Genomic DNA, 480,532 nt, shown 5'->3' on the forward strand with positions numbered 1-480,532 from the left:
GCCGGGGAACAGCCACCTATTTTGAGAGCAAGTGAGATGAGAGCAAGCACCTATTTTGAGAGCAAGAGAGCAAGCAAGAAGTCGCTTGCCTCCCAGGGCGATGGCTGGCGGTGGGTGTTGTCTGAATGTATTATCCCATGGAGGAAGGCACTGCTTCCTGGCATGCCAACGCTTCCTGCTCATGGCTGCCAGGATGATGCTCCCGGTGCCACACTTGGTGGGACCTCTGTTTGGAGGGCAAGCCATGCGAGGCAGGGGAATGCCAGGTGCAAAGTCAGGAGCCAGGAACAGAGCGACGTTCCTAGGAAGCTTGAACCCAAGACCCTGGCCTCCTGCGAGCACTGGAAGAGAAGAGGTTCACCGTCAAGAGCGCAGAGCACGTGAGCTCAAGCTCTGGCTCTCCCTGTGAACAGCTGCGTGACCTTGGACAACTTGCTTAACTGCGCTGAGCTCCCATGTTCATAGAACCTGGGAAACCATAGTTAAAAAGCTCTTGAGCTGAAAACAGGTGTTCAAAGGCTGGTATGTGAATATTCAGAGCAGCATTATTCATACTATTGCCAAGGGAGAGACCTAAACAAATGTCCGTCAATGAATGAACAGATACACGAAATGTGGCATATCCACACAACGGAATATCATCCAGCCCTAAAAAGGCACGAAGCACTGACATTGCACGGGTGAACGTGGAAAGCATCACGCCGAGCGAAAGAAGCCAGACACAAAAGGCCACACGCTGTAGGGTTCCATTTACATGCAATGTCCACAAGAGGTAAATGCATGGGGACAGAAAGCAGATGTGTGGCTGCCGGGGACTTGGCGGAGGGACTTGGTGGGTGGGTTTCCCTTGGGGATGATGAAAATGTTCCGGAATTAGAAGGTGGTGATGGTTGCTCAGTGTTTCAATGTACTAAGTGCCACTGACTTGTGCGCTTTAAGGTGGTTAAGATGGGACATTTTACGTTATGTGTATTTCGCCACGAACCCCCTGAGGATTGCATCTATTTACATCAAAGAGCACGACTCACCACGCAATTTAAGGAGTGCAGGCCAGAAGTGTGTGCATACAAGCAACTGTTTTGCGGGGACAGTGGGGGTTGCCGAGTGGATCAGAGGAGGTCTAGACACGAGGTGCTGGGCACACAGCTGGCGCAAAGTAACTGCTCAGCAAACTCCAGCCTCCCTCCCGGTTTTGCCTCGCGTCGGAGAACTCGGCCTCTGTTGGCCACGCCTTTTACCCACCACACGGTCCTGTGGCCGCGGGGCAGGTGGGACACGTTTTTAAGGTCTTGTCACTGCACATTCGGGAGCAGATACTCCGCTGCTTCCAGGAGCAGCCCGAGACCTCGTGCCCCGGACCCCAGGGACAGAAGTCCCGAACTTGCCTTTAACGCCTGGGAACTGACCTCTGGGAGGTATTGTGAATGCCACTGGTGAACACAAGCTTCGTGGGCGAGAGCAGATCTGCAAAGGGCAGGGGAAGCACTGGGCACGGATTCCTGTAACCAGCGGGAGTGAAGGTCATTAAACAGGTAGAAGGCACCACTTGGCAAGCCCCTGACCTAGTGGGGAAGCAGGGAGGAATGGATGCTGGCGGTCCTGGGGGCAAGTAGGCTGATGGAGGTGTGCTGGGAATGCTGCAGAAGCACAAACAAGGGTCCCTAGCTAAGGAACATCTGGGAAGGCTTCCTGGAGGAAGTGACCCCTGAGCTGAGTCCATTACGTCCCCTTGGTTCCTGTCTGGTGAAGTGTTTTTGCTTTAAAAAAATTTTGTAAGTTCATTTATTTTTGAGAAAGAGAGAGAGGGGGGTGCAGAGAGCGGGGGAGACACAGAATCTGTAGCAGGTGCCAGGCTCTGAGCTATCAGCACGGAGTCTGATGTGGGGCTCGAACTCACGAATGGTGAGATTATGACCTGAGCTGAAGTCAGACGCTTAACCAACCGAGCTACCCAGGTGCCCCAAAGTGTTTTTGCTTTAAATGAAGGGAAGGAGAAGAGAATTTTGGAAGAGTCAGACCCTGGGCCCGGTGACTTGGAAACATTTCCCTTTTTACAAATTCCAAGGATCTCAGAAAGGCCATTGGGCTCCTGGGGTTTAAATTGTGGCTCTACCCCCTATGCTGTGGCTGACTTCGGGCAAGCTAACTCACCTCTCTGTGCCTCAGTTTCTTTGCCTATGAAATATGGTTAACGGTAATGACCTCATAGAGCTGCCTGGCAGTTAGACAAAGTCAGCATGGGAGGCCCAGAGCAGGGGACACGTATGGGAGCAATGATTATATTCACTGCCTTTACACTTGATCTTGCCGTCGGTGCCAAGGTCACCAACAAGGCACCTAGAAGGATCCGCTGGGCTCAGCTTTCAGCAGAACCTCTTTCAGACATCACGAAGAGGGTGTGACAGGCTCCGTGTCTACGGGGCCAGGAAGACAAAGCGAGAGGCCACCACATACTGGGCATATTTTGCTGTCTGACGTCGTATGATGTCTGTTGTCTCCCTTTTAATTTTATCATTGCACCAACCCTGCGCGCTAACTCCTCTGCCCTTCATTTTACAGTTCAGGAAAGTGAGGCTCAAAGAGGTAAAATCACGTGCCCAAGGTCGCATGGAGCGATGACGGAGCTCCTTCCATCCACTGCCCAGCATGGGGGCGGGGGCATTCATGATGGGAGCCTAGGTTTACACCCCCACACCAATGCTTACCAGACAAGCCCGGTCCCCGGTCTGCAAAGGGACACGACAGCACGGTGTATCTCGTAAGGACTGGACAGCAGGAACCTTACACGAGACCTTGCATGTGATAAGCACCCAATAGAGGCTAGTTGCTATTACTGTTAGAGTCATCCCTGCTGTCTCCTCTTAACGGGAGGACTACCCGGGACCCATGCTCTCGAGGGGGTCTGTCCCTGGGATGGACAGCACAGACATGCTGTGGCTCATCATCTCAGGTCCCCAGAGTGTCCCCTTCCCCGACGCGGGCTCTCCCACTTGAGACAGGGAACCAAGCCTGCCCAGCCAAGCCCTCCATGCCAAGCTCCTGGTGCGGCCCCTGCCTTTTGCTCGAGAATCCCCACCGGGAGGGCAGCTGGAATACTGCCATATTCCAAGGGTTCTTGCCTCCTTGACCTAGGGCCAGCTGGCAGCTGGCTCCTTTCCACGCAAGAGCAACACCCTCCATCCAACCCCCCCCCACTCCCAGCCTGTGCCAGCTGCCTCAGTTTCCGCCCTTGGGCAAGTGCCTGAGTCAATAGCATGCTGTCTCCCTCCGTGAGGGCCTCGTGCATGTCCAGACTCCTGGAGCAGGAACGCCTCCCGCAGCATCCTTGCTGGGTGGTGATCCAGGCAGCCTGACCTTGAACTCTGGGGAGGCGGGGGAACCCCACATTGGGCAGCAACACCAAGGAAGCAGAAGGGTGCCTGAGGCTTCACCAGCGCTACCCCTGCCCCCCTAACATCTTTCCCTTTCCCATTCAGAGTCTGCTCTCTGGAATTACGCACAATGAGTCTCATTTCCCAATTGTTCTGCCGTAACACAACTACTTCAAAAACAAGAAAATAAAAACAGTAAACAAGGAGGGTCATCAAAACTTGGTGACCTCCTTCCAAAGTGTAGCCCTTGAAGTGTCGTGTCCCTCCTTCCCTCCCAAGACTTTTCTCTCCCCTTTTAATGCCTCCATGTCCTCGGCTGCTGGCACAGAGCTGCACAGGGAGAGCCTGCCTCCTTGAACGTCAGAGACACCTGGGGTCCGTCCCTGCTTTACCGTTTACCAGCCCTGTGATTTCAGGGAAGTTGCTTTATGTTTCTGGCTCCATTTCCTCAGCCCTCAGAGGGGGAGAGGGAGAGGGGAGAGGGAGAGGGAGAGGGGAGAGGGAGAGGGAGAGGGGAGAGGGAGAGGGAGAGGGGAGAGGGAGAGGGAGAGGGAGAGGGAGAGGGAGAGGGAGAGGGAGAGGGAGAGAGGAGAGGAAGAAGGAGAGGGGAGAGGAAGAGGGGAGAGGGAGGGGGAGAGGGGAAAGGAAGAAGGGAGAGGAAGAGGAAGAGGGGAGAGGAAGAGGGGAGAGGAAGAGGGAGAGGAGGAGGGGAGAGGAAGAGGGAAGAGGAAGAGGAAGAAGGGAGGGGGAGAGAAAGAGGGGAGAGGGAGAGGGGAGAGGGAGAGGGAGAGGGAGAGGGAGAGGGAGAGAGGAGAGGAAGAAGGAGAGGGGAGAGGAAGAGGGGAGAGAGAGGGGAGGGGGAGAGGAAGAGGGAGAGGAAGAGGAAGAGGGGAGAGGAAGAGGAAGAGGAAGAGGAAGAGGGGAGAGGAAGAGGAAGAGGGGAGAGGAAGAGGAAGAGAGGAAGAGGAAGAGGGGAGAGGAAGAGGGGAGAGGAAGAGGGGAGAGGAAGAGGGAAGAGGAAGAGGGGAGAGGAAGAGGGAAGAGGAAGAGGGGAGAGGAAGAGGGGAGGGGGAGAGGAAGAGGGCAGAGGGAGAGGGGACAGGGAGAGGGGAGAGGGAGAAGGGAGCTGGAGGGCTGAACTTCTCTTGACCTCCGGAGATATTGGCCTTGACCTCACCAGATGGCGTTGCTGCAGCTCAGTGAATAGATGCACTTGTCCAGAACAAGAGCCTGGAGCTGGGAGAAAGGGGGGAGGGGATTCTGTCTGCCCTCTGGCTTCCCACTGGCACGTGCACGGAGAAGGGGGACACACGAGCTGGCACGGGCAGCAGGAGGGGCTGAGGACAGGGCACGAGTTCCTGAAAAAGCCAAGGCTCAGGGAGGTTCTGGGACTAGCCCACGGCCACACACAGCTACCCGTGACTGGGCCTGGATCTGAACTCCCCTCCGTGTGGTTCCAAAGTCCGCTGCCACCTGGCCACCTCTGTCCTCCTTGCTCTTGGACTGTCTCTTGCCCCTGCCTGGAAGGCTCTCTCCCCAGATCTCTGCCTCACTTTCTTCCTCCTCCTTCTCCAGCCTCTTGGTCACACCGGGTAGGAGCCCCTTTGAAAACGGCACCCCCACCCCCACCCTCCAAACCTCCCGCCCTGCCTTGTCCTTCTCTCTAGCATTTTCACAGACAGCCTACTAAATTTTTCCCTCGTGAGCATATTTATTGTTCATCTCCCTCTTCAGAACTCTTGCTCCTCAGGGAACGGGATTGAATTTTGTCTGTTCTGCTCAGAGCTGTATCCCCAGTGGTTCTCAGCTATGGGCGAGTCTGCCCCCCTCCCCCTCCAGGGGACGCTTGGCAATGTCTGGAGGCATCTGTGGTTGTCGCCATGGGAGGGGGGATGCTACTGCATTTAGTGGGCAGAGGCCAGGGACGCTACTAAACATCCTACAACACGCAGGACAGCCCCTGCCATAGAATAATCTGGCCCCGAAAGCCAGTCATACCGCATCTGTATTTTCATCACAGAGTAGTCATCACCATGTACACAGTAGGTGCTCAATAAATGACTGTGCTGGAATGAAGAGTTGCTGCCGTTATCATCATCATCCAAGAACAGACAGCACTGAGACTAATCTTCAAGAACGCTCATCAAACTGGGCGCCTGGGTGGCTCAGTCAGTTAACAGTCCAACTTCAGCTTATGGTTCGTGGGTTCGAGCCCGGCACCGGGCTCCGTGTGGACGTGCAGAGCCTGCTTGGGATTCTCTCTCTCCTTCTCTCTCTCTCTCTGACCTTCCTGTACTTGTGCACCTGCACGCTGTCTCTCAAAATAAATAAATAAACTGAAAAGAAAAGAATGCTCGTCAAACTAATATAACGTTAAATGTCAATTACACCTCAATTTTTTTTTTTAAATGGTTGTCATTGGGGAGTTCATGGTCAACAGGTCAGACTGGTGACCTGTAACTTCTCTCTGGTCTCAGCTCTGCTCTCTGCGGTGCTCAGATGGGCTGCAAACAGCTCACGGCTATGCGGTCAGGACATATTCCAGGCTCTCTGAGGGCCGGGGTGATGCTGGCCTGCCTCTCCCCGCATCCAGCCTGTCCATGGACCCCCTGGGCAGGGACGGTCAGTTCTCATCCCCGTACCCCCCAAAACTTGCCCCCCCCACGCCCACCGGGGCAAGGAACCACCTCCACAAGGGAGATCTTTGAGGACCACGTTTGAGGGTGATCCCAGCCGAGCCCTGCACCTCCGGGCCTCTGGCAGCCCAGGAGACTTGTGGGTCTGAGTGAATGATGTGGTTTTTGCTCTTTTGAGGAAGGACGTGGGATGTTCAGGGCATCACAGGAGTTGAAAGGTCCCATGGTCCTGCTCAGCCCAGGCCTTTTGCTGACCTAACAAATTACCACTGACAGCTTTAAACAGCCAGCGTGACGAGCCCAGGCTCTCCAAATGCAGAGAACACCGCCCTAGAATACATTAACCACCACATGGCCGTGTGCCGGGGGGGAAGGGGGAGCGGCAGAAAAGGAAGGAGGCTTTTGCCTTAGGTCTATTTCACCTCTGAAACAGGCTGCAAAGGCCCCACCCCAGGCAGAGGGCTGGAAACCTCTATATAACACCTGCTGCCCCCGCGGGCCACCCACCCCACATTCTCACTGAGAATTCCCACTGGACGTTCACAACTTCCTCTGCCTGCCGCCTGCCCTGCCCCGTCTGCCTGAATCTTTCCTTCCCTCTGGGGCCTCCTTGGGCTCACAACTGGGCCTTTCTCTGTAGACTCTGAGGCTGGCAAAGCACTTTCTTCTCCCTGTTGCTCTCCCCACCTTCTTTCGTCTCCCCTCTCTCTTCTGCTCTCTCCCTCTCCCCTCGCACACAGGTCCCGAAAGCTTTTAAATGAGTCACAAGGTTTCATAGCTGACAAATGGGTATGAGGCCATGAGCGAAAGGAAGGAGTCTCTAATGGTGGAATATTAGGCAGCAGGCAGCCAGGGCTGGGGAGACAGGACATTTGGCAGGTGGCAGGCAGGGGTTTTCCTGGTGCCTCTGAAGTCACATGTAGCTGGCCCTGATTCTGCCAGGGAGGAAGGCTGACCCCAATCCAGGATGGAAGGAAAGAGCAGGCACATGACCGGTGACCACCTAGGAATGAGTCAGGAGGCCGTGTGGGCAGGCCCAGGACACTGGTGGCTAGAAGCCAGGGCAGAAGCACGAGCTCTCCCAGGGGCAGGGCTTGGTGGAGACTGGGTTCCAACTCTCGCATCCTCACTTTCTGGGACCCCGAGCTCAATCTGTGAGCTACCCTGATACCCAAACTCACACCACCGCCACGCCCCCCCTCCCCCGCAATGCTCAGGATGGCATGAGGGATCCTAGCTTCACAGTCACCTCCCACAAGGACAGTGGCTGAGAGTCAGGCTGGGGGCTGGAGGAAGCAGAGACGAGCAGCCCGGAACACCGCCATTGAGCCCGACACTGACATCTGTGTCCCGGCCCCATTCTACAGAAGAGGAAGCTGAGCCTCCAAGTGTTTCTGTGACTCGGCCAAAGTCACAAAGTCAGTGATCCAGCTGGGATTGGAGCCCGTGTTTTCCACCACGACATCAGGCTTGCCTCCTCCAGCCAACTGTGATCAACTCAGCCGACCTCCCCCCTGCGTTCCCCCCCCACCCCCGCCCCAAGTCCCAGAACCCCAGCTCACAGCCTGAGAGTGGCTGAGCTCTCACAAGCCTGCTGCCAGGATGCCAAGGTCTCACCAACTGGACACACGAGGACAGGGCGGCCCTGGCTCCACCCCCCGCCCCTCAGGGTGTCCACTGCCTCCCACAAGTTAAGACGAAGGTAGAAGTTTGGGATGGGGATGCCTTAGGCACCGCTACAAATTTCACCTTTTCTAGGCACCCTGGGGACCTGACCCTGTGACAGGATGCCCCCAGCTCTCTCCAGCCGTCACGTTAGTGGAGAAGTGAGGCACATTTAGGGCTTCTCAGGCAGGCAGGGGACTCTGGGAGGGGTGCTGGCTGTGGTGTCAGCAGAGAGGCACAGCCGATCTGTCACCAAGATGCCTGCGGTCCTGAGATGTCCTGAAGCCAGAATGTCAGCTCGAAACCAAAGTCCCCCCGCCCTCCCTGCAACCCGGGCTGTGAATTCATCAAGCCTCGAGGTTGAGACAGATGAGGGAGTGGCATAATGTGGCCAAGAAGGAAGTCCCAGCTTTTGTTCCCTGGGATGGTGTGGGGCAGGACGCAGCACAGGTGACAGCTGGAGTGTGACATCTGTCTCTCACTTGGGAACCCTGTCCTGGGTCCAGCTCTCATCTAGTCGCTGATAATCCCACAAAGTGGGTGAATCCCTTCCTTTCTCTGAACAAGAGCCTCCTCAACCATAAACACGGACGCCGAGGTGGCTGGTGAGTTCTAGAAGGCGGATGAGAGCCCAAGGCTGCACCTGGCCATTGCGACCCCGCACCCAGCAGGGTCAGCACTGGGAGGGGCTCGGAACAGGATCCTCTGCCCTCCCCGCCACGTTCCAGGAATTACCTCTTAAATCCCTCTCGGTCCCAAGAAGTGACCATCTGACTTCGCTTTAAATTTTTTAACGAACTAACCTTCATCAATTGCCCAATGAGGATGAGGGCAAAGGCAGTTCAAGTAATTAAAATGGGGAGGAGGGAGGCTCTGGAGTGACGGGGGGGGGGGGGGGGGGGGGGGGGGGGAATGTTTCGGTGCGTGCCTCGTGGCTTGAGCGCTCACACTCAGCCCCGGCCAGCGGGTCCCCATGCTCGCCACCTTCTGCTCCCCTCCGTGTCCACCTCTGCTCCGCGGCATCTGGCAGGGGCGCTTTCCCTACCCCGCCGGACCCGGGCATCCTCGCCGTCCCTGCGGTCAGGCGGGAGAAGCGGGGAATTCGAGGCACAGGTGGACAGCCCAGCTCAACAGGTGGCGGGGGGGGGGGGGCTTTCCCTCCCGCATTACGCGGATAATTTCTGCCGGCCCCACTCAAGCCCGTCTTGCGAGTGTGCCCTCAGCTTTGGAGTGGGCAACAAGAACTGCCCAGCAGCGCCGGCGAACAGGGGGCGTCATCTCCTCCCCCGCACATCCCCGACACGCGCGCGCACACACACGGACACACGCGCACACACAGGCGTGGACACGCGCACCCGCCACCACGCGGCCCCTACCTTCCCCGTGCCGGACCTGCATGCGCGCACGCGGGGGGGCAGTGTGGCCGCTGCCCCTGGCTCCGCGGGAATGGGGGGGGGGGCGGCCGCGCGCAGGGGCCGAGGCGCCGGCGGGAGGTCGTCCTCCCCCCCACCCCCCACCGCCACCCCGCGCCCCAGGATGGGAGAGCCGGTCTCCCCCACCTTCCCTACCCCGGCTTCCCGGCTCCTACCTCGCTGGAGCGGTCGCGGCCCCCGACCCAGGTCGCAGGTGCCTCGCCGGCTCGGCGCGCCGCGCGGGAGGCTCGGCGCCAGGCTCCCGGACGCCCGTCCCGTCGCGTTCGGCCGAACCGCTCCGCTCGGGTGACCCAGCAGCCGCCGCAGCCGGAGCCCCGAACTCGCAGAGGGAGGGGCGGCCAGGGGGCGGGGCCGAGGGCGGGGCTTTCCCGCCCCCGCGCGGCGAGCGGAGGGCGGGCCGCGGGACCCTGCGGCTGCTGGGCTCCACCCGGGGAGGTGAGCACGTCTCGGGGAAGCACCTTCGCGGGGTTTGCGGGTGGAAAGTAGGGGCCCGGGGTGGGGGAGGAGAGGCTTCCGGGGCCACATGGGGGTTGACTGAGACCCCCCCCCAACCCCCCCGACTTTAGTCAGACTTTCAAATCCCAGCTGCTTCTGCTTAGTAATAACTAAGGATAAAAACAGCAACGCCGAGGTCTGCTAGTATTTATTGTTCACTTCCAGTGCCCTGCGGGCTTTTCAGAGCGCTTTGTGTGCATGAAGTTATTTAAAGCCTTCCCAACAATCCCATTTTACCGCTGAGAAAACTGAGGCCCAGAGAGGTGAAGTGATGTGCCTGAGGACACACGGCTGGAAACTGGCAGGGCCAGCGTTGCAAGTCAGGTCTGTCTGGCTGCAGGATCTGTGCTTTTCAAGACTCTAGTGCTATGCTTGCTTTCTGTAGCATTAAGCAGATTGCTCGCCCCTCTGCACCGTGAGTGGAAACACATATACAGTACATGGTAGCAACCAACATTTTTAATTTCTTCCTTCTTCACTTTGTATGTGTCCTTCATTCCCTGGGCCCTGGACACTCAGTAGGTGCTCAATAAATATTTGTGACTTGATGGCTAATTTGAAAGCTGCGTCTGGGGCCAAGGTGGCCCGTCCGGTCGGATTGGATACTGGCACCCAAGGGTTACCCATTCTGGCCTGAATACTAGCCCACCTTCACTTCTCTGCAACGGCAGCCTGACCTGTAGCCTTGTCCAGTATGTGTGTGGGGGGGGGGGGGGGCTTGCTCACAGACCAGCAGCTCCGGAATCTGCTCTGAGTAGGAGGCGCCTCCCTGCAAGGATGAATCTCCAGGATGTAAGCTTGTCCAGCCAGGCCATAGGGAGGTTCTGCTCGGGGGGGGGGGGGGGGGGGGGGGGGGGGGGGGGGGGGGGGGGGGGGGGGGGGGGGGGGGGGGTCAGTAAAATTTCTGTAGACAATGAAACGGTCAAAGACATGGGCTATCTATGCGTTCGGGGGGCAAAGGTAGCTCGCCAATAACAAGACATCAGCAATGAACATGTTTGTTGAAAACTGTAAGGCAGGAGCCCTTTTGCTGCTGAGATCTGACCTGGGCATCACGGGAAAACATTGTCGTGTGTGAATGGGACCATGTGGGGCTGGGACAACTGAAGGTTTTTGGGGAAGTATACCCCCACATTTCTGTTCACAGTATTTTAGGCCTAAAAAATTCCCAGCTTTTTCCTCTCTTCTCCTACTTCCCCAAGAGCGCTCCCCGCAGCCCCTAGAACTTGCTCAGGAGGAAAGGCCTCTTACCCTTGGACGGCTGTCCATGTCTCTCAAACCCTCAATGCCCAGCAGCCCCAAACTCTTCCAGATGTGCTGGTCCCTTCTGCTTGGCTTGCCCTCTTTTCCACGGGGAAAACTCCCACAAATTCTCCAAGACCTTACTCAGTTTGCTGTCTCTGACCCAGTAATTAATTTCTCCTTCTCTCATCTGGACTCAGGAGACTTCTCTTGCTGTCACCAGGGTAGCAATGGCGAGTTTACTGGCAGTCTCCCCGGCTGTGCCTGTGAGCTCCTCGAAGGCAGAAGGACTGGCACATAGTAGGGGCACAGTGAGTATTTGCTGAAGGAATGGGTATCAGTAAGACGGATGTTCCCAGGACTGAAGCTTTTCAGGGAAAACAAATCAGCAAACAGACACGCTGGCGGAGCTGGTTCGGTGCTATGAAAAGATGAAACACGGACACTGCGGCCAGGAGGTGTGTCTTTCTCAAGGTCTGCGTTTAACATTCCCAGCAAAGGTCAGAGATCCTGCCCCGGGTTCTGTGTTGTACAGGGTCACCCCGGCTGGACAGCAGACATGGCCTCAGGCAACTGAAGAGCGTACGCGTGTTGGGGGTGGTGGTGGAAGCAGACTGCCTGGGGGTGGGTGTGAGGGTATGAGGGTGGGAATGGCAGGCGGAGTGGACTCTCCTGTGGGCCGATGGAAGGACGCCGGAATGCCACCTGCTCCCCAGATCAGTTCCCTCTTTGATCTGTGTGACGCTTGTGTTCCAAGTCATCCTGCAATGCCCAAGATAAAGCAACGGACCCATTGCCTGCAGAAAGCACTCTTTAAAAGGAAAATCGGTTTCTGGGGGTGCTCACAGTCTCCTCCCCTGCCATTCTGCCCGAGGCAAGTGAGGATACCTCAGGAGATGCGAGGGTGAGCAAAAAAGGACTTGGATTAGATGGCATGAGGTCTTCAGCCTCATTCTGCCCCTCACAAGCTGTGTGACCTTGGACATGATACTTAACTCCTCTGAGTTTTGGTTTACTCCTCAATAATCAGGGCTGACTTCACGGGCGTGTGATGTGTGCAGTCCCACGGACCTGCTCGTTCTTCACAATACCCTGTGCCTGGTTTCACGGTCTGCTTTTACCATCTCGAAGTTCTTTCTCAGTTTGGAACAAGGGGCAGCATTTTCATTTTGCACTGGACCCCGCAAATTACGTAGCTGGCACTGGTGCTAACACCCACCTCCCTGGGTTATTGTGACACTTTGCTGAGATCGTGTTGGCACACATGTCTCACACACAAGCTCTCAGAAGCAGTTAGCTGCCCTTTGTCTGATCTGGGTCTTAAAGATGAATAGAAGTTCACCCGGTAGACAAAGGCATATGGGAAAGCAGTTTCAGGCTTAGGGGTCAGCATGGGCAAAGGTAGGAGAATGTGAAAGGTGTGAGGTCAAAGCAAATGGCCTGGGGTAGGGTAGGGAGAGAAAACTGGAGGGACATGTTGGGGCCAGAGTGAAAGGCCTGGTTCTTTTAAGGAGTTGGACCTCAGGCCTGGTTTCTGTGAGCAGAAACCCTGGGAAGGGAGGGCAGGTGGGCACTACATACTGACATTCTTAGCCCAGGGTTGAGCTAATGAGACAGGCAGTGGATGGCGTGCGTGGGAGCCCTGCTTGGAGGCTGCCGATACGACGTGTTTGAAACGCTCCCTGTACACATAATGGGAAAATGCTGTAGGTGTCAAAGCCAGCAGCAGTGGTTGGGGACCTGGGGACTCTGGGCCTGATGAATAATGGAGCAGCCCTTCCTCCCTGGGTCTCTTTTTCCATCCTTTCAATAATTCATACATTCCCCATTGGTTGAGGAGTTTCATAAAACCTCAGCTTTTTCTGAATCCTGGGCTAATTCGAGCAAATCTGAGGGCTTCATGCGTTAGGTCTTAATTAGAAACACACACACACACACACACACACACACACACACACGAGCACGTTCAGGTCCTTGTATTCATGTCAAGGAAAATGTCCAGTTATGTCTCAGAGGAGGAAAGGTCCAGTCAGGTCCCCTTAGAGGTAGAGGTGGGGGCTGGGTGCCTTGGGAGGGTTGGACTGATTGGGAAGGTCCACATGATGGAAGTACATATATATATATACAAAGTCTCCCAGTAGGAGACTTTGTATATATATATACTTGGGTGTTTGGTGCTCCCCACCCCACAGGAAGAGTTTCCTTTTTTTAAGCGTTTATTTATTTATTTTGGGGGGGTGGGGGAGAACATGAGTGGGGGAGGGGCAGAGAGAGGGAATCCCAAGCAGGCTCTGCGCTGTCAAACTCATGAAATCTTGAGATCATGACCTGAGCCGAGGTCAAGAGTCGGATGCTTAACCGACTGACTGACTGAGCCACCCGGGTGCCCCTCCTTAAAAGAAAAAAAAAGTTTATTTATTTATTTTGAGAAAGACAGAGTGCAAGAGGGGGAGGGGCAGAGAGAAATGGAGAGAGAATCCAAGCAGGTTCCATTCTGTGAGTACAGAGCCCGACGCTGGATATGAACCCATGAAACTGTTAGATCATGACCTGAGCCAAAATCAAGAGTCAGATGCTCAACTGACTGAGCCACCCAGGCGCCCCAGGAAATTTCCTTTGTTGCCCTTTTGAAGGCATGCTTGGACAGAGGACCTTCTTTAGCCAATGAAATATGAACAGAAGTGACATGTGGTCACTTCCAGGTGGAAGCTTTGGGGCCTCTGAATCCTTTTCCATGTTCTTTTCCCTTCCTTTGGGATTGTGGAGACACTAGTCAAAATGGAGCTTCTGTCACTCTGAATGTCATTCTGTCACTCTGAAATGATTACAAGGCATAGAGCTTCCTTGCTGACCTTGGATAGACATAGCACAGGCAAGAAAAGAAAAGGTCGTTGTTTGAAGCCACTGGATTTGGAGAGCTATTTGTCACTACTAGCCTAACCTGATTCATCTCTCCTTCCCTCCTTCCTTTCTTACCCTTTCTAGTACCTACACCTGACTAATTCATGCAGAAGCATATGGGCTATGTTGTCAGTGTAGTGAGGAGATGGGCTGGGGAACCCTAAACTCCAGGCCTAAGTGGTCATCAACACTGATGGGGGCTGAGTAATAAGAGAGATGAAGGGACCACTGATAGTATTGGAATGGAGGAGATGAGAAATTCTCAGCAGATCCAGATCAAGTTTGAAATGGGCATGAGCTCAGACATGTGGGGTATGTATTCGTGTGTGTCAGGGGATTGGAAGGGAGGGAAGAGGGCCCAGTGAAGAAATCCGGGTTGGGAGAGCAGAACTGGCTAAAGCCAGAGGAAGAACTGAGCTTGATGTAGAGTTGTCCCTAGGGGAGCATTGGCTAACAATCTTAGTACCTATTACAATTAATATCACTTACATGCCACACACTGCTAAGTGCCTTCTGTGTGTTAACACGTTTGGTTCTCACAACAACCTGATGGGCTAGGACATTGCTATCCCTAATTTCCAGATGAAACGGAGAAATGGAGGTTTAAAGAAGTAATTTTCCCTAGAAATGGGAAATTTGGGAATGGGGAGAATGGCATGTTCAGGCTCCATCTGTGCTGCATCACCCATGCCGCGAGTGGGCACAGCAGCCACATCCTTTAGGTCAGCTGTTGGGGCCCAGGCACACAGGATCTGGTCTCAGTAGGGGAACCCCGGAGCTGTTTGGGGGCCACACATTCTGCATGCCTGGGGAAATGGGGAAGGCTGAGATGACAGGGCCACTAGCCCTGAGAATATTCAGGGCCCAAAGAATACTAGACTTCAAGAAGCAAGAGGTTGGTTCTCTGTTCTTCCTCAAGGTGAAGGCTGGGTCACAAAATGATGCTTCCAGGCTAGTTGGTTGGTGGGGAACTAGAAGGCAGAGCTGTGCTCAACCTCCAGGTGAGAGTGCTTACTCACCTTCTCTTCCTTGTTCACAGATTCAGTCCTAAGTTTCCCTCTTTTTGTCCTGGACTTGACTTTGCTGGTGGAGGAGGTGTCTACAGGGACATCGTCTCTATCCTGCCCTTCCCCCTTTCAGACCTCACCATGCCCCTCCCTTTTCTGTCAACTCTGAGCTCTGCCTGAGCAGTTTTCCACGCCCCCAGCTAACGCCCCTCTCCTCTTCACAGCCCACTGAATGCCTGGTCAGACCTCCAAATGTAGCCTGCTGAAAATGGATTTCTTTTCTTCAATTAGAATGCACTCTCTCCCCCACTTGATGCAGCAGAGTGTGAAACCTGGGAGTGTTCACACAGCCGTTCATGTCTCTGCCGGGTGACGGAGCAGCCGCTCGTATTCCCACTGGCCATCCTCCAAGCTGCTCTCCCTGTCCCCTAAGACCAGCTGTTCAGCCTCTGCTCTCATAACTTGTCCCCTTGGCAACTAGATTGTTGCTTATAAAACAGTTCCAAGGGCAGGAGAGCCCATCAGCAAAATGAAGACTCCTCTCCATTTTGACCATGGAGAAAGTTGCAGAGTGTCCAAGGAAGTGCCACTGAAATGAAGGCCATAGATTGGGGCCGAATGCAGCAGGACCGGGTAGAGAAAGACCCAGGCAGCAAGGTCTGAAGGTGGCCCAGGAAGATGGCACTCAAACAGATCAGCACCTGGACAGCTCCCTGCAGGGCTAAGAAGCCAGGTGGTTGGGGAAAGCTTTGCAAAAGCTGATCGCAGCCTCAGAAGTGCTAGACTTTTCCAGGGCCTCTACTGAGCTCTATAAAAGCTCTCTGCCTGCTGACTCATGCCCTCGGGCCTCCAGGAGACACTAATTTCATCTGATAAACTAATCCATGCCACCAGCAGCATGGATTCACATGGGCTAAGGTGTTACACAGGTCAGGCGACATACGCACAGCTCCTTAGAGAGCTTCCAGACCTTTGGCAAGATTGTTGACAAAGCGGTGTGTGTGTGTGTGTGTGTGTGTGTGTGTGTGTGTGTGTGTGTGTAGTAGCTCAGCTCACCTACTATCTGGTCGGGTGACTGGCCACCTCCCTGGGGCAAAGAGACCGCTGGGTAGAAAGCACTGGCATGGTGGGGGTGGGCACCCAGAACAAAGGGCCAAAATCCCTGGAGGGTAGGGTGGGAATAAGGAGAAAGGGAGGCCAGGAAATGAGAGCACATATTTCAGAACAAAGAAAGCAGGACCAGGCTCCAGCCACCTCCTCAATTACCTGGTTCCTGAGAGGACAGAAAATAGCATCTTAAGTAGCCATTTCCTAACTTTGAAGTTAACAGCAACAACAAAAAAAGCTTTGAAAGGTATGAGTGAGGGTGGTTTTCTAGGCAGGCAGCATCTGGGAAGGAAGCAATATGTGCCACTGAGAAGCCAGCTGGCCAGTAAGGGTGGGGGCCAGGCGTGCCCCTCCAGCCAGGACAGTGTCCTCCTGCAGTAGGTTTCTCTGGGTCTGCTCCGTAGAAACATTGAAATTGACTATATCGTTCAGGATTGTTTGGGCTTTCATTTCCCTAAAAGGCAACCCTCTGCCCAACTGGTACCCAACTGCTTCCCACTCCCCCTTTCTCCTGGCTACTATCAATTTGCTTTCTGTGTCTGTGGAGGTACTTTTTCGGTGTATTTCATGCAAATGAAATCATCCAATACATTGCCCTCTGGGTCTGGCTTCTTACACTGAGCGTAAGGTTTTCAAGCCTCATCCATACTGTAGCGCACGTCAGCACTTCACTGCTTTTTATGGCTAATACTCCATTGTATGTATATACCACAATTTATTTATTCATTTATCTGCTGATGGACGTTTGAGTCATTCCACCTTTTAGTCATTGGGAATAGTGCTATTATGAACATGTGTGTTCTTGTATTGTTTTGAACACTCATTTTCAGTTCTATTGGGTATGTACCTCGGAGTGGAATTGCTAGATCAGATGGTAATTCTATATTTAACTTTTTGAGGAACTGACAGACTGTTTCCCACGGCGGCTGAGTGGTTTTACATTCCCACCAGCAATGTACGAAGGTTCCAATTTCTCCGCGTCCTTGCCAACACTTGTTATTTTCCTTTTTTTAATCAGCCCTCCCAGTGGGTGTGAAGCGTATGACACTGATTTTGCAGGGCAAAGAGTCTCAGAAGACGGTTAGCCACAGTGAGATGAAGCCTCTGGCTGCCTTTTCAGAGCAAGCAAAGGATTCATGGAGGCTTGGTTCCGGGAAGTGGGACCCTACCGTCAGCACGACAAGTTGTTCTCTCAAAAAAACAGACCTGCCTCAGGTTTTCTGGAAGCCCCTAGCTTCTGGAAGTCTTAAGAACGATAAATCTCCTTACAGTCACAAACTTGTAAAGATCATAGATTCTGTTCCTGCATGGGGATAGAAAATATCTCCTTGTTTCCCTCCATCATTGCCATCTACTGGTAAATGTCTAAAATTTCCTGATAGGCTTTCTATCCATTGGTAGGAGAAAGCTTAGCTCAGGCTGTCTTTCTCGCCCTTTTTCAAGACAATGATATTGCAGATGGCCCACTGGGGTAAAGGGACCAGTCTTCTTGTAGCTGGGAGCTACTGTCTTGGGTTTCCAGCCGCTCTAGGAAGCGGTACCTCCGCGTACCTATAACACATTTATCCTCAGTAGATTACGAGCACGCCCTCTTGGGGGGAGATGTGTCTGAGATTGGGTCTCATCTCTGCCACTGACTAGCTAAGTGACTTGGGTCAGTTACTCGATCCCCCCAAGTTTTGGTTTCATCATTTGAAAAATGGGCATAACGCCCATAACACACACCTGGAGGGTTTGTTGAGAGAATAAAGGAGACAATATATTCAAAATGTGTAGCACAGGGTCTGGCAAACAGTAGCAGGTGCAATTGTTACTATTTAGGTTTTAAAGCGCTTTCAATTATAAATCTCTGTGGGGAGGATAGGGTTTCTAGATGGCTCACAGTCATCTACCAAAAATTGCCAGGCACTTTCTAAGAGCAGGTGTTGGGCAGCACGAGAGCACGGGAGAGGCAGTGCGGGAACAAAAGGGGAAAATGTCTTCTGGACACCACTGGTGTCCCTGGCAGTGTGAGTCACCTGGATGTGCCAGGATCCCCCAGGGCCCACCAGGAGGATGGGTGGTGGGAAGGTAGGTGCTACTCTGTCCAGAAGCGAAGATGGGGACACTAACTGGTACTTAGCTACTATCTCTCCTGGTTGGGGCATCTTCTGTGAGTCTGTTGATGTCGCCCAGTGCCAGCCATCTGTGGCCATACTCAGAAAGGTCCTGGCTCAGGTCATGACCACCTGGTCCTTCCCTAAACCTCATAAATGCTGGTCTATGGGGGGAGGTTAAGCAGTTTTCCCACTGATAGGTCAGGACAACCTTAGAGGTCGGAGATACAACCTCTAACTCATTCCTTTATTTTCATGGGATAGGAGGAGGGCAGAGACCCCCCCCCCCAACTTTCCCTAGGAGAAGGCAGCCCCAAGTTCTAGGACAAACCCAGTGCCTCAGGGCTGCAGAGGGCTTATGAGGGCTGCAGAACCTTGGCACTATCTGCATTTGGGTAGGGGCAGGAGCTGCCCCGTGTGTTGCAGGATGTTGAGCACCGTCTCTGGCCTCTGACCCACTAGATGCCAGTAGCAACCTGCCCCCTTTTGGAATAGAATGGACTGGAGGGTCTCAGTTCATTTGGTACCACGGCACCACTGTAAGGCGTGTGGATGCTCTTTATTATTTAAATGGGCAAATTAAAGCTCAACAGGACTAAATGCTCTTGCCCATGGTCACTCAGTAAGTTTAAGATGGAACTGGAGTTCATTCATTCATTCATTCATTCACCATGCCTGGCACACCGTGGTGGGATGGGGGTGATCTGGCTGCAGGGCTGTGTACTGTGGGAGGCACGCATTTTTGGCCAACGGACTGTCCCCGACTGGCTCTTCAGAGGCACAGGGACTTTTTTTGGGTGGGAGACTCACATATCCTCCTGACCCCAGCTTCTGTGTGTCATAGCAGGCCCCGATACTGTAAGACTTGTTAACTGTAGATAAACTCTAACTCCTCAGCACATCCTCGGCCTGAAATCCTTCCTCGAAACAGTGAGTGGATGGACCTAGAACAGCAATGCTTAACCCGGATGGTTTTGCTCCTCAGAGGACATGTGAAAGATCTGGAGACATTTTTGGTTGTCACAACTTGAGGAGGGGGTTGTTATTAGCATCTAGTGGGTGGAGACCAGGGATGCTGTTCAACATCAACATCCTATAATGAGAGGATGGTCCCCTCCACCCCACCCCGCCCCAAAAAGTAATAATGAAGGCTCCAAATGTCATCACACCAAGGTTGAGAAGTCCTGAAATAGGTAAAATATCCGATTGACATGTGGCTCCCAGCAGGTGAGGTGGGGGTGGGGTGGGCAGTGCAGCTCTCACCAGAATCGGGCAGGTTGCTGGGTGACCCTCCAGCCCAGTTTGCTTTGGATGGTTCCGGCTTTTGTCTGCGGTCCCAGCAGAATCAACAGGTCTCTGTTTTACTCTCCTGGGTGTCCTGGTTTGGACAAGTAGTTATATAGCCACTGTGAGAAGTGAGACGAGTCATTTTCAGAAACACCAAACAAAAGCTGCGCTGTCAACAATAGGGTTACAACTTATTGGAAATATGTATGAACTCTCCTACCCCCACACGCACAGGGGAGTCCCAAGCCCTTAGAACACTTCACTTCCTGGTTCTTCTTCCCCTCTCCATTTCCAGGGCTTATTTTTGCAGGCTTTGCTTCCTGGGCTTTGCGAGGAGCATGCGCCAAAGAACGGGCTTCTGGGTAAGGCTGTGACGTCTGTAGTACTCAACCAATGAGGAATCAGGGGAGGGACTTAACTCTGTAGCGCTCGGCCAATGAGGAATCAGGGGAGGGGCTTCACTCTAGGCGATAAATTGCCTGCTGTAACTGCCCTGAGTGGGCCTGTCCATCAGACACCCGCTGTTGCAAGAATGTAGATTAAAGTCTGTCTTCACTGTGCTTGAGTCTCCATGGCCCTCCTTCGATTGGGTCCGTGGGTTTATTTCTCATAGTCACCCAATTATTAGGCACAAACAACAGGCTCCCTCCCCTGTGGAGGAAGAAGTCCCTGGATAAGGGGACAGGGTTTTGCTTCTTTCAAATCCCCACAAAGCCTGGAGACAATTGAATGTCAGGTGCTTAGGATGAGGGCCGGAACCTTCACAGAGACACAGAAATCATTCCAGGCCTTTGGAACAAAATGACCCTCCTAACTCACAGAATTATTACTCTGTTTTCAGGCTAATAAAATTTCCTGGCATCTCCTCTCTGGCCTTTAATCTTTTCTTTCTCAAATTTAGTTTCTTGGTTTGTGTTCTGTTTTGTTATAGATTGTTCTGGCCTCAGCAGTGGGTTGCGGGCCAGTGATTCCTGGTGAAAGGGCTTTTGGAAGAACCACCCAGAAGGATGCTCTCTCCTACTTGAGAAACACTTGGAAGCTTTTTGATGCTGAGCTGTTCTCTCTCCTGGACCTGCCCCCAGCCAGGTGGTTGCCACAGGGCTTTCAGGGGCTGTCTGAGACACTTCATGGAAAGCGTCCTCACTCAGGTCACATTGTGTCATATGCTCTTGCCTGAACCAGCCATTGGGAAGGAGAATGGGATTCCCATGATTGGCTTGCACCGACGAACATCTGTCCCCTGGGGCCATAGAGGACCCAGCGAGCCCATGTTCACCCAAAATCAGTCCCAAATTGTGGTTGTGCTTGCAAAGTAGAACACAGGAATGGCTATCAGATAGGCCACACATATTTAGGCTTTTTTCCAATGAGCTGTGAAGTAGATACACCAGCATCTGCACCCGTCTCAGAGGGGATGGTGATGGGGTGGGCCAAGTTGGCCATGTTTTGTGTCAAATGGCCACTCCCCTCAGCCACAGTGACTGGCCCAGAAATGGGAACCTGACACCCCAACAGCCAATCCACATGGGCTCGCCAGTGACCAATGACATGGGCTGACTTTCAGGTGCACTGTGCCATCGGAGTTCCTCTCTTGGGGGAAATACCAAGAGAGACCCACTTAGGCTAGGAGGAGGGAGGGTCAGTCAAAATTTTGAGAAAACAGGTAAGCTGAAGAAGCAGATGCACACACAGAAGTTTCTATCACAGGTGCCTCCATTTATATGACACTCTTGCAACGACAAAATTATAGTGGTGGAGGAAGGTCAGAGGTCACTGCAGACTATGTTGGGGAAGGTGTAAGTAGCAGCACAAGTGAGACTCTTTCTGGACAGAACAGTTCTTTTTTTTTTTAATTTTTTAAACGTTTATTTATTTTTGAGAGAGACAGAGTGTGAGTGGGGGAGGGGCAGAGAGAGAGAGGGAGACACAGAATCTGAAGTGGGCTCCAGGCTCCGAGCTGTCAACACAGAGCCCGACGCGGGTCTCAAACTCACAGACCACGAGATCATGACCAGAGCCAAAGTCAGGTGCTTAACCGACTGAGCCACCCAGGCACCTCTGGATAGAACAGTTCTTGATCTGAATACATTGGTGGCTACGTGAATCTATATGTACGATAGGATTTCATAGTACTACACACACACACACATGCACACATGCACACACAATGTGCACAAACACCCCTACAGACACAACACGCGTGCACGCACGCACACACACACACACACACACATGCACAGACACATGCATTCACAAACCCATGCATGCATGCACACACATGCACACACACACCTATGGTGCACGCGTGCGCACATGCACACACGCATGAGTACACACATGCACGTGCACACACGCACACACACAGAGCATTCAAAACCTGTTGAGATCTGATAAGGTCTGTAATTTAGGGAGTAGTATTTACTAGATCCAAGTCCTGATTTTGATAATATACTCTGGTTATGTAACGTGTTATCATTGGGAAAAGCTGGGTGATGGATGTATGGCAACTCTCTGCATTATTTTGCAAATTCTTTTGAGTCTTAAATTATTTAAAAGTGAAAAGCTTTAAAAAGAAAAAAAGAAGCTGAAATACTAACATGAAATAGAGAAAACATTCCAGCTCCCAAAGCTGCCCCAATTCCAGAGATATCTAGCCCTGGGGTGCGTCCATCTGTGTTTATTACAAAGCAAGAATACACTCCTAGTTCATAAGTCTTTGTATGCATATTTTGTTATGTCCTTAGGAAAAAAAATTCCCCACAGCAGAATTGCTGTGTACAAGCATATTTTTCAGACTCTTTTCACTTCCTGCCTAATTGCCCTCCAGAAAAGTCTTAATGGATATTCCCACCCTCAGTGTATGAGAGGGCTGACTTCCCCATCTCTTGCCAAAATTGGGTTTTAATCTTTAAAGAAAGCTTAATCTTTGCCAAGTTGATAGATAAAACCTTGTATCTCATTGTTCTTTTCTTCCAGGAATTCTAAATTATTTTCTTGGGCCAAGTTGGACCATATAATTGGCTACTTACCTGAAGACTTTCAGGTTTGGCTTTTCCCTTGGTCAATTTCATGAAGCTGTATTTTAACATATGCCCCTGACTGGATAAAGATCACTAAAGACGGGCCATGTGAAATTTGCTACTGCATTCACTGTTTTAAAAAACCCAAGTTGCTATTGAGGACTTCCTTTCTTACATTGCTCTGTCTTCCATGTAACAAAATCATACCCAAGAAATTCCCTTTGGAATTCAGTGCTAGGAAAAGCTTTCATTCCCAGAGCGACACACAGAGGAAAAGCTTCCCCTTTGCCAGCTATGAGAACCCTGTAACTGATCATGGCTGCTGTTAGGAGGGCAGAACCAAGTTTAAGAATCAATGACAGCAGTTTCGTTAACTCTTGTGGGAAACGCAGTTGTTGATGTTTTTATTGCCTTCAGTCCTGACCTTCCTCTTTATTTTATTATTCACTTACAGTGTTTTACTTGCAAGCCACTTCACATCCTGTGGAAAGAGGCAAAAGCTAAAATTTCTCAATAATGAGCTCTGGTAATCATTGCATCCCTGCTACATAGCCCAGTCCTGGCACTTAACATAGTGCTCGCATAAAATTTATTGAGTGAATGAATGAATGAATGAATGAATGAAGGCACTTGACAACAAACCAACTAAGAACAGCACTGACATTGGTTGAAAAGGAACACTAGTTACTAGTTGATCCAAGAGGAAGAAAACGTTATCATGGGAAGACAGCATAGCACTTCAAGAAGCATAGCAGGAAGTAAGTAGTAACAGTCTCAAAAGTGCTCGGTCATATTTCCGGGAACCCAACTGAGAAAATGATCCTAAATGGATTCAGAATTTTAGGAACAAAGATACTCATCACTGAGTTGTTCGAAATAATTAAAAAATGAGAAACAACCTGAAAGTCCAGCACTAAGGGAATTAGTGAGACAATTATGGGCATCCAGATAATGGAAAGTAGTAGCTATTAAACATATTCAGTACAAAGAGGTGGTAGGGACTTGAAGAAAAATGTCTGCGATAATATTAGGTGAGAAAGCAGGATGCAGAATTGTGTGTTCATTATGTTCCCCACAACGTAAGGAAACATGCATAGGAAGGGGGACATAAACTAAAACGTTACCAGTGGGTGGTCTCCAGGTTGTGAGATGAGGGGTCAATTTTATTATTTTATCTTGACTTTCCTGTAGTTTCCAAGTTTTCAACAATAAGCATGTATTTTATAAGAAGAAAATAGGCTTAGTTAAAAATAGAAAAGAAAAGGGGTGCCTGGGTGTCTCGTTTGGTTAAGCCTCTGACTTTGGCTCTGGTCATGATCTCGTGGTTCGTGGGTTCAAACCCCAAGTTGGGATCTGTGCTGACACCTTGGAGCCTGGAGATTGCTTTGGATTCTGTGTCTCCCTCTCTCTCTGCCCCTCCCCACTCACGTGCTCATTCTCTCTCTCTCTCTCAAAAACAAATAAACATTGGGGCGCCTGGGTGGCTCAGTCGCTTAAGCATCTGACTTCAGCTCATGTCATGATCTCATGGTTTGTGAGTATGAGCCCCGCGTCGGGCTCTGTGCTGACAGCTCAGGGCCTGGAGCCTGCTTCGGATTCTGTGTCTTCCTCTCTCTTTGCCCCACCCCTGCTCATGCTCTGTCTCTCTCTCAAAATAAATAAACATTAAATAAATAAACGTTAAAAAATTTATTAAAAAAATAGAAAAGAAAAAAGATACAAGGCAATAGTAAGGCTCATCGAAATGCATTTTGGGACAAGAAAATTGGGGTTTTTGCTTCTCTTCCTGGCAACAGTCAGTGCCCTGGAAGGCTCACCTGCCTGTGGTGTGGTGCTGTTAAAATATGTCCCCAAATTCCAGGTTGAGCTTAGTTCCTGTCCCCTTGAGTACGCGCTTGCTGCCCTTAGGGACCGGCTTCAAGTAGAATCTGGTGACCCAGTCGAGCCTCCAGCTGACTACAGCTCTGGGTGACTGACCCCTTTACCACACTCGTGAGAGATCCCGTGCCAGTCCACCCAGATGGGCCGCGTGGGATAATAATTTGTTTCGAGTGGCTAAGTTTCGGAGGAGTCTGTTACGCAGTAATTGCTACCTAACATGCATGGTAGCTGTGTGTGTAGGGTGTAGGTATGTGTGTGCAGAAAACTTTGAAATGACTCAGGTTGGTTAAAAGTTAGAAGTCATCATTTCTTTTGTTTCTGAGTGCATTTTGACAATGTGTATCAAGAGCCCTAAGACGGCTTATAGCCACTGACCAAGAACCCAACACTTTGGAATTTATTCTAAGGACACGGACACTTCCCATGAGGACGCAATCCCCAAGAGCGGGGAGTTGTGTTGACTTGGTTTATTGCTGGATCCCCAACACCTAGGATGATACACAGGACCTAGTAGGGGCTCCAAACATATTTTTTTGAGTGAATGAGTGAATGAAATAATTGGTCAAGTGTGTGAGGAAGAAAAAGATTAGACTAGTTATCACAGTATCGTTTATCACAGTAAAAAAAAATTGAGAGCCACCTAAAGGTTAGAACACGGAAACCAAAAGCAAATGATGAGTTAGGATGAATTGTAATGCATCTGTACAAAATGGGAAATTTTGAAGCCCTTAGATCAATTATGTGGAAAGATCTATATTTTGTAGTGGAATCTTTCTTAGTTGATGTTCCCTGAATGATCTACTAGATTTACCAACATTTTTCCCCCTTTCAAAACACTAATTAATTCCCATGCCATGCTGAATATTTTATTTTCCTCCATTCCTATTTTCTCATATTTCCGCGCAATTTTGTTTCCACTGTGACGAATCAATGTATTCCCCAAACTTTTGATGTCTGCTCTATGGTTGTGTGGTTAATTTAAGCAAATACCACCTCAACTTATAGAACACAAGTGCAAATCATAGAGTTGTCTTAATAACCACAATAGAAATGTTTAAGAAAGAGAAGAAAAATGAGTTTTTAAAAAATGGTTCTCAAGCTAGTTGTGGGCAAGGTGACTGCACAAGACTGGAAAATACTGCCACAATGTAGGACTTTACAGTGAGGTCGCTTTGTGACTATTTTGCTTCTCTTCAAATAAACCCAGATTGGAAATTTTAAGTCAAGCATATGGGTATAGTGTATGCAAGAAAGAAACGCCACCCTTAGAGAGAAGTCCTCTTTTCTGAATGGTTGTGCATTTGTAAGTTCTAAGTTACAATGACACGTTTAAAGTACGTGCATGTCAGTGTGTGTGATCCCTGCTTTCGAGGGCCAGCTTTGAGTTCCAGGGGAGTTGATAAGAGGGTTTTGTCATGAAAAGGTAATAAGATAATACTATTTAAATGAGGTGAGCAACTTATCAAGCAGTTGAAGCATGACAGTGGTTATCACGGGATGGTGGGGTTTTCTTTTCCTTATCTGTATTAGCTACAAGAATCAGGTGCTATTTTTATACATTTTCTAAAAAAAGTAGAAACATCCCCATAGTTAGTATTCTGCCCGACTGAGCCTTGGCCGCCCATTGCCAAAGAAATCCGCTGTTATTTTGACAGATTCACTAGCCACTAGGTGAGGCTTTCCTCACCTGGGCAGCCCTAAACTCTCCTCCCTCCTCAGACTTCCCGGGATTCACCTGCACTCACAGAGCTCTAACTGTTCATGACTTCTCGGGGCTGTCCTATGGGGGGTGGGTGAGCCGCCCCCAGGCCAGCCAGCCCTCCCAACCGCCTCCTCCTTCCTCCCAGGTCTCTCCAGGCAAGAGTCAGCCAGGTGGGGGCGGCTGCAAAGGTACCTGCCAGGTTCTGAGAACTGCAGTGCTATTTTTCTCTCTCTCTCCACCCACACCCAGGCAGCTCAAAAAAAAAAAAAAAAAAAAAAAAAAAAAAAAAAAAAAAAAGGCAAGGGAAGAGGGGAAAGTGGGAGAGAGGCTTCTAGAAACCTCTAATCTCATAGGCACCAGAGTCAGCCAAGAGAAGGAAACTCCCCCTTGATGATGAGATGGGCTTTGAAGAAAGCTGTAAGGGGGAGATGGGCCCCAGAAAGGCTCTGCACCCCCACCCAGGCTGCCTCTTTGGGCCCTTGAGCATAGCGAGGTTGGAGACAGCCCCCCACCCCCCCCTACTGCTTAGGGACCATGTAACCAGAAGCCGGTTATTCACTCGGGCCTGAGTTTCCCCATCTGGAAGGTGGGAACGATGATTTTCTATTCCGCGGGGGTACCCACAAGGATTCCATGAAATTCTGTTAAAATTACGCAGTGGGCGCTGATTAAGAGTTAGTCCTTCCCCCCCCCCCACCTGTTTACTGGTTTCCGTGTGTGTGTGATCTCCCCTTTCCTTCCTTTCCTTCATCAGAACGCCGCCTTCCTGCCCCCCTCCTCCAGGAAGGCCCTGGCACTGCTCACATCTCTGCTCTGGCAGTCAGCTCAGTTCGTCTGGTGCTGCTCACCTTGGGAATTATTTTAACCTCTCTGGACTTGCCCTCCTTCCTCTGTAAAATGGGCACAGCAAATGGGACCTGCCCCGTGTGGCTGCCGTGGGCTTTAAATAAATGCACGTAAGGTAACGGGAAGAGTGCCTAGCATACCTTTGGTGCTCACAGAGCGTGCGCGTGTGCGGTGTGTTTAAAATCTGCGTTAAGCTCGTTTCTCGCCATCGTCACCTGTTTCTGTTGAGTCCTCGAGCCCACCACCGGCTCTTTCATTTCGTGAGAGCCATATTGTACGTTCCCCGTCATGCTCAGAATAGGCCTCTCTGCAATATATTTATTGAATAGCTTTTTAAAAAAAGAATCTTGGAGAGACATCCAGCTCTGCTTTCTTGGAGCCGAAAGCACTTCTCACACGTTCCCCGCAGGCACAGCCTTGCTCCCTGAGATGCGCACTCTCAGGATGGGGACAGAGTGCGAAAATAGATGGCCTTTGCTTTGCCCGGGTGCATTAGCATTTTAGCTGAACTGTCAGCCCCCAGAGTGTTCAATAGGCGGGAGACGCAGCTCGGGGCTTTAAACAATCACTCAAGTCCAAGTGTAGGCAGCCATTGCCTCCAGATGCCAGGCTGATGGACAGAGACTCAACGTGGGTTTCCTTGGCATAAGCTCACGAAAAGTGTTTGAAGCCTGATCTTTAATTAATGCTTGCTTGTGTGTGTGTGTGTGTGTGTGTGTGTGTGTGTGTGTGTGTGTGTGTGTGCATCTTGTCTCCTTGTTTGTGAACAGCACGGGCCAAACACAGCGATGGTCTGCTAGCCTCAGAGGGGCATTGGGATCCATTCACTCATCCGCTCCTTTGGCACACACTCGTCTGGGCCCCTCCTCTGGGCCAGGCACTGCTCGGCACCTTAATTTCAAGGGTGAAGGGAAGCCATTTGGAGGGCTTTAGACACGGAAGGTGTTTGCCGGGATGAGGTCCCATTGGCTGCCGTGCAGAGAGGGTCATGGGGGATGCAGCGTGACCTCAAGGAGACAGGCAGAGAGAACCGTGCACGTGGACCAAAGGGAATGGATTGAGCGCATTTTAGCACAGGATTTTTCAATAGCAGCACCATGGACATTTTGGGCCGATCGCGCTCTGTGGTTGGTGGGGGAGGGGAGGGGGGGCTCTCCCGAGCGATGCAGAAAGTTGAGCAGCTTTCCTGGCCTCTATTTAACCTTTACCTTCTAGATGCCAGTAACACCTCTCTCCAGTTGTGACAACCTTCAGATATCGCTAAATATTCCGTGGGGGGGAGAACTACCCCCGCTCACGGAGAACCACGGCTATACGGTGGACCCAACAAGACTCGCTGATGGACTGGATATAAGCGGGCAGGTATAGACATGGGACAGTGAGGCCAGTCCTGGATGAAGGACTCGTTTTGACCTCTCGCTCTGGGTTACACACCATACCCCTCCCCGGAAGGGCAACGGCAAGCACAACCCGGTGTGACACCCGATTTCAAAAAGAAAACTGGTAAGGCAGGCCATCGAGTATTCCCACAAAGAAATGCAAAATGGCAACGTGGTTAAGTGCAAAACAAAACAAAACAAAACAAAAAAGGGATGTAGGCACTAAGCAAGTGTATGAGGGGTTGGGAGGAGGATGAGCCAGTCTGGCAGGAGAGAGAAGCCTTCTGCAAGAGTTAACCATTCAGCTGACATATGAAGGGTAAGTGGCATTGACGAGGCTTGGAGAAGGATGTTTCAAGGCAGAGGGCACAGCAGGGGCAAAGGCCCTGTGGTTGGAAACATCACAGCACATTTGAGGAATTGAAGGAAGGTCATGGAGTCAAGAGAACGTGGGGCCAAGTGGGGGCAGAGGATGCCAGGGTTGGGGAGTTTGCACGGGGCTTCACAGCTATGTTATGGGATCTGGTCTTTCTCAAGGGCAACGGGACGTCCTTGGGAGTGTTTGAAGAAAAGATGTGGCTGGATAGGACTTCACTCTGCCTGCAGGGAGCGGACAGACTGGAGAGGCTGAGCAAGGCAGTAGAGAGGAGGCTCCTGCAGGAGTCGGGGTGAGCCACGGGCAGAGACTTGGACCCAAGAGGGTGGATGTAAGTGTGTGGTGTGGGGGGGCGGGAGGGGGTGGTGCGGGATGAACTTGTGCAGGTCTCCCCGAAGCTGGGACTCCATGACTGACCCCGTGCTCCTGCATTGCATCCTATGGGCCCGCCCCACTCAACACAATTAGAGACCCCGTGCTAGGGCCCGCCCGGGGCACCCACACCCCTCCATCCAGCCCCGCGCCTGGACTCCGAGGTTGGCTCCATAATTATCTTCCCAATGGAATCCCCCAGTCGGCTGGCACATGGTCCCTTCCTCAGAAAGGACTAAACCAGGGGCGCCTGGGTGGCTCAGTTGGTTACGCATCTGACTCTCAGTTTCGGCTCAGATCATGATCTCATGGCTCATGAGATCTGACAGTGCAGAACCTGCTAGGCATCCCCTCTCTCTCTCTCTCTCTCTCTCTCTCTCTCTGCGCCTCCCTCTCGGGCCCTGGGGGTCATCGGCTGCGGCCGAGGACCCTGCTCTGTGCAGGACGACCCACAGGGCGCCGTTCTGCATTGCGGTAAAGGAAAGGCCACGAAACGCGGCGCCTAGCCAGCCTCACGGGGTCAAACGGCACACGGGGGGCGCGTGGCTCAGGGCCGTTCTGCGAGGCCGCGTGAGGAAGAGGCACGAGCCGCATGCATACGCGGTAAAGCCACCAGCCCAGAGAGAAGTTCGGGGCCGGCCTAGGAGCCAGCGACGGCACGCTGCTCTAGGCTATTCTTGCTCAGTAACCGTCCCCCTGGCAGCTGAGAGACCCTTAACCTCCCGGAGGCTCGGGTGGCAGCCGGGCAGCTTGGGGACCGGACCTTCACCCAGCGGACACCGGTGCTCAGGAACCCCACTCAGGGCACTGGGAGGGGACAGGGCTGGAGGCTGCGGGGGGTGGGGGGGGACGGGGAGGGAGGGAGGCGGCCGAGGGATGAAACCGAGATCATGAAGGGGGAGCAGCCCCCCAAAAGGAGGCGAGCGAGCAAGCGAAGGCGGGCTTTGCCAAGGCTGGCCCTCGGCTTCTAGAAGGAGTGTTCTTGTTGTCGCTGGCTTTTACTCGTTCCTGACGTGACTCCCCCCCCCCCCCACACCGTGTTGGGTGTGAATATTCCCCACCTGTTTCACATTTAAAAATTACCCCCCCCCCGCCTGTTTTTCGCCCACGAATAAAATAAACCCGGGATGAGGGCTGTCAAGGCCAAGAGTGCTGGTGGTCCCGAAGCCGGGTCCGCAGTGTGGCCAACATGATGGGCGACGTCGACATCAGCTGCTGTGTGTCCCCCGCGGTTTAGGAGTGACGAACGGAAGCCCCCCAGCAGGCAGGGGCCACCCGGACGGGGAGCTCCTCTCCCCTTCCCAGCACGTCCCTGGCGCCTGGTGCCCCTCCCGGCCCCCAGCGGGCGCTCCACCAGCGGCTGATAAACGACCCAGGGAGTGACCCACCACTACTTTACCCCGGCAACCGTTTGGGTTTCAAATGAAAGCACAACGCCCTTTACGCAAAACCAGTGTCAGCTTAAACGGAGACACGCGTCAACAAAACAAGGACCCCGGGCCCCACCCAAAGCTGGCTGCACGCTTGCTGAAAAAGAACGGTGAAGCCACCAAGGGCTCGAGCAAATGAGACCAGGAACGCTGAGCAATGATCGTTATATTTATTTGTACACACTTGCTTCCAAACTACAATTAATGTGTCTAACAAAGCATATCATGCAAACGAAGATCAGAGGTTCTACAAAGTGAGGAAAGCACTGAATTTATACATCTATCTCGCCTGCTTTAAACCAAATGTTACTGGACAGTTGAATGGCCTCTACATTTCGTCCGTAGGTGCTTATACAGAAGGGAAAACCTCAACCTCCACCTGTTCCTCTTCCTCCTCCGTCCAAATTTGGGGTCTTACACGATGTTTTTCAATTAACGATTTAAACATGACCTGTCCTTCGCACACACACACACACACACACACACACACACACGATCATGTGGCAAAAGCAATGACTTCAAATGTCTCTGACCATCTATAAAAGCTATTCTGAAAGACCCTGATAGAAAGGATATGAGGTGAATTTTTAGACCATTTAGACTCAAAAGAATAACTGCCTTCGGTGGATGATTTTGAATAGTCCGCTAATCCCTTAAAAGAATCACATCCTTCCAGGAAGAATATCAACAAAAATCTACGAACAACCACAGGAATAAATACTCCTAAAGTTAAGCAGAGGAGACAAAGACACAGTTATTTAATCAGAAAATGCAAAGCCACCTTTTGTCTTATTTTAGAAAAGAAAAAAAGGTTGTTATAAAGACTTGATAGTTTTCTGAAAAGTGGGGTTCTGTCTACTCACATAAGAGAGGATTCTGAAACAGATGCCCCAGGGAGTGCTTGCTGTCACACCTCTTCTTTCTTGGGGATATTGAATTAGATCTGAATTGCCCAGTGGACAAAATCTCTACAGGGCGCTTCTGAATCTTCACTGAATGTGAGACTTGGGGACCCATGGGGACCGGAGACAGAGCTGAGGAAATGTCCTGCCCCTCAAACCGAAAGGTGGTCACAGAGCCTCACAGAGCAAGGAAAGGGACCCCAGGGATCCCAGGGGAATGCTATCCCGGGGCTCCATCTGGAAGGGGGACAACAAAGCTATCTTTCCTATGGTCCAAAAGTCTCTAGACCTTAGACGGTTATCCCCAGTGTCCATTAAAAACATGGAGGGCATCAGTCTGCCAACACATTCCACCTGATTTCCAGCCGTTCTGATGTGGGCTCCATATACCACTGGCATGGGAAAATCCTGCAGTGGGAGTGCAGGTCAGGGGTGCTCTAGCCTGACCCCGTCTGAGTCCTCCTATAGACTCCAAGGGATTGGGATCTTATGAAAGTGTCAGTAATTTTATTTTAAAAACTTATTTTAAAAGAAGAATTGAGTTATTAAAGTTCTCCATAAAAAAGTACAAATAGCCCAGTATACTCGGTTGTTCTACCGGAATTAACAAATTAATTTCTTCCTAAAGGTTTCAAAAAAAGTCTTTGGAACTCGTGGGCCTTAGTGTAGGGTCACTGTAAGGCTGTTTCATGACTGAGTGAGACCTACACAGTTATGAACTGACATCTGATCACATAAATCAGAGGCACGGGATTCCTGGTCATACATGATTTCAACTCTCCAAGAGTCCCTGACATCAGAGAATTAACCGAATTGGGGTTGACACCATTTCTAGATGCCTTTGCTCGCTATAACTCAGGTCACCTTTCCCAATTTTCTGTATCTTTTGCAGCAGAAATATATGGCATTCCCTAGATTTGTTGCATCGGCCCAGATGGGAAGTGACAGAAATGTTTACAGTCTGGTATATTCCATAAAATGTAACCCAAGGAACTCAAGGAAAATGTTTTAAAAATGATTTCTCCACTTGTCAAATTAGTGTGCAGTCACTAAGCAGTAGAGGGCCCCTTTCCTTCATTGTCACTGTCATGGCTTTGCTGCTCCTGTAACTGTTAGGACCATCCTATTTGGGTCCCCAGGTCAGTGTCCATTTCTTGATGATGACTGTTGAGTGTGCTCGGCGGGGGAACAGGCGCCCCGCCCTTGCTGGGTTTAAAGGGACAGGAAATGGTGTGATAAGCACACACAAGAAAGAGGTGATGGGCTTCCTCAGACCAAAGTGAGAAAATGACAGTCAGTTGGTGTTGCCTTTCTGAGGCATTTAAAAACATAAGACTCTCACTCTTCCTCCCTCTTTGGTACTGAGAAGTCAGATCCCAGCAGGAAAAACCCAAATCTGTCCTGCGAAGTGCAATCAGGTGGGAACTGCAGTGTGAAGTTATTTTTTGCCACTTCTCCATCCATCCCCGGCTGCCCTAACTCTTGGCAGGAAGCCACAGAAGAACATGGGTGGGGACCTACTGGCTTCCAGGGTGTGCTGGCTGGTTTGGCTGTGCCCAGGGAATGGTGAGCCCCTCCAAGGCAGGCAGGGGAAGGGGGCCTCAAGGACTAGTGAGGGATTGGCTGGCACTCAGGAGAGGTTTCCTGAGGAGGACTAGACTGTGCTTCGGGCAGCAAAACTGCTCTCCGGGACCAGCAGGTGCATCAACAGCCAACAGCGCAAAGCCACTGGAAATAGCAGCAGGTTCCTTCCCGAGGTGCCCTCTCCTTCCACGCTCTCTTGGCTTCCTCCTTCTTGCAAGAGTCCTCCTGGACACACTCAAGCCCTGCTCTTCTTTGAACGCCTTACTGACCTCGGCCTCCACCAACCTCTCCCTTCTCGGGACGTCAACGGGTGTCTCCCTTGGGCTCTGTGTATTCATCCCAGCAAACAAGTTGCACGCTCTGCTAAGGACTGCAGCTTGGAGACGCGCTCCACAACCGTCTCCTGGCTTACACCCAACTTGGTTTTTCACCACCTTTTAACCAACCGTGTCAGGGGAAGTTCCAGAGTGGCCTACACTCTCTGATTTTCTGCCAAAATTCCTACTAAGCCTAACACATCTCCTAAGAAGGTCTGCATTCACTGGTACTAGGTCACGGGGATAAAAGAGAAGTAGATGTGCCAAAGAGCGATTATTTCAGTTCCTAGGGTCTCCTATCAACCTTTTGAATTGCTTCCCGCCTTCAGCGAACCTCCCATTAACCTCTGCGGGCTGCAGCCAGGAGCACACTCCACGTCCTTCTGTCCGAGCCAAGCATCTAGGGCCCTCAGACAAGACGCCAAGAGAAGGACTGCCGGCCCTCTGATCTGTAGCCTCGGAGCGAAGTTCTGCTTAGAAGCAGCCACCGTCCAAGGGACAATAGACGCAAGGCGATGTGAACGGCCTCTCAGAGTTACGGACCGAGGAGTCTGGTGGAGAAGTAGCCTGTGCTAGATTCTGCCCGGGCCCTGGACCTCCTCGGTCCTCAGTGATTCGGGCGGCACTCAGGGGCTGGTCTTTCAAGAGGCCCCCGGTCATCTTCCATCCAAGGTGCTTCCCCTCATTCCAGCCGCCAGCTGCGGCCAGCAAAGCACCCCTTCCCTGCACTTTTATTTCATACGATGCCCGTGAAGTGGGACCACGGCACAGGCTTATATATATCAATTCCTTTATAAGCTGGTCTAACGGTTGGCAAGGGTTACCCACATGGTTTCTTCTTCCGGCAATCACGGTCTTGGGCTTCTCAGACCTTTAAAACATTTAGCCCTTATCTAAATTTGGTACAAAGCCACGTACCGAACAGGGTACAGCACGGGTAACACTTCACCAGGCCCTGAGTTTTACTGTCTTTCCTTCAAGTTTGTGCTCAAGCCTGCTGTCCCGCAGGCCAAGTGCTGGGCCCCACAGCCAGGATATCTCCTCTTAAGACTCTGCCATGCATTCGGAAAGAATACAAGCCGGCTGAGAGGCTGCACACGTTTCCTGGAGAATTATGAATTCGGAAATGTGTTGGCTGTTCGAGGGAAAGCCTGAGACTCCTGCTGGCTTAAAAACAAGCAGGCAGCGTGGGGCTCGGGAACAAATAGTCCATAACCCCACGAGTTCCTTTCTGAAACTTTCCTCACTGCCTGGGGCTTGGCTGGGGGTTCGTCCTGCGGCTGCTCAGTCCTGGGGCAGGGCGGGCGTCTGGCTTTTTTGTTTCTTAGGCTCATTCTATGAACTGGTCCCTTTTCTATCGCACCGAACGAGGGGTACCTGGTGAGGAAGTGTCCCCAAAATGTGCACTGACCAGGGCGGGCTGCAGCTCTGGGCGTGCTGGGGCCGTTTTGAATTCTGAAGCCTACAGCCCGTAAAAGGCGGTGCGGAGGAAGTCGCTCTTTTCCAGGAGGATCCACTGCCTACCCCACCTCTTCCTCCAGTCCAGGCTTTCCAGGACAGACCGGGTCTGCCATCTCAAAGACCCTTCAGCGGTTGTGACGTGGATTTCAGGCAAATAGCCAGAGAGTAAAAACGAGGAGGTGCTTAGCTGAGAGACGCATTTGGGGGATAAGGGGAAACGGAGAGGCCCCTGTACGAAATGATCCCCGCTTCCATGTTCTTTCTGTTGTAGGAGGCTGGCTTCTCTGAGGACCTTGTGTTGTTAGCACAGCATCTCACCACAGAAGTGCTCTTCGCCGAGACCGGAAAGGCCAGTTCGAGCAACAGGTGGGAGAAAGCCTGCAGCTTCTAAACAGTCTGCCGTTAGTGCCAGGGGATGGCGGTTCCCAGGGGCGGCTGGACGGGACGGTTTGTCTCACGAAGTCTGTAATGTGCTGGAGGGAACGGCAAGTCGTGCCGGGGGCGGCAAGGCGGACAGAGTCCTTCTGCTGCGTCCAAGCTCCCGTCCCTCCCACCCCGAGCCACTAACAGTAACAAAGCTGAAAAGGAAAAACCAAACAAAATCCAGCCCAGGGGCTGCAACAACATCACACCTGCACGAACACACTAGACGTACGGGAGTCTGACACTTCCCGCTGTCCCCACGAGGAAGAGTGGAATAGGAACCAGAACAGAAGATGTTGCTAAGGAGCTGGGAGAGAGTGTCCTCTCAGAGACGATCCCCGACGACAAAGCTTTTGTTTGCAGGTAGAATCAAATTAAGCACGTAAAAGAGCCATTCGTTTTCAAAATTAGATCTACGACAGGAAATTAATATATCTGATACAGTGCCAGTGTGCGGGGTATGCACGGGGTGGGGGTGGGGCGACAGGAGGCAGCAAGGAATTAGGCTAAAACTTAATCATAGAAGCAGATTAGAAACAAGAGCCTTCACAAATATAGCACAGTTGTGTCTTATAAAATTATTATAATACTCTCTTTATACTTGATACGATTATATCAATAATATAGATTCACTTGTAATTAAGGTTTATTATAAACATGCAAAATTCATTGCATGATGCATTTGCAAAACATATTAAAATCCTTCGAGCAATAAAATATCTTTGAGCTGATGTGCATCCAGATTTTCCTGATTCTACGCCTCCAGGTGTGCCATTCAACATGATCCGGAAATGGGGACCAAAACTGCATTGGTTTCCGTCCCTTAGTGGATGTCAGGGGCTGGAGATGGGAGAGATACCGATCGATGGAGACTTATGCTACAGTCAACACTCTGTTAAGGTACTTTACAGCAATACTCTCATCAACGACACCGCAGCCTATTAAATAAATAAGTACAAAAGGGGATGGGGCGTATGCTTCAGCTTCTTAGGAAGTAGGCAGCAAAATATTGGTTGGGCTGGGGGTTGGCTAACAACACTCACGAGTAGTGGCATGATTGCGGATGGCACCCTGGATCACAGAATAATCTCCCAGAGATTAAAATGAACATACACACACACTGGGTTATCCTTGATCTGAAATGATGTCACATGCTGATTTAGCAAAGTTCTTAGATTTGGCCTCTTAAAAAGAAATGCAAGTATCAAGATAATTTATCATCCAAATAGGGCAGCTGACAGATTCACCAACATTCCTCTGAGGTGTCTGTTTTTTAAAACCAGTCATCACTGAACCATGATTGGGTTAAGACTGTCAACGTCTGGTAACAGCTTGCAAACGACTCACCGGTAGGGACTTGATTCATCTCGGGACTGTTTCCATTGAGGCAGAGAACAGAAGCAGCGGGTATTTCCAAGTCTCCCCTACCCCCAATCCCGCCTGGCTCACATCCTGGGGTCCCCATTCTTTGAGTCCAAAGACATCTCAGGTGGAGATATTTTCTTGCCCACTGGACCGGGACAGGTTCATTTTAACATCTCTGGTTGGGGGAATCCCAATGGTGGAAACTGACAGAGGGCATGGAAAATATATCAAACCGTACCAAAAAAGGGGGAGAGTTTGTTTTTTAAGAAGGGTTAATCTACAGCCAGATGTGACTTCTACATACTTAAACCGAACACTGTACACGATACTGCCTTCTACTAAGATAATGTTCTTGGTTGTAAGACAGAAACCCTGAACAGTTACTCACATTTGGACTAATAACCCTAAAATTTTCAGGCCTCCATCTGGAACGGGAGAAAAGGCCATGGCCTTAAAATTTTAGGGTTAAGGATCATTTCCCACTGCTGGAGGGCTGGGGGCTGGGGAGGCGTTAGTTCTCGGTGGTGAGTTTCATACCGCGCTCTGTAAGATGGGGTGCACAAACTGGGGGTTGACATACGAGAACCCCTCGAAATCAGACTGGTCTATGTTAGCAATGACCAGCTGATCAGGTGGTGTTAAGACAGGCTGCCCTCGCGTGAAGAACTTGTCAAAGTTTTCTGCACCTTTGCCACACTGTGGAGAAGAGAGAAAAAAGGACAGGTCAGTAATTTTTACCAAAGTACAGGGAGCGGCTCTCCGAGAGGCCTCTGCGAGGCTGAGCTTGGCCCGCGCCAACCGGGCCTGGCGAGGCAGGAAGAATTCTGGAGAACCTGCACACCTACTGGATTCAAAAGCCAGGCACAGCAAACAAAAACGCAAACTCACTCAGTCGTAAACCTTCGAATACCCTCGGAACCGAACCCCTCCACGGAAAGGCACTGCTGACAGAAAGGCAGCAGCAAGGACACAGCCTGTTTGATTTCACTGTCATTTCCTAGAGCTAGCGGGCGAGGAGCAGGATACCCACGCCCGGGGCCGCGGGTCACTGTCCACGGTGAAAGGCTAGGATGTTGGGTGGGAGCGCAGGCAGCAACCTCGGGACCGAGAGGCCGAGATTACTGTCCCGCACCCGGCTCTTTGCGACCGTATTTGTAATAAAGCGAAAGCTGTGTTGTGCTTGCAAAGTCCTAAAAACCTCCCTCGACCAACATTGAGAGAGGTGTGGTGGCAAGGTTGGGCCGTTCACCCTGGGGCCCACTTCAGTATATCTAGATCTGTCTGCTCAACCGGCAGATAGGTTGACCCCCGTGGGTGGTCTCAGGCTGGAGGGGGTTTGCTCTGGTGCCCTGAGCAGGCAGAGCAAAGCCTGCTGTCTGTCTTGGATTTTCCTCTCCTCCAGGGTCCACCAGGGCGCTCAACGCAGGAGGGGCTGCGGGCAGAGCCGGGGGGCAGAGCTGCCCTGTTCGAGGCTCCGAGAAACACGGCCGTGTGCACGGCACCGCTTGGGAGCCTGACCCCAAATGGGTGGGGGGCAGGGGTGTCCCCACTTGCTCAGCCACTCAAGAGGGCTGTGGCGTGTTGAAGTCCCCAGGACCCCACATGACTCTGAGGCAGGGAGGGGTGGGTTTGCACCGGTGATACAAATAATGGTATTCCCCACGTTGCAAATGATACCCTTCTGCCTGCTGCCATCATAGGGCAGCACTGACTAATCAACTAATCATAAGGCACATTAATTCCGAGTTAGCACAGTTTTAAACTAACCAGGCATTCCTGGATCTTTGCCGGAGGACAGCTCTAGGTAAACTGCGAAGGTGGTGGTGGTGGGGTCTATCCCACTCCCTCGAGTGTGAAAGGGGCAGAAGAGCCGTGCCCCCTCCCTGGGCTGCTATGAAGGTTAAGGGTGCAGTGTTTTGCACAGAGCCCAGCATGCAGTGAGAGCACAAGAATTGCTGTTATTTTTGTAAGGCCGGTTTAGTCTCACAGACGGTAGTTTCCCACCTCCTCTTTTACATCTTTCCCACCTTCTAGAAGGCCTCTTTGAGAATCTAGCTTCATTATGGTTTTTTCCACCTTCTTATCATCCAATAGACCCTGCTCGTAAGTCTGTTGCAGTGGAAAGCATGTCGTGAGTCCAAAGAAAGGTCTTCATAACTGACAGCTTCCCTTTCTGGGGGGGGGGGTGTGTGTGTTTCATTTTCGTGAGTGGCCACCCACTCTTAACGGGGGGGGGGGGGGGGGGGAGTCCACACAGTGACTCCCGTGTGGGGATGTGGATGTGGGTGTGGAGGGAGGCAGAGGACTGTGTGGGGCCCTTGCATCCACTCTACGGAGGCCCCCCGATTGGGCCTGCTCGTCACATGGGTCCTGCCTCCCGCATGTGAGACGGGCAGTTGTATTTGAGGACGATGTTTTTTTGGGAACGTGATTAAGCAATACCCACGACCTGGAAGGTTTCATGGAAATCCACTCTAGGTGCTCCCAGAGGCTGGGACATGTGCTCCCTCAAAAAGCGATCGTTCGCATTTCTTCTTCTCTTCACTAATCACGCAAAGGTGAGCAAGAAGAAACTTCTGGGAAAACTAAAAGGCGAAGTCTCTAAAAGGAAGAGGAAGGCAAGCCAAGGTAGACTGTCTTCCGTCTATCCAACCCTAGGCTTGTGGATGTGTTCTGTGAAAAGACGGCACAGGTCTGACCTTTCCTCTGAGTACCATTTTGAGGGGATTCGCAGATTATCTTCCAAAGGGAATTCCAAAAGCCATGGCTCAACGGCCACATAAACAAAAGAACTAAAAGAAGACTCCCCAAGATCTAAAGAGGGGACCACATAAACATCAGCACCGAGAAGCCTGGGGAGAATGACTCCTAAGGGCTGCTGCAGCTTGTGGGGCTAAGAATGGTAACACGTGGGGCAGAACCCTCGCTGCTTAGAGCCTCGTGCTGTGCAGGTTGCCAGGAGAGCTAAGGGGGTCCCCGGAGACCAGGCCAGTCTAAGCTCTGCTTGGTGTTCACACTCCACGGGAGTGGGACTGCTGGTCTCGAGACTGCTTGCCCCCGGAAACCTCTTCCTTTTCCTTCCCACTCTACTTCACTCCAGAATGGGCAAGAAAGCCCCAGAAACGCTGGAGGCTAAACCTGAGGATCAGATGAGATCGAAGACTCAGAAGAACTTCCTATTCTGAGGGAGCTCCTATCAGACGGATGCCGCTTCCCCCCTGCCCCAGCACAAAGAGCAGGGGAGGGGGATTTTAATCATAGGTTTGGTACTATGAGAAATAGAGTCTATTTTTCCACCACGAGGGTTTCTTAATGGTTAAAAAAAAACAAGCCTTCCACAACTCCGTGAAATTAGCCCTGAAAGAGACAATCTCCTTTAAGTCAAATTGGAGATGATCTTGACCTACTCATTTTTCAAGATGTTTGTGTGCAGAACTGCAACCATCCTCAAATCAGCACCCATCAATAGCTGAAAAGGAGAATGAAAATCAGTGCTCTTTGGATCCTTGGGGAAAAGATAAAGACCTCAACAAGGTATTTACTATACTTCAAACGTAGAAAAGGTTCTTCCTGCTGTCTGCGGGCCAACCTTACTCATAACTATCGGCTCGTGGGCAGGACTCAGGTGTCATCTTGGACGTTAGAGGCACTGGTGCTGCCTGTGAATGACTGGGTGAGAGCGCAGGTGAAAAACGAGGCTGGCCAGGCTACACACATCTTCTCGACCTTCCTCAGGGATGATGCAGAAGGTTATTACCATGGCCACTGGAAGGGCAGCTTCCACCATAGCGTGTGACAACGGGCAGGTTTGCGTGGGTCATGGCCTCTGAGCCCTATGCCACCTGACAACCCACGACAGATGCAGGCAGCGTTTGCCACGTGTTAGCAAAACCTCTTGGCAACTCGCACCGTCTTCACCTCCCAAGGCGGCCCACGCCTGTCACCAACGGAGGCTTTTGCCATCTGGGATATGAAGGACCACATCACTGGTGTGGAACCGAAGATGGAGGTGAGGAGGGCAACAGGGGGCAGCCCAAAGCCGGCTGGGCCAGGGTGTGAGCCCAGGCAGGTCCTCTGGTACTCGCGGAGAGCACAGGATGTCGGTGCATTTGACCCCGAGGGAAAATGGGAGGTGCAGTGGGGAGAGGGACCCACTAGAGGTCAAAAGCCCGTGGTACAGCTTTGAGAAAATCACTGCACCTCTTTGTATAAGAACATCCACCTTCCAATGCTATCTTGCGGATCGAGGGAACCAGAGTGTGCAATCCTTTCTAAATGCTCAGGCACGATACAGCCCTAAGGCACAGCACATAGAGCACGCACCCGTGTATAGGGCATGTCATCAATACGGGAAGGAGGAATGAACACTATTGGTAACAAATTAATAAGCTATCTGCCTCCCTTAGCTCTGGATTCAGGACATAACTCCTTTGTTGCTTTGACATTCTTATCTGTTTGGTAAAATCATAATTGATAAAATGAACCCAGAATTCAGGCACGATAAAGATGTGACAAAGCACAGAAAGACGCAGGCTCCAGGTGGAATTTGGGGTCACGGCGCTCCCCATCCAGGGCTCTGGGCAGCACACGATCCACTCACAGCCCTGTGCCCCCTGTGGAAGGGCCGTGGGGAGACACTGAGCCGGCCCCGCGCAAGTCGGCTTCTCGTGATTCTTACCTGGGAGAGGCCACCGAGAATGCACAATACATGTGTTGGTCTCAATTCTGTCCTTTACCTTGGTGTCTCAGTCATGTAGAATATAACCCCACGGTCACTGGTATGGGAATTAGGGTGAGTATGAGTAGCTCGAAAACACTGCCATTACAAAGCAAACCCAAAGGAGCAGGCAGAGCGCGGAACAAAGCAAGAGTAAAGGCGCGTTGCAAGACGGAGGAGAAAGGAAACTTACAGAGGTGGGGAACATCTCTGGCAATTACCAGATGTAGCAGGATAGCCTTCGTCTTAAGGGAACCCATATTTCAAGCCCCACTGTGTGGCGGTCCTAGTGGAGCGTTAGTAAGAACACTGCCTACGTCCGTGCACAGCTTTCTGACTCGCGGTTGGGCGCAGACTTCATGTAAATAACCAGCAGCAGAAATGAGCGTGAATATTCTGCTCTGGGCCACCTGGGAGGCCGTGTCCACACCATGGAACCATCCAGCGAGGGGGCTGGGGTCTCGAGCAGCAGCCCTTTGTAAGATCAGCATGCTCGAGGAACGGTCTTCCGTGCATGACCCAACACAAGCAGGAGCACACGCTCAGGGTTAACAAGTGGGGTTAGTTTGCTCGTTTAGTCACCCAAGGATCTGGAAATGTGCTCACCGAAGGCCTGGATGACCACTGAAGCCAGTGCATTTTGGTACAGAAAGTCTGGAGAATAAGAACGGACAGAGGAAAAGTATTTGGAAAAGAGTCAGTGTCTGCCCTGGGAACCTGAGGGTCAGAATGGCCCGTGTCAAGCGTGCCACAGACCCACATGCGCTGGCACGGAAACACCTCCCAGATATACCGCCGTGTGAAAGATGCGAGATGGAAAATGGGATGCGTGGTACCTCGCTGTGTGTACGATCACACATGCATACAGCTTTCCAAAGGTTACAGAAGGGACGGTGAATAGTGGGACCAGTAGTTGGGGTTAGGGGCGACAGTGTCTTGTCATTTTTATGTCCATCTTTACTTAACTATTTCACCACAGAGTATTTTATTTTAACACTTATTTATTTTGAGAGAGAGAATGAGCACGAGCAGGGGAGGGGCAGAGAGAGAGAGAGAGAGAGAGAGAGAGAATTTGCTGTCAGCAAAGAGCCCAATACGGGACTCAAACTCACAAACTATAGTATCATGACCTGAGCTGAAATCAAGAGTCAGATGCTTAACTGACTGTGCCAGCCAGGCGCCCCTAGTTATTATTTTAATAACATTTTTTAAAAAAGGGATTAGGACCTCCTTCACCTCCTGCCAACATCACCTGTGGTGAGAGACTGGAGACAGGTTTTCGTTTCTTAGGTGAAATCAAACAAGTACTTATCTGTTGCCTCAGAGCGAATCTCAGGAAGCCTCGTGTCATTCTTACGCAGGGGCTGTGCTAATCTTCTCCACGTCGTTCCAATTTTAGTAGACGTGCCGTGGAAGTGAGCACTAGGGCCGATCTCAGGGCCAGTTGTGGTCCAGAGGGAACCGGTTCTATTGGCGGGTTTGTTGACAGACACAGGCTGTAAGCCACCCATTAAATGCGTGGGTTCTTGTAGGTGTCAGAGCCACGTGTCCGTGAGGGAAAGGCTCTGGCTTACCCCGGACCATATTCTATGGAGCAAAAACTTGCGCTCCATTTGGTCTTTCTTTAGGAACAGCCAGCGTTAGAGGATTCAAGGCTCCTTTTCCAAAACAAGATGTTGTGACGACCAGTGTTGTCGGCAACCTTCACTGCAGACGAGGGGAGGTCGTCAGTTCACACAACTTGAGGCACACGGGGTCTGCATTTATCCCATCCATCACCACGGAAGCTCCCTGAGGCTTGCAACAGAGCCGTTTATTTATATCGATTACGATTTTAAACGTCTCATTCCTTCCCATTTTTCTTTCCAGCAGAAAAGCATTTGGGAGAGGAGCAATCAGAGAGTAGGCAGACTCCTCGCCTCTCATCGACCAAGTGGGAGCCGTCTTAGGCTGGCTTAAAGGCTTACGTCACACCCGAGGACACCGTGAGGTGGCCGATTCCGGTCTCCAAAGGCTGGTTAGTGTTCACATGTTGTTGGTGAAGCTCCCTGAGTCTTGAGAAATCTCTCAATTTTATTTAGCATCACTCTTGCTGGCACCACTGAAAGGCTGGGAGAATGAACCTACCTGTGACCGGAGAGAACAGAGGACAAGCAGCCCAAGGCACTGAGCACTTAGACAACTGCTCCAAGACCCTCCTTCTTCTACCCGGATGGCTGCGGCTCTGTCTCCGTATAACGACCTCTGCAGAGCGATTACTAAGAAGAACACCGTTACCGTGTCCTACGTTTTAGGAAATCCACATGGAACATGTAGCTGTAAAGAGGCATCGCATTTGCAACCTGCTCTCAAATGGTTCCAAAAAAAAAAAAAACAAAAAACCCCACAAAAAACAAAGCACACACAATTGTGTATCTGTCCACATGCACGCTCAGAGATGTAGAGAAAAAATGATAAAGCAGAGGTGGTAAAGTGTTAACACGTATGGAATCTGGGTAAAACGAATACAGCCATTCTTTATGGTTTTTTTTTTTTTTCAACTCTCCTGCAACATTGAAATTGGAGGTTATCTCAAAATACATTTTTTCAAGATTTAAAAAGGCACACGGCACTGACTTCAATAATTAAGCCACCATCCAAGTTCCTAAACAAGCTGATGACACTGCGAAACACCTTGTTTTGTTGCACTCCACAGATGCTGTGTGTTTCACAAACGGAAGGTCCGTGGCGTGCCAGCAACGAGCGAGTCGACTGGCGCCATTTTTCCAACTACATTTGCTCACTTCCGGTCTCTGCGCTACATTTCGGTCATCCTCGCAGTATTTCAAACGTTTCCATCGTTATTGTGTTTGTTAGGGCGATCCGTGATCAGTGATTACAACCTGATCAAAGTTCAGGTGACGCTTAGCATTTTTTAGCCACACGGTGTTTTTCAGTTAAGGTACGTGCATTCTTTTTTTAAAAGACTCAAAGCTATTGCACACTTAGTAGGCCACAGGGTAGAGTACACATAACTTTTATATATGCACCGAGAGACCGCAAAACTCACTGACTCTCTTTACTGCGACATGCCCTTCATCGCGGTGGTCGAGATCTCGAGGTGACCGGGAAAATGAACCTGACCGTGCAATCACACCACAGTGGCACCTACACTTGCTCTCACTGTTCTTGTTCTCTTTGGCTCTGGCTGCAACGATGACAAAGTCCTGATGAAAGTTATTTTTTTTCCCCCTCTCTCTTTTTGATAAAATAAGGACAGCAATTTTCCCAGAAAGGCTCTCTGTGACAGACAGGCCTATTTCCAAAGTGCTCTGCTCATCTATCAACTCCAGAACATATTTCTCAGTGTTAACTTTATAGATTAATCTTTCTCTCTCTCGAATAACCATTTAAGTATCGTGAATGCTTTTGGCTTGCCTGTGAGGTAGCTATTCTGCTCCTCGGTGCCAATGGATAGAATTCAAACACGAAAAATCGATCGACGTTCCACTTCTGAGAGTTCCGTGAACTGTTATTTACCATGGGCAGGATGAACGGGCATCTGAAGGCGGTTCTTGGGCACTCTATTCACATGAATTATAAATCAGGGTAAAAGCCTACCCAATTCAAAGCAACGCTGGATCAGAATCGTGGGCTCACGTGTGCCTCCAAGGGCACACTCAGCCTTTGATTTTTCTGGCAAGACAGAAACAATGAACCCTCCTTCTCTTGGTGGGATCTCAAGATGCTGTGTCAGGTGGGCTGGGCTACGTCACCCTTTCACGGGGGCCCCCTCCTCATTTATCTGACGCCATGGGGAGGTCGCCTGGCCCCTGGCATTTCCCCCTCAGCGACTGAACATTAGCCTTTTCAGGAATGAAATCTGCTTTAAACTTTAAGAAAAGGTACCTTCTTACATGGGTCTGCTGAACATTATTAATAAGCCTCTTTGATGGCCCAGCCTTGTTGTTTCGAACACTGATGGTCCTTGGGTCTGTGGATCAGAGGCTCTTCTGCTGTTGTGTTCTCTTTGAGAGAAAACAGAAACCAGCCCGCTTTGTGCCTTTTTTCCATCAAGAAGAGAGAGTTATGTGGCTGCCTCCTCTCCAGGAGAGCACAACACAGCTGGTTTTGTCTTTGTTTTACGACATAAACCAGTACATGAGTGTTCCATCTTCTAGGAAATCACCTCCACCTTCACAACTGCGCACGGCGGCCTTCTGGGGGGACAGCGCTGCCAGGACTGGGCTCTCCCAGGGTGGGCCGCCTCGGGGCAGGTTCGTGCTTCCTGCGGGCTCTTCCCCCACTGCTGCCACGTCTGTGCCTGGGCTGGGCGCCTCTGAGCCTCCAGCCGTGAGATACAACGTTCCGGGTGGGGCCTCCTGATGGATTCACCCGTCCTGAAATTTTGCATTTTCAGTGGCATTCATTCTGGTCTACCTTCAGTGATATCACTTTTGTAGGTAGGAATTTTTTTTTTTTTAATTTTATTTGCTTATTTTTGAGAGAGACAGAGATAGCATGAGCAGGGGAGGGGCAGAGAGAGAGGAAGAGAACCCCAAGCAGGCTCTGCACCATCAGTACAGAGCCCGATGTGGGGCTGGAAACCATGAGATCATGACCTGAGTGGAAGCTGAGAATAGGGAGCTTAACCGACTGAGCCACCCCGTTGCCCTGTTAGGTAGGAAAATTAAAAAAGATGGGGTACTACGGGAACCCCGGGTGCTCCGCGTAAGCTCTGGGACTTCCCTCGACTCTCAAAAACCAAAAACCCACACCTCGTGATTTTGGAGTCATCTTTCATTGGAGATTCCAAGGAAAATTAAAAGCTGAGGCAAAGGTGAGTGTCTGAGTTACAAACACAAACTTGATCTCTAGAAGCACCCTGCAGATAACTGGGGGTGCTCGGGGCCTTACTGCTGGCATTCGCAAGGACCACGGGAGCCGGGCGCCAGGAGGGAACGGTCCTTAACCCGGCAAATCTCAGCGGCACTTGCTGAATAAGCCTCTTTGATGGCCCAGCCTTGTTGTTCCGAACACTGATGGACTGAAGTTTGCATGGAGCAAACTTCCCCAAGACAGACTGGTTTAGCCAGCCAGGGCCACCGCCACCGCTCACAGGGGGGACGCTCTCCCAGAGGGGTTTGCGGCCCACGGGCAGAGCCTCGGGCAGCACCGTTTCTGCCGGGTTTTCTCTGCCGCGACAGCGAGGCCCGCATTGGAGCATCTCTGTTTGAAACAACAGAACCGCCCCTCAGAGAATATTCCGCTCAGTATTTTACCCGGAAACTCTTCTGACTATTCAACTAGCTCTGGATCAGGGGATGATGCTTGTCCCTGAGGAAGGGGGGGAACGTCAGAGGGTAACTTTAACACGTCGCTAGCTCTCCTCGACGGCCGTGTTGACCCCAGGCGGAGTTTGTGCGGCCTCGGTGACATCCAGACGCAGCCGGCTTTCTGCTGTTGTAAATGTCCTCTCCGGCCGCCCGGACTGTTCGTGGCATGTGGTCCCTCTGAGGCTGTGGAGACGCCCCCCTTCACCCGAGACTGGGGGCCAAACTCTGATGCTGTGTAGACAGGCAGCATGGTGTACAGGCTGAGGAAAACTGAGCTCTCCCGGGAACCAGAACTTTCTCGTTGGCCTCTTAGCCTTGGAGTCTCTTCTGCCCTGGGACAAAAAGTCCGCGGTTCACTCCTGCAGCTGCTCGTTCCTAACCCCCAGCGCTGCTTCGCGTCCCCTGCTGTCCTGTCCGCTGTCACCGTGTATGCTTTCCAGCTCCTTCCTTTTCTGCATAAGGTCTCCAGCAAGACGTGGGCTTTTGCTGGGAAAACTCACTGTGAGCAAAGGGCGTTTCTCCTTTCCTTCTGACCAGAGATCCCGCCAAGCGGCCCTTCACACGAAACTCTCCGGCTGTAGGGCCTTGGTCCATGATTCCGGCTTCTGTAGGTGAGCTCGGGGGCCGTTTCACAGCCAGAGGAAATTGCTTCTTCCTTTTGATTTTAGCTAGCCCTTCGTTAAAACCAAAACGAAACAAAACACCAAAGAGCCGCACTCCAGGAATAAACAAACAGACACACACTGCTCGTGGCTCAACTCCCTGCTGCGGTCGAACTCTGCCTGCAGTGACTTGCATGGCCCCCCGGGGAACAGCTCAGTCAGATTCTGGCTCCTGGACCCATGTCGCCCTCTTGTTCCCCTACATCTGAGTTTAAGGCTGCAGTGTCCACGTAAAGGGGGAGACCACGCAAATACACAATTTCTCCTGAGGATGAAGTGGAATAAATAGGGGATGTGTTTTGTGGCTGACTTTGTTGCATCTCGCCTCTTTCTGGAAAGTGACAGACAAGTAATGGTATTTCGCTTAACACTTAAAGCAGGGTCAGTGTGGCATGTCTATGCTGGTCCCGTAAAGAAACTGTGTGTTCGATGCTACTGTGGACCTTTTATACTTAAGAAGGCTAGATACACACAAAAGGGAGAAAAGAAAACCCGAACAGAATGTTCTGAGACTGCCTGCAGCATAATTTATGACTGTCCTCATCCCCCCCCCCCCCGCCCCCTTAAAACCAGGTTTTGCAGACTGAAGGGAAGGGATCCGGGGAGCACCCCCTGGGACCTGTGTCCAGGATGGGCTAAGAGAAGGTAGGGTGGCAGACACAGAAGGGTCCTCTCTGAAACGATGACTCAGGACGAAGTCAACTGACCTGATTAATTTTAGTTTTCCTTCAGTTTGTTCTAAGAATATCTCGGAAAAGTAGCAGTGGGCTCACCACCAGCAGTTTTATTCTTGGAGTAGAGGACACATAAGCACATTTGATGAGGAAGTTGCTGCTCTAAGAATAAAGCTTGTGCCAACCAGTCAGTAACTCAGCCACCCCAGGGGGGTCCCTTTTGCCTGCTCACGGGCGCCTGTCGGAGGAGACATGTGTGGGCTGTGGGACACAGCTGCTCTGCCGTCTCGGGAGCAGGGGCCCCGAGGTCATGGCCCAGTGCCGGCAGAGGCAGTGGCAGAGCTGAAAGGCACGATCCGCTGGCCCCCAGAGGTGGGATGCGGAGGGGTAATGGAGACTCCCCGGGAAGCACTGAAAAGCGGCGGGTGGTATGAGTGAGGAGGCCCGTGTCTTAAAAGACTCTCGGTTCACCTCTAGGAATAGAAACGTTAAGACCGGCCGACGCTGGTTACCACCGACAATCAGGAGCCTGGCAGACGGCGGTCACTGAGACCGAGAGATGGTACAGTGGGGGGAAGGACACAGGTCCCGGTGCCAGAACACCGCCTACCAGCTGTGTGTCTTCGGGCAAGTTACTCAGCCTCTCTGTGCCTTAGTTGTCTCAACTGTAAACTGGGGACAACAGGACCCACTCTGTAGGTTGGCTGCGAGGGTTAAATGAGCGACGGGGTGGGCCTGGCGCCCGGGGTTTGTTAAACACGCGCACCGAACGGGAGTCCTGTGGGAAGAGTCTCGACGAAGGTGGCCAAGCCAGAGTGCTGGCTGGCACCCACTCCTTGCAGCGGAGGCCGTGGCCAGCGAGGGAATGGCGGCCAGGGCCTGCGGAGGAGCTGGCTAAACTCTGGTTACGCTTCAGGTGCAAGGTGCACCCAGGAGAGCCACACACACATGAGAAGTCCTGTCAAGGACTCAGAGCAACGGTTACAGCCCCGCTGGGCCTGTGAGTCCATGAAGCCCGATCCCCAAAGCAGGTGTGCCCCCGCCGCTCTCTCGGTTCTGTGGGGGGGCACTCCGCAGCCGCCCTACTGGTGGGCACGGGCCCCCGTCCCCGCCGGGTCTGTGCCGACTCTGAAAATCAGCAGGAATCTGGGGGGCTCAAGCCACAGACTGAAGGCAAGGCCGGTACCTGGCCTTTTTTCCTTCCCCACCCCGCAGAGGTCAGGGGTCACCGGCCTCCTCTCTCCAGAGAAATGGAGGGCGCGACGACCCCTCTGGGATTCGGGAAAATGGGGCTCAGGAGCAGGCCACGTCCCCCTACTCACCACTTTGGGCTTGAAGGGCGGCTGGATCTCCCTGTTCTCGAGTTTCTCCCAGTCGATCCTCCGGAAGAAGGCGTGCTCCCGCACGTCCCTCTCCCCCTCGGGCCCGCAACCCAGCCGCTTGCCGGGGTGTTTGGTCATCAGCTGGAAAGCAGCAGAAAAGAGGACACAATGTATACTGTGGTAGCCACAGGTGACGACAGAGTATCGTATAACTGAGATGTGCCGAGAGCACAGAACCTAAGAATCCTCCCCACGAAGAAACAAAAGGTAACTAACTATGTGAGGGGAGGGACGTGTCTACCTGACATGGGGAAATCTCTTCACAGCGGATGGGCATATCAAACCGCCAGGTGGCACATTTTTAGATGTATCGCACAAAGTTTGTCGATTCTACCTCAAAAAAGCTGGACAAAAAAAAATCCGCCCTCCCCCACCACACACACAAAAAGCAGGAGAAGAAGAGAATGTTGGACAATAGTGCCTTCCCTTCGGCAGCTCTGCCCCCCAGCCCGGACCGTGTGGACGCCTGGAGAGCACCCCAAGAAATCAGCGGCTTGTGCAGACTGACCCCCAACTCACAGATACGGTGCTGATAGTATGGGTCTTTCTATAGTGATTTCTATGATCAAGGAAACAGGGAGACAATCTGGCCCCACAGCCAAACAGAGGAATTTAAATAGGCATCTTTAGGTATCTGTGTCGAACTGCCTTCCCAGATGTCTACAAAAGTACGTGTGTGAAGAGGTAGGTCCTCACTGAAAATTGTGCATCTCATGTGATACTAGTAACAAGCATCAGATGCCTGTTTATTGCTTGGACCAAACCGTATTAATCGAAGACTCGCGGGTTTGGCAAAGTAAATGCCAGGACCAGCAGGTGACTCGTCAATTCCCACGTGCCTAGTGCAGGACGTGGAGGCGAACACGGGCCACCAGCTTGGAGGGCAGGGCCCAGCTCTCCCTGTGTAGATTTGCAAACGGTGCCTGGCCCTTGGAAGACAGGTGATAAATGCATCCCAACCGATCAAACCCACCGGAAAATGTTAGCAGCGTGTTACTTTCCATCTCTCTGGGTCTGACAATAATTTTGTGGCCTGAAGCTTGACTATTAAAAACAGACCAAGTCGGGGCGCCTGGGTGGCGCAGTCGGTTAAGCGTCCGACTTCAGCCAGGTCACGATCTCACGGTCCGTGAGTTCGAGCCCCGCATCAGGCTCTGGGCTGATGGCTCGGAGCCTGGAGCCTGTTTCCGATTCTGTGTCTCCCTCTCTCTCTGCCCCTCCCCCGTTCATGCTCTGTCTCTCTCTGTCCCAAAAATAAATAAAAAACGTTGAAAAAAAAAAATTAAAAAAAAAAAAAAAAAAAAACCAGACCAAGTCATGAGCCAGTAATTTCCGTTCCTAGGTATTTCCTCGACAGAAGCAGTTCATATGTTCCCCAAAATACACAACCTGGAAGTTTCATGGCAGTTCTGTTTGTAACGGCTCCCGAAACTGACGTGGAAACAACCCAAAGGCCCAGCAGCAATAACACGAATGGATAAACTGTGCTGTGGTCACACAGTGGAAGAAATACAGCAAGACAGGATGGAACCACAGACACAGGAAATGGAGAAATCTCACTATCACAGTGTTGGCTCAAAGAAGCCAGGCCCGGGGAAGCGTCCAATGGAAGACTGCATCTGTGTGACGTTCAGAACAGGTGACGCTAATCCGTGCAGGTACAAGTGGGGACGCTGCTTACCTCAAGGGGAGGGGCGGAGCTGTGGGACAGGAAGGGAGGGGGCTTCTAGGGTGTCAGAAACATTCTCTCTTCTAATTAATTAAACATGTATTTATTTTTTATTTGAGAGAGACAGAGACAGCACAGGCAGGGGAGGGGCAGACAGGGAGGAAGAGAGAGAATCCCAAGCAGGCTCCAGACTGTGCAGAGCCCAATGCGGGGCTCAAACTCACGAACCTCGAGATCATGCCCTGAGCCCAAATCAAGTCAGATGCTAACTGACCACCCAGGCGCCCTTTAAAAAATTAAAAAAAAAAAAAAAAAAAGGCACCTGGGTGGCTCAGTTGGTTGAGTGTATGACTCTTGGTTTCCGCTCAGGTCATTATCTCGCAGTTTCATGGGTTTGAACCCCTTGTCAGGCTCTGCACAGACAGCGTGGAGCCTGCTTGGGATCCTCTCTCTCTCCCTCTCTCTCTGCCCCTCCCCTGCTTACGCTCTCAAAATAAATAAATAAAAACATTAAAAAATTAAAAAAAATTTTTTTTTGGATGTTTATTTTTGAGAGAAAGAAAAAGAGCACAAGTGGGGGAGGGATGGGGAAAAGTGGATCAGAAGCAGGCTCTGTGCTGACAGCAGAGAGCCTGCTGCGGGGCTCAAACTTGTGAATTGAGAGATCAGTCAGGCGGTTAACTGACTGAACCACCAGGTGCCCTAAAACATTATTTCTCTTAACCTGAGTGCAACTGCATGGGTGTGTTAGTTTTGTGAAAATTCACTGATCTACGCACTGACGATTGGTGCCCATTTCTGCATGCATGGTTTATCTCAAAAAAAGAGAATCCAATGAAGAATGACCCAAGGCACACCATGTTAGGCAACGGAAGAGAACCAACATTTTCTGAGCGCCCAAGATGACTTCTGGCAACTCACACCACAATTTCACGAGGTGGATGAGAAACTAAAACACAGCGCAATTAGCTGCCTGGGCCAGAGTTCCAGGAAGTCCAGTGGACCGGAACCCATTCTCCAGGCCGCCATATTTCCCACTATTCCCTGGGGGTCACCACACTGGAGCCCTTGATGGCAGAAATGAGTGGCATGGGTTTGCAGTGTCTCTGCCATCTCTCTCAGAAGTGTGGGGAAGGGATTTCCCCAGTCGACCCCCTTGGTCTGTAATTATAAAAGAATTCAGATCTACTTACCCCTTTGCAGATGGAAACGGCCTCCTTGGACAAGGATTTTGGGTAAGAAACGTTATGCTCCATTATCGACTGAAACAGCTCGTCTTCATCTTCGCCATCAAACGGAGGCTGTTCCAGAAAACAGAGACATGGGAAAACACGCAGAGTCATTCAAACATGGCGCCTGAAGATCCCACTCAGCGCCAAGAAACAGACAGGGCTTCCCGGCGCACCACGGGCTGCAGGGTTAGCTCAGCGGAGTTGCTGGTTTATTTGATTATCTTTCATTAGGTTGGCGGTTGTGTGTTTTTCACTTTTTCCTCTGTCTCTTTAATTATCCTGCCCCGGGCAACCCAAAACCATCTTTAGGGAAAAATGTTTTTGAGTAATGCTTTTAATGATTTGCAAATAAATTATAATTAATCCATTAATCTTGTAATTATGTGTTAAAAAATTTAATTATAATTAAGTTAGGTTACAGATGGCTCTGCGTGCAGGGGTGGGGGCAGGTGGAGAATGCCAGTACCTTTGGATTCTGAGCATGGGGCGATGGGGCCATCAGAACACGGGCAAAATGGACTTCCTCAGGTCCAGCAATTCACACCAGGGCCCTTCTGACCCAACAGGGAGTTGCTCTGTCGGGAGCCTGGCACCTGCATGGTGGTAGTGATGGGAGCTTAGTTTCTACTGGACACTTCCCTTTCCGCTTCAACCGGGTTTGTAGGAGGTCACGGCTTTAAAGTCAGGAGGATCTGGACCAGAACTCTAGTTCCACCACCTCTTAGCTGGGCGTCCATGGGCGGGCGACCCATCTCTTTAAGATGCAGTTTTCTGATCTGTAAAATGGGGTTCCCTGGTGAGTCTGCAAAACTCCTGCTAGTTTATCACGGAACCATCAGGTGCCTGATGAAGGGCGGTGCCTAGTGGCACTGGTATTTTATTAAGGCACATGAATGGTCTTAGAAGGGGCTGCCAGAATTCTTGGGAGGAGCTGGTGAGCTCAGGACGTCCTTCAAGTTTTCTCCTCCGGCAGGTCTCTAATCCCAAGAGGTCTGGCAAATTACCTGTCACTCTGGAGGGACAGTACACAGGATAAGTGGGTTTATGGGCCATTTCTTAATGTTTCTTTCTGGCTTAGCTAACCTTGGGTTTAGCAGAAGAAAGGCAGACCAGGGGTCAGCTCTCATACAGAGAAGCCCTGTATTTCAATCTCGTTGCATTTTCCTTCTCGTGGAAGAGAGGACTCTCCGTCACTTTGGCTGACGTGGTTAGGGCTCTGCTAATGCAGAGTCCAGCTTGAATGTAAACTATATCGTGGGCCACAGATAGCTGTGCAGTAGTCAGCAGGATATCCCTTCTTGTCGAGCATTTCCGAGTAAGAGAGAGCATTGGAACCAAGCAGAGTGCTCCCCTTGAACCACGACTTGGATCATTCCAACCTGCTCATCTGACCCCCAGCCTTAGTCCTCCCCGACCCTCAGCCCTGAATACGAGTCACCTGTGGGGTCAGCACACGGAAACCACACCCACCAAAGGGAAAGCCACTAAGTCTATCAAGAACCTACCTTGGGACCAGGTAGGGAAGAGCAGGGGGTTGGGACTGGTGCCATTATTTTTGTTTTGTTTTGGTCTAGAAATATAAACAAATAGGCCTCTTTTCCAGTTGCAAGCGCCTGGTATAAAGGATATTTAATTTGGCCAAAGCATGCAGGTGGGTGGGAAGAACTAAAATGCTCCGAGCAGAGCAGGAACAGCCCGCCATGGTGAGTGTCCCTGGGCAGAAGTAACATGGTGCCTGGATGCCCCACGGCAAGGCAGCTGGGCACAGACACCCACTTGCACGTGCAGACGGTCACCTGGGCCAGCCGGTTTGTGCCACCTCAATCCAGAAAGAACAGAGCAGGACACCCTGCGGGTGTGAGTGGAGCTGCACTGGCCAAGAGCTCCACTGGAACCCAGTCCTGCTGTCCATCCCACTACATCTTCTCTGCCTGATATCACGCAACCCACTTCTTCAGGACACCTGTGATAGCACACCCACACAACATCCCATTTTCCCAAATAAGCGATCCATAGATGTGGCTGGTTCTTGGCCAAGGAGATTTTCATAGCTAAAGCAAACCTGATACAGTTTCTGCTCAGGGCTGTGAATTGCACACATCCAGGGGGCCCCATTCACTCTGAATTTCCTATGTATTCACTCTCTACAATGTCATGGTGCCCGGGATGGGAGCCAGGCACAGGTTCTGCTCCTGGATAACCAAACAACACTTCTCAATGTGGCCCCTTAGGGCCGCTAGTTGGGAGAAACGACATACTTTGTGGATTTCAATGCAAAATGAAAGTGTGGGCCCCTTATTAGATAATTATTAAGAATTTCAAGACGGCAACAGCAGATCATCAAACCAGATGCATGAGGCTCTTGGAGCTTGGGTCCTGTATGACTATATCGGTCACACGGCCGTGAGGCTGGCCAAACGTGGCGGACTTTGCTGAGCAGTGACAGAGGCACCAGGGAGAGTCAACTGGCCTTTTTGGTGCAACTGGCCTTTTGGTACTAGCAACAGGAATGCTCCAGGGGCTGGGTCACAGATAATCCAAGCCAAAGGCTTAAGAGAAATTCTCTGCAAAGGGAAACTCAGACAAACCATCTCCAGGAATCTTTCTCAGCAAGAATCTCCGCGTTTGAAGACGATTAGGTCGATGCAGCTGCCTTTTCCCCGACTCTGATGTAGAAGACAGGAATTTGTGGGGTGGGGGTTGGGGGAATGTTCCATGCAGGGCACTGGGCTGTTGCAGCTGCTTAATTGTCCTCATGGCCTGGGGACCAGCTTGGCCCAGGTGAGCTGTGCCTACTAATGATCAAAGGAGGTGCTTGGCCACGAGGCCCCCTCTGTATTCCCCCTGAGAGCAGGACACCTGGCTCCTGACACACCCCAGACAGCATTCCTTACAACTAGCGGGTATTCGTCCTACAGGATACCCCTGGGTCAAATCTTGCACCCTTTACCCCCTTCTGGAAATGTGCATTAACATTTACATTTTTTTTTTAATTAAAAAAATTTTTTTTTAAAGCTTACTTTTGAGACAGAGAGAGACACAGAGTGTGAGTGGGGGAGGGTCAGAGAGAGAGGGAGACACCGAATCCGAAGCAGGCTCCAGGCTCTGAGCTGTCAGCACAGAGCCTGACGTGGGGCTTGAACTCACTAATGGTGAGATCAGACCTGAGCTGAAGTCGGACACCTAACCAACTGAGCCACCCAGGCGCCCCAACATTTACACTTTTTAAACGTTCTAAGAAATCCTGCAGTAAAGAAAGCTGTTTAATCCAAATGTGAATCATATAGGCTGGGGATCGAGGACCCTGAGGGCCCTTGGCCTCACCTGTTGTGTTAAGATTTCTAAGCTAGAACAAAAGCCACAGGACCACGTGTCCTTGGGGGCAGAGCCTTGGGGTTTCACCCTGCGTCTCATCCCTGTGTGGCCCCAAAGACTGGGGCCTCTCCCGTCAGCACATCCCAGGGTAGACAGGTGCCTCTATCCCTGATGTTCTGTTATCACCTACTTTGAGTCTGTACTGCCTGATGAACGGCCGGTATTTGGGACTGAGCAGCAGTAAGGACAGTGGCAATAGCAGTAACACGTGTTTTCAGGCTCCTTCTGTGTGCCGGGCACCGTGGGGAGCACTGTGCACGTCTGCCTCACTTAACCCTCAAAACCACTGTATAGTGTATGTACAATTAAGCCCGTTTTACAGCTGAGCCGGTTGAGGCTGTATTACGTGCTCCGGCCAGGGTCACGGAGCTGGGATGTGGAAGAACCAAGATTCGAGCGCAGACATCTGACCGAGGGGTGTGGGCTCTGGGCCATTCTGAGCAACGCCAATGCCTCGCATTTGCTCCGGTGGGTCCGTGGTGAAGGATGGTCCCCTGGCATTGCTGCTGGTGGGGCGGACTGGGAGGTGCTCAGCTGCTGGTCCCCCCCGGCACCTAAAGAGGGCGCCACTGGGGCAGGGGTCGGGGAGACCATTTCCGTATCCTGTATAAGGAGTAGTGGTTCTGAAAAGAAACAGGGGCAGTCGCTGTGGCCTGACATGATTCAAGTCATTGTGCAGGATGTCTCCAGCCTAGAGACTTGGCATGATTTCCCAGGCTTATTCCGATGGCTAGATCTCTTGCCTTTGCCACACGTCCTCTGCCAGTCAGCAGAGGCCACCCGAGGACCCACGCTGATGGTGCAGCTGCCATCTTGGTCTTGCTGTAGTGGAGTGCCCTCTGGGATGCTCCTGGGGTGCCCTGCGCCAGGGCTGAAGTGCTCCAGATCTCATTGGTCAGAGTCAGTCACGTGCTCTATCCAATCACGAGTGAGCCGGGAGGTACAATCCGAACATGTGCCAGAAGGAAGATCCCAAATATCTGGTGACAATGAGCAACAATGCTCATCACATCAGAAACGCTCCCTGGAGTCTTCTATTGAATTAAAACCATGTATTCCGGTGGGGAGAGGGATTCCAGGAAGGTTAGCACCCACATTCCTTTTACCTCAATGCAAAAACCGCTCTTACTTTTTTGGGAGCTCTTAGGCCTGTCACATTATTTTCAAATAATGACGCATCATTTGGAGTTTCTTGTTTTTCATGGACTGTTGCAAACGCTTTCTCCGTGGCTACCGGTGTTCCCAGATTAATGCCGCTGAGCTGATCCATCATCCGTCAGGGACGGGCTCACTTGTCCAGGGGCACGTTTACAATGGCTTCCGGGGCGGCACTCTGAGAACTAGCGGCTTCTATAAACGTCTCTGTGCCATATGTCCTTTTTTCCTTCTCTGAATGACTTCCTAAGGTAAAACTTCCCTGGTGTGGGGTTATACAGCCGCAGAATGTGAGCATTTTTATGGCTCTTGTTCAGTCTGTCCTAGTGACCCGGGGGAGCATTCTTACAGGTAAGTGCTGCTTAGGCCTTGGCATTGAAGGCAGGTCAGTGGTGAAGTTGTAATTATATTCATTTGCCTTCCCAGGCACCTCGGCTACCGAGCCTGGTGACAACAGGAGGCAATGCGTTGCGGGGGACTAAGTACGTGAACTTTTTGGATTGCTTCTCTCCCCCTCTTTCCCGCATTCCCACAATCATTTTCAAATTTCTACAAATCTGGACTTTGTGTGTCTCAGGCTAAGCCACCTGTTAATAAGTAAAGTCTTGGCTTGGTGTAAAAATGTTCTGACCCAGCGGTGCCCTGCTTAGCAATTTGCAATTTGTGAATTTTAGACAGACAGGTGAGGGATGACGGTTTACTCTTTTCCAAAATGGTTTCTAAATCACGTCCTAGTTCTGCGGTTGATGGGGCCCTGCCATGTTTGTTTACAGGTCACTGATGACCAGTGGTGGGGTGGGAGAGCACCCAAGGACAAGGCAGGCTGAAGTTGGGGGATCAAGTACCCATTACTGGTATATTAGGAACAAAGACAAAGCATAAAGAAGCCTGGTGGAGGGGATCTAAAGAGGAGAGGGCTGGTCCCTTTATGATGAAGCCCGGTGACCGCGTGAAGCTAGGATATGCTCATTACAGTGCTGGGTAAATACTGTTTATGCCTGAAAGTAATCATATTTGTCAAGCAATCCAGGAACTGAAGAAAGACTCAGGCTGTTTATGTTTAACTGCCCCCTTGGCTGCTGACAATAAACATAGCAAATGAGGAGAAAATTGCAATAAACTATCTTTTCTGCTCATCTCTGGCCCTCTGTGATGAAAGGGGACAAATTTAGACCACAACCCCATCAACAGCTTTATAATTAATCTCACTTTTCAACAACAGCATCTATACCCTCTGCTGGGCCTGGAGGCTCCTGCTGCTTTGGGGGGCTCTGGGTAATGAAGGCACAGAGGCTTCATTATCCTTTCTGGGCTGAGTCACAGCCCAGAAATGCATTTAAATTTGCACTGAGTCACAGGGAAGACTAAGAAGTGGGTTTCTGAAATGAAAACACTGTGTTTGGGGCAGGCGCGGTGTGCATTCAGGGGAACAATGGCTGAGTCTGCCATTGTGCCTGAATGTGGGCTGCTTTTAAGACACCCCACTTAAAGAGTGTCACCATTTTCAATAGAGATAATGAAAACTTGAAGGAATCCTATCAGGCAGGCTAATGGAGTCTGAGAAGCAGGTTGGGAAACAGCAAAAATGTGCCAGAATGTTTATGGAAACACTGAGCATGGGGAGGGCATCTTCAAGGGCCTCAGGGACAATCCCCAAGTGACGCAGGGTGTTAAAATGCACCCCCAAGGGGACTCCCCTGCAGGAGGGCAGCATTCCTGAGCTCTCCTCTAGGGAGTGAAGTCCCCCGAGCTTGGCGAGGAAGGAAGATGGGGGTGAGAGTGTGGCCTGGTGTGTGTGTCCTCGGCGGGGAGGGGGGATGCGGGACTTTGCTGCAGGCCAGGCTCCTGCTGGCCAATCAAGAGTCAGCTCATTTGATCTCTTGTGCAGCGCCCTTGGAAACAGATCCCATTTCCACCCACCCAATCTCTTTTGTTGACATATGCAAATGGGACTCAGTGAAAACAGCATTTGTTTCTGGACTCAAGAGTCAGAGCATTCAAGTGGGACTGAGAAGGGGAACTCAGCTTTTTGTGCCTTCTTGAACAGCGGGACTCTGGAGGGCGGGCGATCATTCAAATTTTATTGTCAGAATTCTAAAGAGGGGAAATTAACTCAAGGGGCAGGCCCCTTGCTGTTGTCTCACTGATGGTGGTTCTGGATAACCTGCTTTTCTGTGCTTAAAAAAATGGGGGGTATTTGGCCTGAGATGAATATTTTTATCGGGGTTAAAAGCCTAAATAATCACAAACCATTTTACTAGCAATCAAGTCTTAACATCACTTCTCCGTTAACGACCAAATGCAAGCTAATGCCCTGAATCTTTTAATACCCAAGAGGCTACTTTAGATCCAAAAGATGTAAGACAAGGGTCATCAATGGCGTCCCACCCCAGAGGGAAAGCCAAAGGTCTGTGATGACTTTCATACTCTTAAGACCTGGGCTTCCCTTCCCTCGCAGACCTCAGTTCCCACTCCCTCTCTAGGCTACTTTGCTCTGGACACACTGGTGGTTTCCTGTCCTTTTTTTTAAAACACGGCCACACACTTCCACCCCAGGGCCTTTGCACTTGCTGTTTCTGTCTCCTGGAATGCTTTTACTGCACATATGCACATGGGCATTCTTTTACTTTTTTCTGGTCCTCACTTTAGCTACACATGAGGCCCTCCTTGGCCATCAATAAAATTTCCATCTCCTCCAGCACTACATCTTCTTTTCCTGCTTTGTTACTTTTCCTCTTAGCTTATCACTATTCTGTATTTTCCTTATTTAGCCCGTCTACTGTCTCTAGACTGGGGGCCTCATGAAGGCAAGGGTTCTTGTCTGTTCTGCTTACAGTGATAACCATGCACACAGTACACATTCAAGTATATGCTGAATGAATCCACAAATGAGTCAATGGATGTCAAATGCCAGAAAGGGTGATTCCCCCCACCCCCTAGCCTCATCCCAAGGAACAAAGATTCAAAGATTTCCTTGGGCGTAGCTCAGCTGCCCACCACGGGCATTTCTTTCCGTTTTCTCTAAGGTTTTTGGCTATGGAAGGTCAGACTCCCGGACATCAGGGCTTGAGTGCTGGGAATTATAAAAAGCTGCCCAGGGCAGAGTTGTTTTTAGGTAAAACGACAGAGATCTGGTGGACAGATGCTCACCCGACCTGCTTCCCCTCGCTGAGCTCACAGGTACACACATTCTGCTTCCCAGCCCTTTGCGTCTCAGTGAGGGCCATGCAGGAAGGCCAGCAGGCTGCAGGAAGGACAGAGGTGCACCACGCCTCCAGGCCTGGCCCCTGAAACATTCTGTGCAACTTCCCTTCTCTCTGTCTTCACCGGCCAGTTGAGAAAGGAGGGGGTCAGTGAAGGAATGTGAGCCCCTAAAAGACGGCAGGGCCAGTGAATGAAAGAAGCCTGCCCTCGAATGACCATGTGGACAATGTAAGATAAATCCGTGTCGTGTGTTAGACTGCGGAGACTTGGGGTTGCTCGTTAACGTGGCCAGTGCGATTTGCCCCGACGACGCAGATATTAAGGCCATCTATTAAAGAGCGCCAGCCTAGGCAGTAATCCCCCCGCTTATCTGACCTACGCGGCCTCCCTCAGAGAAACCTAATCTGTCTTTTTTGTAACTGGAGGTGCAGCCTCCATGGACTTTTGTGAAAATGACAATGAACTGCCGAGAGTTAGATACGGAGAGAGGGGAAGGAGCTATTAAAACTATTCTTCAAGTTTTACTGTCTTCTTCCTTTGACAACAATCGCGATGGTACACAGTGGGCAGCTGCCGGGGTAATGTGTGCAGACAAACGTGCAGGGACCCATAACCTAACCCGGTGTTGAGATTCTGAAAACCTACAGAGGCCACTGTCGTCCTCCACGGGGCTTTTGTGTACAATATGAAAGCTACGTTGTCTGGGCCCCAGGTTGCAGCTTTCAGTGTGGGGTTTTTATGACCAGGAGATGACTGCTGTGCCTACTGAATATAACCCCCTTTCAAGGCGGGGTGGGGTGGGGGTGGATTTCTCCCTCTTTCACCTGGGTTGGGGAAGTCAGACCAGCAGCAGCCAGGTCCTGCTAATGTGGCCCAAACCGAGCTGAAAGACTCCCGTTATCCAGCAATAAACAAGCATGAAAACGTAGCAGCCCGTTACCTGCCCGGCTAGCATTTCATATAATAGGACGCCGTAGGCCCACCAGTCCACGGATTTCCCATACGGCTGATAAGCGATTATCTGTGGGAAAACACAAACATCGATTACAATTATTGGCGATCAAAAAGCCTGTGTTAGGACAGCTACGTCAAGCACGTAGAGCTTTCTGCACTAAGCGGGGAGGGCCCTGCAAATCAGACACACCAGGAACCACCACCCAGGAATTCACTGCCCAAAACCTGTTCGGGAACAGCTCCTCTGAATCCACCCGGAGAAGCTACACAGCGCTGTCTGAAGGTTTAATTTATCCTCATTGGTGAAAAATATTTGGACAGTGAGGTGGATTTAATTTTCGGGAAAAGCCAGAGGCCATTAGACCCAGGGTCTGGTAAATAAGATAATCAAGCTATGTGACAGAATTTTGCTAAAAGTCACAAAGATGATGGCGGTGATAATGTATCTGAAGTTTTTCACAACATTTTTAAAGAGATACAAAATGATCAAATGTAATACTTGAACCTTGTCTGAATCTTGATTCAAACCAAACCAACTGTAAGAAAAAACCAGGAACACTGAAACATGGTCTTGATGATAGTTAAGAAATTATCACTGATTTTGTTAGGTGGGAAAATGGTATGATGATTAGTTAAAAAGTGTCCTTTGTGTGTATATGTATATATATAAACCACATCTTCTTTATACATTCATCAGCTGATGGACATTTGGGCTCTTTCCATAGTTTGGCTATCGTTGATAGTATACAATGGAATATTACTTGGTGATCACAAAGAATGAAATCTTGCCATTTACAACAACGTGGATGGAACTAGAGTGTATTATGCTGAGCGAAATAAGTCAGAGATAAATATATGATTTCACTCATATGTGGAATTTAAGAAACAAAACAGGGGGCGCCCGGGTGGCTCAGTCGGTTATGCACCTGACTTCGGCTCAGGTCATGATCTCATGGTTCCTGGGTTCAAACCTCACATCGGGCTCTGTGCTGACAGCTCGGAGCCTGGAGCCTGCTTCGGATTCTGTGTCTCCCTCTCTCTCTGCCCCTCCCCCACCCATGCTCTGTTTCTCTCTCTCAAAAATGAATACCCGTTAAAACAAAAAAAGAAACAGATGAACATAGGAGGAGGTAAGGAAAAATAAGATAAAAACAAGGAAAATAAAAGATAAAAATAAGATAAATAAAAATAAAACAAGAGAGGGAGCCAAATTATAAGAGATTCTTAAATACGGAGAAAAAAAACCCTGAGGGTTGCTGGAGGGGAGGTGGGTAGGGTCACAGGCATTAATAAGGGCACTTGTTGGGATGACAGGGTGTTGCATGTAAGTGATGAATTACTAAATTTTACTCCTGAAACCATTATTACGCTCTACATGAACTAACTTGGATTTAAATAAACATTTTTTTAAAAAGATTAACTCAAAAGAAGTGTCCTTTTTGGTTAGAAATGTGTGTATTTATGAGTGAAATGCACGAGAGATGAAGTATTTATGGGTGAAATGACATGATATCTTAGATTTGTTTTACTTTTTAATTTTTTAATGTTTATTTATTTTTGACAGAGAGAGAGAGAGAGAGAGAGAGAGACAGAGAGACAGAGAGAGACAGAGAGAGACACAGAGCACGAGCGGGGCAGGGGCAGAGAGAGAGGGAGACACAGAATCCGAAGCAGGTTCCAGGCTCTGAGCTGTCAGTACAGAGCCTGAAGGGGGGCTCGAACTCACAGAGTGTGAGATCATGACCTGAGCTGAAGTCGGACGCTCAACCCACTGAGCCACCCAGGCGCCCCAGATTTGTTTTAAATACTTAAGCAAGATAAGTGGAAAAGGATCAGAGTAGATGAAATGAAATGCCCAAAATGCAGGCAGCTGGTGAGGAGCGGGGTGATAGCTTGCAGAGACCTGTCCCCCGACTGCTCCCTCCATCTTTGTGGCTCTCAGAAGTACAAGAATAATCCCGCGACCTGCCCTCATGGAAGAGGGTAACACTGATTTGAATTTCTAGTTCACAGGCTATTAAAACACTGGTATAGTTGCCTAAGGCACACAATCCCTGCCCCCTCCCTCCACCATGGATCACGCCCCAGGATTCCAGGTGAAGACGTCCCAACAGGTACTCAGCAAGACCATTCTGCCATTTTGCATATGCATTTGCCTTTGAAACGTTCCAGGATATTTTTTTTAATGGCCCATGATGTCTAATGAAATGTCCTGGGACATAAACCTTCTGTGTGTTTCTTCCTCTCTATGTCTTTAATGTATTACCAATATTTCTCCCTGTAGAACGAGAAATACAAGCTCTCGTGGCTTGCCTCAGTGTGGGCGGCAACCGCGGGATACACGCTTGGATCTGGCAGCTTTAGAGCTCATTTCCTTGACAAGAAAATGATAACCAGAGGAACCTATGAGGGGGCCTTCTTTTCTTTTTTAAACTCCATTTGTTCTTTTTTGAAAACTTGGAAATTGCACGCATACAGGGTATAAAAAGCCCTACTAAAATGAGCTGCTACGCGTTACCTGATGACGGACATTGACGCCTGTCATTCTGGTTCCAAGACAGGAAATGACTGGATCAACGCTTGTCTTGACCAAGTAGAACAACATGGGAAATGCTCTTTGGGAGAGCAAAGACATACATTTGCTAAGCACCTCCTATGTATCAGATGCTCTAGGAACACTCTGGCGAACCCAATGCGGCAGAAATGATATTCTTCCCGTTTTATAGGTGAGAAAGCTGATGTGGCCAAAAGTTTAAGAGACCTGCCCAAAGCCAATCAGTTCGTAAGTGGTGCCCTGAATATTGACATTTTGTTTTAAAAATACAGCTTATGGCTTTCAAATATATGTAATCACGCATACTGAGACCACATAAAATATTAATCAAAGGGCTTCAAGGATTAAAGAGGTTTAAAATCACCGGTTTTAGTAGCCGTACCTCTAACATTTCAAAAGCACTTGAATAAAATTTGTTCTTGCAACTGTATGAAAACCAGTCCCGGAAATCTATTTTCATGAATCAGTGTTTTAGTTACTCTGTTTCTAACACAGGCAGAGCGGAGGCACCGTGTTGCTGTGGGAATTAATCAAGCTGCAGAATGGTGGGGGCTGAGTGAGGGAGGTCACGGCGTATTTCATATCCTCTCGTCTACAAATATCTGAGCAATGTGACCAACCAGAGTCCTCTCCTGGGTGGCACCAAATGTCACCTGAGTTTGGAAAGCTGTCAGAGGTCATGGGTACGGAAACCCTGTTTTTGGCCAGAATGATTCACAAATTCTGAAAGCCAGGCCCCTGAAGGGTTTTGTTTTGTTTTGTTTTGTTTCTTGACTCTTATTATCAACTTTGGTTCCACTTGCTTTTTATTTTCTGTTTCCACAGCATTAAACTCTCATGACTCCTGCTGATAACACCCTCTCCTTCCTCCAAGGCTTACCAAAGCAGAACGTCAAGTGCCAGTGGCTCGTTTTTCTCGGCGATGGCACTTGGCAGTCTCTGGAGCCCGCCAGCTCCGCAACTGGGGCCAAGATGACAAAGTCATGCTGAATACTGCAGTGCCTTCAGCTGTAATAACAGGCTGGGATTTGGAACTCAGCGGGAATTCTTCTCGGGGCAGCTCACAGTGTTATCGGCCCTGACTTGTGCGCTCGATGAGACGGGAAGGTCCGGAGAGCTAAGTTACAAGGTACAGTGGTGCAACCTTACCATCGCAAATTCATTTTTATTTTATTTTTTTAAGGTTTTTTTTTTTTTAATATTTTTGAGAGAGAGAGAGAGAGAGAGAGAGAGAGGGAGAGAGAGGGAGGGAGGGAGGAGGGAGAGGGAGAGAGAGAATAAGCAGGGGAGGGGCAGAGAGAGAGGGAGACGCAGAATCCGAAGCAGGCTCCAGGCTCCGAGCTGTCAGCACAGAGCCCGACGCGGGGCTCGAACTCACGGACCACGAGATCGTGACCTGAGCCGAAGTCGGACGCTTAACCGACTGAGCCACCCAGGCGCCCTGCAAATTCATTTGTAGAATGAAACATGCTTTTCCCCTCAATGATGAGCTGCTATTAATAAATACCTCCGATTATCCAAAATCTCACTGCCAAAAGGGAAATGGTGTTAGGGAGCCCCATTTGGAGATAAACATTTAGATACACATGATGTAGGATGTTGGCTGCCCTGCCTGTGAGCTGTCTACACCTGTGCTGTGTGGTACAGTAGCCACGAGCCACAGTGGCTCCTGAGCATTCAGTGGCTTAGTGCAAACTCGGGTGCTCTAGGTGCAAAATACACACCAGATTCTGAATACTTGGGACCAAAACCGTAAAATATCTCATTAGTATTTTGGAGATATTGGGTTAAATAAAATATGCCAGACTTAATTTCACCTGCTTCTTTTTTCACTTTTAAAACTGCGGATGCTAGGGGGCGCCTGGCTGGCTCAGTCAGTAGAGCATGGGCCTCTTGATCTTGGGGTCGTGAGTTTGAGCCCCATATTGGGTGTAGAGCTTACTTACTTACATCTATCTATCTATCTATCCATCTATCTATCTATCTATCTATCTATCTTTAGAAAAAACAAAACAAGAATCTGGCTGCTACATGCAGTTTGGCTTGCATTTTATTTATTTATTTATTTATTTTTTTTGCATTTTATTTCTACTGGATGATGCTGGTCTACACCCCCTCACAGGCTCCTACAACCCACTCTAGTTCCTGGGCTCTTATTGGCCCAGGGAGTCAGCTTTGGGTTGAGCACCAGGTTCAGAGACCACAGAATGGATGGTGAGGCTCTCTTGTTTCTGTCCCCACTGCGGATGGGAGCAGGTGTCTCTGGGATGTGTGGGCCAATGGAGGCTTGCGGCCAAGCCCTGCAGGGGGGCGGGGGGGGGGCTGAGATGGCAATTTGGTTCCCACAGCAGAGAACCTCACAAAAGAGAGGCTGACTTGGCAGATCTCCCTTTGGCACACGGAGGGTGGCCTTTAGCTTCAACGACAGACCCCTAACAGGGCCACTGTCATTCAGCTTTAGTGCTATTTGTCATTACGATCATTTTCCTTACACTTACATGAGCCAATTGCCTGGGGGAGATGTCAGGATGTTTCAAATGGCTGCCTGTCTTGTAAAAGTAAGATATGAATGATCTTTCTTCCAGGCCGGGCACAGGACCAGGAATGAGGGGGACGGCGGTGGGGGGGGGGGGTGGCTTCTCATCTCTGACCAGGCCAAAGGCCACAGTTGCTGGAAGGACATTGCTTGGAAACCACCCACCTTCCACCCTCTGCCAGGGCTGCGTACTCAAAGGCCTCTCAAAGAGGAGGGGGGTGCTTCAGAAGCTTTTGGGGGGGCAGCATGGTGAGGTTCCCGATGCTGCTGGCGATAGCAACCAAGACTGTAGGCAACGTCACCATCGTGGTACTCGCTGTGCGCCAGGCTCTTTAGCCTGTTGGCACGTTTAGCCCTTGTGAGACTTTCAGGAGACTTTTCCTCACCATTTCAAAGGTGAGGAAGTGAGGTTAAGGAGCTTGCCCAAGGATAGATACACAGCAAGTAAGCCGCATCGCCAGGATTTGAACTCTGGTTCTCCAGACTCGGCATCCACACGTCTGACCTTTTTTCCAAACTGAAGAGCAGCCCATGACCCAGTGTGGTTCCCTAGACGGCTATGGCGGGAACTGACCCAAAAAGGGGTTCAAATGCTGAACAGGATCACAGCTGCCAAGATGGCCATTTGGCTCAGGAACTCTAGCCCTGTAGGCCTGGTCTTAACGGGACCCATGAGATCGCCATGTGTGTGAAGAGTCACTCTCCTGTTCCTGATTGTACCCTGACTGGACTCGACTCCTCATTTTCACACCGTGTTTACTCGCCAACCCTCCCGAACCCGCTCTGATCAGCGGCCTGACCAGAGAAGGCTCTCTCCAGGCTGCCATTATAAAATAGCACTGGCCTTTATGCATAAAACATGCTTGAGGCCTTTTACCGCCTCAGGGCAACAAAAAATATCTCTTCCTCTTATTAAAAAATAAAAATATTTCAGGGGTGTCTGGGTGGCTCTGTTCATTGAGTGTCTGACTCTTGGTTTTGGTTCAGATCACGATCTCACGGCTTGTGGGGTGGAGCCCCGTGTCAGGCTCTGCAATGAGAGCAAAGAGCCCGCTTGGGATTCTCTCTCTCCCTCTCTCTCTGCCCCTCCCTTGCCTTGTATGCTCTCTCTCTCAAAATAAATAAACAAACGTTAAAAAAATAAAAATATTTTAATTTTTTAAACATTTATTTGAGAGAGAGAGAGAGAGAGAGAGAGAGAGAGAGAGCGTGCGCATGTATGAGTGGGGGAGAGAAAGAGGGAGGGAGACACAGAATCCAAAGCAGGGTCCAGGCTCTGAGCTGTCAATACAGAGCCTGATGTGGGGACTGAACTCCCAAACTGTGAGATCATGACCTGAGCCAAAGCTGGACACCCGACTGACTGAGCCACTCAGGCACCCCTAAAAATATTTTGATGAAAAAATTATGGTTGTTTCGAAAAACATCGTAAGTTCCCAAGGGCAGATCATGGAACACAAGAGGCCCTCTTTATGTACATGGTGGAAAACAGCAATGTGTCAAAACAGTCGGGGGAAAAAAGATCAGCTGGAGTGTCTTCTGGGTGTTCTGTCCCGACAGCTGGGACCGTGAGTTCCCGAACCGTCTCCTCCACTCCCTCCTCTGGGGCCCACAGACCCAGGCCACGCCTCTCCTGGAGCCTTGGCCACATCTTGCTGAGACTGCTTCTCTGCCCCCACTCAACCCCTAGAGGCCTCCCCAGCAGGGGCCGGGCTGCCCTCCTGCGCAATGGGACCCCGCCCAGCATCACGAAACCACCCTGGAAGCTTGTGCTGGAGAAACAAGTCGATCTAATCCAAGCCCAAACTGTGGGCACCACTGACCTTTTAAGCGCAAAATCCAAAGTGCCTGTAGGAGTGCTGGGTTGCTAAGGCTGCAGGGAGCCTTTGAGGTGCTTTGCAAAAGTGTCCTCAGGGTTCTGAAAAGGAACCTGAGGTTCAGAGTAGCTAAGTGGCTTGCTTGAAGGTCGCTGGGCTGGTTAGCGACACTGTCTCCTGACTGTGTCCCCTTCCTACAGCACCAGGCTTGGGCCAGAGCATGAGAAACAGAAAAGCTTCATGGTGAGTGAGGGTGAGGCAGCCGTTCCCCGCCCCTGCCCCCCACCGCCAGCCAAGGGGCTTCCCAGTCAAACACCTTCTGGGAGGCATGTCCAAGCCCAGACTGCCAGCAGCCACTGCACAGGAAGCACACCGTGAGGAGAACGCTCTGAACCTGACTTCTGGGGACCAGCTCTGCCATGTGGGAGCTGTGTGACCTTGAACAAGTTGCTTAGCCTCTCTGAGTTTCCATTGCCTCAGCTGTGATATTGGAAATCGGGCACCTACCGGGTCAGAACGCGGTAGGGGATAAAACGGCCTTTTGTATAATAGACTGTGTTTACTGCAGGTGAGTTGAATGTATTATATGGCTCCATAATGCCTTAACATCGGAAATAAGAAACGGCTCCCGGGTATGGCAGGCAGGCGAAAATGAAATCAAGGCAATAAATGGAACCCGGCTCACAGGAGGACAAAGGAAACATTCTGCTGTCAGAGATTATATGCGTACTATGCATTAAACACCCCGAAATGATTGCTGGCACCTGGCAATTCTCATCAACACCGAACCTTCCATTCACTCTATCTGCAAATATTAGCTTCCTATGTGCCGGACGTTGCTCTAGGCATGGGGTACATAAACAAATAAAACAGATTTTAAAAGCCCCTTCTCGTGCAATTAAATTAATTTTTACCAGGGCAGCAAAACTTTAGGTTTCTCTTTTTCTCATTCACAGACCCTCCCCACTTCCTCCTTCCCTCACTCATGCTGTTTATGGCTAATTGCACGTTTCTTTGGACTGGGCGCTGCTGGGCACAGGGATTGGGACTCGAACTAGGGAGACACAGACACAAAAATGGGTAAGTAACACTAAAATGTAATACCTTATATCAGGGATCTTAGCACATCGCGTGACAAATACCTGCTATGTTTGAAATATTTGGACAAAATGCATTATATAACTATAAAGAGAATTGCCACCAGATGAAAATGGCATGTCTGGAGTCTAAAGCATATACTGTCTATTTAGACAGAAACTGAGGCTCCATCTAGGATTGGAGAGAACAGAAAATGACTTCTCGAATGACAACAAAGGTGCTTTACAATCTATTCATAGTACCCACCTCTTCTCCATCCCTGATGGCTCACTTTATGGGAACAGAGAGTGAACAGCAGGACAACTGAAGTCCTGCTCCCCCAAAAGGTCCTAAGAGGAACACCTGGCACTAAAATGCTTTGTTAACGATTAACACTGGCTTTAAAGAGCATCTCCTACAAAAGGGAGGAAGGGAGGAAGGGAGGAAGGGAGGAAGGGAGGAAGGGAGGAAGGGAGGAAGGGAGGAAGGAAGGAAGGAAGGAAGGAAAGAGGGACGGAGGGAGAAGCAAAGCCTGGAGGGAGACCAAGCCTGGTGATTACAGACCTCCTTTCCAGGTCTATCTCTGACTTTCATTTAGCAGAGAAAGACCAGAAGCTATATATCTTTTAATTAATAAAATTAAAAAAAAAATTTTTTTTTAATGTTTATTTATTTTTGAGAGAGAGACAGAGCGTGAGAGGTGGAGGGGCAGAGCGAGAGAAGGAGTCACAGAATCCGAAGCAGGCTCCAGGCTCTGAGCTGTCAGCACAGAGCCCAATGCGGGGCTCGAACTCACGGACTGTGAGATCATAACCTGAGCTGAAGTCGGACGTTTAACCGACTGAGCCACCCAGGTGCCCCATTAATTAATAAAAATTTTTAAAGTTTTAAAATTAATGGGGTGTCTGGGTGGCTCAGTCGGTTAGGCATCCAACTTTGGCTCAGGTCATGATCTTATGGTTTGTGAGTTTGAGCCTTGTGTCGGGCTCCGTGCTGACAGCTCAGAGCCTGGAGCCTGCTTCAGATTCTGTGTCTCCCTCCTCTGACCCTCCCCTGCTCGTGCTCTCTCTCTCAAAAATAAATAAGCATTAAAGGTTTTAAATTATATTTTTAATGTTTATTTGTTTTTGAGAGAAAGAGAGAGAACAAGCGAGCGTGGGGGTAGGATAAAGAGAGAGGGAGAGACAGAGAGAATCCCAAGCAGGCTCTGCACTGTCAGCACAGAGCCCAACTCAGGGTCCGAACTCACGAACCATGAGATCATGACCTGAGCCAAAATCAAGAGTTGGATGTTTAACAGACTAAGCCACCCAGGTGCCCCCATTAATACATTTTTTAAAAAAGTTTTAGGGTCACGGCAAAACTGAGCAGACTGTACAGGGTTCCCATATACTCCATCCACACACATGCAGTCTTCCTCCCCCACCCCCACCCCCCATGAATAGCCCTCACCAGAGTGGTATATTTGTTACAACGGATAAACTACATTGTCGCATTATCCTCATCCAGAGTTTAGCTGGGGTTCACTCTTGGCATTGTGCATTCCACGGGTTTTTGAAAACGGATCGTGACATGTATTGGCCACTGTCGTATTGCACACAATTTCACTGCCCATCTGTTCTGCCTCCTTCTCCACTAACCCATGGCCGCCACTCGTCTTTTATATTGTCTCCATAGCTCTGCCTTTTCCACTATGTCACAGAGGCAGAATCATACAGCGTGCACGCTTTTCAGATCGGCTTCTTTCACGTAGCGATACTCACTTAAGGTTCCTCCAGGTCTTTTCACGGCTTGACAGTTCATTTCTTTTTAGGGCTGGATAATATTCCATTATGCAGCTGCATCACGGTTTAGTTAGCCGTTCACCTGCTGAGGGGCACCTTGGTTGCCTCCAGGTTTTTGGCAATTGTGGATAAAGTGGTTGCAAACCTCCGTGTGCAGGCTTTGTGCGGACATAAGTTACGCAGAAGTTTGCATAAGGTGCACGACTGATGGATTGTATGGTAAAGACTATGTTTAGCTTTGTCAGAAACTGCGGGACGGTCTTCCAAAGTGGCTGGGCCGATTCTGAGGGAGCCACAAGTAAAATTGTGAATGAAGTGCCCGCCTTTCCAGGCTGCAAAAAAATACCCCTGCACCTGGCATTTCTTTCCCTCTGGGATGTGTGCTACTGAGTTGTGGCAGGTGATCTGTGACCCTTGAGGTAGGCATTCATGCTGAATTAATTACATGTGGGAAAGTGTTCCCGCTTCAAGTCTTTGTGATTCTTCCCAGGAAACGCTAATCTCCTGCTTGGGCTAATCTCTCTCTAGCTCCTTGGTAACAAGGGCTGGTCACAGAAGAAATCAGTGCGGTGACAATGAAACGAGTCTGGGAACACATCCGCCTAATTGACTTGGTCACCTGACCTCTTTAGCACAACGTCTATAATCCCTTGTTACGAGAAAGAAATCAAACACCTCTTTAGACACTCTCCTCCCAACCTGATGTTTTCAAGAACCTTCTCAACAGTGAGATACATCCTGATACTAACTCTAATAGAGGCCAAACTGGAATCAGAGCTACCCCCGAGCACAGTCCTTAGGCCACGTTGTGCCGGGCACTACTGTTTACCCCTGGGGAAGTTGAGGCACAAGCAAGCTCCGGTGCAGTGACACACAGTGGGAACACAGCAGAGCCCGGACTCAGCCTGGCTCTTGTGTTCCCGCTCTCCTCTGCAAGCAGGAGCTGGGAATGGGACAAGGTCATCTGAGACACTGCCTTTGACCTTGAGACCTTCATTCATTCCTCCTGCCTGTTTTGCATCATAAGAGAGACGATGACGTTGACCGTGACTATATAAAATACGTCTTGGTTTACGACATGCTTTCCCTGGCCTAAATGCAGGACTCCATACTGGCCCAGGATGGGTCCACCTCTAACATTTGGGGGATGCCAGGGGACACTGGGACAAGAGTGACTGAGGCCCACACTGAACAAGTGTCTGAATACACATGTTACAAACCAACGGTTACATGTTCTCTCCTACCACCTTGACCAACAGGTCTTCCTGTATCGGTCAGCTCAGGCTGCCAGAACAGAATACCACAGACTGACTGCCTTAAATCACATTCGTTTTCTCATAGGTCTGCAGGCTGGACATCCAAGACCAAGGTGCCTGCTGGCACAGTTGCTCTCTCATGGAACCTTCTCTCCTTGGCTACAGCCAGCCTCCTCCTCCAGGTGTCTCACCCAGCCTTTCCTCTGTGAGGGTGTGCTTCTGCTGTCTCCTGGTCTTTCTGTAAGGACATCGGTCCTATCAGCTCAGGGCCCCACTCTGAAGGACCTCATTTAACCTTAATACATTCTTAAAGGCCCTATATCTCTGCATACAGTCACATGGGGGGTTAGGAAGCAGCCTGGGTTTTGTGGGGATAGAAGTTGGTCCATAATGCTTCTCAACTGCCTGGGGGGCAGGATGGACCCCTTAGATTCCACCCACTTCTCTTCTTAGTCCTTTGTCACATCTATGAGGACCCTGTGCACCCTGACCTGCACGTCCTAGCTCTGTCCTACTGTCCCCTGTATACAGCCACCACTGGCCTCTCCATCGTATACAGGAGTCAGGGCAGTGTCCCTAGGAAAAATGGATCTTAGAGAGAGGCCCGTGTAGGTCATGGAAGGGAGTTCCCAGGTCCCCAGGGGCATGTCCCCCAAGCCCTACAGCACCTCTAACCCTATGCAGAGTGCTAAGGCTGGAGGAGGGCCAAGGGAGAACCCTCTAAAGTCGGAGGTGGCAACCTCCAGCCTGCGGGCCAACTCCAGCCTGCTCCCGTTTGTGTACTTCCTGCCTGTGAACAAATGCAAAATGAAAAAAATGTAAAAAAAAAAAAAAAAAAAAAAAAGACTACCAGCCTTTTGGCAAGAACAGCTCAATTCTGCCTCTTGGAAAGCTCAAAGCCTGAAACATTTATCCTCTAGCCCTTAGCAGAAGAAGTCTGCTGATCTCAGCTCTAAAACACAGGACAGGGACCCCTGGGTCCCTCAGCACCTTTGAGAGATATCCTTTCCACGTGCTGTATTGAGGAACTTCCACTGGGCAACACAGAGCTCAAAACCAGCTGCCTCCAAAAGCCACAGTGATCCCTCCCATCCCCCCTTAGGGTGACAATGCCACCCCTCCCACCAACAGACAGAATTTATAGCACCTCCCTTAGAATCTGGGCGTGCTCTGGGCCTTGCTTTGACTTACAGGATGTGGTTGAAGGGACACAGTTAAGCTCCAGGTGCTGCTTAAGGGGACTTATGGCTTCTGTTTTTGCCCTCTTGGGAACCAGCCACCATGCTGAGAAGCTCTGGATAAACTACTCAATGGTGACAGATCTCATGGAAAGACAGACGACACAGAGGAGAACCCATGGGGCCTTGGCCAATGGCCAACAACCCAAGCACATCTTGGATTCTCCAGGGCCACAGAGCCAATGGTAGCCAATGCCCCCAGAAGCAGTGAGGAGTCAGGCCTGCCGAGTCCTGCCTGAGGTTCTGACCCACAGAGTCACAGCATTCACGTGGTTGCTGTTCTAAGCCATGAAGTTTGGGGGCAGTTACGCAGCAACGGATAATTGAAACAACTGTCAAATAACAGACCAAAAAAACGTATGGGGGCTTCTGCTGAGGCAGCCAGGGCAAAACTCACGTAATCTTCGAAGTCATACTCTGAGGGTGATACTGTGATGATCCCCATTTCACAGATGTCACCCCATGTTCTTAAAAGAGCAGAACTGCAGCGAGAGTTCACTATACAATGTTGCAGAAAAAGCCACCTGAAATCAAATAGGAAGCTTCCCCTCAGGGGTGGACGGTCTGCATGGGGCCAAAACACAGTAAAAAGGAATCAGTCCAGAATCAAATGTATTGTCACCTGCCTGCTAGTCCCCCTCCAAGTGCTTCTCAAACTCAGCCACGGCCCCCGTCACCGGTCTCTCTCAGGGCGGTGGACGGGGGTGGCTGGTGCTGGGGAATCAGACAAGATCCAGAGCCTGGTGCCCACGTGGGACCCTCCCTACCTCAGGCCTTCTCTGCTGAACAGGGAGCTGTTCCAAATGTTCACTGTGTATCTGAACAAAATAACTACTTGTGCAGTAAAGGAATGACCTAGGAATTAGTAATCAATCCTGTGCCCGTGGGAGCTGTATTAGTTGGAATAAAAGACTCCTGAGAATGGAGAGGTCTCACAGTCTGGTGGTCTTTCTAGAGGCGTTTGGTAACAGGGCAGTAAGCGACAGACTGAGGGCGGAACCTGGCCACTGATGGCATTAGGGCAGCCGATCCGCCCTTGATGGCCCAGGGTCCCTGCCCTGCCACTTGCTATCTATGAGGCCTGGGCAGGTCACCTGTCCTCTCCGTGTCTCCTGTCCCTTGTCTGTAAAACTGGGGTAACACCACTCGCCTCAGAGGCCTAGTGTAAGGTTTCAGCAGGACAACAGACATAAGCACGTAGTACGTAGGAGGGAATGAGTTGGTGTTGGTCATCACTCTCAAGATACGCCCCCCTCCATTGCAAAGTAAGAGGTGAAATAAGATGTCAGAAATCTCTGACCCATTTTTACGGGACTTATTTATTTATTTTTATTAAAAAAATTTTTTTTAATGTTTATTTTTGAGAGAGAGAGAGAGAGAGGGGCAGAGCATGAGTGGGGGAGGGGCAGAGAGAGAGGGAGGCACAGAATCCGAAGCAGGCTCCAGACTCTGAGCTGTCAGCACACAGCCTGACACGGGGCTCGAACCCACGAACCGTGAGATCGTGACCTGAGCTGAAGTCGGACGCTTACCCGACTGAGCCACCCAGGCGCCCCTGTTTTTACAGGATTTTAACAGATCCCCGAATGAAAGGCCAATGAATGCAGCCACAGCACATGGGGAACCCCATGAGGGCTCTGCAAACAAGTCTGGGGACTGAGGGCAGCTTCTTTGCAGTGATGGAGGGAGGCACTCGCGGGGTACAGCTGAGCCCACCTCTGCAGTCCCCTTCTCCGGGGAGAACGGCCACTATGAGGGGCAGCAGACCGGCCCTGGGTTCGAGCCCAGGTCTGCCCTGAATTGGGGCCGTGGGAAAAAATGACCGCATCTCGTTGCACCTTGGGCTCGTCATCTGGAAAACAGAGCCACTGACACCAACCTCGTAGAGCTGACTTAAATAGAAGACAGAATCAGCGAGGTGCTCTGCCTTGGGTCTAGCTAACCCACGAGAAGCTGGCTTATCTCGAGGAAGAACCGGAAGGGAGTCGGGAAGAAGGATGGGGCCCGCAGAGGCCTCGGGGACCACAATGTCACAGAGGGGGCCAAGTGCTCCGGAGAACAGGGCTACGCTGATAAAACCCTGAGGCCAGGTGAACTAAGAGACAGAGCTGCAGGCAGATGATAACATACGTGAGACAATATAACCAGCATAATTACTGGAAAGGATCTGAGGACAGTCACACAATTTAAGAAGAACCACCCAAGGGAAAGCCTGGTCTTGGCTCTTTAAATATTTCTTGGGGAAGGCGGCTGCTTCATGTTCTTCTGCAAAGCCGGAGGCATTGGACCGTGACCTTGCACAGAGGGGGCACTGACCCCCGAAAGCAAGCAAGCCACCCTTCGGCTTATCATTCTCCTTTAATGAAGCACTTCTCGGCTCGCCGGTGTGGTGTGGGGCCGGGCTCGGAGGCGCCGATCCTGGAGGCGCCCTGGCTGGTGCCGACTGGCTGCTCTCCCTCTCTCACTGCCCCCCTTTCTTCTCAGCTGCGCAAGGCCTAATTTACTGCCTGGCTGCGTGCACCTCGTCAGTTCTTTTCTCATTTAACCATCAGACCCATTTTCATCTCCATCCCGTTCTACAACTCTTTCCCCAAAGGCCAGGATGTGTCTCCTGGGGCGTTGATATTCTGGCATTTTGGGCCGTCTGGGGGACCCAGGCTGATGGCCCACCATTTTGGACACTCGGGGGTCCCCAGTGCACCAGCTCTCGTGGGTCGAGGACGTGAGGCACATGGCTGTCCCTTGCAGCCCGTCTCGTGCCACCAGCATCAGCTCTTGGGAATCACCTTGGGATTCACCTGCTGGCAGCCTTGGGGATCGCTAATGACCTGCCACGGAGTTCCTGACCTCTCAGTGCCACAGCCTCAGCTCTGCTCTGTGGCCGAGCCCCTCCTCCACAGCAGGGACATGGCATGCTGCACCTGCTTTTCCCAGATACACTCCACCCACCAGGTACTGCTCCAGACCCCGGGGCTAGGGGCTCCGCAGCAAACAAAACACAGCGATTCTACGGGGGGCCGGGCGGGCTGGGCTAGACAGACAGACAGACAGACAGACACATACACACACACACACACACACACACACACACACACACAAGTCCCGACAGAGTGTATCCGAGGGTGATGAATACCATGGAAGGAGAGCAGGGAGGCGGGCAAGAGTGCTGAATGGGGGCCGGAGGTCTGCAGGTTTAAACAGAGTCACCAGGAAAGACGGCCTCCTGCAGGTGACATCTGAGCTGAGGGGCAGGAGGAAGCCACGCCGAAGGGGGAAGGATATGCCAGGTAGAGGCAACGAGAAGAGCGAAAGCTCTTGGAAGGGTCTGGCGAATTTGGGGAGCGGAAAGGAAGCCAGTACAGCTGGTCTGGGGAGATAGGGGTGAGGGGTGGAGGGTGAGGTGAGAGATGATGTTAGAGAGGGAAGGGGCGCAGACAACAAGGATCTCGGGCCACCGTGAGGACCTCGGCTTCTTCAAGAGGTCTAATTCAGAGATGAACCCCCCTCCTCAGCCCCTGTGGCAGCGTCCTGCCCTTCTGTCACTCTCCTCCACCCCCCACCCCCAAATGAACCTCGTCCCAACTCTCCTGTTCTGACAGACACTGTTCTCTGGCCTCACTCACCTGTTCCCACTCGGTCACTTCAGGTGGCTTGTGCAGGTGACTGGCCCCGGATGGGCCCCAGCCTGCAGCAATCTCTATTCCCCTGCACCCAGAGAACTGTGTCTTGCCGGGCAGTTACTGCGTGTGTGTGGGTCACCGTCTGTCCCCACTGAGCGGAGCAGGGCACCTCCTGCCCCCAGGTCCCTGCCTACCCCTCCTGGTGAGGATGACTTCCACGTTCTTCCTTCCTCCTGCTTCCTTATCCCATTCCCTCCTGACCTGTGGGATGCTCTCTCCCCACCCCCCCAGCCCCCTTCCACACACACATACCCTCTATCTTCATTCTTCCTCGCTGTGAGCATGTTCCCTCTGCTCTAGAAACATGCTCAGCCTTACTGATGCCTCCTTCACCTCGCTTCCCTGGGAGTGACCGTCTATCCACCATCCCCCTGATCATTTATCATACGTTCCCCTAAGTTCCAGCCTGGCGGCTGACGCCCACCCTCCACTCAGCGTCATCTGGCTTCTGCTGCATCATCACCACATGCTCTTAGGGACGGCTGGCTCCCCGTGGCCAGATCCCCTCCCACCCCCACCTCCTTGACCTCTGCCGTCCCTGGCCATCTCTGAGTTCGTGAGCACTTACCTTCCTTGTGTCTAAGACCCTATGGCTCCCTAGTTCTTCCGCTTCTCTGGATGCCCCTTGGTCTTTTTGCCCCCATTCCTAAAATGTGGCTCCCCCAAATGTGACCCTTGAACCCCTCCAGAACAGGTCACAGCTGGTGGCCCGTTGGCTGAATCTTACCTCTGTCCATTGCTCTTACTTTTTTCTTTTTTGAAGTTTATTTATTTATTTTGAGAGAGAGAAAGCACAAGTCGGGGAGGGGCGGGGAGAGAGAGAATCCCAAGCAGGCTCAGTGCAGAGCCTGATGTGGGGCTTGACCCCATGAACCGTGAGATCATGACCTGAGCAGAAGTCGAACGCTTAACTGCCCCTCTCTTAATACGTTTTACACCCAACTTTGAACAATTGGGCAAATTTTACATAAAAGTGCAGACTTCTGGCGGCTGTCATAGGCAGTACGGGGCTGGCCTTCCCATAGGGATGGAAGGAGAAGCCACGTTCCCCTAGGATGGGTCTCCAGCTCCCTGACCTCATCCAGCCCCCAACCCTCACAGGAGTCTGCACATCTGCTTGTGGCCGGCGGGCTGTAGGCCGGCTACTGTGCGTACAGACTGTTCTGGTTCCCTTGGCCACGTGGGGGGTGCCATCTGCTCTTGCCGAGGGGAACGCCGTCTCACCCACGTCCCTCACCCCACGTCTCTCCTGGGTTGCCGTGGCCCATTTCGAACTGCCTCCAGCTCCAGGCCCCTCCCAGGTCCTCGCTGGCCCCCTTTCTGTGCCGAGCCTGCCCGGGACTCAGCAGGCACTCTCCTGGCTTCCCAGGGGTCTGCCCAGCTGTAACAGCAGGAATACACCCCCCGAGTCACTGACCGCAGGTAGACAGAACCGTGACTCCGGTCCCCAACTCCGGGTCAGACGGACGAGGGGAGTTTTCGCTGATCTCTGGAGGTGGGGCCACAGGTGGAAAGAATACCAGGGCTCTAGGGTCAGAATGTCTCAGGTCCAAATCCTACCTCTGCCTGTTATCAGCTGCTGTGTGGCCTGGGGCCGGTCACTTCATCTCTGCTCATGTACAAAATTCGACAAAACAGAAGATGTGCTGGAGGGTCTGGTACAGAGTAGTCACTATGTCATGGGTCACTGCCCCTGCCACAGCGAGGGTTCCGCGTGGCACAGTACCACATGGGGCACTCAGGGGTCCGCCAGCCAGAAGCCAGCCCTTTCGCTGCCGCCTCTCTTTCTTCCAGGAAACAGTGGGCAGTGCTAGGGTTCACAGTCCGATTCTGAGCTGCCGGGGGGTCCTGACCCTGCAACGGGACTTCACTTTCAGGTGGGGGATTAAATCCGGATGGCGCTTCTGTGCGCCCTTCTCAGGGGCTCGCGCCCACCCCAGAGAATCCTCTCTATGCCAAAGCCAAGAGTACCGGTAACGTCAGGTGCGGGAATCATTTTCTGATTAGTGCCCCTTCCGTGGGTGTCCAACTCAATGCCAGAAGTCCTGTCTGTTAGTGACATTTTCTGCCTTAGCTTATCTTCACCGGTTAAGGAGATGCCACAATGTTAATCCATTTCAAGGGTTTTGAACAAACAGTCATAAATATTTGAGCCTCTGCTTTGCCTATTAAGGGAAATGCCATCGAAGATAATTATTTTTACGTCTGCCTGACAGAAAGATTTACACAGAGGACAGAATTATATTACCCTCTGAGCAAAATTCAGAAACCGTGAACCTAGATGGTCCTCGTCTTCACTGCGATTATTCCTATGGCTGAATATGCCGAATTCCTGGACCCGGAGGGGGAAAATGCCGGCAAAAGGTAAGACAACCTACGATTACCGCGCAGTGAGTCCCTCAAGTGGTTCAGCTTATTTTTCAACGAAAGCCAACTAGGATCTAAACACGGACTTTGGGGTCTGTTGGCGTGAGGGTCACGTTTTCCACACTGTAAGGCATGTCAAGGACAGGGCCCTGTGGGATACGCTACCCCAGTGGCACCCTGCTTGGCACGGTACGTGTGTGGAGTGCTGAGCCCACGAATCACTCAGGATCAGAGCAGCGGCTTAACGACGTGGGCAGTACGACGGCCGGCGGGCAGCTTGAGCCTGATGGTGAAGACTGGTTCACGCACTTCTCAGTAATGTGGCCTCAGACCCTCACTGCCTCGGGCACCTCATCCGAAACATGCCGTGAGGACCACCGAGGGAGGCTGTGCAGAAGACCGTAAGGGGTTCACAGTGCAATGTGGCGGATGAGTCAAGTGAACGATGACCACGGCAGGACCAACTTGTCTCGCGCCAGACAACGCTCCGAGCTACGGACAATGACCTCATGAGGTCCACATTATTATCCCCACTTCACAGGTGGGGAAACTGAGGCACGGGATACTTAAGCAACCTGCCCAGGTGGCTGAGGTGCACTCAAATATGATGATGGCAGTTCTAGAAAGGGCTCAGGTGAAAAAGCCAATCTCCAAAGGTTATATACCGTACGACTCTCTCGAGTGACATTCTTGAAATAACAAAGTTATGGGATGGAAAATTGGTGAGTGGTTTCTGGGAGGTGGGGATGGGGACAGGAGGAGGTGGGCGTGGCTATAAAAGGCTCCTAGGAAGGGACAGAACCATACCATCTCCTGACTGTGGTGCTGGAGAAATGAATCTATACACGTGATCACGTTGCACAGAACTAAACATACACACAAATGAGTACAAGTTAAAAAAGAAAAAAAAAAAAAAAGTTCCAAAGCTACCAAGATATGTTACAGAAGCATGTTTATGTGTACTTGGAGGAGGAGAGTGGGAGTTTATCAAATACAGTTAGATGAGACACCATCATGAGTGTGGCGGGATGCGCCGTGTCTCCTTCCCCAAAGGTGGGTGCATCTGAATCCGGAATCTGTGCATATGTTAATTTTACTTGGGAAAAGGAATTTTGCAGATGTGATTAAGGATCCTGAGACAGAGGGACAAACCTGGGTTATCTGGGTGGGCCCCATGTAATCACAATGGTCCTTAGGAGAGGGAGGCTATGGGGTTGGGGTCATAAAAGACAGAAATGGTAAGTAAAGACACTACGCCATGGACTGTAGCCATGTAGAGACTGGAAAAAGGCAAGGCAACAGGACTACCCCCCCCCACCCCCACCCCAGAGCTTCTGGAGGGAGCTTAGCCTTGCCAACAACTTGACTTTGACCCTGTGAGACTGATTCTAGACTTCTGGCCCCCAGAGCCTTAAGATAATAAATTTGTATTGTTTTAATCCACTAACTGCAGGGCTATTCTTTGTAGCAACAACAGGAAACTAATACAATGAAGAACATTAGAAAAAAAAAAAAAAAGGACAACAAACATCAATTGTTTGGAGCGGTTCATCTCTGTGGGAGGCTGTCATCCCCGGGAATATCAGGTGGCTGAGGTGTTACTGAACACAGGAAGCTATTTGTTTGATCGCAGAGACTGGGTCTTAATGGAGATGAAGTTCAAACCACCTTTCTTCCAAAAACACTGCCATTCCCTGTCACCACACTCTTGTAGGAGCTGGTGGGTGTTAAATGGAGCAGGCACAGAAGGTGTCAGAATAAACACTGCATCAGGAAGTTGTATTTTTACTGTATGATCTTCCCCATTCTTTGTGTTTGAAAAATATGACACTTCAAGCTCACGTGATGCCTGGAGATCGTGATGCATGAATTCTTTGGTGGGGGGAGGGGAAACCCCACTAAGTTATGTATCAAGATAATATGTCACCTTTGTGGTTGAGAATTTAAGTTTCTGAGTAAATGTTCTAAGTCTATGTCTCCACACTGTCTGGGCATGTAACAAACAAACAAGCTCTTACTTAACAAAGGGAAAAAAATTTAGCTTCCCTTTTGGAATCCTGGCTACCACCGAGGGTCTATTGGGTGCAGAACACCGTATTTGGCATTTCTGTCCTCAGAGCGATTATACAGGTGTAGAATCTCTAACTTGCCGCTGTGGAAACGGCTGCAGAGAGCTTAAGTGACTTGCCTGAGTTCCCACAGCCTGCAGAGAAGAGAGTCAGGACTGAAGCACACACTGGGCTGATTCCTACGCGCGTGTCTTTTTCAAGATACCTACTGCCTCTAAGATAAACATTTGGGGCAACAGGTTAAATAAATGCCACACAAGCTGCCAACAGCTAGCGCGAGAGCTCCGCTAGAGGGAAGGATGACCTGACTTTGTTACTTTCTGTCATGCTGCAGCTCAGCTGGGAAGAAACTGTTGCAGCCACAGTACTGTGTGTGGGGACAGAAAGTTGGCTACACAGTGACCCAGGGTTACAGCCCACCCAGTCGCTGGCGTGTAGGAAGATTCACAATAGGAAGAAGGGTACTCAGTATGTATCGTAACAAAGATGAAGCAACGTGGCCACTGTTGCAAACACACATCTTGGAACCACTCCCTTTACGACCGCGCGGAAATGTTCATGATCAGTTCCAGGGTGTCATTTAGAGAACCAGTCACTTGGATTTTACCAAAAAGCCACCATCGGAACCACCTTCTGACCCAGTTTTCCCAGGCGGAACATTTTTACGAGCCAGATCCCCCTTTCTCTGCCCAACAGTGTAGCTTAAATTGTTTTGACCGTGACCGTGTAAGAAATCTATTTCATTTACCACACAACACGGCTCCACGAAACGAGACATATCCTTACCGTGTGGCGAGCTCTCGTACTTGTTTTCTAATTTGCTCTAGTTTAGTTCAGTCCGTTTTGTGCTCGCTGACCTAGGGATTCACTAATGATTCTCTGCCCCGGCGAGAATTGATTGTAGTTGCTATTTGAAAGGTCTGGTCTAGAAAACAAGGGGAATCGGGGTCCCTACCTCTGGAGCAATGTAATCTGGAGTCCCACAGAAGGTCCTGGTTGTGACTCCGTCCATCATGTGCTCTTTGCACATCCCGAAGTCAGCAATCTTGATATGCCCTTCTGAGTCCAGCATGACATTGTCTAACTTCAGATCCCTGCAAGGAAGCAGGACAGCGTCAGCGTCCTTCCCGTGACACTACGTGGTTTGCTCTGGGGCCACTGAGACCGAAGGATATTTGACTAGCTACCATCTCAATGGCATAGAACTATGGGTCCCAGGAGAGCTGGGACAAGGAAATAACTCTTTCTTTTTCTGTTTTTAATCTCCAGAGAGAGCTTAACACAGTGCCTAGGACACAGTAGGTAGTTAATAAATGCACACCAAATCAATGACTGAATGGTTGGACTAGTGATCCCCAACCTCGGCTGAGCATGATTCTAACTTAGCAGATCTGGGCAGATCTCAGTCAGATGATTTACTAATATCACAGGAGGGGTGCCTGGTGCACAGCCAGGTTTGCAAAATCACAGGTTTAGAACCACCTCATTGGGTCACACAAGTGTCCCTTCCAAGTGTCTGCTGTATGTCTTTTACTCTTCAATTAACACCAGAATTCTTTCTTTGGCATCAGACTCTCACTGTAGATAACAACCTAAAGGATTTAATTCAATGGTTTTCTTTCCCCTGCCTCTCCCTAGCTCCCCACGTTCCTCTCCTGCCGAGCATCTATAACAGAAATTCGTTTTCCATTGCTCCCTGACCTCCGTTCCAAAAAAAGGCAGAGGAAGGAGCCGCCAGGGGAGAGGAAAAAGCATGTTTTCTTGTGGGAAGCAGAAGCGAGACAGAAAATCTTTTGACATCCGGAAATCAGAAAGTGGCTCTGATTTGCCAGGAGGCTGCTGACAAAGGTGGGTCCCAGCAGGTCTCTGTTACCTCAATGGGTAGCAATTCCGCGTCTTAAGTCCCCACCACAGAATTACACGCACACAGAGGTGCAGGGGTCCGTCGCAGTGCTGCGGGCAGGGATTCAGCACGCACCTGTAAATGATTCCTCTTTTATGAAGAAAGAACAATCCAATGGAGATCTCTGCCGCATAAAATCTGCAGAAGGAAATGCTGGTCAGGTCTCTGGCTTGCTCTTTGGATTCCTGAATGTTTCGTACCCTTCTAGTTCAGGCGTCAAAGAGATACTAGAATGTTAGAAGATCCCGGGACGCTCAGAGATCAGCATGGCCCTACCCATGACTAACTCTTTGCCCTTCCCTCTGCCGTTTCACCACTCCAACCTCCCGAGGCATTTTATAGCTACTAAGTCAATGAGACAGGTTTATTACCTGTCTGGAAACCAACACTTCTTGTCTGAGGTGGGTGGACAGGTAATTTACTGCTTAAACGAAATTTCGAATACAATCTTTTAAAGAGTGGCTGCTGGACTATTTTGTGTCAGGACTCGGGTAGAGTGGAGAAAACTGCCATTTTCCTATTTGTGGACAGTGCCTAGTGAGGCACCCTGTAGTGGGTGAATTCACCGCCACCCCCCCATCCTCGCCCCAAGTGCTGAGATAAATGGGACATGCACCGTGATTCATACTCGAGTTTACCCTTTTAAATAATTCATAATAAACTCAGAGTAAATGCTGAAAGAGGTTTTAAAATTTGCAGAGTGTTTAGGAATCTTTGAAGTCTGAGAAGCCACAAGACTGTGCCTGTGCAAATATCACACCCAGGAGGCTTAAAATAAGCAGAGAGCAACCTCTCTAATGATAAGGACCAAGCTCTTACTGGGGATGGGGGTGGGGGGCACCCCTAAGGTCCGGTAGGAGAAGGACGGGATGGGGGGAGGGAAATGAGACGGGATTCCGGGCGACTTTTACATTATCTTTCATGCTTTCCTGTATTTTGAAAATAAACACTTTCCAGGAACTCAAATACAATGTTAAGGCCACCGAACGAGATGCCTTAATGTTACCTTGCAACCTAAGGTCGCTATTCTGCCACTTGCTCTTTCCAGCTCTGTGTTATCAAGCTTTACTTTATAATCCGAGCATTTTAATGCTTTGTAAGTACCAGAATAAGAGAGGAGATAAAGACAGGCATTTCTGAAAACTGAAAAGCAAAAAATAAAACCAGAAACAAAAAGAATCCCCCTTTGCATTAAAAAAAAAAATTTTTTTTTAAACATTTATTTATTATTGAGAGACAGACACAAAGCATGAGCAGGGGAGGGGCAGAGAGAGGGGGAGACACAGAATCCGAAGCAGGCTCCAGCACAGAGCCGGACTCGGGGCTCGAACTCACAAACTGTGAGATCATAACCCGAGCCGAAGTTGGTCACTTAACCGACTGAGCCACCCAGGCACTCCTCCCTTTGCATTTTTTTAAGCTTGTTACCACAGAATTCCCTCTTCTACCTTTAGTTCATCTTCCCTGAGACAGATCAACCAACCCGCAGAGGCCAAACACTCTACAGACTTAGCTTTTAGACTGAACATGGGCCAGAATCCCATTAACATTTGCTAACTTAATTAACAGGGCACGTGCCCACTATGCATCCTCGCTGAGGGAAATGAAAGAGCTGTTTGTATAGATTTGCTTCTGCTGAGTGTCCTGTGACCTCCTGGCCCCTGAAAAATGGTTTGATCTTTCAGGTATCAAAGTCCCTGCCTAGACGGGCAATTCTCTGTCTTCCCCTGGAGCCCATGTCTCTCCCCGACGCTGCTGACTCCTGCGGCCCCGATGAAACCCTCCAAGCGGAGCTCCCGGTTCTCCCCCAGATCCTCTCCTCCTTGGCGGCTGCTCCCTCCCAAACCGAAGATGAGGTATCACCCGAAGAGGTTTCTCTCTTATTCCTCCAGACTGTTTCTCAAAGACCCTAACCCCTCTTTGGATCCAAGGTCAAGACCAAATTAAAGCTCCGTTGTCTCTCCTCTACACAGATTTTCACCAACCCCTTTGCACCGGCCCCTACGCTCCCTCCCTCCTTCCTTCCTTCCACTCTTGGTCAGTGGGGCTCTGTGAAAACTTAGCCTCAGGGTATCAAGCCCCACTGAGCCCCCCAACAGCCTTCGGTGGTCCTCAGCCAGGTGCTCCACCGGACTCATCATCGGGAGCTCCTCCCGCCCCCCGACCCGATCTCAAACCGTCTTCTGCCCCGCTGGCTTGGGCAAGAACATTCCCTGAAGATGTTCTTTCCTCACTCTCCTCTTTATCAGGGCTTGCATGCTATCTGTGCTGCTTCTAAAGTGACGGCTACACATGACAATTGTCCAGAGACTTCTTCTACTCCACATCAGGCGGTGAGCTCCCTGAGGGCAGAGAAAGCCTTTCACATCCCAGTGCCTGATGCATCGTGGGTGTGCAATAACTGTTCAGTAACAAGGGGCCGACTCGATCAGTGACGGTGGAACTGGGGGACGGGGGGAGGATACACCAGCATCTCCAATTCACCGGAAGCAGAATCAACCTCTCCTTTGGAAGCGCATAGATGGACCCAGCCAAGAAGTCTGCCCCCTGGGAGGTTCCAGTGCTCAACCCCGAAGTGACACAGCCCCATCTTCCACATTTGAACTGTCTAAATTCAGGGACTTAAAAAAAAAATACTCACACTGCTTGTGGTTCCTTAAATTTTCCTACTTGCTGGATGTGGTACATGAGATCCCCACCGTTGACGTATTCCATGACAAAGTACAGTCGATCCTGAAGACCAAGGTTCAACACGTGAGTAGGGCCTGGCCACGGGCCGAGAGGCTTCCTTCACTCTTTCCAGACTCTGCTTGGCTTTTGCATTAGTTAAACTGTGGGCCACGCTGGCAGAGCTGATCAGAGGAGCCGAGCCCTTCGAGATTATTCTTCCCCGATAAAAAAATACGTAATGAACCCTAGTGCACGAGGGCCTTGGGAAGTGTAAAGTCATTATGTAACTCTGAAATAATGGCCCTCTGTCAACACGTCTGCCCCCTTCTGGTTCCATATGCTCCCTGTTACAGTAATGGCCTCACACGCTCTTCCCCTTTCTCCTGCACACATACTGCACGTTTAACGGATGCTGCGAAGAATCCTTGTGGGCCGATTACTGACTTTTAACCGGTGTTTCTGGTTTGCGGCGTCTGGGGGGCAAGCCACAGTGATGCAGTCATATGTCTCACTGGATGCTTCTGGAAACAAATCTCACGAGCTAGGTTGGGCTCCTAAATTATAAATGTTCAATACTGTGGGGGAGGGAACTATAACTGGAGAGGTTAACCAAATGTTCTTTTGCATCCGTAACAGGCCCAAACATTGTTTCTTATTTTCTGTCACTGGCGTGCTAAGTGTCGGCATAGCACACCAAGTGAAAGCCAACCTCGGCTCGCTTCTAGACATCATCGCCATTTCACGGAGGTTATGAAACATTCAAGTGTTGCACAGGGAGGGACAAAATGATGAAGCGGCTGCTGACAGCCGGGAAACAGCTCCAGAAGCTTCTATCTCTAGCTTTCCTGTTAGGAATTTTAACTCCATCTTTATTTCTATGTTTTGTTTCTTTCCAGAGCTTAAACAGTGTTACCAGTGTCCTGACCAGGGGGACGGGACCTGGGCTGGGGTTCGGAGACATGGACCCCTCTCTGGCGCATCGCTCTTCCCTCCCTGGCCAAGAGATTTTAAGGAGAAACGTTAAGACGGTAAGTCATTTTCTGGCCAGAAGGAAGTTGAAAATAATTAAACTCATAACAGTAATAATTATAGCCACTTATTACTGAGTCATATCTTAGCAAGGGCAGCCACCGAGGAGTAGAAAGCCTGTCTTTGGTGCCACAAAAAAAGTTTGTATTTCTTGCAGGGCACTGGCAAGCTCCATGCCAGGAGCTTGGCTGATCAGTGTTTTGGAACTTGTTTTGTGTCCTCTTTTTAGTTTTCCTGTAAGACAGGGCTGGGCAAACTTTCTGTAAAGGGCTAGAGACAGTAAATACTTCGGGCTCTGTGTGGGTCTTGGAACTATTCTACTCTGCCTTCATAGCCTGAGAGCCACCGTGGATGATAAGCACATGAAGGAATGTGGCTGTGTTCCAAGAAAACAATTCATGGCCACTGAAATGTGAATTTCATCTAATTTACGCATGTCACAAAATATCATTCCTTGTGGGTTTCTTTCCTCTCTAACCTTTCTTAGAGCTCACGGGCTGTCCAAAACAGACCAGATGGCCAACCCTGCTGTGTGCAGGAAATAGGAATACACCCTTTCAGGAGATCAAGTTTCCTAATGTTCCGAGGCTATGCTTGGCAACTGATCAGTAGCCTTAAAAAGCCGGGACCGTGAGTTAGTTTATTGGTTTTGTATCCTTAGGTCCTAGCACAGTGCCTGGGATAACAAAAACCTTTCATGCAAATGTCTGCTGAATTCAACAGCATTAATGCCACGTCTCTCGGTAGGGCACATCCCAGAGAGGGGACACCCCAAAGCTACCGGTGGTGCAACAATGGGAGGTTGTTCCCAGCTTATGCCTTTCTTCAGCCTTCTCCACTGGAGTAAGGTTGATTCAGACGCTTAGAACACTCCGGTTCAGGGGTCACCCTTGGTAGCACATGCCGTGTGTTGTGCTACAGGTATGCACTCCCAGGGTCCTTACCACCGTCTGGAAGCAGGAGTGAAGCTGTGTCAGGAACGGGGGCTTGTCAAGCAAGGCCAGGACTCGCTTCTCTACCATGGTGCACTCTACGTCGTCATCCTGAATCACCACGTCCTTCTTCAGGATTTTGATGGCATACAGTTCTTCTGTCCCCTTCCTGTCAGCGAGCATCACCTGGGAGCAGACGGAAGGCAACCTGAAAACTCTGACCCTGTGTCTGGTACCCGGGGTAGGGGAGGAACCTGGTCAGGTGACCACTCAGACTGTTCTAGTTTGTGCAAGTTTATAAATGTGTGATATAAACATATTCATAAAGTTCCATTTTGTGTGTGAATTTTGAGATACTGCACGTCAGTGTAGATTAAATTCCTCCAGCCCTGTGTAATTTAGAAACTGTTGGGATTTGCACCCTGTGTAGGCTACGGCCCCATGATGGCGCTATTGTGGCTGCTAAAAGGAACATACACGGCCCTCAGCATTAGTCTTGAAGGGTGCACACTTTTCAGGAGCATCCTTTGTACAAAAATGGGACTGACCTTTATAAGCTTCTCACGAGTCAGGAACCGAGACAGAAAAAGGCAGGATGGAAATCGCTTCCTGGATCTACCATGAGATTTGGGGCCAGAGAAGCCAAATGTGGTCATATAGGTTGATCACTGAAGAAAACCCAGTTCAGCATCTCTTAATTATTACATTCACTTACTACAAATCAACTTTTAATTTTTAGTTGTGAAAAGTAATCATTCAGCTAACATTTTGGAGCACCTGCTTTGTTCTCAACCCTGAAATGGTAACATACAGTGAACCCTCTGTAGCTTTTTTTTTTTTTTAAGTTTATTTATTTATTTTTAAAGGGAGGGGAGAGGCAGAGAGAGAGAGAGAGAAGCAGAGAGAATCCCAGGCAGGTTCCACACTGTCACTGCAGAGCCTGATGCAGGGCTTGTACTCATGAACCATTAGATCGCGACCTGAGCTGAAGTTGGATGTTTACCCGACTGAGTCACCTAGGCGCTCCCTCTCTGTAGCATTTTGGATACATTTGTTTTTAAAGACATTAAGCGGGGGTGGGGGTGGGCAGGGGACATCTAAGAAACAGGTACAGAGACCAGGGAAATCTCGACGGCTGTTCTAGAAACCTCAGGGGGCCCAGGATGAATCCCAGCATTCTCTGCAAAAGCCTCCCCCACCCCGCCCCCCACCCCAGACAACTGCCCTCTCACCTTTCCAAAACTCCCCTTCCCCAGCACCATGAGGAAATTGAAGTCTGTGAGTTTCACTCTGTCAAGGTTGTTGGAAGGTTGTCTCCTGTCTTCTGAAGGAGTGATGACTTTGTTACCAGCAGGGCCGAGCTTCGCTTTCTAAACAACAAGCACACACACACACACACACAGGTGAAAACAATGGGTCACTGTTTTTCCCCCCAGGAAAAAGAATGCATTTAAGGAAGCTTGATGTGAGGTGGGAGGTGGGATGGGGGCAAGAAAAGAAATCACAGGGTGATGAAATATCCATTCAAAATTCAGTGGCTATACACTCACCCTAAGGGCAACGTTTTAAAAGTAGCAAAAAAAAAAAAAAAAAAAAAAAAAAAATTGCCCTTCCCTATTAAGAGACCACTCTTTACATAGATTACCCAAGAATCAAGTTGTGCGATTTTGCTGATCTTTGTTCTAGGGTGTAAAAGTCAACCTCTGGGGGACAAATGCTTCACAATGGCTGAAGTAATAAAAGAAAGAAACTGTGCTCTGACACTTTTCTTATTTGTAGATTTTCCAATTTAAGATTCATCTGCATAAAGGCAACTTGTGCTCAAGGAAAAAAAGGAGGGTAGAGTCCCCTGGAGAGAAACCTCTTAACCGGCAAGCTGTGGGGATGATTTATTGCTACTTTAAAAGGCACAGTAAGAAGAACACAGGGTGTGTGTGTGTAAGTCAAGAGGAAAAGAAACGGTGATATGCTTGAGAACCTGGTTTCACACAAAACACACAGCACCCTTTGAACCTGAACGACCCTTGGCCAGTGACCTGGCAGTTACCAGAAGGAGTTTTTGTAAGCTAGACTCCTGCTACCCAAAGGTGCTGGAGAGACCTCACCCTCGTTACTCTGCCTAAGAGTTAGAGACTCAGGTCAAAGGTGGAGGAGAGACAGAGGGCTCAGTAGAAAAGGACAGGCTCATGGGAATCACATGGGAAGGTCTCCACAGTCAGCAAAGAAGCCTGTGGAGAATCTCCCGACAGACTCTGCATGTGGAACACCTGCCTGATGGTGAGAGAACCAGTCTCTGAACATGTCAGCTGCTGAAAAGGCCGGGGTCCTGCGGTTTGGCTGAACAGCCAAAGCCACAGCCCTGAGCCCAAGGGCAAAGACTGTCATTCTGCCTACATTCTTAAGGATAAGGTGCACTGCCCCTCCCCCGCCCCCCCCCCCCCCAGCCCCAGGGCAGCAGACCTATGTGCAGGTGCCAGGACATCACTCAGGTGACTACAAGAAGGTGCAGGACACCTGCAGGCATTCTGGGTTTTACTGTGTGACCAAAACACTGTCAGCATCAGTTCTGAGCTCTTGGAGGAGGGGAAGACAGGGGATCTGACATGTTTTCTTTAGCAGCAGAGAAGGCTCTCCGGGAACCACCCATATTCCCTCTTAGGGCAACAGCATCCCTTCATCCCACACTTACTGAGTACCTCGCATCAGGCCCTGTGGAAGAGGTTGTGCGTTAGTGGAATGAGCCCCGGCCGTCTCTGGGCCCCCAGGCCTCAACACAGTGCTTGGCACAGGGTGTGCAACTCTACACTCTGGCTGAATGAGGAAATGAAGCGTGAATGTATCCATCAGATACTGTCAGGGGATGCTTTTCCTTGATAAAAATAACACGTTTGTATAGGGATCAAACCTCATGGCTTGAGTGTATATGCTTGGATGGGTTGAGCACACCTGCTGAGGCAGAGACATTAAGACACAGGGGGAAAAGATGGACCTAATTTTTTTGCTACCAGGCTGAAAGTATTTAATACAGCTGTACTACATACACCTCTAGGCGGCCGTGCCTGGTGGGAAACGCATGTGAACCTGGGGGCTGGTGGATACACGGACACTCTTTAAAGACAAAAAAACCTGATCTGCAGTGATACATAAATTGGCCTCCACTTTGACAGAGGATGGAAGGAATTTTTAGACAGACCTGTGAGAAAGAGCCCGGATGTAGCCGCTAGGGTTACATCAGGAGCCCCCTTCAACTGCAGGACCAGCCCTGTCCTTTGGAAGCTGGGGCGCAAGGGTGGTTCTAGGGGTCCCAAACAGACCAGTTCGACCACTCGCCGCTGACAAAATCCAAAGGCAGACAAATGAGTTGGAGGTGCAACAAGCAAGGAATTTATTGCAGTGAGGCCAGCACCAGGAAGACAGCGGACTAGCGTCCCAAAGGCTGTCTCCAAAGTGCTGAAAACACTTCCAGATTTGTGTAAGGAGAATGTGGGACAAAGGCCGGGGGGTACACACAGGTGGGCAGTGAAGGCCAAGTTGATCACTGTCTTGGGGTCAATCGCGCGGGGTCTTGCTGGCTCAGGGCAGTCCTGATTGCTTGAGACAGGGCAGTTTCGGTCCCCATCACGGGATGCTTTGCCCGCAGGGCCTGAGTTAAGAGAGAAGCTGGAAAGAAGAACTTAGTCAATTAGAAAGTACCGACTGAGGTCAACAGGGAGGTAGCTGATGTCCTCTTTCACTCCTAACATCTGCCCCAGGAACGATTCCAAAGTTGATAAGCTCTGTGGTGTGTGTCAAAGTTCGAAATGAACAATTGGGAAGTTTGAGAAGAGAATACCAACTCAGCTACGCTATTCTGTTCTTCTGATTTATAAAAAAGAAAAGTTATCAGGAAGAGGCACAAAGAGATTAATTTTATTCTGTCATTTTATTCGTGATAAACTGTGAAAAGATCCCCATACAATAGACTCAAGTCTCTGAAGTGCTTGAAACCATTGAAGGACGTCTTCACCCAGGTGAGGCTGTGGTTGAGCTGGTGCTGCCCGGGGGCCGCCCGGCTTCCACCTGAAGCGTGGGGGGTTCTAACCAGAGGTTCCAGACTCAGGCGATTTCCTAGAGCCCCTGCTCCTTCCTCCTTTGATGCTTCAGCACCACGGACAGTGGTGACTTCCAAAACAGACACTAGGCTTTTGACACACTGCCCTCCCTGGGGGCCATAACCGAGCAAAGACCCTGAGTTTTGTCCTATGGCCTTAGCCCAGTTATAGGGACAAGATTTTTCCCCAAGGGGATGTAAATGCGATAAAAGCGTTTCTGCATCCGAGTACTTCTCAACCCAACTGCAAGGGGATCTTAGACCCTGCTCAGAAGTCAATCTGTGAGGTCTGGGGGACGCAGACGGCATCTCCTGCTGCCAGGAGGTGAGGCCGGATGGAGGAAGGACCCCAGTTTCTTGCCCTGCCAGGGCAGATTCCCTTCTTGTGTTTCTCTAGCCAGAAGCAGAGCTGGGTGCCACGTGGCTGGTGGAGCAGAGGGCTGGTTTGGAAGGAGACGGGCCAGGCTCTGCCACACCGACCGTGTTCACCATAGGAGGGCTGGCTAGAAAGTGGCCTGACCCAGAGGGCGACATGGATTTCTCCCCAGCTCACGGTGGCCCTGAGATAGAAGCTGCCAACCAGAGTGACGTGTCTTCCACATTTCCCCTTCGGAACAGGCTTCTGGAGTCATTTCCACACGGCCCCCTGCACGCCCGGCTGCCGGATGGCATGGAGCCGTCTCCAATATGGACCTTTCAAAGCCAGCCCTTCTAAGGCAGGCAATTCCACAAGATCGAAAGCTCAGTGGTCTGGGCCTGACTTTGGCAAGCCCCTCTCTCAGCCTGGCTCTAACTGATAGCACAGCTGGAGGAGGCAGCCGGTGGTGACCCTGGTAGCTGTACAGCTGCGGGCTGGTGGGGAGGCCAGAGGGCAGGGAAGGCAGAGGATCCCCAGGAGGGTGGGCTACACAGCCTCAACCTCCAGTCCACTCTCAGGCAGCCTCTGCCTCCAGATGTCCATCCTTTGTCACTCCCCACCCCCTCATGCTGTGGGAGTGCAGTCTGCCTGCCCCAGACTGTCCTGCCATGTCCCCCACCCCTTCCCAGGCTGACATCTGCCCTCCTGCAAGGCCTCCACGTGCTTGTCCTCTCTTCAAGGCCTCCCGCTATTTTCCCTCACAGTGCCCTGCTCTCCACAGCTCGTACGGCAACGTGTAAATACTTACAGGGTATTTGTTTAACGCCTCTCCCAGTAACACTTTACAGCTAACTTATCAGCAGGTCGTGCCAAATCTACCTGCAGATTCTGTCCAGAATCTGGCGTCTTCTCAGGGTGTCCTTCGCCACCTCTCTGTTGAGGGGGCCTCACTTTTAGTATCCCCACTTTAGTGACCTCCCTTTCTGGACATTCCCCGGAGGGATCCTGTCCTGCTTCCCTGGCTTCCCATCTAATGGGACAGAAAGAGGCCAAGTTGTCACAGTGGATGAGGCGGAGACGCTTGGCTGTCAGCTCTCTGACCTCGCTCCCATGGCTCCCTTGGCGGCTCTGTTCCAACCACACTGGCCTCCAGTCTTTGGCCGCCCTTCCCATAGCGGCCTCGCTACCTTGTTCGTCCACAAAATCCAGCTCAAGTATCACCTCTCCAACTTTTTGATGCCTCCTCCCCTCCTAGGATTTCCAACCTATGTCAGACTTTGTCTATGACCGGCCCACCTCCCCGGAGCTTTTGGCTATGCACCCCCGCGCGCATCTGAGGCTCCTGTTTGGGCCATGCCTGCGGAACAAGCTGGACATTCCCATGTTGGTGCCCCAGGAGGTCGTGGCCTCCTTAGGTCGTCTCCCTAGCACTCCAGTGGGACTGCGCTCCAGTGTGTCTACTGAGGTACCACCTGGATAACTAACATACCCTTGGCTGGACTTTCTCTCTTCCCTGGGTCACATCCCTACTTCCCTCCCTGCCCCCTAGGACTCTTGGAATTCCTTCCCAAATGGGCTCCTTGCTCTCAAAACTCTGTGGCAGAGTTGACTTCTGAGGAACCTAAAGAAACACATGTACCTTTTTGGAGGATTTACTGGTCTTTCTCACTAGACTTTGAGGCCCTGGAAGGCAGGGGGTCATCTTATTCATCTTTGTATCTTTAGAGCCAAGCACCGCACTGGGCACGTAACTGCACATTCACTGAATATCTCATTCATTCATTCACTCATTCATTCATTCAAAAACATACGTCTTCACTAAGCCCTACAAACAGAATTTGAAGAGGCCAAACCATGAACAGTATAGCCAGCCAGATGCCTAACGTGAATGCAGAAAAGCAGCTGTTCCCAAGTATGTCATTTCAGAGAGTTGCCCCTGGACACTGAGCACCGTGCATTTGGATGTTCACATATGGAACTTCTTCCCTCAAGCAATCACTGGTCATTCTGGGACAGCCTCAGACAGGGGCTATGAGGGCACCCCTGCCTTTAGGGAGCTCAGCCACACAGTGACCCTCCCCAGGAGCCACGCTAGGCAAGTTAGCTGGGCCAGCCGGCTGAAACCATTCCCTTGGAGGTTTCTCTGAGGGGACATTCCTCTAATGGAAGCTCTGTCTGCACTAGACCTAGCTGGAACCTGCCTGAAGACCACCAATGAGCCTCTGGGCGATTTCTCTCTTTGAGCTTTTGAATGGGTCGTCTGGCAACTGGGCTCCGAGCAGGAGGAAGAGATCTGCCCTTCTCAGCTTGCTTGCGTATTGTTGACACAACACTGGTTGTCATGAACGTAATTCAGGCTTCACCAGGAGTGCAAAGAAAACCAATATATGTCTAGGGATAAATCTGAAGCCAATAGCCTAACCGTAGAGATTTCAGCAAACCCGAGGAGGCCTCAGAATAAGCATGCTGACATCCTTCGCTCAGCAACGCAAACATGCCCTGTGCGGCCAGACGCCCCACTGGGGTACGCGAGCAAACAGGAATTCGCACCCGGAGATGAGAAGCAGAGTGTCTCCTGAATACTGGAATCCAGAGGAGAGAGGAGAGCATCCACTGGGGCTGGAGACTGAAAGCACATACGAGGCCACTGGTAATGTTCCTTGCTGATAAATCCCAAATCTTGACTTCTCTCTCAGGACACATTTTGATTCGGCTCATGGGTCCTTGTGTGTGAATTTAGCACATTCCACCATTTATTCCACAAATATCTGTGTGTCTGTCATGCCCCACACATGGGGTCAGATGCTGGGGAAACCAGATCGATACGAAGTAGCCTCTCCTCTGAAGGACATGCAGTGCAAAGGCACTGTGGTCTGTGCCCCTGTAATTCAGGGTGTGGTTTGTGGATCAGCTACGCTGGCACAACCAGAAGGCTTGGCAGAAATGCAGATTCCTGGGCCCCACTCCAGGCCTACTGAATCAGAACATGCATTTTGAACAAGACCGTCATGTGATTCCTGTGCAAGTTTCAGATGTGCTAGTCTAAGATCATTGGAATGTTCCTCCAAGTTCAAAGTCCCCTCAGGGTCCCTGTGACCCTTTCCACCTTCCACAGTCTTCAATTACCATACAAAATCAATGGCAAATTCTGGGAAGAGCCCCAGACTCTGACTGCAAAGAGCTGAGATCAAGTGTTGGCTTTATTCATTTTTGCTGTGTGACTCTGGGCAGACTGTACTGCCTGAGTATCAGACTGCTCATCTGTAATACAGCCGTACTAAGACCCCCGTATACCTGAGCTACACTGGAGGTGCAACGAAGAATCCTTTGCAAAAGCCCCCAGCACAGAGCTCCACACCACAACCTTCTTTCCTTTGCCCCAGGGAAGGAGACGCGGCCCTTCGCCCAGCCTCCTGGCCTGCACCTGCTCCCTGACTACAGACTGAAGGCCTCTGTGAACAGCCGTGGGTCACCTGGGTCAGGGATCTGCCTGGCTGACTCATGGTCCCGAAACACCGTGACCTATGGATATGTGTCAAGGCCGCAGACAGGCTCTGCAGGGGCTCAGGACCTGTGGGCAGGCCGCAGCAGGTCCCTTGGGACTTCCACGCTCCCGTGCCCTCCTGGTGGGGTAGGAGAGGAACTGGGTCTCAGCTCCAGCTACTCCCCAATTTCTGGAGCATCTTCTGGAACACCCCCAGGGGCTAGGACCATGCAGGAAAGGACCCTGACTTAGTACATGACACAGAATGTTTTAAAGGGGAAGTAAGACCGGAAATGATGACACACGGTGTTTGTAAAGAGAATACAGGGACTTCAACTACTGAAGCTTTAGCATGCTCTTTTTAAAATTAGACTAAAATGCAGCATGGTTTATTGGTTATGATTAAGCAATGCAGAATCCAGGACTGTAGGTTCCTTAGCACATCAGCAGGTCAAGTCCAGGCTCATGCTGCTATGTGGACCGCCAGGTGTGAGAACGGGCGACGTGCTCTCCCCCATGGGAACATTTCTTAGTAACTGACACGCACCTCATTTTACCCCATGGGCACATTCCCCAAAAGTCCTAGCAGTCTGCAACCATTGAAGGGGTTCACCAATTTAAAGGACTCCTAGGCGAGTTTCTGTAAAGCACATCATACAGGGAGAATCTGAGTCCCTCAAATGAATATTCTCGCAGGGTGGGGTCAAAGTGCGTGTGTGCGTTAAATACCTGTGCCTGAGGAGCGGTCGTGTGTGTTGTCAAAAGCTCTACACGTGTAGGTTGTTATTGGTGGGGGCGGGGAGGAGTTTCAAGTGAAAACTGAGAGTGGATATGGGCAAACTATGGCACCGGGAGTTCATGAAGGATTGGACTGTGGTAGATGTTAGCTCTCTACTATCACGTTGGGCCATTTGCCGCTGCTGAGATGTGATGATCTGACCTACAGTGATGCCAATTCCAAACGCTTTAACACAAGACCATAGATGGTCTGCAATTTGTGAATTTTGTATAATGATTATACACTAGCTTTGGTGTGTGGGAAGACAGACAGAACATTAAGACACGGAAAAGTGTAGAGTCCTACATTGCCAACCCCCAATACAACAGCACCCTGGCTAGCAATTCTTCTAGGGGTGCTATCTTATCCTCAGTAGGAATCCAAGCCCAAAGGTTCTTCTGTAGTAAGGAAGCAGAGAGGAAACCGTAATTCCAAGTCCCTTGGCAGGTCCACTGTAGGGGAAACCATAATTCCAAGTCCCTTGATAGGTCCACTGTATAATCATGGAGACTTTGGGTAACCCTCCAAAGTTTACTGTAATGCTTTCCGTTTTGTTTTAAATGTGCACACTTGTACCGATCTTGTGAACGTGTCTTCAATAATATTGTATCTCTTGGCATAACAGAAAGCATGGTTTTGATGACTGTCTTTATCAAAGATGTTTGCAAAGCAGAGAGAGAGGAATCTGACAACAGCAGGTTCTACTTCTAAGGTTCCAGGGGCAGACAGTCCAACAACGACCAACTGTAGGAGCAAATGAAGAATGGGGATTTCTTCTACTTATTTATTTTTGTTTACAACAAAAATGTCCTGTGTTCAGGGCTTATCTGAACAATTCTGACAATCTAAGACTGATGGTGTTTTGGTGGTGCTCCATAAACACAAGTATCTGTGCCCTACATAACCAAGAACCTTGGCCCAGCATCTTAGCCCTAGGATAACATATTCACCTGCACCCAGTGCCGTGTTTGTTAGATTGAGCGGTTTCGGGAGAAGAAAAACACAAAGGAACTGAAGGCATTTTCAATGATCCCATGAACGGAATACGGCCGGTGTGTTTCTAACAAGCCATGAGTCATGACATCTACTCTGTAATCGGGCAACAGGCTAAAGATGATGTGCTACAGTCTCCTGGGTAACACAGTTGGAGTAAATAAAATGCTTGCTATTCTCTGGCTAAATGATCTTTCATCTTCTGGAACATGCCAAGCATGCTTACCACCCGAGGGCCTTTGTACTTTCTGCTCAGTCAGGTGATGCTTTACCGCTGAGGCTTCGACACGGCCCCCCACCCTCTCCTTCCTGTGGCATGGATTCCCTCATGGTCCTCTCACTACCTAGCATATGTTTCTTCTCCCTCCACTGGAAGGGACCTTATCTGTTCTGCTCACTGATGGATCCCCAGGGCCTGAGAGAGCGCCGGGCACGGTGCTCCTCACATACCTTTACAATGAGTGGACGGATGTGGACCCTGCGGGAGACGGTGATTTTGAACGCAATATTTTTTAAGAGGCAGAGTTACTGCTTTTTAAATAATTTCTATGACAATGCTGCTTCTTGTTAGAATAGTAGCACTGGATCATTTTAGAAAATTTCACAGGCACGGGTACGTGAAAACAAAAAAAAAGACACCTTGAAATAGCCATACCCAGAGATCATCACTGTTAACATTTTGGTATGCATTCTTCTAATTCTCTTCACGTTTTCTTCTTTTGACGTCTACAGAATTACATCGCTGGCAACCCGCTTTACGCCTTCGTGTGCTGTAAACGTCTTACGTAATAAGTACTCGTCCACCACATGGTTTTACTGACTGCGTAATACTCCACTGTCTGGCTCCACCTCAGTGTACTTAGCCCTTCCCCTATTGCTGGACAGCTATGTTGTTTCCAATTTTCAGTAACACCCAGACGAACAACTTTATAGTCCAAATCTCTATGCACGAAGTCCAAATAGTCCAAATCTCTATCCAGGCTCCCTAGGATAGATTTCTGACATGGGATGGCCGGGTCAAGAGGTACATTGCAAAAGCTGATGCCCAATGCCACACATTTGAACCTGACCATGAAGTGTCAGAGAGAATGGAAGTAAACCCAGAGAGTCAAGGCAACCCGATTCCTGAAGACAGGGTCTTGGTTTCTTTTAGGACGTGTGTCTGATTTTGTGGCTGAAATACCTGTTTGTCCTTTTTTCTTGTTTTTTTTTTTGACCCCCCCCCCCCCAGCCCCCCACGGCCTTCAGATTCAGTAAGCCAGCCTGAAACTACAATCTGGAGGCGCGGGGTCAGGCGATTCCTTCTGTACAGGTATGTCAACACCTGCCGACCGGAGTTTCCTCCTGGAGTCGGGGTCACAGGTGAACAGCAAATCACAGGTGAGCGTCATTCATTCTGCCGGCAGCTGCGGGGAGCTCCTCAGAACCAGAGACTGTCAGCCGCAGAAGTGTCCTTGGGAAGGTCTGATCTGCCTTTGGTGCAGGTAAAGGCACTGGGGCCTAGAGAGTGAACTCCACTACCCGTGGCCACTGCGCCGAGCCGTGGTGGTACTGGAGGAAGACGTCAAGGATGCTAGCCTTCCTCTATAGTGGCCCTTGGAACAGGACCCTATGCCACCTGGCAGAGAACCACTCCCCTGTGCTAAGAGTTGCCTCATCTGGGATGCAATGTTTTACCAACGGCACAAGGGTGACGGAGCGCTCAGCATTTGGAAGGAAGTTGGAGAGAAGCTAACCTGAGACACCCATGTTACAGACTGCGGACGAGGCACCTGGGACCTGGTGGGCTAAGTGATGTGTCTAAATCAGTTCCCCTCCCTGAGCTCTGATCTCTGAATTCGGTGGTCACCCTCCTATATCAAGGGTAGGCAAATGTCTTCCGTAAAGGGACGGATAATGAGTATCTTCGGCTTTGCCAGTCAACTATTCTGTTTTAACAACCTGATTCTGCCATTGTAGCGTGAAAGCTACACGGATGGATGGATGAATGAGCGAGGCTGTGTTCCAACGAAATCTCATTTACAGGAACAGGCAGCAGCCGGAATCTGGGCTGTTTGGGCTGTAGTTTGCCAACCTTTGCCCTATATCCCTGTAGTGAGATTCAAACAGAACGTCTGTATCTCCTTGCTAGCCCGTCGGAATGGCAACAATTAAGAACCTCAAATGCACCTGAATGATTCACTCTTCCACGATGCCTGATGTGCTCACCGGGACAGGAACAAGTTGTTTTGCTGCCAAACGACGTGGTGAGTGAAGTACTTAGTCGGTAGAGCAGAAATTTAGGGGAAACCACATTAAGTCCTTTTCTTAAGAAGAAACATTTTTATGGACACATCCACTTAGGCTGCTGCCAGTGCTGAAATGAATTCACAGGAAGCCAGCAGGCCTGTTGTCAGGGCAACCGAGCCTAGCATAAGGAGGAATGTGGGGCCCGTGACATATTAGCGCTCTGCCCAAGGTGGGGAAACACAGAGCACTTGGTTCTTCTTGGTGTACTGAATATCACACGCCCCTAGCGTCTTGCTGTGTTGTTTCCTTTTCCGCCAACCTAGTGTTCCCCTATTTCCCAGATCAGTCTGCTAACTGCTGAGGCTGACTGCTGCACGGTTATCAGGCTGGAGTATTACCGCGTGTCTCACCTGATACACAGATGCTGGGAAGGTTGCTACCCTTAGTCCTCCCCAGGCGCTAAGATTCCAGACTTCAGGGAGGGTCCCAGGACCAAAAACTTCCCCTAAATTTTACCCTTTGCAAAAAAAGATGGTCTCTCACCAGGGGGTGATGGCAGACATTTGTCTGATGCCTTTGGGAAGGCATGATGGGAGTGGATGTGGCCGTGGCACGGTACCGATAGAGCATTTTCGGCACCTGGTACTTCTTAGAAACCTGTAATCCTTCTCCTGCCAGGAATGTTCCCCTTTGGGGTTAATACTGCACTGGCTTTATGAGTCAGCTCTGGTGGGGTCAGGAGCCACGTGAACTCCTGGAAGCTATCAAAGTAAATGGTTTTCCGGACTGTCAGCAAGGCTGCTTAGAAGTGGGGACTTCTCTGCTGCTAAGAAAGTGGGGTGGATAGGAATGGGCTGGGGCTCACACAGGTCAGAACAGACCCCAGGAGTCACTCAGACCCAGAGAAAGCCTGGACTCCTGGCTTTCCTGGCACCTTGTCTTTCCATAAAACCGAGGAACAACGGGGGACATAAAGTGATGATGCCGTCTTCACATCCATCCAAGAGTAAAGAGATACAGTCACAAGTTCCTAACTAAGGTGTGCAACTTTCCCTGGAGTCTTTTATTTGCAAGTCTTGACTGCCCTCTTGTGGTGGTGCTTTTCTGGAGCGACTGCGTTTCGACTGGGATCTTTTAGTAGAAATAGGCCTAAGGTTCCCTGGTCTGGCCTACAGAGGTAAAACTCCTACGAATGCTCAAATGAGACACCGATCGTATCTTCCCAGTTAGACCTTTGTAGGAGAGGACTCAAATCTCCAGCGTCAGAGCTGGGCCTCTGCGAGAGGCCCGTGGTCTGTGCACCGATGCCAGAAGTGTGTTTTAGAGTCTGTGCATGCTTCATTTCTAGAAAACAACATGTCGACGGTTCTAGACCTAGGATTCTTGAATCTTCTCCTCTGAGCCCAGATTTTGCAAGAAGCAGGGAAAAGGAGGCAGGGAGGGCTGTGAGGGAATGGGGGAGTGGCCCCGGGGAGCCTCTGTGTTTATCTTAAAGGTAGAAACACAGAACAATCTAGGAAATAATGAGAAATGATGATAGGCACAGGAGCACAGAATTCAATAAAAAAAGCCCACTGGGGAAAATTCAGTTGGAGCTAAATGATCAGAGAATAGCAGCTCCTGAAATCAACTGAAGAAATAAAACACCAAAAACCCACAACCAAGCCATAACTGGCAATAAAGTCCACCTCCCTAGGGAAAGTTCCAGACACTTCCCTCCGCCGCTGTCCAGCTGCTGCCGTAGAGGGTGAGCAGGACTGGGCATCTAGCGAACGAGGCCCAACCCCACCTCCTCAGTCAACACAAACAAAATGATCCTTTCCCCAATACTAGATATGTTTGCTTGCTCATTTTTTTTTTTTTTTATCACAAAATGTCTCTGACAGCAGTAAGCATTTTGAAAGTGGAGCCGACTGCAATTAAATTTAGCACAACGTTTCCGTGACCATTGATTTCACCCTATCTTCACTGAGAGTTTTAAGACCGCACCGGTTTTTAAAAACGAGGGACCTGATTATAGCTCAGTGGGACACCTGCTTCCCAGGCTAGCCACAGCTGCGCTGTCTGGGCTGCTCTCTGGGCCCCCTGGGGACACTGGCTGACAGGGAAGCTTGGGGACGCAAAAGGTGAGGAGCCTGTCCACCAGATGTGGACTGCAATACCAGTTACGGCACTGTTGACTTCTCTGAGGCCTCGGTTTCTTCATCTGTAAAATGGACTGGACATCCCCACCTCCTCCTGTGTGGGGAGCCCTCGCTTCCTATAGTGAAAGGGGCATAATCGGAGTTCAGTACCTGCTGCCAGGCCAGAAGAGAGATTCCTCCCATGCACAGCAAGCAGAGAGGGGCACAGATGAAGGAAAGGACATACACGGGGAGGGGGATCCCCACTGCCCTAGGGGGACGTGGCCAAGCAGTCCATGCGTGTTTGCTTTAAGAGCTGGTCTGCAGGGCAGGAAGGGCCTTTGAGGAGGAGCTTTGGGGAGGGTGTGTGTGTGGCTCAGAACGGGGGGGGGGGTTGGGGGGGGTGGGAAGGGGGTTGTTCCCTGCCTGGAAGTGGGTGGGGATCTTGAGTCCATAAGCTGGGGAGAGCTAGTAGAACTCAAATTCTTTCAGTTACTGTGATCCCACCGGTACCTACAGGCTGCTGGGGCCCAGGGAAATGTGGGCTACAAAAGGGACACCCCCAGTAAGAAATGAGACCATGGCTGCTTCTCCCAGCTCCAGCCACCAGTTTCCGTGCAAATCTGGCTGCCCACCCATGGCCGCTGGTGACGGTGGTGGGTCCTGCCTGCCTGCTTCTTCCCGGCGTGTCCACACAGAGGAATGGTCCCCGGGGAGCCGGCGGTGGGCTGATTACTGACAAGTCTATTCTCAGAAAGAGCCACTAGGTGAAGATTAGTTCACGCACAAGCAAGCGATACCACCCTGCGAGCAGGTGTGAGCGAGGACACCCCGTTTTCACTGCCTGCATCGGGGCACATTTCCGACAGGCAGGTGACATTCTCTTTCTCAGATAGCACGATCTGTGCTTCTTGTCCTGAGACCCATAACAAAAGGCACAGGAAACAAGACGTGTGCGTGGACGTAAAGCATGTGGGATAAGAGGCACTGCCGACACCTCCCGACACCGCTCTTCAGTGAACTCAGGACGGTCTCACTCGGTTGCTGCGTGTGGGGGGCCGGGGGGGTGCTAGCCTCTAGTGCACAGCCGGGTCTCCCCACCCAGGGCCCGTGGGTGGTTCAGAAAACACGACAAAGGGTTCGTTTTAGCTTGGTGATGGCTTCTCAGAAAACAGCCATGCTTCCTTCTGTCTGGGAAGACCTCTGGTTCGGAACACCTGGGGCTGGGAAGAGGGAGGATGCTTAGGGTAACAGCAGCGGCAATGCTGTTCTCACCTTTTAGATTTCCTCATTCGGTCCTCCCAACAGTCCTAGGAGACTGGTGCTTTTATCATCCCCGTTTTAGAGATGGAGAAACTGAGGCAAGAGAGATAAGCTAAGTGGCCCAAGGCGGCAGAGCTGGGATTTGAACCCAGGTAGCCCGGAGCTTAACCACTACATTGCTGCTTCCCTGCAGTGATACGGTGGGAGCCGTGCTGCCCAGCAGGTGGGGGCTGGGGATGGCAGTCCTTCTGAAGATGGGGACAGCCACTCACTGCGAAGGAGCCATGGTTTACCCGCCAGGAGGGAGATCCAGAGAAGTGAAGGCTTCCCCCTAATTTTCCTTCTTTGTCCTCTCCTTTCATTTCCCTTTCAGCCACATCTGAGTTTTGCACCGGCACCCGGCTTTTCCTGCACGTTGTGAAATACAGCCCAGCCCCATCATATGTATTTCTCCGTAGAACAACATAGTCTCCAAACTAATAACAAAGAGCATCACGTCACATAGGCAAGAGACACCTGGGTCACAGGAAGGACCTGACTCTGAGTCCCCAAGTGTGAATTCGCTTCATCAGGGTAAGGTGTCCTTTGAAGTAACAGGTCATAAGATGACAGGTGATTTGTCTGTTTCTACGTAGGAACTGTCTCCACGTCCTGGAATGATCAAGAGGTGTTGGCTCACTCTGAGGGTGCAGGCGGGATGTTTTCACTCTGGGAGAGGAAATCACCGGGTGGCTCGGTGTGTTCAGGTGTGGCCGACTTCTAAAGATGTTCCTCCAACGTGAACACATGGCATTGTGTGACAGCGTTTTAAACGTTTTAAAAGGCAAACAGGAGGGCAGCGACAAGAGCGACGAATCTTGACAGATGCGAGCTTTCACACACGATAGTCACCACACTGTGTAAGACTCATTAAACCTCAAAGAATATTTTTTTTGTCCCGATTTTCAATAACTCTGGGTCACTAATCTCTTATGGCCCCCCAGGGGACACATCTCTAGTGTCCAGATACAGGCTCTACAGAGAGAAACTTGAAAAACATGACTTATTAGAGGTTTTCTTTAGTACAGTGTTTTAAAAAGGAGTATTATATGTTGATTCTAGCTTAGGATCGGGTGTGGGATTTCTCCCTTGCGAATTATTCACCCAAGCATTTGAATGTTTAGATTTTCCAGGTGGTTCCAATACGGATATGCTGGAACAGTCCAGAGTGGATTTCAATTATTAACAAAGGCAATACGTTGAAAACACAGCTGGTACCCGGCTCTAACCAGCTCCCCAAAAGAGAGTGGTGTTGTCAGAAATGATTACAGACAAGATTTCTGAAATCATTTACATGCAAGTTGCAAAGTTCCATTTGATAGTTTGGGGAGAGAATGGTTGATTAGGTCATGACCACGGAGTTGGAAAAAAAAAATGAAAAAAATGAAAAAAAGAAATGAAATTATAGTGAGTAGTATTAAGCCAGGCATTCAGAACATCAGAAAAATCTGATGATTTCAGCCCATGATATATTACACTACAGCTTCCATATATAAACACGCACATGTAGTGTAAGTACACCATATTGCTTGCATGCTTATGTAGATGTGGGTCTACAGAAAATTGCAAATGAGTCTTAACATGTGCTTGGAAATATATACTAACAGAAGGAAAAGGGAAATGTGCTGTCAATTTAAAGATGCACTCTTTCTGTTCATTTGATGCTTTTTAAATTTTACAGACAGGAATTTATCTTTAATCACGGAGAGGAGGTTTCAAGATATCCTTGGTATAATCTTCAATGAACCTAATCTGAAGAGTGGGGAGGGCTCGTATACTCTCTGGGCGATGTGCGAGGAACGTTTTTCCTCACTGGAGGGCCGTGGCCATCGGGACGGGAGCATACGAGCTAGGACACAAGTAAGCATAAGGTTCAAGCCACCAGAACATACAGTGCATCCTTAAGAGTGGAGAGCACGGCCGGGGGCTCAGGCTTCGCAGCCACAAAAACCAGGGCGGATGTTTTTGTGGAAGGGAAGGTGGAAAAGGACCGAGCGGAGGGAGAACTACCTTCAAGAAGCGGACATAACATCCCTGTAAGAGACAGGAGAAGAAGAAAAACTGCTAGGTTAGTAGGGGAAATGCTACACACACAGGAAAACAATTAGCACGAGAAAAATAAAGACTGAGTACGAGACACCGTAGGCTCCACGTACAACGCACACAGAGCGCGTGGGGCAGAGACAGCCCAGGAGGTGGCGTGAGGGTCCAGGACAGAAGGAGGAGAACCTTCAGGCGGGCACTGCTCTGGGTCCCTGGCAGCTGCGGGTTTGATTTGGCCCTTGGAGGGGTGGGAACTAACACCGTCTTGTCGTATGAGACAATGGAAGGACTTGGGTCAAACCACATGGATCCAAGGCCCGTCTCTCTCCTCCTTGTGGCTTTTATGTGGCCAGGCATGACATCATGTCAGACGGCTCCACTACAGTCATGGACGCTTCTTCGGCTTTTGGCTGATCCATATGATGGAGTAATGGGGTCTCTGGTTTGTCAAGTGTCTGAGGCAGCACACAGCTAGTTAAACCCAAGGATTTAACACAAGGGTTGCCGCTCTTCACTAAATCAGAGTCAAGCCAAACCCACTTACCATGAAAACTATCACCGATAGAACTAATTTTTTTTTTTTTTCCCCTTGATGATTCAGAAGACTGTTCGGTACCTTGAAGAGCCCAAGGTTAACTGGTGAAACAGGCTGGGCAGCTGGTTAACCATGTTCTGGTTGACCGAATGCCATTGGTAACGAGGTTTTGGTACTTCTTTTCATCTTTCAATTTCTGTCTTTAGAAAAGCCCACCATGACTGGATAACTTTAGTTTCTCAAGTACTCATGTGAGAAAAGTAAACTCAAACCATTTTAACAGAAAACTTCATATGAGGAGTCATGAGATTAATCCTACAAATTCATACAGAGTGTGAGTCTGCTTCCGGGAGAAAATGTGAGAAAGAGGCTGGTTTTCTGAACCTCAATCCCACAGCCTGAAAGGGTCACCACATCCATGAACAGAGAGGCGATCAGAGACAGACAGATGACACTTTGTGCCCAGAAGGCTTTGTCTACTAAAATAGGAAGCTGGTCAAATATGACTTTTACACCTCTTTGGGCAGGTATGGATAGATTAGCTTCGGTTACATCTTATAATTACGGGCACTTTAAATCTGTAATCACGTATCTATTTATAATTGTTCTCAAAACAGACCGTTTTATTCCAATCCCAAAAGCTCTATTTTAGGCCAGAGATCTTAATCCACATCAAGATTAAAGGAAACTAACAATAGCAACAAAAACATCCTTATCGAAATGGTGGTGGTGTTTCCAAGAACCTTGGAGGGAATTTAATCGGGCATTTCTATCTCTCCTGCACCTTTCTGAAAGAGTTGCCTGATCTTTGCTTGAATACCTGGAGGTACAGAGGACTCCACGTTGGCCGAGATGCCCTGAATAGTATGCCTTCAGAAGGGTCCTACCTCCAGATCCCATCTGTAATAGGTCACCTTCTGCAAGGAGACAAAAATCTCCCAGCAGACACACTCTGATCCTGTGACAGGCAGCCTCACAGTCCTCCCGCAATCACTAGGCCGTTGTTCTGAGACTCCACGGGACCCAGAGAGACCCCTAAGCCATTTCACGCTCGGAACATGACAAACGAACCCAAATCTTTTTTGGGGGGAAAAAAAAAGTCAAAGAAAGGCTTATGAAGTGAATCAGCCGGACTCCCACAGCCCCTCTCGCTCCACACATCTAGGAGCACTCTGAGGGGACACATGCTGGATGCCTGGGTGTCGGATGGGTGATGAGGAAGCAAAACGCCGCTGGGCAAAGCAGAGACGGTGCCTGTCTGAGAGCTGCCTAAACGTCTACTCCCTGGGTGTCAATAACGGCCACGACAGACACGCAGTTCATGGAGCTCCTGAGCCACAGCCCTGCCTCCATCAGCTCCCTAGACACACGGGCTCAGACACCCTCCCCTGGGCTGTCAACAAAAGCCGAATGGCTCCTGACGTTTAGATTCTGAAGCATTTGCAAGCAGGGCTTGAGGCTCTCACTCTGGAGACCTGAAGGTGACAAGTCTTACAGGTGTCTCCAGCACAAGGAAACCTCAGACAGGTTTGAAAGGCTTGAGACTCATGTAAATGAGGGTAGGCTTTGGAAAGCTTGAGATGGAGGGGAGGGGAAGGGAGGGTCTTTTCAAGGGAAAGCAAGTTCCAAGGTGCGTGTGAGGGCAGGACATGTGCGTGAAGGGGGTGGGAGCGTGGTGTCACGGGGAGGGCGACGGAGAAGAGTCAGGGGCTCTGGGTCCTGCTAAAGACCAGCTTGGCGAAGTCCCTTCTGTGCTTTTGTTTTCTCATCAAAAAAGATAATTTTAAACACCTCTGCCACTTGTAATATTCTCTTACTGCATTACAAACGTTTTCTGTAAAGGACCAGGCAGCATGTGTTTTAGGCTTTATAGACCCTTCAACGTCTACTGCAGGGACACATTCCTGCCCTTGCAGCATGAAAGCAGCCACTGCCAACGAAGGAATGAACGTGGTTGTGTTAACAGACTCTGTGGACACTGAAATATGAATTCCACCTAGTTTTCAGGTGTTGCGAATTTTAAGCTTAAAAAGTCACTTAAAATATTAAAACCATGCATGGGCCAGACACCAGCAGGTGGGTGGGTGCGATGCCTGTCCCACTTAATTAGGATGCTGGGTATAATGGAGTCTGGCCTCGTCACCTCCACAGCCAGTGGAGAATATAAGCTTGTTCACTCACTCGTCAACAGGTCACATCCTCTCCAAAGGGCATTTTTCAAATCTTAAAGGGGATAGGAACGACCTGGCGATCTTGTGAAAATCAGATTCTGACTCAGTTAAAAGTCCAGGATGGGACCTGAGCCTCTGCGCTTTTAACAAGCTCCCAGATGCCGCTGGTCCCCGTACCACACTTGGAGCCGTGGGGATCTGGGGAGCACCAGAGTGGTCGCCGCTTTCTTTTCCAGGATTACCCAGGGAGTTCAGAATCCTTGGGACTGACCTCTCTAGGTCCCCAATTCTAATTCTTCGTAGGACTTGTTCCTTGGGAAAAACAGCGAACAGCATTATGTATGGATAGGTCACACTTATTCTAGGCTTTCCTCTTTTAAGGGGCCTTAGCTTCTTCTTTGGTGCTTAGGCTAAAACCATAGGGACCCGGGTCAGTGCTTGGGGGCCCCACGTTAGTGCCCCGTGTCTGTGTTAGTGCCAAGAGACGCTGGCTCGATCTTCCTACCTTCCAGTTCCTGCCCTGCTAATCTCCTGTGGGTACCGGGGCCTGGTTTCACGTGGAGAGCTGCCTCTAACATTTCGTATTAGGCTTGCCCTGTTTATTGAACCAGCAATATCCATCCATAAGGCCAACCCCATAGCTACAAACACGAGGCTTTTTGGGTCATTTCAGGAATCCGTTAGGGTGGAACAGACAACTGGAATGTACAATCTTTTTCTGGTTTCCCAGCAAAGTCATTTCCGTAAGAGAAATTAAGCTGAAAGCATGTTGCCAATGCTATGATATAAATGCATTCGCCCTCCCTTACAGACTAATCACAAATTCTCTGCAGTTGCTTTTGGAAGCTTTCTTGGAGTCTGCTAAGTTGAGCGGTTGTGTTAACCTCTGTTGACAATGATCTAATGAATGCGCGAAAATGATTTCCAACGCTAAACCTTGCCTCATTTCAGTTTAAGGTTTGTTTCTAAGACAGAGCTGAACTACAAAGATTAAAATATCCTTCAAGTGATGTGCATTTTATAGACTTTTCCCCCTTAACGTTGCACAGTTCAGAAATTAGTTAATTAAGCTACTTAAGGACCAAAATTTAAAAAAAAAAAACAGAATCTATATTGGGGCACATAGATTTTCTGTTTTGTGTCCAAAAGGTCACTGGAAAGTACTCAGGTTTCCATAGTAACAGTAGCAGGCCCGATCAAATCAGCAAATAGCTACAATTTATCTGAGGGTCTCCAGTGAACTATTTTTTCTCATCCACAGAAGAACATCCTGAATTAGATAAAGTCTTCAAAGACAATGGAGGCTTTCGGAAAATCCAATTTCAGCAACAGTAAACAGGAAAATGCTTGCTTGCTCTATCCACATATAACCTGGCAACGGAGACTCATCTGTGTTGATTTAAATACTTTCACAGTAAGCGGATCATATTAATTTGTTAATCAGTAACAGGGATAATCTCGAAATGTTTCTCCGGAATAAATAAAAGGAGATACAATGTGTGATCTTAGGTCAATTTGTAGCGTCTTCAGGGGGATACTTCTTTCTAGTAGTTTCTGGACCTCTATCACTAACCCCATTCTAATGGAGCATGCTTGTCAATTTTATGTTGTCTGCTTCTGCTTTAGATCCTGATATGCTTCTCAATGGTCACAAAAACTGTGAAGGCACAGACATCAGCGAAGCCACTGCTAATCCTGCTTTAGATTCTGACCAATGGACATTTTGCAGAACCTAGTCAAACAAATAAAACACTCCAAATAAAACATTTCAGCCATGGAAAGTTGAGTGTCACCTTGTTTCCAAAATATGTTAAAATTAATGTGGCTCACAGGTTCAGAGCCCTTAGGTAACACTTTTAGGAAAGTCCAGGAGGTAAAGCATCTTTGTGACTAGAAGAGAGAGCCAGATTAGAACTCTGCTGACAGCTTTCCAACTGACCGGAGATTCTCCATAGATTTCACTGACTTCTGGATCTACTATTAGAAACGTGTATCATCAAATTACTAGGTAACTCAAATATCACCTCAGCTTTGTTACATCCTTCTACTAATTATTTGGCCATGCCAATCAAACAAACAAACAAACAAACAAACCCAAAACCAAAAAGCAGCAAACAAAACTTATCTGGGCCCAGCAACATGCCCTGCATCTTGAGGGAATCTGGTTCTTTTGGATAGTGATGACTTATAAGCCCAGGAAAAATACATTAGAAAGTCACTGGTTTTGCATTTTAGTCCCCACCCCATAACGAACTGTTCTTTATTGAGAGGAATGTTCTAGACTAGCCCTAACAGAAATACCAGGTGAGGTACATATGTAAATTTAAGTTTCCTAGTCACCTCCCTTATTAAAAATTTAACCAACTAAAGCAACTGACCAACTAAACCAACTAATTTAACTAAAGCAACTAACCAACTAACCCGACTAATTTCAATAATACGTTTAATACTGATATATAAAAGTACATAATAAAATAGCAGATTTGTTAATTATATAGTTAACCCAACATACCCAAGATATTATTTCAGCATACAACCAATATACCGCTTATTATTGAGGTATTTTACACTCTCTTCTTTTTCCGGAGTCCTTGAAATCCAATGTGTACTTCATACACAGAGCACATCTCACCTCCGACTGGCCATATTTTCAGTGCTCGATGGGCACCTATGGCCGGTGGCTGCTGAATTAATCAGCACGGCCCTAGAGGATTTTCAAGGTATGGGAAAATGCAGCTATTTACTCCTTGAAATTTAAGATTCTGTGATTGTTATTTTTAAATTTCTAAAAAATGTTTATTTATTTGAGAGAGAGAGAGAGAGAGAGAGAGAAAGTGTGAGCAAGGGGAGGGGCAGACTGAGGGGGAGAGAGAATCTCAAGCAGGCTCCGCACGGTCAGCACACAGCCCGGCCCCATGAACCGCGAGATCATGACCTGAGCTGAGATCAAGAGCCGGACACTTAACTGACTGAGCCACCCAGGCGCCCCGGGGTTATGTGATTATCTAGCTGACGATGCGCTCAAACCGGCAGAGATGAATAAGCTTGGTTCCTATGGGCTGGCCTGATTCCATGGGCAGAAGAACGTCTCGTGTTCCTTGACCACCTGAAGATAAAGTCTGTACAGATGAGGAGTGAGGTGATGGTCTGTAATTGGGGAGAATGAGAGTTATTCTAAGGGTGTCAATGTGAGGTCCTGGGCAGAGCACAGAGGATGCACGGACAGGGGTCAGGCCGAGGGTGGCACTGGCCAAGCTGCCAATCGGGGAAGCATTCAAGTTCAAACAACCCTGAAATGCTGCCTGTGAGCCACGCCCATGGGAAACTGAGCCAAAGCAGCGACGGGCTGGGAAGCCTGCCGCTGAGGGTATCACGAGAGAACTGGAGTTAAGTTTCAGGCTCTAGAAAGCAGTGAATGTGGGGACAATCAATCTACTGGTTCTCAGGAATGACTCCTTGACAAAACTTCTCAAATGCTCTTGCCTCTCTGTAGCACCTCTTTGCACATACAAGTATAGTGTCAGAGTTTGTAAGTTTTCATAAATGTAAGTAAAAAAAACAAACCTGAGTCTCTTTTATATAATCAGCCATAACGAATGCAAAAAAAGGAAAAAAAAAAAAAGTCCTAGCTAACATTTATTGAGCGCTTACTACATGCCCGGGACTAGGCTAAGCAACTTACACAAATGAGCTGAATGGATCGCCACAGCAATGCTATGCAGTAGGTACTATTACTGCCTCCATTTCACAGATTAAAGATCGGAGAATTCAAGCATCTTATTCAAGGTTACTGCTAGGAAGCAGTACAGCAAGGATGTGGAGCCATGACTACTCCAAACTGTATCCTCTTTCTAGAACACCATGCTGAAACGCAGAGTAACCTGCCCAAGTTCACGCGACCGGGATGTAGACAAGCCAGGATTTGAACCCCAGCAGCCTAACTCCCCGGCTGAGGCTCCCACCTCGGTGCAGGACCCCCTCTCAAAGGCAAGAGGTCTTAGGGCTCAGCACATAAACCGCCTGGAGCTTAGCGGTCACTGTCTGGGCTCACTGCTGTTGTCATCTCTGTCCCCATCAGCATCCCACCTGCTGCTCCCAGGAAGGGACAGGATGGCAGCTGGTAGTCAAGACCTCGCCCCAAGAGCCACTGCCGTACCTCACACCTGGTCATGAATTTCTCTTCAGAGAACTCTGCAAGCGTTTCTCTAGGGAGAGCGCACCCGCATTTCAGGCGACACGGCAAGTTCAACACATTCAGCTTGTCCTCTTGAACCCTGACACTCCAGAGGGCTATCTGTGCTGGATCATTCGCCAGCTCTCTAATGGGACACTGCTTTCCATTATTTTCTGACAACAGGAATACTCCACGGCAGACAAAGCCCAAAGTGCATTGCTTCTTAACCATCTTAATTCTGCTATGAATGTGTCTGTTTTGCTTTTTAACTTCCGTTTTTTCCTATTAGATTTGAACTTTCCCTGGAGTTCCTACTCCAGCAGTGGGTGGCAAGTACAGAACGAGGTGCTTCGAGCTTCTCATCTTGTTCTACTTTAATTATCTGGAACAAAATGGTGAGAACAGCAAAATGCCTCGACAATCGGGCCAGGAGAGAACGGTGCAGTCTCCTTTAAGGAAAGCTGCTGGACTTTTTTTTTTACAGCAGAAATCTCCAATAACTGTAAACACGATGTGGGAGAGACAAGCGACCCCCCTGGTAAAAATGAGTTCATTTCAAGTCCATCTGTAGTGGCAAGTCCTCAAAATACAAATTGGAGGTAGTGGCTGTGGTCCTGGAGCAAAATGGGAGAAGTTGGCTTTTATTTTGTTAAATACTGAACTATGAAATGGGAAGAAGCAGGGAGTGGTTTCCATCTCCTGAGCCTGTGCTCAGGTGCTGTTGGCCCGGGGGGGGGGGGGGTGGAGGGGCCGGGTCCAGGGCTCGGGCCATCAGCCTTACTGCTTCATTTCTCTATGAGGAGCCAAGACTAGGGAAGAAGGTCTTGGTTAGAAAGAAACTGCCCCAAGGGCGAGGGGCCAAGCCTTGGCGGGAAGGCTCTGCATCAGAGATGGGGATGTGGGGCGGGGATAAGACCAGGGCCACAGGCCGCTGGCTTCAGAGGAAGGGCCGGAGAGTGGTTGCACAGCACACGTCTCCTTTTCTCCTCCCCCAAACGTTCTCCCTGGTTCTTGATTCTAGGACAACCCCAACACTGGAGGCAGACGTGGCCCAAAGGGCTCAGGAGAAGAGTCAACGAGACTAATAAACACAGCACAAAAATGCCCAAGCTCACTAATGACCTCGGAGATGGACCGAGGACAAGAAAAGTCCCCTGGAAAAGTTTTAAAATGAAAAGATGTGGTCAGAAGTTACTCTCCTTCCAGGTGGGAAGCTGAATGCCGCGCAGAACTCCCGAGGCATGGCTCAAGAGGAGAATGATTCAGATCCCAGATTTTGTAAAAGATCAAAACAGCAACGTGACAGCGACAGAAACGCTGGACTTTGCATGCGAACGCAATCACTAATAAACCAACTGTGCGATTTCTGTCTTTATCTGGATGAACAGTTAGCTGCTGCTGTGCTTACGATGATACTTGGGTTCCGAAGAGGGGTGGTTCGTGTCAAGCATCTTTCAAATGGGCCCTTTTGCGTCTTGGCTCAGGGCCCAATACCAAATTATCGTACTGAGAAATGTCAGTGCACACAGACCCCTCGGCGTCAGACTCCACCCACTCCCCCGACAACTCCCCTGAAACCCCGTTTCGTCCAGAGATCACCTGACCTATAGTTACACAAAGTTCCCAATTTACACACACATCATGTTCTGGAAATCCATCGAAATGTAAATGAAGACGTTATTTTCCCCATAAAATTGACGTTATGAATGGTGGTAAAGTTCTCATCAATATGTCCCTACTTCATAATATGGCTGGAGCACAGGACACAGACCTTGCCAACCATTTAGAACACAATTTCAATATCAAAATTAATTTTTTTTTTTTTAGGGATGCTCCAGAAGTTTAAAAAAAAAAAAAAAAAAAAGCACCCTCCCTAACCTACTTTCTGCAATGACACATGTTGAGGGATGATGATAAAACACTTGTATAAAAAGTATACTTTTAGGACGTTTCTACTGACAACCTAATTTGATCTTTAAAACAAGTACTATTATTATAATAAAATTAGTATAATTTATAATAAAATTAGTATAATAAAATCAGTATAACTAGTATAATATTAGTATAATAAAATACTATTATTATTATTCTCATTTACACTGAAGGGCACACCCAGGGAAGTCACATGGTTAATAACTGGCAGAACCAGGAGTTGATTCTAACACAGAGTCCAGGGGTTAGTGAACTATGGCTCATGGACCAGATCTGGTCTGTCACCTGTTCCTACAAAGAGTGTTTTAATAGAACACAACCATGCCCTTTGTTGACATCCTTTCTGTGGCTGCTTTCGTGGCACAGAGGCAGAGTGTGGTGCTTGAGACAGAGACCCTGAGGCCCGCAAAGCCTAAAATATTTACAGTGACCCTTTGCAGGAAGTCTGCTGAGCGAGGGCTAAGCCAGCCTCTGGACCACCTGTAAGGGAAGGCAGACCCTCTCTCCAACGCTGGCCTTGAGCCTCATCGCAGGGAGTGGGGACCCAGAAGCGGGAGGAAGGAACCATAATCCTGGATCCACTCTATAGTGAGAGGAGGTCCTGGAGAATCCCTGAGCAGCACAGGGGGTTCTAATATGCTTATTTCTCTATAAGCTCCCTGCTTCATTCCCAAAACCTGACACAGGGCCCAAAGGTACGGAGATAAGCCCCACAGACAGGAGGCACTGTTTGTTCTACTCATTGCTGGAAACTTATTATTGAACAAATGAACAGATATATAACTTGTGTTTGTGAATCAGGAACTATGTGTACTTTATTTGAAGACAAACATAGATCAGCTTAAAGACCCACAGATATACTTTCCATAAACACTGGGGCCAAGGTTCTGGCTTGTTTTGACTTTCGGGCAGATAAACTGCTTGAGGGGGGACAATGTGTTACAGAATCAGGTCATTTCCAACCATCTTGGGATTTCTTTGGCTCCTAAAAGCTTTCCCCACTTATCATTCTGTTAGCCAGAATTCTAGAATCAGCGATACATTAAAAACATTTCCCCCCACGTTACCGGATAAATACTAATGCGGTGGTAGAACTGTAAATGCTCATTTGTTTGGGTTTTTCCTCCATCAGATTGGATGGCTTTTGGTTTTTGGAAGAGGATTTGAAAACCACACGTAGTTAACTCTTTCCAGAAAACAGAGCTGGTCATGGAAAGAATCACCCTGCGGACTCGATGGTACACAATGCCACCGAGTCCTGCCGATTCCTGAAAGGATTAGTCATCATGCTGTCTTTTCCCCAGTCATGATTCACCACTGAACTTCAAATTAAACATTTCAGCTGAATCATACTGTTACCAGAGGGTGGCAAAGTATCTCGTATCTCTGAAAGAGCGGGTGGAGGAGAAAAGGATTCAGATGCTGGAAAGCCAGTCAGGATGGCAAGTACGTGGAGAGACACGTACAAAGAAGGGAGTCTGCAGACGCCAGGAAGCAGTCATACCATGGCTGGGGGTGGAGAGGGAGGAAGTGGGGTGGGCATTAGAGGAAGTTCCCCAAATTGCACTTGGTGCAGGTGGCACCCCGCTTGGGAATGCTGGCTGTCACCTAGAACTGCTCAAATGCGGACACGGCCCTTCTGCCTTGGCACGCGGCTTCCCAACAGCTGGATCCGGGGGAAATATTGCCAGTTTCACACTGACAGACCTCAACAGAACACCGTTACACGATAACTCCTGTCTGAAATCAGATCCGGATATTGTTTTTAAAATACAACACAACAGTTGGTTGAGGGTCCGACATCGGTTGAGGTCATGATCTCGCGGTTCGTGAGTTCGAGCCCCGCGTCAGGCTCTGCGCTGACGGCTCGGAGCTTGGAGCCTGCTTCGGATCCTGTGTCTCCCTCTCTCTCTGCCCCTCCCCCCTGGCTCGTGCTCTGTCTCTCTTCTCTCTCAAAAACAAATATAATATTTTGTTATAATTATATAATTTTATATAATTTTATAAACTATAAGTATCTTAAAAATACAACACAACAGTTGTCATAAAATTCTCAGCATCTTCTTGACACTGCTATCGAGTGGCTTTACTGCCTGGTCGCCTGCAACTCTCAGTAAAACGAGCTCATGCAATTCCAGTGAAGTCTAAGGAAGCTGAGAGATGTTTAAAGAAGAAGCCAGAACGCAGCTCACATGGGTGCTCTGGGCACAGAAGTCTGTAAGCTGGACGGCAGAGGCTCTGGCCCTCTGTTGCACTTGGCCTTGGGCTCTCAGAACTCCGGTGCAAAGTGCACTGCCGGGAGGGAGAAGAGTGATGGGCATGACACACGTGGCCTCTAACCGGCTTCTAGAGAGAAATGCAATTCTGGCCTCGAGCCCTCACACCCGGCCCCTTGTGTTTTTTGAGTTTGGAACTCTGACCTTTATAAAAAGCTACACTCACTGCCCGGAAAAACAGGAAGGTTACTCGCCAGGAAGCCAAGGAAATGAAGCATAAAAAGTGGGTCAATATTTCTCCGTCAGCAAAGCCAAGTCTTGGGTATTTCCAAGAGAGACGCCATCATGATGCCTCAGTACTGTTCTGCCCTCAACTGCATCCTATACCAGCAGATCCTGACCCGTTGATTGCTGATGATCTACACCTATAGCTTGAACGTCAGCAAGGCTCCATTCACCTTTTTGGCTCTTTCCCTGCCTGGGACGTAGGAGTAGTGCCCGCACTCGGCAGCCCAGAAGTCTCTGGAAGGATTCAGCCCTCAGAGAGGCGGTGTGATGCTAGGGATGGGGCTACTGTCCTCGGCTCGGGGGAGGGGAGGGGTGAAGGTGGGAGTAGTTGATGCATCAAGTGAAGGAAAAAATAAATAGAAAAACAGCTATGCCTGGCATAGATGCTGGAAGCTACCCCAAGCCTTACCCATCTCTGGACTTGAATGCCTCTAAGTATTACAAGGCCCCTTCGCAAAGAACTTCATTATAAATAAACATAAACATATGTTATAAATTAATTATATATTATATTTATAAATAAAAATAAATATATATATATGTGTGTATATATATATATGTCCCCCTATATTTTTTAGGAGCAGAGATTACAAGCTGATTTCCACTAGCTGAATTTTACCTGTGTTTACACCAATAGATGTGTGTTTGACCTACACCAAGCTGAGTTTTAATGAGCTGCCAATATTAAAAGAAGTCAGAAGACGTCGTATCAAACCATCTGGATTCTTGGCTTCTCTTGAAGAACCAGAAGGTCTGGTGGCCAGAAGGTCCCTCATTTGTGTGTGGCAGCAGTCAACGGGTGCTGAGTAACAGCGGCCACCTTTAGACACAGTCCACACCCTACTGTCACCAGTCCTGAGGCCTGCTGTCCCTTGCCACGGACTGCTGTCCCTTGCCATTGACTTATACCATGTGTGACTCCTTCATCCTTCTGAGGGCATCCAGGCTCAGCCCTGACCTTAAGCATTTGCCATCAGCATCCACTTCAACCAAGTACCAGCGTAACAGAAGCACTCTGAACATTTTTATGTCCCTAGGAATTCATTCTACCTCCATATGACCTACGTGTTTCTTTAGCGCAAACTTTTTTGAGAGAAGGAAACGACGGAGGGAGGAAAACAAAACCACCTGCACCTCATTAGTGTCAGTATTTTCAGTAACAGTTCAAGTATCTGTACACCTCTGTGTGTGTGTGTGTGTGTGTGTGTGTGTGTGTGTGTGTGTGTGTGTTTCTTCAGGGTACGGGAATTTCCGGGAATCCTAATTAGCCTGAAGAAGAGAAAGATTCAAAAAGAAATGAACCAGTTACACAGACTGGTATGGTTACTGTACGAATGCCTCAAACAGCCAAAGTGCAGGTGATTAGAGGAAACAGAAAAGATTAAAAGCTGTGACCTGGAAAGTACGGCAGGTGCTTAGAGAAAAGAACGTTCGTTAAGAGCGGAGGTGTCTGGAAAGTGAAGAGAAGTACAGACAGAGAGGAGAAGAGAAAGAGGGAAGTGAGGAGGAGAGGGAGAGCACAGCAGGACAGGGAGGCGAGACAGATAAATCTGGGACGGAAGGCAAACACAGACCCTCACTGGGAAGGAGACAACGAGCTGGCCTTTTCTAAAGGTCTGGAGCAAAAATGAAGGTGCTGGCTTAATCACACCCAAACCACCGCCTGAGCTAATGCCAGAGTGTCCCCCTGCCATTTGGAGAAGCACAGTCCTTCTTTCCAGGAGAACACTGCACTTGGAACACTGCCTGTCTCCCCACGGATGTGCCAGCCAATTTCTTATGCAGAAATCACCCGTGCTTATTTCTGGGATAGTTCTGGTCTCTGTTCTCTAAAATGATAATCAGGCCTAGAATGTGAACACAGCTTGCCAAGGAAGGCGATTAGGCGGCATTTCTGTTCTTAAATATGGAAAAAGATGAACACTTAAGTTGCTTTTTGTCTTTCAGCAGTGTGACCACAAACCCTGGCCCTGCCTGAGGTCAAGCTTTCCAAAGGAAAGGCAGTTCCCGCCATTTCATTGATGTCCTCACCTCGAATTTCTGCCTGAGCTCCACGTTTCCTTCTTCATCTCCTTCTGGAATGGGTACGTTGTAGTACTCACCTTCTTCTTGGTTAAGCAACTTGTACCTTTGGGAGACACGGAGGGAAGGAGAGTTAGGAACGCCACACTTGGGCCACTACGGGTTCAGCAACATCTCTCCTTCCACCTCTAGACTGGCTGTTTCTGAAATGCATCCTGTGGGGAGACCACAGCCAGATAACCTCACAGTCAATGGTCATTTCAGACCAAAGCCAGTTTGCTGAATCTCTAAGGGCTCTCGCGTTTAGAGACGATTAACCTTTGGATGACACGGACATATACAACCTTGGGCATCCTTACCATCCACTGGCCGGTATCTTCATCAGCTCCGAGACTCCAAAGGAAAGGGATCCCATGAAATCGTTCCTTGTGGTTCGATCCCAGTCCCAGATTTCTACGGACAGCCGTCGGTCTTTGTCAGAAGGTTTCAATTTGCTACAAAAGAGCACACGCACAAGGTTATCTAGACCGTCGCTTCCTGGGAGACGCCACGTGCTCATGATAGGAGTCTGACATTCAAACAACAATAGTATATTCAATTCTCTTCCTGTGGCTCCCCACTGCCAACAGAGTACCAGGCCATGGCAGTCAAAGCTCCAGACTAGCAGTTAGCAAACTAGGACCCACAGGCCAAATCTGGCCCACAGCTTGTTTTTGTAAATAAAGTTTTATTGGAAAACAGCCATGACAATTTGCGTATATACTGTCTATGAATGCTTTTGATTTGAGAACAGCAGAGTTGTGTGGTTGCAACAGAGACTGTATGACCCAGGAAGTCTAAGATATTCACTATCTGGCCCTTTATAGAGCAAAGCTTGTCAACCTCTGTTCTACACAAAAGAGCTCCCTTTGGGGTTGTCCACACATAAACTGCTTCCCGCGTGTCCTAGTCTACAAGGTCTGTCACTTGTTTGTGCTCGGCTGCAGGCAGTGCTTTCTCTCAACCCTGACGGTTTTACGCCTTCTCCCGCTGCCTCCTTCCTTCCTTCTCCTTCTACCATCTCTGCCTCTGAAATCCTGGCACTCCTTTAAACCCCGTTTTAAACGTCACCTCCTCCAAGAAGTCTTCCCCGTTGAAAGGTGAGGATGATTTTTCCATTTCAGGGGTGACAGCATATGACTCCTGTATTCCAGGTTTTAACAATTATTATTTAAATTCTCACCTTCCCCTAAACCTCCAAAGAACTTAAGTCCATCAAGAGGCGGACACACTTTATACTTTTATACACTGTGTGTTTAACATAAAGTATTTTTTGTACAGGGTAGGTTCTGATGCTATTTGGGGCCTGCATTACGTAACCCCCGGTAAACCAAATTACCATCCACCAAACAGCGGTGACAGCAGCGACCTCTTAGCAGTGGTCTGAGATAGTCCCAGTAATGGAGCCATGTTTAAAGGCATTTACAACAGGCCCGCCTCGTTACCTCTCACAGTGAGGCGGGCAGCTCTGTGATGCGTAGGGAGGGATTTCAATCAAGGGGGGAAGACAAAACTTACAATGTGAAGGACTCATTCCACTGGGGGTTCAGTGTGGAGCGGATGGTTTTGGTTTTCTGCTTGCTCTCGTTCTTGGGATCAGGAATGAGTTTCAGCTTCACGTAAGGATCTGAAAGCCCATTTGGATCCATAGGAATTAGATTTTTTGCATCTCGTACTGTGGAGAGAAAAGGAAAAAAAAAAAACCATCAAATGTTATAAAAAGAGAACTGACCTGTATTGCCCAGTGTCCTGTGTCAAGACCAGGCTGAGTGACAGAGACCTCAAGATGGTGTTGAAAGGGAGAGGAGGGGAGGACCAAAAGCCTCTGATCCTCAATATGAGAAAAGCTTCCCGCTGTCATTGCTGCCAGAGATAATGGGCATCACGCCGGCCCCGCGGTCCTGCCCTCAGACTCCGTCATCAGCCTGGACCAACAGCACTCTCGACCCCTGCGCAACACCTATTAGAGACTCAGCAGCCTGGGCCCCTCCCCAAAGCTACTGAAACAGAATCTGTGTTTAAATAAGACCCCCAGGTGCTATTTGCAGCCCTTCTCCGGAACCGGTGCGTGCCCTGCCCCCGCACAACCAGCCAACCCAGGGCGTGGCACTGCATCACACTTGAGCTTCTAAAAGGGTTCACCTCTTTTCTTTGTAAAGGGCCAGCGATTTCCAACCTGGCTACACGTTGGAATCTCTTGGGAGGGGGTTCAAAAATTCCAGTGCTCACAACTAAGCCAGAAGCTCCGAGGGGTGTGGCCCACGTTTTGAAAAGCTCCCCAGGTGATACTATTGTGCAGCAGCAGAAAGAGCTAGGGGCGCATACAGCTGGGATACAGAACACGCCCCACACGTGTGCTCTGCCTTGTTATGTGACGTGCACAGCGTGTCCACAGACCAGCGGCACCTGGGACATCAGCTGTGTGCCCATCAGATGTGTGGAATCTGTCATTTGGGCCCCACCCCCAAACTCCCAAGTCAGAATTCTCATTTTAACAAGACCCCCAGATGATTCCAATGCGCATCCTAGACCAAGAAGCACTTGTGTGGGAATCCAAAATAATGAGGAGCAAAGGCCATTTCATCCACAGAGGGAGGCATGCTCAGAGATGCAGCTAGCAGGGGTTTATTACCTCTGGGAACGGGTGAAGCCACTGCATGTAAATGAGATAGGTCATTATCTACTGCTACGATAAGAAGGGACAAAAGCCTGAGCCTGCCTATCCCAAATGTCTTCCTCACCACCTTCCAAAGGCATCTTCCCCAGCATGGCTGAAAGTTCCCATCCTCAGGGTCCCTAATTAGCCAGACACCTTGAGGACACATCTAAACTGGGACTGGGCTCTGAAGCCCAGTGGCTCTCCCAGTGTGGCCCCTAGACCGTCAGCGTCACTGACTGAGTCAGGACTCTAGGGGCAGGTGCAGTGATCTGTGTTCACCAAGCTTCCTGATTCTGATGCATGGGAGTATTGGGGAAACACTGTTCTTGTCTAGTACTGATTATCAGTTTAGCTTGGCTATTAAAAGCAAGTCCTTAGAAGAATTTTAGAAGAAGGTGCTAGAGTTAACAGTGGGCAGATATAGAGCAGGGCATAGGGGATGCTAAAGATGCTGGGTCCCTGGACACTGCCCCAAGAGAAGTCACAGACTAGCATTGCCCATTACCAGCCCAGGGACACACTGAGTGCCCACGCCTGCTGGCCAATAGCCTTACATCCTCCTTGTCTGGAAGTCTTAGCACGGGCAGGTGACAAATAGGACCATTATTCAAATGGTCTGAGTGGGGGGAGTGGACTGGCTCAGATCAACTAGCCACAGAGAAGCCAGGCCTATGTTCCTCTATTCCTATATTCACTTATGCTTTCCAAGCATTTCCCCCTCATAAGATGATATCTAACTTTATCCACCTGGGGGTGGATAGAACATATAAGCAAGCAGGCTCATCAGATCTGCTTTCAAATCCTGCCTCCCTCATGGACTCCCAAGCACCGGAAAACAGAAGTTCCTGAGTCTCTGCTGCTTCACCTAGAAAAATGAAGAGGGGCTCACTCTCTGTGGTACGGGATTGGTGGGGGAAGTAAATGCAATGACGTATGTAAAGTGCTTTATACAGCTAGTGGCTTAGAAAATGGAGGGGGGAGAAGGCACTAGGATAGGAGTGTTTACCATGCCTAGTCCCCAGTGCCCACAGTTTCAAAATCTTCAGTGGGGCAGAAGGTCTCCAGGGGATCTGGCTGCCTGAGATTTTCCCTCAAGCTCATGCAGAAGGTCTTTCAGTGCATGGCAGAAGACTCAGTCTCCTAAAACAGCAACCCAAGGATCACAAAAGATGAAAAGTATGAGCATAAACATAGGGCTCTCCCATAAGGAATGGGAAGGGGCCAAAGGTCTCTCTCCAATTAAGCACTGGGATGAGAATCAGATACTTTTTAAAAGGCAGCTAAAGCCCCAGAACGTCTAACACTGAGGCTACATCTCAGCTCAACTAATGAGGAACCACAGAGGCTGCTAAGAGTATTGCCAGTTACAGAATGATTACAGGCGCTGCTTTTTTCATCCTCGATTTCTAGTCCTGACAGCCAGCCCACACAACATCATTTAAGGTGGATCTCTTCTGAATGGTGATGAGTTACAGTCTTAATGGGATTTAAAGCTGTGGGCTTCCCACTGAGATCCTATGATTGAAGTGGAAAATAAAGAGAGTTATCAATTCCAAATGTCATCGAAGTAGACACTGGGTCCAAATTTCAATTTCCCATTGCAGTGGAGAGTAGCCTGCACTCTCCACTGATGTGCGGCTGACTCACCACACACCAGGGCATCTGAGTCAGGACTGGGAGTAGATGACTTGGGGTCCCATCAGCTCAGAATGTGGGCTCTGGGGACAGGCTGCCTGCCTGCCTTTGAATTCTGGCTCTGCCACTTGGTGGTTGTATAACCCTGGGCAAGATATTTAAGGTCTCAGTGCCTCAGTTTTTTCATCTGGAGCATGGCAAACCGCTCCCCACCCCCCGGCCCCGGCCCTGGGAAAGATTATAGAAGTTCATACATGCAAAGTGCTCAGAACAGTGACAGGTGCACAGTAACAGCCCAATAATGATCATTACCATCATTGTTAATACACGTTGCTGGCAGAGAACACAACCCTAAAGCCTTAGATGTCCAGAAACTGGACTGACAACTTAAGAGCTGGCAAAGCAGATGCTGTGAAGGACAGTACAATGTGGAAATTTTCTGGTGCACCTGCAAGCGTGTGGTGCCAGTGAGGTCTTAGCCTGAGAAGCAGCGCTGGAGGGGGGTCACCAACAGGAGTAGGTGTGGGCAAGTTAGGGAGGAGAAAAGAAGAGCCAAATGAGGGAGGCAGTGGACGTGAGGGGTGAGAGGCAGGAGAAGGAAGAAGACGCAACCAAGATGCAGGGTCAGAGGGTGGTGGGGACGCTGCCCTCTGCGCAGGTGCGGACGGTGGCTAGGTACGCCAGGGTGGTGGTTCAACACCTCAGCTGTGATGTTTCTGCCGTATACTTGATGCCTGTGCCCCATACCCCCCCAGAGTCCCATTTAACCGGTCCAGACTGAGGCCAGGCATTAGCATCTTGAGGCTTCTCAGGAAGCCATTCAATGCACCTGGCAGTGGTCCTCAGAGCGTGGTCCCTTGACCCATGTCACTGGCATCTCTTGAGGACTCAGTACATTATTCACATTAAAATGAAATCATAGGGGCGCCCGGGTGGCTCAGTCGGTTAAGTGTCTGACTTCAGCTCACGTCCTGAGCTCACAGTCTGTGAGTTTGAGCCCCGCGTCAGGCTCTGTGCTGACAGCTCAGAGCCTGGAGCCTGCTTCGGATTCTGTGTCTCCCTCTCTCTCGCAAAAATAAACATTAAAAAAATACAACAGAATAAAAATGAACAAAAAACAATACACTCACTTTTTAACACTCAGCATTTAAAAACGAAACGTATCACGATGGTAAATGGAAAACCAAGATTGTCTGCTATCGGGAGAAAGGAACCATAAAAATAAATAACAATGAACATCGAACAGAGTTCCTTACTCCCAGCAGACACAGGTGCCCCCGAGGCCTGATGTTAGTGCCAAAGAGGAAATTAACGAGGGTTGAGCGTTAGGGATATTCCAGCCCTGGATGGAGCCTTGCCCCACACCTTACAACCAAGAAGGAAGGGAAACCGGAAGAGGAATAACTTTGTCACCATGGTAACTGAAATCTTTCTTGTATCAGCTCAGCACCTTCAGAAATCATCTCAAGTATGAGCCAAAGTCCTAGCCCGCCAGGGGCTCTGCCCCACGCGTGGCAAGCGTGTCGTCGGAGGCACAAAGGAAGGGCAGCATTTCACAGCACGTCCAAGAACAGACCCAGCTCAGGTCCCGTGGCTCATTTCCTGCCTCTCATCTTGCACAACATCCACACTGTTTTGACCCCAGGAAAAAAAAACAAAACACCTGCTAACTGCGTAAACTACTGAGAATGAGGCTCTTTGGGGGTCAAGTGCTATCACGTCAGTGCAAGTTCTGAGAGGTCACTGGTCTCTAGACACAGCGACACAGAAGCAACACATCCTTTACTCACTCATGGCTGCAGCACTAACCCAACTGGGCCCAGAGCCCCATGGACAGCACGCGGTAGGAGTGCCCCCCCCCCCCCACTGGTGTCTGTGGTTTGTTCTGCAGCTTCTGTGAGAAGGACACGTCCACTCAAGAAATATGTCTGCGCCATGGTACTGGCCATTTCAGAACCATTATTTGTTCTCTAATTCCAGAACTTGAATAGAAATACAGAGTATGAGTTCTATTACCATCTTTTGGCTTGAGATGCTGATTTTCATTTTTATAAAAGAATCTGCTGTCAAGCCCAGCATTAAGAAAAACCAGCCGTGGTGGCGGGGGGTGGGGTGGGGCGCCTGGGTAGCTCCCAGTTGGCAAAGTGTCCAACTCTTGATTTTGGCTCTAGTCAAGATCTCATGGTTCGTGAGTTCGAGCCCTGCACTGGGCTCCACACTGGCAATGCAGAGCCTGCTTGGGATTCTCTCTCCCTCTCTCTCTGCCCCTCTTCCTGTCTCTCTCTCTCTCAAAATAAGTAAACTTAAGAAAGAGAGAAAAACCAGCCTGGGTTAAGAGGTTATATAATTTCCTGATTATGTAAGGTATCATTTCTGGACAAAATCCATTCAAATAAGATTATGAAGACTGAAAAGCACCTCCACGGTGCCTCAGAGATACGTGATCTAGATGGCTGGGCAAGTCCAGGACATGTGAGTTTTGAGTGTTTGGGCATATGAGCTGGCTCGTCAAGAGCTCAGAGGCGGCCTTACCCAGACTGGGAATCTACATCAAAGGCACATTCTGGTAGATGGAACAGCTAACACTTGGGAATGAAGCCAGGGGTTTGCCGAAGGCCTGCCTGATGCGGGGGATATAGAGGTGGCCTCCATGCTTTCTCAGGGAGAGGCAAGCCATCCCCACAAACAATGGAAGTCAGGTTGAGTGTCTAATGTGCATCTGAGGATATATAATGACAGTCAGGCTCACTTCACTTGGAAAGCGGCTGCAGACAGCAGCTGACTTCTTCTCAAGGGGCCACTATAACACGGCATCTACCAGCGTGGGCAGCTGGGTTCGAATCCTTGCTCTACCTCTTTTTAGCTGGATGACTTCAGGCAACTTACCCCACTCATCAGTTTGTTCATCTGTACGACGGGAACAATAATAGTGCCTATTTCATAGGGTCGTTGTGAAGATTAAGGGAGTTGATATTTGTAAAGCATTTAGAAGGCAATCTGGAACAAATGGAGTGTCACAGAAGCATTTGCCATCATTACTAATGATCACATTAATACGTGTTTGCTATCTTTATCATCATCGTGCAGGCCTCCTGTCTGGTCTCGGAGGCAGGGCTGCTTTCTCAGGGTAAAGAAATCTGGTATGTTAAAAGGACAGTTCATACAGTACTGGAATTTCCAGACCTCAGGGTTAGGCCAGGGTTCAACAGTCAGCTCCTAGTTGTTCTAAAATAGCTTGGGATTAAAAAAAAAAAAAAAAAAATCAGTGCAATCTTTGATCCATTCAAAGAATGGTCCAGATGGTCTCTCGATCTGGGGAATGTATGTAGCATAAATTATCGAGTCTAATAACAACACCCGGAGCTCACCACCTAACATAAAGCTAGAGGGCCAACACCGTGGAAGCTATCTGCTGTTTTCTCCCCACCTCCCCCCTGACTCCCTGTGGCTTTTCAACCTCACTCTGAGGCTGCCTTAGGCTCTGTCTAGGCACAGAGCTCACAGAGGCTCTGGAGGATTCATGCACAACATACGCTAAAAGCTTCATGGAGGACACAGCTATGACCCCTTTGCTCACAGACTGGACTTGTCTTCACTGACCCACAGTAATCCTGCTCAACAGAGTTCAAATCTGTACGGGAACATTGTTCGGCGAGGCACAGAATAGTCAAGTGCCTCCAAATTCAAGGACAACGTGGCCCTTCAGATGGTATGTTTTGCTTTAGAAAATAATTCTCTATTTTTAGTGTCTTTTTCCCTCTCTCTGCGAGCATCCTTGCTCATGGCTTCTGTTTAAAAAGCCAACAGTAAGGACAAAGGCTCGAAACAAGGACTTGCTGCAAAAGTCAGGACTGTTCAGTGCATGCTGACCTCGTGACCCTCCCCCTCCCCCTCGCTTCACGGCAAAAACAAGAATAAACAACATGTTATAATCCTACCCCACATTGTGCAAAAGCAAAAAATAAGTTTTCTGACGCTACAGAAAAACAAAACCATACAAACTCTTCTTTGTGTGAAGTTACCAACAGCAAAAGCAATGAGAATGCAAAAATGTTGGGGGTGGGGTCGGGGGACAGGCAAGTGTGGAAAATGAATGACGCAGTGTAGTGTCTGTGGTCAAAAGAACCTGGTGTCATTGAACATCAGGCCATAAGAGTGATGGGAGCTTCCCAAATCCATGAGCGGTATCTTCCAGCAAACCCAGAGAAATCTGATAATTATTACACAGCCATAGCACCTTCTTTCAAAGAAGTTTTTTTTTTTTTTTTTTTTTTTAATTTTTTTTTTCTACGTTTTTAATTTATTTTTGGGACAGAGAGAGAGGATGAACGGGGGAGGGGCAGAGAGAGAGGGAGACACAGAATCCGAAACAGGCTCCAGGCTCCGAGCCATCAGCCCAGAGCCTGACGCGGGGCTCGAACTCACGGACCGCGAGATCGTGACCTGGCTGAAGTCGGACGCTCAACCGACTGCGCCACCCAGGCGCCCCTCAAAGAAGTTTTAAGACCCAGAATTTCTTACAAAGATATGATCAAAGGTGAACAGAAGTTTAATGCCAGAGAGTCTCTCTTATAAGGACATAAGTGATCACAAAGATTCTGAATCATCTCCCCATCTCAAGATTCTGCACACCCTTCACATCTACAAACACTCTTTTTTCCCCCCCCAAATAAGCTCATATTGATAGATTACAGAGGTTAGGACCAGATACCTCTGTACAGTCACTATTTGGCCCAGCATGGGTATCATTCAGGAGTTCCTTTTTGCGGGGGGTGGGGGAGAGGGGCGGTGGGGTTGAAAACGATGTGGACTTAGGGGTGACGGCTGCACAACCTTGTTGGATATGCTGGCAACCACTAAATTGTACACTTTAAAAGGGTGAATTTTATGGTATACGAATTCTATTTCAACAAAAAGAAGGACAGATTTATGGCCACATTTCCAGCTGCCTTACTACACCTGCTCACCTAACCTTCACAGCTCTCCTGTGAAGTCATGACTCAGATGCCCATTTTCGAGAGGAGGGCACTGAGGACACCAGGATGTTAAGGAACTTGCTCGAGGTCGGTTATTTAGTAAGTGATGGAGTCAAGAGTGCAAAGGGGTCTTGAGTCTGGGCCTTGAGCGCTGTTCTCTATTCGGTCCCTGCATTCAGGTACAGGTGTTAGTGCAGAACAGGACAGCAAACTTCTATAAAGGAACAGATCCTAAATACTCTAGGCTTTGCAGGCCACAAAGCCCCCGTCACCACTGCTCAAGCCTGCTGGCATGGCGGAAAAGGAGCCACAGGTAATATGTAAACAAATGAACACACTGTGTTCCAATAGAACTTCATTTAGAAAACACAGGCTGAGGGCCACATCCGCCTTCAAGCCATAGTGTACTGATCCCTGACACAGAACCAACACCTCTGCACCGTCTCAACCACACACTGAAGGGAAAGCGACGTGGGAAAGAAGGTCTACTTCCTGGTAAAGACTCTGCTTCCTTCCCGTTCCTTCCGCTTTAATCTGAGCCTCTTGAACTCTGAATTTGTCCTAAAGCTTGAAAGGGGTCCCGGGCTGGAGTTGAGGAGGGGGTGTGTCTCCCACCAGGAACGACGTGGGTCATCGTTCTTGGTCATTGTCCTCTCCTGTCTCAGAACATCCGGAAGCCAACGTCTCTCAGGCGTACTTGTGCGTGCTTTCTTCTCCTCCAGGCACACGGAGCTTCTTTGGTGGAGCAGTCTGCCGTCCTAGGCAAACCTGACTCGCCGCCTCCTTCCTGGAGCATCCGATCTGGCCGTGACCTGCTGCAAATGGCCAACCCTACCTTGTTCGTGCCCTTCAGTCTGTTCCACACCTCGGCTCCACCCGGGGACCAGGTGCAAGTGGCGAGCCCGATAAGGCATCAGTGGGGCCATTTTTTAACTATGCAACAGCTGCTGGGAAATTGGAATTTAAAAAAATTTTTTTTAATGTTTTTTTTGAGAGAGAGAGAGAGAGACAAAGCGTGAGTGGGGGAGGAGCAGAGTGAGAGGGAGACACAGAATCCAAAGCAGGGTCCAGGCTCTGAGCCGTCAGCACAGAGCCTGACGTGGGGCCCGAACCCATGAACCGTGAGATCATGACCTGAGCCGAAGTCGGATGCTTAACCGACTGAGCCACCCAGGCACCCTGGCAATTGGAATTTCAAAGGAATGTGTGCCCGGGAGCAGTGGGATGCCCAGAAGCCTATCTGTTAAAGGAGAGCTGGGCACAGGAGAGGCCCCTTGGCTTTATTAGTTAATCTAGCTGTAGCCAAGGGCTTGTCCTGATGACAGAGTTACTCTCCTGACAGCCTAGGTGCTCAGTTCAGGAGCATCTCAAGTAGCTGACAGGCTGGATCAGATAGAAAAAGGGGAAAAACCCTCACCCTACTAGCTTGGAACGACGCTGAAGTTCAGTCACATCACCAGGTTCTCGTGTTTCCTCTCGATTACGCTTTCCCGGTCACATTACTAGGAAGAACACCCTGTTCTCAAGGTTTGTTTTCGCCTGGACTTGGGGCCTCTCCTGCCGATGTTGCAAGGGAGAAAACCGCGTCTGAGAAGCTGCCAGTTTCCTCACGTTGTTACAAGTCAGTTCGGCACCAGAAGCCAGAACGGCTTGGCACGCGTTGATGGGAAACCGGTGGGGTGACAGATTGCTTCCGGAACAGGATTTACCGAACGCCCTTCCCACGAGATGTGCCGGGGGTGGCCAAGCTGTCTAGCAATAGGCAAGGTTCCGGGCTTAGGGGCTCTGAGTCGGAACCTCTCAAACCAGGCAGATCGACAGGCCCTGGCACAGGTGCAGCACATCACAGGTGACGGAGGGCAAGTCAGAGCTGGCAAGGCCATAGGCCATCAGGCTGGCACAGAAGGATCACCACAGAGGAAGGGCCCTGGGCAACTTCTGAGAGCAACAGCTCCCGAGTCACATTCCTGCTGCGCACGGGTTTTAACCGAGGGGCAGACAGGTCCACCCTAAAACTCGGGTTACAGATTCTTTATTCTCTTGAAGCCATAAGCCCCGTTAGGGCACTATCACGGTTTTTATGGCCGGCTTAGGGCAGCGATGCACTTGAGCTGAGGACTTTTTTGCTGCATGCCTTAAAAGCCCTGTTCTCTAAGGGTGGAGGGATCTTCCTCCTTTCTCCATGCCCTTCCAGAACTTGCATGCATGGGACAGGCGGCATGTCTCTTGGTGGATTCCCTGCTTTGGCTGGGGATGGAAGAGGTCCGGGGACTGGGGGAGGTCCTGGAAACGGGGAGTGAAAACTGGCCGAGAACTGCGGGACAGGAGGTGCTGGTAAGGTGGTCTGTCCGTGGCCATGGCTGCCGTGGCGAATTTTCTCCACTGGCATGAACGTGGGTGCCAGGACTGTGAGCCGTTGAGCTCAGGCTGGCAAACGGAAGTAACTTCCAACGGGCACCAATACAGACTGGATAGGACAGATGAGACCTGATCATGGTGGTGACCCCACATGTCACCGCTGTGCATCAGACGGATTCTACAGAATCACTGAGCTAGAAGAAACGAAATGCCACATTATTCTCCCACCAACAAAACAGAACAGAGAGACTTTCAATCATCGCTTGAGTGACACCGTAGTTTTGAGGCTTCCAAGTAGAGAAAAGATGCCAACAGCCTGTGTTCTCTATCACTTACTTTAATATTTCTGCACAAACTTCAGAGATGCTCCATACTCTGGTCCATTCGCCTGGTGCCTGGTGCCATGACTCAGGAGCTGGCATCGGTTCTGACTGGCTATGTTATTTCACCGTACCCGACCTACCACATCCAGTACTTACATAACCCAAAAGGCCCCTTCCACGCCGACGAGGCCAGTCTCCCCGCCTCTAGTTATTTTAACCCCCTACGGCCTTGCATAGCACCTGGTACCTACTCGGTGACTGTTGGCTAAATATGTGACTCTCCATGCCACCCCTGTCCTGTGCTTCTGGGGCCATGCTGCCCCGTCCCGGGCCACCTGGAGCACACACTGCCATCTATCCCGGTTCTACTCGTCCCTGTCTTGGCACAAGACTCCTCTTCTCTGACCTCCCACTCTATGGCTGCCTCAGGCCACCAGAATTTCATCTCTACAGACCGACGGCAACTTGAGGGCAGGGGCCGCGTCATATCTTACTGGGTAACTCCCCCCGGGGTCAGCACAGCACAGGGCAAGGCAAAACCCATGAGTGCCCAATGGATTCTTGTTATTTGGCTGAAAAGCTAACACGGGAAAGTGTGCACTTCTGTTTTGGTTGCAGTACAAAAAGCGTCCATTTGGAGGGACTCTCAGACAAGGAAAAACCCAGCAGGCCGAAAGAAGTCACACACTTTAAAAAAAAAAAACGTTAGATGCTTTGAAGAAAGCATCATTGAATCCAAAAAGACTAGAGGGCATATAACATAGCTTCAACTTTCAGGGAAAAACCCAGGAAAACATAGCAGAGAGGGCCATTTACTCTTAGGGAAAAGGATCATGTAGAACTTCTCAAGGTTTCGGAAATAAAATGCAAAGGTGTCATCGACGACGGTGAATGACTTTGGACCAAGTAACCATGGATTGTGACCCTCTGAACAAAATGGAGTCTTGGAGTCGCTCAGTTTGGCCCATGTGTACTATATTATGCTGTGTCCAGTCTGGTGACACCATCTGTGTTGAATCTTACAGAATTCAAATTTTGATCTCTTTCCTGTTAAGAAAATACGACCCATACTTTTTTGTAATATTTGCTCCTGTATTGACAAAGACATAAAAAATAAGACACACTCGATATACACCTGCTTGGCATCCCTGTCCTTCTACATATAACCCATACATAAATCTGGATTCAGGGACATACGTAGTCTCACATTTTAGGACCTATTTACTTTATGTTCTGTTTCATTGATGAGACACCATTGTGTGGTGATGAGGACGTAATTTCTGTCCCTGTTAATACAATGGCCATTGATACCCCAGAAAACATGAGTCAGCAACTCTTCAATCAAAGCATCACTGGAATAAAACTTACAAAAGAGAATTTGGAGGATTAGGGTCTGAGATGAGAAAGTAACATTTGGTCCTTGGGAAAAGATTATAAATATTTCCCTACTTTTTCTCTTATAGTTAATGGACAATGAAAATTTCTATTCAAGTTCTATAACCTTGATGTTCTGAAAGGAATGGAATATGGTTGCGAGAAACATAGTATTTTCCAGGTTATGGGAGGCTGAAATGGTTTTGCACAAACATAGGAAGATTTTAAGAAATATTTTTTTTCCTCATGAAAGTGATACACTCATTGTACACAAATTTTAAATATGTAAATATATATATATATATATATATATTTCTTAAAGTTCATTTATTTTGAGAGACAGAGCGAGCAGGGGAGGAGCAGAGAGAGAGGGATAAAGGGAATCCCAAGCAGGCTCCGTGCTGCCAGCACAGAGCCTGACATGATGCTTGATCCCACAAATGGTGAGATCATGACCTGAGCTGAGATCAAGAGTTGGACACTCAACCGACTGAGCCACCCAGGCACCCTTACATAAAAGTACAAAGAGGGAAATTTAAGTCACCTATACTTCTGCTGTAAGAGAGAACCAATTTTGGCACATTAGTGTATTTACTGCCAGGCCCTTTATTCGGCATGTAGCTCCACTGAAATATTTATTTATTTTTTACAGAATTCACATCTATGAACCCAGTTTTAGATCCTGCCTTTATAACAAGGCATGCTTTGAAAACACTTTAAATGCTTAGCATCCCGCTTTATGTCATAATTTCTTTAATCAGTTCCCTGTTTGGGGCTATCTGTGTAGTTTAAAATTCACCTCTGTAAATAACATAGCAACTGATCTTCACGAACAAATATTCATCTGCATTTCTCATGTTTTTCCTTAGGACACATTCTTAGTAGTGAAATCAAAGAGTACAAAATCATTCAAGACTCTCTACATGGATCACCAAATTACTCCCCCAAAAGTTCTACCAAAGTCTTGCCAAGGGTATGATGAGTAAAGTAAAAACAAAACAAAAAACAAAACAAAAAACAAAACAAAACCAAACAAAACCAAACACAAAAGAACCTCTCCAAAAAAGCAGCGTAATTCTGGCTTCGTTGATTGCTTTTCAGGTTGAAATTCTTGTTTGTTCACTCCCCATCTGGTTATTTTGGTCATTGCTATTTCTTTTTCTTTGACTCAACTCCTTGCTCAAGTTCCTACAGGGCATCAAATTATTTTCTCACTGGGTCAGAAGAGCTCCGTAGACCTCAGTGAATGATAACAGCTCTTGTCCTATTTGCTGCAAACTGCATTTAGCTTTCATTCACGATGTTTCTAAAAACACAAGGACTTAAGTTTTTAGACAGTTAACTCCGTCAAACATTTCCCTTTTTATTTCTCCTATTTCTTTTATGTTTAGGAAATCCTTACCCTGACATTAGCTAAATACTCACTTACGTTTTCCTGTATTATTTTTTGGGTGTGTGCAATTTTTAAATTCATTTGAAATTCATTTTGGTGTGCAGTGTGAGGCGAGATCGAATTTATTTTTTCTTCCAAATGTTTAGACATTTGTGGAATCAGGCTCATCTTCTCTACTGGGTCGATTGGCTGTGGTTTGTTTATATTAGGCCACTGACTGCATCCTACAGGACTTTGTTAATTCTTTCCACAAGCCTATGCTTTACGTTGTTCTAGATTTCCCCCATGTTTTAAAAGAAAGCCTTTCCATCCAGGTGGGTAGGGCAATTCCATTTCAGCTGCTTGTTGCCCTTCATCTAGTAAAGCTCTGCCTGTTGCGTACTCTTAGGTTTGTGAATCATTCTGCTTTAGGTTGATGGGGTTCAGGACGTGCCACCCCAAAAGAGGACGCTTCGGCATACTGAATATTTAAAAAAAAATTTTTTTTTTTTTTAACGTTTATTCAGTTTTTGAGAGAGCACGAGTGAGGGAGACACAGAATCCGAAGCAGGCACCAGGCTCTGAGCTGTCAGCACAGAGCCCGACGCGGGGCTCGAACTCACAATCCACTGAGATCATGACCAGAGCCAACATCAAGAGTCAGATGCTTAACTGAGCCACCCAGGTGTCCCAAGTATGTTCAACTGATTTTAAAGTTTACTACTTGTCTTCATGTATCAGGACTACCCCATTTCGGAACTTTTAAGTTTACTTTGCCTCGTAGTCCTGTTTGGCTGGCCTTTAAGTGGCTTTCAAGAAAGGCACATGGGAGATGCGTGGTCTGAGCCTTTACATATCTGATAATAGGCTGTGTAAATGGCAATTTGGCCGGGTGAGAAATTCTGGCACAACCAACTTTGTTTCTCCGAGCTCTGTAAATGATGCTTCCTTTCCTCCTCAAATTAAGTCCTGTGTACAATGAGAAGTCTGATCCCAACTTGGTTTTTGTTTCCTTCTATGTAACCTATATATCCTGGAGGGAAGGCATTTGTTTGCTTTGTGATTAAGAATGTTCTAGAATGGATGAATCACTAAATTCTACACCTGAACTAATAGTACGCAGTATGTTCACTAACTGGAATTTAAATAAAAACTTAAAAAAAAAAAAAAAAGAATGTTCTAGAATGTTTCTAAGCTGTAGACTTCCCTCCATTACTTTTGCTGGGATAGAGTTCATTCTGTTTAGTTTGAATGCTCCATACATTTGTACCTATCGTATGGAATTATCGCTTCCTGTGTCCATTTTTTGTTCTTTCATCCTTGGGACGAACACAATGATTCTCAAGTCGTCTCCTGTTCTGAGTCTTCCATTTGGTATCATCCTCTCTTTACCATCATTTTGTCCTTTTGCCTGCATTCTGAAAGAGCTCCTCAGGATTCTTCCGGAGCACTCATCTGATTTTCTACAGGGCCACCCTGGTTCTTTACTAGTCCATCATGATTTTAATCATGTTCCTGCAATTTAAGCCTGTTTGCAGGCATTTCTTACTTGCCCACCTGACTTCATCTTGTCTGCCTCCTTGTATATCCTGATGTCATTAAAAACAAAAAAAAAACAAAAAACAAAGTCTCATCCTCTTTACGTTTCAACCTTTTTGCTGAAAGGGCTTCCTGTTTCCTGGAGATGCTGTATTCTTGCATTCTACGCAAGTTTACACAGAGCTTTCGCAAATGATGTTTTGTAGTCCTTGCCCCCTCAGCAATTCATCTTTAAATATGTTCTCCACAATACTCCCTTTCCTTTAGTCCTCAATATATATTTTAAATGGGTTACGTATTACGTGTATGTTTTCCTTCTTTATTCATTTGCAAAGCGAGTAAAGCTATATCCGGAGGGATACATGAGGGAAGCTATATCCAGACTTGGTGTTTGCCAAAGAACACTATGTTTAGATTCCCCACCGGCTCTGTCCACTGTCTACTTGGATTCTTGTGAGTTCTCTTCCCTCAAAACTAGCCTGGCACTCAGGGCGCCTGGGTGGCTCAGTCAGCTGAGCGTCCAACTTCAGCTCAGGTCACGATCTCACGCTCTGAGAGTTTGAGCCCCGCGTCGGGCTCTCTGCTGTCAGCACAGAGTCCACTTTGGATCCTCAGTCCTCCTCTCTCTGCCCTTACCCCACTCACACACTCTCACAAAAATCAACAAAACATTACAAAACAAACAAACAAACAACTAGCCTGGCACTCGAACAGGTGCGCTGGACCTAGGTGAGGTCACATCCCTGTCACGGTGCAAGACAATCACACACGCGCGGAGTCAATGGCGTCCATCTGACGGACATTCAGGTTCTTCCTACCCCCGCATGCGTCCACACGTGTGTGCTTCACACACGGGGCTCGTGACCCTCAGGGACATAATCCACCAAGATCAGTCCTTTCCTACGGCCAATCCTTTTTTCTTTCGGAAGTTATGCTGTGTGGGATGATGAGAGAGAACAGGATTTGGGCTCCCTGAAATCAAAGGGCTGCCTGCCAGGTTTTTTTTTTTTTTGGCTGCTGAAGGCCCTGTTTCTCTGAGCAAAGGGGAGACATAAAGAATCTTCCTGCTTTTCTTCAGGAGCACAGGGCTTTGCTGTGTGTCATACACCAAGGATGGCCAGACCATGGATACATTTGTTGTTGTGGTTTTTAATGCAGCCCCACGAGGCTAATAGTCAGGAGAAACTCCTCTAAGACTGAAGCAGTTTGTCGGTCTCAGCTATGGGTTTCTGGCTTTTGCTAGGTCTTTCTAACATTTCAGAGGGACACAAGAGAAACCACGTTTCAGCTGGCTGCCTTAATTCGATGTAGAGATGTACTCATTCCTTAGGTGGATCTTTGAATTCCACTGTTCCTAGAAAGCCCGGTGAACAGGAAGAGGAGGAAATTCCTCTCGGTTTGAATCTAAGCTGCCGACCATCGTTTCTCCTGGCAAACACTTCACTCCTGCTTCCATGCTGCCACCTTGACACTCTGTGGGTGGCTTTTCAATGTGCCGGCACACTGGGGTCTATCCTTTACAGGCCAAGGCTACGTCTGTTCAACTCCATTCTCCATCATCTCGTCGGCCATTTCACCTCCAGCTTTAATGTTACGAAAATTTCAGACGCTCCAGACAGAACCTGAAGGCAGAGGTCAGGGGGAAGCACAGGGCAAGGAGGAGGGTCCGTCTCCAGCCTGCTCAGCTCACCGCTCACTTTCTTGGGCGGTCTGTAGGGGAGCATGCCATCTGTCTGGAAAGCAATGGGGTCAGCTGGCCTAGGAAGTCTCTAAGATTCCTTCCACTTGGAGCATCGCTGTCTGCAAATTGACGTTCACGGCGCGTATTTATGCTCTGTTTTCAGGGTATCACCTATGTCCCAAGTTCTATGTTCCTAGTCTGGATACTGATTAGGTTGTGAAAGGTCCTTCATCCTAGAAGTAACTCCTAACTTCGGAGGATCACAGGAGGCCTTGGAGAAGAGGATGGCTGTAGCTGCCCTCCCTCCCAGAACGCAGATACAAAATTCCGCATGTTAACTTTGGGGGTCTCCCTGACGCCCTGCAGCTGGCGTGGGGCTGGTGGGGGGATAGCCACAGATCAGAAGCTAAGCACTTGCTGTAAGGTAAACACTGCTGCTCAACCACTTGGAGTTACTTCATACAGATCGTCTGAAAGACGGGGGATTCAGGTTTCGGGGCAGATGCTTCTGCAAAGAATTAAGATAAAGGGAAGCCACAGTGAAGTGATTCCCCCTCCCTCGGGGACAGAGAGTTGAGGGAAAGGCGTCTTCTTTGGGGATGAACGAACTCTAGGCTCCATCAATACTGGATTGCAGCAGAGCTTGGCAAAATCGGCCCCAGGAGATAGAGGGATCCTAGACATGTAAGACCAGCCTGTGTCCAGCAGGACTGAATTCAAATGAGAGAGCAGGGGCGTCGAGGCGGACATCTGAGTGTCTGTGAGACTGGCCCAGGGAGAAGCTTCTGGGTGTTTCCCTTCAAGGACTTTTGGCCCCAGAAGCACAGCTGCCTCTATCTCGGGATAAATGTGAAATCTTAGCCTGATGCCCTCAACGTCTATCTAATTCCATCATAATTCCATGTTCACTTGGCAGAGTTCTGAGTCCCCTGAGGTCTGTTTACAGGGAAAGAAGGCATTAATTACCCCAGCGGATTTCTGCTATTTGTGGTCTATGGGACAGTGCTATACAGGGTAATCAATAAAATGGGTTCATTATGATTCGCTTTCTTGGGTATCTTGACTATAGAGGCTGCTCTGATCAAGCAAGCAGACACGTGGATGGCTTTATTTCTCTCTGTAAAATGATGGCGTCTGAGAGGACTACGTTGGATTTGTTCTCTAGGTGCCTGGCTGCCTCTGAACGGTAACAAGAGTGAATCTCGGGGCTCAAAAAATGGAAGGGCCAGAGTTATTAGCTGTTATTACCTGCCTTGAGATGCTACCACATTTCCACATGACCGTCTGCTTTATGTAATCGGGTGCTCTGGTTTTAATAACTTACCCCCAACACCATCCCAAACATACTTTTTTTTTTTTTTTTTTTTTTTTGGTTTTAGTTTTAAGTAAATCTAACCTACTATAAAACTAGCACTTGAAATACCCAGAGCTGCAGCTCTCCAATGTTACTGTGTCTAAGAATCACCTCGGGAGAACTCATTAACGACAGAGGTTTGCAGTTTCCACTGTCGGAGAAGTGGGTTCAGGATGTCTGAGGTGGGAGAGTCGTCTGCATACTGAACAGAATCCTGCTTTGAGAAACGTGGCACGGAGATGTGGTTACAGACCCACCGGACTGACGTTAATCAGTCACAGAGGGTACTTGGCCCACCGAGACACCCCCCTCCCCACCTGCCATTCCTACACTCAGCCCCAAACCAAGCACTGCTCCTTCTCTCGGGGCCTCTCCGGTCTGCAGGGTGTGGAGGGCAGGTTCTGAATCACCACTCACGCAAGCGATCCATCAACTGCCACCAAGAACATTTCGGTCATGTTTTCAAGGAAACTCCCAGGACACAGAACAGAAACATTCTTCCGGGACTCAAGTTCTAGCTCCGCCTCGTCACCGGGCAGATCCCCGAAACCCCCTAAGCCTCCATTTCTTCATCTGTAGGCTGGAGAGAAGAGTCTCACTCAATAGGAACTATAATACTAAACGGGATTATGCAAGTAAAACCACCAGCACGGTGTTTGGCACAAAATAAGTAGCAACTTTTTTTTTTTTTTTTAATTTTTTTTTTTTCAACGTTTTTTATTTATTTTTGGGACAGAGAGAGACAGAGCATGAACGGGGGAGGGGCAGAGAGAGAGGGAGACACAGAATCGGAAACAGGCTCCAGGCTCCGAGCCATCAGCCCAGAGCCTGACGCGGGGCTCGAACTCACGGACCGCGAGATCGTGACCTGGCTGAAGTCGGACGCTTAACCGACTGCGCCACCCAGGCGCCCCTAAGTAGCAACTTTTAACTACTCTTATCAGCAGGGCGCCTGGGTGGCTCAGTTGGTTAAGCGTCCAACTTCAGCTCAGGTCACAATCTTATGGTTGGTGAGTTCGAGCCCCACGTCTGTGCTGACAGAAGAGAGCCCGCTTCGGATCCTCTGCCCCCCCACCCCACCCCAGCTCATTCTCTGTCTCTCTCTCTCCAAATAAATAAACTTAAAACAAAACAAACTATTCTTTTTTTTTTTTTTAATTTTTTTAACGTTGTTTATTTTTGAGACAGAGAGAGACAGAGCATGAATGGGGGAGGGGCAGAGAGAGAGGGAGACACAGAATCAGAAGCAGGCTCCAGGCTCTGAGCCATCAGCCCAGAGCCCGACGCGGGGCTCGAACTCACAGACCGCGAGATCGTGACCTGAGCTGAAGTCGGCCGCTTAACCGACTGAGCCACCCAGGCGCCCCCAAACTATTGTCATCAGTGTCATCCAGGAAAAAACCAGCCATCCCACGGACACTGAGACTTACTAAGTGCCAGGCACCCTTGTAAGTGGGGGGATTCTGCCGAGTAAACAAGTAAAACAAAAAAACAAGTGAACGTAAGGGTCCTGGGTGCATGGGAGCAACACTGCAGCGGGGAGAGAACTTTCCGTCCACAGAGGGAGCATATAATACTGGGATGGATCTGACCTTGGGAAGGCTGCTCCTGGGCTCGCTCGGCCGCCCTGCAAGCCCCAGGGCACGAGACTTTCTGGTTCTGGGTCTCACTGACAGAGCTTTTGTCCATACTAACCTTTAGACACCCGTCAAACCTGGAGACTCTGGGCATCAGCCCCCCACCTCCCCGCCGCCCCGCTCCTAATCCAGGGCATCAAAGCGCTCCAAAGACAAGGAGTGATGACAAATGCAGTTTGCTAAGAGGAGAGAGGGAGGGGCAGGGGAAGGTGCCATTACTCAGTTCTCTCCTAAATGGTTCCTTTTGTGTTTCTGGCTGCATAATCATCATCTCCCCCCTGCCCGCCCCAGCTGATAGGATGTTTTCCTCAGAGGAGTGAGAGGATCCCAGAGACGATACCAGAGATGAAGAGGGGAAGAACTCGAACTGGGTTCGGCTGACCTGTCTCCACAAAGTCGTTGCTTTCTATCAAGGCTGGTTAAGCTTGAGTAACTGGGGAGGGGAGCGGAAGGTACTTCCTGCCTCTCCCCCCTTCCGCCCCCTCAGTCTGATTACTTCCCCTCCATCCGTGCTTAAAATAGATGGAGCTGAACTGAAAATAACCGAGGAGATTAAATTAAATTAAATCAGGCCTGGCTCTAAGGCAGCTGCTAATAAAATCATAAAGCGTTCACATCGGTGTGGCAAAGACGAACATGCTTATTGGGTCTTTATTTTTACCCCCGAAGTCGCTGAACCTTCCAGAGGCAAAGCCAAACGAAATCAGCCTTCTGTGCCCTTTATACAAGGGACTAGGTGCAGACACCTGTGAGGCTGGTGACGGGCAGGAAATCTGTTCTCGTGAGAAGCCCGAGGGAGCCCCATCTTTCGGTGGACTCTGCCGGGCTTCCCTGCCAGGAACGTGCCGGCTGCGTGGGAGGCCGGGGTAGCCAGTAACAGCCCACACGTGAGGGCCGTACTTCCTCCAAAGGGACAAAGTGTCCCACCCCAGGCCTCTCTCCCAACCCCCTCAGGACCGAAGACTCTCCCATACATTCTTGGGTCACCAAAAAAGGGGTCTGCGCTGATCCCACGGGATGCACTTACCAGGAGCCACGGGGGTGGGGTGGGGGTTGGTGTCAACAAGAGACCACAATTAGCCTTTGTCTCTAGAAGACCACAGTTTTTGGAGAGAGGGCCAAAGTAACAATAAACCGCGTTCCCAACCTCTCTGTTACACCATTGCCGTCTTTAATCTGAAAATGCCAAGCTGCAGATAAACATTAATTAAACTTGTGATGTCAGGGCTAAGGGCTTTTTACCTGGAAAAGCCTCTTACCACCTCAACCGCAGTTAAAAAAAAAAAATCTAGAAGTTCTCATTACCTTTGGGGTCTGACTAGGCCCATCGGTCAAGAGGGGTGCCCGCCCCAAGGTGACCACGTGCATCAAACCTAGCACATGAACTGAATTAATTCTGAAAAGATTGGGGGCTGAAGATCTTGGGTGTAGGACTTTTAATAACCAGGCTGCTCGTAGAACCACAGCCAAGGTGCCAAGGCAGTCACTGAATCGAAAACCAGCCAAATGGAGAGGGGAAACAGGAAACGTCCCAGTACTGTAGGGCCCACAAGTCAAAGACTATCCACAGGATGAAGATTCCGTTCCTCGGGAGGCCTCAAGAGGTGGGCATTTGAGATCTAAGTGCTTTAGGGAGGACAGAATGGAGTGGGGGACCTGCTGTTCCCAGCAAAATCACCACCGTTTACAAACCAAGCAGGAGACAACATCAATTCCCCAACCGAGGGAGAGACTAATGGTGATGATTCACAGATAAAAGGTACCTTGCTTTGTCTTTCCCTTGCTGAATGGAAGCCAGGTCACCTGACTTTTTTTTTCCCCCGGGAGAGAGGCTAAGAAGCCAAGAGGCATTGTTAGCATGTTGCCAACTGGTCCATTCTCGCAGTTGGAAACGCTCAGGAAAGCAAGGCCCTGGGGGTGACAGGCCGAGAGTCTCCAGGACCAAGTAAGCCACGCAGCCTGTAGACAAAGCTGCCCAGGGGGAGGGTCATTTCGGGCCACACCGTTCACAAGCCAGGCTGGAGGGCTTTGTCCAGTTCCCAGGCCCTAATCAAACGTCTCCACCTTCCTGGCACCCGTTCTACCTTTTAACCGTGGCCCCCTTCACAGAATGCCACTTCCTGGGGGTAAAGCCATCACTAAATCTCTTCTACATCAACACCATTTATGCTTGAGACCTGGTGTGCTGTTTCACAGCTTCTAAAGGAGAGGGGTGATTAATGTGCTGGGTGGCTGGACTGGACAAATAGAGCCAAATCCATTTTTCCTTTATCCCTGGCTGTTTCTGGAAACTGGCCAGGGCAGGGATAGGTTTTGTTCAAAAGGGACTGATGAGTCATATCCAACTTTTGTACAGAAGCTTAGACACAGCCGCTGCTCTTCAGTAACTTCGTGGATGTGCAACATGGTTGAAGGAAAAAGGCACCAAATTGAAAGGCAGGAGCCTGGCTTCGGTTCCTGCTCCCAAAGCAACCTTCTGCACAGCCCCGCCTGCCAGCTCCCGGTCATACCGTGTCACTTATCATCTTGTCTGCTTAGCACCGCTTCCTGCTCCTGCGAAATGTCCTTCCCTCACCTTGCCCGCCCTCTTCTAAGACTCTGTGCATCAGCCAGTGTCAAGGGGTCCAGAGCTGGCACATGCCCCACAGTGAGCCGATGAATCCCTTCCCTGGGAGTCTGGATCGTGAAGCAGTTAGAGGCAAAACTGGAGAACCGTCCAGGGCCATGCTTTCTGCAATGTGGGGAGAGCCCAGCGTGCTATGGAAGGACGAATGACAGCAGTTCGTATATGGACGAGGGGATACAGAAAGCCAGCTCCTGTTTCTCGTTGCTTCCAGGGTCCCACAGCATTCCCACTGTAGCAGATTTCTTTTGATGATTTCTTCTCCGTGAGTGGACTAAAGTTTGGTTTTGTCCCTTACACGTCCAGACACCCTACATCTAGCAGTCATGTTCCCTCTCTGAGTCGTGTGTGTGTGCGTGCACGTGTGTTTCCACATCTAGACCAAAGAGGTTGGGCCGTATCAGTGGTTCTCAAACTGTTCCACAGTCTCCTCACGGGTCAAGGAGGAGGAGGGATGTGGGGGCTCCAACCTCTCCCCTTTAACCAGAGGAGCTCTTAATGTTTAATGGGAATCTCCCTCCAAATAAGATTGCTCTGAAAGGCATCTGCTGTTCAAACTTGTCCGAAAGTCACCACACCCAATGCTTCTCAAGTCTCATCCAGTTAGAGACTTGCTGGGGCCCCTGGTTCTGTCAGTTCCTCAAGAGGGGCCATGCTGACTGGCCCCAGCAATTAGCTCTCTCTCTGGTGTGTGTGTGATGCTCCCGAGGTAAAATGCGAGAGCCACAGGGAACCTCAGAGTGCATACAGTTTAAGTGCCTTCATATGAATTTGCAGAGGAGGAAGGGGAAACCTAGGGGGGTAAAGATGAGAGTGAGGCACACGGCAGGTTAGAATCTTGAGGGCTGATATTCTCAGCTTAACACGCACACGTTCTATTCACGGAGCTCTTTCAATTCTCAAGGTGCAGATTCCAGGGTGTTCCTAGGTCATGCTTGGTAGGCACGGTAAAGGAAGACAAACGAAAGCTGGGGGTAGGTCTTTCTGGGTGTGGCTGGAATCCTGTGGTTACAGTTGACATCATGAACAAGTCCCTAAAGAGTTACGGGTCAGTAAATGACACAGCAGATTCCTTGAACTGTATCAGCTTAAATGTGGCTGGAACACAACTCTTCATAGAGCAATGATCTCTAATGCTTACTGAACATTAGTTAGTGGCAGAGCTGGGAGTCAATCCCAATCGATCTGACCATAAAACCAATAGCACAGTTTCTCCTAAAACCAGATCACTTTTATTATCTTAGAGACCCCCTGTATTCTTTCTTCATGCAGCGTTGGTCATTTAACGCGTGCTGAGGTTTTGTTTTTCGGGTTTTGTTTTTGTTTTTTTTTTAATATAATGGCATGCTTCAAGAAGCTCAAAGTTTTAAGGATGACGGAGTCTCTGCTCTCTTGTGGGGCTGGGGTAGGGGGACTGAAATGGGCCTCAGGGTCATCCAGAGTAGCTGGGAATTAGTACGATCTGGGAGGCTGCACTGTGCTGGTTGAAACGTGTGACGCACTCACTTTCCTTTCTGGTCTTCTTGGCGGATGTTTACCCACGAGAGTTCTGTGGGTACCCACCCAGGCAGCCCACAAAAGGAGGGTGGCAATACACAGAGAAACACGTCCTGCCCACCCTCCGTTCCAGCAGTGGTTGGCTACAGGCAGAGTGTCTTAAAGGGAGAGAGATGTCAGCAGGGTGTTTTCCAGAACAAGAGTCCTCCTCCCTCCACCTCCCCACTGGGTGTTCCACGAAACAGGCATTTCTTTTGATTACATGCCTGCCTCCAGTGGGTCTAAGCTGGTGAAGCGACACTTTCTTTAGCGTAACTTTCCCCAAATTCAGCACCCCCACCTCGAACACTTTTACAGGAAGTGCGCCTTGCATCTGTTCTTGCTTCATTATTCTAGGAAAAAATGCTTGACTTAGTTTTAAAAGGGGCTCTGACTGTCTTTAATTAACCACAGAACCTGCATTAATTGCCAAGGAAAATGGGTGGTAAAGTACAATCACTGTTCTCCCCAGGAAAGAGCGTCTCCCGCGGGGGACACTCTGGTGCAAAGCTTCTGCAGGTGGCCGTTCCCTACCTTATTCAAATGGGCATATTTTAGAAGAGCCCCAGGAGCGAACTCAACTCCTATTTTCTCAAGAAATCTGCACTCTTTCCAAGTGGAAATGCCTAGAAGCGGAGATGAACATAGTTTGATGTTTCTCTGCACCATTTCAGTGCTAATAACCAGAGCACGTGTACACGTATTAGCTGGAGGTTCCTTTCAAGATGTTTGGAAAAGAATGTTTGTGGGGTGTCAGAACAGCTCAGTGCTGGAAGGGACCAAAAGACAGCATCTGCCGCTTCTGGCTTTTTAGTGGACCACTCTCATCCACCTGTGAGGATGAAATGAATCGAGTCAGGAGAAACCTCTGCATTACTTTTGAGACATTTCTATTGGTGAACCACAGGTCTCCCAAACACTGAATGTTCAAGTTTTCCAACCTTGTGGTGGGCGCATGGGGAAACCAAAAGGGGCATTTATCCGCTATTTGTTTTCTCTTCCGTCCCAATCCCCTTAACATCTCCTCTCCCCATCAAAGAGTTAAAAAAAAGTTTCAATCATGTGATCAAAAAGACATCATTTGCAAGCCTCTAAGAGATTCCTCACTTGTCTGATGCATTTACTTTCTAGAAGAAGATCAAGTTCCTTGCAATAATTTCATGGCAATTAATCTTGTGCTTAAATGATAATCCTATAATTAGAAGCAATTAAAATCCTGCACAAGAATGACCCACTCAGTCAATGTCAATGTCCCTGTCTGCTAATGGTGTAATCTTGGAAAAGGCTCCAGAAATGTTTCTTTCTTTCTTTCTTTTTTTTTCCCTCCCCTTCCCAGGAATGCAGGCATTCAAAGCCCATCTTCAAGAGTGCTCCTTCATGGCAGGAACTACTGAAGTCAAAGTGGATGATGACTGAGGTCCCTGCAAAGAATCCAGGGGCTTAAGATCCTCCTAAGCAGGAAGAACAGAAACTGTGGCACTTTGAGCTTAGATACCAGGGTATTTTAAGACAAAGGCACACGCCGCATTAAGGAAATGACATGGGATTTTGCCCTTTGCCCCAGTCTTGCCGCCTCCCACGGACATCCAGTGACTAAGCAGCCACCGTGGAGAGCTATGTCTGAACTGCTGCACAGAGAACCATGCAGGAATGACAACACGTAGGAGGGCAGGCAGCTAGTTAGCACACGCCTGACATTTAGCTCTGCCACGGATAGGCCAGGATGAGGTGCCACAGTCAGGATGTAAATAAGGACATGTTCCTTTTGAGAGGATGAACCTCTTTCTTGGCTGAGAAGTGTTTCTCTAAAGGATCCCGGAAGTCACGTGGCTTCCAGAATTAAGTAAAATAGGATCATTAAAAAAAATTTTTTTTTAAGTTTATTTATTTTGAGAGAGCGCACACATGAGTGGGAGAGGGGCAGAGAGAGAGGGAGAGAGAGAGAGAGAGAGAATCCCAAGCAGGCTTTGTGCTGCCAGCGCAGAGCCCAAGGCGGGGCTCGAACTCATGAAACTGCGAGACCGTGACCTGAGCTGAAACCAAGAGTCGTGCGCTTAAGCGATGGAGCCACCCAGGTGTGCCTAAAATAGAATCATTTTTACTTGACCAGACCTAGGGTCAAAATGGGAAGAGCTGCTTGGATCTGGGATGTAAACAGCACAGTATAAAAACCAGGTGAGTTTCTTATTCTGTGCCTCCTGGATACTTCCATCAACATCATCTGCCCAACAAACACATTAGGCACAGTTCAAGGCACCAGGCCGGATATAAGAGGTAAGACAACCTCCTTGTCCTTGAAGGGCCAACGGTCTGGTAGAGAGAGATTAACATGCAAATCAATGTAAGTGAAATCACATTATAAATGTTATAAAGGGCCTGGGGGGAAAGTGGTCAATTTTAGGCAAGGTAGGAAATGTTAGGAGGGGCTTCATAAAGATATCCGGAGCTGAGTGTGAAAAAGATGTTCCTGAGAGAGTGGGGGACATGGCATATGCAAAGGTGAGGAGGAGGGAAACAGTCTGTCCCCCTGGGAAGACAGCACACAGCCTTCTTGACCATCGGAACAGTGTGTCAAAGGGGGGGTGGTTCGGGGCAGGGGGACACAAGGGATAAGACTGGGGAGGCAGGCAAGGTATTGGCTGATGAGGGGGTGACACATACATATGACATGTGATGTTGAGGAATAGTCAGTCGAGGAAGGAGACAGAGTAGATAAACCCCTTGAAAACATGCCAGGCATCACCTGGAAACATATGCATTTGAATGCGGCAACGTGCAAGTGCTTTTCCGGGGTAAGTGTACTACTTTGTGTTTTTAGCTTAGACGCAGTTCTGATTTTCTTTTGCAAAGGATGTGCCGGGATGTCAAGCACCAGCAAGCTCAAGGCAGGTGACCGCTCGAGATGGGTTCCTCCAACTATGGGAATGTGAGAGCGGGGAAGGCTCTACAATGGGAAAGAACCAGAGCCCGTCAGAAAAAGCCAGCGATGGCAGGGTGAGAAAGGACACGGGCAGGTCACATGTCTGGCCGAACACATCCTGAGGGGGGATTTGTTTCCATCCTTCTTGGCCCATTTTAATTCCTTTTTTTCCCCAGCCAGATTCCCTGCTGCCATTTTTATTTCCAGCCATCATCTAAGCCTTGGGAAACGGAGGCTGGGGGGCAATGACGACAGACCCTCACTCACGATGGTGCCAACGGCGCTGTAGGAATTACAGGGGCCGCAGGACTGTCACAGAGTAGTCTCCCCTGTCAGTTAACTGCAGGGCGGAAATGTGAAGTTGCAAACACTTCAGCAACAGTGTGGGTCGCGTCTGCGCCGAAGGGAAGGGGTCGTGAGCTGGTACGTAATTTCTCAGCAGAGCCAGGGGCCGGCTGCGTGAGAGTATGGGAGGCTGGTGCCCGGGGCCTGGGGTGGAGTCTCCTCCACTCTGCAGCTGCGTGACCTCGGACAGGCCCCGGGGAGCTCTTTCAGCCTGTCTCCCCAGTTACAAAATGACGATAACGACGGCACTTTTCTCGAAGGGTTGTGGTGAATTCATATACAAAAAGGCTTCCAATCAAGACCCGGTACATGGAAAGTACTGATCGACGTTGCCTTCTCTTCTCACAGGACCCAGGTGCTCAAGAAATACTGGTAGTTTCTCTGTTTTGCTCCAAGGTCCCCTTTTCCACATCTGCTACTTGTGTTTTGACCGGCTGCAAGTCCACCAGCATTCCCATCGGGAGCTCTGATGTTGGCTCACCTGGGGGCTTCCTTCCAGCTATGAGTGATCTCCACAGACAGCAACAACAAGTTCCACCTTATCATTGCCCAGGGTTCTGGGAGTTTGGTTTAAATAATTTCAAACCAACTGCGAAGTCAAAAGAACAGTACCACAAACACCTGTATGCCATTCATCTAACTTCACTACGTATCAACATTTTGCCACACACGCTTTCTGTGTGGGTGTGCATGTGCCTACCTGTATTTTCAGTCTTTTGGTTTGTTTTTCCCGAACCATTTGTAGGATAAGTGGCAGACATCAAGAAAAGTCACCCCAATAGTACTTCAATAATGCCCTCCAAAATCTCATCACCATTATCGTCCACAAATTTCACACTGATAAAAACATCTAAAATACTGTCCAGATTCACATTCTCCCCAAACTGTCACCCCAAGTCCTATTTATAGCTATTTGTTTTAGATCCAGGACCCAATCAAGACTTACAGATTATACTTGGTTGCCATGTTTCCAGGTTCCTTTACTCAAGAACCATCCCATTGACGGTTTTCGTTTCTCTAGACTCAGGCACTTTGAAAAGTCCAGATTGGTTAACAAGTAGAATGTCCTAATATCTGGATTCATTTGCTTCATACCCCCCATGATTAGATTCAGGTTATCAGATTTTGGCAAAGATACTTGATAGGCCATACTGTGTATCTTCTGTTACATCACCCTAGGAGGCACATCCTTTCAGTTGGCCATGGGTGGGGGAGGCGGAGCTTGATCACCTGGTTAAGGAAGCATGTATCAAGTGGAGAACAGAACTCACTGGAAAACATTAAATCCAAGCGACAGCATTTTGACTATTTACCCTTAGTGGGCTATCATTTAAGGATTTTTAAGAACTGCGATAATATCTCGTGTTTATCCTTTTTTTAAAGTTTACTCTGAGAGAGAAGGAGAGTGAGCACGCATGAATGGGGAAGGGGCAGAGAGGGGGGAGAGAGAGAATCCTAAGCAGGCTCTGCACTGGCAGTGCAGAACCCGATTTGGGGCTCAAACTCATGAAACGTGAGATCATGACCTGAGCCAAAAACCAAGAGTTGGACGCTTAACCGACTCATCCGCCCAGGCGCCCCAAGAAATGCAATAGAATCTTGAACTTTATGGAACTGGATTGTTCTTAGAGTCACCAGTAACTGTATGAATTCTGAAATTCTGCTGCATATCATGTGGGGAAGAGCAAAGGATAAACTTATTGATGTCATCAGGAACCAGGGATCAGGAGGTGGAAGAGAAAGGACTGGAGAAAGGTAAGGAAGAACCCGGGACAATCAGAACCAGAGGCACTAGTGTGCAGCCATTAAAAGAAAAAAACAGGGGCGCCTGGGTGGCGCAGTCGGTTAAGCGTCCGACTTCAGCCAGGTCACGATCTCGCGGTCCGTGAGTTCGAGCCCCGCGTCAGGCTCTGGGCTGATGGCTCAGAGCCTGGAGCCTGTTTCCGATTCTGTGTCTCCCTCTCTCTCTCTGCCCCTCCCCCGTTCATGCTCTGTCTCTCTCTGTCCCAAAAATAAATAAAAAAGGTTGAAAAAAAAAAAATAAAAGAAAAAAACAAAAAGATTCTGCCCTGTGTCTACTGCAAGGACTGAGAAGCCGTAACACCCCAGGAGCAAGGAGCACCCCAGCACCTAGACACCTAGACTTCGGATTCTTATTTCCCAGTTAAAAAAAGAAAAAAGTACCCAGGGTTACTCAGAAACATGAAGTACAATGGGAACTCTCCTGTTCCAGAAAGAAAGGAAGTGTTAACAAAAAGAAAAAAAGAAAAAATAAACCCTGGTGGGTCATGTCAAAAGGTGAAGGGGGCTCTCACTGGCCATATTTTGAATAATCTGAACAGAAAAAAATTGACAGTCAAAAAGAACTTGTGGGCTCAAACTGCCACTTAAAAAAATGTGGGGGGCGGGGGTAAATGAAAAGCTTTTCTTTCAGACAAATGCCAGCAAATGATCGTAGAAGGAACTGCAGAATTAGAGAGTCACCACTGTGCAACCATGAATGTGATAACTGGTCACGGCCCCTCCGTGGATGCTACGACCCCTGGATGGAAGACTGCTGGTCTCCAAATAGGACACCCAGACTCCTTATTAATTATAAACAGAAAAAGGTGCCTCTGTAGTGGAGGGGTCGAGGAAAATACCCAAACTAGGTGATCAATGGAGTCTCACCAGTAACGGACAATGTGGATACCCCCGAGGGTAAGCCGCTTCTTGCTGACCTCTCTCTATCCCAAACCCCAGGCCAGCTCCATCGGCTGCATTACCTATCATGCTCCTGGGCTGGATCCAGATCCCGCAGCCAAGATTTTATTTCGTAGAAATTACCTCTGAGTAATAGCTTCTCCTTTAAGCAAGCAGCTCAGGCCAACTCCTCCTTCCTGGCAGCCTCACGCTGATTATTTTATTCCACAAGCCTGTCCGCCATTGGGGGAAAGATCCCTACAAAGCTTTTAGGAACCAGTGGACCACCTGCTCCGCCCCCTTTCTCGGCATTGACAAAGAAAGTCGAGGGTCACTGTGAACCTCAGGGTGAGGTCCGGAGTTCAGGCTTGGAGACTGATGCTCTGTCCTTGTTGAAAACCTAGCCACTTGCAACTTAAAATCCTCCTGTTTCAAAAAGACATATTTAACCCAGAGCCCATACTCCATGACCCCTAAGAACTGTGCAGTCTGTAAACCTGAGGACTGTAGCCCTGATCCCCTGAAAATGGAAAGAAGTTTCCTTCCAGCTCTCCCCACCTGACACTCAAAATTTGCCAAATCCTGGACTGTGTCGAACCTCCTGAACACTCTATGTCCTTCCACAGCTCTGCACCTGTATCTGAAATGCCTTCCTATCTTCACGGTCACCTGCTACATAAAGCTGTCTGCAGCTTTCACAGGGCAGGTGAGGTGTCGCTCACCCAAGCTCTGACCACCCATGAAGGCATCTGGCACACTACCGGTCATTCTTCATTTTTTTTTTTAAATGACTTAATTCCACCTGCCCCCTCCCCTCCAAAGATCACACGTTCCACGATAAAAGACATGTCTTAATTATCTTTGCTTCCTTGGTGCCTTGAGGATGATTATGACACAAAACTGAATCTCATTGCCTTGACTCTGCAGCCTATGTGCTAACAAGAGAGAAAAATACACGGAGGGAATATAATTTAAGAACAATACTCGGGGTGCCTGGGTGGCTCAGTTGGTTGTTTTCGATTTGGGCTCAGGTCATGATCTCACAGTTCATGGGTTCGAGCCCCGCATCAGGCTCTGTGCTGACGACTCAGAGCCTGGAGCCTGCTTTGGATTCTGGGTCTCCCTCTCTTTCTACCCCTCCCCCTGTTCGTTCTCCATCCTTCTCTCTCAATAAATGAATAAGCATTAAAAAAAAAAAAAGTTAAAAAAAAACAACAACAATACCATGACCACAAGTTTCGACTGCTGGGGTGGTGAGGCATGGGCACCAAAATGCACACAGCCTCAGAAGGCAGAGAAGGATGTGACCTTTCTGCTTCAGGGAGTCCCAGATCCTGCCCCCGGCCCTCCCCTCCCCCACAGAACTCAGTGGAGAACTTCGATCTCCACGCCAAATTAACCACCCAGAGTATTTGAGAAAATGAGACTCTTCTGCAGAATAATCTATTTGTGGGAGACATGTGTTCTTGGAGAAGCTGTAAAGCATATGATCTTTTTTCCATTTACTTACAACATTAAATTGAAAATTTGTTCCCACAAGGGAATTTTTTTTTTTTTACCATTCCTCCAAAAGCCAAATAAAAGAGCGCACAAGAATGTAGAAAACCTATTAAAACCGCATATTGAAAGAAATAAAAACGACACAGTTCAGATAACATCAGCGCCACTGCCCAAAGGCAAAAAAATAAAAATATACCACTAACGCGGAGCCCTTTCCCACGAATACTGTACCAAGCTAGAAAGGAAACTCATCTCTGGTTTCAAAAGGCAGATTTCTGTCCCAAAGCAGGAGTCTATTGGGAGTTTCTATTTTAATTTGGGAATTAGTTTCAATTTGAGCGATTCTGCACAGGTAAAAATGGAGATGAGCTGATCTAACCATTAACACAGCTGCTCAGGGTTTAAAAGCGTTTTCCAAGACAGCACTTGCACTGGGACATAAGCTCCACTCGTGATGGTTCACTGTGTATACCGGGTTCTTCCAAGTGTCTGCGGTTCTCAGTCTCCTCCATGGCGTATCATTTAGCACCCACGTAATCAAGCATTTAATTTTACATGCGCTTGGACTATTAATTCCTTTTAAAGTTACTTTCTTTCTCCCCTGGCTTTAAGTCTCACATTTGGACCTTCTGCACCTTCACAGAGCCTGTGGAGTGAAGATGGGCTTGCTATTTATTCAAAAGGAGCCCCTTTAATAGGAGAGAATTGGGAGGTTCGCAGCCTCGGGGCTGAAAGCCCCCCGGGGCGTCGGACGTGGACTGGAGCTCTACCGCCATCACTTTCCATTTTGTTACAATTTCTTCCCTTCTCTCAGCTCATTCGCACGACTCGAAAGCAAGGATAATAATAGCAATTTGTGGCACTGTTTGAGGGGTCACTGGAACAAGGAAGAGAAAGCACTCAGCACGAAGAAAGGTCCAGTCTTATAAACACTAAGTATAGAGTACGTACTCAATAAATGGTAGCTACTGTTATTTAAAATGCGTTAAGACAAACTTGTGCCTGAAACTACTAGGTTAGGAGGTTGGGCAGGTAATGCAGCAGGGGGGTGGGGGTGGGGGTGAGGGGGTGGGGGGATCACCAGTAGGTTCTGCTCCAAAGGGGCTTCAGGCTGTAGTTCTTGTAGTCTTTTCCCACTGGAATAAGAGACATCAGAAGTCTTCTCTTTGGCTCTTTTTAAAGCAATTTCTAGTGACTAACTACAGCTACACAGGCACCTGTTTTCTAGAAGTTTATCAGGTACTATTTAAAAACATGTCTACTGGGGTGTCTGGGTGGCTCAGTCAGATAAGCGTCTGACTGCAGCTCGGGTCATGATCTCACGGTTCGTGGGTTCGGGCCCTGCGTCGGGCACTGTGCTGACAGTGTGGAGCCTGAAGCCTGCTTCAGATTCTGTGTCTCCCTCTCTCTCTGTTCCTCCCTTGCTCATGCTCTCTCAAAAATAATATCCAAAAAATAATAAAAATTAAAAAGTGTCTACTTTGATGCTTCAACTATGGTCACAGAAGAACGTTAATATGGCAGAAGGGGACTAGGTGAAGGGAACCCTGTACTACTGGAATTTTTATTTTCTTTGCATTTGGACGGTAAGCTCTACTTATGTTTTTTTTGTGTTCTCATTACATTAAGGTTAACTCTGATTCTGGAAATCTCAAATTACTCTAAATTAAAAGTTCTGGGCAAATGATTATTACTTAGTTCCTTGAGTTTGGGGCTTTTCCTACTTAGGATTAGGTTTCCTTGACATAAATGATAACCATATTTAAAAAAAATAGATATGCTATGAATTATGTGTCCCCCCAGAATTCATATGTTGAATCCTTAACCCCTAAGGTGATGGGAACCCCTAACTGCTTGAATATGGGGCCTTGGGGAAATAATGAAGTCATGACAGCAGGGACCTCACGATGGGATTGGTGCTCTTATAAGAAGACACACCAAAGAGCTTACTTCCTCTCTCTTTCCACTCCCAAGTGATGACATAGCTAGACAATCATCTACAAACCAAAATAAGAATCCTCACCAAGAACCTTGATCTTGGACTTCCCGGCTTCCAGAGCCGTGCTAAAGAAATGTTTGCTGTTTAAGCCACCTAGTCTATAGTATTTACTATAGCAGCCAGAATTAAGACGAGGTTCCAATTCTTACTGATACTATCGTTGAAATCTACTTCTAGCAATTAAACACTTAACTACTAAATTTACCACCTACTTGACTTGGCATGAGTCACTTAATTTTTTTGTACCTTCATCTATAAAGTAAGGGTAAGAAAGTAAACTTCCACACAGGTTCGTAGAATTTAACTATGCCAGGTGCTTAGAAAATGGCCCTTTGGCACTGATGGGCTCAGCTGGTTGAGCGTCTGACTCCTGACTTCAGCTCAGGTCATGATCCCAGGGTCATAGGATTGAGCCCTGCTTTGGGCTCTGTGCTGAGTGTGGAGCCTGCTTGAGATATTCTCTCTCTCTCTCTCTCTCTCTGTCTCTCCCTCCCTCCCTCCCTCCCTCCCTCCCTCTGCCCCTCTCTACCACTTTCTCTCTCTCAAATTAAAAAAAAAAAGGAAGTACCTCCTTTGTGGGCACCACTCACGTTAGCTGCTGTTGCCATTATTATGAAGCCATTGCTGGATTCACATTCCTAGAGCTAGATCTAGGCAAAACATTTTAGACTAATTCTCAAGAGACTTGACTTAGATTGTTGCCGTAAGCTACGCTCGTTGGCTTTCCTGCGTGAAAAGTGTAACTCAATGAAGGGTGTTGTCTCCTAAGATGATCTTACAGTTGTGAATCAGGTTCAACTGTAGGCAATGGTGGGGCAGTTAGTGTGGGAGCCCTAGGACCACACTCCTTGCTGACCCTGCAGGATGGGACCTGACCTTTCCCTTCTATACCCTGTGCCACTCTAGCCAGGCATCTGTGCCCCTCGGTGCAGTTTTACACGTGCAAGCCTCTCAAGGCTCAGAGTAGACTGCAGAAAACCCGGGCAGCACCACATGGTTGCTGCTTTTATGCCAGGAGAAGGCATGGGGCAGGTGCAGTGTGCAGGGTGCTTTGCTGTATTCGGAAACAGGGTGAATGAGAGCTGAACACTTAAAAACCCTGCCCCGGCATTCCGGTCTCACAGTGGGCTGTGCACCTCACAATTAGGCTCCGACTGTTCACCTGCGATGTCTATTATATTGCCAACAGCAGTAGCTTTATAAAGTGAAGGAAAAACACTGAAATGTTTAGCCAATAGGCAGTCTACATTATGCTTCTGAATCCCTTACCACGCACTGCTTTATGGTCATTTTCTCCCAAACTGCACACTCCCTGCTCCCAGCACATGACTTCGACGAGGCAAGAGCCTCAGTAGAAAAAAGAGCAAGGGTAAAGGTGTGACGGTACCGACATTCTCATGGCCCCCAAGGCATGGCCCCTGTCCCTCTGTCACCGGGGGACACTCTCATGGCCCCCAAGGAGCCTCACTTCCTCCGGGCAGACAGCACTGGTGCCCTCAAGGCCAGAGGGGCGCTGGCCGCGAGCCCAGAGGGCAGAGTGGACCCCACCAGCAGCGCCAGTCCAATCAAAGGGAAACGGAGGTGAGAGCCGCGGCCCCAGAGGCGAGGGTGCAAAGCAATGGTCTGAGAAAACGAAGGAACGTCCCTAAAACCAAAAGGTCAAAAGAGATTGTGTGCCCATGACAAGGATGTGATTCATAAATCGGTCTTGACCCTTAGCGACGTTTGGTTTGTTTCACAAGGTGACCCCAGAGGCGAAGCGTGTTGACCCTTTCTTAGCAGCACCTCAACATCTTTTGATTTTTCTCTAAATTCTTACCTGAGGGGGCAGCACTGGGTAGAGAGGTGGATTATTTTTCAAACTAAGAAATACGTGAGGATGTTTTCAGCAGAGAGCTTCCTCTGGAGCTCCTCCTCTCCCCACCCCCCACCCCCTTCAAGGGACCCTGCCAGTCCTCCTTCTACAGTACCTTCCGTTATTTACAAATAAATAACAACACGGTCTTTCCATTTGTTTGATAGCTTAAACTTTCTAAATACAAATGGAAACGTAATACCTTCGCTATTCAAATGAAAACGAACACCCCTGGGAGAGAAAAGAGAGGGTATGGTAGCACACGAGGGAACCCCAAGGACACAGAAACAAGGCAGAAGGCTGACTTGGACCGTAAAACCATAAATCGACACGGAGTGGACCACAGAAAAGATCGGCCAAGTGTCAGAGGACACATGATGAGTCCCGGGCCAACAAGTCTCTAGGACGACTTGTTTCTGGGTATCTTGTGGAGATACCCAGAGTGGATCTGGTGGGAAACCAAAGGAAAGGCCATGCTTTGGCGCAGCCCACACAGACACAGCCCCGGGGAGGGAATGTTCTGGGCCGTGGGCGGGGAATCCTGGTCCCCCGACTGCACTGTTTACAGGCGGCACCCTTGGTGCCACAAGGAGAAGCAGGGGGTCTGGAGTCGAAATGGCACAGTTCCACCCTGGCTCCTCACCTGCTCTGTGACATTCCCAATTTCTCATCTCTCTCTGCCTCGGTTTCCTCTTCTGGGAAATGAGGCCACTGTGCGGGTGGTTGAGAGGACTAAATCAACGATCTACGGTGAAGGTCTTAGCACCTGATGCAGAGGAAGCGTAACTCGATAACGTGATGGCTGTTTCCTGTTTCCTGTTGGTGTCCTCGTGAGGGTGGGCTGATCGGGTCACCGCAGCCCGAGGCCATTACACATCTGGACCATCCACCCATCTCCCCCCACCCTGGTGCACTCCCACCGACGGCATTTTGTTTAATTGGCTTCCCTGTCCCCCTGTCACCGGGGGACGGTACACGTCTCCACGGCAGTTCTGACTCTAAGGCACTGGAGCAGCTGGGAAGTCGGCACACAGTGTGGTCTCTGGGGAGGCGTGTTCATGGGAAATCGGTGGCTCGGAGTCCGACCAGCTCCGAGGCGGTGACGGACCCTCTTGACCTTGACCCCAACGCCCTCGGAGAAGCTGCGCATGCCTCACACCTCCACGAGCATGCCTTACCTGTGACGTGGAGCTTTTCATCGGTGACCTCAGCCTTCAGGTAGATCCGGCCCCTCTTCTCTGTGTGGTCCATCCCACAGAGGCTGGGGACATTGATCACACACTGCTTGTGCACGTTCATATCACAGGCTGTGAATCAAGAAAGCAAAGGGTAAGGCTGGACATATGGGCTCAAACCATCACCTCCTCAGTGTTTTGCTGTATGAGCACAAGTGAAAATGAGCTACCCTCTAACTCGATACTTTGCTATAATGTTTTTGGTGACACCAAGAACTGTTAGCAGATGTCCCTTACCACACAGGCTCCGTGTGACAATATCCTTAAAATACCCGTGCCATATTTGTCCAGTCTTAACTGAAGCAAAATACCCCTGCCTGCTCGTCTGTGGATGCTTCAGATATTTAACACTGTACAGAACGCACACAGGTAAATGCATACAAAGCACAGGCTGCTTAGTATTTCATGCACGCAGAGGCAAATTATATGCACATTTTAAACAGAGGATATTCTTTGCCAAATAATTTCTTATGCCTTTCTGAGCTGACCACTCAGCAAGAATATGAGTCCGTGGGGCGAGTACAGGAAGTTTGGAAAATTTCTTGCCTTAGTTAACTCTGTATCTCTGAGAAGGCTTCGGTACGTTGCATTCTTTTTTTTTTTTTTTTTTTTTTTAAGAACTTGTATTTGAGATTTTAAACCTGTCTTCAAATATTTAAATATTATTCTAAGTAAAACAAATACACGCCTGGCATGCTGAGCCATTCCTTACCAGCTGACATTACGTGGGTGAGATAGGGAGGAATAAAAAGATCAGTCTTAGTGCCGTGAACCAAAGAAACTCTGGAGAGAATCCTGTGTGCTGAACGCAAACATGAGTGCCTGTGTAGGTGTTCCAGCTCTGTTGTCCTTGTCCCTTCAGGCTGCCAAGAGGAGTGATGGCCACTGGACTCCTCACAAGCCCCCAACGGGATGCTACGAGGCTCTTCCGTAGCATTCAAGGTGGAGCCTTCGTGTTCGTTTCATTTTGAGTGTTTAACATGGTGAGGTAAATTGCAAAAAGCATCGCAAATAACATAGACTTGCTATAATTCAAGGCGGAAAGGAGGATAATGGTCACAAATGAGGAAAGGACAATCACCCGATTCACAAACGTGAATTCTGTTTAGGTTTCTATTTCTGAAGCTAACCATTCAGAATCAAGCACCTTGAGGCAGCCAACAGAAACGCTTCTGAAAAGGTGTGCTATCCATCGGACTTGTATTAACCACATCCTATCTGTAAGTGCCTGGGCAGAATTGTAACTTGGAAGAAATAAACGCCAGCCTCTCTGCAAAGGACAGGCACAACAGGGACGCAAAAGTGCCCTGGGTTGTATCCCTGTCTTGACTCCCCCATTAGCAGCTTTGAGATCTTGGAAAACTCAAGTGTTCCGTCTGATCCCATTTCCTACTCTGCAAACCAAGTGGCTGCTCTGGACAGTGGTTGCTAAGGTCGTTCCCCTACCAAGCAGAATTGCACACAGTATTGTAACCCTACGACGTGTGAGGCACAGAAAGAGATACCTTCTCTGCGGAAGTTAAGGGAGGTGTTGGGGTCCTGGCACCCGTGAGCTTCTTGGCTTCCCTTGAGGAAGGAGCACAGGCCCCAGAAGCCATACGACTCCAAGGAAAAGAGCTGACCACAAAACAAAACCAAACAAAAGCACTGGCCCAGTTCAGCGGCTTTCAAGATTTTTTAGTAGCGGGACCCATTTTTCCAACAAAATCTTAAGCAGAATCCCAACATATAAACCAGATGAGTGTTCCTTCATTAGCATAAGCCTAGTTAACGAATTCAAATTGGTACCATTTATTTGGTATAAGGACATTCGTGGATAACCTATAGAGCCCCCTGGTCCAAACAGAACCGTGAAACCAGCTGTCTCGGTTCAGCCCTGACAGGGCACTTACTTCTGTGCTTTGTTAAAGTTGTCCCGCAGCCCCAAATCCAGACTCAGAACAGAAGCATATGTAGAGATGGTAAATGTCGTTCGACAACATACAACCGGGTTGGCTCTTCGGTTAAGTGGATTCGGCAGCAGAAACTTGGCTGCACGCTCAGCCCCGTGAGTAAAGCTGGCAGAACACGGTCTCCACCATCATCTCCAACTTGTCAAGCTTGAGTGTGTAACACACTGAATGAAGTGTTCACTCTTGTTCCAAGTTTTAAAATACTTAGGAGTGTATTTACAAATGCACTTAGAATTCACATTCGCAGAATCCCTGAAAAACCATGTCTTTGGAATCCCAGGGTTTCTCAAAACACAGAAAACCACTGGTCTGGATCATCACAAAGGTTTTGTTTAGGCTATTAAATTTGACAGCTCTCTAAGGTGAAGAACCCCCATGTGCTGAGAAACCATCCATCTGTTCTATAATGTTCACTTAACCTTGATTTGTATATACACCACCTTCGTTCCATGCAGGACACACAAAGCGTTTGGCCATAATAGCAACATTTAATGAATGGCAATATATTGATGTTTCCCCAACACTCTCCTGTCTACCAGAAAAACAGGTTCGGTAATTACCTTTTTGTGTCCTAAAAGTAGAAACCATTATTGAAACAGATAAACGGCCTGGAGAATCTCATAAGAACGATCAAAACAAAGAGTTTCCATAGTTGTTTTCCTTCTACCTGGTGCTTGATGACAATACATGCAGGGCAAAAAAGGAGAATGCAGGGGGGCTGATGCCTTGTCCATGGTCTTCGTGACTCCATCTCTAACCGGACTGACAGAAACTTGATCTGTCCATGAACGTGCAGGGTGAGCAAACTTAAGATGTCTGGTTTTTATTTTCATTGTAGTTTCAGTTTTAAGGAGAGCCTACTGGATTTTTCCACAGTCCACCCACTAATTAGACACAGGAAGATAATGACTAGGGTTGCTTAGCTTATCGTGAAGCCTAACCAAATGTGGAATCTGGAGGTGGGGGAGTCTACCTTCAACACATGGCATTTGCTTTGGGGTTTGAGTAGCCTGCATTTTACAGTGATGGAAGATTTCCACCACAAAAGACTGTGACAGTACTAACTTCATTTATAAATCGGGTGTTCTTTGTGTGTGTGTGGGGGGGGGTTCACAATCAGGCAAGTAAGTAGTTTAATAAATCAGAACACTGACAGTGGAGCGATCCTATACTTTTCTGGTGTGGTATGTATTTGAACGGGTTCTTTTTATTTATTCAAAAAAATCTTTTTAAATGTTTATTTTTGAGAGAGAGAACGAGCGAGCATGAGCCGGGGAGAGGCAGAGAGGGAGGGAGACACAGAATCCGAAGCAGGCTCCAGGCTCCCAGCTGTCAGCACAGAGCTCGACGCAGGGCTCGAACTCATGAATGGTGAGATCATGACCCGAGCTGAAGTCGGACACTTAACCGACTGAGCCACCGAGGTGCCCCCGAATAGGGTTTTTTTATTGATGAGTTTGTGTTGAAAAGTTACTAAACCCGAAGTGCTCTGCAAACCCTGCACGTACACGGCAGAGCCTCACCTCATCTAGTGGAAAAGAAAACTTACTTACTGTCACATTTCATCCCTTGATGGATAAGTCCATACAGCAATGACCCACAGTGATCACAGAAGGTGGGGCTTCCATAAGTGTGGATTTTAAACTTGTGCTTGCTCCTGGGGTCCTGGTGGGGAGAAGAAGCGCATTGTTCAGTCCAGTCATGAAAGAAACACATTTTTGGACTAAGCCAAGTTCAGGCCCTGCCTCTTCCCCTCCCCATGTCGAGGTTCAATAGAACCAGACTGTGCACCATTCTCTGGGATAATTGCACGGGTGGTGGTGACTTTGCCACGTTGAGTTTTAAAATTTTTTTTTTTCAACGTTTTTTATTTATTTTTGGGACAGAGAGAGACAGAGCATGAACGGGGGAGGGGCAGAGAGAGAGGGAGACACAGAATCGGAAGCAGGCTCCAGGCTCCGAGCCGTCAGCCCAGAGCCTGACGCGGGGCTCGAACTCAACGGACCGCGAGATCGTGACCTGGCTGAAGTCGGACGCTCAACCGACTGCGCCACCCAGGCGCCCCTGCCACGTTGAGTTTTTATGAGCTGCCCACTTTGAGCCATATAAGAAATACCCATGTTTCCTTTCTTTATGGGGTGTAATTTCCACACACCAGGGTTTTCACCAATGTTACCACCTTAGGACCTAGAATCATAATAGTGCTGGAGGGCAAGCACAGTGTTTTAGATGCCATGGTATTTATTGCTGGGTCTCTCGCGCCTAGCACAGGCTGCAGCACAAGGTAGATACAAAATCAGGGTGTATTTGTGAAGCTGAACGGAATGATCCTGGATCTGCTTAATGGAGTATGGGTGATCTCCTTTTGGGCGAGTTTTCTAGAAGTACAATATTAAGACCAGATATGCACCCAAACCAACAGAGACATCTTCCTGCTTCTGCACTATTTCCCGTAACATTATATGCATTTGCACAGGGAAGCTCCAAGGTAATCAGGTGAAAATTGGAAATGCACTGAAAGTATACTCCCCGTGGCCCCCTGCTGCCACCTCATTACTTTCCCTAGCATAACATACAAATTACTGAAGGTACAAAACAGCTTTCTCTCAAATAGCCTTTCTGTTCCCCAATCCATAGACAGATCGCAGATAAGGAACTAAACATTATATACAGCCTAGTAGAGTAAGTAAAGAGCATGGGCCCTGCAGTCAGACGGCTTGGGTTCAGTTCCAGGGTGACTACCTCTGAGAAGCGGGACCTCGGACAAATATCATTTCCTCCACAACTGCAAACTGGGAAATTAACAGTACCTATCTTACAGAGCTGTTACGAAGACAAGTCAGTCTTGTTAAATGCTTGGGTGGGTCTATCTGGGTAGATTAGCGCCTCTGCTTCTTGGACCTCCATTACTAATATGCAAACGTAGAGGGTTGAGCAGAAAGACTTTCATGTCCTACTTGAAATATTAAAAAAAATTTCAGGGGCACCTGGGTGGCTCAGTCGGTTGAGCATCTGACTTCGGCTCAGATCACGATCTCGGGGTTTGTGAGTTTAAGCCCCGCATCAGGCTCTGTGCTGACAGTGCTCTGGATTCTGTGTCTCCCTCTCTCTCTGCCCCTCCCCTGCTCTCTCTCAAAAATAGACAAATATTTTAAAAAAAAATTCATACTCAAGTCTGTTTATCAGGGCACTTCCTTGTTGAATTCCTCCTCCTGAATCATTTTTGGCGGCCCAATCAGCTGTAACTACAGAGCTGCCATTGACTGAATTAAGAGAAGACAAAAGAGGAACAAGGTTTTGGGGATGGGCACGAGGTCAACAGCTCCACTGCAGACAAGGTAAGCTTGACTTATCCCGTTAGTCTAGTGCTGTGTATACACGAAAGAAAGATACTCTTGGCTTTTGACTTTCTAAAAGCCTAGATGCTGGTGGTGACTTGAGGGAATTCCAAAGGTGATTTTGATTCTATGAGATGACTTATCTTTTGGTTGACTTTAGAGTCTAAAATCTAGGCCACATATACCAATGAATTACACAGCTGACCCTTGAACAATACGGGGGGGAGGAGGGAGTTAGGGGTATCGACACCCACTCCCCCACAGTTGAAAATCCATGTATAACTTTGACTCCTCCCAAACTTAACTACTAATAGCCTACAGTTGACTGGAAGCTTTACCAGGAACATAAAATAGTCGATTAACACTTATTTTGTATGCTATAGGTCATATATACTGTAGTCTTGTAATGAAACTAGAAGAAAAAAAATGTTAAGAAAAACAGAAGAGAAAGTAATACAAAATCTATGTATATGTGGATTCATGCAGTTCAAATCTATGTTGTTCAAGCATCAACCATAATTACTTTTTAAAGTCATAAAACTTAAAATTCTAGAATATTTCAATCACGCAGAATCTTATAAAGAATATTACACTAAACATGCAAGCACCAGACTTGATACATGTTAACATTTCATTTTTCACTGTATTATTATCTTCAGTCTGCAGAGGCATTAGTGACCTTCAAAGTCACGTGGCCAGGGAAGGGCTCAGATAGGATCCGACCAACGTTTGCATCTTTAACACTGATTCCCATCCAAGAGCTTTGAAAAAATCCATCCAGGATCTTAACATAGTTTCAAACAAAGTTTTATATTTTCAACACATTTTTTAAAACAAGCCTACTACCTGTTTTGTAAATAAAGTTTTATTAGAACACGGCCATGCTCACTCATTTATATATTTTCTGTGGCTACCATGGCCGAGTTAAGTAGTTGTGACAGAGCCCACAAAGCCTAAAACATGGCTACAAAGCCTAAAATGTTAGCTATCTGGCCCTTACAAAACAAAACAAAACAAAACAAAACAAAACAAAACACAACAAAACACAACAAAAAACTTTGCCTGCCTCTGCTTCAGATCATGGTTTTCAAAATATGGTCTCCACAAGGCACCAGCATCACCTGGAACTTGTCAGAAATTATTTAGCCCTTCTCCATACTGAATGAATCAGAAACTCTCTACGTGAGGCCTCAAGGTTCATGGTTCGACAAATCCTTCAGGTGATCCTAATGTTGGCAGGCACATAAAGACTGAGGGCCTTTAGAACGTCATTTCGTAAAGATCTAGTAAGTGCCTAATAGGTGCTAGGTACAGGTGTGTGCAGATGATTAGCAATATTGAGGTAGATCATTAGTTTACTTTCTAAATGTCTCTTAGGGTGTGAAAGATCAATGCCATCCTTGAGAGACTATTTTCCTTAACAAATAGTAGCTGTGAATATGGTCCCAAGTATGGGCTTAGCCTTCCTCCGTCAGAGCATCCCACCATTTCTCCAATCTCCCAGATGTTAGGCAGAACGTCAAGGGCACAGAACAATGTCAGGATCAATTAAAAGTTCTCATGTTGACAGTAAAGGTTACGTCCCACCACGTGGAGGGCAAACAGGGTGCTAGAGGAAAGGAATCAGGCAGTTCTCCCTGCAGAAGGAAGGCATCAACAGCAGGCACTAAATAAGGCACGGCAGCTCACGCACAGCCCTCTGGAGCCTGGGTGTGTCAGGCAGCTCCAGGGCGGCTGTCCTGCCAGTCGGTTGTCACTCAGATCTCTGTTGATGTGGCACACAGGCAACTTGCTTCACTTTTCAGGAAAATCTAAGTCCTACTCATCTGGTCCCCAAATGGCATCTTTAGGCTCTAACCGTTTGGAGGTGTAGGAAGAGAGGAAACCATCACTTCCACCTTCTGTAGAAGAGTGGAGGATGACCAAGTCTTGGGAGTCCTCACACTCCAAAATCATGAGTGGCCAAAGATCAGGTCTATGATAACGACAGTGATAACTGTCAACCTGTTCGTTGATCATCAAGTGCGTGCAAGTGTTTTACAAATGACCAAGACCTCTCCTACAAAAAGAGCATTTACCAGGATTCTGGAGACCTGTGTTCTGACTTGAGTCTTGATACAAATTCCAACCTTGGACAAGCCATGTCACGCATTTATAAAGCATAAATAAAGCCAGTCTGCCTGTGTCGTAGTCTGGGGGTGGGGCTTACCTTAGGGAACATGAGTGAGGGCTTTGCAACCTGAAAATCCCTAGACAAATACAAGATTATTACAGTTATACTATCCTTAGAAGGAAACTCCAAGATGCCCAAGGTTTTCCAGTAATAGTGGACGTGGGCCAGAATGGGAAGAGAGCAAGAGGAAAGCTGATCAACTTTGGGGCTCACAGGTGGTTGGAATGGAAGCCAAGTTGGCAACAAGGCAGGCGACTTCCTCTGGGGTCCTGGGCCCCAGACTGGCCTTCCCAGGCAAGTGACCCGCGCCGGGTGGTAAACTGTGAAACCACCCTCCAACCCAACCCGACTGTGTACTGCTTTGCCCATAAGGACAGTTCATCTCTCCCTCCACGGAAATGGAATGCAGGAGCACGGACACTCATTTCCAGTTGAATTAATCTCACCTCCTCTGACAAAAGAAACCACACTGTTAGCTAAAGAGCCATGACTTACGATGATTTACAGAGAACAGCTGTCCTAAAAAGCTCTCAGGTTCTTTCTGTTCCTATCCATGGCTGCTGGCTAGTGGTGTGCCTGACTTCTTTGGGCTCTGATTTCCTCATCGGGAATCTGAAGGGATTGGGTCAGCACTTTGGAGTTGGTATTTCACGGGGCCCTACAGGTGTCAGGAGATGCCCGTGGGCTGCTGAGGGTCGGGGGAGGGAGGCCACCGCTAAAATGAAAGTTAACCAGGTTGGACGATCTCTGATTCAGTCTTGTTTTTAGAAAGAAAAACTATTAATTTTTATTTTGAAACAATTTAAGACTCACAGCAGTCTGTAAAAATAGTACAGGTTGTTCCCATATACGCTTCACCCAGCTTTCCCCAGTGATAACATCGTATATAACCACAATATGTTAGGAAAACCAGGCCTGGGACGCTAAGTGGCATTAACTATAGACTTCAGGGTTTCACCAGATCTTACATGCATAATTCCAATGCATGTATTTTTTTAATGTTTATTTTTGAGAGAGAGAGAGAGAGAGAGAGAGAGTGAGCAAGCATGAGTGGGGGAGGGGCGGAGAGAGAGGGAGACACAGAATCTGAAGCAGGCTCCAGGCTCTGAGCTGTCAGCACGGAGCCTGACACAGGGCTCAAATTCACAAACCAAGAGATCGTGACCTGAGCCAAAGTCAGATGCTTAACCAACTGAGCCACCCAGGTGCCCCTCCAATGTGTGTATTTTTATTGTACAGCTTATGAACCAAATACACCGTGTACCGAATGGGGAATACAGTACTGTTTGCTGGGTAAATACCACGAATTCAAGTAGACCACCAGCAAAGGAGCGTATATTGCTATCTACCAAATACATAACCCACTGGATTTCGTGACAGGGTGGTGGGAGGGGGAGTCGAAAGATTTATTGGAAAACCAGAATCAGAATGCTTTTCTCAAAGCAAAGAAACCATGTGCTGTTTCCAAACCTTTCTGACCAGATTTTCAAATCAAAAGGATTTCAGGGTGGAGGATAACCGGGGGCCCCCCCAAGTGACGGTGGCAGCGGGGGGGTCGTGGGCCTTGAAAGGTAAGTTGTGGGCTTCTGGGGGTGCATGTAACCCAGGCTTGTCTCGTGTTGTTTTCGCCGCTCCCTCCTGGCCTAACCTAACCATCTCAGGCCCAAACCCCCAAAATGGCAAATCACTAAGCTGCTTCCTCCTTCCGGGAAGCCTCCCCAGACATGAACACCAGTCACAATTTTCCTCTTTCCACTGGCCTTCCAGAACGTGTGATTTCAGTCTTTAATATGCCACTTACACATTCTGCTGCTTATGGGGTTATTACTTTACCTCCTCTTTCATTTTTTTCCTCATTGTATCACACACACAAGCACATCCCAGACATACACACAGAGGACAGGACGAAGTCCGAGAGGCCCTCAAGCTCACTGTTGAATTTGCAGCTGGATCAGAACCAAGGCAAGAATTTTTAGTATTATATCCAAGCTCCCTGGGGACCCCAGCAAAAAGGGAAAAGAAACAGAGGCCTCTAGGACTGCAAAGCCACCTGGATACAGTCACCTGTCTTATTTTCCTCTAAAACCATTTGTCTCACGCATGCTGAGCCTTCAGTGAATGTGTACTAAGGTCTTCACAAAAGCTTATTTTTACCACTATGCACCTGAGGATTGGAGATAAAGGAATCCTACATATTACTTATGGTTGAGTCTGACCTTACTTAGACACCCCCCGCCCCCAACAGACACACAAATGGCGGGTATACTCCAGGCCTTCACTATTACAAAGTTACTAAAATTTCCCCCACTTAATGCAATACGTATAATCTTACTTTCGACTTCTCTAGACACTGGCAGCCTCTCATTAAGTGGAGTATGAAACCTACTGTCACATGTCAGAAGCCTGACATTATGTTATAATGAAAGGGGGAGCCATTCAGCTCTGCTGTTTCTGTTGTAGACGCAGTTCGAGGGAGAAAAAAGAAGTTTCTGACTAAACCAATTTTCATAGGCACAAATGAAGTCTAACCCGCAAATCTAAATCTAGACCTCTTAGAAAAGAGTAACAAATGAAAATTTCAAGTTCTACTGAAAGCATCTGTGGTCTGTTTCTCACATCTTAGTTTTTATAATACAGCAACTTAAAACTTAATTAGCTTTCCTTGGAGACATTGTTCCACATTTCTACCAGGACTTGTCAGTCTTTTGTCAAAATCACCACCACCATTATGCAATGGGCTGAAAATAAACCCATGGGTCTATGCTGCACAAAATTTTGATACTGATGAGGCCTTAAGTGTCCTGGATGCCTTCTTGTTGTGTTAGCTATAACCATCTAGAAGGTGTGCTCAAGGAAAGTTGTTTTTTTTTTTTAATGTTTACTTGAGAGAGCGAGTGAGCGAGCAGGGGAGGTCTTGGGGGGGGGGGCGGGGGAGGGGGCTGGAGGGGAATCCCAAGCAGGCTCTGCATTGTCAGGGCAGAGCCCAATGCAGAGCTGGAACCCACGAACATGAGATCATGACCAGAGCTGAATCCAGGAGTTGGATGCTTAACCAAGTAAGCCACCCAGGCACCCCTCAAGGTACGCTTTAAGCGGTGGCCTTCAAGGCTGGAGTCCTCCAATGTGTAATGTGAAACCTCCAGAGGGGCTAAAGCTCCCTATACACCCATTGGCAGGCAATCAATGATGCTTTTTGATGTTTACAGTTGAACAGCCATCATTTCAAATGCCCTTTTAATTTGCCGAGTAAAATAATGGCAGCCTTTTGGCCGGAGGTCAGCCTGCCTTGGATTTTCCAGCAGTATTTGAAGGTCTCTGAAATGCCCCACAGGTTTCTCACAGAGCACCAAAATGGCTGTCACTGAGGGCCAGAGTTCAGACTTTAACAGTCTCTTGAAAAGACTGTTTTTAACTGAGAGAAGCCTGTGGGGTGGCTTCCTTAAGCGCCCCAAGCAGTGTGCCTCCTGCAAGCTGCTCCTTCTAAATACCAAGGAAAATTCCCCATGTTCACCATCTGATGTGTTCTCATGAATCATACTGTAAGCCAAGCCTGGGTCTAAATGTCACCCACATGCTGACTATACAAGCAACACCAAGAACACTGCTCCAAGGGTGAATCTGGCATCATTTCTGTGATCTTAAATTTCTTGGGAAATTTTTTTAATAACATTCAAAATTCCTATTTAAGTTGTTGTTGTTGTTGTTGTTACCATGAGAATATAACCAAAACCAGATCATATGATCAGGGTGACTTTATGTAACTTGAATATCACCATAATTATTACACTGGACACCATGTACTGAGCAAGGCTCCCAAATCCCTTCTCAGGCTGCAGAATCGGCCTGGTCCACTGGATATTTGGGTGCACAGCATGCCTCAGGCCTTGGATTACACCGGCTTGCTTGAATGGTGCCTGTCGTAAGGAAGAACCAAGGACCTTGCATTTCTGTTGACAGTTAACTTTTTATCTTAACGTAGCCCTATTTTATTCTGATGAAGAACACACATCTTTACAGGTGAACTAACTTGTCCAACCGGGTTCTGCCAGTGGAGGAATTCTTATGGGTCCTTTGCCCAGTTGTACAAGATGCCGTAACCATTAAATACAAAGCAGCCAACTCTTAAAAAAAAATTCTACATAAATCTCTACCAGCAAGACAATGGCTAAATAAACCAAACGTATTTATACTATGGAATACTACGTAGCAGTTAAATCAAATGAGCTAGGTCTTTCTGTAACCATAACATGCACAGGTCTCTAAGATATACTGTCTAATGAAAAGAGTACACCCGCAGAATGGAACATAAAAAAATGACATTCAGGTAGAAAAACAGAATGAAAGACAACCCCCCCAGATATAAAACAATACAGCCATATATATATATATGCGCCTCTGGGAAAGTGTAGTGACAGAATAGATTTAGAAATGACAGGGAGAGGAGACTACACCTATCTGAAAAGATTTAAGTTAAAAAGAATGAATTCACACAATGCCTCTGTAATCCAAATTACCTTGAATCCCAGCTGAATATATATGGTTATATTTCAAATGGATCATGAGATGCCGTTAGAGGGAGAGCCTGCACGTGTCAAAGGAACTGGGGCACAACTGCTCAACCTGGTGATAAACGAACTGTGTCTATAGCTTTTCCAGCAATCTGCTGAGAAGGTGCCTATATGAGCTCACTCTGCAGATATTTGGAACCAGTAGCCATCAATGAGAGGGAAATCTTTTTTTTTTTTTAATGTTTATTTTTGAGAGACAGTGAGAGACAGAGTGTGAGCGGGGGAGGGGCAGAGAGAGAGAGAGAGACAGAGAGAGAGACAGAGACAGACAGACAGAATCTGAAGAGGCTCCAGGCTCTGAGCTGTCAGCACAGAGCCTGATGCGGGGCTCGAACTCACAAGCCGTGAGATCATGACCTGAGCCGAAGTCAGACACTTAACTGTCTGAGCCTCCCAGGTGCCCCGAGAAGGAAATCTTAATTAAAAGCTATAATATAACCACCATCTCCCTGCCTGTAATCAAACTTATATGCTTCCATCATCTTAGGACAAAAACTTGACATATATTGATGTCCTGTCACTTACAGCTTTCAAATTACAAAAGAATCTTTGACGGTTTAGTATGAAATTCTGGTATTAAAATGTTTAAAATGTGCAAATATCCAAGTCACAAAGCCTAATGTTATTCATTTAAAAGTATGGGATCTCCTCTTCATTTCACCCCAAAAATCATTTACTGGACACTTAACTATGTGCCAGGCAACATGTATATGGTGGTAAAGACTTCAGGTGTGGCTCAGGTCGAGTCTCACTTGGGAGAAGCAGAGTTACATTTTATTACCAAATCACTCCTAATTTTCAGTGGCTCAACACAGTAAACATTTATTTTTTTGTTCTTTCTCCTGGGACCCAAGCTGAGAGAGCAGCCCTCATCTGGGATATTGCCAGCCTCATGGCAAAGGACAATGTCAGAACCACTCAACGGCTCTTAAATCTCTGACTTGGAAATGATGCCATCATTTCCGCTCACATTTCATCAGCCAAAGCAAGACACACGGCCAAGCTGGGAATCAGCAGGGCAAGCGTATATAATCCTCTCTGTGAAGGGACAGAAAACATTTTGAGTAGTAATATAATCCACAAAGACACAGAGAAAGCTCACACCCTACTGCCATTTTATAATATTTGAGGAAGGACAAAAGAATGGATTAAGAACTTCAAATTTTGAAAGCTTGTAGGTTTTAAGGTCAACTGAAGATAGTTTTAAGTTGGGGGTTATCAGAGACCCATCTACCTTGTAGAGGTTATGTTAGCTTAGCAGCAAAGAACACCCCCATCTCAGTGGCTTATGACAACACACACTTACTTCCCTCTCATGTTGTAAGTCAGGGCTACAGAGTAGAAGCACCTGTCTGCTCATTCTAGGACCAAGGGATGAAGGCTCAAGCATTGTCTGGAATACACCATTACCAGGTAAAGAAAACCAAGAGGTAGAATTGAACAGTGAAATCTGTTAATGCTATTTAAAAACAATAATATTTTTTTCCCGTTTTAAGTTTTTATTTTGAAATAGCTTGAAACACACAAGTGGTAAAAATAGTGCAGAGAGTTCCTGTGTATTCCTCAACCAGCCTCCCCCCACGCCCGCTGCCTGTGATAATAGCTTACAAAGCCAGAGTAGATGATCAAAATCCAGAAATACAGATATGGGCACAAGATTGTACAGATTTCACCAGTTTTTTAATTTTTTTTAACGTTTATTTATTTTTGAGACAGAGAGAGACAGAGCATGAATGGGGGAGGGTCAGAGAGAGGGAGACACAGAATCCGAAACGGGCTCCAGGCTCTGAGCTGTCAGCACAGAGCCTGATGCGGGGCTCGAACTCACGGACCGCGAGATCATGACCTGAGCCGAAGTCAGCTGCCTAACTGTCTGAGCCACCCAGGCGCCCCAGTTTTTATGTGCACTCATCGAGTGTGTGCATATAATCACATGAAATTTTATCACATTGACAGTCATGATAAGAAAAGCTCCAGGGCACCTGGGTGGTTAAGTGTCCGACTTTTGATCTCAGCTCAGGTCATGATCTCACGGGTTTGTGAGTTTGAGCCCCGCACTGGGCTCTGTACTGACAGCACACAGCCTTCTTGTGATTCTGTCTCTCCCTCTCTCTTCCCCTTCCCGACTTGCACTCTCTCCCTCTCAAAATAAACTTAAAAAAAAAAAAAGCTCCATCACCACAAAGAAGCCCCCTTCTACCACCCCTTTAGGGTCACAAGCTACCTCCCCCCATCCCTAACCTCTGGCAAACACTGATCTGTTCTCTATTAGACGAATTTTTGTAACACTTTTTTAAGCACCACATAATGTTTGTGCTAATTAAAGATTTGGTTAGCTCCAGTGCCGTCGTTTGAAAGGAAAATAAAATAGGAATATAAGAGGCATCTTAATTATGTGAACCCTTGCCAGCCCTGAACAAAGTTATTTGTTTTCTGAAAAAAAAAAAAAAAAAAAAAAAAAAAAAAAAAAAAATTCATGGCCAAGTTTATATGATGATCTGAGAACAAATCAGAGATAAATGGAAACATATTTATTCAAGAGTCTCCAAGATCCTATCATCTTTGTTTAATTTAGTAAAGACAGAATTGGGTTGTTGGTCATGTGAGGAACCCTGTGTGACATTCTAAGATGGCATGGGACAAATTCTGAAGCCTAGTATTTCAGAGTAGGGAGATGCTTCATCATTGTCATGGACTGGAAAAAGTATAACATACATTTGCAAGAAGGCTGATTTTCATGGCTCCCTATAATGCTGGAAAATTCTCCAGCAGCTGGTATTCATTCAATGATTAAACACAACAGAGGAGACAGATGAATGTATCCTGTTCTCCCTCCTGACTGCAAAGTCCAGAGGGGGCAGGATTCCTTCTTTCCTGAGGTAACTCTGATTCCTTCTCCAGATGGCTCATTACTAATATTACTCCTCCTAGCTCTTAGGAGATATTTACTTCCTGATGGCCAATGATCTTTTCGGTCATGACTGCATTTTTTTTTAATGTTTATTTTGAGAGCGAGTGAGCATGAGCAGGGGAGGGGCAGAGAGAGAGGGATTCTCCCAGGTGCTCTGTCAGTGCAGAGCCCAATGTGGGGCCCGATCCCACGAATCGTGAGACCATGACTTGAGCTGAGATCAAGAGTTGGACTCTTAACTGACTGAGCCACCTAGGCACCCCCTTTTTTTAAAAAAATTTTTTTAACGTTTATTCATTCTTCTGAGAGACAGAGCATGAGTGGGAAAGGGGCAGAGAGAGGGAGGCACAGAATCCGAAGCAGGCTCTAGGCTCTGAGCACTCAGCACAGAGCCCGACACAGGACTCAAACTCACAAACTGTGAGATCATGACCTGAGCCGATGTCAGATGCTCAACTGACTGAGCCACCCAGGCGCCCCCCCCCTTTTTTTTTTTTAAAGTACAGCTTATGGTAAAATATCTTAGTCACTTGTTATTTTTTAATTATTTACTCACATGTTCACTTATGTAGATAAAATCATACCCATTATATCAAAATTAGAAAATACAGTTAACTAAAAAGGAAATTACCTATATATTAATATTTTGGTATGTTTCATTCAAGAAAGATGAGTATATTTTCTTAGAAATCCTACTAAATAGACTGGTGGTCTAGGGTGTTTTTATTTTTCAACAGCTCACTCTGAACATCTTTCCGTGTCCTTAAATACAAAGCAGTATCACATTTTACTGTGTTATTTCGTCACACGGAGGCACCATAATTGACTGACCCAATCTTCAAGTCCTGGACATCAGTAACTACCATAGGTGTCTGTAAACACACACTGAGCAAGTGTCTTAGCGCCTCAGAATAAACGTCCGAAGTAGGAATCTTGGGTCAAAGGGATGAAAACAAAATATTAAATGTAAAAGCTATCTACCCTTTATAAGCCAAGGGTATGATTTTGCTTAAAGTCACTCTGGTCGGGCCCGATGGCTGCTGAGCCTTCTGGCTATACTTACAAGTAACCAGAGTTTTCTCTCTTGGCTAAAAAAGGTTCCTTTACTTCTTGGTTTTTCCTTGATTTTTGTCAGGAGCAGGCATTTGTCCTTGAGTTAGGATTTTCCTCCGGTTACTCCCCGACTGTCGAGAGACTCCACGAAAACGGTGGCTACATATTCCACCTCCCTCTCCAAATGAGGCAGCTCTCTTCTCAAGGATGTACTGTTCTTTATGCTGAGATCTTTTCATTCTTCAGTTTTTGTTTTTGATAGTAAATGTCAAACCATTTGTCACTTAAGGGTGACTGATCTAAAGCCATAAAGTGGCAGAAGATCTTACAAATTAAAAAAAAAAAATCTCTAGCTCTACTCTGCTACAGTCTCTGTGTATTTAGTTTTTCATCGGTGCACCGGGTTTCGTTTCGTAGCAAAGACCCTTCCACCTCGGCCCTCACTCACAGAAGGCACGGCCACGGGGACAGCCGTGTGGTCCCTTAGCACCCGCCTCTGCACTTGCCCCCTCTGTGCCCAAGCATCTCTGCATTTGGTTGCCGTGTGCTGATGGTTGTAGAGCATGCACATCTCAAACAGATGCGTTTCTTTCTACTTTTTTTTAACACTGGGAGGTAACACTAATGCACTTTCTTCCAACTGTGACTTTAAATGCATCCCAGGCAATGAATGCCTCCCAGAACGCTGCCTGAAGAGTGATGGCAAAAACAGTACTTGTTCAGACCTCCCCCACGACTGCATCAGAGACCTCCAATCCTACATCTTAGACCGCCCGCACCATGTATGCAGCTCTTAGGAAAATTTGAAGCCTGCCCTTCCCATGGCAGAGACCTGTAATACACATAGGAATTTTGCTTTTCTGGTTTTTGTTAAGTAAAACAAATACCGAGCAAAGCTATCACCAAGAACATGCTAATATTTGTCCTGGCCAAGAGGGGTGTTACAATCAATGCTGAAATTCAGTGCTGTTTGCTGTACAGATCTTTTCAGTCTCAGTGCCCGCTTCTCCCCATCTGCAAAGGAGGCTAGGAAAAGGTGTCTGGAAGGAGGGGGGAAAGAGAGGGATGTGGCATTTAAATGTGCTTGAGCAAACACCTCTAAACTAATGTTCTTTATATCTGAAGAGACAGAAATACGGTGAAGGCTGGTATTCTTAAAAAAAATTTTTTTTGTTTCTCCTGTTAACTGGCTTAACTTGAGGGGGAAAAAAAATCAACATTTAAAGGAAAAGGGGAAGCATTACAAAACCAAATGGTAGCAAGTGGTCCCCTATAACCAACCTGAATGCAGCCCTAGACCCTTGTTGCTGCTACACCCATATGCAGATGACTCAGAAACAGATTTCCAGTTTACCTGCTTACCCTTTCTTTCTAATAGGATGCTGTGGTGGGCGGATGAGGTCAGACCACATTAGGTCTCAAAGGACGTGCATTATTTCCCCTTATCTTGTCATATGGCCATGGAGGGTCAAAGGAGGACAGTTCTCAGTTTAAAGATGAAGAAACTGAAGCTCAGGGTTTAAGCAAGATCTGTGGCTCGCAAGCAGTAGAATCAGGATTTCAATCCAGGCCTCTGACTCCATTGATGGGTCTGACTCTGTCTTAGATGCTGAACCAAAGGCAGACGCAGTAAAATACCGAGCATGAAGTCTCCTGGCACCGAAACGAATTTGATACTTGGTGTAGATGCCTAAACTTTTTTTTTTTTCTCCCCAAGTCTTGCAAATGGACATAAAGCGGAACACTATTATCCCGCGAGGACAGGAAAAAAATGGCAAAACAAACATATCCTGAAACAAAGCGTATCATGAGATGGAAATAAATGAGAACAGTATTTTCCACCCTTGATATCTTTAGATTCCCATTTCTATGATCGCAAACATGTCCCGGCTGGAGCAGAAAGCCGGATACCCTTTAATTCCACTAGAGGGGAATATAATGACATCAAGGGCTGCAAGAACTTTAGGGACGGTCACCACTGGAGACTTGCACTTACCGCGCAGCTCTGATGAATTTGTGCTTCAGAGCCTGCACAGTCCCCTCCTTCGCAACCATCTCCTCCAAAAAAGTGAAATCAGGCTGAAATCTTATTCAGCCTCTGTGATAATGTGCAATTCAAACATTCTGTTCTTTCTAGAAAGTGATTTTTCTATTCTTCTTTATCGAGCCTGCAGCATTTGACAGACAAATCGATGTAATTTCACGAAGAATCTAATTGGTATGTGTAAGTGCATATGTTCGGCAGCAGTAGAAAGTTTGACAGGGAGGGGAGTCTGAGACATGAGACGCCATGGGAGACTGTCTCATGATCCACAGAGAGATGAAAGATCTGCTCATCGGGCAAACGAGGGGTCCGGCTCAGCGCCGTCCAGGAGAACCTTCTCTGTCGATGGAAATGCCTCATTCCTGCCCTGACCAAGCTAGTAACCACCAGCTACCCAGAGAGCGCTCCAAATGCGTTGACTCCTACTGAGGAGCTGAATTTTTAAATTTTTCATTTACCTGTAACTCATTTAAATGTAAACAGCCGCAGGTGGCTGGTGGTGACAGTGTTGAACGACACAGATTTAGAACCAACTTCCAGACACACCCTGTCTGCTCAAGTCAATGCTCCTTTCTTCCTACTCCACATCCAAAGTCCCACGATGGCGGGCACATACTGGGAGGGAGCTTCGGATGCTTTGCAGATAACTGGACAGGCTGGACTGTTCATCAGTGGCTGGGCAGCTCTCCCGACCTGGCCTTCCACATGAACCCCGCTTTGCTGCCCTAAGCCAGGACTTAACAGCCACGTATCCAGGCCCTGATGGCTTCCAGCCCCACCCCACCAGTCCAGCCTGACCATGTTACCTTTCACCACTTGCTGCCTGGTACACACCATCCCCGGCTCAAAAACCGCCAGGGGCTCCCCACTGCCTCGGCCCAAGCCATAATCCAACTGCACAGCCTTTCTCCTCACAGGACTCCCTATCAGCTGCCCACCACCCCACGAGCTTGCCTTGGTGTCTGCTCACAGGCCTCCCCACCCCCTACCGGGAAAAGCTCTGTCCCCTACCCTGCCTGCTCTCAGCATGGCTTGTACACATGCCTCAAGGCCCATCTGTAGGCTGCCTCCTCCCTGAGGCCTCCTCTGACTGCCTCTGCCTCTTCTTTCATTTCACAACCTGCTCCCACCCTACCATTTTCTAGAAGTTTATAAAAATCTTTATTACTTATCTGCTCTCGGTATACATCCTTTACTTCTCCCATCTCGGGGCCTTTTCACTTGCTGTCCCTGTGCCTGGAACCAGGCACCTCAGCTCTTTACATGGATGCCTCTCTGGTCATTCAGGGCTCAGCTCTGCTTCCCTCGTCCCCCTTCCTGCCCAGAGAGGTTTTTCTTGATTCACCACCCAAAGGAGCCTTCCAGACAGTTATGATGAGCACTGAGTAAGGTACATAATTATTGAATCACTGTATCATACACCTGAAACTAACAGATTTTTTAATTTTTTTAATGTTTACTTTTGAGAGAGAGGGAGGAGAGAGGGAGGAGAGAGGCAGAGAGAGAGGGAGACACAGAATCTGAAGCAGGCTCCAAGCTGTCAGCACAGAGCCCAACGCAGGGCTCGAACTCACAAACGGTGAGATCATGACCTGAGCAGAAGCTGGATGCTTAATTGACTGAGCCAACCAGGCACTCCTACCCATTTAGGAAAACCCTAGAACTTTTTTGATTTCACTTCTGGATTTTACTGCTGAGTAATAACTCTGGTTTTGTGGCATAAAGAGGGAGCTATTCAACTTTTCTTACCAAAGAAATGAGGTATGGCAAGTCTTTTTCACCAGGACAGGACAGGGAAGAGAAACTGTTTGAACTGTCCTTCAGGAAATGGGAAGGGAAGGCTGGTCTCCAAAGGAGCTCACGGTTCTAGTCTTGGCATTAAACTTTCTCGCAAATCAATAGGTTCTTGGGAGAGGTCAGTGCCCTCTAGTTTACTAAGCTAATCGTCTGACAAGGGTTCCTATCGTGTTTCATTTTCTGGGGAAAAAGAACTACCATAAATCAAGTCTTATTACAACGCACCTTAAAATTACTTGGCTTTACTGTTATTTTGTCCTTGAGCTGTGACTACAAGAAGAGACTGGGGGGGGGGGGTGGATATGCTCTGCTGGGCTAAACTTCTGGTTATAAACATATTTGTTTGCCACTGGCTTTCCTCTGTTACTGCTAATCTCATTTCTCAGATTACAGATGGAGATGGCCACTGTCTGCATGCTATTAACTATGAACTCAGTATCTGTGAGAAGTCCCCAGGCAGGCTGTAGATATAGTAGGATTGTTATTCAGGGTACTTTTAAAGACCCTTTTCTTAACGCAGACTGTGAATTTAGTTGCAAATCCCTGCTAAGGTTTAACACAGCAAACACACAGAAGGATCAGGAGGTATTTTAACACAACCAGTGTCTCCAGTGAGACTTTCCTGATGACATCTAGAACCCAGATGTATCTACAGGTACTAGTTCTTAACCCTTGACATCCTTGGAAGTTTCTGGGACATTTCCTAAGAAAACACGTCAACAGAAATACCACACCAGCTACAGGCATCTGTCCTTCTAGAAAGTGCATCCATCAATGAAGCTTATATGCTTCATGTTTTCCCTTAACTTTCGTCCTAAAACCCACAGCTTCTGTAAAGAAATGTGGTTCTGATGAAGATGTGAAGAGATTTCTATTTTGTAAATGAAGCAAAAGGTCCCCCTGCGTGAACACCAAGTGGGATATCACAGGTGATAAAATTGAATTGATCATACAAGGCTTTCCAATAGTAAATTTAGAGCAAAGTAGGTATTTAGACAAATAGGAGGAAAACTGGGCTTGTAGGACCTAGGAGGTGCTCAATGGAAAGCCTCAATGGATAGAATCATGATTTTGATGAACTTAAAGTAAAAATACTTACAGACACACGTGAACTGTGAAATCATCAAAAAAAATGCCATTTCGTTTCATGCAACTCAAACACTCAGCCATTCTTTTGGGTTGGCCCTGGTAGGTCTCTGTAGGCTAGACCCTCAAGATTTCACTGACTAGAAGAGCTCAATGCAAAATTTCGGGAAGAGAAGGGAGACTCCTTGCTTGACTAACACCAAAATCAACCTGAATCTTCTCCGTGGAACTTGTGGCTCCTCTCTAGTCAGGCTATCAGGAGTTAATATGTACGAGAAGCAGATGCATATGCCAGAACTAAGTCTTTGAAAAAGCTTAGTTGAACTGGTGCTGATAAATGGATGCAGATTTATATTTCCTTCCTTGCCAGAGGACAACTTCATCATGGAATTTCAGAGGAGAATTATTTTCAGATGCTCCATGATAAAATGTATTTCAAGCCTCAAGGGTTATTTTGTTAGCTGTAAGATAGATCTCTTTACCCTTACAAAACATGCAGAGAATAACTGAGAGAGGGGTTCAAGAGAAATTGTGGCTTCCCAGGTACAGTAAATGTTTACATTTCCTTTTCTTAAAAATTTTTTTTAAATTCATTTTTAATATAATTTATCAAATTGGCTAAAAATATCTATTTTGAGAGCGTGCACACACGTGCAAGTGGGGCAGGGACAAAGAGAGAGAGGGAGAGGGAGAATCCCAAGCAGGCTTTGTGCTCTCAGTGCAGAGCCCGTAAAATGTCTACACTTCCCGTGGAGAGCTGGCAGTGAGGTATCTGGGCAGGACACAAGCCATTCGTAACCTCAGTGTGCTGTTGAAAACGTGCTCACTTTGACTTCTTAGAATCACTCGGCTTCCAGGTTCCTGACCAAAACCCATTCCTCTTTTTTCCCCCTTAGAGATTTCCGGGCTTTGCTGGAAAGACAACACATCCAGCTGACAAAGGACGCTTGCCAGCTTCTCTTGCAGCTACAGAAGTTAGCCATGCGCCATAGCTCCAGCCAATCCGATGCAAACACAAGTCAGCTGGCCACTTCCGGGAAAGCTGTGTTCTCCTGTTCTGGTTCCCTCCTCTTTCGCACCTTCCTAGCTCGAGGCTGAACCGTTTACAGCCAGAGACCATCCCATTCCCTCTTTGGAGATGGAGACTTTTGGGCAACTCTCTTCAAAAGGGAGCTGGATTCTTCATAATCTCAGGAAAGCAGGCCACCAGGAGTGGCCGAGGCTTTTACGCACTTCATCAGGATTTCACAGGGCTAGAAAGGAGGGGAGAGCACTGCTTCTATTTTCTCGTTGCTGTTTGCTTGCCAGGGTGACCCAGCCCGTCGAGACCACATGTCTCTCAGCTGCGCGATCTGTTCTGTATGGGACACATGTTTAGGGATCTGTGTTCTCAATGACCCCACTGTGGCCCTTTGAAGGCAACATGGGACACTGTGGCTGATCTGATTGTTTTTTTCTTAGTTACTCCAGAAAGTCTGTTTTCTTAGATGTTTTGGGTTGTTCCTAAGTAACAACCGCCCACATCTCAGTGTAGCCCCCTCCATGACTTTATACCCTTATAATGGGATGAGGAAAGCAGGAAGTGTAAAACAAAACAAAACAAAACAAAACAGCTTCTGGACATTCTACAGGCAGCTTTCCTTCCCTCCCCTTTGGAAGTTTAAAAGGGACTACAACAAACTTCTTAAAACATCTGCTTAATGAGGTTTTGCCTTGAGACAGCGGGTTGGGGAGAGAGAGGATAGTCTGAACACAGCTGAGCTTTGCCAAACCCCGTGGCTGTGACAAATGTGCACAGCCTTGCCGTCCCTCAAAGCCTTTTTTATTTCACGGATGAAGATAATGATATTCATTTGAGGGGCATGTTATGCCCTTCTGTTGCATATACAAACCAGCTTTAATGGATATTTTTAAAAATTTCCCACGGGGAAAATAGGCCATGTAGAAGTGCCAGGCATTCAACTGTCACTTCCTCCCAGGGAAAAAAAAGAAAAAAAAAAAATCAACAGTCCCACTTAGATGGAGCCAGCTATTGCTTTCACTGTTAAAAAAGCTCTTAATGTTTCTGCCTACACATTTGCCTTTAGGGCTTCCTCAAACCTATAACCACCTGCCAGAGTCCTAGGCTAATTTAGAATAGTTTATACAGATGACAGGAAAGAGGGTAAAAAAGAGACTCCAATTTGTTTCCTTTTGCAACCGGCTCGGACTTCCATAATCCAGTATTTTTTATTTTTATTTTTTTTATTTTTTGAGACAGAGACAGACAGAGCATGAACAGGAAGGGGCAGAGAGAGAGGGAGACACAGAATCGGAAGCAGGCTCCAGGTTCTGAGCCGTCAGCCCAGAGCCCGACGCGGGGCTCGAACTCATGGACCGCGAGATCGTGACCTGAGCCGAAGCCGGACGCCCAACCGACTGAGCCACCCAGGCGCCCCCATAATCCAGTATTTAATGGGACTTCGTTGCAGCCACGTCAACAGAGAATCCCTACTTGTGCCATTTTGCAGAGTTATTTCCCGACCTTTGGTCCTTCGACTGGCTTAGAACACCACACAAAACTGCCGAGGCTGTAAGATCTTTCAGTCTGTAAGCTTGAACTTTCTCAGCTCCTGAGGGAAGGATAATGTGATATTTGGGGCTAATTAGGTTGAATGGGACCACTTTTATGCCTATGGGCCCTCCTTCCTTACCTACTTGCCAAGGAGAGTCTAGAGATTCTAGAAATTAATAAAAGAAATCAATGGATGAATAAATGGATGGATAGATAAAATGGAGGGAGGGAGGAAAAGTTACATGAGAAAGTGTGACCCACCACTCTGTAGTTATAACTCCTTAGATATTCAGCAAAGTCTATGCCCCCAGCCTAGCCTATGTCCCTACAGAATGCAGACATATAGTACATTCCCTGGAACAGGACATTCCTGAGTCAGACTCTTATTAAAATGCATGAGTAAAGTCTCAAATTCTGTAATCCCTTGTTTCTTGAGGTCTGCTACTTATTTTTGAAAACCAGAGTTTTTTAATGCCAGAATGTTCTCAAAATTGTACCTAGAATGAAAGATTTTAAAATCACGATTAAAAAAAAACCAATGTCCTAGTTGGTTCAGAGTCCGACTCTTAATCTCACGGTGCATGGGACTGAGCCCTGTGCTGGGCTCCATACTGGATTTTATCCTGCTTGGGATTCTTTCTCCCTGTCTTTCTGCCCTTCCCCTGCATGCCTGCTCTCTCTTAAAATAAATGAATGTTAAAAAAAAAAAAAAAAGTCTTAATAGGTCCAGAAATAATCCATTTGTTTTGTAAATGAAATACTCGTAATATGCACACATACAGTGCAGATGAACAGTAACGAATACACATACACACCTAGGGAAGAAAATAACGAATGAGAACGGATGAATGAATGGATGAATGACCAAGCTTACTGGAGGTGATCACAACATCTCCAGACAAGCCTTGTCCAACAGTGTATGAAAGAATAAAGTCACCCTTGACCTGAAAATTCACGTAGCATTTCTTCTGATCCTACTGGAATAGGTGACCACGCTGGGTCAACTCAATATATGACACAATAGATTTCTGGCACCAGAAAGCCCTTAAGACGTTAGCCTATGTCCTCTTGCCCCGATACAATTTCAGTATCGTTTCAAAACAAGGAGTGTGTACTTCTCATTATAAATAACTTCCCACCATATTAAACAGTCATAAAGGTGATTTCCAAAAGTACTTTATGTACTTTCCAACAACTTGACAAAGGCAGGCCTCGTGGTCTTCGGGTGGTTGAATGGAGTGTTGGCCCAATCCCAACATGGTTTTTAAGATGTGAGGGGAAATGCTGTGCCCATCTGTGGCCACACTTGGGAAGCTGTCTGGTGGTTTCTTCCATATTTGGATTTGGGTTTTGGTAGCTGGAGGTAGCTTTGCCTAGGCCAGCAGCTCCCTGCCAGTTCATGCATAATTCACCCAAGTGGATGGAACAGGCCCATTAGGGACAGACCCTGGCCTGTTTTTCCCTGGTTCATCATCAAATTTGTTCTGTGTTTTGATCTCAAATCCTCCCCTTTGATACTGACAAAGCTGGCCTAAGTTGGATAACGACAGGCGACATCTGGTGGCAGATGGACTGGGGCCCACCTGAACTTTCAACCCAGCCAGTGAGCCGGAGGGAGGGGGGCGGGGGAACGGACGTCCAAGAAGGAGATCACAAACATCAAGAAAACAGCCCATATGTAGTTAGGCTGAAAGATATGAAACGGACCAGATATTCCATGTTTAAAACCCAGTCCGTCATCCTGTTCCCATCAGGCCCTGAGATGAAACGGCTCCTGAACATCTGTGTCCTTTGATCTTGGGCTCTTCGCATTTTTCATTAGGAAGAGACTGGAATGACATGTTGCAATGCCTTCTCTGTCACTTTTCCAGAGGCTGTCGTTTATAAATGTTCTGTGTTAATCACAACTATAAATGAGGAACTTTTTTTTAAATATTGTAAGCTACTCACAGGCCTGTGTCCTGCTCTTATTCAACCTGCATCCCCCCCACCCCCACCCCACCACCCGCCCTGCACAAGCCACAGGAAATCTAGAACTCCTGCCTCCCATCCAGAAGCTGACCATGGCCCCGCCCTTTAAACCCTCAGAGCTTCCCGTAGCCTTGTGAGAACTCCTTCTCAGCCCCCCAGCCCCCTCTTCTGCCTCACCTTTCAACCATTCTGCCCTTTTTCTTCCAGTTGGATCCCTCTGGAACATAAGCATATGGCACTTAGCACAGGTACAACTAGTTAAGTGTGTGATGATGGCTCAGCACAAATCTGTCTCATTAAAGTGTAGGTTTCTACCATCTTGGCAATGGGCTCCCGAAGCTGGGGACGGTGGTGCCCAAGTATCTCTGCATCAACCACACAGGTGGATGGAACCCGCTACTGGGCCTTCATCACTTTCGTAGCTTCAAGGCCTGGCACAGCGCCAGAGGCACAGCAGACACGTAGAAGGCACCCATGGAACGAACTGAATAATAAATAAACGAGCAAATAAATCTCAGTGCTGCAAAGGCTCTTTATCGCAGCACCTCACTCATTTTACATTTGAGCGAAGATGTGCTGAAAGATATTCAGCTACCTGGCACCGGGGCAGAACTAGAATCCAAGTCTTATGGTTGAAAGTACAGTGCTTTTTCCACCGTCGTTACTGCGGCAGGGATAGGGAGACCAGGATGCATACAGACACTTAAACGTGCTAAATTCCACCTCAGGTGTGGATTTCTACCTATTTTTATTTCATTGTTCCTAGAATTAAAATTCATGGACAACGAGCAAATAATGATTCGCTAGGTCCCAGGCAGACTTTTGAACCGGGCCCTGAGGAAGGGCTGTGAATTACAAAAAGGTCTATTTTTCTTGCCATCTGAAGCCAGGATTCCCAACAGTGGTGAAGGTCTTACTGCCTAAGACCTCACCAGGCGAAATGGCTGACCAAACATGGGGCAATTTTTCTTCTGGATCTAGAAGTACAACACTCAATGTTCTAATGCATTGCTCAGGGACCCTGGAGCTCCACTTCCTGTCCCAGTGTGCATGGATGTGCCAGCATGACACGAGGGGAAGGGGTGCTCCTGAAACCCTGGACAGGCACAGGATCACGATGCCTGGTGGGGTGATCTTCTCCCTGTGCTGTGATGTTCTGTTTCAGTACAGTTTGTGGATTTGCTTTAAACTCAAAGCAGCTCTAACAAAGCCTTGCTTCCTCCTCGCAGAAGACATTCAGGCCTAGAAGGACCAAACGGTATAGTGGGAGACGGTAAAATTGGGGAAGTAAATAAAACATTTTCTCTCAGGCTTAGAGTACAGACAGTTCCCTACTTGTGGATGGGTTGTTGTAACAATCTTTTCCAAGGGTGGTTTTTTTGTTTTTTTTTAATTTACATCCAAGTTAGTTAGCATCTAGTGCAGCAATGACTTCAGGAGATTCCTTAGTGCCCCTTACCCATTTAGCCCCTTACCCCTCCCACAACCCCTCCAGCAACCCTCAGTTTGTTCTCCATTTTTATGAGTCTCTTCTGTTTTGTCCCCCTCCCTGTGTTTGTATTTTTGTTTCCCTTCCCTTACGTTCATCTTAAAGTCCTCAGATGAGTGAAGTCATATGATTTTTGTCTTTCTCTAACTTCACTTAGCATAATACCCTCCAGTTCCATCCACATAGTTGCAGATGGCAAGATTTCATTCTTTTTGATTGCCAAGTAATACTCCATTGTGTATATTACCACACCTTCTTTATCCATTCATCCATGTATGGACATTTGGGCTCTTTCCATACTTTGGCTGTTGTTGATAGTGCTGCTATAAACCTGGGGGTGCATGTGTCCCTTTGAAAAAGCACACCTGTATCCCGTGGATAAATGCCTAGTAGTGCCATTGCTGGGTCGCAGGGTAGTTCTATTTTTAGTTTTTTGAGGAACCTCCATACTGTTTTCCAGAGTGGCTGCACCAGCTTGCACTCCCATCCAAGGCTGTTCTAAATGGGGATGTTTTTACCCCAGAAACAGAGCTACATCTGTGGTTCACCTTCCAGATTGGACCTTTAATCCCAAAGTGTTTATCTTCAGAGCCCTTCTGAATACGATTCTAGTACAGTAGAGAATCCCATTACCTACCCCAACATCTACTCACTCTTAAAAAAAACCCATTTTGGGGAGCACACTGGGATCCATAGTGAAAGAAAACATTTCTCTAGCAGCTAAGTGTGGCCAGGTGACAAATGAGATGCAAGTGTAAGGATTTCTGGAAAAGCTGCATGAAAGGAGGTCATTTAGCTGGGAGAGGTGCCCTTTTTGCCTTTCTGTGGCATGCAACACAATCATCAAGGCTGGAGCTTCAGCAGCCCTTTTGGGGCAGAGGGGACTGTGCATGGAAGCCATGGGCTCAGACGATGTGGCAGAGACAGAGCCTTGTTCCTGAGGACTATGGAGCTGTTCCATGAATCTTGGCCTACCGCCCTCCAAACTCCTTTCACATGAGAGAGAATGCTCTCTCATGTCTCTCTCACACAATGCTCTTACTGCTATCATTTGGGATTTTTCTATTGTATACAGCTGTGTGCAATTCTTAACTGACAAGCCCATGGATGACAAGGTCTTGATGCAAAATTGTGAGGTCTGCAATACATCTATCCCTAAACCCTCCCTGGCAGGAATGACAAAAAGAACACGCGCACTTGTCTGGAAGAGCCAGAAAAAAGTAGAATAGGAACTGACATTTGTGGAACACTACGTATTTGACAACCATAGTAATTTCTGGCCACCACAACATTGTATAAAGTAACTATGAATAATCTACCCCCCCACCTTTACAGATGAGGAAACTGAGGTTCAAGTAGCTTACAAATCTGTTCCAAATCAGCTGTGAAGCGTCTGAGTAAGAGTTACATGTTTGGCATGAGACAGACATAAATACAGTAACAGGTAGGAAGTGGTAACATTTTAAAGAACTTACCAACAAATTTAGTAAATTGCAATTACATGGGAAACCAAAAAAAAAAAAAAAACAAAAAAACGCTAACTTGATAGAATTGACAGAAGTATTAGATGTAAAGATGCCTACCACACAGCAGATACTCCAAAACATCAGCTCCCATCTGGGTTTTTATTTTTATTAAGATGTTTTTAATGTTTATTTACTTTTGAGAGAGAGAGCGCGCGCGCGCAGGGGAGGGGCAGAGAGAGGGGGAGACACAGAATCCGAAACAGGCTCCAGGCTCTGAGATGTCAGCACAGAGCCCGATGCGGGGCTCGAGCTCACAGACAGCGACATCATGACCTGAGCCCAAGTCAGACGCTTAAACAACTGAGCTACCCAGGCGCCCCCCATCCCTTCTGGATTTTTAAAAACACCTTCCTGAAACACACAGTCACCTCCCAAACTTCTGGGATGTATTTTGTTAGATTATTTTTGTCTGGGAGGGGACATCCGTGGAAACCTACAATCATTTAAAAAGTTGTATGTACCTGAAAAATGTAATGGCTAGATTTATGAATGGGGTTAAGAGCATACACACACCCTTACTCCCCAAATTCATGACCTCAGAAGGACACCCCATTCGGAAATAGGGTCTTTGCATATGCAGTTAAATTAAGGTGAGGTCCCACTGAATCAGAATGTGCCCTAAATCCAATGACTGGTGTCCTTATAAGAAGGGGAGAGAACATACAGAGATACAAATGAGAAAAAGGCCACACGAAGACAAAAGCAGAGAGAGATTACAATGATGGAGTCACAAGGATCACCAAGAATCGCCAGGGAAAAACCATGAAAGGATTGTTCTCTAGGGCCTTCAGAGGGAGCAGGGCTACCAACTCCTTGATTTTGAACTTCCAGCCTCAGGACTGTGAGGGAACACATTTCTGCTGTTGTACGTTACTGGTTTGTGGCAATGTGCTATGGCATCCCAAAGAAACTAGTATAGCCCGGAAATATTTAGAGTATCAAACAGCACTGACCAGTGAAAGTATTTATTATACTGAGATCCATTTCTGTGTATCTGAAAAACAACTCTGCAGGTTACTATGCATTCGACCTCCTATTGTATTTTGTTCTTCATAACCACTGCTGTGCTATCCTGGACTCAACTCCTGGGAGCCTGCACCAGGTTCTGGGATTCTGGCTGAGAGCTGTAATTAGTGGTCAACGCTGTGTTTCATCTGTTGATGGTGTGCTGGTTACACAGGCGGGAAAAGTCAGCAGTCGTGTGTCAGATGCGCTAATCAACAGCGGCTAATGAGATTTGGGGATGAGATTTGACTTTTTCTTGGAAACATAAGCAACCCTTGTACGCGATTACAACTTGCGTGTATTTGCCTGATTGTAAACGTAATGTTCTATTCTTCTGAAATTAACACAATCGAGTTTAGTATACTTATGTTCAGAATATCAAATGAATAAACATGACTTTATACATACTCCATAGTTTTACAAGTCTGTGATGGAGAAACCCAATTATGATAATTTAAAGACAGAAACGATAATTTCCTTCAACTGTCGGCAAGAAAAAAAGGTTTCCTTCCCTGGAAAAATTCACAATACCACAAATGAGATACTTATCTCTTGAGTTTCCATACAACTTAGCTAAAGACAAAAAACCTCTACCGGAAATAATCTCAAATGCACATAAGGATTTCAAATTTATGTAACATGAAAGATTCCACAAATATCAAAATGTTCTCAATGTAAAACAGTTATCTCCACTAACTTAGCGTTCCCCTCTGTAGGTCTAGCATCTACCCTAGCAGGCTATAAAAGGATTCCTGATTCTATATATGAGCTGTATTTAATATATTTACATTATCAAGGTCAGATTTCTCCAATGACCAGAATGATCCCCTAAAAGCAGTTCACACAGAACCATAGCAGAAGCCAACCAAGCTGTTTATAATCTCTTCGGTGTTTAAGATAGTTTTTTTTTTTTGTGTGTGTCTGTTTTGTTTTGCATTCAGTTTTCTACTAATACAATGAGACAGGCTTAAAAGAAAACAAGTACTCTTACAATCCCAACAATGAAAAGATGAACAATCCACGTATAAAATGGGCCAAGGGTGTGAATAGATAGTTCTCTATAATGACACAGAATGGCCGATGAACACACAAAAAGACGTTCAACATCGTTCGCAGCTAGGGCAATGGAAATCAAAACCACAAGGAAATGCCACCTGATGCCCCTCGGGATAATCAGAATCAAGAACTCTACCACAGTAAGTGTGGGCACGGATGTGGAGTAGTTGGAGCACTCATATGCTGCGGGTAAGACTAGAAAACGGAGCAGCCGCTTTAGAAAATGGGTCAGCAGTGCCTCAAAATGCTAAACATAAAGTTATCATAAGACCCAGCAACCCACTCGCAGGCAGCTCTTCAAGAAAACTGAAAGCGGGTGTCCACACAAAACCTGTACGTGTTCCCAGCAGCATCAGTTACAAAAAAGTGGACACAACCCCGATGTCCATCAGCCCACGAATAGATAAACAAAGTGTGGTATATCCATACAATGGCAGATTGTTTGGCCATTGTCCCCTTCGAGGGTCCTTCTAGTAGGGCTGAAAACGGACATGATATAGAGTAACGTAACGGAGAATATCAAATTGAATAGGGATATACATAAGGAATCCACAAAGACATGGAAATTCCAGAGAGAGGCAAAATGAGGTCTAGATGTCCCTAAGGGGGTCGGGGTCTGGGATTTCTGAGGAGAGGACTGCACTTCACAGGGTGATAAGAAGAGATGTTTGGTAATTAGATGTTTGCCCTGCCAAACAGATGGGTCACTCAGATAAAATTTTTTTCTGTTAATAACCCTTCTTCTGGGAAAAACCCTCATTTAGATTCTTCTATGGAGTTGAGGGAGGACGTATGTTTGTCTGGAGCCCACAGGGTTGGTTTGTATAACTCTGTGAATATACTGAAAACCACAAAACTATGCTTTCAGGGGGTGAAATTTAGGTCATGGGAGTATCTCAGTAAATTCATAAGAATAGGGACAACTGTTATTTTTTAAATAAACATTCGCAACAAAAACATAAAGCAGTATTTATTTTCACTCACAATTAAAAATCCTTGTCAAAGCAAAAAACAAAAATCAAGGTGGCCCTTAAAAGAATTCCTTTCAACTCAATTATGCGGGCTTCCCTGTTCTCCCTCCCCCTCCTCCCCCTCCCCTGCATCTCTTGGGGCTTCTGGTCAGGTCATTCAGACAGCTGGACATTTTAATTCAGCTGGCCGACTGCTTAAGGAAATCAATAAGGTGTTTCCACAGGACAGACAAGTTAACTATTTTGTTGGCCAGACTGGAGGATCCGACCCGTGACTGGCCACAAGCATCGTCCCGCCATCTTCATCTTCCAGTCTCCGACACGTCTTTCCCATCTCCACTCCGCATCTGGCTGCGCAGTTCATCAGACATTGCTTGCTACAGGTATACACCACTGTGCGGCACCCGTAATCACTCTTTCCGGGGTCACTGGACTTACACGGTCTATCACTGGACGTGGTGGCAAAGAGGAAGTACCACAGTGCTTGAAAAGCCAGTGATTATCCTGCAGCCCAATGGGATGATTTCAGGGCATCTTGAAGAGAAAAAACTGAACAAATCTTGCAACATTCCCGTGTGTGTGCGTGTAACTAGTTGAGTCATACATGTCAAGTTTCTTAATGCTCTTTTAAATTCCAAGATGATCAGTAAAAACGATTAAAACAGCAACGTGGAGTTGAACGGCTCAGGCCAGCGAGGCAGAAACCGGAGTGTTTGACGCCACAAATGACTTGTGTGGCCCCGGCAGGTCCTCATCCCTTAGGTGGGAGGAGTGGATATGCCTCCCCAGCCTGCCTGGTTATCTAGATCACCTGGAGACTTTTTTTTTTTTTTTTTAACTCGTCTTTTCATGATGGAAGAACAGAACAATGAATCCGGAGTACCCATTTCCAGCTTAAACAATGATCTATTGGCCTGTCTCCTACCACTGAGAATACCCTTATACTCTTTCCTCTTCCTTCCAACCCCCCTGCAGAGCTTTTCAAGGACACAGATTCCTGGGCCACACTCCACGGGCTTTGGACTGATCAGGTCTATAATGGGACCTGAGAATTCTTGTTTTTCCTGAAGACTCAAGTTTGGAACCCAATGACCTGGAGAGCCCTTGAAATTTCTCTCTAGCAACAAAAATTCTACCAGCTTAAGATGTCCAAAGCAACGAATGCCATAGGTCGAGTTTATGAAACAGTAAAAATATATTTTATGTGCAGTATATACACTTTATAGCGCATTAAACCTGTGACGAAGAAGCTGATACTGCTTGTTTCAATTTGAGCACAGACCCAGACCCTCAAGAAAGAATAATCTTCAGTGCAGAGTGTGGAGAAACCCCTAGGGTCCCAGAATTCATAACTGTGAGATACAGAGCATTCTAACTACTTGCTTGGAATCAGAGGGACGTTCACCACCACCAAAGGGAGAATTAGGTATGTGGGAAATATTACACGACACCCAAACTTCAAAATTAAACCAACTGATGTGCTTCCGTGTATCCTGAGATCAGCTGACAGGAATCCGTGTCGACATATGGACAACAGTGACAAGTTAACCACGGAAACTCCAACATATCGACCACGCAGAAGGTGCCTAGCTGGTAAGCATTTTTCTGGCAATTTTATCTTGAAGATAATTCCCTAGGACGATCTTAGCTTTCAAATTAATCTAACTTTCTGCCAGTGTCTTGTCCAGAAGACATCATCCAGATCTTTATAGGTAATTGCATTCCAAAATCAAATTTTCAGCCTCCCAATTATAATACAAAAAGCCTTAGTAAGGGACTTCATGCTGCATTCTTGCTCTGAGATCACCAAAATTCTAAAATCCTACAAATGGAAGGGACTTCGGGAAGCATGCAGCTACTCAGCTTGATAACGAATCTTTTCATTTAAAGATACTGCTTTTAATTTCTTTTAATGTGTGTGTATGTGCAATCAAAAGGACAATGTCCGCTGAGTTAAATATAAATCGAGAAAAGTGAGACTGCTTGATCCTGTGGGCATCCCAAGCAGCCCCTGTACTTTAATTCAGACTTCATGTACCCACGAAAAACTGGGCTACATGTGAGCAGCTAGCTGGAGGCGGAACCTAAAATAGCAGCTCAAGCTTTGTATCCATCCACTTAGGAAACACCCTGAGCTGGCTGAGGAACCAGCTGTTGCTACAAGAAAAATTAACTTTTATAGCTGGATAGATATTCCTTAGGATCAACACCAACACATACAAGAGGAGAAAAATGACACGGTGTTTTCTAATCTGGACCCCGACAATTACCCTAAAATTTTAAAGTGTGTTTATCTTTAGACCAGATTCAGATTCTTACGCATTTTTAACAGAAGGTTTGGTATAGGCAATCCATGCTTCCCTCCCCAAAAAGGCTAAGTTTGTTTTTTTCTTCAATGTTTATTTCTGAGAGACATGAGAGAGTGTGAGTGGGGGAGGGGCAGAGAGCGAGGGAGACACAGAATCCAAAGCAGGCTCCAGGCTCTGAGCTGTCAGCACAGAGCCCGACGCGGGGCTCAAACCCATGAACTGTGAGATCTTGGCCTGAGCTGAAGTCAGATGCTTCACCAACTGAGCCACCCAGGCGCCCCAAGGATAAGTTTTTAAAACATAAATTCATAGCTTGCCTGCAACAAAGTCTCCACTTCACTGATTATGTATCTGAATTTTTTCCAAAAAAACTATGCAAACTGGAAAAGGAAGAGGATCATTTAACCCTAGAGTGGTTTGGCAAAAGTACAATTAATTCATGGTGTCTTAAGCACATTTTTCTCATTAAGATAATACTGCCTAATTAATATTTCAATTTGAAAGCCAGTCAAGTAAGCCTGCATCATTTGGGTTTTATTGATTGAAATAATAAGCATAAAATTAAATACTCTAGGGAAGAGTACTCTTAAAAATAAAGTCTATTTATAAAAATGTTTTAAATTTTAAAAGTAACTGCATCACAAAATAAGAAAATGAAGAAAATATCCCAGAATCTCACCACTACAAGTCAATCACTGGACCATTCTAATGTATTTCCTTTCGGTAATTTTAAACAAGTCTCTTTTTGTAAAGTTATACTTAGAACAACTATAACTTTAAAATCGTACTTTTACATTAGGTAAATTTAGTTATATTGCCATGACTTTAGAATAATTTTCAAATGAATGGATGAGTCATAATCTGCATCATGATTATTAGTGAAAGTTATCACATTGGACATATTCATGTATACAACTTCTATATTTTTGTATTCTTTTCTTAGAAGGGACTAAGAGAATAGCCACAAATATTTTAGAGCTCTTGATAGATATAGCCAGACAGCTTTCCAATAGGAGTACCAACTTACAACGCAAACTGAAACACAGAAAAATATTTGATATGCTCTTTACCAGCATATTAGGTGTTTTCCAAAAAAATTTTTTTTTGCGAATATGTGAGAAGTGATATTTCATTTTTATAACTTTCATATCTTTGCCAGAGTGCTAGAATAATTTCTATTTGTTAATTGTGAGCTCTTTTTTGGAACTATTTTGCCAATTTATCTACTGGAGACCTTATAAATTTGTATGAGCTCTGTAACAGACTTCCTTAATTCTATTATCTCCTGTTTTGTTTTGGGTTTAAATTTGTTAAAATTAAGAAAGGGAAACCTCACTAAAACAGAATCAGGAGGTTCAGCACGGGAAGTGCTCAGGCTCCACTGCTCAACTGCAGACCCAATAGGAAGAGACGACCTTGCAAGGTGGATACTACTTCACTATCCCAGCAGCTGAGAAGAAAGGCTTTCCCCTTGACCCAGCAACAGCCCAGCCAATAAGAGACAGTCACAGTGAGCTGTGGCCAATGAGAAGCCACCATACTTCCAACTCCCACTTTAATAGACTTTTGTTTGTAACAGGCTTTCCAATGTCCCCCTTTCCCCTGCAAATGAGCCAGTCCTCTCCTTTGTTGCCTGGACTTGCCTACGGTTTGGCCAGAGCTTGCTTGTCCCAGACTGCAATTTTCTGCTATTCCTGAACAAACCCATCTTTTGCTAGTAAAATAACTGGCAGTTTTACTTTTAAGGTAACTTTATTATATTTGATCCAAAAAACACCTCTCAAGTTTATTTTCGTGCATGGTTTGAGAGGAGTCTTAAAAATATATTACCCAAATTACTGACAACTTTATTCTAAAGTATCATTCATGGAGTAACCTTTCATTTCACATGGATGATTATAAATTGTTAAGTATATTGATAAATAGCAGTTTAAAAATTCAATTCAGCAGCATACCCCACCCCCAACTAAGGTGAATGCATGCTTGGAAAAATGTGGGTGACATAGAAAGAAGAGACCAAAACGTTATCGCTATTCATTTATCTTACACACTAATGACTACACATATCTATTTATGTTTGTGTGTACGTATGCACACAAAAAGTGACATGTTGATATCTCACTGTGGTTTTAATTCTACCATGAGACATTTGGTGTTTTCCCACCAAAAGGGAAGCCATGGTCTGAGAGGAAAGACACCAAGCTGTGGAGTCCTACAGGGTCTCCTGTCCCTGATGAGCTGAGAGACCACGGCTGGGGGGCGGGTCCAAACCACTGGGCCACAGTTCCTCAGCTGTAAAATGGTGACAATCATGCCTTTCTCACAGTGTTAAGTTCCTAGGACAGTGCTTAGAATGCAGTAGGCATCTAATAAGTGGTTGTTGCCATACTTTGGCCCTTATACTTGGAATAAAACAATGCGGAATCTGGTGCCCTCTGTTAATACAAGGTCTAGTTTGCAAACCCTGTGTGTACATGTGTACCACATGTGTACATGTGATAAATACATGTGTACCACATGTGTACATGTGATAAATACTCTAATGAGCTACGAACAAGGAACCTCAGGAGCGCGGGAGACAAGATCTAGCGAGGGAGGCAGTAACAGCTTCACAGAGTAGTCAACCCAGACAAAAAGGCACTTAACCGTCCTCTTTCAACAATCTCGGTGCTTCCGCCAAAACGACTCAGCATGCCATTCTAGGCAACAGGATGTGTCTTGGTGGCTAAAAGTTTATAAAATCCTGAAAGTTAAACACGAATTGTAGTTATTTCACATTACTTTTCAAGTTTTACATTCGAAGCCTATCCCAAGATAGTAACTCCCTCGGAGAACACAGATCACTCTGGACTCTGAAGCGGGTGGGGGGTTTGGCTAAATCAAGTCATACTCAAAAGCAAGACTTCTTTTTTCAGAAGCAGATGCCAGCGGCACAGCTCAAGAGAAACCTAATTAGTAGGGTGCGAGGGGACCTGCACTTTGTCGTCAGCATATGCTACTGAAGCGAAGGGGGCGAGCCCTGCCTTTGATCAGCAGCCGGGCGGAGAGTGCCATCCGGGATCCGGGTCCACCTGGCAAAGGGACAGAAGACCATGTCGCTGCCGCAAGCAGCTCATCCCGTTGCCTTCCCCTCACACATTAAACCAACACGTGGTACAACCACACACGGGGTCCTGCCTTCAAAAACCAGGTTTTCTTCGAGAAAGCAACTCCCACCAGATTTAGTACTCTAGGATTTGCCTATGGGTTTAGGAAATGCTCTATCATGCCAGGAAGCCTTGCTGTCTCCTGGGCCATCTTCTTCCCAAAGAGGTCGCCAAGACTTGCCTGAGGTAGGTTTTTATTTGGAGCTAATAACCATTTTATTTTCCTTTTAACGAGCTCTGTCAAACCTTGTTTGCAGAGATGGTTTAGGACAGCAAGATTCTGTTCTGGTGGATGTCAGGGAAGAGAGGCAGGCAGCTGAAGGAGGAAATGGATGGAGAGGAAGGTCTCAGCAAGACCAGGAGTAAGATAGAAACTCTAGTTATGGATGGATTAAAGATAAAATATGGTCTGTAGACACAATGGAATATCACACAGCCTTAAAAAAGGAAGTGCAGACACAATACAGATGAACTTTGAGGATATACTAAGTGAAAAAACTAGTCACAAAAGGACAAAGATTGTATCAGTCCACTTACGTGAGGTCCCTTGAGGAGACAAGTTCAGAGACAGAGTTGAAGGTGGTTGTCAGGGGCTGAGGGTGGGGCGATGGGGAGTTAGTGTTTAATGGGGACAGAGTTTCAGTTTGGGAAGATGAAAATATCTAGAGACAGACGGTAATACTGCTTTACACAACAATGTGATTGTACTTAATGCCACAGAACCGTAGACTAAAAACAGTTAACACGGTAAATTATATATTATGTATATGGTGCCACAATTAAAAAAAAAAAAAAGAATAGACCTCCAACTTGGACTACCCAAGCCCACTACAGAAGCATCTTAAACACTGTGTTCATTTTAAGAAGATCCACAGAGGACTCTATTTAAATGCGTGCACGCTTGTGTATAAAACAGCCTAGACTTACTGCAGGTGGGAATGCAAACTGGTGCAGCCACTCTGGGAAACAGCATAGAGGTTCCTCAGAAAATGAAAAATAGAACTACCCTACCACCCAGCAATTGCACTACTAGGTATGTATCCAAAGGATACAAAAATGCTGATTCATAGGGGCATATGCACCCCAATGTTTAGAGCAGCGCTATCGACAATAGCCAAAGCGTGGAAAGAGCCCAAATGTCCATCCACAGATGAACAGATAAAGATGTGGTATGTACGTATGTATACATACACACACACACACACACACACACACACACACACACAATGGAGTATTACTTGGCATCAAAAAGAATGAAATCTTACCATCTGCAACAATGTGGATGGAACTAGATTGTGTTATGCTAAGTGAAATCAGTCAGAGAAAGACAAATATGATTTCACTCATGGGGAATTTAAGAAGCTTAACAGGTGAACACAGAAGGAGGGAAGGAAACATAAGACAAAAAGAGAGGGAGACAAACCATAAGAGACTCTTAAATACAGAGAACTGAGGGTTGCTGGAGGGGTGGTGGGTGGGGGGATGGGCTAAACGGGGGATGGCACGAAGGAGGGCACTCGGGATGAGCACTGGGTGTCACAAGTGATGAATCACTAAAATTCTACTCCTGACATCGTTATTACGCTAAATGTTAACTAACTTGGGTTTAAATAAAAGATAAAGTAAAATAAAACAGCTTAGACCTAAAATTTACTTCCCAACTACTAGGGGAAGCACAAATGAGATTTGCAAGGTTACTATCATTCCTTGTCCTAAATAAAAAAAACAAGTCACGTGAGGCCTTTGGGACAGTTGTGTTCTCTTGTTCCTTGTCCTCAGGGAGGATGTGCTCGGGAAAGGACCAAAGGCCGGAATTCAAAGGACGCTCAGCAGAGCTGCACAAAGCAGCTGGCCCCGGCCTTCCATTTACCCCGTCACAGAAAACACTTTCTGGAGACAGTCTCCAGTTGGTACTCAAGAATCCCAGAGCGGGAGGGAGGCCTCCAGATGGTAGCATAAGAGCCAGATTCAGAACCAGAATCTCTCCGGTCCACCCTTCAAACGCAGCACTCCCCGACCCCTGCTTCATGTTCAAACCCAGTGACTTTTTCTCATCCTACAGCAGCTAAGCCACACCACCCCTCGTAACAAAACAAAAACAAACAAAAGGAATTGTTTTAACTTTAATCTTTCTTCAATTTCCTACAAAGATCCTGAACGTCTGACGCAAAGGACAATCTTTGTCTTTCCATCAGGCACCTAGGAAGACACCCATTACCCTAGAAAGGATGGGAACGTGTGGGGGCGGGCTTAATGTCAGTGGGCACCAAGTGGGGTCTGCTTCCGAGCAGCGAAGGCAGGAGGGCAAAGGAAAAACACATCCAATTGAACCTTGCACGCCTAAATTACAGTTCTGACTTCTCCTGCCCTGCTCTCACTTGCTTTTTTTATCTTGTTTTTTATGGGGCTTAAAGAAGCCACAACAAACAGCAAAGGTACAAAGTGGAAAATACGCCAGAGGGTGCCCAGGAAGAAATAAACGAACACTTATCAAGCGCTGGGAGATGGAGAGGGGCTGCACCCACCAAACTAATTACAGAGCCTAAGAAAGAAAAGCACACGCAAAGGAAGCATCCGTGACGACGTACGAGCCGGCTGGTTCACAGGCAGCTAGCTGTGCAAACGGGGTTGCCCGTGCCCGTGGGCAGACCTGAGACAATCCACGGCCCATCTCTGCAGGACAAGCCAGCTCGCTTTGTGCCACTTCTGATACTCCAGCTGTGAAGCATGGGCTCGGTGCATCTCCAAGGCTCTCGGCGGTGTCTCTGGTCAACAAAACAGGGGGCTTGGTGCTTGGTGGTTAACGGATTTAAACTCCTCTCTTAATGCACACTTACCCTTACAGTGTAGTGAGCTGAACTGTGTTGCTCAAAAAAATATGCCTAAGTTCTAACCCCTGGTACCTGTGAATGTGACCTTATTTGGAAACAGGGTCTTTGCAGATGCAGTTTAGTTAGGCTCTTGAGATGAAATCTCCTAGAATTTAGGGTGAGCCCTGACCCTGAAACCCAATGACTGATGATCTCACGAGGAGAGGGAGATTGGAGGGGCACACAGGGAAGAGCGCCCCCTGCAGACAGAGGCAGAGAAGAGAGTGATCCATGTTAACAATCCAGGGCTGCCAGCGGGCACCAGAAGCAGCGAGGGGCTGACAGCCTGGAAGAAACCTCGCTGACAGCTGGGTTTTGGAGTTGTGGCCTCCAGAACTGGGAGAGAATACATTTCTATGGTTTTTCAGCCACCAAGTAGTGCTAATTTGTCATGGCAGTCCCAGGAAACGAATACAGATGTTCCTTCCCTCCGTAAGAGACTTAAAAAGGTTTCTATCTTGGTCCTTAATCTAGGAAGGTGGATGACTGAACCACCTGCGGTTCCGGGGCCCCACTTGAACAATGCAATTTTGTAGCAGCATAGAAGATGTCTGAGGCTCCCTGCAGCAGAGAGGAGCAGAGTTCCAGTGTAATTTGTAGCTTAATTATCTTCCCCTGGAACCAGGAGAGGGTCTTTTTGGATTTGGGGAACTTAACTGTAGACGCGCCAAGGGAAAAAAATGCCCAAGTTGTAAACATAGTCTCCTGTGATTCTCCTTGAACGCGTCAGGCGATTACATGCTAACAAACAGAACCGTTCTGGAAGCTCCTGGGTTCGCCCTTCATTACAGTTACTCAGACCACTGTCCTGAAGAAACGGATTCCAGAAATTTCTTACCAAACTAAAAATAAGGCAGCCATCTGGGAGCGTAATCTACGGCTTTGTTTGCTCTGTGGCACATCATCTAGCAGGAGCGGAGCGTGTTGGTAAATAGACATCCAGAACCTGCAGTCATTAGAGCATTCTGCCCGGCCAGCACGTGCCAGGACAAGCGGTCACTGCTCACGCCGGGTGACGTCATCAGGTCTGGGCTCTCTCTTCAAACCGTGTCCTTGGAGCTCCCTGTGAAATACTCCAACAGGAGAAGAGGGCAAAGACTGACCATCCTCCCACACAGCCGACCTTTGGGGCTAATAACCAACATGGGACAAGCAGACTCCCTCACACACCAGCCATGCCTTCCCGGGCACCTGCCTTCCAAGGAGTGGGGACATCTGGGAAGGCAGAGTGAGGAGTGGCACAATTCGCGCAGCAGGAATTTCCTCCTCCATGTTTGTTAGCAAAACAACAGGAAATCAAAAACCTCTTCGTACCGGTGACCAAGATGGCAATACGCCCTCCCCGCTAGCCACTCCTTTCCTCTTTCGGTGATAGAAGGCTCTTCCTACCCCATCTCTACCCCACCCTCGAGTTTCAGCCTGGCGTCGGGGCTGCTTGGCTGGGACCACATCTGCCAGCCTCTCTTGAGGTCAGCGTCGCCGCTCCGGGGTTTGTGCCCGCAGGTTGTGAACATGAGTGCTGTTTGACAGACTGCCGGGCCTTGACCTCAAGCCACTGAGCTTTAGAGCTCCCCCTCCCCCGATGCCAGCTCCAACAATGCAAATAAGGAAAGCACCCTGGAAAATGAACAGAGTGCCAAAATGAAAGAATCCTGGGTCCCCGGACAAAGCAGCAGAGTGCCCCAATTTCCAGACCGCCACAGAAGAGGAAAAATAGGCTTGTACCCTTTGCCACTGTAAGTTGGGATCTTGTTTATGGCAGCTGGGCCTTCACTCCCACTAATCCTCAGGATCGGGCACTGAAGCACTAAATAAATGCTTCTTGATGGAATGAATTGGTGTTCTTTGGTGGCAAACATTCAGGAAACAAATCGTTTGCTTCTGTACAAGGACTGAAGTTAAATAGCTCTACGAAGCGGCAACCTTGAAGGCTCAAAGGAAACTTCAGGAGGACCCCACTCCAGTCTCGCCGGAGTATGATTCCCTGTGCGACTCTTGAGTAAGTCATTTTTATCTCCTTTTTATGTGGACGAGATCTGTGACTCCTCAGAGGCACAAGAGGAAAAGAACAAAGGAGGAAGTTTTTCATGAAATTATGTAATGCAATCTTTGGAAACATACTGTGAGCTCGTGTCCTTTCTCCCGCCCTCCCTCCTTTATGCTCCTTTGAGGGAAGGGGTGGGGCGTGGAAAGGCCTTTCTTTGATAAAATGGTGGTTTGGTCAAAGCTTCTCCTCATTTTTTTCTGTAGCAGCAAACCAGCCCTTTCTTCAAGTCTTAGTTCAGAAAAAAAAAACAAAAACAATCCTCATGGCCCATAATCCCCAGAACAGGGTGCTTTTACTAGGAAGAAGCTATTTAGGAAGTTCTAGAATGATGAATGAAAAGTCAATCTTAAAACTAGAATTTGATTTGAGGTTGCCCCTGCTGGGGGAATGCTTTTCTCTGCTCCAACAGTTTCCTCACAGGGGTCAACAGGCTGCAAAGAACAGTCACAACAGCAACAAAGCTTCCATGTATCAAGCATTTACCACCACCAGGTCCCGGGTTAAGCACTTGACAGGCTTTATTCTGTTTGGTTCTCAGAAGGATACGATGATCATCCTGATTTTATGGATGCAGAAAATTAAAGCACAAGGAGATCAAGTCACAGAGCTGGGATTCGAACCCTGACTGTGTGAGAGCAGAGCCGGGACCGAGGATGATTGTAAGCCCCCACTGCAGGCTCTGGTGGCTGTCCGCACCTCCCCTCGGTGGGGGCCTGGGGGTGGGTGGGGAGGGATCATGCCACAACCAGCATCCCGTTCAGTGTTCTCTGGGAGCTCACCTGACATGATGCCCTTGTGTGCACCCGAGGACATTAGCAATACTGTTTGTACAACATTTAGTGACTTGAATTTCACTTCTGTGAGGCAGATAGGGCTGGTGTCGTCATTATCCCTGACGGATGAGGGACACAGAACTGGAGGTTACGTGACTCACCCTGAACACAGGTGAGGCTGTACTTCTGGTCAACCTAAGCGATTTATATCTTTCAGATAGAAAGGTAACGTGTGACAAGGGTTGCTGCGTGTTATTCTCCAGGCCAATTTCGGTCCCCCTTAACTGGAGATCGCCCTCCTTCCTCCCAGGGACAGCCTCCTCACAGCCTAAGCCTGCCACCTCTCTGTTCGACTGCTCTGCACAGCCACCCAGACGATGGCCCCAGACACCTGGGTCTGAGATCATCTCAATATCTCCGTGTCCCCAACCCACAGAAAGTGCACGACATGTGACAGGGGCTCAACGAGTGACCCAGATGACTATAGCCCTCCCCCATCACACTGAACAACCTGGGCTATGTACCAAAGTCCTGGAAGGGAGTGTGGCTTTAATTCAGGAATCCTGGGTCTTAGATATTCAATATTAAGGAATCTTTTATAATCTTCAAGCTACAAGGAAAAACTATGCAGCCATTGAAGTTGACACTGTAGAACCATATCCATCAGCCCAGAGACTTCCAATAATGTTAAGTGAAACGAGTACAACCTACAACAAGAAGTCCTTTACAACACTTTTGTCGTTACACGACACTCACGCGGTCATATACGTGTTAGAAAAACTCGAGCAGGATGTAAGTCAAAGTATTAGTGTTTCTTCATGGCAAGGGTAGAATTAGGCTTTTTGGCAGGGTTTGTAAATGAGCAAGGATTGCTTCTGTATTGAGAAAGACACGTCTCCACTTTGGAAGGAGGGCCACTAATCAGCTACGTGCTGGTGGGTGTTGGCAGGCTACCCTAAAGCTTCCAGAAGCCATAGGAACTTACAGCTCTATGTACTGAAAGTGGAGGCTCGTGTACACCCGTGACCTGAGTGATGCCAGATGATTAGGCAGAGAGTTATATACATGTTGAAAAAGAGCACTTCAGGATGTGGTTATCCTGGTGGGGGGAGGAAAGGAACAGGGATGAAGAGCAGGAAAAGGAAATAAAATTTGACACAAGTAAACGTTATTAGAAAGACACGTCCATAGGTCTGTGGGCACATGGAAAGGGCGGCGGCCTCAGTAACACCAGGAACTGTATCATCACGTTCAGCTTCCATGACTCCAGCTCAAGGTTTTGTTCACTTTCTATTCCAGGAAGATGGAAGTCTCTAGGTTTCTGAACAGATAGGAGCTCCTGGCCAGGCTCTGAGGCCATACACAATGGCAACATATGAGCAACATGGTGGCACTAAGGTAAAAATGTCCCTTCACTGTTAACTCTGCCTCACATATCCTCTCGGTCTCCGTATCCTCAACTGTGAGCTGCACCGATCTAGGGTTCCAATGGCCCTCAGGCCCACACCTGCAGAGGGGGGACCAGGTCTCCTTTATATGTCCTGACCAAGCCTGGCACGCATGAATACGGACACTCAGTCAACATTAACTGGTAACAGATGACGATCACAAGGAAAATCTACACAGCAGAACACTGAGTCATCCAGGGAGTGGGCTGCTGAAGGAATGTAGTAAAAGTCCCTTTGAGGTGAAAGCAGGATTTTGTTATTTGGCATCAACAGAGGAACTATCTTCCATCAAGAATCAAATCTGGGGAGGGGTGGGGGGGCAAAGAAAAGTAGGAATGGCTTTTTTTTTTCTTTTTTAATGTTATTTGAGAGAGAGAGCTGAAGAGGGAAAGAGACAGAACCCCAAGCAGGCTCCACATTGTCAGCACAGAGCTCAATGTGGGGGGCTCGAACTCACTAACTGTGAGATCATGACCTGAGCCAAGATCAAGAGTTGGATGCTTAACCAACTGAGCCACCCAGGCATCCTGAAATGACCTCTTTTAAAACAGCTCCTAAGGGACCAGGTACTTACTGGCCTAAGGTAAAAAAGGTGAAGACCTTTCTTCTGACAAAAGCACTATTGTTGTCCTTTCTATCTCCTGCAGTGATCACAGACCACTAGACTCTCATCATGCCAGTTAAAAATATTAGTGGGGGAAAAGATGCTAATTCTATTACCTCAACACCTGGAATACATTTTTTTTTAAGTCAGAAGTATTTTTTGAGGTCCTACTAAGTACTGAGTCCTAAGCTGAAGGATGTACAAAGCTAGGTAAGGGCCAAGTGGGTAGCCATTTTCACTACATACGTTGGGGTGGGTTTCGGTTTGGCCCATTTGTGATCTCCAGTGGCCTCCTATAGACCTGTTCTCTCTGGCTCAGATCAACAGGGTTATGGTGCCACAGCAACCACAGCAGTGACAACCACAAATACATGGCCAGGTACTGCCCAAACCCTTCATATTAATTCACTCAATCCTGTCAACACGCTGCATTGACAGAGAAAGTTCTACTCCATTCCCCCATTTGTCCGGATTCACCCAACAGATGTTAGTTGTCAAAGAGAATGCATCTGAGAGCAAGAAAGTGAATGTTAAGGTCAGTGGGTGACTGATTTCAGACTCAAAGACGTTTACTAAGGTCCTCCTATAAAACGTGCATCGTGCTGGCTGCCTCTGCATATTCTCCCAGATACTCCTTGGGACCTAGTGAGGTAGGCAGCAACACCTCCACTTTACAGAAGAGAACGCCCAAGGCTGGAAGACATTTAATAACACCTTCAAGGCCACAGGTAAATGAGTGGGAAGCTGGCTTCCAAACTTAAGCTGCCAGCCCCCTACTCTACAGCTTACTTACTTCCATTCCAGACTGCCAATGTTCTAGGGAAGAGGGGAGCGTGTCACTGGGTGGAAAGCCCTGCTCAGTGGTCAGTTAAAACATCTGTGAAGCCGACTACAGTGGGTCCACTAGTGGCCCCAGAAAGAGAAGTCAAGTCCTAACCTCTGGGACTTGGGAAGATGACCTTCTTTAGAAATAAGGTCTTCATGGATGTAATCAAGGATCTTGCAATCTCTTTAGGTGGGCCCTAAATCCAATGACTGGTGTTCTTAGAAGAGGGAAAGGGGCACCTGGGTGGCTCAGTCAGTTAAGCATCTGAGTTTGGCTCAGGTCATGATCTCATGGTCTCTAAGTTCGAGCCCCACATCAGGCTCTGTGCTGACAGCTCGGAGCCTGGAGCCTGCTTCAGATTCTGTGTCTCCCTCTATCTCTTTGTCCCTCCCCCGCTTGCACTCTCTCTCTCTCAAAAAAAGAAATAAAACGTTGGCACAAAAACTGATACTCAGATCAATGGAACAGAGAACCCAGAAACGGACCCACAAACGTATGGCCAACTAACCTTTGACAAAGCAGGAAAGACTATGCAATGGAATAAAGACAGTCTCTTCAGCAAATGGTGTTGGGAAAACTGAACAGTGACATGTAGAAAAATGAACTTGGACCACTTTCTTATGCCATACACAAAAATAGACTCAAATTGGATGAAAGACCTAAACGTAAGACAGGAAGCCATCAAAATTCTCGAGGAGAAAGCAGGCAAAAACCTCTGAGACCTTGACCACAGCAACTTCTTACTCAATAGGTCTCTGGAGGCAAGGCAAACAAAAGCAAATGAACTACTGGGACCTCATCAAAATAAAAAGCTTCTGCACAGAGAAGGAAATCTATAAAGAACTCATCAAACTCAACACCCAAAACACAAATAATCCAGTGAGGAAGAAATGGGCAAAAGACATGGACAGACACTTCTCCAAAGAAGACAGCCAGATAGCCAACCGACACATGAAAAAATGCTCAACGTCAATCATCAGGGAAATACAAATCAAAACCACAATGAGATACCATCTCACCCCTGTCAGAATGGCTAACACTAACAACTCAGGCAACAGCAGATGTTGGGGAGGATGCAGGGAAAGAGGATCTCTTTTGCACTGCTGGTGGGAATGCAAACTGGTGCAGCCACTCTGGAAAACAGTATGGAGGTTCCTCAAAAAGTTAAAAATAGAACTATCCTACGACCCAGCAATTGCACTACTAGGTCTTTATCCAAGGGATACAGGTGTGCTGTTTTGAAGAGGCACATGTACCCCCATGTTTATAGCAGCACTGTCAACAATAGCCAAAGTATGGAAAGAGCCCAAGTGTCCATCAATGGTGAATGGATAAAGAAGATGTGGTGTATAAACACAATGGAGTATTACTCAGTGATCAAAAAGAATGAAATCTTGCCATTTGCAACTACGTGGATGGAACTGGAAGGTATTATGCTAAGTGAAGGCAGAGAAAAACAAATACCACGTGACTTCACTCATGAGGACTTTAAGATACAAAACAGATGAACATAGGGAAGGGAAGCAAAAATAATATAAAAACAGGGAGAGGAACAAAACATTACAGACTCTTAAATATAGACAACAGAGGGTTACTGGACAGGTTGTGGGAGGGGGGATGGGTTAAATGGGTAAGGGGTATTAAGGAATCTACTCCTGAAATCATTGTTGCACTATAGGCTAATTAACTTGGATGTAAATTAAAAAATAAAAATAAATAAACATTAAAATTAAAGAGGAGGAGGAGAGACACACAGGGGAGAGGCCATGGGGAGGTAGAGCCTGGAGTCAGGCTTCCACAGACCAGAAACACTCAGAGCTGGAAGAGGTGAGGAAGAACCCTCCCCATTACAGCCTCTGGACAGAGCGTGGCTCTGCTGACACCCTGATTTTGGACTTTCTGTCCTCCAGAACAGAGAGAGAATAAACTTTCATTTTTTTTAAGCCACCCTGTTTGTGGCAATTTGTGACAGGAGTCCTAGGAAGCTGTCCTCAACCTTTGGCTCACAGATTTGCTAGAAGCCAAGCCAGAAGGACACAGGGGCAGGAACAATGCAGAGCAGAGGTAGGACAAGGGACAAGGGACAGGGGATTCCGGTCCAAAGGTGACAGGTTTTCCTTTCAGCCCATCTGATAGGTTTCGGCTTTAACTCAAGCCAAAACCAACCAGAGAAACGGGCAGCAACACGCTTAGAATACAGCTTCTGAGAATATCCTTACCTACTTAAGGCTTTAGGCTGATGGGTCTTAATTTTATGACACACACCTCTGCAATCTTAGAATCGCAATGAAGGTAATTTATTTTGGAGAAAGACTATAATAGCTTCGGGCTTTTTTCCCCTGCCTTTTTAAAAGGCAAACCCATCTTAAAAAAAAAAAAAAAATACTCCTCACCCATAATCCTACTACCGTAACAGATTTCTTTCTCATTTTCAGAAATTACCTCTCAATTAAAATAATTTTTCTTCACTCCTTAACAAGGCAAAGTGATTATATCCGTATAAATGGGAGGGGTTTTTGGTGGTGGGGGGGGGGGGCTCATTTAACTAAACACTGACCCAGGAATTATTTGATTTCCATCAAAGATATGTAAGACCAGCACTGCAATTCTTTAAATATGCTTCCTCCAAAGAAACTAACCATTAACTGAGACTCCCTCCAGGATGTTAAAGGCTCCTAGAATTAAATTCATTTTGCACAGCATTTAAGGCACTATCAGCCATTCTTAGGTCTTGCCTTCCAATATGTTTTTGAATCTCCAAACAGAAAAAGACCAGTTCAGGAGGAGATATCTAGAGCTGTTATTCAACGATGAGACAGAACATCATCAAATCATAAAGCAATACCCTGTGAGATATTATTTTTTTCCCTAGAAAATCTGTCATTTTATATGTGGCTTCTCCGATCTTGCGGTCGCCTATCTGGGAGCCTTGACTATCTTTACCAGGCATCAGAACCAAACCGTGATGTATTCACGGAATGAAAACCAAAAGTCATAGCAAACATTCAGTGCTTACTCTGTGCCTGGACTGAAAAGTCCTGACACTATTCACTCAATCTTCATACCAGTATGAGGTGCTAGATACTATTCTCCTACTCTTTACAGACAAGGAAACAGGGACAGACAAGTTGAGTGACAACATCCCAAGACACACATCCTCTAAATGGTAAGCCAGAATCCCACCAGGCTATCTGGTCTGGTTGTTGGCTTTGCTCTTGACCCTATGTTACATTAAGCTCACTTTCTTACGAGCTCAACTGGGGATCTAACACAGTTTCTCTCCTCCACTTTAGATAATTTTAAGGCTGCTAACAGCAGGCAGATCTGATGGAGGAAGGTAGACCAGGTGAAGTTATAGCTCACATCTTGTGGCCACTAGGGGAATAGAAAATCAAACAATTTAGACAAGCTAACAAAACTAGAGGTAAGAGAGAGTTTGAATGTGGAAGCAGAGTATTCCTTTTAGCCACGAACACCTAGAGCCATTTCTGTAGGAGGCGGAGAAAGAGCAAAGATCACGTAGTTGGCCAACATTAGGCACGGTACACAGAAAATGTCTATGGGTAGGACATCATCAAGGATGACATCCAAAATATTTAACACCTTGTACAGCCTGGGCACTGGAACTGTGATCAGTCAGACTAGATCCTTCTACCCATGGCTACACCATGGCCACCCTTGTGTGAGCAGCTGACTATCTCCCCCATTCCAAGGAAGATGAAACCGATCCAGAGAAGTAACTCATCTAAAGAGACATGGCAAGAGAACAGGGCCAGCGATTCTATATCATGGCAACCACGTTTACTGAGAAAACGTCATCAGCTCACTCTGAGAATATAAAGAAGTTTGAAATTTTTAGAGAGCTTCCCCCACAAATATGGTTAAAGTAAAAAAAAAAAAAAAAAAAAAAAAAAGGGAATAGCATCTTGTAAGTGAATATCACATGAACTTCACATTTCAGGGTCCATAAATCAGGTTTTTTGGAGCACAGCCACACTCATTTCTGCATGTCTTGTCTGTGGCTGCTTCTGCATCACGATGCTGGAGCTGGGTGGCTTCCACAGAGACCACATGGGCAGCAAAGCTGAAAATATTTACTATCTGGCCCTTTGTAGGAAAAGTTTACCAGTTGCTGATGCCAGAAAATTTATTTAGGATAATTTCTTTCTCAAGTGATTTAAAAAAAGGCAGTAATGTACTCACAATTTACAAGTAACAGTCATTATAACCACTAAACTGTATAAATTCTAAAGGGTGGCTTTGTACCAAGTGGGTCTGATCCTTGATGGACGGACTTTCTCTGATGAGACGGCCTTTCTACTCATCTGATTTTTATTTCTAGGTACACGGGATAAATTGAAGATTAGGGAAACATTTTGTTTTGAAGTCCCAAATTTCATCTTAGTTGTACACCCTCCTACGCACTGTAGGACTCCACCTAACGTCAAAAACAGGCAAAACCGATCCAGGTCGTCAGAGGCGAGGATAGCCTTTGCCTTCATGGGGAGGGCAGTGACCAGAGGGACACGCGGGGAATGCAGCGTGCCGTCGCGTCGTTTTTGGAGCTGGGAGGTTACGTGGATGCGTTCAGTTGGTGAAAATCTACCTTGCTGCACGCTAATGAGATGGTACATTTTACGACGTATGTTTTAGCATCAGTAAAAGTTGGTGTTAAAAGATGGGCGGTTTCTCTAATACTTGGTTACATGGAAGCCAACGTGTTCGTTCTCAGATCTCTGAGATGCTTAGAACACTTGGGACTCCGAACCCGAACACTGCTCCGTGATCTCGTGTTGTACAACACAGGCTCCAAAGCCCATGAGGGAAGCCGGGAGGGTCAGCCTGTTTCCATCCCAGCTGGCCCCCTACCGCCAACTCCTGCTGGCTTCCGAGCACTGTGAAGTCCCCGGGTCTTGGAGAGCTGAGCAGGAATGCGGTAGCACCAGTAGGCAGTGCGTGGATTGGCCTGCCATCAAGGAACTTTTGACTCCTTAAGAATGTGAAGTTGGAGGAGTGATTCTGGCCACTCATGCTATTAAGGGAATGGAAATTTTAGCTTTAATAACAGACCATCGGTACCCCACGAGGAATTTATTTAGGGCTATTAAAGAAAAAAAGTTATTCAGGACACTTGTCAAAGAACGGCAAGGCAGATTTTGTTCGGGAATGCTACCGCAGCAGAAACTACCATGAGGGGTTCTTCCATAGGGGACAGAGGTGGGCTCAACTCTAGAGGCAACAAGGAAAAGTGTAAAATTACTGCCAAGGAGCCGGGTGGGGACCAGTGGCTGGAAAATTACTAACAGGAAGCATCAGGGGCGAGGGAGGATTTGGGAAGGCAGGCCAGGGCAATCAGCCCCTGGGGGACGATGGCGGGTAGAGTTCCATCACATATGGAAAATGATCAGATATCGAGGGTGGGAGTTCTGGGTGAACTGACCTATTGGCAAGACTGTTGCCACAACTGGACAGAAAATGCAGAGACCGACATACAAACCCAAAAGTCAGGGCTAGCTGAGAAGAGCGTTCAGAAGAGAAAACTCTTGAGTTTGGTCAAGGAGAACCTTTGTCAAAGCCACAGCAACTTATAGCACGAAGGGCTGCATCAGAGGTTTTTAGATGAACTTGAACGACAAAAGTACTAAGACACCTGACTTTTTAGCTTTGTGAATTCATCTCGCCTCTCTTCTCTAACGCACTTGTTGAAGGCCCGCTGTGTGGGGAGACCCTGAGACGCTGGACTCACTGGGAGGATCGCGAACGCCAGCAAGGCGAAGGGACAGTCCACGTGACACCAGGGACACCAGCACGAGACTTTGAAGGGCAGGTAGGAAAGCCCGTGAAGGAAGAAGGGACATCCGACCACACCCGTGTCTTTTTCCCCTAAACTAGCAAGCGAGAGTGTGCCTTCCTCCTCCTTCCCTCCCCTTGACTCCCCTTCCGTCAAGGGCCTTCACAAGCAGACCAACCACTGAGAAACGCAAATGAGATAATGTCACTCACTAAACTGTTGACAGAGCTTCCAGAGCCTGTCTCTGGTCTGGCCCCACCTCACGGGCTTAAGCTGTAGCTGCAAAGGGCTCTTTTCAAAGCCCCAAACGGGACCAAGCAAGATAACACGGGATTACAGCATGGGCTTGGGACCCAGACTAACCAGGGTCAAGTCCCATCATCCCGTGAGCCCCTCTGTGCCTCAGTTTTCACATCTACAAAATAGGGATGACAAAAGCACCCAGCATGCAGACTTTTAGAAGGACGCAGCGAGTCAACACAGGCCAAGTCCTTAAGCCAGTGCCTGGCACACAGCAAACCACAGCAACGTGCCCTGGAAACAACTTCCCTCAGGCTCCCACACCTATTTCCCGCCTGATTTCGGCCTAAATGTCACACCATTGACTCCTGGTCTGCCTCTCTCTGGTCACCCTTATGGCTCCTGTCACCATATTTACTCACTCGATCGTCGCGGTGACTTGATGTCTGTCTTCCCCACTAGTCCGCAGGTTTCATGAGGAGCAAGGCCACTCTGTCTACCCTGTGCTGCACCCCCAGCACCACTGTGGATGCTTTACTTAGGTGCTCATGGTAGAACGTGTGCACGAACACGTTCTGGGTCAGAGCAGCAGCCCGCGTCACTGTGGAGGCACCGCAGCTGCCACCAGAAACGCGAGTAGCCCCTCGTGGGGGAGACGGAGGGGAGGAGCGACGCACGGGGCTGGGGAGGGCATCTACGGTGGGTTCATAGAGGCTGGCCAGGGGGGCCATGGGAAGACCTGAAACAGAAATGTGGGCATCGGGGGTGCGATTCCCAGCACAGAGGGAGCCGGGGCAAGACTGGAGACAGGTGGCCAGTTGGGGCATTACCATGGCAGCCACAGATTTGGAGGAGGACATGTGCCACCATGCTGGGTTCTGATCTGAAATGAAGAAGGGTGGGGGCTCAGTGACTTAGGGATGGAGCTACTTCTCTAGAATGTCACCGACTTTCTTCCTTTATATTTATTCCTCTAAGGGGTGGGGTGAGCAAACCAGACCAACCCCAGATAGCTTTGTGGCTTTATATAGGTTTTCTTGTGGACCAGGTGCCTGGATGGTTTGCTGAGCTCACCTCGTCCAGGATGTGCCCTTGCTGGGCTGTCACTTTAAGGACAGAAACTGAAGGGCTTCCCTGTGATGAGATTCTCTGCCACCTCACCCTCTTCCAAGGACCTGAAACCCGCTGAGCTGGAGGGTTTCCGAAAGACAAACGCACGAGGACAAGACCTGTGGGAGCCTCGGCCAGCCTGCGGGGCTCTACCCAGGACAGGTGGAGAGTCTCTCAATGGTGCTGAGCTGGGGGGGCAGGGAGGGGTGCCCCAACTCCGGACAGAATGATGAGCAACTATCAAAGGAAGACCATGAACATCGTTTTATTTTTGTGTTTTAACTCAGCCTCTTCTCTCCTCACAGATGAGAAGAAAATCAGCTGGAGTCTGGCACTTGGAAGGTAGCAGAGGGGAGCTGGATGGAGAAGGGTTGAGTGGGTGGAGGCAGCATCAGACACGTAACCTGCACTCCAGAAGGTTCTGCTATGTCCTGGGCCGGGAAAGAGTCCTTGGGTAGCTCTTAGTGGGGGGGAGAGGGTGTGTGTGTGTGTGGAGGCAGGCGGTGAGGATCGGAAGTGAAGCACACCGAGTGGAAAACAATGACTCACAAGGCAACAGGGAACAGGCTAGGAGCAGCTCTCCCCACTCCTGTCAACCCCCACCTTCACCGCACTGTCATCTGCTCTAAGGACAAACGTGACAGGGACTTACAGTTAAGACACTATTGTAGGCTCATTCTTCACAACCTGTGCTTGTGTGTATACACACACACACACACACGCAGAAATTTGAAAAGACGTAGTCCCCTCTCCACCTCCCCCCAGTCCTGCAAAACACGCATCTCCACGAGCCAGGAATGGAGCAGAAAGCCAAAGCCAAAGCCATGACCGAAGCTGAAGCTGAAGCTGAAGCTGTGGGCCGGCTGAGCTCTAGGTCTGAAGCAGCCAAGGGGACAGGCAGGTGCGGCTCCTGCAACAGGAGACACTTGACGTGGCCGGGCAAGGAATGGGGAGCAGGTCCGGCTGCAACAGGGCTAGGGCCGAGACCCCCAGTAACCAGAGGACTCCCCTGCCCAGGCCACAGGCCACGTCCCAGAAGGTCCTTGACCTCAGAGTCGTTATCTGCTTTTACTCTGTTCTGGAAAGGAAGCTTCTATGTCTCAGCCCGGAACCCAGCACGAAGGCCCTGATGACTGGAGCAAGGGACATGAAATCATATGCCAAAGTGAAGAGCCACGGGCTTCTGCACTTTAAAAGGCACTTATTTCAAATGATAGACTGGTCCAGAATCCAAGTTCTTCCTTCTTCTTAATGAGATCTACCGTAGGGGCTTAAATCTCTCTCACACTTAAAATTAATTTCCTGAGGTCAGAATCCAAGCTTTTTCATGCTTCGTCAATCCCCACGGAAGCTGGCGTTACAACTGTAAAATAGATTTCTTAGCTCATCTTCCTATGGTACATCCTTTGTACAGGTACAACAGTGCACATCAAATCAGGTATCCTTACGTTTAACACTGTGGGTAACGGATTTTCTGTGTCATGACAGTCTTCTTAACCAACATTCACCACCTCTAATTTCTTTTGCCTTTCCTCTCGTTACTGGATGATTATGTGTCTCAACTTTTATGTATGAATATCAACACTAACACAGAGCTCTGTTTATCCAGACACTGTCCTGAGTGTTACTTTATTTAACACAACACGAGGTGATAGTAGGCAAAGTTTTCCAAGTGTTTGCTATGTGCCAGACAGGGTTCTGAGTGCTGTCTGTATTAAAGTCTCATTTCGATCCTCACAAAACTCTGCTGAGGCCAGACCGTTGTCACCCCCATTTAAAGATGTGGAAACTGAGGTTTAGAGGTTAAGTAACTTGTCCAAGGCACAGAGCTGGAAGACGGGTATTTGGATTCAAGTACAAATGGGCCGCACAGTATACTACTGTTCCGCTGACATGAGCACTTCAACACAAACAGCTTTTTTTTTTTTTTTTCAACGTTTTTAATTTATTTTTGGGACAGAGAGAGACAGAGCATGAACGGGGGAGGGGCAGAGAGAGAGGGAGACACAGAATCGGAAACAGGCTCCAGGCTCCGAGCCATCAGCCCAGAGCCTGACGCGGGGCTCGAACTCACGGACCGCGAGATCGTGACCTGGCTGAAGTCGGACGCTCAACCGACTGCGCCACCCAGGCGCCCCAGAAACAGCTTTCTAAATATGGATTCATTCTTCAGGGAACATAAAAGGGAAACTGCCAGGTCGAGGTTATACAGCAGTCCCCCTTATCCCTGGGGGACACATTCCAAGATTCCCAGCGGATGCATGAAACCACGGTAGTTCCAAATTCTATACTGTTTTCTCCTATACACACATACCAATGATAAAGTGTAATTTATAAATGACGCACAGTAGCGGCACCTGTGTGGCTCAGTCGGTTGGGCATCTGACTTCAGCTCAGGTCACGATCTCGCGATTCGTGAGTGTGAGCCCCATATCGGGCTCGCTACTGTCAGCATGGAGCCCACTTCAGACCCTCTGTCGCTCTCTGCCCCTCCCCTGCTTACCCTTTCAAAAACATTAGGGCCGCCTGGGTGCCTCAGTTAAGCATGGGACTTCAGCTTAGGCCATCATCTCAGTTTGTGGGTTCGATCCCCGTGTGGGGCTCTGTGCTGACAGCTCAGAGCCTTAGGGCCTGCCTCAGATTCTCTATCTCCATCTCTCTGCCTCTCCCCTGCTCACGCTCTCTCAAAAATGAATGTTTAAAAAAACTAAAAAAAAAATAAAACATTAAAAAAAGGCACAGTAGGATTAACATAGTAAAATGGAACAATTTTAACGATACACTGTAATAAAAATTATGGGTGTGTGGTCACAGTCTCAAAATCTCGTACTGTACTCGCCCTCACGTTGATAGGAGATAAAATACCAATGTGAGCAGATGAAATGAGGTAAATGATGTAGGCATTGTGACAGACTGTTAGGCTACTATTGGCCTTGTGACAGGAACGTTAGGAGAAAGATCATCTGCTTCCGGACTGTGGTTGATAGCGAGTAACTAAAGCCACGGAAGGTAAAACCACGAACAGACAGGAAGGGCTATGAACAATAAAGTTTATTGATACATACTGCCAAATTCATTTGCAAAAAGGCCATATCAACTTACAGGCCACAGACAGGTTACAAAACTGCCATTTTAATTTTACCTCCCTTACCAAACCCTGGGTGTTGTGATTTCATTAATTCAGTAAGCAGGATCTTGTTTGACACTGTTTTATTACCCTTGAGGACATTTTTCTAGATGCGTATTTACAAATGATATTTCTTTTGAGAAGGTGGAGTTTTTTATGAGCAAGGTGTATATTCTGGTGGGTGGAGATGGCCCTTCAAAACGAAAACCAATACCTAAGGAGGCCAGATGTAGCTCGCTAAAGACAGCAGCAAAGCATAAAAAGTCAAAGAATAATGTCATGTTTTGTTATAACTGCTTGTCAATATTTAATGATTTGTCTCTTAAATTTTGGGTGATTTATTTATTCCTTCACACTTTTGGATATTGTTAGAATTTTCTGCAATGAGTAGAAACAGAAAAATGGAGGGGAGGGGAGGGGGGAAGTGGCTGCAGTTAGTGCTTTTTATTTTCTGTACTAATACGATCACCTAAAAGCATCCTTGATTTTAGTGGAGTAAGAACCGATCAAGACTTCTTAGATGTGTATTACAATCTCAGAGATTGATAATGTGAGGGCACTTCAGAAGTGAGAACTTACCTGCTGATGGCCGGGCTCTTATAACAATGGACAACTGTCGAAGTCACCTTGAAAGAAGAGTTGCTGTTTTTGTGCATTTTTGTGCTTCCTAACAATTTTTATATTTCCCACGGTTATCCTATTGGCTCAACCCAGGGACCAAATGTTTCTACATAAAATGTCCTAAGATTCATAAAAAAGTTCCCCTATAGAGATAATGCAGCTCTTTCAAACTCCTACAAACAAACATGTACTTTTTAAACTCCTGGGTCAGCAGCTCTCAATCTTTTTAGGAGTGTTGAAGATGGGGATGTTACACTCTGGGTCTGAAAGGAGGTCTCACCAAACACTGTAGAACCGAACTACCGATTGCTGTATTTTTCACTGAAAATTACAGGGGACAGATATTCATCCCTCATACATTACTAAAGTGGTGTGAAAAAAATTATGTAGCTTTTTAATATTGTAGTCAAAAAAGCTCAGAGGAAAGATTCAGCGGTTAAGGAGTTAAACATGGGCAATTTGATGAACAAGCACATCTGGAAAGCTGGCTCATCCTGGAGGTTTTGTTGGTTATTGATGGTATTTTTCACAGCATCTCCAAGTATTCATTTTGGAAGCTGTAGAAATTCAATTTAAGGTTAATCTATCAGCATCGAGAGGTACCAGGAACCTAACTTACTTTGTTGAGGATCTCAGCGTCACAGAGCACAGCCAATGAATTCTTTTTTGATCAATGCGCTGAACAGACAGCATCCCAGTTATGGGGGGAGGTGTTGAAACAGAATACCATCATAACACGATCACACGTACAGAATGTTCCCTACACCCTAACATGGAATAATAGTGACCCAGCTGTTCACGGTGTCTAATAATCTTTCAAATCTGAGTAGTCAAATGTATTGACCCTCCCTACTCCCTGCTTCAAACAGTGACCTTCTTTGTATCTGTCCTACATATTGAGGTTCAGTGAAAGGTTTTATTTGTAGAAATATATATCTGTCGGGGGCCTGGGTGGCTTAGTCGGTTGAGTCCGACTTCAGCTCAGGTCATGATCTCAGGGTTCATGGGTTCGAGTCCCACACTGGGCTCTGTGCTGACAGCTCGGAGCCTGGAGCCTGCTTCAGATTCTGTGTCTCCCTCTCTCTAGCCCTCCCTAACTCATGCAGTCTTTCAAAAATAAACATTTAAAAAAATGCACATCTGTCACTAAACAAAAGTTTTAAAACCAGTAGCTCAGATCAACAGTCCATTTTCTGAGAAGAACAATTCCCAAAGAATTCACTTGGGAAGGTTGTTCAAATAAACTGAAGTTGATTAAAACATAGGTTTGTTTTTCCTCCTTCTCACATATATTTCCTCTGACCCACTCATTCAATGACAAGTTCCAAATTAGTTTTTTCTTCCATCAAGGAGAAAATTCCAAATACCAGTGACAACAGTTAAAATGATTAAGCAGTCTTTTCCAAGTGAAGAAAATCATCAACAAAAAGGCAACCTACAGGTAGGGAGAAGATATTTGCAAATCATATATCTCATAAGGGGTTAATATACAAATTATATAAAGAACTTCTATAACTTAATATCAAAAAAACACCCCAATTAAAAAAATGGACAATGTGGGACAGCTCAGTCAGTGGAGGATCTGACTTCCAATCAGGTCATGATTTCACAGTTTGTGAGGTTGAGCCCCACATCAAGATCGCTGCTGTCAGCACGGAGCCCACTTTGGATCCTCTGTCCCCGTCTCCGCCCTTCCTCTGCTCACTCTCTCTCAAAAATAAGTAAACGTTAGAAATTTTTTCAAAAATGGGCAATGGACTTGAATAGACATTTTTCCCAAGAAGACACACATGGCCAGCAGGCACATGAAGAGATGCTCAACATTGTTAACCAGGAAAATGCAAATCAAAACTACAGGGAGGTATCACCCTCATACCTGTTAGACTATCATTCAAAAAGACAAAAATAACAAGTGTTGGCAAAGGTGTGGAGAAAAGGGAACTCGCATACATTGTTGGTGATAATGGAGATTGATGTGGCCATTACTACGGAAAACAGCATGGAAGTACCTCAAAAAACTAAAAAATTGAACTACCATTCAGTTCTCTAATTCCACTTCTGAGTATACACCCGAAGAAAACCAAACACCAATTCAAAGAGATATATGCACACCTATGTTCACTGCATCACTATTTACAAGAGCCAAGATATGAAGCAACCCAAATGTCTGTCCATAGGTAAATCAATAAAGATGCAGTATACGTACGTGGGCACGCGCACACACACACAGAAGTATTACTCAGCCTTAAAAAAGAGTAAACTCTTGCGGTGTGCACCAACATGGATGGACCTAGAGGGCATTATGCTAAGTGAAATAAGTCAGAGAAACGCAAATACCATATAATCCACATAATTTCACTTCTAAGTGGAATGTAACAAACACAAACAGAAACAGACTCCTAGAAACAAAAACACCGAAGACAGGTAAGGGTTGTGGGGTAGCCAGAATATAGGTGAAGGGGATTGAGAGAGAAAACTTCAGTTATAAAATAAGTCATGGGAATGTACAGCTTGGGAATACAGTCAATAACAGTAATAACTCTGTATGGTGACAGCTAACGGGACTTATCACAGGATCATTTCCTGATGTAGAATAACAACAAATCACTAGGACATAGACCTGAAATAGGATATTGTATGTCAAACTAAATTAAAAAATGAGTCGTGCCAGACTCATTTTTAACTTGGAATATTATTGAACAAGCAAATAATTAAGTTTAAACATATCTGTACATACAGACAAAAAATTACTTTGGAAATACAGGTAAAAGACCAATCATTTCCTGAACCAGCTCCTTGCCGGTATATTCAACCATCCCACGTGGTTGAGTAATAACCTGACAACAGAGAGATCAGTACATACAATTCTGCAACCTAATAGGATTGAGGAGTAAAATAACTCTACACGTTAAGATTTCTTCCAAATTCCTCCATCATATTGACTTTTTAAGAACTGTGCTTTGGTTTTCACACTGTGCATGCCTACAGACACTAAGAAATACAAGAAGCAGGGGTACCTGGGTGGCTCAGTTAGTTAAATGTCCGACTTCCACTCAGGCCATGATCTCGCAGTTTGTGGGTTCGAGCCCCACATTGGGCTCGGCACGGACAGAGCAGAGCCTGCTTGGGATTCTCTCTCTGCCCCTCTCTGAATTGTGTTCCCCTCCCCTCTCTAAATAAGCTTAAAAAAATTTAAGAAGCATATGCAAACATGCCTAGAACCTCACTGGAAGGTATGATTTATGCAAGCAGATTACTCTGTCATCACAACTTGCCCATTGTTCTTATGGATATTTGTATCTTCAAAGCAATCCTAGAGATGAGATGAGGGTAGGTATATGTAGCTGTGGTTTTAAGTGGTGGGGGGATGCCAAAGAGAATGGCTGAATGATTTGTTCCAGGTCTTGACAAGAAGTTGAACCTAGAACCTAGAACCTAGAACCTAGGGCTTCTGGCTTCCAGCCCAGAGTACATCCCACTGGATTATACTGTCAATCTGCTAATGAAAACTTCATTCCCAGAATTCAGGTTGAAAAGGGTAAATAGCTCTTTAAATACTCCGCTCCAGACAAGCACAGTCGTATCAGGACGTTACATACAAGTTTCATAGGAAAACTGCCAAAACCAGCAAAGAGTGGCAGGGAAGCCCGAAAAAAGAGCTAAAGCAGAGTCTTTCACACCACGAGCAAGTGATTTAGCAATATCACAATCTCACTTTCTACTTACTGGCATCCTTCCTCCGCTTACCGATGCTTCTGAGGCACCAGGCAGACACTATCGCCCAACGCCACACTAGCCTGGGTGTTTGAAAACATGTCTGAAATAAACTTGTTATCACGTGTAACGATTTTTTAACATATCCTTGTCAGAGCGCACAGACGGATGCCTTAGGACCTGTACCCCTCAGCCCCTCCATGTGTCCACCACCCCATCAATAGTCACGATGGAACGAGAACCTGAGAAGCTCCCTCGTGCTTCCTCCGAGTCACCATCCTCTCCAACAGGGTCGTGGTTACCTCGATGCCTAGCACCACTGGTCACGTTTTGCTCCTTACTGAACTTTATGCACACGGAATTGTCAAACTATAACTTGAACCTCTGTCCTGTAGCTCAGCATTCTATCTCAGAGACTCACGTTTTTGTTACATAGCATTCCACTGTAGGATTATACCAAAAATTCCATTCTACCTGTGAGGGACATATGGGCTGTTTTCAGGTTAAGGCAATTATGCACATGGCTATGAACACTTTGTATGGGACTTCCGGTACACCTAGGAACAGACTTCTTTTGGGTAGGTTACCTAGGAACGGAACTATCCTATCTAGAGGGGATTATGTTCAGTTTTCATCAATATTGATGATTTTCCAAAGCAGTGGCAACCACACATAACCTCACCAGAAGGTCCCTCTCAGCTCTCAGAACTGTGGGGTTGTATTTTAGTCTTCACAAGTGGTAGCGGGATCCCACTACGATCTGTTTGCATTCCCCTGACCACCAGGGAGGCGGAGTCCTTTTTCACATGTTTACGGTCTACCCTTTCGTGAAAGGTACAGATCTACCGTCCGTGTTTCTACTGGAGGATCTTCTTATCGCTCTGTAGGAACTGTGATTCCGGCCCCAAGCCTTTTACCAGCTGTAAGTATAGCAGACCTCTTTCCCCTGTTCCCAGCTTACTTTTCAGTTTTCAATGTCTCAACACATTCCCTTCATTTTATTGTAGTCTAATATATTAATCTTCATGGTGCTTTATGTTCTGTTTAAACCTCACTCCCTGTTATTTTTCTTAGAACCTTTACTGTTTTACAATTACAATTAGATCTAGGCATTCAGAATTGGCTTTTATGTAGGGAGGGACTTGGTTGATTTTTTTTTTTTTTTTAAATATGGACATCCTATTGGCCCAACCTCATTTACTGACCATCCTTTCTCCTGCTCCTTAGCAGCTGAAGGCATGGCTTTTCACATGAAAATGTTGTATACAGGAAAAAATGGCCAAAGACCTCAAGCTTTCAGTCTTGCATTAACCTAAATTATCCTTGCATAATTCCTGGAGGAAAAGGGAGGCTTAAGTCCAAAGATGAAAGGCTTTGTTCCCCATGTCAACACTTCATCAAGTCATACAAAGTTGTTCTTCTTCTGGACTGGTCAGCTTTAGACAACAGAACACGGAGGAAATGATTTTTAAATCGTCTCAAAATGAAATGATTATCATGTCATTTCATACCACAAAGAACTCCTCAGGTCCTTCTCCAAACCCATTTGTTAAATTTTGCTTTGAAAACATCCATACTTCATTAACCCCACGTCGGCTACCCTAAAGAGCTGTCCCGGGAAGCAGTGGTTGGCTGATGGGGGTTAAGACAATCGGGTTTTGACAGCGGAGGTCTCCTTAGTCTGATATCCCGACATAAAGTGTGCATTTCTGAGGGGGTCCTCAGACCCCCGTTTCTGGGACCATGGGGTTCCCGCTCACCTGCAGCACCCGACAACATCTAGAACGAGGTGAAGAACCTAGTGGGGGAAATTGCAAGCCTCTACACAAACGGAGACTCTTGTTCTGTTTTTTTAAGGTAGCCTGATACGTTAATCTTTTCCTTTGATGTTTTGTGCTTTTTATGTTCCAGCAAGAACTTTTCCCCAGGAAACAAGTACAAATGATGGTCTCCTGCAATATCCCTCCTCTTTTTCCCCCATCTACCAGCTTGCTAAGATTTGGCTCCCATCACAGTCATGGCATGAACTCAGATTTCTGGACTTCTTCCCATCTGATTTTCATTTCTAAGATATATTTTCAAATACTTCTTCGATGAACATCAATGAAGTTTTCCAAAACACAGTGCCTTGGCATCAAAGAGGATCCGTTTTTTATTTCCATGAAACCTCGAGGTAACAGAAGACAGGGCAGGGAGAAGAAATGAGATTCTAGATTGAGAAAAAATAGAGTAGAAAATGGTGGATGGTTGGTCAAAAAAAACTACAAACTACTGGTCACCTGGGTGGCTCGGTTGGATGTCCAGCTTCCACTCAGGTCATGATCTCATGGTTTGTGGGTTCAAGCCCCAGATCAGGCTCTGTGCTGACAGCATGGAGCCTGCTTGGGATTCTCTCCCTCTCTCTCTACCCTTCCGCAACTCGCTTGCTCTCTCTCAAAATAAACTTTAAAAAAAAATAAAAAAAAAAACAACAACCAACCAGCAACTATGAACTACATGTCCATTTCTCTTCCCAGAGAATTCTGGCAATAACTTCAGTGGTTGGCTGGAGAAGGCATTACCTCAGAGACAGACCTGCATGGAACCTAGAAGGATGTTTAGCCTGCTTGGGGACTGACACCCTGTTTAGCATCCACCATTTGATAACAACCCACCAGCAGGAATCAGCCTCACTCACCATACACAGCCAGGTGGCCTTCTCTGGAATGTTCTGGAAGTTGTCTAGTGAAACTGCATAACGTACTGCCCAGCCTGGCATCTTATCCAGTTACCTCAGAACCCCCTTTCCTATTTGCTCAATATTGCAAGTAAATACTTAGAGAAATTAGTCGCTTATATTTACACTGAATTTTGCACACTGAGCTACAGAAATGATCACAGGAAGTTCACTGTATCACACAGGCAGCCTCTTTCCCCCCTTGGTATCTACTTGCCACAGCAAAAAGGTTTGCCTCTTCCACATTTTATATGTCAAGCACAGGCTGTACTCTTCACTTGCCATGGAAAGTGGTTAAACACTATCAACATGTAATGTGACACAGTCTAGTATTTCCACCTAGGCTTTAAATACGTCAAATTTTTTCCTTTCCAAATTACAAAACATCCTTTCAAATTAAGCCTCTTCTCCCAAATACATCCTCTCTGGTGAAATTCTGGCTATCTAATGCTTGTTGCCCAGCTGTGTGCCTTGAATACTATTCCCTTTGTGTTTATTTGGTTACGTCTGTAATGGGGATAACAGAACCTTTGATGGTAGTTAGTTGTTCCATTTCAAGCATCGCTCAAGATTTTGGAAATACAGTATTTTTCTTAATGTTAGTTATTATTACATATGCTGGAATATCGAGAACTGGTAGACCAAGACGACTCATGGGACCCAGAAAAATGCCAGGTGACTCGCTGGTGAGGGATAAAATGGACCATTTGAGTGGCTTTCCTATTTGTCCTCATCCTGCTGTGTTCCTTCAAGCTCTCCTCCCCACTGATCTCACTAACTGCTCCTCTCCTTGCCCGGCTTTCAGCAAGAAGAAAGTACTGTGGTTGCCGTGATGGCAAAAACAGTCAAGAGTTCACCATTTCTCAGGGCAGGACCCTTCTGAATTTAGGTGGGGAAGGCTGACAGATAAACCTGTTGTCCTACTTACAATTTTTTTTATCACAATAAAATACATAACACACTTTACCATTTTAACCATTTTCAAACATAATTTGGTGGTGTTCAGTCCATTTATGCCACTGGGCCACCACCACCACCCGTCTCCACTTTTTCATCTTCCCAAAATGACACTCTACATATTCAACACTAACCCCTCATTCCCCACTCCCACCCCCCCACCCTAGTCCATGGTAACCCCTGTTCTACGTTCTGTTGCTATGAACTTGATCATTCTAGGTACCTCACGCAAGTGGAATCATACAACACATTTGTCTTTTTGTGACTGGCTTTTGTACTTAGCATAATGCCTTTAAAGTTCACCCATGTTAATAGCACGTGTCGAAATTTCCTTTCTTTTTAAGGCTAAGTGACATTCCTCTGTACGAATATACCACATTCTGTTCATCAACCCGTGTGTTGATGGACACAGGTTACACCCACCTTTTGGCTACTGTGACCGAGGCCACTATGTACATGGGGGTATAAACAGGAGACCCTGCTTTCCTTTTCTGGGTAATGTACCCAGAAATAGAATCCTGGGTCATACACCTTGTTTCTAAGAAAGGCATTATCCCTGGGCGTGGAAGTGACACACAACAATACCAAGACCAAAGGATTCGTTCTCTTCGGTTCTCTAGGAAACATTCTCAGTGGCAGGAGTAAAGCTAGCTCCACGTCAAGGGTACAGTGCGGCTTCCCTCTGCCTGTTCGCTTGTGATAGATTTCAAAGCAGCATCGAGCTGTACTCCAGCTGAGTTTCACACACTGACCAGGAAGTTGGATTTCTTCATTAAAACAGGCTAATGAATTCCGTACTCGAGATTTTAAACTCTAGCTCCGTTGGTAAACACAGGCTCTTTCATTATTCTTGACTGAATTAAGAGGCATGTGAAAATGATCATTTCTGCACATCTACCCCGTGCTCACTTTATCAGATTAATCTCATCAGTCTGCTTTTGCTCTCCACAGGCCCACCTTCTCAGGCAGTTGTCTGGTTAGTACCACAAACCCCAGCACGATTTGGCCGCATCAGTGTTTAGATGGGAAAACCTCCGGGGAGACCTGAGAGACAGGGGGAGAGCACAGAGGAAGACAGCCGACCATCTCCCCGGACCTATGGCTGACTTCAGGAAGGCCCCCAGACTCCTTGGAGAGCCCCCAATTGTCAGGCCTGAGGCCCTCACCCCGGCTTGCCCAAAATTACCTCAGGTGCTTTGAAAACCTCCAAGGGTGCCAACCCAGGCCAAGTGGAAGAAAAAGATCAGAGGTGAGGCTGACCATATTAAATTCTTCACACGATTGGAATGTACAGCCAGGATGCTGGGAGCCAACAGACTTTGAGTGGGGTTACGCAACCTACAGACCGTCTTGCACATTATCTCCTTTGATCCTCTTTGCCAATGCAGTGTGGTCAGATGGGCTCATGCTGTTACTATTTTACAGCTAAGGAAACTAAGACTCAGAGATCAGGGGACTTGCCTAGAGCCCTACAGCTGGCTCAGGGCCAACAAGTCCGAGCCCAGTGTCCTTCCCACTACACTGTGCTGCTTCACAAGCATGATGGGACAACTCCCCGGCGAAAGTCAGAACCAACCACCCCCCCCACCCCAAAGAATACACCGATGATGGGCTTGAAATGCAGATGCTACCCTTATTTTTCACAGAACTGGCTTCAATTTCAGTTCGCGTTTTACATTTTAGATGGCATTCTTGTTTGCGCATCTTCTGGATTTCCTCTGGGCCCAGCCGAGGCCCTCCCGGACAATTTCTTCCTATTCTCTAGGTTTCTGATTTAACTGTCAACACAACTCTACTCAGCATTAGAAATGCAGCTGCAAGTGTCTGGAGGGAGAACTGACCTTGGCCAAGTGCACCCACCTTCCTCAAGCTCTCCAGTCTGCAAAGGACTGATCTGCCTTTTATGTGGGAGCGCACATCCTCATTTGTGAGGAAGAGCCGACATCCTAAATTAAACCTTCGGCTCCAAATATGAACCAGGAAGCATTCAGCTGTGAGCTGCCTCCCCACCATTCTTCATCTATATGCTCTGAGCCTCTGCGGGCCATCTTTCAGCTCAGCACTTATTAAGAGAGAAGAGGAAAGTGACACTTAAACACACTATAAATAGTGAATCCACAATCTATCTGCCCCAGTGGCCAAGACTCATTAGATCTGAAACAGTCTGGCTTCTCACGCGAGAGACTGGAGCCCAATTACCACGGTTCACATACAAAAGAGACGATATTGCTAACATTAAAATTCCACTTTGAAGCTGTTTACTTGAAACGGTCCTGGGGTTTTCACCAGCTTAAAGAAATTCTGAAGGAAGTTTTTGAAATTAGGCCCCAGAAGGATCTAAATGAAGATTTCCAAAAGTATCACTCAAAATTCTCAGTGAAAGAAAGCAAGTTCGCTTCAGCTGCCAGTTTCTCTCTGGCCCTGCCCCTAACTTGGCTGTGCATCTTTGGACAGATAACCCATAACCTCCCTGAGCCTCAATTTCCTAAACTCTAAGACGAAGGGGCTGGAGGGCTGCTGAGGCCCACCTACTCAAACAGTCCGACTTCAGAACTCCTTTGCTCAAACCTTCCAGGGCAACAGCCATGATGGATCCAAATATGGGGGTCCCTGAGCTGTCCCCCTTGAGCCCAGAGGGAGGCCACGCTTGCTCAGATGTGAAGTTACAGCAAGGGAGAGATGCTTGAGCACCAAGTTCTGCAGGGACCGTCCATTTGCTTCTAGTGAGACAACTGCGGAAGGACGTGAATTACAAAGCACACCAGGCCCGAGGCATGCTGTTCAGAGCTGCAGGGCAGGATTCGCCCACGGCAAGCTGGTCCACAACGGAACCTTCTCACTGCCTGCACTGTCCAACACCACCCAGGGGAGGGCTTTACCATTTTCCACCCGACCACCTGCAGTTAGCTGCTGCTCTCCTCGCATTTTCTTTTGCCCGTTTTTTTCTTGTTTCTAGGCAGCAGCCAGGGTCATCTTTCTGACCATCTCGCTCCCACCCTAGAACCGCAGCAGCTCCCCTTTGCCGCAAGTGGAAGGGAACCCCCTCACCACGCCCAACGAGGCCTAGCACCTTCGGTCTCTGCCGGCCTCACCTGTGCTTTGTTCGTCCTTGCCCACAAAGCTCCAGGCCCATGGCCAGGCTCACCTCTACGTGGGATGCACCTTCCTCTGCTCCTACTTACGTTGACTGGACACATCCCAGGAATCTCAGCTTAGGGGTGTGATCCTAGCAAAGTCATCCCCCACCTTCCACAGAAAGCACTTCTCTGATTCCCTGTCAGTACAGCTATTTGAGCCTAGGTAGCGCCTAGCAAGACTTGCCGGAACACGGTTTTCTGCATACACGTTCGTGGTCAGTCTTTCCACCTAGACCTTAAGCTCCAGGAGGGGAAAGGTCTATGTGAGCCTCAGTGCCTACACAATGCCTGGCATGTAGTCGCTGTTAAATATCTGGGGCATAAACCAACCACAGACCAAACCAACAATCGTTAGACTAGGCCTCAAACCTAGCAGTGCCCCCCGCTCCCCACCACGTTTTATGAGAATTCCACGAGTGCACGTTCCCATGTTGGTGAGGGCTATAAAGTTCTTAAACCCATCAGAGTTTGGCAGCAGTGGGCTTTATTCAGAGACAAAGGTTTTATCACAGGTTCCCCAGATGCCAACAAATCGGAGGCCCTGATGGCAGGCATCTGGGTAGCACAGGATTACCTTCTGCCTGTTTAGAACGTGCACCTGTGAGACGGGAGAGCAGGGTCCAAACTGTGAGCTCACAACACCTGCTCCTCATATGAACTCAACACACCGTTCTCTGGCTAACATCCCCTCACGGGCCTGCAGAGAATCTATCGTGGTGGGTCTTATCACTCATTCAGGAAGACAAAAATACCGGGGGGGGGGGGGGGGGGGGAATTCAACAGTTTCAAAGTATGGCAAGTAAAACTACCATGTCTGCTGAAACGATGTCTGTGAGCTTCACTACAAAGCTCCCTAAAAGAGGTACTGGGCCTCTGCTAAAATGGATCAGAAATCGCCGCTTCCCACACAAGACAGAAACCAAAGTTTAGTACCTATTACACGAGAGCTGTTACACCAATGATTTTACTGAATATATGCATTTCAAAGCACTAATGAGTCATCTTTTCCCCCCAAAGTTTTGAGGCTTGAATAATCCATTAGACTGTGTACATCATTTTGAGGGCTGGTTCCCACACCCATTCAAAGAGTAACAGTGGGATCATGAGTGATATGTCTAAGAAATGTCAAGCAGGAAATCTGCTATTGTAAGTAGAGTGCATGAATAAAATATATTACTAACAATTTTAGAATCGTAATTTGTATCAAGTTGTCTGCCTTTGTGCAACTTGCTTCACAGAGAGGAGTCTCTGAATAATTCATTATGTCCTTAACCGAGTCCCTTAAAAAAAAAAAAAACATCAGACATTGTAGATAAGATTCTATCCCTTAAAATGATTCCTACCCATCCCATCCCCACCCAGTTGAAGAAATCCTCCCCCGTAGCACAGGGGGAAGGACATCGTCGGGTCTCTGAATGTCACCGGAGACCATGGGTTTATGACTTTGGGAAACCAGCTGGTCAGCCACCATACTACTGGCAGGTTTGTTCCTACATCGCTCCAAACCAGCTTCCCTGTCCCCCACTCTGGTTCTACGTGGTCCTTCCCTGGGGAGCATCAGAGCACATACCCTCTTTCACACCCAACAGCCTTTCCAGTGTCTAATGACAGATAGCTCTGAGGTCTGCACACGTTCTCTTCCTTTGGTTAAATATTTCCAGGTCTTTAGCTCCAGGAGTCAGGCCTTCAATAATGTCTTTAAATAATAAATTATGAGCTAAAATGGAATTGGATAGCTTTTGTCACCTAATGCCCAGGAAAAACAAAAGTCTCCTCTGAGCACAGGAATTAACTCATCAGTATATGGCTCCAGGTACAGATGCATATTTAATAGATGTTTTCTAGTGATAAAAAAAATCTTGCATTTTTAAAGTATCTTTCAGTGAAAGACCCAAATGTGTTTAAAATGGAAAGCTTCCAGGCAGTAAACAGAAACACGATGCCCAAAGGTGTTCTCATGAGCTGGCAGCTCAGTGCAAAAGAACCTTAGTCTCAGGGAGGGCTTACCCCAGCTGAGCTGAACTGCATGAATGCCTTCCTTCTCTCAGAACATTTTTGAGAGCAAGTGGTAAAAAACTGAAAATTCATTTGGCAAAATAAACAAGGAGGATATGTATCTAATGACGGGCACTAAAAGTTCGTAGCATTCATTGCCAAGGTATGACAAATGAAATACCTTGTGGATTCTGCTTGGATTCCACACATTTTTAATAACATCTTACATAACATCTGGAGGGGAAACGCTTCACCTAAGGACAGTCTAAAATTACTATGGAAACTAAGTTCGTCAACTGTGGTATTTCATCATAGAAGTGCCGGTCATAATTTTTTCTTTTTCTTTTAAACCCAAAGACTTTGTGTTCTTGTAACTCAAATAAAAGTCTGGGTGGAGTAGATCTCTCCAGTGTTCTCACGTGGTTCTAAAAGGAACAGTGCAGCTACAAGTCACCATGTTGCCTAAAAATTTCTCCGATGAAGTTCACAAACTAGGATTCTTACAAGATAAACTTCTAAGGAGGGACATTTTCTAAGACACTTGCAAAGAGGACCTGCCATATTGGGTGGGGAAGCAGCCATCTTGCTTCTCTGTTCAAAGATGCCCAAATGACGGGGGAATGAGACACGAGCATGTGCACGCACACACACGTCAAGGAAGAGCAAGCGCTCCTCCAGGAAGATTCTGCCACATGGTGGAAAAGCATGATCTTGGCAGTGATGGATCTTTGGGTGGCGGTTTCCATATAGGAGACCCCATGTATGCTGCAGCCAGGAAGTCTGGCCATGCAAAGAGGGTGATAACACACCTTCTACAAGGCTATCTATCCTCTGTGTCTACCAATCCAGAAAGAGTAATAGCCCTTAAGCCCTTGGTACATTTAAAATACCGTGCTGGCTCTTCAAACACCATTCCTGTATTCAAAGAATTCACAACTTACAGAAGCAGGAAACAACAGTAGAAACAACCGTATGCTCTTTATTATGAGATGGTATTGGCACAGTAATTGTTCAGGGGCAACAGATCATCCCAACTGGCTAGTCCATTCCTGTAGCAAAGAGAAACCTCCTCTGTGATAGAGTACACGGCTTGGATAATTAAGGCATTTATGAGAATATTTCAAAAATCACAGTAGGTAAAGCCCAAGAGACATGGGGGAAGACAGGGTATCAGGTGGTGACAAATGACTCAACTAAACTTCCTTCATATCTACAGAATTATCTTACTTACCAGGAACACAAATGCTTTGATCCTACCACACCGAAGGACAAAAGAACCCTAATTTAAAAATCACTCATTTTTAGGACTTTTAGTTTTTCCTTAAGACATACCTGGGATCAGAGAACTTGATGGGCTTTTAAAATAGTTATTCATGTACTTTACATTGCAGGAGGCAGCTACGGACGTGGCTCCTAGTGAATCCCCACCTCCTGGTTTCTACACCCTGTGTGGTCTCTCCTCTCCTAGTGTGTGTGTGTGGGCTGGGCTTACTGCCTTGCTTCTAATGAACAGAACACAGCAAAAGTGTTGGGCTGTCATTTCTGAAATCAGGGTAGAAGACCGTGACTGCAATCTTGCTGGCATTTCTTGAGGTTACATGCTTCTAGGATGAAAGGAGGAAGCCCAGGAGTCAAGGATGTGGACAGTTTGACACCCAGCCAACAACAACTAAGAGCTGTCTCAGCCCAACAGCCATGAGAAGCGATCCTGCCAACGATCACGTGAGCAAACTTGGAAGCACATCCTTGCCCAGTTCAAGCCCTGAGATAACTACTCTAAGGCCGCTCCTGAATTACAGCCTAGGAGACCCCGAGTCACAGGCACCCAGCTAGGCGATGCCTGGATTCCCGGCCCATAGAAACTGAAAGGTCAAAGGTGTTCTCGCTTTAGGTCACTAAGTCCTGGGGTGACTAGTTATGCAGCAAGAGATAACTAATACATTGTTGAATATGGATCTACAGTATTTGGCATTTTAAGAAAAATCTCATGGTCCAGGCTTTTGTAAAATATCAGAGTTTTTAGAATTCATCATACTGTACACTTAGAATCCATGTATCTTACCATATGTAAATTATATTTCAGGGAAGATGAACACCTCTTCTGTTTCCTATACAAATCAGGATTTTCACAAAACAGCATTGCTTAAACGATGCCTGCACCCGCATGACTTTCCTGAGGCTGTTGTAACACATTATCCCAAACCTGGTGACTCTGAGCAACAGAAATGTATTCTTATAGTTCTGGAGGCCAGAGTCTGAAATCGGTACTACTGGGCCAAAACCACACGGTCAGCACGGCTGTGCCCCCTCTGGAGGTTCCAGGAGGGCATCTGTTCCTTGCCTCTTCCAACTTCTGCATTCCTTGTGACCGCACAAGAGACTGCTCCAATCTCTGCCTCCGTAACCACAGCCTTGCCTCCTCTGTGTGTGCACCATTCCTTTGCTGCTCTCATAAGGACACCTGTGATGGCATTTAGGGCCTACTTGTGTAATTCAGAAGACGCTCATCTCAAGAGCCTTAACATCCAAGATCCCACAAGTTCTGGGGATCAGGACGTAGGTATGTTTTGGGAGGGGCCATTTTTCAGTATACCACAGCACCTATCTTAGCAAGGGTGACGCAAACAAATGAGAAGACAACCGTGTGATCTTACCTTGGTGCCTGGTACGTGATGTATACTCAAATGCCATCCATTAGTATGTGTGTTGAACTTTGCTAACAGTAGATCCCTCAAGGAGTGTACATCATTTTCTGGAGGGAAGGGCAGGAAACAGTCCTGCCCTAGGGGCAAAGAGTATAAAGAGAAACACCTTCATCTATACTGGCTGAATCAAGCCTGTGAGGCTCAGCGGGAGTCTGCCCTTCATCTCAGTACATTTTTTGTTACACATTTTCAAGACTAATAAATGTAAGCAGCCGTGGTTTTTTTGCTTTATAATACTCTTCCACCAATAACTTCAAGGAATCTCCTTGTACAAAAGCCAGCAACAAGTTCACTCAGGCTATAGACCCTCCATCATAGCCACAATTGGTTTGGTTTCTCTAATCAGAAAAGACGCTTTGGAACATTCCCATGTTTGAATAATGATTTGGGATTTGTGGGCAGGCCTAAGGAAAAAAGAGCACAGCGGCAGGTCTTGCTAAATTCCGAGTACCCTCAATATGTCATTAATGTCTCTCAATGTCATTGGAGTTATCTAAAAGATGCTGGCATAATGTTTGTGTTAAGTGCTTTGATGTAGCAGCATAAGATACCTTAATATGGTTTCTTTGCTTCTTCAAAATCAGGTGCTAATGTAAATATTTGAGTCAAACTGGTGGTATTAGGGGTTGATAATTTCCAACATCAGTGTGGAAATCATATTTTTTATGCATCTGGAAAATACATTCAGGTCTTTCATTCCTTAAAACTATCAAAATGACTCTCCAGTGACTTTTTAACAAGTTAACAATTAATGGGCAAAACATAAGGTGGACAGAAGCAGTCACAACACCTGCCGAGCATAAATTTGGTTGTTTGCACATAATTTTCAGGAAGTAGTAGGGAAGCATCAAACCAGCACTCAATTTCTAATTGTCAGGGTGCATTTACTGAGAAAGGATTATGAGTCTGGTGCTGTCCTAGATGCTAAGAGACGGAGGACTTACAAAGTCTGTGCCCTCTTGAGAAGGGCGGCAAGAAACTGCAGCAGAAAGCAGCTGGCACCAGGATTGGCGTGGGCATCATCCACAGAAGGCCACAGCTGGCTCCACTGGATGATTCAAAGTTGTAGGTTTTGAAAGGGAAATAGTTGCCTCACAGGTAGATAAGGTGGGCAGGAGAGTGTTCAAGACTCAGTATGAGTAAAAGTACAGCGATGTGACACATCTGGTCACATTTGGAGAAAAATAGTAACTAAGTCAGAAATGAACGTCGGGAGTCACATAGGGGCAAGATCACAGAATGCCATGGCAAACTGATGAAACAAGACTAGTGAAGACATGGGACAAGAAATACTGGGCTTACCTTAGTAGCAATAAGAATACAGGAAGGACAGATACAGGAGAGATGCTACAGTATTTTTTGAATTGAGTCTTTAATTCCAGTACAGATAACATACAGTGTCATACTCGTTTCAGGTGTACAATATAGCGATTCAACAATTCTTATACGTTACTCAGTGCTCATCATAAGTGTACTCTTAATCCCCAATCATCTATAGAATTTTAAGCACAGCACTTGACGCTTGAGCAGAAATGAGGGGAAATGGAAACTGTTATAAGGGGCTTACGCTATACATGCGATATATCATTGGAAGGTAGATGGACTGGTTAAAGATAGATATTATAAACCCCAAGAAACTGCTAATGAACAAAACCAACGAGGTATAGCTAAGGTTATGGGTTGAACTATATCCAAAAAAAAACGGAGCAGACCTCTAAGTCTTAAACCCCAAGTACATGTGAATGTGACCTTACTTGAAATAGGGTCTTGAAAATATAACTGAGATGAAGACAAGCTGAATTAGGATGGGCCCTAGATCCAATGACTAGGGTCTATATAGGGAGAGGGGGATTTAGAGATACACACAAAGGGGGGGTGGGGAATGACAATGTGAAGATAGAGGCAGTGACTGGAATGATGCAGATATAGGCCAAGGGAACGCCAAGGACTGCCAGCAACAATGACCCGGCCAATGTCTTAATTTTGGACTTTTAAGTCTGAGAACTGTGAGAAAATAAATTTGTTTCAAGACAGTTTCTGGAGGTTTACATGGCAGCCCTAGGAAACTACTATAGCTAACAAGGCAATCAGGAAGTAAAGTAACACACCATCATAGAAAGAGGACAGTGGTGATTAAATGTAAATTAGAACCCCATGAAAATTAATGTTACTCCCATTACATATAAATGGCATAAAGACTCCAATTAAAAAACAAAGATTGTCACATCAGATAAAAACATAATACCAAACTATAGGCTATCTACATGAAACATACTCTGATTTTAAAAACAGGTTAATAGAAAATGATACATACCATGTTAACATTAATCACAAGACAGCTAGAGTGGCTGTATTATATTAACATCAAAGATTTCAGAGAAAAATTAACATCTAAATAGGTACTTTTCTGGGTATTTCATTTTTACGTACCAAATCTTTTTTTTTAAGCCAATGCGTGAATATTTCTGAAATGTATTTTAAGTACCTTGATCTCTTAGAAATCAACGTAATTGGGTATCTTCTCCATCATCATCAGGACAACGCTGAACCAGTGTTTTTTGGTCCACACCAGTGTGACAGTGAGCGAGATATGGCTTTTGTTCCTACACTAAGTGGCCTGGAGCAGTCTTGTTTCCATATAATTTTTGGGCCCGCTGAAACGTAGTCCTGTTCTCAATGAGTCTACCATTTTCCCGCCCTCCCATCTTCTGCTTCTGATATTTAACACAGAAAACCAAAGAACAGGCTTGTTTGGGGCAATGGACTTTGGTTGCTGGCATTTTCTACGGTGTAGGGTACACAGGGTTCTGGATGGTGCTTACGACTGCGAACGTGATACTGTCCGGGTTGACTTCTGCGTCGTGCCACATTGCCTCATGTTAATACTGGTAGACAAGCTGGAACTCACAGACTCTTTGGTCTCAAATAAAAGTTGGTATCATCAAAAGCCTTGCGTCACAGTAAGCTCTACGTTTAATTATCTTATAGTTCACCATACAGGTAAGAAAACGAGTGGGGTTTTGGTGAGAAAAGCAAGTAGAACTACATGCTGCTTAAGGAATGCTACGAAACCAAGAAACACGGGCATTCTTTTGAATGCTCAATTAGCATACCTGAACCGTTCTAAGGAAACTCCTCTCAAATTCGTGTTTTATATAAATATTTTCAGCTCTATTCATAGAAATCTGCCATCGTAGAAAAGAAATGAGCAGATGACCATTTATGAGGCAAAGTTTATAACATGTCAGGTGCTAAATCAAGCGTATTGTATTATTACTGATAAAAGTAGAAATTATAGAAGTGTGTAGCTCCAGAAATTGTGAGAACAGCATAATTCAACTTCGATGGATGAAACAATAATTGACTTTAGCTGTAACTCCAAGGTATTTTAGAACTATTACATTTCCCAACTAATTTATTTGAAAAGACCTCATTGACTCATCAAATTTCATCTTTAAAATGGTACCCCCATTCCGAGAAAATTACATGCACACACCAATAAAGTGACCTGAGAAACAATTTAACTCAAAAAAAAAAAAAAAAAGAAAAAAAGAAACAATTACCTTGTACTGTGTCATTTAATAGCATGATTGTATTTTCCAAGGGAAACAAACACTGCTTAGTACAAAATGGCACACACTTGCCAAGTCCCTCCAATGGACTCCCACTTACCTCTCTAGCCCCCATTGTGCACCACAAGCCTCCTCCATGGAATCCTACTCAACTAGTAGCTTCTGAAGAGTCCTCTCACTTTGTAACATGGTGCCTCTGCCCAGAATGTTCTACCCTGCCCCCTTGGCACCACAGTGTCCCCTCAATCCAAGTCTTATTGCACGATCTTTCCAGGTCCTTCATACCTGCTCTAAGAAACCTTCTTTGGACAGAAATAGTCCCTCCCTACCCACATCTTCAGGACACTACTACTCACATGGGACTTCTGTGCTCTGGTTACAGTACAGTGTGGCCATGGTTAACCAGTGGCCCATTTCGCATTCACACACGGGAAGCTTTTTAGACCAAGTACCACAACTGTTTGTCCACAGAAACTAGCATGAAGCTTCTGCATGCAGTGATGCTAAAAAACGTGACCTGAGTTAATTAACCACAAACTGTATCATGGAAAACCCAGGCATAACCAACAGGAAAAGAAGAAGAACAGGTTCTATTTTTAACGCTGATACAGAACAAGTTTCTTATAACTCCTGTTGTAGTAATTTTAAGGCTAGGAAAAAATATTTGGCTTAGTCCACCCTGTATAAACTCTTTACACATTAACCAGTAAGTTTTAAAAGCCTGAAATGACTTTTTTTCCCCCCTGTGGCTTTCATACAGAACCATAATGATTGCAATATGAGCTTAGGGTCACTGTAAATGCCAGATACTAAACTCCCACTATGGGCTTCCACATGGTGGCTTATGATCAGCCTCACAAAGAACAAACGTAGTCAAATTATCTATAAAAATCTTCTGTGGGACTCAAAAATGTTTCAGGGGCTCACACAAGCTTTGGGTTTTGACGTTTAATGGATAACGGAGAAGTAATACATCGATGGAAAATCTTAGACTCCAGGGTTTCAAACGTAATTGTACGTTTTTACAGGGCATTTTCTGCAAAGCCCAGAATAAGTACATAAGCATGATATAATGTGGCAATATTTTTACTTAATTTTCAACATAATTAGCCGCCTCCCTCTGTGGCTTTTGTATTCGGCAGACACAGAGTTGTACACGCTTCTCAAGTGCTGTGAGCTGTGGATCGGAAGTCAGCCCCACTTTGCACATGTTTAATTCCTCGTCTCAGAACTGCAGCTGTCACCTGGACTTGCCTGTTTGAAGAGTCGGACCGTCTCTTCCACATTCATGTCCAGAGGGTAAACTAGCTTTGAATCCCAGTAAACTGTGCTTTTATCTGCTGCAGAAATTAAAGCACAGAGGAAAAACACAAGAGGAGCTAAGCCTCCAAAATCTCTCAGTGTCCTTTGGCTCTGCAAAAGTTCAGTCCCTTTTAAGAACGTGAGAGACAGGAACCCAAGCTGGGGGATGGGGTGGGAGGCGGCAGCCGCAGCACTTTCTAGAAGACCTTCTTACAAAATTCTCATCTGCAGCTAAAGCTTATCTCTGCAATGCAAAAATAGCATTTTCGGCAGGTGAAAAAAATTTTTTTAAAAAAAGGACCTTCACGGTCACATCTTTACTCGTCAAGATTTCTTACTGGAGCTGTTGCAAAGAATAAACCAGACTCAGAGTCTATTCCAGATCTTCGTCTCACCCTACAGCTCAGGCAGTCACTAAACCAGCACTGTGATCGCCAGAGGAGACACAGGGGGGAAACGAACAAGAGCCACTTCCCTCCTCTGCGGAGCGTTACTGAACACCTGCACGTGCCTCACCCTCTTGGGCTGGTCCCCCGCGCGGGGGTGGGATGGGGCTGCAGAGATGGAAGCTCCAAGGGTTTGGGAGGGAAATGCACAAGGAAACCCACCCAGTGAGCGGCAGATCTAGTGATCAAACAGTGTGCTAATAACAGCCGTTGACTACACTCTTGTCCTGTGCCATCACAGTCCATCTTCACAAGGGAGGGTGGTGGCCTTTCTTACAGCTGGGGACAACTACAGATGCAGAGAAACAAAGGGGTCGGAAGAGGCAGAACCGGGGATTTGATGCAGGTCTAACAGACCCAACAGCCCACTCTCCATCTCGGACTCTGAACTGTCAGCAAAAGCCCAAATGCTCTGAGGGTAACCCTCCCCAGTAACCACTGTGGCCCTAGCAAAGCACTGGGGTGCCCAGGGCTGCAGGACGCGCTGCCTCCCGAGAGACCGCTGCAGATGCCGCTTCTAACCGCGGCCCCCGCACTGCAGCAGCCACCCAACTGACTGCTGTGTTATTTACGAGACAGTCCCCGCTCTCAGAAGACATCCGTCTTCAGATTATTCATTCCCCTCCACGAAGCGAAATCAGCACAGGCTGTCCTTCCCCTTCAAGCTCCAAGCCCCGTCCGGGCTCCGCAGTCAGCTGCCTCCCTCTCCGCCCCCTCACCGACAGGGCTCCTGACTTGGGCCGAGCGTGCTCTGTACTGAATGTTACCCTTTGTCTCAGAGGCCCTGGGCTGGCTGCGATGGCTGGAAAGCCTGAACAACAATGATGAATCAGAGTATTTATTTTTGAGGTTTTCTCCAAGCTGCCTCTTCATCAGCTCTTAAATAGCAGCATTCAAGCTGCCACAGACACTTCCAGAAGTTTTCTGGCCTGGCGTTCCCGATGGGGGAAACTATGCTTTCCTGGCTTTGTAACACCCAGTCTAAAAGGAGAGGAACAAAACTAAGAAAAGACGGGTGGCCTACATGTTTAATTTGATTTTTAAAATCAATTTATTTTCAAATCCCCCAGGTTGCACGAACAATGGTGGATTCCTATTTCTAAGTGTGCTGACCTTTTCTAAAACTGTTTTATGCTTTTCACTCTTCTTTAATTAGAACCACCTAAGACTACACGTTGCATTTACTCGGTGCATCTGAGGGAGCTGTTGAATCCAGGACAAGGAAACTTAGGCCTTTGAATCCGAGTTCTAAGAATCCTCTACAGACACAACATGGTTTCTGATGTAAAAATCTCACATGAAAGTTGACCATTTTTCAGAGTGCAAGTTTAAGCTCAATAATGAGATGATCAGGCTTGAAGAAACCCAAGAATAATCCACAAATTAGAAATCTGTTCTTGCTGCATTTGACTATTAACAAAACAAACATCTCCATCTAAAGCATTAATTTATACACATATACACCACATCCAGCTTGCTGCTCTGGGGAGTGCAAGGACCAAGTCTAGAAGTCCAGCTGCTGCTGTGGCTGTTCCCGGGATGAGGCCTCAAGTACAGGGCCCGAGAGAGAGGACACCTTTGGTAAAAAGGGTTGTTTTGTTCTCCTGACAACAGCCTTTCTCGGGTCCTTTGGGCACATCGCCCTGCCAAGTACTTTGCTAACTCAAATGTTTTCTAGCTAAACGTGGAATTGTTTTGCTATGGTACCCATTCTAACCCATGGCGGGTCATGCCAAAGTCCCAAATGCCACTGATGTCCATACTTAAACCAGGACAGTATTACCAACAATGGATGAGACAGAAACCTAAACAGCTGCTACTATCTATTGGCCGTTCTGCTAGATGTTTTAGGTGTGCTCATTATTTAATGCTCAGACCACCCCAGGGCATCAATCATTTCTCCCATTTGTGGAATAGGATACTAAGGCTAGCGCAGATTAACTCAGAGATGCCCAGCTTTAAGGGACAGAGCTGGGATTCCAAAGCCATGTTCTTTACCCTGGTCACGTATTTCCAGCAGGGATCAGCTCTGGATCCTCACTGTTCCCAAAAGAAAGTCTTCAGTCACATCAAGAAAAAGAAGAGACACCATGGAGAGGACCCTAGATATGAAGGCACTTTCTTACTCAATGGTAATATAAATATTTGAGAATTCACAAACAAGGAAGTAGAGAAAACATCAATATTGTTCAGGGAAACTCCTGCGCTTTTCTACCACAAAGGTGACATGCAAAGGTTAAACCTTAGGTCCTTCAGATTTGTATCTCATGACTCTCCCAGTGTGACCTTGACACCACATGGCATTTGATCACACACAAATTATCAATACAAAAATCCTCCAAAGAATGTTATTTTTAAGAATATTTCAAGAGCAAGAGAGCAGGCATGCAAAAAGCAAGCAGAAGGGTGGGGTGGGGGGGTGGTGGAGAGAATCCCAAGCAGGCTCCCAACGCTGTCAGCACGGAGCCTGACGTGGGAATCCATGTCATAAACTGAGATCACGACTTGAAACAAAATCAAGCATTGGACACCTAACAGGCAGATCCACCCGGGCACCCCCTAACATTAATAATTTTTGAGTGGTGCCTCATATAGGCAATCTAAAGAACCCCAACTATAGAACCCATCAAATCACAATGACTAGTGTTTAATGATTTGTGATTCTTACTACACCTGCTAAATCCCATCCCTGGGGAAAGAGAGCCACAAAATTGAGAATCTGGTTTAAAACTTTTATTTTCTCAGTGATTATTACCTGTAGAATTATGCTATCTGTGGCCCTAAGTAATTTTTTACTGTAAATTACAGTAAATAAAGGTGGACTTTGAGTGGGCTTTGGTGAATTACTTACTGCTGTTTAAAGAAAAAAAAAATGAGAATATTGAAGCTTTCCACCACTTCGGATTTTGGGTAGGCAAGACTTAACATTTGGATGCATTTTTAAATTATGATGAATAAAAACAGCTTCAGGAGCATGGTGGGGAAGGTGGGGTGTGCTTCCTGAGAGTATAGTTTAGAAAAAAAGAGTTGGAGGGGTGCCTGGGTGACCCAGTTGGTTAAGTGGCTGACTCTTAACTTTGGCTCAGGTCATAATCCTAGGGTTGTGGGATCGAGCCCCATCAGGCTAAGCATGAAGCCTGCTTAAGATGCTCTCTCCCCCTCTGCCCCTCTCCCCTCCTCACAAGCTCTCCAAAAACAAAACAAAACAAAACAAAAAAACCAAAAACCAAAAAACAAAAACAGTTGGAGGGGTGCCTGGGTGGCTCAGTCAGAAGAGCATATAACTCTTGATCCCAGGGTTGTGATTTCCAGCCCCATTCTGGGGTGTTGTGATTACTTAATTAAAAAAAAAAAGTTGGGCCCAGAGAATGAATTCTTGAAACCCCTGAAGCAGATTCTGAGGACTAAAGTGCACTTCAGAAAGCAAGCCTAAGTTCAGGTGTTAGATACAGTGGAGGGATTTTCAGGTGGGCTTCTGGGAGGCCAGTCCAAGTCATTCAACTCTATCCAGCACCAACTGTAAGGAACGGCTCCAAATGATTTAACAATCTAATGCATGCAGGAGGATGGAAAAACCCAACGGTGACTGGGCAACCATGTCTTCTCCCTGACTCTATCCCAGATATCCAAAAGACTTCCACACGAGCCACTATGGCAAACTAACTTCTACCAAGGAAGAGCAGTAGTGTTCTAAGCATCCATTAATCTTTGCGACAGCTCTACAAAGCCCTATTATCCACATTCTACAGGAGAGTGAGGCCCAGAGTTTAAGTAAATCTCCCAAGATCAAAGAGCTAGAACACAGCCGAAGAGGGATGTGAACTCACAGCCCAAACGTGGATTATATGCTCTACTGCCTGGAGCATCCCCCTTCCTCAAGGAGTCGATGCTGAATGAACAAAATCTCAGAGAAGGTGCTTGGATATTCTACTCTTGTTCAATTCTCAATTTCTGAGCAGATGCTTTTTCGTTCTGGGTGCTCTCAGAGCTCTGGTTATTGCCTCTCCCTCCTGTAATTTCTGAACCTGTCACTGTTCATTTCTGATTTTGTGGCTACAGGAAGTGAAAGGGGAGGGGGTGAACAGGTTCAATTATCAGTCTACCTCTCAGGAGCTCTGTTCGCAGCTTCTGCCGGGTGGGAGGCTAAAACTATGAGCTCAAACAAAGAACAGTCACCACTTCCAATTATGTAGGGTTGCAATCCATTGCCCCCCCACCCCTGGAAAAGCTTTTTTGGAGCTTCCACTCTTTTTGGATGCTGAGACACTTTGTTACAGGAGCTGAGCGGTTCTAAGCATGGAGAATGAATTCTCTTGCTCACTACTCCAACAAAATCCATTCTCACTTACCATAAAACCTTCAATCACAAATGACAGAGAAAAAGAAAAGGGACCCAAGTTTGTCAAAGTCTCCCCAACAGGTAGTCGGCAGGCTAGAAAATTAATGTCTGGAATCTTTCTCAATCCAGGTCAGTGCTGAAGAATGTTCTGGGCAGCAAATTAGCTCACTTTTCATATATATTTTCCAGTGTGCTTTAGAAGTAGAATGAGGGGCACCTGGGTGGCTCAGTCAGTTGAGCGTCCGACTTCGGCTCAGGTCATGATCTCGCGGTGAGTTCGAGCCCCACGTCGGGCTCTGTGCTGACAGCTTGGAGCCTGGAGCCTGCTTCAGATTCTGGGTCTCCCTCTCTGTCTGTCCCTCCCCTGCTTATGCTGTCTCAAAAGTAAATAAAAACATTAAAAAAAAAGAAAAGAAAAGAATGACACAGGGCCACCTAAAATCCAACTGCTCTTTTCTGAAAACCTTGAGGATTTGGAACAATAAACCTCAGTACAGCAGGTACTGTTGGGGCTACATCAGTTTATTTTGGTTTATTTTGTCTTGCTGTCAATTCCAATATCCAAGTCAACAGTATGGCTGTCTTCTCTCTCCGTAGACGCATATGTTAACATATTAAGTACATCTGTGTGGAAGTTATATAATTTTTTTGGTAACAGCTTTGAGAATTTGTACATCATACAATTCACCCACTTAGAGTATACAATTCAGGGATTTTTAAGTCTATTAAGTCGTACAAACATCACAATTTCATTTCAGAGTATTCTTATCCCCAAATCAAACTCCATATCCATTGGCAGTCATTACCTCTTCCCTCCTCCCGACCAGCACCCTTGGCAATCATTCCTGTACTTTCTGTCTATGGATTTGCCTACTTGGGACATTTCATATAAATGGGACCATACAACATGCAGTCTTCTGTGACTGACTTCCCTTGTAATGTTTTCAAGTTCATCCACGCTGCAGCATGAATCAGGACCTCATTCCATTTCACAGGTGAGCAAAGATTCAGGTGGTGAATTCAGATTATGAATTTAACTATCATCTGTCAAGCAGAAGTTTACTTATTCCCAAAGATCATCCATATTCCTAGATTACAAACTTTGGGAAATAGCCCAAATCCTATTCAACCTGTCTATAACAGAGCATATGCTCAATATAATTTAACCTGAAAAGAATCTGCCAGAAACATTGGTTTTTAAGAAGTTCCAAGTTCTACGGATTCGGAGGCTCCCGACACTCTGAGGGGGCAGACACACAAGCCCTCCCAATTCTTCTCAACTCATTGCTGAGGTAATTAGAATTTGACTCAGCTCTTTATCTGTAAAATGAGGCAGGAAAAAAAAAAGGCACTCTTGCCATAGTTCCAGGGAAACAGGAAGAAACAAGGCATCATGCCCATATCTGAAATCTACAGACCTGCAGCCACATTGTTCACCCAGTGACTTCCCACAAGTAAAAGGAGATTCCGACTGAGAGACTATCCCAACTCCCAATAAAAACAATGCAAGAAGACGGCATCTCAGATTTCTTCTCAACTTTGGAGAGCAGCTTATTTGCATAAATATGGTTTCACTGATAGCAAAGCAAAACCTCCCTAAAGCCCTGGCAAAGGAAGTGTGCCTTTTCCAGAGAATTTCCAGGCAGTTTAAGGTGCATGGCTTATGAGTGGCCCAAACTCCATCAGAACCCATTTGGTGGAATTTTTTTTTTTTTTTTCCCCCCACACACAAGGTACTGGAGGTTTCTCTGCCTAGGTAAAGGGACATGGGGAGGGAACGAGACAAAGAAGTCCAGTGCCTACTGGGAGCTAAAATGCTGTGTGGGGCACTCATGTGTTTGCCTTTTTCAGCCCCATGACAAACCTCTGAAGGTACAGAACTTAAATGTATTCTCAGCAACCCGTGGGGCTCTTACAGCTGCTGGTTGTGGAGACATTGTGAACAGCAGCATCCCCTGCCCACAGCTCAGAGGAGTTGAACTGGTAGCCCAAGGTCACAGACCCAGGAAGTGGAGAAGCCACTTGAACCAGGCGTTCTGACTCTGAAATCAACCATGCAAAACACCGTTCTAACAACATTCCGGGTATTTTCATTTGCATTACCCTGTTCTTCCCAGAATGCATAATCTAAGTTGTAACCTCATAAGGCATTTCTTGTGGGTTCCCGTCCTCCCCAACCTTGTGCATTTCTGTGCAACCTCTGTGGCTCTTTTGTGAATGAGCTTCCCTTGATCAATAGAGGATCTAGCCAGATATCACAGGAAGGCTCTGGCCACCAGACAAGGCGTTTGTGTTTCGTAGACATCAGTTTCCTATCGGAGCATCTCAATTCCACAACTGCACAGTGTGGCTGGTTATCAGGGGCTGTGATCAGCAACAGGCTGAGGGGACCATAAACACCATGATTAAAAAAGTTGGGCACGTGCAAGAATTTAAAAATAAGTATTTCTAAAAAGCAACGACTCAAAACCCAGAAATCATGAGTATGTAAATATCCAAAGGCAGAAGCCAGAGTCCCAGCAAAAAGTCAGTACCCCTAGGGGTGAAGACGGAAAGAAAGTAATAAATGCTGACCTCCTAATACAATCCAGGCACAGTGCCTTTTTTATTTAGTACAAAAGACAATGAGTCAGAAAACTGGAGATCTGGCCTCAGTGACACAATTACCCAGCTGCACAGGTCCTTCTTTTAGATGAGGAGGTTGAACTAGAAGATTCTGCAGCCCCACGATGCCCTGGGATCCTGTACCTTTTTCTTGTTGACAGAACAAGGAAAAAGACCATAAAGGAGCATCAAAGGGGCCCCCAAGATCTGAGGAGGGAGGGACAGAGCAGATAGGACCAGGCACCAACCACGGAGAAAAAGATCTCCCAAACTCAGTGGTTTGCAGAAGCCCCTAATGGCCACGTTATATGCCTCCTGCTCTGGGGACAGCACTCACCCTGAAGAAGGTGGACCAGTACTGAACTGGTGAGGACACCTGCCAACAGATAGAGGCCTGTGGGCAGCAGGAGTGAGGGGATTTGGGTCCAAGATGGGGCAGGTGAAAGAAGCAGCCGACCCCTGCCTGTTTCTGCTGTGTGAACCATCCCTCAAGACATCAATGAATATCTTTTTCTGCCATGTGTTGGCTTGAGGTAAGAGCCTCTGGCCTGAAAGACACGGAGATCAACAGATGGCCTATTTATACTCAAGAATATTTTAGTAGGCCTCATCCTTGGTGAGCTTTCTCCATCTGGCAAAATACAAATGGCGCCTAAGAAGCAGTATAGATGCACAGTGAAGTGTGGCTCCAAGAGTGAATTTGTAGGTCAAGTCTGCAGATGTTCAAATCCTAGCTGTCAGTAAACCATAGGTGAGTTGCTAAACCTCCATATGCCACAGTTTCTTTAAAAGATGTTAACAGTGCACTCTCAGAGTTTGGGGATGATTCAAGGCATGAATTCATACCAAGTACTGAGGATGGACAGTACCTGGTACTTAATATGTACATGGTAAATGCTAAACTTCCATCATTTGTGATGAGGTTATTAAAAAAAAAAAAAAAAAAAAAAAAAAAAGACAGTAAAGCACTTGTTTCAACTCCCGTCTCACCGAAGTTTAAACAGATTCAAATTGTAATCCTCTGGCTCAACAAAACCAGCATATGTCAGTAGACAGCCTAAGTCCCAAGGGATCCTCCTTCATTTTGTTGTAACAGTGATATGGGTACGGGTCCAATTATCATTAAGCTTAAACTCTATTTGTCCATTCCCCTCATGCTAGAGGTTTATTATTCAAACACATTTGGCCAGAAACTTTGGAAAGATCAACTTGTGACTTTCTCTATGAAGAATATAAAACCCAAGAGGACGTCAGACGTTTAGGGATAAAATGCACTGTTCATACTTCCCAAGAATCAACAGGTGACCATGGAATTTTGCTCATGCACCAGGGACTCTGATTATGCCACTGAGTAAGGAGAAATGCCCTGCTAGATCTCATTTGACAGGAAGATGCAAATACGAGTCTTTGACACAAAATCATGGTCAGCTCCCCGGGGAAGAAAAACAATCAAGGTCAATGTAACCAAAAGGAACCATCTTCAAACGGTGGGAGAAGAAATAAGAAAACGTCAGGATCTTCATACTGCCTCTCAAGGACAGAAAAACTTCGGCTGGAAGTTGAAAGCTGGACCTCTCACTTCTCAAGAAGCAAAGTGTTCAATACTCCGCCCTAACGAGAAGGATTGGCTTCCACTCCCACCAAGTCCAACAGATAGCCTTCAAACAACTTGTTTAAGTGCCAGAGAAAGCCGGCCTGTCTGGGCTTTCCCTTTCTGCACGGGCAGAAATAAGCCAGGGCAATCACAAACAGCTCTCAGAAGCCGACAAAGGCTCTTGGGTAGGATTCTACCAGGCCAAGGTGGGAGGCAACGTGAAGAATCTCCTTTGGATCTTTCCTGCTTGTTTACGACTGACGCACAAGGTGTCTGATTAAAGCCTCAGGTGGGAAAAACTGATGGGCAAGACAGGTGTGTTATTCTAGAGGAAAGCGGCAGAAGGCTGACCCTTAAAACAATCCTGCTCTGTCCAGCTAACTTAAGAATTATGAACCAAGTGGCTAACGCACAGATGCCCAGCCTTGGATGGGATCTGTTTCAGGAGACGCTGCCTAATGATTAGCATGAAGCCAGCCTTTGAGAAGATAAAGGCACATCCTGTCCGAAGTAAAGGCAAACGTGGCAGAAGAAACGTTTTTCCTCTTCGGCAAACCAAACGCAATTACATCGGTTAAAAGAAAGTGTTGAGGAAGAAAAGCAGGTCATTTCACGAAATAAAAAGAGAGCCTATCACTTTTCTGTATGTTTCTGGACATCCCTTTAAGTATCATTTGGGAAGGGGAGAGAATACAGGGTTCAAAAGGCATGTCACAGAAAGCTCTTACGTTTAAAGTCTCTCATGACTTAAAATTCATTTTCAAATGGCTGAGGTGTCACTGACTGCCTAGGTTGCAACCGCGTTCAAGTATTTTCCAGCCGTGGATTTCCCTTCGCTGAAGGCAGGAAAGCAAATGTGTCTGTTTTGTGCTAAGAAAGCACCATTCCCCTCTGTGGTATGCTGTGTGTGCAAACCAATTCCACCCAGAGCAGCAGTTCAACTCCTGGGAATGAGCTGAAGCTCACAACTACACACAGATATGCAGAATGCAGTGGGGGAACCTGCCCACGGCCACAGCGATCGATGTGCAAGCGACAGCAGCCAGCAGTGGGCGAGAACCTGAGGCCAGGTCGGTCCTTACAGCTTTATCCCAAGCAGAGAAGGAAGGACCGTGGGACTGTGATTAAATTAGAAGATGAATGGCTTAGGAGGGGAAAGAAGTCAATGGTACTGAAAAAGAAAATATGAGAATGGAGTCTGGTAAAAATCACCCAACCAAAAGCTACAGAGTGATCACGTGACTGTGTCAAAGCCCTCAGATGGCTCTGTAATTCCTCTTGTGCAAAGGTGGCTGAGAGAGACCGAAGGGACTCCAGTTGGAGCTGGGTGTTGAGTACAAGTGAGTCACTTGGGGAGGAAAAAACCCATGTGGAAGGCAAAGCCATCTGCAATCTTCCCTCCTGGAAATTCACCCCGATCTGCGGAGAAGTGGAACACAGTGCTCCAAGCTAAATCATGCCGGAGCAAGCCCGAGCAAGGTTCTGGAGCTGCTGTGCTCCGGGCGCTTGGACCCTGGGGCCCAGGAGTGAATGCAGCTCCCCTCCAGGGACATCAAATGGCACCACTGGAGAAACTGGCCCCAGACCATGAAGTCTCAGAGAGCTAAGCATTAGAGAGAGCATTTTAAATGTTTTTTTTTAACATTTATTTTTGAGAAGAGAGAAAGAACACCAACAAGTAGAGAGGCAGAGAGAGAGGGAGACACAGAATGGGAAGCAGGTTCCAGGCTCTGATCTGTCAACACTTAGCCTGACACTGGGCTTGAACTCACAGACCACGAGCTCATGATTTGAGCCGAAGTCGGATGCTTAACTGACTGAGCCTCCCAGGTGCCCCCAAGAAGAAAATTTTGAGAAGACAACCCACTTAGTCTGCACCCTGGCTGCTAAACAGGGCCTTGCAGGCATCCACACCGTGTGCTGTCTGCTCATGTTGGGAATCCAAGGGTGCCAAAGAGGTGGGCGTGAGAAGCAGCTACGGGGACAGGGAGGACAAGAGGCTGTTGTAAGGTGGCCTTTGAAAACAGGACCAGGTGGCTTCACCTGGAGCAGTCAACACCATAAGAAGCAGGACAGAGCCAGGGAGCCAACAGCCCAGCGGTCTGGCCTCCCCGAGCCAAGAAGGAAAATGGATGGGCTAACACGGGGCTTCTCTCTCAACACCAGCTTCAAGTTGGGATCACCTGGGGAGCTCAGATCAAACACTGGGACCACTGACTCCCCCCCACACCCCAATGAGGCTGGATTTAAGGGACCTGGAGAAGGCTGGGACTCAGCCTTTTTAGTAGCTCCTCAGATGATGCCAAGGTGCAGGCAGGACTGAACGGCACTGGTCTAGGGTGTCCTGGGAAGAGGCTTCCAAGCTGCTAACCCCAGTGTTTGTCCAGGTCACCCCGTCTTTCACAGCCAGTCTCCCACAGAACAGATGAAGCAGTCCGGTGTGGCTCCCACACAGAGGGTGTCCCTGGCCTGCTGAATCGCAGGCTTTCTTAGAGCCCCGTACCTCAGTGTTTGCTGAGTGAACAGGAGACAGCAAGAGTCCCACTGGGGCAACAACGGTTACTGAAAAGATCCTAATTGTCAACGAAATCTAGGTAATCAAGCAGTTGGAAGTGTTGTCAGGAGAAAGCCCATGGGAGAGAGAGAGACAGGGAGAGAGAGAGACAGGGAGAGAGAGCTGGGGGGGGGGGGCGGTGTGCAGCTGGGTCCCCAGCTGTTTATTCCACAGCCAGGACCAAGCAGAAGCACAAAGATGATCTTTCCGGATCTCCACCATTTACCCCAATATTATCACCTCTGAAAAGCAGGGGAGGAATGTTAGCATTTCAAGCTGTGTGGCAGCACAGGAATTGCAGCAGAAACCCAAAAGAAGAATTCATAGATTCTCTTGCCCAGTTTAGAGAATGCCTTGAATTGGGCCGGGGAGCCCTCCTCCCTTGAGCTCTGAGATGCAGGTGGTTCTTTCCTCTCACCAAAGAGATACAGAACACTAGGCAGGCACCACCTCCCCCACTTTTCCACAACAGAGGGTGCTGGGAAAAGGTTCACCTCTATCCCATGAGCAAACACACTGAGGGGTGCAAAAGATTGCCAAGGTCCTGGCTCTGTTTTAGATCCAACCATCTCTAGAGCTGAAAAAAATGTATTGATAGTATTTTCTTTCTGCCCAGGTGTTTTAAGTTAACCCATTTGGCAGGGGGGTGGGGGCTGCTGGATGACCTTGGTGATCGAACCTCACCATTCAGCATACTTTCTGCCTTCCACATCTGTGTCTCTCAGTAATAAGACTAAGTCACAGTCTTTGGCTTCATTAAACATATTCGTGGATTTGTCCCTCTTTCCATCTCAAATCAAAATATGGTCTCAATTGGAATAAGTGTGCTCAGCTTGCATTTCCATTCAGAGTTCAAGGTATTTGATGAAATTCAAGACAGTGAGGATCAGAATAAACGGATTCTGGACAGGATACACTATGCAGCAGTCATTTGAGGGAAGAGAGCTTGGGGTAGGAGCCAAAATAACATCAGTGACTTTCCAAGAATGTTTAAGGGTTTCATTATATTGACAAAAACAAAGCCAAAAGAGCAGGATTCATAATTTGGTTCACAGGGACAGAAAAAGTTCTGTCTCCCCCTGACTCAGTTTTCCTTACTGCACGTTGCAGACCTGGGGAGAGAGAGGAGGAGCAAGACCAAGAAAGAGCAAGGAAAAGCTTCTGAAGTCAGCTGAAATCTCAAGTCTATTTGATTAGCCTGCACACCATCAGGCAGGGTAGTCAGCAGCTTACTTTGAGGCTTAAGAAGACAGTTGAACTCTGATTTATCCAGCTAAGCCATGGACCACAAGGTTCAAGGCCTTCACGTGAGGACTCACAAGAATTAGCCAGAATGCTAGAGGACATCTACAAGGACATTTTCAAAGTGATCTTCATTTCTGTTGCTCTCCATATGTAGAATTTGCCTTGGGACAAATAAAGTTTTCCAAATCTCATTCCTTCTGTGCAGAAAAACTGCTAAGTCTAGGACGTGCTAGGATTCCACCCATGGGCCAGCTCCTCCCACAAGGAAGTGCTCCAGGGCTGGTGATCCCACTGGCAGGTGCACAGCCCTTATCACCTGCTCCATGAGGCAATTCACGGATGCTTTTTATCAACGAAGTAAACAGGCTCTGCAAGGACACAGGGCTCCGGAAAAGTAGAGGCAGGACTAGGAAATGACTCATTCAAGTCAAAAGCACAGAGGGCCAGTTGCTGGGGAAAGCACACAGCCAGCCTTATTCACAACTGCTTCTACTAACTTGAAAATAGTTGGACAGAAAAACGCTGTTGTCACCTTACAGAACTTGACGCAAGTTGGAACACATCTATTCAATACTTGCACTCAAACTTTCGCAAAGACCTTAACTACAAAAATCCCAATAGTAATCAAAAATGACATTTCAGCTCAGAGAACGACCACTGAAAACCAGAGGCTTAGAAACAAGAAGAAAAAGAAATTGGCTTCCTCATTAAGGCTGGAGTCATCGGTCACTTTGACACAGCAAAACTCCAACGAGAGAATAATTCTGCTGTGTTTACATATCTTTTGATTTTGAGTTTCAGATCCTACCATTTTTCCTTTCTTCTAATATTTAAGTTACTTGCTACCTCTTAGTCTTAGCCACTCAACCAAAATAAACTCATCCACTCACTCAATATGTAAACTAAAACGAATTAAACGTTTACAACTTCCAAGTCTCATGTTGAAATATCTTCACTTCCATTTGTATAAGCTGTATTAGTTTTTGACTGCTGCTGTAACAAAATACCATAGACTTAGTGGCAAGGCTAAAACCAAGGTGCTGACAGGGATGCATTCCTTCTGGAGGCTTCGGATTCCCTGCCTTTTCCAGCCTCTAGGAGCAACCTATATTCCTTGGCTCAAGGCCTATTCCTCTCTTTTCAAAGCGCAACCCCTGCCTCCATTATCCTTTTCTGACTGCAATCCTCTTGCTTTCCTCTTCGAAGGACCTTGAGATGACACAGATCCCACCAAGATAATACAAGATAACCTCTCCATCTCGAGATCCTTCATCACACTGGCAAAGCACCTTTTTTGCCATGAAAAGTAACATATTCCTAGGTTCTGGGTATTAAGACATTACTACATACGTACACACACACACATGCTTATTACATCGTTGCAACAGGGCACCTGCAGCCATTTTGTATTATGTTTCTTTTATTCTGTTTTAATGTTTATTTTTGAGAGAGGGAGAGACAGAGCATGAGCAGGGGAGAAGCAGAGAGAGAGAGGGAGACACAGAATCCAAAGCAGGCTCCCAGGCTCCGAACTCATGACAGCTCAGAGCTCGATGTGGGGCTTGAGCTCATGGACTGTGAGATCATGACCTGAGCCGAAGTTGGACACTTAACCGAGACACCCAGGCGCCCCAGTTTTGTACATTATTGAACGCCATATTATAAACATTTTCCATGTTTCCACACACACATCCAGATTGTTTTCAAACTATACGAAGTCCCTCCTACTTCAAACCATTGTAAATATATGGTAAGGGGAGGGTGGTATGTATAATGTAATGGATATTTTTTTTTAAATTTTCTCTGCAATAGTTTAACCAAAAAAAGTAATTTCATTAATTAAAAAAGAAAAAAGAGGGGGAAAAACCCAGCAGGAAAATATGCTGACCAAGAGGCATGGGCCTCCCACCGTAACTCCAAAAGCTGACAGAAGGACATTTGAGCAGACAAAGGTCTGCAAGCATTTCTCTTGGGAGCGGAGGTGAGCAGGTCTGCACTTCACCCCACACAAAGCACAATCAGACTGTCTTTCAGCAGAACAGAAACAATCACCCTATTGTCTAGCAGCATGAATGACCCACACAGCCACAAAGCATTAACAGTAAAGGCAAAAGTAGCAACTAGCTCCCTCCTTTGTATGTTCTATTGGCTGCAATTTGTTGACTTGTCAACTTGGGTTTAAGGATTATAGCTTGGGGATGCAAATTACATTAGCTTTCACTGCCAAAATCCAGGTGCCAGGATTACTTTACCTCCCGATTTTACCTATTTTAGAGAGATACAGGAGAATACAAATGCACACTAGAAAAACCCTAAAAGGGGGATGGGGGTGGAGGAGAGAGGGGGGGATCACGACTGAATTTGCTTCACATCAACTACTCAGTCTCATAATATAAAACGGGGGTCAGCGAGCCTTTTCTGTAAAGTGCCAGCTACCACCTTCAGCTTTATGGGCCAATCTCTGTCACAACCACACACATTCAACTCCTGCTACGGGGCCAAGGCAGCCATATACAATGCATACACTGGAGAACAGGCATGGCTGGGTTCCAGTGAAACATTTACAAAAACAAGTGCTGGACAGGACGTGGCCCAATAAGCTGTAGTTTGCAACCCTTGGTATAGGAGAAGGAAGACAGGTGTCCTCACTCTAAGCAGACCCAACTATACCCAACTCTGTCTACGCCTTCTCTAATTTACCTTTGTGCTGGTTTTTTAGGAAATCTTGGCTCTTAAGAGTCACTAAGATAAAGTGGCAGGTTTCATTCCTGGCCCCAGTGCTTTACCTTTACACAGGTTTCATTCCTGGCCCCTCCCTGTATCTGTGACCTTTTCACATGACTTTGGAATTTCTCCCATAAAGAGCAAGCCTATTTCCTGACCTCAACTTTGGGCTCAGCCATGTGACGTGTTTTGGCCAACAGAGTGAGGTAGAAATGCCCACGTGCCAGCTCCGAGCCGGGAATGAAGCACTTCCTGGCATTTCGGCTTATCGTCCTGAGCTTCTGCCAGCCCTGGAAGAACATGCCCAGACCGGCCTTCCGCTCAGAGGAGGGGGAGAATGAAGAGCAGAGATGAGCCCCCAGCCCCACAAGGAGAAAGCAAGGTGCCCAGGTTAAATCAGCCAAACCTTTTAAGACCTATAGGTCATGCCAATGATCATGCAGCTGTTGTTTTAAAGCCACCGACTTCTGGGGTGGCCAGGTGACCACAGCAAATTCATACCAGCAGTATATCGATCATAAAGCAAACTACCAGGGGAGCCTGGGTGGCTCAGTTGGTTGAGCATCTGACTCTTTGGTTTCAGCTCACGGTTTGTGAGTTCGAGCCCCTGCATTGGGCTCTGTGTTGATGGCACAGAGCCTGCTTGGGATTCTCTCTCGCTCTCTCTGCCCCTCCCTGATTACTCTCTTTCAAAACAAAATTTAAAAAAATTAGGCAAACTACCTATTTCAAACATACCCAATCATCTCCACAGAAATCACCTTCACAGAGAACCTGTCTCCCTTCCGGGGAACAATTTACTATTTTTTTTTTTTTTTCAGCTGTACATTTACTTAAAATTTGCTTCACTAATTCTAACTTTATGGCTAGTATATGTCCTCAATATTTCCTTATAGTAACATGTAGCTGCTTTCATCTGATCAGAACAGGTATCCATACAGCAAGAGAGATTCTCCTTGCCATCCAAAAGCACAGCGTTCCTACAAAACGTTTCAGAAGAGAAAATGGCATAAAGTGGTTACCATTCATTTATACTGAAAATTCTTGGAGTGTTTCCAGACCCCAAAAAATAACCTCTCGTAGACTTTTTTCATACCTTAGGACACATCCTGCTAACCGGTGCACAAATTAAATCGAGATAAAACACAGATGCCCACACACACAGTTCAAAGCTCTGGCAGTGTGACGCTGGGACACAGAGTATAGTTCCTGGGGAAGGAGCCCGTTGGGGCTGCTCTCACTGCCTCCCCAGGGATGAGCTACAACACCAACACTCAACATGAGGGTTTACTTTTTGCCTTGTGTACAAACGAATGCTCTCTTCGGATTTCTTTCAGTTAGTGCAAACACAGGCACTCAATAACATCGGTCTTATTGTAAAAGCAAAGTAGCATCACATGAACTTTTGAAACATACACACTTGTAGTTGACCTATGCGATGTCCCAGATTTTTTTTAATCACAGTAGTACGTTATTTTTAGACCACCTCCTACAACATATGGTTTATCATTATAGAAGCAAACTGGAACCATACTGAATTATTTATAAGTATTAGCAAGGGTATTAGATAAAATGGTGTCTATAAAGCAATTATGCACAGGGAGTATTCTCAGACCTCCTCCTGAATTAAAAAAAAAAAAAAAAAAAAAAAGACGACTTTCAGCAGAAAGAAGGTTAAAGTATGAGGAGTGGCCGCACCATGTTCGCTTAACTTATTATGGAGACAGATGTCTGTTCTCCGCTTTGGACTGAAGTTACTGAGTCACAGCTTTCATCAACATCTTCAGTGAAGAGACAAATCTTAGTTCAACGAAAACGTATTTGTGCAAATTCTGGTCAGGTCACCTTAGACCTATGCCTTTCCAAGGACACCCCACGTGCCCTAGAAAACCTCAACCGTCCAACAATTGCCACATCACCCCTGCTTATGCTCATCTCTCCATAAAGCACCTAGGGGTTGCCACTGAACTTCAGGTGATGCTCTAGTCCAAAGGCTGGTCTCTAAATCGATTTAAAACGTGCAAGGCATTTCTCAAATTCAACTTTCTGAAGTCTAGGTAGTTAATGACAGAGGGAAAACATGAATGAATATCTATATTAATACACAAAATGTTTATAACTTTCAATTATTAGCAAAAAACATTTGCGCTGGTGTTGATGAGCACCTTGAGGTTTTAAGCCCGTGGCAGCTGACTGGAGCTAGGTGGTCTAAAACAGCCTCATTCCCAGGCCTGGGGGATGGTTCTGGCTTGGTCTAGGAATCCTCAGCCACGAGGCTTATTCCTGGTTCACACTGCCTCTTATCCTCAAGGACGGGAGTCAGGGTTTTGTCCTCTGACAGAAGTTCCAGGCAAGCCGCAGAGCCCTGCAATGAATGCACTGGCTCAGAACCTTCCATGACCTCACTCATACTGCATTCTACTGGTCAAAGGATGTCCCAGGAGCCAGTCTAAACCCATAGGAGTAGAGAAATGGACTCCACTTCCTGACCAAAGTTGCAGCAAAGAATGCAGCAAAGTCATTTATAAGGGAGCATGCAACAAGGATAGGAAGAGCTGTGGCCTTTTTGGCAATAATCACATCCACCGGGCAGTCGTATCTTCTATTGCTTCTATATAAAAGTGCACTGCAGCGGTCATGACTTAGTCTTCCTGCAGGTCACATGGCAGATCCTGGAGGGTGAGGGGGAGGTGATCTTCGATAAAGGAAGACAGCCCTTGACACCTGTCAGATTACTTCTCACCTCGGGCAACAGAGTAGGTACATTTCCAGGCTAATGGCACTGAAACACACACTCCATGAACACAGGGAGTTTCATTTAGTTCCCTGATGGGTCCGCAGGACACAGAGGAGGGCCTGGCCCATAGCAGACACACACATCTGCGAAATAAGAGTAAACGCCTCCTACAGCATCCTAGGTTATCTGCAGCCAACTGCTTGACTACTTAGGGCAGAGCAATGATGTGCTGAGATGTTCTCCCACATTAGTCTTCCCAAGAGGACAGTCACGGCTTCTTGAGACTAGAAACTGCACAAAAGCATAATGAAGGAGACCTTCTATCTAATTCCAACAGAACAAAAACGCTTTTATAAATGGAAATTTCTGTCTTTGTAAACTTTAGGGGAATGTGAATCGTGAACAAATCAGCAAAACACAGCCTTTCACTTAACAATGGATCTTACACAGTACCAGGAATTGAAATTCAAAGACGCACAATCAATGCTCTGGAAAGGAAGTGCAGTCAATGTTTCTGTTGAATGCTGGATGGTTAACGCTGCAGACAGAAGACCCCTGGCGGTTGTCTGCTCCCCTGCCCCCACAACGAGGAAGCGGAGACGTCGGGGTCGAGTGGCTCATCTGAGGTCACTTGGCTAGTTAGGACACAGAAGGGACAAGAATTCAGGACTTCAAACTGAGCTCTGAGCTCTTTCCACTACACACACCCAAGCTGACAGTTTTCTGCAGTATAAACAAGCTTTTGAATATAAGCAACTATAAATAGCAATTAGTCAGAGTCTTGTATTAGATGTGTTGACATCATCAGAAGGCAATTCTGTGACACAGCTCCTCTGACGCTCCCTCTGAAACGTCTCCAGGCGCAGGCTTCTTCACCTCCAACGGCTCCAGCCTGGACCCCACTCCCGTCCAGACTGCACCCCCCGACATCTCCCAGTAATCTGAGCTCCATTACAGCATCTCCCCTTCGAAGGTTCACCAAACAGTCCTGCGAATTTCCTTTTTCCATCTATCTAGATCACGGATTTATAAAGACAGGGGGCATGATTTTTCTAATTCTTTTTCACGTTCCCACCGTACTGAGCAGCCCCTGACATTTTAGTTAAGCACAATAATCATTCGATAAATATTAGCAATGTGACAGGCAATGAGCTAAGCATTTGACATGCCTGGTTTAACACATCCCCCAAACTCTAAGTAGCATTAGTCCTACGCCCACAGATGAAAATGCCGTGCTTTGGGGAGGTTAACTGACCTACGATCACACAGCTGGAGAAGTTGTTCGGGGACGAGCTTTACCCCTAGGATCATGTGCCTCTGAAGTCTGTGCAAATTCCTATCCTCCCCAACTAAGACCTGCCTGAATTCATAATGGGCCCAGGAAATGCATTTTGGAAAGTATCCCAGGTGATTCAGATGTGCAGCCAGGTTTGGAGGTCGTTACCCCACCCTCTGCAATGCCCCAAGTCCACCCTTCCCGGCTCTCTCTCAGGTCACATGCACTGCACAGACTTGTTTTCTCTCCTACACTCAAGCCCTTCTACCAGAATCTTCCATAGCCATTTCTGGACACAGATGGAAACAGGGGGCACTAAGAAGTTATTCCAGGAGCAGTAACAGGATTCACAAGGAAGCAGCACTGAGAATCTACCAAGGAAGCCCCGGAGGCAAGCCCAGGAAGGGGTAGAGTTCAAGGCCCCATTAGGTTCACAGTGGGCCTCACAATAAATAATGCTCTACGCTGTCTTCTGGGGACTTTTAAGGAGTCATCCATACACACTGTACATCAGCCTATGACCCAGCTACACAATTCCACACCATTTTCCCCAAGTTCAGCGTGGACACTATGGTTCTCACTGCTATGCCTAGAACCCCGGCATCAAAAAACAGCCCCAAACATCCTTTGTTTGCTTTGAGCAGCTGGTCCCTTCTCTCCCTACAAAGGACCCCACGGGGCTCAGCACAGTCCCCCTTGAGGGAATTACTTGACTCCTTTGTAACAATACTGAGCACAAAACCAAGGTTTTCCAAGAGACCACAACGAGCACTTCTCATTAGCCCACCCAAGTCTCTCTTTGCTCAGGGGCTCTCTCTGCTTCTGTGACTGTTCCCTCCCCTCCCACCCCCGAAGTCCTCTCCTTTTGGCTCTGCTAACAGCCAGGAACTCCTTTCTGCCTACCATAGCTGAGAAAGACTCATACAGACATTACTAAAAAGCAGCAAACACAGTAACGACAAGCAGGTATGTAGAAAGGGGACTTGACAAAGTCCCAGAGCCAGCTTCGTGGGCTTCACCCCAGGTCACAAACAGTCCCGTGCTGTCCCTCAGCCCTTCCCCAAGCACACTGCCTGTGTTCCTGGCTCCCAGCCCACCTGCACCTGGGGGATGCCCATCTCAGGATCTCAGCAGCTCCCTAACTGGACGTCTTACAGGATCATCTGTGGTCCAGACCAAGACAAAGACCCCTGTCCCTGTCATGCACAAAAAGGGCCGAAATATTGCTGAGAGGAGAATGCGAGATTGATTAGTGGCCAAGGGGGCCAGGCACTAAAGGCAGGGTTCTTTCCCAACTGTGTATTTCGGGTCACACACAGAGCATGGTCTTCCCTCCTGCGCGCAACTCCTTCCCCTGGGATCCTCCACAGCCATTGGTTACTTCAAAGGACATTCAGTATTTCGAAAACCGATCCAAAGTAGAAGCCAAATCTATTTCCTGAGCCAGTGTGCTTGCCTTTGAGAGTAAAAGCAACCGTTCTTCATCCTATTCTGTGTTGAGATGCATGGTAGAAATCTGTAAAATCCAGGGGAGTCCATTCTCTACAAGGACCTGAACTTGTCTCAGACTAGCCTTCTTTCCAACATTTATCCTTCTAACTTAGGACTCCTCACGGAACACACACTGAGCCTGACTAGATTCATCACTGCATAACTGGACGTTTACTTTTAGTTGTCCTCGTTAGCCAAAGAAAAAGAAATCACAATTTTCCTTAGAAAAGAGTTGGACCTCATCTCATCATTTGTACCGCCCTCATGGGACCCTACGGACAGGGCTTAGCAGAAAAAGCACTTGAGAATGAGGGAGAGCAAAGTTCACCATGGTCATACACTACCACTATCCTTATAGAGGAGTTTACATCTGGAGGATGCCGAATGAAAACAGGCTTAAAAATTGCAAAAAACAACAAAAAAAAACCCTGAGAAATCTGCCTTCAATAGGCCTTGCAGTCTACGTGTCTAGGACTATAACGTACCATTCGGACTGTACTTGGGAGTCCTAAGCCATCTAAAAACATGAGTTAGCAATTGCCAAATTCTTTCAAAGTCTGTGAAGACACTTGCTAGAGAAACTGCAGACTGCTGCAAAAAGCCTGTAAATGTCAAACATTTTTAGTACTTTTCTTTTTAAGGAGGCAATTTCCAAATCAAAATTAGTTGGAGCTACAATTTGGTTTGTATCGAGTGGGCAGGTCCCCAAAGAGTCCTGACGATGCCACATGATATCTGAGGCATCTCATAAATTTAGGGCCCTGGCCTCCTAATATGCCAATGATGGCTTAAGACGTTTAAATCTTCGCAACTTTTTTAATATTCTCTAGCAGGTGTTTGAAGAGGACCCAAGAGAATTTCATTGTGTCTAAAATAGCAGTTGCAAGAGGTATTGGAATTATTCTCCTTTTCCTGTGAAGTCTGTGGGCACGATCTTCCGGGTTTTAGAAGCCCAGATATCAACTACCACATAGGAATAAGAATGCAGGAGACTCGGGTTAGAAAAATGTGTGCTTAATGGTTTCTTCAGCCCAAGCAAAAAAAGATAATTATAAACCTGGATACCTGACATATAGGAGAAAAATGGCTGCTAACTGCACTCGCTCTGGTAAGCTGAATTTGGCCTGCGTTTTGACAGCAAAACACTCAGACTTTTTCCATTCAAAGTCGTATCTTGTTTTTTCAACAGCTCGGAAACGCAAAGCAGCCTGACTCCATACCCTTCCTTTAACAGTGGAGCAGGTAAGGTGTGAGTGACCAGGAGTCTCCCACAGCAACAGGAACTGTCAGCAAAGGTAAACAAGGCCACCCCGGAAACACGTCCAAGGACAGCTGTTCTCAGGGGGCATCACCTGAGGGCCTGGGAAACAGACTGTGGGGCCATCCCCAGAGCTGCCAATGCCACACACCTGCAGCCCCAGAGGATTTGCTTTTCTAACAGATTCCCGGGTGATGCTAAGGCTGCAGGTGTGGAATCCTCCTTTGAGAACTGCCTCCCGAGGGATGAGGAGGGCAGGATGGGCAGGCGTATCACCAGCTGAAAGGTGACAAAACGGGTCCAGGGAGGTTAAGGTAGGAGCTGGTGAGTGAGAAGGCGACAGACAATCTCAGGGCAGCGAGTCCACCACACCTTCCAGGTACCTCACTCTGCCTTAGACCTCAATCAACAGAATCGCATGCACTGCAAAAACACCCTGCATTAAGAGCAGACTGGGCTGTCTTACAGCTTGCAAACTTGCTAATGAAACATCCATAACTTGAGGCTTCAGAGCATTACAACCACAAACACACGGAGGGAGCCACTTCTCAGCACACGAGCCGGCCTCCACCTGGGAAGAGACCTTGGGAATTTCCAACATGCCCGCCCCCCAACTTCTGACTTGCTCATTTCCTGTGCTATTCAACCAACTTCCCCAATCCTCCTTTCTCCATACGTCAACCCTAACTGGGCACATAATGACCTGTCCTGACCAAGAATGTCCCTCACCACCTAAAACAGAAATACCATGTGCCACTGCTTGTACCTTTCAAGGCTCTTGTGGCTGAGGACCCCGATTTGTATTTATGGGTGTCAATTTTGTGTCTTCATTGTAAGCGCCAATCTGAGTTCCATCCAAGCTCACAACAGGCATCGTTGCACAATGCTTAATAAAGGCTCTGTGTTGATAATGACCTATGGTACCTCTCTATATCAGGGAGTCCCTCACACTGTATAACAAAGCAACTCCAAGATCCGTTTCCATGACAACAGCAGCATCACACAGGAAAGAGAAGAAAGAGTACAGAAAGGCGCTTTAGAAATTGCTACCAAAACGCAGATACACTTTACGAGACTAAAAACAATGTTCTGGGCACTAGATTTGAGGTTAAAAATCTTTTCTTTCTTGAATGTAGTCTCTAATGATGTGACTATTTTTAAACATGTAATAGGAACTGATTCAGAACACTATAAATACCATCCATCTGCCAAATTTCAAGAGGTCTAAAATTAGGTTACCAGGTTCATCAATTTCCCTTAGAAGATTCTATTAGAAACAGACCAAACCCTTCTGGTGGCAATAACGGTGAAATGCTGACAGTTCAAATGCTACAGGAAATAAGTTGCATTCATTTAAAACCTAATTACGAAGAAACTCCAAAAACCATCATTTTTCCTGAATATAATTAATATGGGAAATACCTTATGAGACAGGAATTTCTTAGAAGGCCCTTACAACAATTTACCACATACTGAAAATAACTCACAGCAGTATGTGTTATAACTAAATCATGCATTATAAACAAATGAGAGAAAAAAGTTACACTTTCCTTTTCTACTACACTCATGATGAGCCTCTGGGAATGTCTGCTTTTCTTTCATGGATGAAGTGGAAACAAAATGAAACACGCAACAATTGGAGTAGCCTCACCAATATTTTTTTCTGCTGTGATCTTCCCCTCATGGACCAAAGGAAAAAGGGCCCTCTTACTAAAAATACCCTGGAACATCAGGCAGAACTGGGACCTACAGATTTTTTTTTTCCCCTCAGCCCCTGGGAGGTAAGGTTATTTTCACATACATGTGTACCAAGTTATTTTTAAAACTTGCCTGTTCTTCTCTGGTTATTCTGTTTCAACCAACAAAAAGCCCCCGGTGGCCTGCCGTATTCACATCCACTGGAAGCATCCTGGCTGTTCCACGCTCCACACCACAACCATCAACAGGTGCAGAAGGCGACTTTACCCCATGAGCCACAAGGCATAAAGCGCTTCATAGAAACAGTTTAACAGGTAATTTGCAACCTTGTCAGAAGCAATGGAAGTCAGACACCTAAACTAGGTGGCACCTGCACCAAGAACCACGTTACTCGTTATTCTCAACCGTTCATTCCACCAAAAGGCCACAGCTGGCTCAAAGACAACCTGTGAGAGTCGCGCTGGTTTCAATATAAAGTTATAACAAAGATTCTGTATAACGTTTCAAGGTTAACTCAGCAGAATCACCCAACCTCTCTTCATTTACTTGCTGAGTCAGTATCGAGAGATTCCAGATAAGCACAGAGGGCAGGAAGTTGAGAGATGGGCTTTGCCCTTAACAGGCTAAAGCATAGGAGCAGAGACACAGAAACAGAGCACAGTGTTATAAATGTCTTCAGAGAGGTCCACTCAGAAAGAATTAAAGAGGGGCAATTGAAGTGGGGGGGGGGGGAGTAGAAAGGAGTCTGTGGGGATAGAAGGAAGACTAAGAATTGGCCAGGTGGATATGGTTATCTGATAAAAACCCCAAAACAACAAAAGGGATGATCTGAAATAGACATTTTTCCAAAGATGACCTACAACATGGCCGACAAGCTTATGAAAAGATGTTCAACATCACTAACCAGGGAAATGAAAATCAAAACCACAATGAGGTATCGTTCCACACTTGTCCAAGTGGCTATTATCAAAAAGACAAGAACTGCACTGGCAATGACATGGAGAAAAGGGAACCCTCGTGCACTGTTGGTGAGGCTCTATGTTGGTGCACCCACCGTGGAAAGGAGTACGGGGATTCCTCACAAAATTAAAGAACAAAACCAAACTTTGTAATTCGGCAACTCCACCTCCAGTATTTATCTGAAGACAAAAACACTAACTGAAAAGGCACATACAACCCCATGTTTGCTACAGCATTACTTACAACAGGCAAGATACAAAACAAACTATCACAATGGATGCATGGGTGAAGAAAATGCAGCATAGTCAGACAACAGAATATTATTCAGTCATTAAAAAATGAAACCAGGGTGCCTGGGTGGCTCAGTCAGTTGAACATCTGACTTCGGCTCAGGTCACCATCTCTCAGCTCATGACTTCGAGCCCCGCATCTGACTCACTGCTGTCAGTGCAGAGCCCGCTTCGGATCCTCTGTCCCACTTTCTCTCTGCCCCTCCTCAGCTCACGCTCAAAAATAAAAAACATTAAAAAAAAAAAACAAAACAAAACTCTACCATTTGCACCAACATGGATGGAGCCAGAGGTCATCGTGCTAACTGAAATACAAAGAAATACTAGATCTTACCTGTATGTAGAATATTAAATGGAAAAGAAACCAGCTCACGGAGAACAGATTAGTTGCCAGATGGGTGGGGGGAGTGGGCAAAATGGGTAAAGGAGGTCAAAAGGTACACATTTGCACTCATGAAATAAGGGGAGGCAACGTACAACATGATGACTAGTTAATTCTGTACCTCAGATTTCAAAGTTGCCAAGAGGGCTTTGTTTTTTGGCCAGGAGAGTAAATCTTAAAAGTCCTCATTACAAGAAAAAAAAAAAACGTTAACTATATATGTCGGCAGATGTTAACTACACTTATCGTTTGCAATATATACCAACACCAAATCATTACGGCATACATGCAAAATTAATAATGTTCTATGTCAATTACCTCAATTAAGAAAATGGTCAGGTGGCGTGGGAGAAGGGCATTCCAGAGCCTCACCTCCAACTTTAAGTGGGGCAGAGCCAGCTCTGTTCCCTCTAGGTTAAGCAAGACTAGTATCCCTTATTAGAAACATCTACTCTTTGGAAGTTCTTTGTGGAATTTATGCTAAACTCTGTCTCCCTATAACGCCTAGTCATTGGGTCTGGGTCAACCCCTGGGGTTCCAAAGTTCACCCTTCTTCCCAGCATGGAAGGCAGCTCAGATCAATTCCTACAGCTTCTTCTTTCCTTCACACTCAACACCTTCTAACTCATTTTCTGGGTCACTTTCCTATGGCGATGATATGGTTTCTCAGTGCCACCTTAAAATCTGCTGCCCATAGTGCACTTCGGGTTCTGGAGGACAACTAGAACCCATGGAAAAGTGCTGTTTCATTCAGCTCGGGGGACGTTGCTGCAGACCAAAGCTGCTTTAAATAAGAAGTGAGTTACTGAAAAGCTGTTTGGTTTCAGTCAACCCTCATCTATCAGGAGCTATTATGTCCGAAGAACACGGTGACTGAAGAGGGGACACCTGGCTGGCTCACCTGGTAGAGCATGTGACTCAATCTCAGGGTCATGAGTTCAAGCCCCACATTCGGTGCGAAGCATACTTAAAATTCAAGAAAATAAGAATAAAAACACTGTGACTGAAAAATTACTCAAGCTCAACATTTCATTATGAAAACCAAAATATTCCTTACCAAACAAGTAAAAGTACCTTCTCCAAAGAACTAAGTGTTTAAAGAAAAAACAAAAGAGGCTTATTAAAACTCATAAGACTTCCTCACTCTTGTCTTTTTCTATTGACCAATCAAGAAAACATCCGATTGTAACTGAAGATCCCTCATGACATGTAACAGAATTCTTCCTGTACTGAGATGAAGTTATAGCGATAGAAAAGAACACAAATACAACACGTGAAGGTGGTTATGTCTAAGAAGTGGCGAGGCATCCTCGACATAAAATTCAAGGTTAGTTGCCTATCCAATATTCATTCTCCTTTCTATTACTCAACTACTTTGCTTTCGTTCAAATTAGAAACATACTCAGCTTAAAACAAAAATTCCAAGCCCTTTTTAAAAAGTTTACAAATATTTTTGAGAGCAAGCAAGCACACACACATGTGAGTGGGGGAGGGGCAGAGAGAGCGAGAGAGACAGAATGCAAAGCAGGATCCAGGCTCTGAGCTGTCAGCACAGAGCCTGACACAGGGCTTGAACTCCCAAATCGCGAGATCATGGCCTGACTCAAAGTGGGATGCCTAACCGACTGAGCCACCCAGGCCTCCCTCCAAACCCTGTTTTCTAAGCAGGAGTGGTTATGAGAGCCAGAGTTCTGGTCGATATGATGCAAATAGAAGTTGCTGGGCTGTGTTTCTGGGGGAGTTCTTGGAGCAGACTCAATAGGCATCTGGACTGACTTCACCTTTCTCATGGATGGGATGGTAATGGAGTAGCCACCTTATAAGGAGGGCAGCAAAGGGGAGGATGAAATCTACATGGTAAGATGGCTGAACTGAAAGGCAGAAGAAGGAGGCTGATCTTTCATCGAATCATGAAGATGCCACATTAGCCCCAGAATGCTAGTCCCCACATTTTGTTACGTGAGGAGAACGACGCCCCTTATTTGGTTGTGGCCATTGCTTGGCCAGGTTTTCTGGTCCTCCTGCTTGATACACTGGGCATGAAGCAGTCTAGACGTCTACAACCACCTGCTTTCCCATCACACCATCGGACAAAGAACTCTCAGATGGGTGGGCGTGCTCCGTGTGGATAACGTTCTGAAGGAACACAGCACTTTGTCTTATTCCTCAAGAATTATAGGATGACTTTTTGAAAACTCCATTGTTCTAACAAGATGAAATCCAGAGCGTAGGTCTCCCAAATCCAATCATCTTAAAAAAAAAAAAAAAAAATCAAATCGTCAGGGCGCCTGAGTGGCTTAGTCAGTCAAGCGTCCGACTTCGGCTCAGGTCAGGATCTCATGGTTCGGGAGTTTGAGCTCCGCATCCGGCTCTGTGCTGACAGCTCAGAGCCTGGAGGCTGCTTCAGATTCTGTGTCTCCCTCTCTGGTCCTCTCCCACTGGTGCTCTCTCTCTCTTTCTCAAAAATAAACATCAAAACTTTTTAAAAATCAAATCATCAAATGATTTCAATTTCTTAGGTTCACTTCTAGGTCCAGCCCCAATATACAAGTTCTGTCAGAACTCTAATCACAGTAATGTCTTTATAGTAAGTCCCCTAGCATCGAGTACCACAGAAACATTTTCCACCACCTCCATCATCATCATTCTTAATGGCCGCACGTATTCTATCACAGTGATACATCACAATTTACTTAACTCCCTGCTGTTTAAGAATGTTAAGAGAAACCAACGGCTGCAGGGGGAAATCTAAGAACAAGGACACCACTCCCAAGCCAATGTGCAGCCAGGCCATAACTTTTCATGTGAAGATCCTATAGGTGTAAATTACTCTCAAGGTTTGAAATTCAAAACTTATCCCACTTACCTAGAATGGCAGACTATCAGATTCTGGTGGTTAATTAGATAATTCTAATTAAATAAGACTGATCACATACATTTTGAATTTTATAGACCACATATTAACATTATGATTATGAAAAATCACGGTTTCTTTGGAAGACACAATCACATGGTACACCTCAGGCTTCAGTGACATGGCCCAGTTTATTACTACATTCACGGCAGTGTCATCACAGAAGAGGAACAATCTCCCCTGATCCTATGCTGTTTCCTTTTAGTGATATCGTCAGAAGGCAACAGAACTCTAAGGCTTGTCTTTTCTCTTGTGAGAGGAACATTCATTCAGTCAATATTGAGCATTTCATGCTCTAGGCACTGTTCTGAGTTATACAAACACAAAAGACAACGTACCTGCATTTCACTGTATTTCATGCTGGCAGAAAAGATGGAAAAATAACCAAGTAAATGCTTATGGCTTCAAGTGGTGATAAGGGCCATGAAGTACGCAAAGATAGACTAACAGAAAATAATGGGAGGATGTGATCTAACGAGGCATCTCCAATGAGGGGTCATCTGAGTAGAGACCTGAACAGTATGAGCGAGCCTCATTCCAGAAGAACCCACCTGGGCAAAAGACCCGAGGCTCAAATGAGCTTGGCATGTTCCAGTCAGTGAGACTAACCGTAGCTAGATCACAATCCTAAATGGTCAAAGGAGGCCACCGAAGGGTCGAGACTGAGCGATGCAATGGTCGGCTTTGCCTGGTACATGCAAAATCTCACTCTTGTAGTTTATCCTCTACGCATAGCTAGAGACAAGGACAGAAATGAGGAGCGAAGCAGGAAGCTGTGTTGCTGGACTCTCCCAGGGTCCGGCTCCCAGATGAACAGTTCTTTAGGTGAGAATATGATCGTATCCAAGGCCACAGCTCCAAAGTGACAGCAAGTGCTTGTGACACCAGGTCTGTTTCACTTATGTGATTCATTTTCAAGTTTTCAACTTACCATTACCATCCCACCACCCCCCGCCGTGTTTGCTCTGTACATTAAGTTACTCTAACTCACCTATTTGCAATGGGACAAATGTGATTAAAATCAATCACCTTAATCTTGGTGCATCATTCAAACTTCGCAAATGCAGAAGAGAGCAGACCTGCCTTTCTAATTTTAAGAACCTGCTGTGTGTGATCTCTTTTTCAAGCTTCCCTGGTCTTTTGTGATTAATTTTTAGTAACAGGAGAACGACCTGTTTAAGAACAAATGAGTCATGATACAGCTTAGTATCTAGAAACCTAAAATCACCCTCCTCCACAGAGAATATCATTTTCAAGTATGAAATCCTCATGTTTAAACATTCCTACCCCATGTTAACTCTACAAAGCTTCCGGCCTTGAAAGTGAGATGGGGAGGGACAGGCTAGGAACTCAAGATGGCAGAAAGCAAGCATCCAAATTGCCCTCCTTCCGAAAGGTACTTAACTATGGTTTAGGACATGAAAAATAAAGCCCTCACTTGTAAAAGTTTATAATCTGTGTTTTTCAAAATCCAGTCTTTCACTCAGTAATCTTCTACCAATATAAATTTCTTATGAGCACAAATAGCCACCTCTGAGTTATGCATAAATTATCCATGCTGGCACAGTTAGGCATAGGACAGACAGGCATCTAGAACATCAGTGGCCAAAGTGGAAATAAATTTGACCACCGCCTCCTAAGGTGGCATTCTTGGCTGTGTCATTTCCCTTCTTGAACTGCAGTTATAAACCTCTCCAGATTAACTGTGCAGTTAGCCATCACTTCAATGAATGTAAACTGAAAACCTATGGTTGACCAAACAAGCATTTCCTTTTAATAGATTTTTTCCATCAACAGTTAACAGAAAAAAATATTAAGAAAAAGTCTGGTCACACAGAGTTAGCGACCACGGTTCAGTTGATATCTTGCTTAATTTGGTTAGGCTTAAATTTCTACTAATAAAGTCCCTCAATATATTAAAAATAAAATCTATATTTTTTTCAAAAGTAAATTCGCTTTCTAAAGATGACAATGACTCAAAATTAAGAAATGGCTCATAGGGATTCTGAGACCATCTTCTGGAATGTTTTACAGACAGACCAAGGAAATTATTTTCATTTTATTCTGGGATCAGGGACTTCATTATTTCTTCAATTCACTCAATATCAATGATCACCCACCAGGAGTCAGAAACCATACTAAGTATCAGGGATACAGAGATGAGTAAGATGTAAGCAGAAAGAAAACATAATAGGATCAAAATCAGTCTTCCTGTGGCAAATTGTTACATTAATGGGCAGAGCAACCCATGCCTCCCAGGACCTACACTGTGTGTTCCCCCTGTGATGGCTAAGTCTGTGTGTCAACTTGACTGGGCCACAGGGTACCCAGATATTTGGTCAAATAATGATGTTTCTGTGGGAGAGTTTTTGGATAAGATTGATTTTTAAATTGGTGAATGAATAAAGTAGATTGCCTTCCCTAATGAAAACCTAAATAGAAGGAAAGCACTGACTGCCCTTCCCCCCACCCCATATCCATGCTCTTGAGCACGTGTGGGCATGCACACACACGCCCCCCCCCCCCCCACACACACCCACCAAGAAAGTTCTTCCTGTCCAATGGCTACGAAATAGTACATGAGCTTCTTCCCCACCTTTGGACCTCAAGAGAAACCCTGGCCCTTCATCTCCAGTCTGCTGGCCTTTGCACTAGAACTACACTGTTGGCTCTCCTGGGTCTCCAGCTTGCCCATGCACCCTGTGGATCTTGGGACTTGCCAGCTATATGAGCCAATTTCTTTTAGGTCTCCTTGTATGATGAATATACATACAGACCATTAGTTCTGTTTTTCTGGAGATTCCTAACCTACCTTTAGAGGGACTCTGGGCTTAGCCATGTGACTTGCTTTGGCAAGTGGGACATCAGGAAACACAGTGCCAGCAGAAGTTTAAGCATATGTATGTTTCAGCTTGCCTTCTTGCAATACCACCAGCACAAAACTACCTACCCTCCTGGAAAGGCCAACACAGAGAACCACAGCCCCAGCCAACAACCCCAGCTAACCACCAGGGGAGTCCTCTTGTGTGACTGTGAAGCAACCTTTGGCAAATATTGATATGTATGGAAACCCTGATATGACAAATATTTATATATATAAATAATGACTGGAGTACTACTCACTGGCAATATCAAGGATGGACTAAAGGAGAAACAGTCCAGAGCCCGTAAGACCAATTCACAGAACACGATCAGGCTTTCCTGAAGAGGACAGCAAGGAATATGGAGGGGAGAGTCAGACTCCACAGAACTTGGAGACCACTTAGATCTGAGAGACTAAAGAGACGGAAACAACCCAGACGATCTCAAGGCTTCTGGCTTGGGAGGCTGTGCACAAAGGATTGTCTGGTGTTATTTCAACACAGAGTGGCACGAAGAGGCAATGGCTTGAGTAGTGGAGGATATGCAGGGAGAACGGGCAGTGCTAAAATAAGGACAGTGTTGTACATTTTGAGTGTTTCATCCTCAACATAAAGAACCTGAGCATTCTTTCCACATCAGGGGAATTATCTGGGGAATGCAATCAGGACTATTTAATGCCTGATGGTCACGTGACACTTATCTGGACAAGGGCATTCCTCTTAGAACCTAGCTTTTCCCCCTTGGTATAAACCCAAATATGTTTTGGGAGATTAGATTACAAAAGTAGAGATGCTGAATGAACAATGATCAGAACTGATCTTCCCACACCATCCATCTCATCTCCTGCTAGCACCAGCCGCCATGATTTCCTGCTCATAGCTTCTGGTACAACATAATAGAAAAAGCTGTCAGAGGAGGTACCTCCCCACTTGCTTTATCGGTCTTAACCACTATCAAAGGCATAGACAGAATTCCTAGTAAATGGGCTCGTTAGATTACCATTGTTTTTGACCCTTGATCTCACTGTTAATAAATGGATGTACCAGTGATAATGCTAGCCAGAAAATCCTCTACAAATCTCTTTCCTTCTCCTAGCCCTGAGGAAATGCATTTTTTGTCCATAGATGGAATCTTCTGCTGGAAATTCATTAAGCAGAAAACAGCCAAGGTGAGGAAGGTACTGGCTAATTGAATAGGACTCCTACTTCAGCTTGTGGAAAGAAGAAAAAAAAAAAAAAAAAAAAAAAGTGACTCACTAAAACCCAGGAACAAGCTTCAGGCATAAGCCAAAAAGCTCTCTAGGCTGGCTTACAGCTTAGGGTAAAGCCACTTAAATCCTTCCAGAAACCCAGGGTCCTGGAAAGTACTATGTTCCACCTTCTTAAGAACCCAAACTAAGTCACCAAACTGTCCTAGGCTCTCACAGAGCCTCCCTCCTACAGGTTCTGTCTTCACTAGTTAGCTCACCTTGTCGGTCTTGCTTATGAAAGCTTCTACTGTTAATATCTGTGCAACTCCCAATTTCTCTTACCATTTTAAGCTTGAGTCACACTGACACCAGATTCTAGTCACAAAAATAGAGAATTTTCAGTGGCAGAAATTCTGCCCCTTAAGTGGCTTTGGTGATCAACCCACTTGGTACTGAGGGAAGAGAACTGGTTAGGAAGCAGAGACTTGGTCCAAAGCTTAACACCGTATTTACTACCAGATTCCAGCAAGTCTTTGAACCAACCCTGGGCCTTGACTTTCACATTTACACAATGGGATTAATATATATCGAGTGTATTTGTGTATGTTATCCATTCAATTATCTTAATAATGCTTACTTGTGTTTATGACATCCCACTAAGGATAAACTGTCTGAACATAAGGACTAGACCTATTAACCTTTACACCCTCCCACCCCAATTCCTGGCAATAAAAAATGCCCAGAAAATATTTAATGATGACATAGAGCAAATACAAAAAAAAAAAAAAAAAAAAAGCACCAGACAGAAGAGATGCTAAATACACATCAGGTAAAACCATGAAGACGCCATTACCTGGTAGAATTTCTAGCTCTGGGCTTCCAGTGATTTTAGCCCTAGTAGTAGGTTCCTTAGACATCATTGTTGGCAACAGTTCTCAGGGATAGGGAAATCTGGTTGTTTGTAAACCGTGAACTGCCTGATGTTACTAAGTCACTTGCACCGGTAAAGAGAAATCAGTAAGGAAGCCATCCTATCAATTTTTACCCGAGCCAGTCAAAAGCTATGGCCTAGGTCCACCACTTTGTAAGCTCCCAATAGGTGGGACAGTGATTTGAAATGGTCTGTGAAAAGTAGCCAAGTCCAAGTATGTTTCTCCCTTCCCCCTTCCAAGGGGCCACAATACTAATCAAGTATCCATTCCTCGAGGGGGGTCCCTGGGTGGCTCAGGTCATGATCTCATGGCCCATGAGTTCAAGCCCCTCAGTGGGCTCTCTGCTGTCAGTGCAGAACTTGCTTCAGATATTTTGTTCCCCTCTTTCTCTGCCCCTCCCCCACTGGTTCTCTCCCTCTCGCCATAAGTAAACTTAAAACTCTCCTAGGAGTGGGGAGATTCATAAACAGTCCCACGTATAGCTAAAACGAAGTAATTCAACCCCGGATACATACAATCAACTCGTGGTCAAATTAGGTTAAAGGTCAAATTAGACCTTCTTCCACGCAGTCGCTCTGGTTCAACAAATCTGGGTACCCGTTCTGTGCCAGGCTCTGCACTGAGCTCTGGTTTGTCAGAGAAAAGACACAGGATCTCTCCACCAAGAATTCACTATACAGGCAAGACCATTCAGCAGTACAGCAACTTTTTTTTTAAACCAACGTGGAAGTGCCACGGAGAGGCTGCACGATGATTCCTACACACTTCACACACACAAGTCTCCTTCCAACCTGATGTCGGAAACCATTTACAACTCTACCAAGAAAATACTCTTAACCTTATCGACTTACCTTTTGGACCCCAAACCGTACCATCCACCTGTACCATCCACTGCCCCTTGTACAGATCTGGCTGCACTGAACTGGGTCACTTCCCCAAACCACCTCGCCACACTCCAAGGCTGACAGTCTGCCAAGAGTGGAGATTTTGCAAAGAATGTGCTACTGGCCTTACATGCCGTTCCAAGAGAGCAGTACCCAAGATGTTCGAGCAGTGGCAAATCCAAAGGTTCTTTGGATTAAACGGAAAAGCCCCCAGGGCGACTCTCTTGACAACAGGCATTCTGGGGCACGGATTAAATAGGCACTCATTTCTCCTCTCCTCACTGGCCAAAACTTGGTAGCTAAAGACAATGGATGTGCCACCAACCAGCTGTCTCCTTGAGTACATCCGAACGGCGGATGCTAGTCTTTGAGGCTATTTTTAACTCCCAGCTAAATTAATTTGGCGCAAAAGTAGCAGGAGTCCCTTCCCTTGTAGGAAATACTTCTGTTACTGTGAATCTGGTACATAAAATAATCCACCCACTGAAGAGCAGAATTAGCACGGGAGTTTTGTGTTGGGTTTGTTTCCCTGAAAGAACTTCTTTTTAAGGCTTCCGGTGGCATCACGGCACGTGAAGAATGGCACCTGTGGGCGAGTGCACGGGGTGGTTTCGGGACCCCACCAAGGCTTCCTCGGAGGCCGGATCTAAAGGGGATCCCACGAGGACACACACAACACCGCACGTCTCCCTAGCGTGCGTTCTTCCTACAGGTCCTCCGGCAAATGCGTGCCACCTGAGTTTCTGCCCCATTGGACGGCACCATTTGGCAAGAGACAGAACTCCGTTAAACCAGCCAAACATGAAAACACTGGTCCTGCTGGTCTATAAGAGAACTCTGAAAGAAATCTTAAAAGTCTTCAAACACACCTTCAGGAAGCCTTCCCTCCATCTTCTATAAGGTGCTTGTGCATGCCTGCTCTCCAGCAACACCCCCCCCCCCCCCCACCCGGCCACTTCGTAGCATTTTATTTCTTCCCCGTTTATGGCATGGCAGCTACCATATGCAATCATATTGTATAACTGTTTGCACACTCAGCTCATCCTTCTGATTAGGGAGGACCCACCAGGAGGGCAAGAACCATCTGGCTCCCTATCAACAGGGCACCAAGCTCTCAATCAGTACTTGGTGATGGAATGCCATTGAAGGCAGCAGACAGCTTTCAAGACCACCGAGTTCAACCTCCATATGCATAAATAAGCAAGCCAAGGTCTAGAAGGATTTTCAGTGACTTGGCAGGGCAGGACTCCCCATTCCCACTCCAGAGCTCTTTTGACCTCACTCAGCTGCATTTTCAACACAACTTTCTAGCACCTGCACCTTTTACAAATCTCCCTTTGTCGATTCAGGAATAGCGAAGTGTTTCGAGTATAGCTGGGTTTGCTCACAAAACTGTCTTATTTCCATATTAAATGTAAAAGCACACTCTGAGAAAATAGAAGATTTGCTAATTAAATTTCTAGGTTTATTTTAAATGTTTTGAGTTTTGTTATAAATGAAGCTCTGAAGTGTTGAATTTTAAACGACTCAGCAGCCTTTTTCATGGGCTCGGTTTCTAAGACACCGGAAAGAACTCCAGAACAAGAGAATTCTCAAGTCCATCGTAAGAGAAATTTCGTGTGCTGGACCTACAGCCCCCTGCAGAGTCCAGCTCCACACCAGGTACCACTATCCGCTTGTAGCCCTGTGCACAATTGCTTCCAACTTCAGCTCCAAGCATTTATCGTCTATGCTCTCTTGGCTCAGTTTTACCACCTTTGCCGGCTTAAAGATGTACCCGAAACAGAAGCAGCCCCCTGCCCACCCCCCCCACACACACACCTCTTAACAAATTCATCTATGCCCTTCCGAACATTCTGGCAGGCACCAGCTAACTCCCGATGCTGCCTGTACGGAGGCTGGTGGTCTCCCAGGTGAAGCACACTAATGACCCATGAAGTGATTTTTAAATCCCCTGAATGCTGTTTAATTGTATGGCTCAGCTCTAAAAAGTGCAAGAGACTGCACGTACGGTTTCTCCCCCAGAAAGGCAGGGGCATTGGCGAAAAGGCACGAGGCAAAAACAAACACAAATTCAAGGGAAGCAGAATCGCCCGGAGGCGGGCTTTAAGCCTTTGAACAGGTCAATCCCTTCCCCTCTTCCTCAAATGCTCACAGATCCGGCCCACAGAGCAAATATTCCAAAGGTTGCATTTAAAGAGTTGTCTAACATTTGTGTGGGTTTATACGCATCACATAAAGACTTCTGTCTGCCTACAAACTTTACCTATTAACAGGGTTGTGTCTCTCTCTCTCTACGGTTTTCAGGGTAGGACAGATTGGTAGGGATATCTGAACAGTCTGCCTCACCGTTTTCTCTCCCTGAAGGCACCCACAGGAAACACGAGGTATGAAAAAAAGGATTGTATGTGCTAATAAACACATACACACACGTACATACAGAAGACCCAAATACCCTGCTCCCCTCTAGCAGGGCAGGCTTCATGGACAGAATCTGAGTGGAGATTGTTGTAAGAAGTGGGAGGAGTTCCAGGCAAGGCAGCTGGTGAGCTGAAATTCTAAATGGTGAAGGAAAAGGGCACCTGGGTGGCTCAGTCGGTTAAGCGTCCGACTTCAGCTCAGGTCATGATCTCACGGTCTGTGAGCTCGAGCCCCGAGTCGGGCTCTGTGCTGACAGCTCAGGGCCTGGAACCTGCTTCGGATTCTGGGTCTCCCTCGCTCTCTGCCTCTCCCCTGCTTATGCTCTGTTTCAGAAACAACATTAAAGGAGCCTGTTTCAGATTCTTTGTGTCCCTGTCTCTGACCCTCCCACATTCATGCTCTGTCTCTGTCTCAAAACTAAACGTTAAAAAAAAAAAAAAAAAAAATTAAAAAAAATTAATCGTGAAAGAAAGAGTCTGAGGAAGGAGTCAGCCCTCTAGAACCCACCACCCTCCCCGCCCACCCCATCGTGACCAGAGCCAGTAAGAAGAAGTTCATGTCTTAACTGGGGAGGTCTAGAGGGAGGTAAGGAAAGGGAAGTCAGCTGTTTCTCCACATGGGCCATTTTCACGTTGCTTCTTTGTGGTCTTACACAATCTCGGATGGGGGCAGGTGTGCTGGGCAGAGCTTCAGGCTGTCTTCCGAGGCCACACACCTGGGAGCACAGACACTGTACCAACCCCAGGTGCCTTTCCAATGCCCAGTCTTGCCTTCTCTCCCCCTTCCTCGGTGCGCAGCAGGCTGCCCTTCAATCTCAGGAACACCTGTTGTTTTTTTTTTTTTTTGTTTTGTTTTTTTTTTGTTTTTTTTTGTTTTTTTTTGCTTAATGAAAGTTTTATTTCAATTATGTACGTATGTGATTGTGTGTGTGCGCGCAGATTTAAAATGCATTTCTTACTTTGGTTGCCACCAAAAGTATTGGAAAGCCTCTTCCCTAGCTACTCCATTTTTTAAATTTTTTTAAATTTACATCCGAATGCGCATATAGTGAGACAATGATTTCAGGAGTAGATTCCTTAATGCCCCTTACCCCTTTAGCCCATCCCCCTTCCACAACTCCCTCCCTCCCCCTCCAGTAACTTTATTCTCCAGATTTAGGAGTCTGTTTTGTCCCATTTTATTGTTTCCCTTCCCTTATGTTCATCTGTTGTCTCTTAAATTCCTCATATGAGTGAAGTCATATGGTTCTGGTCTCTAATTTCGCTTAGCATAATACCACCCTCCAGTTCCATCCATGTAGTTGCAAATGGCAAGATTTCATTCTTTTTGATCACCGAGTAATACTCCGTTGTATATATATATATACCACCTCTTCTTTATCCATTCATCCATCGATGGACATTTGGGCTCTTTCATTACTTGGGCTATTGTCAATAGTGCTGCTATAAACATGGGGGTGCATGTGCCCCTCCGAGGCAGCATACCTGTATCCCGTGGATAAATGCCTAGTAGTGCAATTGCTGGGTCGTAGGGTAGTTCTATTTTTAGTTTTTTGAGGAACCTCCATACTGTTTTCCGGAGTGGCTGCACCAGCTTGCATTTCCAAGGAACACATGGCTTTTATCTCCAGACATGTTAGCAGGGAATGTCTGGCAACACAACACTGCCCATCCAGAGGTGGGGGATGGCTGAGAACGGCCTGACATGTTTGGGTGGGTGGGGGGGGGGGGGGCTCTTCACACGGAACCCAGATACCCTCTTCTCCTCCCCGAGTTTCCCTGTAACTTCTGCATCCTTTCGACGAGCCTGCTCCTTGAGTCCTGAAGATGATCTGTGTTCCCAAGAATGTTTAACTATTGCCATCTGGTTACCGGGATCTGGGCACTGCTCTTTCATTTCTCAGGGGTCTATCTTGAGGATGGAAAGACCAGGGACAGTGCTGGTGTACTTCACAGGGTCCGTCATCTTTGTCCCCGTGGGGGAGTGCCCTGACGTCCTCGGAGCCGGCATCAGCCAGCAGCACATGAACTGTGTGAATCTTGAGCCTTCGTCATGGACAACACAGATCTTAGTCTAGGAAACTTTTAAATCCTTGGGGGGGGGGGGGGGGGAATACTTAAGGTCTTTGTTTCTTGTAGCTTGCCTTTTGTGTTTCCTGATCCCTCCATTCCTTTAACTCTTTTCATGCCCTTTAGCACTTTGCTAAATGTGTGAGAACTTTGAACGATTAACACCAAGGCACGAGCTAGCAACTTCTCCGGGCCACGCCCTGCCCCCCCCCTTTCCTCTACATGGCTGTTGCGTCAACCACTAGCCCGCTGGACACTGAGGGGCAACATGTCACAAAGCCCCCAGATCATTTACGCCTTTCTTCTATATGCTTCAGTCTCCCCATCTATAAAATAAGGTTAACCTAAACAAGTCTTTCCACCCCCCTTCCAGCTCTAGAATTCTAGCACTTTCAAACATTCTGAAAGATAAAATAAGAAAAACCTCCTTTCTCATCTCAGCTCTGTCCTGACACCTTCATGCTTTTCCAGCTACCTCCTTGGTGCAGTTCCAATTTGGGCATCTTGCGAATTTGGACAATAAATAACACTGCCCTGCACACAGGGTCCTGTGTCCTGGCTGTACAAAGCCCTAATGATTGGCCTCTCGGGGCCAACAACCAAAAGGCAAATTTTCTCCTGGGAGGAGAACGCACAGGCTGTACTTCTTTCCTCTCATATATTAAAAAAAAAAAAAAAGAAACCTCTCTTATCTTCACTTTCACAGATCGGATATTAAAATGTGAGGCTAAGCATGCACAGTGGGTAACACAACACAGAGTAGGGACAGAACTCAGACTAACGCATCAGATCACAAGTGTCCCCTCCCACTGTATTTCACAACCAGCGGACCATCGCTAAGGCTTTCTGCCTGGCTGGGGATTCAAGGACTAAGGGGCGGGGCAGGGGGAACATAATGATCATCAAAACAGGGTAAGAATTTTGGGCATGAAAGGGGCTGCTAAAAGTAACTAATGGACATTAACTAAGCTGTAGCACGCATAAACCAAGGCTTCCTCGTGTAAACAGGACAGTCCTGTGCAAACCTGCATGTATATGACATATCTATGTATAATACCAAAAGCTTACAGAAGTCATAAAATCAGACATAATCAGGGAGCTGACCTACAGCGCCTGTAGGACCTTCCCAGCCCCCTTCCTCTCCCATCCAATCCACTGGAGCCTCCTCAGGGCTCTTTTCTGGGCCCTCATCTATTTTCTCCTTATTCTTTACCTCCGTCTCTCATCAAAATGTTGCACACCCAAAGCTTGTAACAACCAGAGGAATCTTTATCTCCTAAACACACCCTGCTTCCCAACTCCACACCTGCATTCACAGATAACCGTGTTCTCCACGTCAGACTTCCCAAACCGAACTTGTCCAAAGAGAAGCCCGTGATCAGCCCTGTCCCACACTTCTGAACACATTCTCCCTCCACAGCCTCGATAGCCTCCGTCCATTCATAGGTTTGGCCAAGAGGCCGGAGAGTCTCTCTCCCCATTTCCACCTCCCCCATCCTCCAGCGGCCAAGAGCTGTGGCCCAGCTCCTAAATACACGGTGAGTTTACCCCGTCCAGCCTCACTGCCTCCATCTACCCCGACCTTTCACCTTGCCATCCGTGCTACTCTTCAAGCTTTCATACTTCCCCATCCTCACCTGTACATCAAACCCATTTCCACTGTCGATATTTCCTATAAGGAAAGCAAAGAAACCTTTGGGACATGCAAACAAATCACACCGGTCCTAGTTTAAACCCTTCCTCTGGACCCCTACCATTCCTAACATTGCGTTCAAAATCCTTAACTACACATCTGACGACCAGCTCGCTCTTCTTCTAGTCTACACTGAACACCTTCCCACTTCAGGGCTTCCTCACTTGCTTTTCCCTTTGTCTGAGGCAGTCTTCCACGGGGCTCCTTTATGCCCCAACGTGCATGCACACAGGTTCCCTGGTGTCTGATGATCTCCACTTGCTCCTGAAGGTCGGTTTAAATGCCATTTCCTCGGGGAAGCCTCCGACCACCTAGAGGAGATCCCTCAGGTAACACACTCAGACGGGCTCTACCCTTATTAAGAGTACTTAAACCAAAAGAATGAAGAGTGGAAGGAGGGGCAGAGTGAAGGGAATGAAGAAGGGAAGCAGTCAGACAAAAACTATTCCTCTGTGGGCAGGACACACACACACACACCCCCATTCTTGCTGGAGCCAAAATGGGAGAAAAGAAGGATGGACTGAGAATAATGAGCAAGGAGGCCAAAGAAATACCACGGGATGCTTGAGGGCAACTTTCAGGAAAGCTGGTACTCTTCCTCTCCATGTGTCCCGAATGGAGGCAATGCTCCAGAAAGAAAGAAAAGTGAAAGGGTGGGGTGGAGCACACTAGATTTTTGTATGTAGGTGGGCCACCCACGGATGTGGGCTTTCCAGTCTCTAAAGATATAAAACAGGGTCATCTCTGAGGCTCTCTGGCTCCCACATTCAGAGCCTCTGCAGACCAGTAGCAGCTCAGAGCCTAGGGCTTCTGCTCGGTGCAGCTTCCTCTGGCATCTTAGCAGAAACGCAATAGAAGTTCCTTTGATACCTGGGCCAAAATAAGGCAGATCGGAACCCCAGAGCTTAACATGAGTACACCCTCTTCAGAAAAGGGAAGAATTCAGCCCTGCCTGCACTGACAAAGCTGTTTTGAGATCTGTGTTTCCTGATAGGAAGAAGAGCCAAAGGTAGGAATAATAGAAAGGTCTCCTCTTCCAGGCCTCCCCTGCAATTTTTTGTTGCTAAAATATTTTCCGTGTAACAGCCCAATTTTCCACTCAATATATTTTAGATACTGGTGTTTCCCATGCCTCCTGGCTCCCACTCTCCTCTGATGATCCCATTTTTCAGTAAACAAGAGATACAAGCAAGAGAGATGCTCACTAGAGGCAGCAGAATTAGGGCACAAATAAAATTATGTGTTCACACATGGGCAGCTTCAGAGATCGGTTGTTCTGTGGAGCAGATGCTAAATTATTTAAATCGACAGCAGCATTTATAACACATAATGAAAAGGCAGCAAGGATCTCAGGAAGCAAACTAGAAGGAAGATGTCACATCAGCTAAAAGCAAAGATGGCCCTTTTAGTCAATAAACCGTTAGGGTGAACCGTAAAAGGGGATTCGTGTTTACGTTGCAAAATTTGTCAACGTCTTCAGAAAAGCAGCACACTGTGTTAGTGAAAGCTCTTACTATAAACTTGGTGGAGTTGGTCCACGTGGTCGCCCAGAGTGGAAGAATACAAGCTAACAAATTTCCTTCGACCCTGCCAGGGCTCAAAAGGGCTTTGTATCTGTTCACTGGTAGGAGCCCAAGTTGTACAGGACCCATTGACAAGTCTTCCCATTAAGAATGTGTGCCAAAACAACAGTTGTACAGGCATTAAAAAAGAAGAGGTTGAAGTCAAAGTTCTGCATGAACGTCAAATAATAGTTTTCAGACTACTTACGTCAGTGTCCGGTCCCTTATCCGCACCAGGACAAGAAAAAGTGACAAATTCATGGCACCTCTTGTGAACCACAAAACAGCAAACTGGTGGAAAGAAAAGAAAACTAAACTTAGTAATTAAACAGACAAACTTTGTTTTCCAAACAGGGCTACATGCTGTTAGAAGTCAATTTCATTTCACAACAGACAGAATCTTAAACAGCAATCGGAAGGCATTTTTTTCAGGACTCAGCAATATTTGGTATCAATCAGACTTATATATAGAACCAGAAAATGCCAGGATTCAGGGCTTAATGAGACATTAAGCCTAGTTTCTATTTTCTAAAGTTGAGAGAGAGGGAGAAGAAGAGGGCCAGAGGTTCTAAGACAATTTCCCAAGGTATAAACCATGAATCAGTGTCAAATACTTTGCACTGTCCTATACTAATACACAATGCATGCATCTAAGTGTCTAAACACATGACACCCTGTGGGTAAAATTTAAAAAGGTAATAGCAGATTATATATATAGTATCTCCATCTGTGGGTTGTAGAACTTCCTCAGAATTCTGAACTCAAGACCACAAACTCAATCTACAGAACACAACCGTTTGAAATGCGGGGGGGGGGGGGGGGGGGGGGGAGGAGGGGAAGGCCAACACCTTCACACCTTCTTATACATGACTGCTGGCCACAAATGCTATCACCAGTTGTTATGTAACCAGATGCCCCTTGGACTTGTGGGGAGTCCCCGCAAATCTACTACACAGCAAATGTTTTCCAAGTTCAACATGGTTTTGCTAAATACTGAGGACGGATCAAAGAAGCGTTACAGAAATAATTCCCTAAGAGATTTTTATGGATAGCATAACAGGGAGGATACAAAATAAGTAAATGACTTAGGTAGTCTTTCCTCCAAAGCTTCAAGTCTAGTACTCCACTGTTCTTTGCTGAACAACATGCTAAAAAGCATACCCTCAGAAATACTGGGTAAGCCCTAAGTCTTTGCTGCAGAAGGAAGGCTAGAGCTCCCCAGATTCTGGGCTTTTTTCTTCCCCCGAAGATACCACAATTCCCTGCACACGAGGCCAGAGACAAAGCCAACCGAAGAGGGTCAGTTGTTTCTGTGAGAGGGAGAAAATGGCAGGTTTGCAGACAGCAGAGATCCTAAGGGGAGAACGAGTACCAAGCCCAGTATTAAGAAAGTAATAAAGGGCCTCGAGTGGCCATTAAGACATTCAGAATGTTTTTGATAAGCTTTGGTAGCCACTGAAAGGTTTGAACAAGAGTAACACGGACAAAAACAGTGCTTTAGGAGGGCAAATGGTGGCCAATAGGAAGAATTTGATGGATCGGATTTGGGCCAGTAGGCCCAATTAGAAGCCTCTTATATAATCTAAGGATGAAGTAATTGTCATCCTTCAGTCTGCTGAGAAATAGAAGTAATAGATGCCAGAGAAATTGCAGGAGAACCGACCAGACTTGCCAACCAACCCCAGAGACTACTGAGCATCCTGTTATGTGTCACTTTGATGGGTCCTTGCACACGCAACATGTAACTGAATCCTCAACACTACTTAACGTGGGTCACCATGTACATTTTACACAACAGGAACTATGGTCTCCCCTTTCCTTCCACTGTGTTCTAGCTGTTGACTGGAGCAGAAAGACAGAGGAGGTGACGCCAAGATTTTTATACATGGGTGGCAGAAAAAAGGAGTGCAAGAATGACACATACATTTAAAGTATATGCATTACGTATGTGCGTATGTATGTGTGTATTTTACATATATAAAATAACCAAGGGGCATCTGGATGGCTCCATTGGTTAGGCAACCAACTCTCGATCTCAGGGTCATGAGTTTGAGCCCTGCACTGGGTATGAAGCCTACTTAAAAACAATAAAATAACCCAGAGGAGGAAGATGTGGGTATGCCCTGTCACGGCAGTGGATGAGGGAGGGCTGTTTTCTTTTAAAATGGTTTTAAGATGGTTGTTATACCATGTCACTATAAAAGTCCTTATTAAAAATAACAATTAAAAAAGGGGGGGGGGGGGCGCGAGGTAGGCCAGACATGAGTAAGCAGAGGTGGCAGTAGGGAAGGACCATCCATAGGAAGGTGACAAGGAGGTCTCGAAGAGCATCCTCTTAGAAGCAGAAATGCCGGGGCACCTGGGTGGCTCCATCAGTCAAAAGCCTGGCTCTTGATTTCAGCTCAGATCATGATCTCACATTTTGAGAGTTTGAGTCCCACATTTGGGATTCCCCCACCCGCACCTCCTTTGCTCTCTCACACACGCACACTCTCTCTCTCAAAATAAACTTAATAAAAATTAATTTAGAAGCAGAGATGCCCGAGTGAAGGCTTCTCCTTGGCTGCCTGCCAGGCCACTGCACCTGCCCGCCAGGATGGCAGGAGGGGACAGAGAAGTGACAACGAGTTCCCAGGCTGCCCCAGCAGTGCCAAGACACTGTCAAAGGCAGCACTTAGCTCCTCCAAACCCTCAGAGAAGCTTCTTCACAGTGTTTCTGCTAAAAGCATCTCCCCAACCCTCTCCAAGGGTAGATAATAAAGCAAGGCTGTGATGGCACAAATTAATCTCATCTGCTGGCTCTCCCCAGGCACAAAGTCATCGCTCGCTCACTGGAATTAGCGAGATAAATTACGAAGGGAAAAGGGTCACAGGAGCATTATTTCCTCATCATGGTTTATTATGGATTTAGTGTTTTGAAAGGAAAATGAGCATTCGGATTCCCTACTTAATCGTTCAACACTGTGGGTTTGGTTTTTTTTTTTTTTTAAACCATTTCTACATTCAGGTGAACACTTTGGAAAACCTGTATTTATCAAATCCATTTGAATTTTTTTTTAATCTGTCCTTTCAATCCCCATGTACCTTTCAATGCAATTATCAATCTCAACCCACAATTATTTTATTTCTGTTTTGTGCCTCAAAAAGCCTATCAAATTTTACCCCAAGAAGTTCCAGGCCCTCGCTACATGGTGTACTCTGCAGGGGCAGCAAAGAGCCACAGCTGTCTCCAAAATTACTTCTTCCTAGCCTACCTTACGTGAAAGTCATACCTAGAAATGCGTGGGTTCACCCAACAGGAGGTGAAGGGTCACATGGGAGCCATCTGAACCATAAGGACCCTGCAAGGCCTGTTCAAATACTCAAGATGCAGAATGGATAATCTTCAAGGAAGAAACAATGTGCCCAGAAGCAGGAACAGAAAGCCCAGTTACCCCCCTCCTCCTACCTCACCCCCCACTCCAAGGGGGCAGGGAAGAAGAGCCTATGTTCCCAGACCCTGGCTGCACACAGCACTGGTCTGAGAAAGGCCAGCCCAGAAAGCTGAGCAAGGGCCAGAGATTCCAAAATGATGAACGGTGGGCCTTGACCTTTGGTTTCAAGTTCCAGAGTAAACCGGGTAATGCACATTCTGTAAGACAATATAATGCAAACATTTGAGAAGTCTTGCTGGGGTAGCTGAAGAACGAGGAATAGATTAGCTCAGTAACACCGGAGTACTTATCAAGTTTATGTGGAGAGGGGAAAACAGTTTCCCCTGGCTAAAAATGAGGAGCTGTTTTTTTTTGTTTTTTTTTTTTTATTTAGAATCCTGAAGGTGTTCAATCTCACCATGCTGTATAGAGCGAGAGGGAATCGAGGCAAGCCAGGGATAAGGCAGTACCTGTCACACAGTATGCATTTGATACGTTTGCCTGACCTTGGCAGACAGGAAGTGGACACACATCATGGCAATTTTCTCCCACCCCATGGTTGGTCCTGGAGCTGGACCCTAGGTACTTAAGCCTTTGCTCAAATGAGCACAGGCTGGCTGGTGAGAAGGAGCCAGAGCCCCATTTTCCAAAACTCTGGGGCATGCCTGCTTACATAACCAAATGAGAGCTCTTAAAATATGAAGCTATCATGCAGCTTAAAATCACAAAGTAAATCTTCATATTATTTCCTAAGCACAAAATCCCTTTCCTCTAATCCTCTACATGATATGCTTATGCTACCCAACCGTAACAGATGACACATGAAACGCACAAATCACACTGGGCCAATGATGTGGGAGGACGACAAAAAAAAAAAAAATACTGCAGGCTTGGCCAAGTAACGGTTCTTAACGTTACCTGGCTTTAAAATTGGGAGTGCTTCATCTACGAGTCCGTATCATACACTAATCTCACTTCCAGGAGTAAGCGAAATGGAAGTTAAGCAGAGTGTTCACTGTCTGTCAGAAGTCGATTTCCAAGACGGACAGTCACCTACGTTTGGCTCAAGAATTCACAAAAGTTTCCAGAAAAACTAGAGGTCTGCCGCAATGCTGCCATGTTGATGGTAACAGCCGTTTTCAGTCATGGTCATTAAAGTCATTCATCAAAATGAACAAAACCCAGCAAAGGGCAAAGCTGAAAGCCCGACACTCCGTGTGAGAGAACACTCTACTTCTGACACTGTACCCCCTGAATCTGCTAAAAACTGATTTACCTGTAATTGTCTTGGCTCATCAGACACACCTGGGGGACTGCAGAGGACGTGGTTTCCATGCGAAATGTCCTCACAGAGGTCAAAGACTTGGGGGCTCTTGGCACTGGGCCATGTTTCCTGGAGTGATCTTGGCCAAGTGGTATGCCCAGAGCCACTTTCTAGATTTCATTCGAACCTAGAGCTTTACTAAAAGAGCATAGTGGGCCAAGGCTACGTATAGAGGAATCAGTCACAGCCACCTGCTTCCGGCTCATCAGGAACGCCGCCAACACGGATTACACATCAATCAGGGAGGCGCATCAACTGTCCTGACAGGAGACAAAGTCCTAATGGAAAGTGACCCATCACCACCCCATACCCACTAGGAAGGCAGTTAACAAAGTAACACGTGATGGCGAGGAGGAGGAGAAACTGGAACCCTTGTCTCATGATGGGGAGAACCTAAGATGATACCGAAGTTAAACCCAGAACTCCTCCATGAGCCGACAATTCCACTTCTGGGTCTCCACGTTCACGGCGGCATTATCAAAATAGTTGACAACAGAACCAACCTCAAAGTCCACCAACGTATGAATGGATAAGCAAAATGCAGTGTATCCATGCAATTGATCATTCAGCCTTAAAAAGGAAAAATTCTGACATATGGTATGATAGGGTAATGATCTCAAGGTTCATCCCTAAGTTAAACAAGACAGACACCAAAGGATGGCTGTTGCATGATTCCACTTGTATGAGGTACCCTAAAAATAGTTAGATTCAGGGACAAAGTAGAGCAGAGGTCACCACCAGGAGCTGGGCAACAGGAACAGGAAATAAGCACTAAATGGGTAGAGTTCTTCTTGGGACGAGAGAGTGTTCTGGAGATTGGACAGCAGTGATGGCAGCCCAACACTGTGAGCCCACTTGATGGCGTTCAGCTACGCATTTGAGATGATCCAAGTGGTAAGTTTTAGGTTATGGCGCTCTTACCATGATGAAGTTTAATTCAGCAACTTGCAACAGTATTTATGAAATTACAAATGAGACAGAGCCTTGCAGTCCTGCATATGGGAATCTTCTGCGGTAATTCTTCTCCGCACTTGATTTAGAAAACCAAGTATTTGCTTCCATTGCATGAAATTAACACAGTCAGTGACAGAATAGAGTGAAGACAGGGGTGGGGGGTGGAATTCAGAGCAGAGGACTCCTAACTCCTGAGGACCAGAGACGTGTTTCTACCAATCCTCCCATTTCACTCACCAGCAGCCAGTAACGCTGGTAATGATGGCAGAGGCAAGTCCCCTTAGACTGCAGGCCTGGCTTTTCAACCAGATCTTTGCAACACTGACACTCTCTATGTAAGACGGCGTTACCCCTGTTTAACACTTGACATGGATTGCCAAATTCACTGAAGGGAACAAAATATACACTACATACCACTTTCCATTTCTCTTCAAGCAATCATTGATTTTCCTTTTCACCCTCAAGTCTGTATCATTTCAAATTCAGGTCAGCGTCAATAAACGGAACACAGGCATAAAAAACTCCGTTACCCAAAATGGAGGGGAAAGGGTACGGCATTATGTAACAAATCCCAAATTCAAGGGAAAACCTACTACATTTAACAGTCCGGCTTTATTCAGAACAGAAGGTGGCTAGCTGAGCTTCCTCGAGTTCCTTTTTTTAAATACATGAATGGCTGCCATCATGTGACGTGGCTTTAATTAAATTTTGCTTAGCTGGAAGGGATTAATGAAAGGTAGCGTCACATCAGAATATGATGAAATGAGAACTCTCTAAGGCAAGTGAACCACGTTCAGCTTTGTAGGGAGAGTCACAAAAATCCAAGCTTATGTTATATTTGCATGCTCAAGGAAAATTATTGGTTTCAGATCTGTAACAATGAAAACAGTCTTCTCGTGGCATATGTGTTCAAGTTGTATGAAAACAAATGAAGTACATGTGCTTTATCACATATTAGCAGAGGGGATGACAGTTTTCAGGTAGTATACTCTGCCTCAAGAATTTGTGCACATGCTCCTAACCAACTCTCACAAACTCCCAGGGTTCCTGTTTCTGCCCAGGCACACTACTCCTCCCCCCAGGAGAGTCACCATTAACCTTTTCCTCTGCTCTCAAGTCCCCGAGTCCCACCTGAGGGTTTTTTTTTTTTTTTTTTTTGCATTCCTCCCCAGTTGCATTTTGAGATACATTTTGGAGAAAGCAGAGACTGAATATGAGGTGTGACAGAAGGGCCCCTAGGTTACAGGTCAGAGCAAACTGGGAAAATGGCGTGGCCATCCTCAACCAAGAGAAGAGCCTTAGCAGCACGGAACACTAAGGGAGAAAGAAAGAAACCAGATCTTGGCATTGGTGTGGCAGTCACCTCCAGACCTTTCAGGGATGTGAGCCTCCAACACCCTTTCAAAAGTTCTTTTTCTCCATCTATCCCTACACCTCCATGTACACCATACAATTTTATACACTGGAATATATAAAATCATTATCACAGATGCTTTTACAGTTCATCGTGGGAAATGAATGAAGGAGGGCAAGAGGGAAGAATGAACCAGAACCTGGAAACCCGCACACCCGCTCACGGGAATTACACAGGCTGAAGGAGACGACACGACTGTGTGTGTTTGCTTTTGGACAAAGTGAGTACCCTATGCTGCTGGGTCACCCAGACAGATGTGCCAGGCAAGCAAGTGGACCTCCAGGGTTAAAGGTCAAAAGGCAGCTGGGACCTGCAGACCGAATTTTAAGAGGTATCTGAGTAGCTGAGAGCTGAAGGCAAGATGGCAGATGGACTCCAAGGAGCACGGGAGCATGTTGGCAACCCCCACATCCTCAGCTGACAGTGGAAAGGAGGTGGTGGTGTGCAAGGTGAGATGTCCGAGTCCTGACTCTGGGGCCTGGAGAGTGGGAGTGGGGGGGGGGGGGGCTTAGGCAAGAAAAACTTCAAGAACAGGCAGGCCAATCACCAGTATGAAGGACTCTTCCCAACTCAGGGAGCAAAGAGGAGATTTGATGATGAGATATGGCCCAAAAGGCACATGGTCAGAAGAAGGTAGGTAATGACAGCCACACATATGCCAACAGGGCATTGATACACAGCCTCCCTTCTGTGACTTATTTCCACTTGACTGTCCTAACTGACCCAGAACCGAAACGGGATGGACATCTCCGATACCATCAACAGACAGCAATAAAATCATCTTAATACTTCGAGTAACTGTGGTATAAAGGCCCATCTGTTTCACAGAGAAAAATCCCTTAAAGTATAGGACAAATCAGGCAAACATGTCTGAAGGGAAATCCCAAGGCTTGATTTTTAAGCTCAGATCCTTTGGCAGTTTTTGTGATTTCCAAATCATCTGAAGATTCCAACTTCCTTTTAAGTTCCTAAGGGCATAAAGCCTTCACAGGCTGGCAATGACTCCATATCTGAACATCAGCAACCCAGCAAGCACTTTGGGTTTCCATCTTCTGACCCCAGAAAGAAATTGCATACATTCTACCTAAGACTTTATCAAGCCTGTAACACCAGATTTCTCTCGACAGTATTTGAGGGACTTTTTTTCTTTTGAACAGTGGGGGTTCACAGCAAAGTTGAACAGAAGATAAAGAGATTCTTGGTATACGCTGTTCCCCGCACACGCACAGCCTCCCCCACAGTAAACATCACCACTAGAGCTGGGCATTTGTTACAAATGATAAACCTCACTGCCACATCATTACCTCCCCAAATCCATGTTAACCTTCGGGTTCACTCTCTGTAGTCTTTTCAAGTCCTATTTCATTTTGCTCAACGGTAGCTCCCGTCTAAGAGCACTAGTCTGACTGCAGTACAGACCCCAAAATCACACTTGTGGTGAAATGCACATGTTTAACAGCACCCAACCCTTCCCCAGAATGGCAGGCAAAAAGGAAACCTCAGCTCCCGAACTCTGGGAAAACAGAAGATGATAACACGTGAGGCAAACGAAGAATGGACACCTGCAGTATAGATGAAACCTCGAAGTTTATAAGGCAATTCCATTCAGCCTGGGGCAGGGGCTCAGCAGGGATCAATGTATTTGTCACTAGGGTTGTAAAAAAGCTACATTGTGACACAGCATTGGAAGAAATATTCTGGAGACTCCAACAGGCAAAGAAACGGAGTCTCTTTTCCTTTTTCTGTCTCTAAATGTCTTTTTCTTTTTTTTTTTTTTTTTTTTTTTTTTAATTTTTTTTTCAACGTTTTTTATTTATTTTTGGGACAGAGAGAGACAGAGCATGAATGGGGGAGGGGCAGAGAGAGAGGGAGACACAGAATCGGAAACAGGCTCCAGGCTCCGAGCCATCAGCCCAGAGCCTGACGCGGGGCTCGAACTCACGGGCCGCGAGATCGTGACCTGGCTGAAGTCGGACGCTTAACCGACTGCGCCACCCAGGCGCCCCTAAATGTCTTTTTCTGAGCCTATCTCTGGGCAAGCCTTTTGGAGAATCTCATCCATTCTTTATTTAGTAATTCAGCAAATACTTACTGAATACCTAATATACGCTTAAACCCCACCAAGAATGAAGGTCAAGGGATGGCCAAGACATGGTGTCTGCTCCTAGGGAAGCTCAGGGTCTCGTTGAGAAAAACCTGGAAAGTAGTAGGTATCTCACACAGACTCTCCCCTTACTCCTGTCCATCCAGTCCCTTTATCTTTCCCTTTTCTTCCTCTTTTAATTTGTTATAATGTAAAATCCAGGGTATATTTTGTAACACATATCACTGAATAGCTTTATGGTTGTTTTTTTTTTATTATAAAAGTGAAACATCAGTTTTGTCTCAAGAATTTTAAACAAGTTGCAATACATGATGTCAGCCTTTCCCTCTAACGGACTCCAGGCAAGGAGAAAACAGATGAGCCAAAATTGGTACAAGTCCACACTTACTACAGCTCTGGAACAGGTATATGGTCTACTCTCACGATGTCTGCAGATACTTGGAAATGTACATAATAAAAGTCTGAGAGATAAGTTAGATGGGGTTTTGCCCATGTGGTTACAACCTTCCCCCCTCCATGATTCATCAAAGGCCATTGAGATATTCTGAGAATACTGACAAAGAAGTGGTTAGAAACACCAGAGCCAAGACTTCAAAAATAAGTTACTTTTGTACCTAGTAGATTAAGAACAATCTCGCAGCTCTTTCAGAGGACAGGATTTCTCCTCCTCTAACAAGTGTCTTTCTAGCTGGTCTCTGAAGCACACTCAGCTTATTTCCACTCCTCTCCCCTAACAGACTCAGAAACAAAAATGTCATCTGATCATTTCTGGCATTAGCTGTCCTGTTGTGGGTTGAATTGTGCACCCCTCCCCGCAAATTCTTATGGTCAAGTCCTAACACACAAAACCTCAGAATGTGAAATTATCTAGCAACAGTGCCGTCACACACATGATTAGTTAGGAGGAGGTCATACTGGCACAGGGCAGGCCCTAATCCAATAGGACAGTGTCCTTACAAAAGGGGAAATGCAGACGAAAACACACAAGAATGCCATGCAAAAACGAAGGCAGGGGCACCTGGGTGGCTCAGTCAGGTGAGCATCCAACTTCGGCTCAGGTCATGATCTCATGGTGTGTGGGTTCCAGCCCGCATCGGGCTCTATGCTGTCAGCTCAGAGATTCTGTCTCCCCCACCTCTGCCCCCACCCTCCACCTTGCTTGTGCTCTCTCCCCCTCCTTAATTCAGACATTAAAAAAAAAATTTTAAGAAAATGAAGGCAGAAATTGGGGTGATGCTCCTACAAGCCAAGGAATTCCAATGATCGCCAACAAACCCCCAGTCTGGGGGAGAGTCCTTCTCCCTCACTGTCCCTGGAAGAAACCAATCCTGCCAAGAACTTACACCTCAGATTCTCAGACCATAAACTTGTCTAAGCCAAGTACTTTGCTAAAGCAGGTTTAGAAAGCTTACATAAACCAAGGCAGTTTCTGGAAAACAAATCATTCCATCAATGAACATTTTTAATCAGACCAGTGTGCCCCTGTGACAAGAAAACCATCACATCCCATTTCTCAAATGGAACCCAGTGTAATAAGAGGCAGTGAAAGTCTAACGCGTTCAGGGAAAGGCTCCACAGGTAAATAAACTTCAGGTTTCAATCAAGGGATATGAACAAGCAGGAAGGCCTTCAAGGAAGTCATTCTTCCCTGACAGCTCCATGGGCTAGCATACCTGAGGCCCACAAAATTTAGCTGTGTCACCAATGGAGACCGAGAGTACCTTTAAGTCTAAAGCAGTGACGTGTGATTAATAAGGCATTAAGGTGCTGTTCACACTTTACCCCAAGAAAAATAAGGGCCCACAAGTGACTATAAACAAAAATGGTGTTTTAAATCCAAATTGCTGATATGAAATAGAAACCCTGACATCTGAAAAGCATCTGGGGTATGTGCATAGATTTATTCACTCATGATTACAAATGAGTTTAAGTATAATCAGCAACTCAAAATTAAAATACTTGATTTGTGGGGCACCTGGGTGGCTCAGTCACTTGAGCGTCCGACTTCGGCTCAGGTCATGATCTCACAGTTCGTGGGTTCGAGCCCCGCGTCAGGCTCTGTGCTGACAGCTCAGAGCCTGGAGCCTGCTTCGGATTCTGTGTCTTCCTCTCAAAAATAAACAAAAAAAAATCCTTGATCTTGTGTGTGGGTGTCCTGCTTAATACACTAGCCGGTATCTGCAATCAAGATAATGAGGACTGTGTTTGCACAGGGCCTGATTATAAGTGCTTCCTTCATCCCTAGTGGGGAGATGACACATCCCCAACACAAGTGTACAAACCACCCAGAAAACTAACATTTGCAATCCTCGGGGGACCAAGACCCCAGGGAAGTCACCTTTTGCATTAACAGTCATGAGGATATCACTCACTTAAAAATCACGGAGTCTGAGAACAACAAAATCAGGAGACTTAAGAGTCCACCTAATGGGTTTCCAACTGTGCTCCCTGGAGGCCTTTTTGGGGGACGGGCTGGGTAGGTGGATACTAAGGTCATGACCCCTCCTCCACCTCTAGTCTTCCATTTAGTCCCTATTCTCAAATTCTGGCAGTTGCCTGAAGAGTCAACATCCTTAGCACACATCTGTTCAGAAAACAAGCCGTCTGGTTGCAAACTCAAGGTTAAGGGCAAGGCCACCAGCCAGGTCTACCTTTCCGGTATTTGTAGTCTCAGTTTATTCTGAAAGTCGATCACATTAAAAAAAAAAAAAAAAAAAAAAAAAAAATGTTGCACATTTACCTATTCATTCACTCCTTCCAAAAATCACCCATGAAGCTGCTAGCAGAAGGCCAGGAAGCCTGGCAGGCATGTGACAATTTGAGGATTTCATTAAGCACAACCCTGAGTGGGTTTGAGAGAGATGGTGTGCTTAAGTGACTAGAAGAGTCATTAGCCCAAGAACAGAGATAGGTGTAGGGGGAAGGCAAGCAGACAGCCAGGAGCCTTGGAAATGGAAGGTGGGAACGTCTCAAAAAGCAAATTTTTGATAGTCTCTCTCTCACAAATAGTCAGGAAGTTGCTGAGACAGATCTATGAGATCAGGGACTCGAAGGTCATGGTCCTACACAGGTTGTAGCTTTGGTAGTTGTAAAAAATAGAAATCAAATATACGGGGGTGGGCAAGAAAGTAGGCAGTAAAGCAACAGAGGCAGTGACTAGAAAGCATCCAGTTTAAATTCTGGTCCACAAGTATTTACTGGGCAATAGCTACATCCTAGACATGGCACCAGACCCCGGTGTCTATAAAGATCAGTAAGGCTCAGTTTTTTGTTTTAGAGAGAGTGCATGTGCACAGGCAGAGGAGGGGCAAAGGGGGAGAAGAATCTTAAGAAGGCTCCACACTCAGTCTTCTGCCCAATAGCGTCAATCCGACGACCCTGGGGTCATAACCAGAGCTAAAATCAAGGGTCAGATGCTCAACAGACTGAGCCACTCAGGCACCCGCCCAAGGCTCAGATACCTTGAAGAGCTTCAAGTTTAGTCTGGGAAACAGTCACAAATTGAACGTTTCAAGATCATGCAGTACAGTCCTCCCAGTATGGGCTCTGAGCACAGAGGCAAAGTCTCTTCTAGCCTCACGTGCCCGGAAGACTGGCAGAAAGGATGCTGTTGCTGAGGTTGAAAAAGGACAACAGGTCAAGGGAGTTTTTCTTACCACGTTGGGCAGTCATCTGACCCAGTGTGCAGTAACAGCTATGTAAAAACATGAAAATAGGCCCAGGTCACCTCATGCAAACTACACAGGCAAGTGGGGGCCGGGGGGGGGGGCAGGTCAGACGAACCAAGCACTGACAGAACGTGATTCATATCAACCAAGGAAATAGTACTCCAGGTCATGATTCACAGAAGGAAATTACGAAGCTGTTCAAATATTTTAGTCAACGCTCACTTCAGAACCCACTGCCTTTTTCTTCTTTCTTTCCCCTCCTTCAGTCACATAATTACAAAGCTCCTGTAGGTGAGTTAGGGAAAAGCGCTTCATATTTAATGTTCCAGTTTGGTTTTGATTTGAGTCAATATTGCAACAGGGGTGGGAACAGTCTCAGAATTGAAAAGACATTTTGGAGATGCAAAACATTTTCATTAAAGCAAACATAGTACCATGTTACTTCCGAAATTTCAGGGCCATCCACACAATGGTGATTTTTAATTCTTGGAGATCAATACACATAGAAAGGTTCCCTGAATAAAATGCCTTTGTTTTCTTGAGATTACATTGCATTTATGTGGCAAAATCTGTTCATATTATTATGTAAATTTTTACCCATGTAGCATTTTTCCTCTGCTTATCTTGGAGAACAATTCAAAAGAAGCCGTAATACACTAATTACCTTCCTTTCATCAAGTATGTTGGGAACCAATAAAGCATCAGGGAGGTGGAACACAACATAATTACAAAGCAATAAAGGTTGTAAGTTTCCAAGAAGGAAATTCGAAAGTGTCCAGGGGATTCCAATGCCCACGGGTAACATTGGTGAGTGGGCCAGGGAAGACAAAGGAAATGGGAAAGTTTTCGTACAAAGGAGGACATTAGGCAGAGAAAAAAAAAAAAAAAATGAAAGTTTAAAAAAAAAAAAAAGGTAACCTTACCAAATGAATATGTTATAATGACCAATCACATGCCAGAAAACAAGGCAAAAGAAATTAAAAACATAAATAACTTATGGCAATTTTAACATCAAAAGGCTTTTAAGATCAGTACTTACAGTGCTTCAAAAAATTCACTTTGACGATAATGATGTAGAGCTGTTTACAGAGTTTTTAAACGTACATGTTTTTGCATGGGCAACAATTTGCAAGGGTATGGACCACAGTGGTAAAGGGATTGTCAGCAATGGCATTTGGGGAAGATTTACTTTTTTTGTTCATCTGCACGAATTTTTTCAACCATTAACATAGTAACTAAAAATCTAACTTTTAAAAAGATGTTTATAGCACCATGGTGCAAGATTATGCAGTGCATTTTGACTATTGAAAAGATTACTTCGTGCATATTTAGAATTAAATTTGTTACAATGTTCATCTCTCAGTTATTTATTTTATACAATTCTTTGACTCATGCCACTGGGTGTTCAGCCATGAAGCATGCACGAAAATTAGAGAACCAAAAAAACAAACATCCAAAAACAAAAAATAAAACCACTAACACCTTATTTTTGTCTGTTTAAAAATGTTTCGTTCTGCCATAGAAAAAGATGAGATCTTACCATTTTGGACCTCATGGATAGACCCAGAGAGCATTATGCTAAGTGAAGTAAGTCAGAGAAAGACAAATACCATATGATTTCACTTATATGTGAAATCTAAAAAAAAAAAAAAAAAAAAAAAAAAAAAAAGTTAGAAAGACTCAGACGTATAATACACAGAACAAAGTGACGGTGGGGGAAGCAACTGGGCAAAGGGGAGTGGGAGACACAGGCTTCCAGTGACAGAGTAAGTCGTGTGAATAAAAGGGCCAGCATAGGGAAGAGAGTCAATGGTATTCAAATAGCATTGGATGGTGATAGATGGTTAGGTACACGTGTGAGCACAGCCTATAGACCGGCTGAATCACTGTGTTGTTCGCCTGAAACTAATGTAACATTGTGTCAACTACACTAAAAAAACTCCCAGAACACTTTTGGTTCTGCATTAACAATTCCACATGCAATTTTTTTTTTTTAATGAGAAATGCACACGAAGAAGCGTGACAGACTTCCAAACACATTATATACTGAGTATCAAAAGTTGGAAAGAAGTTAAGCATCCAACTGAGACGTGTAGGTTAGCAGGTGTCCGTGTGTTAGATGTAATTACTCTACAGCCGTAATAACTATGTGGTAAGAGAATTGTTAGGGAACAAAGCTGGGAAACATCTAGGATGTGTTGCTAAATAAGAGGGAAAGCAGGCTACAAAATCAAGCAGTTTAAATATTAACAGGCATGCGCCATTCAACTCCAGGAGGGAAACATTAAGTTGGTAAAGCTGGCTGAAACCAGAATTACGCTTCACCAAGAAAGGCTTTTAGGGAAAAGGTTTGCTGGGTTAAAGAACAGGAGTGACTAATACAGGCCAATGAGAAGGTTCTAGAACAGACTCTGCTGCTGGCTGCCCAACTCCAAAAGTCTTAGAAACCACTGAATTGTATGTACCCTTTCAGAGGGTCAACTATATAGAACGTGAATTATGTCTCAAGGTTTCCTTTTGCTGTTTAAAACTCATTTTCTTTCAGTTTTGTCAGAATATAATGGACATACAGCACGACAGAAGTTTAAGGTACACAGTAGGGCTTATAACTATATTGCCAAACAATTACCACAATTAGTTACCATGCCTCTCATATGGATACAAAAAAAGGTTTTCCTTGTGAGAAGAACTTCTAGCTCTGTTTGAAAAGCTAAAATCCAACAAAAGCAGGCAGAATACCTTTAATTAATCTTTGGATGGTCTTGGTAAGCAAGGGCCCCTGTAGAACACTGAGAAGGCATGCTGTTCGCCCTTATGCCTCATTTCCAGATTTTAAATCATTTTCTTCACATTGAAAGAGTATCCTTACCCCTTTTGAGATAGATAGTCCTGTCATCAGTCCCAAAGTCCACAAAAAAAAAAAAAAAAAAAAAAAAAAAAAAAAAACATGAGTATTTTGAAATAAAGAAAACCTAAGTAAAGATGTTATCAGGCCTGACAAGGAAATCAAGGACCAGAAGAAACCAGGCAAGTCTGGGCCTCAGCCAACTTCAGCCTATGCAGGCCACTGAGGGGGTAAGCCCTTCCTCCATATTCCCTATGAAGAGAGAAAATACACCAGGGAACCCGAACAGCCCCCACTTCTACAAAGAGGTAATAGGACCAGAACGAGACAGCATCTCACCACCTCCTTCCTGACCTCCACCCCCTCCCCCTCCGAGGCCAGACATTGACAGAGCATCAGCCCAACTGGTCTGGACCAGACAGCGCCTCGGCAGATGCGCTCTCCTGGCTTTCCAAAGCCTCCCTCAGAGCCCAGGGCCCCCCTCCAATCAGGCATGTCAAGAAGCCCGGCCAGGACAAGGGGAGGAGGCGCCATGGTAGATAGAAGCTCAGGTCCCTGAGGGACAAGTCGGCATAACTTGGACCCGCCATGCCCTCAACCCCAACAGCTGAAGATCCTAAAAGTGTGTTAAGTCTAATCAACTACCAAGGAAGGGAGTCAGAAAACCAGTGTCTTCTATCCAGATCTGGAAGAGAACTAGGTAAGATTACATAAGGACCCACCAAAAGCAGGGAGGGGGTTTCCTCACCTACATGCATTCCTTCAAACCTTCACCAACAGCCATCAAAACCCTCATTCCCCAACTATGTGGGATGGCACCCCATTCCACGGACACTGATCAATACCTAAAACCTGCAAATACCTGTATCAGTAAAAGATAGTTTCTGACAAGTAGACAAAATGTATCCAGTTTAAAAAATTTTTTTAAATTTTATTTATTTTTGAGACAGAGACAGAGAATGAACGGGGGAGGGTCAGAGAGAGAGGGAGACACAGAACCCGAAGCAGGCTCCAGGCTCTGAGCAAGCGGTCAGCACAGAGCCCAATGCGGGGCTCGAACTCACAGACCGTGAGATCATGACCTGAGCCGAAGTTGGATGCTTAACTGACTGAGCCACCCAGGTGCCCCAAAATGTATCCACTTTAAATGGGAGCAGAGAGGTGAAGGTGGGATTTATCTTCTATGAACCCACAGAAGGCAAGTTCCCCTAACGAGAGGAAGAAAATGGGAAACTGAGCGTGTATTCTAAATGGTCAAATTAGAACCCAGAGAAAAAACTCCAAAGCTAGACCAGGCTGATTCCACAAACTGGATACTATCAAGGTAACATCAAGTAGTAAAAACAATTCAAATTCCCACACCTAACTTCAGAACTGTAGAAATATAGAGAACAGCAAAGATGAAGACTACGGCATTTTAACTGATTCAATTAATGTAGCACAGATGCCAAAAAAAAAAAAAAAAAATGTAGAAGAGGTTGCATTAACAGATGTATATACTGCAGAATGGAAGAGGAGAGAGTTGCATGTAAGTCCTTATTCCTCTTGAGGCATGATTCAGGGTTCCAGAGGTTATCTCGTCTTGTTTGCAGTCTCCTTGGTTTAGGCTATCTAAAGACAAAATCTGAGACTCCGAACCACATCCTAAAAACCAAGATCTGCCTGAAAGGGCAGTGTCAGCCCGCAACACTGCTGTCCACAAATACAGGAAGGTCTGGTATTTTGCAGGGCGGCTTAAGCTTGTTCCGTTTGTCCCTCAAGGATGGAAACCCTATAAGACCTAGGAGTGAAAGTTATAGGGGATCAGATTTCAGCTAACTGTAAGAGAGGATGATGTAAGGGCTGTCTGAAAATGAAGGAGGCTTGTGGGAGTATTAAGTGGTCACAAGGGCCGGCTGTTCATGCAGAGCCTGGAAAATTGCTCTAGGTGAACACTGGGCAAAGCTTTCAGATGCACCATGTACGTGACCCACATTCTACACAAGTTTTAGTGTTTGCATGTTTACCCTGAAATCCCCAAACAAGCCCATTCTATAACAGGACACTCCTTCAGAAGAAAAGCTCGCTTGCAGGGATGGGATGGGACCTTCAGCACGTCTTAAAGCTAATGGCGGAACGTGGATCTGGAGGCTGCCAGCTCGGTCCTTGTCCGCCTGACTCACTACAGCTATGAAATGCACTCTGCAGCCCCAGCACACCGCTCACCCCCAGCCTTCCCTTAAAAGCTTAGCTGAAGAGCCTACTTTTCCAATTTGCATGGTGACAAAAGCCTTTCAACTTGACGGAGTCCTCCATTCATCAGACATATGCAGAGACCATATTCCCTGGGCAGCAAGCAGGAAGGCTGCATTGCCAGGAGCTCCGGACCCCCATCACTTAAGTTCTCAAAGTCAGTCAGTCAAATAAATCAATGAAATAAGTCAAATAATTCAAGGTACCTGATAATTAAATTTAAGTATTTTTATGAATAAAATTATGGATTATATATGTATTTATGTTATGTATTTGTTATGAGTATTTATGTCACATGAGCATATATTTATGTTATGTGAGCATATATCTGAGTATATGTTACATGAGTACATATATGTTATGTGAATGTATGTTATGTGAGTATATATTTATGTCATGAGTAGGTCGTGAGCATATATTTATGTCATGTGAGCACATGTGTGTTGTGAGCACATGTGTTATGTGAATGTATATTTGTTATATGAGTATGTTTATGTTATAGTATATATTTATATATTTTTACTATGTTTATATATGGTTTTTGTTTTTATGTTTTTATATATACTGATGCTGTATCTTATATATACATTTTATTTTATATATGTTTATGCTATAAAAATATTTACAAGCTGTAAATAAAAATTTAATAATCAAAAGAAACCAATCAATGCTGTGTGTGCTCACACACACAAGGCAACAACGTCATTGGAGATTTTTTTAGAACATCAGGAGCATCACTGCTGTGACTTCTTCCTGCCCCTCTCCCTCCCCCCCCAACCCTGCTCACACCCTCTGAAAAATATTTAAAAAGTTGGGGAAAAAAAAAAAAAAAAAAAAGTACCAGCCTTCATAAGGATGAGGAAATGGTGTCAGAGAAATGAACAGCTGAACAGTTAACGTGCAAGGAGAAAGAGCTCCAACCCTTCCCGTCTGGTTGCAGGACAAGCATCTACCACGACGCTGGACCCAGAATAACCTCTCCACAATCACAGCCACTGGTCCTTACCACGTGGGAGCGCACTGATCATCAGGCTCTAGTTTTCCCCACCATTACACTTGGATTTGAGGAACAGTATGATGGGAAATGCCCAGCTGGACAGAGGGACTCTGGCAGCTGAGGGTCGGGGCACCAAGGTGTTCCCTTTCTGAAAGTCAGGTGCTATGGGGAAAGTGCCAGAGCCCAGATGAGCAGGCCGCTGCAGCTGAGAGGAAGACATGGGCAGCAACATGGCACGTGAGCAAGCCGGGACAAGCCAATGCCATCTGCACAGGCAGGACAGGGGAAGTCACCCAGGAAACCCAAGGTTGGAGGCCAATCACAGACCGCGGGAATCCTGGGCCAGGGCAGACGGGAGACCCCATGCCTCGGTGGAAGGACTGGGTTGTAGTGGGATGTAGGCCCCTCTTGCCCCACACTGGTAACAACATTCGATGCTGGAGCACGAGACCCTGGAGCAAAGGGGTGACACCTTGCAGGCGGGTCTCCCGGCTCTGAGCAGTGGCCTCCCCAGTAAGAAAGAGGAGGAAGAAAAGTGTCCTTAAAGGCTCTTTAAGTTGGCTCTTCACCACCCATCAGACAAATCTGGGTTCAAGCACTTCGGGGGCGGGGCAGGGGAGGGGTAAAGGAAGAAAAAAAAGCACCATTCTCTGAAAATCATGCAGTCACCTGCCGTCACCGTGCACCTGATTCTCCAGCTACTTTACACGTGGGATCCACGCAGGATCCTACAGGAGAGCTGGACTTTGTTTCCCAACACCTCTTTTGCAGGACAGCACCTGGGTGGAGGGGGGCATCTGCAGGCTGACGGCACTGACAGGACCTGGAGTCTTGTTAATTTGAAGATATTCGCTCCAAGCAGCTTGACCTAAACTCTGCTGACTCTTCACTTCCTTTTTGGCAACCAAGCACTAAACCCTGGGAAGTAAACATGAGGTCAATTTTGTGGAAACACCTGATAATGGATTTCTGTTCCCTTGACAAAAAAAAAGAAAATTGGAGAATTGCTAACAGGATTCATGAGGTATAAGTAATGACTGAGACTATTTCCACCCTGCCACCCACAATGAGCAAACACAGGATGTCTGCCTGCGTGTGGCTGTGTGAGCTGCAGGCAGGCACAACCATCGTCCCCTGGTGATCACAGCCCCTGGAACCAGCAAGGCAAAGCCCAGACCTTCTAGGAGCCACCACCCCCACCCTGGGCCCCCAGGGAGGTTGCCTCGTTGGTGGACAACAAAATTCAAACCTTATTCATCAAACGGATCCAATTTTCAGTCTTCTGCTTCCTCATCTTTCCTCTCTAAATCCCACAGAGTAACTGAATACATTTGCCCTACCCACACCCCGAACTGTACAGTGATTCTAGAGGTATGCCATCTTTTCATCAGTGGTCAGGTACCAACTTTACACCCCACCCTTCATGAAGCCAAGTGGGGGGCAGGACGGAGAAAGCAACAAGCAAGACAGAAATCAGGATTTAAGGGCATTTAAGAAATCAGCATTCCGGGACACCTGGGTGGCTCAGTCGGTTGAGTGTCGGACTTCGGCTCAGGTCACGATCTCACAGCTCGTGAGTTCGAGCCCCGTGTCGGGCTCTGTGCTAACAGCTTGGAGCCTGCTTCAGATTCTGTGTCTCCCCCTCTCTCTCTCTCTCTCTGCCCCTCCCTCACTCATACTCCATCTCTCAAAAAGTAAGTGTTAAAAAAAATGGAACTCCTGGTCTTCACCACCATTTTTAAAAAAGAAATTTCTCTGTGGTTTTGGAGAAAACTTAGAAAACTGGTTTTTTTTGTCTTTTTTTTTTAAACTCGTTCAGACTCACCAGTCTGAAGATACATTTTATATTGCCCTACCTAAAAATCCTAGAGGCATGAAAAATCATCGCTCTGCTCTGGGGTGCCAATATTTTCTGGTGACTGTCCTGTCCTTGATACATTATTGCAACTCCGTTCCATTCAATATACCTTTACTGAGTATCTGTTATGTGCCAGACCCTGGCCCTGTAGGCAATGAATAACCTGAGAGAGCTCATGAGCTAATGAACAGACAACACACACTCAACGATGATAAACACTGAGTGGTACACGATGTCGGCCGCAGCTGAAGATCTACTGCGCTGCCTGAGAACAGGGTTCAAAATACATTTGATACAGAGTATCCAATCTCTGATGTATTACTGATATTGTCACCAATACAAAATAAACTGCTGTGGAGAATGCTACTCGTGGGAACCAAAAGATTACAGAAATGAAGTATTAGGTCAGCAAACCAAAAAGTGAACCTGAAGATTTGGAAATTAGAGAATATGCCCAAAATAAGCCTGAAGTTAATTTATTCCATCTATGCTCACCCTCTGTAACTCATGGAACACTTTGGACAAGTGTAACAAAATACATTTAAAATGCAGACACCAAATACAGACCAAACAGAAGAAAAAAGTTTAGAAAAGGCATTACCCCTCTCCTTTGAGATCTAACCTACGGGGCCATCTAATGGAACACACACTTAGCTAGAGCTGTTACTTAACCACGTCAGCCCAAGACAGGGCAGCCCATCAGAAGACTGTGTCAGGGGTGCCTGGGTGGCTCAGTCGGTTAAGCGTCTGACTTCGGCTCAGGTCATGATCTCAGTTCGTGAGTTCCAGCCCCACATGGGGCTCTGTGCTGACAGCTCAGAGCCTGGGGCCTGTTTCGGATTCTCTGTCTCACTCTTTCTCTGCCCCTCCCCGACTCAGGCTGTGTTTGTCTCAAAAACACACATAAAAAGATTTTTAAGAAGACTGCTTAAGTTCCGTTTCCTCCCCTCAAACAGCCCAACACTGGTTTCAGGACCACATCGCATGGTTTTTGTTGGTCTCCCTAAAAATTAAATCCTAGAATATCAAGTCCTTCAAAAGGGGATGTGTCTAGGTATTGAGAAGGACTCACAGGACCTTTTAGGTCTGAACTGGGTGACACATGGGGAATTACCAGGTCTGCACGGAGCAGGTCCTGAAAGCCAGCTGGGGCCAGGGAGCTCCAAGAGGCAAAACGCAAACTGGTTCAGGTCCATTAAGCATCAGCTCAGAAATATGTCACAGAATTTCTTTCCTGGCATGTGACCCGGAGGTTTCATTTCTGTGGCCTCTTCCTGGGACATGCAGCCCATGTTTTTTTTATTTCTTCTTCCCAAGAAAGTCCATCCCGAAAGCAAAAACACAAAAGGGCACATATGTAGCACACATCAACAGATACCCACTATGGGTCACGGCCTTAAAGAGCAAGATCTTTCCAAGTCCTCTTTAACCTTCCTGATAAAATGCTACATCAACTCCTCCTCTGTAAGGCCTTGAAGTTCATGGACCCCGCACACAGACACTCAGGCTTCTGTTTCCTGTAAGCCTCGCCCAGTAAGCTCTGGCACTTCCCATCCACTATCAAAGTTTCACTTTCCTCAAAACCACAAATACTTGCACTGAGGGGCTGAGAGATTTAACCCCATTGGTCATGTGTGTCTATGTCAGAAACGGAGTCTCGACTACTCAACCACAAGCATATATACTTGCAGATGGCTTGTCCCACCTCCAAATACTGCCTCAATAACCCAAGGGACAGAGTTGGGCAGCTTGGTCAAACAGTTGTTTGCGGCCTAACTCTGAACATTCTTTGAAAAGCATCGCAACCTGAATGAGCCTCCAATTTACAAAAGCTCACTATTCGGGAGCACCTGGGTGGCTCAGTCAGTTGAGCGTCCTACTCTTGGTCTCGGCTCAGGTCATGATCTCACGGTTCATGAGTTTGAGTCCCACACTGGGCTCTGTGCTGGCAGCACAAAGCCTGCTTGGGAATCTCTCTCTCCACCCCCCGCCCCATCCCTCTCTCTTGCTCTCTCTCAAATACATATTTTTTAAATACCAAGATTACCCAATTTGTAGGTGGTCATGGAGAGGAGATTAGGATAGATCAATTGTTCAAAAGATAGCCAGGTCATGAGATTTTTTTTTTTTTTTTTAAATCAAGACTTCCTGTGCTATGGTTATCACTTGGTAGAGGCAATATATCCGTATATTCATTTCTACCTCATCTTTTATCCAACAAACAGGTGCTACTGGAGATATGAAAAGTAGAGTACCCACTGCTTTCTCCTACAGGTCCTCATGCTGGGTACCGAGCAACCAGAGACAACCAGGCTCCGAGCAAGCCCTCGTGGAGTGACGGCACTTCGCCTTGGTCCTCAGCAAATCCGTGGATCACAATGAAACTCCTGGAAGCCAATGGATACAGGGGTGTGTGCACCCTCCCCGAGGCCAGCTACCCCCAGGGACGCTCCCTGGGAGTCTTCAGATGGGTGACTGAACATGGCCCCCACGGGAGCAGGAGGCGCCCACAGGGACTCTCTTGCATTTGGAGACTGCATCTGCAGGGTGGACACTTTAGAACGCCGTCCTCACATCCTCCTTGGTGCCGAGTTTTCCACTAGGAGATGAACCAAGGCAGAGAGAGAACTGCAAAAGACTAGGGATGGTGGCTGAGGGAGGTGCAAAGCACGGGTGAGTGGGAGTCTGGGCTTTTCTTCCTGCCACACCCAGGGTGTTCTCTCCCCAGTTTTCACCCCCCCCCAACCACCCCCACCCTTCCTGCACCCTTCACTCTGGGGCTCTTGCTTAATGATGACACAGCTGTTGGGCTGCAGAGCACATCCTTGTTCTGGGGGACCAAGAGTCACTCTGGGCATTTTTCCCAGGTCAGCTTCTCAGTGAAAAGGGCACCCATAGATCCGAGCATAGCAGGTACAGCAGGATGCTGGTTTCTTAGCTAGACGTGCTCTGTCCCTTGCAAAAGTGTTGGACTGTAGGAAAAAGACGAATTATAGTTCTCAGGGGGGCGGGGGAGGTGGGGAAGAACCTGCAGGAAGGAGTCAGCCAGCTGACTGCAAAGTACTGAAGTGACAAATGTAAGCTGAGGGCAGCCAGCCCGCCACCCAACCAGCCACACAGGGGAGAACCCAGCTCACTGGGACACAGCCTTAAGGGCATCAGCCAGGATGCAAGACAAGTAATTGTTTTTCTTCCAGTTCATGTTTAAAAAAGATAAAAAAATAAATAAATAAATAAATAAATAAAGCAGGGGAGGGGGCATGATGCATATTATGTTCTAATAGATTAACTACACAGTATAAACCCGGGAAGGAAAGTTATTCTACAGTTTCCATTTCTTTCAGCCAAAATACCAAACAGAAAATATGCACTTAGTTGACAAACCATCACTTTAAATGTTTGTTTTTGAGGGAGAGAGACAGAGTTCTAGCAGGGGAGGGGCAGAGAGAGAGGCAGACACAGAACTGGGAGCAGGCTCTGAGCGGTCAGCACAGAGCCCGACATGGAGCTTGAACTCATGAACCGTGAGATCATGACCTGAGCTGAAGTCAGACGCTAAACTGAGACACCCAGGCTCCCTAAGAACTTACTTCAGCAGCATCCTACCTTCACCGTGGGCTGCAGCTGATGAGAAGTAAAAAGAAGGGCCGATCTGAGACCATATGGCTCCTGGGAGCAGCTAACAGGGAGCGCCTATATGGAGAACTGCTTTTATCGCATGCGTTCTCGTAACTTAGAAAAGGCACGTCAACACTCCTCAGGGCCAAGAGAAGTTTTAAAAACCCATGAAACCACAAATAAATTTCAACTGAAAAATGCCCTGGAGGCAGCTAAGATTCATTACAGGTACTTTTTCTGCAGAACACCACAATTGCCCAGTTAACAGAAACCATTCAAGCGTGTTGCTCCCAATGAAATTTAATGCATCATTTAGCCAAAACCCCTCATTTGCAGAGGAGGAGACAGGCAGCCAGTAACGTCACATGAGTGTTTAACAAATCCAGGTTAGCCACGTGGAATCTGGTCGTGTTGCATTTAACACAAGAGCTGTGAGCATCGCCCTGATCAACACGTTGGTATCTGTGAGCCTTAACTGGTCATTGTAATGGGGTCACAGCTTGCTGTGGCCTCAATCCAAGTCGATAAGACACGATACACATGAAACGATCTCCCCAAATCCTCTGCGGACCAGGTAAAGATTTGTAGTCCTCTCTCTCCAAAATTCTCAGAGAAAATGAGGACCTAACCAGAGAGCTAGGTCCATCATGCATATTTTTTGGAAAACAGAGCCATCAGCAAGCAAGTCCACTGTAGGTTCCACCTGAATGTTGGTACAGTTTTGCTTTCATTTAAAAAATGTCACGAGGCACCTGGGTGGCTCAATCAGTTCAGCTCAGGTCAGGATCTCACAGTTCATGGGTTCGAGCCCTGCGTTGGGCTCTGTGCTGATGGCTCAGAGCCTGGAGCCTGTGTCTCCCTCTCTCTCTGCCCCTCTCCCGCTTGTGCTCTCAAAAATAAGAAATGTAACCTAAAAAAAAAATTTTTTTTTTTAATGTCTTGATACAGGAGCACCTGGGTGGCTCAGTTGGTTAAGCATCTGACTCGATTTCAGCTCAGGTCATGATCTCACAGTCCATGGAATACCAGCCTCATGTCAAGCTCCTCAGGGACAGCATGGAGCCAGCTTGAGATTCTCTCTTTCCCTCTCTCTCTGCCCCTCCCTTGCTTACACACTGTCAACTTTTAAAAAAAATTCTCACTACAATGGAAAAAATCAATCATCCACCAGTATTAAATGCCACTCTCCAATTTAAACCAAAGAGGTGAGTAATTTTAACTTTTCTCTATGAATGAAGAGGTCACAATTCAAATTCCCACACTGACTTCCCTTTACTAGGCCCTAGGGTAAAGATCCTAATGTGGTATTCTGTATGTACCCTGAAGAGAAGTGGAAAGGAGGCTGACTTTATTTAAAAACCAAAGTTTTTGTGCTTCGTGCCAAAATTTAGTTAAGAATAATGTCTAGATTTTATGTGAAATACTCAATTTTCAATGGTAGAGACTCCATACTTTTAAAAGGTTCAATGTGGTCAAACTCTGGCAAGTAATACCATACTGAGCATTCTGTCCTGTTTTGAGGCTAAGAAGGAAAACAACATGGGAGGAACTAGGGGGCAAAGCTACTTGTTCAGTGGGAAATGCTTTCCAGTGTAACTCCGATCCATCCCATCCTCAGCTCTACAAGAGAAGCCACAAAACCTAGAGAGGGCTTCCCAAGACCACGGAGCTTGTGACCACACAGGCAGACTAGGAAGCAGGGCTCATCAGGTCCAGCTCACATGGTTTCCAGCTGGGACACACGGGACCAGCCTCTGTTTCTCTCAGCTTTCCCCAGGACCCTTTCTCCACTCTTCCTCCACCCACAGTCTTTGCACATGTGAGGTTCATGTGCCAAAATTTCATCCACTGAGGGGAAAAAAAAATGCAGGCATGGTAGAGTGAGAAGATCCAGACCCATCCTTATGCTTGGAGAGATTTCAGAAACTCCTCATAACTCTCAGTGCATTTTATTCCACATTTCCTCATGTCTGCATTAAGGACTTACTTCAGAGAACTACATGGCCCTAGAAAAGACAACTTTTGACTTACGGCTGAGATTACATCAGATCATAAAAATGGAGTTAATTTGCATGAAGACTGTTTTTTAATGGTGGATTTTACACAATACCAAAGTTTATGGTAACAACTCCAGGAATGTTTTAAATGCTACTGGGTTCTACAAATTTTCTTGAGTGGTAAGTACCATCACAGAATGGAGACAATGGTCCTATGGAATCAAAACTATCTTTGTTATAGTCAATACCAACTATTCTCTCTACATAGTTCTACTGCTAGAGGTCCAACACATCAGATGCCAAATTCCCTTACTACCAGGATAAGCCAAACGTAAGAAAATTACCCAATAATAATGTATATTCTTGGGGCAGTGCTGAACTAAGTTTCCCCTTTCAGCAAAACAAATCTTGTTTGCAAAATAGCTCAAAGGACTAGAGTTCTGGGTATAAAAGTAAACCATTAGCTCTCCATGTTCTGTAAATATTAAGTCACTGTGGGTTTATCCACTGAGGAATCTGCTAGTCATTCATTCACATAAATCCTCTTTTTAAGGTCTTAATTGAACTAAAATACAAAATTACAAAATCCTCGAAGATAACACAGGAAAATCTAGAGGGCTTTGGGTTTGGCAAGGACTTTAGATACAGCACCAAAGGGACAATCCATGAAAGTAGTAGCTGATAAGCTGGGCTTTGTTAAAATAATAGATACTTATGCATAAAGTCACTCCCTTGAGAGAATGTGAGGACAAGCCACAGACTGGAAGTATCGGCAGAAAAAAGTGCCTGATGAAGGACTTCTATAAAATACACAAGTTCTTAAAGCTCAACAATAAGCAACTGAAATATGGGGCTGAAGACCTTACCACCACCCCATCAAGAGACACACACGACAGATGAGCAGATGAAAACATGCTCCACATCATACCGGAAAAGTGCAAATCAAAACAACGAGCCATCAGAATAACATCCAGCATGTTGCCAACAAGAAATGCTGGTGATGGTGTGGAGCAGAACTCTCTCCCTCACCGATGGCGGCAATACAAAATGGCACACTTGCGAAGACAGGCAAATTCTGATAAAGCTAAACATCTTTACCATGTGATGCATGGTAAATGCAGTCGCATGGCTTGATTTTTACCCAAAGGATTTGAAAACTTAGGTCCACACAGAAACCTGTACGTGGATGCTTATGGCAGCCTTATTTAAAACTGCCAAAACTTGGAAGCAATCAACATACCCTGCAGCAGTTTGTGAGCGGATGAACAGTGATACAACCAATAGGCTATCATTCGGCACTGAGACGAAATGAGCAATCAAGACAAGACACGGAGGTACCTCAAACGCATGTTGCTAAGTCAAAGAAGCCCATGTGAGAAGGATGCATACTGTATGGATCCAGCCTAGAAGACACTCTCAAAAAGGAAGAACAAGGGAGACCATAAAATCATCAGTGGTTACCAGGGTACAGGGAAAAGGGGTGAACAAGTATAGCAGAGACAAATTTCAGGACAGGGAAACTATTCTGTTTAAGACCATGATGAGGAATACAAATCAGGATGCCTACGTCAAAACCTCAAGAATATAAAGCACCACGTAAACTATGGACTTTGGGTGATAATGACACATCACACCCTACTTCAACAAAGGCATCACTCTGGTGAGGGATATATTGATAGGATAAGCCTTGGCAGGTTTATAGGGAAATCTCTAGCTTCCTCTCAATTTTTCTGGGACTCTAAAGTCTACTCAAAAAAAAAAAAATCAGCATCTTAAGGCTAAGAATTCAATCATGTAAGGTTTAATTCCTGGGCAGCTAGAAGTTTGCTCAGGCAACTCACATGGCTCAAGTTGCTGACCTGGCTTAGGATGGTTTCAGAGCAGAGTCAGGAAAAAACAAGTGGGTGTGTACAGAAGGACAGGTGTGGCAGTAGTCCCGATGCTCACGCCGCTCCCACCCCAGCAACGGAGAAGAGATGGAAAGCCGTGAGGACCATGGGATCTGACCAGCTCCAAGGCCGCTGTGGGAGCCAAGCTAAGGGTGAACAGCTCTGTCCAAAAAATGCTTTTCCAGCCCCAGGCAAGGTGGGCAAGCCCTCTGAAGTCTACAGGTGAAAACTGATTTTGTGGAAGTCATTTCTTACGATTGGCCAGGAACTCATTAAAAATATGTGTGCGCCTCTATATTTACAGGCAGGTGAATGTACGTATGTGTAATTCTCCCTTCACAACTCCATAGCTAGCGTTTTCTAGATCAAACCAACAATAAATCTTCGGGCTTTTTCCACCCCCACCCCCTGCAAAAGAAGCCATTTTATGCCTCTAAGCCAAGCAACGGCGTTTTTATAGAAAGCAGAAACTGTGGGTGGTAGATAGGAGTATTTGCGTTTTTGTAAACTGCCTCCAAAGAAGCTGCCGTCACTGGTGATGATGACCTTTATCTTGGCTTAGAAAAGAAGTATCCAAAAAAGGATGACTATTATTCATGTGCTTTAGTAAATGAAGGGAGACCTTTGATGGAAGTCTTATCTATTTTAAGAACGAAAATGACAGAACGTTTACAGATTCTACAGGTACGGTTGTAAAACCTCCATTTCAGAAAATCAAATTTCTATACAAATTATCACCTCAAAGTCAACCTCACTGTTGGGTACCTTTTTCTGCTCTCCCAGTAAGCAGTACTGGCTGCTTCTTGGAATGAGGAATCTTCTGCTTCTTTCCAGCCTGACATTTCCCTCCTTTGTATCTTTTCAGGTACAAGTGGTTTAGGAATGAGGAAGCAGCACTGACCAACCAGGCTTGGTCTTCTGTGCTCTTCCAGAAATTACTGAGCACCATTCAGCCTCCATCCACTGAATCTAAGAGTCACAGAATCTGCTATCCATCCACTGAATCTGCTACACACCCTTGGCCCACAACACCAACCTAAGAGCCCTGTGAACGTGGCTATTACAAATATATCTTTGAATACATTTTTCCCTAGGAAGTTTACATCCTTTCAGCCACTGTCAGCCTATGATGTGAGCTCTCTGAGCCACAATGACTTCATCTCAAAATGGGCCTAAGAAGCCAGTAGGACAATTACTACACTGAAATTTAAGGGCATTTTCTTATTTTCAGTATCAGAAAATAAAGGATACCTGAAACTCTTCATAATTTGTGCTACACGGGTGTCCCATCATACAACATTTCACTGTTAGTGATGGTTTACCCGTACTTTAATGTGCAAGATCACACATGCTGGTTGAGATGGAGCAGTGTTTTGTAGTTGTTTTGTTTTGCTTCCCCCGTCCCCAAATATACAGGTAGGCTGGTAGTGAAGTTTTTAATTTGGCTTCTGACCTTCCAAGTATTTGGGTACGCTTTTCTAAAGAACAAACATTATCATCAAGACATAATCTCAGAGAAGGCTGTATTATTTCATAAACTTGTTTCTGTGATAAACCCGTGGGTAGGACCTATGGCACACAGCCTTTAGCCCCTGCTGTGCTAATCTGAAGCATGTCCCACGTGTCAAATCCTTGGAATGCTATTTCACTGCCATTGCAAAGGAGACACCAGAGTCTGGTGGTTTGCCCTATCAACTGGCAGACTGGCACAAAACCCAGCAAGAACATTCAAAAATGCAATTCAGCTGGTTCTCCAAAGCCTTAGCAGAATGACTCATAGGGATGACAAGACAAAGTTTTATTCCACCAAAACTCAATAAGCACCAAGGCCAATATAGAGTGATTTTAGTACTTCCCCCCCTTTCTGAACTGCTGAAATTCAGGAACAGAAATGTACAAAACATACACAAAAACCAGTTTGAGATGGGGGGTAAGCTGGGAGACAGGTGGGCTTGCAAAGGGTGCCATGCCTTAGCTTACCAACCGTGTAGGGTTTTCCCCCCTCTTAAACACAAACCCTTTCGTGAACTGAGCGTTTAAACTGGATAAAATCTCAAGGCAGTAAATTTTTTTTTTTTTAAAAAACCTACACAGTAGTAAGAACCACGCTTTCACGGTAAGCACCATCACTTCTCTCATATGGAGCACAAATACATACACAACACATGGGCCACCTTCAACTGTGCTAGGCATTCCCAAAGCCACTCTCACTCATCCTCATAGATCGTTTATAGAACTTGTTACAGTACAGGGGATCTGGGGCTAAGAATGCCCATGCCTTTGGACTTACTCAGAAAAACAAACCAAAAAAACCATGCTGGAAACCAATAGAAAACAAAGGGTGGTTTTAAAAAAAAGGAATCAACTTTGCAAGAAAAGCATGCATCCGATCAACAGGCTGGAAACCTGCTTTCATGAATGATTCATCCTTAGAGACACAGGATAGATTACTCAAGGCCCCCCTGGCATGGCCCTTCCTGAACAAGTAGCAGCCAGGTAGGGAAACAATACAGGCTGCCTACGCACTCACCTGATAGCACTGGGGGACAGGGGAGTCAAGAAAGCAGGACAGAGCAACACTTACACGCTGGAAGAAACGTAAGAGCAATGTCCCAAATAATTATTTGCTTAAGAGCACTCCTAGGGAAATCAGCTCAATCAATTCAGTAAAATTAAGCAGAAACGCTGTCCAGCCTACAACCACATGTCCCTCCCCCTGCCTCTTCAAGGTCAAGAAGAACTGGATAGAGAGCATTATAACCAAAACAAGACACAGCAAATTCTAGATTATCTAAGTACTGTTAGAAGACAGACATTCGAGGGGCACCTGGGTGGCTCAGTCAGTTAAGCGTCCGACTTCAACTCAGGTCACGATCTCACGGTCCGTGAGTTCGAGCCCCACGACAGGCTCTGGGCTGATGGCTCAGAGCCTGGAGCCTGCTTCCGATTCTGTGTCTCCCTCTCTCTCTGCCCCTCCCCCGTTCATGCTCTCTCTCAAAAATAAACAAACATTAAAAAAAAAAATTAAAGAACAAAAGACATTCCAGAGGAATTTTTTTTTTTAAGTGTGCTGCACCTACCAAAAATCTTTAAAGAATAAACTGAACCACTAACATTTCTAGGGAGTACTGTGGCAGACCACTGTCTCCCTCTCTCTGGCCCTCCCCCATTCATGCTCTCTCTCAAAAATAAACATTAAAAAAAAATTAAAAAAAAAAATCGTCTGGAATGTTTTTTTTCTTTAAGTGTGCTGCACCTACCAAAAATCTTTAAAGAATAAACTGAACCACTAACATTTCTAGGGAGTACTGTGGCAGACTACTCCCTGCCTTTTCAAAGGAGGCACAGAACACAGATTTACCCCTCAGCAAGGAGGATTCATTATGCTGCCCTTTGCTCACAGTGTTTCAACGAGCTCTTTAGTGTTCAAAGGGATCGCCTTTTGTCACCAGGTAGGTTGGAGTGGACAAGCTTTGCAGACAAGGAGACCTGGGTTCAAATCTCAACTCCCCTACTTTGCAGCTCAGTAAACTTCATGTTACCTTCCCTCTCTGAGCCTCTATAAAACAGAGATCATAAACCCCCTGTCAGGTGCCTGGAGCACAGTAGGCTTTTAATTTGAGTTCCTTCCCTTCTCCCCTTTTCCTTCTGTTTGCTCTAATCGAATGCAAACTGGGAAAGTCAGTAGTCAAACCTGTAAGAAGATAAAAAATTCTTTTCACAATTTCATGATTATTTTAACCTAAAAGCTCGATCACAGGATTATAAATATTTATAATTATTCTCAAATATAATGAAGTTATTTTCAGGAAGTTGTGAAAGTTTCCTTAAAAAGCTGAGAACATGCCATTGGGGGTTTCGTGATCATGGTTTCTAGTACCCAGTTTTCGTTGAATTCTGGAGTCTAGGCTCTGTTCCAGGAATTTGTAGATTTCTTTGAGCCTTAAGTCAATGTTTTAGATATAACTGTTCCAATGGCCTAAATAGAAAGCAGATTCATTCGCACAAAGATCCTAACAGAGGGAGGAACACATCACTGCATGATTCCACAAGACAGGTTTTCTTACATGGTTCCATAACATCTCAAATCTTAGAAGTTAAAAGCAGTGTACCCCCAGAAACTAAGTAGTCTGGAGTTCTTGTCTTAATGCACTTGGAAATCACTACCTTCACAAGAGGACTCGGTGAAGATTCCAACACTGATGTCAGGCTGCTTCTCCAAACCAACTTGATGGATGAGAAGAGGGCACATCCTTATATTCAAGAACCCATGGAGGCAACCAGGCCTCACTCCTTCATTCTATACAGAAGATCAACCGAGATCTGGAGGAGTCCAGTAGGCAATCCAGCAGCTAACTTAACAATAAAGACTAAGATTTACTGAGAACTCAGGGTTCGCCAGGTACTCCGCTGGCACTCGGCAGGCAGCTTACATGGTCACCAGCCCACAGTGGTAGCACCATTATCACCACCCCTTTAGAGAGAAAGGCTCCAAGACCCAATCAGTTAGAAGCAGAAGTGAGCCATCGAAGTCTTTAGACTTCCCTGCAGGTGCTATCACAACCACACACACCCCCCTCACGAAGCCAGCTCTTCAACCCAAACACAGAAGAGGGCCCTCGACAGAGACACAAATCTGTGTTCTCTGGATCCACACAGGCCCAACACAGAGGGTTAAGAACTCATCTCTTCTCCGACAAATACCCGAAATACCAGTGATAATTACAGGACAAGAAGATCCCACCATGACTCCACCCCTTACATTCGTATTGAGACATTAAGTTACTGTCAGAGTCACCCAAGGGAAACAAGTCTTCATCCCAGTCATCCTCCCTCAACCACACTGGTGGAAGCCTTGGGCACTCAGGGCACACCCAAAACCACCAAGGCAGCTCACACCACTGGAATGACTCCCCGTCTGCCACCATTCACCACCCTTTCCTTTCAGCACAGAAAGCCGTTCCTCTAAAGCTACAATCCTGTGTGGGCCAGCTCTGCCTGGGCTCAAGCTGTTTGGTGTCCTGGTTTGGGAAGCCAGGGCCGAGGAGAAGGGAAGAAGTAATTTTCTTCTGGGCTTTTGTCTCCCCTCCAACAAGCACACTTAGCTCTAAATTAGAGCCCCCCCGCCATCTCAAATGGTGGAAAAGCTAACTGGAAGCAAGCACAGAAGCTATGGCCCAAGGACAATTTTGAAGTCGAGATGCTCAAGGATGCACTCCAGTCCACTGCTGGTAACAACGTCACACCCGGACAGAGGGTCTGACTATTGCAAACCCCGGCTTCCTACAGAGCTTGGGATAGGAAGGAAAATCCACACAGGCCCTTGCAAACTCTTAGATGTGGGCAGGATGGGAAGAAAGCAGAATGAACAGCAGTGTGCATCCTCCAGGGAGTGGGCAAAGGAAGCAAAATGGAAGAGGAGTGGGTTTGTCAGTGTCCTGGGGCTGCTGTAACCAAGCACCACACGTGGGGTGGTTTAATGCATTAATGGTTCTCTTCCAACTGTGGAGACCAGAAGTCCGAAATCCAGGGGTCAGCAGTGCTGGCTCTTTCTAGAGGCTAAGAGAGAACCTGCCCCCTGCTGTTGTACTTTCTGGCAGCTCCCCAAAACTCCTTCCATTCCTTGGCCTGTTTACACATGGCTATATTCCTGACCTCATCACATGAGCTTCATCTTGTGCTTCTGTCTTTACTTTTTTTTTTTTTTAAATGGGGGTTGTACAGAGAACCCCAAGCAAGCCACGGAGCCCGACATAGGGTTCAAACCTATGAATTGTGAGATCATGACTTGAGCCAAGATCAAGAGTTGGATGTTTGGGGCACCTGGGTGGCTCAGTTGGTTAAGCATCTGACTTCGGCTCAGGTCATAATCTCCTGGATTGTGGGTTTGAGCCCTGTGTTGGGCTCTGTGCTGACAGCTCAGAGCCTGGGGCCTGCTTCAAATTCTGTGTCTATGTCTCTCCCTGCCCCTGCCCCACTCGTGTTGTCTCTTTCTCAAAAATAAACATTAAACAATTTTTTTTTAAAAAGTTGGATGTTCAACCGAGTCACCCAGGTGCCCCTTTAACATGACTTTCTTATAAGGACAATAGGCCTTGGATGACAGGGCCCACTCTGATCTAGTGCAACATCTTAACTCTCCCAGGCCCTGAGTCTTAAATCCTAAGTGAAAGGAAAATCAGGCACAGGTAAGTTCCAAGTTCAAAAAGATGCCACAGTAAGGCTCTTCCTCTAAGTTGATTGGTGTTTACAGAATCTAAGAGATGAAAGTCATTTTCAGGAATGATGGTTTGTAGTCACTGAGGCTTTAGCATCATTTTCCTGGAAGATCCAAGCTCAGAATGCTTTGGGGGACTCTGTCTTCACAGCATCAACATCAATGGTCTCCCTTTCTATCTGAAAACCCAGCACTCCTGGCAATTTTAGGCTGTCTAGGTGGCGATAAGAGGCACTTTGTTTTTCCAGGCACATTTGTGAAATGTGTGGGGAGCCAACTGAAATTAATGAACTTTTCTTGCCAAAAAGAACTAAGCTCCAAACTCGGTCCCATATTGCCAAATAGACAGTGTGAATGAAGTCAGTTTGTGAGGAAAATAAGAACATTCCAAAGGAAAAATTGAATACAGGCAGTCCCAGGCTCATTTATGCTGATCTAAAGATATTACTCATCAGAGAAAAAATAAGGCCATACCTGTAGTTGAGTTGGCCACAGACACCCCACCACCCAATTACCACTCAGCATTTCTCTGCCATCTGCCTCCCAACTTCTACTTCCTTCTACAATTCCCACCCCACCCCCCAGACCTCATGTTCCCTGGTCAGGCAACTCCCGCTGCCTGGCCCAGGCCAGGGTCAATGGTGGCAAGGCTGACAGGGGTGAAGGAGAAAGAAAAAGGAACCCCCCAACTCACCCCAATCAAGTTCTCCTATCTTGCAATTTGCTCCTTTGAAAACCTTCAACTTGCCCAGATGTTACCTCCTCCATCCCCAAGCACCTGCATCTGGCTGGATTTTATTCCAGAAAGTATGCTCTAGGCTCCTCAGTGTTTACGATCACCTGGCATTTCAGACCCACCCCCTCTTGCATTTGCCTGCCACTGAGGCAGTGCCCACCTGACCCTGTCTGTTCAAAAGCACATTCCCCAGGAAGCTGACACCGTGACCAAGGGGTCTGCAGGGCCTCAGACGGCCTTAGCTACCACGTGTCAGCCACTGCCCCGGGGAGGACGGTGGGCCTGGCTTAGCTAACAAACTGTAATTTCAAGCTGAATGCAATTAGCTTTATAATTCTGAGTCATTTCTGACTGTTTCTGCTAAAATCAAATCAGGAAACTAGGATATGATAAAGAACTCTTTGAAGAGACCAGACATACGGGCACCGGGGTGGCTCAGTCGGTTAAGCAACTCTTGATTTCAGCTCAGGTTGTGATCGGTCTCACTGTTCGTGAGATTGAGCCCCGCTTCGGGCTCTGCGCTGGGCACGGAGCCTGCTCAGGATTCTCTCCCCCTTCCCCTACTTGTGTTCTCTCTCAGGATAAACTAAGAAACCAGACATGCAACCTCCATAAGTACTTGGCTAACATCTAATACTGAAAGCTAACCACCCTATCAAGCGGGGTATTGTTTAGAAAACTGACTTAACTCGAACACCAAGAGGTTACATCCCATAATTTTAAAAACCTGCTTGGTCCTGCTATGGGTCTGGAGAAAGAAAAAACAGAGGCGTCGGACTCTTATTGAGGCTACACAGTCCTACTGAAAACCTAGAAGGATACATACATCAGAGAAAGAAAATACACCAGATCTAGGTCTGAGGAGAAGAAAACTCAGAAGTGAGGTAGGAAGCCCTAATCTATTTCCCATTGAGGTCCTGCTGTCAATCCAATTCAACCCAAAACATGGGCTTCGAAAGGGAAGCAAGCTGACCAACCCCAGAGAACATAAGGCACCAAGGGCTGACTGTGTGGAATCATACGTTGGTGAATGCCCACTGTCTCCCTAGGACTGAGCCTCCACCTTAAGCCACGAGGTCCCCATCAGTGGTTTCCAACGGGGGGTATTTCCACTTCCATGACCACCGACCCACCGGGAAGGGAGCAGAACAAGGCTTTCTTGCTTCATTTCCTAGGCCACTATGGGCCCTCTCAGGACCCCAAAACACCTCTTCATACCCCATAATCGAGACAGGTGCCACTACTCACTACCTCACATGCAGCAGGGGTTCGGGAAGCCCCGTGGAGTGGGATCCCAGGCATGACAAGGCTCTTCGATTCTGAGCAACAAGCGTGTCCGGGAGCCAGTCCCTGCACAAGTGAGGTCTGGAGCCTGTGTGGGAGTTTCGTAGACATTGCTTTAGCTGCCGGTACACAGGCCCCATTCCTGCAGGCTCAGCGCGACAGGAACAAGCCGAGTGTGTTCATTTTGAGCAACAAAATCGCTCCCTGGGGTTCCTGGAGTGCACAGTGTCTCCAGAGGAAGGGAAACCTTCAAAGCAGAAGCATGGGCCCTTCTTCATTCTACTGGACACAGCTGTGCTTCTGTCTCCCTGTGGAAACTCAGGAACACACGCCCCTTCCCTTACATGCCCAAGGGAAAGGGTAATGCCTGCACTGGGCCTGGACTCTGGGGTCCCTGCGTCCCAGTCCCATCTCCTCCACAAACACGATGCTGGATGTGAGCAAGAGCACTCGCCTTTAATGAGGCCATCTGAGGGACCCGAATAAGGAGAAGGCAAGAGAGTGGAGACCACTCCCTAGATGAAACGAAGCCAGGGCTAGTGTTTTCAATAAATCATGCAGGTTGCATGGACTTAAAGTCCCCCCACCCCTGATGCCCCCATTTCCTTGGTCAATCTGGAGGGGCTGTTATCAACGTCACAGAAAACAAGTGAAGTGCTCTGCAAGAGGAAATGTCTGCTGTAGGCAGCCCCATTGGAAGCCCTAATCAGGTTTATTTTCCCAGCAATGCCCTGCTTTCTGTCAACTTTCTGCAGCTAGACTGAGACAAAATCAAAAAGGTATTTGCCTGGAGAAGAAATAGATTTGTTTCCTGGTCTTTATTAGGGATCACCAATTAAGCCAAAGTGTACAGAAAACCCAAGGTTCATAAAAACTTGGCTTTGAAGCTTTGATTTCATGAACTGTGGCTGCTTGGAATGCCATAGACAGTCTAGGGATCCGTTCTTCTTCTTGCCACATACCCCCTGCCTACCCATCAGGGGCTTTCTATGTCCAGCCTCCACAGTGCAAACACAAGTATGATCCAAGCACATCTACTCACTTACCAAACCTGGTCAACTTTCTATCATCAGAATATAACCATTAAAACCACTCTCCTCCTGTGACATATTTTAATTAGAAAAATACATGTCGTTCTACAAACTAAATTTAGATGCTATATGGCCTGCATGTGATCAACACAAAAGCATCCTTCAAACTTGTCCCAGAAAGTATTTCTAACTCTGCACCTACAAGATTTTAAAACTCCGGAATACTCCTTGATACTGACTTCAGTTATATTCTATCATTAGAATCTCCACTTATAGATCAAATCTGAAGAAAAAACAAAAAAGCCCTGAGAGGCACAGCTGAAAGCATTAAGAGGATTTAATATGTCGCTTTACAAGGCTGGCAGTACATTATCCATATCCTTGTAAAGATGAATACCAGTATCTCATCTCCTAAATCTTGTTTTTAACCAATATACCACCTGGTTAATGCAATGGAAGGATCAATGAAAGAACAGACATCCAGAGACTATATTCACTTGGCAGTTTCTTCTGAGTCAGGTGACATCAACTCTTCCTTTTCTCCCCAACCCCCGACATTTTTCTTTACAGTGGGGGAGACAGCCACGGAGTGGACCTTTCTACTTTTAGCCAGCAGGAAACCTCCCCATGGCAGCTCTGAACTAATGAGGGAAACAAAGGCAAAAGGAATGTAGCTGACCTGTCCTTACAGCTTTGCAGCCCGGGGATACCTGCAACACACAGAGCATGACCTTCCTCAAGGAACTGGAGGTGGCCTTAGCAGCTTAATGTTTAGGCTTTATTAAAGACAAAAGCAACCTGATCTTCACAGCATGTAGCCCCTCAAGGTCCTGAAAGCCTTGCTTCAAAATTCCTTAGAAACTTCCTTTATCTCTATGCCCACCAACCCCCTCCAGAAACGTAAAGTACATAGTCACTCGTCACCATCCCTATACAGCTCTTTCTGCCCACGGGTCCTGTGCCTGTATAAGAAGATCACCTTTTTTTGCACCAAAAAGGTCTCAAGAATTCTTTCTCAGCCCTCTGCTCACAAACCTCACTTCAAATTTCATCGCAAACCATACCGTTTTCTCCCAAAAAATGGAAAAATCAATTTTTTTCCTTTTATTAGTTGCAAAAGCAGTGGTTTTCATAAACAACGTAGCACAATTTACAACAGATCTATTACAGTGCAGGAGCCCCTAACCAGGCAATCAAGATACTGAAATATCAGCCAGCACAAGCTCATGCATTAACCACTTTACCCTGTAAGCTTTAGGTGTCCGCCTTCGTGTGAAGAGTTAAGTGTGTGGGTGAAAAGTCATCTTGGTAGTAACTTGTCCACAGGAGAAAATAGCATCTGCTCTGGACCCTTTCCTGAATTCCAGCTCCCTGTTTCCTTTGGTGCCTCCGCTCTCCTGCCATCCGTCTGTTCATCTCCACCTGCCTCACCATAGAAACCTTCTTGTAGACCGAGCACCCTTCTTCCATGCACCTGAACAATGCCCTTCCCCAGGTAGGGGGTCCGGAGCCAGCATTCATGCAGTAGAGTGAGGGCCAGGAATTTTTTTTTTCATCTTTTAAAATACATAGCACATAGCACTAACCCACTGAGGTACTATCATCTCTAACATAGCTCTAAGGAATTTTGCCTCTCCCCTAGAAAGCCCTTCCTAATCCTTGCAGAAAGGGTGGGATGCCTCTACTCCATGTTCCACAAACCTTCTTTAGCTGTTCCTTAGGTTCCCCTCTACAACACGAGGTCTTGGGGGGCCTGGCATGGGGCATACAACAAGCACATCAGTGTTTATCGGGTGAATTAAGTGCAGTGTCAAAGGTCGCTCAGTTAGGAAGGGACAAAGAATTCCAAAGCCTCTAACTCTTCCCGTGCTTCCCATGACATCCTGGCAAAGCTATCAATGATGCTTTGAAGAGAAAAACATTCCCAACTCCCTAGAGGACCCCCTCCTTGAAAATGAAACCCAACTGAACGAGAAATCACCTCTTAAAAGTAATCAATACAGGAGCTCAATCCACAGTGCCTTTCAACTGAGGTTCCTGGCAACAAGAATCACCCACTGCCCAAATCCAAAGACAATCGATGAGCATTCATCAGGTTTTGATGCCTTCTTCCGTCTGCCACCATGGGCATTGTCCCCACTTAAACATGGCAGGCTGTACAAGCACACCCTGAAACAACAAAAGCAACAACCCCAAACCTAAGAGCAAGACCCTGGTCCTGGTCTCTTTATATTTAGTCCCTCTTACTTGGCACCTGATTGTGCTTACAAAGGTAACAGCTTTATATACACGTGTCTCGTCTCTAGACTAAACTACCTGCCAGACAACGTACTTCTGTATTTAGCATAGTGCCAGGGACCTAGAAGCTGAGTTGGGGGGCAGGGAGAGGGGAAGAGGAAAAAAGGGTTGAGGGGTATTATTGGCTGGGCAAAGATGTTCAATTCAGGCAAGCCAACAATAGCCCTGTTAGCTTTGCCACTTTGTGTGTTTTTCAAAGGCAAGATGAAAAGTTACCAAAAAAAAAAACAAAAACAAAAACAAAAAACTCCATTTCTCCATGTATCATTTAAAGCACATAGAAGCATATTTGTTGTTTAGTGTTTTCTAAAAGCTAGGCTCTCTCCAAAACACTATAAACAAAGTTAAAAAAAAAAAAAAAAGAAACTTAACCAAACTCAGATTCAATAAATTTAAAACGCTGCAGATTTGTTTTGCCAGAATCTTTTTGTGTCCACAAAGGTGGATAATAGATTCACTGTACTTCTGAAAATCACTTTTTATGAGGGTAAAGTTGTACGAGTCTGTTCATTGCTTGTTCGATTTAGTTTGGGGCAAATCAAAGAGCCAGGATAAGGACAGTTCTTCCCAAAGGACAGACTTGTTACAACCTGAATAATCCGCTAATGTATTTGATCACTAAATTTGGATTTTTGTCCAACTCTTTTTCAAAACCAAGGCAAAGCACGGATACAGGGTCCTTCTAAAGGTTAAAAGCATTTTGGAGGATAGGCCTGCCTTCCCAACCCACCGCCCTCATTACACCTAGCCGTTTAACAACAAAGCTTAACAGGCCTCCAACAAGAGCAGGAGGTAGCTACTCATTTCCACCAGGCATCTTTTTATTTTACATGTTTATTTTTGAGAGAGAGAGCAAGAGAGGGGCAGAGAGAGAGGGAGACAGAATCCAAAGCAGGCTCCAACTTGTCAGCACTGCGTCCGACACAGGGCTTGAACTCACAAAACTCGAGATCATGACCTGAGCTGAAGTTGGACGCTTAACCGGTTGACTGAGTCACCCAGGTGCCCCAGGCATCTTCATTTTTAAACCCAACTTCCAGCTTTCCCCTCGCTCCAGAGCAACAATACTCACCCTTTCTGTTAACCAGATCTTGTTTTTGCAATACTGAATTTACCAGGACACACTGCATTACAACAAAAAGATCTCGTGATCCACATTATCTTTAAGGTTAGAAACATGTACTCAGATACCAACAAAACCAAGTAACAGCAGGACATCAGCTTGTCAGAAAAAAAAAAAAAAAAAAAAAAAGGCACAAAATGAAACATAAAGGTCATCTTTTACCAAGATTGCATTCTGGAAAAACTTAAGTTTTACAGTGCTATTCCAGGGTTTCATTCAATTTGATCCATTCACCTTTATTGTATTCTCTGAGCCATATATGCAGCTAAACTACAGATATAAAAGGAGTAAAAACATCCATACCTTGTAGATACTCACTACCCAGCAGAGGCAAAAATAATAACCAAATACCCACACACCGTGCAGGGCACAGACAACACTTCGGGAAGTAGGCAGAGCAGTGATGAGTTCTGCCTAGGACTTCAGAAGAGGCCAGCCTGAACACAGGGATGAAAATCTTCACTCTCCTACTCAGAATCAGAAGTCTGAGGGCAGACCTTCCAGAGGAAAGTAAACTGGGACTTGAGAAGGACCTAAGTTAACTGCTCCCTTCTGTCAACACCCTCACTCCCTAGTTACCCCTGATGTCTCCCAGCTGGAACCATTCCCTGTACATCTCAGGGGTAGGACCCTTCCCTCATGGTCTACACATTACTAATATGCTAAGGTTCCCGCCCAAACATTCTCAGGGGGTCAGCTCTCCAAATACAGGATGAACCCTCATGATGATTTCTTAGTCTGGCTTTTCATGGCTTGATTTCAAAGGAATTCTGCAACTTAAGACTATGGCAAACTATGTTTTAAATTAAAAGTCATTTGCTAAGTGAAATAAAGTCAAACCAATACTTTATGATCTCTCGGATGGAAAAAAAATCTAAATCCTAGATTTAATCTAAATGCACACATCCATAGATACAGACAACTAAGCTCAGTTTACAGAAAGCAAATTAGTGGTTGCCAGAGGCAAAAGGTCGGGGATGGGAGAGAGGAGAGATTTTTAAGTAAATTGAATTTTAAAATTTGATAGAGACAGCACAAAAGGGGGAGAGGCAGAGAATCCTAAGCAGGCTCTGCACTGACATGGGGCTGGAACCCAGCAACTCTGAGATCATGACCTGCGCTGAGATCAAGAGTTGGACACTTAACCAAATGAGCCCCCCAGGAGCCCCAAATTGAATGTCTTTAAACCAACTGTTCAACAAATTGTGTTGGGACAACTGGATATCCACACGCAAAAGAAAGAAGCTGGACCCTTTAAAGCTAGAACTATAAAATTCTGAAAACACAGGAATAAATCTTCATGACTGTGGGTTAGGGGACAGTTTTAAACATAACACCAAAAGTATAGGCAACAAAAGGAAAAATACACTGGACCAAATTTAAAACTTCTGGGCTTCAAGAAAGGTGACAAGTCACTGAGTGGCAGAAAATAGTTGTAAGTAACAGATAAGGGACTCATATCCATAATATACAAACAACTCCTACAACTCGATAGAAAGACCAACCAGCAATGCGTGGGGAGCTCAGCTGGTTGAGTGTCATACTCTTGATGTCAGGTCCCCAGAGTCATGGGATCAAGCCCCAAGTTAGGCTCAGTGCTAAGTGTGGAGGCTGCTCAAGATTCTCCTCTGCCTCCCTCCCCAACTCATGCTCCAAAATCAAAAAAGAAAATGTTTTTAATAAGACTAACTGACTAAAAACTGGGCTACATAGGGGTACCTGGGTAGCTCAGTCGGTTAAGTGTCCAACTTCAGCTCAGGTCGTGATCTCACAGTTCACGAGTTCGAGCCCCATGTCAGACTCTGCGCTGACAGCTCAGAGCCTGGGGCCTGCTTTGGATTCTGGGTCTCTCTGCCCCTCCCCTGTTCATTCTCTCTCTCTCAAAAAATAAACATTAAGAACAATTTTTTAATGGGCAAAGGATTTGAACATTTCCTCCAAAAGATACAAACATCCCCCCAAATTACAGAAAGATGATCAGTATTATTAGTCATTATGGAAATACAAATTAAAACCATAATGACCTACCACTTCGCACAAGTAGGAGGACTGTAATGCCAACCAGTGTTGGCAAGAAGGTGGCGGAACTTAGAGTTACCATCCATGCTGGTGGAGCTTTAAGATGGTGTGGCTGCTGTGGGAAACGATTTGGCAAATTTTTCAGACACCTAAACCTTGCTGCCCTAGGATTCCACAATTCCACTCCTAGGTGTCTACTCAGGAGCCTAGAAAACACGCTCATGTCACAGCAAGGGCAGGTTCTTCCCAACGCGCACAGCAACACGGGCTCACCCTCCCCCCCCAAATCTAGCTCCACCAGTCCCCCCACCGGTGGAAAGAACAGGAGGCTAGGTGCCAGCTTCATGAGAAAAACAGAATGCTGTTAAGAGTTTAAGAAATGGATGGCTCGTATATACATCCTAAGACTCTCACGAAAGAAAAATAAAGAGGAATTAAGAGTCAATGTCCTCAACTGTTAAGAAGGATTTGCATTCTCTGGAAACAGCTGTGTGATGAAAAGCCAAACAGACTGGAAGTTCTCATCCTCAGAAGTTAGTGCTGGGAGATTCCCCCCCCCCCACCCCCACACACTCTCTCTCTCTCTCTCTCTCTCTGAACCACATCTTCTACCCAGCTAAGCGGTCTCTTTGTCTGCAGGTCAAGGGGATCATTAGAGCCTTGAGATACACCTTCACTTCAGCCCCTCGGCTCTCAAGGCGACCAGGTCCTCCCCTCCCGGGGATGAGTCACAGCAGAAGCTGAGCAAGGTGCTGCTGCCTCCAGGGGACTGGGGCGCCAGCCCCTGTGCTTAAGGACCCCACTCGGCCACCAACACTGCAGGCAGCAACGCATCACCCACGTGCAGCAAGCCCGGTGCCCCGGGGAGGTGGCTCTCTGCAGCTCCTCACCGGACTCGAGGTAAGCACCTACCACAACTCAGCCATATCAAAAATACAGCTGCCTATGAAAACCAAACCCCCGTGGTTTTTTTTTTGTTTTTTGGTTTTTTTTAAGCATAATTAGACCATCTCCATCCGGGTCCAATTGAGAGATAGTAAAAAACCTATCTTTCTTGAGCAATGGTGACTAGGAAGAAGAGAAACTCTTTCCATTTTGGAGAAGGATGCTGTTTCGATACTTGGGCCCGCCAGAGGGAGGATGGCCGTCTCTACCACAGGCCCCTCGGGTCTTCTGGAAGGAGGTGAACACAGGTGAAGGGAAAAGAGCCTATCACAAATGTTACGAAGCAGTACCTTCCCCAGAGCCTAGGCTGCTGGAGTCCTAGGAAAGCACTATGGCTCCAAAGTCCACCTTATCCCTGGACGTAAAGGGGAACACAGCCCTAAGCAGGCCGATTAAAGCCACCACTAAGGACTAGACCCCGCAGGGAGCCACAGTCACGGTCATGAGGGACACAAGGTGGGTCACAAATGTCTGCACCACTTACCGCCAAGCACGCTGAGCAAAGTTCCGAGCACTGGCTTGGCAGACGCACTGGAGCATCGTCACAGGTCCCCAGCCACGTGTATGATCACAGAGTGAGTCTGTCTACACGTGTGACTGTTCGGGTCCTCTGAGGGGTCACACTCAATTAGCTCTTCTCCTCCCAGAATGGCTTTAATTAGGCCCGCGCCCTAATAACCAGGGATTCCTCCTTGTCACTGTCAGAGGCCTTCCACTCAGAGGCAGTTGCTGGGAACGACCCGGAGAGCCTCGACATTTTGTGCTCCCCAGATCCACTGCAGCCAGCCAGCAGATGCAAACGTCTGGAACAGAGTACAGTTCCCGCTCTCGTTTCCTTTCAGCCCCACCTGGGTTCAGGGCTCCAAGCAGCCCCAGGCACCTGGACAAGTGGAGGCTCCAACGGCAGAGAGCTCGCTTCAAAGGGACCCAGAGACACCGGCCGATTCAGGAGTCCCACGCTCTGGAACGTCACAGACAAGACACTGAGAGGCAAGTCTGGGTAGTAAATTCAGGCAGAGGCAGGCACGTGTCACTATAAACACCAGTGCTCATTAAGGTCTCACTAGGTGCGCGCGCGCGCGTGTGTGTGTGTGTGTGTGTGTGTGGCACGCGTGGGTGTGGCCTGGTAGGTGTTCTGAGTAGTGGGGAAAAGTGTTCCGAGTAGTAGAGAAAAGTGTTCAAGGACTCTGGAGGTTGAGGAGGATTTTCTACAACACTATGAAAAGAAACACGTAGGGAAGGAAATTATATTTTGTGCTTGAAAGCTTTATTCTCTCCACCAGGTGCAAACAAGGGTTTCAGGGGTGGGAGTACCTCTCAACAAATGATTCCCAGTCCCAAGCGCTAAAATTAAACTCCTACACAGGCAGACAACAAGGGAGAAATTCTCCCCGAAATTCAGCACCAGCATGCCTCTCCAGATGAAGCCACCAAACCCTTACCTCAAAGACAAGCCTCTGCTGACGCGCGCGCGCACTCTCTCTCTCTCTCTCTCACACACACACACACACACACACACACTGCAATCTTAATTCTGTTACACTCCAGAGAAAGGGGTGTTCCCTACAGGTCAGGAGGAGGGGGGCTCAGAGTCCTCACTCACAAGGCAACCGGCCTCTGAGGCTCTCTCAAGAGTCATCGAGCTCCCAGTCTCAGGACATCGGAGATCCCATCCACGGTAAGATGCACTTCTAAAAGTCAAGAGCACTGCCAATCGAACCATGACATGCTATCGACTGTAAAACATCTGATGCCAGAACACTGAAATGTGAAAGCACATGTCTCCGAGTCAGCGAGGCAGGGTGACAGCAGATAGGCCAGCTTCTATCAGAAGTTCCTGGACTGCAGGAACCAGTACCCGCAGAGCAGGACCAGCACCTGGGAAATGCAAGCCAAGTATGTCCGTGAGGACTTACAATCCGGCACACCTCACTCTGTGCTGGGACCAGTACTAGGAACTTCGCATACTTGTGGGCTTTGACTCATGCGACAACCCTGTGAGGTATCTCCAAACCCCCTTGACAGAATGGAAAACAGACTCCCAAAGAGTAAGTCATTTGCTGACGCTGGTGGGAAGCAGGGAGTCAAACCCCCGCCCCCCACTTAGGCCTGAGTTCAAAGCCCAGGATTTACTACCCCAGCCTGCATTGTGCAGAAGTCTGTCCAGATGAAGTAGGTATCTAACCACATGTTCGCCCTCCTCCGTTGGGATCTTGCCAGCTTCTGGCAATGGGGGAGCATTTTTTCATTAGGTTGTGGGTGGTCAGGAATTTCTTATTAGCTAAACCTCTTCCTGCCCCTTCTTCCATCCACCGCATTTTTTTATTCCTCTCGTTAAACGAGCCACTGCCCACCTTTACCACTGTCTGTCACCAAGGACCAGTTCTCGAATTTCAGGGAAGGCTGCACAGCAGGCCTTGTATTCATACCATTGCCCATGTCCCAACGTGGCACAATCTGTCACTCAGAGTAACTAAGACGTCTACATGCAGCTGAAGAAATGTGTGCAACCGGTTTAGTGAGTTAAGTTCCTCCTTCCACAAACTCTCGTGGGAATTCTCTCCAGCCAGGGCAAATAAGCCTTCTGTCTCATCCACAGTGACATCAAAGAAGCCCGACTTTATTTCCTGCTCTCCAGTAGCAAGGCTCGCTTGCTTTTTAAGAGAAACAGATGCCAATCACCTCAACCGGGCTATCCCAAATCACTGCTCACTCATTATGTGTGAGCCTTGCGACAGCACAGCTTATAAGGGACCGGTGTATGCGTCGTTCTAACGCTCGACAGGCCAGCACAAAACCGTCAGACAGGGCAGCCCACACCTCAAGCCAGAACCAGAAAAGCCGGATTCTCCATCCTTACCCACCACCCCCAACAACGGGCAAGCCACTGACCTTCTCTGAACTTCAGCCACCTAACCGAGTTCCTAGCAGCCAGTGGGTGTTCCGAGAAGTCTAACCAGACACTGAGCAGGACTCTGCCCGGGACAGCAACACACTGACACGATGTGATCACCCGGAGATGGTGGGCAGGACTGGCATGGCCACTGTGATCACATCAACTGCAACCGTTCCCACGATGAAAAACATTATTGGCTCTTAGGCAAAGAGGGCTGCAAAAGAACCACTCACTGCCAGTCAACTCGGTAACAGTCATCCCCAAACAGTATGTCCAACTATATGGGGGGGGGGGGGGGAGCAGAAACACATATTTGGTCTTAATGTTTATTTTTGAAGGGGAGAGAGAGAGACACCGCATCTGAAGCAGGCTCCAGGCTCCAAGCTGTCAGCACAGAGCTCAACGCAGGGCTCCAACCCACAAACCATGAGATCATGACCTGAGCTGAAGTCAGACACTTAACCGACTGAACCACCCAGGTGTCCCAAGAGATACAAATTTAAAGTCTAAAGCTGAAAAATATGGCATAGACATACGTGCTAAGTGTTGAGGTTCACAGGTCAATCCAAGGGAAGATAACATCTGGCCTGAGCTTTCATTCCAGTGGGAGACAAATCTGGATGACAACGTGTGAAGACTACATCACAGCTATGACGGACACTAGGATGAGCAAACGTGAGTGATAGGAAAGTCACCAAGGGATCGGAGATGATCCGGGGCCCAAAGAAAGCTCTTCAGAGGTAAATAAGGTTCCAGCTGGAACTGAAGGGGAACAAAAGGAGGTAACCAGGTGAGCAAAAGGAGAAGAGCACTGACAGAACAGCCAGGAAAGGCCCAGAACAGAAAGGAGGGAAGGCACACTCAAGCCCCCCAGAGAATCAAGAGATTTCAGGGAGCAGGTAGAGGGCACACAGCCCAGTAGTCCAGAGAATCCTGGACTTCATCCTGAAAAAGCAGTGGAAAGCTTCTCTGTGATCATCAGAAGGAAATATGGGGTAGGATGGAGAGTTTTAGCCCCTCCGTGGAATAGAAACAGATCAGGGGAGAATGGTCCAAGGACAGATGGAGGGAGACTGGCTGGGGGGAATGGGGTGGGGGGGGCGAGGGGAGACCCAGAATTGAAAGACACCAAGATGAAATAACATGCTGGCATGTAAAAGACACCCCATGGCCAAAGTGGGGCCATAAAGCTAAACCAGTTAGAACCTGGGGTTATCTTCCTGGGTGAACTTTCTGTCCATCCACCCATCACTCAGCATTAACCAAAGGCACTTGAAGAAGGGCTGTGGTGGTGTGGCATATATAAAACCGCCAACAGCTTCCGGTCAGCATGGATTCATTCTAAGAAAACCATCCCCTAGAGATTATGCCACTGGCATCCATTATGGTACAAATATACACATGCCTTAAGTGTTCGGTCTTCACCTAAACTAAATTCAGGAAGCAGGGAAAGAAGTTACCTAAAAGGGGGGGAAGGGAAAGCCTAGTAGCTCTTACTTCACTTCCTTTAGGAGACTGCTCACAAACGTTCACTTCCATTTTCAAGGGGGAAGGCCTACAGATCCCCGGCATGACCACAAAACCACCTGAATAGAAGCATCTTCTCTAGATGAGAAGAGTCACATGAAGTGGTATTAAAAATAACAAACATTTCAAGGGTTTTCAAAAAAAAAAAAAAAAAAAAATCACAAGCAGATGGGGCTCCGGTTCATTTTTAGACATAGAAACAGACTTTGAAGAGAAAGGGGAAGTAGGTACCACCCTCTCGCAACAGCGTTCTGCCCCTGCTGGCAAGGGGGAGTCGGCAAGAACCGGGAACTTAACAGGACCCGGCAAGAATCTTTCAAGTGCTGGCATCTTGGATTCTGCAAGCCACTGTTGTCACTTCATCCTCCAAGCATCCCTCACTGGCTCTCGGCCACCCTGGGTCCCTGCCTTCAACATCCAGGCCTCCAAAAAGCCCCCCTTGACCACGGGCCCCAGACCAGGTTATAAGCACATTCAGGGCCTCCTGCTTCTCAGGGCCACTGTCATTGGGATTCTCTAAGTATTGGCACTTATTGTTAAAGGCCTGTCTTCCGCTGCTAAACTTTAAATCCTAGGAGGGCAGGCCCCCCACTTTAAAAAAAAAAAAAAAAAAAAAAAAAATCTCCAGAGTCCCCCCACACCAACAACTTGAAAGAACGGGAGCTTGATGAATATTTGCCAACTTCTTGAATAACCAACTTGGTCCAGAGTAGCTAAGTTGATAAAATTTGAAGAATGCAAACATGGGAACATGCCACCGTCTTCAGCTACACAGGACTGGAAGTCTTTTCCATTCCGTAGCTTTGAGGCAGGAAATGCTTACAAATGTGGGGCCTGCACTTGCTTTTACCTTTTATTCTTCACCTCTTCAGAAATCTGAGCTGAGGAACTCAGCATAGTTACGATCCCTTAGAAGCCGATGGCTTGTAATATCTTAGGAATCTGTGTTTCTGGTATTTCATGGGAAAAGGACATTTTGGGGGAGGGGGGGAATAAGACTGTTATTTAGAAGGGATATATGTATCACCCAAGTTCTTCCTGGGAGTGACTTAGGAAATCCATCAGCACAAGACGACTGTTGTGCTAATTATGGGATTTCCAGGCTGTGTGGGAGGGACGACAACACAACCGCCCTTGTTTCACTTTTTATAACGTGGCAATTGCCGATTCCATTTTTCTGCCTCTGCTAATCAGGTCCTTCGGGTCAGACTCATGAAAGGCTTTCTCATCAAGTAACGAAAAACAGTGTTTGCCAGAAAGAACAGCAGCAAAAGACTGTGCACACCAAGGCTCATACATCATCTGACAGAGACAATCATCAGGAACCCCGGAGCCCAAGTTTTCCAACTGCAGGCTCCCACAAACCTCAACCACAAAGGTTCTGGAGACTTGAAGCACAAAGGGCAAAGGACAGTGAACAGCCCCTCCCTGTAAGAACTACCCTGATCCTTACGGGAATGCATTTTAGAACCTGAAAGCATGAAGCCAGCCCAGGCCACGCATCTACACGACAGTAGTGACATGATCTTTTTTTTTTTTCCACCCATCAAAGCATGCATATAGTAGTAACTCGTTTATTACAAGTTGTTGCAAGGTAACACTTTACGCACCCAGGTCCTCACCAGATACCCGTTACCGCGGCTGACAATAACAATGGCAGTTATTCTTATCACTATTAGGAGTGACTGTTTACTTCTCTATTCTCCCCCTAATCTTCTCTTTTTGGTCTGGCCCAAATGAAGTTCCCAGTTCTAGAAGAACAACTTCCCACATCTGATCAAAGTTCGGGCAACTTGTTTCGTCTCTCAAGCACTTCCTTTTTTGAGCTTCTTGTTGCCAGGAAACAGTCCAACTGGATGTTTACAGACTTGGGATCTACGTCCCCTGGGAACACTGGGGCCACCAGCAGCCAGAGGCAACGAAACTCCTGAATGTGCCTTTTGCCGACGGAGCTCTGGCAAGACCGAAACGCTCAGGACCTTCACTGCCAAACACAGGAGCCAGAGGTCACCACAGCCTCCAAACCTCTGCTTTCTCAACTCCCGTCACGCTCAGAGAACGACACCCCTCGGCCCTGCTGCCCCTTGAACCCTGTTGTACACACTGCTCCCAGTCCTCTGTGGGTCTGGCCGTTGGTTTTCTCTCCCCCTCACCCCCAACTGCCCAGAGAAATGGCACTTCATCCAGAAGCCTGCCGGACGGTGGTAAAATCGCCGCATTTATTCGTGGTGTCCAAACAGGAAGTGAACCTGCTAACAGCTACGTATAGACATAAGTCAGTTCTTCGAAAGGACCAAGAGATGAAGGATTTTCCAAAGACTTAGCAGAAGCAGAGAGGGAGAGGAGCTCACCCAGGTGGGCGCAGAGCAGCTATAGCTTTATCCCACTGGGCTCATCTATCGGAAGCCGGAAAGAGGAAACCTTAGGAGAATGGCCCACTCACTCTGCCATTCACAGCATCCTGACCCAAGCTGCTCTAGGGGAGCCTATTCCTTAACCATCCCTGCTCGGGGGACCACTGGGCAAGCAGCACCCTGACTGCGGGGCACCGTTCACCTACCAGGGTCAACAACCAAATCCCCTTGTGAGCTGGTTTCCAAACTTCCGTCTTTCTAGCAGAAATGACCTGTACACTGAAAGCTATGAAAACTCCACGTTTCTCCTTCCCCCGTGCCTAGAAACATTATAAGAAATCGATCTCTGGCAAAAAAACACTCCAAGTTTAAGGTTCAAGAAACATCCTTCACAGGAGGCAAAGTCATGTTTTTCCCCTGTAGAGACAACCTGCTTATAGACCTGTGCCTTCTCCCACCCCTCCAAGCCTGCACTTCTCTCATCTTGGACAAGACGAGCCCCTTCCCCTGCTCAGCCTTTCCTTCTCCGTGTGTACATCACACTGCCGCCTCCCTCCCCTGGATGCTCGCATTTACTCTTCCCTGCACTTGTATTTCAGATCTCTTGCCTTCTATTGGTTGTTGTTCACAGCTCTTTTAAAATACCCCATTCTCCCACAGGGAAGCAGGGGGGCGGGGGGGGGGGGGTTGCATTTGCTCCTCTGCATCATTATGCCACTCATCATTTGCCCACCCTCTCCTATCCTGGTTCCTGTATCCTTTGAACTCAGCTTCTCTCAATTTTCCCAGAACTGTACTGTGTTACCATCTTTAACAACATCCAGGCCCAATCAATGGTACATGTTTCCCCCCCTCAATTTACACTTGATTCTCCATGTATCTGTTTTGGAGCACATCTCAAAAAAAAAAAAAAAAAAACCCACTCTCCTTCCTTGGTTTCCATGACAACAGTCTCTTGATTTGTCTCCTAATTCTCCAGTTATTCATGGTCTGACTTGGATTTCTTGTGGTCCTCCCACTATTCCACAGGGGTCTTCCCTAAGGCACCAGGCCGATCTCCATTTACACAGATCCTCAACTCACCCCATTGAGAAGATCCTGTATCCTTACAGTTCTAGCACCTGCGTCTCCAAAATTTAGACCTCCCATCCTCAGCCCCCCCACCTACACCCTGGTTTTTCAATAGGATGGATACTACCGGTATTAGAGCAAAGACAGGGAGTGCTTCCTCCATGCCAAGCACTGGTCCGCACATTTTAGATGAGCTCCCGCTTAACCCTCATCCCCACCTTATGGGGTAGGTGCTATCATCCCCATTTTATAAATGGGGGAAGTAAAACAGAACGTTTGCCCACAACCGCACAGCTGATAACCAGGTAGTAACTGGGAGTTGAACAGAAGCACGTGGAGTCCAGAGTCCCAACTTCAAACCAGGCTCTTTAAAGGGCAGCGAATGATTCCCCCCTGCAAAGCTATTTCTAGCTGTCACGTGATCTTCATTCAAAATGAATGCCATCCATGCTAGACCTCCACCTCTGGAGACTCGGAATTTTTCTTCCCTTATTATTCAACTTTTGAACAGACCCTGAGGACTTTCCCCCAGGTCCAAAAAGGTGACTCCCCTCCCACTCCCGCACATTCCCACCATCAGTAGCCCATTTCCTCCTTTCTGCTCCTTCCCAGTGGGTGGAGACATCTCAGCACATGCTCCCTCCAGCTGCACCACAGGTCTGGCTCAAGAAGCTGCAAGGATTTCCCTCAACGTGTCGGACGGCACACACCTACGTGCCTGGTCATTCAGCTCCCCCGATTCTAACTTCGCTGCTAGGTTTAGAGGAGGAGTCCGTCAGGGTGGTCACGTCCAACATACATCTTCCTTCCCAACACATGTCATCTTCTCTACCTACAAAGCTCTCCGTTTTTTCCAAGACCCAGCTCAGAATCCACCCACCCCTAAAAGGTCTTTCCTTGCTCATTAGATCCGTTCCATGAGCTCTGTGCTTAATGTGTATTGTTCGAGATACATCTTTTCACACTCCCTTTTTCTCCTCCCTAAGGTCTCCCCAAGTCATCATGTGTCTCCCCCCCCTTCCCCCACATCGAGCTTGCAGACTGCTCTTTTGTACTTCACCTCCCCTCTCCAAGAGCCTAGTCCGGGGCCAACTGTAGTGTTTAACAGAACAGTTACCCCCTCGAAGGTGGTATGTGTGGTCCCGGGCCCACGAGTATCTACAATTATAAGAAGGTGCATGTTTACCACCACACCGACAAGACAAGTTGCCAGTTTTCAGGAGCACCAAGCCTTCTTGTCACAACATTTTGGGCTTTCTGACCACAAACTGTGCTTTATTAGTTTTTTATTTTAGAGAAAAAGAGGAACACAAGCAGGGGAGAGGGGCAGAGGGAGAGAATTTCAGGCAGACCCCATGCTCAGCACAGAGCCTGATGCGGGGCTCAATCTGACAACCCCAAGATCATGGGCTAAAATCCAGAGTTGGACGTTCAACTGACTGAGCCACCCAGGCACCCCTATAAGCTGCACTTTAAAAAGAAAAAGTGTCCATCTATGCTACTGAGTCCATCTGGCGAGGTAAGGTTCCAGAACCTTAAATGGGTCTGAATGGGGGGGGGGGGGGGGGGGGACAGGACTTGAGAGACACACACACTTAGGCAACAGTTCCCAGATAGGAGGTCAGGACACATGCTCAGGCCAAAAGTTCAGTGTGGTACTAGCCCAGCTGCACCCTTGTGCTTAGAAAAATATTTGTTGGGGCACCTGGGTGGCTCAGTTAAGTGCCCGTCTCTTGCTTTTGGCTCACATCACGATCTCATGGTCGTGACATCGATCCATGTGTTGGGCTCAGCACTAGGAGTAGCCCCTGCTTAAGATTCTCTCCCCCAGCCCTTACCCCGCTCGGGCTCGCTCTCAAAAAGTAAATAAAAGAAAAAATAAGAAATCAAGAAAAATCTTGTCTTTCTGAATTCAAGCACTCTGGACTCCAGGACCAAAGCCTGGCATTTGAATTTAATTTAATTTCACCCACACATGATCGAAAGGTTACCCACAAGAATACAAACAGCAAAGTACAAATAAATTTGAAACTCAGCATTGAGAAAAATATGGATCAAACCACAAGTCAAGATTAGGAGACAAATAATGCAGACATTCAAGCTAGGGTTTCTGGGCTGTGGCACTTTTGCTAACCTTAACTGAACAATTACCGTGTTCCAGGAAGGCTCCGAGCACTTGACATGACTGCACTTTACCCATCGCCCCCCAGCAACCCCATGAGGTAGGTAGTACCCCTTAGAACTAAGTTTTAGGGCGCCTGGGTGCCAGAATGTTAACCGACGCACAGAGAAGTTCAGCGACCCGTCCCAGGTCCACACAGAGAAGCAAACGGTAGAGCTGAAGCCTGAAGGGGACAATCCGATTCCCGAGCCTCACTCAGGGGCCTTCCGGGAGCAAAGCAGCAGCTACAGATCTGGCTCTGCACCCGACAACAGCCCTCCTGCTTCTGTACTCCCCTTGCTCGCCCACGGACATGACCTAGAAGACCGATCCATCATCTGCCTCTCAAAAATCATTTTAAAGCCAATTGATTTCCTTTTATTCAGCACTGTGAGGCCTATGATGCATTACCAAGGCCTACATAAACCACGTTGGATAGAACACATAGAGGGACTGGATTCCATAAACACTACCGGCCCGTCCCCCAGCCTCATCAAGGCATGAGAATCAGGACAACGCAGCCATTGTCCATCAGAACAAAGCCAAGCTGTCACACACATCAAGGAACACCTACGGTCTTCTCCCCCATTCACACTTCTCCAAACCTCAAGGCTCAAGCTGAAAACAGGACTCCTCTGCCCCCTTGCTCTACTGGCATCTAACAGGCCCAGGAGCCCCCCCCAGATTTGATTAGGAGATCAAGGGCAAGCCCCCAAGGTGAGGCTCTCTGCCCCAGCTCTGCTCCTCATGTCCTGCTGTGCCCTGCTGGTTATAGCCACGAATCCACGGAGCTGGACCTACACCAGAGCCCATTCGCGAGGGTACCAGGCCCCTCGGGGAAGCTCTGCAAAGATAACCCAGTGCCCAGCCTCCCCACAGAGGGTCCTAAGTCAGGGGTTTTGCAAACATTCCCCCAGGTGTCCTGGAGGTGAAGCTTGGGGGGGAGCCCTGGGCTAGAGGGGTTCATGCCCCGTCCTCACTCTCCCTGTAGCTGCTCTGGGTTTGGAAAGCTCCCTTGGTGTTTCAAAGACAAGAGGAAGAAGAGGCTGGCAAGAACTCAACAGGGGGAGAAGGCTGCTCTTGACTGTGTTTATTGGAAACTTCCGTGCAGGTAATTTCATTATAAGATGCCTCCAGGGCCCCACGCAGGGGCTAAGGGGAAGCTCTGGGCTCTGGGGTTTCCTCCAGGGCACATACTACAGGGAACACACGCTGATTTACTCACAGCCTCCTGAAAGCATCCTGCTTCCTGGAATACTTAGTCTCTGGAGTTCTCTTTGCTTAAAAAAAGGGTGGGGGGGGGGGTGAGGGGGGTAAGGTAGCCAAAATTAGGAGGAATTCTTCCCTCTCGTTGGCCGCCTTCATCCAACATAATCACATCCATCAGAGCCTTGCTTTGGGCATTCCAACTGCATCAGCTGACACCTGACAACCAGCCTGGCTTGTCAAGCTGTCGTTACCTACGGCAAGGTATGGAATATGCGGGTTGGGATATGGATCAGCAGGGGCTGGTCTTGCTTTAGAAAGAAAATCGAACCTACTCACAGCACAGGCAACCTCCCTTTGTTCCCTCAACAAACTACACACCTGTGTGAGAAACACTAACCCACAGGACCAACGGCACAGTCTGGGCATCAAAACAGTGAAGATCTGGAGAACTTGAAGGACCACCTTCTCCTGCTGACCAACCGTGGGGACCTGGGAAAGCCACGTGGCCTCCCTAAGCCTTAGCTTTCTCAATTATTTACTGCAATCAACAATCAGATCCCTGCAAATGACATCTCAGGAAGGAGAAGGAACTCAGGCAAGATTTTTTCTGGAGGGTCTCTCCTACAGCTTTTTCTGAGAAAGCGCCAAAAGGGGGGGGGGGGAGCAGGGTGGGGGGATGTGGAAGAACAAAAGGGGAAAAACCTGGTCTGTAGTCATGGCAACAAAACACCAGTTTCACTGATCCCTGACAGCTCAGCACCAGTACACCCTCCTGACATTGCCATGTTCTTGTCAGGAGGCCAAGAGCAAGCTCACCCACCTTGACCTTGGCAGCTACGATCTCCTCCCTTCCACTGCCCAAGGCCTGCCCAGCCCCCCTTTTCCTGCTTCCCAAAACCCTCTACAGGATCAGCTCCCAGCTGGTCTCAGAAAAAGTCTACAGAGCAAAGCTCTCCTCCTTATGGAAGTAAATCGCCCTTTTAGTGCCTCCAATAGTGAGTGGTGGCTGCTTCAACGGCAATCCTAAAAACACGTTCACCTGCCTTTCAGGGCACATTTCTCAAGGTGGCATGAAGGAGTGACTAGTAAGTGCTTCGGAAAGGCTGAATCACTGCCAATGAAAAGGCATGAGCATGTGGGAGAGACCATCCCTGGTGTTCCACGGGACAGGTCCTCAGGTTTACCCGGTGCCAATGCGGCCTCGTTTTAGATTTTGTTCTGATACACTTCCTCGGCTTCCCGTGCTCACTGAAGATTAAAAGCAGCCAGAGATGTGTGGCAGAGGGAAGAGGCTAACAAGCAGGACAGATGCACGAAGCCTCCAGAAACGGAACTATGTACCTGTCCCACTCAGGAAGCAACCCCATGCAGCAGCCCTCACTTCTGTTTCAGAAGGAACTCCAGGGTGATCCAAGTGGGGGAAGGGAGGCATTAAGGAACATGTGGAGGCACTGGTGGCCCGAGGGGTCAACCACAGCCTCCCGAGAGCAGAGACAAAGCTTGCCCAAGTATTTCTGATGTAGTTAATTTTATTCTGACCAGCGTGGGTCAGGACCTGCGAGAAACAACGAAAACTCCAATGGTCTCCCTACAAAGAAAAACAGAAGTTGCCTCTCCCAACGACCCTGGTCTGTTCCATCAAGAAAAATTATGAAAAGATTTGAAGTATCAAAGGAAAAAAAAAATGAATTCATTTCCATGACTATTGTCCAAGACAGCTGCACTGAAAGCATTTACATACACTATTAAATGGCCCTAATAAGTATGAATATTGCGCCACATAAAGCATATAAAAGGTCCGTGTCTGAAATATCTGAAAGTATCAAAAACAATAAACCCAGTCGCACAAAGAGCAGTGATGACTGCAGATACATGGTTATTTCCCCCCATCAGGAAGACAATAAATTAGTGGACAATTACAAGAAGAAACACTCCGCATTCTGAAAACTAGTTATTAGTGGTGCATAAACAGGAATACGTTTTCCAGCTTGAACAGTAAGGGCCAGCTGTGACTTCATCACAAGCTCGAGGCCCAGAGCCTGCTCCACAAAGCAGGTTCACCGTGTGAAGCAAATTAACATTCCACTTCTCCTCGGGTCCTGTGATTTCCCTGGAAAGCCCTGGGCCAGTCAGCAAGCTGGACTTTTCCTCCCAGCACAGAAGGGAAAAGTCAGGAGAAAGGACCAAAGAAAATGAACAGTGATCAAGCAATGCTGCTCAGAGCCTGGACCTAAAAGAGCACTCTTTGACCCTAGTTCCCATCATCTGGTCATTTATTTCCTTGTGCCCCAGAAACCCACCCTCACTTCTCTATACAAAGACCTAGGACTAACAGTAGAGAAGTGTCCATTAACTTGGTTCCTGCAGGAGCTCCGGACCACAGATGAAAAGCAAGCTCTACTGGAGGTAAATCGGAGTCCGCTCCCATCTGGAACCCTTCTTGGGCTTCAGGGCAACACCCTCCAGCCCACCACCAAAACACCTGAAGACCCACCCACTCTGCTCCGGATTCGGGCTTCATCCTTCAAAGGAGGATGTAGGGACATAGCAGTTGCCTCAGTTGGCTTACCAGGAGTCTAAACATGGTTTCTGACCCCACTTGGGAGACACTGGCTCTCCTGCAGCCCCGCTTCCTGGGACCTGAGGGGATGCAGGGGCATCTCTGTGCAGCATGCTGGGAAGCTGAGACCACAACGGCTGGTGCTGAGGTCTGGAACAGTCATCATACTCTGCCCCTGTATCTGATGCTGCCCCCAAAGCCTAGAAGCACAGGGGACTCGTGAAGGAAGGCAGATTTTTCTCTCTGCATCAATTTTACCCAAAGCCTGAATAGGAAACCATGACAGCAAAAGGAGGAGGAGGGCTGGCTAGCTCCCAGCAGAATTCAGAGACCGTGCAAAACAATATAGGTATGTATATCTGTATGGTTACCTTCATATAAAATAAAGTGTAGCCCCAGGGTCCTTGAAGGATGCAACCAACATTCTATCATACAGACCGAAGAGATGCTGACCACAAACAGAAGTACTTAATTATGTTCACAGTCCACAAATCTGTTACAAGTTCCACTTTAGGAAATGATCTTAAAAAGAAATGATCTTAAAGCAAGCAGAAAACCAGATCCTACCTACCCACCAACAGGCCTATCACTCTTCCCCATCTGTGATACAATAATTCGGCTATTCAGTGTAGACTTGGAGGACAATGGGCTCCTCTCTACTTTCACTTACATTTTGGAGGGAGGGGAAGTGATGGAGAGAGGGGGACTGAGAGTGAGGGAGGCAGGGGAGATAGATACTTGGTTCCAGTGAGCAGAGAAGGCACTAGGGTAGATGATAGCTTCCTTCCATAAAAACCAGCAGCTGGTCCTCGGTTGAGGAAGGTGACACTCCTTCCTCATCTGGAAGCCAACAGACTGAGGCAGCCATCCTGAGATCTCCTCCCAGCCCAGTCTAATCCACACACATGCAACCTCTCAGTTACTACTTACCAATTGGTTCTTAAATGATAAGCCACAAATCAAATCCTAGTAAAACAGAACATCCTTATTTCCTACAGCCCTAAGGATGTAAAATGCAGGTTCTGCTTCTGGAAACCCGTTTTCTACATTAAACATCCCAAAGAGATTATGAAAAAAATGTAAAGACGGCAAAACCCAATGCACACATTCACACACATTTATCAGGTTCATGAAACCAGAGAGTATCAAAACTAGGCTGCAGATTTTCATTTTGGACAATGTTTCTACAACTTGAGTTAGACGGACCAGGGCATCTTAAAACAGACATCCTGTAAAATCAGGACTATAGCATTTTTTCAATACTTCTGTACCACATACCCAGAACTACACCAATGTTACCCGACCAAAATCAGCATAGTCCTTTCTCAGAGTTTGGGCCTGGCCAAAGAGGCAGGGAAATCCCTCAAATCTCCCAGCAGCAGAAAGGCATTCTTTGTCCTCCCCCAGGACCTTCAAACTACATTTTTTAAAAAGACAAAGGGGCACCTGGGTGGCTTGGTTAGCGAAGTATCTGACTCTTGATCTCAGCTCAGGTCTTCATCCCAGGGCCATGAGGTTCAAGCCCCACATGGGGTCCCACACTGAGCATGAAGCCTACTTAAAAAAAAAAAGACAATGACGACAACCATTTGATAGAAAACTTTCAGCTACCAATTCAATGTGCGTGAATGGTTCCTCAAAGTCTTTAGGTGGTGGTGCAAGTTTAAGCAGAAGTCTGACTTCACCATCACCTCAATGACCCTCTAACTCCTGGCCTTATTAAATACCCATGGGGCACCTGGGTGGGTCAGTTAAGTGTCTCTTGGTTTCAGTTCAGGTCGTGATCTCACAGTTCATGTCTAAGCCCCACATCAGGCTCTGCTCTAAAGCAGGCATGGAGCCTGCTTGGGATTCTCTCTCCAGCTCGCATGTGCATGCTCACTCTCTCCAACTTTAAAAAACAAATTAAACACCTGCTGCTAATAGAAGCCTTGCACTTCGAAGTTCTCAACTTTTCTGTAATACCTTTCAACTTCTTGAAATGTTTTCTGCAGTTTCCCCTGAATGCTGATACGATACCAACTTTTTCTGCTCCCCCCACCAAGGTGATCAAATAAATTATCCTTGGCTCGGGTTGTCTCCCTGACATCTCATCTCACCTGTTCCTGAGTATTCTGAAGACAACCTTTGCTAAAATGATCGCTTCATGCAATGGCCTATGGATTCGCCTTCTGAACATACATCCCTGCCATCACACCTACCAGGTGTCTCTACCCCTGCTCATTCCAGCAAATCACTGCCAACGGACTCACAGGGGCAGAAGCCAGAGGGTGGGATCTGTCAAAGCCAATAATGAGCTGGGCCACGACAGTAGGAAGAAGGTCTCAGTCATGGTTAAGGAAAGACCACAGAAGTAAAGGGTCACCAGTCAAACTAAGGGTATTCATTAGCTCTTTGCCCAGTACTACAGGGTCAAGGGACAGGAGCAGGAACCAGAGGCTATACAAGTAACGTTTCCCTTGTCTGGGATAATCAGATTGAACATTGTCATGTCTAAGACCATCAAAATAGTTCTTGCCTCCCCCAATTTAAATGCCTGGATATTTTAATTTTTAATAAACTAATCTACCTTTTGGCCTTTTCTTCCTATCCATTCAAGCATCTGGCTCCTGCTCTGTACTACCATATTGAAACTGCAACCCCTCTGAACTTGACCTGAATGACTAGCCGCTCTTAGAAACTCTTCCCCAATTAGTTTCTACGATGTGAATTCCAAATGCCTACCTTCAGTCCTGACCACACATTTCCTTACAAAAAAACCCCTGACTACACAACAATCTCCAGTTAATATACACAAAACAAGGCCTACATCTTTATGGCTGCAAACAGAAAACCTAACTCAAGATGGCTTAAACTAGGGGTCAGCACTTTTTCTGAAGGGCCAGACAGCATCTATTTTAGGCTTGTGAACCAGGTATTCTCTTCCACAGCTACCCAACTCTGATGTTACAGCGCAAAAGCAGCGAGACAATACGTGAACAAATGGGCATTGTCACATTCCAACGAAACTTTTTAGTGTTTATTTATTCTTAAGAGAGAAACAGAGAATGAGTGGGGGAGGGTCAGAGAGAGAGAGAGAGAGAGAGAGAGACAGACAGACAGACAGACAGACAGACAGAATCTGAACCAGGCTCCAGGCCCCAAACTATCAGCACAGAGCCTGACACAGAGCTCAAACTCACAGACTATAAGATCGTGGCCTGAGCCTAAGTGGGACACTTACCCAAATAAGCCACCCAGGCACCCCAAAACTCTATCTTAAAAAAAAGCACAAAAAAAAACACAAGTGGTGGATTGCCCATAGGCCATAGTTTGACAACTGTAGCTGTAAACAGCAATTATTTAATCTTACAAAACAAGGAAGACTTGAGGTAGAGAAATCCCAGGGCTGATTAACTCAGTCACTCAACCATGTACAAAGGTCCTGTTTCTGTCTTTGGCTTTGCCATTTAACAAAACTAGCTCTCTTCATGGTCACAAGATGGCTGCCACAACTCCAGGAGACTCATGTGCACATGACATTCAGCGGAAGCAGAGGTGGCTTCTTCCTTGTGTCCCTTCTTAGGGTAAGGAAACCTTTATCAGAAGCCAACCAGTCTTGGGGCACCTGTGTGGCTTACTCAGTTGAGCGTCTGACTTCAGTTCAGGTCATGATCTCACGGTTCATGAGTTGGGAGCCCCACGTCGGGCTCTGTGCTGATAGCTCAGAGCCTGGAGCCTGCTTCAGATTCTGTCTCCCTCTCTCTCTACCCCTCCCCCCTGCTAGTGCTCTCTCAAAAACAAGAAAAGAGGTCAACCTGTCTTACTCGCAGGAATCACACCCCAACCCTTAGCAGGGTTCCCATGATGGGCTTAGACCAATCAGGATGTACTAGAGTCACATGGGCAAGGGCTGGACTGCCTCCACCAGCCCACATCCAGACTCTGCCAACACCGAGGAAGCAAAATGCTATTGGGTGGAGAACAGGCAGTGCCCACAATAACCTTCTTCCTCCAAGCAGCCCACCCCCAAGTTTTGTAACCACTCACACCTGGTGCACAAATACTACCTGAAATCTCGCCATCTTGTCTATTATGACAGAACACTGCTCGGCAGTTGTCCTAGTGTCCCTCTTCAGAAGCCTATGAAGGCTCCGTAAGCCGCTGAAGAGCAAGAGCTCACCCTGCACTTGGCCCCAACCTTCTGCTGGACTTTCTGTGCCCAGCCCTACACCAAGCCTCTACAGCAGGGCTCACCCGCCCGCTGTCCTCACACATTCTGGCTCATGTTCCTTTCTAGACCGGCCCTCTTACTGCTTTCCCAGCCTGAGATGTCCTCCCCCCTCCTCCAGGTAACCACATCTTCATGCTTTCCAATGCTGGCACGCACAGAAAAAGTGATGCCACAGCCCTGGGAGATCTGGGTTTGACCCCCCCCCCCACCTCTGCTCAGTCACTTACTGCTGCACAGAGACTTAGTTACACTGAGCTTCCTCGTCCCCATCCACGCAGCCAGGACCATATTGCAGAGTCAAGACAGGTTTCATGGACACCAGACCTGGAAGACCACTCCCTTCCTCCTCTTGAATCACACCCACCCACCCCGTCCCCCAAAAATCTTTGACCATTCTTGCTCCTACAGACCTGTTTCCCATAATTAGGATTAACCCACTGCAGATACCTTACAGCTTTCAAAAGCTTAAGTTACATGCCAACAAAATGTTTTTTTTTTTAAGTAGGCTCTACACCCAATGCAGGGCTTGAACTCAGAACTCTAAGGATTCAAGAGTCAGCCAGCCGCCGCACAGATATCCTACTTTGAATCACTGGGTTTGAAAGGGGATACAAAACCCCTTTTTAACCCCTGAGTCCCATTCTATGCAATACTGTTTAGTTTCAGGATCAGGTAAATAGGCTACAGAAATCTGACGTTTCTCACCCTAGAATGTACTAGGAATATATATTCAACTGATTTTTCAGGGAAACTGCCCCCATACAATCACAGACACCTTTGGCAGCAAAAACAAAAAGGCCTGTAACAATAGGCTGATAGAAAGTAGACAAACTTCCTTTACCCCATAAGCAGCAAGTAGCAATGTTCATCACAGCATGACAGGGAGCCCCGACCAGGGCGGGCAGGACGGAGAAAACAAAAACCACACTCAGGTGAGTGCATCAAACCTGGGGGGTAGAATATCGGCAAGACGACTCAGTGGTTCCGGCTTTGATGGAAGACGCATGTGGATGCAGACTGGGGGGGGGGGGCGCGCATGACATCTCCAGGGACACCACGTCTCCGAATTCATCAGGAAAGGGAAGAACCTCACAGTGGTCAGTGATTCAGCAAAGCCATCAGTTACATGAACTCAACAACAGTTCAAGTCACATTTCCTACATGCAATGGGGCCACCAGCCATTGTTGAGTCACATGTGAGGGGCATTTGACTAGACTCTTCCACATAGAGCAGAGACAGACCGCTAAAGCCTTTGCGCTGTACATAGGAACAAATTCTGTTTCTGGATCTTCTGTAAGTTTTCTAGATTTAGAATACTTGTCACTAATTCTTATTCCAAGTAACGTTTCAGAAACGTGTGAATTGCCAGAAGAATGAGAGTTTGTATTACATAAGCACAAAATCATGGCCGATGTCCAGGATACTTGCTGCTTCCTTGCCAGAAAGGTACTCAAAAGTGTGCAGGGCAGGGCAAGCTTAAACAGCTCTCGACTAAGAGGTGATGCTTCCCCCAGAGACCTATGACAGGAGAGAACGATCCTCCCTCTCTCCCCCGCCTCCCCTTAGGAAATCCACAGTTCCCCTTCACTACTGCGAAGACAGCATCGTCAGAATGCTACCGAGTGCCAAAGAGAATTGTTTTAATAAACAGGGTTTTTATGCTCTTAAAAAACTTGAACACAAGCACTTGATTCTATTAACTAAAGTGCATTGCAGCTGGAAGACGGTTCACGGTAGAACGGAACAGCAAGCCACTGCTTGAAAAAATGACATCACCAGCACTTAGAAGATTGAATTCTTAAACACATTCAGCTCCAGAGAAGTGCTCCCAGTCTAATTAGAGCTATCCATGTAAGATTCGGGAACAAGAAGTGTGCTTTAAATATTTTTTACTGCCTAATATGAGTGTTTCTCAACTGGGGGTAGGCCATTCAAGTAAACCCTAATTATTACTGCCGATTACCCAGGAAGAAAACCGAGATGCGTTAAAAGCCTCAAAAGAGCCTGTGTTAAAGTACACGTGGTGACCAGAACTGGCAGGTGGTATCCCTGAGGGACTGACTTGAAGCAGTTTAACAATTATCATCTGTAAGTGATGCTTCTCTAAAGACGTTGGAAGAAATCTTTCTTAGTCCTCTCATTCCAGATTAGTGGACTCCTACTTCATGCAGGATCTACTCATCTCTCTGAATTATCAATATTCCAGATACTAACATATTTCCAAACAGGAATCATACGCACAGCAGGCCCAACTATTTACTCTGGGGCATCAATGGTTGCATGAGGCAGAAATCTGGGGGGGGGGGGGGGGGGGGGGGACCGTCTCTGCTCTCTGGACAGACACCATTACCTCCGTGTGAGAAGGAAGATGAAATCCCACCGGACAGCTCTAGTGCTTTTGCTAGGAGATCCACAGATTTAACAGTGTGTTTGGGTACCACTTTGATAATCAGATGAGGAAGGAGCACAATCTTACATGTATTTGCTGAGAATTTAAGATTGCTAGAAAGAATCCAATCCTTTTTTAAGAATACAATATCAGGATACATAAAAGTGATCTGACATGGAGTCTCATGTTCTTCATTTGAGCAATTTGACTTCGACTCGGGTCATGATCTCATGATTCATGGGTTGGAGCCCCACATCGGGCTCCGTGCTGACAGCTCAGAGCCTGGAGCCTGCTTCGGACTCTGTGGGTCTCCCCCTCTGCCCTGCCCTGCTCATGTTCTCTCAAAAATAAACATTAAAAAAAAAATTGGAAAAAAAACTGGCTAGAAGTCTGTCCTCCAGCACAGGCTTCTCTAACTTGAGGGTTTTTGCAGAGAGTCCCAAAGCTGATTAAAGTCATCACTGCCTTTGAGTCATTTAAAAATTTGAAACTCACCTGTCTTTATGGCATTCAACTTTGTCCATGTATTGAGGATTCATCCTCTGTTCTCGGTGAAGGGGGCCCATCATTTAGTACTTTGGTTAAGTTTTGACACATTTATATTAACTGATAGAAGAGAAAAAGCAGTCAAGGAGAAAAGGGACAGTCCCTTCCTTGCAGACAGATGAAACCTGAAGTTGGCCCCAAAGCAGCTCTCCCTTCTGTTAGAATAGACTATGAATTTATCTGACAAATTTCCCCCCAAAGCCCACTATTCTATTTCCTCCTAAATGACTCAACCAACACCTTTCAGGTTTCACTTCTCTTAAATAAAAGCAGGACAAAGTGATTTGCATGGGGACTAAGAGCAGAATAGTAGTAACACAAGCTTGTTTGGATCTTGCAAAATTCGTTGTGTAATCATGTCTCGACTTCAGGCCAGACATTCATGTCCTCCTTCAGAACCTAAGAATATTTCCATTTTGGTAGAAAATTAATGCATTATCAATAAGCTAGCAAAAATTCGGGTCCCGCCCCTCCCCCAAGGTCAATTTCTCCCTGGAAAGAGGACTTTGAAACTCCAGAAGATAGAGGAACACAGGGCATAGTATCTTTGAATTCCAGGCCAAGAGAGACCATCTACTGAAGCGTCTTCTTGATCTAAAACTGGCCTCAAGTTATGAAGACTTTGTGTCAAAACAGTCCATCAAAATTCCTCCAAATGCCTGTTAACTAGTTCTTACTTTTCCCAAAATGCAGTCAAAACCAATGCTTCACGTTAGAAAAAAAAAATTTTAGTGTTTATTGGGGGGGGGGGGGGAGAGAAAGAGAGGGGGAGAGAACGAACCTGAAAAGCAGGCTCCAGGCTCCCGTGCTATCAGCACAAAGCCTGACACAGAGCTCAAACTCACCAACGGTGAGATCATGACCTGAGCTGAAGTCAGATGCTCAACCTACTGAGCCACCCAGGTGCCCCAACGTTCACCTTCTTTAAGAGCAATGCGATTATTTAGGAACTGACCCCAGATAGGGTAAGATTCTTCCGGTTTGGTTCACTATGTGACTCCACAGCTAAGTGCTGAGCACAAGGTGGCAATCGCTAGAAGATGAAGTTCACTGACGGACACAGGCTTTGAGGACTGTCCCTATTACCTCTCATGATTTCTACTTTAGTCTCCAAAACTTCACTAAACAAGGCTCATTCACAAGTAGGCAGCTTCCACTCATGTCTTTAGAACACAACCCACATCAATCTGCAAGCCATCCCCATTTCTGACAAGCCATTATCTTCCTCCACTCCTGTGCTTCCTTCCAAACAGGAGAAGATCGCTTCAATAAACAGTAAAATGAGCTCACTGGAAGTGCAGTGTGCACCGAGCTGTCTGCATGATCCTGGACAAGGACCACGTTCAAACACAGCTGATTGGGAAACCCAGGGTGCAGTATCTAGGACTGCCGTGCAGGTCAACATAGCACACACTCCTGGTGTTGGAAATTAGAGTGAAAAATCCCAGCCACTTGCACCCTTGGGGAGTTAAGAACAGCCTTGGCTCTGCTCTAGGTGGTTTTTTGTTTTGGGTTTTTTGCCACCAAGGGAGCAATTTCTAGAAGGGAATTCCATAGAGAAATTATACATCAGTACAAGTCCGCCCTTTCACTGCCCAATACCTGAGTCACAGCCAAGCAAAAGACCAAGACTCATGCCTAGATAATAGACAGGCAGCTGTCACCTTGCAGTGAAGCTGCAAGCAGGGGGAGCCTCCTCAACTTGGGCGATGTGCCGTTAAGGAAAGAGGGCTGGAGTTCTCTGCAAGTCTGTTTGATGAGCATTTGCTAGACTTCAAACCTGAGCTCAGAGTAGAGACTGTCAAGTCTCTGTGAGGATAGCCTACAATAATCTGCACACCCTAGTAAAAGATGCACCACAAAGGGAACTGCTGTACAGAAACCACCCAAGAATATACTCCAAGCAAAAATAAATGCTCTTCTGGGGCACCTGGGTGGCTCCGTTAAGCGTCCGACTTGGGCTCAGGTCATGACCTCACAGTTTGTGAGTTCGAGCCCCGCGTCCGGCTCTGTACTGACAGCTCGGGGCCTGGAGCCTGGTTCGGATTCTGTCTCTCTCTCTGCCCCTCCCCCACTTGTGCTCTCTCAAAAACGAATAAATGTAAAAAAAAAAAAAAAAATTGTTTTTAAATAGATATTCTGTGTCTGGCTACAGATTCTGCCAGTTCTCTCCAGGCGAAGACTAGAAGCTTGCACTCTAACCAAATTATTCTGTGACACTGGGCACAGCTATGTATTGGCAATTGTATACAACACTACAATAAATTAGTCCACAGATTTAATGATTTTCAGGTCATCTTTTCATTGTCCTTGTAAAACATGCACGCACACACCAAAAAAAAAAAAAAAAAATTCCAGAACCTCTTCAGGTGCACTGTGACACGTGGACAGAGACGATCAAATCACAGTAAGACTGTGGCAACCAAAATGGCAGTCCCTGGGAGCCACACAGCTTGTCCAGAGGAAGGGAAGCAGGAAGTTGACGGAGCTCAAGGGGTCTGCTAGGGATCAAATCCCAGCACCTTCCATTTCCAGGAGTGTGGTTTAACTCTGTCAAGTGCTTCCTCATCTGTAAAAAGTACCTACTCGAGATTGTTGGGTGCACTGAATGAATTCGTCTAGAACATGCCTGGCCCATGATAAGCATTCATGGGCTGCTGTTAGAATTACTGTCAGTCCTCAAAACAGGCTCAAAGACGACCGGGCAGGCCACTCGGGACAGGGGTGAAGGACTGGCCTATGTGGTTCTGCACATCAGACCATGCCACCACTGTCCACACTCCCCCAGCTGCCCTCCCTTCTAGTCACTTGTCCCGTTGCTTTCTCCTTTGCCCCCCCTTCCGAATGCATCAGGAACCAGGAGGGTTGCTCAGTTTCTCTAATGCCATTCTGCCCCACTTTCTGCCCAGCCCACGCCCCGCCCCTTTCCTTCATGTCCACCTTCAGCTATCAGGACAGGGGTCCAGGACCAAGCTGCCTGTGTGGTCGTGACCGGGAAGTGGTCCAGTCTCAGCCACCCACTTCAGTAAGAGCAATTAACAGTACAGGCTCTTTACTGAGAGGAGACTTTGAAGATATTTACAGAGGATTAAGAAAAATCCACAATGAGGGAGGGATCTCATCGCCCATTCGTTCATTCCACCAACATTTAGGGAATGCTCACTGTGTGCCAGGTGTGTATCTAGAATTCCCAAGGACCCACCTAGGACAGGGGACCACAGGCAATCTGAGAATGCAGGGAGCTTGTCATTTACTGTAACCAGGCCAAGTACCATCACTCACCCTGCCCAGAAACCACCTGACCCCAGGGCACTTAGAGGGAAGGCGGAGTCAGAAAGCTTACCATTCTGTTTTCTTCGAGGATAATTTTTTTCTCTAGTTTAAGAAAATTTTGGATCTTTGTGGCAACAAAGAAAAAATGCTCTAACAATGTTCTTAAGGAATCTGGAAGTTTGTTTTTAAAGCCTCCAGCCTCTGACAAAGGTATTCCTGAATAAACAGCTTAGGACATTCAGGATTACCTTTGGGCCAGAAGTTAGTAATTTACAGCTAAGCAAGTGTAGGTAAACTCTTACCTCACAGCAAGCTTCCAATCCCTTACAGATCACTAGGAAAGTTACAAAGGGCATTCTCCCAGTACAACCTAACTCACGATCAATCTGGAGCTAGTTTGATACGCTGTTCTTTGAGGGGAAAAAAGTCCATAGGTGACTCTTTCCTACCTTGCTATTTTTAAAATAACAGCAAAATTTAAATTCAATGACAAGGTTTCTCCTTATCATGGTTAAATACAGAATACTGCTGAACTTAAAGTCAGCAGGCATTATATGGACTTCTCGATGAAACAGACTGGTCTTAAAAAGTTTACTTATTAGAAAAGTAATCCAAGGTCATTTTAGAAAATTTGGAAAAGGTCAAAATATGGGGGAAAAAAATTAGGCCAGCCCACCTGAAGATAAATGTTATCCTGTTGGTATGTTTCCTTCCAGTCTTTTTTCTTGACTCTATGTCAACATATTTCCTTTGTGGTCTGTTTCTAGACCTTTGCACCCTGCCATTTTTCCAATTTTCAGCAGCTTCATATGGGATGTCAAAATGGATTAAGCCAGTCTGCTACATTTTCTATTTCCTTTACTACAATGCCTGGTGCTGAACTGTAACATCTGCTTTAGTCACGATGTCACCCATAAATAGAAACCAAGCAGAACCGGTAGCAAAGGTCTCGAAGACTAGAACCCCTGCCATGCTGGTCCTGTTACTTGAGAAATGTAGAAACATCCCTGGTCTGTGCACGTGTAGAAGCAGGGGAAAAGGTGGTGGTATATTTTCATGAAGTTATTGACCCAAACACAAAAACACATCTAACCTTGCTACTCAAGAGCTAGTGGTGAATTTACAAGGATACCAGAGAGCAGACCAAACAGGGCCCAGCTCCCTGGAGAATCGTATGGAGCTGTTGGGGCCCCAATGCAGAGCTCCCCGATTTCCCTAGGGCAACATTTCTCCTTTCTGCACTTGGCACAAATACTAGCCATGATTTTCCTTCAAGCGATTGCTAACTTCATTTTATTGTTTCAATGTTTGTTTTTAAAAAAATGTTTAATTTTTGAGAGCATGAACAGAGGGGCAGACACAGGGTTGGGGGGGAGGGGGGGGCGGGGGAGCAGGGAACAAAATCCAAAGCAGGCTGCAGGCTCCAGGTTGTCAGCACAGAGCCCGACACGGGGCTCGAACCCACAAGTTTTGAGATCATGATCTGAGCCGAAGTGGGACACTTAACTGAGCCACCCAGGTACGTCTAATGTTCATTTGAGAGAGAGCATGCACACACGCGAGCGTGAACAAGTCCAAGTGAGGCAGAGAGAGACAGAGAATCCGAAGCAGGCTCCAGGCTGAGCACTGTCATCCCAGAGCCCTATCAGGGGCTCAAACCCACAAAGCACAAGAAAGTCAGATTCTTAACCAACTGGTCCACCCAGGTGCCCCACCAACTTCATTTTAAAGAAAATGTCTGACAAATGCCCAAGTCTGAATGACCCTTTCCTTGATTTATCTGTCACTTTCCAGTACAAGTGGTGTTTGTTCCATGAGAAAAGCAGCTAGTTTAGCTGACTTAAAAAAAAAACCAAAAAAAGGTTTTTTGCCATTTTTGTCTTTAAGTATGCCCTATGCCCAACGTGGGGCTTGAACTCACCCCCCGGAGATCAGAGCCGAATGCTCTATGCACAGAGCCAGCCAGGCGCCCCACACACGGCTTTCTTAAAACCACCATGCTTCAGTATGAAAAGGCATTTTAAACGTTTTTCACGTTTTGTCACATAGAATATCAAACATGTAAACTCAAGAGTCAAGGTTTAATAAAATCATTCCACTGCTTCCAAGACATTCTCAAGTGACACTGGCATCTTTTCATCATGATAAGTGTATGGTGGGGTTGATTAGGACAACAGTCAGCCCAGCAAGACGCTGCCTCAACTCAGGCTGAGGTCAACAGTGTAAACACCAAAAAAAAAAAAAAAATCTTAGCGTTGTGAAAATAAATTTGGCTTTCAAGACCTTGCAGACTTTGAAGACCCAGGGGTCCACAGACAGGCTTTGAGGACCACAGGACCAGACATAAGGAAAACTCCAGGGCATCCAGGATAGTTACGCACATTTTTACGGTAAGTACATGAGGAATCTTTAAACACTTAAGCATGTCTAAAAAGACCACACCCTGTTCTTTAAGGATTCTCAAACACGGAAAATTCTAATTCTACACACAGATCTGCTCACTTTGGCTTAGGGGGCAGTGGGATCCCCTCTAAGGAAAAGCCAGAACAAACCGTAGTTGAGTATAGAGCACACATCTGAGGAAGTCCTTCACTGGTCAAGTTCAAGAGTTCAACCACTTAAGAAGGTCAGTGAATTGGAATGAAATGTATACAATTGCTCTCAGAAACCAAGAACAACAATGTGTCAATTTTTTAAAAGGCCAAGAGGCCACTCTCTTGTATTAGGGTATTTCCTTAGCAATTTTAGCAGCTGTAAACTGTCCTTCAAACCAAGAATATGAGTAACCAAAGTACTGTTTTCAGTGATAGGGGAACAGACTAGCCACTTCTGAACCACCAACGAATTCACTCAGGGTTGTTAAACTATACTGGGAGGTCTTTTGGGAATGCTTCTAATGTGTGTGATCTACAAGACACTGCTTCTGTAAAGAAAAAACATCCCCAAGTGGAAAGATGTATGATCTTCAGGCATGAAAAATTCCATCGTGATAACTCCTGCACAATTAAAGAGCCTTCCAAAGCAGAAGCCCATTAACGTGTACACCACAGACTTCTGAGAAAGGGACTGGGGAGACCACAACCAGGTGTCACATTCCCTCCAGCCTGACACGCCAAGAGGCACGCAGGCAGGCATCTAGCTAGTCCTCGTTGGCTGAAGGAGTGAACAGGTGAATACATGAACGCAGTGGGCAGTGGTAGACCAGTAGGATCTACCAACCAAGTCTGGTTTTCTGGCTGGGACTCTCCACATACTAAGAAATTGTGGTCTCCTCTACTTCATAGGGACTGGAGAGCACAAACCTCTCTCAATACAAAGTTATTCTGAAATGTGTACATTTCAGAGATGCCGATCATTTCTAATAGTCCCACTACATCCAAGAGTAAAGGACATATGGTACAGGGCTTCTGGGTACTCACTAAAGCAACAGCATCCACCTTCCCAGGTTTTTCCTTTCCCAGAAACAGGAATAATGTTTGTCACAAGTTATAATTCATTATTAGAATGGACACTGCACACAGGATACCAAGACAATGAGGGTGTCACCTGCCTTGCATACGACACAGACAACACAAGCCTACCTGGTAGGCCCACCCCACCCCAAGACCTAGTGGGAACAACCGAGATTTTCAACAAGTGAAGCAAAGGAGAAAGGAAAACGGAACCTTCCCCCCTACCTCTGCCCCACACAACCTGTTCCTTACGTCATTAGTGTGCCATATATTTTTTTAAATGTTTATTATTTTGAGAGCCACAGAGCATGAGCAGGGGAGGGAGAAACAATCCAAAGCAGGCTGCAGGCTCTGAGCTGTCAGCACGGAGCCCAACACACGGCTCAAACCCACAGACCAGGAGATCACGACCTGAGCCGAAATTCGACACTCAACTGACTGAGCCACCCAGGCACCCCAAGTGTCCCATATTTCAAGGGCAGACCTCAAGATTTTCCAAAATTCCTCCAGCCGTCACTTATAAGCAGCAACCAAACACTTCCAAAAAAATTAGAGTTTTCTGATAACTGCCAAATACTGTACCAGAAGTGCTCGACTTCCCACATATCACAAGGAAGTAACACACAGCAAGTGCACTGGTTGGTATTTGACCTCCCCCTTCCCCACCCTAATTGCTGAAGGTAAAAATGGGTATTTACGCTGACATTGGAGGGAGTAAAACTACAACCAGTTTTTTTTTTTTTTTAAACCAAGTAGATTTAAAAAAAGTTAGATAACAAGTTATGGGTCTGCACACTCCCACTTGGGCAGGCACCCTCAAACATGCATACAGCACTTTTCACACCCAAGCTGGATGTTGCAGCCTTGATACAAATTAGTAGTTGACACAGATTTAATGTCTCCTCTCATTTTTTACTAATTAGTTTCCAAAGCTCTAAGTGTAATACGAAGATGTTTGACAACCTTCAGACTAAAATGCTGCCCTAATATGCAGGGATTTGAATAAATCCTACCATTACAAAGATACTAATTAACTACCAATGAAATATAGTCAACACCATCTCATAGCTAGGTCTTTCTAAACACTGAATATTGAGATTGAGAATTATTTTCCTTCCAAATATTTTCCCTTTTGCATAATTTCAGTTTATCTGCAAATGACATGTCACAGACCTGTAGCTGCCTTTGACAGTCTATTTTGATTACAGCATGTTTTCCAGTAAATCCTCCTTACAGTGTATATCATCCATCTACCCAAAAGGGGTAGAGACAGTGAATTAACGTCAATGCCAATTTTTATAATATATCACTGAGCATAACCTTCAAGTCATGGGTGGTTCTAACAACAAATCACATAAATGCTCAAAACCTCACCCAGCCCATTTCTAAATGATGAATTTCCGTTTTTAAAAGACTGATTTTTGAACTGCTTATCCACTATTTCTAAGAAAAACACAACCTTGTTCAAGACAGACCTCAAATGCTGCTTGCCATGTTTAAGAATGAATGTCAATCCTCGACAAGTTAGGATAAAGTAAAATTCTGTTCATGTACCATAAAATGCAGCACTTTTGGTAATGTGCTAATTTAAGTGTAAAGGAAGAAGAGGGGTTTTTGTTTTTTGTTTTTTTAACAAGAAATGCAAAACATTCTTCAGATTAGCAGCATCACACAGATTTTGAATGTTTATATGCAAACTATAACAAGTTCTGGGACACATTTGGGTTGAAATAAATGGATCAATTTAAGACAGAAACATGAAAGTCACAATTCAAATTTAACTCCTACTTCAACAGGATGCCCAGTGGACAAATACAAAATTAATTTCAAAGAGTCTACACAACAGGGAAAAAATATTAATACCCAGGCTTTCATTTTCAAAGCAAGGGAGACTATCACATAAGAGTTTCAGAAATGCAATCATTTTCCTGAAATTAGATTTCCTAGAAATAAAGTCCTCTACAGATAAGGAGGTTGCCAAGAATTTAGTCCCTTAGAAGCAGGCACGAGTGCTTTCTGCAGGCGCGGCAAAACCCAGCAGTGAGTTCACGACCCCCACAGCAGTGAGGGTAGGGGGATGGGAAAAGAGCAGGTAACAATGAAGGCAGATGGTGTTCATCTTGACCTCCTCGGCAGCAGAATCCAACTACAGAAATCAGTCCAAATGATCAAATGCCTTTTTTTTTTTTTTTTTTTTAAACTACCAAGATCCCTAACTTCAGTACAACAGATTCCTATCCACCAACATCTTCTCTGGGACATTGAAAAACGCAGCCAAGCTCTACAATGCTTTATGAAGCATTTTCTGCCCTACCTCAGACTCGTGGCAAGAAAAGCTACATGCTTTCCAGGCATGATGGAGAAAGTGGTAAGTTGCCACTGGGAACCGGTTTTATTTTGATTCCAATCACACCCTTGGGTGACCCAGAACAGTCTTTTGTTCATGGAGGTTTATCAGCATCTGTACAATGGGGAGATCTGTATAAAATACATTATCTGAGTATCCAGTGAATTTTTTTTTTTTTTTAAAAGAACAAGTTACCCTGGTAAAGAGACTAAACCCATAAAGAAATCACACTGTTAATTCAAAGCTGCCTTAGTGGGAGACCTTAAGCGAAAACAAGAAAGAATTCAAAGGCGCTGACACCCAGAGGCATGTTCTCTGTTAACCGTTTCCTCAGACATCTTTAAGCAAGTTTTTTGGGTGTGTTTGGCAACTGGCCATCACTCTAATGGGCTGCTCTCAGCTCAACTCAGCCCACTAATTCAATGTATAGGACAGAGCAAACCGGGACAGCTATTCAAATCTGGCAGCTGGTGGGAAAGAAGGAAGCCTGTGTGTGTGTGCGCGCGCGTGTGCTTGCACACAAAGAGGCAAAAATAATGTACCCCGTTCTTCCTCCATACCACAGGAAGCCCCTGAAACCCACTAATATGAACACAACAACAGAAAACCTGGCAGAGCCCAGCAGAGCATAATCTACCAAAATGCTGGAGTTTTTCAAGTAAAAAAAAAAAAAAAAAACAAAAACAAAAACAAAAACTTTTGCTAATAGAGAGTACAGACAGCCATCGGCCAAGAACTTTCAACTTCTTCCCATTCAGGCAATAGTAGCTGTCGGAAAGGGTTAGTTTTACACGCAGAGATACAGGGGGTGAATTACAGATTACAAACCCTCAGAAATATGCTTTGCCTACCATGAACTTCTAAATTCACATTTTAAAGCCAACTAAGTCTTTAGAGGTGTACTCTAACCATGAACTTCAAACAGCAATTACACAGAAGGTTGGTCCCCCACCCTCCCGTTATTAATGAGTGTGCACTAATCGAACACTGCTGCCGAAAGATCTGGTGGGGGCATTAAACGTACATAGACGTTTTCTATGGGAAGTGACAGCTGGATCTGATCCAGAAAGCATCCCAGGAGGCATGGACGGTCCGTGCGTAAATCCACAGAAACCACTACCCAGAGCTCGTTCCTGTGTCTATGGGCCATTTCAGGAAAATCAGCAGCGAGTGGCAAAACCAGAGAAGGAAGTGCGCCTTCTATGGGCCATCATTGTCCTCCACCTTTCCTCCTGATAGAGAAACAGATGGGCTGAAATTCCAGGAAGATGGGTTTGTTACATCAAGAAGGGCTTTCTAGCAGGTGTAGCATTGGGGTAGTGTTAAGACCAATAGATTTCAGTTCTGGAATATTAGTGGAGAAAAACTTACAGCTAACCTCCTATAGGGCTTGTTAGCAGTCACCTGCCCAAAATAAATCAGTGACAAGCACCTAAGACACAGATAACTGAGACTATTGCATATTCAGCATATGCAAGGGTTTTTTCCATTTTTGTTTTGGGGTTTTTTGGTTTTTTTTTTGCTTTTTTTTCCCCCTCCATGAAGGAGTCAAGAATAAGAAATAGTTCCTTGCCAAGGTTACTTCATGAGAACTACCAACAAATATATTCTGGGCATCTCTCAGTGCAATGTCCTATGCTGGACATGGTGATGGAGTAAATTACTATCCATTACTTTCCTTCCAGGCACCCAGCACGTGACCGCATGGAACAGAAATGGGAGGTAAGGGTAAGAATTGAGCCTGAATCACAAATTCGGTGCTTGCCTACAGTCTTGCTTCCTAAGATATAAAACGAACAGCTGGTCGACGTTTGAACAAATGTATTTGTCCAGGATGAGGAGATAAGTGAGGCTCTGGGAAAACCACAGCAGTCCTTAAACCATAAAAGGACTCTTCTCTGGAAGAGAATTTCCATTTGAGTAACTTAAACTCAACAACCTCAATATACACAAAATGATGAAAGAATCTACTGGATCCACTGACAACACTTCTTCAAATTTGTAATGGCCCCATTTCTCCATGCATTACATTTAAACCTCTCGTTTCTTTTAACAACATTATTAAAAACTAGCATTAAGCTGCAAAGCTCTATTACTTGAATTACTCATAAATGGATTTACAGCTGCTGAGTTCTCTGAAAGACTATCCATGCACTCTCCCTCGCTCACCGAGAGCGTTCATAAAGATATTTCTACATCTCGCCCTCCCGCAGAGAACTGGGTATTTATACCTGGAAAACTTTCACTTAAATTGCTTTAATGGGTTCCAAGTAAAACACTACTCCTAGCGACTCACTTTTCCATTTGAATGGCTAAGGATTTGAATTATAGCTCACAGGGTAAATTCATAAATAATGCTAGCATCTTACTTGGAGCTAAAATTCAATAGGAGATTCAGAATCCTCCCATTACTGAAGCACTGCATTGAGCCGGGCAGGGGCCTATGAAGTAGTCAGTCCTCTGATGTGGGCATTTCCTTATCTTCACCACCAAATAAGGGTCAGGGATAACATCTCCTCCTTAGGCTAGACTGGAATGTGGAGAAGTTTGGGGGGGGGGGGGGGGGGAGACAATAAGCTTCTTGATATGGAAATATGTTGCAATGATTTCAATATGCCCCAGTAATTGCTCAGAAGTCACTGATGAAGGAATGCATGCTATTGTAGCCTAAGAAAACCCCAGTAGGTTCTTGATACAACCCTGTTAAAATAGAGTGCCGTGCACTTAATAGCAACTCGAATCCTGAGTAATGAATCTGTCCATAAATATGAAGCAAAGGGTCACCATGTGCAGGTGAAATCCAAACCACTGTTCCTGCAGAAGACATACCAGGAGAGGCCGAAAAGGGGGATTCACGCTGAAGGACCCTGTGACAACATGGATGAAAAATAAAGTCCTGAACTCCTCACAAAAAAATTATCCTTCAAACATCTTTAATACCAAGTCCATCAATATTTTAGTTTTTCTCTATCTCATTTCATTAATTTCCCCTAAATGTCTTACTCCTATTAAAGAAAAAAAAAACTAATTTCACCACGATTTCAGCTCCCCCTTTCCAGGGTCTTTTAGAAACCAGTTCTATTTTAACTATTCATTCTTCACCATAAATCTTCAATTTGTCCCTCAAAACCAGGAGACATCTTTAGTGCTGTAGGTAAGAGATCCACACAAGTTGGGGGGGGGGGAGGGCTCTTAGCCAATGTCACCCACAGCCACTTAGTCTTGTGCCTCAGTTCATCAGTGACCCAGGCACAATCTTCACCCCTGCATCTGTCCACGCACAGATGTTGAATCCACTGTACACAGCAAGCCCTACAGAACACAAGCTCCTTTAATGGTAACTGATCTCTTCTCTTCCATGAGAAGATGCTCCAATCTCTCCCACCCTTTGTAAATAAAAACTTCCTTTGACCCACCGGAGCTTCTTGAAAAAGCATTTTACATTCAAGCTCTTTACCTCCTCGTTGAACATTTTGCTAAGGTTAGCTTCCCACAGCCACAGAGTTACAGAAATGGCTTGGGCAAAGGTCCACATGCTTCAGCAGGTGAGTCTGAGAACACTCCTATGTTCTTAGCCTGTGACCCAACTCCCTCTTGGTCCACCCCCAACTCTCACAGCCCATTCTCCAGATCCGTCAACATCACACTTAGTCAGAGGCCTTTTTTTCTGCCCCACACCCTATTTTGGGGCTACCCAAAATAAATCTAGAGTCATGGTTTTAACCAGTCTAATGAATCCCAAGAGTACATCTTTATCTCTGAACTCTCTGGCAAGTTGGACTTCAACCCAAGGCCAGTTGGACATCCTCGCCATTTGCAGGTCTTAGAGCAGATGCACCAACCTCGACATGTCCAAAATGGAATTGCATGTGCCCCAGTATCCTGCTCTCATTCTCAGATCATGGAATCCCTATCAGAAATTTGGGACCTGTATTCAAGTTTATAGCAAATGGCTGATTTTTCTAGTTATTCTGACACTTTCCCCCCTTCCTTGTCCCCTACTACTGCTGCCCTTGGTCATCTCTGATCTCACCTGAAATTAGACAAAACCAATTACCTCATCTCGATGCACCACCACACTGTCAGAGTGATGTGCTGACATCACTCCATGTTGTACTGCCTTCCCTCCTTCAATAGGTTAAAACCCAAGCTCTGGGACATGCATCAGGCCAACTTCTGGGACCTCACCTTCCTTGAATAGCATGTCCACACAGCATCATACTGCCCGGAGTTTTCCTCAACAGGCCTTCCTTTTCCTCAATGGGTCTGACCGCAGGGACTCCACTCACATCCCTAAGTTAGCAGGTGAACCTCTACTCACTTTCAAAGGTTCAACTCTGGCTTTACCTGTAAGAAGCCTTGTGTTCTCAACCAGCACACTGTAGACTCCCTATTGACAGAACTGAACGCAATAAAGTAGAACTCCATTCAAACACTTCAAGTGGAACACTGCCTGGAATATTCTTGGGCAACCAGTACTCCTATATACATGTGTTTTAAACATTCTCTTTAGGTAACGTAGCAGCCAACAGATACATCTCAAATCATAGTGCTTTAATATTTGTTTATGAGGAAACATTTGAGGTACTAGATCTCTTTGCCATCAGGACAGTTACCATTAAAAAAAAAAAAAAACCAAGGGTTGGTGAGAATGGAGAGAAATTCTAACTCTCATGCACAGTAAGATGGTACAACGGTGCAGCTGCTGTGGAAAACACTACCAAGATTCCTCAATAATCTAACTATAGAGCTCCCATATGATCAAACAGTCCCACATGTGGGTATATATCTGAACGAGATCAAAGCACCTCCAAGTGGGATTTACACACCTATGTTCACAGAAGCAACCCAATTCTCCAGCCATGGATGAACGGATAAGCCAAATATGGTGGACACGTACAATAGATCATTCAACCTTAGAAAGGAAATTCTGCTACATCTGACAAATTGGATACACCTTGAGGACATCCCGTTAAGTCACACAAGTGGGCAACTAATGGACAAATACTGTGTGACTCTACTCGAGGTGTCCGTAGTAGTTTCGTAGAAACCAAGGGGACTGGTGATTTCGAGGAGCAGTGGGGACAGGAATGGAGTTAATGGAGTACAGAGTCTTTTTCAAGATCGATAAAAAGTTCTGGAGATCGGTCTTGTAACAGTGACATCCTTAATGCCACCGAACTGTATGCTTAAGGGTTAAGATGGTAACTTTTAGGCTCTATGTTTTTACCACAATAAAGAGCAACATTAAAGTTTTGACAACTTCAAAGGGAAAGGTAAAAATTTAGAGACTTAAATTTTGTTCTGGTTTGTAATGAACTGATTTTCTTCTAAAAGAAAATTGCTTAGGACCACATGAAAACGCTCTCCAACAAGGGATTCCCCATGCCCACAGTTTCATTCCTCTGGGCTTTCCACAGCCAAACTGTTCATGTATTTCATCTCTAAACTAGCTCTGAATCTAGCTCCAAACTAGCTCTGAGAAACTGCACAACCAGTAAGCACCAAAAATTGAGCATTAAATAAAATTAAGTCTGTGAAAAGAGAGCACAAGTTTGGTTTTTAAAGTAAACATAACTCCGCCTAGCACACGGAAATCTCTGGAAGCTTTCAACAGCAGGACCCTAATTGCATAACCTTGTTTTAAATGAGTTGATGCAATTATGCTATGATTTCACATTAAAAGAACATAGGAGTAGCGTAAAGCCACCCACCTCTCCCCATCATCCATCTGCTGGCCCGTTCATTATTACATATGCTGAGGATTCTCCCTGATTACCCTGAATACTAACACACATCCTCCAAATTGGGTAGCTTTCCCTCCTCTGTCTTGCTTCCTAATTGTCGGATTAAACCTAATTGTCTGATTAGACCATGCTCCTCCTAGCTTCTAGTCCCCTAAGATTCCTACAGTTACTCACGGAACTTCCCCTGCCTTCTATCCACTCAATGCCTTCCTCACTCCAACCCCCTCATTTCTTTATCCACTTAATCTTCCAAGTTAGGAAAAAAATCAAAGTTGATGCTGGACTAAGACCTCTCAAAGACACCCTAAGCCACTCTTCACTTGAAAAATGTGACTAGGTTACAAGACTGCTGTGCAATCACCTACTTTGTCTCCTCAGTTTCTCTCCGTCGGCATAAATCACACCCGCGTGCGGCAGATGGAAAGAACGTCGGAGCTGGAATCCCAATGGTTTTGAGTGTTTCTCTGGTTTTAATCTTCATTTCCTCCCACCCATCAGGGACACTGAGCCTGGACTCTGTACTTGGGCTGTGGGGCCAATCCCCAGCTCTGCTCATTTCTAGCTGTGTGATTCCAAGGAAGTCACCTGAGCTTCAAATTTGTCAATAAAATAGAGATATTAGTACTTGCCATAAATGCTGTCAGGATTAACCATATGAAATCAAGTGTGTTGAGGTTCAGGGCCTAGTACACAGTAACTGGAAAAAAAAAAAAGTCAGCCATAGTAGACCTCAGCTCCCTTGGGGAAGGAAATACAATAGCTATCATCCTTTCCTTTGGAGTTTAGACAACGTCACAAAGCCCTAGTCTGCAGAGGCCATGAAAAATGAGGCAAAACACAGGAGTCAGAACATAGTGGTATCTTCAGGACGCAGCCATCAACACTTCATTATGAGTAACAGTACTAAATACCTCAAGTGGGTCATATTCTATGACCTATTAGTGATTACACATGCTAACGTTACCACAAAGCTCTGGAGTAGCTTGACATACTCAAGTCATAACTCAGTACCATGAGTTATCAAGTCCTAACACTCATGAACAGAGCTCTAAGAAAAAAGCAGTCAAAAACCATCTGTGACCCCTGTACCCAACATCCCTCAATTATGCCTCAGAAAGACATTTGCTCCTTATCAGTCAAGGACAAGGGCTCCAAAAGACAGGCTAAGAAGAAAAACAGAAGGAGAGTCCATTATCTTTTCTTCCTTATTTAAAAATTTTGCATCACAAAAACAATTTTTTTGCATCACAAGGACATGCTTATCCAACAATTTCCTTGAAGTTATCAATCTGGCATGGGTTGAACTGGGGGAGAAGGGCACATACACTGTAGGTTTAAAAAAAAAAAAAAAAAAAAAAAAAAAAAAAAAAAAAAAGACACCACCTAGTACAAGTTTATATTCAAGTTTTATTTAGACAGAGTGTGTGCACAGACACGTCTGAGTGGAGAATCCCAAGCAGGCTCCACACTGGCAGCTCAATCCCACAGAACACAGATCATGACCTGAGTTGAAATCAAGAGTCTGTTGCTTAACCAATTGAGGCACCCAGGCACCCTAGGCTTGCACTAGGTTTTGAAAGGTAATCTGGCAGCATGTGTCAAAAGCCTTAAGCCAAGAATTCACTTCTGGCAATCCCTACTGCAATAATTAGACTTTCAAATAGTTATGTAGAATTCTGGATGTCTATCCCAGCATTGCTTAGAATAAAAATGGAAATAGAGGATCAACCAAGAGTTAAATCAAGGACAAAACAGAAGGTAGATTATGCAGCTGTAGCATATTCTTGAAAAACATTTAACATGAGAAAATACTCAATTTTCAGTGTCAAAAAAGAACTATATAAAATTTCACATGAAGTTGCACTGGAAAATAGAAACCTAGAGGTACAAACAAGGCAGTCAAGATGTGGGATAATAACAGACTGTTTTTGTCTTTTTCACACTGGCACCAAAGAACACATTACTTGTGCACACGAAGGCAGGGGAAGGGGAGGTGTAAAAACTGTTTGCAAACACTCCCCTCAGGTTTTTGCAAGACCTTCATAAACGGACTGAACCAATTCCTTGACGTGCAGCTGAAATGGAAAAACTCTGATGAAAATTATTTTAAGTAGGTGGGAGAACTATACTTAGCAACCCTATCCTTGCTTAAGTTTAAAATTAATAGCTACAATATTCAGTAAAATAGCAGTTTAAACCTGTACTAAAATAATGCTAAAAATAGTCCTGCTGCCTGAGCCAGAGACTTTTCCCAGTGGGAGACTTTACAGGTTAAACACGAACGTTGGTGGAATTCTATCCCATCATTAAGGAAGGCAGTGGAAAATAAGGCATCTGCAACACTGCCTTCTGCTGCACCCAGAACGCAGGCTCAGACAAAAGGCAGCCCCTAGAAGCCCCAGAGCCTGCAAGAATTAACCACTCTCTCCACTGTCACCTCCTATAATATTGAGGGATCTCTTATTGCCTGTCCTCAGGGTATCCTATCCAACAGTGCTCAGAGCAAAAATGCAAAAAAAAAAAAAAAAAAAAAAAAAAAAAAAAAAAAAAGGCAGTTTTCATCAGCTGAAATAAAAATGCTTTAGCATGATGTGTGGGCCAGCAGCAGCAGACACAGGTCATTTTTAAGAGCTACTGCTTGTCCTCAGCTGATGGGTCTTGCTTAGAAGACTACCCAATCTAACGTGGACCTGTACCACTGTCCCTAGAGCTCTAAGCCTGTACTGCCCAAAGCCATTAGCCAGATGTGCCCGCTGAGTACATGGAATGTGTCCAAGTCCAAATGGAGATGTGCTCTAAGCGTAAAATACCAGATTTAGAAGACTTGATGCAAGAAACCAAAATTCTCAAATTATATATCAGTTACATAACATATACTGGATTAAATATTAGAATGAGTTGTACTTGCGTCTTGTACTTTTTAAAAGGTTTTTTAAAATATTTTTGAGAGAGACAAAGCAGGAGTGGGCAAGGGGCAGAAAGAGAGGGTGACAAAGAATCTGAAGCAGGCTGCAGGCTCTGAGCTGTCAGCACAGAGCCGGATGCGGGACTCGAACCCACGGACCACGAGATTGTGACCTGAGCCTAGGTAGGTTGCTTAACCGACTGAGCCACCCAGGTGCCCCCGTTTCTTGTACTTTCAATGTGGCTACTGGATAAGGTACCCTTGCATATGGCTTGCATTGAAATTCCACTCAGCACTGTCAGCTATCAAGTCCTTACTTCAAGGGTGCAACCCATGTGACAGCCCTGTTCGTTCCCCTGTTCATGGGCCGCCCCCCACCCACAGAACAGTAGCCCCACTAGAACAAGACTCAGTGGTCTTTTCCACAGCTAAACTCTCAGCATCTAGAACCCAGGGTATGCGCCCTCACACCATTAAATTGGCCGTGAACGATGAGAAATAGAAAGTGAATAAAGCACGGCATCCATCACTTACCCATGGCAGGGCTGCTCCTAAGACTTTGGGTGTGACAGTCTTTCCTCGCAAATTCATTCTTTCTCCCTCCCTGCCGCCACACAGGCCTGCCCATGGAAGGGCTGGTGCTGGATGAGAGCCCAGTTCCAAGCCTGACCCAGGAATTCTGAGCTCAATCATGGCAGTTTCTGCAGACCTCTGCTTTCAGAAAGAAAAGTTTTCTTCATGTTGAAATGTTAAGCCAAGATCCCCACCCCCCCCACTCAAAATGGCTTCTGTCCCCCATGGCACCAAACTTGCCCCTACTCATCTGCCTTCCTAGACTGTTTTAAAAGCCAACAGAGAAGTCAGGTCCACCTCCACCTCGAGGGAGGCCCCCCACTCAAGCCTGTATTCGATACCTCAGCCTGGAGGGGGCACCTCTGGTAGCTCTGACATAGGAGCCACACAGCTGCCAAAGAAAACCGAGGGCCTCGAGCACAGCAAGCTGCTGGTCCCCACCAAATGCTCTGCACAAACTCAGGCTCCGGGGCCTTCCCACCCAGCACACCACTCACCGACAGAGGGTGAGCTGGTTTCTCTGGGTCCTCTGCTACACTAAGAGGACTGCCAACTGGGTTTGGGCAATCATGCAGATCGTGGGTGTTGGAAGATACAACCCCAGTGACTATGGCCTACAGACATGGCAACCCTATACTCCCGCGTAAAACCCAGAGGGTGTTGGACACACTGAGCCAGCGAACCAACCAGAAGCCAGGGTTGTACTAAGATGCGCTCTGCCATTATCCCACGTTCTCCCCCATCCCCAGACCTTCTATGTAACCACCGCCCCAGTGAAAAAACCACCTGTTAGAATGCTGAACAAAACCGGGAATTAGAGCAGGGTTTGGATTTAAAAAATGAAAATCGAGACCCAGGTTTGGTAAGGATGACCTCTACCACTGCTCACAGTGCCATGTTCTAGAAGCCCACGGGTCTATGTTTGGAATTACTTCCAGTTCACACAAGCTGCTACGGTTTCCACTCCAAACCAATACTGAATATTATCCATAATTTCCCTTCTACATAGCCGACAAAATACCTCATAGCTCTCAAAGTGCCTTTCTCGACTGGTCCAGGGTGTGAGTGGTTTGCTCACACGAATGCTGCCTCTAATTGTTATAAAGCATACGGTGCTCCCTAAAGTGCTTCAGGGATGGCCTTTCGACTTCAAGGACACGTTTTTTTGATTTAGCAAAAATCTATTATATGGTAGAGATAGGTGAAGTTCCAACTACTTGGAACAGCCTACATTTCATTTATGGATGTACAGAATTCCGGTGGGTAATAACAAAATTAAGCCACAGCTCCCACAAAAGTGCAAAAGTTGGTTCTGGTTTGCTGCTCTAAGTCACTGAGCACTCGCTGGCATTTCTCACAGCGAGGAAAAGCCAGCTGACGAAGCACTCTGCTGGTCTACACAGCCCCCGCTTGCACATTAATAAGCCTACTGGTCAATGCAAGCAAAATTAAAGGCACTTTTTCAATGACAACCCCTGAGAGGCTAAGGAAAGAATCAGTGTGGTTATAAAACCACCGTGGAATCGTAAAAGAACTCCACCTAAATATGGTAAAATTGAGTTTTTCAAGAAAACACATTTTTGAAAGATGGTATCTTTTCCCCATTAAGATGTGCGACAGGGATACCATAAACTCTTGTTTGCATTCCCAGTGGCTCAGCTCAGATGTTACCTTTTCAATGAAACCATTTCTAATTGTTCCAGCTTAAAACAGAATTTTCCCTGCTCTGCACTCCCACAGCACCATGTCCCTGGATGGATACTTCAGAATGGCTTCATATTCCTTAAGACTGGAATATTCAGGACTGTAGTGGCCTGTCTGCAGCCAACTTTCAGACCCTGTGGCACGAGCATGCGTGTGTGCACACGTGTATGTGTACCTACGTGTGTGTAGAAGGGGGATGGAGTAGGCATGCCTGCCATCTGTAGGTCCAGTTAAGAGGAACACAAACGTTCACAGCACTGTTCTCTCAAATTTTGTCGGTTTAAACATCTTCAGAACAAAACTAACGTGAAAGGACACAACAGGCACTCAGTCACTGGTTGTTGAATAACGAACTGGTATAGTTTTTGATGACCACACAGCCATTTAGTGATTGAATACAGCAGACTGGACATTTTCCATCCAGGAAGCAATGAAGCACCCACCACCAGGCACCGTGGGCAATGCAGGGAATGGAACCTCCAACCAGCCTCTGCCCCTGAGCCCAGGGACCGTCAGTCCACAGGGAGCAGCGAACTCCCACAGGGAGTAACGAATGCCCTAGGTACTCTGATGGGGCAGGTGGGAGGAGGGAGGAGGGAAGGGCCCATCTTCTCTTGGAGAAAGGGGCACTCGAGTAACACATCAGAAGCAGTATTTGGGGAATGAGCACGACAAGGGAGTGAACCACAAAGTATGTGTGTGAAGGTGGAATGGGTGCCTTGAAGCATCCAGATGTTGCCCCCGTGGGGGTCACGGGCTGAGCGCTCCCGACAGTGGACCAGAAGCCAAAACAGAGGGGGATCGGTGGCATTCTCCTGCTCACTGCTCCGAAAGCTCCATTCCAAGACCCCGGCACTCGGGCCACAGATCTTGAGCCACAGACCACCAAAGTGCTTGGCCAACGCGGTGGAGAGTGGAATATGCCTGAAGAGTCCTGTTAGTACTTTTAATTCCCTACCGAAAGGCTGGCTCAAGAATCGTCCAACAGATCCCTCACCTGGGAGATCCCTTCTCACCTCAGGAAGAGAGCCCACCAGAAGGTCACAGCTGCTTACCCCCCCAGAGACTAAGCTCCCGAAAGCTTTGCTTCAAGTCTCGGATGATGGAGAAGGCCACGGGAGCTCCTGTAAAACTCCTTTCGAAGACCCCACAATAGGTCACCTGAATAAGCAGCAGCTCAGGGAAGACCTTTCCGAGAACGACGCTGGGATTTCATCACTGCAATGTCAATAGGATCATCCCCGGGAAATTCGGAGATCAAGGTTCACGGCCTTTCCCCTCCGCCCTCCACAAAAATCACTGCAGGCCCTGTTGACAACGCAAACATCTGTGGAAACAGTTTGGTTTTGTTTTTTTTTTTTTGTTTTTTTTTTAAAGATTAAAAAGCAGTGTTCCTTAAACAAAAAGCTGAGTGGGAGTTGACTGATTCAGCTTTTTGTTGGCTCAGGGATAGCTCTTGAAAGTTCTTTCTCATAACCCAGTTTCAGATATTGTAGCCCAAGGAGACCAGGAACACTGAACTATTAACATGAATGCTTATGTCACCTTTATATATATGTATATTTATATATGTACACATATATATACATACACACACACCCAGTATTTGGGGATGCTCAAATCTTGCAAAATAGTCTGTCCTTCATGATTTTATACTGTTCCAAGCAACTGATTTTCCCTTGGATTATTTACAAACAGATGAGCCATTATTCATGTGTACTCTACATAAATAAACTTGTATTGGACTTTCTGCAAAAGACTGAAGACTGCATACACAAATCAAGTTTTGGGTCAATGCACGTCCAACAGATGACCACTTTTAAACCTGATAGCCTGATCACAACAGGTGGTGACCCTATACCACCTTCGCTCTTTGACCGAGATCTGCAAAGCAGCAGTGACCTGTTCCCAATGGGACCAGAGCACCGCAAAGCATAGTTGTGTCAGGCACGCCACTCACTCTCAACCACCATGGCTCACTCAGGGTGATGACAGTCATCACGACAATAGAAGAGGACCTTGAAGGTGGTACCTGCTTGTTTCCCAAGGACTCGGTAAGTACTACCCTAGTTTTACATTTACATTTTCTGTTCCTCACAACCCTTGGGAGGTACCCTTCTGCAGAGGGGGATACAGAGGCAGAGACCGTGCAGGTCTCAAGGCTGAAGAGTCCCCTCCCCTCCCCCACCAAGTCTAGCCGAGGTCAGCTATGTTCCTCACACGTGCTATGCTGCAGGAGGCGGCCGGTCTCTAGGGAGGCACAGGCCCAAGGTGAGCTATACGCCTCTCTTCCTTCCCCTCCCAGCCCAGCCTTCTTACACAAGTGGAATTCAATTCTACAGACCTTTCCCTGAGCACCTTCTATGTGGAGGCCTTCTGATGGAGGTCCCTGGGAGGATGTGAGGAAAAGAAAAGCAGCTATGATCTCAGGTTAACCGCACAGCTGTAAGCTGAACGGGAGGGTGCCACGCTGTTTAAGACTGTTGCAATACACAAAGCCGTTTCTCCAAAATCAGGATGGTCACATCAATGGCTTAAATGAACATCACTAGGAATGTCCACAAATTCACTATTTTTGCCCATGCCTGTTTTTTCCCTTTCACATCTATGTTAACTTCTTAGTAACATCATCCATTTCATATGAAGTACAGTATCCTCTGGTTATTCTTCTCAGGTCTTAAAACATGAGGTCACCCTCCCCCCCAGAGGCCAATGGCATTGTTTAAAAAAAAAAAAAAAAAAGGCAAGACAAGGCTCTGAAGTCTGAGGACTTCTGACACACCACCTCTGTATGACCCTGGGCAAGTCACTGTTCCTACCTTGACCTCGGTCTTTTGCGGGTGGGGGGACAATTTTGTGGGAGTACACGGTGTACATTTTTGCAGGGAGAGGGTCCTAATGTTCAAGTTCTGCAACAGAACTGTGACCAAGAGGTTAATACTGACTCGAATCTCTAAGGTCTAATCTGCCTCGCAAACTCTTAGGTTCAGTTAAAAAAAAAAAAACTAACAAAAAAAACCCCAAAAAACAAAAAACAAAGTCTGATTCCACAGAGAGCTAAAACTTCACCCCTCCCCCTCCTTCCTTCTTTCTCCACCCCCCCTACAGGTCACTATGTGGACAGTCAAGGAAGCTACCGGCAGGGACTTTACTCAGACCCAGGGACTTCAGCATCCTGTGTGCCCCCCCCCCCCATTCCTGCTGCCCTGCGGTCCCCTCTTGCATTCTCCGGCAGAGGTTTTCTGCTCCACTATTTGAGACCTGAAATAACCTGATTTCAAGAGGCGGCTAACTCCACACCAGGGAAGGAGATGATCGATGAAGGAACAAGGGTCTAGACACCTTAGAACAGAACCAGCCCTGGTAAGGAGCCAGGGGCAACACAACAGAGCACTGTGGGAGGAGGTCAGGTGGAGCCCTCTGGAAGATCTGCAGTGCAGGCCGGCTGCACGCTCGCTGCCCTATCAAGGCTGGCTCTGACTTCCTGTCCACCTCTGCCCTGCTCCTGGGGCTCCCACACAGGACTGCACCGGGAGCCCCCAGGCTTGGAGGAAACCAGCAAGGGGCTAACTGTCAAGCAGCCACGAGGTCAAGAACAGCCAGGACTACCACCACCTCACCGTCCTTGGAGAAGCCACTTTCCCACTGACCCTGCCCTCTTAGTACTGCAGGAAGGTCAAAGCGAAGCGTGCCCTTGCCTGGACTGTCGGGAGTCTCCACAAAAAGGAAAGGGGTGTCACCAACTCCAGAAGACGGACACTCCCAAGATGCCAGGTGCCTCCAAAGCACTGCCAAGATCCCCTGCAGGGGCCTCGCTCCCTCCACTCCCTTTCTAGCCGCCCCCTGCATCAGTCCACCTGATCAGACTGACAGCTACCAAGGCCTCGCCACAGGCTGCAAGCAGGAAGCTCAGTTCCTCTACCACTCAGCAGGAGACTGTGCATCGAACTGTGGCCAAGCGCTGCACCTGCCCCCTGACCCCACCCAACGAGAAGGAAAGTTCTCAGAACAGTTTTCCTGTTGTACCACAAGCTGATGTCAGTCATCCAAATGGGTCTCCACATTGTTCATCAGACCGGATGTACCTGCTCAAATGCAAATGTCAAGCCACATTAAACACACAGAACATAACCTTTACTCTTGTCCGAGCACTTTGTATTCAAACAGTGAGGGAGCAAATTTCAACCACAAGTCCAAAGACCATGGAGATTCTTCCCCTTTCCTTAATTCTTCCACGGGCAAGCCGTAAAGCACATTCCCCACACCGGCACTTCTAAGAGGTGTCAGTCGTCAAAACCAGAGATAAGTAGACAGAAGTAATGAAGAAACTTGCTTTCAGGACTTATGTTTAAAACAAAAACAAGAACAGGAAACTGCCTTTCAAAGATCAGAAGTTTACTTACTGGTAGAGTAACTCAGGGCAACATTTGCATAGGACAACTGGGAATACCCAAGATTTGAGTTGCACTTTTTTTCCCCAACTAGCAATCCAACGATTTTGCTTTTAGGAATATATTCCTAGGTGTGCAAAGACGTACACAGCCAGGGCTAGAGCTGACCGTTACTGAGCACTTGCCATGTCCCAGGCATTGTTCGAAGTGCATATCCATTACCTCTTGCTACACATAAAATCCATCCCCCCCCCCCCCCATTTACAGAGTAGAAACCAGAAGCCAAGAGCAGTAAGGTAACCTGTCAGAAGCAGGTAAAGCCACGAATTCAAACCCAGGCAGTCCAAGGATGTCACTACAGCTCTGCTGTAAAAGTCACAACCCAGCATGGAAGTTAAATGTTCAGCAGGAAACAATTACAGCACATCCACATAATTGAACACTACCGACCATCACAAAGCTGCATCTCTGTGTGCAGATGTGGGAAGAGGTCCAAGATCTTTACTGTTAGTGAAAAAATCAAGTTGCAGAACTACAGGCTATGCTGTAAGTTAAAAACAGTAAAAGAAACGTCAAAAGCAAAATTCTGAAAAAATCCACAAGAGAAGTCAATGGAGGTTACAGCTGTGAAATGGGCCTGTGGCAAGAGAAAAAAGTTTTCTCATGTTTTGTACCCTTCCATTTTTTTTTTTTTTTTTTTACATCAGAAGTACATGTTTGTTTTATATTTTAAGTATGTTCTTATTTTTTGAATTTTTTCATGTTTGTTTATTTTGAGACAGAGCTAGCGAGAAAGAGACAGAAGGTGAGCAGGGGAGGGACAGAAAGAGAGGGAGAGAAAAAGAATCCCAAGCAGGCTCAGCACTGTCAGCAGACAGACCGATGCAGGACTCAAACTCATGAACTGTGAGATCATAACCTGAGCCAAAACTAAGTCAGACACTTTTAACTGACTGAGCCACCCAGGTGCCCCAGATGTGTTTTTATAAATCAAAATGTATAGCTTACCAGTGATAACACACAGTAAGGAAAAGGGCAGAGCCCAATAAAGCAACGTGACCAAAATCCCACATGCTTAGGCATCTGATTCTGAAGTGGCTAATCCCAGGTTTAAGGCTTACACCCGATTCCCATAAAAATGACAAAAACACGGTCTTCAAATATCTTCTGTAGTGAATGTAAGACTATTTAAAAAAATACTTAAATTGCTCTGACTAATCTCTACTTGGCAATTGAACTCACAACCCTGAGATCAAGAGTTGCACGCTCCTCTGACCAAGCCAGCCAGGTGTCCCTGGTCTTTCTTATTTTGAACTCTAGGTTGATGGGCAGAGGAAAGTTGCAAAAGAGTCCATGAACCTAGGCTAAGGAATGACCCACACTGTGTTTGTGAACAGTCCCAGTCTACAGCCCCTGTCCCAACTGCACTATATATCACATGGCTCTGTGTGTGCCCTCCTAAAACAAATCAAAATAGCCACGTTTCTCAGAAAGATACACAAAACAAGGTTTACAAAGTCAGAGGAAGGCAGAGTCAGCAAAATCCCAGGTCAGGCATTTACTTGCACATCCCAGCACCAAGACGAAATTAAGATGTTGAAACAACTGAAAAAGCAGATGTCTTTACTAAAAAAATAAAAAAATAAAAAAATAAAAAAAGTCCTTTTCCAACAAATATTTAAAGAAACATACTTGGAATGGTTCCCCCTCTCCCTTCCCATAGAGGAAACAAAACATTATGAAAGATCTTTTTCCCCAAAAAGACCTATATCTTTTTTAGTAACAGCTGATTTTTTATTGCTATCCCTCTATTCCTTACTCCATCAGAAAACACGAGAAACTCCCTTCTTTGACAATGGGTTAAGTCCAGCCCTAGGACAAATCAGTTCCACAAAAGAGGTTTCCTACTGACAAGGTGGGGGTTTTGTTTTTAACCAATGCTTCAACGTCAAATAACTCATAACCAAGGCCACAAGTCCAACAAAAGGCAATGTTCAACCATAATTCTTTCATCATTTCGGTAGAAAATTATACTCCAAACCATACAGTGTGGCTATCAATTTATTCACTGGTTTTTAGTACGTGATTATTGACCATCCTGTGCACCCAGGAAATACACTGTAAGAAATGCTAGAGAGAGCTCAGTGCCCTATAAAATGTACAACTACAGGGTTCAGGGTAACCAACCCCACATTTTACCTCAACATTATAACTTTAATCATTTCAGAAAAAACTGTTTTGCTTTCTTAGAATTTGACCTTTTCCAGGAGGCCTCAAATGACTGGTTCTTCAGAAAATCCTGTAAGTTGAAACTATCGTATTTTCTTAATAAATTTCCCTGCTGTCAGCACAGGCATTCTACTCACCTATGTCATAATCACCTTGTTGAACAGACAGTTGTAGAATAGCTTCTGATGCTACTCATCGCTGTAAGGATAGTGACACTCTCACAAGCTTTGGGAGAGAAGACTTCTCACTTGAAAAACACTTTTAGGTTTATTTATTTTGAGACAGAGAATGTGCATGCATGCACAAACAGGGGAAGGGCAGGGAGAGAGAATCCCAAGCAGGCTCTGCCTGCTCCATCATGCGTAGAACACGATGCAGGGCTTAACCCCACAATCCTTGGATCATGACCTGAGCTGAAACCAAGAGGCAGACACCCAACCGAGCCACCCAGGCACCCCTGAAAAGCTCAATTTTCCCCCTAAACATGGACTCTCTACACTGGCAAGAACACAAGCCAACAGGAAGTCCTTTCATCAATCACACCATGAAATTGGAAATATTTCCCAAGAAGCTTTTAAAAATCTATACCCCCCCCCTTAGAAAAACTAAGGTGAACACCTGTCAATCCTACCTTCAAGAAATAATTGCCAATTCAGAAAAAGCCAAAAGCACAAAATTGCTCATTATAGGTCATTCCCAAGAGCAGTAAATTAGAATATTTGCATTACAGAAACACGGGATGCTAAGTCTGGAAGACCATCTTGCAACCCTTAGGTTACTACGTAGTCAGCATCACTAGAGTATAATGTTTACTCAAAGGTGAAAAATATACCAACATAAAGCAAACTGTGTTGGAGAGATTCCTGTAAGATTTGTTCCCCCTCAGCACTACTGGCATTTGGGGCTGGGCTTGGCACTGGGATCTGCACTGTGCATCTAAGATGTTGAGCAGAGCCCCCCGCCTCTACCCCGTAGAGGCCAGCCGCACGCCCCCACCTTCAGTTGTGACAATCAACACGGTCTCCAGACATTGCCAGATGTCCCCGAGAAAGCAAAATCACTCCCAGTTGAGAACCACTAAGTTTAAGCTTTTCTTCTCCTCTATTTTCTCATTTTTCTGTTCTTTCCATATATTGCAGTACTTGTTTTCAAGTACAAACAGAAGCTAGTATTTAATGACTTAGTCTTTATTCAAAGCCGAAAGCCATCCCTTGAGCACGCTGCCCCCGTCAACACAAGACAGGGTGGATCTCTTCCCAACCCGCAGCCCATGGCCTTCCCCACAAGCATAGCCCATCCTTCCGGCCACTCTGGAGAGCCTTGGCCTCCACGTTTCCCCCCTACCAAACCAGCTCTCCCAGCCGAGCCCTTCCTTGCTGCACACGTTCCTTCTGCAAACACATCCATGTCTAGAAGTTTCCGTATGCAGATTAACAGAAGAGCCAAAGCGTCAGTGTCTCTCACACCATTTGGTACTTTGCTGTCACAGGTCCTCGGAGCACCTTCTGAGAAATCGTGACAGGCCTCATCACATAAGCCTGCATTTCAGAAGGAGCTTCGAATCCTCTCCCGAGGACTACACAGTACCACAGACAAGAACAGAAGAGGATTTTGGCCGCCCGCATGTTGCTGCTTTGGAGACCACAGGTCAGAGAGAAGTCACAACATAATTTAAGAAGACAGCAAAAGAACTTGCTCTGTTTCTTAGAACCCAGCCAGCAGGAGGAGGAGGTTGAACTAGGACCGTGGGGATGGGGGTACATTTCACTGTAACTTCATGTGCTGGCAAATCCACATCCATTTTTCTTCTCCACACCCAGGAGTTACATCTCACCTAGTAAATCTGCTCGAGGGCTTGTCCAAGGAACCCACTCTGAAACCTTATTGTCCAAGCCTTTCCCTCCCCTCATATCTGTGACCTTATTGTCCAAACCTTTCCCTCCCCTCAATATCGGACCCCTCCGGCCCTCCTCTCCTCAGGCTGCGTTCCCAGCAGTCAGGTCTGCCTGGCTGAATGATGCCCATGGGCTCATCACCTAAAACCTTCCACCAGGTGAGTTCATTACCTCTAGCAGCCCCCCCACCCCAACACACCCTCCCTGCTTCCCTAGACTAGGGACTCCCTGAGGACAGAGACAGAGCCCCAAGTTACGAACATGGACTTGTAACCGGCCTCAAGCCATCCCTATACAGCTCCTCACACGTTCACACCTTCTGCCACGTTTGGGCGGAAATAGAAAAATTTTCCCGAGGCTTCTTAAGAAGGAACAAATGCCATCCCAGGTGGGGTTTTTATGTTTGTTGTTTTGTTTGTTTTTGCCTGTTTGGGTTTGCTTTTAACCACCACTGGTGTTGTTTGTGAAAGCCTTAGCAACATCTCATCCCTTAAGATGTTTTAAGGGCAAGGAACTTGACCCACCAATCCCTTCTGCCACCTGGCTCTACAATTGCCTTTCACGAATCTAGAGTATTACAACTAAGGGAAAAAAATAGGTTATGAAACAATGAAAACATTACTAGCCTTACCTCATTATTTGTAACCGTCTATTAGTTGCTTACTGTGGGCAAAAGTAATTAACACATTTATATATTTGAAGACTTCTATGGCAGAGTGTTTAACACTCGAGTAGTGATTATGCTGGTGGCTTAACGGCATACTAGAAATATTAAGCATCAGGTTCTATTGTAAGGCTTTTAATCTATCAACTAACCCTCACAACCACCCCATGAGGTCTGTACTATTAATTCCATTTTTACAAAGGCCATCACGAGGAACCTGAGTAGGTGTGTGACTTCCTAATTTAAACTGTACAGAGTCTATTTACATGTCTCAACTTAAGTATAGGCATACAAGCATGGGCAGACAACCAAGTTTTTCCCATGATGTCAAATCTCTCAATTCCCTACGAAGCAGCCCACATGAATCTTTACTTTCTTGTTTCTGCTCGATGTGCTTCTTGAATGGCTCACTGGGAGGCAAGGTCCAAACACTTCCTAAACTGGATTGTGACTTAGTAGTCAGCTCGATTTCAGAAGCAAGTAAGACAGGGGCATTTATTTCTTCAAAACACTAAACCTATAATTTTGTAGGGATTTCAGTTGAGTTTTTAGGGGTTTTTTTTGTTTTTTTTTTTTGTGTGTTTTTTTTTTTTAAGTACAGCAGACACGATTAGTTTCAGGTATACAGCACAGTGATTCAACAGCTCTACACATGCTGACTGCAGGGACAGCTGCCATCTGTCCCCATACAATACTTAACAGTACCACTGACCGGATTTCCCTATGTGGTGCCTTTATTCCCATAGCTCACATCATAACCGAACACCTGTATCATCTCTTCATCCATTCTGAACTATCAAGCCATGAAAAAGACATGAAAGGAAACAAATGCACAGGACTAAGTCTAAGAAGCTCATCTCAAGAGGTTATGTACTGTAGGTGTCCAATTCCATGACACTTGGTGGTGTTGGGGGGGTGGGGGGGACTACAGAGACCATGAAAGGCCCGTCATCTCCAGGGAGTAGGGGGATGAATAGGCCAAGAATTTTTAGGGCAGTGAAAATATTCTGAATGATACCATAACGATGGACACCTGTCATTACACATTTGCCCAAACCCACAGAACGTCCAACACCAAGAGTGAACAGTAACGTAAACTATAGACCTTGGGATTAGGATGTGTCCATGTAGGCTCATCAGTTGTAACAAATGCACTACCCTGGCGGGGGAGACATTCATTGTGGGAGAGGGCTATGTGTTTGTGGGAGTAGGGGACAAATGGGAAACATCAACCTTTTTTTTTTTTTTTTTTTTTTGAACAAGTTCACAGAAAAATTATTTCTTGGGGCAGCTGAGTGGTTCAGTTGGTTAAGCATCCAACTTTGGCTTAGGTCATGATCTCATGGTTACGGAGTTCAAGCCCTGCACTGGACTCTGTGCTGACAGCAGGGCGACTGCTTGAGGGTCTGTGTCCTTTCTTCTCTGTTCCTCTCCCTCTCATTCTCTCAAAATTAAACTTAAAAAAAAAAAAAAAAAGTACATCTTTGGAGGAATGAGGAACACAGCCCCTTGCGGCAGTCTGAACTCAAGCTCTGGACTGGCTTGGTACACCTTCCAGCCTCTTCACGGCCCTGGTCACGCAAGGCTTCTTGGCTATGTGCCAAGCAGAACCAGTGGAGAGGGGAGCCTTACCTTCCCCTTCCAGTGTGCACTCAAGCCCGGTCTGCTCTCAGCGCACCCAAGGTAAGGTCCCCCCACCCGGCCCCCCCTTTCTCCCCTATGTCCACGATAGTTTATCTGACCTACATCTGTATCTCACACTCGAGCCCAAAAACCAGAGCTCATCCAGCAGACCGCCTGTTCTCCTCCACTTCCCCCCTTCTGCTACCTGTGCCAACCTCACCCATAACGTTTAGCTTTTTATTGGTCTCTGCATCCTTCCTACCATTGCCAGGTTTCTTCTCAAATCTGAATGGGAGCAGCAAGAGGTGGGCTTGCTACACATGCAGATTCCTGGGCCCGAGATTCCAATCCAGCAGGTCCTAGCGGGGACCACAGAACTGACATTTACATCAAGCAGAGGCTGCCAGTCTTGGGACCCTATCCCTGAGGACAGCCAGTATACGGCACCGTGCCCAACATGCACAAGTCCATAAAATGTGCACTCAACAAGGAAATCTTGGCAGAGATCACAAATCAGGTCTTACAAGCCCTCTAGCCCTTCAGTATCCATGACCTAAGTGGATCTTCACAGCTCCACACATCAGCAAGGGAGGTACCAGTAACCCCCTTTACTGCCGAGGGGCAAATACACAACATGCTGGGTCCACATGGTTCCAACGAGCAGGGCAAGCCCAGGAAGCCAGGAACTGGAAGATTCACCCGAGCTCCTCTGAGCCCCTGTATCTCCTCATTACATGTGTCTTCTCCCAACTTAGCATCTCCCTGGCTGATGACCTGAAGGCTCTAACAAGCCCCGAGCAAACCCGATTTTAAAACTGGTCAAAAGGACACACACACACACACACACACACACACACACACACACACACACACACACAGGAATTGCCCCCGCCCCCCAGAGCTTTAACATTAAAAGCTGTTCAACGAGCATGTGGCTTACACGGACCATCTGTAATACAGTAGACATGAGACCCTTTCCCTGAAGACTTCAACTAGCTTCACCAAGAGGTCATCAGCTAATAGAGCAAAATGCACACAATAAAAAGACCAGCCAGAAGTACCACTGGCCAGGATCCTGAAACAGCAGGACCAGAGAAGTACAACCCATCCATCACTGTACAGCCCTGATCACACGTCTTCAGCTAGCAAGTTGAACGGAAAAGTGCCTGTGGCAGAAGGCAAGCCAGGGCCCTGCAAGTCTTCGCACATTCAGGTGTTTCCAGGCAATGGGTCATAAATATCTGTTAACCAGATCTGGGCACTTCCTTTTTTGGAAGTGCCTTCAGCTACAACTCCAATGACCACACTATTCCCTCTCTTCTCCCAAACACCTGTGTTGTCTCCTGCAGAGCCAGGTTTCTCCATTCAATGGTTAACACTTCCATGAAACCACACTCACCTCGAGGCAACACACATGAACAGTCAGTGCAGCAGGAATGCACCTGACAGGTGCCAGCGCTTGGCACACACTTAGGAAAATGGCAATTGTAACGTCGTGCAATTCCTTTCCTTCCCTGAAGACCAGAATCGCAGACCGGGAATCCAGCTCCTTTTACCATGTCATCCTGGACTGGTTTGCTTAATTCAGGGCGCAGAGGTGCCGAGGGGACCCGAGGGATGAGGCAGGAAATTAGACAATGGCAGCTCCTTCAGGCTGGCCCAGTACCATGGTAACGGGCAAGCGGCCCTGTGAACAGCAGAGGTGATGGAGGCGATGTCCCTACGACCTCCAGAGAAACAAATCCAGGAGGACAAACAGGCCTTCAGTCTCTGATGAGGACAAAGACCTCAGTGCTCCTCCACGAGGGAAGAGGAAGCTACACCCAGCACACAACAGCAGGGACAAGGCAGGTCCTCAGGGTGAGGGAAGCTGGCTCCAGTGGAGAGAGGTGGAGGCAGAAAGAGGCTTGAAACAGCAAAGCCCAGGAGGGAACATGGGGAGCTGTGCCTCACACAGGCAGCAGAGCCCCCTCCTCCGGCAGACACAGACCTGTCCCCATGACCATGGAAGACATGCACCCAACGCAGAAGGCAGGGAGGCAAGACAAGTGCTGGCCTCCCCAGTACGGCAGTCCAGCCTCCACCCCTCCCTCTGGAAAAGAGGCCACTCAACCAGGAAGCGCTGGGCTCCTGATTAAAGGCCAGGGTGTCAACTCATTACATGGTCCTCGGGTTTTTAGCATCATATCTACAGCCAAGCCTGGAGGGCTTCACTGGTTACAAACCAAGAGATAACCTCCCCCCGTCACGGCATAGAAACGGATCGTGACAACACGAGGAAGGATTTCCGTGGCACCTTCCCCACGGCAGTTAATCGGTTTGGCTTCTCTGTGATGCCCTCCGAGTAAATCCCTCCAACACCCAAGCCATACGAACAGTCAGCTTTACACGTTCAGAAAGCCACTGGAGGATTCTTTGCTGGTTTACTCAACTGGTGGTTGGGGAACAATGAGAAAGTTCAGAGCAGCAGAGAAACAAAACCATGCTCTTACCAATTATTAGAGGCATGTTGCTGTGTATCTTCACAGGCCTTTAAAGGTCTACACATTAGTGTAGGCACAACATCCCAGGACAGTGAGAACACCAGAACTTCAGAGGCCACTTACAGGCTGTGTGACCCTGGGCAAGTCACTTTCCTTCTCTGGCCACATGTCCAGAAAATAGGGATAACACCACTTCAAACTCAAAGGTTTAGTGAGGATGAAAGGATACATTGTAAGAAGCAATCAGTAAACGTTAGCTCTGTTATGTGCTTACCATGTTCCTTAACCAGTGTTCTCCTTTACCCATCTATCGAAAATCTTTCCAGGACCACAAATGGACTTTGACACTTTCAGTTAATAGCTGTGTATCTAACTGTATGTGGGGACCGTAACTTAATCTACCTCCCTTTGCAGCCATCCTAGTTTTTGGTCATTTTTCCCTGTGACAGAAGACAAGGATGAGCACCCTGGGTTGTGTATATCTTGGCTCGCCCAATCATTTCTTAGGGAAAACTCTCCAGAGAAAATTGCTGAGAAGAGACAGTCGACCCTTGAGCAGCATAGGTCTGAACTGTGTGGATCTACTTACATGTGATTTCTGTAGATAAACAGATTTCTATTTAGACAGATATAGTACTTGTCAGGGTGCCTGAGTGGCTCAGTCAGGTAAGCATCCAATTCTTGATCTTGGCTCAGGTCATGATCTCAGTTTTTGAGTTCAAGTCCCACATCAGGCTCTGAGCAGACAGTGCTGAGGCTGAGATTCTCGCTCTCCCCCCTCTCTGCCCTTCCCCTGGCTCATGCTCACTCTTGCTCTAATACAGATTTAAACATCTTAAGGGAAAATATACCTTTTCTATTACTTTATTCTAAGAATATAGTATATAACACACATAACATACAAAGTATTTGTTAACTGACTTGTCAGTAAGGCTTCTGGTCAATAGGCTATTAAGTTTTTGAAGAGTCAAAAATTCTACTTGGATTTTCAATTCTACAGGGGTCAGCAACCCAATCCCTGCAGTTTTCAAGAATCGATGTACTTAATTATGTGGCAAAAAAAGGGGGGGGGGGTGTATGTTAAGACTACATCTAACAAAGTCACAAAGGTTCAGCTAAAGGTTTCCTGAATTTTGCTTAACAGATTATCACCTCACAGGAAAGGGTATATGTATCACTGCTTACATTTTACAGAATTAGTGATTCACCAGTACACCCAAACATCTACGAATTTGGCTGTGAAACGTTCTCCTAATAAGCAGACCCAGTATTGAGATAAGTAATACGCATGTATGCACGCACACCTACCTCTTAGGTGCTTTCAGTTGGAGTTCTAATTTTGCAACTTCCAAGGAGCTTTAAATGCCCATGCATATAGAGGTCGGACTTAAAACATCTGGTCCACAGACCCCTTGGGGCTCAGTGCAGATTCTGGGTCCCAACCAGACACATGGAGCCAGAATCTCAGCTGCCGGAGATGCATTTTTAAATGAGGCCCCTGGGAGATTCTCAAACACAGTAAGACCCAATAGGTGATCTTCACTGATAAATAATTACTGATGTCATGCACACACACAGCTTCTATCCACATTTCAAATCCTTCCAGCTTCAGCCTCTCAATAGAGCTTACCCTCTTACACTTGTTCAGATACTAATGACTTTAGAATTCTTGGTTGGATTCAACACGAAGTTTTAGACATCTATTACATGCCAGGTCTTAGGTAGGGACTTGCAAGACACAGTCTTGTGCCCAAAGAACCACTTTTCACAAGAAAATCCATCTGGTTATGGGGCAGTATACCTGGAGATCAGGAAGAGTACCTTAAGGCCCTCAACTTAAAAATTCCATAATTTATTCATCATTTATCCAGCATCAATTGCTTTGATCAATATCTAGCTGAAGTCAGCCTCAGGCAATTAATTACCTTTATTAAGATATTTGGGGGGATCCCATGTGTAAATTTCAATTCTGCTCTCATGGGTCTTCCCTCCCCACACTTTTGCTGTTTCACGAGGGAATCTCTGGACTTTAAGAACAATCTTCACAAGATCCTCCGAAGTACAAAGATCTCAGACCTTATTAAATGGGCATAGTCAGTGACGCTCATTAGGAGACAAGACCTTAGAGACGCTGCACCAGCAAGAGTATGATAAACCCCCGGCACTTAACAGGTTTACCTTGGCCTCCGTTTGGGCAAAATTCCTAATCAGTCAACAGAAGCTGAACAAAATCATCTGAATTGCAGGCAATACCCAGCTCTCACCCCATGAGCCACCTTCCACAACCTCGGAGAAAGTAGATACCAGTCAAGGATCAATGGGATACACTAGATTGGAATGTTTGACAAGGACAGGGAGCCAGCTAGCCAAACTCCCTTAGTTTTAGATTAGGAAACAAAGACTGAGAAACGAACTTTCCTCTGGGTCAGATGATTTGGGCCAGAGAGCAAGACCCACCTTCCATCTGCCCCGTTCATTCTAAAACCAACTAAACCAACCAGGAGGCTCAGGAGTATTTCCCATTTGTATGGAACTTAATAGTTTTTAAAGATGTGTTGACCTGTGTCTTCTCTTAAACACCTTCCCTCATATAAAGCAGCTCTCCATACACTATGAATGAGAAACACCAAATAAATACACCAAGGGATTTGCCACAAGTCCAAAGTCATTGCGATGGTCAACAATTGAGCCTAGATTTTTTGAAATGCCCAATCAGCTTCAACAATTTAAACCAAATGCCTAGAACTCCATAGAAGAAACACCAAGATTATATGAACCTCCTTTTTTTAAACACACGTTGCGGCATAAATGCCACTGAGTGGACAGATGGAGGGCTGAGTTCACAACACTGCCAATCTAGCCAGTTGGCAAAGTATCTCAGTCTTTCAGTTACTCATTCAAGTTACTCCCTGTGAAAGAATTAGACCTGTAGGGTGTTTCATAAATACAGGAAAGTCATCACAACTGATGCCTCTTAAACTTAGCACGCAGTAAATTAAGAACCTTTTCTATACAAGAACCTTTTGCAAAGCATTTCGAATTACTCTGCATTTTTTTGAGTGCTGTATTGCAAATTGGTATTATCTTCGTCTAGGAAATGAGGCACCATGACAAAGCTGAACACTGAAAACTTGCGCAGAACCCCAAGGCCAGCAAGGATGTAACTCAGGTTTCAAACCTGGTTTTAGGAGACCATGAACTAGGTGTTTTGACCACAACAAGACTGCTTTTATTTAACCCAGTCACTTATTTAACCAGGAGGGAAAAACAGACCTTATGAAACCATTCTACTCTGTTCACTACCAGCATAACAGATTTTGAAAGGTCTGAGCAAAGGATTTAAAATGGTACAGGAAGAGCAAATCCCCACATTTCTAGAACTTCTAATTTTAAATTTGTTTTTAACTACTGTTTTTACATATGGCCATGGTTTTTACTGCAGATCTTTGTCACCTCTGCATTTGTTTCCTGGCCTCTGGCTTCCAGACCATAATTTTTCACCTGTCTTCCACAGGCTACTGTCAACTCTTATCCACCAAAGTGACCAAGCAGGCTTTTTCTTAGCTCAGATTCTGAGCTGGGGAATTCTTGGCCAATGGCCCTGATATTTCCACAAAGAACACTGGGGCCCCTTTTGGTTTCCCTTGAACAGGTTTTTTTTGGTTTGGTTTTAACTCAACAGGGTCCTGTAAAAAAACAAAAAACAAAAAAACAAAAAAAAACCCTGAAATTTCCCAACTGTTTGCAAATTGGGAAAGCCATGTGTTCAAGAGATTAGTTTTGCCCTGTTTGCCAACGGGGGCAGGGGGTTGGGGGTGGGGGGGCAAGGAAGAGATCACTGGCATGACAATTCTTATTCTAGCAAGAATTTGGGATCTTTATTGTGCTTCTCAAGTCCTTGAATAATTTAGACAATGATTAAAATTTCTGCTATGAAGTGCTTTTTTTTAGGATGGACTTTTAGATCATGCCTATCTTGTTTTCATCATCACACATGGAGTCAAGGGTCATAGAAATACAAGTGAGATTGCTGGCTGAGCGTGTCCCCATCCACCACCTTCAAGACAATGGGCCAGAGGGGACAGGCTCCCCAAGTTCATCTCTCCCCAAGTCTAACAGCTTGTCCACCACCTCTTTAACATCCTCCCTCCCCTCTGTCCCCTGCTATCTCACTCCTTCAAATTCACGGCTTTAACCTTGACAAACTCCCTACAACTCATTCATATGCTCCATCAGTTAATGAGTCAGTTAAGGTCTCTCCAGAATTCACTATTTGCCTTTTCCCTGGTAGAAAAGAACGGCCAGCCCCCATCCACCCACTTCCAGCCTCAGTACCAGGCCCTGAAAATGAGAATGCAGAGGTGATTTATTTTTAATAAGGTAGTCAGGTGCATGGCACCAGAAAGGGCCTACCTGGGAAAGTTACGCAGGAAACAGTACATTTTGCTTTCAAGTACTTTTCCCACCAATACAATCAAGGTTTTATTTTTTGAAGACCTTCTGAAACCAAAAGTTTCAGAAGGATTTTTCCTCGGAAGTACAATAGCTGCATCTTGAATAAAATATGTAAAAAGATCTGCGTTGACATCTAAAATATCAACTATGTGATAGTTGTTTGTAACGTCTTTAAAAAATGTTGACACAGTTTTATAACTGGGGAGATTAGGACCATCTGTGGGGATGGTTTCGGGGGTAGCTCTGTAGCTATCACAGTGTTAATTATAAAGGAAACTTGGAAAGTACAAGGGTAATTCCCATCATGATACAGACACACAAGTAACAGATGTCTCCACATTTCTGACTATTCAGCAAAGAGCACAGGTAGCCACCTCAGATGCTTTCTGTAGGGAAGTAAAAAGCAGGACTACCGCATGACTATCAACACTCAATTCATAAGAAAAACCATGGCTCAGATAACATTAAATGGTGCATAATAAATCATTTATGTTAGGCTTTGGCATGCGTTTTATACCGGGCTTAAGTAAGTGTATGATAATCAGGTAGTATTAAACATTCATAAGTCTGTTTTCTCAGTAGATATACACTGAACAAAATCAATTTTCTGTCAAGGAGAATCATCTTCCTTTTAAGGAATATTTATTGAGTATTTAGGATTACAGGAGACTTATTCTAGTTACCACAAGGTATACTAAGAGTTAATCTATTGGGGAATGTAAATATCACAGTAAGATAAGGGCAGAGCAAAAAACATCAGTAGAGACAGGAGTTCAGTGATTAAGACCATGAACTTACTGGTCAAATATATCTAAGATACACAAGATACACAACTTCCTCTGATGAAATGGAATTCCAGGAGATCAAGTGCTTAGTCCAGAGTTCAGGTCGTTCACTCACACCCTTTTCCCCCTCCTCCTGCATTAGGCTTCTAAGTGGCCAGCAAAAACAGGTAAGCCTTTCTCCATCCTTCCTCTGCTCTTGCAGGAGGCATTTCATACCAAGACTAATTATCCCATGGTCTTGCCCGATACATACCACAGACCCCCGCATGATGCTGACGTTGGAGACATTCCTCAAAGTGTGACCTCCTATTTCCAGTTGGCCCTCCCCCCACCACCAAAGCTTCAACTCCACTATAAAGTCAAGAACACATTCTAGGAACATCAAGATGTGAAGATAAACACTGCTATTAAGATTAGACCCCTCTCTTCTCCTAAGGTTTAGGATATATTCACTTCTTACAGAAGAGGCTTACAGACAGACCTTTGGAAGTCATGAACACATGATGAATACCACCACTCTGCAACCATCTGATACAATTATGTTTTACATTCTTTGGTTCTGAAATAGTCTGCAAGTGGGAAATTATTTTCATAAAGGGTTCACTGAGCCACCCATGCAGGAGAAAAATCACATCGATTGGTTTAAAATTAGTAAGTTCACAGAAGACCATGATGGGATGAAAAGTGGAAAGGAGAGGGGAAGAAAATCCTGAGTGTGCACAAGAAGAAGGAGCAGTCATGGAGCAGTGGAAACTTCTACATCAGGGAAAAGCCACCCCTCATCAAGTCATAGTCAGTAGGCAGGCATCAAACTCTCCCTCCCCCCGACCCCCACGACATTCCCTACATTTCAACCACGTGGACTTCTCTCGCTATTCTTCTAGGTCTGGGGTCTTCCAACCTCTATGCCTGTTCTCTGCTCACATGGTTCCCTCTCCCCATTGGCTACTTGTATGAAGTACATCCACTAAGACCAAAGTCAACTTATCCCCCTCAGTTCCCATTCTTTGACTTAAAACCACTTTGGTTTGACTTCTCTGGTGCCATTTATCACGATTCGCCTTCTTGATTGCAGGTTGTTCCCTGGTCTGTTACTCGCATGAAATTGGTCATCTTTTAAAAGCCAATCCCTAGCCTGTCCATTTCCACATCTCTCCCAGCAGCCAGCACAGTGTAGAGCACAGATTTGAGAAATGGGCTTTATTGGAAGAGTGCTCTTTCTTAATGAATTTACTTAAAACACTATGAATTCACTAAGTAGACAATTTGCCTCAAGAAGTCAGGATTTATTACTTATGGAATGTAAGGAGATCTCTTTACATCCAAAAAGCTAGCTATAGTGTTCTATTTAACAAGAATTTTTTTAAAAAATCTAAATAAGGAAAGCCATTGCTTCATTTTTCTGGCTTCACACTGTTATTACTCAGTCACTGCCTCTTCTAAGATTCATTTCATGCCACTGCAATGGGAAGAGATTGCCCTGTGTAGAATACAAAGGTTGACTGAGCAAAACACCACACACACCAAAGTAGTCATGCCAGGCTTTCTGGATGCCCTGGGCTGGCTGGCACTTGGTTTTGCAAGGTCTTTCACTCAAAACGAATATATCTGCAGAAGCAAAAGGAGTTTCCACATGAATGAGGATACAGCTTGATGGAATTGTTGGGCACATTTGGATGGTCTCCAACACATCAGATTTCTAGAATCTCTCAGATCCCTAGGACACTCTCACGCAAGAGGTTTGAGGAACCCACAAACCTGCAAGGTACCATCCTAATTGAGGGTAGGAAAATCCAATTCCCCATCAAGTCACAATCAAACTTGAGGCACACAAGACTTGGTCTCTGCCCTAAGCAGCAGAGGACCAAGTAAAGGCATCCAACACCAGGCAGTTGTAACAGATGTACAGCAGAAACACTGGAAATTACAGAACAAAAGGAGTAAAGGACAGGAGAAAACACCCAGTCTGAAGAGTCAGGAGGCACTAGCCAGGCTGGAAGGGAGTGGAGGGTAGGGGTAGCATTCCACTCAGGAAGCAGCACCAAAAGGTAAAGCTCTCAACTCCTTCTAGAACATACAGGGGGCTGACAGGAGAGGAGGTGCAGGTATAGCCTCTACACCAAGGCTACGAAGTAACAGACCTCACACCTCCCCTGTGAACCAGATCCACCAGGCCATTGAATCAAGGGGAGCGCTGCCTGATGCAGAGAACATGCTCAAAGACTGCCACGGTTATCAAGATTACTACGTTAAGAGAGGTAGACCTGATTTATTTGCTTTCTTAATGAAAAGCTACAGTTTACACATCTGTTAACACTACAATAGCAGTGACCACCTTCAATAGTTAACTATTCGAAAAGCAGAAAAAATAACTGGGTCCAGTCCACGCGCTTAGCTTGAAACAATAAAATTCTGATGGGCTCATCTCCAAAAAGAACCACAAAAGGATAAAGAGATTACACCTATTTTAGCCTCTGAAGTCTCAAGATCCAAAAAGGATGCTCTCAGCTGAATGGCTTGTTGATATCTGGAATCCGAAATACAGTTAACATGGAAAGACAAGTTCACTCAGACTGGTTCCTTCCAGGAACACATCCTGGACACGGCTAAGCAGCATTCAAGACCTCAAGTCCTGCAAATCATCGCCAATGAAATCATCATAGGTCATGGAGAGCATGTTGAAACCTCAACTTAGTCTCCTTCCCTTCCTTTTTAATCACCTACGCAAAACAAATGGAAAACAAAACAAGAAAGAGACTTAAAGTCCCAAAAACAAGAACAACATTCCCTCAACCCCACTCTGCACTTTACCCTCAACTTCCAAGTACAACTTTGGAACTAACCATTCACCAACTCGATGCTTTTGGAGCCACAGACTTCAACCATGTGCCAAAGGAGCCACAACACCACCAAAAAAAAAAAACAAACAAAAAAACAAAAAACATCCTTATCCAGTTCAGATCATGAGCATGGCTTTGAGATTTCCTCAAGAGGGGTTTATGAAGGATGCTGCAAAAAAGCCCATTTATCCCGTACATTTGACCTGCCCATGGCCCTGGAACCATGCAGGTCAAAGAACTGGTCCTTTCACATTATTCCCCATGTTTCCTGCTGCCACAACCAACATTTACGAGCTCCTCATCCACCTTGGGGCTTCTTCCAATCTTATACTCCCATCTCTGGGCTTCTCAGCAGAGACCAGGAAAAGGGCCCATGACCAACCACATGGCAGAGAAGACAGGGTCCACAAGGAAACAATGGGCATTTTTCTTGGTAGCAACTCAGGCTCCTATGGAGTCTTTCCCTCCCCACCCCACCCCCAAGGACTGAAAGGGAGCTCCAATCAATTAAAGGCAATGTCATTTGAATCCACTCCTAATACCTTCAACAAGTGTGAAAGGTTCTCGTGGTCTGCTGAGCTTCTCCTCTCTGGAAGCTTTTCCCTCCAACTTCAAATATTACAAAGAAGTAAGATCTATTTAGGGTCTTGGTAATTAAGCCCAGCACCATCTGAGCAGGAAAGTTATTTTGGAGTAGCATAGAAGACATTCTTTCAGTTGCAGCTTCACAGTGCTATGAAGGATCCCCAATTCTCCACAAACCTTGTCCTCTTACAATCTAATCGTCTTTGAGGACATCCTGGTTATCGCTGCTTTAACTCTGGTCTAGGGAACGTGGGATTTAAGAGGTGAAAACCAGAGCTAAACCAACAGTTAAATAGTACCATTTAGTAGGAGTTAAACAATGGCTACAACAAGTAATTACTTCACATCTTTAAAATAATTCCAACAAGCATGCTTAAGGTACTTTGAGTTTATGTGCAAGTTTATGCCTACTATAAATACTTCTGTAATCCTTCTCTGTTCCCAACTCCTTGAGAGAATCCTTAAAAAATCTGAAATATTTTTGGTGCTGGCACCCAGAATGAATTATTAGGTATTTGGGACACAATTTACTGAATTGTCCCATCAGCATTTCTTCAACCCATCCCTTATGTGATGCGCACACACACCCACCCATGGGTATCCTACTAAACAAAGCTACCTACTCCCTTCAGAGGACAATGAACTCAAGTTGTTAAGGCCCTCTAGGATTTCAGACCCACACGGCCAGACTGGGATTCTTCTACAAACAAGAGGCGGCCTTAATCCCGTCAAATTTATAGCTCCTGAGAGGTTTAGGTCATTACACGGCATAACGTATCTCTAAGGAAGCAGCGAAACCAGTTTTCTGTGGATCAAATCCAGTTCTCAACACACTAAGAAACCATAATTTTTAAAACTTGCCAATTCCAACACCAGTAACAAATTTACCATTTCCTTTTTTTTTTTTTTTTTTTTCCAACGTTTTTTATTTATTTTTGGGACAGAGAGAGACAGAGCATGAATGGGGGAGGGGCAGAGAGAAAGGGAGACACAGAATCGGAAACAGGCTCCAGGCTCCGAGCCATCAGCCCAGAGCCTGACACGGGGCTCGAACTCACGGACCACGAGATCGTGACCTGGCTGAAGTCGGACGCTTAACCGACTGCGCCACCCAGGCGCCCCCAAATTTACCATTTCTGACAAGCATGCGCATTTTCAAAGAATTGAAGGGAGGAATGTCCATGAAAAGTGGTGTCACTCAGGCATTTCTGGAGAGGTTCTTGGTTGAGGCCATCTCAGGTTTCATGACCTCCAAATTTCACACTTAAATTTGATTGGCTCTTTCCAGATGCATTTTGAGAGTGGCAAGTTTGTATGCAAACATCTTATACTAGATTCCCAGACAACTTTACTTTTAAAGGGAGCACAGCTAAGCCAAAAAGGCTACCAAACCCATCAACTGTCAGGATAACAAAGACAATGTTGAAAATCAGTGACGTCATGGTGAATCTTAGGCTCATTTCATTGTTCACACTTCCCCGTGTGAGGTGAGACCCTCCCTTACCAGAAGGTCAAGCTACTCTCATTGTAAGCACCAGAATTTTTTTTTCCCCCGATTCCTCTGACAAGCACAATATACACAACTAATGAAGTCAAGGAAAACAGGACTTTTAGTGTGAAAATATGAGACACTTCTTTGTGGGAGTGGAGCCATTTGGGGTATATTCGCTAAATCAATCAGCCATGAGATCCTGAATTAATTTGCAAAGAGCAAATGTGCCGTCACTTAGCCAAAAAAAATTCACAACAAGTGTTGGTACCTGTTTTGTATGAAGAGAAACGCTATAGTCCCACAAATTAAAATGGCCGTTGCACTGGAATGAGCCACGCAGTTGGTTCTGTTTCTTAATATTAGGTTAGCTTTAGGCTTGCATCTTACGGAAAGGAGTCAGACTAACAGTTTACCGTCCACTCATTACTATGTGCAATGAGTATTTTGCATACCAGAAGACCAAAACATAACCTATTCTGGTCTCTTCAAGAGCTGAAGACATTTTGCAGCCACTAACAAAGCATCCTTTGAGTCCACCTAGTAGCCCAGGAGGCCATGCACCACTCGATTACAGTTAAGAGCTCCTCTGCCCTCTTGGAAAATTGAAGTTCAGGCCTCAAAAAAATACGCAATAACTGCGCCTATAGATTGATGCTTGAGAAGTACAGTTTACCAAGTTTCTCCTTTTCAAGATGCTCAAGAGATCAGACTATGAAATTTTAAAATATTAAGCGAAGGCAAAATGGATTATAGTTGTCATAATTTTCAGGGTTTATTTTTGAGAGGGAGACAGCATGAGTGAGGGAGGGGCAGAGGAAGGAGGAGACACAGAATCTGAAACAGGCTCCAGGCCCTGAGCTGTCGGCACAGAGCCCAACCAGGGGCTCAAACCTCGAGAACCGCGAAATCACGACCCGAGCTGAGGTCAGACGCTTAACTGAGCCACCCAGGTGCTGTCATATTTCTAATTAATATCCCTACGCTCTGTACAATTTGTTACCCTTTCCTCTGCTTCCAAGTTCAACACAAAAGAGGTTTTTTGGTTTTTAAGTAGGCTTCACACCCAGGCTGGAGCCCAACCCCAAGAAGCCACTCAGGGGTCGCCAACAGAAAGGAGGTCTTACGCAAGAAACTCGTCTGCGACTATTCTGCTGTCTACTTGCACTTCCAAGGAACCGCTTACAATCAGGACCAGGTTCCTAATCCAAACTAGTGTCAACACATCGTGTTCCCCAGAACACAGCATTAGCTGGGTCTGTAACACCACTGACTTCATCACTGTTAGCTCATGACCACCATCTACCAAGTACATGTCGTGCTGTATACTACAGTAAGAACCCGCGTGTACCTGATCTCTCATTTAATAAGCACACAACCCTACAAGAAAGCTGTGTCCATTTTATAGATGAGAACTCTAAGTAGGAAAAGTTAGGGGACTGGTCCACAAGTCTCAGCCAATAACTTGCAGGCCCACTATTCAACCCGGTTCTAATCCCAAAGCCCTGTGGCCATTCTACCTTCAGGAGAATTAGGATTTTTTTTTTTTTTTTTTTTTTGATGCCCATAACACATTCTAAATCTAAACCTAAGCTTTTAAAATTTTTACTGGATTTTTTTTTTATGCCTCTGCTGCCTTTCCGAACAGGACAGACCTTACTATTCTCAATTCTGGCCGCATTAAAAAGCACAAAGGCAGGGCGCGCGCCTGGGTGGCTCAGCTGGTTAAGCATCCGACTTCGGCTCAGGTCATGATCTGGCAGTTTGTGGGTTTGAGCCCCACGTCGGGCTCTGTGCTCACAGCTCAGCCTAGAGCCTGCTTCAAATTCTGTGTCTCCCTCTCTCTGCCCCTCCCCTAGCTCAAGCTCGCTCTTTCAAAAACAAAAGCAAAAAAAGAACACAATGGCAGTGAAAACAAAGCTAAATGCATGAGAGCTGGTCCAAGACGGTGTGATTTAGACCACGGTTGCCTTTGGTGCCCTCATCCCGGTTTGATCACCCTCTCCTCTCTTTCTCCAACTCCTTTAGCCCCTGACAACCTGCACTCAAGTTACACCTGAGAGCTCTGCCTGCTGGGAACTTTCACCTCCGAGCAACCCTATCCCCCCAAATGATCTTTAGAGAAAAGACTTCTAAATCCCGAAGAGTATTTTAGGGGGTTACTTTTAACCAAAGCTTCCATTTCTAACTGCTTTGCAAGTCTTGCTCACTTTAAAATATCCAGCTATGTGGTGTATCATTACACAAATAGCATGCTTCCTTAAAAAAGAAAAAAGAATTGGACATGGGCACCTGGGTAGCTCAGTCGCTTAGGTGTCTGACTTCAACTCAGGTCATGATCTCACGGTTCACAGGTTTGAGCCCTGCATCAGGCTCTGCACTGATGGCACAGAGCCTGCATAGGATTCTCTCCCCTTCTTTTTGCCCCTTCCGGGCAACTCACTCTCAAAATTTGTACAAGAAATTAGAGAAAATGAAGAAAAGTCCTCCATCATCTCATCACGTATCACCATCAGCTTTCAGGTTTACCTCCAGCTTTTTAGGCACTAATGACAGTGTGACTACTATTATAAATGGCAGAGTATTTTTATGAGCAGTTTCCCAAATTCATTCTAAGCAGGGACTTGACAATTTGTCAACTGCATGTATATACAATACTAATGACTGAATCATTTCCCCCAAAGCTGGACATAAGAGAGGTTTTGGTTTTGCTATTCAAAGGAAACCAGCAATGGGCAAGTGGGCAAACATCTTCCCTAAGATATCCCTAAGATATCGGACTCCCCACCTGAATCAGACCATGAAAGGACTCCAAATGATCAAGATGGCTATGCTAATAGTGATGGCACCATTTCAGACCAAGATGGCACCATTTCAAACCAAGCAGGGAGTGTTCAACAAGAAAATCTGACCTGGAGGAATTGAGAGTGGTTAGCAAGTATTGTGAAACGTGCCTAGTTCCAATGAATCAGAAAATACCACATGCCCAAGAAGATTATTCTAATGGTCACTGCTTTCTCCCCCTCTGGTAAGTAGGGTTCATAGCAGGTTGGCAAAACGTAAACATGTCTAAGAAGGCAAGCCTCCTGTCGCTATGATGCTGAAAAGCAGAAATGTGTAATCAGCGAGGACAATAAGAATTGTCTCTCCCCTGATGACACTGGAAAATAAAAGATCGCAAAAAAAAAAAAAAAAAAAAAAAAGCAAAAGCATAAATGAAGATTCTGGTGTAGGGTCCTTCTTTTGCAGAGGACAATACATAGTACTTAATGTGCAAGGCACTATCTTTTAATAGCTATGGGACATGTTACTAGTATCCTGCTGCTTTCTCAGCTGGAGAAATAGGATTAGTGGCCTAAGAGAGAAGAGCTTAAACTGATTAGTCAAGTGGGCAGTCCCAGGGTGAATAAGCAGGAAAAAGGAACAGTCCAGTGTTCTGGGTCCTGCAGAGTAAGAACCTGGAGGGATCCAAAGATGGTCCAGGACTCCAGACTGCAATTTACTCCAAGAGGGGTTTTAACCTTCCATTTTCAAGATGGGCTCCAAATCAGAGGCCAGACTTGGGTTGGCTTGAACACCATTTATGTATTTAGACTGCAGAAAGGAGTTTCAGAATGGCCACCGTGTATTTATTCATTCACTTACTCAACCCACAGGATCTACGAAGCAAGCCTATCAGGTGTTGTGTACACAGGGATACAGAACCGGAAGGCTGCATGCAAGGAACAGAATTGTTCTGCTTAATAGGAACCCTAAATGACAAAGATCCAATTTCTTAAATCCGAGTGTGGATTAAATGGGGGAGGAAGAGACCTTCTAGATCATCATGGACCTACTTTATCTGGAGGAAAAGCAACACAAAAAAAGCCCACTATGAAGTCCAAAGTTGTGTGCTGCCTGAAGAACACATTTAGTAAGAGACGGTGCTGAGGTCTACAACCCTAGCCAAGAGCTCCTCCCATAAAACAGAAAACACGAATTTTAAAGAACCTGATGCCCAACATATAAATTTTCAAGATGGAATATAGGACATGTTCACTGGTAATCCTGGTAAAGTACTAAGGGCTGATCCCAAAAGTTACGAGGGCAAACTCCCTTTCTGAATCAAATGACCCGGTTCTACCTGTTGTGGCAAGGACAGACACCGATTGTAGAATTGAGCAGGCAGCCCAAATAGGTTACCAAGAGCAATTATAAAAATTACAGTAGAGATTATGATCACAGCAAGCCATCAAAAATGGTTAAGCTTCACCAAAATGTGCGGAAAGACCTGCCTGCACTGTACTTAATGGAAAGGATTTCCAATGTTAAATCTAGCACTTATCTCTTTTAACCAGGGGGTTTTATTAGTTTAATGCAATCCTATCTACCCAGATGTTTAATAGATTTCTCGAGCACGTGGCATGAAAACAAAACTATCTTTGCTGCAACCAGGTAAAGCTAGTAGACCATGAACAATGATCTTCGACTGAGACGTCTAACATATTAGAACAGATTACTGCAGGGCCCTGAGAGTTATTTCTGAAATAGGAAGTGGCTGGATAAAACGATTTCCCCTCAGAAAACTCAAGAACATCCCTCATGTACCATTCTCAACCATTTCCCTCCTCCCCCAACTCCGAAAACACAACTCAGGAAACACCACCACCACCCCAAGAGAAGCTTCAAGATGCTCTTTTCTTTCCTGACGTTCTTCCCCTTTCATCTTCCCTACGGCTAGCCACGGAAACTACCACTTTGGTAGAACTATTTGAACGACACTGCAGCAGAGATGCCTGGGCTGTGTGCCTAACACAAGCCCCGCTCTGAGAATTCCATCTCCCCCACAAGTACAGGCCTCAGGGAGGGGCCAAGTTCACCCCTCCCCCCAAAAGCAGCCGTGGGAAGTAACTGGTGATAAAGGAACGGGGGTCATGCCGGACCCCCGTCCCTTGCTCTAAGTTGTACGGCCCTGGGAGTCTGTTTACAGCCTCTGGAGACAACCTGCAGACACTGGGAGCTCACTTGAGGCCTCTAAGCCACACTTACTCTCCAGGCTCCTTCTGAATGGGCAGAATTCACCGGACCATGGTGGGCACCTGACCATTTGGGGTCAAGCTCTTTCTCCCAGGGATTCCAATGGAAATCTGGGTCAGCACTTGGACTTGGGCACCGGTACCCTCGGGACCTGATGTAAGGCATTTTAGCATCTGTAAGCACAGAAGTAGAGGAAGTCCACTTACTACCCTCAGGGATGAAGCCAATCCAGGGAGGGAAGTGGCAGCCAGTCTTGGCTCCTGGTTCTAAGAATTTAAATAACTAAAATACTAACTAGGACTTAAATAAAAACATGAAACCCAAAACTTCTAATTTTTTAACCCCAGAGTAGCTTAGAAGACTACTACTTTAGCAACACATACTGAAATTTATTTATTTCCAATGTCAAGGCATTTTCCAGTTCTCCAAAGCCCTTTCTCAAGCCAACATGTGGAAGAGGAAATGTTAAGTATCAACAGAATCACGCTCCTTGCCTTAAGTGAGGAGCCAGGAAAATCTGAGAATCCTGGGTGCAGGGTTTTACTTTCAAATCCTCAAATTCGGGACATCTGAGGCTTAATCTACAGACACTGAGGGGGAAGCTCCTTCAGGCTCAGAAGTGAGGGGCACCCAACAGGTGCTGGCATCCAGGTAACACAGATACTGGCATCCCTAGCTCTGCCCGTTTGTTGGAATGGTGCTGCCAATTCGATGGTTTTCCTGGCCAATGACTCTCCCCGTTCACCCCGTCACTGCTGATCTACCTGCCCCCACCCCCTCAAGCCATGTACCAGGCTCAGTCCCAGGCAGGGCCAAGTCCAGGGCTGACTGGGACAGACTGTCCACCTCCGTGTCTCCCAAACATTTACACTTTGGTAAGTGAGCCAACGGACACACCCACAACGTGTTGCAGTCCGATCAGGTGAGAATCGAAGAGCATGTGGTCTATTGCAGGCCTGCAGAGAAAGGAAGCCGTGGGCTCCACACTGGCGGGGAGAGAAGCAACCACAACAGGTCTCTGGGAACTTTCTCAAGGATGCTCATCTAAACCGTGTGACTACCCATGAACCGGCCCCCAGCACAAGCACTCAGCCTTCCAAAAGGTAGACAACACCCATATTAAGTATTTTCACTTCATTTCCTTTTTCTGGGTCAGCAAGGAGGGAAAAACTGTCACGTCTGTCACCAACCCCTCCCTCATCTCAAAGGGGACGTATACCTGCTGGAGCCCAGAGGGGGCTGGACACTCAACTGGCCACCCCTCCTGTGCCCTCCCTTTCAGATCAGAGATGCACGCTGCCTCCTGGGGATGCAGGTTCTCCCCCCACCCCACCCCCCAGAACCACTACCTGTGAAAAGCCCGTTCTAAAGCAGGGGCAGGGGGGCGGGGGCTGTTATCCCAAGTTTGTCTCATCTGTAACCGGACTGGGCTGTAAGCAGACTCCTGCCAGCACCTCAAAGGCCACGGCTCTGAGGACACTGGCCAGAGCTTTAGTTACAATATCTTTTTTCACTGCCCATCACGTGCTCATCCTCTCCTTCCCCCTCCCCCCTCCCCCCCCCCCCCATCTACTAGCTCCTAGGGTGGATTTTGTTTTTTAACCTCTGTAACCAAAGAACCTGATAAGGCCATGCGATAAAGGAACGGTGGCCTAAAAACCCTAAGTTTCCAGTTCCAGCAGCTATATGGCTCATTTTTCATGTTTCACACACATAAGACATTGACAAAGGCCCTAAAAAGAAGAGACACGGGAGGCAGCCAAAGAGATACCTAACACTCAATCAGAGCCATGCAAGTGAGGAGAGCATTAGGAGTTTGTGGGAGCCAGGCCAAGTGTTTTTCTACCAGAGGAATAATTTAGGGTTTGTGCGCAGTCAGGAGCTTGGAAAAGGTACAAGAACACAGGAGCTGGACAACCGGGAGGCCCCGGAAAACCCGCTCAGCCCTGCCAAAGTCCACCAGACAGACAAACCCTTCACGGTCAAGACTGTTAAGCAAAGGAGGATTCGTTTCTTCCATCCATCAGGCCAGGAGAATAATTACAAGTAGAACAACAGAAACAAAGGATGTGACAAGGTATTTGGCAACCTCAGTAGAGCCCTGTACTCCAAGACCGGTTTAGCTCAAGCTACTGGTTTCCTCCTGCCCTCCCCCACCGCAGAAGTCTACAACCCTGCCACATGCACATGTATGTTCAGCCTCACAGGACAGCAGCACAAAGCCAGCATCTGCAGGAGTTTTCCCTTTTTAAAAATACAACTCTCGGGGCACCTGGGTGGCTCAGTCGGTTAAGCGTCCGATTTCGGCTCAGGTCATGATCTCGCGGTTTGTGAGTTTGAGCCCCGAGTGGGGCTCTGTGCTGACAGCTCAGAGCCTGGAGCCCGTTTCAGATTCTCCCTTTCTCTGACCCTCCTCCGTTCGTGCTCTGTCTCAGTAAATAAACGTTAAAAAAAAAAAATTTTTTTTAAATACAACTCTCACAAGAAAAACGGTTTTGTCAAACTTTAAAAAGACAAAAATAAGATCTGTTCTATACCTGCTACCAGAGGCAGGATGTGATTTATTCGAGGGTTTCGAGGATTGTCCACAAGTTACTGGGGACTCTTAAGGTAGGTACAGGAGGGGAGGGGGTCACCTCTGTCCACTTGACCAATGCTCCTTAGAGACACCACCTCAGCTTTTCACATTTTGTTCAGAGTCTGGTGCAATTTGAACACTCCATTAAGGGAAATTACCGAGGCTCTTAAAGTTACATTCCCAAAGACAGAGTCTATGAAAACGCCCAACCCAACCCTAGATATAGTTCTGTTAAAGGCTACACTCGAAGCCTATTTTGGAGACCTGTAATTTTTTTTATTTTTTTTTTTTATTTTTTAATACATGAGATTTACTGTCAAATTGGTTTCCACACAACACCCAGTGCTCATCCCAAAAGGTGCCCTCCTCAATACCCATCACCCACCCTGCCCTCCCTCCCACCCCCCCATCAACCCTCAGTTTGTTCTCAGTTTTTAACAGTCTCTTATGCTTTGGCTCTCTCCCACTCTAACCTCTTTTTTTTTTTTCCCTTCCCCTCCCCCATGGGTTTCTGTTATGTTTCTCAGGATCCACATAAGAGTGAAACCATATGGTATCTGTCTTTCTCTGTATGGCTTATTTCACTTAGCATCACACTCTCCAGTTCCATCCATGTTGCTACAAAAGGCCATATTTCATTTTTTCTCATTGCCACGTAGTATTCCATTGTGTATATAAACCACAATTTCTTTATCCATTCATCAGTTGATGGACATTTAGGCTCTTTCCATAATCTGGCTATTGTTGAGAGTGCCACTATAAACATTGGGGTACAGATGCCCCTATGCATCAGTACTCCTGTATCCCTTGGATAAATTCCTAGCAGTGCTAGTGCTGGGTCATAGGGTAGGTCTATTTTTAATTTTCTGAGGAACCTCCACACTGCTTTCCAGAGCAGCTGCACCAATTTGCATTCCCACCAACAGTGCAAGAGGGTTCCTGTTTCTCCACATCCTCTCCAGCATCTATAGTCTCCTGATTTCTTCATTTTGGCCACTCTGACTGGCGTGAGGTGGTATCTGAGTGTGGTTTTGATTTGTATTTCCCTGATAAGGAGCGACGTTGAACATCTTTTCATGTGCCTGTTGGCCATCCGGATGTCTTCTTTAGAGAAGTGTCTATTCATGTTTTCTGCCCATTTCTTCACTGGGTTATTTGTTTTTCGGGTGTGGAGTTTGATGAGCTCTTTATAGATTTTGGATACTAGCCCTTTGTCCGATGTGTCATTTGCAAATATCTTTTCCCATTCCGTTGGTTGCCTTTTAGTTTTGTTGGTTGTTTCCTTTGCTGTGCAGAAGCTTTTTATCTTCATAAGGTCCCAGTAATTCACTTTTGCTTTTAATTCCCTTGCCTTTGGGGATGTGCCGAGTAAGAGATTGCTACGGCTGAGGTCAGAGAGGTCTTTTCCTGCTTTCTCCTCTAAGGTTTTGATGGTTTCCTGTCTCACATTCAGGTGGAGACCTGTAATTTTTAACTGTACAGTTTTTGCTGCTTTTCAACCAAGCTGACTAAAGCAGGGAATAATTTTACAACTCGATTATCCACATGTGGATGATTGATTTGTTAGAGTATCCTAACTTCGGGCTGCCTACCCTCATCTCTGTTGTCCAACCTGATCCTGGGTCCTATGCCAGCTGCCTGCTGTTGTAGGCTAAAGGTATGCGAACCATTTTTTCATGCCAACAGAAATAAGACAGTGACACTGGATGTCCTGAGTGCATTTCTCCAAGATAAATATAAACTGGAGGTTATGTATTGTTGCAGACAATTGGTACAACTTCGATTTATTAAGTAGGAATGTTCATGTTTTTCCAAACTCTTCAAAGTATGATCCAGAGACTTCCAAGGGTCGAGCGAGATCAAAACGATTATCCTGATAATACTAACTCATTGTTTCCCTTTTTCGCTAGGATGCCGTTTGCCCTGATGGCACAGAAGCAACGGCAGTAAGATCGCTGGCCCCTGAGCACGATTCAAGGCAGCAGTTACCATGTTCTGGCACCAGGCACTACCTCCATCTCACCATGAAACCCCAGGACCTGCTGCTTGAGGTCAGTTTTCATATTTAAGAAGGTCTTGAAACACTAGAGACTCCATGTTGATATTCGATTAGACACACAAAGCACTTTGGCTGCCCTCCGAGGGTGATGGTGGTCCAGTTCCCTCTTTCCATGGGACACCTTTTTTACTGCAAAGACAGCTACCAACTGTGGTTACTCAGACTCAGGTATTTGCCAAGACTTTCTTGAAAATGAACCTGCCACTTGATGGAAAATAACTGCGTTTTTATTGCCAATGAGAAAATTCAAGCTTTCAAGTGAAAAAACAGAATTTTAGAAAACTTATCTTCCATGAGCTTGACAGCCCTAATAAAGGTGTTTATGAGATTGATGGTGATATTAACGGTTTTTTTTTTTTTTTGATATTTCCTAATGAAATGTGTCAACACTCAGAAGATCAGGGCTAAATAAAACTATTTTCCAAACAACCAAAGAATGAGGTCACACAGCCTTTAAAAGAGCTATTCATTATTTAAGACAGACCAGTGGACACAGATACGGTCTTATTTTCTCCATTTCTGCTAACCTTTAAAATTTTTGTTTTTGAGAACGAACAGGAGAGAGAGAGAGAGAGAGAGAGAGAGAGAGAGAGAGAGAGAGAGAGAGAGAGAGAGAACGGGCGAGAGAGAGAGAGAGAGAACGGGCGAGAGAGAGAGAACGGGCGAGAGAGAGAACGGGCGAGAGAGAGAGAACGGGCGAGAGAGAGAGAGAGAGAGAGAGAGAGAGAGAGAGAGAGAGAACGGCGAGAGAGAGAGAGAGAGAGAGAGAGTGAACGGGCGAGAGAGAGAGAGAACGGGCGAGAGAGAGAGAGAGAGAGAGAGAGAACGGGCGAGAGAGAGAGAGAGAGAGTGAACGGGCGAGAGAGAGAGAGAGAGAGTGAACGGGCGAGAGAGAGAGAGAGAGAGAGAGAGAGAGAACGGGCAAGAGAGAGAGAGAGTGAACGGGCGAGAGAGAGAGAGAGAGAGAGAGAGAGAGAGAGAGTGAACGGGCGAGAGAGAGAGTGAACGGGCGAGAGAGAGAGAGAGAGAGAGAGAGAGTGAACGGGCGAGAGAGAGAGAGAGAGAGAGAGTGAACGGGCGAGAGAGAGAGAGAGAGAGAGAGAGTGAACGGGCGAGAGAGAGAGAGAGAGAGAGAGAGAGAACGGGCGAGAGAGAGAGAGAGAGAGAGAGAGAGAACGGGCGAGAGAGAGAGAGAGAGAGAGAGAGAGAACGGGCGAGAGAGAGAGAGAGAGAGAGAACGGGCGAGAGAGAGAGAGAGAGAGAGAACGGGCGAGAGAGAGAGAGAGAACGGGCAAGAGAGAGAGTGAACGGGCGAGAGAGAGAGAGAGAGAGAACGGGCGAGAGAGAGAGAGAGAGAACGGGCGAGAGAGAGAGAGAGAGAACGGGCGAGAGAGAGAGAGAGAGAACGGGCGAGAGAGAGAGAGAGAACGGGGCGAGAGAGAGAGAACGGGCGAGAGAGAGAGAACGGGCGAGAGAGAGAGAGAACGAGCGAGCGAGCGAGAGAGAGAACGGGCGAGAGAGAGAGAGAGAGAACGGGCGAGAGAGAGAGAGAGAGAGAACGGGCGAGAGAGAGAGAGAGAGAGAGAGAGAGAACGGGCGAGAGAGAGAGAACGGGCGAGAGAGAGAGAACGGGCGAGAGAGAGAGAACGGGCGAGAGAGAGAGAGAGAGAGAGAGAACGGGCGAGAGAGAGAGAGAGAGAGAGAGAACGGGCGAGAGAGAGAGAACGGGCGAGAGAGAGAGAACGGGCGAGAGAGAGAGAGAGAGAGAGAACGGGCGAGAGAGAGAGAGAGAACGGGCGAGAGAACGGGCGAGAGAGAGAGAGAGAGAGAGAGAGAGAGAACGGGCGAGAGAGAGAGAGAGAGAGAGAGAGAGAGAACGGGCGAGAGAGAGAGAGAGAGAGAGAGAACGGGCGAGAGAGAGAGAGAGAGAGAACGGGCGAGAGAGAGAGAGAGAGAGAACGGGCGAGAGAGAGAGAGAGAGAACGAGCGAGAGAGAGAGAGAGAGAGAACGAGCGAGAGAGAGAGAGAGAGAGAGAGAGAGAACGGGCGAGAGAGAGAGAGAGAGAGAGAGAACGGGCGAGAGAGAGAGAGAGAGAGAGAGAACGGGCGAGAGAGAGAGAGAGAGAGAGAGAACGGGCGAGAGAGAGAGAGAGAGAGAGAGAACGGGCGAGAGAGAGAGAGAGAGAGAGAGAGAACGGGCGAGAGAGAGAGAGAGAGAGAGAGAGAACGGGCGAGAGAGAGAGAGAGAGAGAGAGAGAACGGGCGAGAGAGAGAGAGAGAGAACGGGCGAGAGAGAGAGAGAGAGAGAGAACGGGCGAGAGAGAGAGAGAGAGAGAGAGAGAGAACGGGCGAGAGAGAGAGAGAGAGAGAGAGAGAACGGGCGAGAGAGAGAGAGAGAGAGAGAGAGAACGGGCGAGAGAGAGAGAGAGAGAGAACGGGCGAGAGAGAGAGAGAGAGAGAACGGGCGAGAGAGAGAGAGAGAGAGAGAGAGAGAGAGAACGGGCGAGAGAGAGAGAGAGAGAGAGAGAACGGGCGAGAGAGAGAGAGAGAGAACGGGCGAGAGAGAGAGAGAGAGAGAGAGAGAGAACGGGCGAGAGAGAGAGAACGGGCGAGAGAGAGAGAACGGGCGAGAGAGAGAGAACGGGCGAGAGAGAGAGAGAGAGAGAGAGAGAGAGAACGGGCGAGAGAGAGAGAGAGAGAGAGAGAGAGAACGGGCGAGAGAGAGAGAGAGAGAGAGAGAGAGAACGGGCGAGAGAGAGAGAACGGGCGAGAGAGAGAGAGAGAGAGAGAGAGAACGGGCGAGAGAGAGAGAGAACGGGCGAGAGAGAGAGAGAACGGGCGAGAGAGAGAGAGAACGGGCGAGAGAGAGAGAGAACGGGCGAGAGAGAGAGAGAGAGAGAGAGAACGGGCGAGAGAGAGAGAGAGAGAGAACGGGCGAGAGAGAGAGAGAGAGAGAGAGAGAGAGAGAGAGAGAGAGAGAGAGAGAGAGAGAGAGAGAGAACGGGCGAGAGAGAGAGAGAGAGAGAACGGGCGAGAGAGAGAGAGAGAGAGAGAGAGAGAATGGGCGAGAGAGAGAGAGAGAGAGAGAGAACGGGCGAGAGAGAGAGAGAGAGAGAGAGAGAACGGGCGAGAGAGAGAGAGAACGGGCGAGAGAGAGAGAGAGAGAGAGAGAGAACGGGCGAGAGAGAGAGAGAGAGAGAGAGAGAGAACGGGCGAGAGAGAGAGAGAGAGAGAGAGAGAGAGAACGGGCGAGAGAGAGAGAGAGAGAGAGAGAACGGGCGAGAGAGAGAGAGAGAGAGAGAGAGAACGGGCGAGAGAGAGAGAGAGAGAGAGAGAGAACGGGCGAGAGAGAGAGAGAGAGAGAGAGAGAGAACGGGCGAGAGAGAGAGAGAGAGAGAACGGGCGAGAGAGAGAGAGAGAGAGAACGGGCGAGAGAGAGAGAGAGAGAGAGAGAGAGAGACGGGCGAGAGAGAGAGAGAGAGAGAGAGAGAGAGAGAGAACGGGCGAGAGAGAGAGAGAGAGAGAGAGAGAGAGAGAGAGAGAGAGAACGGGCGAGAGAGAGAGAGAGAGAGAGAGAGAGAACGGGCGAGAGAGAGAGAGAGAGAGAGAGAGAGAGAGAACGGGCGAGAGAGAGAGAGAGAGAGAGAGAACGGGCGAGAGAGAGAGAGAGAGAGAGAGAACGGGCGAGAGAGAGAGAGAGAGAGAGAGAGAACGGGCGAGAGAGAGAGAGAGAGAGAGAGAGAACGGGCGAGAGAGAGAGAGAGAGAGAGAGAGAACGGGCGAGAGAGAGAGAGAGAGAGAGAGAGAGAGAGAACGGGCGAGAGAGAGAGAGAGAGAGAACGGGCGAGAGAGAACGGGCGAGAGAGAGAGAGAGAGAGAGAGAACGGGCGAGAGAGAGAGAGAGAGAGAGAGAGAACGGGCGAGAGAGAGAGAGAGAGAGAGAGAGAACGGGCGAGAGAGCGAGAGAGAGAGAGAACGGGCGCGAGAGAGAGAGAGAGAGAGAGAGAACGGGCGAGAGAGAGAGAGAGAGAGAACGGGCGAGAGAGAGAGAGAGAGAGAGAACGGGCGAGAGAGAGAGAACGGGCGAGAGAGAGAGAACGGGCGAGAGAGAGAGAGAGAGAGAGAACGGGCGAGAGAGAGAGAGAGAGAACGGGCGAGAGAGAGAGAGAGAGAGAGAGAGAGAATGGGCGAGAGAGAGAGAGAGAGAGAACGGGCGAGAGAGAGAGAGAGAGAGAGAGAGAGAGAGAGAGAGAGAGAGAGAACGGGCGAGAGAGAGAGAGAGAGAGAGAGAGAGAGAGAGAACGGGCGAGAGAGAGAGAGAGAGAGAGAGAGAGAGAACGGGCGAGAGAGAGAGAGAGAGAGAGAGAGAGAACGGGCGAGAGAGAGAGAGAGAGAGAGAGAACGGGCGAGAGAGAGAGAGAGAGAGAGAGAGAACGGGCGAGAGAGAGAGAGAGAGAGAGAGAACGGGCGAGAGAGAGAGAGAGAGAGAGAGAGAGAGAGAGAACGGGCGAGAGAGAGAGAGAGAGAGAACGGGCGAGAGAGAGAGAGAGAGAACGGGCGAGAGAGAGAGAGAGAGAACGGGCGAGAGAGAGAGAGAGAGAACGGGCGAGAGAGAGAGAGAGAGAGAACGGGCGAGAGAGAGAGAGAGAGAGAGAGAACGGGCGAGAGAGAGAGAGAGAGAACGGGCGAGAGAGAGAGAGAGAGAACGGGCGAGAGAGAGAGAGAGAGAACGGGCGAGAGAGAGAGAGAGAGAACGGGCGAGAGAGAGAGAGAGAGAGAGAGAACGGGCGAGAGAGAGAGAGAGAGAGAGAGAACGGGCGAGAGAGAGAGAGAGAGAGAGAGAACGGGCGAGAGAGAGAGAGAGAGAGAGAACGGGCGAGAGAGAGAGAGAGAGAGAGAGAGAGAGAACGGGCGAGAGAGAGAGAGAGAGAACGGGCGAGAGAGAGAGAGAGAGAACGGGCGAGAGAGAGAGAGAGAGAGAACGGGCGAGAGAGAGAGAGAGAGAACGGGCGAGAGAGAGAGAGAGAGAACGGGCGAGAGAGAGAGAGAGAGAACGGGCGAGAGAGAGAGAGAGAGAACGGGCGAGAGAGAGAGAGAGAGAACGGGCGAGAGAGAGAGAGAGAGAACGGGCGAGAGAGAGAGAGAGAGAACGGGCGAGAGAGAGAGAGAGAGAACGGGCGAGAGAGAGAGAGAGAGAACGGGCGAGAGAGAGAGAGAGAGAACGGGCGAGAGAGAGAGAGAGAGAACGGGCGAGAGAGAGAGAGAACGGGCGAGAGAGAGAGAGAACGGGCGAGAGAGAGAGAGAACGGGCGAGAGAGAGAGAGAAAGAACGAGAGAGAGAGAGAAAGAACGAGAGAGAGAGAGAAAGAACGAGAGAGAGACAGAGAACGAGAGAGAGACAGAGAACGAGAGAGAGACAGAGAACGAGAGAGAGACAGAGAACGAGAGAGAGACAGAGAACGAGAGAGAGACAGAGAACGAGAGAGAGACAGAGAACGAGAGAGAGACAGAGAACGAGAGAGAGAATGAGTAGGGGAGGGCTCACTTGCTGGGGCACCTACATGGTTCAGTCAGTTGAGCATCCGACTTCGGCTCAGGTCATGATCTCACGGTTCGGGAGTTCAAGCCCCGTGTCGGGCTCTGTGCTGACAGCTCAGAGCCCGGAGCCTGCTTCGGATTCTGTGTCTCCCCCTCGTTCTGCCCCTGCCCTGTTCGTGCTCTCTCAAAACTAAATAAGCATTTAAAAAAATAAAAATAAACTCACTTGCTAACTCTCACTATCAAAGAGCGTCTCCAACTATTTGAAATGCCTGTTAAAATACTTTTTTTCCAATTACATCTGTGAGGGACATTACTTAGCCAAACCAACAGTAGCACAACGGATTGAAAGCAAAGCACCAAAGTCCAACAGGGTCTCATCAAGTCCGATGTGACAGAAATCTCCAATATGTGCAACACCACTCATTTTGTCTTGTAAAAAAAATTTTTTTTTTTAATTGGAAACTGGTGTTAACTTGTAAGGGGTTTGTTGTTTTAACATTTTGAAGAATCCGACTCTCGCTTTCAGCTCAGGTCACGAGCTCACGGTTGGTTTGTGAGTTCGAGCCCAGTATCAGGGCTCAGCACTGTCAGTGTTTGGGATTCCGAGTCTCCCGCTCTCTGCCCCTCCCCCACTATGCACATGCTCGCTCTCAAAACGAGGATTTCGACAAATCCACATGAACAAAAGCTGAGTCCCCAATAGTTTTAGGATCAAGGGGCCCTGAGACTTTCAAGTTTAATACATGGCCCTTGTACAATATACATATAGTTAGCACTACCCAACTATTTAAAAAGTTAACGCTGTGTGTTTTTAACCACAATATAAAATTAACTATTGAAAGGACCATGGATTGGATATCCATATTCTCGATATGAATATATCATTTCCATATAATTGAAAGCAGTTTATATATGCTTTTTATTTGATATTATATAGCAATGTAATGCTTATAATTTTAAGGGCTGCATAGGATCTGTCAAAATGTTTCCTTGTTTGAAAAAATAAAACCATGGGCTTAATTTATGTTTAAAATTTCCAAATGTCCTTTAATATTTCCAAGTAAAAGCGATTTCTAGTGTCACAGGACCTAATGTTTCTAGTAACCTTGGCTTCTCCAATATATTTTGCTGTCATCTCTCAGGGTTTGTCGTTAATACTAAAACCAGTGCGACAACTTATCTTTCACTGGCATTCAGTTATCTACTCACGATCTTGTCACTGAGTACCTTCTAGATGATGCTAGAAACACAGCAACTCTGACCCCATGGAGATTAGACCCCAGGGGCATTTATCCACCCAACTGCATTCATTCAGTAAATAACAATCTGTTATATACCAGGCACTGTATTTGGCAGGCACCTCCATCAAAATGTTAATATACTTAATTGCACTTATCAGGGATACGCATTCCCTTAAGTGTTCCCGATTTTTGCTGATTTCACATTTCTTTGGAATTCTGAGTTTTCTTCATCCTAAATTTGAAGGCTATGGCTATGTTCATTTTTCCTGTCCACTATTTCATGAAAGAGTGTCAATAATCAGAAGGACTATGCTGCACTCAGCCACCACTCTGACACTTTCCTTTTTTCCCCTGGAAAGAAGTGGTTCCCCTGCCCAGGAGCTCAGGGAAAGCCAGCCTCTAAAACTAGGAGATCCAGAGTCCACCTCTGGAGGCTGCCTGATGGATAGGATGACCCAAACCTGTCTGGGTTTCCTTGTAAAACTAACCAGGCAAGTGAAGGCATATATAAACACTACTCTCAAAGTCATTAAAGCAGGATTTCCCCGAGGAAACTTAAAGGTAATTGTCCATTAGTTACACAAGCTGAACAGAAAGGACTACTTCAGAAATTCAACTTCCTAACAAGGATTTTTAATTCAATCACTACTTTAAAAAAAAAAAAAAAAAAAAAACCGCAACATGTACAATAAAAAAACTGGCCAGAAACTTGTTATGGGAGGGAAGGATGGCCACACAAATCAATGTCAGGTCTGAACCTGAATGATTTTGCTCTTCCCAAAGGGTATATAAACTCCTAAGAAAACCTAGGTACAGGGCATAAGGGAATTTAGTTTACAAGATACGGGAAACAATTTTTTAACATTGATTTTTGAGAGAGAGAGCACATGCACACACAGGGAGGGGCAGAGAGAGAGAGAGAAACAGACTCCTAAGCAGGCTCCAGGCTCTGAGCGGTCAGCACAGAACTTGACTCAAGGCTTGAACTCAGGATACAGGAAACCAATTTAAAAGGGGCATTACTCTGCGTGTTATACAGATGGCTGGATTAGATAGCAGTACTCACTCCTTCAGTAAGGACTGGACTACAAAGCACTAAGATACTAAAAACAAGCATCACTTTCACCAACAGGACTTGTCAACATAGCAGAAAACAGTGGGGCTCTAGAGTCAACTAGATTGGATTCAAATCCCTGTTCTGCCACCTGCTTAACACAAATTCCCTTTCCTTCGTTATTAAAGCCTCGGTTTCCTCACCTGTAAAACAGGAACCAACACTAAACTCACAGGGATAATTATGTAAGTTACAGAACACAAGGAAAGGCTAATGATTGCGGTTTCTATTTAGAAAGCCAGGCAGCATGCTCAAATACAGAAATAAGGCAACAAACACCATATGTATAGTGACCACTAAAGGAACTGAGAGCGATTGCTTTGGTCTTAGGTGGTTAGGGAAAAGGTCCAAAAAACAAAAAACTTAGGAGCAGGGGCACCTGGGTGGCTCAGTCGGTTAAGCATCCAACATTGGCTCAGGTCATGATCTCACCATTTGGGAGTTTGAGCCCAGCATCTGGCTCTCTGTGAGCAGAGTCCACTTTGGACACTCGGTCCCCACCCCCCTCTCAAAATAACTTTAAAAAAAGGTGGGGGGGGGGGGGACTTAGGGGCAGTTTGAACTCCCTGTTACAAAGCTCAACAGATTTCCACTCGTTCATGTTGTTATGGACTCATGAAGCATAAGAAGAAGTATTCACGAACAGTCACTGATGAGACATTCTTAGTGGTTCTTAACCTTTGAGTCCTGGCTCTCCCTGAGGGTCTCATGCAAGAGCCGAGAAGCAGCGGAAGAAGCAAGAAGCTTCTCACCCAAAAATGCGAAAATGCTGTAGACCTTAAGGAGCAAAGGGCCCCAGGAAGCCCATTCATGGGCTCTAAAGACACACAACACTCAGCAGCAGGATACTATTGACTTTGAAACGAAGCCCAAGGTTACCCAGTTGTGCCTCATGAATCAAACACCACGCTCCTCTTCCACCACACCCTATCTCCCAAATGGCACCACCGTCCATCCTGTTGTGTGAGCTCAGAACCCAGGGTCACCCTGACCCTCCCTTCCCTTCACGTCCCTCCCAGATCTCTCATCTCTCCTCTGCCATCGTCACCATCACCCTTCAGAGCAGGATTGCTTTAGCAGCGTCCTGTCCAGTCCGTTCACACTCCCCCTGCTCTCTCCCTCCAACCTCATCTCTGAAGGGCAGGCTGAGTGAACTTATTAAAAAAAAAAAAAAAAAAAACAAAACCAAAAACCATCATCTCAAAACCGCCTTTGCCCACCTCACCCCTCCTAGCTTTCAATAGCTTTCCATGAAAACAAGGGAAAGTTTCATGGAAAGGAAGCCATACCATTCTGTGATTGTAACAGGCACCAGTAGGAGCCCCAGAATAGGTAAGAGGGACAAACCACATGATGTGGGAGAAATTTAAGCAGGACACAGAAGGATTATCAAAAATATCTAGAGCCCCCATGTATATTCTCAGTTACTTAGGAAACTGTATGTGTAATAGAACCAGGGTTCAGTATAGGAAACATTCCATCTCCCCCCAATTTTAGAAATTAGCAGTACAAGGAGAAACCATTCATATCCCCAACATCTGAGATTTACTGTTAACGCCTAGGCTTATTTACATCCTTTTTAAATTCTATTATAAAGAGAAAGCACAAGCAGGGGACAGAGGGGGAGAGAGAACCTTAAGCAGGCTCCATGCTCCACACAGCCAGATGCAGGGCTCAAGCCCACAACCCTGGGATCGGGACCTGAGCCAAAATCAAGAGTCAGACGCTCAACTGAGCCACCCAGGCACTCCTTTACAGCTTTTAAAAATTAAGTATTTTGAAGATTTTATGCAACACAGAATAGGAAGGCAAATGCAGAAATAAATCAGCACAGACCTCTACAAAAATATTAGCAATAGGCAAAAACCATTCCAGGCATCTTTGTACATACATCAATAGTTGGATCGATACAAGCATCAGCAAGCTAGTACTTCCTCATTTTTTCTTCCATCTGCCTCAAGATTTTTGTTCAGTTCCTTTCTTTTACAGTATCTAGGCTTGTAACTTTCACCATTTTCACAATCTGTCCTTTTCCCGAATTCCGAGTTGTCGGGCATTAGCTCTACCTATGCTTAAATAGGCTCACATGCTTACCCTACATCCCACATCGACTCCATTCTTGGGATAGTTTTGATTCAGCTTTTAATGGTAGATCTTAGCACTCCTTAGGAGGACCACATCTGATATGGTCGCTGCTGCACCCTTACTGTGTATAGTTTAACATTTGTTGACTGGTGAGATTTGTAACTACAGAACTAGATGAAAAACAACCTATTAAGCCACATATACTGTGTCTGTGGCCCGTGTAAGGCTATCCAACATCGTAAATTCCTTGTAGAAGGGTTGTAAGAAAGTCATGAACCAGAAATCACAATTTTACAAGATGCCTTGAGACTGATTTCAAACGAGTTCCAGGAACCTGCAAAGTGGCTTAAGAATATATAAATGCTTAGGGCAACTTGCAAAAGCCAGGTTTATTCACATACAGGGCAAACAAACCTTATTCGGTCGAGTTCAATTTCAGATTCCAAATTGCTATCACACTGTGCTAGGATCATACTGGCACGGTCAAGTATCTAGTTAATTATTTGTAACTGTTCGCCATTTATAACTCATCTCAGCAGAGCTATTCCTAACTTGACTACTTTTCAAAAATTCAAAACTCTGATGGTTTAGAAAATGCTTTTAACCCTTCAACAAACTTCTTTTGAAGGGTTAACTACAATCTGCTGCAAGCAAACACTATAGTTAAGAAATGAGGAGGCTTGCCATGTCCCAAAACTTCCGCCAAGAGTCAAAAGTCCATAACCTTCTAGACAGATCTGTGACCAGCCAAAAGAAATTTATTCACCAAGTCATTATGAGGGTTTTAAAGAATGACAAAAATCCATGCAAGTAACTTTTCAAGATGTGTAATAACGTATCTATCCTTCCTATAGGCAAAAAGGATATAAGGACTTAACTGCCTTCCCTCCTGATTCCCACATAACCAGCCCTGGATTTCCAGGACTCCTGGCACTGGCCCTTTAAACAGGAACACACGGTCAAGTTCCTCTGGGCAGTATAGGGATAGGGCTGCTACTGGTTCCCTTTCTCAACTGCCCAATAATTCTAGAATTACTGCTTCTGGCCTAACCACGGTAATAGTTGCTCTATCGATGGCTAACCACCCCCCCCCCCCCCCCACACACACACACACTCTACAGAAGTCATTTATAAGTTTATTTTCATGCATGCATAGACTGCAGAGGGAGAGAGAGTCCCAAGCAGGCTCCACACTGTCAGCATGGAGCCTGACTCAGGGCTCAATCTCATGAACCGTGAGATCATGACCTGAGCCAAAATCAAGAGCTGGACGCATAACCGACTGAGCCACCCAGGTGTCTCCATATAAATGACTTTTAAGTAAAAGATCTGAGGGGTGCCTGGGTGGCTCAGTCAGTTAAGCATCCGACTTCGGCTCAGGTCATGATCTCACAGTTACAGGAGTTCGAGCCCCGTGTCTGGCTCTGGGCTGACAGCTCAGGGCCTGAAGCCTGCTTCAGATTCTGTGTCTCCCTCTCTCTCTACCCCTCCCCCCACCCACCAAAATAAACTTAAAAAAAAAAAATAAGATTTGAGATACCCCAATTCAGATAGTCTTTGCCTACTCTGAACAGACAAGAGCACCCAATTAGGACATTCGTTTTCCATTGAACATTTTAAATATCCTAACATTTATACTCTAATTTCCCACTCCCCTGAACATAGTTCATTCTCTCATCTTAAACTAAGATGCCATGATTATACTCCAGGCAAATTAATATTTTGGAGCATCCGTGTTTGCAAAGAACCAAGTCTCCTGTGACCTATCTGCTATCTGCTATGAGAAGCTTCTGGAGATTTCACAACCTAAACCTAACTGTGGCCTTGTTCTGACAAACTCCATCTACCAGCATGGATACCAGAATTCCCCAGTCCCCTGCGGAAGGCCAATTCACCCACCCCAAAGCAGTTTTCTCCCCAAGGCCTTGGTAATTGTTTCCCATTACCGAGATTACCTTCAAGCCAAAGTCCATTGTTTTTGCCTGAGCCACAGTCTGGCAAACATTTCACAGTGTGTAGCTGGTCTGTAAGGCTTAAATGTCTTTTATTATCTGTTCCCAAAGAGTTTAATGCAATACATAACCAAGATGAAGGTGTGTTTAACACAGAACTAATCCACACTATTTTTACCCCAAAACGATCCTTACAGTTAAGCCTGGGATCAATAAAGTGCGCAACAAATGGTACAGCTTACACTTTTAGCTCCTGCAATAAAAGTTGTAATTCAGGCCTTTCGTTTCACCTGTATAATTTTATAAAAGCATTTGAAAATCTGATCAAACGCCCATATCATAATTGGCAGATTCCGAGTTCTAAGGATTATTTTGTTGGTGTGCGGGGGGGGGGGGGGGGGGGGGGGGGGGGGGGGCATTCTGGTTTGAGGACCTAGGTTAACATCCGACTATCTGCATAAAACATTTTTGTCCTTTCTGGTGGCCTTCAGAGGCAAGCTGCCACTCTTTGGTTGGCAACTGGAAGAAATCAGATAGGGTTTGGGGTTAATGCAGCAAAAGGAAACCGATTCTATTTAAAGGTCTTCGGGGAGAGAGAAGGGAGTCAAGGAAAAACAACAGATTCTGGCGTTTACAGTTCTTTAAATGTACTCCAGAACAGCTGTTGTATTTCTTTCGAAGTTCCCCTCAAGTAGTAACAACAAACTATTAGGTAGTTAAAATGAACAGAATAGAAATATAACTTCCTTTACGAGAATCGTTTTTCAGCAACTCTAGGAAAACAGAAGTCATGTAAGAAACTTTCTTAGAAGCTAAAAGTTAGCTTCCAAGTGGTTTAAAAAAAATCATCGCGTTAACAAGAGGGATCTTAGGCCAAGTGGAAGTTTAAGAAATTTGAGCTTTCCAAAAGAATCCACATTCTTTTTGAGCCCCCTTTTCCGAAGGCCTCATTTTAAGAGAATAGATTAATACCGGGACAAATAAACAGGACACTAAGGCAGTGATATCGGAAGTACACTCGCAAACTTTGTAACACTCTGGGATGTTAGGACTCCTGACGTGTTACAAGTCAGCTTCCAAACCCAGCCATCTCCCCTCCCTCAGTTGATAATGTAACCGGAACTGTTTAAGCTGTGTATCTATTCCGTTCCTTTTAGCACAGGTTATCTACACCATCTACCCACCCCGCCCCTCCTTCCCCCTCCAACACACACCCACACTCACTCTTCAATCAATATCTAAGGAGTGCCAAGAGGGGAGAGCAAACTCTCTTTAGCTCTGCAGCTTCACACTGTGTAATGCTAAAACTGAAACATGGGAGCCCAGGATCCCTGCGATAAGTAGGTCCTCGTTACCTGGAGATCAGGCAACATGTTTCCACCACCAGTAATATGCCGGCCGGGGAATTTTTTGTTGCTATGTCCAACAAACTACTTAGCACACAGATTCTGTCAGTGTCTGAGAATCAGCTGTATGAAACCTGTGCCAAGGAGAGCCAATTAAAATTGCAAAAACATCTTATTTGTTGCTTATCCTCCATTCTACACAACGTCCCCCCACCCCTTCTTCCCTCTAAACTCCCACAATGCTGTCAAAGCCCAGACACAGCTGCAGAGCTTGCTCGTTTAGGTTTTAAAAATTTCGTCTATTAACACAGCTACTGAATAACCCCCAAACCCCACATGTTTAAGATGAGCGTACGGAGGAGGGATGGAGGGGGACAGAACGGGTGTCGCCCTCAGCATACCAAACTTGCTTGCAGAGCAGCTGCAGAATGAAAACAATCCTGGAAGTCAGGCAAACCAATACGAGGAGAACATACAGCCCTAGCAGATGCTCCCGGTGCCAGTCTTCCCTCCTCATCTCCTCTCGATAATTTCGTAAAGCAACATTAGGTGCTTGCGCGACTATGCAGAGCATGGTTCACAGCCAAAGTGGTTTTTTTTTTGGTTTTTTTTTTTTTTTGTGCAAAGTCAAAACAGCCAGTTCTGAAAATTGGACTGAAGTCTTCCATTTAGAGCCAGGCAGGAATGGAAAGGGGCAAGTTTGGTCAGGGACCAAAGAAAACCAATGTTCTCTGGGGATTGCAACAGAGCCCTGGCAGCCTCAGGGGATAGTGCCAACCCCGAAAAGGCTCCCTGAACAGAAGAAAAGAGGTGTGAGGCCAGGTTATCAACAATACCCAAGGGACCTGGGATTTTCCAAATGCCTCTGGAAGAACTGGGCAGCCTGGCTGGAAGGATTTTCTGAGTTAAGAGAAGAACGGGTCACCTGCCAAAATTTGAGGTTTAAGAAAAAAAATATTCCAGGTTAAAAAAACAAACTACCAAAACCCATACCTATGTTGCTTCATATTTCAGGAGTCCAGCTCAGTTTTGGATTCGGGAAAGGCACAGAAATGGCCGTCACAGGCTCATGCTTCAGCATATAGGATTTCAAGAATTCCACTCAACCCAGCTCTTAATACTCCAAATCAAAAGGCCAATGCCAACGTGGTTGGTCTTCCCTACACAGCACTGAGGCTTATTAGGAAGTTAAGGTTATTAGTTCAACCAGGTTTACAGGTCGACCACAAACTGCTCTGTTTACATGGGCAAATTAGTGACCTCATGGAGATTTGGTTTCCTAGTTGTAAAGCGGAAGAAAATTAAGTTTTGAGACTAGCATGCAAGTGAACTTGGCTTTAGGGAACAGCTGACAATTTCTAATCCTTTATCCCCTCAGCATCCTGAGCCCTCAGACATCTCAGGGTCCCCTTGGGGCCTCCCCATCTACCCTTTCCCAGGATTTTCTAGTTTAACTCCATAGAGGAAATGAAAAACGTTATGGATTCTAATCAAGTAGCCTTACAAATAAAGGGGACCTATGAGCAGAGTCCTAGAAGTGCAGACTCCAGCCCACACAGTCCCACGCTGCCAGCTCCACTTCCAGACCAGGGAAGGCCCATGGAGCAGTCCCCTCAACTCTCCTGTGGGCGCAGGGTCCTTCCAACCGCAGATAGGGGTGCAGGGGTAGGGAATATTTATACTTGGGAGGAGACAGGAAGCAGACCTGAGAAGGGTAATTAACAGGTGAACAGCAGAAGGTGGTTCACAAGATGGGATCTTTCCTCTGGAAACCTTCCCCCCCCCCCCCCCCCCCCCCCCCCCCCCCCCCCCCCCCCCCCCCCCGCCCTCTGTTCTGCCTACAGGCCTTCTTTTTATCCCCAAGTCCTGGCTTAAGTGTGTCCCACAGAAGCCTGGTCTCTTGGAGGTTGGGTCAGGCTTAATTCTCGTTTGATAACAAAATTATCAATTATGATTCTCTAATGGACCCTTCCATTGGGCTTGAAGCACATACATCAATCTTATTTGATAGGATGTCCTATACACCTAAAAAACCAAGGGGGCAGGTGGCTAGCACTCAAATACTCAAGTTCATTCGACTAAGAGCAAGCACTCCCTATGTTTTGGGCATGATTAGAGTGGGACCATTTTAAAATCACTAGTAAGAAGATGCGTGCATTAGAACAATGACAATTTGTTTTTAATGATAGTACGTGGTGTCTGAGAAGATAAGTGCTTGGCTGAAACGAGACTGAGGGTAATGAAACGATATGGATCAAGAGCCTTAAAGTTCATACCATGTAGCCTAATAAACCTCCCTTCTAGGGATCTGTCCTTTAAGAAAAAACTGCTATCCAAGGATAGTCACTGTATGGTTTTGATTAGCAAGAAGCCAAACAAGGTCACTGTCCAAAGAAAATGATAGGTGTTTTAGGATTACACACATGTTTGCAGGGAATATTAAGGACATAGGAAATTACCAATTTTAAAATTGCGGTGACCTGTAGGACTTATAAGCCATCATATTAGCCATTTTTGGGTGTATTGTTCTCCAGCATGAAGTAAATTCCGCAGCCACCCCTGCCATCCACACCTCCGGGACACCGTCATCTTCCCAAATGGAAGCCACCTGTGAGACATTAACTCCCCGTTCCCCGCCTTCCCCCAGCTCCTGGAAGTCCTCATTCTACTTCCTGCTTCCGTAAACCTGACTACTGGAGGACCTCAAGTGGAAGCCCAGTATTTGTTCCTTTTTAATTTTTTAATGTTCAGTTTTGAGTGACAGAGCATGAGCGAAGGAGGGGCAGAGAGGGAAACACAATCTGAAACAAGCTCCAGGTTCTCAGCACAGAATCAGACACAGGGCTCGAACTCACAAACGGAGTTCATGCTGAGTCGAAGTTGGACGCTTAATCGACTGAGCCCAGCCGGGCGCCCCTGTCCTTTTGTTAACTGGCTTATTTCACTCTGCATCCTGTCTCCAAGGTTCACCCGTGTTGTAGCACGTGCCTGAATTTCCTATTTAATGGGCACTTGGGCTGCTTTCAACCTTTTGCCTATTGTGCATGACGCTGCTAGAATAGAACGGTTGCTATGATGATCTGTTCACATCTCTGCCTTCCTTCAGTTATTTGGGGAATATATCCAGAAGTGGAATTGCTGGATTGTAGGGGATTTCTAGGCTTAGTTTTTTGAGGAACTACCGTACCATTTTCCACAGTGGCTACAGCGTTTTTACAGTCCCACCAGCAATATACAGGTGTTCCAATTTCTCCACACTGACACCAACCTGGTTTTCCTCTTTTCTGGCTAACAGCCCTCCTAATGGAACTGGCATCTCATTGTGGTCCTGTTTTCCATTTCCCTAATGATCAGTGAGGAACACCTCTTCACATGCTTAATGGCCACGGGTGTATCTTCTATGGAGAAATTTTTATTCAAGGTCTTTAGTCACTTTTTAACTGGTTGTTGGTCACAGTAGGTTCTTAGGTGACAGAAGTTATCATCTAATCATGTATTTAACTCTCAACATACCAGGAAAGAAAAAGCCATATACACACTGGAAGAGGAAGTGTAACAGATTAACAAAGATTACTTCTTGACTTTGTCCTTCACACTTTATTTGCAACATGTCCAAAACACGAATCAGAGGCAAGGAGATAAGAATTTTAAACTCTGAATCCAACCACAAGGTCAAGGTTTCGATTAAGAGTGCCCGGGTGGCTCAGTCAGTTGAGTGTCCGACTCTCCATTTCGGCTCAGGTCATGATCCCTGGGTCGTGGGATCGAGCTCCAAATCTGGCTCTGCACTAAGCTTAGCACCTGCTTGAAATTCTCGGACTCTCCCCTGTTTGCACGTGTGAGCTCGAAAATACAAATTGAAAACAGCACCCTCTGAAGAGTTTCTGAAGTTAGCATCCAGGAGGAGGAAAGCCCCCACCCTCCTCCTGCTTGTCCTGTTAGGGCACACAGTAGGTGCACTCAAGGAATCCCATGTCCTTTGGGGGTTGCTGACAAGATAACTGCCGGCATTGGTGAGGACTCAATCCCCTTTGTTCCCTCCATGTACATGCTCCAGACCCCTCCCTCAGCCTCCAAACAAGCACAGTGCACAGAAATGTTCTCTCTCTTCACAGGCCTTGGAAAGTAGTTCCAACAAGATAAGCCTATCAACAGACAGCATTATGGAAAACTAAATGACCATGCAAATACACACGCTGAAAACTATTAATGTAGACTCTTCTAATAAGGTCCCATTTATTCAGAGTAGACCACTTTTATCCTTGAACATCCATCAGAACAGCTGGGTAATTCATGCTGTAACAGAAATACCAATAACGACTAAGTGCTCTGAGGAATACAAAGCTTTTCAGCATTTAGGGGAATCCATTTCCATTAATAATCACTCTTGTTATATTTTGTTAGATTCTCTATTAGGCACAACTACTTTACTGTGATTGTAATAGACTTCATTGGCAGACTTCCTGCCTCCATGCTGGTTTCTCTTGGAGAGAAATTTCCATGGGACAGAGGTGCTCATGAGGTAGGACCAAAGGAAAATCTCAAGTCTTCATTCTACCTAAACCAAAGATGTAAGGCTCCTTAAAAGAACTAGACTCTTAAATCACGACAAGATCCCTTAAAAATACCACAACCTCTTTAGACCTCACAGAAAATGGAAGCATGAATCTAGATAGGATGCCCGTGTCCCCCTCCCCCCCCCCCACCAAACCCTACATCAGAGGCCACGAAATTACTTAGATGCCACAGGTATTGCCAGAATTCCCATGGTCTATTCCAAAAGGTAGTACATTTATACATCCTGTTGTGAATGGGGCAGTTTTATTTTGCTCTACGTCATCGGATTCAAGAGGAAAACACAATGATCACGTCTTTGAAAGGAACAAAAGCTATAAAAAAAATAAATGCTTTAACAAGGCAAACAGTCTACATGGGTCTTTAAGACGGTTTTCATTAAGGCTATGGCAAGACATTTAACAAGTAAGGTTATACTCTAACAAATACAGTAGTCAGAAGTTTCCTTCACAGAAATAAAGATACAGATGTAGCAGAGACCAGACCACTCAAATATTCCCATTCTTCCCAGTAACTTCCAATCAGTCCCCCCACCCCCACTGGAAGGTCATGTTGCTCTGGCCACCAAGTGGGGGGCGGGGGCAGAGGAGGAGTCATTTCTGAGTAGAAATGATGAAAAGTCCTTGTGGATATTCTCGTCTCTCTCTTCCCTAGCTTCTGAAGGAGGCAGCCTCAGGCTCTAGATGCCAAGATTCTACGACTATGTGGACAAGAGTCCCATCGTGGGCTCACAGTGACCACGGATGCCTCTGGGAGAAGCAAACCTCTCATGTTGAGCCACTGCCATTAGGGGATTAATGTGTCGCTGTGGTATGGAACTGGCCATCCGGACTAGCACAATCCAAGTGTAACGGTATTAAATACGTACCATGGCACCAACTACATAGAAGTCTCCACAGGTTACAGAGGGAGACACGCAAAGGGGCCCTATTTACACTTTAGGTCAGAAGGAGTGAAGGCCAAGGGAAACGTTGAGAAGACAGGAAGCATGGGACATAGGCTCTCTGGACCTGAACTACAAGACCAGGTCGTCCGAAAACACAGCTCAGACCACCACACACCCAGCTCTACCTTCCCGGATAACAAGTCCAAGAAGCAGGGAGCTAAGATTTCTCAATTACATGATGCCCCAGCTCCACAGATCTCTCCAGAAGCACCCACTAAAAAGTGATCTTCAGGGCAGACTTTATCAACAGCATCTTGAATATGCCCCCTTGTCAGTTTATGGGATTGCTCGAGTTCAAAATACAGAGTACTAACAGACCAGATTCTTAGAACAAACAGTCTAGGAGTAGACAGAGTGAAAGCATACATCATATTCATTCCTACCAGGGTTCCCAGAGTCTGAACCCATCAATCCTACCGCCAGCCTCGTGCACACAGACAGGAGTCCAAAATCCCTTCTTCTGTGGCTGTTTTAAAGTCCATCTTATTTATAAAATTCTGCAATCTCGTTAATTCTCGAGCACACAACCCTCCAAATACCTTTTCCTGCGATCATGCTGAGGCCCTCTTAACAAAATACTTGAAAAATGAAGTCTCTAATAGAATATCGGGGCTTAACATCTCTCAAACAGTGACAAATGCTCGCTTGCCTACTGATCCCTTTTATCTCTGCTGATAGGATAAATAGATATTACAGCTGTACAACTAAAAAAATAAAGTCCTTTTACGGATACGTACAAATGTCCTAGCTGAGTAAAGGCAGAGGGGCAACAGTTGGGGTGTGTACCTCCCTTGATTAGCTGAGAACCTCTTATTCCAGCGGTTTCCTTCTGTATTAATACCCAAGAGAAAAGCAGAGAGGAGGAGCCAAGAGCAACTCAGTGAAGACTGAACGCTGAATGCATCACGTGTTTCAAGCACTCTGCTTTCAGAGGGTTCTTTCTGATGAATGAAAGGGTAACACCATTTTCAACCCGGTTGGTTGAAAGATGTGGACCTTCCCAGGGAGCCGGACCCTCAAAGACACAACTCCTTTGGTAAGCGAACAACCGTCAGTCAGCAATTCCTGCAGGGAATTGCTGCTCAGATGGGCATGGACACAGCACCTTTTGCTCTTGGCCCCATGACAGTATCTGCCCCCAACATCCCACCCACACAGCTTTTATCTGTAAACCTCACCCTGCCTCGGTCAACCAATCTCCTTCCTCCCTGGCTTTTCCAATACCAGAGCCCCTCCCCGGCTTTGTTCCTGCCTCGCTGACTACCCCCTTCCCCGCTCTGGCAGGCTCATTCTCATCTCCACACACCAGGACAGCATTCTGAGATGGACTGTGACTGCTGTTGGCCGTCCCCCCAGGCACACGAATCCTTGCTACGTCATTCAGTCCTACCTGTAAGGAGAGGACTCCTATTTCCTCACCAGCTCTAGCCACCCCTCTCAGCCCCAGGGCCTCAATCCAGAGGCCTTCCTGACATTCACCTTCAGCCCTTCTGGAGACCTAAGGCACTGCCCTTTCCACAGGTTCAGAAATCACATGCTCATCCCCCAAACCCGGGCTTCTCGCTTGCTACACAGTACCGAGGGACACCACGGCCCTGCGGATCTTTGACCCCCACCCTCCCGCTTCCACGAGCCATTCATCACCACGTCCAGCAGATTTCACTGAAGCAGACCCTGGATGTATCAACGTCTCTCCACTACGACCCTCTGTAGTTCTAGGAAATCTCTCACCAGAATCAAGGTGGGCCTCCCAATGGGCTGCCCCCATCCACTCTAGCCCGCTTCTAGTTAGTTCTCCATTTGATGGCAGGTGTTAACCTTTCCAAGGAAATTCAAATCATGCTACCTTCTTTCTTAAAGCTCTCCGAAGGATCCCCCATGGCTAGACTAAAAGGCTAAGCAGGCTATTGAACCCCCTAGGCTAAGAGACTGGGTTAAAAAGATTTCTATTTAAGACCTGCAAGGTGGCTCCTGTCTGCCTCTCCAGCTTTTTCCTCACGCTGCACCCTCACTCAGAATACTCCAGAGGGTGGGAGAGGATAGGCCAAAGAGGTGAAGAGTACCAAGAGGTACACACTCCAAGTCTCGGGGATGAGCCCAGGTAGCTGCATCAGTAGAGCCCAAGATCCCTGTAAGTGTCGGGACGAAAAGCATAGCATAGGAAATATAGTCAATCTTGTAATAAGGTTGTATGGTGACAGAGGAGGACTACGCTTACAGTGGCATCACATTACATACAGAACTGCCAATTCGCTATATCGTACTCCTGAAACAGTGTAGGTTAACTGTACCTCAATTAAGGATTTGTAGACCAGACACGTAAAACTTCAGTGGATGTTAGGAAATAGCATCAATGTTCCCTTTACTGATCGTTCAAGTCCTTTTCATGAAACATCATTAGTATTTTTGCCTTATAAGGTTTTTCTTGGGATTGCAACAGAAGCACAGCTATGTTCACGATCCATGAGGAATGCCAGAGGCAAAAAGGATACATTACAACATGCAGTATTAAATACTTTTTATGATTTTATGACCCTAACTCATGGGAAGGAACAACAAAAGATGGTTTGATTTGCTTCAAAAACTCCATTAACTAAGGGCTTCTTTGGGTCTCTAGAACACAGTGTTCCTTCCTTTCAGGATCTCTGTACAGGCTGGTTGCTCTGTCCAGAAAGCCTTTCCCTTTTTCTTGACCTCAATAACCCCTTTTTATCCTTAGGAGCTCATTCAAATGTGGTTTCATTGAGATTTTCCTGACCCCCTCCCAAGTTAGGACCCCGTTTTATCTACCAGCTGAGTCCTGAGGCCTTTCCTTTATAATTCCATAAGCAATCTATAGTAATTTGCCCACGTGACTACTGGATTAGTGGCTGGGTCCATTACTAGAGGGATTACAGCAGACATGCTCTCAGTCTGGCTTATTTGCATATCCAGCATTAGGCACTACACTGGGCAGACAGAATGATGTTAAAGTACACAATCTGTTAAATAGATGATAATCTAAAATTTTATACCTCATTTTGTGAAATTCTCCTATAAACTTGTACTAATCTTCAAATAAAAGCTAACTACTAATGACTTATTTCCAATATGTGACATGAGAAAGATGTACAGAGGGCAGACAGGAAACTGAAGAATTAAATCATGGGGGTTAAGGATAGAGATGTTTGCAGAACTGATTTCAAATGCTGGGAGGTTATGGAAGTAGGAGAATAAAAAAATGTAACAATATTTTTAAGTAAACCGATCAAAAGTAAAACAAAGGTGTCCCGTCATTCAGCAAGCCTCTCCTTTATCAAACTTCAGAATATCAAGAATCACAAGTACTCGTAAATTAGAGTCCTATCAAACAAGCCTCATGTGAAATCTGGTGATCACATCAGAAAGTACACACCACCACTTCTGAGAGAGGCCAAGTTTGTGATGGCCAGATTGCACCCAACACCAGAGAAGTTCAACATAACTGATCTTGACAGTTCAAAAAGATGGACCGAGCAGACCTACAGCAAACCTAATTACAAAGTCTCCCAACCTCAGGTAAGGAGAGAAAAGAGGACACTCCTAGAAAGTAAAATGGCAGGGCTGAATTCATCTTTTGTCAAGTATAAACTCATTCCATGGATCTTTGAAACCTCAATTTAATATTTGCTAGGCTTGACTGAACTTGTTTTAGATCACCCTATCCCACCAGAATCTAAGACAGGAAATTAAAGAGCATGTTCTTACAAAGAGATTTTCCACATTTTAATAGGAGTGACTTGGCATGGAGGGGAGGGGGAGGTGACAGGGGGGACGGACAACACCTGGATCCAAGTTGTAAAAAAAAAAAAAAAAAAGTAATCTTTTAAAAATATGAAGGATTTACCTTTCAAAAACAATTTTTGGATGAACAATCACAATAACCTATGTTTGATTTTTAAAACAATGCATCCATCATCACAATCCATACGTAAATACTAACCTAACCCACTTAGTTGTAGAATTCAGGCAACACAACCTTTACACCTCATCCATAAGATAACCTGTCCTCCTTTCGTCATGAAGATTAAATAAGCTATGCAAAGTGCCTGACCCCTAGCCATCCACCAAGGCCATACTCCATTTGATTTCAGGTACTATCATTCCCAGGAACTAACATGGTGCCTGGTAAAGAATATGTACTAAATACATATTAGAGGAGATGTATGGTTGCCAGCTACCGACACAAGTCTTAAGGCCTTACAACGGTAAAGCCTAACACTTCACACAAGAGGCCAGCTTTTTAAAAAGGAGGACAGGGATGGGAGACAGTTATGGAAATTAAAGGTCAAATTTGCACAAATAGGATTTGTGCACACAAAAGCATGCAGTCTTCTAAACAAAGTAATCCTAGGGCTCTGTCTAGCTCAAAGGATTGTAAGCAAGCTTTCAAAAAAATAGATAAATAAATCACAACTACTTACCCCATAGGGTTTCTCTCCTCTCAACTCTGTTCAGTTTCAGGAACATCACATCCCAACTTGCTGCTTGCAACCTAGTTTCCTCTCTGATACATTTCTGAACACAGCAGTCGACTCCCACCACCAGCAAGTATTGCTCTGGTTAGACTACAGTTCCTTCAGCCTTCATCACACTTCCCACAAAGTCAAAAACAGAGGTGTACTCCTATTTGCTATTTCCTCTACAAATCTTATTTCCAGAGAGAGTACGCGGGTCCAAGAACACAAAATCAAAAGCCAATTAAAATACCAGATCTCAACTATAAGAAGTTCACATAAACCAGACAGTAAAACCAAAACACTGGCTTAGACCCATCGGAAGTCAGAAGAATCTAACACCTCCCATGTTAATAAAAATAGCATCAAGGAATGAACGGGGTTCTCCCCCTACCCACCACCATCCTAAACCAACTCCATTCCTAAGACTAATTCCCAGGGCACCTGGGTGGCTCAGCCAGTTAAGTGTCGGACTCTCGGTTTTGGTTCAGGTCCCGATCTCCGTTTTCAGGAGTTTGAGCCCCACTTTGGGCTCTGCACAGAGCACAGAGCCTTCTTGGGATTCTCTCTCCCTCTCTCTGCCCCTCCCCCACTCACATGGTCTCAGTTTCTCAAACTTAAAAGTATTCCCAGTAATCGGTGATTTGTTTTGCATCAAAATTTCAGGGTTTCAAGGATTTTTATTTTTTTTTTTGTAACATTTATTTTTGAGACAGAGCATGAACAGGGGAGGGTCAGAGAGAGTAAGACACAGAATCTGCAACAGGCTCCAGGCTCTGAGCTGTCAGCACAGAGCCCGACACGGGGCTCGAACTCACGGACTGTGAGATCGTGACCTGAGCTGAAGTTGGCCGCTTAACCGACTGAGCCACCCAGGCACCCCAAGGGTTTTTCTTTTTAATTTGGTACCATAGATTTTTTTTTTTTTTGAGATACTGTTCTTGTATCAAAGAATTGAGAGGGAAACATTAAACTGATAAGATACACTTGATCTTAGCCAAAAGGCCGAGAAGCAACGAGAGGGGGGAACATATAAACACTGACCAGAAAGGTGACAGCTCTTTCATCTTCGTTATCCTCAAGAGGTCAAAAGTTGGGGGTGGGGGAGGCCTGGAAAATAAGGCAGCCTGGGAATGACCAGGTTTGCTGGGCTCCCACACCAACTCTGATCACCTGATATTTACGGCTACCTGCTGTATAAAGTGGAGGGTTCCCAAGTTGAAAGAGGATCACGGTTAGCGTGCTCTGCCACAGCAGCTGGCAAGAATGTCACCTATTTGCCACCTTTTAGAGAACCCAGCTCCCTCATTACAAGGATGGCAGAGGCCTAAACTGGATTCAAACCAAGATTACCTCATTTCCAGTCTAGCACTTCCTAGGTGATTTTTTTTTTTGTACTTCTACAGTTAAGGAACCATCAGCTTTCTAGACATCTCAAATCATGTAGCTAAAAAATTCCTGGGTGAAAAGGCCCCCGATTCTTATGAAAACCCTCTTCCCTCCACCTCAACAGCATATGCTTCTGTACAACACAGCAGGTCCCAGAGTAGAGGACCATCTGCTTCTTCAGATAGGCACACACCCAACTCCCCTCGTGTGCTTATTCTCTTTGCCCCCCCCAGATGTTCCAGTGTACAAAAGTAACTCTCAAGTCCCAATTCTGTTGGAAATTAAGACCCCGAACAAAAAATACCGTAAGTTCAGTCACGCGGGTGAGGCTCAGGCAGGTTAAGCGGCTATTTGACAATTAGCAATTCTTTCCACCACCACCCACAGACACCCACACGCACCTCTCACCCACAGTGCTTGGTAAAAACCAAGATTTGCATAGAGGTATAATGAACACCATACATTTGGAAAGACCTGACAACCTAGTTTCCACGTGTAGCATGCAAGTGTTCCCACGTTGATACTGGATACTGCAAAACTTAAACCCATTTGACTAGGTTAACAGTCCTCAACTTGAGATGGTTTGATAGGAAAATACTCCACTGGTGTTCTTTCCGCAACATACATGCACATGGTTACAACAGCATCTTAAAAAAAAAAAAAAAAAGTATGCCTGGGTGGCTCCGTCGGTTAAACATCCAACCTTCAGCTCAGGTCACGATCTCACAGCTTGTGGGTTCGAGTCCCACATCAGGCTCTGTGTTGACAGCTCAGAGCCTGGAGCCTGCTTCAGATTCTGTGTCTCCCCCTCTCTCTACCCTTCCCATGCTCATGCTCTGTCTCTCAATAACAAACATTTAAAAAAAAAAAAAAATTAAAAAAAAAAAAAAACCATGACCCAGATTGAACCTGAGTCTGATCAAACCTCTGTGTCCAGGTGCCATTCTGCTGAAAATAGATCAAGGTGCTGTGTAACTGGGAGGGTCACCAAGAATTCTGACCACGGGAAACTCTACAGGTCCAAAGACCCTGGCACTCCCAGATACATTATAAGGGAAATGTATGTAAAATGTTAACATGGAGACAAGCCAGGTGAGAGATGTAGGGAAACCCCCTGTACCATTTTTCACCCTTCCTGTACCTAAAATAAGTTCAAAATAACCGTTTGAAAGGGGAAAAAAAAAAACAAAAAAACAAAAAACCTTTCTTTCAAGTGTTTGAAGACATAGAACCCCAATCAGTGCCAGGGACAGTTTAATCACCAAGAGATGTGGCTGGTGTCTCAGTTAATGAGCCTACAAGTCCCTACTCATTGCCCCACCCCAGATTCAAAGCTTTCTTCCCAGAAAACAATTATTTGAAACGGCAGGCTATTATCCAAAGCAGAAGTAACTTCCATAGAGCAGGCACAAAGGAGCAGAGAATGTAGCAAGGAAGCTGCCTACTCTCAGCACTTAAGTCCTAACAATATTCAAAATTATTCATACAGTGGTAGGTCTTCACTTAGAATTTCCTGATTTTGAACAGGGCTCAAATACTCAAAGCAATAAAGACATCCAAGAATACTACAGGGAAATTCACCCGGGGGGGGAGGGGTGAGGCAGGAGGAATGATCATTCTGAGCTCCTTTTTAGAGGAACTTAGAAATCTAGGACATGAACAATTTTCCAAGGAACAATTAACAAGGACTTGTGTTGTTTGGATTTAGATAAAAAATGAGTTTTGAGAAAAGTATGAATAAACATGTTCTCAGATCTAGCACTTTGTTTATTTTGCGTTTCTATTACTGTATTTCCAAGATCAGAACCTCAGATCAACACTGCAACTATAGGAAATAAAGATCTGACTTCTTTATTTGGCTGTACTGTGGTCCAGAAATAAATTCTAAGGGTGGAGTTACTTTTACTACAGAAAGCAAAACCAAGTAAACTCCATGGTTACATTTTGTTACTTTTCACATCTTGTTTAAGGGGCTACTCTAAATCTACAGGTACTAATTGTAGTATCTAGGATTAACTAGATACTGACTTGTGCAGAATTTCACATAATCTAGAAAATGCCAGCTCAACAATGGTGTGAGATCTCCATGTAAGATTATAAGTAGCCTTAGGAGGGACACCTGGGTGGCTCAGTTGGTTGAGCAGCAGACTTCGGCTCAGGTCATGATCTCACAGTTTGAGTTCAAGCCCCATGTCAGGCTCTGTGCTGACAGCTCAGAGCCTGGAGCCTGCTTCAGTTTCTGTGTCTCCCTCTCTCTCTGCCCCTCCCCCACTCAGTTTCTCAAAAAAATAAAATAAAATAAAAACGTCAAAAACTTTTTTTTTTTTTTTTTTTTTAGGGGCACCTGGGTGGCACAGTTGATTGAACATCTGACTTCAGCTCAGGTCATGATCTCACAGTTCAGGAGTTCGAGCCCCACACTGGGCTCTGTGCTGACAGCTCAGAGCCTGGATCCTGCTTTGGATTCTGTGTCTCCCTCTCTCTGCCCCTCCTCCGCTCATGCTTTCTCAAAAATAAACATTTAAAAAAAAATTTTTTTTAAGTAGCCTTAGGAACATAGCCTGTTCCCAAAGAATTAAAATTAGAAAAACAAAAGTCAGGAAAAAAGAATTTCAAGTAGACCTCTTCCTTGCTCACTAATTCCCATCCAATACCAACTCAAGATCTTACTCCCACTGGTCATCTACACTACAAAATATATCATCCTTAATGTAACTCCTAGACTTTAGGGCAAGACACCTCATCTCTAGAACGCACAGCCGTTTTTCAAGTAAAGGGAATCAAGCGCCTACTTGGCAGGTTCCTCACATCTTTTCTTTCCATAGAAACTATTGGATGAGCACCTATGGTTACTGGCAACATCACTTAAGGTTTGAGGCTACAGGGTTACAGCTAAGTTCACAGGTTTATGACCTACCAAGCAGGAGGAGGAGAGCACCAGACAGGAGTTGGGGCTGGAGATTCAGGTGGTCACACTTGTGTGATTACATTTACATCAAGTCACTCAACTCTGGGGACCAACTCCACAGCTATGAATTCAAGGACCTCAGCTATACAGTCTCCATAGTCCTCTGTCGATTTAAAATTCTAAGAACCTAGCTCTTCCTGATCCCTTGACTACAAAATTCACCAAGAAGGACAAGAAAGGGGAATACTTAGATGCATGTTAATTCAGGTTGTTAACCTACATTTAAACACAAGCATGTGTTTATCACTTAGGAATATAGAACTTGGGGAGACTGGGTGGCTCAGTTGGTTGAGCCTCCAACTCTTCATTTCAGCTACAGTCATGATCCCAGGGCCATGGCATCGAGCCCCATGTCAGGCTCTGCACAAAGCACGAAGCCTGCTTGGGATGCTCTGCCCCTCAACCCTGCTTGTGCTCTGGAACAAATTTTAAGAATACAGAACTTAATATTAAATCTGATGCTTTTAAGAGCTACCCAAGTTCTTAGTAACCAAAAGATTGTACCCATCTCACACAAGTATGTTCTACCGTTTCTAATAAATTTTAAACATCCCAAGGGAGCCTCCACATAGCTGCAGCCTGTTAGGATCAAGTCTACAACATACTGAATACAATTGAACATCGAAGGGTTACACAGGAATACAAACAAGGGCCAGAAGCTGACCATGCATTTCCAAATTTGGAGATAAAACTTAGGCCTTCATTAATTCTGCACTGATAAGAGAGTCAGCCAAAAGCACCTTGTTCACAATCTTATCAGTTACTATCGTGAACAGTTTTTCCTGCATTTGTGAAGTCATGAAAACCATTAATATAACGGGAGGTAGGATACCAAGAGTTTAATAAACCCAGAGCCTCATCCGGGGTGTTATCCTCTGCTCCCCAGCACCTTCACCTTAACTTATCCTTCTACTGGGTTTTATTAGATTCGCCTTAGGCAAGGACAATGATGGCCAGTCTTCCCCCCACCCCCTCAAAGTGCGAGAGGCAGAACAGAAGCAGGGAAGGGCAGAGAGAGGGGGAGACACGTGATCCGAAGTAGGCTCCAAGCTCTGAGCTTGTCCACACAGAGCCCGACACGGGGCTCAAACTCACAAACTGTGAGATGACCCGAGCTGAAGTCAGACACTCAACCGACTGAGCTACCCAGGCACCTTAACAATGGCCGGTCTCAATCATGCCAACCACTCCAGCTCCCACCCAATAATTAATCTTCATAAAATGTGATTTTGCATGTTGATTTGCATCATAGGAGCACAGACTCCGCTCAATCCCAGCAGGTGCTATGGTGCTTGATGGTGCCATTGAGCAAAAAGGGAAAATCGAGACCATGCAGCTCAACTCTGATACCTGGAGTTTAGACCTAATGGTCCTGGATGCTTCTGGAATGTTTAGTGTCTTTTTATGTTTTTGAGATCAAGCATGAGCAGGGAAGGGGCAGAGTGGGTGACACAATCTGAAGCAGGCTCCAGGCTCTGAGCTGTCAGCACAGAGCTCAATGCAGGGCTTGAACCCATGAACCATGAGATCATGACCTGGGCCAAAGTCTGCCACTTAACCGATTGAGCCACCCAGGCGACCCTCATTTTTAAAGGGGTGGTAAAGTTTGAGGAGGAGGATGATTGGAGCACCTGGGTGGCTCAATGGGTTAAGTCTTCGACTTCAACGCAGGTCATGATCTTGAGTTGTGGGTTTGAGCCCTGCTTCGGGCTCTCTGCTATCAGCAGGGAGCCCTCTTCAGAGCCCCGGTCTCCCTCTCCCCCCACCTACCCCCTCAACTCTCTCAAGCATACCTTTTGCAAAAAAGGTTTTCCGTATTAAGGAGTCATTCAGATTGAAGTCATGATCTCGCGGTCCATGAGGGCTGGGAGTTTGAGCCCCGCGTCGGGCTCTGTGCTGACAGCTCAGAGCCTGGAGCCTGTTTCAGATTCTGTGTCTCCCTCTCTCTGACCCTCCCCTGTTCATGCTCTGTCTCTCTGTGTCTCAAAAATAAATGTTAAAAAAAAATTTTTTTTTAAAGATTTTCCGTATTGAGTCATTCAGATTGAAGAAACTAACGTGAGACTCAACAAAAATCACTTTAAAGCTCCAACTCGGCATGTGAAAAAGTGAGGTCTACTAAGATTTCAAAATCAGGCAAATGACTCCGAACAGGACCAGTGTTTTTGTATTCCACTGGCGAAGTGTTAAAACATCCATGTACCAACTTAGGATTACAACTGCACCAAAGAAAAGCACCTTTATGGAATAGAAGAGAACTAGGATTTGAACTCTTCCGTACATCGTAAGCAGTTAAGAATCAAGTTGTGGGATCTTGAATTTTTACAGTCAGCTCCCATCTTGTATTTTCGAAATGACAGTTGCATGCATTAATTCAAAAGGAAAATACATGAAGCTCCTTTACTGCCTCTTAATTCCAAGAGCGATCCAAACAGAAGTTAAAAGCCTTTATAAGCCTGAGCCTAGCTTTCTTGAATCAATGGGAGTTTTATCCTAATTACAATAAACAGCACCACAAATCATGCTTTATTAGATAATCTAAGGGAAAGCAGAACGAGAAAAGTAAAAGGGATTGGCTACTTAGCTGTATAGCTTCAGATAGTAAAGATCACAGACAGACATTTACTGACTCCGCCTGGTCTCAAAGCCACCTGACCATGAACAAGCTGCCCGCCCGCTCCCCTCCCCCCCTCCCCCCCTCCCCGCGCACCGTGCCCCCGACCCCCATCTGCTCCTACATAGTGGGAACAAGGCCAGTTCCCCATAGGGTGTTGGCACGTCATAAGCCCGGGTCAGCATAGTGCCAGGATTACGTGAGTTTTTATTCTGCAACTCTGAAACCCACGTGAAAGTCCTCTTTCTCTCCCAAAATGCATAGCTCCGCAGCACCCCTCTGCCTTCCTTTAAACACATTTCTAATCAGGATTATAAACATCCAAGTCTAGCACCGTCGGGATTGGGAATAACCACTAACAACAAACCAGAAGTTCTGACCTTTAGTATGCAGTTCTGGAAACAGAAAATGATTTTCATTAGGTGCTTTTTCTACTTTTCCTTATTAAGGTTATGAACACATCGGGTCTAACTCAATGGATTATCTCTAGTCACGGAATTTCCATGTTGTAACAGCCTGGGCTTCCAACAGGATGCTGCAATTAACAGTACCAGCTTCATAACAGAGACCCTTGGAATAGGGTCAAAGCCATGCACTTCCTAAAGCAAGTTATTTTCTAGTCTCTAACACGACATATCTTTCACATGAAGACAATGCTTTACTCTCCTGTAATTGCAATTTTCTGAGGAAAAAAGCACCACATAAAAAGGTATGAAACAGTGCTGGCATAGAAGCAGCATGTGGAGGAAAACACGTAGGTTTCTCGAATCAGCTTTTCCGTTGGGGCCAGGCACGTTTGCAACATTTCTAATAGTATGGCCTCCGTCCTGGCCTATGCTGCTCCCCAATTATACGAGTCCCTCTCGCCACTGCCTCCTCCCGCTTTGCTCTAGCTATTTCCTCGCTTTAGAAAGCCTCCATCTCTCCCAAAGGAAATTCTCTGTATCCTACAAAGCCCAACTCCAAAGCTCCTTCCTAACGAGCCCAGGAAGTATCTTCCCACCCCCATGATGTTTCGACCTCCCCTATCTCATTCAAACTTCTATTATGAAGACTCTTCGTCTAGCATTCCTCTCTGCTCAATGCCCAGCGCTCTGTCCCACGCCCCCCAGTGCCAGGCATGATCTACAGAGCAGGTGCACAGATCTGGCATCATCTCCCACTGTGACTAGTATGGCAACTGTTACGGAGTTCAAAGACTTCCCTCTTTCACACCTCCATAGCCCAGGTAGTGATGTAAGCCTACCGAACAGAACGAACCATGGGGGGGTGCCCGGTGGCTCAATCTGTCGAACACCCGATTCCTGGTTTCTGCTCAGGTCAGAATCTCAGTTCACGAGTTGGAGCCTCACACGGGGGTTCTGTACTGACAGTGTGGAGCCTGCTTGGGATTCATTCTCATCCCTCCCTCCCTCTCCCCCACCCCTACTGGGCATGTGTTCTCAAAATAAACTTAAAAATTGGAAGAAAAAAAAATACGAGGCCCAACACTTGTGTTCACAGTCTGGGAGGGTGGACCCAGACAGCCTGGGTTTGAAGCCCAGCTCCACTGTTTTCCAATTTTGTGACTTTGGACAAGTTCTAAGCTTCCTGTGCCTCAGTGCTGGTTTCCCCATCTATAAAAGAACACTGCTTACCTTTTCAAAATTGTGAGGATCAACGGTGTTGATAAGTGCTTGGAACAAGGTCTAAGAGCAAACCCTTCATGGGTGACTGTAGAGTTTTAAGGAAAGTCTACAGCATAGACTACTGCGCATGAACTACTAGACATTCTAGGAGAGTCAAGAGTGTCAATTATCCTGTTGAAAACATGGGAGTCGAATAGTCACAATTGTAATTAATCTCAATTATTGTGATTATTCACAGCTCAAAATGTAGCTGTTAACTGGATTCTCCTCCTACCCCATTCCTCATACAAACGAGTTTATAAAGTTTAAATACAACTTGGACAACTTCACGTCCCGCATTTCCCCCTTTGTTTCCTAACTACCTATTGAAATCACTGCAGAGACTACAGATGGATCCCGTATTTCCCAAAATGCTACAACTGAAGATGGGTAACTGCTGGGGTGGGGGAAAAAAAAACCCCACAAGTAAACGCATTCAAGATGAACTGCCCTCAGACTAGTCTTGCTTTGTGAACCTGCTCTTAATTCTGATCTTGTGCTAACAATCAATCATCGCCCTCTATTACATTTTTGATAGAAATCTATTTCCAGAAGCCATCTTCCCCCTCTGTATAATTTAATAGAGGGCTTTAATGTAGCTACGGTCATTTCATCTCGACCGGACCGTTAATACCATCCCAATACTGAAGTGTCCATGCCTCGGCTTGAAGTCCAACATAACACTTCAGTTTAGTAGAAAACATCTCAAATAAAGGGCTTGGTCATGGAAATTCTGACAGGACACTGAAGCCTTAATTCTGTCACCAAGAAATGTTTCCCTTAATGGCCTCATTCTTTCCTCTAACATAAATCCAGGCTTTGTAAGTACCAAAGAAGTTTCCAGTTGGCTCTGAAAAGGGTTTTCTGCACAACTGTTTGAATCTGAACCCCTGCTCCACCCCCACCAGCCTGGTAGTTCTTCAGCACTCTCATTTCTAAGAGATCCTATCCTGTGCTTCATGAGGGGGCTCTGGGGATGGAGTCATGTAAAATGTCACAGCTCCTAAGCGTCCAGCATCTCTCAGCATTTAACATCGGTTTGTCTTTCCTTTCAACTGACGGAGGTCTTTAAAGCAACGGTCAGTTTTCACAGTTCCACTTGGGCACCCCCATTGCCACGCTCCTCCGTTCCTTCTCACATCAAGGCACAGAAACATTTCAGGTACGAGCAGTTTAAAAATATCAGAATAAAGTTGAGCTACTACTCCCTCTGGAGCATGACGGTCTGGTTTCAGCGATTAGCACTCTCAAATGAAACACTTAAATGACTGTACCAAACACGTGCACCGGAGCTGGTTTTAACTTTTCACCCTGTACCCAAGCCATCTCCCCCGTCCTGCTGTGGCCCATAGTATGCTGTTTAATTTGTGGCAATAGTATTCGTTATGGATGTCTAGATACTTCTCTGAAGATAAAAGGCACATTAAGTAGTTTGCTATTAAATTTACCATTGCTTATAACAGATACAAATTAGCATTTTGTTTCCTATTTTGAATAGGTATGCTTAGCTTCAGAGAGTTACTTTTTCTGAAGTCATCTAATGATCTATCCTAGTTGACATCACTTTGAATTATAAACGAGATTTTAAAAAAAGTATGCAGGCAGAAGTCACTGCAATCCTTCTGGCTATGGACATTCATATCTTAGGTCTTTTGTGTAACCATACATCCAACAAATATTTATATAGTGTCTACCAAGTGCCAGGCACTGCATTAAACAGGAGACAGAAACAAGCAGTCCTTGCTCTCAAGGCTGGCAGAGGAGACGAACGACAGAGGGGGAGGGTCCCATGACTGGGAGAGCGTCCAGAAAGGCAGGGAGAATAGACGTCAGAGCTAAACTTCAGGCTAATATTCACAGGTGAGACAGGGTATCGGGGCAAAAAAATTTGAACAGGACCCTTTCTGGGAAACTGCAACTTATTTGCAGTAACTGAAGCACAGAAAGAAGCAAAGCCATCGGTAGAGGAGTCTGAAGAAACCAGGAAACTTAAGAGGTCTCGTTCAGGAGCTGGACTTCATCCTAATAGGAAAGCTCCACAGTGAACACTAGTTTGAATACCTGGAAGGAAAACTGAACAAGAATTAATGTGCCTAAAAACTTAAGTTTGAAGAATGTCGCCTAGGAGTGAAACGCTCAGAGGGTAGTAAATCCTATCATTAAAGTTAAAGAGGAAACTTCAAGGTCAGGTCCATCTGCAAAAAGTCATTAGGGTTTCTCCTGCTTAGTCCGATCATCACTCCCTACACTACTGAATCAGATTCTGGTGGGGAGTGTAAAACTAAACACATTCACTTAACGCACTAAGTAGCAATTCAGGAAGCCATTAATCAGAAGTCATTTCCTATCAAGTATACAGCACCAAATGGGAATATCCAACAATTTCATCCATGCATCCCTCCTTCTAATGAGTATTAATGCATTTTTATGGAGGGGGGGGGAAAAAAAGCATTGGAAAGAAAGGCAATTCTAACGCCCACCTCCACCATGGTTTTGTTTTAGGTATTTCTGACAATTTTATTCTTTTTGAAGATGAACTAAGGCTTTGATCTGACCTCAAGGCAAAACCATCAGAATTTCAAATTCTACTCTTCCACGGATCAGTCTTTTTGGGATTGTTTCGATGGCCCTGGGAGATCCCCTACAGTTAACACAGCTTCTCATCTGAAGAGTAACCAACAAGAAATGGGGTGCCAAAATGCCAACACCCCAGTTTTAAAGATGGGAAATTGTGGGGCCAGCTTTGAAAATCAGTGGGTCGTCACTAATGTAGATGAGCTAGTACATGGGAAGGAAATCTGTTGAAGGCCGTCAACTTCGTGATTCGGCCCAACTCAGACCCCAGCCCCCTTCCACCTCCTAGCACTTGGGTGTCCCCACACCACATGGCTCCCAGCGTCTTGTAAGCCACGGGAAGAACCGGATATCCTTTTCTGCAAAGCTGCCAACTTTATCCCGTTAAAGGTCATCCTCCCTTAAACGGGCCCAGTTTTCTGCAATTCCTTCTCTCATGCAGCCAACAGAGGGAGGGCAGGGGGACTTTCTTCCCTCAAACATCAACCTTCAGGGGCACCTGGGTGGCTCAGTAGGTTAAGCATCTGACTTTGGCTCAGGTCATGATCTCACAGCTTATGGGCTCGAGCCCCACATCGGGCTCTGGGCTGGGAGCTCTGACCCTGCTTGGGATGCTCTCTCAAAAGTAAGAACATTTCATAGAACTAAGAACACACCATCAACCTTCAATCTTCAAGAGAGAAGAAACACCATCCCACTCAGGTGAGCTGGTAAAATCTATTCTGAAACAGGCCTTCAAAACTGAAGGCCACAGCCTAAGGGAAATGGATTTTAAACCCCTAGCTGCTGAAAAGCAGCTTCAGTTAGAATCACAGGAGAAGTACAGTATTTGGGGGGCGCTTAGAGCAATGGCTCCAGATTCAAGATGGATGCACAGCAGCACACGGGTATCACACAAGCATGCACACATTCCCAGCAGACCCCGCAAACATCCAGTGTTGATCACTCAGAGCCACAGTCTGTTGATCGTGGTCACTGGTGGGGATCTGATGCTCTTTAGGGGATTCTTCAAAGATCCTGGGGTAGTTGTTCATTTTGAAGATCTGGGACATTGAACAGAAAAAGCAGAAAAAACATGCCGAGATGGAACAGATTTAACAGGCTCACAACGGTTTGTCACATTGATAAGCAGGTCACATTTGGAGAGAATGTTTGTACCACTGAAATTTGAGAAGTGTAAGCAGTCTTGCTGGGGGGGGGGCGGGGGGGGGGGGGTCTAGTAGTCTAGTTGGCCTGTTCCCTTTCCTAGTAGTGGAAGGGTAAGACCACTGGCTCCACTACCCCAGAGAAAAGACAACACTTGAGCAGCACGGTGAAGGTCTCTGCTGTTCCGTGACAGAAGCTCTCGGACGCAGCTGGTGCACAAGACTAGCAACAGGAGACAGACCTCCCAAGGTCTGAATCTCAACCTCCTCAATGACCAGGCCAGAGAAACCCTTCTCCCTCTCCTGGAGGGAGGGAACAGATTGGGGGCAAGGACCAGCTCTCTGCTAGCCTCACAGGAAAAAACCAGCAAGGAGCCCATCAAGCAAGAGGAAGTTAAGCCTCACAAAAATCAGAAGGCAAATTCTGAGATTACCCTTGAAAGGACAGAGCTACAGAGCACCAAGCTGGTCATCTAAGAACCTTAACTATCTCACAGCTCCTCGCTCTACGTTCTGCGTTTTTCCTTTGTTCTCCAGCGTGTATGGCCCTTGCTTTCACGATTTCAGGCAGCCAATCAATGTTCACAGTGGGATCCTCCTCGGTTACCGGCCCTGGTAAGATCCACCTTCTCAGCAGTACCCCTGTACTGCCATCTAAACAACAGCATGAAGCACAAACGGCAACAATCCAGGAAGTCTTTGGAGAAACGTCCCGTTTCCATTTGGACTGCATCTCCAGGAAGGGAAGAAGCAGGGGGGAAAAGAAGTCTTCGTGTGCTTATAAAATGCTTTCTAATAGCATAGATTAGAAACCCAGTTTTAAAGGGCTACCACTCACAGCTTCAGTCTTCTAGTTCTGAACATTTACCAAGGGAGAGGATATTTTAGATTTCAAGCTATCTTACTTTATGAACAGGTGAGATATTTGGAGCACATACGCCTCTCTAAGGTATACTTAGCTACAGCTATTCTACTGACCAAAGTCATGGACCATATACTAAGAGCTAGAAGATGCTGCCTCCATCAGGTGAGAAAACATAAGCAATAAAAAAGTCTCCAACTCCAACTGCCATCTCGAGAGGGTATGCTGCTAAAGGCACGGGATGAGGGGCTCTTCTCCTGAAGACCAGGACTCTACCAAACACAAGATTTTAAGTTGGTAGAACATTAAGAGAAAAACAGTGTATTCTAAGTTGAGTATACTCTAAAATGAGGAGATGTTACCTTTGAGGAGAGTGCCAAAATGCAAGTGTTAGGGAACTGTATTTGTGCAATTAAAAGGCATTGTCCTGGGCGAACATCCAGAAGTTATGAATAATGGATTAGCGCATGCATACTCGAAGTCAAATGCTGAGCATACATACTAAACAAAATGTAACGAGCAGATAGCATATTAGGTTGTATTTGAAATGGTTTGTGAATTACAGTTTGTAAACGCAGTACAGAAACTCACCCAAATAAGACCTGTGGTTTAATTCTTCCCCAACGAACCGCATCAACCACATACTCGCTGCTCTATTTTGTCTACTTTGTAAGAACTACATTTCAAGTACTAGGTAAAGGCAATCCACAGAATGCAGAGGCTAAAACGAGTCTGAAAAAAAAGGTTCAGCCTTACCCAGATGAAAATTCAAACTTTTCATTTACCAGAGCAAAAAATGTCAGAAAACAGACCTATCCTATACTGGTAAGAGTGAAAGGAATGGGGTACACTTAATACTGGAAATGCAAACTGTAACCTTCTGAGAACACGGCTGTACTCATTAAGACCTAAGATGTACACACATTCTTCTAGGGATCTTTTATAGAAATACCATGGTGTCCAAGGATATCACTGACAATATTTCACAAGTGTGAACTTAAAGCATCAGAAATGGAGAAGTTTGATACGCTCCACATGCAACCACTAAATAGAATAAGGAAGATTTTGACAGGGAAGGATATCCACTGCCTACTGTGGTGGGTGGATATTGGAGAAGGATTTGAAATTTTGAGCTCTTGAAGAGTGACTGAATATCTTATCTCTGAGGGAGGGAAGAGAGAAGAGCCTACAATTTCACTTCTTACTTTATGGGAGTCAAGCTCACATGAAACCATGAATCTAATCCACTCCAAAGAAAAAATTCAATGTAGTCTGGGGGGGGGACAACCATGAAGGACTCCCTTACACCCCTAACACTGCCACTCTGATTTCAACAAAATTGACTCAAATAAGCAGGTCTAGAAGACACCCAGCTTATCCTGAAGTTTTAACATATAAGAAATGACAGTTTAACACCTAACCTTCATTTCAACAAGTATTTTTATGTTTCCATAGGTTCCCACCCAAATGTTACAAAAAAATAGACATAAATCAGTTAGCCCAGAACCACACTTGCCATTTTTTTTTTTTTTTAAAGGAAGGTTCAAGAAAAAAAAAATCTCATTTTGGGGTGCCTGGGTGGCTCAGTCAGTTAAGCAACCAACTTCGGCTCAGGTCATAACCTCACAGTTCGTGAGTTCAAGCCCCATGTCAGGCTCTGTGCAGACAGCTCAGAGCCTGGAGCCTGCTTTAGATTCTGTCTCTCCCTTTCTCTCTGCCCCTTCCCCACTCATGCTCTGTATCTGTCAAAAATAAACATTAAGTTTTTTTAAAAAAAATAAAGTCCTATTTCCAGCCTACACCCAACCATTGCCTAACAAAGTTCAGGTCCACAACTGGAAAACGTAAAGAGCCCCATCTTCCTTTCATCTTTTACAAGGAGTGAGGCAGTAACACACCTTTCTCTATAAAGGAATAGCTCTTGATTTCCCAACTCTCAGGGATTGATTCAGAGTTGGAAGCACTCGTGAAGGTAGAATGTTAACTATACCATAAAATAGCTGCATTGAAGACATATTTAGGAAGTGTAAGAAACCAGTTCATGAATTTGAACCTTAAAAGATAAACCAACTCACTAGCACAATTTTAGGGTTCTAAGAAGTACACAGTCTCTCTCTAATGTGCTTAGTATTAAACAGCATTAGGATAATATTTTCCAGTCTACAACATACTCTTTCCACTTACCCTAATAAACCTTCACCCAGATGGGAAATGGAACCAAAACTAAACATAATATAGATGGTGAGGAGAGCCAGAAGGTGGGCTTGTGAGCCCATAATGCCCTCACAAGCTACCAAGCACTGACTTTAAATAGAACACAGTGTATAGAACAGCTACCTAACACACATGATACACAACTACAGATACGAGGTGGAAATAAAGGATTTCTCCCCAGATGCAAGAGGTAGTTAGTACACATACAGTCGCATTCGCACTAAAGGAAAAACGTGCCTCCTAGCATGGCAACTCATTATGATTGATCGAGGTAACTTTTAAATGTGCTGACTTTGTTCTGGACAATCGGGAACCAAAAACAAGACGACTCACTAGAATGCTACATGGCCCAAAATTAGTTACAAGGAGTCCAACCTAAGGCATAGGTAAGAGCAATAAAGAACAAAAACCGAGCAAGAACCAGAAAAGCCGCATGAATACAAAGTGATTCCATTTCTTTTCCTCAACACCCACACAGAGACAGCAGTTTCTGACAAGAATGTTCTTGGCAAAAAATAAAGTTACAGGAAGGTTTTTTTTCTTCAATGAGAAAAAGGCAGCTCTATATGCAGATTACTAGGCAATACCGTTTGATTTTTTTTTTTTTTTTTAAACAGTCCCAATTTAGAGACCTCGTTTTGAAAATAAACCACCTTTTTTTTGGATCACAAAGAAAAAAGGACTGGAAATATTGTTCCCATTCGGAATGCTGGTTTCATGTTGTACTTGAAAATAAAATCCAACGTGACAGCTTACCTTGGCACTGGAAGCCTTGTTTCCCAAACCCCCTGAAAGACAGAAACAACAAAATATCTTAACATATCTTGTGTTGTATACCACAGTTTAAGCCAGTTATGAAACAGTATTCCACAGAACTAAGGGTTTATACATGAGAACCAACGATTTTATAGGAAAACATGCTCAGAGTACTGAATAAATTCGGTTTTGGGGGAAAAAAAACAACCTCTGTATGGCTTCCAAAGGCTCCTTGAATTTTTTCAATGTACAACAATCTTCTCTAAGTTTACACTGTTATTAATACTGAAGTTTCAAGACCAGACGGCTAGGGTATTTGGAGTTGGCCATGATGTTCAACAAGAGGACTATGTTTGAAAGCAGTACTTTCATTTGGTCCCTAAAGACCAAATGAAAGTCATTGCTCTCCCTAAAGTAAGAAGTGGCTTGATTTATTATAGAATAGGGGTCTAGAAACTTCCAAACAGTACCCACTCAACATTGTTTTGATGTAAAAGACCGGTTTTACAATATAGGTTTATTAAAATTGCACGTGAATTTTTTTTTTGGGGGGGGGGGGGGGGGAGAATCAACAGGATTCAAAGCAAATACAGAGGCTATTTTGTTCTTGTAGGTTACCTTATAAAATTTACTCTGCCCTCCCTGCCAGACACATTAAACCATAAACACGGTTACAACTAGAATGAACTGCACTAAAACTCTAGGATAAGTTCTAATTTTTTGCTTTACATAGCCATCCTAAGTTGACAAGACACTTCATGTTTAGTCACACACCCCCCCCCCCACATAAACCCAAACTTTTATGGTTTTTGAAGTGTTTTAATATTTAAAACAAGCTGGTAAGTTAAGGACCCACAGAAACAATGAAAGATAACTGAAGTTAAAACCACCGCAAGACAATCCTCGTGAATATTTTCCAGGACCTTCCGAGTAGTTTACGGTCTGGTCAATTAGCCAGGGAGGAAGCTGACAGGGAGACCTTTATTTTCCACTTCACATTACACCTGGTGACCCGAAGTGCCACAGCAGTTCACCAGGGGCTCATCCTTTGGGGCACCAGAGAGTGGAAAGACATTAGCGAGCCTGGGTGTGTAGGTTACAAGTCTTTTCTAATTTACCTACTTCTGGCACAGACAGGCAGCAGTCTTACTGTTCCCTTTTTATGGAGCATGGGATAGGAGGCTGCAGGACTCCCCTTAACTAGATGCACTATCTTCTTTGCCCTGAAGCTCTTAAGAACTTATTTTAGAGAACTGTAGATATGGCTTACTTCTCCTTGGAACACAACTGCTTCATACGCTGACTACGCAGTGGTAATCATTCATAGACACGGTAACTGTGCTTTTCACGGAACTATTGAGATTTGTAAGGAAAAAACTAAGCACCTTATTAGGACTAGGCTTGTCCAACTCTCCCTTGGAGGGGATTTTCCCCAGGTGTGGTAGATTCGGATAGTCCTCCATAAGGGTAAAGTTAAGCACCTTAGCACATCTGTGGTGCCCTTAGAGGCGAGTTCCTCCAGGTGTGATGGATTCAGATAATTTCCATAAAGGAAAAATTAAGCACCTTATGAGCACATTCGTGGTACTCATGATTCCCCCCGCCGTGTGAATTCAGATGCCACCCAGAGGCAAAATTAAGCGTTTTATTAGCAACATGCTTGAGGTGCTCTGCCTCCAGGTGTGATGGATTCACAAAGCCCTCCACCAGTTCTGCCTAGGGCCCCAACAAGGTAGGTCACGCAAAGGTTAGTGGCAAGGTGCGCTGTGACACTGTCACCCGAGTGCAGCCCCTAGCCTAAGGTCGACAGGAATTAAGGAACCCTTGCCTTACTTCTGACTTGGGGAGCTTCCTAGCCACATTCGTCAATTGACAGTAAAAGGCTGGTAGGTATCTGCCAATCTGAAGGGGAAAAAACTGGGACACCCGGTATTCCTGAAGTTCCAGCTTTCTACACGTCGGGGTCTGTGGGAGAAGGGGTCGCCCACGTTCTGAGAATCAGTAAAAGCCAGAACCGTGACCGGAAAAGGGCATGTACGGCTTTCACCTGGTCTCACGGGGTGCGGAGACCCCTGAAGGCTTTCCGTTTATCAGGAACCCCAAACCACTGGCCTAAGTTAATGCCTGCATTCACTGCTAATTCTACTTGAGCTCTGATACCTTACGGTAGTGTTCTTAACTAAGGCCTCGGTCCTCCTTAACCAGGCTGCACGTCTAATCTCGTGTTGACAGGGTCTGTTTCAGACGACTCCCTCTGCCCTTCTGCCATTCGCCTGGTTTTAGCCCCCCCCTCCACTGCAAGCTTTCAGCAGTTTGCGGTCTCTCCACCCCCCTCCCCGGGTTCACCCGGACAAGTCCGGTCTCCCGTGCCCGGCGGATACGAGCTACAGTAGGCAGGGACCCAAGCTAGCAGCGCAGTCCAAGCCCGCTGGGGAACAAAACACACCCCCGAATGCGCCCAGCCTGGCTCGCCCGTAACTTGGGCAGCGAGGCGCAGTCGCCGCCGCTCCCCGGTTACTTCGGGCGTGTTTCTCCGGGAAAACTCTGCCCTTTGGGCTCTTTCGCTCCCCTTCGCTCACACCCAACCAGCAGCTCCTCTGTCGGTGCAGAAGGGCGGGTGCACCTGGGAGGAGGACGACACTGGACCCGCGAAGGGGATCAGTGTCACTGCGGCGCGGGGCCAGCCTCCCCTCCTGCGGCAGGGGGGTGTGTGTGACCTGGCGGCGACTTCCCCGGGAGTCCTGCCCGATAAGCGTCCCCGGAGCGCGCGCGCCGTTCCGGGCGAGAGTTCGGACTCGGCCAGCTTTCCAAGTTCCCCGAGTGAGTCAGCCCCGGAGTGGGCGCGCCCGGCCGTGGGGGCGGAGGGAGGGCGAGCCAGGGTCCCCGGAGCAATGCGACCCAGGCTACGAGGGGACCGGTCCCCAGCCCCCGGGCGCCGCGAGAGAGGGTCCGGGCGGCCGGCCGTGCGCTCCGGCCCGCGCGCACCTACCAGATGAAGTCGGTGCAGTGGCTGCAGAAGGTGGGCTGCTTGAAGAAGCGGGCGATGAATTTGTGGTTCTTCACCTCGTGCACGTTCTTCTGCCTCAGCGCCCCTTTGCGGGCGAAGCGGTTGGCCACGTCCTGAGACGCCGTGGAGTCGTTGGCCGGGAAAACGTCAGCCATGGTCCCCCCAACCACCTCTTGCCTCCGCCGGGGAGCGGCAGCAGCCGGGGAGGGCCGGGGGGCGGGGGCGGGCGACCCCGGGCGGGGGACGCGGGCCGGCGGCCGAGGTGCGGCGGCGGCCGGGGAAGAGTCGGGCCGGAGCGGGCGCGGGAGCCGGAGCCGTTCGCTCTCTCGCTGGCTGGCCCCACGCTCACTGACAGCCCGGCGCCGGGCGCTCGCGCTTCCTACTCTCGGCAGCAGGGGCGGCCCGGAGCGGCGCCGCCCACTGCGCATGCCCGGAGCGCGAGGGCCGCGGGGGCGCGCGCGGGGCGGACGCGAGCACGAGCGCCCGGGGGAGTCGGCGCCTCCGCGTTTTGCGAGCAGCCCGGGGAAGGGCGGGGGTGGGGCGGCGGCGGCCTGGGCCGGGCCCGCCCGAACTTGGGAGCGGAGGAGGACGCCGGGAGGGCGGGCCGCTCTCCTCCGCCGCCTTTCTCCTTTCCTCCCTTCCCTCCTGCCTCTCGCCCTCCTCCGCCTCCTCTTCTTCCGCTCCTCCGGCTCTGCCTCCTGCTTCCTCGGCTTCCTCCTCCCATCCCGGCCAGCTCATCCTTCCCCGCCCGGCTCCTGGTCCCCTCTCGCCCCGGCGGGACGTCCGACTCGCTGCACCGGGCTCCAGGCAGCGCCCGCCGCCGCCGCCACCGTCTCTGGGTCCAACCCGCTCGGACGCCCGCCCTTCCTCACCTTCCGAGACACGGCGTTGAGGCTTTCTGTCCCTCCAGCCGTAGGTGCCCCCAAAGGCCCCAGCCCGCGCCCTCCACGCTGCTTATATAGGGCAGGAGGAAGGGCTTGATTGCAAATCTTCGCACACTGACCCTGCCACCTGCCCCTAACTGTTGAGCTGTGTTTCACCTGCATCTCGCATAGACGTCTAATGTGCACGCGGGACGGTTAAAGGACTTGTCCTGGTTGTTTATCCCTATTTATCCCGTTGCTCGTTGGGTACTACAGTTGCAAGGTTGATTATCAGCCTTTCTTGATTCTACAAGTCCGGAACCTTAATTTAGAAAGCGTTTTGCATCCTAAGCTAATTACTGCAATGCTGGCAGGTGCAGAGTGCAGCCAGAACACTTGTAAATTACCAAGTGAAACTGCTGGTGAAAGAGCTGGCAGGGATCTGCCAAGGACACGTGGGGATGGACCAACTAATCACTTGCTGAATATTTATTAGTTCTGCCTGGAGGGTGCTTAACATGCAGAAGGGAAACAACCATCCCCCAGCGTCTCACTGTTGTTTTTCTACGTTGTCAGATTCACTACGGTCACAAAACGACGACACGAGCTGAAGAACATCAAGAAAGAGAGCAGGCTGTTTAATTCTTCAAGAAGTTTAAAATAAAAAGGAAAAAAAAAGTAAAGATATATGCCAATTTTAGAGTCCATCACAGGGATCACCTGGGGCTACCATCTTTTAAGATTGGCTCGCGGAATGCCTGATTCTAGAAGTGTCTTTCGTGTTTTAGCAAGTGTAAGCTATAGACTGGCCATTAGTGGAGCGTGGGCTTTGCTGGCCCCTTTACAATGTTGTTAATGCTAAGAGAGTGCACCTGTTTGATGCTCTGATCAGAAATTTCACCCATCATGGCAGCGCCTCCGGGCCAAGGAGGCAAAAAAGGAAGAGGCAAGGGAAGGAATGAAAAGCAGAGCATGTTGGGAATATGGATCAAATTCTCCGCAAAACACCGTAAGCATTCCAAGCCATGGTTGTTTGTTGTTTAAGAATCGTAAATCCGATAGCACACAGAATAAAACACACAATTCTTTCCTCCTCACCATCTTAAGTGTGGTCCTCACACATTTTATAAAGACAGGATTCTTTCCGTTTCCCTAAAGCTTTGATGTAATGATGGGAGAAAAAGCCGGCAGAGTTGGAGGGTGAGATTGCAGAGACTGGAATCCCGAGTAAAGTAATACGGAAGATGAGCTAACAACCAAAGGAGCCATGGCAGCAGCTTGGTCATCTCCTATGTGGTGGAATGGAGTGACTGATCTCCCCAATGGGTGGACCAGATGGAGACAATATATCTTTTCTTTCAGGCTGTGACTTGGCTCTCTTGCCTCAGTTGTTACTGTTGTTTCTTGTGGGTGAAGAGAGAACTAACTAGAAGCCAGTTGATGGATAACTGGGCTGAGCCTCAGTGGTCGGTTGCCTACAGCATAGCCCAATTGTGGGGACTGTGGGTGGAGATATACCAGGAACAGATTTACCAAGCAGTGTAACGCTGCCCCTGGCAAGGACGGATGGAAATGTGGGCTGCGGTTCACCCCTCTACCCAACCTGAGAATTCTCCTTCATAGCACTGAAATGGAGGGCATTACAGAAAGGGGGAGAGGGAGCGGTAAGTCAGTCCTGGGCATTGGTAATGATTTTAGAGTCAGCTGCTTCATGGAGAAGGTGCGGGAAAGAACAGGGAATGGTAGACTGAATATGGTTTGTCAGAACGCTTCTCTGTGAGTCCTGCCTTTGAGCAGTAAGTTCCAGACTTTGTACGGGTCTTGCTCAGACCAGCAGGACCCAGAGGCTGGGGGCTGGGATCAAAGTCAGGCCACTGCAACGAAGACTCTAAAACCAGACTGGTTCACTTAAAACCAATAATCTTTAGGCTACCACCTAAAACTTGTTGCTCTGTGCAGAATCACTATTCTGTTTTCAAATGGACCAGGCCTTTTCAAATGGAGCAAAAGGAATTGTTTACGTGTATAAAAAGCTTGATTCTGCGATTTATAGTAACCAAGATAATTAAAAGGCTCGTGTTTTACTCTATGCACTTAATCCAAGGTTTCGGAGAGCTGAGAAAACGGGGGGGATGTATAATTACTTAGGCAGTGTTTAGAGTTGGGGTGAATGGCAGGTCTCATAAATGGTGAGAGACAAAGTCTAGCTGGGAAGTGACTGTCGCTCGGTAAGTTAGGAAGGAGGATAGTATTTCCTGGGGGTGGGTCAGAAGCCCCAGAGTTAATACCAGCACGACCAGGTACGGTTGTCCAGAGGGTTGAAGGAAGACTTAACCTTTCACTGTGTCCTCTCCTGTACCTTAGAATCTTTGTTTCTAGTTTAAGAAAAATGGTAACTTTTAAAAAGCCTGGAAACAAAACACCAAAGATTTCTAATTAACTATGTCGTATTAAAAGAATTAATTTGCTCGTAAGTAGAAGAAGCAGGAGGTAAAACGGTATTCAAAGTAAGATTCCGGTTTTTAAAATGTCTGCACACTTACCCACACTTGCATCTATAGGAATATAAATGTGTTTGTGAATGCACATATGTGTGTAAAGGCACATACAGCAAAATGTTCGTCTAAGTGACTATCTCTGGTGCTGGGAACATAGATACTTTCCTGTACTGGAAGAGAAGACGTTGGCCTAGGACTCACATTTTGAAAGGGCATCAGAAGCCATAATTTTTTTAATGTTTTCCTCTAATCAAAAAGGAGGGATTTGTTATTTTATTTTTTTTAAGTTTATTTATTTATTTTTGAGAGTGACAGAGAGAGGCAGAGAGGGAAAAGGAGAGAGAGAATCCCAAGCAGGCTGTGCACTGTCAGCACAGAGCCGAATGTGGGGCCCCGTCCCGGGAACCGTGAGATCATAACCTGTGCCAAGATTGAGTCAGAGGCTTAACTGACTGAGCCACCCAGATGCTCCCGTTTACTATTGTAAACACAGACAGTTTCGTTGCCAGAATTTTGTTATTGTGGCATGAAGTAGAAACTGCCAATTGGAACGTAAAATATTTGAGAAATCTGTTTTAAGCCACGGACCCTCACCTCTTCCTTAGCCCTCAACTACAACTGGGAGTTGAATTCCTGAGTGGATTGCCCAAGAAGGCTTCTTGGTGGCCAGTATTTCGGCTTCCTCCTGAAAGTGTTTTTTCTCCACTTTTTTCCAGTTTTCCGTAGTAGCCATGGCACAAACCAGATGTGGGCACTTACTAGTTTGTGTAACTTGAGTAAATTAACTTCTCCTTCTAAAAATGGAGATATTCTTAACCATCCTAGGACTTTCTTAAGATTTTAACCAGTTGAGGGGCGCCTGGGGCGGTCGGTTTAGCGTCAGATTTCAGGTCAGGTCATGATCTCACGGTTTGTGGGTTCGAGCCCCGCGTCGGACTCTGTGCTGACGGCTCAGAGCCTGGAGCCTGCTTCGGACTCTGTGTCTCCCTCTCTCTTTGCCCCTCCCCGACTCATGGTCTGTCTCTCTCCCTCTCTCAAAAGTAAATAAACTTAAAAAAAAAATTTTTTTTTAAAGGATTTAACCAGTTGATGAGTATAAGTGTTTAGTAAATCGTAAAATCTCATACAAATGCAAGGTAGGGTGGTCCTTCTTGGCTTTACCAAGTCTGCATTTGGGGGGAACAGAGCTGAGAGCTCCCGTGTTCTTTTAAGTTCTTTCTTCCAATTTGACAGATGTATTTCGCTCCTCTCCCAATGACTATGAGGCAACACATGGAGGGAGTATAAAAACGTACCTTAGAGGGCGCTGGGATTCTCAGTTGGTTAAGTATCAGACTTTAGCTCAGGTCATGATCGCAGTTTGTGTACTCCAGCCTGCTTCTCTCTCTCTCTCTCTCTCTCTCTCTCTCTCTCTCTCTGCCCCTTGCTCACCTGTGCTCTCTCTCTCTTTCTCTCTCTCAAAAACAAAAACAGGGGCGCCTGGTGGTTCAGTCAGTTAAGCGTCTGACTTTGGCTCAGGTCATGATCTCACAATTGAAGAGTTCAAGCCCCACCTCGGGTTCTGCGCTGACAGCTCGGAGCCTGGAGCCTGCTTCAGATTCTGTGTCTTCTTTCTCTGTCTCTCTCTCTCTCTGCCCCTCCCCTGCTCATGCTCTGTCTCTCCCTCTCTCTCAAAAATAAACATTAAAAAAACCTTTTTTTGACAAAAACATACGAGTTCACATTGCAAATAGATACCGTGGTCCCCCACCTTCACCTTTAAGTTGCTTTTCAGCAAAGGTCATAGTGCCTGGATTCTTTGCAAATGCTAGTTATGTGACAACCCCCGCAACACCTATGACTTGCCATTCACTACTGGTTAAAATGGAAATGGGTACATAAGAGTTGTCCCACTTTCCCAAACCTGGCTGGGGAAAAGTATCTGCCCACCTGTGTGCGAAAGTGTACCTCTCACCCAGATTCGACAACTGTCGCTTCACGATGAACCTTCTTTCACCCATCCCCTACCTCTCCTCTTTACCTCTAGATCATAGAGCCTTGAAACAGCACAAAACATGCCAAACGTCATGACCAGGAGGAAGCTGTTGGGGTGACGGCTATGTTCATTGGGTGTGGGCTTCCCATGTGTTCACATAGCAAAACTCACCGGATTATACACTTTGAATTATACAGTACAGTTTACTGTAAGTCAATCATACGGCAACAAAACTCTAAAAACTTTACAAGTCGAGGAGCTAAGCACACTAAACCCAACAGACAAACCAGAAGAAAACTAGCGGAAACACCAGTTGGCCCTCCCACAAGGCTTTCAGCTGCCCTTGCCTGGGGGGCTAAGACAAGCCCACTAGGTCTGGTAGGTGACAGTCTGGTTTATTTCCATTCCAGAACTACTCCCTGAGCTCCAACTCTGTGGCAGGTGCCTGGCTACACCCAGGAATACAAAATAAAGAAGATATCCTTCCTGCCCTCAGGGAACTCAGTGTTCTGCTATCACTCGGAAGGAGAGAGCTTCAGCCCTGGAGTGGAATATCATTTAAAGAAGCACAGTCCAGGGGCGCCTGGGGGGCTCAGCCAGTTAAGCGTCCAGCTCTTGATTTCGGTTCGGGTCATGATCCCGGCGTCATGGGATCGAGCCCCACCTCCTTGGGCTCTATTCTGTGCTGAGCATGGAGCCTGCTTAAGACACTCTCTCCCCCTAAGGGCACCTGGGTGGCTCAGTCGGTTAAGTGTCTGACTTCGGCTCAGGTCGTGATCTTGCACTTCATGAGTTCGAGCCCCCCGTTGGGCTCTGTGCTGACAGCTCAGAGCTTGGAGCCTGCTTCAGGTTCCGTGTCTCCCCTTATCTCTGCCCCTCCCCTGCTCATGCTCTGTTTCTCTGTTTCTCAATAATAAATAAATGTTAAAAAAAAAAAAAATACTCTCTGCCCCTCTCCCCACTGGCTCTCTCTCTGAAATAAAATTCTATGAAAATACAGAAGCACAGTCCAATAAGAAAAAGGAAATAAGAGTAAAATTAAAAATATATCATTTATTTCTCGAGTCCCTCTAAGAGAATCAAACAAAACCCAATTTATAACCAACCCCCAACCAGACTTTTCAACCCTTTCTTCCCTTTCTTCCTTGCCACACTCATTGGGATTTCCCACATTCTCAGTAGCCTCTCAGAAACCTCCTCACCCCCCCACCAAAAAAAAATTTACTCCCCTACCCACAGCTAGATCTACCTTTACTTCCTCCCTTCCCCTTTGTCATTTTTTGTACCCTTTATTATATATCCTTTTGGACAAAACCTCCCTCCAACCTCTCCTTTCAGGGCAAGGACTTCTGTATTCTTTCTAGGATTTTGCATTACGAAAAGTCTAGGAGCTGGGTTTTTGTTGTTGTTTTTAATGTTTATTTATCTTTGAGAGAGAGTGAGAGACAGAGCAGGAGCTGGGGAGGGCCAGAGAGACTGAGACAGAGAATCGGAAGCAGGCTCCAGGCTCCGAGTTGTCAGCACTGAACCCAACAAGGGGCTCGAACCCACAAGCCGTGAGATCATGACCTGAGCCAAAGTCAGACGCTTAACTGACTGAGCCACCTAGGTGCTCCTAGGAACTGGTTTTAAACAATAGTTGGGAGTGGGAGTAAACTTTAAGGTAGCTGAGCAGAGGGAAAGTTCTGGCATTGACCAGCTCCCCATCCATATGCACAGCAATGAATGCTAAGTCCTGGAATATTAATATATTATACGGTGTGCATTTTTTTTTTAGGTTTGTTTATTTAGTTTTGAGAGAGAGACAGAGACAGAACAAGCAGAGAAGGGGCAGAAAGAGCCCTGGAACGTGAAGCAGGTTCCAGGCTCTGAGCTAGTGAGATCATGACCTGAGCAGAAACAGGAGGCTTAATCACTTAATTGACTGAGCCACCCAGGCGCCCTGTGTGTTTCCCATACATTGATACAGTGGGAACACAACAGATACAATCCCTGCCTCTGTATAATTTACATTCTCTTTGTGCTTTCAGTGGGAGAGGGAAGGCTGGGGACCTTCCACCTGGCAAAATGTAACTCCTCACATATGCTCGCTTCTATTTTTATGACAGCCATCATTTAAAGCCCATGCATAACTACCTTCAGGGCTTTGATCCCGTTTCAGTTTGGGTGTTTTATGCTGTGTGCAGTAATGAAGCAAAAATAGCACACCTCCCACCAATTGGCAGAGGGCAAAGATTGAAACAGAACTTGGAGAAGCAGCCCGGGAGGGATGGCCCGCAAAGTTCAGACAGGTAGGTCAGTAAGTGGCGTAGAATGCCAGCCCCCTCCGGGGAGGAGGCTGATTCATAAGTATCAGTGCGGTGATGACAGCTTGGTTCTTTTGAATGCACACTTAGTATTTTTTTGGCCAACGCTACAATCTGCAATTGTGTCTGTTTGGCATGGCCATGGAACTGGAAGGGAGACCCCTCCCAAAGTCCTGGAATCCATTCAAATGTCACTCCGATTTCTATACAAATACAAAGTGTGGCTTTAGCAAATAAGGAGAATAAGGAAAGTATTCAGAAACACAATCTATGGGGCGCCTGGCTGGCTCTGTCGGTCAAGCGTTTGGCTTGGATCATGATGTCCTCGTTCGTAGGTTTGAGCCCCATGTTGGGCTCCTCCCCTGACATTGTAGAGCCTCCTTGAGATAGTCCCTCCCTCTCTCTCCCTCCCCCGCCTCTTTCTCCCTCTCTCTCCCTCTCCTCTCTCTCTCTGCCCCTGCCCACCCATGCTGTCTCTCTCTCAAAAAGTAAAATAAATAAACTTTTAAAAAGTTGATATTAAAAAAAAAAGAAACAATCTATGTAATAAATATTGATGGAGGATGCTTTACATGCTCAGGCACTGTTCCCAAACATTGGGGATGAAGACTGGACAGAAAAGACAGTTTCAGTGGAGAAGTGGGAGGCGTTAAAGCTTGTTTGGAGGGGGTTTAAGAAAGAAGGGAAGAAGAGAAAGTGAAGTGAGAGGTTACAGAGTGCTATGGAAAACGGTAGTAAAAGAAGTCAAGGAGGGCAGTCAATGAGGTTTAAACACATGTTTTATGGGCCAGTAACCTTACATTTGTGTGATGATAGGAATCACCCTGGAGAGGGAGCAGTGAATAGATATGTCCAGTAGATACATTGGCTAAGTATGGTTGGTAGGTGTTCGGGAAGAAAAAAAGTTGCGTATACCCACTTAGGTTCAGTGTTGGGTACGTGTGAATTAAATGAACAAAAGACAGATTGACAGGAGAAAAGACCAAGATGTATTCATGTACCTATGCAGAGGCACACAGAAAAATGTTACTCAAAGGGGTGGTTAGAATTGGAGGCTGATCTAACATGTCAGTAGGGAAAGACGGGTGAGAAAAAAGGGCATGTAGGTAAGAAAACAAATGGCTTCTGGGAAGGATGAACAGGCCTTTAGGAGAACAGATGGGAAATGTGGTATTTTTGTGACAACACCTGTGTAGGTGACTCCTTATCGCCGTGACTTTATCTCCACTGATAAAAGTTATGAAAGTCCCAAGGAGGAGATTTATGACAGTCGAGTTCTCTTGGAAGGCTCTGTTTTTAGGCAGATGGGGAGAATGGAATTTGGGGCAGAGTGACTGAAAAAGGGCCCAAATCCACAGGCGGTCACAAGAAAAGTCACCCTTGGGTGTCTTAGTTGGAGATTTCATTCTCTTTGGGGATGTCTAGCAACAGCCTCGGCTGGGTAAGACAGGAATCTCACATTGCAGGTGGGGTCTAAAGGTCTACGATTCGGGGGGCGGGCATCCTCCACCCCAAGGAGATCCAGACTCACCTGTACAGATGATAAAGTACCTTAACCCTGCAGCATTTGTATTTTTCGGTTGATCTTAGAAACAAACTGTGTATACTTGTATTCGAGAGCATTGGGCATATTGAGGGCTTTTAGCAGATTTGCTTTGTGATTCTAATTTAAAATGTGCAACCCACTAATGGATTTGGACTGTAATTTCAAGTTGCACTCATGCTGCCTTTGTAAGCGGCAGCAAAACGCTTAAGAGAACGTTAAGATTCATCGGTTTTATAAATTTAATCCCTTGGACTTATGAAACCTGAATGGTAAGTCTTAATGGGGAGAACTGTGTTTGCCAGACGATTGATACTTCCCTGTGGTGTGTGAGGGTTTTCTTCAAGCATCTCTAAAGTGACTTGTATATCAAAGAGTGAGATTTATAAATTGAACCTAAAAGCTTAAGGAAGAAACTATATTTTCAACCTGTAACTTCAGTAAATTAAGCAGGAGAGGGTAACAATATGCTCTGAGTGTTGTTCTGGGCAAAACAAAAAGAATGATAAAAGTGACCCTCGGGGGACATAAAAACTCACATCGACAGCATTAAACAGCAAAATTCAACCAAGACAATTGGCATCTCTAATCGGCTTTGTGAAACAATCCATGAATCGGGCTGCATCCCGCCTGGCAAGTGCAGGCACTCCCAAGAAGCTGTACAAAGTGGAAGGTTTTTAAAGAAGGAGTGTGGGGCAAGAAGGTTGTTAGCCAAACAAAAGCATTTCTCCAGGTGAGGCAGCTTTCTAGGGGGAAAAAACAAAGTGTCTTTCCACAGGGATTATCTCATCTTTCTCTGGGGAGGGGGGAGGGGACCCAGGTGGCAGATTGATTGGTATGGACTGAAAAACTCCTGGCCTGTGGGTCAAGTGAGATGACATTTCTGGGGAAGGTTGAAACTGCAATTAGATCATGTATGACGCATCAGTTTGGGAACTTGGTCTAAGTGACACCATTTTAGGCCGGTGGATTTCTTTCCCTTTCTTTCTCTTTCTTTCTTTCTTTCTTTCTTTCTTTCTTTCTTTCTTTCTTTCTCTCTTTCTTTCTTTCTTTCTTTCTTTCTTTTCTTTCTTTCTTTCCTTCTCTCTCTTTCTTTCTTTCTTTCTTTCTCTCTGAGAGAAAAAGCACAAGTGGCAGAGAGAGAGAGAGAAAATCTTAAGCAGGCTCCGTGTCTAGTGCAGAGACTGACGGGGGGCTCAGTCTCACAACAGTGAGATCATGACCTGAGCCAACATCAAGAGTTGGATGCTCAACTGACTGAGCCACCCGGGCACCCATGGGGTTTTCTTTCTTTCTTTCTTTCTTTTTTAATTAATTTATTTATTTTGAGGGAGAAGGAGGCGCAGAGAGAGAGAGAGTCCCAAGCAGGTTCTGCCCTGTCAGCAGACGACGCGGGACTCAAACTCACGAACCACGAGATCACGACCTGAGCTGAAGTTGGACACACAACCGACTGAGTCACCCAGGCGCCCCTGTGGTTTTCTTTTTAACAACAGCTTTGTGTGTCATTTTATCTGATGTCCAGTGTTACGTGGAGATTTTTCTTCTGCCCTTTTATAAAGATCTGGGAACAGTGGGAAGCCTAAGGGCCATAGCTGGGGTACTGCGTGCATGGGTGTTCCTAAGAGGGCCTGAACTGCTTCCCTAAAAGAATCAAAATGATTCAGAGGAAACTGGACTAAAGGTTGTCAAATCTAGATTCGTTACCTTTGAAACTTGGTGCTTCCCTGATAGCCTGGGTGTCATGGATCAAGAAATGGTTTGAGCTAAAAGAAAAAAAAAGGTCTAACATTGAAAAAGAATCTAGTCTACAGATTGCCCCATAGCCACAGGAAACAATTTTACTGGGGCGCCTGGTGGCTAAGTCGGTTAAGCGTCCGACTTCAGCTCAGGTCATGATCTCATGGCTAGTGGGTTCAAGCCCGTGTCAGGCTCTGTGCTGACAACTCAGAGCCTGGAGCCTGCTTTGGATTCTGTGTCTCCCTCTCTCTCCTTGCCCCCCTCCTGCTCACACTCTGTCCCTCTCTCTTTCTCAAAAATAAATTAACATTAAAAAAGTTTAAAAAAAAAGAAAACAATGTTAGTGGAATTTCAAAGGAGTGAATTAATTGAATGCAGAAAGCATACCATTTGATGATAGCTGTTCTCATACAGAAACAATGACATCCGGGGCAAGTCTGCTGAGGCGGTCAGACAATGGTATTTCCTTGCCCATTGGACCAATGAAATATAAATGTTAAATTTATAAACAAATATCCGTAGTTGAGGCTAGATCACTTAGCTCTCTGTAGCTAACCCAAACAGACTTGATCACATAAAGTTTCACAAGAGACAAATGACAATTAAAAAAAAATATATTTAACATTTATTGAGGGCTTAACGATGTCCCGGGAACTATTTTAAGCTTTTTACAAGCAAGCGTTAGCTTATTCAACTTCACGTCATAGGAGGTGGTGTTAATACTATCCCCATTTAACCCAGGGGGAGCAAAGGGGCAATGAGACACGAAGAGGTGAAGGTATATAGCCAACATTACACAGCTAGGAACTAGCAGACCTGAGATTTGAACCCTGGACGCCTGAGCCACAGTCCATGTCCTGAACCCATCCACTCGCCCATCCGCCATATGCAATGATCGTACTGGTGGCCTCAGCACTTTGTGTGTCAACTCTATGTTTGTCTTGACGAGAGGAATTCTCCCAAGTGGGTTCTCTCAGGGGTAGTTTGGGATTTTTCTCTTTCTTTCTTTCTTCCTTTCTTTTTCTTTTTCTTTCTTTCTTTCTTTCTTTCTTTCTTTCTTTCTTTCTTTCTTTCTTTCTTTCTTTCTTTCTTTCCCCCAGTTTAGGAAATCTTTTGGTGAGGAACTAAAGCTGTGGCTGACAGAATGTAAATAATGAAAGAATCAGAGAGAGGCCAGTCTTCCATTGAGTGGTGCAAGAATGATTTGTAGCAGTTGAACACAGAGCTTCCTTCATTTGGCTCAAGGTAGGAACAAACAGGCAAAACAAAGATTTCAACACCTCCATGTTGAGTCACCACCCATTTGTCAGGGGTTTTTCCTGTCATAGAGTGTATAATTTACCTCAGAGCACCTGGACGCGGCACAGATGATGCACTGAAACACAAACTCTGGTGCTTGGTACTTTGTCCTTCCACAACTATATCAATCTTAAGCCCGGAGCCTAACCCGCCAAGAATCAGTAACGACTAATCATTTTTCCTTTGCTGGCTGAGAACTGAAGGCGCGTGTACACTTTTGTGATTGTGAACCGTCTCGTGTTTCTCACCGTCTGTGCTTTCTGTTGTGCACCTGGGAGGGTTCCTCTTTTAGTTGCAATAATTTAACTTATGGATAGAATACGGTAAAGGAGGGTGATATTATGGACACCGTCAAAGTTGGACAGCCACGCATGGGAAACGGTTTATGGTTTTTTACGGCTGTTCCTAGGCGGTGTCTTAAACACACCCTAACAAAGCCGCTAAAACTGAGAAAGATGTCCTAAACTCAACAGAACCTCAGGGACGACCCAGGAGACCGTGGAGAGACGCGAGTCAGATATACCTAGTTTTGTACCGCAGGTGTGAGTAGAGGGCTGCAAACGAACTCTGCTGCTGTTCCTTCTAAGGGGTCAGAGGTGAGACCGTCAAGACAAAAAGCCGCCTGGGAAGCGTTTCTGGTGGACTTTGTGTGATGATGATGATGACCCGGTGAGCCTTGGCCATTTCGTTGCCACCGCCATGTTCGTCTCCATTTACCTCTTTCCCAATTCAGTGGGGTGAGAGCCTCCCCTTATCTACGAGGTAGTTCCTGCCTTTCTGTGCCCTGTCTTCTCTCTCTTTGCTTCCCCAGCCCTCCACACTGATCTCCGGCACACTCTGAGATAATTATCCTTTCAGAGTCAGTCTCCCCAACAGCAAGCTTCATAAAGTCCTTTCTTTATACCTTCCCACCTTCTAGCAACAGCATCTGGCACATCCTGGCTCCGTTCATCCCACATCCAGTACGTATGCCTAGACTGTCCACTACGTTCGAGCATCAGAGATACAGCAGTGACTCCAATGAAGTCCCTCTTCTGGTGGAGCGTCCGTTCTCGTTGGCTGGGCTGACCTGAATCGTCACACCCAAATGAGAATCTGGTCCCAGCCCTCCTCGCTTTGACCCAAACCAGTCACCTCTTGTTGACTCCCTCAGTTGATCCTGTTTGCATTCTAAATCTTTTCTGTCCATCTGTGGATTGCCTCTCTGGCTTTTTAGATAAATGTGCAAGATCAGGAAAGTGGGAGGGACTTGAGAGGACAGGAGGCCCCCGTGACCCTCTCCTTCCAGATTTAATGAGGGCCGTGGAAGTACATCCCACTTTTGGCGCCTGGGGAATGGAAGACCGTCAGAAGTGGGGCTCATCAACCTTTTCCTCTTCCTCTGGTTCTTTATTCCCTGCATCTGCCAGGAGGCTGATTCTTGGGGACCACCTGGCTTCTGAGGGTTGTTGTCCAGTCTCTTTCTTTCTGTGCCCAAAGATGCAGACTCCAGAACATGTCCTGCCCATCAATGCCACAGAACAGTTTTGCTGTCCCTCTTGCCCTGTCCTGTTCTCTCCCTGAACCCTCACTGCCCTTCCTCCATCCTGTGCCTCCACACCCTCATGTCCCGGGGGTCCCAAATGTACCCCACATGCCCCCGGGAAGGTCCCCTTGGGCCACATCATTTCAAGCATGGTAGACAAAGTCCATGGCCCATGGCTTCTGATGCTACTCAGACATATTGCTGAGTCCACAGAATCAGAGATGAAAGCTAAGGTCCCTATCCTTAAGGAGCTCAGGGCCCACTTGTGTTACCTGATGACTGATGATCTTTGGATGATACTCTGACGTCACTTCTGACTGGTCAGCCATAACAACCTTGACCTTTCACACTTAAGTTTTAAGTTCTTCTGATTCCTAAGGCAACCGATTAGTCATCTTTAAACACACACTAGGGTAAATTCGAAGAGCTCTTATCTGAAGAAGTTCTTAAAGGAAAAAAAAAAGGACAAAGAAGGCTATTCCCAAAGCTTCTAATTTATCCTTCCATCAGATTGAATTTTCAGATATAGGCTCTCCTAAAAAAGTGTAACCGTGTCCATTTTCTCTCTACTCCGGTATCTAGAAACTGTTGGATTATTGGACTGAACTATCAAACACCAACCATTTATATATTTAAAAAAATTTGTCTTAAGTTTATTTATTTTGAGAGAGAGCATACATGAGCAAGAAAGGTGCAGAGAGAGAGGGAGAGAAAGAGAAGCCCAAGCAGGCTCTATGTTGTCAGCACGGAGCCTGTGCAGGGCTCGAACTCACGAACTGTGAGACCATGACCTGAGCCGAAATCAAGAGTCAGAACCTTAACCAACTGAGCCATCCACCCACACACCCCTTAAAAAAGTCCTTTGGAAATATACAATAGGCTAACAATCACCAATTTGCCTAATATTTCATCATATGATAAATAAAATATGTGTTTTAAGGAAGGGGTGCAGGATACGGAGAGAGCCTCTCTTGTTACTCTTTTCTTTTTCTTTTTTTTGAGTATACATAAATAAAAATACATTTTATTTTTGTTGGGGAGGGGCAGAGAGAGAATGAGACACAGAATCCGAAGCAGGCCCCAGACTCCAAGCTGTCAGTACAGAGCCCGACGTGGGGCTCGAACTCACGAGCCGTGAGATCATGACCTCAGCTAAAGTCAGACGCTTAACCGACTGAGCCACCCAGGCGCCCCATCTTGGAGCCCTACCCATCCAAGGAGAACCTGTCAGAGGCTCCAAATCAATGAATCTCTGAGCTGAAAAAAAATCTCCGCTTACACATGGGGACACTGGAGCCTGAAGGTTCTCAAAACAGAGTGGAGAGCTTTGAAGGCCATGTGAGTTTTCCTGAAACGTCCAGCTAATTACAGCCAGAAATGTTTTCCCTCAAATTTTCAGGACTAGGTCTCATCTCTCCCCTTCACCCTTCACTGGGTACGTGTGACCAAGAGAACCTGCCAGAACGACGCAGAGGTTAGGATCCAAACCCGAAAGTCTTCCTCCACATTTCTCTTTTACTGACCTTAACGCCCAGGATTCTTTGTGAATTTGCAGCGGGCACGTCAGCTTGAAAGAGATGGTGATGATAGGTTTCCCGAAAATCTGTACAGAGAGGGTGAGCTTCTCAAAAACAACCTCTACGCGCGCCCCCCTCTTTTGTGGGGGTGTTCTTTTTTTCTTTCGAGCCAGTGTTTGTTTTTTAAAAGAAGGCTCAGATAGGCACGTGGGAAAATACAAATATCAGAGAAATGTTTTTCTCCCCGCTGCCTCTTCCCTCCCCATCCCCCAGACATAACCTCTATATATACTTGCCTTTTAAAGAAAAATATTCGTGTTGCACAACACGGTGTCTTGATCCAAGTTTTTAAAAAGTGAGAGACAAAGTGCCTCAGATAGCCTCCACCCCTGCCGTGCTCTAGGCCAAATACTGGCCAACGGGTCCCGCCAGACATTTGGAATGAAAAGGTTAACGGGCACCACTGTAGCTTAGGATCTCTTCTTCTAACTGCATCCAGTAATTTTGTTTCAGGTTTACTCAGCCTTAGAAGAAATCAATAGATGTTTGTTGGTCCAGTAGGTCGGTTTTGGTTCACTGCAGGGCCACTTAATGAGAAAATAATAAATAAACATGTAGCCATCACTTTTGGCCCCTTTTGCTGCATGAAATATGTTCTAGAGCAGATTTCCACAAATAAAAGAGCCTCAATGGATGATCAGAAATGTAACCTGACCTGGAGAGAGGGAGAGAGGGAGGGAGAGAGAGGGACACACACACACACACACACACACACACACGATCCTGGAAAGGCCTCTCGTGGATTCATTCCAGATGTTTTATTGCTGCTGATAATCCAAATAGGGGCCAAAACCCTCTTTGACTTTTGATGAGAAGGATTGGAGCAGTTAACAGTAGAAAATGTCTATGTTTATTAAAAACTCTGTCAATGCCAAGTTGTTATGAGAGTTGCGATGCTTCTGTCCCTTGACGGAGAGATTCTCTTAGCCGAGGCCTGGGACCCCTGGCTCCCACTCCCTATCTTTTTGCTAACAGGTCTGAGTGCCCCTGGAGTGGGTTGGCTGAGCAGCTGGGAGTTTGTTGCCTGTTTAGGCTCACAGAAAACCTAGACAGACAGCAAAGGCTTAGATTCCTCATGCGAATCCTTCTGAGGATTTGTTAGGCCAGTGGCTCTTGAGAGCAAGACAGATCAGGACTTTATAAAACAAACAAATGAAGGGGGATTCCTTGTCTATTCTGAGAATTTGTGCTCAAAGAAGTACATTTCTGTAACTCCCTGATAGCACTTCACGGATCTTCCAAAAAATAATGGAGAAACTAAGGGTTTTGGAGGCAAATAGATCTAGATGTAATTCCCAGTGGCAATCTATGTAGCTGCTTGATCTTGATAGATGACTCAACCTCCGTGAGTCTTAACTTCCTGTTCTGGAAACTGGGGATAGTAATGGACATCCCCACAAAGGCTACTGGGAGAACTTCGTGGGATATGGACATTAGGCCCCAAGCCCAGTATCTGGCACATAGTAGGTGCTCAGTAAATTAAGTTCCCTACTTAAGACCCCTATATATCAGGGATGAAAGTAAGAACTTAACAGAAAGCTTTCTGTGATGGAAAAAATCTTCCCTCAGTGCTCAAGGCGGGGCTGGTATCTCTTCCCGGGTCTCACTTCTCCCTCCTGCAGTTCAGCCTTTGGTCATTTCATTCCTCATTAGCACCTGCCCCCGGCAGAAGAAGAGAGAGTGGCTGAGGCTCCCATCAGTCAATTTTGCTGTTAGCAAGTCTTGTCGAGATTGAGTTGGGAGAGAAAAGAAGCGGTCAAAATAAAGGTTAGGAATTGTGTACACTTCTATTATCTTTCTCTCCTCTTTGACTCAGCTATCTCTGTAGAGACATCTTGGTCCGACATCTTTACTCCTTCAGCCTTTGCTCACTACCTAACCCTCGTCATAGGTCTTCTCCCACACCCCACTCCCACACACCTACCCTACGGAGTTCGGCCTCTCAAAGGTCATCAGAGACTTCTTGGTTGCCAGATTGTATGGCCTTTTCTTAGTCTCTGTGGTATTGGCATGGCCGACCTTAAACTTCCTATTCCTATAGCTAACTATGCCCCCAGTGTCTGAGAATACTCATTGTCCACCCAACCCCATTTGCCCCTTCTTCCTTGCTATTGTATTCTGGAGGCAATGCGCTCGGCTAAAATACCACAGCCTCCTTTGCAGTGAGAGTGTCCAGTGAGGTGTAAGCAGGATTATGCACAGGGAAGGGTAGCCTGGAACATCATCAGCCAAGTCTTCTGGCGGCTGGAACAGAACCCTGAATGTAGCCTGCTTTTCCATCCAGCCTTGGGGGACCTGAGATCATTAAGGAAACATTTCCCTAGGACTTACTAGAATTCAGTCCCGATGAATTCTCCCTCTTCCTTCACACAAGTGTGTGAATAAGTGTCAGCAGGGGTTAGGGGATGCCCTACTACACTTTGGGGGCCCCTACGTAAGAAAATGGAAAATCCATTTGGGAGAGGAGGTTTTTTTTTTTTAATGTTTATTTTATTTTTGAGAGAGAGAGAGAGAGAGAGAGAGCGAGCACGAGCGGGGGAGGGGCAGAGAGAGAGGGAGACACAGGATCCAAAGCAGGCTCCAGGCTCTGAGCTGTCAGCACAGAGCCTGTTGCAGGGCTTGAACTCATGAACCCTGAGATCATGACCTGAGCCGAAGTTGGCCGTTTAACTGACTGAGCCATCCAGGTGCCCTGGGAGAGGAGGGTTTCTGTGTGAAGTATTGGGGATGACTCTTGGTTGTCCTTACTGGTGGATGACACATCTAGAGAAGCAGAGGACCCCACCCTCAGTACAAGGAAACGTCAGTCTGGAAGGAAGGACTGTTCAGCTAAAGCAGAATGGAAATGCTGCCGTTCTTGCTTGTGCCCAGAGAGTCTGAGGAGAGCTCGGAGGGTGGGGTGCTCAACTGACACCCTTGGAAGGTCGGTCAGCCTGAAATCTCAGCCGGGGACGGGCCCCTGGCTCTCCTGGGGTGGGTGGGGTGCAGAAGCAGGATGGGAGACAGGCAGCATGGGAATGGTTGCGCAACGTGTGGAAGAACCAGCCAGGAAAGGATCCCTAAGGTGTGTAAAGGTCACCAGAGAATATGCTCCTAATCAGACCGCTTGCTGTCTTGTTTTCTTAGTGACACATCTTCCTGATACACTGTGATCACTGTCCTGGCTAGTCTGGAAGTCTGTGCCAGCTTACTTAGTCATCTGCTGGAAAGACTGCCTTAGACATTTAATCCCGCGAAAGGATAACCCGCAATGTAGTGGGGCAGTACGTTGGCGTCAGGGGAATCCCTGTGGCTCTGGGCAAACTCTGTTTCTCTCTTGCGCCTTAGTTTTCTTGACTGGAAAACGGTAACAATAAAGCACACCTATCTGCTTTGTTGTGAGGGTTAGCTGAGGTCGTGTACTTAAAGCGCTGAATCTCCAGCCACCGGAAGAGTGTTAATCTTGCTACATTTTTATTCAATCCAAAAAACGTAATTAATAAAACCTTCTAAATGTCATTAAAATGGGCCCTACCTCCAGGGTTTCTGATTGAATAGACCCAGGTGGGGCCTGAGAATTTGCATTTTGAGCACATTCCTTGTCGATGACGCTTCTGTCGCTGGCCCCGGTGCCACACTTTGAGAACCACCGTTTCAAAGTATCTGGGCTCCTTCTGAGACTTACACGTGGATTTAACGGGTTCCCTTTCTTCCTTCCGTCCGTGCAATGGGCATCTGTGACACAGGTCTTAGGCTTTTGAATAGTTTCTTGGTACAGGCGCTATTAACATTTGCTCCATACTTCGGACATCAGCCTGGTTGGTAAGAAAACAGCCATATTTGGTCTTTCTAGAGATTACAGTAACAAAGCTGACATCCGTATATCACGAATATCATTTAATTTGATCTATATCAAAGCCTCGCTTTGGAAATGAGGATGCTGAGGTTGAGAGAAGTGAAGTGAGTTGGTCAAGCCCACACAGCTGGACAATGCAGAGCCTAGACTCAGGCCCGGTTCACTGCAGAGTCCGTATGTTGAGTGACTTTGTCACCTACCGTCCCAGAAACAGCCACAAACCACAGGGGTGAATGGTTTCTCAGCGTTTGCTCATGAAGCATACCCACCGTTTTTTTAAATTTTTTTTTTAACTTTTATTTATTTTTGAGATACAGAGAGACGCAGAGCATGAGTGGGGGAGGAGCAGAGAGAGGGGGAGACACTGAACTTGAAGCAGGCTCCAGGCTCCGAGCTGTCAGCACAGAGCCAGACCCGGGGCTCAAACCCACGAGCCGTGGAGATCGGGACCTGAGCCGAAGTCAGACGTTTAACCCACTGAGCCACCCAGGCGCCCCCAAAGCATGCTCACTTTTAACCAAGGAAGAAACTACAGCGTTACGCAAGACGTGCTGCTCGATCTTGGACTTTTCCTCTTCAACCAGGATGCTCCCAGCCCTGGGGCCCTACACTGGGGGCAGTGTGTTATCAGAGAGCAAGAACCCCTGTCCCCTTCAAGGTCTTCTAGCCAGACTAGGCACCAAATTGTCACGAGACAGGTTGACAGGAGAAAATAAAACTCGATAGCAAACGTGCGTGCAGGCAACCCACACGGACAGGGAAATTGTGGAGACAGGCAAAATGAAGTCTATATGTCATTCCGATCTAAGGAGAAAGGGGTAGGAGCCTGGGTCTTCAAAGGGAAGGAAAGCAATCTTCAGGAAGAATGAAAAAGAGTCAATGTTTGATAAACAACTGGGACCCAAGGACTTTGATCAAACAGGCCTTGCTAGGTTCCTCCTGGTCTATCATACCTGGTTCATATCATCCTGCGCTTATCTATGGTGATAGCTCTCTTCCTGGAGCAGGTCCTCCACAGAAATTCTTTTCAGGCGGTTGAGGTGGAGATAAAGAGCTTCTCCCGGAATCTGCTCTGGGTTCTGATGGCTTTCCAGCTCAAATACTCTTCATGCCAAAGTGGGCCACTGGGGGGCAGCCTGCCCTCCCTTGGCCTCGACGTTGTCAAGGATGAAGCAGTTCAGAACCACATTCCGTCAATAAGATTACTGAAAAGCAAATGGAAATTGTACTCTATCCAGGGAAAAGGGGAGCCAACCACCTCTCAGCGATGGGAAGTTCATAAGGGCTGAAAAAGAAGCATCTGGCCTCATTTGCAATGGGATCTGGAGCCAGGACGACGCTCTCACTTCAAGGCAATTAGGGAATTACAGTTTTGCCGTGAGGAGCCCTGTAGGAAGGGCTGATGACGTGAAAGAAGCCAGGCGCTGGAACCGGACAAACCTGGCTGCCAGTCTGGGCCCCTCCACTTCCCGGACAACCCTGGGCACACTCCCAACCTCTCGGACAGCACCCACCTCTTAGAGCCGTTGTGGGAATTAAATAGGTCCTTGTAGGCGTAACGTGCATGAAACACTCTAGTTCGCTTCCTCTATCCCCTGGGATCACCTTATAGGGTCTTTTTGTGGTGGTGGTCGTATGTGGTTTTTCCTACCAGCACAACTTTCTTTTTTTATTAAAAACATTTTTTTTAATGTTTGTTTATTTTTGAGAGAGAGACAGAGACAGAGCACAAGCCGGGGGAGGGGCAGAGAGAGGGAGACACAGAATCCGAAGCAGGCTCCAGGCTCTGAGCTGTCAGCACAGAGCCCGACGCGGGGCTCGAACTCACGGACCGCGAGATCGTGACCTGAGCTGAAGTTGGACGCTCAGCTGACTGAGCCACCAGGTGCCCCAGCAGCACACCTTTCCTATTTGGGGGTGAGTCTTGGAGCCATGGGAGGTGAAAGGACCACACACTCCTTCTCCCTGACTCCTGGAGAACAAGTGTGTAAATAAGCGTTGCCAGTGATGAGCTTCCAGATCTTAATTTGAGTCGCCTAAAAGCGGAGCCAGAGACAAGGATTTGGGTGCGGGGAGTTTATGTTGGAGATGATCCCAGAGAGCAAGCCTGCAGGTGCAGAACAAGTACAGTGGAGAAGAAGGAAGTACCAATTAAGGGTATGGCACCAAGCTGCTTATAGTGTGGGCACCGGGGCCCCATCCTGCTGGGGACCATCTGGGGAACGATCTAGAATGACTCTCCCAGTTGTCTTTTAAAAACAAGAGGCTAGGGGCGCCTGGGTGGCTCAGTCGGTTGAGCATCTGACTTCAGCTCAGGTCACGATCTCGCGATCTCACGGTCGTGAGTTCGAGCCCTGCATCGGGCTCTGGGCTGATGGCTCAGAGCCTGGAGCCTGCTTCCCATTCTGTGTCTCCCTCTCTCTCTGCTCCTCCCCCGTTCATGCTCTGTCTCTCTCTCTATCTCAAAAATAAATAAACGTTAAAAAAAAAATTAAAAACAAGAGGCTAGAGCAATTCTACCCCTGGTCGTACACCCAAGAGAAATAAAAACGTATGTCCCCACAAAAACTTGACCCCAGATGTTTATAGCAGCACTGTTCAATAACAAAAAGATGGAAACAACCTGAATATCCGTCAACTGGTGGGTGAATAAATAAAACACGGTCTATCCATACGATGGACTATTACTCAGTTACACAAAGGAATGGAGTACTGACACATAGTACAACACGAATGAACCTTGAAAACATGATGCTAAATGAAAGAAGCCAGACATGAGAGACCCCATATTATATGATTCCATTTACATGAAATTTCCAGAACAGGACAATCTATGGAGATAGGAACATTTTTGAAGTGATAAAAATTGGCTATGGTGGTGATTGCACGTATCAGTGACTAAAAATTCTTGAATTGTATACTTTATTTTTTTTAATGTTTACTTATTTATTTTTGAGAGACAGAGAGAGACAGAAACAGAAAGCAGGGGAGGGGTAGACAGAGAGGGAGAGAGAGAATCCCAAGCAGGCTCCGTGCTGTCAGTCCAGAGGGATGGGGTTGAACGCACGAACCATGAGATCATGACCCGAGTTGAAATCAAGAGTTGGATGCTTAACTGACTGAGCCATTCAGGTGCCTCTGAATTGTATACTTTAAATAAGTGAATTGTATGATTTGGGAACTGTATCACAATAAAACTGTTTTAAAGAAAAAGGAGGCCTGGATGCTGGTCTCTAGGAGATGCTCCTACAACTTCTGGGGTACAGACTGAGGGCTGGGTGAGTTCCTGAGGCTCAGGCAGAGGGTGCCTCAGGTGGGAGCACCAGCGTGCCTGGGGCCTGACCACAGTGAGAAGTGGGCTAAGGGGTAACTGTCCAAGACACCAACGATGTTGGCTATCTTTCCCCTGAGGTGCTGAATCTTAAAAGAAGTACATAAAGGCGTAGGCACAAAGGGGAGAGTATTCATAATATGGTCCAAGTGAAGCAATTCACTTTTGGTTATAGACGCAAAAGAACTGAAAGCAGGGTCTGGAAGACATATTGTTTTTTTTAATTTTTTTTTTAACACTTATTTATTGTTGAGAGACAGAGAGAGACAGAGACAGAGAGCATGAACAGGGGAGGGGCAGAGAGAGAGGGACACACAGAATCTGAAGCAGGCTCCAGGCTCTGAGCTGTCAACACAGAGCCCAACAGGGGGCTCGAGCTCATGAACCATGAGATCATGACCTGAGCTGAAGTCGGACGCCCAACCAACGGAGCCACCCAGGCGCCCCTGGAAGAGGTATATGTATCGCCATGATCATAATGGCATATTCGCTAAGTGTCCATTGACAGATGAATGGATAAAAAATATGTAGTACACACATACAATAAAATATCATTCAGCCTGAACAAGCAAGAAAGTCCTGCTACATGCTACAACATGGATGAACCTTAAGGACCTTACGCGAAGGGAAATAAAGTCACAAAAAGACCAAGACTGTATAACGGCCCTTACGTGAGATAGCTGGCGTAGTCAGATTTATGGAGACTGAAAGTAGAATGATAGTTTCCAGGGGCTCAGGGGAGGGGACACCAGGAAGTCCCTTACTGGGGACAGAGTTTCGGTCTGGGACGATGACACAGTCTTGCAGATGGATGGGGGAGATGGCTGTACTGCCCTGTGAATGTACCTAACGCCACCGACCTGCACGCTCGATGGGAGTGCAAACTCGTGCAGCCGCCGTGGAAAGCAGAGCAGAGGCTCCTCAAAAATTTAAAAATAGAGATACCGTATGATCCCGTAATTACACTGCTGAGTATTGATCCAAAGAAAACAAAACACTACTCTGCAAAGGTATATGCACTCCCGTGTCTATCGCAGCAGGATTTACAATGGCCAGGCCAGGGAAGTATTCATTGAGAGATGAGAGGGTAAAGAAGATGTGGTATGTCTATGAATATAGACGCACATAAAAATATACAATGGAATATTACGCAGCCATAAAAAAGAATAAGAGCTTACTATGTGTGACCACGTGTGCACACCTGAAAGGTTTTATGCTAAGTGAAATACGTCAGATGGAGAAAGACAAACACCGTATGATTTCACTTACCCGTGGCATCTAAAAAACAAAACAAATGAGCAGCCTAAACGAACCTAAAACAGAAACAGACTTGGGGCTCCTGGGTGGCTCGGTTGGTTAAGCATCCGCCTCTCGGTTTCAGCTCAAGTCATGATCTCATGTCATGAGATCGAGCCCCAGGTCAGCTCAGCACTGACAGCACGGAGCCTGCTTGGGATTCTCTCTCTCTCTTTCTCCCCCTGCCCCTCCCCACTCTCTCTCTCTGTCTCTCTCAAACTAAACAAACTTAAAAAAAAAATAAAATCGCTCTCTCAAAATAAATAAACCTTAAAAAAAATTAAAAAAGAAAAACAGAAACAGACCCATAAGTACAGAGAACAGACCGGTGGTTTGGGTGGGGGGGATGGGCAAAATAGGCGAAAGAGATTCCAGTCATGAAATAATGACATAAATACCCAATGCGGGGCTCGATCTCACAAACTGTGAGGTTATGACCCGAGCCAAAATCAAGAGTCAGAGGCTTAACTGACTGAGCCACCCAGGCACCCCTGTACAAATATTTTTTAAAGGAGTGGAGGGGAGAGATTGCTCATGGCGGTCCCGTTTCTTGTCCTGTGGTCTATGATGTTGTCTGCCAGGCACCATGGCCGAGCTACCCGCCGCCTCACCTCCCCTGGTTCTGCCTTTTCCCAGCCCTCCTGCGGAATCCATGAGTGCCCTGATATCCTTCTAATACAACTCTTCTGTGCTCACCGTTGCCAGTTAACTCGCAGCTCAGAACCCTGACTCATACACCTCTAGAACAGAGCCCGCAAAACACAAGTTTCAGGACATTTTATACTGTAGCCATTTATGCATGCAAATCTTAGGGCCAGACTTGACATAATGGATGTGACTGTTTTTAGGCAAGACCCAGGCTTTCTTAGCAGCAGCACTAAGCAGGTCCAAGCAGTGATTCAGGAAAAGGGTGCTTTGGGAAATGCCCAGTCTTGGTCGTGGGGTGGGCGTGGGGGTGGGGGCACAGTAGGGGAGCAGTTCTCCATTTGCCATCTAGATAACACAATTACTATGGCCGCGGGACTCCCGTGTCCCTCTCTGGTTAGTAAATGTGTTTGTTTCCCAAATCTGCTGAGGGCAATGAAAAGAGAAGGGAGCCAACCACGGGCTCCACAGCAGCAACAGGGAGAATTACTGAAAAACAAAAAGAGTCCTCTACCTGGGGTTATTCTCTCCATTCCCTACTGGCTCCCGTTCCTACGAGGGAAGGGCCAACACGATGTGTCCAAGGGCGCATTGCAGGGGGTCTGCAGAAATAAGCAAGTGAGAGCAACTTGAAGGGATGTGGGAGGCAGAAATGACCACGGGGCAAGTGATGGCTCCCTGGGAGCATGCATGAGGCGGCCTCTTGCATCCAGTACCTTTAGGCCAGTGAAGGGGGCCTTGTTGTTCACTGATCAACGAGATGGGGTGGCTATTGCTGAGACCATAGAGCAGCAATGCCTGAGACTCAGAGACCATGTCTTGGTAGGGACCGAACTTCTCTGTAGCATCTTGGAGGCCAGAGAACAACTTGGAAAAAGCTAGTGAGGAGGGGCTGAGGCCTCAGCCTTAGCCCCTGCCCCACTCTGCTAATGCCACAGAAGCCGAAGGACTGTGTGACCAAGAGGAGGACGGAGGGACCCTCCAGAACCTCCTGGGATTGAATTTTCTGCCAGCCATTGGGTAGGAGGCCAAAGCAATTTAAGTCTGATCTCAAGATATAAAGTAACGGGGTTTTTGGTGCACCAGAATTCACACCTAACTTTCTCACTTTGCAATTTTCAGCCGTCACTCTTGAAGAGATTCAGGACAGCCCCCTGCCAGAATGGGCTACTTTGGCATATGGATTATTCTGGGCTGAAGGCACTTGAGACCCTGTGGGCCCAAGAGGAAATTTTGTCCTCCCTTAACCACACAGATGAATCTAAATTGGGGGTCTTTCCCAGAATAAGGGTTGTTAACAGAGGTAAATTTTATCTGAGTGACCCATCTGTTTGGCAGGACAAATGTCTAATTACCACACGTCCGGTCTTCCTGTTGTCCTGTGAGGTGCATTTCTTTCCTCCGAAGTCCCAGACCCCTACCCACCTTCTCCCCAGTTCAGAATGACCTATATACCTCATTTTGCTGGCCTGTCTTTGGAATTTCCATGTCTATGTGGATTCCCCATCCATACACCCGTTATTTGATTTTCTCCTGTTAACCTGTACCAGGCCAATTTGATTCTTAGTCCAGCTAGAGGGACCTTCGAGGGGACAGGAATTCTTGCCTCCCTGACACTGCAGTCCGTAATTGTACAACCAAGTCAGGTGCATAATTATTTTCATTGCCGAAGCCACCTCTATAAGCAAACTATAAGCAGCAGAATGGTGTTGCATGTTTCATTGAATGGACCTCCGTCTAATTTGACACAGTTCGAGAGCCGTGGACTGTCTCCCTCTCTCTTTTTGTTGTCCTCTCTTTTTGGCGGCTTGGAACTGCTTCCTTGATGCTTCCACAGACTTCCCGTCTTGGGTTCGGACTGTTCTGTCTTTCTTGGCTCCGTGGCGGCCTTCTGAGACCTCGGGATCTTGTCCCAGCCCTCCTCCTCACATGGCCACTTAAACTACTTGGGCATCAGAGGCAGCGAGCAGTCCCCAGCCCAGTGGCCCTTGAACTTGTTAGTGCGTCCCAATCAGTTGGAGGAACGAAGGATCCATCCAAGCCCTGAACTGATGCCCCGTCGGATGAGAGGCTCCAGGAATGGCTCCTGGCATCTGTGTATTTAACGGTCTTCCCTGTGCAATTTTATTTTTATTTATTTATTTTTTTTATTAAATTTTTTTTTCAACGTTTTTTATTTATTTTTGGGACAGAGAGAGACAGAGCATGAACGGGGGAGGGGCAGAGAGAGAGGGAGACACAGAATCGGAAACAGGCTCCAGGCTCCGAGCCATCAGCCCAGAGCCTCACGGACCGCGAGATCGTGACCTGGCTGAAGTCGGACGCTTAACCGACTGTGCCACCCAGGCGCCCCATCCCTGTGCAATTTTAGAGCACACCCAGGTTTGAGAACCATGGTCTTGGCCAGGGCTTCCTAAACTGCCCACTTCCTGACCACGGAAGAGAACCAGCAAGGAGCCGCTGGGAGGAGTCCGGGTCCAGAGATCAACTGCCCCTTAAAAGCTACGAGGTCTTCGAAGGCCGGTGTTTTGTCTTAAAACTCATTGGTGTTCTGATTCCTTAAAGTGTCCGTTCTGCCCTCTCTGACTGACTGCTCATCTGGCTTTGCCTCTCGGGGTTAATTCCCCAGCAATTACAAAGCCAAATTTCCCATGACTCATCACATATAAACACTTTCACTCTCTAAGTGACCATGAAGACACAAATATGGTTGCCGGGTGCTTTATTTAACCACAGCTATCAGACCCTTACAACAACATGTACGGAAGATAATATTATACTCATTTTACAGACGGAGGAAACTGAGGCTTGGAGAAATGGCACAAGCTAGTAAATGACAGAGCTGCAGGGTTTTTGTTTTCTTTTTTTTCATTTTTCATTTTTTATTGTGGTGAGATATACACAACACAAAATGCACTTTTTTGTCCGTTAAAAATTTTTTTACTTATTTATTTTTGAGAGAGAGAGAGAGAATGGGGCTCCTCTTGGGAGATCATGACCTGAGCTGAAATCAAGAGTTGGACGGTTAACTAACTGAGCCACCCTGGTGCCCCCTGGAAAGCTTCTTAAAACAAGGATCCCTAGGTCTCCCTGCAGATTCTGACTCATGGAATCCAGAGAGGATTTAGGGAGTATGTTTTGGAAGAGCTTTTGGAGACCTGGGAGGCATCTCCAGGGTTAAGGGTTGCTGGACTAGATAGCTACCCCCGACCCAACACTGGATCTTTGATTCTAGGACCAGATACTCATCTTCAGGCAGAGCTTAAGTTCCAGCTCGTTCATTAAAGGGGACAAGGTCTGCACTGAAACAGGCTCTGAGAAACAGAGGGCAGAGGTAAGGCAGCTGCGTCTTGGCAATGAGTCAAGCACCGAGGGGAGCATTCGAATGGTGAGCGTTCGAGCCCGTCAGCATCACGAAACATCTCCAAGCTCAGGGAAATCGCAACAAAAGTTGTTGCCATGTCTTTGGAAGTAACAACATCTACTTCAGCACCCCTTTCCACCCTCCTGCTGGTGGTATGCCACCCTGTCCTCTAGCTGACGGTCTGCCCCGTCCCCGTCCCTCCATCCAGCCCTGCCTGGTCCCCGCCCGTCCGCAGGGCGTACATGCACACTGGGAGTAGAAGGGGAGGAGAGGCACAGCAGTCCAGAGTGAGCTGCTCCCTAGATGTAATAAGCACATGAACCACCTGAGGATCTTGTAAAAAATGCAGGTTCTCATTCGGGGTTGGGCGGGAGGGACTGGAGATTCTGCACCCTAACAAGCCCCCCCGGGAGATACTGATACTTTCTGCTGCCCCATCCCGGCTCTGGGGACCACACTTGGAGAGCAAGCGTGATGGGTTCAGAGGGCAGGCTGGGGAGTCCGAATGCCTGAGTCTGAATCCCAGCCCTACATCCTAACAGCTGCATCAGCTTGGGTAAGATACTTAACCTTACCGAGAGCCCCAGCTGCTGCGTCCGGGAGAGGGGGAAATAATAGTACTTACCTCGTGGAATCGTGAGGATTCTGTCACATAAAGTAAGAACAGCACTTAGCACATGGCGGGAGCTGTGTACCAACACTAACTGATGGAAGCAAAGGAGTTGCTGCCAGAGCCGGGGCCAGGGAGGAGAGGAGAGGGAGGCGGAGCGGACGGGGCGCTGAGCTGGGCTCTGGGGGCGGCTGTCTCCTCTGGTTTTCCGTCCCACCCCACGTGTTAGCCCAATCCCTCACATATTCCACCGCCTGTGAGAGCTCGTGCAAATTGCTGCTGCTCTGTCATTGGCACTTAAAAAAAAATTATTGTTTATTATTTTTGAGAGAGAGAGACAGACAGAGAGCAAGCAGGGAAGGGGCAGAGAGAGAGGGAGACCCAGAATCGGAAGCAGGCTCCGGGCTCTGAGCGCTCAGCACAGAGCCCAACAGGGGGCTCGAACTCACAGACCGGGAGATGGTGACCTGAGAGCTGTAGTCGGCCGCCCAACCGACTGAGCCACCCAGGTGCCCCTGTCGTCGGCACTTTTTATGAAGCTTGTTCAGACGGTGCCGGTTGAAACCCGCATTGGTGGTAGGAGCCACCTACGGGGTTCTCTTGAATTTGGTGCTGTATCCGCTCAGCTACTGTACCTTGATGGGCTCTAGGTCAGCTATCCCTAAATTGCTTTCCTGTCGCTTTAGCCCAGCTATGGAGAGGCCCATAATGAGTCCAGCCTGATGAGCGATTCAGGTAGGAACATTTTTTTTTTCCTTTCCCCCGTGAGACTTCATTGACTATCCCGGCATGCCCCAGCGGGAGTCTGAATTACCATGATCTCGTTAGCAGCTAGGGCTGACCATCGGCTGGGTCCCTGCAGAGTGCGGCAAAGAACTCTCATGGGTCCGAACCCTCAGGCAGGCCCACTGACCTGTTCTTTCTGGCCGGTTTCCTGGATTCTCTGTACACTTCTGTGTCCTATTTTTCCTGGACGTTTAAGACTCTGATATGTGGTCTCTTAGCTCATCTTTTATTTTCAACTATCAAAGGGTGGTGTTACTCAGTGAGCAAAAAAAAATCCTGGTTAGGAACGTTGAAAAAAAACTCTCTGGTAAGTGACCGTAGTAGCAACAATGGCTAAGAAAGTGTTTGAAGTCTCTTTTAGAGCTGTCTCATGGGGTCTCTTTTCATTCATTCATTCATTCATTCATTCATGGCATCCCTGGATAGGCCTGAACTCATGGGGCCTCATTCATTCATTCATTCATTCATGGCATCCCTGGGTAGGCCTGAACTCATGGGGCCTCATTCATTCATTCATTCATTCATGGCATCCCTGGGTAGGCCTGAACTCATGGGGCCTCATTCATTCATTCATTCATTCATGGCATCCCTGGGTAGGCCTGAACTCATGGGGCCTCATTCATTCATTCATTCATTCATGGCATCCCTGGGTAGGCCTGAACTCATGGGGCCTCATTCATTCATTCATTCATTCATGGCATTCCTGGGTAGGCCTGAACTCATGGGGCCTCATTCATTCATTCATTCATTCATTCATGGCATCCCTGGGTAGGCCTGAACTCAAGGGGCCTCATTCATTCATTCATTCATTCATGGCATCCCTGGGTAGGCCTGAACTCATGGGGCCTCATTCATTCATTCATTCACTCGTTCATGGCATCCCTGGGTAGGCCTGAACTCATGGGGCCTCATTCATTCATTCATTCACTCGTTCATGGCATCCCTGGGTAGGCCTGAACTCATGGGGCCTCATTCATTCATTCATTCATTCACTCGTTCATGGCATCCCTGGGTAGGCCTGAACTCATGGGGCCTCATTCATTCATTCATTCATTCACTCGTTCATGGCATCCCTGGGTAGGCCTGAACTCATGGGGCCTCATTCATTCATTCATTCATTCACTCGTTCATGGCATCCCTGGGTAGGCCTGAACTCATGGGGCCTCATTCATTCATTCATTCATTCACTCGTTCATGGCATCCCTGGGTAGGCCTGAACTCATGGGGCCTCATTCATTCATTCATTCATTCACTCGTTCATGGCATCCCTGGGTAGGCCTGAACTCATGGGGCCTCATTCATTCATTCATTCATTCACTCGTTCATGGCATCCCTGGGTAGGCCTGAACTCATGGGGCCTCATTCATTCATTCATTCACTCATTCATTCATGGCGTCCTTGGGTGGGCTCGAACTCATGGGGCCTCTTTTATTGTGTTAGAAAAATGAAGGGATGGGTCAGCTCCTCCAGGATTCTTATCTGTTATTTCAGGAGCATGAATAACTTAAATTCAAGCTTCCGGCCTTTTCCATGTGATTGTGTCCAGGTCAGGACCTCAGTCTCTCCAGGTTGAGGGCTAGAGCTGGATACAACATGGGTCCTTTAACAGTAAAAGTGAGACAAAAGGAAAGGTGGGCTGGGAGCCCGAGGCCGACTTGATTTGAGGCAGTAGTGGCCTTGAGGAGTGCACAATTCTGTCCAGAAGAACTGCTCAGATGAATTATACCTTGAGCCTCAAGAGCCAAAGCATTTTTTTTAATGTTTATTATTTATTATTGAGAGAGAGAGAGAGAGTGCGAGCAGGGGAAGGTTAGACAGAGGGAGACACAGAATCCGAAGCAGGCTCCAGGCTCCGAGCTGTCAGCACAGAGCCTGTTGTGGGGCCGGAACTCACAAACTACGAGATCATGACCTGAGCCGAAGTCGGATGCTTAACCCACTGAGCCACCCAGGCGCCCCCCAAAAGCATTTTTGACTTTAACCATTTCTTATGCGGATCTTTCTGAAATGCACTTGACACAGCGTTTATGGAAAACTCAACCTGTTTTCAACGGCCCACCCACCCCTGAAATATCCATTGTTACGGTGACAAGTTCAAGGAGTGTCATTGACCCTCACACGATAGAGTGCCAGATCTTCAGCTTTTTATGACTAACCTGCGTTGGTTTTTCGGATTATGAAGTGACATAGGCTTACATTTTTTTCAAGAGTTATTCACCTTTTAATAGCTTTCAGACTATCTGCCTTTCAGGTTGCTGCCGTTAGCTCCCTTAGCTCCCTTCAGTACATTCTAGCATCATTCTTCTCATGTTGTCTTTGATCTAGATTTAGTTTGGCAAGCTGCACAATTAAGCCTACTACAATTGTGTGTGTAGAGTGCCCTCAGGATAGACACACACTAAGCTGACCAATATCACTATTAGGATAGAGCTTTCTAGTGCATGTTGAAAGCAGCTTAAGCTTTGGACTCAGATAGACCCACGTGTGAATTGCATCTCTGACTCTTCCTGATATTGCTAGCTTCCACCAACGACCTTACCGTCCCCAGCTTCGGCTTCCTCGACATAAAATCAAAGTAACAACACCTAACTTGCGCGGTAGTCGTGAGGATTAAAAGATGGGACACACACATCACACGTGTCTGGCTCACGATGGTACCTCGGTGAACACTTTCTCCCGCCTCCCACGCATCACTTCCATGTATCCCAATGTTGTGGAACAGAATGCCTCAAGGTCGGTGGTTCTCAAACTTGAACATGCATCAAAATCTCCTGGGCCCACTGCCAAGGTTTCTGATTCAGCAAGAACAGGTTGGGGCCAGAGAATTTGCATTTGGGGGAAATTTCCAGGTATGCCGGTGATGCCATTGCCATTGGTCCCAGGTGCCACACACCGAGAACCCAGAATTGGTTCTTTAAAAAAAAATTTTTTTAACGTTTATTTATTTTTGAGACAGAGACAGAGCATGAACGGGGGAGGGGCAGAGAGAGAGGGAGACACAGAATCTGAAACAGGCTCCAGGCTCTGAGCGGTCAGCACAGAGCCCAATGCGGGGCTCGAACTCATGGGCCACGAGATCATGACCCGAGCTGAAGTCGGACGCTTAACCGACTGAGCCACCCAGGCGCCCCCATTTTTAACTTCTTTGAGCCATGGTTTCCTCATCTAAAACATAAGTATAACTTCTACCTCATAAAGTTGTCATAGACATTGAGATGGATGTTGGAAAACATCTAGCAATTAATAGGTCTTATAAATCTTCATTTTCCCTCTTTGAGGCAGAGTCCCCTCCTGTTCAGTTTAAGGACTTTTCAGTGTCCCAAGGAACTACAGCAATCAGATGTTTTTTTGCCCCGAAAATCACAGACCTCTTGTCTTCAGATACTTCACAAATAAGGCATCTGTCACTCCCTCTAAAAGAACAACAATAGACTGTAATAGGTAGTTGATATTGATCCTATACATGTAGCTCAGAGATCAATTTCATTAACTTCCTACCTGTTTACCTGATTCAAAATATCCGCCCCCCCCCCCGCCCCCCGCAGACTAAGAAGCATCTTACAGGTGAGTACCTACAGGTCAACAAGTACTATTTCCATTGCGTGTGTGGGTTGGGGGCAGCTATTTAAACTCAGATCTAAAAGTTTACTCATAAACGGCAAAGCAGGCGCAACCCTGATCATATTTATTCTGTTCAAATGACACACTCCGGGAAAACAAGAATGTCTTTGCGCTGAGAAATTGGTGTGCTGATGTACTGCCGAAAGGAAGCCTCGTCATAGGGAATACACCCGCTTTAATCATTCATGTCTATTTGCTTGAAGAAATATTCTTATGTGACATACACACGTTCATGCATTTCCTCGTTGCGGCAACATGAACCAAATAAGTTGCTTCCACGCATAAATGCAGCTCCAAGAGTTAGTATCACTGTCTTCTGTTCTCTACGCCATTTGCACATTTTCCATTCAGCTGGAGAAAAGGTAGTGTTTGGGTAATGGAGAAGGATCATGGAGCAAAAGATAAAGATCGTCTTACTGGTTTTGTCAAGTAAAGGGGGAAGAAAAAGCACAGGCTGCCATCTGCCATTGCTGATGTATGGAAACACCTCCATCTATAGAGAGATTCGTTAATGTACGACTGGTTCGTCACATGCATCTACTGAATCCATAGAACGAAAACGACACTTTGGGTCCCGCAGGGCGTCCGGTGGGGGGGGGGGGGGGGGGGGGGGGGGGGGGGGTCTGTTCTGCCACCTGGTGTTCACTGAAGGAAACGTCCACTGAGACTTGAGTTAAACAGCCGGCGTTTCTCTTAATACATTATTGGTTGTTGTGAAATGGCTACAATTTCAGTGACAGGCGATTCCAGAATTTCTGCCAAATTCCAACAGGAGACAATTTGAGACTACTTGTCAAAATTTTAACATGTGCACACCCTTGGTCTAGTCAGTTCACTTTTATTAATTCATCTTATGAACGTATTTACACCCGTGCGCAAGGAAACGTGTACCACTGTTTGCAACGCCAGAAGACTGGAAACAAGTTGAATGTTCATCACTAGGGTACTAGTTTAATAACTTACAATATACTCACCCATACAACGGGCATGTTATGCAGCTGTTTGAAAAATACGGCAAATCCATACCTACAGTTATGGGATGGTCACCAAGACACACTGTTAAGTGAAAGAAACAAGATCTAGAACAGTGTGAATAGCATGCTGGCATCATTGTGAATAGAATAGCAGAGAATAAATTATTGCATCGAGGATGTCTAGAAGGATACCCGAGAAAAGCATTAGAGCGATCGACTTTGAAGAGGAGAACCAGGGTGGACAGAGATGAGAAGGTAACTTACCTCACTGATTATATTTTGTACTGTTGGAATAGTTTTGAACATGTGGATGAGGACTGTGACAACTGTACAACCATCTCTGAACGTTCACAGGAGGCAGTATGAACATCTGAACTTCTCATTGGGCAGTTTCACAAATATAGCTCCTACTACGTGAAAATTCACGTTACATTGGAGAAGGGAGTTGATGCACATACAAATCCCTTTTCCTTGTCTTTCGACTTTGCTTTTTTCTGTCTACCTCTGACTAGGAGAGCACATAGAGATCGTTTGGAGTGTCATGGGGCTGAACCAGAGAGGCTAGATGCAGTCAGTGGCCGACTGTATTAACCCGGATTAAGACTTCGGAGGGCTTTGAGGTCCTTCCACAGCCGTGTTCTCCAAGGCAGTTGGTCAGACTTGGGGGAATTTGCCTTTAGAAGGGTCCACAGGATGTCTCTTCTGAAGCCAACGCAGCCCAGGATGCTTCCCATGAAGCTAAGTTACTCTTTACTCTTCCTGGTTTTCCCACCGGTAGGAAAGAAAAGCATTGTAGTGATGGGGTTCAGGACATTCTACTCCAAAATATGGCACCTTGACATATTGAGTATTTTAAGCTGAAGGAATCTGACAAATGGCTTGTGCAGAAGGGACTTTTTGCCCTCATTTCCCTAAGTAATCTCTAAGATCGACATTGGGCTCAAACTCATGACTTGGAGATCAAAAATCAGTCTATTGACTGAGCCAGCCAGGTGCCCCAGGAGGGACTGTGTGACCTTCCCCAGAAGCAGATCATAAGACACTTGTGTGGGATGTACCCTTATAGCCCCCAAGGACAGCATTCTTGTCTCCAGAGGGAGGGAGGCCGCCAGAGGAATCTGAAGGAACAGGACCCATCAAGTTTCCCCCAGTTGACTTCCTTTGCCTCATATCTTTTTGTCCTATTGTACTTCCCCACAACTTTCTACTCTTCACCAAACTGACCACTGGTGACAAAACCTAGCATAAAAATGGTCGGGTGTAGGGCCATCTGGGTGGTTAGTCAGTTATGCATCCAACTCTTGATTTAGGTTCAGGTCATGATCTCACAGTTCCTGAGATCGAACCCCATGTTGGGCTCTGTGCTGATGGTGCAGAGCCTGCTTGGGATTCTCTCCCTCCCTCCCTCTCTCTGCCCTTCCCCCACTCTCTCTCTCTCAAAAAAAAAAAAAAACAAACTTAAAAAAATAGTCCAGTTTAACCATTTGTTTGGGTCTTCATTTCCTTATGAAGGTGTTCCACGTCATGCAAAACTTGAATAGATTTCTTTGCTTTTTTTCTCCCTAATCTGTCTTTTGTCACAGAAGCCCCAGCCGAGAGAACGTGGAAGGGTAGGAGGAAAAGATATTTTTCTTCCCCCTACAGCGGCAAGTTAGTAAGTGCAAAGCTCACGCTCGTATCTTATGACTAAAATTTATGTACATCTCAATATAAAAAAATTTTTTTCTACATTACCATTGCTCTAATCTAGTTTTGATCATAGCGTTTTGTTCAAATAACATTAACTGAGGACACAAGATTTTTATGTTTATCAAGAAGCAGTAGGTTTGATAAATACGTCTCAAGGACCAACATCTATGTGCGGGAGAGTGTTATGAGGTTGGTAATTTCTTCCCCCACTTGTAGTCGTGTTCAGCCCTATCTCACGAGTAGCTGAGCACATGCATTAAGTAATAAACTGCATGAGTTTGTTTAAAAACATTAGTTTGAAAGAGATTAAGACACACTGTTCAATGGCAATCAGGATCTTTTAACGCAGGCTCCGTGCACAGCTTCCACGGATGCTACAAGAAGATAAACTTGGCCCTGGTCACTTTCTGTTCTGCATCTTTCTGATTTCTGCCCTCTCTCTGCTTAGGCCAGTCATATTTGCTCTCACTCCACACGTCAGTTTTTTGTTCTAGCTGCTGCTAGGCCTACCCAGTCCCTTAAAGATTCTCCTCCCAAGGCACATGGGTGGCTCAGTCAGTGAAGCTTTTGACTCTTGATCTCAACCCAGGTCATGATCTCATGGTTCATGGGAGGGAGCCCTGCACCAGGTTCTACACTGACAACACGGAGCCTGCTTGAGACTCTCTCTCTCTCTGTCCCTCCCCACCCCCACACACTCTTTCTCTCTCTCAAAATAAAAAAAACATTAAAAAAAAAGACTCTCCTTCCATTTCAACCAAAAGCTTATTTCTTGAATGCTACTCTATCTGATATCTATTTACCTATGTATTTATAATACATATTTGTTATGTATATAATCTGATTAAATTAATTTTTGTTATAACATGGATGAGACTTAACTCTTCCAAGAGGCATTTGCATCTTCCAAAGAGGTTTGTTTGTAGAAGTGAATCTGAAGTTGGTGAGTGTTGCCAGGGAAATGGCTTTGAACAACCATGTTGCTCGATTCCTTTCTTCTTCCATCGGTCAGTTGACGGCTGTTTATGGAACACATGGATTGTGTGTCAGGCACTGTTCTAGGTGCTAAAGATGCAACAGGTGAAGACAGAGTCAGCCCCCGAGGGACCCACACTTCAGGTGGAAAGGCAGACAATAAATATATAAGCAAATTAATAAAGGCAATGTCAGGTGCTGGTACGTGTGATGAGGAGATAAAACAGGGTGGTGTGGTTCTGAGTGAATGGGGTCAGAAGGCAAAAGCCCCCAGTGATGAGAGGGAGGGCAACGGAAATATCTGGAAGAAAAGTTTTCCAAACAGAGAGAAATAGTACAAAGACTTTGACATGTTTCAGGGGAGGAAACAAGACTGTGGGTTTAAATACCATAAAAAAAAACAAAAAAAACAAAAAAAAACAACAACTCCCAGATTCATTTCCCATATGTTATCTCTTCAATTCCAGATCCTTTTTTTTTTAAATTTTTTAAAAAATTTATTTGTTATTAAGGGACAGAGAGAGACAGAGCATGAGCATGGGAGGGGCAGAGAGAGGAGGAGACACAGAATCTGAAGCAGGTTCCAGGCTCTGAGCTGTCAGCACAGAGCCCAACGTGGGGCTCGAACTCACAAACCGCGAGATCATGACCTGAGCCGAAGTCAGACGCTTAACCGACTGAACCACCCAGGCGCCCCTTCAGTTCCAGCTCCTTACACCCAACTTGGCCTTAGTAGGCGTCCCAAATCTATCAGGTGGAAAACTGCACTTCTGGCTTTGTGAACCAAACTCAAAGTCCACTCCTTCCTAGTCTCCTGATCTCGATAAATGGCATCTTTATGTCTCCAATTGCTGAAGCTTACAATTTGGGTCATTCTTGACCTTCTCTTCTACTGAAATCTCACATCACATCCATCAGCAGATCACAGACTGTTGCTTCCAAATGGGTTTGATCACTGCTCACCACTTCCCTTGCCGCCATCTTGGTGCAAACATGGACTATGGCCATCGCCTCAGCAGTAGTTAGGGTGTGGGCTAACATGCTGAAACAGAAATATCATCCTAGCTGTGATGCTGAACTATAAATATAGTGGTTCAAATAAGATAGCTGCTTATTTTTCTCAAGCCAAGAGGTAGAAGGGTCTCTGCTGTGAGGTCGTCCAGAATCTATCTTGTGTCTCCAGCATTCCTTTCGTTATTGGTCTTGTCTTCATGGTTGAAGTAGGCTCACAACCATGGCTTCTATTCCAGACCATAGCAAGGGAGCGAGAATGTGTGTGCATGTAGGGGAGGGATCGCTTCCCTTTTAAAGATGCAACCTAGAAGTTGAACGTATCACTTCTGCTCACACCCCATTGGTCAGGATGTCATCACATAGCCACGCTTAGCTGCAAGGGAGTTTAGGAAATGTGGTATCCAGCTGGGCAGCCATTGGCCCTGATGAAACTTGGGGATGTTCTTGGACAGAAATGAATAAAAGAGAAACTCTAGCAGTTTCTGTATCCACCTCTGTGGTAGTCACAGAGATGCACTACCAAATCTTCCATCAGGGAAGGACTCACTGCCCCCCTGCAGGGAGTGTGGCCAGCACACGGCCTCCCACTGATGGACCGAAGGAGTCCATCGTCTCCTTTGATGAGGACCTCGGGTCCTTGCCTGAAGTCTTGCCCATCCTGGGCCACCTGCGTCCTCTGACCGAGCCAGAAGGACACATAAAAGCCCCAGATGTTTCAGGACACTGACAGTGTACTGGCTCCAGTGCTCCCCCCTGGGTTGCCCAAGGCTTTCTGGGTTCACATTTTAGGTTGACCTCTTTCTCTCCCGATCTAGCTTCCTCTCCTTTCTTTGCAAGTGTTGATTCCTGTTCCTAATAAACCCAAACCCTGTTCCAGTGACTATTAGAGAGCACGACATATCGGTGTCTCTGCTCCTACCTGTGTTCACCTGGATAATACTCCCCGCACCCACGAGAGGGGTGCTTTCTCTGTAAGATCTGCTGCCCTCCCCTCACAGCTCCCCCTCTACCCCATCTCTGACCTCACTCATTCCTTGCTCATTCCCTCCCAGCCTTGCTGGTCCCTTCCTTGCACATGCCACTGACCTGGAGCTATGTCCCTGGTGCACCCTCAGGGATCCCTGGGGCTCACTCCTTCCTTTCCTTCAGGTATCTGCTCTAAGTTACCTCCTCAGAGAGGCCTGCCCTGATTGTCCCGTTTATGTTTATTTTTTTTGAGAGAGAGAAAGATAGAGAGCATGAACAGGGGAGGGGTTGGGGGGGAGACAGAGGATCCAAAGTGGGTCCTCACTGACTGCAGAGACCCCAGTGTGGGGCTTAAACCCATGAACCACAAGATCATGACCCGAGCCGAAGTCAGACGCCTAACCAAGTGAGCCACCCAGGCGCACCCTGATTACCCTGTTTAAAATGGCGCTTCCTTCCATCGTCCCTCGTTGTTCCTTTTATCCTGTTTATTTTTTCTCATGACACTTATCACTTGACGCTTCGTTTATTTATTCATTATCATTATCTCTTGCCTTTCTTCTTCCACTAGAGTGTCAGCAACTTAAGGGAAGAGATTTTGTTGGCTTTGTTCACAGCTGCCCTGGCCCATAGTCATCATTAAAGAATAATCACAGGGGAGCCTGGGTGGCTCAGTAGGTTAAGCATCTGACTCTTGATTTTGACTCAGGTCATGATCTCACAGTTTGTGGGATTGAGCCCCAAGTTGGGCTCTGTGCTTTCAACCCAGATCCTCTGTCCCCCTCTCTCTCTGCCCCCCGCCCCTGTTTGCACTCTCTCTCTCTCAAAATAAATAAATTTAAAAATAATAATCACAAAAATAAGTGAATAAATAGACAAAAAACAGAAAAGAGGAGAGAGCTGAAAATACAAGTCAGCAGGGGCCAGACTGTGGAGGGCTCTGTAGACCATGGTAAGGAGACTGTATTTTGTTCTAATTTTAATGGGGAGCCATGGAGTGTCTAAGTAGGACAGTGTCCTGATTTATTATTGGAATGATCACTCAGTTGAACTCTAAGGGCCCAGAACCTTGATGTTACCTCTGACAGCAGGACACTCACCACTTCTTGAAGCAACCGATTCGGCTGATGAAAATCTTTAATTATTAAACATTTATTTCATGCACCGAATCCTTCTTCCCTATAAATGCTACTCATTAACTCAAGTCCTGCCCTCAGGAACAACTCAAAACAAAGTTTAAAACTTGCTTAAAACTTCCACATAACCGGTCTTAAAATGTTTGGAGACAGCTTTCTAAGTCTTGCCTCTCTAGGGTAAACATCCATGATCCTTTGAATCATTATCCCATTACATGACTTTGAGGCTACTCATTGTCTTTCAGAGCTCCTTAAGAATTGCTGAACTTTGGTCTGACCAGCACAATACAAAGAAGCCATTGTGTTCAAGAGTGGAGCTGTCTATGACTTTGAACCCAGCCTAACTCGATTACGTTTCAGCCCCATCACTAGGTCAGGCTGAACTTGTGGTCAATAGAAGCATCTGGAAATTCTTCATGCTAGAACCGCTCCGTCCTCTACTTAATCAACTGGCATGCTGTGATTTACGTCGATCTTGTGAAATTTATCCTGTGGTCTCTGGCTGATGTTGCTTTTCTGTGATCAACTCTGCATTCTCTCAGCTTGTGCAACCTCTGAATTTTTTAGAGGTTTTTAGAGCTCATCTGATTGTTGAAAATATTAGATCGAAGAGGACTGGGGACAGAATTCTATAGTTTTCTCATTGAAATGATTTCTAAATGATCAGTCTTTTGCATAATGGGCTGAGTAAGGAGAGGAGTGTATTCTAATGCACGTAATACAAAGATCCTTAGCTCGAGGATACGGATATCTAAATGCAGAGACTTGGATCAAGGCAAGTATATGAAGTTGGATGTGCTTGGTTGAAGAAAAGTAATGTGAGAACTCATAGAAACGAAAGGAAAGTCATGAGCACCCTTGACAGGTTATTTTTCATTTTTTTAAAAAAGTTTTATTCGTTTTGAGAGAGACAGAGCAGGCGAGGCAAGGACAGAGAGAGAGGGAGAGAGAGAATCCCAAGCGGGCTTCGCGATGGCAGCACAGAGCCCAATGCAGGGCTCGGACCCGTGAAACGTGAGATCATGACCTGAACTGAAACCAAGAGTCAGAGGCTTAACCGGCTGAGCCACCCAGGCGCCCCTACCCTTGACAGGTTAAATGATAACTTGGATTTGTTTTCACCTAGGAGACAAGGAGAGTCGTCTATCAAGGTCCCTGATGTATTTGTGCACATTCATACAATGAGATGCTTTAAGAATGTTGCTTAAAATCCGCGATCTTTTTGAGGGGTCCACAGAAATCAACATCATTGGGTGTCTATGCCTACTTTACATTCAAAGAATACCGTTTTTAGTACGTTTGCTGCCAAAGTGAGCACAAAGATTACTTTTTTCTTAAAAAAAGCAATAGATCATATTCATGGGAGAGATTTGTGCCTTCAAGTGAACCAGCCTCCAAGACCTCCTTTCCTTCCACATAATCTAACCCTATTAGAGCTAATAAGCCCCACGGGGTCCGGTTGTTTTGTTAGAGCTACTGAACGGAGCTTCTCACATATCGTTGTATAAGCAGCTGCCGAATCAACTAGTAACATGTTAGTCAAATCCACATTTCAGATCTCCAAAGTTTTAAAATTATTTTTACATAATCTCTACATCCAACATGGAGCTTGAACTCACAACCCTGAGATCAGGAGTCACACGCTCTTCTGACTGAGACAGCCGGGTGCCCCAGTCCAATGCACAGGTCAGCATCTCACTTCCGAAGATACAATCAAAAGAGAAACCGTGAGGGGCACCTGCGTGGCTCAGTGTTTAAGTGTCTGACTCTTGATTTTGGCTCAGGTCCTGATCTCACGGTTTGTGGGATCGAGCCCTGAGTCAGGTTCTGCGTTGATAGCACAGAGCCTTCTTGGGATACTCTCTCCATCTCTGTCCCTCCCCTGCTCACATGCCTGCTCTTTCGCTCTCAAAATAAATAAAGTTAAAAAAAAAAAAACTCTTTAAAAAAAACAGAGAAGCCATTAAATACCTTGCTAAAATGGAGGCACACACTATAGCTAAAGCATTTCCTCTTATCTACTAACCTAATAAGTATGTCAGAAACAGACTCAGTCTTAATTTGTTGTAACCTATTGGAAGAGAACCTATGTTGATTTTTTTTTAATTTTTTTTTAACGTTTATTTATTTTTGAGACAGAGAGAGACAGAGCATGAACAGGGGAGGGGCAGAGAGAGAGAGGGAGACACAGAATCCGAAACAGGCTGCAGGCTCCGAGCGGTCAGCACAGAGCCCGACGCGGGGCTCGAACTCACGGACCGCGAGATCGTGACCTGAGCCGAAGTCGGCCGCTTAACCGACCGAGCCACCCAGGCGCCCCTGATTTTTAATCATTGTACCTTCATCCAACTGCACATAAGCCATCTTGTCTAATAGCCCATAGCCTTGGGCTGTGGATTTATGTCAAACTTGCTGATCCTTGGTTTTCACAATCTATGGCTTTTCCTCCCATGTCTTTAGAAATCTCTCTTGTTTATCATTTTTAAAAATTCATTTTTTCTCCCACTATAAAGTGATACAAACTCATTACATAAAATTTGGAAATGGAGAAAACAAGAAAAAAAAAAAGATCTCCCCCTACCTGAAATACTCTTAACATTTTGGTGCCTTGACTTCTAGCATTTTTCTGTATATATTCTTTACAATATCACAGTGTTGTACATATATATATATTTAAATAAAATATTTATGCTATTAGATTGTCTTCTTTACCATTCTATATCGTAAAGATAAATGACGGCGTTGTTTAGGTCCCAATTACAAGTTCTTTTTCTGGGTGTATAGCCCCAAAATGAATTTTTAAAAATGATTTTGTTTGTAAGTAATCTCTACACCCAATGTGGGGCTTGAACTCACAACCCCAAGATCAAGAATTGCATGCTCTAGTGACCGAGGCAGCCCGGTGCCCCCTCTGAAATGCATTTTGGACACCTAGTTGCTTACATTGTTTTCTAGTTGAGCTTCAAGCCCATCTTCATGATGCCAACTTTAACTTCATTGGTTGAGTGAAATTTTCTTTGCTCACAAAGGAGACTAAAAATTAAATAATTGAGCTCTCTCTTTGTCTAGCGTTAATATTGCCATATGTTTGGAACCTTCATGCATTGGAAATTTGGAGCATAAATAGGCTAACCTTTCTGGAAGGCAACCACGTAATGTGTATCAAGATCCTTAAAAATGTTTTGCTTTTTGGAGTGCCTGGGTGGCTCAGTCAGTTAAGTGTCTGACTCTTTCTTGGTTTCAGCTCAGGTCATGGTCTTGGGGTTTGTGAGTTCGAGCCCTGCATCGGGTTTGTGCTGACAGCACAGAGCCTTCTTGGGATTCTCTCTTTCCCTCTCTCTCTCTCTGCCCCTCCCCTGCTCCCACTGTCTCTGTCTCTCTCAAAATAAATAAATAAACCTAAAAGGAGTGTTTTGCTTTTTGTTCAAGTCCTTCCACATCTAGAAATAAGATCCCAAAGAAATAATGTGTCCAAATGTTTTGTGAAAGGATCCTAACAGTGGCGTTAGTCACAATGGTGAAATGTCCAAAATTCGGGAGATAATTAAACTATAGTCGATGAAAGATTGTATAGTCGCTTTAAAAAAGTAGGCTGTGAGGGGCGCCTGGGTGGCTCAGTCGGTTAAGCATCTGACTTCACTTCAGGTTATGATCTCATGGTTCGTGTGTTCGAGTCCCACATTGGGCTCTGTGCTGACAGCTCAGAGCCTGGAGCCTGCTTCAGATTCTGTCTCCCTCTCTCTCTGCCCCTCCCTTGTTCGCACTCTGTCTCTCAAAAGTAAATAAACATTAAGAAAATAATAATAAATTCAATAAAAATAAAATAAAATAAAATAAAATAAAATAAAATAAAATAAAATAAAATAGAAGACCGTGAATATACGTAACAATCTGAGAAAAAGCTTATGATATGAAAATAAAACACAAAATTGTATGTTCAGTATGATCCTGATTTTGATTTTGGTATATAAAAATGCTGCAGGCGTGGGGCGCCTGGGCGGCTCAGTCAGCTGAGCGTCCAACTTTGGCTCAGGTAATGTCTTATGGTTTGTGGGTTCGAGCCCCAGGTCGGGCTCTGTGCTGATAGTTCAGACCTGGAGCCTGCTTCGGATTCTGGGTCTCTTCTCTCTCTCTGCCCCTCCCCTACACACGCTCTCTTTCTCTCAAAAATAAATAAACATTAAACAAAATATTTTTAAATGCTGCAGGGGGCCTGGCTGGCTCAGTTGGTAGAGCACGGGACTCTTGATCTCAGGGATGTGAGTTCAAACCCCACTTTGGATATGGAGCCAACTTAATACATTTTTTTTTTTTTAAATGCTGCAAGGACATAACTCTACCTGGTAAGATCATATGATTTTTATTTGTTTCAAGTGTTTGTTTTCCAGATTGATTAGACTGATATAACATGCTTTTATAGTGAGAAGAAAAAAAATTTAATTCTCTGTATGAGCCACCTTGTTTGTGAAGTAGAATACCACCCCCCTGCTCTTCCTGTTCTGTCCCCCACCTTTGTTGTCCTTTGTAGCTGTCATGATCTTTACCTCAACCTAGATTTCCTTTAGTCAGCTGAGCTCCTGACATTTTGCAGACTTGGTTTAAGCTGCATTTGAATTCATTTCTTGTAATATTCCCCTCCTTCTGTCCTTTTTTGGGGGGGAGGGGAATTAAAAAAAATTATCAGCATAGTCTTTTCTTTCTATATCGGAGCTCATCAGAGAACATCTTGAAAAGTCAAATTCGTGTCTCTGGCTACCTCCTCATTTTCTTCTATATCGGATCATCAGTGAACACATTTTCAACATTTTATTCTCAGGCCCTCATCTGTTAAGCCTCATCTGTTCCCTTCTAGAATCTCTAGTAATGAGATCATACAGATCTTTTCTTTCTATTTCTTACAGTATGTTTTTTTTTAAAACAGTGCATGGCACCTATGGGAAAGATCCTAGTGTTCTCTTCTTTGTGTTTCAAAGTGTCACAGGCTTTTTGTCCCAAATGTGCCCTAACTCTGGACTTCACATGAAGCAGGGAAAGGGAGGGAGTTGGGACCTGGCACCAGACCCTCCTGCCCAGGAGTAAAGGGGGCCAAGGAGAGTGAGCTAGCTGAGAAGGTGGTTCCAGAAGAATTGGCTGGAGTTTCTGGTGACCATTAGATGTTACCTGGGGGACATGATGACTCTGCTGGATTTTCTGGGGAGCATCTGTGGAATTTTCTATACAAAGATGAGTTCTATACAAAGGGGAGTCCTATGCTTGTGCTGCCCATGGGGACAGAGGCCAGGTAAGCAAGCAGTGCCCAGGAATGCTCAATTAACACGCAAGGATCACATACCTACTTTTGTGTTTGTAGATTTCCACATAGGAAATCTTATATTTTCCCCAAATGTGGAAATAGATTTTCTGTCTTAGCTACTGATCAGATGTTTAAAAATCAGCAAAAACGAAACAAAACAAAAGCCTGACGTATTAAAAAAAAGAAGGAAGAGTGTAAAATACCCACATTCCATCACCGACAGGTAACTTGGACATTTTGCAGTAGTAAAATGGTGATATGGAATGTAGCTCTCTTTTTTCTCTTGTTTTTTTTGTGTTTTCTAGTAATGAGCACCAATCCACTGATCCTTTTGGAAATCTATTGTGGTTTTGTGTGAGAATTTCCAGTACCTTGGCTTAAGACATACCAGTCGTTGTGATATTAATAAGAATGTTCATGAGAACAAAATTTTCTCAAGTGCTCAGTGTAAGCCAGGCATTTTTTAAGTACCCTGGCATGCATGCTAATTTAATCCTGACAGTCAGACTTTGAAGTAGGTTTTCTTTTCATACCCATTTTAGAGATAAAAACTTGACTATGGGATATTACTTGCCAAAAATGCCACAGCTAATAAAGAGGCAGGACCCAAATGTACGGGTATCATGATTAACCAGAACACCACGTTCCCTCCATTGT

General features: G+C 46.6%; 1 protein-coding gene, 2 long non-coding RNA genes and 1 other non-coding gene across 6 annotated transcripts; 2 read left to right on the top strand and 2 right to left on the bottom strand.

Annotated features, from left to right (window-relative positions):
- Positions 1-30,397: 30,397 nt before the first annotated feature.
- PRKCA (protein kinase C alpha) lies at positions 30,398-435,262 on the bottom strand. 3 transcript variants are annotated; one of them, XM_042917374.1, is made up of 17 exons: positions 434,997-435,262; positions 432,008-432,039; positions 274,766-274,848; positions 159,435-159,546; positions 155,873-156,001; positions 119,845-120,001; positions 118,647-118,781; positions 118,297-118,393; positions 88,782-88,919; positions 87,562-87,735; positions 85,560-85,651; positions 82,994-83,056; positions 81,971-82,109; positions 60,624-60,704; positions 51,911-52,018; positions 48,989-49,129; positions 30,398-36,994 (listed from the first exon to the last, which is right to left on the bottom strand). In XM_042917374.1, exons 1-17 carry the CDS (start codon positions 435,167-435,169, stop codon positions 36,830-36,832), a joined length of 2,019 nt encoding a protein of 672 aa, XP_042773308.1. In that variant the 5' UTR covers positions 435,170-435,262; the 3' UTR covers positions 30,398-36,829. The 3 variants fall into 3 exon arrangements, with proteins under 3 accessions (XP_042773308.1, XP_042773306.1, XP_042773307.1); XM_042917372.1 differs by lacking the exons at positions 432,008-432,039; positions 434,997-435,262 and adding an exon at positions 357,709-357,730; XM_042917373.1 differs by lacking the exons at positions 432,008-432,039; positions 434,997-435,262 and adding an exon at positions 337,356-337,443.
- Positions 42,332-42,438, bottom strand: LOC122207423. The gene has a single exon (XR_006196842.1). It is a non-coding gene; the product is annotated as a U6 spliceosomal RNA (small nuclear RNA).
- LOC122207304 lies at positions 62,682-85,555 on the top strand. The gene is made up of 4 exons (XR_006196763.1): positions 62,682-64,320; positions 68,501-68,624; positions 82,654-82,863; positions 84,604-85,555. It is a non-coding gene; the product is annotated as an uncharacterized LOC122207304 (long non-coding RNA).
- LOC122207305 lies at positions 85,663-87,882 on the top strand. Its single transcript, XR_006196764.1, has 2 exons — positions 85,663-86,616; positions 87,539-87,882. It is a non-coding gene; the product is annotated as an uncharacterized LOC122207305 (long non-coding RNA).
- Positions 435,263-480,532: the final 45,270 nt, after the last annotated feature.

The sequence above is a fragment of the Panthera leo genome, chromosome E1 (assembly GCF_018350215.1).
Source record: "Panthera leo isolate Ple1 chromosome E1, P.leo_Ple1_pat1.1, whole genome shotgun sequence".
Taxonomy (NCBI): domain Eukaryota; kingdom Metazoa; phylum Chordata; class Mammalia; order Carnivora; family Felidae; genus Panthera; species Panthera leo.

Coding starts and splice junctions, on each gene's coding strand:
- PRKCA (XM_042917374.1), bottom strand. CDS start 435,169: ATGGCTGACGTTTTCCCGGCCAACGACTCCACGGCGTCTCAGGACGTG. Junction 432,040..434,996: donor CACTGCACCGACTTCATCTG/GTAGGTGCGCGC, acceptor TCTGTCTTTCAG/GGGGTTTGGGAAACAAGGCT. Junction 88,920..118,296: donor AGCTCAGGCAGAAATTCGAG/GTGAGGACATCA, acceptor CTTGTTGTTTAG/AAAGCGAAGCTCGGCCCTGC.